The 411,280-nt window shown below is 47.3% G+C and overlaps 6 protein-coding genes and 1 non-coding gene across 11 annotated transcripts in view; 5 read left to right on the forward strand and 2 right to left on the reverse strand.

Moving 5' to 3' along the window:
- The window catches only part of LOC142583002 (alpha-tocopherol transfer protein-like), a 12,142-nt gene extending 2,152 nt beyond the window's left edge, over nt 1-9,990 (reverse strand). The window contains exons 1-3 of the mRNA XM_075693216.1: nt 9,777-9,990; nt 4,320-4,559; nt 3,223-3,416 (exon numbers count right to left, since the gene is read on the reverse strand). Of these exons, the coding sequence (XP_075549331.1) occupies nt 3,223-3,416; nt 4,320-4,559; nt 9,777-9,930 (588 nt within the window). The 5' untranslated portion in view covers nt 9,931-9,990. The remainder of the gene's footprint in view (nt 1-3,222; nt 3,417-4,319; nt 4,560-9,776) is intronic.
- A 17,047-nt stretch (nt 9,991-27,037) lies between these two features.
- On the forward strand, nt 27,038-67,904 carry LOC142583613 (solute carrier family 2, facilitated glucose transporter member 8-like). The gene is made up of 6 exons (XM_075694103.1): nt 27,038-27,072; nt 29,696-30,063; nt 48,840-49,063; nt 51,427-51,707; nt 61,929-62,201; nt 67,550-67,904. Exons 1-6 carry the CDS (start codon nt 27,038-27,040, stop codon nt 67,902-67,904), a joined length of 1,536 nt encoding a protein of 511 aa, XP_075550218.1.
- A 13,656-nt stretch (nt 67,905-81,560) lies between these two features.
- LOC142583614 (endothelin-converting enzyme 1-like) lies at nt 81,561-83,526 on the forward strand. The gene is made up of 2 exons (XM_075694104.1): nt 81,561-81,581; nt 82,034-83,526. The coding sequence occupies exons 1-2, from the start codon at nt 81,561-81,563 to the stop codon at nt 83,282-83,284; spliced, it is 1,272 nt and encodes a 423-aa protein (XP_075550219.1). The 3' UTR covers nt 83,285-83,526.
- Nucleotides 83,527-99,239: 15,713 nt separating this feature from the next.
- Nucleotides 99,240-171,578, forward strand: LOC142583003 (ATP-binding cassette sub-family G member 1-like). The gene is made up of 13 exons (XM_075693217.1): nt 99,240-99,861; nt 128,038-128,160; nt 148,060-148,177; nt 149,258-149,444; nt 156,711-156,856; nt 157,688-157,811; nt 158,472-158,586; nt 159,278-159,417; nt 160,700-160,801; nt 161,490-161,658; nt 163,629-163,729; nt 165,759-165,914; nt 168,532-171,578. The coding sequence occupies exons 1-13, from the start codon at nt 99,723-99,725 to the stop codon at nt 168,874-168,876; spliced, it is 1,965 nt and encodes a 654-aa protein (XP_075549332.1). The 5' UTR covers nt 99,240-99,722; the 3' UTR covers nt 168,877-171,578.
- LOC142583775 (U2 spliceosomal RNA) lies at nt 137,642-137,826 on the forward strand. Its single transcript, XR_012828652.1, has one exon. It is a non-coding gene; the product is annotated as a U2 spliceosomal RNA (small nuclear RNA).
- Nucleotides 171,579-191,293: 19,715 nt separating the features above from the next.
- On the forward strand, nt 191,294-327,814 carry LOC142583004 (beta-1,3-galactosyltransferase 1-like). 5 transcript variants are annotated; one of them, XM_075693221.1, is made up of 3 exons: nt 191,294-191,598; nt 318,616-319,014; nt 324,821-327,814. In XM_075693221.1, the coding sequence occupies exons 1-3, from the start codon at nt 191,548-191,550 to the stop codon at nt 325,370-325,372; spliced, it is 1,002 nt and encodes a 333-aa protein (XP_075549336.1). In that variant the 5' UTR covers nt 191,294-191,547; the 3' UTR covers nt 325,373-327,814. The 5 variants fall into 5 exon arrangements, with proteins under 5 accessions (XP_075549336.1, XP_075549335.1, XP_075549337.1 ...); XM_075693220.1 differs by lacking the exon at nt 191,294-191,598 and adding an exon at nt 191,611-192,243; XM_075693222.1 differs by lacking the exon at nt 191,294-191,598 and adding an exon at nt 256,362-256,614.
- A 15,476-nt stretch (nt 327,815-343,290) lies between these two features.
- LOC142583008 (solute carrier family 2, facilitated glucose transporter member 8-like) lies at nt 343,291-382,792 on the reverse strand. The gene is made up of 6 exons (XM_075693232.1): nt 382,498-382,792; nt 362,672-362,999; nt 358,587-358,765; nt 346,172-346,389; nt 345,080-345,347; nt 343,291-344,341 (listed from the first exon to the last, which is right to left on the reverse strand). Exons 1-6 carry the CDS (start codon nt 382,567-382,569, stop codon nt 343,835-343,837), a joined length of 1,572 nt encoding a protein of 523 aa, XP_075549347.1. The 5' UTR covers nt 382,570-382,792; the 3' UTR covers nt 343,291-343,834.
- Nucleotides 382,793-411,280: the final 28,488 nt, after the last annotated feature.

The following is a 411,280-nucleotide window of genomic DNA, read 5'->3' on the forward strand; positions in this document are numbered from 1 at the left end:
AAAGTATTGCGTCACCAGCAGGCGTTCCTGCTTTTTTTTTTACATAGGCAGCAAATATTGGCAGTCTAAAAAAGCAGTCATCAATAAGTTGAGAAGAGTAGCCGCTCATGGGGGGGAACGCACTAGACAGCCACGTTCATAAATCGCAATGTAGCAAACTCTCGCTCATTATCAGTGTACAGAAGTGCATATACGTTGCTGTAATCACGCAAATGGCTCATATTCGCCTTCCACAAGATTTAGTGCGCAAAATGGTGATCGAAGTTGGTTTTTACGCCTGCTGTGCACAGATCGTCTTACGATCACGGCCAAACACCGGTGCGCACACGGCAGTCGCAGTGTGTCGCGCGTATATGGCGGACGAAGTCGCCCGGCAGAATCGCGAACGCGCGGTAACCGTTTACAAACTAAATTAAATGTATCCGATTTAGCTTGTAAAATTACACAATGAACGTTCGTGCCTGTGACACTGTGAGGTGTTAGTTTCGTCCTGTTTGGAAACATTCAATAGAAGCCGACGGCGGTCCACGATGCTCATGCCTAAAAGCACAAGCTTGCCTCATTCCGGCTTGAAGTGACGAAATGTTTCCTTCGTAGCTCGCTCCGCGGAAGGGGGAAAAGAACGCGTGCATGAGCTTCCGATAGCAGCGCTAAGCTGCTGCCCACAATCGTAGCACAGTTCCAGCAGTAAACATGATCGGCGTGCAAAACAACTACCCGCTGCATTACTTCGCACAAAATAGCATTTTATTTTCGTTCTTAGCAACCGTGGCACAAAGGCAAACCATGGCTCAGGGCACAAAGTGTTTGTACTTCAGTAAAAACTCAACCCGATGCGTCACCGAATATCAAGCTTTTCCAGCATGGCTGCTTTCCCGCGACGCAGTCGTCTTGGAAGGTATATGGCGGTGGCCGCTCAGTGTTGCCAGTCAAATCCCGACCTTTGTGGTACTCTGAAATTTTTTGCAGTGACTCTAGTACTGCATAAGCAGGGGCGCCATCTAGGATCTGTGTGCTGTCTGGCTTAGGCGAACGCTATGCGTTCTATGTAAGGTGTACGCTTAGCGGCAGTTGCTTGAGGATGTTTTTCCGCTCGTGAAGGTCTACTTGGCAGGGCGTGGCGTCTTCTACATAGGGAGCGAACCTGTGAAATGTACCGAAGTCATTTACCTTGGCATGCCGGAGTTTTGGTGCCGGTGAGGCGGACGAAGCATTCAATGGATGTGTGCCCCAGTGTTTGAGCTTGCATCAGCCTCAGAGATCGGATGTGCATTTCTAAAAATTTGTTTCCCGAATATGTTCTTACTGCAGCATCCTCACTGTAGTTGTGAGCTGTGGTTTAGCAGCAATTAGTAGCTAGGAAACATAAGCGACACTCGTTAAAGCGTGGGTACCCGTTCTACCACGGAATAAGTTCGGCTGTTTATAAATACTTTGACAAGCGTTCAAATTGTTATATGTATATAGACGTACTACGTGTCTACCTGGTTTGTTTAATGCGGTCTCCACCCACGAATAAGATAGTTTTGGTTAGTAATAACAGCGTATCGTACAGTATGAATCACACTTGTCGAGTGTTCGAGTGGCCGACTGCGTACTGCGCGGTAGTCCAAAGCAGTGACAGCTGCTGGGTTCTACAGTGGTTTGTTCTATAGCGCATGGGCCAAGCATTCGGAATGAACATGCGTGGTGTTATTCGGCGCTAGCGTGTTTTTTTTTTTTACGTAGAAAAATTTGTTGATTGATCACTCAAGAGGGATTTAAACTTTACAATCCTCAAAAGGATGAAATCAATTTTTTGTTTGGTCTTCGGCCCGTCTTTACGAACCACTCAGCTGTTTTACGGAAATTGTGTTCTCTCAAATAGCCCGCGCATTCCTTTTATTTTATTGCCTTTGAACATCAGTGGGTCAAAGGATAAAGAGACAATGCCTATCAGCACAAACCTTATGTACCATGCTTGTTCCCCAACAGCAGTGATCGCTTTATTTAGCTACATCATCGGCCTCATACAGGAGGCTAACCTAGTCATAGCATAGTTGTGTGCAGAACGAAGTCGGTGGCTAACGGTAATATTCTAATGCTTGGCGCCCAAATTTTGCGGGTTTGCACTGCCTTGGCCGAAACCGGCCACTCGTTTATCTTATCTCCCCATGCAAGCTCTTCAAATAGTGAGACTATTTTACTATTCACGCTGGAAATCGACAGGCCCCGCTGCTCTTCGTCGAGTGGAATGCGATGTAGCCAAAATTGTTTATACAGCACGTGCACACAGCGCTACACGTGATTCACGTTGTATGATTTCGAAGCAAAGAGAAATATCCTCATACTGTGGTCGCTACTACACCGAAGGCTGCACAATGGTCCCCCCCCCCCCCCGGGCATTGCATGAATCGACATCGTGTAAATTTTTCGGAGAACGGGCTAGAAGAGCTCCAAATTGTTCCGTAGCACACGACGGCAACACGTGCAAGCAGCGCCACTCCATTTTCGCACAATATAGAGCGGAGGAAATGCTCGCGACGCGCTCTTTCTCCTTCGCCCTATGAATAAGTCTGTAGTGAGATAGACTTCAGGACAATGTTATCAGCCACCGGGACCCGTACTCTCAGACATGGGTCACTCTACGCTGCAGTTTTGGCATGTAAACTTCAGTGGCCGAGCATCACGCACACACTGGCTGTTTAGTTTGTCGGCAGGCACGTATTCTGTCAACGCATGTCATATCATAGCTAACACAAAGGACAAGAAAAAGGAGAATGGAGCAGGGGTGTTGCTTTAGAGGCATGGTCTTTCTAAAGCTGCTATTGCTCAAATTATCAGATGCCATACAGTGTGAGGCCAATATGCAAACTGGCTTCATTCGATTATCAAAGGTAAAGCTGTACGCCAGTGTGTCGTCGCCTCCCTCCCTTTGTCTGTAGCGGTTTTTTATTCACAAAGGCTTCATTCGATTTCGCTGAAGCACGTGTAAGCGAATACAACACTACAAACGCACCGCGCTTTGGGTGGACGTTGAAAAAACCCAGATGGTAAAAAGAGAAATCCAAAACGCGCCCTTACAGAGTTTCTCATAACCCTTGTGTTGCATTACAGGCTAGACTCTATTAATCAATCAAAACCACGTGCTGACTCCTGACGCTAATTAACGCAAATACGTATTTCTCGGTTTTCAGCACCAACATAATGTGTTTTAAAATAAAGTAAGGTTTGCACTCGTACCTGAAGGTACTCGAATCCTCTTCGAATCAAGCCCGCATTGATGGAGAGCACTTTTTCTGGCGTCAGCTTAGCGTAGTCGAACAGCATGACCATGCCCAGTGTTTGCGTTGTAGGATCTTTCGCTAAATGCTCAAGGCAGAGCATGGCGGCCCGGTGCATTTCGACGTAAGAAGATTCCACGATGTCCCACGAGCCTGCAAAGCGACAATGTACTGCAAGGAGTCAAGTCAGAGTTGTCTGCATGAAGCTGTCTCGCCTCATCTGTCCCTCTGAAATGTCGTGACCCTGAGAGAAAGCTTTGGCTCCCCCCAGACAAACTCCAATTTCTCAATTCAAATACATGCAAAACCTCAGAAGTGGTCGGATAAAACAAGCGTGGGGCTGCTTTGAATGAAATTTGCTCCTTGAGAGAGAAATTAAAATTCTAGTGGCCGGTGGAAGCAGATGCCTTTAGGGCCCAGAATGATTTACCCACATTTGCGAAAGCTCGTCTCTAAACAATCGGCTTACGAAGTTCACAAATCGGTAACTCGGCACTAAGATAGGTAACGCAGTCTTGTCAACCGTATCTGTTAATGTATCTAACGGGGACAGATTTGATATATGAATTTACAGCGTACGTAAAATTGTAACTGTGTTTACAAGTGTTTTGCAAAACTCCTAAGCCACAAATAAGCGGTATATTTCCAAGTTGCGTAGAATACGTCCATCTTGTTCGCTTTAAATTTACCATAAATGCATTTTACGGACTTTTGATATCGTTTTTATTTTTTAGGCACAGAGTTGTAAACTTGATATTCCAGGATATTTTTTTTTTCAGTTTTACAATCTTCAGCAATTTTCGCAAGAATGCTCATGGTCCAAAATTAAAATTTGCTTCCAAGATTCACTAGATTCTAACTGCTGTTTAATGCAAAAATCTTGCTAGTTAGTTAGTTAGTTAGTTAGTTAGTTAGTTAGTTAGTTAGTTAGTTAGTTAGTTAGTTAGTTAGTTAGTTAGTTAGTTAGTTAGTTAGTTAGTTAGTTAGTTAGTCAGTCGACAGCTTACGATCGTCCATGCAGATAACAACACGTCACTCGTGGTTGGCGTTACCCACCGATCTTGAAAAGAAAGATGGGGCGTCCGCAAACATCCTTTCCGGGCATTATCATCATAATCCGGCGTGTTGCTTCCGATATGCTGGATGGCGTTAAGTCCTCGAAGACGGTCCGACTCGTGTTACGGTTCCGGTAGTAGTTGCGGATGGTACGCAGCGCCGCCTCCACGTTGTACTTCCGCACGCGTAGGAACCGCAGAAGGAATGCGGCATCTTGTCTCGGATGGAGGCCTTCCTCTTCTGCGCATAGCAGAGGCGATGATTAGCGGCGCAAATCTTCAGTTATTCTCTATAGGCGAGCAAAGAGTGAAATATTGGCTTCTGCAATCTGTCCTTGGGCGTTGCAGAACGCCGCGTACTACGAAAAAAAGAATTACAGCTCTGGTGAATCAACCCGCTACCTAAAAAGAGAGATCTCAACGTAGCGGTTTGGTTTAAAGGCGCTCTGCTTTGCTACGAAACTGGCATGCAAAGGTATCTGCCCTTTCTCAAGCGTACAGAAGGGCAACGTGACCTGGTTACTGAGCAAGGCGAGTTCTTCGTGGCGTCCCTAGCTATTATGATCAGAGAGGCTACACCAGTTACGTAACAGCGCTGTGCGTGTAGTCGACTCGTACGTATGGAATGACATGTGAGGAACTACTTGTAATCGATTACCTGTTTAGGTAATTTTGTAATTTAAAGATTACCTTTTTTTTTCTCTAACGCTCACTGTAATTAAGTTACATTTATTAGTAACCAATCACACGAAGTCAATTGGAGTTTTTACAGAACAAGCTTTAACAGGTGACGCAGCTTCGTGCTCTCAAATGGCACAGTTGCGCTGGCCGCACCTCCAAAGCCATCTGCGATGCCGATGGCTTCACGCGCTATGATCTCGCCGCCTACTACTGTTGAAGAGATACGGGCGGGCCCGTATCTTGAAAGTGATCTGCGAAAGTGGCAGAGGGAGGCGTGTGCTGAGAGCTCCGTGAGCAGGTGTTCTCGTCGCTTCGTTGTCGTTAAGGCTATAGAGGCAGCACGAAGGTGAATTCGCTCGCTGCTGTGGGCGCCATCTTGAAAAGAGTCGGCTGGCAGGATTGGTGGCGGAGGTACGGTTTTCTCGTTGGGTCAGCATAGAAATGCTTACGCATATTTAATAGCCACAATCTTGTGAGCAAGCATTCCGTACGTCACGACACAGGCCCTTCTCTCCAGCGCGCACATCTAGCGAGCTTTCAGTGTCGCTGCCAGATGTCTTCACAAGAAAATTATGGAAAATTACAGAGGAAAATTTTGAAAAGCAGTTCTTAGAGAACATAAACAAATTGTGAAAGCCTGCAGAGGACGAAGTGAAACAACCAGGCCCGCTCGTTCAATTTACTGAATTTGTGCAACGCTAATAAATTAAGGAGAAAAGTAGCGTTTAAGTAGCCGATTACATTTTATTAATTGCTCAGTTATTTTCATGGGACACTAATTGGTAACTATATTCAGCGATAATTTTCGAAGTAATTGTAATCAGTAACATATTTTTTTATGTAATGTGTACAAGCCTGGCTTGTTGGTGGCAGTGTAGCGCACAGCTTAATGTCATATAAGGTTACGCATCATTCCAGGTTTTTCCAGTTGTAATTTTCATATTTCTGTGAGCAAGCTACGGACGCGGTAATTAGTGCAAAATTACGAGGAATGCACGTCATGTTGCTGCCACTTGTCGCTCGACATAGAAGTGTCGCGAGCTCAGTCACAGGTGCAATCCAATGCACTTTTTCTAGTGCTATAGGTTCCCGTTATACTTGCGCACACCACCTAAACCCATTTCTCCAATTCCGCATTCCATCTACTCTGCCAAATCGAGACAACTGTCCTCTGCCAACTGTGGCTTGGAGTAGCTCTCCCGAATGCATTTGCTAGCCGCATTGCAATGGCTGACAGTACTGCCTGTCCCAGTTGCGGCAGCGAGAAAATCATCGAAATACCCTCTGTCATTGTCTGCGCTACAGTTCCCAGAGACAGTTGCTCGTGACGGCGTTGGCACGCCTCGATAACCTGCTGCTTTCTGATCACACTGTCTTAGAGTGCACATCAGAAGGCAACGAAGGCACTACTGAAAATATTTATTTATTCATACTGTCGATCCCATCAGGGATCACAACAGGAAGTGCATACATACTTATCTTGCAATGTAGCAATAACAGTTAGCGCAATATTAAGATTACACATAGTAGATATGCAATTAGCAAAGGCAGACAATATGGTAGGCAGAACAATAACGTAATACATTGTAATAATGTTACGAAAAAATCAAGAGGTAGTGAAAAAGGTAGAAAATTTTACAAAGGTGAACAAAATGGTAAGCATTAGTTACACAATAACACATAGCATTAAATTTAAGAGTAACAAGGGGTAATGAGGTAGTCTGTCAAATACCAATGGAGGTAGGCAAGAATTACAACAGGAAAAGAAGTAAACAATGTGCATAAAGAAACAATAGTGCTCAGTAATGGCAAGTAAAAGTGAGGTACACACAAGAGGTAGCAATCCATAAGGTACGTTTAAGGTGTCGTTAAAGAAATTGTGATCAGGAACACAATATAATGAAATAGAATGGCACAGAAAGAAATGGTGACACAGGTACGTCATGATTGTGAAGCCACGCAATTCATTTTCGGCTAATGTTAAAAAGTAATTAAGGATGGGCTGTTTGTAATACTAGGGTCCAGCTTATTCCATTCCCGTGTCATTAAAGGGAAAAACGAATGCTTATGGTTTTCCGTATGAAATGGGTGCTCGTTTAATGATAGTGAATGTTTATGTCGAGTGAGTCGTGTTTGTGCTATAGATGAGTATTTGGAACTGTCTATTTTCAATTCATTATGAATAAGTTGATACATAATTTTTAACCACGCAAGCTTGGCTCAGTTTTGTAAGGTCGGTATACCGGCCTGTTTTAGCAATTCTGTGGGTGAGCTTCTTAAACTATGTTTTTTGTAAATATATCTTAGTGCCTTCCTTTGAATTGCTTCTAGTTTTTTAGCGAGTTCTTTGGTGAAAGGAAACCAAACAACGTTAGCTTATTCTAATACGGATTTGACAAATGTGTTATATGCAAGTATTTTTGTGTTTGGGGGTGCTAGTCTAAGACGTCTGTTTAGGAAAAACAACTGTTTTTTGTGCGGTCGAGGTAACGTTGTTTACATGGCGCTCCCACCTGAAATCGTGTGTTAAGGTTAAGCAAAGGTACTTGTACTCTTTCACTTTGTTAAGTGTGGCGTTATTTATAGTGTAGTTAAATTCTGATGGGAGCATTTTTCTCGTAATTGATAAAATAGCTAATTTTTTTAATATTTAAAGTCATTTGCCATTCGTTACACCATTTGTATACAAGTGACAAAGCGTCGTTTAAGGCCACATAGTCATTATAAGAATTGATTACCTGATACAGAACACAATCGTCAGCAGAAAGTCTAACATTGACTGGAATATTAGAAGGCAGATAATTAATGTATATGAGAAATAAAACTGGAGCCACAACACTTCCTTGTGGAACTCCGGATCTTACGCTAGATTTATTGTAATATTGCTGGTTAACTTCTGCAAACTGAGTGCGGTTAGTAAGGTAGTCTTTGATCCAGTTCAGAATAGGGCCATTTCCCAAGGTAAGTTCGAGTTTATAAATTAATTTTCTATGTGTTACGTGATCGAAGGGTTTTGAAAAATCTAAGAAGATTAGATTGATTTGTTTCTGTCGGTCAATACTTAACGATACATCGTGGACAAGATCAATTAGTTGTGTGACCACCGAAACTCCTTTGCGAAAACCATGCTGACAATCTGTTAGTATTTCTTCCTGTTCAAAGTGTTTGTAATGTGCTTTAAGATAATGTGTTCTTATAGTTTACAGGCAGCGAACGTTAGTGAGATTGGCCGGTAGTTAGCGGGTTCTGTTTGACTTCCCGATTTATGAATTGGTTTCACTTTAGAGTTTTTCCAATCCTTAGGGAGGGTGCCTGAGGACATTGATTTGTTAAAAATTGTTAATAAGTACTTGGCAGTCCACTTTTTTGGAATACATTTGGAATGCTGTCAGGTCCTGGTGATTTCTTTGGGTCTAAGTTAAGTAGTAGGTTAAGTACACCTGTTTCGGTTAGTGTGAGTGGTTCTAGAGGCTTATTTCTAGAGAAGCCTGCTTGTGGTAGTGTGCCGTTGTCTTCAGTGAAAACGCAGCAGAAGTAGTCGTTAAGCAAGTTAGCAGAGTTTCTGTTATCTTCATTTGAGGTTCCGTTGTCGTTACGATTATTTTGGTTAATGTATGTAGCTCCAGAACTTTGTGGGGGCAGTTTTCAAAATGTTTGTGAGTGTATTGGTAAAGTAGAACTGTTTGGCTGTCTTAATTTTTGATTTCATAAGTTGGATAACTGCGCTGAGATTTTGGTGCGTAAGTTATAATTGGTTAGCTTTCAGCAATTTTTGCATTCGGTTTACTTTTTGTTTCGCATGTATAACGTCAGGCGTTATCCATGGATTACACCTAGTAAGTTTCTTTCTTTTTGTAGGTATGCAATTGGTTATACAATGAGATATAATGATGTTAATTGCGAGCCACAATGCATCGAGTTACAATGTAAAGTTACTCCGGTCAAGCGACCTAATTCAACTACTGTGAAACTATTCTGTGTGACACTACTCTTTGTGCGTTCGTATTTTCTTTATCTCCCTCTCTTGTAAATGTATAACCTATGGACAGCGCACATCCAAGCACCAACAGAAGACCAGTGGGAGGTCCAGATGACAACCCCAAGTCTTAAGGACCAGCTACGGCTGGTTCAAAGGAATAGGCCATTAGCACAGGACCACAGCTGCCTGGAGTAGGGTGGCCACCCACGCCCGGCCACCATCAGCCTGGTTTCAATAAAGTTTAATCACTCACTATCTCCCTCTCTTTCTCTCTGTGTGTTTTCTTTATCGTTCTGTCATCCCTTACCCTTTCTCCAGTGCAGGGTAGAAAACTGAACAACTAGCGGTATGCCTACCTGAGTTTCGCATATGATTTATCTCTCTTTCTCTCTCTCTCTTTTTCTCTCTCTCTGTTTCTAGTGCCAGAGAGTACCTCGGATTTTACCACTCCAGTGCCCCGATACTGGTAAACAGAAATATAGGCAAGAGCATTTCATGCACTGTAATGCCGCCAGCTGGATAAATGCATGACAGCACTGAACATGAAATAACGATGACTGACGGCCAAGGAGCACAATACAGAACTTAATATGCCTCTGTATTCAGTTTGCAACGCACAACGCACGACTGCACGCTTCAGTGTTTTCTACAAAACTTCATATACTTCGTTCAACCACCTAGATCATTTTTCACAGCTTGGTTATATTATAAAGCATGGACAATGCTATTATGCGAAGCTCAGTTTGCCCTCCAAAATGTTTCTTTTTTTTTTGGGGGGGGGGGGGGGGGCTTGCTTACTTGACAACGACTGCAGTAACTGTTCGAGGGATTCCTTTCTCCGTGCAGGAGTTTCTCCGAGCTCGTCTTCGGCGACTCGTTGCAGGTTGAACGGCAGCGCCCCTTCGGATGTGTCGATCTCGTCCAATGGCTTTCTGGTGTAGACGCCGCTCATGGTGGGCGGTCAGCTACGGCAACCGAAACGAGCCGAATCAAGGCTCGTAAGCAGTCCTCTTTCCTGCACTCGTCCTTCGATGAAGAAGCAAGAGCACGCGCCCGGAGGAGGGCTGACCGCGACAATGGAGGCGCCACGTGACCCGCTTACAGCCACTCACGAGCACAAAGACGCGCGTCACGTATAGCGAATTGACAGCTGACCCGCGGTCCCGGCGTGTAAACAGCGAGTCATTTTTCATTTGAACAGACTGCCACAATTCGGACGAATTTCGAGATTCTTTCTTCTTTTTTTTGCGGAGCCTGTCATTTTGTCTGCGAGTTAAAGGTTAGAGAAAAAGAAAACTTAGATAACACGGAGAACTTACAGGTTGTCCAAAGCGCTTTAGAAAGCTCTGCCAACCGCGCGGTAAATTGCCTACCCTCAAATGTCCAAATGATCGAGTGTTACGTGTCGAGGCTGCCCTTTAGACCTTGAGAAACGCTGCGCCGCGAAGGGCGCGCAGTTATTTTGCACCGCCTGCTGTATCTCTTTAGTCTGTGCCCTCGCTCGAGAACTCGGGCGTTTCTTCCGCATTCTATCCTTCTTGGTATGTGGCACATGCAAAGGCTACTGTTATCGTTTACACGGGCAATGCGCAGAGTAGAGATTTTAAAAAAATTAAACAAAACGCACATTTTGAACTGGTGAACTACTCCATAAACATTTAAATTAAGTTCTTCGGTTGGCACATAGAAGCGACAGTATACAGCCTTCGAAAAACTGGCGATTTCCAATGGGCTGTAAGTTCACTGACGCGTTGTAACAGAGCTTTACTCATGAAATCAGGCCAGCCAGCTGGTCTTGCCTTTCACCACATAAGAAGCAACGTAGTAGGCTCCTGAGTGAATTTCCCACGTTAATCTTGTCTGGCCTGCCAGCGCACCGTTTTTTTTTTCAATATGCAAAGTTGTTAAAATCACTTGTGACAGAGAGCACAATTGTAGTCCTTCAACTGGACTACCCGAACAGGCAGACATTGGTTGTACAAAAACTGAAAGTTCATGATCAACTAATTAACGAAATTGCGCTATTTGAGTTTTAACTACTATCTTTGTGGCCCACATTACAGTTTACGACTTGTGGACCACGAGTTTGCGAGGCGTATACACTTGAAACACATTCTCAGGATCACGCCAGTTTCGAGACGTTCATTTCCAAAGTGCGAGATGAAATACATTAGCGTTCCAGTTACTTTTGTGCTGCAATGCGCACAGTGGCGTATTTTTAAAAAGTAAGTGGAACAACGGTGCATATTTACCGCAGGTGTGAAGCTGCATATTTAAAAATTGATGTCAGCTTGAGAATTCCTTCCAATTCGATATGGCTTGCAACGTCACCGGCAATATAATGCGTCAAATGCAATATGTGTCCCAAGGTAATTAGTGAAACAGAAATTTTGTTAATTACTTGATTACGCATGTTGATGTCTCGTGGAAGTAACGTTCACCTCTTCGAGTTATCGATTTTAACGATTAGAATTGTGCTATCTGCCAAGGAATACATTAAATAATTATTTAAAGTGCAAAGAAAGCAACCAATATATGGGGTTTCGTTGCTTTGATTTTTATTAATTACGTGAGGCATGTCGCACAATTATACTTCTTGAGCTAGATTACTCTCAAATGCAGACATTATTTGCATGAGAAATCAAAATGAATATTGACCACTCACCACTAAGTAATTTTTAAACAAATTACGAAAAAGTTTTTTGTTTAATTTACGAATAGTAGTAGCTGACTTCGAAAGTGATATTCGCTCAGAACAAATTCAGGGTATTATATCAATGTCAAAGTTTGCGTCCCCAAAGCTTGATATGAAAAGAATTGGTGCTTCACTGTATCAAAACGCGTTTTGTTAAAGAAGTAAGTGGTACAGTGCATTTTTGCCGCTCGTTTGGCTTCGCTTATCTCAAAACTGGTGCAAGTTTCGAACTTCGTTCCAAGTGGATGCGCCTTTTGAAATCATTCGCCTCAGTTCGTCTATATAAACGCCGAGGTGCATAGTGACATTGGGGTAGCGCTGTTAAGCCCAAGGGTGGTACAAAATCCTGGCCACGGTGGCCATATTTCTATGAGGGCGAAATGCAAAAACGGCTGCGTACCTTTCATTGGGTGCACGTTAAAGAAGACCAGGTGGTCAGAATTGATCCGGAATCCAACACTATGAGGTACCTCACAACCATATCATTGTTTTGGCACCCCGCAATTCTTTCTTTTTTTTAGTTCGGGCATTGCAATATGTCCGTTAATGTTTTTCGTCGAAAAGTGTGTTATTGCGATTGTGCTGATTAGTAAACTATATATTTTGATTTTCAGTACAACCAATGTCAGCCTATTAAAGTGATCCATCTCAGTAAGTAATTTTAGGCTATGTGCCATAAGCGATTCTTTAAAATTAGGTTAACGTTAAAATAAGGCACCCGTTACACTACAATTGCCGCTCAAAAACATTGTATCCACGTTGCTGAGAATCGGAGACATCGCTGCACTTTGGACTGAATGCTTCTGTGAAGACGTAGGATACTTAGGTTCAAACCTAGAATCTTCGACTCTTCAGGGCGCATCCATTCCCTGCCTATGGATTGTGCATTGGGATGCTAGGGTACTTTGAACACGAAGCGTACTCTATGGGCTTGTGCACATTTGAACTCGTCATGCTATTTGATGAGTTCCACTAGCTTCAAATAAAAGCTTCCTAAGCTTATGCCAACTTTTGTCTGTCCATTCAATAAATTATCAGTGTTTATGATTGATTGACTGATGGCTCGATTTCTTTATTTATTTAACTATTGTTATTCAAATAAAAATAATGCAGCAAAGAGGCGCAGCCATCCTATATTGATGACGACTTTTTCTTACGGTACCAATGAAATAATATTTTTAGATAAGATGAAACAATGTTGTAGGGTCGGAAAAATTGTAGAATACTGTTTCATAACCACGCGAACATGGGTAGCAAAAAAGTCGGGAACAAGTTGCGCCACACTGAGTCCCTACATAGACGGGCACGCAGAGTTTCAAATACACAAGAGCCCGCGACGCAGTCTCGGATGAACAGGTGCACAGGTCTCTCTCTCTCTCATTATATATATGATGTTGTAAACGCCGGCCAAGGTTCAACAAAACATGGGATGATATCGGCTGTCAGAAGGAAAGGAAACAATCACTGCTGTGAAGTATTAGTGACTTGGCTAAAATCCGTGCACTTACACGTGTGATAAAGTAGTTGCTCCTACAAGTACGATGAGCACCACCTGACTTGATAAATAAAAATAAACATTGTCGATAACAGGACGCACCAAGCGATAAAAGGAAACGACATTGACAAGGAAATACGTCAAGAGGGAAGCACTACGAGCCGTTATTCGTCCAATAAAGCCAATAAAGAGCTAACACCGCGTGATACACCGACAGCATGTACAACGATTTCTCAAGCAAAGCGTATGCGTTTCAACAGACGACAAGCAGTTAAACGAGTTTCTGCTGTGTGGAATTGAGCGCACGTTTTTACGGGCTATACTTTTAGATTCGATGGCATACATGGGAATGCGTGCTGGAGAAAAAAGCAGCAGCGAGAACCAGCGACCTTGTGCAATGAAGTAGCAGATAAGCTGGCTCGTATACGGCGCACATTTTAGACATGATGGCACCTGTTGCCTTCTCGTCAGCAGGTGCTAAGCGTCTCCATCGCAGTTTTCAATACAAGGTATGCCAGGCGACGTGGTTTGATTACTACGTGAAGTCGTCTCATATAATGTCATTGGCCTTCTGATTTGCTTTTCTGCGAACTTCAAAACTTGATCGCGCACTAGTGAGGCTTTTACTGCTCTTTTCGCGCCCGCAGATGTGAGGGTGCGCAAAAAAAACGATATTTTGGACAAAACTGTTTTTTATTGTTTCTTTCTCGGGGGAATAAAAAGCGGGGAAAAATGAAAGGTCCAAATCAATGCAATAAAATGACGTTTATCTCGCGCAAGTTCTCGCGTTCGCGCAAATCTCGCGCAAGTTATTTTGGTGAGACTATGTTAGCATAAACATTCAAGCTGCACTTATGTACTGCGCTGCAAAACTAGGGAGAGATGGGCGAGTTGGTGTATGATATAATTGTAAAACAGCGCCAGGGATGCAGACAGAGAAAAGCCCACTGTATTGTTGTTTATTTTCTCAGTCTCCACCCTTGACGATGTTCTATAATAATGTTATTTGTTGCTGCTTCCGCTAAATATCTTATGATTGGGACTTTTGGGCATCTCCATGTTTTTCCCCTTGGAGATGCAACCTTTACATCCGTCATTTATCACGTGACACGAGATCTGACCACTTTTACGATTCAAAGCGGACAGCGAGCACAGTGGCAACAGCCCTGGTAAAGCTCTCAGTCAAAATGATCTAGAAAAGCTGTTTGAGAAAGGGCCTCATATCTTGAATATTCTGCCCATCATCGTCTTGATTGGTGCGCAGTACTGTGTTTGCCGTTGTCTCGTAGTGTTAAGGCGCATGTGAGCCGAAAGATTAGCGACTCCGTGCAGGCATTTCGAGTAGCTATTCTGCGCTTGCTTTTCCTGCCGTCAAATTAAGCGTAGCCATTTTGTAATAGTTTCAACGGAGTTTTCATCAGCGTGGCACAAAAAGAGTAACGCTAGGCCTCTTCTTGCTATTTAAAAGTTATTCTGCCAGTAGCTGGTTTTCTGGGCTTCTTATAACAAAAAGAAATATCTACAAAACCTGCAATTTTTTCCTTGGCTTTCAACTTTGACGCAATAAGTCTTGTGGTCATCTTCTTGTGACGAGCGGTGTGGCTGTACGACTCGAATAGATGCACTTCGGCGAGATTTTGAAAACTTTGATTCCGACAAATAATTTCGTGCGCTAGATTTCACCTCGGGCGCACGAAATTTGCTCTTACATGTACAATAACGAAAAACGTCCAATTAAGCTGTGTTTGCACATTTCGCTCAACTAATTGAGGAGGAGGAGGAATAAACCTTTATTGTACAACCAGCACTTTATGATGGCCGGGCCTAAGCCTCCCATGAAGGGACGTCGAGGGCTTGCCTCGCCGCCGCCTCACGGGCGTGCTGACGGGCGCAGCCCAGGTTTGGTCATCGAGGGCGGAGCTCCGCAGAGCCTCATGCAACCTCGAAGAGAGAGCCGTGGTGTTAGTCTGTGTTTACTATGCTGGGCACTCCCACAGCATATGCGGAAGCGTAGCCGGGTGAATGCCACAGCACCGGCAGTTGGGGGTAGTGTAGACGCCTGGAAATATAAGGTGGAGGCGGGCGGGTGAAGGGTACGTGTTTGTATGTAGCAGACGCAGGCTGGTAGCCTGCGCCCGGTTGAACTTGGGGTGAGGCGGGGGGAAGGTTCGGCGACTAGGGTAAAAGGCCTTAGCGAGATCGTTATAAGTTGTCAGATTATCCCTGGTGTCCAACTCATATCCAGTGACTCCGGCACGATTGACTAGGCCTCGCGCAATGGAATGGGTGAGCTCGTTGAGATTAGGGAGGTGTGGGTGAACAGGGCCCGCATGGGCCGGGATCCATGTTAGGGAGATCATGCTGTCTTTAGAATGTGGTGCCTGGCAGAGGATGCGAAGAGCTTGGGGAGAAATACGGCCTTTTCTTAAGTTAGTGACGGCTGAGCGAGAGTCACACACGATGGTGTGATAGGTGGGATCTAGAGTGGCCAGGGCGGTGGCCACTTCTTCAGCCGTCTCGGCAGTGGGGTTAGTGACGCTGGAGGCGTGGTGTAGGACTCCGCGTGTGGCGACAGCCACAAATCGCGTGTCATGGGAGTATTGGGCTGCATCAACAATTGTGACGCCAGGTACGTGAGCAAGGGCTTTTATGATAGCTCCGGCCCGAGCTTGGCGCCGGGCCCTGTTATATTCAGGGTGCATGTGTCTAGGGATAGGGTCTACGTAGATCCAGTTACGGGTGTCGGTTGGGATCGGTTCTTTGGGGCCCTGTTGCTGATGGTAGGTGAAGCCAAGCGTGGATAGAATAAAGCGTCCCGTTTCAGTAAGGGTGAGCCGTTCAAGCTGAGACCGTTGTTGGGCTTCAATGAGTTTGGAAAGGTTGTTGTGAACTCCCAGTTGGTTGAGCAGTTCAGTGCTGGTGCAATGCGGGAGGCAAAGTGCTTGCTTGTAGACCCCTCGTAGGAGGGTGTCGATCTTGTTGTGCTCAGCCCGGTACCAGTTGAGGTACGCAGCAACGTAGGTAATGTGACATGTGACAAAGAATTGGACGAGGTGGAGAAGGCTTTCTTCTTTGAGCCCCCCTCGTCGGTTAGAGATACGTTTAAGAAGTCGTAGGGTGTTTTGAGATTGGGCACAGATCTTGTTGAGAAAAAAAAACGATTATTTGCCATGAGAAGAAGGCTCAATAATGATGCAGAGATAACGCAAGACCGAAACCCCCCATGGTGACGCTGCCGTCAAGTTCCTCACAGTGACTCGTCAAGAGGTCGTGCATTGCGGTAGCGTACGAAGGGATCTATAGTTAATTGTTCTTCATTAAGGAGGACTACATTGCATACTGAAGGAATCAAAGGCTCAACTTAACAAGTTTTCATAACTTATTTGAAGCCAAAACGACTCAGATATGAGAATAAAGGTTTTGAATTCATGATGTTACACGTACCGGCACTGAGGTTTAGATGAGAAATTTAGTAAAGAAATTTAGAACAGCAGAGTTGCGGACCAGTTGGTGAAGTATATTTCACGATTACGTGCGTTACAATGGACCAAGAAACATGTTACCGACGGGACAGTTCGTATTTGCTTATTGATTTAGAATACTGTAACCCCGTACGCTCGAGCTCTTACAAGATGGGATATGCATATACAATAGAGTAAGATATGTCATCGATGAAAATACTAAACAACGTGACAAGAAAAAAATAATAAATATAATTCATGAAAAATACAATTCCAAAATTTTTTCAAAGGAAGTCAACCTATCAGCAGCGCTGAAAACTTCCGGATCAAGGCAGATCAAGGCTATTCCATTCAGCTGTAGTGCGAACAAGAAATTGACATTCGTACACATCAACTCGTTAGTTATAGGGCAGAAAAACGTGACAATATTTGGTGTGGGGACAAATTCTTCCAGGTGGGAGCAGGTGTAAAGATGTGTCCAACTTAAATTTACGTTTTGACTACTGATGAAGGAGCTTTAGGTGGGCTATTTTTTTCCGGCCATTTAGCATTTGTAGGCCTGCCCTTGTTAACAGAGAGGTTGCCGATTGCGTTCGTCTATCGGAACAGTAAATAAATCTTGCTGCCAATATCTGAGCAAGTTCAAGTTTATTGATTTGGTGTTGCTGAGGAGAATTCCAAATCACACTAGCCCATTTCAAGGCTGGGTGTGGGATCGTCTTGCAAGCTTTAAATTTCCAGCTTGGGGTAGTAGCTGGCAGTTCTCATTTCAGAAAGCCAAGTTTGCGTTGGGCCACTCCGCAGACGTTATCGATGTGGTCTTTCCAATTTAGGTTGTCTATGATTCTTACACCGAGATATGTCAGTTTTCTTGTGTTTCATTTTTTGCCGTGTACACAGTGCCTAAAATTTAAGGGAAATTTCTTATTTGGGAATGTTATGCAAATAAACTTATCAAAGTTGATCTTCCTAACCAACCATAGTGCACCAATCAAATATCTGCAAGGAGTCGTTAAGCAAAGTTGAACGCTGACGCTTTGCACATGACAGCATAGCAAGCAGTCGTCGGCAAATAATCGCACTTGGACATTTGAATCCACATCATTTGCAATGTCATTTACATCCATAAAAAACAGTGGGCCTCAGTACCGAGGCTTGCGGAACCTCCGATGTTATAGGCGATGTAGATGAACGTTCCCCAGCTACTTCAAAGAATTGTAGTATTTTACGAAGATGTGCTTCAACGGAAAGATTACGAATGTGTAAAGCTTTTCAATAAGTTTCTTCTGTGGAACTCTACCATATGCGTTTGACAGATCCAGGCATATTAAAGCGATTTGTTCTTTAGAGTTAAAGGCCGTCTCAATGCGGTATACCGTTCCAAATAACCGAATGGCGGTTGATAAGCGCTGACGAAAAGCACGTTTTTAGCATAAAAAAATTATTCCCATCGACGTGCTCTACTAGTTCCTTGCTGATTATATGTTCCTGTATTTTACTTATTGTGAACGTAATTGAAATAAGGCGGTTATTCTGAACGTCAAGCTTATTTCCCACTTTCAAAACGCGCACAATTCTCGCCAACAGCCAGTCATAGGGAAGTTTGGCGTTCTGTAATCAGGCAGTAAATATTCCATCTAAAAAACATGACACCTATTGAGAATATCGCTTCAGAAATTCATTAGAAATCTCATCGGGATCGCTCGACTTCTTGGTGCTTATTTTTTAACAACAGAGCAACTGTACCCTGTTTCGAAATAAAATGTTCCCATCCGGCATCTGCGGCATATTTTCAAGACCAGTGCTCAATTTCGGACAAAAGATTGAGGCAAAGACGTCATTGAAGGCTGCAGCAATTAATGTGGTTTCGATGCATATGACTATTCAGAAGAACTTAATCGGTTACTCAGCTCTTTTACTGAGAGTTTTGGGGGAGAATCACTCATGTAGTTGTTCAGCACAGTGGAACACAAATGCGTCCTAGGATCTTTCAATCCACATAGCAGCTGTGCACTGAAAGCAGCTGTTTTCTCTGCGTTATTTGTAATTTCGTTGTAACGTCCGACGTATAATTTGTTTTAAGTGGGTCAGGTCGCAGGTTATCCACGGGCTGCGTTTTCCACAGCGCTTATCTATTTTGCGCACAAACGGTGATTGACGCTCATGTACGGTGTCCCGGGAGTATTTCCGAAGCTTATCAACGTCGTCCTCTTGCGGTATCCTATCAAAAGGGATTTCTAGGCAGTCAAGAATTGAAACGTTGTAAGTTCCGTTGATATTGTAAACCTGCATAGCTTTAGTTGTTTCCTAGCATTTCTTAACATTAAGAATAGCTACTACTATGTTGTCATCCGATATTCTTCTGTCGATATCAATGTTATAATGAAATGTTGCGTCGCTCACAAACCACAAATCGAGGACAGCGCAGACTGGTCCCTGTGAATCCGTCGCTTCGTTAACTACCTGTATTATACCGTGTTTTATTGTTTATCATTGATTTTTGGGGGGCGGTTTGTCCATTGGGCCCGCTATACGCGAGTGCCTATCTGCACCAGGTAAGTTGAAACGTCCATTGAGTATAATTTTAGTTTGGTCAGTGGTAAGGGTGGCTAAATAAGCCTCGACATCCTCAAGAAAGTAAACCAGGCTACAACATAGTCCCCACGTGTTCATCTCTACTGATAAAAAATTCCTACTTTAGGGGTTTCCTATACTAATAACACCACTCCCCCGGCTCTTGTCAATCTATCGCTCCTAAATGCAGCGTACGAGCCACGAAAGATTTCGTCATTTGTAATTTCTTGATCCATGCTTGTTTCATTATAGCAATAATATCCGCACCAGGCAGTAGGGATAGACTTTCCAGCTGTTCAGACTTGTTTACAACGCTTCGGGCGTTCCCATTTCATAGACGAATTTCTCAGTTGCTGTACTGTCAATAAGTATGACGAGAATCGGCGTTTGGGCCACTGCGCGCTTTTTATGTTCATCTGGAAATACAATTCCACGTGTAGACCTCGCCATTAATTGACGTGGTGCTTATCGTGAAGAAGCTTGAATTTGGCTCTTTCGCCCTTCTCATTTTGCGGTGCTTACCACAGGAGCCTCCTCTTTTCTAGCGTTCGCTGCAAATAGGCGTCAGAGATGATAACCTTTGTTGCCTGCAATTTCTGGCAGTTCCTAAATATGGACAGTTTTTTATTGTAGTTTTATAGTTTCATAATTATTTGTCGGTCTCTCTTACCTCTTCTTTTCCCCAGTCGATGAATCCTCTCCACTGACGACACAGAGACACCGAGGCGCTCTGTTCTTACAGTTCATATAGTCGTTAGCCATGTTTTTTTTTCGTCCGTGTCGTCTTCCTCTGGTACCGCATATTGTTCTTCATCGTTGTAAAGTTAAGAAAGATAGCTTGCTTTTCATTCTTTGTCAATTAGTTGCCATAACTTTTCCAAAAAGAATTAATAGAAACGGTGAAAGGATACTACCATTGTGCACTGTATCAGGCGCATGGTTTTCTTATGGCAGCACATTGCTCATCATTCCGCACGTCTAAAGGCGCCCACATATTTCACCCTTGTTTGTGCCTTGATGAACCCGCGTTATGTAATTTACCACGTAGCAAATACACTACATCCACACTCAACATCATTATCATCAGTATCAGCAGCAGCCTATCTTTATGTCCACTGCAGGACGAAGGCTTCTCCAAGGCATCACCAAATTTCGTATTGCGGAAGCAATACGAAAAGCTAAATTAACTTCCGAAAGGCTGCAGGACGGTACACGCCAGCCTGGCCTTCTAACTGGGCAAATAACATTTTTTTACTGTGAGAAGAGAATTCGGAAAGCTATCAAGATCCTCAGCGTAAATAAAAAGGTCTACAAGAACGGAAATTCCGGCCGTTTGTAAGAATTCATACTTGACTTAAAGCGCAAAAACTGCGGACACAGGAAGGAAAACCAGATCGCTCATCCTATCTATTTTTCTTTCTCGTGTCCTCGTTTTTAGAGCTTTAAGTCAAGTACAAAAGAAGGTCGATTAATTGTTGCGTTCCGTGTTTTCAGTATTTATTTTTCTTCAATTTCGGCGTTATTTATTGGTGTTTATGTTCTTCCCTTTCAATTTTCGTTTTTCAGTGTCTAATTTTAATGCCAGGGAAAATCTGTGTTTATCAGGGCTTGAACACCGAAGGGCGAAAAGGGACTCGCCTCCTCTCCTCTGTACGCTCTGCTCAAGAGGAAAGATTTGAGGGCTTTGCGGTGGGAGCTTACGCTGGTTACTCACGTGCCCATATCGTGGCGCAAGTTTCTGAAACGTGCCTTTGTATGCACCCAGGTCTCCTGTTATCTTTAGTTTCATATTGCAAGAACTGCTGGTATGTTGTCACGTGGTGGTGACGTACACGTGTCAGTATTTTTTCAGTGTTTCCAAAATTTCCGTGAGAAGTCCTGCTCCTCCGTTATAGTTTTTTTTTTCACGATATAAAATTTCCGGAAATATCACGTCTCTTCTCTCACACTGCTAACGCCTGCAGTTGACTTACATGCTCTACTTCTTCCATCGCATAAGGAAACGAATATCATCTGAGCGCCCCACTGTGGCACCGCGGAAGATTCCGTGAAGCACTGTCTCGCAGAGGGCTCGTTGCGTGATCATCGGAATACATGACCAGCAGTGTGAGGTCCCGCAGTAGGCGTCCTTTCTCTGTGCAGAAAATACTCGCACCCTGGTCGTGCCTCAGCAAACAGCGGTTGTTTTTGAAAAACATGCAACGGAATTTTCTCGTGGGCAGCGTCTTCATACTTCTTTGCGAACAGCGAGTCCTTGGGCGTGCGCGTATGTGTTCAGGCTTCTTTTATCTGTGTTTTTGTAACTTTTCATGCGTGTGAGCTGGTTCATGTACTTTTATAACCTTTCTCTTTCTGTCGTTTTGATCGATGTGTTTAGGCAGCGATATTTTGTTACAATTTTCGTTACTGAAACCGCAGTGAGATACTCGAGACAGGATTTGCCTTTTGTATCCGTCCGCCCATCTCGTTACACTGACGACCACCATCGTAGTCATCGACGTGTGTTTGTCGTCGTCTGGCCATGTCGTCATCGCCAGCGTCACGACCGCCATATGGAGAGGATAAGTGAAACATTGTCCCGAGCCACCGCCACTGGGAGTCAGACCACGTCACTGCAGAAAATTCTCATTTGGGGAGCTGGGCACACTAATATCTGAGCTATTGCGCAGCAACAGCGTCGATTATCGAGTTCCAAACAGGTCATATCGGGCCTCAAGGATAGCGTGCAAGGTGTAATTTTCTGGCAGTGAAAAAAAGAAGAGGAAAAAAATGGAAGGAACGCCTAGATTTAAGAAAGAGTACGTATATAAAAGCCGCAAGAACTCTTTTTTTATACCGACAAATTGCTTTCACGCAGGCTTCCCAGTTTCCATAAGAGACGACTCGTGTGTTTCACAGGAATTCTGAGTTGACTCGAAGCGAGGACTCCTCAAACTATGATAAAATGTTAAAAAGCACAGGCGCATCGCTAAATACGACAGCTACATGTGCAGTTTCTTTTTTCTGTGATTTGTGACGTTTATAGGCGAATTGGGAAGTTTTCTTTAGTCTTTTCTATCATTTAACACTGCACTATTGCTTAAAAAGAAAGCAAATGACTTGCGGACTCGCCGTCCTTATGGGAACGAGTGTGTCGCAGCCGGCCGGCCTTGTGGCGCCGTCTGAGTTTATTAGGGAAAGACACAACCGCACCGACTCAGGCCTCCAAGATCTGGCAGCCCGGAAGTGAAAGCCTGGGAGGCGCAATGACCTACGAAAGCGCGCCCTTGGTTATTTGTTGGCATGGCTGTTACCAACCGCGTGTTCTCAAAAGGCTTTCGCGTATGGAATATAGGTTGAAGTAGTAGGGACAAAGGTTGCAATTTGCGGATGATGCTTGCTGACCTGCAGCATTAATTGGATGCTGCAATAAAAATGGTGTTCTATGCCGCAAAGTACATTAGGCAGTACACAACGCTTTGGTAACGGTTACCATTTCCCGGCAGTTCATCCTAATCTTCGTTGACCACACTGCTCGCTTCAATAGCCTGCTCGGTTTTGATGGCGACATTATTGCGGGTAGTCAATTTAACTTTCTCAGTGGGCAGCTACACGATCTCGCTTGTTTCCAAAGACCTCATCTTAAGAGTGGTGTGAGCCAGGGGTATCGAGTGTGGGGCCGGGGGGCGTTGAAAAGATGTCGCTGCGAATACTCGTCCAGGCAGGTCAGCCATGTATTCTTGCGAAATTAAGCACGTGAAAGTCACGAGTGTTCGAAATGAAGTGACGCAGAGTGACAGCAGCGCTGCTTATAACCTGCGCCAACTGGACCAACTCTCGAATCTAGGGAAGTTGCAGGCAGCTGACCATCTGAGCATGGCAAAATATGTAACACTTACGGCGACCTTGTTGTTACCATTTCCAGGACCATCTCTGTTCACATTTGCACGGCAATATGGGTCGTCCTCAGTTGCATTGACATTTACATAGTCAGTTCCTTCTTCCGCATAAGCGGCAACATTAAGGCTTATCGTTTAATTTGGGAATACCGACATTTTATTGCCTTAGTCAGTATTACACCTGGAGCTTCAAACTATGAGTACTGCCATACTCTATGTAAAACTTTAAAAAATAGACAAATCTGGACACTCAGGTTGTACACAAAAGACGAAAGAAAATTGGAATGTTTTATTTTGTACAAGCATCAGTACAGCTCAAATGAAGAAAGAAAAATGATAAATTAAGAATAGGGGCACGGTAAAATGCCAAGATTTCTTTTGCTCTATTCTAATTCACTTTTATCGTCCACCGCTTACGATCGGCAGATGCTGTGATGATAATCCCGGAGGATCATCGCTTTCCCCCCTGATGAAGTACGAAAAGGAGAAAAGCTGGAATAAAATCCTTATAATATCCTGGCTATAATTCGGTTGACTGATCTTAGAGCGCTGTAAGATTTCCTTTCTTTCATTTTTCAATAATATCTTGAGGAGAAGCGTAGGGCTTATCGATTGACCGTCCACACGCATATATTTCTGCATGTTGCTAGGTAGTGGCCACTGCGGATCGCTCATTCGCAAGGCATGCTAGACTCGCCGAGTCGATGGACTCAGCGACACTTTACCATAATTTCGAAAGCCTGCTGCTGTTCAGCTTATACCTGCTTTTAAGTATTTGGTTCTCACAAGTGCGAGAAAAAATAGATGCCATCTTCAGAGACGTGAGAGCGGGAGTTGGATTACTGGTTTGAGTGTGTTACTCAGCTGTTTTGTATTGTTTTACAGCCAGATGACCACGTGGTTTGACGAGGATGCCAAGACTTTAATTTTGTATGCCGTAGACCATCGACTCAGATTCTTCGTGCATGTGAAGCTGCCGCAATGCGCGAGAACGTATTTTCTTACTTGCGCCTTGGTGCGGCCTACACTAAGCACTTTTTTAGATACCGCATTGTGCCTATTTTAGAGCAATGCGTGTACTTTTGTTTAGATCTATCCGTTTGCTATGTGTGCGCATAGTAAGCCCACTATAGTCGGATACAACTATAGAAAAAAGGGGAGGTCCCTCCCAGATGTCCGAAGCACGACGTCCGATTGCCTCCGCGACTAAATTAATCTCGCTCGAAAAATCGTGCTTCTGAAACGCGCAATTCTCGCTATAAATAAAGACTTTTGTATTTTGATGACTGGTTTAGTAGAGCTCTCATGTACTACAGCACATGCCGGATCGCGACGGAAAAATAACCCCGTGCCTTCCACAACGCTGCCCGTCGTCTGCTCTTTAGCTTCATTGCAAGTGACAAAAGTAGAAACAGCAGCTCTGCGTGGCTTTTGCGCTTGTTTACATGTACACGGCACATTTACTCTTCCTGTTCCGAGCTTCAAATGAATTAGTTGCTATTGAACAAGTACTCATAAAAAACAATGCATTTATCGCAATCATTACAAACTCAAGATGCTCGGTGTCAGCGAGATCACAGTGTTCAAGGTGAGGAGTAAGGTCAAAGCTTCGCATACTTCGGGTGGCAAACTGTCGATGCCCTCGCGAAAGCGCCGACGAAATGCGGAGAAATGAAGACGCAGCACGAAGTATGACACGTTGTGCGCGCCGAGGTCACGTGCACGATTTCTTTCGCCGCAACGAGATACCGACGGTCGAGAAGATAACTAACGAGTTCTCGAAGCGTATATGGTGTTATGTTTGTGCCCTGGGATTTGCCTGACGGAAGGCCAGTGCTATGGTGTGTCGACCATGGAGGCAGCATTCATCCCCGCATGGTGCCTTCTGCGGGCACACGACTACGAGCACAGCTCGGGTTTCCTCGCGGCTGCACGGCGTCCACGACGGAAGCGGCCACCGGATCACGAACTGCTATTCTGCCCCTCGCCGTGCCGGCAGCAATGCAACACCCCCTCCTTTGTCCGGCGGCGCCCGCACTGCGAACGACTCCCACTGTGTTTGGGACGGTTTCCAAAAGAGCGGTGTGTTTCGACCCCGTGCCTTGCAGTTGGTTCCCTTTGTCCTATGCGGGCCATAAAACTTACCCGGCGCACCATTCTGACCGACCGCCAGATCGGCCCGGCGCCGCAGCGCGGTTCGAGGAAGCGCTGGCCACCGAGAGCGGCGTTAGGACCACGGAGGCTGCCCGGACTCTCTCTCTCTCTCGACCTTGTTTTGTCCATAGAGGAATCTGGGGAATCTGGGAATTTCGTCTGGGGAATCTGGGGACTGAGGGGCGTTATTTAAGTAGCTTGCAGCTGCTCTGTTGGTCTCTCTCCTAATAACGACGACAACATGTAAAGATTGTGAATAATTTTTCGCCGAGAGTGCTCTCCTCGTCTCTGACTCTGCGTGAAGTGGGGTCCAGACCTCCTGCCGGCCACACATACCTCGGCACACGCAACAATGGATCTCCCATCACTGAAGCGGTGTACTGTGCGTCAAGCACAGCAGCCAAGCATTCTCCCGTGACCTCTCAAATAAATAAGCAGTTCGTTTGGTGATATATTCCTTTTAATGCAAACCCAATTCTGAAAAAGCAACGTCCTGCACAGATCGTACTCAAGGTAAGTATTGGCATGGAAACGTGCTACAATGCTGCAACATCTGAATGCAAATACAGTTATTAACCCTGAATAACTATGTGGGGCCCAAAATGCTCATTCAGGCAGCCACTTCACACGAAAAAGCAGTATTCACCGTGAAATTGACAGCCACTCTTAGCAGCCTGCACGCCAAAGCACATTGTGCTTTGCGTGCAGTTGTGCTGCCACTACTGTTTTTTCCAGCCCATTGAGATGAATAATGCCAATGTCAGAAGGCCCAAAATACTCTATTGGGCAGCCACCTACGAGCATGACGGGCCCTTGTGATGAAATAGCAGTCGTCAGGGCACGCTTGAAATGCACCTTTAGCATCTGCACTTCAAAGCGCAGCCATGTCGTAGCCATTGTAGGTGAAAAGGCAGTAGTCAACGCGAAAATGACTTTCACTTTTAGCAGTTTCCATGCAAAAGCACATTCATGTGGCCGCATTCTTTATTTTGGTTACCTGCCCCAGGCAAGTAATGCGAATAAGAGAACAATTATCCAACATCATTAGCTTAGTTAGGCCGAAAATACTCATTCGGGTAGCTATTAATAGCAGTAGTCGAGGGCACGCTTGAAAGGCACCATTAGCAGTCTGCACGTCAAAGCGCAGTCAAGCCGTCGCCACTGTTGGTGAAACGGAAGCAATCAACGCGAAAATGACAGCCACTGTTGGCAGCTTGCATGCAAACACACATTCATGTGGTGGCATTGTTTAATTTGATTACCTGGCCCAGGTAAGTAATGCGAATAAGAGAACAATTATTAAACATCATTAGCTTAGTCCGGCCCAAGATACTCAGTCGGGTAGCATGTCTCCAGCGTAGTTACGTAGTTACTGCAGCCGCCGCGGGGTGCCGCGAGGAGTGTGCTCGCTGAAGTTTGGCGTGTCGTAGGCGCCAATATCTGAAGTATCAGTGTCTATGTGAACGTCCAACATCAAATTTTAACTACGTGCCAAGGTGACCTTTAGTAGGCAAAGCATTATCGGCTGTAACCGCTCCACCGGAGCCTTCGCAGCGCAAGGCATTAAAGGAGCGGAGGCAACGCTAAGGTGACCAAAGCCGTTCTTTGACTGCCAATACCTTCCGCTTCTGCTGAAACGCATTGAAGTACATTTTGCTGCAAAGTATTGCTAAAATAGTATATTTGAATTTCAAATGCATTTTTCCACTTCGATAAAAAGTGTTTGGGGACCCCCTTAAAACAGCCTGTAGTCATTCGGACGTACGGTCGTGGCCACCGCAGCCAGCAAAGCTTTCTACAAGATGTGCACATCTGAGTATGCCAAGAACCCTGGGTGGTAAAATTTAATGCGGAGAACTACAGCACGGTAAGTGTCATGGTCAAACCGGGCTTTGGAATAGTAAACGTATCAATTAATACTTTATGCACAACGTCCATGCTGGATTAGCGTCGAGTAATCACTGTCAAATGGAACATAGCTCTCTTTGTTTTTCCCTATCATTATCATACTGACAGCTTACCATGCTTAAAATGTCTGCGAAGGACAGAACATCTTTGTTTTCGCCTTTCGGCTGTTCTTGAGGCGTTTTACTATCCAGTTGAATTGAGAAAAAACTGTAGTAGTAATGCTTCCAACAAAACAGTGTGATTTTGGCTATATAGCTCACGGTAGCTATCTAGGCATCTAAAGGCTTAATTTGCTTTCTCATCATTTTGCGCACTGTAAACGCTGATGATTCCTTCATCAATGGCACAAACCGGCTGTGGAGGATACGCCAGAGACCGGGTCGCGTTATAACCGAAACAAATGAAAATCCGAAAGAAACGGATTATAAATAAAATAAAATAATGCGCATTAAGGTATATATTCAACTTCCCCGATACATGGCGCAAGAAGAAGAAGACTTGAAAAGCGTGATAGGCGTAGTGAGGTCTCGCGACAGAAGACGAAGAAGCAATTTTTACGGTGGCTACCTCTTACACCGCAATCCTGGCGCCTCGGAAGAAATCTAGCGCTACGCAAGTACCTCTGTCCTTTCCACTTTAAAGCGATGCTTTCTTTGGTTCTTCCCCTTAGTTTGTGTTGTGTTGGCCAGCAGTGCGATCATCAGGAAACGACACAGATGCTAACCCATATCACACCAGACGCAAGACCCTTTATTCACGCGAGCACTGATTATATATATATATATATATATATATATATACGGGCAAGAGTGGTGCCATCTCTTTATGGCTTCTTTAGTTATACAACTAAGGGCACCTAGTGTCGCGCTACGACACTACAGTTTGCTTGAATGGCTGTGCGGCCGATCAAACTGTGCCGATTGCGGAGACAGTGTAATCAAAGCTGGGCCGACACGGGAAGCAGTGTAATTAAAGTGGTGCATTTGGTGGCTAATCCTGATACAAATACACTACACTGTATACTATACTATACTATACTATACTATACTATACTGTATTATACTTCACTGTTCCAATGTGGTTTTAGCATGGCAAGATCCTGGAGATAGTGCAACGTCACAGCTCCCACACGCATCAAAGCTCTTAACCAATAGCGATCACTGACAAGTTTCCTCCACAGCATTCTTGTAGGCCTACTAGAAGGTAGCTGTTTCTCCACTTCGTTTTTTTTTTTCTTACTCGTTGTCGAAGCTCTGCCCACCCAAAACACCGCACTATGCGCTCAGAATTAGCCTGGCGTTTGTAGTAATTTTACAACGGAGCAAAAGTGATTGGCGTCGTTGCCCTGCACTAACAATATGGCGATTCCCAAAACACACGCGGAGGCGAGCAAAACTGACGAATCTAATGATGCCCGCTTTCTTCGGTTTTTACCACATTGAACAAAGACCTTTAAAAAAGATTTCGAATATTACCCGCCTAATACAAGCTTTAGCGGTAGTAGCCTTATGTCGCAACGCGTCCTTGAAATTTCGCTTCGTGTGCAGTGAAACCGACGGTAGTCACAACGCATCTTCGTAACGTCACCCCCATCCAAATATCCCACCAATAAATTAAATTATGGTGTTTTACGTTCCAAAAACACGATATGATTATGAAACATGCCGCAAGTAGGGACCCCTGATTGATTCTGACCACTTGGGCTCCTTTAACGTGCACCCGACCCACCGTACACGAGAATTTTTGCATTTCGGTCCCACCGAAATACTGTTGCCGCGGCCGGGGTTCGGTTCTGCGCCATCGGGCTTAGCAGCGCAACGCGAAAGCCACTACGCATCCACGGCGGGTATCCTAAAGAAATCTTGAACTTCGGGCCATACCCTGACGTCAACGTCACCGCGATCGGCATGCGTAATTAAAAGAGCAAAAGTTGGGAATTCACAGTTTCCTTTTATAATAAATGTTTTATCGCGACCTTGCGCAAATAATCAACCAGCTTAACAATATCTCGTGTTTCACCTAACTCCTTCAGTCAGGAAATTATTTTGCCAATCCTGTTCATGAGTGGCAGGGAAAACATCACGGGAACTGATGTGCTCGTCAATTGATCCCTCGGCTTGCCCAATGTTACATACAGTTCCCTTCAGACTACGGAGTATTGCTACACATGATAACTTAACGCAGTACCATTTTCGACGGGATCGAAGTGCTAGGCGCTGTGAGAAAGGGTAAAGTAGCAACTTTTCATTCACCTTGATGCTGGCAGACAATATTTAACCCATACGTATGGTTCGCGCCGCTGATTGATGACCTTTCAAAAAAATTTCGGCATTACTTCTGTACTCTATATAGAAACTTATTTACATTGTATTTAGAAGGACTCACTAGAAGATGCGGAAAGAATATTTCTGCCGTCGCTGCTTTTCTCCAGTAGAATGTGCAGAACCTTAGAAAAAGAACTATGTCAATTTGCACAGTTTCTTACAGTCCACGTCAATTCGTGGCTGAAAGGGTTCATTCACCTCTAAGTAACGCGAGCGGCACTCCCGCAGGTCTCAGAGCGAGTTGCGATCGTCGGCGTCGGCGGCGTCGGCGGCGTCCGCGGTCGGCCGGGTCTCCGAGCTGACCGAGAATGCGAGCAACCGGGCCATGGAAGCGCTGCGCAACCTGCAGCCGCCGGCCAAGGGCGGTTCTCCGGTCACCGACAACGACAGGAACCTGATGCACGGGATGTACGTGCGCGCCATGCTGACCGCCTGCCTGGGCTCGTGCGTTGCCGGCACGACGCTGGGCTTCGCGTCGGTCGCCATGTCTTCCATTGAGCGCGAGCCCTGGTACAACCTGGCAGACAGCGAGCCCGGCAACCATTGGCTCGCCGACTCCCTGGTGCTGGGCGCCGCCGGAGGCGCCCTCTTCTCGGGTAAGATGAAGCCCGTCAATAAGACAGGTGCGGCAGGTCAACGAAGAGCGCATTGCCATCATTTTACTGAAGAAAAACAGGTGTGCCAAACACTAAACATTTACACGTTTATGTGCGTATAAAGGATACTTGGTTGCCTAATGGCTAACACCGTCACGCTTAAGAGATAAGATCGTTTTCTGGGTGGGGACTGACGAATGTATCTTGTTTGTCGACATTTTCAGGCAAATGAAAATGATGATCGCTGCAACATACGACAAGAAAACTGCGTGAAATAGACCTTCCGAGCATCGCTGTCAAATTCGCGTGTTACCCATGGGGCAAGCCAGCACTCTTGAGGGTGTAAGCTTTTTAGAGCGTAGGGACACAAGTATGATCGAACGACAACAACACAAGTACTCTCTATTAACCGAGAGGTCGCGTAGTGGCAGAAAAAAAGGAAGGCTTAATTTATTAATCAGCACAAGCTCAAGGGAAGGCAGCTGGCACCAACCCGTAAATCATATACATGTACCGGCATTTTGCGAAAGATAACCGCTTAGACATTGGGCATTGTCATGTCTAAACAGTTATCTCTGAATAACAGTTAAGCTCGTACAAAACACTACTAAACAGCGCTCTCTAGACACAAGAAATAAAGGGCGACACAACACAGTAGAAATAGACACAAATACACAAGAACTTGGAGGGAGGGACTATCACCACAGCAGCATAACTGGTAAAATGCCGTAATCGGCCGTCATATAAAAGTTGTATGTCCGGCTCCAACGGGCAGCAACGGACGCAATTGGAGAGCGTTGTTCGGAACACGCGTTGAGTTTTGCCTTACGCGATTGGCCTAGGTCGCGCGAAAGTCATCAGCCGCGAGGTGCGGCCACGTTACTGGTGACGCCGAAGTGACAACCCACTACCGTCAATGACTTAGAAGCCGAGCACATAGTCTGCTAGGAGCAGAACGCTACAAGAGGCGTTCCGTTCGAGCGATCACGCGCTCGCTACAGTACAGGCTGCGCCTGGCACGTCTCGTGGATTGGATTGGATCAAAACTGCGGCTGCTGCTACGAAATGGTACGTTCGGATCCAATCCACAGCCTAATTCGAGAAAATGGAGCTTGAAATGATGGCTTCGGTTGTTGCGTTGGCGTTGCTCCAGGATGAAGCAGAGTGATTGTAGGTGCGAAATGCATTTGAAGAAATGGCAGAAGGCGAATTCCGGCGTCACTTTCATTTCTCGAAACGAACAGTGCGTTGAACAGCTCCCTCTGTCGCTCCAAGGCTCGGAGGCCCAGTCGGACATTGCAGTGCGACATGTTGTTAACTCTTTAAAAGCGCGCCACTGTTCTCGTCGTTTTTTATTGACAGCGCAGCTCTTAAGCACCCGTTCCTGCGTTTAGCGTCAGCGTCCCTTGGCGCTGTTCCTCGGCGTAACCGAGTGAACAAGCACAGCGAAGGATGGAAAACGGCACACGGAGCACACTGATAGATGAAAGACGGCGATTGCGAAGAGAGCGCGATGAGGAAAACGGAGGAGGAGGATGCAGCGGAACCATGAGGCGGAAAGCGGAGGACGAGGGTATGGTGAAAGCGTAAGAAGAACAGCGTATTGACGAGCAAGATAGGCCCGCGGTGGCGACCGCTACAAACAACGCCAGAGTAGCGTGCCGTCGTCTGTTCACCGATGGCATGCGACAAGCGCGTCCACCGATACCATATATGGAAACAAAACGCTGAATGAGCGGAGCTCTGTCTGCGGCGGCTGCTGGGAACCACGCCCACGCGTCACCCACGCGCTGCCTCTCGCGATCTCCTCATTATCGGGGCACTCGCGCCACATTTCGCTCCGTTTGCGATTTGCCGCAGGATACCGATTGTCCGCGCCAGCCAATATATCGCCAAATGAAAACACGTATAGAGCTGCGCCCAGATTTTGTATTAGGGAGTATGGTAATCGTCAGTGAATTTTTTTTTTCGCTGTGCATGATGCCACCTTACGACCATGCAGAGAAACTAACAGTAATAAATTGTAGTAGTCAGAAGTATTCCTACTTGAGAACGTGTTTGAGAAGAAAAAATACATTTTTGTCATGTAAAATTTTACTCATTAGAAGGCCAGAAAAGTTTCGTTTTGCAGCATATTGTCCCCAATCAGACAACAAATGAGGCATGTAAACTACCCGGGGAATTCATTGCTTGTCGAATAGCTACTCTCCCTCCCGTTCTGACAACTTTTTCGGACAGCCCACTTTGTGACGTTGCAGTGACGGAACGCATTCTGTTCAGAACGAAGATCTCCGATTTCCCCCCCTATGTCTTTTCTGTCACTCTCATATCGTTTTTCATTATTATACCTGCATTACAGTTAAACCACAGACTTAATTTTCGTATGCTTTACTTGGCTCCAATGCCTGTTGGCTTCTTTGGTTGTTATAAGCACAATATGTACTTCTTATTGCGGCTTTCAGTCCTAGCTCTAGTTTGGCCGTCTTTGTTCCTCCATTTCTTCGTTAGAATACGTCATTCATCTTAAGTTAAAATGTTGTCTAGCTTCACGTTTCTTTTCATACCTCTTGGTTTGTTCCTTTTGCCTTTTTGCGGATGAACGTGTAGCCGGTTGCTGGTTCTGTAAACTCAGGTAATATATATGAGATGATATCACTTTGGCTTTTGTGTGTGCCGTGTGGCAATTTTGTACCCACTTTTAAACACATTTCTGTATTAGGATATGTGTGCATACGCTATGGTGTGCGTGCAAGTTAGCTGTATGAGTATTATTTTCCATCTTTTCCTACACACTAAAGAACATCCCGTACAAAAATGACTGTTGATTAACCATTGATATATTGTTAAGGAATTGTCTTCAACAAATTTTAAAAAGCAATTGAGTTCGCTCAAAACTTGCACACCAATATTACTGTTGAGTGTTCTCAATAAACAATTTATTGGGTAATTTGTGTTGATTTTTGTTGTGTAGCAGTTGAGTCCAGTATACAATAATTAGGACTTGCATATGAAGACATTCCAAAAAATTTAATGCGAAGCGTTCCAACCTCATTCCTGTCACTTTGCGGCAGGTAGGTTCTTTCTTTCGCCTCGTTTTCATAAAAAGAAAACAATGCGTGACCGATGGGGTGGCATTGAACGTCGGCCGTCGGGACCGGTGCTCTAACGATTAGGCCACGAACGCGCGCATGCAGCTCTCGTTCGAAAGCCAGTAAGTTCTGAAATGCTTGGCGCGTGCGCAGCGTGCCACTTCATCGTGCTGCCGCTACAGCTGGCGCTTTCAAGCGCCTATCTCCGGGACCGCCTCACTTTCTTAGCCGTTTTCGCTCTGTAAAAACTGCAGCGTTAGACTAGCTTCATGACCGCCCAAGTTCATAACGATTTATTTCTTCGCCGGTGTACAAATGCCATCGTCGTTTTAACATACACTAGATGACATAGCAATTGGTACGATCCAAAATGAGCATGTTTCGGGGAGCAGAAGAATGCAAAGTTCACTCACAAACACGGTGACTACGCGCATGTGGAGTTCCCCAAAAGTAGACACGGCGGTAGCGCGGCCGGCGATGAGACAGGCGCCGACACGCGACGGCACTACCTTCGAGCATCCGACGCGCTTGGGAACCGTAGGATGCAAGCGGCGCACACGCTGCAAACATACGCGTGAGAGATCTTCGAATTTCCTGCGACGAACCCTCTGTCCGGAAAGTAAATATAGCTATTTCTATCCAATGGCCGTGGTACTAGAGATGAAACAACAAATACGCTTTGAGATCGCAGCGCGCAGCCGCTATAACCATTGACTTGAAAGAGCTTCGGATTCAGAAACAGACGCAACAGTATCGCAGCTAATTGCTGTATCTGCGGCTGCTCCCGACTCTAGCCTTGCAAGAAGCATGCGATTTATTTGAGCCTCGCCGAACTGTCGTCCTCTCGTCTCCCAAGCCTGCAGACAGGTCCCGTACGTTCAGTTAAATAGAAGAACACCAAAGAGAAATGAAATAAAAACAGGTAACGGACTCTTATCATACCTTACTTGTCACCTCGTCATCTGCAAAGGTGCTATAAACTATTCTAGTAGCGTTACTTTTGTAAAAGTAGTAAAATTAGTAGTAATTTTTATTTCTAGGTGGCGCTACCAACGTCACCGTAGCGTTCGGCAATGCGTGTGTGCGTGTGCGGTTGCAACCGCTGTAGCTTCGTTTTGAGCACACTTTTGCAACAGTACACATCGTTACCACTAGTTTCGTAGTCGCATATTTTGGGCGTAGTATTTATTGTTTACGCTACAAATTAGGTTGTTCTTAAAACTTTATGAAGGTTAGTGGATGAAAAATTATTACTAATTAATTAGTGGTTTTTCCGTGCGGTTATTTTGTGTTTGAAATGTTTTTATAACTCCATACGATAGTGAAGCTGTGAACGGCTTTCGGACTCAGTTAGTTGGTTGCCGTTGTGTGGTGGTTCACGCCTCGTGCTTTTTGATGAAAGTATTTTTTTCTTTTCGGACATCATGACGCACATTTTAGTGAAATTAACTACGATAAGTGGGGCGTTTATCAGTTGAAGTCGTTGGCTGACCGAGCTACTAGGCTTCGACTGATGTGCGAGCCTGGCTGTTTTGATGAGTTGCGCGGCAGAGGTCATGATGCCTGTTGGAGAGAAGGCACCCCGAAACAGTCGCAGCCGAACTCCTGCAGATAGGTAAGTAATCTCGTTTTCTTGGGCACGTAGCCTTTTTTCTATTTTGACATTGACAAGCGTGAGATGTTAAGCACACCGTTCACTTTCTTCCAGCAAACCGCATGCCCCGGAGCGAAAGCGCGCGATACTAACGCTCGCTACCGCCGTCACTTCGTCTGAAACAATAGTAGGCGAAGAGGCAGCGGGGCCCCACATGCATAAAATTGCATTGCTTCATTTGTTCCTGTCTAATGACGTTTCCTTAATTTGTATGAGAGAACACAATTGGAACATAAGGATCAGCTTCTCTGAGCAGTGATAATTTTGTACAGTGGCCATGCCATTTTCCATAGGGGCTCACGTGGGCTGTCTAAGCGCTTGTTATCGCGTTCCGATACGCGAGAGGCGCTCTGCCTTTCAAGGTATTTAGGCAGGCACTACAAGCTTAGCAGAACTGCGACAAATAATAGTGCAGCAGGTGTGCTACGTTTGTACCACACTCGTACCGGAAGGCAGTGTTGTATTTCACGTTTACGCATTTCGCAACTATGGCGGCCGCCGTGGCAATTTGGGGCTCGAGGTCATGGATACGATCCCTGTAGCGGCCGCATTCCAGAGGAGCGGTATGCCAAAATGCTCGTGCATTGTGCATTGTACGCACATAAAAATATACAGGAAATCAAAATTAATACGGAGTCCCCAACTACGACCTGCCTCATAATCAGATAATTATTTTTTTTAATCTGTAGTGGCTCATCGTATACCATACTGTTAGTGTGATCACCTTTTGTGCCGTAGCGGTTAAGCGCGCCTCGATTTAGGCTGCGGCTAATGATGCGGCGCACCGCAAAATATATTTTGCCTCTTTGGGATTTGCGGAGAACGGCCAACCGATTAGTCACAGCTTCCGCGCGTTGACTGTATACACGGATACACAGCGCAAATGTACAGAGGTGTGGTGACGACGTCGGCAAAGAACACAGCCGCCAACGGGCTCGCCTTATCACCTATCACCGCCAAAACTACCGCTGTAAGCATCTTTATCTAGCGCGGCGGGTTGCCGTTAAAGGCGTACTGCACAATTTTAATTGGCGATAACCGAAACATGCCACTGTTCTCTGCTGCCTCTTTGAGCTGGACCGATCCGAATGTGCGTTGCTTGCAGAAGCGAAAGGAGCGCCACTCGGCACTGTTTGAATCGCACCGCTGGTACGAGTTGTTGTGATCGCACCGATGGTACGACCTGTTGGGAACTCGGCGCTGACGCCCGTGGTTGCACCTGGGTCGCAAGCCCCAAGGGTAGCGTTGGCCTGGCGGCCTGGGGTACAACTGGAAGCATCCGAAGGTCCCGGCAAAGCATGAGTCGACTGGTAACAACAAAACAACTTGTTTATTTTAACATCGCAAAGAGTTGGCGGTCAGGTTGACCGAAGTAGAGAGACGGGAGTGCACTTTACTCAACAGAAGAAATCGGAGCCCTCCTTTGGCGTCCGGGGGCAGCTGCTTTTATACTCTCGCAGTTGAGGGCAAGAAGGAACCCCTCAATAGACGAGCACGTGATTGTACAATGAGATAAGGTGACGCATACTGTCGTAGCGCCGCCGGTCGGGCACAAAGACTGGGAGGAGAAGGTAACTTCTACTCTCGTAGCGCCTCTGGTCGGGCACAATGGCTGGAAGGAGAAGGTGACTTCTGCTCTCGTAGCGCCTCTGGTCGGGCACAATGACTGGGAGGAGAAGGTAACTTCTACTCTCGTAGCGCCTCTGGTCGGGCACAATGGCACATACACTCACACACGCACATGAAGACACGTGGCATCGGAACATGCCTGGACGCGCTTGGCGGGGAGCGTAGCGGCGACGCCGAACGGGCCAAAATGTCTGCCGCTTTGTTGCAGTCGCGCCGGCTAAACCGCGCGTCGTAGGCGAAACGTAACAGACCGCCCCGCCGGGGGAAGGAGATCCCGATGGACAGGGGACTGCATCCGCTGTCCGGAGGGATGTCGCTCGATGATGCTCATAACCGAAGTCGGGCGTCCCTCGACGTTTCTTGAACGCAGCGCACAGAGAAGGCCTCGTTCTCTCGTTCAGGTTCGCACAGGACACTGCAAAGTGACTTCGGGAGAGTTCACATTTTTGTTCTCGTTCCCGGCAAGCGTTAGAACTACGCTGAAACTCAACCGCTCAGTCAGCAAACACGGCACAACCCTCACTAAGCCCTGCCAGGCTCTTTCCCCTTTTTTTTACCACTGCCTAGTTCCTTACAGTAGTCTAGCATCACTCAGAACGCGTCCACAAATTGGAAAATTGCACTAGAAAGCATATCATCACTTTGAAACACTAAACAAAAGCAATATGTTAAAAAAAATCCTGCCTCAGGAAGAAAAACATCAGTAACAAACAATTTTGAGGCTGATTCCTACGTTAGGGGCCTCGACTCAAGCCATCGGCGTTACCGTTGAGACTCCCCTTTTTGTAACGCACCTCAAAGGAATATTGTTGCAAAGCGAGGCTCCAGCGCAGGAGGCGGCCATTTTTGGGAGAGATGGTCTGCAGCCATTGGAGAGGGCAGTGATCCGTCTCAATGATAAACCTCGAGCCGGCTAGATAGCATGACAATTTCTGAACGGCCCACACGAGACATGCACACTCTTTCTCGGTGGCGGTATACGCCTGCTCACGACTGGTCAGCTTACGACTAGCATACAGGACGGGGTGTTCTACTTCTCCCTTTTCCCGTTGGCACAGTACAACGCCCATGCCTCGCTCACTAGCATCGCACTGAACAACGAACCCTTTTGTATAGTCTGGCGATCGTAGCACAGGCTGGCTTGTTAGGGCACTCTTTAGGGCGCTAAAAGCTCTTTCCTTTGTCTCGTCCCAGACGACTGTTTGAGGCTCTGTCTTTCTTAGAGCATCCGTCAGGGGAGCCGCGATATCAGAGTACCTGGGGATGTACCTCTGATAGTAGCCGGTGACACCTAAGAACGACCGAATATCGGTCTTCGTGCGCGGTTGCGGAAAGTCTCGCACAGCGGCCACTTTTATTTCAGAGGGGCGGCGACGACCCTGACCAATCACGTGACCGAGGTAGACAACCTCGGCCTGTGCTAACTGGCACTTAGGAGCCTTGACTGTCAAGCCCGCTTCGCGCAGGCGGGTTAGCACTGCCCGCAAGTGTGCCATATGCTCAGACCAAGATGCGGAGAATATCGCTACGTCGTCTAGATACGGTAAAGCGAATTCTTGCTGTCCCCGCAACACTTTATCCATGAGGCTTGAAAAACAGTATGGCGCGTTCTTCAAACCAAAACTCAATACTTTAGGACGGAATGTTCCCATTGGTGAAATGAACGCCGCATACCTACTAGCCTCTTCTGTAAGTGGAACCTGCCAATAACCCCTGACAAGATCTAGGGTGGAAATAAACTGAGCGCTACTAACTTTCTCAAGGCGCTCCTCGATGTTAGGGATCGGATAAATTTGATCCTTAGTGATGGAATTAAGCCTGCGGTAGTCGACGCAAGGAAGAGGTTCCTTGCCCGGTACCTCAACTAAAATCAAAGGGGAGGTATAATCACTCTCACCTGCCTCAATAACACCGAGCTGTAGCATTTTCTTTACCTCAGCCTCCATAATATCGCTCTGGCGGGGTGACACCCGATACGCCTTGGATCGTACTGGCTCTGGGGAGGTAAGTTCTATATCATGAGTAAGTACAGAAGTCCTACCAGGCCTCTCAGAGAACAGACCTTGAAACTCTTGTAATAGCTGGTGTAGTTCGGTTTTCTGCTCAGGCGACAGCGGTGCTTTACTGAGAAGGTCACTAATGACTTGACCGGTGTCTTCCCTGTTCGACACTGAGCCTAGTCCCGGAAGCTCGACCGGAAGCTCTTCAGGAACGTTTACCATCATGCACACCACTGCTTCCCGTTGTTTATAGGGTTTGAGCAGATTACAGTGGTAAACTTGCTGTGCTTTCCGCTTTCCTGGCAGACTCACCACGTAGTTAACGTCCGACAGTTTCTGAACAATTCGTGCTGGGCCCTCCCACTGCACGTCTAGTTTGTTGTTTAGCGATGTGCGCAATATCATGACCTCATCGCCCACCTCAAAACGACGGGCCCTGGCGGTCCGATCATAATAAACCTTGGCCCTCTGCTGGGCCTTTGTCATTGCTTCACCTGACAACTCCTGTGCCCTTCTTAAGCGTTCGAGGAGCTTAAGCACGTACTCCACCACGACTGGGTCGTCGCCCCTGCCTTCCCACGATTCTCGAAGCATGCGAAGCGGAGACCGAAGCGAGCGACCGTACACCAGCTCAGCTGGCGAAAACCCCGTAGCCGCATGCGGCGCGGTCCTTAATGCAAACGTCACCCCAGGCAGACACAGCTCCCAGTCAGTTCGATGTTCAAAACACAATGCTCTCAACACGCGCTTCATGACGGAGTGGAGCTTCTCAACGGAATTCGACTGTGGGTGGTACACTGAGCTGTGTAACAGCTTTACCCCACACCTTTCGAGAAAAGTTGTCGTCAAAGCGCTAGTAAACACTGTGCCCTGATCTGATTGGATTTCCGCAGGAAAACCAACTCGCGCAAATATGGACAGTAGTGCATTGACTATCTCAACTGAGCTGAGTTCTTTAAGCGGCACTGCTTCAGGGAACTTTGTCGCTGGGCAGATCACAGTCAAAATGTGTCTGTACCCCGTGGCTGTTACCGGCAGAGGTCCCACTGTATCAATAACGAGCCGTCTAAAAGGCTCCGTAATGATAGGCACCAATTTCAACGGCGCCCTTGATTTGTCCCCTGGTTTGCCCACCCGCTGACAGGTGTCACATGTCCTCACGAAATGGTCTGCGTCCCGAAAACACCCTGGCCAATAGTACTCTTGCAAGAGACGGTCCTTAGTTTTCTTAACTCCAAGGTGTCCGGACCACGAACCCCCATGCGTCAAGCGCAACAGATCCTGACGATAGCATTGAGGCACGATCAGCTGATCGAACTCCACTCCTCTGCGGTCTAGATACTTCCGGTACAGGACTCCACCTCTTTCCACAAAACGCGCATTTTTCCTGGCGATACCTTCCTTGACATTGCAGCGTATGTTTTCTAGGCTACCATCCTTCTTTTGCTCGGCTATCAAAGCCGACCGGCTGACTTTTAGCAACCTATCAAGTCCGTCTGACGTAGGCGCGATGAGCAAATCTGTAGATAGCTCTTCTAACTTTCCCTTATCGGGCATTTCCTCTCCAGTATCTGGCGCCTTCAACGCTACAGACTCAATTTTATTCAGTTCGGGCGTGCTCTGAATATCAGCTTGCTGCGCCTCTGACCCTTTTTCGTTGTTTGATAACGTCGGCCCCGCAACTACCGCCTTTGCAGCGAGCTCCCGAACCTTCGATCTGGTTAAGGCCTGAACACTAGCTTCACCAAACAAAAGCACCTTCTCGCGCAGGAGGTGATCGGACCTGTTTGAAAATAGGTACGGGTACTGGGGGGGCAGCATAGATGACACTGCCGCCTCCGTCTCAAGCGCTCCGAAAGGTCCTTTAATAAGCACCTTTGCTACTGGCAGACACACGCTATGAGCTTCCACGGCTTGCTTGATCCATGCGCACTCGCCCGTGAACATATAGGGTTCTACGTAAGAGGGGTGAACTACATCCATCGTAGCTGCGGAATCGCGAAGCACTCGGCACTCTTTCCCGTTCACGAGGTCTCGCATGTAAGGCTCGAGAAGCTTCATGTTCTCGTCAGTGCTGCCTATTGAAAAAAACACAACTTTTGGTGTTGTTTCCGGACACTGCGCCGAAAAGTGACCCGGCTTCTGGCACGTATAACAAACGCGCGCTTGCCTCATCTCGAACCGCTTTCTGCGTTCGGCTTCGGCTGCCGCCGTCTCCTTAGGTTCGGTCGCACTGCTTCCACTCGCATTCGCACTACGCGTGTTCCCCTTTGCTCTCATGGGTGTGAACTTCAGCCTGTCAAACTTCGAGCCAAATTCACCCTTTTGACCGTCCTTAGCTCCGCGAGCCCGACGCGTCACAAACTCCTCGGCTAGCTCAGCGGCTTTAGCCACCGTACAAACGTCTGGCCTATCCAAGACCCAGTACCGCACGTTCTCAGGTAACCGACTATAAAACTGTTCTAGCCCGAAACACTGCAGAACTTTATCGTGGTCACCAAACGCTTTCTCTTCTTTGAGCCACTCCTGCATGTTTGACATTAGCTTGTAGGCAAACTCTGTATATGACTCATTCTTGCCTTTCTCACTTTCCCGAAACTTCAGACGGAACGCCTCCGCTGACAGCCTGTACTTTTTTAGCAGACTCGATTTCACTTTGTCGAAATCCTCTGCCTCCTCTCTATCCAAGCGAGCGACTACGTCGGCCGCCTCGCCGGGTAACAAAGTGAGCAATCCACATGTGGCCACGTTTCCAGAGAGAACCCCTGCTTCTCGCACGTTCGCTCGAAGTTAACCAGGAACAAACCAATGTCCTCTCCAAGCTTAAACGGCCGCATCAGGTCAGTCATTTTGAACAATACTCGTTCTCCTGCACCCTGTGCCTGACTTCCATTACGAGCGCGTTCCATCTCTATCTCGAGACGCTTCATTTCCAAAGCGTGTTGACGGTCACGCTCTTCTTTTTTTTCTTGTTGCTCTCGCTCTTTCTGTTCTTTACTTTCGCGCTCCTGTCTTTTTGCCGTCTCCCTTTCCTCAATGGTCTCAAGGCATTCCGACAGCTCGTCATCCTCAGCTTCAAACTCAAGAATAGCCTTTAGCAGTTCTGGTTTTCTGAGTTTGTCCGAGACATCCAGACCCATCTCCCTTGCAAGCTCCAACAATTTCGGTTTGCGCAACGACTTCAAATCCATGGCTGCTCTGAATGCTGCTTTCTCTACTGCCTATTATTGTCTTGCCGCAAACTAACCCGGCAGCAACGACAACCACAATTACCAGCTCTGTTTCTGACACTAACAAAAGCCTGGCAAAGCTCAGAAGAAGAAAGTCCCGCACTCACCAAACCTCGCAGCCAAGAGTTCCGCGCAGTCGTTCCGCTGCAGGCAACCAGTCATCACACAGGGCTCGTTGCACTGCTCCCGGATCGTCGTTGAGCTGCTCAGCATACAGTCAACTGCATCTCTTCGCTGCTGGCCTCCGTTGTCGCGATCTCACCGCTGGCAGACAGTTGTTTGAATCGCACCGCTGGTACGAGTTGGGTTGGTCGCACCGATGGTACGACCTGTTGGGAACTCGGCGCTGACGCCCGTGGTTGCACCTGGGTCGCAAGCCCCAAGGGTAGCGTTGGCCTGGCGGCCTGGGGTACAACTGGAAGCATCCGAAGGTCCCGGCAAAGCATGAGTCGACTGGTAACAACAAAACAACTTGTTTATTTTAACATCGCAAAGAGTTGGCGGTCGGGTTGACCGAAGTAGAGAGACGGGAGTGCACTTTACTCAACAGAAGAAATCGGAGCCCTCCTTTGGCGTCCGGGGGCAGCTGCTTTTATACTCTCGCAGTTGAGGGCAAGAAGGAGCCCCTCAATAGACGAGCACGTGATTGTACAATGAGATAAGGTGACGCATACTGTCGTAGCGCCGCCGGTCGGGCACAAAGACTGGGAGGAGAAGGTAACTTCTACTCTCGTAGCGCCTCTGGTCGGGCACAATGGCTGGAAGGAGAAGGTGACTTCTGCTCTCGTAGCGCCTCTGGTCGGGCACAATGACTGGGAGGAGAAGGTAACTTCTACTCTCGTAGCGCCTCTGGTCGGGCACAATGGCACATACACTCACACACGCACATGAAGACACGTGGCATCGGAACATGCCTGGACGCGCTTGGCGGGGAGCGTAGCGGCGACGCCGAACGGGCCAAAATGTCTGCCGCTTTGTTGCAGTCGCGCCGGCTAAACCGCGCGTCGTAGGCGAAACGTAACAGCACGTTGTCGCCTCGAGCACCATTTGCGCGGTGAAGAATGACGCGTGCATGAAGCTAGCTCATTGCTCAGACGTTGCCGCGCAAAACGCGCAAGGGCGTGTACGCGACGTTCAGCACACAAATCGCGTGGGATGATCAGAGACACGCCGGAGTGGCTAGCTTCAAAGAAGCAGTGCATGTTCTCACTCGTACAGGCACGCTCACGCTCGCATCGCTTCGGCGTATCTTTAGGCCATTCCTGCTGCTAGACTTTAGCCAAAAATTCTATATCTGCTTGGTATGGGCTATGCACTGTCGCGTGGTCTTTGGTTCTGCGAGAGAGCCGGGAATATTACTCCCCGCTGTGAAACATCGCTGTGCGTGTCTTAGCCAACATTTACCGTAGCAACCCCTCTCTTTTCTAGACAGCACTCGTAAAGAGTCGCAAATTTTTACTTGCCAGTATATGGTGTACTTCTATTTTGGGCGTAGTTATGTGCAGTGTGTGGCAGATTCTGGATCCGCGCAATCTCATTTTCTATCCGCATTCCCTTCTCGCAGGTTACGCATGCAGCAAATTCCCTGGTGCTAAAGTGTTCTGCGTCAAGAGCACCTTGGCGTCGTGCAAGAGTAACCCGTTGATATGGGGCTGATTCACTAGCAAGCTCGCATCTCTGTTGCCACTCTCCATCAAGTGGGATTTTCAGCTATTTTTTGTGCTGCTCTGTGGTGTACTAGCTGCCGCATGGACGCTGTGAAGGCTTACTTTCGATTTGCTCTGGCTTTTAGTAGTGAAGGATGGGCTACCTTTTGAGGGATATTTCCTTTTGCTTGCGAAAATGTTTACCAGCCTAACCAAGTGATACGTGCGTACTGGAAAAAGCAGCGCGAATAGAGGCGGACGATGGACGACGAAATAGGTAGGAGCACACACGAGCGCAAGTTCATCTAAGTTTATTTTTGAAGACAGAAGTATTAAAGACGCTGGTCAACTTGACAAAGCTAAAGAGCCGTGCATGCGTGGCAGAAACAGCCATGAGCGACAAGAAAAAATATGAAAAAGCAATGTCATGTAGAATAAACGTGCATGAAAAACGAGAGCTATCGGACAAATCTGTCGAAAAAGCGAAATATTTGTCCGATGAGTGATACTACCCAACGAGGAATACTCTTGAGAACTGCAAGTCTTTCCCACTAAGGGAAACAGATAACTTGGTTGTGTATTTGTTTCGTTTGTAATCAATAAATATTGCTTCTGGAACTCCTCTGGTGTTGAGGTATAGAGCAGAAAGAACGGTTGTTTCATCACAAAGACCAGAACACAAGAGGACTTACGGAAGAATTACTTACTGATCACGAAGAAAAATTCATAAGCAAGATTTCTGTGACCCTAAGTGGGAAAGAGTTGCAGCAGTATTTCTCGTTAACATCACTTACAGGCCATACCATTTAGTTTTCATGTGTTTCTTTTTGTATTTGGCGCACATGTTTGTTCTACAGGACATGTCTTTCGGTTCTTTTTTGTTGTGCCGGGCTGTTTCTGCTTCACATCCATGGCTTTTTCTTTGTGAAGTTGGCCAATGTGTTTAAAATCTTTGTCTTCACGAATAAACTTCTAGTTGAGTCAGCGTTCATGTGTGTTCCTATCTTAATCCATCCTTCTCGTCTCTGTTTGAGTGGTTGTGAAATTTAAATGTACACCGAATTGGCGAAGTGTCCATAGAATTGATACATGAAGTATTTGCGCTGTTTATTTCAGGAAGAATGCTATAGGGTCTTATATTGTCTGTTTTTAACACTGATGTACATTTTTCTAGTTTAACTTCAAGGAGTCCCCTGAGGAAGCCAATAGCAGTGATGGTAACTTCGTTTGTGTAAGATTTATGAATTTTATCCATCCAAGGCATAACAAGTCAAATGTCTGTATGTATGCAAGTATTCGTACTTTTTAAACATACTAAGCTCTAGTTTTCGGTTCTCATGACGCTGCTTTGTACTGTGCTGCATTCTCCAGGCGCAGGAACCTTCTTTTATGCCGTCAGTGCATGTGTTCTTTTTGTATATATTGGAGAAAAAATTGTCTTGAGCTTAAATGTGCGTATTTATCACTTGTATTTTTTTTTCAACACGGGTGCAGTATCTCCCTCCGTCCTTGTTACTGCTCTGTCCCAATTTTTATGCAACTTTTATGCATTTTATGTAATAAAATTCTGGTAGCATTTTAATAACATTTTACCTGCGCAATTGAGGCCATTGGTTTTTCGTATATGCATTTATTTGCGTTTTTCACTGTCTCACCAATCTGGCTGTGCAGTCATAGAAACCTTTTCCCATCCTTTATGACTATTTCCGGGGTACTTGATACTACAAGTGCAGGTGACCATCTATTTGGCTCTTTGGAATTCTGTTAGCCGTGTGTTACTACCAATTTTCTGTGCTACATAATTATTTTTTCTCTTATCGTTCAATGTATTAGCCTTGCCTTATCTCTTTATTGACTGAGGTACCACTTAGTTGCCGGTATAGTGAAAAAGGCCCCGAAAAGTGTTCTAATTAGCATTGTGCAAGTCCATAAAAATTAAATGAAAGTGAGCTCACTAAATTAAGGAAATACCACCAACAAACTCTTCTGTACCTAAACATAATCAAATGCTGTACTGTTCTTGCAAACCTGGCTCGTCAGAAACATGATTCAGGTGTTCACCATGCCCGACAACTTTCTAAATGATGCCTCATGAATTAATAGCTAAGTTGAGTGATTCTATTTTATAAAATAATTGGGCAACCTGAAAATATATACATCTCGAAGACAAAAAGCTCAGACAAGTCTACTTTGGTACCTCATTATATTTTAATCGTGGTGAAAGACTTGTGCTAAAGCTTGTATATGTTTACGTGGTCATTTGTTTCAATTCTGTTATTTTGCATTCTCACAGTCAGCCGTAACTGTTCCTGTGATGGGTTAGTGTGCGAAACATTTTAATGTAACGTATTCAGATGTCTTCTGTGTATTCACACGCAAGCAGCTTCAAGTGTTCATTTGTTCAAAGTTGGTTGTTAAAAGGGTATGCTTAAGCCCTGCCTTTTGAGTCGCTTTGCATTCTAGTCATAAACGTAAGTCGCAAGTGAAGATCGCAATGATCGTTTTGATTGAATTCATATGTATAGGTTTTTTCAGATGTATTTACACTGTTGAAAGTTCTGTAGGTACTAGCCGATGTCTCCAGGTTCGATGTAGTGGTGCCTTATGTACTGTAATAATGTTTCATGGGCACGCATCTTTAGTGTAAATAAAGGTACTACAAATTGTTCAGTCTCTCCTTTGCTTTTGTTTGTGTTTGTGAAAGTTATGTGCAGGCACCGGGGCATCCAAGTGTGAATAGCAAAGCAATTTCAATATATGAATGAAAAATTCACTAGCCCAACGAAATGTCAATCATATTTCAATGGCGACTACTGAAATCTTAATGCCATCTCAACTGGGCCACTATATACATTTCAGTGCTATGACAACAATAACTCAACAACAGGTCAACAACTACCACAACGTTAATTCAATGCAGCATCTCTGGTAACCCATCAACCATTCAACAAAATGAACACAATGAGTCGTCTAAGCGCAATAGAATTTCAATGCTAACTTAACAATTATTCAACATTGAAACACGTAATGGTGTTTCAATTAAATTTCAGTGGCCAATATTCAAGACCACTCAACAGTCAGCCCAACAATTCTCCAACAAAGTTTCCACAATTCCTCAAGGAAAAACTCAACATTGACCAATGATAATTCAATGCCAGATATGTTACGTAGGAAGACACCGACGAAAAGCTATTTACAAGTATATTTACAAGGCAATACGCTTCGCTTGGCCAAGAGGCAACAGCCCGCGCTAGCTTCTAATCGTCGTCGTCGTCTTCACACTGTTCGCCTTTCGTGATCGCACATATTGTGCCGTAGCAATATTTTTTTTGTACGCGATTACACCTTCGTGGGTGGATTGGATATCGAAACGCCCTTTTGGCACCATTTTACGAGGGGTGTGCTTGTTAGTAAATACCCTTAGCGCATTCTCTTAGTCAGCGTGATGAAACGCTGTTTTGCACGAAACATACACCTCTCAGAATTTAAGGGTGATCTGGCACTTTAACATTTCAAGAACGCAAAAAAACCTTGCGGGCTTTGTTTCCAGTGGTTTGCTTCATTTCGCTACTCGAGCACATCATATGAGCACAGTTGGCTACAGATGTTATGCTACAGCTTCATGTATATAGCGTCCTCTGTGGGGAAGAGGAGAGACAGGGCTGTGATAGCAGCTAGAGGCACCCAGGCGCTCTAAAGACACTGCATTATTATCTGCAGTAGCGTTGCTGGAGTGTCCGAGAAGGGCTACTTCCGAGTGACAACGTCGAGTGCCACCGTTGAAATTTCGCCGCGCTGCTGCATGGTTTTTTTTTTATTTTCTTTCTTTTTAGACTCCTCTCTCGGAAGTCACTTCGGGATTACTTCGGCGGGCATACAAACACTAGGGTACTGATATAATAACGTATATCGCTGTAAAAAAGCTTAATGTGCATTCCGGCAAGGACACTCCTTGGGGGAAAGGGCGCAATTGCAACAAATCACTCTTCCATACGGATGTATTAGTTTATACAAGCACCCTGTTTTATGAGTGTAAGTGGGTGAGTTATCGACACAAAACACCTGAAGGCAGCTGCGGGACAGAATCATTTTTCAAGTCGATTTTTGTTACACGTTATTGTGTTACGAAGTTGAAAACCTAATTTATTACTTGAGTTCCAGAGCATACGCTGAAAGCAACATTGTCATGTATGCTACGTATTAGTACATGACGGAACGTAGACGTGCTTGTTACACTGAAAACCCAATTTTCATTGTTTTAACAGATATGAACACTCATCATTGGATGAGGTGATGCTGCAACCTGTGATTTTCACATCTCACAGCATTCGAAACGTACTTCACGGGTGCTCATGGGGTCTCTCAGGACACAACGGCCTGTGCAAAATTAGTGTCAATTTTCTCTAAAGCCGAGGGTAAAAACATGGTTCAACCACTTGCACACAGTTCCATATATATTTGATTCTGTGCAATGTTAATTGCTATGGGAATGAACGCACTGCGCAGTACAATGTACAGGAGTTCTCATGAGGGTCATGTAAACGTCTTCGGTTGCTCAATACAGTAAACTTTTATGCGGCAGCTTCCTCCTTGCATTAAACAAAAATATGCCAATCTAAATCACCTCTTTGAATCTATGTGAAGTGAACGTTTGATAAAGCGTTTAATCAAGTGCTATAACTTTGTCCCTTTTACTTCTCCGTCTTTAGTTTAAAGGAAACACTCACTCAGAGATAATCTCATAGAGCTAATCGGCATTGGCACAATAGAAGTTTACGTACGAATGACGCATTGTGGTTAGAATATCGCGTTGCTGCGGTTTGATCCCACCATCAACGATTTAATTCAAACTTCTTTAGGTATGAACTATTCGGCTACACAGCAGCAGAACCCAGAAGCCACAGTCGCGGAAGTCCCGTCCCGTGCCCACCGCGGCGGCTTAGGCGATATGCCGTTGAGCTTCAAAGCCCGAGGGCATGGGATCAAATCCGGGCCGCGGCGTCCGCATTTCGTAGGGGACAAAATTCAAGATGAGCCCACGTACCGTGCCTTTGGTGCACGTCGAAAATCTCAGAAGGTCAAAATTCATCCGCAGTCCCACACTGCAACTTGCCTCGTAATCATATCGTGGTTTTGGCACCTAAAAGCCCCAGATATTTTTACGATACTCCGGAAGGGTTCGCAAAAAATCTTCGCTCTCATAAAATGAACTTGAATTTGATTTCATTGAAGAGAGAGAGAGAGAGAGAGAAATAAACTTTACTGCTAGACCAGGCTTCTTGAGCCCAAAGGTGGGTGGCCTCCTCAGACCAGGTAGCCATGGCTCGCTGCCGCCACCTGAGCCCTTTTCACCAACCATAGCTGGTTGTCAGGGTCTTGCGTCACCAGCAGAGCCTCCCACTGGCCTTCCGATTTTTCCTCTGAATCCGCTTCTCCCTGTATGTTATCGCCTGGTGGTGATGATGAATCTAATTGAAGAAATCCAGCTTTCTTGTTTTCTCTGATTCCTCTCGGCCTTCGGTATGCAGGACTTCCGCTCTGGTGCTTGGGAAGCCGGAAGACGATACTGGCATGCGCCGTGGGGCTGTCCGTTTCGTGGATCGTGCTGGCAGCATCCTTCAACCTGGTCGTGCTGTTCTTAGCGAGGGTATTGTGCGGGCTGTGGCTCGGCATCATCACCATCGGCGTGAGCCTGTACGCGGCCGAGGTGGCACCCGTCAAGAAGCGGGCCTTCTACACGGGACTCACTGAGGTTTGAACGAAACTCCTTGACCGTCACTTCCGTCAGACTCACAAAAAAAATGTTTCGAGCTAGATTATAATACTGCACTTGCGGAATACCAAATATATTAGTCTTACCACAGGCAGACAGACAGACAGACAGACAGACAAACAGACGCAAAAATACAATTTGCATGAACACAACAATCACGGAAGTTAAAACGTTTGCATCATAAAAAAGAAAGAACAAGTCATAGATCGGAAGCAAAGAAATGACAAAAAAACCTTTCAAGGACAAAACATATTCAAATATACAGACCAGGCAGACTACAAATGTCAAAACAAAAAGAAATTGCGTGTCTTGAAAGTCGCGCACGAAGTTAGATCAATGTCAGTTATTACCACATTATTTAATAGCTTAGGAAGGTTTCGCCCAATCATTTGCTTTGTGTAGTTTGTCCGAGGAAAAGGTACTTGCTAGTATTAGTGTACGCTAGTGGAGTCGTGAGCCATGCTTTTGCGTAGGTCTACTATTCTTTAAAGTGAAGGGCAAATGCAGTCGAAGGCAGCTGAGGTAGTCTGGTGGAACTTCGCATGAAGTGGGCAGAAGGCCGGTATAATTGGTGACCGCTGAGCGAGGTCTTCGTGCTTTGTTACCAGAACTAAATAAATATGGGTGGCAATGCACCACTGCTTCCTGTGCCGTAATAGTTCTCGATACTCTCCGCCCGGGGCTAGTTCACTGAACAAAGAAGGATTACACTGTTTCAAAACGTCAAGACATCAGTAAATGAATGTGCTGCATGTATAGGCAATTAAAACGAACATTTCAATAGGCTCTGTGATAGAATAAAAAGGTGCAGCCCCACTGCGCTGTACTGCAGTGCACTTCAGAACTCAAACGGCTTGGGCCCGAACACCATGTCTCCGCGTTGGTTCCGCGTGCCGTGGCAGCAAAAGTTTCATTTTCGATAATATTTACGCCAGGAACGCAGTAAAGGAGGAGGTCTTAAGCTTAAATACATGTCGTTAGGGCTTCCTTGATAGCAATAATATCTCCTTACTAACAGCTCTTTAAGTCTATAACGCCTTGCACGTCTCTGTACTCCGATCATTCACGGTATATTTTGTAAGGTTAAATCCCAATTGACCCTTCATTCAAAGAGAAAAAGGACAAGTCGAAATTGTCATCTACTAACTCATTTCAGACAAACCTCGTTTTTCCTGTCGCAGTAAGGCACCGTGTATGTTCGTTAAATTAAACCCCAGAAAGTCCATAGTTGTCTTTAGTATTCTGGAGGGAGTTTGGAGCAGCGGGTAGTTCAGCACACCAATGACTAAATAATTACCATCCTTGTTAGCTGTTACTCAATTTTTATTTCGTACTTTTCTACAAGATCACTCTCCTCCAATAGAAACAAATGGGAGCAAGTATTTTTAATTTTGTTTCATGTGTAATAGTGTCTGGGATTGACTTGGAGATTAGTGTACAGTGTACAGCCTCCATCAACGCCAAAACCCAATTTTCGGACCGAACCAAATTTCTATCACTCTTTCTGTCATGCTGTCTTTATACTGAGACGCAGCTTATGCTCGAACTAGTCACGATAAGATATTTTTTTAACATTTAGAACTAGATGTAGATAATTGTGCTACTTTAGACGCCCATGCTAAACAAAAACCGTGCCATTTGTACGTAGAGGGATGTAAAGCAATATCGGTATAAAAGGCGCACTACCTGGGTATTGACGAGAATTTCAGCGTGTTGCTTTGTAACACTGCTGTTAATCAGTGTTATTTCTTGCGTGAGAAAGCCTTCTACTTTACAACATACACGACATCTACTTGTCACAAACACTTTAATCATTTTTGATATGTAGGGCGTCTTCGATAAGAGATGCAGATCCGTAATCAATATATTTTCGTAGTGATGGCAACTGGCCTATTGGGGTTTAAATATTCGTTCTACAGGTCCAAATTTTTTTAGTGGCACTGCCTGCGCCCGTGTTTCCAATAACTGTATATATTTTCAGGCCTCAAGAACATCCAGTCTCAAATCGTGACTGGAGGGGGCATGACTTCTACAGCAAATAAATGTCTAAATTAATTATCGGGCTTTACGCGCAACAACCGCGATCTGATTACGGGGCACGCCGTAGTGTGGCACTCCGGATTAATGTTGGGCCAATGTGGGGTTCCTTGACCTGTTCCCCAGTGCACCCAGTAGACGAGCCTTCGTGCATTTTCTTAAGGCCCCATTCCAAATGTGGCCGGCGCCGCTGCCGCGAAACGAACCCGCGACCTCGTGCGTAGCAGCCAAACGCCGTTAGCCGCGAGCCACCGCGAGCCACCGCGGAGTGCAAATGACCGTTTCAAACCTCTTTTGTACGCCAGGCGGCCACCTGTTTCGGCATCGCGATGACGTACATGCTGGACGGCATCTCGTGGCGACTGCAGGCCACGCTGTGGGCCACGGTGTCCCTGTCTCTGTTGGGCGTCGAGAGGTACCTGATCGAGTGCCCGCTCTGGCTTCGCGCCCGGGGACGCCACCACGAGTCGGACGCCGCTGCCGCTCGCCTCTACGGCATGGTCCGGCCGCCGGAGCTCAGGCGCGGCAGCAAGGTCGACGTAGGCGCGGCCGCGAAGGCTCCCGTGCAGAACCGCGCGTTAGCCAGGCTAGTATAGTATACGCATTCTGAAAACTAGGGTCGTGTGCGCAGTAATTTTTTTTTTCAGATTGCGTAGAATGGGAGTCGAATGCGCCAGAAAGGGAATCGAATCGAATATCGAATGCTTTTCGAATAGATTTCAACAAGGAAATGTTCTTTCCTCGGTTACTACAAAAATATGACAATATCCTAGTATTCGCAATATTGGCAAGTTTCTTTTATAGGAATCATAACGTTGGAAGTTATAAAACCTTTTTATTAAAAGCCCGACTGGAACATTCAGAACTATAGGTAGTCTGTTTGTCTAAACGGAATTGCTCGCATTGATGGCGGTTTAAAAGAAAACTCTTGCTGCCTTTCCCTGAATAACGTGTAGCGTGTTCCCCTACGTAAATTCTCGCATTTCGCGTCTACCATGGCCCCCAAGGGGTAATTTATCGCGTTTTTGCTCCAGTTTTATGTTGGATTGCGTACGCTTGAGCGTTTAGAGTATTTAGAGTAGTTTAGAGTAAGTTATAGGGGGGGGGGGGGAATATACTTTTATTTGGTTGTTCGTTATTCGAAATTTCCAAATTTATTCAGAGCCTCTACAGAAAACAAGTGAAAGGATCAGCATCAGGGTACGAAAACTCAAGCCTAATGTTCCAGATGACTATAACAGCTGGATATGAAACAAAGCGGTGAAATCAGTGTTGCAGTACCTGCATTGCAAAAGTGTGCATGCGTTTAATTGGTGTACCCTTTCAAAATGTTTCTGCAACATAAGCCTTGCGACAAGTCCCCTGAAAAACAAGACTTACTAGTCTGGCGCTTGAATGTTTTCAAGGGTAAGAGCGTGTCTTGTCTCGCGGAAGAAGCTATTTAGGCCATTTGGTAGGAAGTTTTCAAGTTTCTCGATGTGATGAATTTATTGCACGCTGACAACCACCTCAACACACTAGCGTTGCAATGTGGGCTTGTTGCTATGACATTTCGGAATGCCAGCGCATACATGACGAGAACACCAGAATAGCCGTGTTCTGTGTTCACGAGTTCTCGTGTCACCGTCGTCTTCATTGCGCTCGTCGCCTTAAAGATGCCTGCACGCCAGGGGCGTAGCCGGGAGGGGGGGGGGGGGGGAGGGCTTATGGGACTACATAACATAACATGCTTATGGGGCTCAACATGTTTATTTGCTTTGTTTGACGCATTATACAGGGTGTTTTAGCTAACTTTAGCCAGAGTTTAATAATATGCCGATGCACTCTAAGACGACGTGACCAAATGTATGGTGCTCATTTTGTACGCATTGTGTAGCTATTTTTGTATTTTGCTTAATTAGATAATTACTCAAGATTAATTAACTATCTTCTGAAGCAAGGAAGCTAGGAAAAAGATTCCAATTAGAAAGCTTCATAGCGCTTTGCAAAGCATCCGAATAAACAGTTTCTGTTTTTCTATCTAATAAGTATTAGTGTTTTTCAGCTCACTGCGGATTCCCGCGAAATACAAAAGAAACAACGTGAGATGCCCGCTTGCGTGTCGTGATTGCACTGCTCCCAAGCTTTCCGCGCACAAACAGCCATAGGTGCACTAGCTGCCACTTAAAAAGCGACAGAGCAGTGACGCAAGCGTTGGCTGTTCGATTTAAGCTAGCAACCATTATCTCCTGCGCTGTGTAAAGCGACTGATGGACGTGGTTGTAGTGGTAGGTGGTAATTCCGGATAGCGATAAACAGACTTTCGTGCATCGACCGCTAAAGTGCGAGCAATTTAGTGATGCCTTTTTCCAACGAGTAAAAATCAAACATGATCCTTGCCCTAGTAGCTGCAAGCAGACAGAGACTGCAGGCTGCAAGAATATTTTGAAGCTGGAACCCGGGTACGCGACTGAACCCGATGACCATATTCAACACCTACGAGTCGCTGAAGCAGACCGGCAGCTTCACAAGAAAGAGGCAGAGAGCTTGAGTCATAAATAATGAGGTTCGCTCCAACGTTTTGTCTTTCATGGCAGCTAACGCACACGTGGCACGCGCAGCGTGAGCGCACAGCTCGGTGTGTCCGACTCAACTGCCTGGATGATTTTGAAAACAGCTGGACTGCACTCTTATCACCTGCAGTTGCATCAATGCCTGGAGTCAAGGGATCTTCAAAAGAGACCCAACTTTGCGAATTGGATTTTGATTCAGGAGGAGCAGGATTCTGACTTTCTCACCAAGGTATCCGGGCTGACGAGATGAACATTTCCTGAAATTGCCAAGTAAATATCCACAACGCAGACAATAGAAGTGAGCAAAATCCCCACTGGCTAGGAAAATCCCGCCACCAATATCAGTGGTCTTTTAACGTTTGGTGCGGAATATAGGACAGCACAGTCATTGGCCGAATGTTTTTAACAACACTCTGACCGGCAAGAGGTATGTCAGTTCCTCAAAGGGTAGGTTGAAAACTTCTGCTGCAATATGCCACTAGCCCAGCTTGACGCAATCTGGTGTCAGCACGACGAGGCCAATCAAGCACGACAGTCAAGTACGAGCAAGCCTTGATGTTACTTTCCCAGGGCAATGGATAGGGAGAAACGGGCCTGTGCTGTGGCCGCCAATGTCCTCCGACCTTAACCCTCTCGACTTTTTCTTCTGGAGCTATATTAAGGCTCACGTATACACGACGGTAACGACGACTCCAGAAGCCTTACAGGAGAAGATAATTGAAGTCTGCCACAGCATTTCACCGGCGGTGCTCAAGGCAGCGACAGCAAGCGTTCTCAGAAGGCCACAGTGTTGTATCGCTGCAGAAGGTGACCTCTTAGAGCGCTTGCTGTGAAAACGCATGAAAAAGAAACGTAAATTCAGTGAAAGACGGCGTCTGGGCATTAATGATACTCTTATTCCACCATTTTCACCTTCTGAAAACTGAGTTCTTTTATTTAGGGATGTTCAATTTGTTTACAGCTATCGCGAAATGACGGACCTGTTGCTTCCGGCAGCACAAGCGATAACCGCTGCCTCTGCTTATCGCTATAACGAACATTTGCGAGGGGAGCACATCGCTGGCGTAAATGCCACAGCCGACGCCTACGTGGTTGCCCTGTCGCCTTTAAGTGGTAGCGCGCCTGTGGCTGTTCGTGCGATGAACGTTGGGGAGCAGTGCAATCACCACGCTATATATATATATATATATATATATATATATATATATATATATATATATATATATATATATATATATATATATATATATATATATATATATATATATATATATATATATATATATGAGAGAGAGAGAGATAGACAAACTGTTTATTCGGAAGCTTTGCAAACCACTCTGCATCCCAACTTCGTTACTTCATAAGTTGGTTTGTTATTATTGACTAAAAATCTAATTAAGCAAAATACGAAATATAGTGTGACACACTACGTACAAAAGTGAGCAACTTGCACTTGGTCGCGTCGTATTAGAGTGTACCAGCATATTTTTAAACTGTGGCTAAAATTAGCTGAAACACCCTGTATAAAGTGACTTTTGCTTAGATACGTAGATTTATATTGGTTACTTATACGTATATTTAAACATCTTGTTGCGAGGTTTTGTGGATACATGCAGTGAACTTTGTTTGCAGAGACACTTTTTTTTTTGCTTTTTAACAATCTTTATCTTGGCATTTATGTATTCCATTGTACTTCGAATTTCTAACCCCGCAGGGGCGTCTGCGTCAGCAGGCGTTTGGTGTGTTGCGACACCACGTACCCGAGCACACGAGGGTTGGACCCTCCCGCATCTAGCCATGCGCGGCTTGGCCGTGTCTGGGGAAAAGGGGATCCTGGGGGTTGAGCCGATGCTGGGTGTTTGGACATTTAAGGCCCCCTGGCGGAGGCAACACACCCCTTTTGCCTCTGCTTCACATAGACGGCACCTCCAGAGTAACCCACCTGGAGGAAACCGGCAGTCGGCTTTTCCTGTCTCTCTCTACCCTCATCCTCGTCTTTCTCTTCTACTTTTAATCTTTCCTGTCCTCTCATCTTTTCCATTCACTTCGACTTTTCCTGGCGAAAAGGGTTAACCTGGTGTGGCTGTCCTACCTTGGGTATACCATATAGGGTTATAGTAACGGCATACTGCTGGCGCTGTGCAGACTTGTTTATATGTTCTGCCACGTCCCTTTGTCGGGCACCGTGGTAGGTGGTAGACGCAGTTGCCGAAGAACACACTTTTTTCTATGAGATCCTCGAACCCGCTTTCACCCGATCGTGCCTCGAAAAGGGTACGCACCGACGCAACCTCCCTATTAATTCCCAAAAACAAAGAAAATTTCCCGAAATTCCACGTTCTTCACTGCGAACAACTATCTACAAAAGCTAGAACAATTTCACCATTTCTTGTGGCCAAGTACCTAAAAGAGACCATTGGAGCTGGCTATAAGGTAACAAAGATGGCAAGTAGAGATTTGCTCATCGAACTAAAAGACACGGAACAGTACAACAGACTCGCACATCTCGTAGCTTTTGGTAACATCCCTGTTTCTGTGAGCGCACATCGAACCATGAACACAATAAAAGGCGTAGTATCAGATGAAGACCTAATGACATTGAATGAAGATTTCTTGGATGGATGGATGGACCAAGGCGTAATCCATGTGCAGCGCGTCAAAATCAGACGAAATGACAATGAAATCCCAACAAAGCATTCAATACTCACTTTCAGCTCAACTACTCTACTCAAGACTCTTGAAACCGGCTATGTAAAACTTAATGTTCGACCCTACATTCCGAACCCGCAACGTTGCTTCTAATGTCAGCGATTTGGTCACGCATCCCAGAGCTGCCGAGGACAACTTATGTGCGCAAAGTGCGGCACAACCGGTCACTCTGCCGACGACTGCAATAATGAGGTACATTGTGCGAACTGCGACGGCAGTCACCCTGCATACCCCAGAGCTTGTCCAGCCTGGAAGAAAAGGAAATAATTACCGTAAAATTTAAGGAGAACATAACATTCTGTGAAGCACGACAAAGGGTTTCCTCGTTATTTTCACTGAAAACAACTTTCGCTGAAGTGGTGCAACGAGGGGCGGCACCACAACAGCCTCTGGCGGCTGCCCGGACCACACCTAGCGTGCCGAGGCTTGCGCCTCCCGCCCCTAAGGTGGGAGCAGCCAGCGCTGCCCTGCCATCTCTCAAGCTCCGGCAGCAGCCAGGGCACCACAGAGGCCACAGGGGTCGTGTCGACCTCCGGCCCGGTGGGCACGAAGACTTCGTCGCTTGAGATGAAGTCTACGCGACGCACACATCGCTCTCTGGAGCGGGTGTCCAGTGCCTCGCAAGAGGCTGTGGACACCAGTCCAAGCCAAACGGCGCAGGTAGTGTCGAAGGAGTGGTGTGGTTCTCTTGACCGCTCCAAAAAGGACAAAACGCCAATTACAGGGCCTAACAAAGGCTCTGTAATGTCTTTCTCCTCCCTTTTGAGACATACAGCACAATTTCTTTTAACATGGACGACATCATACAGTGGAATGTTAGAGGTCTATTAAGAAACCTAGATTACGTCGAAGAAATTATCTCTAAGTTTAAACCTAAAGTGCTGTGTGTGCAAGAACCCCACCTAACGTCAAAGCACACCAACTTCCTCCGACAATACATGACCTCCCGGAAAGACCGCGAGGATGCTGTCGCATCATCCGGCGGTGTAGCCATCATTGCTGACAGAAGTGCAGCGTGTCGGCATTTGAAGCTCCAAACGGCCCTTGAGGCCGTGGCCGTTCGAGCCGTACTTTTAGATAAACTCATTACAATCTGCTCTTTGTATATACCACCACATTATCACCTTCACAGACGGGACTTAGAATCATTAGTAGATGAGCTCCCGGAGCCCTATTTGATTCTTGTTGATTTTAATGCACACAGTAGTTTGTGGGGCGATTCACGCTGTGATGCGCGAGGTCGCGTCATTGAACAGGTGTTTTTTTCCTCGGGAACATGTCTCTTGAATACGAAGGAGCCCACATATTTTAACCTCGCCAACAAGACATACTCTGCCATAGATCTTATCATTTTATCACCGACGCTTTTACCTGATTTTAAATGAAATGTGCTTAACAACCCGTGTGGGAGTGACCATACCCCAATAATCCTAAGTACGCGGAAACAAGATCAACTTCCCCCGCAGGTCCCTCGGTGGAAGGTTGACTCAGCCGATTGGGAACAGTACCAAACTTTTGCACACATGACTTGGACTGAGATGTCTGGTATAACTATAGATGACGCGGTTGCATATTTTACAGCTTCTATACTTGATGCTGCCTGTAAATGTATTACTCAAGCGAGTGGTATGGGTTCCAAGCGGCGTGTTCCCTGGTAGAACGATGCATGTAGGCAAGCACGGAGGAAACAGAACAAAGCGTGGGCGATGCTTCGCGATTCTCCAACAGCAGAAAACCTGTAAAACATTAAACATGTAAAATCCCAGGCAAGGAGCATGCGCCGACAAGGAAGACGAGAGAGTTGGGTGAAGTTTATATCAAGCATCAACTCGTACACAGACGAGAGAAAAGTATGGATTAGAGTGAAAAAAGTTAAAGGGCAACAAACGTATTCCTTACCTCTGGTAAATAGCCACGGAGAAAGCCTTGAAGATCAAGCCAACTTTCTTGGTGCACATTTTGACTACCATATGGAGCTCCTCACACTACTCCGAAACTTTCATAAACTACAAAACACAAATAGAACAGCAAAAGTTAGAAAGAAAATGTGCTAAAAGTACGGCGTACAACGAACCATTCTGCATAGCAGAACTGCAGGCAGCGCTTAACTGTTGTAATACATCCAGCCCAGGTTTAGACCGCGTAATATATGAGATGTTAAAACAACTACCATCCAAAACACTCAAAACCCTCCTTTCGCTTTACAACGTTAAATGGTTTTCCGGCGAGATCCCCTCTGTTTGGAAGGAGGCCATTATAATTCCCATTCTGAATCACGGAAAGGATCCTTCCTCTGTAACAAGTTACAGACCTCTAGCACTAACAAGTTGTCTATGCAGTGTATGCGCAAAAATGATTAACTGTCGCCTACTACACTACCTCGAGTCAAACAAATTGCTCGGCCAATACCAGTGCGGGTTTCGGGAGGGTCGATCTACCAGTGACCATCTTATACGCATCGAGGCACGTATCCGTGAAGCTTTTGTCCATAAGCAATTTTTCTTATCTGTGTTCCTTGATATGGAGAAAGCTTATGATACTACGTGGCGGTTCGGGATATTGAAAGACCTGTCACACTTAGGTATACGAGTTCGTATGTTCAATGTTATCGAAAGTTATCTGTCTAATCGCACATTCCGTGTTCGAGGGGGCAATGTTTTGTCACGGAAATTTGTACAGGAAACTAGAGTGCCGTAGAGTGGGGTGCTTAGCTGCACGCTCTTTATAGTAAAAATGAATACTCTTCGTCTACACATACCACATAACATTTTCTATTAAACATATGTTGACGATGTGCAGATAGGGTTTCAATCAAGTTCTCTTGCAATCTGTGAGCGACAGGTCCAGCTTGATCTTAACAAGGTCTCCAAATGGGCTGATGAGAACGGGTTCAGACTGAACCCACAGAAAAGCACCTGTGTCATTTTCTCTAGAAAAAGAGGCCTGCACCCTGATCATGAAATTGTGTTGCATAGTGAGCGTATGCCTGTAAACAGGGAACATAAATTTTTAGACGTAATTTTAGACGCAAAATTAACCTTTGTACAGCACATACAGTATCTTAAAAACAAATGTATGAAAACAATAAATATCTTAAAGGTGCTCTCACGCACAACCTTGGGCAGTGATAGAAAATGTCTCATGAACTTGTATAAAAGCCTCATACGCACACGACAAGACTATGGAGCCATAGTTTACCAGTCGGCTACTCCAACTGCTCTGAAGATGCTAGACCATGTCCACCACTTGGGCATTCGCTTGTCCACAGGCACCTTTAGAACAAGCCCAGTGGAAAGCCTTTACGTTGAATCGGATGAGTGGTCACTTCATCTGCAGAGAACATATTCGTCTTTCATGTATTTTCTGAGAGTGAACGAAAACACTGAGCAGCCCGCGTTTTCCACCATAAGCGATTTGTCCAGTTGTCAACTTTTTCACAACTGGCCCACAGTGGCAAAGCCTTTCTCCCTGCGTGGTAGAGACATAGCTGAAGAAACAAGGGTTCCACTGCTTGAATACCACCTTACGTCCCCTGCTATATACGGCCCCCGCCGTGGCAGTGGCAACCAAAAGACTGTGATACATCTTTTGTAGCTGTTACAAAGCGCGCGCCCGTTGCGCACATACGAATGTACTTCCTTGAATTACAGCACAGATACTCCTCTCCTGAATTCTTTACAGACGCATCGAAGTGTAATTCTGGCGTATCTTACGCTGCGGTCGGTCCATCCTTTTCGGATGCTGGTGTTCTGCACCCTAACACAAGTATTTTCACAGCAGAGGCCTACGCCATATTGGCCGCCGCTAAACACATTAAAGAATTTAATATCCCAAAAGCAGTTATATACACAGACTCTTTGAGCGTCGTAAATGCTTTGAAAACTGTCAAGACATATCAAAACCCTGTAATTATATCTCTTTACTCAGCATTACTAACCATCTATGCGTCCAAGCAGCATATCGTCGTATGCTGGGTGCCAGGGCACCGAGAGATAGAGGAAGACGTGTTGGCTGACCAGCGAGCCACATCTGTCCGCACGAACGCTTCCAACACTTCCACGACTGTCCCTGCAATGGACCTCAAGCCTTCAATAAGAAAAAAGCTAAGGGCATTCTGGCAGCGCCTGTGGGCGAAAGAAACAAAAAATAAATTACATGTTATCGAGCCGTATCTTGGCAACTGGCCGCCGGTATCAAAGAACCGCCATACAGAAGTAACACTTTGCAGACTCAGGATAGGACACACATACAGCACACACGCATACCTCTTGTCCGGTGGCGATCCACCCACGTGTAATAAATCTGGTGAGCCACTTACCGTGCTTCACATCCTGCTGCAATGCACTGAATTAGACGCTAATAGGAAAAAGCATTTCCCATTACCACACCGGCAACAAATTCCACTTCATCCTCTAATGTTCATAGGCATAGAACCTCTCTTTAAATATCAATCCTTGTTCGAATTTTTAAAAGATGTACATAGTTTTCATGTTATATCACCAGGAAATCCGTAGCATGGCCTCTTAACTGAGGTTTCTGCTGCGGTAACTCCATTAAAAGAAAGCACCTGCCTCCCAGCCTTTGGGTTCAAAGGCCTTCCGGAGGCATAGGTGCTATTTGCATATTCTTGCATTTTAGCTCCATGATCACTTATCACGCGTACCATATACATAGACAACTACATGTATTACTATCATAATTTTATACTATATATCATTTTACGCTTCTATGATACGGATTGATCTTAGGCCACTCTACAGCCATGTTACATCCCACCATCGCAACTCACAAATCAGCGCTTAACAAAACATTATCAGTCATGGCGCTCTTTGGCCATAACAGGCCCTTGCGCCACTAAGCAATACACATTCATTCATTCGTTCGAATTTCTAATGTATATTTTGCAGAACTGCTGCTTTTTATGTGATCTCTGTTGCGACTACGATTTCGGTGCAATTACAATACGCAACCGGTGACAGCTGCTCCTGCGCAGTAGATTGGAATGAAGGACAGCGTCACTGAGATTTTTCCCTGGCCGTTGCATACGCAAAGAAAATGTACACAAGGCTTTCGAATCGCAAAGTATCATTAACACATTTGTCCTCAACTTGTTCATTTCACGGCCTTTACATTTATCATATCAGCGGCATGCACTGCTTTGCGGGTTTCGCACTGATATAGTTCTAAAGTTCCTGGGATATTTTCTTTCTTAATGAATAGACAAACAACGTGGAAGCGTTGATATCAGTTAATTTTGGCAGAATTTTTAGGACATAAGAATATATTCTCTTATGAAAAAATACTTATTTTACTTGTCTTGACAGTGCGTAGCGTTCAAGAATTTGTTTGCAGCATCTTTGGCAATTGCAATGCAGTTATTATACATGTATGTGATCCCTCGACAAATTCTGTGATTAGGCCAAGCTCCAACGCGAGCCCCCCCCCCCCTCCCCCCCCTTCGAACGAAATTCCTGGCTACACCACTGCTGCACGCGTACACAAGACGGAAGCCGTCTAATCCAACACCCTTTCCCGTGCACTCGCAGGCGTCTATGCACGTGCCTGGCGCTGCACCTGCTGCAGGGGGCGTCGTTGATGCAGCTTTTCCTGTGCCGCGGGATGCAGACCATGGCGAGCGTGGTGGATGAGGTAGCGGCGCCATTGGCTGCCTTGCTCATGACGAGCATGCAGGCCGTTTTCGTCGTCGTATTCGCCTCCCTGACGCGCATTACGGGACGCCGACACCTGTTGTTCGTTTCCACGGCGCTGATTGCCATCTGCTTTGCCAGCTTCCAACCCTTCGATCATTTGATATTCCGGTGCGTACTACGTACAGGCGATCAGCGATGCTGTATAGTGAGCGTCATGCAGACTAAATGGCAAGAACCTTCTTGTGGGCTAATTACTACATATCTATTAACAATACTCTGTTAACATAAAAAAATCGCCCCAGTCACAAAAGGACATAATGACAGGACGTCCATCTGTCCTGTCAGCGTGACCTTTATGGACAGTGTGGTCCTGTTTTTCTTTTTGTGTACGTTTGAGTCATTTGACAGAAGGTGGCAGGACGGAACGGTACTCGCTACGACACGGTACCTATGGGTCAGGAAATGGGTTTCCGTTGACCGGTCCGTAGGTTGACGGTTGCTGTACCTTAGTGCACAAGCTTCTTGAAGACAGAATCCCGCACACCCAACCTTTCAGTTGTCTCAAAAAAGGACATCATTGGCAGGCGTGTGACTTGCTTATAATTAAGCTAGCGTTATATATGTTTGTCATTAGGTTACGAAACATGAAGTAACACGAAGCACCAAGTGCGAGACATAGCGCAGAGAACGTCCAATTTTTTTCTTTTAAATATCAAGTAAATGGAATTACTAGTAGCATAGAATTGAACAAAAATATTTTAGTTGGGGGAAAAGTTAGCCCCAAGATTTTCTTGACTCGGAACACATTTCAAATCTGCCGCGGTAGCCCAGTGTATATGGCATTGCGCTGCTAGATTCGCGGTCGTGGGTTCAATACCAGCTCCGTCGGCCATGTTTCTGTGGGAAAGATATGCAAGAACGCTCGTGTACTTAGATTTGAGTGCACATTACAGAACCTCTTGCGTCCAAAATTATTCCGGAGTATCCCACTACGGCGTGATTCATAATCACATCGTTGTTTTGGCACGTAAAAATCCCGGTATTTAAATACCTCTTTGCAAAAAACGTGGGTGCACATCTGCACAACATTTTTGCGACTTTGTGGAGATAATGCGTAGAACGGGCTTTCTATATTTGTTGTATCGTAGTAAGTGTGTTGTAAAAGCAATGAGAATTATTTTAGGCGATGTGCTTCTTTTTCCCCGGCTAATGCAAGAATAGCTGCAAAAGACAAATCTGAGTGTGATTTCATGCGCCAATACAAGAGGAATTCACATAAACCATCTTGAAAGAAGCGAATGAACAGCATCATCTTAGATTCCGTGGTGGTAGTGGGACAACATGAGAATATGAATGCTGGATGAAGTATTGGCTTCGGCTTAAGTATAATGCCTTGGAGGTCCCGGCCAGCTAAAATCCGAAAGAACAAGCAGTCCCCAAATCACTACTGTTCGTTCCGTTACCAATATCTTCTCATTGGCTACAGACAGCTTCTGGAGTACCTCGAAGCTTTTTAAAGCTGGTGCTCGTAGTTATGTTCGACTCTGCGGTTCATTAGAGAGGAATTATACGTCGATACATTTTGAAGCATTGCCCTTTCTTAGTTCGTTGCTGTTTCGAGCCGTTGGCGCCATCTTCAGCGACCAAGTGGACAAAGGCGCCAGAACATTCTTTCACCAATGAGATAGGAGTGCTAGGTGACGTAATACAAAGCATGGTTCCCTGTAACACCACCAGATGGCGTTGCCCTCCACGCATCACTAAAGCCCTTTAAAGGGAAGCTGAAACACTTTTCGAAAAAAATTAATTCCCTGCGGCATTCTACAGTTCTGAGTCCACTGAACACAAATATCCCGTTTAAAAAGGGCGGAAACAAACGCAAGCGGCTGCTTTTTGCATGAAAACGCGCACCAGCGCCTCAGGGCATCGCGCGAACGCCGCTGTTGCCCTTGATTGGTAAGGACCGCTTTGACGTCATTCACGGGGATCGCCGGTCAGCGCCGCCGTTTCAAAGCGTAGCACGCTGTTCTGTTCTGGCTTGACAGCTGAGTTGTAAGCATTATGGAACGTTCTCGCTCTCTCGGAGGGCTTGTATTTTCGCCGTACATGTTCGAACCGACAGCCGATACTGAAAACGATGGTGGTACAGATACAAAAAACGAGTGTATGTTACATTGAAGAAAGGTTGGCGTCCCTTTATACTTTGCTTTTTGCTTCTTGTGTGCATGAAAACTTTTTGGAAGCAATCGTGAAGTAATACCATTACGTTTTTGAAAGCGGTAATTGGTAATGTAATTCAAATCAATGAGCGTAATAAGAAAGTAATGAGTAATGTATTATATTTACTTTCAAATAATAATTTCGCCATGCGTGATGCATAGCTAGTTAAAGGTAAGAAAACATTTTTTGTCCAGCAGCCATGCCTGTATTGGGCTAGACCACGTCGAACGCTGACAAGTTCAATACCTCACAACGTTACTTCATTATTTGAGCCCATTCGCATTGCCACGGGCGCGGCTCTGCCGACGCTCGTTTTTGCGGCATTTCGCTGCTGGTAGCAAGCTGTGAGTGCGAAATCTACGGAACGAAGTTTTTACACGACGAGTTGAACTACTCTAACGCGAGCATGAAAATATTACCGTAACGCCTCATGTCGTGCGATTTGAACACGAATGTTGAATAGCTAAACCTGCGGGCACCACGTGACAGGACGAATAGCAAATACCACTGAATGCGCAAGCGTACCCCCGGCCAGTTATTTCACCGTACCAAACAGCGCCGAACAAACAGCCTTAGTACAATGTTCCCTGACAAAGTAGAGTGGCAAAATAGGATGAAAACGGCGAGCACTTTGCACGCATGTGCATATTCCCGGCTGTGCGTCCACCTCGCTTCGTCATACGCCGCTGTAAGGCCGTTTGTTCGACACTCAGGTGATCATGCGCTTAAAAAAATGCCTGTGTGCATATTAAAACCCTTACCTCACCCTTTCCCCTCTTGGTGAAGGCCGCTCTTGGAAGTGGCAAGGTGTTTCTCTTGTGGGAGAATATAGACGGAACAACGCCGGCCTTCAGTCGCGCCGATTTAATTGGAATACCGATTGCCCGCATCGTTGTCAAGCTCCGGTAATAATCACTGTCGCGGAAATGGTCCCAACACAGCACAGTTTATTTCGTCGGCGAGAAATTATCTTTCCTCACCGCACGGACCCACTGCGCTGCAAGTTTCTTGTCCTTCGGGAACATGTGAAACACCACATTGTCTCGCCCACCTGCGTTCGCACAGCCGAATGCTGCACAGAACGAGGGCATGTTGGACGCCCTCGGCTGTAGGCACTGACGCAGCACAGAAACGAAGCACAGTTCACGAAAATCGCAAAAGAAACCTGAGCGGCGTAAGATCTCTCGCAGCGTCGTTTAGTAAAGCGCAGGACGGAAAGAAACATGCCAGCACGCCGGTCCGGCAGTACGGTCCCCGGGAATGATGTCACTCTCGCCGGTTCTCTCTTCCGGCTGCTTCCTCACCCGGCGCTCCGGGAAGCGACGGGGCGTGTCCGCGGGGGGGATTTAGAAAGCGATTTCTGCCCCTTATATTGACGGTACAAAGAAAAAATTTTAGAACTGTAAATTAATAGGTATGTTCTTCATAACCCCAGCAATTCATGGAAATTGAAAACCGTTTCAGCTTCCTTTTAAACTTCGTAAAGTAGCGACACTCTCCTCCTTCGCCTTCACTCCTCCTCGTTTCTCCTCTCTTTCACGTTCCCTCCTCGACCGTGGCGCCGCCTACATTGCTCGAGCGTAGCAACGGCGCTAACATGCGCTCCTTGCCACTCCGTAGACGCTTCTCGAGCAAAAATGGCGCTGATGCACGGCGCGAGGGCCCACGTGATGCTATTAGGCCGATAGCGACGCGGCGTCGACCTTGGCCAGAGCGCGCGAGGAGGAGGCGGCATTGTTCAAAGCGTGGCACTACTTTGCGAAGTTTAAGGGACTTTACGCATCACAGGCGGCGAAACCTACTCATTGCGCCCGCAGCGTCGTGGAACTTTCGCCGCGTCGTGGTCACGCCTCGCTTTTCCCTACAAAAGTCGATGGGGACGCGGGTGTTCGCAGCCGCATCGCGTTAACCGCCGCGTGGCGTTAACCAGATAGTGTCTGACTTCACGATCTTGGGAGCACCACCGACAGTGCCTCCATCGCCGCACTGCTGCGCACATGGCTACGCCGGTACATGCGTAGAAAGCAGGCGAGCACTCGAGCGCAGCGTATTAGCTTATACGAGAGCACTATAAAACATCCTTTACCCTGAAATAACATGGAGGAAACAGAACATAATACCCACAAGCGATTCGGCGAGCTCGACATTGGCAGCGACAGCGCTTAGCTCATACCACAGCTGACGCCTAATAACTTGCATTACACACTTGTAACCATACTGCGAATTTTTCGCAGCTAAACCAACTGCCGACTAGAAGCATTTGCGATGGACTGCATCTCATGCACAGCACATACAGCTTGTGGGAGCAAATGGTGACGACTGCTGCGTCATGCCATGCGTCGTATGACTGCAACACTGAATTGCGACCGATGTAGTAACGTGACTACCCATTGTGACTGCCGAACACGTGACGACATACCCATCTAGGTAGGCACGCATACCTGTAAAGCAGGTGTGCGCAACTCAGTTCAGCGTGCGTTACAGACATATGGAGCATGGCGTGACTCGATTATAGAAGGCGCTTGTAAGTGTCACGCATAACTGTCGCACCAATTGCGCGGGGCTAATAAATAGATAACCATAGGCAAGCGGTCTGAACTTATATGCAGTTTCATGGCCGCAGTCTCGCAATCGTGTGGTGGCAGTGCCATTTATATAATATTTGGGGTTTTACGTGCCAAAACCACTTTCTGATTATGAGGCACGCCGTAGTGGAGGACTCCGGAAATTTTGACCACCTGGGGTTCTTTAACGTGCACCTAAATCTAAGCACACGGGTGTTTTCGCATTTCGCCCCCATCGAAATGCGGCCGCCGTGGCCGGCAGTGCCATTTGTTTAGGTCACTGCAAATTCACCAACCACACAAGCAAAAAAAGAACAATAGACGTTTCCAAATAACACCATCTACTTTTAAATGTCATGGTGTTTCATGCCTTACTCAATGTTCTCTATGTGAAATTTATCACACAGGGCGACACGTAGAAAACAATACGCGTATGTTGAAGTGACGAACCAAGGAGGAATTCGAGATATTGACTACCCCTTCTTTCACGCTAATTGAAATGCCACTGCCAATATAATTTCAACTAGCCTTACACCCCCCCCCTCCCCTTAGTATAACCATTATCTCCCAGAAACACTATGATCAACATTTCTGACATGATATCGCGTGTACACAGCCCGAAAAACGAAAGCGAAGACAAGAGAATGCCGCATGAATTATTAGAAAAACTATGCCCGTGGATTACTTTATGAAGAAGCCAGGGTTAACCATATCTATTTTCGCTACACGCAGCCAGTGGTCGCTACAGGGAGTGCAATTCCAAACCAGTTGGAAGGCCGTGTACTCAGTGAATCTCCTGGTGCTGAGCTACTCGGTCGGCCTGTGCCACCTGCCTTCCCTGCTTACCGCCGAGCTGTTCCCGGGTGCCGCATGTTTGCACTACGTTGGCGCCCCGGTGGTGTGGGCGGTGCGCTGGCTCCTCGCTTTCGTCGTGCTCCACTACGGCCACGAGCTGGTGACGTTCGCGCGCAAAGGGCACATGGCTCTCATGGCCGCTGCGGCACTGGTGATGATGTGTGGTGTCCTGGTGGCCATCATGCCCGAGACGGAGGACCGAACGCTGGCTGAGATCGAGAAGCGCGTATGAGTAGCGTCAGCTACTCATATACGCTATTGGGACGCCGGAGTCATATGTTCGTGTTGGTATTGCGGCTGTCGATTCGTTCGCTTGAAATAAGGTTCGAGTTCAGCGAAACCAGTGGTCGGTTCGTCCTTTGTCGTGGAGGCGGAGTATCGTTGCATAGTTGTCACGGAACACACTAGGAGAAAACACAATACACACGGGATGATGCGCAACCTAACAACTGTTCTATTCACTTTCGGAAGGCAGAGTGTTTAAATAGATGTCGACAAATAATAAAAAGAAACTAACACGTGAAGCGCGCCTGCTCTTTTATAACCACCGCCGCCTGACTGCTTTTGTTTAGGTTTCATCGACGTAGTTTCCTTGTCACTCAACGCAATGGTAGGAGTGCTGATGCATACGTCAAGTGCACGGGACAATGTAGCCTGGATTATTTCTCTCTTCCTTCCGTTATTTTCGCGCGCCGATACTGCAGTCTATTTAGGTGGCGCCGTACAATCACAGCAATGAACATCCACGTTTTCGGGTGACCATGATCGTGTTTCCTTCGGGTGTGTCCTGCCAGGACTACGCAGCGCAACTTCCTTTTCTTGCTATGTTCGTTGCATCTAAACCGGTGATCGAATTGGGAACGCTGCACCGGGATTGAGTGCCCAGCGGTACTTATGTTCTGGATGACATCGGGTGGCAACGAAGCATGGACTTTCAGCGGAACATCAAAGGCTCATCAGTTATGGTTCATAGCAGAAATATGAGAGAATTCAATCACAATTGTTTTCTCAAAATTGTCATATTTCTGAGCACATTGTAAAAGGCGTTCGCCTTCCAGGTGACTCACTGTCAGACGCACAGTGCACTTTTCTCATGGTCTTTAGATTGTTCGAAACTTTTCTATAGAACTCGTGTTTGAAGCCACTCTACAGCTACACACATCATTCACCTCTCTGTTCAGCAAAAATAAATTCCTTTGCCTTTTCAACAGACTGAAACATTCCAGAGGGTACATTCCATGTCCGGGTAGTATGGAAAGTGGGGAACCTTTGTCACTCTGTTTTGCCTTAGCCGCACGCTCAGCGCTGCGCGGACGAGAGCATTGTTGATACGCACGAGCGATTTACCTAAGTTTCAGAAATCTGAGGGGGGTATCTCTAGCATTTTATTTTGACCAAATCTAGTGCGGATCAAATACTCTTCGAGTAATGAGCAGCCGTTTGCACCATTAACATGAAGCAGTGTTTGCAGCGTGTTCACAACATCAACAAACCTTTTTGATTAAGATACACATTATAAAACGTTTTTATATTAAAGGGATCAATAGAGCATTAGGAGCAAATAATCATCTTCTGGAGTACTCAGGAATATTCGATGAGCGCGAATCAGAGCGGTCTAGCAGGAAATATTGCACTCCCTGAGCACGTTCTACTGTGCAACTTCTCGTGCTTTACTATATCGCGGCCGGGATGAAATTTATCGCACTTTCGCCTCAATTTTATTTGATCACGCAGAGTTGATGATTTGAATATTTCGAAATTATTCGAGAAATAATTGTATTTTATGAATAATGACTATTTTATCCGAATTCCTAATCGAAGTAGGTAATATTTGATTCGTTATTCAGAAGTTTCCCACATTTGCACGCCCCTAAATAAATCTGAGATATTTCTCTTAACTGCTTAACTGCGCGTTATAGCACTTCCAAGTAAAAAATTCTAGAAAAGATATGGTAACAGTCTGATATTATTAAATTATTAAAAACTCACGAACCGTTTGATGCGCAGAAGAAAATACACCTACATTTTTCGAATTCTATTTTGTTTACCTTCTCCGGCGTCGAAAAAGGCGCATTTTTTCGACTTATCGCGACGTTGTCGTTTGCTGACGGCCATCGGAGTTCTGTTCAAGCAGGAGTCCTGATCGACTCCGAGCGACAGTAAATTTGTAACAGTCATCGAAAAACACAAGGGGAATATGCAGTTCAAGGAAAACTTGCGCAAGGATTTACGATAAGAAAAAAGAAATGGTCGACGACTTGTTCATTACAAAAGAAGCAAAGGTTAGAACTCGGGAGCCCACTGGCGGAGATATTGATTCTAACCTGCCTATTCTCAGCTAGTGGTTCAGTCCTTTCCCATTTTAAAGAAGCTTTATTTGCCTACTTTCCGGGTTTGGCTGCGCTGCTGTGTGCTGAGTAGGTCAGTATATAAGTGAACCTGTTTGTGGATGCATATACTTAGGTTATATTTGCACCAAATAGAAGTAGCAGTCAACGGCCATACCGTTCCGCGTACCGTACCGCTGACTGACAGTGTAGTGCCCCTGAGTACACCTGTGTTCTGCTTAACAGCAAAATAAATGTCTCCTATAATGCTAGAACAAATTTAGTCGGCTTACAGATTTGTCTAATGCCCAGCGGCCTGTTAGTCGAACGACACATTATATTTAACGGATTCTTTGGTTTACTTGAGTTTCATTAATTTATTGATTTGATATGCGTGATTTGGCGCTTACCCGCTTTAGCGCAGTTCTCGAGAATGTGTTTGCGCCGCTGTGACACAAATTCAGAAATCCCTTAAGTATGTCATTATATGATGAAGAAATTGCAGTCACTGACCAAGTCAAGGTGAAAATAACACAGAGACATTTCAGGACCGTGCGGGTTCCTTGATGACACTAAAAGCGGGCAAGAGCCGCAAGTCGTTCTTATGCCAAAATGGGACGTAGAGAACGGGTGTAGGCAGAAAAAGAAAACGAGTGTAGTTGGCAGGCAGAAATTTGCCTGCCAACTACACCCGTTCTCTACGTCACATTTTGGCATAAAAGCGACTTGTGGCTCTTGGCCGCTTTTAGTGTGATCAAGGAACCCGTACGGGTCCTGAAACGTCCCTGTGTTATTTTCACCTTGACTTGGTCAGTGACCTCGATTTCTTCATCATCGTGTTAGCTGACCAAACGAACTTTCGTCGAACTCTTCACTACATGCCATTATATGTGTCATACTTTTCTGTGCACATACCTGCCACCACCGTTCTTACCTCGACAAGCGTTGTACCTCGGTTTCGTCCTCATGACATCGCTGCGCAGACATCTCACACAGTGCGCCATATTGAAGCAGCGCACTTAAATCTTGCACGTTCACGTACACGTAAAAAGTGCGTACACAGGCGCTGGTGTTAAACAGTGCATCCGGCGCCTGGTTTAGTGTTGTCATTTCGGCATAGGTTGCGAGCTGAGTAGCGCATGAACATGAAACTTGCACGATATGAAGTTGTGACGTTTTCCACGGATAAACATAAACGTTTCAAGAGGCCGCACGGCTCATAGGATGAAAGGAAACACAATTGCACGCACCACCGTTACTCGTACGAAATTTCATTAACCGCGTCACTGAAGCTTCGCACGACGCAGATTAGAACATGTGCGTTGGATCTGCAAAAGTTATATGTTTTATTATTACGGATGCCTGATTCTTGGCCTATCCCATAGCGTGTGTATGCGTGATTAATATATTTTGCTGTACATTTATATGATGACGACGACGACGATGATGATGACGACGACGATGATGATGATGGTGATGATGATGATGACCCACATTTATGGCATGTGCCACTGAGCGGCATATGCCAAGAATCGGGTGGCAGGAGGTGTTATAAGAAAAATTCTTATTCGAAGAGTATAAACGAATAAAGAAAAAAAACAAAAGGAAGAACCGACAAAGCTAGAACAGTATGCGAGTGAGCAGTCAGACTAACTGAAAGAAAATTATGGAAGGAGTAATAATCAAGCAGAAAAGTAAGGCCACGTTAATATGAATTTGAGAACAGATTTCAGGGATATGTATAGTGAACAGAGAAATGGAATAATGCTTCAAAGTAAAATTAGCACGACAGTTCTTTTATATCAGTTAAAATATCGAAAGCTGTGCAACAAGCATCTCCGGCTATGTCGAAGCAACATGCCGAAGCAACAAATGATGGTGTAACGGGGATGCCTAATCGTTATCCAATCTTGTTAAGTATAGCTTCGAGTATTCTCTTCCTTTCATTTGAATGTCTACTACAGGTGGCGCCATATTGTCAGCCTCGTCTTCGCTTTCTAGGGCAGGCGCCTGCGTACGATTCCATGGCCTCCATTTCTTACCCCACAGGCGGTGTTAAAAAAATTATGACAGAATCCGTTCAATGCACGTATTTATGATGCCATCACAGCAAGTGGTAATCCAATCTCATTGTAAATTACATATAACAGCTTTCCGAGTGATGCGAGGCAACTTCTCTGGCATACTCTTAATGCCGCACTTCAGTACCACTTGACGTAGCCTCCCAATAATGTTGCAACAGAGACTGGTTGTTGTCGGTAGTAAGGGAAGGACAGAATAGGAATATTTTTATGAAAGCGAAGGTCAACCTGTCCTGCAAATACACGTCGCAGTGCATATGAGCTATGCATCATGGCTAAGCAGAGATGAAATTCCGCTCGATGAAGCCATAAACGATCAAGTTTCAATTAGGGCTAAAAAAATTGGAGAAAGCTTAAGCTTCGCCTTCAAGAGTGGAACGCGACAGCGTTCCCGTCGACCCGCCAAGGGTTGTAAGACAATGGGCTACGGCGCAGCGACTACGCGCCCCGCATCGGACGCGGTGAGCGTCGAGCGACGCAGCGTTCGGCGCGACAACGAAATGTGCGCCTGAGCAAGCGACGCACGCCTGAGCCTTAGAAACAGCTCGTTTCTAAGGCAACACCGCGTTCACTAGAGGCGCTTTTGTACCGCTTTGAAGCATCGAACCAATGCCTCCTTTACTAGATGCCAGCCGCGTTGTCCGTAAACTCGGTTCCTGGCCCTCTCCCTTTTCTCTCCTCCGCGAAAAGGCAACGAGCGCCACTTGTGGCGGACGTCTGCAACCTAGATCACGTGCTGCTGCCTCTGAGATTACCATGGCGTCTGTTGCCATCTCGGAGGCCCGCGATAAGGCTCGCTAACAGACGCCCGCACATATAAAGCGCCGGCGGAGCATTCAGCCGCCGCTGCCACATCCGCCGGAAGTTGAAAAGGCAACGAGCGCCGCCTCACGGAATTTATGCTGAACTAACTTCAACTAAGGGAACCGCCGCCGCAATGGGAAAGCGAGCAACGGGGCTGGCATCTAGTAAAGGAGGCATTGATCGAACTCGTGGCTCAGTGGTAACGTCTCCGTCTCACACTCCGGAGACCCTGGTTCGATTCCCACCCAGCCCATCTTGGAAGTTGCTTTTTATTTATCAAGTGCCTGCCGTGATTTATCGCTCACGGCCAACACCGCGGACACCGACGCCGACGACACCGGCTTTTCTGCGACACGAGCTCCTTAACGCTGTCGCGTTAAAACGCAGCTGCGCTTCCCGCGTACATGTCAGTGCGTTCCCGTTCGCACGTGCCAAGAGAGAGCTGGACGCGTCAGGCGGTCGGCACCCTCGCTTCTAGCAGTGCTTGCGTTCGAGAACGTGGGTGAGCGACTGGCACGTTTTAGTCTTAAGGATGTTTTTGATAGTTAATGGGGTTTTATTCACGCTGCAAAACCATAATTATGTATGTTAGTTTCTTTACTTCTTACTGTCGCTATTATCTTTATTCCAAATTTTTTCTCGTCGCAAGTATTGAATGAAGCTTCTTTGCCTTCCGAATCTCTGTTAGTTGTCTATACAACTGGTCTGAGCGCCTAATTGCGCCATATATTGTCTTTTTCTACTATTTTCCTTCATGCCCATTTTTGAATCGTTTTCACATTCACTTTAAAAGCGTTTCAGCGGCCCGCAGCGCGCTGAGTCGCGTACCTCAGGACCTTCATTAGAGTTTTGCATCCATCCATCCATTCCAAGCGCCTTGTCTTTCGCTTCTCCTCCGTTGTGGGTACGTGCGAATATTTGTTTTGTTTGCCCTCTATCAATCTGGGATAGAGCCCACGATGGGGCCAGGGAGTTAAAGCTCCCGGTCCCAACGTGGGAGTAGCCAGCTCAGTGGGGCCTTGCGCCCCGTAGCTTGCAGGACTTTCCGTAAAATTATTCCATCCATCCATTTCCATCATCATCCCGCCTCATTGTAGGTACGTGTCAGGTTCGTGGATCATCATCGACGTCATCGTCATCTGCATTATTTTTTTTTCGTTTTTTGTCCAAGCTGCTCGGACTGCCGCAACCCGTTATAAAGGGCACGACCACCATCAACATCACCATCAACATCGCACGAGCCCAAAAGAAGAAATCATCCGCTCTTCGTCGTCCGTCACGTTCCATAACGACCTCTACTTCACAGTCGACATGACGGCGGAAAGCGCCACGGGCTCACAGGTTTCAAGGCCGCAGGGAGACGTGCCACCTAAAGCCACCGGTGACGCTCTCGGCTCCACGCTGTCGTCACTATGGTCACCTGACGAAAAGGGCGACGGCCAGGACGCGTACGACAGCAGTGACCTCGGAGGGGCCAGCACAGCAAGGATTCTATGCTGCCGCTACGGCCTGTTTGTGTCGGCCATGAGTCTGCTCATGGTGGCCGTGGGCTACGGCGCGCCGGCCATGGTGCGCGCGTTCGCACTGAGCTGCATGGACCCCGGCTGCCTGGAGCCCAACGCGGCACTCGAGCGCTCGATAGCCGACGCCCAGGAAAACCCTTGCGACGACTTCTACGGGTTCGTCTGTGGAGGATGGCAGAGGGAAAACCCTGGGGTCGCCAGCCACTTCCAGGTCGGTCCGAAACCATGTTCCGCGACACTCTCGCGGCTGCCGCGAAGGGAAACGCACTCGCTCGATAGAAAGATGATACCTCTTTCGAAGGAAGTGGGCATGTATAACACGAATGTGAAATGATAATTCTGTTAAGCAAATTTAAGCAAATTTCACCCCACAGGTCTTCGACGGAGCTAGCAGGAGTATAACCTTTCTGCCTGACGTCGCTTAATACGCTGTGTGGCGGAGTGTTAGTTGTAGCTCGGAATTTGTTGGTCGCTTTGACGAAGGTTTCTTAGTGAGTAAGCCAGGCGCGATTTCCTTATCTACAGAGAAGATAATTCTGCGTCGCTGTATGTTTGAACCGAATTTCACCGAAGCAAGTTACCTAGAAATATAGGATCAGCTTTGGCTACGGAATATGAAATTGTTGTGTTCCATGGAGCTTTCTTTTCACCTGTAGCTTAAAGAATTTGTGTAGTTTGCACCGTACACATTCGCTCGAGCCAGGCGAGTGGAGTGTCAGTGCTAAGGCTTCATCTGCCGTAGCACACTGGCACTGACGAGGAGACGCCGGTGAGGTACACCATGCACAGTTAATAAGTGAAACTGACCCCTTTACGCTCAGCTGCAAAACTTTCATGATACCCCCCGCACATATATTGTGGTGCTTCTTGCATACTACGCCTGCATTGAAATGCACGTGTAACACCAGCACCACTGGCAGCCTAGGGGGAGATGGAAGATTTCAGCATTACGCTGTGGGCTTTGACAACGTGTTGTGCATTTCGAGGCACGAACCAGCATGTTCTATTGAATGTGAAACTGTTTATGGGGTATTTAAATGATGGTCATAAAGTATTCGTAATTGAAGCATTATTTAGAGCATAATCATGGTCAGAGGATAACAAAAAAAAATTCTAGCTGAGTTGTTACTTGGTTTTGAGCCATCCTGTCTCCTTTGAATCTCTTTAACACTGCAACAGTGAAAAGCGCGCGCGACCATTGTTTATGATTTCAAGTAGCATTCTTCGATAGTGAGTTTCAGAAGCAAGGCTTTAAGTTGTGTGGAGACTGCGCAGTAGTCAGGGCTGGCTAATTGCATTTCATGCAACTACTAAGCAAATGAGGAAATAAATGGGACATATTTCAGCCACGGCTGCAGAGTTAGTGTTTCGCTGTGGGAAGTATAGACGCCCGATGCTGCACCTAGGACATAAACCGAACTTCGTTATATGTGGCTACCGCATTAGTGGCCCACTTTCCGCTACCTGTCACGTGCTCTGTGATGAAACAAAATGTACGACTGCCTTGACTTTTGCAGTATTACGAACAAATGCACTACTAGGTCAACAGTGAACGTTAAAGATGTCCCTTTTAGTTGGACAGTCAATACGGAATACTTTCCGGGGCGATGCTCGTTCACTACACGCAACAGGAGGCCAGTAACGTTCAATTAGCGAGTTTTCGACATCAAAATTTCATGTGTGGAGATTCTACCCTGAAACGTTTCTGGCTACCGGAGTCTGTTAATTCTACCACCGTTGCCATCACTGCATACAATTCATCCGAAGGAAATATTAACCCAGAACTTCCAGCACCCATACGCTCACTTTCGTTCGAGCTTTGTTATCTACGACGATACCGCTGTAGGAGAATAAAAGCTAGTTTAGCAAAACATGTTAACAGCTTCAGATTACCGCCCCCTCCCCCATCTTTAATCACCACAGTTTGTTCACGCAGTGGCGTTAAGGAAGCGAACCGAAATGAGATAAGTGGCCTGACACCATAAATGAGGCAACCGAGCTGGAAAGTTGTCCCGGTGGACGAGGAACGAAGTACAATGACGGGGCTATGCAAGGCGTGTTGCAGTCAGGCGCCGATCACGCAACTGCACTGCTCGAAAGTATATTGATAGCAACCTGGCGACGATGATTGCAGCTTGACAACAGAATCAGGTGCAACATAACGCTCCATGTCACTCAGGCACATCTTATTGCCCTAGGGTTTCATATCTACTAAAATTACTAGAGGCAACTCTGGCTACGACGTTCAGCTACCACGGTAATGATGGCTGGTACATGCATATGTCTGATCTTCGTGCTTGCGGCTTCAGACGCCCTTGCGGCGTTATTTAGAACGCTGCATCTGCTTAATTAACCTAAGTTTCGAACCTGTTTTGCTAAACGCAAAAGGCGATAAGTCACTGCGAATATGCGAATACGCATAATCATTGGCAGTTGTGGCACATATATAACGCAATATCTCGTTGAAAGTGACGAATTTAAGAAGTAACGAAGCCCTTTGAAGCTGGAGGGACAAACTTTAGGCAAATCCGTGCACTAGCGATCATTCTAGAGTGCACTCGAATATTCTAGCCGACTCTACGTCGTTCCCAGGCTGTCTGAACCGCCGTGTTTTAAGCTTCCGTAGAAACGAGCGGCAGAGTACAAATTTTATTGCTATTGCTAGCCTCTGATTATTATTTCTTTTTTTATTTTAGAGCCTGCAGCAACGTGTCGCCACCGCGGCAATCATGAGCCTCGTGCTGGACGAAGCCGAGGGTGACCTTCCGTCGCACCAGGTGGCGCGCCTCTTCCAGCGCTGCGCCCAGGTAGCCTTCAACGAGCAGAACAGGATTGACGAGTTGCGCGCCTTTCTCGACCGCTTCAACCTGAGCTGGCCTAAGCCGAGGTCGAGGTGACGTATATGTATACATACTTCGAGACGCGAAGAAGCTATGCGAGAAGAAGCTATGCAAAAGCAAGAAAACAAAGAAAAAGCTTTTTTAGCAGGCAGGTTTTATCTAGGGGTGAGCTCCCTTTCACGATATTGAAATGCATTTCAAACGCAGCACTGTTTTTAATCGGCAACCGCTTAACACATTTGAGCGAAACTTGTGGCATCTAGGACAAAAAACTGTGAAGGAATTGCAGCAAGCACAATTTTAATTTGAGGCCTCCAATCTGTAACAAAAAGCGCCCCCAACATCGGCAGCTTACCAAAACTTAAGAGTGTTTGCAGATCGATAACTCAGTGCAAAAAAAAAAAAAAAAAGAAATCGCAGTTCTGTAAGAAGCAGCGTTAAACCATCTAAAGCGGGAAAATGTGATGCATGAGTTTACACCTAATGAGAAATCTTTACTGAGTTTACGACTCGCGGAGTCAAATCTCGGCTGCGATTTCGATAGGGTAGAAATGCAGGAGCACCCGTCTACCGTGCATTGGGTACACGTTAAATAACCCCAGGTCCCGGAGTCCCAAACTGCAGTGTGCCTCATAATCACATCGTGGTTTTGGGACGTAAAAGCCCAGGCTATTTTTGTTTAGTTTACGCATTCTTCTGATATGTATACCTCAGAACAGCGTATGACATTAATTTTATCCGCTTTCAATGTCTCAACAAGCGCAGAATTGTGATCTCCTTTTAGTTACGTGGTTGTAAGCTTGATACGTCATATATATATATATATATATATATATATATATATATATATATATATATATATATATATAGTGTGTGCGATATTCAAGCACCTTATTCTATAACGTTGATGGCGTTATTTAAAACTCTCTTCCTGCAGTCGGTAGACTTCAGCTGCTTTCTTTGCAACGCAACAAAACTCATCAAATTCGCTGCTGCAGATGCTGAGCAAAGCAAAAACATTGTTACCGTAACAAAAAATGAGAATACGGTTCCTTTACACCCAGCAAAGGAAAAATTGTCCTAAACCCGTATGGCTTTCCTTTCTCAAAAGTTGACGACAGGAGGACGATTTAAATCGCTTTCATACAGTACCGCTGGCAGGTAACTCCATAGCCTGGATTAATGTATCTCAATCATATGGTACATATCCCGCATACCTGCGCACACATCCCGCATTCTGCACACCAGTACGGATGCCACGCGTGGAGGTCTCGTGCAGACAGTCCACGTGTTGGCGCTTCACAGTTGCAATGCACCTCTAACATCCACAATCCCGTGCCTTCCTTTTCTTTTTTTTTTTTTGGTGTAGCATTCGTTCGCTCTTATCAGGCACGGTGTCACAGGTAAGTAGTGTATGGTAGGGTAGGTTGAGAAGGTACATAGGTTCCTGTCTCGCTTTCATTTCGGGTCTCTTCATTGCATAACAACAACTTGCATAGCAGTAACCAGTGTACGACAATTACCGAAGGGGCTGCAGTAAATTTATAAATGCCCTTTCGTGCAAGAAGCGTCGTGGCCAAGTTAACCATAAAGCAGCATAGAACAATCCAAGTACTTTCAGAAAGTTGCGTGCTGTGGCTTGCAGGTCCAAGCTCGACACCCTCGACGTCATGGTGTCGCTGTCCCTAGATTGGGGAGTGCCGGTGTTCTTCCACTTGAGCGTAGACCGGTACTTCAAGCGTCCTGGGTTCCGCACTCTGCACTTCGCCGGCAACCCGTACATGCTCGAGTGGTTCATGGCACGCAATGCCCTCCAGGAGAGAGGCGTCCTTCTCGCTTACTTCGAGCGCTTTTCGGTCATCCTGAACGGCTCAAGCGCGCCGAAAAACACCGTGGAAGAGGTAGATGTGCGCACGTGTGCGTTTTATACGATAGCAAACGACGCCTCATTATATATTATTGAGTAAGTTATGGGCTAGCAGTAATTTTCTGACTATTTTTTAACTTAATTGACGAAAAGGAGAGGGGAGAACTTACCGCTGACCACACCGTAACTGTCTAGCCACATCTGCTGACACCTGAACGGGGGTTACCAGCGGAGAGGAGGGGGGGGATTGACGGGTATGGAAAGGGACAGGAAGCGAGGGTAGATTAGGACAAAGGTGACTATCTACATGTGAGATGTGGTAAAAGATAGATAGATAGATAGATAGATAGATAGATAGATAGATAGATAGATAGATAGATAGATAGATAGATAGATAGATAGATAGATAGATAGATAGATAGATAGATAGATAATAAATGACAATAAATAACAATGTCGACATGTCGCAAACCAGCAAAACTGAAAGCTGTCGCCAAAAACAAAGTTGGCAGAACGAATATGCGAAAACCTGCAATGGCTATGTCAAGGCTTGATTCTTTGAAAACTACGCTGAGCTTGTGTAGTTTCGTGTAGTTGACAAGTGGAGCCCAGCATTATGCTATCGTAAATACTCCAACTGTTGAGAGGAAACAGCTGTGGGTTACGCTGCTTTGCTACTGCTTTTGAATATCCGCGGTATTTCAACACGTCAAGCGCACTTTGGCGGATGAAATCGCACGAGGTGTGCGTGAAGCTTTATCTGTGATGGGACATTGTTACCTGTCCACATGCTGAACTCAGATGGGACAGTGCACCGGAAGTGAAACAGTGCACCGGAGAACGAATCCCAACAATCACCAGCCGATTCACCCTCATCTCCTGTTCCAGCAGCCGGACACGCCAGCTCTCTTCCGCTGCTTTAGACGAGAGAAAACTATTCCGCTTCGCCAATGACGCTTAAAAGTTGACAGTAGCATATTCTGCATTCTCCTATACTAAACATTTTCAAGCTTTCCTGCGACTGAGGCTCCAATGCACTTCGCCTTCACCTAAAATGACCAAAGTGGGCGGTAGTGCTAGAGATGGTCGTAGTCAGCTACACTTTGTAGCCGAGGCCTACAGATTCAGAGATCTCTTTTGTTGAGTAGTCTTCCTTTAAACGCACGTTATGAATCTGCTACGTATACCATATTTATAAGGCTGATGGCCTTGGCAAGGGAACATACTATGCACCTCTTGACGACTGCTCTGGTTGCGTATGCAGCCAGTCGTGAGTCAGTTTCGCACTGCAGGTGGCGTTCATCTCCAAATATCTCACGCGAAACTAATCCGTAGGTTCTCCAGCTGGACAACCACGTGCTCATGACAATGGTGCCATCTCTGGTGGATCCGCGACCTGACGCAGACCTAGTGTACATTGTTATGGAGCAGCTGGACTTTATCACGGGGCCTTACCTGTCGACTGATGAGTGGCTGCTAGTAAGTACCTTTCCACTGAGATGTGCGCTCGTCTGTGAGCTAACGTCGCACAGGAAATATTTATCCACTCTTAAAATTGCTGGGCGTTTCTCCAATCACTAACACCCATGAACTTGAGGCTGTAACTATTTTCATTGTACACGATAGCGAGCTCAAACTACAACTGCGATGAGAGAAGCCGTAGTGGAATGTGCATTAGTTTTGACCGCCTCTTCCACATCGAAATATCTGACACGAGAGTTTGACCGCGTTACCTATTAAAGACTATTACGTGCAATTTTCGTGTCGGTTGTCGTAAGTATCATAAGGTTTACTTTCTATAAGCTAGGTAGAAGCAACTTCATGTAGTCGCCTGCAGAACGACACCATGACTAAATGGCGCCGTGACGCGGGCCCTGACGTCTTCTCAGCGGGTGGTCTCTACTCAACTCCAGGGCGTGTTACTCCCGCGGTCGGTCGCCCTGAGGGGCAACGTTCCGTCGGTTTCGCTCGGCCTTTGTCTTTCAAGAGCCGCCGAGACCTGCTGGACGGCCCAGGTTTGGCTTTCGTGGTCGTAGCATTCCGCCGCAGCCGCGAGTCGCGGCGGAATCGTTGTACTTGTCGAAGCTTCATCGGGGAACTTGGTGCAATCCCATAGGATGTGCGTCAGGGTAGCCCTCTCCCGCTGGCACACGCGGCACACATCACTCACATATAATTTCTGGTATAAAAAGTCGCCAAGAAAGTAACTTCATTTGTCGCCATCAACGACTATGTCATCTTAAGTCCAAGTGTATTAGCCAGATAGGACAAACCAAGCCACTTTTTTGCACCCATAACTGGGCTAAAATGTATAGATTGAACGAACCTGAAAACAGCCGCGAAACTTTGACATGAAAAGTAAACATTGCCCCGCATCCCAGTTTGCAGGCTGTGGACCTGCTGCAGCCATGAGCGAAATTACTCACGCTCATAGGAGTTCTCGCTTATGGACAGTGCGGAGACTGCAGTAATTTAACCAAGTATCGAGTAGAATGTTATGGTAAATGCGTAACCGCTTCTTTTTTTTCCTCTCTTTTTTGCGCTCATAACCTCTAAGCGTAATGGTGACTGATGTCATGCATAAGAAGTGTAAAAGGTTGCACCAGTTTTGGATTCACTGTTCGAACACATGAATGGCGGAAATCAGTTAACGAGGTGGATAGTCTCGCTGTCCGTGCTGCCTACTTCTTTCATAGAGAATGTAGCTCTGTTTTTTTTTTCTTCAAGCCGTAGATGCTTATATCGCTTTGCACAGGCTATTTATATCTTACGCGTATTTATTTTTGAAGCATATTTCGCATACCTGCCTGTGTTGAAGAATTTTATTGGTAGCCACTGATGCCTGCAGCCTCTCAGTTCTGCTGATACAGAAAAAAAAAGTAATACGACTAAGACCGTGCGCTCCGTACGTGTATGTAGGTCCTAAACAGGCATTTGCCCGTGGAGCTGGGTGCCCATGACGAGATTTTCGTCATGAACCGGCGGCTGCTGCACCTCTTGGGTCTCCTCGTCGGCAACGTGGAGGACACCAGGAGTCTGCTTGCCTACGTCACCTGGCACGTGGCGCGGCACCTCGCGAGCGTGACGTCGTATCCGCTGTCACGCGCCCAGTTCGCCGACATGCCCGGCGCCGACGCGTCCACGCTGGGCTACATGATGGGCCGCTGCTACATGGACGCCGACGCGGCGATGCCGTTCGCATTCGTGCACGTCTTCAACCGGCGCTGGCTGCCCGCAGATTCCGTTCGCGACGCGAGGGGCGTACTGAACAGCATCCGGGCCGTGGCCAACTCGACCATGGCCTCGCTGTCCTGGATGGACGCCGAGACGAAGAGCGGCGCGCTCGACAAGTTGGCCACCCTGAGCGCCATCGTGGGCAGCCTGGAGAGGGCGTCCGGAGAAGACTCCCTGCGGACCCTCTACCCGTACGTGCCCAAACTGAGCGGTTCGTACCTGAACATGGCTCTCGAGCTGCGCTCGGCGGAGTTGCGCCATGCGAAAAAGTTCCTGCGCGTCAACGAATCCTCCGTGGCAGCGGCGTCCGACCAAGTTAGCGTGCCGCTGACGCTCGTCAACGCGTTCTACCTGCCCGTGTACCACGTGATGGTCATCCCGGCTGCCATACTCTACCCGCCGTTCTACGTCGCGGGCTACCCGGCGTCCTACAACTACGGCAGCCTGGGCCATGTCGTGGGCCACGAGATGACTCACGCATTCGACCCGGACCTGGGACTGTACGGCCGCGACGGCCTACGGCACAATTGGTGGACGCCCGCCTCGCAGGAGATGTTCGTGCACAAACTGAGGTGCCTGCGACGCCTGTACAACGAGATACCCTGGTCCGGAGGCGCCAACTTTGGAGAGCACGCGCTGTCTGAAAACTTCGCCGACAGCGGCGGCATGCTCAAGGCCTACAGAGCGTACCAGGCCAGTGCCAAAGAGCGTGGGCAGGTGCCGCCGGGACTCTCTCGGTTCAGCGACGAGCAGCTGTTCTTTGTGAGCAGCTGCTTCAAGTGGTGCGCCACCGAGGAGAAGCAGAACCCCGGCCGGTACTCGCCTCCTCGCCTTCGCTGCAACGTGCCGTTGCTCAACATGCCGGAGTTTGCGCAGGCTTTTGAGTGCGGCGCGGGCAAGGCCATGAACCCAGCTACTCACTGCGACACAATGTGATTATACGCAAATAGAGTATAGACACGGCGGCATGGCAAAAGAGTTGTTTCCATTCGCAGAGACTGTTGTGACGTTCACGTGACTGTCAATAATTCGTTCACACACGTACTTGGAAATTTCTCTTTTGAGAGCTTTTGTTATTCATGCACATTTTAAGTGTAGATTATTGCGACTGAATGACGAGCACGTGTTGAAAAGTGTGGTGTACGTTGTGCTGACTGGGGGCTTTTTAAATGCAACGCGCTTCGATTTGTGCACATAAACGAAAGAGAAAAATTATTTAATCAAGAAGTTCTTGACGTCGTCATGTACTAAAATATTATAAGGAACAATTCGTCGTCTTTCGGCAAACCAACATAATATACCGACAGAAAAAAAGACGAGTTAAGGAATAAAAGAAAGCCCTTTGCTGGGGTAAGGGACTGAAGGCATTTAAAGGTGATAGAGCGCTCCTTATGGGCCATATCTGGGGCTGTGTGCCCGCGGAGAAGCGAAGTCGACCAACAGCCAACTTGAATGCTTCATATTTATTAGGAAGTGCAAGAATAGCTATGAAAATAATATGACTCTCATTATGGTTACCTTCAATTTTGGAAGGTAAGGTTTACGGTATCGATTTAAAGAGGTGCCTAACTTTTTTTTTTTTGCATATTAGTAGACCTCCATTGAAAGTTAACAGCATAGTGTACGCCTGTCAATATTACATGTCTTAGCGGCTACTGCTATATTTTGACATTGTCGTAAAGGCACAAAAAGAAAACTGAATCAGTTTGTAGATTTATAAACTATTCTCTAAAATTCCTTTTATTTCCGGGTTGTAGCTTTATAGAGGAAAGATACAGGCCAAAACTCCGCTTGTTTGGATTTTGCGACGAAGCCAAACCTCCGGTATGTCAGTGTGAGCTCGCAGATTTCAAGCTTTTTCCGTAGTTCTATTCCGTATAAGTAAATGTCACAGAAACCTACCATGTTCAAGTAGTCCATGTTTGCCGATAAAATATTGAGGAGGACTGACTAGACGCTGTCCACAATTATCTAATATTTCTCTTCAGTGTTCGTTTAAAACGGAAGTTTTGATTCATTGCGAAGTTATGCGCACGTGGCTACCTACTTTATTGGAAAATATGCTAAATATAGCGTAACCAATCCTACTACTTAGTCTGCGCACATATAGTTGCAGTGTGCGTAGCCGCAGAAATAGCGGAAACATCTCAATGTTTATTGGCATTTGGTAGTATCTCACAAATACCGCAACCCCTCAAGGATCGAGGTTTATTTCAAATGCGTCCAGGAGAAGAATAGTGAACCATGGTCAATCAAAATAAAATGCAGATGTGGAAAGGTTCACAGGGATGCAAAATTACGAAAGCGCGCAGTTGGTTTTGAGGGACGACGTAGTCTTGTGTTTCCTCGTACTCGTACGCGGCAACTGCTTGTTTTAGAAGGAATAAAAAAAAATAGCGGCAGTTATTCTGACACCCTAGAAACGCACCCGAATTCTTCGACAGCAATTCGCCCAACAGGTCGCGTTCTTGACTAAAACAAAACCGTTAAACACCACATTAGGGACAAAGGCTTCAAAAAAGAATTATAACACGGCACTTCGTATCTGCTTCACTTGATTCTCAACAGGTGCCGCTACTATCCTTACAAGCTAAAGGCGGAGGCACTTCGTAATTTGCCTTTGTGAGTTGGCTACCCTGGGCATATACCGGCATCTCCTGTTGCTTTTGTGCGTGTTCCCCACTATGTCTTCAGCAAAAGTGGTGTTAGAAAAGCAGATATAATATGTACACGATTTTTCATTTCAACATAAAAGTAGGTGAACACAGCAGCGACCATCGTTTGCAGCGATGTGTTTTACAGGCACGCTTCTTACTACGGATCATGATAATTCACGTGTGTCATAGGCCAGCGCGAATACTTAACGTTTTAACTCTGCGGCAGCGAAAAGCATAGCGTGTGTTCCAAGTTTCTCGCAGAAAATTTGTGTAATGACAGAAATCACGACTTCGCTTTTAGGAAACGGCGAGTGGAGTATGCATAGAAGTTTCGAGTAGACAGGTCGGGCCGGAAGCCTATTGGCCAAGGTCTCGTTGGCGCCTTCAGCGGGATAAGTCTTCGTTTCGGTTAAATATTGACACGGAAGTTTTTCTATTACCATAGGCGACTCCTGTTTTAACAAGGATCGATTCACCACTTGTAAAGAGGAACTCGCCCTCACGTACTCACGTACATAAAATGTCTGTTTAGTTGTTCAGTTCTTTTCTTTCATCTTTAAATCGACAACCTGCTTGGCATATGGCTTCCGTGTTTGTTTGCGAAACTGAACGAGGTGGTTCTTTCAAGCCTGCTGTTTGCCTATGCGGCTTCATAATGAAAGCAGCTTAGTGGTTTCGAAGTCACGCTATAGGACTAATTCTTTCATTTCTTTAACATTTTTTTCCTCCGTAAGCGTAATTTTAATTCGCACCTACCTGTTTCTCCCGACGAACCGCGAAAAAAAAAGAGATACAAACATAGAAAGAAACAGTCACCTTACATTTTTAGTCTTGACCCTTTCTTCATGGCAAGAATACAAGTTGAAATTCATATTTATGGTTGAAATCCCTTTAAACGCACGATGGCAAAGATATTTTGATGATTATTCCTTTTTTTCTTTTTTTTTCTCGTAACCGTAGAAGTGCTTGCGCGCTAATGCTAAAATTACAATATCTCACCAGTTCCGCAGTGCCTGTAATAGGGCAACAACAGGCGTACGATGTCGGCAACGCTTCTCGCCATTGGTAAATGAAAGGTTAACGCGGGACACTATAGCGTAAAGCTATTCCAAACTTCCTTATCCCATTAGTTCATTTCTGCAATCAGCTCTCCACAATTAGTGAAACATTTTTCGGGCCACCCCCATTTCGGTTGTCTCTCACGCGACGTCATGATTGCATCTGATATCGCGTGTACAGACTGCTTATGCATCACTAGACCGAACAAGAGATAAATAATTATTTCCTATTCCACGCTTTTTTCACCATTAGCCCTCCGCTATTCGCCGAAAGTTTTCGGGCGGTGCCCACTTCGCCTATCTGTCACGCGACGTCACAAAACCGCGATAACTTACCATGTCGAAGTGACGTGTTCTCATAGCGATGCGTTATTATGCGGAAAAAGAGAACTTAATACGTTTCAGGATAGCCAGAGACTGTCCCATTCCAAAAGGAATAGAAGATGGCTGGCCGTCGGTCGCTCTGGCACTGGTTACTCGCAGCTGCCGGAGATGGGCTAATTCGCGTGACCCTATAACGTTGTCGAGCCCTTCAGCTAACCTAACCTAACCTTATCTTTGGCCCCTTATCGTGGGTTTTATTGTTTTAGCAAGTGTAGAGCGGATTGCGACATCGGCATTGAGTGGCTTTCATCTAACTACATCGATTCGGCTCGTAATAGACTTACACTGATCGTGCTCTGTGGGAAATCGACGTTTCCTAACTGCTCATAACGGTGGCAAGAAACACCTTGCGCCTATTAATTACACAAGTAGTATCTTGATGAGGGCTAGCTGGTTCATATGTAGAATAGAGGATGTCGGCAACGACATCCTCAATTTTTTGTCGAGGATGTCGGGAAAGCCTTCTCGTAAAAAGAAGTAGCTTTTTTCGCATTAAACATTATGATGTAGCTGATTTTCCAGATGTATTTGCGACTCGTGTACGCATGCCTACATGCTCGGAAAGTGCATAAAATGGCTGGATAACTTCAAATAAACTTCCAGTTGGCAGTCAGCGCTTGTTTGTGGTATTTGTTTCCTCGCGTCCTTGTCGTATTCGCGCTGCTCAACCTCAATTGCAAATATAAGTCACACCTTGCTGCCGTGCTCACTATAGTCCAGCGGAAGCACCACCTGCTTGCGCTCACTTAATGACAACAGCTCACAGGTATCGCCCTCTGCTGAGAAAGACGAAACGAAAGACGCGGACTCGCCTACATAGTGCGAAACGATTGCAGCGACACATAATTCACAGTGCGTCCTCACGGGCCAGCCGCCGCAGTAAGGCAGTGTCTATAGAGTTCTCTTTTTAAGGCCCCAGGGTGGGAGGCCGAAACGTCAAGTGTTTATTGAATCCTTTAGTTTAGACTACGTCTGTTTTGTTTTCTCCGAGATTCTTTTCGACCAGACGAGTTTTCGTCAGACTCTTGACTTCAAGTGCGGGACGTTTGGCAATTACGAAAGTTGGGAAGACCTATAAGACAGCTTAATTTTGTACTAAAGTTGGTCCCGGAATCTCGAACCTGGTGTCATCAACTTATCGTATTGTCATGACACAGAACCAATTTCCTGATGCTATTGGGCAATAAGGCTACGTATGATGGCGCTTATAAGGAATATGCTAGAGTACTGTGCGCGTTTCTTCTGACGGCGCTAGCTTCAGACGTATGCAACAATAAATGATGTTTAAAACGAGACGTTTATGACGTGTTTCTGGCTCTGCAATCGCTTCCTGTGCGTGCAGTTATCGAAAGCACGGCGTAGGAAATTAGCTTCTGTAACTCAGAGACAAAGCCTTCGGACGCCACCATTTGGGCGCCACCTATTGGAGGAACGGAGAAAGCCAATGTATCATGACGTCAATACGCATTCACCTCTAGTTAATTGAAGCCGAAACTTCTTCGTAGGGCTCAATAAGTATAATGCTAATTTTTTTGAGGGGGGGGGGGCACTGTGACGCTTGCCGATATATTTATAGAGTTTACAGATTTCGAACCTTGAATTGCCGCAGAAAAATGAAAAGTGAAAAAGGTCATGTTAGTACTGCTTAAGGTTTGGAGCCTCAAAAAAAATTAAAAATTAAGTGCTTCGTTTGTGTTGATACTCATCCAGTTTGAAAAGAAATCATCATCATTGACATATCTCCACTTGGACATATGTACACTGCAGCATGTGGAAGAATACCAAGAGTTTACTCATGTGAAGTATACTCAGAAATTTCGTTCTCACAACTCGGTATTTCATTTAACCCTCTGGCTATTCTCTCCTTCGGGACTTATGCATTATGCTTCAACCAAATAACGAGTAGCTGGCTATTAGCGATTATCTCCATGTCACAAGGGCGTTTAATTTCCTGTCATATATATAAACTCAGTTTCAAAATGGCCGATTGTATTCGAAATTATTTTAATACCCACAAATCTGCAGCTTTTTTTCTGTAATCCATACGTCTTTCTCACTCATATAAGTAACCTGGTAATTAGCCTGCTTCAATATTATTTCTACCACTTTCCCCTTGTTTCACTTCCTCCTCTCTAAGCTTTATCTGCGGCCGATCTCCCATAGTGGGTAAGCGCCTTGGTTTGAGGAAAAGGCAAGGAAGCAAGCGAACAACAACAACAACAACAAAACTTAATTTTAAGAACATCATTATCATCATCATTGTCATCAAGAAGAAGAAGAATTGTAATGGATTTGCCGTCAGCTGGAGCGAAGTCACCCAAGCCCAAGAAGGACAAGCGGAAAGGGGCGAAGCGTAAGGACCGGGACAAAGCAGCGCAAGACGGCATGGAGCCACACTTGGGGGCAGCCGATTGTGCGCCCTCGCCCGCAGGCGAAATGGAGATGCTCAGCGGCCCACCCACCCCGGCACCAGAAGCACCCGACCCAGCTTGCTACCAGCGTGGACAACGGGAACCACAGTCGGGCTCTTCAAGGGCGCCGGAAGGGTGGGTCACGCCGACTTGCGCTTGCCCAGAGATGCCAGCCGTGTGTGGAATAAGCCAAGACAAGCCGCTCAGTTCCACTCCCGCCGAAGTGTTTCTTTCCCTGTGTGCAAATCGCGCCATGGAAGCAGTCACACAGCAGCAATGCGAGCAATTAGGCCCGGACCAACTCGGCGGCAAAGAACACACGCAACTCAAAGAGGAGAGCCTTGGTCCGTCTAGCAACATTCCTGGAACGTCAGACGCGACTAGCGGTGAGAAGAAAACCGTCCAGCTACGCGGAGATGTCAAACCACCGAAGCATCACGAGAAGGTCAAACGTTCTAAACACTCCAAGAAAGCTGGTCGCAGCACCGAAAATAGGTCGAGCCCAACCAAGGAAACCAAAGATGAAGCTATAGCTGCAGCGAACTCACGTGATCAAAACCCACATGAAGAGAAAGACGCTCCGGCCGGCACTCTTGAGGAAGGTCGTGGCAGCAATATGCAGCGTCGGCCCAAGGTGACATCCTCGCGGGAGCAGACAAAGCCAGCGGAAGCCGTCGTCAAGGGTGGCGCCACAGTCGGCGCTGCGGTGGACGGACAGGACCAACAACAAGGCGCTGGGACAAATCCGCACGATAAACTTCCGGCCGCCGACCGCGAAGCGACGAAGTCCAGTGTGATTGAGGAGCCAATATATTACGACAGTTTCAGGACCATCACCAATGAACAAGGTGACCCGTTGGCCGAGGATATAATCGGGGGCTTCGTCTCTAAGGCCGACTCTACCCTGCTAGCATTACCCACGTACCTGATAGAGGAGGACAAATCACCGAGGTCATCAAGTGCGCGAGTATCCCGAAATTGCACTGTAAGTTTCGAAAATTTCTGTATACCTGATTGGGAGGGGCTGTCGATGCAGACAACGAGGGTGGCGACGTGGGCTTGTTGGTTAATGTTCACTGAACGGTATCGGGTAAAGCAAAGCGAAACACGGACACACGCGCTTGTGTTCATCTGTCGTTACTCCTTGTGTCCACCCTCCGTGGTTGCTTAGTGGCTATGGTGTGGGGCTGCTAGGCGCGAGGTCGCGGGGTTGAATCCCGGCCATGGCGGCCGCATTTACATGGGGGCGAAATGTGAAAACATCTGTGTGCTTAGATTTAAGTGCGTGTTAAAAATCCACAGGTGGCCCAACTTTTCGCAGATTTTGTTCGGCATGGAACGATTACTTAGAATAGAATTAACCTTGCGCTCCCCTTTTTTTTTAATTCTACGTCCAGGCTCCGTCAAGCAATAACGTCACGATGTATCATCACTCTTGTCGGGCATTCGGGCATCTTTTTCAGTATTGTTGACGAAAATTACGGAAATACCAATAATTTCTTTATTTAGCATTGTAGTTATCTTTCTTCACTAGTCTTTAGTAAACGTGGGCCACATGACGCCAATATTACTGGCGCCACCACTAGCTGCTTCTGGAACTAAAGGATGGCCCGCCCCTAGGAACATGTGGCCTTAATACCGGCCTTTCGCTCTATCGCTCGAGTTACACGCGCTCTGTTGTTAATGAGAGGAAGCTTTAGCTCGGGGCCAACTCCGACGCGGCCTATTCGAATACATTTAAAACGCAGAAACGCTTTTCTGAGATAGCCCGGACCTGGGCCGATTTTAAGGAATTCTCATACATTTCAGAAAAAAAGTTAAATTCTGGCGACTGCTGGAAGCGGAATTTCGATTTAGGGTCTGACTTCTGGTAAACGAATTTTTAAAAATTCGAAAGTGGGAAAAATATTCACGCACGAAGTTTACAAATTGCTCTGCATCAATAACATGTATCGTGGTTCTGTAAACGCTGTCCATTAGATCATTCAAAGCAGACGAATTTGATGTGTCAATCTTTATCTTATGTGAATTCTTTGTGTTGTGTACAAGGGTTCTCCAAAAGCTGTATTTTCATATTGCAAATTTTTTTTTTAGATTCGTGGCCCCAAAATTACTTTGATTAGCGGACACAAGAAAGACGACAGGACAAGGCGCCTTGTCCTGTCGTCTTTCTTGTGTCCGTCGTTTTGCGCTAATCAAAATAATTATGGATTCGCACCAACTAGCCCGCCAACGCACTGTGCTGAACTGTCACGGCCCCAACCCGCCCAAATAGCCGGATATTTCGAATGAAGTTTTCACTCACGTGTAATATGTAAATTTTGTCCTCTTTACATGTGCTATTAGATGCGATTCACAGAATTGTGATATAAATTCACAGAATTGTAATATATATCACAATTCCGCAGCGTGAACTTTGCATGATAACAAAAAGCCTGCACTCACATCTTTCGCTAAATAATGCCGTGCGTTAGGTCACGCAAAATCTGAAGTGAAGCGCCCGCCACAGTTTGAAAAAAACACGCAAGAAAAAGAACGCTTGGATGAAGCCGTCGCTTTCAAGCGAGCAACGCCATTCCGCGCGACATAATAGCTGGCTTGCACAGTCTTGCCAAGTCTTGCGCCGGAATCATCGGTTGGTAGGGGTCACTAAGAACGAACTAATGGTGAAATAGAAAACATATACATTTGTTATTTTAGTACAGCAAAATATTTGAAACGTAATGTTTAATCGTATGACAGTATTCTGATTAAAATTGTTCGTACCTTTCGTTTTCCTATAGGTTTTCTAGTTTCAATGTTTGTCCCCCTCCTCAGCTAGTCGCGCTTCAGTCGTGCACCACTAACTGATATCTCTGGCAATAGGTTCTGGCACGCTTTTCGTTCTAAGCTTCGCGACCTGTTTAAATGGACCTTGCTCATTTGCTGCAGCGCTGCCGTCAGCTGCGGGGAACTCGCCTAAAGGTGTGCTCACGTTAGCGAGGTGGTATGCGCCCTTTTTAGGACTAACTGCCCAGTTACTCCTGTTCTCCCCGGAATTTTTCTTACGAGTGTATCCTCCGAAAGTAATTGCGGAACTGGAAACACGTCATGGCTTCTATGTTTTAGGCACCGCCTGCTGTCTCCTTCCGAATTCGACGTCTTAAGACAACGCGAGCCTGCTAGTCTTCGTCATGAAGGCTAGCAGGCGACCCTCCCCCCCCCCCCCCCCCCATGGCTCTCTTCACAGCTAAAAAAAAGTTCGTCGCTAGTTCCTATTGCGCATTTCTTTAAAGTGCAGCTCTTTTTTGCTACCCTCGCCAGGTTTCGTGACCGTGGGCATGACCATGCGCCTGGCTTTTCCCATGATGAATAGGCAAAACAATTGAAGCAGAGCACGCGTACCACTCGCGCCACTGGGTTCCTTCAGCACCGCCAGGTTGCGCTCACCTTCGCGTATCTGGCGCATGTGCTTGCTGCGGTAAAGCAAGGTAAACGATGGAGCATGTTTTATTAGAATGTGGACATATCTGCCCAGCGATCGATTTAGGAATCACTGACCTCCGTGAAGTTCTTTGGGTCCAGCGAGAGCAGGGGGAAAGCAAACATGTCCGCAACAAAGATTAGCAAGGGGCGATTGGAAGACTGCTGAAAGAAAAGTATGGAAACGACAAACGACGGAGGCGTACAAAAACAGAGCTCCCAATGGGGGTTCAGAAAGTTTCGTAATGAGAATTCTTCGTGGGGCGTTTTTCTTTTCTTTTTCTTTTTTCTCTATTCTTTAACATAGGTAGGACATTAGGCAGTGTAATAACAGGACCTTGCTGGCGCAACCAACCACCCCGTTCCAAAGGAGACGCTCATAGCATCCACCCACCCATTCGGAACGACAAACAACGGAGACGTACAAAAACAAAGGTCCCAACAGGGGTTTGTTGATGGGAATTCTCCGTGTTTCTTTTTTTTATGTTTCTTTTTTCTCCTTTTTGAACATAGGTAGGACATTAGACAATATAATAACAAGAACTGGGTGGCGCAACCCACCGCCACGTTCCGAAGGGGACGCTCATAACATCCATCCATCCAACCGCGGAGGCGAGCGTATACATAAACCTCGGCGTATACATAAATGAAGGGAGGCTTACTTAAGCAGCCACCAACATAACCTGAACATAAAAGGGAAGCGGAATGCAGCAATAATAGAGCAAGGCATTTTGGGGCCACAACAAATATGATATGGTGCGTGGGACCTGGAAAGGGGTCGTGGTGCCAGCACTAACGTTTCGCGAATAGCATTCTGTGCCTAAAATCTCATATACTGTCGGAATTGGACCAAAGATCGGTGGACCTGTTGGCTTTGGGAGCCCACTGCAAAACCACAAATTAGGCAGTGCAAGGGCGCATGGGTTATACCTCGTTTGAACTCAGAGAGACGGGGAGCAAGATTAATTTTGAAGGAAGACTCAGGAACATGGATGAAAATAAATTGACCGCTAAAGTGCACGAGTGTCTGTACCTGAAAAGCGTGGACTAAGAAATGTAGGAAGAAGTCAAGAAAGTTGGCAACCAAATACAATGTAATTTAAAGTGTAGATAGACAACCAGGAGGAACTAGAAAGAAAGTGAGAGAAACAGGGGTAGCAAATTGGCTGTCTCTGACCAAGAAAAGACCATAGAAATTTACAAGAATGAGAAAAAAAATTTAGAAGAACAATTTGTGCCTTAGCACGAAGGGAAAGTGCCTTTCTATTTAAGGCTCAAGTTGCTTGCCTAAGGACAAAACACTTACCACAGCAAACATTCGCCGTTAGATAACGCATGTGTATGCTGCAGAAAGAAGTCTGGAGATATACTGAGCACATCCTAATGGAATGCGAAGGGATTCACCTAGCGAGACCAGAACGCAATGTGTACCTTGCAGGAGCGCTCGGATTTAAAGTGGACGGAAGCATGAACCGGTCAGCAATCTAGATAAGCAAGAGACGTTGAGAGTATTGGTGTAATGAGAAAAAAAGCAGGGAAGAGACTGATACGACCGGATCACATGCCGGCATATGTAGCGATACAAGGAAGATAGAGAGAGAGAGAGAGAGGAGAATTCAGGAAAGGCAGGGATGTTAACCAGTCAATAGTCTGGTTGGCTACCCTACACTGGGGGATGGGAGAAGGGGAAGAGAAAGAAGGGAGAGAGAAGGTGTAGATACGCGTACGGACAGCACTTCAGAGTCGCTCGAGCAAACCAGAAGTTCTGAGAAAACACAAAAGTGCCTTCACTGCCTTCTGAGCCGATGATCGGTCGGGACGGTGCTCTAATATGGTCTGTATATATCACAATTCCGCAGCGTGAACTTTGCATGATAACAAAAAGCCTGCACTCACTCATGATAGAGGTTTTGAGGAGAAAAGGGGGAGATTGGGGAGAAATACTAGGATCGAAAACACGTATAGCATACCTGAATAAATCAAGCAGGCTAGGGCACTTTTTGTCCCTGCTCCGTTTCAAAGGGGATGCCTATAAATTATTATCATCATCATCACCACGGTAGTGACGGCGGCGGCCGTGCGGGTGAACCAAGAAAAAGAACCAGAAAGCTCGTGTCCGCGGCTGCACAGTAACGAGGAATTAAAGTCGGTTCTGGCGTTTTACGCGTCAAAACCACGATTTGATTATGAGGTACGCCGTAGTGGGGAACTCCGGATACAATTTGACAGCCAGGGGATCTTTGAGGTGCCCCCCCCCCCCCCAATGCACGGGACGGGGGCGTTCTTGCATTTCGCCCACGTCGAAAGGCGGCCGCTGTGGCCGGGACCCCACAGACGCAGCGCAACCCCACAGACGCTAAGCCACCGCAGCAGGCACTGTAACGAGGAAGTAAATGCTTCTTTCGGATATAATGGATTCGAATTGAGCTACTTAAGTACGCGCACCCTGCGCCTGAAGCTATGATACGTTCAAGGCTTCCGTCCTGCTCGCTAGTAGTCAGCAGCTCCGCTTAACAAAACGCTCGGTGTAATTTGTGTGCGTGTGCGTACGTGTACTCGTGTTTCGACTCTCTATTCACTCACACAAAGTTTCGCTGTGTGCAGATTCTAGCCCGTTGGGCTTGCTGCAATTTCTTTCTTCACATCCTGCTACTCGGTTTTGCATCTTTTAAGCGCTTACGCCTCCTGCTTTTCTTTCTTTCTTTTCGTTTCTCTTGAAGCTGGTAATAGTAATCTCCTGCTCACTTAAACTATAGCTTTTTTTGCCGTATTGGTTTCTTTATGTTATTCCTATTTTTCAGTTGCAGTTTTCAAACTGTATGTGCCTACCTGCAATATTCCGTTGGCCTTCGCAGTGATATTATATTCAAACAGGCACATTAGATGAATAACAAATAAACAAACGAATAATATCGAATCCTTAGGATTATACTTTGCTTTTCGCACAGCTGAACGTTGTACGAGTAGACGAATAAAAAAAATAGACCCAGACCCAGCAGTCCGGAGTCAATGACAGCGCGCCGCAGCTCCGCTGCAATGTATCATTTCGGCTGACCTAGCCACCCCAGTAAAAAAAACTGAAAGAATACGTACATAAACAATACTCAATACTGGTCCCAATGTCCGTATTCACCCTAAGGTTTGTTTTCAATTCGGAGGTTTAGAGATTCATGTTGCCAGTAGCCACGATGTTACAAGAAACGGCGATATTGCAGGGAGACCCTGATACATAGATAATAAATTACCTGCGCAGTTATACCTTAAAAGGTATAGCGAATTGCAGTATGTTAACGGTTTTCTTGATACCTATAATGTAAAGAGAAATATTTTATGAGTATGCCACTCGAATATTTTCTTCTAGAGGAAGCTTTCTCTTTTTCCTTCTTTTTGTTTTTTCGCAGAAAGAAAAAGTATGCTGCTGGTGTCGCCTTTTGTTTCTTTCACTATAAAATGTTTTAATAGAAAACAGTCAATAGGAATTTTTGTTTTTTTTCTTTCGATGCCAAACAAGTGAACCAAGAGCTTAATGCGCATATCCTCTAAAACTGGTACAGCGCAGCAAGGAAAGGGAGAAACAAGTCCAGCCCACCGGAAGAAACAGAGCGCTGAAGATTTTGGGGACGAACACCTCGAAGATGGTACTGGTCTCAGAATTTTGCTAATCAGACAGTACTTCGCAACTGCTCACCTTCAATTTCGCAATGGCAAAATGTGCCGAAAAGTTGATAATTAGAAAGTTGATTGGTGATCCGCGTAAGACAGGGGTAATCGAAGATCGATTGCAGGGGCATTCGTTCTGCAGTAGACATAAAATAGACTGCTGATGAATGGCGATATGTCCAGCGCATTGCTATTTGTCGTGCAAATCTCTTCAAATAATTCGCCTCAGCAGGCGAGCCCTTTCAAGATACTTAGCACACTTTAGGGTGTCTCTTCCCAAGCAATAATCGTCATCTGTCTCACTTTTGTTTCCCTTTGTTTCTTTTGAAAACCGTGCTCGCTACCTTCCTGTCAATAATGCAATGTCATGCTGATAACGCGCATGCCATTTGTGACCAGCTGAAATTAAAGGGCCGGCAGCGTAAAGAAAAAAGAAGGCCCGCGAGATAGATGAGGATTATTCACTCTTTAGAAAAGGCTGCACCCTTTGGGGCTGATGTCGTCCCACAACGGTAACTGTCATCTACTTTGCTTGCGTTTCCTTTCTTGAAAACTCTGCACTCGCTACTTTCCCATCGAGTATGCTATGTCACGCTGATAACGTGTATGCCATTCGTGACCTGCAAGTACCGGGCGCGCAGCGTTAGAGAAATGGAATGCAGGCAAGTTATATGACAATTGTTGTGGAAAAAGATATGCCCCACAGGGTGCAAGTTTTTTAAAGGGTAAAATTGGTGCTATATTTTTGCAATCTGTTACAACTAACAAAAAAGGATTGTCTACATGCGGGAGTGAAAGTAAATTTGTTAACGTGCTGTCTTCAGAGGATACCATCAATTATTCGCCGCATACCTCGCATACTATCGCGCAATATTGCGTACTATCGACTAATATGTCGTGGCGCATTCTTTCAGATGATTTAGTCGTCGAGACGCCAGACACTCGACTTCACCTGAACGCAGCGCTTCGTCTTCGAAGGCGTGATATGCGAGACGAGTATGCATGGACCGGAATTTAGGAAGACCGCTCCCAGTCCATCTCGGGCAACGGGGTAACTCATGCGAACGGAAGGGAGGACATTGCCTGTAGGACTGCGAGGCAATTTCACATCGTCGTTGGAACTAGAGAACTTTTTGTGTCCTGAACTTCCTGCTTTTATGGACACAGTTTGGATTTGCGTCTCTCAGCGTGGCCTTTCGTCGCAGCTTCCTTTGAAAGGTCAATTTCGAACCTTAATTGCGACCAGCATATTTTTTATGCAAGTGAATCAATGATCGCGGTTCTCTGTTGTGTCGTCTGTGTAGCTATGTAGTTATCTTGTAGGTTTATGTCGCTTTGTAGCACGGTGTAGTTTATACAGCCGCAGATATTTCATTTTTCTTCTTTTTAAGGAATGCGTAGGTCATACAGCTATTATTAAGTTACATAATGACAGCGACGAAGAAAAAAAAACATGTATGGACCTATGTAGCCATATTGTAGATTCTCAAGACTTAACGCTCAAGACACGTCGAAAATTACGCGTAGTGATTGTTATTCGTTGGACTTTAGATGAAGTAACAAGAAACTCGTGAATGGAGGGGGACAATAACAAAACGAAGTTCGTTGCCACTGTAATACTCTTTTTTTCCTATTATTTGCAGCATGTTCTCACTTCGTTGCGCACTCTATTTTGATTTAACATACGGCTACGTGATAGGCGTGCTTATGTGTTTGTACGGTGCATCGACACGTGTTGATCCCACTATTTGCTACAGAGGTTTTTCACCTTTCGTTGCGAACGAATGCCACAGAGCTGCCATACGTTTTCCAAGTGACCTCCACGCTCTCAAGCAATTCGGATACGCAAGGAATGCCGCTGGGCGAGCCACTGATGTGGCATGACGTCACAGACTGTCGCTTCTTTTTTTCCTGTACTGCAAAACGTGGCGTAGAAGGAAGGTCACTTATGGTGCAATAAAACTGCAAATCATTAAAGATGCGTCACTGTTAATGTTGTGTGCAACTCTACGCGAGGAAAGAAAATGATCGCGCGCCGTGTGCGCATTTGTGTGAGGTCATTTCGAGATGAATTCGAGGCTTTCACTTTTCCTGAAGTGATTGTATTAACGTTAGGTAAAGCTTGAAGCACAGCTAATGTAGGATCTGTATTACTGAATCGTGCCCCTACTCATCTGGGGCCAAATGCTCAAAGCTTTCCGTTCGTAAGCGATCTTTGTATTCGGTGTATGTCCAGCTTCATCATTGACTAGAATGAACTCTTACGAACAACTGGAGCCTAAGGACGTTTTGTGAATGCGAGCCCTGATGTTGCCTTAATTACACAGTACATGTTGGGTCCCTAAATAAAACAGGAAACGATTTGAACGAAATCTGTTAATGTAGAGGCGAGGGAGAAAATGAAAACGCGAAGCGTATCGTTTCATTGGGGTTTCGTCACCGTCACATACTGTAGTTGGCTCACAAAGCCGCGGAAAGGCATGACGACTGGCGCATTGCCGGAAGGCTTGCGAGGCCATTCGTTGGACGTAGTTCTCAAGTAGCCAGTTTCCCCCGGAACGAGCACTTCCTGCGTGGCTTCACGGCCACGGTGACGCGGTGGCCGACGCTTCGCCACAGAGTTCACATTCCTCCCGGCCTTCCGACGGCGTCAGCCGGAGGAAGCCGACACGGTGGCGACGTACACGTGCCTTCTTGCAAAGATAGTAGGCAGGCACGCACGCACGCAGGGGTGTAGTATATTAGCGCGCAGGCATCGGCAACATCTGCTCCGGGCACAGTGACGGCCGCTGGATAATCGCCGTCAGCTTCGACGCTGCCGGTGCTGCGCGGCGGCTAACCTTGCGAGCGCGCGCGCGTGCGAGCCTCCGATCTGCCAAGGTCGTCGCGGCCTGACGCCACGCGAACGCCCCGAAAGCGCCTCGGGGCCAGCGTGTACAGCACGCGCAACGGGGGTGGAGCGCGGCCAGTGGGGGGCAGACGTGTCCATCCTAGCGGGCACATAAAACACGTAAGAGGCCGCCATCGCGCACTTTTCTCTTTTTCGCGTTGCCTCGAAAGCATCGGTTTCCTTCTTCTCCTTCGTCGCTCCAAGCGTCGTGCTCGGCGCCTCACTCGCCGGCGCTCTCTCCGCGAAAGCGAGGAAACCAGTTTCTAAGCATCGGCTCGACGTCATAACATCGCCATCCTTACCCCCCCCCCCCCCTTCCCCACTTCCCCCTTCGGCGGCCAAACCCCGTCGCCCCCCTCCTGCGTGTCTTTCCCCGCAAAGAAAGGGGCATCCATGTAATCAGAAGCGGTACTGCGGCGGCGGGGTAGCTGCATCGCGGGCGCCGCCAGCCCCTGTCCCTGTCGCTCACACACAACGCAGCCGCGTGCGCGTACGCACAGCTGACGCGCCTTCCTCCGCATTCGCCTCTAGCATCTCTCCTGTGCTCCCGCGCTTCCCGTCGCTCTCGAGATCCTGCGCGGCCCCGTTCGTGTGTTTCTTCTTGCGCGTTACATTTACCGTTGCGCCACGTGCGAGCGTGCTTGCGTTCTGTCCGGCGTGAGCGGTCGAGCAGCGGTATCGGCGCGCCTGTGGACTGCGTGATTTCAGTGAAGTGACGTGTTTGGCGAAGCCTCGTCGTCGTCGTCGTCGTCGTTGTTGGGGGTAAGCGGGAACCGATTGAATTGGCGCCTAGCCTCAAAGGTGTTCACGGGTGCACGTCGAAACAGGAAGAGGAGACCGAAAGGATCAGACATGGATAAGGAGCCCGTGCTCCTCACCATCCAGCCACTAGAGAATGGCAAGCTGGACGCGGTCTACTGCAACAACGGCTTCGAAAAAAGCCTCAACTCGCTGCCCGATATCGACAAGAACTACTTGGAGGCGCCCAGATGTGAGTTGGGGAGTGGGGGCCTGAACCTTCAACCTTCTTATATTTTACTATGTAGTATACCGTGTTTCTCAGCTAATGTTAGCCAAGTTGGTGAATGAAAAAAAAACGAAGATTAGAAAATCACAGTGCAAGATACGATTATAAGACATATTTCTCAGTCGTCAGAGGTCTAACGACCGAACGCCATAGGTCTTATAAGCGTACCTTCCAGCGTGCTTTCTAAATGTTCTTTTTTTTTTTTTTAGCAGCTTTACTAGCGCTAGTTCGGACACCCTATATAGGATGCTTCTGTAATCATGGTTCTTTTAGGTTGTCATTTCCTGTTGCCTGAACGAGGAGTACGAAAGTGGGTTTGATAAATGAAGTGGAGGGAGGCATAATGTGACAACCACGTGTAGTGTATTTCGGACGTATCCCAAGCGCGGCCTCACCGCGCACTGTGCAGTCACGGCTCTGATGTAACGACTGGTATGGAGTGTAGTTTGTCGCCATACTTTGCGAGAATTGCGCGTCATTGCATTTAGGCAATTGATATAGCATGTGCTTTGCGCGCTGTCACCGACGCTGCGCCAGTCAGGCGCGCGAAATACGCTGCATGTAGCTGCCGCTCTAGCGTCTCGGTAATTCAGCATGTGCAGTAGCGGTGTGCGTGCTCTGACCAAGGATGTGTGGCTTCAGTGAGGAAAGAGCCCGTGAACGCCGAGGTACGATACCGAACCAGGACTGCCTTCCTGCGTTTCAGGCGCCGCTGAGAAGCGAATTTGCCCGTTAAAATTTTGCATAGCGTTCAGTGTCGTCATCGACGGGGCGCTAAATGAATATAGCGTATATACAACCAGCTAGATGACTGGCTTAGAGCTACGAAAAATACAATATGAGCTACTTTTACTGAGATAAGGTTTCGTACAACGCGAGTGATGAAGTAAGGCGGCGCACCTGCCTTCAATTTTCCGAAGCAGCTCTGGTGAAAGAATGTTTCACCTTTCAGACCTGTTGTTTTTCGATGAGAAACAACGCTAACGCCGAGGGAATGTTGATCGTTTGCCTAACTACAGGCCTACCTGACAACCAGTTTGGTTTCAGCGTGTTCATATAGTGGCCCAAAAAATTTCACTCTGTCATTGAGACGCTACCAAGAAGGCCCCGCACACTTGAGGACCATTGGCTGCGTTACCGTAACTTACTACGGCGCTTGGGCTTACCAGAGCGGAGGAAGCGGACTGACCACAATCAAGAGACGACGCGTCGTTGATGGCATCCATCAACGGCGCACTCTCGCTTCTGTCTCCATTTACCTCTTATTACCACTGTGACACCTTTTATCACCGGACAGGGGGCCTCAATCTAATAAGTATGGTTATCTTTCTATCTCTATCTCTCTCTATCTCTATCCCACTTCGATCAATTAAGGCAGCCACCGCCGCCAAAGAAAGTCCGCTGAGATAGAACCTTTTTTGTGTGCGCTGTTCTCAGAAATATTTTCATAATATTCCTCATGCTGTAAAAAAAAATTATCGTGGTATAGCTTCCATATGGCAGACTTCGGATAAAGAGAAATCTAAACCGACGAGACACTTTCAGGGCCTCACGTTTATGCAGAAGGAAGCAAGTGCTATTCTACACTTGACGCAAGGCTCCATCCAGCGTAAAAATACAGAAGGGAAAGAAAAAGCAAAGAAACTAAAACAAAAGGAAACCAAGCCCTTGAAAAACGGATAGCCGGCGGATCACGACAGAAAGTGCTCCCGACTGTTTCGTTACTGCATAACCTTGCGTCGCTTTTCCTCTAAACTGAGCCGGCGTTTGCCGATACCTAAGTGGTTGGTAAAGTTGATCCCGACTGTTCATTATTTCTTACTGGGAAAAATACGTACCCGGAGAGACTAACCAACTAGCAGAGGGACTAGCCAAATGAGTTCTGCAGAAATCCGCAAGGCGTACACAGATGCATAAAGTGACGTACAATTTATTACAACATAAAGTTGCAAAGGAAACCCGTCATTCGGGCTCCACGGGAAAAAAAAAAGAAGCATCGCAGACCTTTGTAAAGAAATTTATCCTGGTCCGAGAATCGAAAGCGAGGCCACAGCTGAATCAGCTCATTCGCTGCACGAACGGAGCTAAGCTGTCTTATGTTGACCGACGGAAAATAAGCGCACAGGAAGACACACACGAACAGCCGAGAAAGACACAAGACAGGCGCTATCCTGTGTCTGTCAGTGCCTGTCCTGTGTCTTTCTCGGCTGTTCGTGTGTGTCTTCCTGTGCGCTTATAATGCGTCGACCTGCAATGCACCATCTAGCCCGTATGCAGGCGTTGTTAAGCTGTCCTGTGTGCTCATCCCCGTTTTATTCTTGTCTATATTTGCGCGATTCTTTCTCCAATATGGGCTAACCCTAGAGGTTAGCTGTTGGAACTCACTCACGAGGCAGCTTACCCATTAGCCTGAATATGAATTCATTAGTTTGAGAGGCTGTGCGAAAGGTGTTATCCCATTTGGTTCGCTGTTTGTTGGTATAGAAACTTTCGTGGTTCGGTGGTTGTGTTACATTTAGCTGGATGCCTTTTTTTCATGAAAGACGAATAAATGGCCTCTATATGACACCCAAAATGTTCAACCAATAATTAAGTAGACCAAACTGAGTTTTTCAATCATCAGTCACTCAGCGTATAAAGAGATATATGCCCATGGCAAACCGACATGTTGTTATGAAGAGCGCTATCACTCAAAGTGCCTTATCGCATTGGGAGGTTTAATGAAGTAGCAGGTAAGAAGAATTTCCTAGCCACTCAACCAGATTCCCCATGTTAACGCTATATACCTACTGCACGTGGCTTTCAATGTCGTCGTAAAACAGCATCATGCAGTATCTGGGCCCGCTACCCTACCCGTGTTCTGCACACTCTTGTTGACAAGAATGGCCTGTTGGACCCAATTTTAATGCAGCACAAGTAAACTTTGTAACGCGAAACGTTGTCAAAGCTACAAATTATACCAATTATTGCACAGCCAAGGTGTAGCCTACTGTAAAGTCACTGTAGAGAGCTCAAAGAGTTATGCCGGTGGCGAGGTTAAAGGCCCTGACCTGACTTTTGATTACAGTGGCCTCTGTGTCAAATGGAGTTCATACGGGGCCACTATACATGTGCAGTTATTGTAGTTCCGCCACAAAACGCCAATCACGCTCCAGTCATGGCATTAGTGGGGCCTACGTATTTTGAGCAAGCGATATATATTAGAGGATGTTATTCACCTGTTATGGCTGTTACCTACAGCTACTTCATGCACTACGAAGAGAATAGTAGTTAGTGCCGCTTCAAGGCGCAAAGGTACGTTCTGAATTATGTACTAAAATGAGCCTGAAATCCTGTACCTAACTTAAGTGCAGATTACATGATATCCCTAGGCGATAATATTGAGGGAAACACTAATTGATCATTTTTTGTCTTAGTTTTCGCAGGAAATTTTGCTTCACACAAGAGAAGTTGATGGTTAGATTGGCTTTGTGGCCAACTTAAATTGCCTAACCACGTGACATCAACTTGGATATTGGTAACCGGCAATTCAATAGCGACCCATGGTGTTGCTGCTGAATGCGTCAGAGAAAATGTAACTCGGAAGGAATTTCACACCAATGAAATTCGCGCCTGTTGTCCTTTCGAGCGCAGCAGCATTGCTACTCGGAGCGGCAATATTTCATAGAACTTGCCATTGATGTCCACCGCATTAAACGTCATAGGGAAAAGGAACGCTGTAGACCTTTTTTTTTTTCTGCAAGGACACTCAAACTGCGACTGCCGTAAGGCACGCCGGCGTGGGACTCCCGAGTGGCAGGTGCGATGATATGTTACCGGCGCGGAGCGCGGCAGCGGAGCGATGGCCCTCAGAGCCGACGGCGGTGGTACAGAGGGGCCCGTGCACGTTGGTTGGGTTTGCAAACAAACGAAGTTCTCCAAAAGGACGGTACCTTGGGCACGTTGGTGTTCCACACCGAAAATACTGACAGCGCGTAACGACACGAAGTACACAAGAAAGATAACACGGACGATAGTCATCGTTTGTCCGCGTGCCCTTCTTGTGTACTTCGTGCCGTTTCGCGCTGTCAGTTGTTTCAAATAAAGTGCACCCTATCCTCCTTGACCGGGCGCCGCCTTGGCGACGGTACAGCGGTTCTCCAGGTGCCGCGGAGACTCGCTTCGATGTGGACTGTACAGTACCACTGTCCCTCTCGAGAAAAAAAAAAAAGAACTGAACGAAACCTCGTCGTTTTAATTGCTTCGGTACAGGCAATCGGCATGGCACGACCGTAGAAGCGAAGCGAATAAGAACGTGCGCGGAGTGCAGACAGGCATATTCGGGGTCTCGCATTGCTTTGACGTTCGATCTCGCTTAATGTCGCCAGCGCTGTCAAGTTCGAGCAGTTTAATGGCACGTAGTTGAGACGGATTGACTCGGAGGTGTGACGCTGGTTCACGCACGTGTACGTTCTGTAGCGGGCTCGCTCCCTGCGTGCAATTATCGCATGCAGGGAGCGAGCCACATCGAACCTGACGTGCGCTCCTGCCTGCCCGCCGGGCAGGGTGTTGGACCGCTCCAGGCGTTCGTTGTCCTTCTCGCAAGGCAGACGTTCTTGCTGTGTATGCGGGTTGATAGACGCTACGTTCGTCGCCAACACGGGCGTAAACGACGGCTACTCGAGCTATGCTAAGCCTGACTTTGTATGAACGCGTGCCGAATCAAGCTCCCTCAATATTGTTTCTCTTTTTTTATGCGAGGCATATTACTAGAGCTCAACCCAGCTCCTCAGGCGCGGCGGTGTCGCCTTCAAGGCTGACCACGTGACACCGTGACGTCACGACAGAGGAGAAACGGGGCTCCAACTCGCGCCGTCGCTCGCGGCGTCGCGGCGGTATATAAGCAGCTGCGCTTGTTTCTCGGTGGCTTTGGCTCAACTCTTGCAAGATGGGCTGGGTGGGAATCGAACCAGGGTCTCCGGAGTGTGAGACGGAGACGCTACCACTGAGCCACGAGTACGATGCTTCAAAGCGGTACAAAAGCGCCTCTAGTGAATGCGGTGTTGCCTTAGAAACGAGCTGTTTCTAAGGCTCAGGCGTGCGTCGCTTGCTCAGGCGCACATTTCGTTGCCGCGCCGAACGCTGCGTTGCTCGAAGCTCACCGCGTCCAATGCGGGGCGCGTAGTCGCTGCGCCGTAGCCCATTGTCTTACACCCCTTGGCGGGTCGACGGGAACGCTGTCGCGTTCCACTCTTGAAGGCGAAGCAGAGTAACGCATGAGTTGTTTCTTCGTCTAGCCGAACCAAATATAGCCAAGCAACAGCAGTTCACCAGGCTAAACAGTGGTTTAACAACTAAAATAAAGGCTAGTATGCTTCGCATCCTGGGCTTAACCTTAGCTAAGCCACAGCCATTTTTTTTTTATTGCTGCCAGCAAACTGAACATCATAATTGAACTCATTTCACTCGCGCTGCGTTGAGCTAAGGGAGGGTGACGCATAGCAAGAAGGTTATGAAAATCTGTCCTTTCTAGCTTAGAGAAAATGGCTATTTGCCTTGCTGAAGAGCACAGCTGATAAAAGTAAACAGTTTCGTTTGGTACCAGCAACGACACGCTGTTTACTACCTTTGTGGAGGGGACATGTGAACTACAGACCACAACATTAGGCACTGGCGAAAAAAAGAAAAACGATTTGAAAACGAAGAGATTCCACTTAAAACCAGTGAGAGCAAGCATGCAGTGATACTTAGTGTACATGAACGAAATTTCAATGGTTGTTTTCTCGCAGGCTTTTCCAGGGAATTTCCTGCTATCATGGCCAATCATTTTATGCGATCTACTTGAAAACAGATATTGAAATTCGTTCCGTTTAAGTCACCTTGTGAAACTTGCACGCGTGTACACAAACTGGCTCATTTCACACTTAGCGCGAACAATGCGCAAGAAAGGCCACTGTTCATTGTTGAGGCCCGAAGACATCACTCATTTCTTTGTGCTTAAGTGTGTGAACTAGATAATGTGTTTCTTGCTTCAAGACTGCTCACTTGTCATTTCTCTTATTTGTAAACTAAGACCGGTAGTTTGCCGTTTAGAAATTGTGACTTTCTTATCACTCCCCCTCCTCCCAGGAAAAAAAAAAAAGCATATTGAAGCATATAGAAGCTTGAGGCTTGCTACACACGTAAAAAACCATCTTCTGTGTGTTTTCAAGCGTATATTGCGTGGTCGTACATTGGAGAGAAAGACAAACCAAATGTTGCGTTACCACAAATAACCGCCTTTCCGTTCACCCGCAGCATGGCGCCGCAAGTGCTTTTTACCATCTTCTGTGAGTAGAATATATTGCATTCCGTCTTGCCAGTGTGATCCCTCTTGGTGAAAGTCGGCTTTGCTTTCTTTCCATGTAATAATTCCTTGTTCGTTGATAGAATGAGTCGGTATTGAGGCATGCCTCCTGACCACGCACAAGTTAATCGCACTCACCTAAAGAAATGCTTGAAGTTGCCGCCTAAATTATTTACCTAGCTACGGACAGGAAGCAAATTATTTACAGACTCTCAAATCGTGGAGAAAAATAATTTTCATTAAATTGAAGCGTAAGGAAGAGAGAGTAAAATGACCGTTTCATTACTCTAATGATGTTTTGTTATCAGTGGTTTCGGCCAATGCATCACCTGCGGCATTATTTACAAACCACTTCACTCCTTAAATTTCGCCAAAAGCATGGTGGTCGTGGCGGTCGTTCATTTGCTCCAACGAATGCATGCGGGAGAGAGAATGAGGGCGTGAGCAACGGAGTGGCGGGTCACTCTGGCGATTATTGCAATGCGTTACGCCCTATAGCAGTGTAATCTTCGAATAGCCGCATTCAAGTGAAACGTAGACTTTGCAAAGTGCATTTAGGACTCTCAACAAAACTGGTGTCAAATATGTCAACTGGTGTGTTGATCTTTGACATGGAGGTCTTCGCATCAGGGAGGCACTCTTACACAGCCTCTAGAATCTGTGCAGGAGTACTTTTATCTAGGTCGATTGTTTACAGGAGACCCTGATCATGAGAAGGAGATTTAAAGAAGAATAAAATTGGGTTGGAATGCGCACGGCAGGCGTTTCCAAATCTTGGCTGGTAGCTGTGACTGAAAAGAAAATGATGCAATCATTGCATTCTATCAGTGCCAACATATGGGGCAGAAATTTAGAGGTTTACAAAGAAGCTCGACAACAAGTGAAGAAGCGCGCAAAGAGCGATGGAACGAAAAATGTTAGGCGTAACGTTAAGCCACAGCAAGAGAATGGTGTGGATCAGAGATCAAACGGGGGTAGCGATATTCCAGTTCACATATTATTATAGAGAAATATTCGATATTAGAAGAAATGAAGCCGGGCAGGCCGTGTTATGCGTAGGGCAGGTAGCGGGTGGACCATTGGAGTTACAGAATGGGTGCAAAGGGAAGAAAAATGCAGTAGAGGATGGCCCATACTAGGGTTATGATGAAATTAGGAATTTGCTGCTGCACGTTGTAATCGGCTAGCGCAAGACAGGGGTAATTGGAGGTCGCTGGGAGAGGCCTTTGTACTTCAGTGGGAATGAAAATAGGCTGCTGCTGCTGCTGCTGCTGCTGTTGATGCTGATGATGATGATCATCATCATCATCATCAAGTAAGCTTTTGAGTAAATATCGAAATTGAAGACCTGGTTCCCTACGTTGCACTATCTTGCACACAATCTATATACATGAACTATAGCTCCGTTTGTAGCATCACATCGTGTGGAGCAGACCTTTCTCCGGAGGCGGGGTGAAGGGGGTGAGGGGAGCCCCGGGCAGACGTCCGACCTTTGGCATATTTGTTGGTCGGGGTCTAAAAAACCAGCGTAGTGTTAGGCTTTTAAATGCCTTAGTGTGACCTCATCCGTGTCTTGCACCGGCGAAACCTTACAAGGCGAGTCACGTGTCAGCAGCGAAGTACAGACTGATCAACGATTGCTAACTTCATGTTCCATTGCGTGCTATCTGTGGCATCTATGTTCGTGGACGCACACCTAAGTGCTCGCGTTCTGTGCCCGTGTGACGTAAGTGGAGCCTATTGCGGCTTCTTCTTTTTTTTTCTTTTTCACTTTCTCACCCTTCTGGAAGTTTATTACCACTTTTAGTTGTTCAACGGCACTGAACTACGCAACCATAATCAAAGAACTTCATCACGTCTACAGCATCTTCGAGATCGTCGGGTTGCCAATGGATTCATCGCGTGTATAATTATGCAGCATCACGCCTCTTGGACCCGCGTTGGCGCGTGGTGAACACGCTTCTAAGAAAAAACGTCAAGCTTGGGTCACCTCAGGGCCACTTTTTTTTATTGCCCGACATTTGCACCTAGTGGTATCGTCTGTCTGCCTCATGAGAATCGCACCTACGTGGGTTGCTTTTGAATGGCCCTAGGCGCTTGCTGGGAGCGTCATGCAGCGAGGGTGCTTATGCAAATCGCGTGGACACATCGTGCCTTTCTGCGAGTTGTTACTTCATTCTCGTTACGTCGTATACCCATGCCGGCACTGTTATATTACCCCAACCCTTCCTCTTCCTACCTGATGTGTCGCAGTAGGAGGTCTAATACTACATGTCGCGCTGTTAGGGCGGTGCGTTTTACTGCGACAACGGTTAGCGGTGTCCTACTCCATTACACTGCAGTCGTCAGTGTTAGTCCGCCTCATACACATGCGCAGACGTTGAGAGCATGCGTGATTTCATAATGGCCCTGGCATTTTGAAATGATGCATCACAATCGCAAGAATACAAAACATTGGCAACATCTACGACGGGTGAATTTCTTCACGTGCATTCCAAGACAGGTCACATGATATGCGACTACAATGAGACCAGGGTGGGCTACGGAACGTTGTCATCGTGTTCGTTTTTTTTTTTGTCGCCTTCACCTCTATGTTTTTCGTGGTCAGTGACAACAATTTCTTCTTTTTCAGTAACATACCGCGTATTTCGTCTCAGATTATTAGAAATGTGGGATTCGGGACAATACACTATAATCTTTACTAATCAAGCATCGTATGTAGCAGCGATAAACATTAAAGTTGGCGTAATCGCCCTCATTGCTGTGGTTAATTGACAAAATTTTACTAATCACTGTTTTCGACCATCACCTCAGGGGACATGCAATTGTAGAATTTAAGCCAGTCAGTAATCAAATCCTATCCGTTTGTTCAAAACTCTTGAGCTATGTACATACACACTATAGAAAGTCTGCAGCGACACGTGTTAATGTTAGATTTCAGATATTTTCGCGCTATCAAATAATATACAGCACGTAAATTCGCTAATTCTAAAATTCTTCACGGCACGTTTAAGTAAGCGTGTTTTCTCTAAACCGGTGCTCCAGAGTTTCTACCAAGACGTTGTGCTTCGTGTGCTAGCTGATTTCAATTCTATAATTACATCCTGCCATGCAGGTAACAACGTTGATTGTAAGGGTAACTATTAACAACTTGACTAATTAATAGTTGTACTGGCGATTATAGTGCCCAAAGCTCAGGCCCTAAGTGATCTCATTGACATAATTAAGGGATTAGTGATGGCTAACGCCTCAAAACAACACTGAGGCTATGAGACGCCGTAGTTGAAGACTCGGTGACTTTGTTCTTTTTTTCTTTTAACGTGCACCTAAATTTACGTACACGATTATTTTCCCATTTCGCCCCCATCAAAATACGACCGCCGTTTCCGGGATTCGAACCGACGGCCTCATTTTTAGGAGCAGAACGCCATAGCCGATGCGCTGTCGTGGTGGTTATCACTATAGCATCAATTTTAGCCCACAAAAAATAATAATTTCGTTCAAAAATTTTCAATTCTGGGATATTACGTGCCAAAACCATAATCTGATTATGAGGCAGACCGGTGTGAGGGAGTCCCGGTTAATTTCGGCCACCTGGAGTGCTCCCAGGGCAGCGGCGTTTTTGCATTTTACCCCCGTCGAAAATGTGGCCCCCGCGGCCGGGATTCGATCCCGCGCCCTCGGGCTTAGTAGCGCAAAGCTGTTGCCACTACGCCACCACGGCGGCTGAATCGGTTTGTCTCGAATCGCCTATATTGCAAGACAGTTGTCGCTGCAATACGTGGTGTATCTTAATAACACAATTTTGATGAATGTTGGACCAGCTGGACCTTGTTCTGATCGGTGCCAACCCGCAGAACCTGTCGGACGACTTATGGTGCAAATTGGCAAAATCCAATGGGGTGGTCAAGTGCGCAGCCGCATTGAAATAAAGAAGCCGAGGCTGCTAGAGGGACGCACCGGAGGGCTTCAACGACTGCGTTCGTCCGTTAGTATGGCGACATTTTGTATTGAAAGCGCGTTCAAGTTAGCGCATTGAGGTGTCGTCTCCCTTCTGTCCCTGTTCGCTGGCGCTAAATATGCTTTCAATACCAACACGCCCAACAAATGACAATGCTGACACTTCGTAACCTGTCTTGGTCGTGGCGACCTTACCGCTGTCAGAATGCGATGAAGGTGATGAAGCGGGCCCTTACTGCATGCGCGTGACTAAGCGGTATGATCGCCTCGTGGGACATAATTTTATTCGTCATATGCGACACAGTCGAATAAATCGAAAGAAGTAAGGACTTCTATCTGAGGTTGCTCAATAGATGGCTTTTTCCGTTCCTTTATTTTTTCCAGGTGGTACATTTCAAATATCATGCACACGACCTGGGAAAACACGGGGAAGGCTGGAAATGGAAGTCCAAAATGATCAGCAACAGGAGAACAGGGTGAAAGCCGGAGCCGACGTTTCGACAAGTGGACTTGTCTTTTTCTACACATGTACATATGCCACCTTGAAAAAGTCAAGTCCACTCGTCGAAACTTTGCCTCAGGCTTTCACCTTGTTCTCATTTTGCTCATGTAGCCGACCTGTAAGATGCAAGTCTAGCGAACTGCAGTACCACAACAATCACAAAAGAGGGGTCAAGTTTCACTTGCAAACAGTTACATATTCAATGACATTGATAAGACGACATGTACAATGATGTATCACAGATATTCAGGCGTGTACAATGTATATTGTAAGGATTGGGTGCTCAATCCCATCGCTCGTAACCCGTTGTCAAGATTGGAGTCGGGCATGAATTGGATGGTAGCTGGCCCATGCCGTCGTCCAACTCATCCGCGCTGAGGACGTTGTTGAAGGAAAGGACTGCTTCTCATCGAGAGCGAGGAATATGGGTTTATTTACAGTATCTACATAAGGACGTTGCAGTTCATCAGTCTAGCATGACTGCGAGAGAAAGTGCACTGAGCAGCCGCACAACAGCGGTTTATAACCACTCGGTCCTCACTCAATCCCAAGGTGAGGGAAACGTTCGACCAGTCATCGTAAACGAGTCGCCTCTCTGCAGGCGGGACACACACACTCACACACACACTTCCTTGCGCGAGGTTCACGGTCCCCAACCGAGGCCAGACGGGCTTCGTAGAACTCGGGGCTTACATCAGGACAGGTGCCTTTTATTCACCGAGCTGACCCCCGCAGCGCGGCCGGTTGCCCATTGTCTTGCGTCTTGGACGGCGCGTGGGAAGGGACCTCGAACTACGATCCCTCGGGGGCTCCCTTGTTCACAGCAGACCAGGTTGGCGGTGGCGGGTGCAGGCACAAAGTCTGCTTCGTCGCACTCATCTTGGCTCCATCGACGGAGAGTCGAGGACGCGCGTATTGGTCTCCACACACAGTCGATTTAGTGACGCCGTGGCTAGAGGTTTGCGGTGGGGTTCCAGGAAAAGTTGTCGCCCGCTGTCACAACTGGCTGGCAAAACTTGCACGTCAGCGGGCCGTTCTTAACAGTATGCGACAAAGAGGATTACATATGTACAACCTTGTAATTTTTTTATATTATCACGAGCGTGGACCGCACGGCGTGCCAGCCACGCCAGCAGCTTACTATTTGGTCTCGTCCACCGATTAAGGTGATTTCATCTTTATAAGCGCTGTTTACTCAGAGCTCCATGCAATGTCACTTCACCACACCCAAATCAGGGTACCCTTTAGGGTTACAAGTTGGAAAGGGCACTGTCGCACCAATGACCCGTGAATTTTGGGCTGATTCGAGTACGTAGACGCATTTAGCTTCAAGTACGCTTTCGGAACAGTGGTGCATGTACCTTAGACTGTGGCGAACACATAAGAACCAATCTTCTTTCAAGCGTGATCTTCCGCTGGCCTTCAGTCCACTATGTGGTTTGCAATGGGCGTGCTCTTTAAAAAAAGACACAGAAAGATGCATGGCGGGCCATATTCCATGGAATGCAGTGACGTATGGTTGGTGTCAACCTAAGAATTACAAGGTTATATGTGCATTGTCTAACTCGAGCACTATGTGCGTAGATCACAAGGAAATTCACCCGTAGGCACCTGTACAACTGTGGTATGTATCAGTACCGGCGCATACATTGACTAGAGTACCACACACCGCACATGCGATACATAAACGAAACATATAAACGAAACAAATAAAGAAGCGAACGAAACAGTAAATCTGCGTACAGATTGGTCTTTGTGTCCCTCGTTTTATGATAAAATTTGAACGACTAAGGCAAATTTTATGGGTAATCTCGTTATCACTACTTAATCATAGTGCAGGAACAGAAGGCCCACGAAGAATTGCCATTTGTTAAACAGATGACTGCGTTGATGTCGCAACTACCATTGCCGAGTGTATATGTCTGATGGCACTAGTACAGTCTCTTCTTCTTCCACCGCGGGGTTCTATGAGTACTGTCCACCACGATAACTTACTCTTTTAGCTTGAAACAAGCAGCTTTCATTTTCCCAATTCGCCTAAGATTTCCATTAGTGGAGCGAAGTCATTAAACTCCGAGCGGACTCCTGCAGGCCCGCGGCTATCTTTCAGAGTTGAAAGGTAGGTGTGCTGCTTTTTGTGGGGGGAGCTTGTTCGCAATTCTTTGGTTGTCACCGACTATATACCACGTGCGCCCATTGCCTGAATCGCGGCAGAGTTCCCGCATTGTGCCTGCTGCAAGTCGGTGCAGCTTACGTGACTCGTGGCGAGGCTTTCTGGAGTTACAATCATGGCTACAAACTCTAGTGAGCTGATCCTTACTTAAGCAACAGTGGACAAACGATGACAATGCTTGCACGTGGCCCACGCGATTAATTGCTTTCGCCACTTAGGGGATCTTACGGAAATCCATCTGTAGTTGTGTAGCTCGTATGCTGAGCGTTCGGGCGCTATGCGGTCATCCAATGTCACATAGCTGTATAGTGGGCTAATTGGCGGCATTGCCGGAGTAAGTGTTGTGATGTAAACGAAGGTTTTTCACTGCAGAGATGTACAACATTGGAGGAGGAGGAGGAGAAACTTTATTATTGCAGAAACCGTTGCGCGGTTTATTCCTGGGTGGTTCCCTCTGACAGGGCTCCACTGGCGATCGCGGCTCGCCGGGCCTGGTCGAGGGTCGCCAGTTGGCTTCCCAGGTCCAGTTCGGAGAGTCTCGCCTCCCAAGACCACGTAGTGAGTGTGTGTGTTGTGACTCGTGGCGAAATTGCGTCGCCCGGACGGTCGGTGCATTCGTGTGTTATGTGCGCGAGTGTCGCTGTGTGGTTGCTACACCATTGGCGTCTAATCAGCTAGTGAGTTTTGCTGCGCAAAGTTCTTGACCGCATTCCGACAAGTATTCCGGCCTGCTGAGGTTCAGACACGGTGGGTCCAGGCGCGTCCTTAGTGACCACAAGTGGTGAAAATTATGTCGCGGCTCTGGACTCGACATTACCCTCACAGCCGAGGTGTAAGCTCTGGGATGTCAAAACCGAGCAACCTTTGAATGTTATGCCAAGCAAAAATCAGTGTGCAAGTCACTACTTTCGGAGACAGAAGTAACCCTTGATGAAGATGTCTGCTCCTTATACCGGACACTTGGTCCCCCCACAGCGGAGGCATTAGGAGACACAACCGTTGTGTTCACGTGCCTTTTACGATCTTCGAGTCATTCTTGAGAGTATCACTGCACCTCTGCGTTCCTTGATGCGAGGTATCGCAGCTTCCTGGTCAGTTAACGCACGGAGTCTGTAATGACTTAGAAGCGTGCTTCTCAGGTTTAACTCTCCACTTAGCCTGAATGAATAACGCATAGACGCCCTGATAAACGAGTAGATTGTAATAAAGAAATATGTTACGGTGCCTGCCTTGCTAGAAATTTAGGCACTTCAATTTGTCCGTTTAAAGTAGAACATTCGGAGTGACCGGCTCAATGCCGCAATATATTTTTCTCCTTCGTTTTTTTTTTTATACAAGTCTTATATTCAAACATTCAAAGCCTACGTATTCTGATTCGAAAGAAACGGGCCAGGGTGTTTGTGTTTCAAGGCTTTGCAAGAAGGCCTGTCGTTTCTTAGGAGAGGCACGTAACACAGAGACAGTTTGTACCATGTGCAACGCCGCGTCCTACACATCGAATCTGTATTCGAAACAGGCGGCAATCGCGAAGCGTAATCTCGCGACTGATACTGAGGAGCGCGATTCATCGTCTCGCCCGCATGACACCCAACCTGGGGGGCGGCGTCCTTCGGTCGTAGTCGGTGACGTGCCTGGAGCGATTCATCGAAAGATATATCGCTCCGTACAACCGCCGGGCATTCCGCTCAGACGTGCGCGGCGTGTGTTGTTGTGTCTCTGTTCGGAAAGGTATAACCGCTCCGGCCTGTACATCCTTTGAGCAGTTTACGGCAAGTGCTTCTTTCTTTCTTTCTTTCTCTTTCTTTCTTTCTTTCTTTTTTGATACTTTGCGCGTGTGAGCCACTTCACCGAATCTTGATTCTTTCCTCCTTGCATCTCTCTCGTCGAATATATTGTATTTTTTAGTCACTACTGGCAAGCAAAAGGCAGTGGTTTTTCTGGCGTTCCTGAATAGCGAGAATACTCGACGTATATAGAAAGAAAATATTCTGGAAGGTGCACTGAAAGTTCACAGTGATAGATTTGGGGTGCGTGTCCTCACTGATCGTGTAGTTTTGATTCGTGTCAAAAAGAGAAAAGGAAAAAGGTACTACGCGAGGTATACGTAAGGACATCTGAACGTCTCAGCGACTCGGGGAGAAACCGTGCCTTAATGAGAAATCCTGGGAAACACAGCGTCACACGATATGGCACGGCTAAATCTTGGAGCACCTCTGCGTGAAAAAAAAAAAAACGATGAGATTGCGGGTTTTCTCGACGCGGATCAACGTGCTCGGTGTGTCCGCGCGATCATTGGCATTTGCTGGAAAAGCAAGCAGCCAGTGGAAAAATGCAACTACATCCAAATACTGCATGCCTGGCTGCCTACAGTGGAGCCAGACGAAAGGCCGAAGATGGGCTGAGTTCCACGGAAGCAGGAGACTACGCCGAGCGAGCTTCAGGTTTGGAGGCAATGAAACAGAGGACACGAGACCCAGCTAGTGTGCTACTCGACAGTAGCACTTGAAGAAACTTCGTGTGACCTCGAAGAATTAATTCTATACTGAAGTGACGACCTTATATGAGGATATACAAGACCTCATTGTAGGAGACAGTTAAATTTCGCAGCCTCAGTTCTCTCCAACTACCAAGAATCTGGCGTCTCTCGGTGGTGTTATCTTTCATCGTGAAATTGTTTTATACTTCGCTATCAGTAATACTGCTTCGCCTTTCCAGAGAAACTGCAGCATCTCTCTCTCTCTCTCTATCTATCTCTCTTTTTTTCTGCTGCGCATGAGCGCTGTTGATTCTGATTTCAAGTGAATCCGCCTTGGCGTCATTGCGGCTACTGAGTGAATTATACAGGGTGTCCCAACTACCATGCACCAAGACTTTAAAAAAAGCAATTGCGTTACTCCAAGAAAACATAATGCATATTGTATTCAGTACAGCGGAGTAGCCGCGCACACTTTTTTCGTTACTGAAATTGAAACAATTATAATAATTATGTCTCTCGAGAGCTACTGTCGTAGTTATCAAAGTGCTAACGAAACTTGTGTAGGCACCCCCAAATTACATCTAACTGCGGTGTTTTGGGTGACGTACTAATTGCATACATTTCTTTTTTCGACTGATAAAGAAACCCCCACGAAAAATGAAAAATACCACGTGACTGCGCTCCCACAAGCATCATAAGGCAGCGCCCTCAAATAAGCTGATTGAAAGCAACTGCTTTGCCTGTCGCAAACTCGAAGAGATCGCGCATCACCTTGATAATAGTACGGAAGGAGCACCAACAGCAGGTTTCGCGGCTTTACAGCTATTCCTTCCTCTCCACGTCACACTTATTATTTTTCCCTCAAGGACGACTGATCACATTGATAAGCAAAGCCCCTTGATAACGCGGCCGAAGTGCTGCTCTGACCACGCACGAAAAGCGAAAAGCAATAGAATAGTCATAGAATGCTTCAAAATCCCAGCATTGTTCGTGCAACATAGGCAGAGTTCGCGCGCAGCTATATTTTGCGCAAGAAACTTGCTTCAGATCAAAGCCAAATTATAGTGACGGCATTATTTTTCATGAGAGTGTATGCGCGCTGAAAAAACAAGTTCGTGGCAAAAAATAAACGCGAAATAAACAAACTGGGAAGCGACCAACGTGTAGAGAAAAGAGTATGCGTTCAACGGTGTAGAGAATGCGTTCAACAAAGTAAATGTACCACTTCTAAATCTGCCGAATGGGCAATCGTCCCGGGACATCTGCACGCACGCAAAAAAAAAAAAAAGAAATGTACACGCAGAACCTTCTCTGGGATTTATTCTAAGGATGCGTAAGCATCTCGTAGTACTGACGTGGTGTTTCGTGATAGTACGCTGGAGTCTTTCGTATAATTGCGGCAACGACCGCGAAAGAACCGCGAAGCGGAGAAGCGCGGTTGCAACACCGAACTGCAACACCGAACACCGCAGCGGATGTATGATTGAGATGAAATGACCAGGGAGATGTAGCAAATGAAGAAAATACGTGCAATATTTATTAGGTGAACTAAACCATTATGAACCGTGATCAACCGTGTTCCAGCGGCGGCTGCGTCTGGCGCGGCGGCGCGGCCCGTAGGTTGAAAGTGATATGCGAAAGCGGGGCAGAGTGCGCCAATGTGCTGAGAGCTCCGTTGTGTGCTCGCCGCTTCGTTGGCGTTGAAGAGGGATGCAGCACGCAAGTGAATTCGCTCGCTGCTGCGGGCGCTATGCTGAAAGTGATCGTCTTACGGGATGGACGGAGGGGTGGTTTTGCCGTTGGGTAAGGATAGGAATGCTTACGCATTTAAAACCATCAGATTTCAGTGTGCGCTGAAATTCATAGATTATGAGTTCGTAAGCGCCGTTGAGCACCAGCTGCTGTACAGAGGACGTGTTCGAATAGCTCTCCTTCTGCAGCTACGCAGTGCTGAGTCCGCTTCATCACGTCTTACGAGGCTTTCTTGATTACCGACGGTGGATTGAGCTCATCTAATATCTTCGTCTCAATCATGTAAACACTAACTTTCACATAAACCCAAAGAAATAAATCGAGTGCAGAGAGGTCAGGTGACCTAATCGGCCAGTTTGCAGGCCCGTGCCTTCCATTCCATTGCGCATGAAAAGTCGCATGCACCCAGTTTCGTGCTCAGCTACTATACTGAGCGCTGTGTGCTGAGCGCTGGTGGTCCATCTTGATGATGCCACAGAAGTGGAAGACGTCACAGCGGGGACTTCGCTGAGAAACTCACCCATTACTGATTGAAAATTGTATTGGAAGATAGGCTGGTGATGATGACGATGATAATGGTGGTGGTGATGATTATGATCATGATTATGATTATTATTATGATGATTATTGTTATTATTATTGTTATTATTATTGAGGAAATTACTGGCAGCTACTCCGCTATACCGGAAACAATATGCACTAGGTTTTCTTCCAGTAACGCATTTGCTCTCTTTTTATAAATATTAGTGCATCGGGGTTAATTTGGACACCCTGTATATATGTATGACCTCTGCGTGCAGGTGACGATGTTTCTTTCCCTCATAAACTTTGTAAATTATTAGAAGAGTTTTCTTCCGCTAGTACCTCTAATGCACTTGTCCTCCTAAAATCAGGACTTGCAAAAGTAAAGCGAAAGAATGAATTAAAAGCCGTGCACTTGCGCGCAGCAATGATGCAGTAAGCTATTAACCAGAATAAAATTTGTTGAATAGTTTGAGGCAAGTCAAAAGAAACCCCAACTGATGTGGGGGACAAAACTCGGATAATGACATTTTAAGTCTGTGTATATGTGTGTGGGGGGGGGGGGGCGGCTTGACTTTTTCCTGAAAATGCCAGAGGGGGCTCTAGCCCCGGAGCGCCCCCCCCTCCCCCTCCCCCGTATTTGGCGCCTATGCTTGACAATGTCCACTTCCGTCATATTGTCTAATTCTGCAATGACGATGTTTTCAGCCAATCAAAGAGGCCATAGCAGCCCTCAAAGCCCCGCACAGCTGGCATGGTGGTGAATGAAACGATGTGGTGGATTTTGACACTGCCCCGGATAGCAGCCACGGCATATCGAAACTGTTATTCGGAAGTGAGACCTGCTACCAGATCTATTCTCTGCCTTGACAATGACTACGACATTTCCAGGTATAAAGAGCGAACACATAGTATTGAACGTACGAGCATTGAGGTACAGTGTGCTTCAACGCATTTCGCGTTGCTACGAACATATCTATACACCGATCGCTCTGTAACACGTGCAGTGTGAGTTTCATCAATAGGCACTACTATCCTCACTTAGCTGAGCAATAGGACCTACAGCCGCTGGCTGCACTGCGTGAAGCTTTCAACAACATCTCAAAACCAGCTAGGCAAAGCCTGGACCATCTTTATATACTCACGTACAGTCGTGAGCAAAAGTAACGGACCCCTGCGAGTGCGTATCGAAAGGCATGCCAGCACCACTTGGCGCCAGGCCGTTCAAGCTTGTGTGTCGGCAATTCCGGCGCAGTACGCCAGTGCTTTCCTATATATTCGTCGAAATGGCATGAGGGGGACGTGCGTCTACACAGACACCGCTCCACGCATGATACTCTGGCGTTTCAACTCAAGGTATTTTGCCAAGAATAGCGTAACGACGTAGACACTTCCAGGTTCTTTTGAATAGTTGGCTCTATCGAGATGGTGCCAGCTTTCATAGCATTACATTCACAAGGACGGCATGATATAACAAAGAGCAATTCGCTGTACCGGTGCTGGTCGCTATATTGGTGACCTTGCACACATCATCATCATCACCATCATCATCATCAAAAACATTTATTGGTCTCTGCAGAATAATTTGATGTAGTCCGTCAGGGTCTTCTTGGACGCGCTTGACTTGGTTTATCATCGATGGGGTCCTTTGTCAAGGGCTCCAACCGCCTCAGCTTCCCTGCGTACTCGCTGCACGAGACCAATTTGGTCCCCGCCGCCGTCGCTGGCCAGCAGTGCCTCCCATTGCTCTGCCTGGATTTATGATTTTGGGGACTGCTCTTATAAGTTGGCATTCTCATGCGGTGTGATACAAGGCGGGCCTTTGACCGCACCCCGGGCATTTAGCTGCACATCTGGTGGGGTACATGTTACTCAGTAGGTTTAAGTTGGGGAAAGTTCCTGTCTGGAGCTGTTTCCAATCAGTGGCTTTCGCCCTCGTGAGTGATTTATGTGGGGTAGGATATCGTATCCTGGTTCCCTTGTACTTGAAGCCGTAATGTAATGTAATGAAGCCTGTAATGGAAGCCGGGTCTTCATTTGGGACAGACGGTAGACCTCCAAGTGTGCATTCTTCGGCTGCTCGGATTGCAAACTGACGAGCCACCCTCTTCGTTCCCCGACATTCCTGCATGTCCTTGCTCACAGGAGCCTCGAGTACACGTGCCGTTAATTCGCTCTTGCCTTCGCACTGTGCAATCTTTCCGACTTCAGGTCTTGTTTTATTTTTGTTTCCCCCTTTCAGCTTTCGCTTCCAGTGAGGTCGGGAAGAAACGCGTGGAGAAACGCGGGGCTGCAGCCGAACCCCACGTGTTCTCGGCGTCATGCAAACGGCCACTGCCTGTAGACGTAAGAGCTGTCTGGAGGCAACGAATGCTCGAGATTGGAAGCCGCGTGATACGAATACGGCAATGAGACAAAGCCAAAATATGTACCCGCGAGGGCGCCAGCTCCCCTTTTATCGGTCACTCCATATCCTGGTGCGCCCTGTTGGAGGTTCCGCACGTGGTCTTTAGAAAGCGAGAAGTCCTGTTTGTATATTCGCCCTTGCAGTTCAACGTGCGCACACTTAATAGCGCGGTGGCCTCGGCTTCGGGAACGGGTTGGCCGCGACACAGATGGTATTTCTTTTTTGTTAATGCTCTTACTGAGATTAACGAAGTGCACGTGTCTCGCCTTCTTGCAGACGCGCGGCACTGTTGGGATGGCGCGTGTAAGCTATGTTGATGGGCCGACATGAAAGTGTTGCATACATTAGTTTTCTCGTGTTTATTTCCCTTTTAGTTGCGCACCGGAAACATGATTTCACTGACCCTGTGAGAATCGGTGTAAGCGAAACTTAGGTTAGCCGGTAAGACGAAACCGCGCGTCACGATAATGGATGCGCAGCGTATTCTTGCGACGAATGCGTCCCACAACTGCCCCAAAGCACGACGGTGGGCCTTACCGTAGCCCAACACAGTATCATCACCGATGAAAACACCTAACTTTCGGAAGCCAAAAAGCTTCGCGAAACACGGACATCTTAAGCCAAGTGTTTTCCGCCCAAAGCCAGCCGCACAGGAAAGGCATGACTTTTCGTGTTTGTATTTTCCATCCGCCGCTAAGTGACGTCACTCAGGCGATGCGGGAGCCTCCCAACTGCATCGCCAAGGGACACCACCCTTTCGTGCGCGCTGATTCTTCTTTTTCTTTTTGCTCAAACGACGAAGCTGCCACCATGCGCAAATGATTCCTTTAATTGTTGCGGCTGTAGCCAAAGGCATAGAATCGCGCTGATCCGGCTGGAGTACCCACTTTCGAGACCCGCCGCCGGACTCGCTTGCTTCATATTTAACTGTGGCGAAGCGTCTATTCGGCGAGAACTCACCAGCGGCTGACTGGACCAGCCGAAACCATAGGTTGGTGGTAAAGAAAGCTTCGCTTCAAAATCAACCTGAGTGCGCTTGTTATGCATTGCGAATGCACACGTGGATGAAGGCCTGACGACGAACATGAGCGGTGGCACGTAATAATGACTCCATAAAAGGGCAAGTCGAGCGTTCAGGCTCGCGGAGCTGTTATGCCGAAGAACGCTCGAGACGCCTTCACGCCGCGGGTGCTGTAGCAACTGTTGGCGCCGCCGCAACCGCCGCCGTGTTGTCATGGTATCGACACGCTTGCCCGGCCGGCCCGCGCGTGGTGTGTTTAGAAGGTCGCTAGAGACGCGCAGTGCATTTTGCTGCAAAAGCGACGAAGCCAAGGGGACGCAACGTCGCGCTCCGCTGAACCGTCGTTGCCGATGCTGGGCCAGCGTCTATGGCTCCCGCTCTCGCCACGAGCGTTGTGCGCGCACAGATTGGCGTGTCTGCTGAGCAGCTATATGCATACCACGCTGCGGCGCAGGTGCTCACGCTGGTCTGAGTGCAATGGGCCGTAAATTGTAGAGTTTAATCTAACTAATCCTCTCTTTAGGTGCCGAAAGAATAGGAAGTTGGCGTTGGCCGAAGATAAATTACATAAAGAAATGTAAAGTTTCAGTGTCCTGCCTGTGGCTACCAGGTATCACTATTTTCAGAATTCAAATAAAATTTAATGCACATGTGTCAAAGGTAGACCTTTAGGGAGAAAACAAATAATTTTATATATATATATATATATATATATATATATATATATATATATATATATATATATATATATATAATGAAAGCCAGAGGGACGGGGTAGTTGCGGGCCTGACTGATTGAAACATGATAAATATAGAATAAGATAACCTATTATAAAGCTGTGACTGACATCTTTCAATGATAAAGACTTGTCTTGAGATCTTCACTAGAAGAATTGACCGCGGGGTTCTTTCTCGATTGGAAGATCCGGATGTTTGTCAAACGCCGGCTATTTTCCATTGGCCTCATCTCGTGCACCGTCCAGATGCGACGGCCGTAACACCGCCAGTGAAGCTCCTAACCGCGCCAGTGTTCCGAGGCGCCTTCAGCCCAAAGCTAAGCCTTGCTATCGCATTCAATCATCCAGGAAAGAAACAACATAAGAGAAGCTATAACGTCACGTTTTTGAAGCCGGGAGTGCAGCCATGTTAGTAAAAAGACGCAGGACATTGGCTTACTGTCAATAACAAACTAAATCACGAAATTCAACATTAACCTACTACCATTACTTTGGATGCAAGGATGGAGCTTCATAAGTTTTCCTGAAGGTGTCAGAATTTTGCGTTCCACTCGTCCTCAGCAGTGACGGGGAGGTCCTGTGGTTGACTCTTCACAATCGAAATGTCGCCTATGCCACTTCTAGTGGAACGTAAGGACCTGCGAGTGTAGTATACAGCTGGGTCCCTAATCTTAGAAAAGAGCAAACGATGCATTGTAATAGCCTTAAAGGGTCGGTCTTACTCTCTACTTTGAGGGTTTAAGATAGGCTAATGTTATATACCTGCGCCAATACTGACCAGCAACGTATGCTTAAAAGGTAAGAAATCAGCGTTTTCCCTAACTTTCGAAAGCATTTCACGAGTCGTCGTGCCAAAAGTTGCTTTTCCTATTCATTTTTACCTCGCTCCGGTAAGCGCCCAGCCCGAGGCGTGCTGAACAACCCAGTTCGGAATGAATCGGTGAACTCGTTTTCCAACGAACTTCTTCCAAGAAAGACGATATGCAAAAATTCAACAATCCTCGCTGAAGAAGGTACGGCGTGGTTTAAGTTTTACGACGGTACCCTCGAATTTGTCGTATCTTTCCACCTCGGGTGGGGGAGGAGGCAATAAAGACCAGCTCTTCGGATAATCGGCGTGGTGTGCGATTATTCGCCTTTGCCCGCGAAAACGAAATCGCCGTGTATCCCGCCATGCATGACGACCAACTCTCGCTTCAGTGGTTGCGAAATCGGAATCGGCTTGCTATGAACGTCGCTAGAGCTTCACGCTTGACTGAGTGTCTAGCTACGAGCGCGCTGGAAAACGTGCCCGTTCTCAAGAAGGTATAAGCCAAAAGGTGCGATGCCGTGTTTCTTCGAACCGTACCAGCAGATAATGACTCAAGTGCAGAAGCAGACCAAACGTTGTGAGTCAGCGTGCGTTGCCATATGCTAAATTCAACGAGCAAACACTGACTGTTGTATTCACTTTCGTTGCAAGAAATTGGGATTTCGTTTTTCACATTATCATAACCGGTGATATTTTGGAGGTCTCAACTGCTTCCTCTAACCCAAGAACAGCGCACCGATGCCATACGCATAATCTGAGAAGGAGAAGAAATTGTATTTTCTTAGTTTTGGGGAACGACTCCACTTTCTTGCGTTTCTCAATAAGCTCCCCCTTCCTCACGCCTTTCGTTCTTTTCCTTTTTTTTTTGTTTCTTCTTGCAATCACGCCCTATAGGCACTTTACTTACTACCAGAAACATATGCATGTGCAGAATTCCCGGTACAACCAAGTAACTGCTGTTTTCGGTAAAAAAAAAAAATCTTGGGTTTTACGTGCCGAGGATATGATTACCAGGCACACCGTAGTGGGGGACTGCCGATAAATTTCGACCACCTGGGGTTCTTTAACGTGCACCCAACGTACGGGCTTTTATTTCTTTTTCATCGCCATTAAAATGCAGCCACCGCTGCCGGGATTCGATCCCGCGCCCTCGGGCTTAGCAGTGCAACGCCAAAGCCACTACGGTGGGTTGCCTTCCGTTTCCGATCTGATGAGATCAGCCGTCGTTCGGGGCCGGCGAGAAACGCTCCCGCTAACCTTGCGTCACACGCTTATCGCTCATGGGCACCGAATACACGTGTACACACAAGCTGCGGCGTCCACACGGCCTCACACGCTCTCGCGCCTCCATTTCCAGCCTCGTCAAGGTGTCCGTGGACGAGAGCTTTAGACAAAATATTACCTATGTCGGAAGTGACGGAGGCCCCGTATTGCGTGGCGACGATGTGAAGGCTGAAAAAAGCTTCGGGACACACACGCCCAACGCAACTGTTTGCGCGCGAATGCTTTGGGTCGACGTCGACAGTAGAGGAAGTCATGAAGGCCCCGTTACTGCACCACAACTCTCGCCATTCCACTTACTATTTCTGTGAGAAGTCAGGTGTAACTAAAGACAGAGATGGAATGCAAGACGGATGTCGCTATGAAGTTCGAGCACCACGACGTGGTCATAGGCGATGCAACCAGCGGATTTGCACACGACGCCGTTGCTTGCGTAACAATCTTTCAACGCCGGGAGATGGGGGGGGGGGGGGGGGGGTGATGCGCATGAGTAGACATTACGGATTTTCCTAGCTTGAGCTTTGTCCCAAAACCTTCGTTCGAAACACAGATACAGCGTTTTATCGCTGCCATGTTGTGTAGCTTTGTTCTCTGCGAGCAAATGGGTCACACGAAGTGTCTTCTCCGCTGGTGGCCTCACGACGCGCTCCGACTATTAAGCCTATCTTTCTCAATCGCCGAGATTCGATCTCCATCGCATCCTCACATATCGCAAACGGGAAAGTTCTCCAGGTCGACACCCGCTGTGATGGAGCGCGAACAGAATGCGCGATAGCCGGTGTTGTCGACGGAGCTTCGGGCATCGAAAACACACACAGTGCGTCATGTCCCCTTCACCCTTCCTGTCTTTTGACCTGAACTATCGTCAGGACAATGAATGCGACGTTAGTCCTGTGGGTCGGCGTTGGCGACGCTGGCGACGGCGAACACACGGCTAAACTAGGGAACTTGTACAGGTCCCATTAGGCACTGAGCATTTCTACAGGTTCGTATATTGCAATCGGTGAGGTCATGCTTGTTGCACTTATTGTCGAGAGTCTCAGGCTAGAATTAAACAATATGCTGGTCACGTTTTCGGATTCTCACAGTTTACCTGCACGCATTCTCTTCTTTATTTATTTTCTGAAACCCCCTTCCTCCAGCTTGAATTACTCTTTTTATTATTTTTTCTCCTTTCCTTGAATCTGTCAGGAAAAAAGTACGGAATCAGCCTTGGTGAAATACAACCTTGCTACTTGTTTTTCACTGTTGTCATTGCATTCAGAACCTCTCATTCTAGGAATATGAAAGAAAAAAGCAAAGCAGTGGCGTACCCAATGCGTTTGAAGTAAACAACCTTTGACTGCAATGAAGAAGCCAGAATCCCAAATACAAACGTCCTCTTGTATTCTTTTGCATTGCCCACGCTTCTCAACGTTCTGCGACAATGCACAATTTTCTTGAAAACCTTTTTCCCGAGTCGGTATAACCAGCGCCGACAAGCCTTAACATACACCTTCCCACACTTCCGATGCTTGCATGACGCTGTCTCATTTCTCGTCAGGCCCGTTTACCCCGACTAAGAGTGTTTTCTCACCAAGACCATTTAGCAAGCATACGAGACGACTCGCGAGTAATTTTTGTCCCTGTCACATTACAATGTAGCTTTTTCAAATTTCTTAAAGTAAACAAAATGAGAATACCGATTGAATTCTCATGGTAATTAAATGAACTACAACTAAATTTGATGTGCACATATTGTTTAGGTTTTGTAAGTCAGTTCCCCCTTCAAAAGCGATGCTACTTGCTTAATATCGCCCTTCTAAGTGTCTTAGTGTCGTGCTGTCGTGCACAATATTTTAGGTGCATTAGCGCAGGCTCTTGGGCCAGTTGGTGAATGGTGAAGTCGAAAAAGGGGTACCAGCGAATACACAAGCACGCGTACACAAGAAAAAAGCTTTACACACGGGCCGACGATGGAATCCGTCCGTCCGTGTCTAACGCCTTTTTCCTTGTGTACGCGTTCTTGCGTATTCGCTGGTACCCCTCTCTTCAAGTTTACAATATTTGCGGTATTCTTGAAACTAACCTCTAAAATCGAATGAGAAACCGCAAAAACATTTCTTATCGTGAACTGCGCCCTGAACATATACGAACGCGTAATGCTTCAGAAGAAGCTCCACTAATTCGGGGCCAATAGGGATTTTCCTATTTAAATACACGTTACACGTACAAATGCTCTCAATGGACTACCTCTGAACTGATTTCCATTAACTTTGTCGCATTTAAGGGAGAAAGCCAATTCTACGAACTGTATAAAGCAGAATTTTGATTTCAGGCGACAAGCTCTTAAAAAAATATATTGCCAATAGTCAGCAACATAAGAAAAAAAAAGGATACTGATATGCGTGTGCTTGGCGCTCACGTGATATCATGAAAAATCCGGGAGGTTGTGCTTGAACCAGCGTAATCTTGCTCCATCCCAGGCACTGTGCAGTAGTGGCTGGAAGGACTTTAGGCTCAAGGTGGCTGTTAGAAAAACTTGGCCAGTAACAGCAGAAATTCTTTCTTTCCTTTTTTTTTTTTGCTTCAGACGTGCAGCTTTCCTTTTTGGATCTGGCCCAATGAAAACACGGCTTTCTTTTTGACTTGGCGAAACGTGGACGCGATCTTGTGCTCGACCAAGAACATCGTTAGTGAGGAGGAATTGACATTTACAAGGCAGAAAAAAATAGGAAAGAAACTACCTCCTTTTCTCATCTCTAAATACATCAGAAGTCATCTAGGGAAAAAGCTTTGTGTAATAAGAATTTTTTTTCTATGTTTGAATGTCTCCTATATTACATATGAATTGCAAAGTTTTTCTTTTTTTGTTGGCCAGGCTTAATTGCAATCCGCTTTTCGATTCTGCAGACGACTTGACGAAATATTTGGCGGAGAATGCACCGCTGAACGATAGCAGAACCCGCAGTGAATGAGTTCGGGGGGGCGAACTTACAAATGTTGGAAGTGTCAGTCATTCATCGGTCGCGTAATATTTTTTGCGAAACCTTGGTTTTATTTATGCCGTTGCTAGTGCGGACAGTATTCTCAGTCCACTTCCGCCACTTTCAGTCTATCTGTATCCTTCGGCTTCCTTACATCGCGTTTGAATAATAATAATAAAAACACTCGGCAGCCGACGTTAAAACGATGGGCATTCAAGCAATGTTAGCAGCGACACACCTTACTGTCAACGCCAAAGCGTGTCAAGCGTGAGCTTCGTACTGCAGCCAGCCGTGCTTCTTTCTCACGCTTCTCTCTGAACAGGCAGCGCTATCTGATGGTGCGATCGCGAAGTCTGCGCGAAGTCCGCCTCCTTCATTGCGTGGCCTCTGAGATGCGTGGTGCGCCGTGCATCCGCGCTGCGTGCTGCGGCCGGGCTTCTCTCTCTCTCTCTCTCTCTCTCTCTCTCTCTCTCTCTCTCTCTCTCTCCGGACACGCTGCGCCATCTAGCGACGCACTCGTGAAAACAGCGTGGTGTCCCCGTTCCGTTTATATTATTTTCCTTTTTTGGCGTGGCCTCCGGGTTTATCTGTGCACCAGTGATACCTGAGAATTATGGCGAAATCTGCAAATCGCACCGGCGCACTCCGGGGCACCCCGGGGCGACGATGAGTGGATGACACGACGCATTGGGGCAGCCCGGTGGCGCGTACTGGTGCGATTTGCCGAATTCGCCATTAGACTCTTACTGCACACGAGCACTCGTGGCACAGCGCTAAAGCGTCGGTCCACTGTGCCTGAGGAACTCTTGTGAGGCGTGTTCGCTTTGAGGCCAGCACCGAATAAATTTTAGAGGAACTTTTTTCTTTAATTGAAGAGGTGCGCTAAGAGGCTAGAAAGGTGGTGATACGCAAAGTTGGTGAAGTAGGCTCAGAAATATAATCGTAATAAGTAATCATTCCTGAATTATTACAGAAGAACATGTTCTTCAGCGGTAGTGTTGTTCTCTGGAAACTGCTTCTTAAATAATGAAGTGCATTTGTAGTGTGTTCAAGCTGTGAAATCGTCTACCAATCAACGTTACGCAGCAACTGCCTCGGCTTCGGGTGACGACTAAATTTTACAAAAGTTGTGCAAACCGAACTGCGGTACAGAGGTTTCGACGTTGCAGAACCAAGATAGCTCAAGGTATTTATTTTATTCTGTGCAGTAACTGTGGACGACCAGCGGTCGATAGCGAGCTCCATCGACAGCAGGGCAAGCGGCAGCCGGAACTTCGAGAACATCAAAATAGAATGGAAGAACCTGCGGTTCAAGGTGAAGAGTGGAAAGGGTAAGCGAAAGTGATTAATTGAACATTTCTGGCATGAATGACTGGTTACGGAGTGAACCATAGGTATTATAGTTTCTAAATGCATTATTATTATTATTATTATTATTATTATTATTATTATTATTATTATTATTATTATTATTATTATTATTATTATTATTATTCGGTTTGAAAGCAATACATGTACACGATTTAGACGTGCAGAGGGGAAAATAAGGCAAGGAGAATCCTCGTAACTACCACAGGAAGGGGCATGACGCCTGCCTAATCTTCAAGAAGGAGAGGACAGAAACATAAAAATTGAAGATCGGAGGAAAGGGCGTAAAGAGGAAACAAAGAACAATATGACACATGGCAAAGACTAAAGCAAATAATTGAGAAACCATAGAGTACGGCAATAGGAACAGAAAGAGACTACAGACTTCTCACTAATTACAAAACAACACGCTCGTTTCTAGCGTACTTAAAGGCAGGTACCCTGAGGATGTGCGTGTGCGCGCGTGCGCACGAACTTGCACACACATGCACGTTTTGGATAAAGCACATGAGTGGGATCCCAAAAGGAAAAATTCGATTTTATCAATAAGTATGACGGAATTAACGGGTTTCAATAATGAACCTTGAAAGGCCGCTAGTTCTTTTCTAGACGACTGAACTTGCGATACATAGCAATGGGCATCGGTGTTCGTGACAACATGCCGCGTGATCGGGTTTTCCTGCCCACGGGGCAAAACAAAGGTACAAATACCGCCCCATAAGGGAATCACAAACAGGTTCCTCACGCCAAATCACCCTGGCACTTTCGCCATGCCCTTCGCGTGACTCAAACTTCCTTCCCTCTGCGCTCATCGGATGGAGGCGCGGCTGGGCCCAGCCAAAGTTACAGTCACCGATCACGCGGTGCTGCGAGATCCTGAGACATTTCAAGGTGCATAAACGGTCAGCTTTACTTTCTTCCTCACGTTGTTTATTATGCATCAAACGTGAAACATGGAACAATACATGCGGGGTGCGCATATGTACAGCGGTTTAGGATGATAGTTAGCTAACGATAATTAAGCGGTTCGAGGCAACTTGAAATGGTTGAAGTCGGGGGGCAGTTGAATATCGAAGATACAAGATGTTGCACGCACGATGATTATTACCAGAACTTTTACATCGACCAAGAAGAAGAGTATTAATAAATTGCTCGTTATTCCTTTAGGATAAGAATTGATTGAGGCCTTTTTCTTGGGGGGAGGGGGGGGGCTAGTCGGATTAACATCATTGAGTCACAACGCTGGAAAGCTATGCTAGACATACGGATGCAACCTGTGCAACGGCGCAGTGTTGTATACCGGTGGTAAGATAAGAAAGCATACGCATACGAGAAGATGCATGATACAGGCGGAGCCATCAAAAAATTATCATTACATGCACCGTTAGATTGGATCGTATGGAACGTGTACATTCGGCGTCCTTCCACGATTCTAATTTTGCGTAGTTACAGCGCCCTCAGTTTTGTTTTTTGTGTAAGTAGCCTTCGACCGTGCAAGCTTATTTATTCGTCGCTATAATGTTGCAATAATTCTCAAGAACATTCACTTCCATTCTACCTGCTCAGAAACACCTTTACCGAAATGCAAATATTGCCGTCGGCCTCAGTTTCTGCCAGTATGGGCATCATTGGACAGGCCTTCCCGTATGCTTTGTGCTGCGACCCTTCCTTAATCCGGTGTTGAGGAAAACATCCACAAACACCTTGAACAGCCGCTGTTTGTTGTCGCTACGAGACAGGACAAACATGTGCGTCATATGTGAAGGAAGATGCAGGTGGGCTGTTTCTTTAAAGGTGCAACCTGTTTCTTAATAGACACAGGAAATTCATGCGCGCGCCTTCACTCACTGTCACTCACTGTGATGCAACTGACAAAGCATCATGCAGAAACGTAGATGGGGGAGTTGTTACTTGGCGTTCTGTTGCATTGGCTGCATAAGCAGAAAATAAATATTGCACGAGAAGTCATGGGAAGAAAGAAACAAACGAGACGGCACACTGACTGGGTAAAACTGAAGGCTTACCGAATATTCATGGATATACAAATATTAGTGCAGAATTCTACAAAGATTTTTCTGGTCAGATTCCATGATGAAGAAGCAGCTTTAGTCCCTGAGCAAATCAAGGTGAAGAAACAGAGTTATTTTGCAGCACGTACGGGTTCCTTGTTTACACTAAGGCAAACAAGACCTGTCGGTCGTGCCAAGATGATGTGCCAAGATATGATGTAATCAGCGGCGATAGCAAGTAGGTTCCCATTTGTCTTTTCGATGTTATCGGCCGTCGTTTGGATCAAGAAAGATTCTTTCAGAAGCCGTGTCATCATATCCTTTTCTTTGCCCATGACGGCGGCGTTATCCCAATCGATGCGGGGACCGTGACTATCCACGTGCTCCACAAGGGCGTGCTCGCCTTCTAATTGTTCTTCAAAACAACCCTTTCATGAGTCGCCATTCCGCAACTGTGGTTCCGGTACGTAAGAAAAACCCCGCATAAATCCTGCGTATCTCGCTCTAAGGTTAAAAACCGTTCTCGCCGCATCAAAACGCGAAACATAATTCCGATTTTCTTTCCTGGATACGATTGTCAACACACCGAACGACCTTCCCGGGATTCTCGCACTTGCCTTATAACGTATCTCCATAAATTCTATGCGACCGGAGTCACCATAGGCGGGCACCGTTAGTGTGTGCGAGCTCCCGTGACTTAGCATTCGCTCTTTTTTTCTTCTTCCTTTTATTTTTTTTACGCCGGCTTCTCTCCACGTAAGCAAGGGAAAATAAGACCGGGAAAAATTCCGAACCCGAATAGGTACGGACTTGGGGCAATGACGATTCCGTTCTTTCCATAACGCGCATTTGGTAAGATCCGCCACAACCGATTTAGCAGGTCTCGGCGCGAGTCGAGACTAGTAGGTACGGTGGCACGCGAGTCGTTGGCTGACGGCAGTACAGAGCATAACCTCAACAAAACCATCAGAAGAAAAATGTGTTGCAACATCTGTGGCCGGCCCCTTACACACTGTATAAACACATATTTAATGCAGGAAGAGATGCGTCAGCGTGGACCTCCCAGCAAGCTTACGGCTTCACTGCTGCTTTTGGTCTGCACTTATAGACTCATCATGCTTACCGCTCAAATGTTCGTGCCTTGGACACCAGGCGCGAAAATAGCTAGGCATACATGGATGTTAATTAATCGCAGATAACAACTACCACACTGGCATGTAGTCTCCTGTGTAATGCCCAGCACGAAAGCTATGTTGACTTGTATTACTTGGAAGCAATGTGTTTCGGTGCTATTCCCGCTACATGGCTGTCCTTCGTTATTATTTACTTTAGCGGCATGAAAAATAAAACAATGAGCTACTGCACAGGCTTGACGCTTGTTTCTACATTATTCAGTATGTATATCGTATAACGCGTTGATTGTTCGTTTTTCATATGCCATTTGTTTTAGAAACTGCTAGTGGTCATGTTAAACGCAGAACAAAAATTGTGGCTAATGAGAGGCTTCAGCTCATATAAAAGTTGAATATGCAAGACAAGTTATGCTTAAGAGAACGAAATATATTTGTTACATGTGTTGCCTTGAGAGAGAGAGAGAGATAAAGAGGAAAGGAAAGGAGGTTAACCAGATATCAGTCTCCGGTTTGCTATACTACACTGGGGATGGGAGATAGGAGTTATAAAGAGGACAGAGAGGAAAACGTTAAAGAAACACGTTGTTGAATTGTGTTGTGAATTGTGTTGCCTTGAATTTCATGTTCACGTCATGCATGTAAGAGACGACGTGTTCTGTAGCATCGTCAAGGAACATTCAGTCGCTTCTGAAGTATTAATAAGATTCTTTGTTAGAAAGCAAAAAAATTAGGTCTGTGTTATATGTTTGCGTTGGGTCTCAGCTGTATAACCAAATTAAGTTTAATAATCATGTGCTTCGAATCACTTTGATAGTGGAATACATCAAACATAAGTTTAGAAGATTTGATCGGAGCGCTACTTTTTTTAATGGCGAAAACTGAATTTGAAGTAGACTTCTGCCTCTGAATTCAGCATTGCTTCTTATTTCATTTTCAATGCATGACATTCCACAGTGCAGTGAACATTCGGGCCAAGCAGTGGTCGAGACCCGAATTACATTTTAACAGCTTATCAATTGAAGAACATAGGAAAGTTTTGATATGAACTGCATCGTCCTAATGAACTTACAGCAGAATTCTAATTTTGCGCGCACAAAATACACAGGGCGCAATTTCTCTGAAAGCTTCTTTTAAGCTATCGCGAAAGCTATCATGAAAACTTGGATAATTTTTAGAAAATTATCCTGCTCTCGAATGCACATCTCTCATATTTTTGTTCCATGAGCGCGCTTTTGAAATCCGGATGTTCTGGCGAAGACAGCCTGGAGCGGTTTGTTTTTTCAATGGCATTGCCTATGTAACTTAGCTAACACTGATACAGTGTTCTTTTTCACTGTTGCCCGATGCTTGACAGCAGTGTCGCATTCTCGCACTAATTGAGCCCACGTGTAAGGGCCGAGCCCCTTCTGGTCCTGCAGTTGGCAAGACACGCAACTACACGTGTTTGTATAAAAAAGTTTGGGAAGACGACCTGCAGGAGAGAACGCGGAGAGAATAACGAAGTCTTAACCGAAGCGTGTTTGAGTGCCAAGTCGTTAACGTGAAACATTCGCGAGGGCCGCAATAAGCAAAGAACAAGACAAAACTGTAGAAGAAGACAGTTAAGAAAAAAAAAGGCAGTAGCCTTGTCTGCGCTATTCGGATGGCTAAGCATGCCTAGAATAAGCAAGTCGAGCAGGGTGTAACCACATAATGAAGGTGAAACGTTCGTTACGCTAAGGACAGCTTCCTTAACTTAACGTTCCGCTTGGCTCAGTCTTGCGTGTGTGACGCTTGTGTATTGCTTGCTTGAGAACAGAACCTACTTGAGGCATCGCCTGGATGCTCCGTCCGTGCGTATCGGTTTTGAGTGAGATCGGAAATACTGTCGCCTAAGTTTTGATGATTGATATTTATGAAAGGCATGTGGAGCCAGGTACTCACGGTGACGAATGACATTTTATAAATGTTTGTGTACAGTTGGCATCAGAAGCTCGTGAGGCCCGTGCTTCGTGAGGCAGTCACCCAGTTTTTGCTTGCAGTCACTGAAATAGGGCATAGTGCAGTTGTCAGTTTGGGTTAGACCTCACAGCAGATCATAACTCCGCGCCTCGTGTCACGACTGTAGAAATATTTAGCCTCTTGTGATATCAAGTGCGCCGTTAGCTTTTGACGCGGACCGTACGTACAGCAGGAGAGCGTGCTAGCGTACCAATGTCAAAAAAAAGTGTTATTGTTACAAACAAATTACACCGGAATCTGCGCGTTAGTGCTCACATTCTCATGTGTACGTTACTGTGTGGGTCACGGTAACGCAGAGTCAAAAACCTATACATCAAGATTGAAGTGTGTTCCACCGCACTTGCTTAATGAATGGTTGGTATTCATGATTCTGCTCGCTAAATTTTGACGTGGGCTGCTCACATGTTCTAAATAAAGCAACTACGAAATACAGTACACTTATTAATTACTCTGAATTTTAATCGTTTCAATTTTTATAACGCTAAGTGATTTTTAATATTTGTTGCACCCGTTTCAACAGACCCGCGTAGTATTGCATGGGGACCCGACGCGGCGACTCAGTCACCACAGCGTAGCGCTGCTGACCACAAGGTCTCGGACTCGGATCCCGGCCTCGGTGGCCGCATTCCGATAAAGACGAAATGCAAAAACGCTGGTGTGCCGTGCTTTGAATGCACGTTAAATGGCCACAATCGGTCAGAATTATCGGTCACACTGTGTGATAACCCACTGTGAGGGCTCGGGAAGTTACATGCCACGATTTAATTTAGTAGTGAGTGAGCTATGGGGGATCTTTTAGAACGTTAAACGTTTCTTGGCCAACGTCTCATTTTATTTCGCGTGGTCGAGTGGGGAAATATCTCGCATTTTATGTCAAGTGTGTCCAAAGTTGCTGCGAAGCGGAACTGTGGCCTTTGCAGAGGAGACAGAATATCTACAATTTTGTTCCATGTTTTGTAAAAATCCGATGCTCTGTCGGGCTTTCGTAATTGCGTTCTCCTTGAACGAAAATGCGCGTCAACGAGGCTTCCGAAGCCAACGGCCACTTCGAGGAAGTGCCGTTCGTCACGATCGAACCGACGCCTTATGTCGGACATTCCATGGCGCTTGCATATCATGATGCCGCTTAGAAACAAGGAAACTACAGCGAGGTACACGACTTGGCAGCCCGAAAAAAACACCGTCAGTCTTAGCGGCTAAGCCTCTCCTAGCCTACCTCGGGTGCTTATGACCAATAAAAGAGAAGGAATAAAAACAATCGAAAAAGGACATCGAGTCCTTACGGTGCAGGAGTCGTTTCGTTCACACGCGTCTCAGTTACAGCGCGCTCGATTGACCCTTTCGAAGGTTCTTCGCGAGGCGTTCAATTGCACGACTGTATCGCTCACCGTACATCTCCGTTTTCTTTTTTCTTTCTCTCGTTTACTTTTCTCTTTGTGAGCATGGCCGGCTCCCTGTATCGGGCTTTCCCTTAAGCATACATATTCATAGCGCGCGCGCGCTTTATCGTAGTCGCATTAACGTCATTTAGACGTCGAGGCTGCGGGAGCGGCGCGTCGATATTTGCTGCCCCGTCTTCCCGGTGCAAGTGCACCCGACTTGGCACGTTTCTCGAAATTGTTGCTTGCGCTCCTCTGATGACGAGGAGGCATCCGCTTTTCTTCGTCTTTCGAGAAGCACTAGTTCGCTCCGCGTCATTTGTCGTTGCGTATGGAATGCTAGCAGGAAAAAAACAAAAAGAACGTCACCGGTGGTGCGTAGGAGTGCACCACAGGCTGTAGAAAGCCGCCAACCAGAAATGCAGGCTTTGCCATGGTTTATTTTACAAAAAATAAAATAAAATAAAACTAGGTGATGACGTGCGTACAGCGCAATCCATGTGATCAGATTCACGTCACGTTTTGACCGAAACCTAAAGTGCAGCTGGGATTACTGAGTTGCCCTCAAATGTGTGCAACGAAGACCTTCCGAACAAGTAAACCCGTCATATCCGTTATACAGCTTACGCTATTGCTACTGTCCGTCCGTCCGTCTCTCTCTCTCTCTGTCTGTCCGTCCGTCCGTCACTGTCTGCCTGTATGTCTGCCTCTCTCTCTCAGTCTTTATGTCTGTCCGTCCGTCTGCCCGCCTCTGTCTGTCTGTCTGTCTGTCTGTCTGTCTGTCTGTCTGTCTGTCTGTCTGTCTGTCTGTCTGTCTGTCTGTCTGTCTGTCTGTCTGTCTGTCTGTCTGTCTGTCTGTTCGTCTCTATCTGTCTGTGTCTGTCTGTCCTTCTCTGTCTCGACGACTTCGAAGCATCTATATCGTCGCGTTTTCTGTCTTTGTCTTACAATTTTTTGCGTTTTATGCAAGATGTCTAACATCTCTGAAAATATCTCTGAGTCTATATCAGCCTGCTTGTCCATCCCAGGTCCATCCTGTCGCTCCAACTTTCAGGCTTACATACCGGAAAATTTTCTGTCATTCGCGACCGCATTTGGCATGCCTAAATCTTTGTTCTTATGTAAAATGCAATTTACGGTCCTGTGTCCAGTATGCATTAAACGTTTTAGTTAAAACGCCTTCGTATACCGGTAAATCTTGCACAGCGCTTTTTGCTGCGAACACATTTCTGAGTACAGGTGCAGTTTGTGCTGTGTAATGTTCCTGAAACACCACTGATCAAATTCAACTCACATAAAATTGGATTAGTTATTATCCCGTACTGGGACAAGAGTCAACACAGAATGTCGGTACAATATTTGTAATAATGTTATCACCCGCCGTGTTTGCTTAGGCTCGTTCGCACTTCTCTCTCATTCCTTCTCTCTCTCACCCCTTGCTCCTCCCCCAGCACAGGGTAGCCAACCGGAGATAATCTCGGGTTAACCTCCCTGTCTTTCCTTTGCCTTTCTCTCTCTCGCCCTCTCTTCGCACTTGGCCAACACGACACCAATTTCGGTCTGCCGACTGTCGGCGACCGTTTCGTCGTGTCGGTGCCTCTGTCGCACTGTACGGACGCCGACAATCTGCCGACGCTCGGCGGGATGCTCGGCGTCGGTACAGTGTGACAGAGGCGCCGACACGAAGGAAAGAACGCTGTCGCCGACAGTCGGCAGACCGAAATTGGTGTCGTGTTGGCCTAGTGTCAATGAGCCTTTAGTGGCTATGGTGTTGGGCTCCTAAGCACGAGATCGCGGGATGAAATCACTGCCACGGGGGCCACATTTCCATGGCGGTTAAATGTGAAAACACCCGTGTACTTAGATTTACGTGCACGTTAAACAACTCCGGGTGATCCAAATTAATCTGGAGTCCCCCGCTATGGGGTGCCTTATGATCATATGGTGGTATTGGCAAGTAAAAACCCACAACTTATTTCTCTTTCTTTTGTGTGTGTGTGTGTGCGGCTAGAGATCTGACTGCTGTTGGACGCTTCCTCATCGTTGTTCACCAAAACGACGAGCTGCTACAACAGTGCTTAAAACAGCTACCCACTTCGCATTTCCTTGCAGTATGTCGCCAATATAGTTCCTGGGGCCTAATGTCACTCGTTTATTCTCGTTGTACACAGCAGGGCTAATCACGTAGAAGAAACTATCCCTCTGATTATAGTTACAACGTCAACCATTATTTGAAGGACACGTGCCAGCCTTAACTACTTCGCTCCAAGGATATAATTGAGACAGTCCACTCAACGTTTCTTGCTTTTCAGCATATATTGAGCAACCAACCCTTGTGGGTGCTGCTGTATTAATCAAGGAAAATTGAGAAAACATAACTCACAAACCAGGAAAATTGCGCTTTGTACTTAGAGCCGTGAAAGTTGAAGTGGTTGCCACAAACAATTAACTTATACATATGCTAGAGGAAATCTGTGCGTCGTCATCAACGCAATACGTTAGATATGGATGTCGAAATTTATATCTACATTTTCCGTCTAGCATGTAGTTAGCCTGTCGCGTCTGTATGTTTCTAATACGTTCCCTAATAATAGGCGTTAATTATTGCCTTTATACATTTCGTTGCGATCGCTCGCTCCGAGTCTGCATAAAAAAAGTGCTCTGTAGCCCGGCGGGTGTTGCCACTTCCATCAGGTATTTCGAATGATAAATAGTATAATAGTGTTACTGCTCACAAGACTAAAAAAAATCAGGTGGGATTCCATCCCAGGCATTCCACGTGGGAGGCGAAGACTACTATTGTGCTAAAAATGATGGCATAGCCGCTTATATATATATATATATATATATATATATATATATATATATATATATATATATATATATATATATATATATATATATATATATATATATATATATATATATATATATATATATATATATATATATAGTGTTTCAGCTGCAACGCCTACTTTGTGGGGTGGTTCTATTTGGACCCAAATATTAAACTTACTTTTGGAAGTTGGCGGAGTGCTTGAAGCCTGCTTCACCTCCGCCTCGGGTAGGCCCGGTATTTCACTATCTCCGGGATCGGCGCACACATTCATGTTGCCTGTACGGACGTAAGCCGGCCAGGGTACCCCTCCTGGAAACGCATGCGGGAGAGGCATACGGGGGCTAGAGGTAAAGAGCTTCGCTGTAAAAAAAGACGGACAAGAAAGCTCACCTTCGCGCATCCGCGGCTGCACGGTAATGAGAACGTAAACGCTCCTGGCGGATAGAAGGGATTCGAATTGCGCTACGTACATTTGCGCATGCTGCCTCTGACTCAGCAACTTCGCTTAACAAAAGGCTCGGTATAATTTGTGCAGGCCCGCGCTTTCGTGTGTGTGTGTGTGTGTGTGTGTGTGTGTGTGTGTGTGTGTGTGTGTGTGTGTGTGTGTGTGTGTGTGTGTGTGTGTGTGTGTGTGTGTGCGAGTGTGTGTGTGTGTGTGTGTGTGTGTGTGTGTGTGTGTGTGTGTGTGTGTGTGTGTGTGTGTGTGTGTGTGTGTGTGTGTGTGTGTGTGTTTGTGTGTGTGTGTGTGTGTGTGTGTGTGTGTGTGTGTGTGTGTGTGTGTTTCGACTCTATGCACTTACATAAAGTTTCGCTGTACATAAAGTTCTGCTCGTTAAATCTGAATCTGCTGCAATGTTTTTTCTCGTTTATTTCTAACGCTACATTTCAATATGATTGCATCGATCCAAGTGGAGGCCTTACTTTCTCGAAGAAACAATAATTGTCGCCACGCGTCGCGCGGCGACAATTAGGCGGTGACCAACGGTAGTTAGGCGGTGACCACCAATTTCTGTTCGTGTCGTAGTCCAACTTGTTCGCCGTTACAAGCACACAGACCGGGACCTAAACCACGACAGCGGGAGCAAATCTGCGCGCGTATTGGTGCACATTCGTCGCCGCGCTTTGGGCTCTTTCGGCGGCAGCGTCCGCCCGACGCAAATGTCTGGCCAGGTCAGATGGGCGGGAGGCGCCAACATTTCTTACGCCGAGCGTCTGGCGATCGTCGCCGCTGCTAAGTTCGTCGCGTGGACGTCTTTAGTTCGCTCCGTGTACTCTAGGCTTAGTGTGCTTCTCCAGCTGGACGTCGTACCTTCAAATTATTTGCTCAGATGTGACTGCCGCTCAAGGTATAGAAAACGCAAGCAACGCGTGGGGCGTAGTTATTAATGTAGCAGCTGCAAGAACTTGGTTGAATGAGTCTTTCTTTCTTTTTTGTTTGAATCAAAGCTTTCGGGAGGTGTCATGGAAGAAACACTTGTTGACCAAGGTATTATTAGCAGCAACGACGGGAATCGACCTTGCGTGCTGTTAGCTTTTGCTGATGGCATCGTGCTGCGACTTAAAAACCGAAAGAAAAAAATTAATCTACTGCATACTAGTTCAGTTGGAATACAGCCCTCACCAGGCCGGCATACGCGAGCGTCTGTAGTTTCGTTTCGCGCGACACATAACGACTAGCATGCCGGTGTCTGCAAAGGCGCGTGCCTTGAGCAAGTCGTGCATGCATATACCGTCGTCCTTAACCGTTCGTTCTTTGTGAACACGCCATTTCTCTCGGTCTCCACCGCTTTATCGTGAAAAGTACTGCACGTGTAAGGTCAAAACGCGAGCACTGCATCTCTGATACCCGTTTCGACAACTTGCAGCTGTTGCCGCGTTGAGGCGTTCTTCTTTAGTGAATAAATAGCAAAGCCCTCCACTCACTGGAAATTTTTTTTTACTTCACTCCATAAACCTGGGTTTCAAAAGGTAATGTTTCCTCCAGGTCGCGTCGATGATCCGGTGCTGCACATTAGGGCGTGCTTTAGAGGGTATAATACTGGCGCATGTACCTATACAGCAGACGAGAGAGAGAGAGAGAAGGGAAGACGGAAAGGCAGGGAGGTTAACCAGACTGAGTCCAGTTTGCTACCCTACACGTGGGGAGGAGAATGGGGAGTGAAAGAGGGAAAGAGAGAGAACTTAGGTGTAGGATGTCTATAGTCGGGCACTCAAGTCTGTTGCCCTCAGGTAGAGACGAGCAGGCACAAAGACCTGTAAGGTGCAATACACTACACGTTGATCCACTTATAATGCATAACTGCTGCATGACGAGTAGGATAATCTATGTACCCGTAGGACGTGTCCATGTGCGACCGAAAACGTTACTACGATGACAGTAAGTGACGTTAAATAAGTGAAATAGACGCATCTTAATTACGGAATGGGTCAATTGTAAGCGAATTTGTTAATACGTAATGCAAACAATAAAAGCATATCAGCAAAGCTCGAACCTGGATACCCATGTTCTGGCACTAGCATCGAGCCTGTCCCGTGACGACGACATCGAACATGTTGTAGGAACCGACGCTCATCAGCCTTTTGCGCATTGGCGGTGTCGCGCGAGCAAGCAATAAAGATTAGAGCTCGCGGGATTGCGCGATGTCGACATCGGATATGCTGACGTCATTGCTTACGCCGTACGAGTATAATGTCTCGGGTCACAGCGCGCGATGCTCGCGCGTCCCGGTCTGAACGCTAATGTGTTTAATGTCCATTAATGTCCACCGACACATCATGCTGAGCGTGAGCCTTATATTGGACCCTGATGATGATTTCACCGTGCAGCTGCGAAATGTAACGCTTTAGGAATGTCAACGTCTTTCGAAAGGCAGCGTAACGTTACGAACAGATGGTAAAGAAAGCATATCGAAGGTTGTGAAAGGCCAGTATACAAAGATGATGTTTGTGCCATTTTGATCGCATGTTATACTGCGAAGAGTATTGCTTTCTTTTTTTTTTTCCAACCCACCATGGTTGCTTGGTGGCTACGGTTTTGGGTCGCGGTATCGAATCTCGGCCGCGGCGGCCGCATTTCGATGGTGAGGAAATGCGAAAACACCCGTGCACTTAGATTCAGGTGCACATCAAAGAACCTCCGGTGGTTAACATTAATACGGAGTCGCTCACCACGGCGTGCCTCATAATCAGATGGGGATTTAGCATGTAATGACTCCATACTTCTTCTTTTTTTACATGTTTAATCAGTGCGAAGTACCAAACGCTAAATTCTGCAAGCAGGGCTGTCGCACTATTGTACACCGAGATAACAGTCGCAGCCATACCTATCAGAGAGGGTAAGCGCACGAAAAACTATCTTACATGGTTGTAGTGGTTGTACATAAGGTAGTGCCTATACAGCGTATAGTGCCTACATAGGGTAGTGGCTGATTTCGGCTTCACCGAAATCAGGTAGAGCGCACTGCAAGGCTGGAACTCTACTCAGTGGAACGCAGTGCGGGCAGAGGAAGCACACGATCGAAGATCACTTACTTTAAATATGCACCAGCGCTCAACAGGAGGAGGGGACGGGGCAGCGGAAGGTTGAATAGCCGGCAAGCAGTTAACAGTATTTTGCCCCGTTTCTGCCCTTCTTATACCTTGTTTCCACAAATCAACGCCACAGCGATTTCATTCACGACTGAATGTGTCCGTTCTGGTCTTCGGCGCACGTTTGTGTCACCGGCACCACGCGAGACGCGTGTCTCAATGGTTGACGAGCCAGCTGCACGGGTTCTCCGCGACACATCGTCCTCGTCTGCTCGATTTGGAACGTGTCCACTGGACAGCCCGCCTCGTCTGCGAAGACACGTGACTTGGCTGTGCTCGTCTGTGCAGGAAAATTTCCCGAAGCTGTTCCCTCTTTCCGCCCTATTAGCTGCAATTAGCGTGCTAGCTTCGCTGTGCCCAATGATCGTTACACGTGCCAACATCACAGTCGTTTCGACCCGCCGACGCACACGTCTATAGGCTCCCGCTGTTTGCAAAGGAATGGCGTGCCATTTATTCTTCTTGTCAGAGCTGGGGGGCTAGAAAGGTTTGAGTGTCTACTCCATGGTATCTGGATTTACGCACTCCGCGAAGATGATAGGTAACCGTTGTAATTGAAATATTGTCTTTACCTCTGGCTAGAGCGAAAGCGCCTGGTGATTTCACAATCCAAAGATGAATGCACTTTTGGCTCCGTGGTGTTCATCATGCATACCCGTCAGCGACTTTCTATAAAGCGACGCGAATCGTACAAAGAAGAGTAAGCCTTCTCTTCGAAAGGAGTCTCGGCCTCAATTTCGAGTTTTCCTCATCCCAAGCCTCGTGGATCGTATTTTCCTCGAAAAGCGTCTCATATTTTGCGCACATCTTTCTTTTATGAAGCAGCTGTTTGTTCAATAAAGCGGATTGAATCTATGAGGAAGGGTATTCAGAGATTTGCCGATAACTTTTTTTTTCATCCCCCCCCATCCCGCTCCCATGTGTAGGGTAGCAAACCGGTTAGGCTACACTGGTTAACCTCCCTGCCTTCCTTCTCCACTTTTTTCTTCCTTCCTTGCCGATAACTTTTCAGCACAAGAGAAACAGATAAATGTTTGTTACTTCACCTTAAATTAGGAGGCAAAGTGCTTGAAAGTGGGATTTCAGTGTCATTGAAGGTGTTTTCAGTAATCAGTGTCATTGCTTCACAGCCGAACTGCATTTGACTATGGTGGTGCACTCTAGTTAACATCAACACTTAGGCAGCTTTTCTTTATGCAGAACTTGCCTAATCTTTCTTATTTAGCCTTTTGGCTTTGCTGTAGAGTCATGGTAGCTTTATCTACTTATTTATTTAACAAAAACAATCATATTCTTTAGGCTTTATTAAAGATACAGAAATGTAACGAAAGCCGATGAATGTTGGTCAGAGAAGCAGCACGGCGCAGCCCGAGACTGCGTCATTTCGAAGGCGACCATGACAAGTAATGAGCTCCAGAACGACGCGCATCAATTTAATATTTATATTTATTTAGAGCTCTGCTTTGGGAGGAACTGTTAATAGAGGCTCTACATACGCTTAACGAAACCTAAGAGAAAGTTATGTTGACATGTATTAGTAAATTACGCTTATAGAATACCACATGGCAACACTTGCGGTGACGGGAGGCCTATTGAAAAGTTAGAAAAGGCGCAGATACGTAATAGGAAGGGCTACGCAGCCTTGAGGTTCCCGCCTCAGCTCACGATGACGTCATTGGCTTGGACGGTATCAGCTGGGGCACAGTTAATTTTTCATCGGTGCAGACAGATGACATTGTATATTTAAAGGGCATAAAGAGTGAGCTTAGCAAATTTGTCGAACATTTACCGGCGCCACAACGGTTGGAATTTGAAAAAAATACTTAAACTTCGTGACGTCGCATTGAGTACTGGCACTGGAGTTTTCGGCGCGAAATGAATGAACTGGAAATTTGATGTGAATTTTTCTCCTTTAATACATCGCCTTACTACCGCGAAACAAGCACAGATATAGTTCTGAAAGAATATTTTATAAATATATAAACTGAACTATCGTTTCTATTTAGTCTTCCTTTAATGTGTTAGCGGGCTTGAGACTTCTCGACCAGCATGTTCCCGTGTCAAGTGTCCACCTTCAGATGCCAGTCACAGCTTGTCAATGAACAAGCACAGGCACAAAGTGTGGAAATCGGGCAGCAAAGACCACGGCGCTCGAAGGAGGCAAGTTCACGAAGAGCAGAAACACCGGCACAAAACAGCGAGAATGCGCGTGGTATGCAAGTCAAGAGAAAAATATGCGCATCGCACTGCCAAATTCCAATCAATGCATCCGTTATATGGCACACTTCAGCCACATTCTTGTAAATACGTTCTTCGAATAAGTATTGTAATATCCACGGCTTTCTTTTTTTTTAACATATCTAAGGGCATTGCGCAACTTTTGCTGTCCATTCTGTGGCAGAGCAACTTAAGTATATACGGACATCGGAAGCGTGCCTGACTACACGCTGTGTTAATTGATGAACTGCATGTTACTATGCGATGAAGCGTTATCTGGCTGTAAGCTTGCTCCCAGTCGAAGGAAAGTCGTGCCTTGTCCTTCGGAAACGTTTTTCTAATGCTGTTCCCGTAATTAGCCTTTGACGCTACGGTAACATTGAGGGAAGTTACGCCGCCGTAAAGATAACATCACGCTCCTAATTCGAAGCCAATTATGCTTGACGTTTCTCACTGCGTCAAATCCCCCCCCCCCCTCCGCTCTCGATCAAAATCTCCGTGAGCATGGTTGACGTAATGTGGGCGCCTGCAGGTTCCTCGTAACGTCACATAGAAAGTTGCCTCGCCCAAAGGCCTTACGGCCTTCAATGCGATCATTTGCGGAGGTCGAGCAACCCCGCCCGGAGACGGGCCTTCCTACCAGCGTCCTCACTTTGTTTTCATAACGCTCTGCGTCACAGTTTATTTAAGTACGCCTGCATATAAAAGAAGACGTAATAATTTCAAGCAGCGACTGTTGCTGTTTTTCCCCCCGTATGAATTGAGAGGCGCGGCACAATATACGCGAGCACTTCGGGTACGCATCAACCTTGTATAGTTGAAACTGTAAAAGCGCACAAAGACGAGAACAAAGAGAGTGCTTGGTCAGGGTGAGGCGCCTTGTCCTGACCACTCTCTTCGGTCTCGTCTTTGTGCGCTTTTACAGCTTCGGCGATGCAAGGAAACCAACTAGCGCAGTTATCCATTCTGTTGAAGCTTGTATATAGAGGTGGCAGACGCTCGCTTTTCGCAGATACACGCACATGTTTTGGAGAAGCTCGCAAACGGTTCGTACTTATTTCTGAACGAATGAATGAATTCCGGGGTTTTGCGTTCCAGAACCACGATTTCATTAAGCGGCACACCGTTGTGGAGGACACGGGATTGATTTTGACCACCAGGGGGTCTTTAACCTGCCGCTAATTCGCGGGACACGGGCGTTCTTGCATTTCGCTCCCATCGATACGCGGCCGCCGCGGCCGAGATTTGATCTCGCGACCTCGTGCTAAGCAGCGCAGCGCTATAGCCGCTAAACCACCGCAGCGGGCGTAATTATTTGTGACAAGCACGCAGCTGCTGGCTTCGGGCACATGTGATAGCACAAGTCCTGCGAGCATTCGAATTTCAAATGATGGGAAGTTTATCGGCCATCTCCACAAAATGTGTATGGACAATTACCGCGGTGTGTCTGGAGTCGACACTATAGGTCTACGGACGTTTTGGGAAATGTAACCCTATGAATGACAAGATGTCCCTGAACGATTGAGTCAGTTTGTATGTATGCCGGCGCTTCGGATCAACAATTCCAAGTCTACGTTTTACCTTCGGTAGATTCGCTAATCCCCCTTTACTTGCCACATTCTTGTATTTATACAATGTGTATTGCATTGGCTCCCATCAGACACACGCACAATAAACGTACTCCCCCAGCCGCGGAAGCTTAGTGGCTATGGCGTTACGCTGCCGCCCTCGAGGTTGCGTGTTCGAACCCGGCCGCGGTGGCCGCATTTCGATGGGGGCGCGCAAGGCAAAAAAAAAAAAAAGACAAAGAAAACGTTCGTGCACCTTACGTTGTGCGCGCATTAAAAAGCCCAAGGTGGTCAAAATTAATCCGGATTAATCAAATGAATCCTTCCACTACGAGTGCCTCATAATCGGACCGTACTTTTGTCACATAAAACCCCTCAATTTGATCAAATTAATGTAAGCGTAGTCCAACGAAAAGTGTAGCAGTTCCATCAAGAGAGCTTCAATGTTGGCCAGGCTGCTGTTTCCTCATAAACGCGTTACCCTATGTGCATTGACTCCTTTTTTTTTTAACATGGCTGTATTTGGGGTGAAAGTTTATTCTGCCATACGAAGAATTCAGGCTTCAAGGACACGGGGAAGAAAGGCAAACGCTGTAGCAGTTTCGTTGCCATCTTTTCTTTGAGATATCGATGGTTTCTTCTCCTCTAAAGGGCAAGTATCTCGAGTACAGCCGACAACGATAGTGGGGGGTACCGACACCCGAATTTGCGCCGGAGGTTTCTTGGGCGAGCCAAACAGTACTTTGCGTACGTTTGAACAGAGAAAACAACACATAACGAGCATAGCAGCCCGCGGAGCACATCTGGCTCAAACAAAGTGAACTCGGTGCACTTGCACCTACGCGAACCTCAAGTGGAAGGTCCCTGATGACTCTGAACGCGAGACGCAATGATGGAAAAGAAGGCGGTACACCCGACAAGATATGCGGCTATCAAAGAAACGATGCGAGCGTCGGAACAAGGTACACGAGCGAGAGAAGTGGTGTGGAAGAAAAACAAATAATAAACGACAACAGACATTACGAACGTGGTCGTTATACGAGCGTCATCAACGGTATGTCGGTGTCCTCTCCTGTTGTGTCCTTCGTGCGTGGTCCTTCGCTGCGCAAAGGCGAAACTTTGTGTCTTCGCAGAACAAAAGAAGAAAAAAAAATGTGAAAGAACTGTGCGTTTTCAGAGAAGAATATTGCAGTATATATATTTGTCTCGCGCTACCTTGATGTTCTTACAGAATAAAGGTGGCGCGCATGTCAATGCCTCTATACCCACGTTGAACCCACTTCTGTAGTTTTCAACAAATCAGGGAAAGAGCGTGTGCATTGCAGTACACCCCTTCTGTCCTTAATGCACCGACGCCGTTAGATACTTTGCAAGAGAGAGAGAGAGAGCATAAATAACATCTGATAGAATCAGTCCCATTGCACATTAAATGGCTATTGCGCCACGGAGTATTCAGAGAAGTCCTCGTCCTTCTATGTGGCCTACAGGCAACGTGAGCAGTCTCTTGCCTCCACAGATGACTGACTGAGCTGTTTGTCTGCTTACCCTGAGCTCAGGCTTGTTGTTTAAGGACACGAATAGGCATAAAGATCGATGGCTCGTGGCAAATATTTCCGTTGTGTTAAAGGCGCCTGGCGCCGTACCTACGCACAAACCGAAGGCGGTAGCGATCTGCGGCGACATCATTAGCGTGAAAAGCAGAGTTATACTCAACGGCAGAAACCGTTATATTTGCAAAGCTACCCCGCTCACCCCGCATCCTGCCGCACTGCCATTACCAGCTCGCTGAAACAACTGAGCGTGCAAATCAAGAGACGACTTCAAACCTTGTCATACAAGTAAACCTTCAGTGACGTGGTGGCGGAATGGGAGGTGGAAATATTGGATCGTACTATGACACCGCAATAAAGCAAAGACACTAAAGAAGAAGCTGGAGAGGCACATCTCTCTTTTCACGCTAGCCACTATGTTTGATATTGGTGGGATTCATCTACATGTAGTAGTAACATGGCTAAAGTGTATTTGTCTTCCCCTTACCCTACCGTCATGCACCAACACTTCAATGAACTAAGCCAAAAAGTGTCACATTTTTTTTCTGCCAGCTTTTCATTCCCGCACTACATCACACTAAAGTTACGTGTAATCTTATTAATCTTAAAAATGATATTATTATTACTGCATAGAAACAGAAATGCCACACAGAATAGAGACAAAAAAGGCTACTAGCTGTCTGCTCATAGTGGCACCAAGCTCAATATGCCTTGAAGAGAGCAGATGCAGGCTCATCTCATTATACAAAGACAGTGTAGGAGCACTATACAGATCGTAGCCGAGTTCTATAGCAGAAAATAATTCCACACGAACCCTGTGTGCTTCGAATAGATATGAAGCTCGATGTTTTGGGAACAAAATGTTTTCGAAGGTCTTCAAGCACTAAACCATTCGAAGATCGCTCAGAAGCACAGTGTGACCAATGCTTAAATTTGGGCATTGAGAATGCGAGCGCTGGAGCCTGACGATTATTATTATTATTATTATTATTATTATTATTATTATTATTATTATTATTATTAAATGACGATTATTCGCCATTTTAATTGTAAATCAACCAAGCGTCGCCGTCGTACCATCAACGCCGTCTTTCTTGTCCTTCTCATGCTGTCACACCATCGCGGTTATTGTAATCGCCGTTGTGTCGAACCAGGCGCTTTTCACATGGAGTCGCTTATAACCGTTCTTCGATGCACGTGTATCAGTTATTGCAGAAAACACAGTTCCCAACTTTTCGTGATAGCCATCACTTCTCCAACATCTGTAAACTTGGAAAGTGCAGAAATTTCACCGGTGCCGAGCCCTCGCGGATATTTCTTTCCCATGGACACGCTAGGCGGTCAGCAACAAGAAGCTAGGATTCCTACCGTTGCAACTAGCCCAACCTGTAGTCCAATGAGAGCTCGGAATGCACACCGATGTCTCGCTTGGTCAACGACATCTTTTTAATCTGCGTTCAGTAGCAGCGCGATAGGGTTTTTTTTTTCATATACTTTCCTGAGCCTCCTGTTAAACGTGATTTCTCGTGATACTGTTGCTAGGTGACCAATATCTGGCTACGCGCACCTTTGACGCAGGCATGAAGACGCTGGTGGACAACATGAGCGGTGCTGCACGGCCTGGAACACTGACGGCCATCATGGGTCCATCAGGCGCGGGCAAGACCACGCTACTCAACCTACTCAGTGGATTCTAGTAAGTCAGCACTTTGGCCCACGCCTGCCCTTCCCAAGGTTTATTTCTTTCCTTTTTGTAAGCTTGCTAGCTTTTGACTCGACGTAACGGGATTGTTCACCGGCGCTTGTGTACTTTAAGCTAAACTTAAGGCTGCCTCTGTATTGGATCTTCAATGGAAAAATGTCGCAGTTTCGCCCGAAAGGGGAAGCATCGATTGTGATAGCAAATTAGTTGACAGCAATACGAATTAAGGATAGTAACTTTATCTTCCGTATGGACTTGTATAGATAGGTACACCAACAAAATTAACAAACATGGTGTCACGCGCGCACAAGAAAACATGAACACATTTCACCCGATGACCACGGAAACTCGCTGTCAGAACTCTGGATAGAGAAAACGTGGCAGCAGCAGCGGGCGAACTTACCTGCGTGCTGCGCCTCGCATCCCCCCCCCCTCCCAACGCGAACTAAACAGCGAAAACAAAGCGCGCGCCGGACTCAGCCTCCGTCGCAGTTGCCTTTCGAGATAGCGCTGCCCGGGTAGGCACTGTAGCCCGGGCGTCCCCGCGAGGCTACGCAGCAGCCACCGAAGTAGATAGAACGCCCCCCTCCCCCTCCCTCTGGAGCCGTGCGTTCGACGTAAGACGGCGCATTTCCTCCCCACTACCCTCACTTGCGTGCGGGATATTGAGCCGCCATCGCCGGCTCACCCTCGCAAGCTTTCGCTCGCAAATACAGCAATACGGCGCGCGGCAACGATTTTATCCCCCTTGGACTTATACGGAACCTCACGCGACGCCGACGGGAGAAATGCGCCTGGAGTGTCCATATGAATGCTATCGCAATGAAACTCGGGTAAATAAACTGAACATCCTGAATATATTGGATGACGAACACAAAATGCGGGTATCCATCTGACGAAGTATCGCATGCGGAACGTAATTCGAACTTTTCAACGCTTGCCTCCCTCGCGGCTGTCCATCTTTTGTACGCTGTTGCATTGTGCGCATCCCCAGTTTTGAAAACCATCGTGTGCTACGTTCAACAAAAGATGTCGCACCCTATCTATACTTACATATGTTTTTCAACCACGCAGCGACGCCGGCTACGAAGGGGAAGTGCACATTAACGGCTACGTGCGGGCCCCGCGCCTGTTCACCAAGCAGAGCTGCTACGTGATGCAGCAGGACCGACTGTCTCCGACGCTCACCGTGCAGGAAGCACTCACCATGAGCGTCGAGTTGCGCATGCCTTTTCTGGACAAAGTGAGCAAGATGGAGAAGGTGAGAAACGACAACTGTCCATTTTTTTAAACAGAACAGCGCGGTTCTGACGGGGACAGCAGGGAGAGCGACACGAACGAGCGCAAGTTCTGTTTCAAATCATCATCATCATCACCACCATCATCATCATCATCATCAGCCTGGTTATGCCCACTGCAGGGCAAAGGCCTCTCCCATGCTTCTCTAACTACCACGGTCATGTACAAATTGTGGCCTTGTTGTCCCTGCCAACTTCTTAATGTCATCCGCCCACCTAACTTTCAGCCGCCCTCCGCTACGTTTCCCTTCCCTTGGAATCCAGTCCGTAAACCTTAATGACCATCGGTTATCTTCCCTCCTCATTACGTGTCCTGCCGATGCCCATTTCTTTTTCTTGATTTCAATTACGATATCATTAACTCGCGTTTGTTCCCTCACCCAATCTTTTCTTTTCTTATCCCTTAACGTTACACCTATCATTGTTCTTTCCATAGCTCGTTGCGTCGTCCTCAATTTAAGTAGAATCCTTTTCGTGAGCCTCCAGGTTTCTGCCCCGTACGTGAGTACTGGTAAGACACAGCTGTTATAAACTTTTCTCTTGAGGCATAATGGCAACCTGCTGTTCATGATCTGAGAATGCCTGCCAAACGTACCCCAGCCCATTCTTATTCTTCTGATTATTTCAGTCTCATGATCCGGATCCGCAGTCACTACCTGTCCTAAGAAGATGTATTCTCTTACCACTTCTAGTGCCTCACTACCTATTGTAAACTGCTGTTCTCTTCCGAGACTGTTAAACATTACTTTAGTTGTCTGCAAATTAATTTTTACACCCACCCTTCGGCTTTGCCTCTCCAGGTCAGTGAGCATGCATTGCAGTTGGTCCCCTGAGTTACTAAGCAAGGCAATATCATCAGCGAATCGCAAGTTATTAAGGTATTCTCCATTAACTCTTATCCCCAATTCTTCCCAATCCAGGTCTCTGAATACCTCCTGTAAACACGCTGTGAATAGCATTGGAGAGTTCGTATCTCCCTGCCTGACGCTTTCCTTTATTGGGATTTTGTTGCTTTCTTTATGGAGGACTACGGTGGCTGTGGAGCCGCTACAGATATCTTTCAGTATTTTTACATATGGCTCGTCTACAACCTGATTCCACAATGCCTCCATCACTGCCGAGGTTTCGACTGAATCAAACGCTTTCTCCTAATCAATGAAAGCTATATATAAAGGCTGGTTATATTCCGCACATTTTTCTATCACCTGATTGATAGCGTGAATATGGCGTATTGTTGAGTAGCCTTCGCGGAATCCTGCCTGGGCCTTTGGTTGACGGAAGTCTAAGGTATTCCTGATTCTATTTGCAATTACTTAGTAAATACTTTGTAGGCAACGGACAGTAAACTGATCGGTCTATAATTTTTCAAGTCTTTGGCGTCCCCTTCTTATGGATTAGGATTATGTTAGCGTTTTTCCAGGATTCCCGTACACTCGAAGTCATGAGGCATTGCGTATACAGGGTGGCCAGTTTCTCTAGAACAATCTGCCCACCATCCTTCAACAAATCTGCTGTTACCTGATCCTACCCAGCTACCTTCCCCCTTTGCATAGCTCCCAAGGCTTTCTTTACTTCTTCCGGCGTTACCTGTGGGATTTCGATTTCCTCTAGACTGTTCTCTCTTCCATTATCGTCGTGGGTGCCACTGGTACTGTATAAATCTCTATAGAACTCCTCAGCCACTTGAACTATCTTATCCATATTAGTTATGATATTGCCGGCTTTGTCTCTTACCGCATACATCTGATTCTTGCCAATTCCTAGTTTCTTCTTCACTGCTTTTAGGCTTCCTCCGTTCCTGAGAGCATGTTCAATTCTATCCATATTATACTTCCTTATGTCAGCTGTCTTACGCTTGCTGATTGACTTCGAAAGTTCTGCTAGTTCTATTCTAGCTGCAGGGTTAGATGCTTTCATACATTGGCGTTTCTTGATCAGATCTTTCGTCTCCTGTGATAGCTTACTGGTATCCTGTCTAATGGAGTTACCGCCGACTTCTATTGCACACTCCTTAATGATGCCCACAAGATTGTTGTACATTGCTTTAACACTGAGGTCCTCTTCCTGAGTTAAGGCCAAATACCTGTTCTGTATTCCACCGCCTTGTCTCCAGCCTGCTTCTTGCCTACCTTGGCATTGAAGTCGCCCATCAGTATAGTGTATTTTGTTTTGACTTTACCCATCGCCGATTCCACGTATTCATAGAAGCTTTCGACTTCCTGGTCACCATGACTGGATGTAGGGGCGTAGACCTGTACAACCTTCATTTTGTACCTCTTAGTAAGTTTCACAACAAGACCTGCCACTCTCTCGTTAATGCTATAGAATTCCTGTATGTTACCAGCTATGTTCTTAATCAGGAATCCGACTCTTAGTTCTCGTCTCTCCGCTAAGCCCTGGTAGCACAGGACGTGCCCGCTTTCTAGCACTGTATATGCTTCTTTTGGCCTCCGAACTTCACTGAGCCCTATTATATCCCATTTACTGCCCTCCAATTCCTCCAATAGCACTGCTAGACTCGCCTAACTCGATAACGTTCTAGCGTTAAACGTTGCCAGGTTCATATTCCAATGGCGGCCTCTCTGGAGCCAGGGATTCTTAGCACCCTCTGCTGCGTCGCAGGTCTGACCGTCGCCTTGGTCAGTTGCTTCGCAGCTGCTGGGGACTGAGGGCCGGGATTTGATTGCTGTGTTCATATAAGAGGTTGTGGCCAAGTACTGCACCAGGGTGGCCAATCGTGCTCTGGTGAGGGAGTGCGTTACTGGTTCTGGTCACAGGGATCAGGCCACACTCCAGGCCTGTTTATGCAATTTTATCAACACGCGGATTTTTTTTAATCCGGTGGAAAATTGCGCGGCACCGGGATTCGAACCACGGACCTCTTGCACGCGAGGCGGGTGTTCTACCTCTACGCCACCACTGAACATTTAAAATATGGCTTACCAACGCGCCTAAACGTCCGTTTTAACGACTCTCCCTTGCCATGCAGACAATATATTTGCGTTGGCTGACCTTGAAAAGTTTGGCACTGGAAGAACACTTACTCCTCATATATCCTCACTGGAATACTCACTGAAATCGAGCTGCATTAGCACTATAGGTACACTTGCTCCTATAGGCTTAGACGCTTTGCAAAATATGTCTTAGCTGCTCCCCAAACGTCGCTGATTTATCTGTTATGGCTTTCCGCGTCGAAAAAGAACGTTACTGCGCTAAGAATGCTTGTCATGGCGTGAAACTATCGTATGGTAACCACTGTCTTCAGTGATTCATTGACATTTGTTTTTTAATAATGGGCCACTAGGTCGAATATTTAAGGCATTCGTTTGAACGAACGAATTCCGCTTCAGTACACTGAGTTCCATGAAAAATATGAATATATATATATATATATATATATATATATATATATATATATATATATATATATATATATATATATATATATATATATATATATACGGTGAAGAAAACATGTTACAGAAGGCGCCTGTATATACTTAAGTGAGGACGCCTGTGGGAATTGAGTCAGCCCAACTTTGTTTTTTGTTTTCTTGTACTTTTAGTCGTGGCGAATATGCTGGTAATTATGCAACTGATTACTGTGATCTCTCAAATTATGACTTGAGCACGTGTCTGCGTTTACCCCCTTGGATGACCATCTTTCAGCCTTGAAAACAAGCACGAATCTGCCCTCAACCTTTAGCGCTATGGTGTGGCGGCAATTACAGCGCACGTGTATAACGGCCCTCCTCCCGACTTCGACTGTAGGGCGTTGCCATTCGCTGAAGAAATCGATGTGTCGAAAGAGCGCAGGACGGGTCATTAGCGGATGTCTGGGCGCAGCTGTACACATTTAGCCAACGCCGAATTTCCTGCCCGGACAAATCGTTCGTGTGTTTTCGTGCTCCATGCTATCAGTGCTTCTCGCTCTGCGACCTGCTCCTTGCCCAACTTGAGACAGTACTTGCGTTATTCTAGATATGTACCATTTCGACCAGATATCCATTCTACTGATAGCAGTTCTTACTGCGCTCTCCTATAATCTGGCAATATGTCAAAAGCAAAGTACCAGAGGATTGGTGCATCGGTCCTTTAAATCAGTACTGACATGGCACTCTCGACATTTAACTTTTTTTTCTTTGATTGCAGGTCTGTACCACAACTTTACAAAAAAATTGCAAAGTAAGGGCGAAGGAATGAATGCGATAGCAACATGTTAGAAGTGTAAGACTCGTAGCTTTGTAAACGAAAGCTAAGTAAGAACGAGCTGTTGTGCTAGGAGTCCGCTGTTTGAATCCTGCCATCGGACTATTTTATTTATGTTAATAATTAAAGCTAACATCTTTCTTGGCGACTTTATCACCGCTCTACCGCATGGGGTGTGTTTCAAACCTCTCAATTCGGCCGGTCCCGGAGGTAGTGTAGTGCAAAGCCGCGTCAATACAGTTACATCATTTTCAGGTTCGAGCTCTTGTTATTGTTTCGCACATTTATTATTTAAGTCTCAGAAGATCTAAGATAAAAGGCATGTGTTGTTTGTGTTTTGTTTCACGATATCTCTATGCGGGCTGCTGTTCTCAAAATTCTGAGAAATAATTTTGTCGAGAATGTGAGACCTGGTATGAGGAAATTTAGTGAGGGCAATATAACCCACATACACCGCTTGTCATATAGCATGACATGGCATATAGCACACACATACTTAAATACATACGCAACCTCAGGGCGATGGCAAAAATTTGCTTTGGAGTGTCTATGTAATTGATATTTCAGTAAAATACTGGCCAGCTTCCAAGCGCACTAAATAATTTAGTGCAGCAGCTTTTCCACGAACCAGTTTTGGTTTTGTTTCTCAGTAAATGCTTGTCATGACGTCACGAGGTAGAGTGTGGTCACGTGGGAGCAAGGCGCCGTGACGTTTCAGCAAGCGCTGCGGCTCGCTCACTCGTCTGCTATGCTGCTAGCCATTGCACAGCATGATGTCGAAGTATAGCAGACGACCGAGCCAGCCGGAGCGAGTGCCATATCGTCACGATGTGCTACTCTCACGTGGCTACCTCGCACGTGACCTCCCATGTGACCATCAAATCGCGGGTAATATAGCATGCTAATTCAAAAGGAATATGATGATGTCACGCGGTGGCTCTGGAAAATATTTGAATCTTATTTTTTAAGTGCAACAGCCATTTTTTTGTAAACAATAGACTGTTGTGTATCGCTTCTTAAATACGACGCAAGCACCAGGAACAAAGAAACAATGAAAGCAATACAAATGCACGGATTCTTGTTTCATCACCGCCTACCTCGTTATTTGTTTTGCTTTATTTCGGCGTCCGAACAGTTTCATCTTCTTGCCATGATGCATTGAAAGCAACTCTACCAAGCATCAGCTATTCAAAATGTATATATCCTGAGCCAGTTTAATTCTTTTGTGAGCGGGTCGGTTGCGCGGGAGCGTCGTTTCAGCTTCCTCGTGACGCTTCCTAACACGGTGATATGTTAATATGAATCGGCTGATGCTTACCCTTTGTTTTCCTTTCCTAGAAGTTTGAAGCTTAACCACATAGTAGTCAATCTATGTATAGTGAAGTTAGGAAATGTTCCTGCACGGTATCAAGCAAAAGGAAAAAAAAGCAACGAGTAGGTTTTATACACTCCAATGTAACTACGTATGATGCCACTTCATGCGAGCACTTGTGCCGACGTTGGTCAATGCATTTAATGCGTGTTGTTTGGAAGATTGCCTTTACTCGCAAGTACATATCGCATGAATGCGCTGCGAGATTCAAACTTGGCACTCTTCTCGCATTTCGCAGCGCTCAACGCACGGGGTGGCTAGCTTCCTGTTTCATGCACGCTGTCGCGTACGCGCACCTGTCCGAATTAGCCGCCGGAGCGCGATGACGGCGGGCCATCAAAGTGCGCGCAGAAACAACAACAACAATACGAAAGAAAAGGCCCTCGCAACAAGTTGATAATCGACTGGCCAGCAGGAAATTATGTCCGTCGAGGAAAAGGCGCGACACCTTCCTGGAAATTAATTTCGATTCAGTAAATTAGGCGCACGGCGAAGGCATCGAGTAGACTGTTAGTCCGCGTGGCGTATGTCACGTCAAGTGCCTCTTATGCAACAAGCTATCACATCACCATAACGCTTTTCTCTCAAACACCCGCGGACGTCGAAGGTCCTGTCGTGTGAGGTTCTGCGTTGTGCCGCTCGCTAATTCGGTAGCGTCGTCTTGAGCGCCTGCCAAGTAATCCATCGCCTTCGTTACGCGCCCCGCCATCATGTCGCGCCAGTAGCCTCGCAAAGAGAATAAAGGACCGCTCAAGTTAACTCGTGATGGCTTTCAATTTCGTGCAAGACAGCAGAGAATGCGTATCTTTTACGCATTTGTTCAATGTGCCAGTACATTTCGCTGGCCAGAGAACAATCCAGTGCAATGCTCCAAGACAAATTTAAAGGTCTAGCTGAAAACGTCTTTCTTTTTTATGAGAAGTTAGTGTTCCCGCTTATTTACCGTTTTCACAGACCAAATCCACGAAAGCTAGCTAGAGAAATAGAAGGAGGAGCCCCCAGTAGAGCCTACAGAGAACGGAAGAAATATTGGCAGTGGTATTATTTTTCCACGTCATGAATATTTGTTACCAAGTTTTCAAAAGCTTTCGAACCATTGTTTAAAGCGGCGAAGGCTGAAAGAGAAGCGAATTCTCACCTTATTCGTTTGGTTTTTGTTTGTTTATTTTTGTCCACGCTATGCCCAAACATGCTCCCTTGTTTTATAAAATGTTGTTCCTTTAAAGCAAGTTCTGTCTCTACCACATTGCACATCGATTAAAACTGATAGCGAACCACCAGCAGTGCCACCATAAAAAGACTGCCTCTTTAACTTCTCCGCTCAACTAGGAGATCCACCCCCTCTAATATGTCTACTTTTAAGTTTATGCGCCATACATTGATCTAAAGTGGGCAATTGAGGGAAACCTCAGCCCTGAGACAGCGTTCTTACTGAAGACTTTGTCCTCGCCCCGCTGAAGAAAAAGTCCCGTTGTCGAAACGGATAAAAATCGTCTCGCCGAAGCTTTGCTACCGAACTCGCACTTTCCGCGCTCGTCCACAGTTGACCCATTAGATTGCGTATCAGCGTGATGCCGTTGTCTTGTTCGTGTGCTTCGTCGTGCGTTGGTTCGCGACCGTTCTCCGAACCTCGCCATTCGTCTCGCAGGTGAACCACTCGATCCAGGGCTGGGGACTGTACGACTGCCGCAAGACGAGGACGAGCGAACTCTCGGGTGGACAGCGCCGGCGGCTGGCCATCGCCCAAGAGCTCGTCAACAACCCGCCCGTGGTTTTCCTGGACGAACCAACAAGGTAATGAATTGCAAATCCGCTTGCTCAGTTTGGGCCGATACTCTTCCTGCGGGCAATTCCTCCAATAAACACCGCACTTACCCCCGTCGTCTTGTATTCGCGTGATGCCAGAGCCATTTCGGTTCACCTTTCCCTCATGCCCCTGGCCATGATGCTTTATTTACGGTGGTCTGAGTACACATGATCGAGGTAACAAACAAGATTACAGCCATGTGGGCAACAGTTAAACGGAGCGTGAAGTCGTATAGGTACCAGTGACGAAGGAGTTTCAAAACGATGTAGACTCGTCAAAATGTTCGTATGCGATTATTTATTTTTACTAGAGACGGGGATAGTGGTGGTCGTCACAGTAGGCTCTGGCAGACATTTGCTACATTTATGGCGCAGTAATGTGAAAGAACACATTAGCGCACACATTCTTGACAAGGAGTAGGCGGCATATCTAACCGATAATTAAACATAAGCATTAGTATACGGAATTCCAAAAAAATATTTTAATAACCACGTACTTGGATCAGTTACGTGCTAACAAGTATGTTTATGACGGACAGAGGAGATAAACGCATATGGAACTTTCCACAAGTGTATTCACCTATTCATGCCACAGCGTTCGCCAACGTATATGACGACACTGCACCTGACGTATCAAGCTAAATGGTTTGGTGACAGCCAGTAGTGCTAAGGCCACCTGATCGGACACCCCGTAATATGCGAACTTGGCAGCCCAGTATCGGAAAGTCACTGGCCCTCACGCCGCAGGCTGGGAATGCATATTACTTCTCCGGCCGATGTGCAACGTATGAGGCTAACTCGGGTCTTTTTATCACGCAGTGGTTTGGACAACGTATCTAGTCTACTGTGCGTTCAGATCCTCAAGGAGATGGCGGAACGTGGACACACCGTGATCTGCTCGATACACACGCCCAGCGCCAAGATCTTCTCCCACTTCGACTTGGTGAGCAGAGGCACCTTCTCTTAGTGCAATGCACCCTTCCTCCTTGGCGCCTCGCGAAGTAACTTTATCCCTTCTGATTTGGTGACCGGCAAAACGAAACGCACCGCCAGGCGTCATTATTTTACGCGAATTCGGCAACTCGAGGCCAGCGTTATCATTCAGCGTCTCTAAGATTCTTTGGTATTTCTATATAATTCTATAACTTTTTATATTTCTATAGATTACAGAAGTGTTTAGGCACTTACAAGTTTTCCGATTGTTTGCTTCATCATTCAACGATCGAATTCATGCGATTTCCTACGACTCATATCACACGATAATGCGAATTTCAGAAATAGATCGCAATGTGTTGTTGAAGAGACTGGCAAATGTGTATACAATGGCTACCCGTGGTATGCAACAAGCGTGAAATGGTAATTGTCACAAATTGACAATGCTGCGAGGCTGAGTAGGAACTACGCAAGTGTAAGTTCAATATTCTAACCGTAATTTGTGGGTGCAGTCAGGTAAGCTCTGTCGGCAGAAAACCCAATCAAATGTTTGTTCGTTTGCTTGTTTGTTTGTTTGTTTGTTTGTTTGTTTGTTTGTTTGTTTGTTTGTTTGTTTGTTTGTTTGTTTGTTTGTTTGTTTGTGTAAGAAGGCCTTTCGGTTTCTTTACAGCTGTACATGGTATCAAAAGGACGCTGCATATACAATGGCCCTGTGGACGATCTGGTTCAGTTCCTTTCGCGGCACAGCCTGAATTGTCCTCAGTACCACAATCCTGCAGACTACGGTGGGTGCTGCCCTCTGTATGGTACACAAAGAGAACGCCCGTATCCACGCGTCCCTGTTTATAAGCAAACCTATGGCCACGGAGCCAAGACCATTTCTCTGACCTCTATGCTCATCTACTTGCATCTATTCTCATAGAGTGAGCTTTATTGGTTTCTTATTTCCCAAATTTTATTTGTTGCCTGTTTACAAATCCGCTTCGAAGTAGGCAATTCCAATTCACTAACATTGTAAAACAAAAATTTCTGAGCGAAGCTCAATCACTTTTTGAACCAAGACTCAACATAAGATTGCCTCAGTATATATCTACTCCTCGGTCAAGAGATCTTTTCTGGGCGCAAGACAGAGAGAGTGCAGTCACAAAAGAAAGCTACCTTACCGCGTCCTTGCAGCCCCAGAGTTAGCACGGCTGTTCGCTATTATAGTGGTGAAGGAGTGAAGGAACAGTCACTCGCCGGAGAAAAAAATTATTTTCAAAGCAGGCGAACCCTCAGCACCGATCTCACATGTGCTTTGCCGGGTGGAGCGCAGATGAGATGTGAGCATACAGTATCTATAACGTGCGATTAGTACTATCACGCCTGTCGTAGCACAGCTGTAATGCGGGGTGCAGTTGCGGTGCCGCCGGGGGCTGAGAGCGCTGTTATGTTGCGTCCGCACTTCATTGTCCTTCTATTTTTCGACCGCTGTAGTTGCCGAAGTAGCCGCTGGCGACTACGGGGACTACACGGGCGAGCTCGCCAAAGAGTTTGAGGAGCCGTATCCCGAAGAAAAGGAGTCGGGAGACCACAAGCGACGGACGAAATACGGCGGCAAGATCATGTCCGAAAGAGTAAGCAGTTCGTCGTATCTGCTGTTTATTTCTGCCAAATGTATTCTCTTAACTAGTCACTGTCTCTTATCGTACAGGAAATTACTTGTGTTGCAAGATTACAAGAGCGCTTTCGCTTTGGAGATTTCAGTTTATTGAGCCAAACTTTCTCGTTTTTCTGAATAAGATTTCGGTGAGAATAAATTTATGTGGAGATAAACAAGTGAACTATCAAGAAACTGCATCTTCATGCAACTCTTGTTAAGTGTCACCGCGCCTCTGACAATTCCAAAGTTAATAAACGAATGGAAACTATTTTTTTTTTAATTTGCGCATGATCTCTATAACTGATCGCTGATTGTGTAAATAGCGCAATATCTTTTAAAGGAGCGCAATAGCTCGGGCTAGCAGATTACCTTTTTTGGGGCTCTCCCACTGCTTGTTGGTCTTGAATTATATTTAGTTATTGTAGATTGTCACAGTCTGGAGGAATGACAACGTCGTCCTCAAAATTCCATTGCATCCTGGCCTTGGGGCCAATGAGGTCGGTGCGCCGTCAGATTATACCGCTGCTTCAGTGCAACTTCTCCTCTAGGAGGAAAAGTACAATAAGCACCAAAAACACGGTATGTGAGGCGAATGATACCAAGCGCCATCTCTCAGTGGTCGCCCAGAATGCGCTGAGTAACTGAATGGGTATCGGCAAATTCAATATCTCTCCTTAATACGCAGGTATCAATTAGGATTCGATAAATGAGTGAAAGCGCGAAATGTTATTCTTTTTCTAAAGTGTTCCGTAACATATAATAAGAAACGTATTAGACAAATTTAAGGTATGTAAATATAGCCCCCATGTGCCTTATTAATCAGTTAATAATTCATATCCTAAATTTGTCGGCTAGTGAGTGCTGTACATATAGTCTGTGCAGTATATGAAGTAGTAACACGTGAGGTTCCTGGACAGTCTGTTAAATTTAGTCAGTCATACCCGCCGTGGTTGCTCAGTGGCTATGGTGTTGGGCTGCTGAGCACGAGGTCGCGGGATCGAATCCCGGCCACGGCGGCCGCATTTCGATGGGGGCGAAATGCGAAAACACCCGTGTGCTTAGATTTAGGTGCACGTTAAAGAACCCCAGGTGGTCAAAATTTCCGGAGTCCTCCACTACGGCGTGCCTCATAATCAGAAAGTGGTTTTGGCACGTAAAACCCCAAATATTATTAAATTTAGTCAGTCACGCATTGAGGTGTGAATCAATCCAGGGTGCGAACGACCACCAATTGCTTTCATGTTGCCGTTTTTCAGCACATTGCCGAGGCGAACAAACTCTACACCTTCACAACTTCCAGCTTTCATCAATTAGGAATCCTACTCAGGCGGTGTTGGCTCTCCGTTGCCAGAAACAAGGTCGGTATACAAAGATGTTGTCTCTTACCGCAAAGAGCCAACTGTCATTGTTTTGCCTTAGTGATCGCAGCTGCTTCTTACCAACAAGCACGGGATGTCAATCGTTTCAGCCTCGCAGCTTGTTGTTGACATAACTTGATAAAAATCAGAATTGATTTATTTAATGTACACCCTTGTTATAATGAAATAGTGTTATTCAAAATGCTGCTTCATTCGAAAAGTTTTCGTGGCCCCGTGCACTTTTGAAGATGACATTGCGATAACGCTAGACTTCGTCTACTACGAAGTGCAAAGCAGGAAGTCTGCAAGGGACTGCTCTGTGCAGTACACACGAGGCGTACCATTTGCGTTTCTTCGGACAAAGCTGCTAAGAGAAACAACGCTGCATAGGATAATACAGCTGTGAACGAACATCAGAACAGTATTACCGTTGCTACTATGGCTCTCTTAAAGCGTCGCCTCTTTTAACGGAATACCACCTATAACAACGTAAATTTTCTGTCCCACTTACTTCCGCTAAAGTGACGGCTTACGGCATTTTAAAAGTCACGCAATCGAAGATGTTTGCAATACGTGTGTTGTGGGGCTCCTCACTATGACGAATTTCGTAAATATCTATGTGATGACATTGCCTGAAGTCAGCCCGCAAGACGCTGTGTCCAGATATCCATTGTGACGTTCCCCGCAGGTGGCCACTCCTTTGAGGTTCGCCGCATACCTGGCGTTCGCCATAATGATGATTATGCTGTACTACGACATCGGCAGGAAGGCGTCTACCGTTATCAACAACGCAAACATGTTCTTCGGCATGTGCTGCATCGTCATGTTCCAGTCCATCCTGCCCACGGTGATCGTCTGTGAGTGCGACTTTGTCCGTTTGAGTGCTGTTATCCACGCGATGCATTAGATCGCACAGATACGAATTAAAGAAAAAACGTTTTATTGGGCCCACTAATCATGTAAACTCTGCACTCGTGTGCACATGCGGCTTCACCATTTTCTTAGTGGCTTCTCTTCTGAAGGTCAGCCATTATGGTGTTTGCTTTAAGCGCTTGCACTGCATTTTGCGCGAAAATAACGCCTATGGCTATAGCGGCCTTCTGATAATCACGCTGACGACAATGCAGAGTGCACTTTCAACAACCTTCTATGCAATTTCCGCTTATTCCTTTGGCATGTGAACAGTGCCTAGATTCGGCCCTGGTTCAGCCGTGCTAGGAGGACTTCTTTTGCGGACTTTGTATTGACGCACGTTTCTCTTTTGTTCAAAGAGCATGACGGGATACTGCGAGCTCGATCTCGCCGGACCTTTGAATTGCTTGTGTACATCGGGGCGCTTATTTATAAAACAGTTCGTATACGCCTTGTTCGTGACAGGTCAATAGCGCAGCGGTGAATCCCGTTCAAATGGAAAGTGCGTTCACGCATTTGCGAAACGCGTCGCCTTAACCTACCTCCCCTACTTTCTCCTTGCCGTTCAAGTGCCCAACTTCACCACGCTCAGGCGCTTCCGTGGAGTGTGGGTGTTCTTCTTGATCTAAATATACACCTTTCATCAAAAAGATCAATGTGTCCGATATTGTGGTGTGCCTCGCGGACCTACCTTTCTAAGGACGAAGAGGTTTCTCGAACCCATGGCAAAGTTAAATGTTCAACTCTTATAATCTAGCTACATGTTTCCCGGTCCCGTGCCGCGTTTATACTGTGAGCTGCCTTTCTTGTCCCCGTTCTTGCCGATATTGACTGTTCTCCCATATGGCTTGCGTGTGGTCAGTGACCACCGCGTGTTTGTTGTCGGTACAAGCTTCGGTCATTTCCTCTTTGTCCCTGTTTGACTTGCAAGAAAACCGTTTTCTGCGAATGTGGAGGCTCGGACTGCAGGCGAAGCGCGTTTTTGTAAACGGAGCTTCGGCATTCTTTACCTGTCACCGACGACTTAGGGTGGTTTTAAGAACAGACGACCGCCAATCTCTCGAACGTATGATAGGTGAAGAGAGAAAATGTCAAATCAAAGTCAGAGAGGCTAGCGAGAACAGAGCCTGACTGTCTATACAGCGCTGGGAGGAAGACCTTGGGGAGCAAAATTGTTAAGAGAAAAGGCGGAACTCAAGTGTTGACGTACTTGAACGTCCATAAACCCTTTGTACACCAACGTACTCAACATGTGCTAGATGTAGAATTCGTGTTTTACACTATGCTGTTAGCGGAAGTGTTCTGTGACACTGCACCCAACACTGGATGGCGTTGTGTACAGTGCAGCCTGTTTTCATGTATTGTACTTCTGCGCATAGTAATATGTAATCCGAGTACCATTCTCATCTGTGCCGCAATGTATCTCGGCCCTGAGCAGAGGCTTATGTGAATTTCCAGTATTTTTGACTAGCGTTAGTGTGTTTATGAATAACGTATTGGGCAGCCTATTTTGAGCTTTTGTATCTATGCTGCTCCTTTGCACATCGGCCCAGACCAAGACCTCTTACAGTGTTATGAGCTCTGTTATGTTTGATTATCCTTACTTCCGTAATTTCTTCCGTTTTAATTTTTTTCGCATTGTTGATATGCAGAAAGGAATAATTGTGACTGTATTACGATGAGCGAATCTCCTTTACGGTCATTTGAATTTTTTTAATCATGTCGAAAGGAAGGCAATAATACGCGGTGAAGCCTAAGCTGCCATGATTTGATTGTCGAGTATGCTCACCGTACTGGTGATCTTATTTAGATTCCTTCAAATAAACATAGCAAGTATGGCCGTGTGAGGGGTCTATCCGGCACACTTGTTCGCAAAATCATTTCATTCTGTTGCGTATAATTGTTTCTCCTGCAGTTCCCATTGAGATCTCGGTGCTTCAGAGAGAGCACAGGAATCGCTGGTACAGCATCAAGCTCTACTACCTCGCTCGCTACATCGTAGAGCTTCCATTTTTGGTAAGTCTCTGACGCGGTCGGTCATTGGTCATCTAGATTCTTTTCTTCTTATTTTGGAGTCGTAGATGTAAAGTAAAACTCGCTGTATCCTCTTTTATAAAAAAATGAAAGGTAAATATTAAATGTGTGCCCATATCAGACAGTTCTAGTACAGCGTACGTAGCGTACGCAACGGTGTTGCGTACGTAACATCGCTACATTCTGCAAAGTGCGCATGTGCAGAACACTACACGAAGGGTACGTGATGCGTACACGGCCGCTGCGTACGCACACATCCGATTCTTGCGTGCGTACGTAGGGAGCCTTGCGCGCGCTGCTCTCGTGGTTCTCGTTTGTTCGGGAGAGCGCGAGACAAAAGAGTTTCCCAAAATGGCAGCGTCAAAGGCGACCAGCGGAAGGCTGTACTTCTCAATGGCCCACGATTTGGCTTTGCTGCATGAAGTGAACACGTAGAAGCCATTCCCGGATCCTGCACGGTAGGAATGCATAGCAAAAATAGGAACTTTGTTTTTGAGAAAGTCTTCAGTGCGTGCTGTTTGCGCGATAGGCTCGACGTACTCTTGGCGCAGTTCGTCGCAAATGACCGTGTCAGCCTCAGAAAGCAAGTACTCAGTTTTTAGTTTTCTCGATAGGATTCGTGTATTTCATCCGTATTAAAAGTACAGCCTCTTAAAGGCATAAACATAGTTCGACGAAGCAGGACCACGCCCGCACGTTACATCACGTTAGCGAGATCAAGAGCGTCTAGTTCGACCGATAGTTCGACGTACTGGCGGAAGCAGCCAATGCGCTCCGACGCGCCCGGCGTCTAACGCTCGCCCGCTTACATACGTAGGCATTTCGCACTACCAAAGGCCCTAACACGACACGCGCGCCTACGTTCCGCAAAGCACTTGCGTGCTGAGTACCTATCGTCATAGCGAAGTACTAAAACTGCCTATTACTTGAAGAGCAATAACTTGGGCATATTTGCATGATTGCTAATGTTACCCTGGCGCCTGATGAGAGTTGTCAGTGCACGGATACAGTGTGCATGAAAATACTGCCAGGGAGCTGTCTTGATGTGAAAAGTGCCTTGAAGAATACGAGATATTTACGTATCAGCTCATAGTTCCGAGTGACCGGAGTTCGCGTCGCTAGGACTCTGCAAAGTTGTTTTTCCTCACTTCTCTAGGTACTTAAGCCAAAGCCTTACTTCGTGAGGTAAACTGTTTAATAATGCAACTTTGATCAAATGTAAGTGAGCAGGGCACGAATTAATGTAGTTTTACATCTATGGGCACAATCAAGAACGCTTCCCTATAAAAAGATTGTTGAGCCCCGTTACCTCTTACGGCCACTTACCTGAAATTAACATATGGAGAGCTTATATAGGAATGTATCATATTATAGAATGTTGGGTTATATATGCAATATGAGCTTCTTAGCGCGACTGTCCGGGTTCGCACATCTAATTAGACGACAAAATCCTTACTAATGTGGAGAAGAACATTAATGAAAAACAGGCAGTTCCAACTGTTGCCCTTCGTCCTCCGTACACCTCAGCGCTCAAATACATCTTGTTCAGTCCCTTTTCGTGGTCCTGGTAACTCTGAGCACGATACCTCTGCTCTATATTATTACTTATTCGCATGTGCATTATCATGCTTACTCTGCTAATTATCGTATAAGAAAAACTGGCAAGCTTGAAATTCATCACTAGCGGGCACTCAAAGCGTGCGGCCTACTCCTAACTACGACCGCAAGTAGGCGAACTGTTGTACTTAGAGATGTCAAAAGAAACCAAAACGAGATCTTACATTAACAAGATGTGTTGGTGGGCGTGCGCATTCATGATGCTCAATAACCTAAAGCAGTGGAGGAAAGACGTACAGGAAAGGCTGCCTGTGCCTTTGTTTGCGCTGTAATAATTTGTTCCAGATCTCCCTCTTCTTAAGCACAATCAACAATAAAATGATATCTCCCCAGTTCCGTGCGACCCTTGAATGTGTAAAGTTGACAGCATTGAACGGCTTGCGTTTCCTTGCAGGTTATTCCTGTGATTATGCTCATAGCGCTGATTTACTACCCCACCTCTCAACCGCTTGACATGTGGAGAATAGCGAGCCTCGCCCTGTTCAACATTCAGCTATGCTCCTCCATTCAAGCACTCGGACTCATCGTTTCAGCAGTCACAAAGCTGCAGGTAAGATGAAATGCAGGTGCGACAGAGCCGGTACCTAATCTAGCATAAATGTATTCGAACAGTACATTGAAATTATATGTTTTGCTGTATTGTCCTTCAAACTTCCACATATATTCTCTAAACAAATCACTTTTTACCTTTCATCTGTTATTGTATGCAAACATTTTGTGGCTAACCAGTTCGTACGTCTGCAGGCAACGATAGAGAAAAATACTCTGTAATGAATTTGTCTCAAAAAGGCTATACTTCCTGTCGTGAAAAGTACGTCTGTAGGAAGGCAAAGAAATGTCCCCATAGACAATACATGTACCTTTAAACTGTGGGTGCGAGAAAACAATCGCCCACCTTCTCTGTGAGTAACCCGCTTTAGTGCGCCCAGGAAAGAACTTTCAAGAGTGTTAGATAGTTTTGACAAACGCCCTTTGTCTGAGGAAAGGGTCCTGGGACACTGGCCGAGACCGTCCTCAGCACAGAAGGCTTTGAAAGCGATGCTGTGCTTCTTGCGGAGAACCGGTCTTAGAGACAGACTTTAAGCAGTGCCGTACTCTACTTTGCTTTTTCCCCTTTCTTTTTCATTACCTTCTTTTTGCTCGTCTTTCCTCTTTTTTTATAACATCTCTTTTATATTATCTTTTACTCCACTTACCCCCTTGCCCCCTTTCCCCAGCACAGGGCAACCAGCCGGTCTGAGAACTGACTAAACTCCCTGTCCCTCCGTCTATTCCTGCTTCCTTCCTTCCTTTATATAGTTCCCATATGTAACTTACGCAACCGTTAGCTTTCCTTTTCTACGCTATACCACAACGAATTATTTCTAAGCCAAATGAGAACGCATATCCACATCGTTCGCGTACGACTACCGCACAAACAGGAATATAGGTCGACCCAGAATGTATACCGACTCCCGACCTTGAACGGGGAAAAAAAAAGGGCGAAATTCCTAACCTGAAGGTGGCACAATACTCAAGTTTATTTACGCATCGTACTCCCGTCATCCAAGCTCTAGTTCATGCGTCCGTTTTCTTAAGAAAAGAGCGCATAAGAGCGCAGATGTCTCATTCGTCGGAGATGTCTACGCTTTCATCGGAGGATGAGTGCTGCGCACTCCCCGCTTTCCACTGAGCGTTGTCATCAGTTCCGTCAGTGGCATTGCTGATAAAGTCCTTTACTGAAGCGTCAAAGTGGCGCGGAGGAGCCATGTTGCTGCTGGCTTCAGCAAACTACAGAATTTTAATTTGGAGAGCCGCTGAACAGTGGCATCGCGTTACGCTATAAACTTTGGATGACGCACACCACAGGACATCAAAGTCACACCGACCCGATATAAAAGGCGAAGAGAACTGAAAACGCGGCCAAACCGAGTCACAACGGGATCGGATGTCGATAAGGCCATATATGGCTGTGGCTATGCTGCTACGCGTTCGTGAACCTGCACGCCACAGGTTACCAGGTACTGACCCACGATGTTCTGAAGACCACTACACACACAAGGGGCGACCTTATCTCTATTTGCAAGTTTGTAACCTATATGCAAGTTTGTACGTGCGCCGCACAGATGGTGTCACGTCGTTTTCTCTTTGCTGTAAACGTATATGCATTCTCCCGGCATCGCCGTTAAATAATAATAAGCAAGTACTTTAGATCTGGCCTTTCTATAGCTACTCTAGCATTAGATGCGAAGCAGGATAACATAAAACTACTCCTCCGTGGATTTCAGCATCACTTTCAAAGCCTAAAGTGGCACTCGTGATCAGCGATCACTTCAATAAGCACTATGTACTTGCTATTATAGTGACCTTTGGCACTTGTAGACACTCGCAAGCTTTTCCAACCAGCAAAAAGAACACGCAAGTCTACATTTACTGGTGCTTTACAACTATATTAGAACACATTAAATAGAGGACAAGCGCACCATTTCGTCAGCTCTCCGAACGCTCTTCCGCCCCCCCCCTTCCTTATTTCCCACCATCATTACATGATTCACTCAAACTTTCAGCGCCCAGCGACGTACACCCGCGAGCAAAAGTATTCGGACCACAAGGTCGCCGAAAAAAACGGAATTTCTTCGTAATCAACACGCATAAACGGGAACTGACGAGTGCACTAGAAAATCCGTAATGCCAAGTGTGTACTGCAGTCTTTAATTTCAAGTTGCATTCACGGACAAAAAAAGCAAATGAGTTTTATCGCGCAATCCCTGGCCCGTATACTCTTGCTCACGGCTGTACTTGATTTCCTCACGCCTAACGCCTGACGTGAGTTTGAGACCTCTCGCATCAGCTTCGTTTACGTGAACTCGACGCAAGTATAGGTCGGCTCAGGAGTCACGCGGACGCATGCCGACCGCGTTTACAGGCATCCTTCCAAGCGGATTGGGTGAGTCAACCCATCCCTTGCAAGCAGGTTGACAGAACTCACCTCGACGCTTGCTCGGCACGATCAGTTAGCCGTTACAGGAACCCGACGGTAGGTCTTTACCCGACGAGTCATCTCGACCCAGCTTTATCAGGTTAATGTAAACGCAGCTGTAGAGTCTATCAGTAGGGTGCCAAATGGCCATGCTAGAAAGAAAAAGCAGGGTGTAACAAAATGTGTCTCCTCACCCTTTCCATTGCAGACGGCGGTGTTCGTCGCGCTTCCGGTGGTGTCGCCGTTCTTCTTCTTCAGCGGCTTCTTCGTGCAGTCGCACCTCGTGTCACCGTACATACGCTGGCTGACGTACCTGTCGCCCATGTACTACGCTTACCATGGCATGCTGCTCTCCGTGTATGGCTATGACAGGCCGCCGCTCAGCTGCGATGACTTCATATGCCTCTACGAGGACCCCAAAGAGTTCCTCCAGTTCACCGGCACGGCGGACAAGAAGTTTCACGTGCTCGTGCTGTCTCTGTTCGCCTTTGAGATTGTCTTCCGCACGGTCGCCTTCGTCCTACTCAGGCTCAGGCTCAAGCAAAAGGAGTGAAGAACGCGTGCCTACAGACATTTTGTGCGGACTTGTTGGTGATGTTTTCAATTGGCAAACCTCTTTAGCCATATGTAAGCAATGGATAGAAGGGACGTGTTGAAGATCTAGACCCGTACTGTGTGTTGTGTTCGTTCAGTTCCGTTCTCATAAGAGGACTTCTCATCTTCATCTTGTATAAGCACCATCTATGGCAGGGAGCTCAAGTTTCATAATGTGAGAACAAGGGTGCAATTTTTCTTAGGCCACCGCATTATCGAACACTGTGTGCGGTCTTTGCTCCTTTACTGCCTCCTGCTAGGATAGTATTTGCCCGCATCAAGCGGTAAACCACGCAGAATGTCTTCTCGTTCTTTTTTTTCGTTTTCTTTGAAAATTGACTGCTAAAGTTGCCTTCGGTGTAACCCAAATATAACCCAAATGTTGGTCAGAGACAAATGTAAATAAAAAAACGAAGATTACGCCAGGACCTAGGTTCTGTGCTTGATCCTTCTTTTCACCTTTATGAAATTTGCCCCTTTTATTGCAATGTGTGTAGACCCAAAGAACCAAACCAAAATGCTCAAAGCAATGCTTCCCAGTGTGTACCATGCATGTCGTGTGACTGCCAGCCTCAATTTCTTCCTGGCTATTGCACTGGGAATAAGCCGAAAAAGACTAAATCGCGATCACGACGTCCTTGTATTGGTGCAAGCGCCCTGTGCGGCGTTCATTGTGTAGCCGCCCAGGTACTCGCATTTCTGTCGGCTGGCTCAGGTTTGACAACCATGACATGAGTTCCGGTTCTGGGGTTGTCGGTTTTCTTTCTTCGCACACAGAACAGTGCAGTGACGATGATAATGTAGCTTTAAGATATCTTCAACTATGTTTGCCTGACCATGAAGACGCATTTCTTCTGTGCGAGTGATGACGCGACTTTCGATGAGACTCCATGCATGTTTTTCCGGCGCGAAGAATGCTACATACGTGTCACATTGAAGGGCAAGAGTGAGAGACAGATAACACTTTATTGTTCTTCAGTGATGTTTGATAAGTGGCTTCTTGGGCATTGGATTCTTCCTTCAGCGTACCAGGTTATCCGAAGTGCGCTGCCGGGTATTCTTGGTCCTGAAGGGTTGTGGCTACAATCAGCTGGCCAGCATTCTGGAAAAATGAGCTGGTTGAGAATGACATAACCATAACACGTGCCAACTGAAGGGCAACAAAGTAGAATGATATTCGGCCTTTTAACAAACAAGTCAGTGGAGGTGGGTTCACGGTGTGCTAGTACAGTCGGGGCCAAAAGATTACAAACAACGAGTGGCATGAGAAATGTTAGTTTTCTAACACTCCAGGCACATGGTCGGTCTTTCTCATTTGTTTTTCTTTTTTTTTTAGAAGCGCGTCATGGACTTTTGAGTTCTATCGCTACAGTGCTCACGATACCACTCATAGACAGCAGAGGACTTGAACTTTTTCTCGGTGCACTTGGTTCAAAACCTTTTATAATGGATTGTCTATGTATGGTGCGTGGAATAGTTTCGACTTAATACGGTTCCAGTTTCCTTAACATGCTTTTTATCTTAGGAGCTTTTGTTTGGGGGTAACCTTACGCAGAGCTATGTTGGCTAACCTTGAGTGAGAAAAAGACGTTGTGTATCGTTTGTTCTGTGTGCATCCTTTTCTATTCAATATTTACAGGCTTTTTAAAGCATCAGAGTATATGTAAAGGTTGCTTCGAACTTTTTAATACAGAAAGTGGGTACAGGACTATTTGCATCAAGTGTTAAACGTTCTGTATACGCTGGTCCAAGCCCACTGCGGACACTGGTTTATGAATGGGGATCCTACGAAGTGTTCTCTACTATTCACTTATATTTTATGTCACTAGCCAGGTTCACTAAGTGACTGTGACGCTCCGTCATCATCTAATTTTATTGGACTCTTGTATTGTGTCATGTCATGTAGGCTATTCTCCTCGTAATTTTTCCCCTTTTTTGTGCTGAGATGTTCTCACAAGTTTCCTTACATCATGTTTTGCCGCTCCGAATCAAAACTATGGAGCGCCTCTGGAAGAGATCGAAAAATATGGAAAGCAGAAAAGGACAGCGGGACTTCCTACTCTTTACTTCAATTGCGGAAATTTCACTGCACACTTCCCGATCTTCGCTAGGAAGCGTGACGTCGCTCCCACAAATCATTCATTGGTAATCGAAGCTTTTCGGCGATATAGAAGGCTTCTTTCCGCAAGTTGGGGCATGGCACGTTGCTATTGAATATAACGAACCCTGTATGTGAGATTCAGTTCTTCTTTAAGCGCCGATAAAATGTCAAAGAACTAGAGAGAAACAACGAGCGTACGAGCTAGATGTAGATGAGTTCTCTTCTTTTTTTGCATTTTCGGCGGAAAGCGAAGTGCACCACAACAACAAACACATCTATACACTGACGTTACGCTTCTATATGCACTCTCAGGTGCATGTAGTTGGGGATGTGTGTCTGGATGACATCACTTTCGGCCATTTTACGGGCATTTCGGATTTGCTTCGTATGATGTAATGACCACAGTGTCACCATGTCTTTTTACCTCCACGAGGTCTACCTTGCCGGAAAGTTTAGCTCTTGATTTTTTCAGACCATTTATAGCCACCTGCGTTTATGAAAACGAAGCGATAGGTTTGAAGTATACTCATTGTCACTGTATAAAATGTTTTTATTCCTTGCCTTTGGTCATTCTTATTGCTTTGTTTTTTTCGTAGCTGTCGCAGTGGAATAGCCGTCGCGCATTCCATGCCAAAAGCATCACTTTCATTTCTATGACACAATCTTATTCAATATGTGTTATCATTGATCTTATATTCATAGCGAACAAAGAGCAAGAAGACGCGCAGATCCATACTCTTGTTGGAGCCTTAATGACCCGAAGCTTGTTTGATTTAGCGAGGTAGCAGCCATAGTAGATGATACCAGGGTGACCTAGTCGCCTTTAGCTGTTAGCTTCCTGCGTCGTGAAGACAAATACGTTGTATGATGCTTGATGTTGGTGAGTGGCGCATGCACAGAGAAGTACGACGCGTATCAAAACTCTTCAAACGCCCTTGTGTCGCAATGGCACATCATTTCTGGTGGTGGTGGTGATAGACTTTATTGAAAGGGGGAAGGGTAAAGGGGGACGTGGCTGAGGGATCGGGCTCAAGTAAGGCCCGGGGCTTGCTTGGCCTTCTCCACCCAGTCCACCAGTTCAAGCTGTCGGTCGACGTCCCCGGAACTGAGCCAGATGAGAAAACGGGAGCGGGGTGCATTCCCACACTATGTGTGTGAGTGTTCCTGTTTCTGAACAGAGTCTACATTGGTCGCTTTCCTTGCCCCCTGTGATTTTGTTAACTTTGGGTGTGGGTATGTGTGTGGCTATGTGTGTGTGTGTGCGTGTGTGGGTATGTATGTGGGTGTGGGTATGTGTGAGTATGTATGTGAGGAATCGACAAGGAATGGGCGCATACCCAAAACCGAAGTTACTGTTCGGGCACATACCCAGTGGGACATGCCCAGTGACCCAAGTTGTATACTAGGTCGGCGAGCAGCAAGTTGTCTATGCGGACACATTTCCGGTGGTCCAAATTAGGCACTTGGCAACACAGCCGTGAGCATATTCCCAGCGACCCAAGATGTCCGGATCTATCCACAAACATATCCGGCGAGTAAGTGACGACAAACGACAAACCGTCTGAGAAGAGTCAAAGAACGCTTCTCTTTAAAAGGAAGTAGTATTTCGTATGCAGCAACCGTGGGTCGCACTTCTCGGAAATGTTCAAGCTGCTACTATCCAGTGTTTAAATACTTGCACAATGATACAAAGATTGTTCGAGAAGAAAGTATTTATTTGCTCACGCTGAACCAAAATACGTTTTTCAAGTGTACAATATATTGAGCCAGAAATACTTCAGTTACCGCATTGTCATTTTTTATGCTTCCTGATCATACTAGTGCTTATTCGTGCTGCTTTCTCTCTTTAGTCGCATTTTCCCGGCACAGCCAGGTACATGGGTATAGACATATAACTTGCGTTTACAATGAGTCAGCATGCAGTGCACCCAAATGCATGGGAACCGGAGATTTCAACTTCTCTTAAAGCGTTTGCAATACCTCGCGTGTTTTGCTAGGTGTCTTTCTATAAAATTAACAAAATTCACGGGAAGCTTTGCTGTGTTAAAAAATAGATAGCGCCATTTAACGTTGACTAGAGGGAGACAACGTGAAATTTCCACAATGGCCACTCATATTATCATGAACCACGACAACACGTTGCCGAGGTTAGCTAAAGGTATACGATTGAAAACGTTTTACATTGCATGTATGGTAAATTAGCACTCAAGCTGACAGCATTTTCACACATTTCTTGCACGAAAAGTAATCAATTGGGAAAAAAATACCGCGCAATCTATCATGTCACAATATTACGCGTTGAACGATGATGACTGCTCGCGCTGTTGCAAACTGCAACGTAGCCAGAACAGGCAATTTATTTGCAATGTACGTCAGGTTAACGCTGTAGGCTCTGTGGTTGAGGTACTACGGCCCTGGCTCTTCACACCCTTTAAGGCCTTGATTCGACTACTACAGCATAGTCCGAGTGGCTACATTTATTCTTAGAAGGTAATTTGAAAAAAAAGCTAACGCTGCCACCTCTGCGAATGAAGTCCCTATCACCTCTGAAGAACATCATTATTGATGTCGGCGTACCACTAAATAAAATTATGGAAACGTCCAAGTGGTAGAACCAAACTCGAAGTTTTGTTTCTTTTCCTAAAATGCAAGAGCGTTGACGCAGTGAAACTACCGAATCGAATGGAATATTCGAGAACAACGAGATTCGAATATTGAATCGAACACTGTGTCCTTTCACGTTTCGAAACAACGTGAAATATAGAGTTTGCGTGGAGTTCACTTGGTAAAATAAAATAAGAAGACGCTTAGTTGCATTATTTGATTCATGTTATGCCGTTCGCAAGTACGTGTGAGGCCAACTGAGGTGCTTGTAAATGAGAAACAACTGCTTTCCGTTATCTGGTGCACCATAATAATGACGGCAAGGAAACAATGGAGCAGCATGCCACGTGATGCATTTGGAATGTTTTCTTCAAAGAAGAGAAGTGTGATATGTACTGCAGCACAGCACATTGCTAAAACAATAATAAGATGGTGAGTCTGGCCAAACAACAAGTTGCTTCGCCTTTATTGAGGCAACAAATTTGTATATAGGCGTCCTAAAATCAAAGTATTCTTATTCATTTACTGCAAATTTTTATACATAAGCTTTATGTCCCGAGTGTTCACTCGAAAACACTTATTTATTTTGTAATTTATTTTTTATTTATAGATACTGCAGCCCGTGAGGGCTATGGCAGGAGTGAGTGTACATGTGAGTAAAACTAATTACGATATGCAGAACAGGAACATAGAGATAGAAAAATGTAAAGGAACTATACATCAGGAATGGCAGTGAAAATTTTAGAAATGGGTGACGAACGAACTTCGGCAGGTAAGAAATTCCACTGTTCAAAAATGCGGGGGGAAAAGCTGTATTTGAAGGTTTTAGTGCTTGGATGATATTACAGGCATGATAGGCTCTTGTTGAAGCCAGGCAAGCTGGCGTTAAAAGGGAGGGATCTGATAGGTGACACAGAGAGTTCTTATAAGATTAGAAAATCTTTAGATATTCTATGTGTCGCCGTCTGGAAAGAAACTGGATGTTTAATTCAGCAAGTGCAGCTGACGGTGAAAAGTCTTGGTGGAAGCGACGGTAAAAAAAACGAATAGCCTTCCTCTGGACCGACTCAATACAATTAATTTCCTATTGTTTATATGGGTTCCATATGGAGGAAGCATATTCTAAAACTGGGCGAATCACTGTTTTTATGCTACTAATTTAGTGTCCATTGGAGCAGCAGACAAAGTCTGGCGGATGTAACCAAGTTTTTTGAACGCTTTACTAGAAATGTAATCTATATGTTTGGACCAAGACAAGGTGAGTGTAAAAATGATGCCTAAATATTTATATTGAAAAACTCTTGTTAGTGGTACACCGTTGCAAACATAATCAAAACGTACGGGCATGTGTCTGTTAGTAAAAGACATTATAACAGTTTTATCAAAATTGATGTCATTTTCCAGGTATCACACCAGTTACAAAGTTAAACAAAGGCATCCTTAAGGTGCTGATAATAGGCGAGTGAGTCAACTGGACTGTACATAACACCATCATCTGCATAGAGACGTATTTTTGAAGTAACATGGTCTGGAAGGTCGTTAATCAACAATAAGAATAGTAGAGGGCCAAGTACAGACCCCTGTGGGACCCCTGAGGTGACGTCGACTACAGGCGAATCTGCAGAAGCATAGCATACGAATTAGGAACTCAAAGAAAGGAAATTGGAAATCCAAGACACCAACTGAAGGTTCTTTTAGAACATTATGGAGTTTCAAAAGCAATTTAGAGCGTAGTACAGTGTCGAAAGCTTTGCTAAAGTCAATGAAAATGGTGTCAATCTGATTACGTAAGGCAATGTAATGGGAAAGGCCATGAGCAAACTCCGTAAGTTGGGTAACAGCACAAAAAACCGCGCCTGAAGCCGTGCTGAAAGCGGTTCAATTGGTTATTATTTTCAAGGAACATTATTGTATGCTTATACATCATGTGTTATAGTATTTTACATGAGGTTGGAGTCAAAGAGTTATGCCTATAGTTAGATAAGAGCTGTCTGTCACCAGGTTTATATAAAGGTAATACTTTAGCTCTTTTCCAGGAAGGGACAACGCCACTATTAAGCGACTTCTGACCTATAATGAAAAAGAGAGAGATGCAAATGAGAGAAAGACAGGGAGGTTAACCAGACTTAAAACCTCCGGTTTGCTACCCTGCACTAGGGGAAGGGAAAGGGGAAGTAAAGACGGAAAGAAGAGCGTGACAAAAATAAAAGCGTGAGAAAAAAATATGAAAAGGGATGAAATGGGGTCATTATAGTCTTTCTAATAGGCCACTGTCACGTAGAAAAGTCAACAAAGCCTTGACCGACTTTTGCTGCGACGACAGTTCACGTCGGTATTCCAAAACTGACTGTTCTGAAAGTGGCCTGTCGTCAAGGCGTGCCAACGTGGTCGCTAGTGACAGCTGGTGCGCGCTGTATTGAGGACAGTGGCAGATACGTGTTCGATGGTCTCCTCGCCGCCGCAGTGTCTGCAAGCCGCGCTGTCGTCCATACCGACTCGGAAGGCGAAGGATCTTGTGTAGGCGACACCAAGCCACAGTCGGCAAAGTACTGCTGTTTCTAGTCGAGAGAGTCCAGATGGGGGTCGAAGTCGAAGGGATGGGTCCAGTCGGTGTAGACGTGTGTGCTTTAAGCTTGGTGTGTCCCATAAAGTTTTGATGGATTCATTTGCAAGCACACGAATTTTCGTTGCAGCGTCTGTTCTTGAGAATGGAATGGAGTCTTGCAAGCCCTCCTCATGTGCAAATCGTGCTGCTGCGTCGGCAAGTTCATTGCCCATTATGCCACAGTGGCTTGGAATCCACTGCAACGTGATGTCGTGTCCTTGCTCGACAAGGTGGTGAAGCAGCAGTCTGATTTCTAGAACTAGTTGTTCGTGGGATCCTCGGCGTAAGGCAGAAACCAAACAATGAAGTGCAGCCTTGGAGTCAGTGAACACGCTCCATTTCTTGGGTAGTTCTTCAGAAATTACACGAAGTGCACAACGAATAGCAGCAAGCTCCGCGGCAGTCGATGTAGTCTGGTGAGAGAGTCGAATCTTTATGGTGGAAGGTTTTGCAGGAAAGATCACCGATACTGCAGACCCATTCACCGTGGTTGAAGCGTCAGTATACAGATGATGATGATCGTTGTACGTCTCGTACAGCAAGAGCAGTGAAAGCTGCTTGAGTGCTGGAGACGAGAGTTGGGCTTTTGTTCGTATGCCTGGTACGATAAGTCGAACCTTTGCTTGAGCCAAGCACCATGGTGGAAACGGAACTTGCGCTGGAGCTGTATAACCTGATGGAAGATATGCACGATAGGGCAGGACAGTTTCACAAAAGGAAGCACGTGGTCGATCCTCTGGCAGTGAGGCTAGATGATGGGCGGGGGCTCGAGCAAGGTGTCTTACGTGTGCTCTGAGTGCTTCCATGACTATATGGGTCTTGGCTGGGAAATCGTGTGCCATCGCAATGGTTTCAGCCGTTGACGAACACCGCGGCAATCCAAGACACACTCTAAGCGCCTGGGCCTGGACGCTTTCGAGTGTACGGATATTACTTCTGCAGGTGTTGGTCAGCACAGGCAAGCTATATCGCAAATACCCAAGAAAGAGCGTCCTGTACAGTTGCATCATTGCATGTACTGAAGTACCCCAGACATTTCCTCCAAGAAACTTAAACACATTAGAGATATCCGTCAGGCGCTTCTTTAGGTAGGCCACATGAGAACTCCAGCAGAGGTCGCGATCAATGATTACTCCTAAGAATCGGTGCGTCCTGACATAAGGAATGTTTTGACCGTCGATAGAGACATCGTATGATCTCATTGGCTTCCGGCTAAACGCGACCAATGCGCATTTTTCTGGCGAGATCTTGAGGCCTTGTTCATTTAAGTAGGCCGATGTTGACGTGGCAGCTTTTTGAAGCCTGGCGCGTACTTGCGGCCGTGTCACACCAGATGCCCACACGCAGATGTCATCGCCATACATTGAAATTTGAACTGTATAATGAAAAGATATTGCTAAACAAACACTATTCGATTCCTATTCGATATTTCGAATGTTAGCTCACCCTTAGTTTCTTTCAGTAGCCTATCGGTGTCACTTAGTGCCGTGTTTACCAGGATGAAGACACTATGCTTGCAGACACCGGTAGGCATTGTCGATGTATTCGAAGTCCTATAGCGCCGTCGCGCAAGCTCCATCCACGTTCGCCGTCCTCGCTTGCACGGCTAACATGAAGCTTTTTTTTTTTTTGGAGAGGGGGCTAAGAGTGCCAACTTCATGATTTGAATAAGACACAGACGTTGGTGGGGGATTCAAGATGAATTTTGACTACCCGGGCTTCTTTAATGTGCACCCAATGCACGTCCTTGCATTTCGCCCCCCGTCGAAATACGGCCGAACGAAATCGCTGATGGTCGCAATGACGGCCGACGGCGCCTGAATGTGGCCGCAGCGCGTCATAGTGCGCTTATTTTTTGACAACGCGATTAACGCGGGTTTCAATGAATTGGTTTTCTCTGTGTCGTCGGTACGAATAGCAGCCGAAACGGAGTACTTGCAACCCGCCTCTCTGAGACGGTCGGTGTTTGCTTTCCGTTTGCAAGATGAAACGCCATCGGATCGTTGCTAGCGATCACGCCATTCGTTTAGTACTGGGCGCTGCTTTACGAAACATACGCGCATTCCATATGATTATGTTCTTTTCAGTAGTATTTCATGTGAAAAACAAGATCTAGCCGATTTCTATGTCGCCGAGAGCGGCAATAGAAGCGATCGCCTCGGCTGGGTGATGGGACCGACGAAGTACCGTCACTACGGCGACGCCGGTTGTGTAGGGCCGCGCAGTCTGAACTGCTGGCAGCGGCCGTCCGACCGCTCCAACTCTGCGCCAACTTTGTACATTTTATTTCGGGCGCGCAATTTCACTAACACGTTTAGGCGCGCGTTTCTGACATCCATGCTTCAACTAACGCAGCTGTGACCGTGCTGCATGCGTATATGCGAACGTGCGATGGTATATCGACATTGCAGGTGGCTCAATCCTTTGAGGTGAAAATAAATTTGAAATGTGGCGTGCTTTGAGGTGTATGTGCTCGCTCGACATACATTCAAGGCTTATCCTAATCTAGCTTTCCCACAATGCGGCAAGAAGTTGTAATGACGCGCTATTGACGACGCAGAGATCATACATCGGCTAATGCAGGCCACGCAAAATAACGGAGAAGCTTGGCTGTTACGAAATGTTCGGCGCATAATGGACGATCTGGTATCAGACTCCAACTTCCGCTTTCTACCGCGGCGGCCCGTTGATTGCGACGGTTTTCATCAACAGGAAATCTATGAAACCTTGAGCCTCTTTCGTATTACCGCGCAGCGCAGCTCCTAGATCTGCATACAGCGTTTCCTTCTTTGTAAGGCCATATATATAGACTTCACATGCGGAGCCACACATGCATGCGCGAACCCCAGCGGCTACTGAGGTAGGCGTGGCACTCGCGACGGCTAGGCAGCGGAGTGCCTATACCGTGCGAAAAAAAAAAAAGAAATAAGAAGCTGCTGACGACAGCGACACCGAATTTTCGTGACGTAGCGCCGAGGTGTGGGTCTACAGAACGGAGCAGAAAACGTCAATTTCGCGAGTCTACAATTGCCGCAGTGAGTACCCATGGCTGTCTTATACGTAAGTGAAGCCAATTTTGGCGAGCTCTGAATGGCCGTCCAGAAGCTCGTAACTCGCTTCCTCGAAGCGGGGACCACGCCTTGAAACTATGGCGTTTCGACGTGTATATGCAAGGCTCGCGCTCGGCGACTGTAAACACCGGTTTGTCCGTGACATTGAAAACTCGCAACGAGAAGTAAATGGTGTCAGCGGCAGCGCTTGAATGTGCAACACACAAAGTGCGCAGTTGGAAGCCACGTGTACCCGAGGCGTTGTTCTGTTTTCCGAGCACGTGGGCGTCAACACTAAGGCGTTGTTAACGACAGCTACATTTACATTAGCCCGTAACGAACTGTGTTTAATTGTGACTGGAACAACAACAGACAAACAAAACAAAAAGTGTGGGGGGGGGGAAGCGTGAGCGATTGGCTAATGGGAAAAGGGATATGAATTCCAGCCGACCGCTGAAAGTGTAAAGACCAAAATGACTCAGCAGAAGGAGGGACTTGAGCACGTGCTTGGTCAGAAGACATTTCGCAAGCGAGCGTCCAAGAAGATTGTCGCGCCGCTCGAACGTTTCGTTGTTTCCGTCGTGAATTGGCAACACGCTTTATGGTGAAATCTTACGCAACGTAACTTGACCTACAGCCTTTTCGTAAAGTTTTTCTTCCTCTTGAAAAAACTTAAAACAAGAAATATGAAGATAACAATATTGTTTGTAAACATTGTGGTAATTCCTTCCTTATTAAAATCTATGTATTTCGTGTACATCTGTACCGAAACAATCTTTGAAGTAATGGCAGTAGTTGAGCGAAATAATTTAGATCCACCAAAATTAAAGAGCCCCCCTTTATTTTGAACTTGTCCATCATCCTTCTGTTCAGATAGAAGGGTAGCAATGAAAACAATTCATCTCTTCATATTCTACGCCCCTGTAAACGTTTACATATACTCATAAGCACACTACATTAAAAATAAATCCTGAAACTGGCATTGAAATAGCTATAACCTTATGCATAAAGGCCACGATTTCACGGTGACAACGTTAACAGTACACTGACGGGGCCAAATAGCGAGGAGCCCACATCTTGCGATCTTCACCTAGTACATTTATAGTAATGATGAAGTCAAATAAATGCATACACGAAGGAGCTTCATTTATACGCATACCAGCGCCATGTTTTAGAGTGGGCCGCTAGCCGCTAAAGCTACGAGAGAGCTTTCCGCTAGCTTTAGCGCTATGAGAAAGAAAACGGGAGCGCGCCACGAGGTAATCCGGGCCGGCCTCGTTGTCCACGATCGCTGGGGTTCCGCAATCATTTATATATTTTTTTTTCAGTAAGCTTTGTATTCAGCCACAAATGAAATAACGCGTCTGTGAACTCTGTACCCTACGTGTTTACAATTCAGTTGTGTACGCACAATTTTCATTATCGAATTCTGCGAAGAACGCAATTTATTTTTCATGCAACGAAGAGCAATGACACAACTGAATTCGCATGATGTGGGACGCCTCCACAACACAGCGCGATCGGTTGTTCTCAGTTTTTCATTCACACGATTATAGAAATAATTTTGACGCGTTTGATTAAGCGAAAAAAAAAAGGCGACATATTTGCTGGAGGCGTACGCACATGTCGTGCGCAGAGACCATGTTGCAGTGCAGCCGTTGCCTTGAGCTAGAAGTAGGGCGATCGCTTCATCTGGCTCTTCCGATGGCGATCTTGCGCCTGCGAGCACTGAGATCTACGTAAGACCCATTTGAGAACCAAAGTGGCCGTACGTCATACTTTGGTGGTAAATATTGACTGACCATTTAGAGTTGTCACCACCGTAAAAGGAAGAGTGCAGACGTGTCCATGAAGGCTTCCTACGAGACATCCTCAGCAAGCACGCCTAGCAGCCATGCTTTAGAAAGAATCACGCTGTTTGTACGAGTGGTATACATTTGTTTCATAAATTACCATAGCAATTACCACCTCAAGATTGTCGAAAACGAAAGCAGTGACACTCACTCATGGCGTGCACGTGAGGAAGGCACATAATGCCGTCAATGCCGTTATGTGTCTGGAAATCTGAACTGTCTAGTGAAAGAGGCGTCTGCAGGTATAAGCTATAAATAGGCGTTCTAGGCATGCATTCTTACAAATAAGAATTTGTCTGTACTAGCGTAAACATAACTGTTATTTTAGGTACTTTATAAGCAGTGCTGGGTCTTTTATTATGTTCCATTAGTTGGACACGAAAGCCAGCATCCGCTGCACTTTACAATCAGATCAGGGCCAAATTTCTGCTAAAGTGCCATAGCTTGCGGGATCGTGTACGGGGCAGTCTGTTTAAAGGCTCCTTCCTGGTTGACCAAGGTGTCGTTTTCCGAGTGACAAAGGCAGCAGGTAGTATACAGATTCCGCACATGGTAAGAACTGCTTTCTGTTATTTTTTTACTTGATTTTGAAACCCCGTTGGCTCTGAATTTCTGTATTTACCCTGCAATAGTGTTGTTTTTTTCGAGGCGTTGAACGCGTAAGGTAACACAACCACTTTCCATTTTTCGATTGCACGCTTCGGTAGTTTGACCAATGCCACCGTTATACTTCTTGGTAACGCTACATGTTCCACTTGCGTTGAATAGGTACCAGGGTGTCCTGGAGTCTGTACGGGATCAGCATGAAAACTAGGGCCATCCAAGAACCAATGTCGACGGGAGTTATAACGTATATAATTTCAGCTCGTCTTCTTCTGCAACCCCCTTAGGGCTACATAGGGTAGGGAAATAAAAATACAGAAGCCGATTGTCACGAAACTTCAACTTAAGGGACGCTCACTTTAATCAACTAGGACGCCTACGTTTAACGCAATGCAATATCGGCACTTTAGTCAGTTTGTTACTTAGAATCATTCTCCCATATTTATTTCTTATTACGGCAGCGTTGCATAAGCCACCCTAGTAAACCTAAGGGAGAACAAAGAGCGGGAATAGATGGAGATTACATCTTCTCCTAACATAGATTTATTAAATATAAGGGCTTGCATCATCGCCAGTTGATTGAATCCGGTGACTACAACGAAGTAATGTGTGAGATCTCTGAAACTGCGACAGTCGTCAATCATGTGTTTCGGCAGTTGTTTCCCGAGCTGAGAATGTAAAATAGGCATGAACATCCAGGCGTGCTCTCTATAGATAAATAACGGAAGCCGAAGAAATTGGCCACTGGGAGGTTTTTTGTCCTTGCGTCCCATCTGGCGTTCGCCCTTAATTATTTTTTAGTTCCTCTTGGCACGAGCTTGTAATTCGTTCATTTGTCTCATCGTAAAACAGTGGTCTGCACTACATTCGCCTTGGCTTATGTTTTATCCTATATTTGACGAAGAATCTTAGCCTAGCTACAAGGACTTTGTGTCAACGGAGTGCGCACGCCCAGTTTCTTCGTTATTTTCTTTCTCTTTACAGTCGGCATTAGCCCAATTTGTACAGTAACAACTGAGCGGCAATAACTACGCCGTGCCCAGCCTTAATTCCTGAAAGCAATCAAGACACCACAGCGGTTCTTAAGCAATGTCCACAAGGAAGGAAGGAAGGAAAAAGTGGAGAAGGAAAGGCAGGGAGGTTAACCAGTTTGGCTTAACCGGTTTGCTACCCTACACATGGGAGAGGGATGGGGGAGATGAAAGATGGGGAAGGGGGAGAGGGAGAGAGAGAGCACATAGCACAGCACACACGCATCGTCCGTTGGAGTCCATCAATCTGGCATGGTACGTGATATCGCTGTCACAGCCGCTTGTCCAATCCCGTCTCTTTCAAAAACCGAAATAGTCCCTTCGTCGCCTTCACCTGCGATGTCTTCTGTCGGCGGCATGTGAGAATCGTGTCGAGGGACAATGGTCTAGTGTCAAGGTGCGCTAGAACGGATGCCAGGGACTGTCGCTGAACATTATATTCAGGACAGTCGCACAGAATGTGTTCCAGCGTCTCCTCGCAAAGACAGGCATTGCAGAGAGCGTTGTCGGCCATTCCAATGCGGAAGGAGTAATATTTCGTGATAGCCACCCCTAGCCATAAGAGATAAAGCAGAGTCGCCTCTCTTCGACGGAGTCCAGTTGGCATATAGAGATGCATCAAAGAGGGCAGGTGGTATTGACGGTTGCTCTGGTTGGTCTGGCTGTTTGGTGTGCACCATAGAGAGAGCGTGATCTCCTGTGCAAGCACGCGAAGTCTGCTAGCTGCGTCGGATCGTGAAAGCGGTATGGCCTCTTCTTGTGCGTCTTCAAGAGCTGCCCGAGCGGCATTATCGGCGTCTTCGTTTCCAGCGACGCCGCAGTGACTTGGCAGCCACTGAAACGTCACGTGGTGTCCTTTCTTTTGTGGTGTATGGAGTAGGCATCTAATATCGAATACGAGCTGTTCGAATGGCCCGAGACGCAGAGCTGATAGTACAGATTGTAGGGCTGCCTTTGAGTCGCTGAAGATTGACCATTGTCGAGGTGGCTCCCGATTGATGAAAACGAAGTGCAGCGCGAAGAGCAGCTAGTCCAGCAGATGTCGATGTTGTTGAAGCAATGTCCACAAATGTTCCATGTGATAACGAGCACAAAAACACAACACCGTGTTCCATTATCTCTTCACCGTTATGTGAATCACAGATAGGCGTGTCTGATATTCCAGTAAAGAATAATAACTGGCTTTCGCAAACTCCCCTCCCCCCTTCCCCCACGAACAAGAGGCAGCACAGCAAAGTTGTATTTGCAACTTCAATATAGAATCAAGTCTGTGGAGACGACAGTCCGAGGCAGTCGGGATGTTCCACGAAGTTTGCATCTTGGTGCGAGCAAGTAACCAAAGAAAAATTGTAGCATCTGTTCTTGACATGACTATGCTAACTGTCTGCGTTCCTTTATGGGTTGACCGGGCAGTATCATTTACAAGGTCCGTTACCGACGCTGCCACAGTGCCACGGTAGCCTTTGAACGATGTTATGTCCTTTCGTGAAGGCTTGATGGTGAACTTCTATTGTCTGAAATACCTATTTTTCGTGGGTCTTGCATCGTAAGACTCATTGCGGGCTCTTAAAAGCTCCCTTGGTGTCACAAAATATGACCCACTTTCGAGGTAGTGCTTGCACGGTGTAATTACCAGCAGCACGTAGGGCGGCAAGTTCTCTTGCCGTAGAAGTCGTGATGTGGGACACATTGAACTCGATTGAGACTTGCACGGCCAGGATGACAACTTTCGTGGAGCAGGCGGCTGAGGCAGTTTCACTGGTGTAAATTTGCGTTCTTTGTTCATATGCGTCGTTCTAAAATAGGGATGTCAACTGTCGTATAGCCACTGTTGAATGACGGGTCTTCTTCGTACCTAATTCCCGGAGGTATGAGGCGCACTTTTTGCTGTTGCAGGCACCACAGGCGTAATACTGGTCTCTCTGCCGGTACAGAGCCTGATGGAACGCAAACGATGATTAGTAGCAACAAGTTTTGAAACTGTGGCTTTAGGTCTATGCACCAGCAAAGCAGCAATATAGTAACTGGGGACTCGACAGAGATGTCGAATGTATGCTCTGAGTTTGTAATGTGTAACGTTGGAATCTTATTGTGTTTAGCAATCATGGTTGTTGCGTGAGTCGAGGACACCGTGGTAATCCAGGGCACGTGTGTACAGCCTGGCCTTGCAAACTTCCGAGCGTGTGAATATTCCTTTTGGCTTCATTTGGCAAAACTGGCAAGCTGTACGGTAAAAAGCGTGAAAAAATTATCCTATTATAAAGCTGCGAATTCTATCGCACTTCTCAGGCCATGACGCAACTGGTTAGGGGTGGCGTTTACGAAAGCATACAGCCTAATCATTCCTTATTGTAATGCCCTACACACCTATCTTTGAGTCATGTGACTGTCAAGAGACGAACGAGCACGTACTTGTTTTGCGTTTGTCATCGTTATGAAACCGAACGTGACGTTCTTTAGAACTTCTAAAATTTATTAGCTAACAGGACATTTTTGAAGAGAAATAACCTTGGAATATGGCTCTACGCGTCGCCGGCTGACAAAGCGACGCGGGCACTGGTGCGGTTTAAGAAATTGACTGGTCTCAGTGGCCAATTGTGGACGTGGTGGTATGGACAATCGCACGTGTTCACATCGCGAGTAGCTTCCTCCTTCCCTCTCCTCTATTTCTTCTTCCTCCCTTAACCCCCTTCTCCCTCGCGTATGGTAGCTAACCCGACTCGCGTCTGGTTGACCTCTCCGTCTTACCGTCTTTCTTTTCCTCCCCTCTCCTCCTCAAGCACTGTCGCAACCTGCCGTGTTTGCTCAGTGGCTATGGTGTTGGGCTGCTGAGCACGAGGTCGCGGGATCGAATCCCGGCCACGGCGGCCGCATTTCGATGGGGGCGAAATGCGCAAACACCCGTGTACTTAGGCACATTTAGGTTCACGTTAAAGAACCCCAGGTCTTCTGAATTTCCGGAGTCCTCCACTACGGCGTGACTCATAATCAGAAAGTGGTTTTGGCACGTAAAACCCCATAACTTAATTTTTAAGCGCTGTCACTTTACCAGGTGGCACTTCCATCGGGCGCAGCAGTGTGTGCAGCGCGTAGTCCTTAGCCGACAGACCTCGAGGTGACATAAAGACCTCGAGGCTACTACCAGGCGACAGACTTCGGTCACACATACACCTGCAATCACTTCCTTCCGAAAACCTCTTCCGGGACAATCACTTTGCTAATGAACAGCAAGCGGAAGGTTTTTAGATAAACTAATACAATGTGTGAAACTCGTGCTCCGAGGAGATTTCTTCGCCCATGTGTCACCAAGCAACCGCCGCTCACGATATGAAAGAGTAAGGGCCCAGAAAGGCGTAGCAATGGCATATCTTCTTAAGCGCACACTGTACTAAACATGTGATGTATGAAAACGGTTGATGGCGGCTTTATATTTCTTGCGTTACTTTAAAGAGATTATTGGTTTCGCCAGCTCTGCGTGATTCCCAAATAACAAGGCAGGGCGTGAACCTATGAATTAACAAACGCAAAATCCCACTGTGTTCAGATGCTTTGCGAACACTTTGCGTTCATATAGACTCAGGCATGTAAACTTCTGTGCCTTCTGTGAGCAAGGCTCAAAGAGCAAATCAGACCCTTCAGGACGACCCAAAGAAACCTTGAAAGACTTTTCAAATCCGCCTGGATATGCCAATAATGCGAGACGCAGTGCAGAATGTATTAGTGTATAAACGACATTGTTAAGCTCATGCGAACAACTCGGGCACAGGAAGCACTAGGGTTCAGGATTGGGCGAGTTGGTATTGCATTCTAGAACTGGTACAGCGCAACATACAAAGGTAGAATCCAGCCGAGCCGGCCAGTTGGAAGTCAGCGCTCTGTTCCTTTATCTGGCCGGCTCGGCTTGTTTCTTCCTTTGTATGTTGCGCTGTACCAGTTCTAGAACGCAGGAAGCACCCCTTCGAAGGCATAGTACAGGGGCAGCTATGACACCATCTGTCACCTGGGCCTGGGAAATGACAGCAAACGACCAAGTAACGTGAACCAATAGCGCCCGACTCCAGCGGCTACGATAGATTCTCGTTGCCTGCTTCGACTGGGCCCTGGGTCATATATGCTATCAGACTGAATACGTTAACTAAGGCCAGCGTGAAGCCCGATGTAAGCGAAAACTACAACCGTGCGGTATGAGACCAATGTCTTCTCTGGTATATTGTGTCATTATTGTGTCTAACGGCTAAACTTTCGAATTAGAAAAAGAAAAAAAGAAATAAATGGCAGGCTTGTGCAGCCTTGCAGAACTGCAGCTCAATTTTCAGTTAAGCTGATTATTTCGAGAATTGAAATTAACAATTTCAGGCGCCTGTCATTAAACTACACAATTCAAAACATGAGCCCCATATATATATATATATATATATATATATATATATATATATATATATATATATATATATATATATATAGCCCGTTTAAAACGGTGCCAGCATGTGAGCTTTCGAGCAGTTGTTCAATTAATTTTTAGCAAAGGCCGTGCTTCACCCACACGCATTTCACTTTGCGAACACATCGCCCATAACCAGCCCCTTGTTTTCGTTTAATATAAACAAGAAGACTCGTTTATTTCACCGAAGCTACGGGGTACCCTAGTACGTGTCTGGTATAACGCATGAATATAGAGGAAAGAAGACGAGCGTTCAGTAATCACAATATACATACGTAAGGATGAAGGAAATGAGCAAAACAATACCCCCAAAATGATGTCCAGTGCACATAACACGTTTCTCCGCAATCTTAGATGCAACTCGAAAATAAGGTCTAAGAAAATGCGGAAATATGTCAATCAAAAGCATAAATAATTACGGTGATGCTATCCTTGACATCATGGATGACAAAAGCGTGCGGCACAGATACTTTGGCAAAAGCAGAAGCCTTCAAAGCATATTTTCCTTCTGTGTTCTCACGCTCAAATATCGAGGTTGCTGGATTGCATGACGTCCAAAAGCTAACACAGATGAGGGGAAATTGAGCTGTCTGAAGATAGCATCGTATCATTACTACGGAAGGTGAACGTTATCTCGGCTCCCGCTCGTGACTGTATCTCAAATTTTACGCTAAATCACTGTGCATTGTCTGTAGCCCCTTTCTTAACGCTGCTGTTTAAGGCATCCCTTTGCCTTCGGACTGGAAAAATGGAAATGTTACTCCAATTAATAAAAGCGGTAGAAAAATAAAAATGTGCAACTACCGGCCCATTTCACTCCCAAGCGCGTTACCTACAAGACATTGGAACATGTCATATATACAAACATAATGGCACACCTTCAAGAAAATAGCTCTTTTGCTCCAACGCAACATGGTTTCCGGGCTGACTTTTCTTGCGACACTTATTTGACCGAATTTTGTCGATATATCATAGCATTTATTTACTTCGGTATGCAGGTGGACTCAATATTTTAAACTTTCGAAAAAGATTCGATACAGTATCTCGTACCTTGTTTCTACAAAAGCTGTCTTACCTTAACATACCAAATACCCCCTGAAGTGGCTGGAAGCTTGTTTTCTCGAAAGAAACAAATGCGTGATTGTTGGTGGTGTTCGCTCATCTGACGTTTTTGTATTATAAGGTGTGCCACAGGGCTCTGTCTTAAGGCGTCTACATTTTCTGATATTTATTAATGATGGAACATTTGTACTGCCACGTTAGACTATATGTAGATGATTGTTGCATTTACCGTGAAACTTCATGGGAAGCGGAGAGTGAACAGCTACAAAGGGACCTGAACAATGTTATGTCTTGGTGTTCCACTTGGAATATGGCCCTCGATCTGCAGTGCCCAAATGTAATCTGTTAAGATTCACGAAGAAAAAAATTGCTGGTTCTCCTGTAATAGAGAGTAGATGTAAGCAAGAAATGGCAACCGGCGAAGCAGATTGGTTGGAGATGATACTAGCCCTAATCTTAAAATGGGTGTAGTGTATGTTCACAACGGCACACGTAACCACACCACACCGCACCCCGCCATACTGTGCACTGGTCCATATGGACGCTGCCCAGCTAGATGGAGAAAAGCGCCTGAAGGAAGCGCCAAACAGCGTGGCGCCATCTCTCGAGGCGATGTAAAACCAGCGCCGCCGAACTCGGGGACCACTGACGTTTAAAGAGCACAGGCAACCCTGTCTCAACGCCTAAAGAAGACAATAAAGAGTATGGTGCCCTGCATCTGCCTTTTTAACGTCGCCCTATTGGAAATGACAAATAAAACTTCAGCGTACTAGAAGTTAGAGCTTGAGTGATATTGTGAACAAGCATTAAGAACTCGGAAGAAATATGTTTTGTAACTTGTTTTCGCAGTGACTAGCGTATCTAATGCGGTTCTGTAGAAAGGGTTTGGGGCCAGAGACTGCATTTTCTTAAGTTTAGCTGATTGCCCGGATGATTTCGTTTTGTTCTCGCAACTTGCCTACATGTTCTCGTTTCAGTGCCGGGATAGAAGCTCTGGCTTTTGGCTAAAGGTCACTTGAAGGTCGGCGGAAATGGGAGCTAAAAGCATTTTATTCTTAAAAAGCAACTCGCGTGGGTACTATTCTGAAATAAAACTTGGCCTCAGCTGTTGTTTTGTTGGATGTCAGTGTACAGCCGACCGTGCCCGCTTTCAAAATTGGGGGGAGGGTTGGGGAGAATGTCTTTGCTTGCTACCCAGACGGTCCCGTGGCGGGACAACTTTACTGTGCCGCACATGATTGGGTGTCAAATAGGCGAATAGTTATCCATTTCTCATATTAATGGCCAACAGCGCCGCAAGCAATTTTTAATAATGACGAGACAATACGGTACCTTCTGTGTCAATGTTCATACTTCGACGTTTAACGATGTGCTTTTTGAGCAACTCTTCCTGAGACCTTATTCTCAGCGTATTTCCATGCTCAAGGCCACCACAAAAGCCTTATTGCCATTTTTGAAGGTGTCTGGGCTGTACAAACGCCTGTTACTCGAAGCGAACATGTTATACTAGATTTTCGCTCTACCTCTTTTTGATACCTTCCTATCTTCACTTTTATTGCGATAGCAATTGCATGGGCACTCCAGGCGCGCTTCTGCCTTCAGCGTCGGTGTCGCCTTGAGGTTCCGAGTAACGTCCAAGGGTGATAAATTCGTCGCCGCGCGCCTTACGCTGAACATGCGAGTAATCGTGCGAGGGTCAGCCGGCGATCGCGGCTCAATCTGGCGCGCGAAAGGGAAGAAAGCGAAGGGCAAACGCGCGGTCTTTCGTCGCGCGAACGGCCGTGGGGGTTGGAAGGGGGGGGGGGGGCGGCGTTGTGCACCGGCATCAACTGCGCATTCCGCGACTGGGGGCAAGGGGAGCTGACTGTCGCAGCTCAATCTCGCGCGCCATATATGGAAGAATGCGGGGAGGCAGCGCGTTGTGAGGGGGGGGGGGGGGGAGCGGCTTCGACTCCGCCCACAACTTCACACAGCCGCGCGCGGTCGTGCGCGCCGTATCTTGAAAGGGATGTGCAGACGGTTCCTTTGTGCGCGCTGTTTTCTGGCCGCTCTTGCGTTGAAGCGAGAATGCACGGTGGCCACTTCACTCGCTGCTGCTGCCGCGCTTGCTCATGCTAGCGTTTTGACAGCGATTGCCCGCGTTCATCGAGTGTGATGTGTTCATGTTTTCTTGTGCGCGTTGACACAATCCTTGTTAATTCAGTTAGTAAGCGAACAGTTCCAAGTTTACACGGCCGATAAAACTGCTGTCCTTACTTCGTATAGCTGTCTACTAATTTCCTATCGCAGTTGATGCTTCGCTTTGCGGGCGAAACTGCAACTTTTACAACGAGGCTTTTAAGGGCTACTTTCCCCAGGATCGTGTTCGTGGGTTAACGCATAACTATCATCAGGATTGACTCCAGCGTCGTCATCTTCTTCCACGGCTGGCTCGTTGGCGCCGCTCTGCGCGACCGCGCTCGTGCCAGTGCTCCTGCGTTCGTCGTAATTAATAAACAAATTAATTGAGAAACACGATGATGTAACTAATTTTCCAGCTAAATAGTTAAAGCATAGTTCCCCCCGGTCGCGTCCGTGTGTAGACACAAAATCCCCATATATGTGGGCCGATCCCGAAGATAGTGTAACACCGGGCCGACCCTTCGGAATAGGTGAAGCAGGCGTCAAGCACTCCCCACACGTGGGCCGATCCCGAAGATAGTGCAATACCGGGCCGACCAGCGGCGGTGGTGCAGTTCGCCATTAAGGGGCCCAGATACGCAGCTTCGCTGGTCATTCATCTTCACAGAGTGGAAGGGCACTGGGTTATTTCGTATATATTTTAGTCAACCCGACATGGCCTTAATTAACTTTTCTCTCTGAGGTCCTTCCTCGTATCGCTCTCTCTGCTAATCACAACAAAATCCGCGACGCAAGTACACCACGCGCCTAGTGCCATTTTCAAACCCCGCGCCCCTACGGAAAGCACACAATGTTTCGTGGAACTGTGGCTAGATGGCGCTGCATCTGCATCTCGGCCACCTTTTTTGCCGTTGGTGCCTCTCCGTAGCGAGCACGGACGACGTACTGCGGCGTGATGAGTGCGTGTAGAGCTCTGTCGCAGGCGCTCGACTCCGATAGGCTCCGGTGTGCGCTGATAAAGTTGAAAGCGACGCGGGAACGTCCCATGCATTAACCGAGGATGACCTGATGCTGCGGCGGCGGCGACGCGCGAGCGATTCCCGACCGCAGCTACAGCAGCATGCCGGCCAGCGATCCATGAAGCCGCGACTAGACGCCGATGGCACCGACTACGTTGTCCAGACGGCCGCACGCCAGAACCAAGTCTCAGGTGAGCCGTCTAGGTGTACTCCCGAAAACACCAAGGCGCACGACATGCCTGCGCGCAATTCTTGGACGAGCCTCTTGGATCATCCGCGAGCCCTGCCACCGGAAAACGTCTTCATGAAGTGGTGCCTGTGGTGCTACGCGAGCTTTGTTTGTGTGATATGTGTGTGTCGATCGTGCTCCAAATTGAGCCGACAGCTCTTTCGGCGGCGCGCCTTGCTCGGAGGAGGCGGCGGCCAGCCTTTGCGCGACGCCTCCGGCTTGCGGGCGAGGTTCCAAGCGAGCCTCGTCCTGATTTTGGGGCTTTCGAAGAAACCCCTTGGCGACGTCTGGCGTGCTTCTGGGCGATCGCTGTTCGCAACAGGCGTCCGCTGTCGTGTCCTTCGCGGCTTGAGAGGGGGGCACTTTGAATGGACAACCGCCGTCACGCATGACAAGCGCGCGCGCGTGTGCGTATGTGTTTGAGGCGCCGGTTGCCGGAACGACGCAGCTGCTCTGCCTGGCCAGAATTGCGTCTGCGATTGCCGTCGCGGAAGGGTTACGATGTCTTGAAAGCTCGAACACGGGACAGCTCGCCTATCGCGACAGTCTCGTAACATCCGTGTGGAAGTGGTGGCTCGCTGTTCCACGTGGTGCGGTCTCCCGCGACGTAAGAATAAGGCAACAAATAGAAAACCGGTTCACTAGAGCGGGTATCTGTCGGCTCGATCACTTCCTCGCTTCTCTGTCGGCGATGAGTGGGCGTCGTTGAACGGTCTCGCCAACTGCTCGCCCGGCAACGGATGCGGAAAACAAGCTGAAGAAACCGTGGCGTAGAAATTGCGGTGGGAGCGGTTCTAGGTCGGAGCACATCCGTGTGGCGCCTTTGGAAATCGTGTTGTTTCTCGCTTGGTCGTCGCTGGTTTCGCGCTGCAGCCGCTTGTTATTAGCATACCTGCCAACCTGTGAGCATTACGACTCGTGAAAATACGCTGCCATCACAAGAAGACGTGGGGTAAAGTGAAGCATTTTATTAAAGTTTGCCTTGAGCACACAAATTGTATGGAATACATCCGCACTTTATTAAGGATGATTTACATTTAGACTTTTTCCACTCTGATTTTTCCAACGACTATGTTTTGGCGATTTCACCTGCTACATGACCTTTTATCAATAAATTTGCTTGAGGCAAGTACCTCTTGCCTCAAGGGGTACGCTTCTAGTATATGGTAGAGTTGACTAGTGCAGCTACAAAAGGTTGACACAGATACAAATTCTTTTCTGTATGCAATTCTTTTTAAATCTGGCGCCAGTCCTATCTTTTTACGCCTTTACTTCTTTTTCGCGAACTGAACTTAGTTTTCGCAAAAGTTGAGGCAACATTCGTAAAATCGTAATGCGAGCTCAAGGCCGGTATACCGTTAAGCTATTCCAATCTGTTCTTATCCCAAATTTGCCATTAGCCCTCCGTGATGGGTCAGAAGAGTTCCAGGCCGTGTGGGCGGGCGCCGCGTACTAATGGGCAGAGCCCGAGCCACTTTGATTTATCACGGAGGGCTAATGGCCGATTTGGAATCAAAACAGATTGGAATAGTCTTATGTTATACCGCCGCAATTTTTGTAAACATTATGAACATTCGGGAGAGTGGGCAGGTATGTATAAAAATTTATTGGGATAGCAACTACGTGGACACTCCAAGCAGAATTTTTCCGTCGTCGTGAGGTTCCGCATATATTTAGGCATAAATATATGCTCCACGCCATTACATGCGGCATATGCAGGTTGCATTGCCACGCCATTCTATCACTAAAGTTGCTCATACCAGGCCTTACATTCTTGACAGCATCATTCCTAAAAATTTTGTGAATGGCAGCCCACAAACAAGTGTCCTGAGACAAAACACCGGCAGCGTGTGTCTTTTATCTTAAGTCTTCTCAAACTTAAGCATTAAAAGCGCAAGACAATAACAGAGCCAGCTCAAACCTGAAAATGATGTAATTTTATTGGCGCGGCTTAGCACTAGCTCCGGGATCGTCCCAGGAGAGAGGATACCAGATACGGCAATGTGGCGGTAAAGTCGCTGAGAAAGACGTTGACTTTAATTGATAAACATAAATGAAATTGTCCGATGACAGGATTCAAACAGAGGACTCGTAGCTCAACCGCTCGTTTTTTACTTAGCTTACGTTTACTTCACTTCATCCTGCCACAACAGCTACGTGTCTTGCACTTCGTGTATATACACATATATACATAGAAACTGCATTGGAGTGAAGGGGTGTAGAAGGAGCAGGGGGGTTATACCGTCAGGCCAGGGCTCCACTGGCTTCCGCTTCCCGCCTGACCTGGCCGAGAAGTGCTGCTGGCAATCCGAGTCTCTCACTGCTCCCGTTGAAAGATATTTTCCGACCGGGCGGATTCGCTGATTTTGGGGGGCTGAGATTCGCATTCCCCACGATATGTAAGCGTGAGTGGGTCTGCCTCCGCAGCACGGGCACATATTGTGGTAGGCCGTGGAGAACATTGCATGTAGTCGGTGTAGATCTCTAGCCGTAGCAAATCGTGCGAGCCCCGCCATCGATATCTGGATGGGGGAGCGCGCATTCCCCGTCGCTCGCGACGCCGGTGTTCTACGATGTCACGTGGTTTGTCGGAAAACTGATATTGGGATTGGGGTGGAGTAGAAGTAGCCGCTCGGTGGTTATGTTCCCGAGCTGCGCTATCCGCTCTTTCGTTACCTGCCAGCCCCTCGTGACCCGGGCACCAAGTCATCTTGTGCTGGTGGGCTATCTTATCTTCTAGGGCTTTCTGAACGCATAGTGGGACTCTCCCCATCATAAAGAGCCGGCATGCTATCTGGGAATGTCTGGTCACTACCGAGCCTAATATGTCCTGGGCAAGGAAAGCCAGGGCGACCGCCCCTGGCGTGTCCGACGAGTGTGCGGTTGCAGTTGCGCAGGTTATGAGACCAGCTTCGCTGTCGTTACCTACTGCCGCTAGTGCGCGTCTGCTTTTCCCACAGCATGCCGCGTCGGTGAAGAATACCTCGGAATTACTCGCATACTGGTTTTGTACATTCTGGACTGGCGCTTGTCGGCGGCCTTGATCGTATTGGGGGGCTCATGTTTCCGGGTATGGGAGCAACTGCTATGTTCGGCCGCACTTCGTTTGGTAGATCCTTTAAGTCTTCCTTTGTGTACTGCGGGGGCTAGGGGAAGCCCAGCATCACCTCGTGTAATATTCTAACACGTTGCTATCGCATTCGTTGCTTCGCCCTTACGGCCAAATTAGGGTATTTCTTTATGGCTTGATCACAGTGTGCGTTATGTTATGCCCTGGCTCAGAATTCAGATGTCGGCGGTTTCTATCTCGGCCGCTAGAAGGTGCGTCTTCTCCGCGTTTCCGTGGCTCTACCTGCAAGCTGGTACTTTTCTTTTGTTTACATCGTTGCCATATTTTCCTGTGATAACGGAGGTTAGATTGCAGCGGCTGTCTCTGCGCGGCGTTGTCGTGCACCGAGTGTGTACGGAAGCAGTCAGTTCCATGTGCACAGCGATGGGCAGACTATTAAGGTGAACACGCGAGGGTGTGGCCGCGTTTCTTGAATCAAAGCAATGACGCCGGCACGGGCGCGGCCGAATCTTATCTCTGTGCTTTTACGACAGCTCTACCGCGGTGTCTAAATGTGCTGAGCCGCTGAAGGCAAAGGACAGACAACGCATGCGTCCGTGATACCCATTCCCCCTAGGGGAGCGAATGATGCATGGCGTGGAGATAGTTGCAGAAAAAATTAAGACGTGGTATCAAGCGCTTGGCGAGCTCTTGAATACTTGAACCTCGGGAGTTTCATGCGAGCCCTACCGCGATGGCAAGTGTCGGAAGTGTCGCACGTGTTCGTGGCCGTTTGAAAGGACACTCCTTCCATGTCGTCGGCAGCAGCGTCGCTGTTAAAACAATAGAAGCTTGTCTAATATTTTCTGATAAAAAGTCGCTGCTGTTGCGTCTCATTACTTTGTTTGATTACACGGCAAGCGTGCCCTCTCAGTAGTACAGTTCGCTTCACAAGACTTTCAGAGCTGTTAGTTCATAGTCACAGCTCTAGCTACTCGCAAGATTTTCAAAGCGTGCAGGTACATGTGTCACGGGCTGAACGCACAAGGCCCCACTGCTTGGCGCATCATAGTCTTCCAACTCGAGCGCGAGGTCGTGACTTCGACTCCCGTCCACGGGCAAGTGCATTCCCAACATGGCGGAATTCAAAAACGCTGGTATTAGTGCGCTTTGTGATCGCGTAGAAGAATTCCGGGTGGTCAGAATTAATTCGGGAGACCCCCAATACGGCGTCTTCAGCAGCTCCCTGCAATGTTTCTGTGAGACTTTAAGCCATCAAACTAATCTATGTACGAAAGTGCACAGCTGTTAACTTCCACGGTGCTTGCGAGGCAATATTAAAGATTCATGTTAACGCCTTGCGGCTGTTGTCATCCCTACATACCCTGTGGTTCTTTCGAGAGAACACAATACATTGGCGGACCAATTTTCCAAGCGAAGCATCAACAAAGCTAACTACATCTTGGCATTGCTGTTATCTTCTATTTCGATCTGTGCTTTCTGCTTGGTGAAGCATGTTGGTGGAGTGATCACTCTGCAGTGGGCCGCTATCTTATGCGCATTCGAAAAGCCCACGTCCGGTTTCGCCTCGCGCGACTGGCTTAGATTGGCATAGGGCGAAATTTGGCATTGGCATAGGGCGAAATTTGTTTTGTTGGCCTGTCTTTGGAGTTAGGTATATATTCAAATGCCCCGCCATTCGACTTGATGGGCGTTTCGAGCTTTCAGCGCGGAAAGCGATGCAGGAAAAGGCCAGCCGTACGGTTGTCGAAATCGCAGCCCTGCACAGAACATAGTTTCTTCGGAGGCCGATGAAAGCGTTAGGTGTAGAGTGGTGATCCTATCGTCGGATGCCAAGCCCGTCGGCCAGCGCAGTCGCACAAAAACAACTACACAACTACACAATTATCCGGCGGTCGTAACTCACTACTTTTCACTGAACAAATTAAGAAGCGATGAAGCTACCCGCGTCGCCAAATTCCGACAAACTTCGACAAGCAAAAAAGCACAACTTGTGAAGGGGGCGTATTTCAACTGGTGAACTTTACATGCGCGCCTTTCGGCTCATTTCAAGACGTGCATTGCATTGCGAGTGATAGTGGCGTCAACGCCCCCTCTAACGATGGGTGCTGAAAAGAAATGCATTTATTAATAATAATAAAATTAAATAAACGTATTTTCTTAACTCGTCACGAATATATTAAATTGACCAAGAATTTTATTTTCGTTGACTGAATCTGTGTCTCGCTTGGATTAAAAAAGGCTTTTTTCTTTCCCAATGTTTGTTCCCTCCAAACATAGTCGCGCTTATAACCCCCCTTGCTGATGTCGGTGACAATTTGTACTGAACCGCTTTTCGCCCGAAGCTTCGCGACCTATTTGGATCGACCTTGCGCCGCGTCTGTGGGAATAACGCGCGATTGAAGTCTTTGTTGGCTGCGTATATCAGTGCGCATGCGCGCGGTCCCTGCCTGATCGTTGTTTCTACTCTCGTTCTCAGAACCTTACATAATTTCCTACATAAATTCCTGAAGGGAACCCCCCCGGCGCTCGTGTATGTATACGAAAGGCACAGGTGTGTGGCCATTTAGCCAGCATAGAATTTGATCAGCAGTGCATGAATTTGCCCAAAGGTCGACCTTTTGATTTCAAACTGGCTTTGTGGCATTCAGAATGAATCATTTGCAGCGAGATAGTGAGTTACAAACGCAATATTTCGCAACAATCTTGTGTGTGAGCAGAGACTCATTGCCTTGGTGGCGTTCATCAAGCTGTGAGTGCGTCGAAGTTTAGAAACATAAAGCGTCATAATGAAGTGGCAACAGCGTTTGAAGCCACGTACAAGCATGAAGATTAGACAAATCCATGTACTAATCATCATTCGCAGTGGTATAACGGATATGTAGACTCCTTAGTATAGCGGATACAGCGGCTGTTAACGGAACACCCTGAATTCCCTCTAATAGTTTTTCTAGGAAACTCTGTGGTCGGAACCACACTTCCGTTTCTTTCTTCCCCTTCACTTCTGCATGCTCTCACATGGGCGGGAGCTCGGAAACAACGGCTTTCTTCATTTTTCTAAAAGGCCAAACGCCCACAGAGACACTTGTATAGCAAGCGAGGCCATGTTGTTCCGTAATAGGTTCAAAGGCGTGCGAACGCAGACTTCCGAGCGCTCTTGTCTGCGCCGCCCTCGTCTACCAGATATTGCCACATAGTTTCACATCCGGACTTCTTAAAGACTCCACTCAAACATCTTCTTATGGGAGCTCGATGCTCGGGTCGAGGGATGCCGCGTCTGTCTTGCGTGGCGAGCATTCAGCGGTGCAAACGCCCTCAACGCCTTGCTGCGATGCCTGCGCTTTGAGGTCGTCGACCGCTTGGCCTCTCTTTTGCACCAGTAAGCCATTCTGAAGCGTGATCGACCGAAAGGAACGTCGCCGCGACCAGCCACCCAGCGTTTTAACGTATAGGCACATATGGGTCCGTTCAGCGTTTTGCAAAGCCATTCTATATAAGCTGTTCTTTTTTTCTGTCCTTTGTCTTTTCTTTTCCGGCTTCCTGCTAAGCCATTCTATATACCCTGCTGCTTCTTTCTTTCTTTTTTTTCTGTGTTTTTTCTTGTACTGCATGTGTCAAGCTGGACGCGCGCGCGCGCATATATATATATATATATATATATATATATATATATATATATATATATATATATAACACCGCACTCCCGTCGTGTACGCGGTGCTCTGCATGTTCGGCTCGGCCGAGCACGTCAGATCCAATGTTCACCTTGTCATCTGCACATAAATGGTAGCAAATTGTTGCATGTGAGCGGCGGTTTCCTTTAGGGTAAAGGCCAACTTCGGTGATTTCTCGATGTCAACGCGGTTGTCGCAGGAAATTCGCCGGGGTGTACGTTCTTCTACACCTTAATTAATTCCACCACGTCCTCGAAAAAGCAGGTTTTCGAATTGCGCAGTCTTTTTTTCTTTTCTTTTTCTTTTTAAATGGATTTTGTTAACTCCCTCGAACCACCTCCCTTGCCTGCTCCTCAGCTGCTAGCCACGATGTGTCATGACCTAAAAGGCGGCATACGCACGGTATATAGGCTGAAAATGAATGACACACAACAGCGCTGTGGAGCCGGCGATCGCGAGCTAGTTAGTGTATGGCGTGAGAAGTTGGTGTCGCAAGGAGTTACGTCCTGTGTCGACGGGCAAGGGATGAGTAGCAAGAAGTGTTGCGTTGTCGGCTGCACGAAATTCAGCTCTCGGCATCCGCGCGCACAGTTGGAGCCGATGTCGATCACGTTCAGCCGAGGTTAGGCCTACCGCAGTCTCCGATTTCGTGCGTCTATACTGCCGGCGGAGCTGAGCGGACTGACCTGAAGCTAATTAAAGCATTACGATGAAGCAAACTGCTTTTGCAGTTCAGTTTTGACCATACAGATTGGTAATACACTTTCTTCATTTCGTATTCAGTGCACACACAAAAAGCGAGAAGCCACGACACGGCACACTATGTCGTTACGCTGCCGTTCTCGAAGGCGTCGCACTCGGCGGCACGCGCTTCCCTGAATTAAACGTCACTACGCACATGGGTATATATTTACGTATTGTTACGGTGACTTATTATTTAGCTTCCTAGTTGCACTGTTTGCCTCTTATCCCAAATGGGCAGCGCGTGGAGGCCCCGATCGATACAGCTGCAGCTTAAACAAACACCTCGTTCAGCAATGGCGTCAGTACTGGCGTCGGTGTCTCCACTAGAAAACTACGCCTTCTATAAATGAACGATCGCATGCGTGAGTCTATGTCTGCTTTGTGGAAAACACCCATTGTGTGCTTGAAAAGAGTACGAAGAATTATAAGTAAGTAGCACAACAACGCGTACATACGGTCTCCCGCTCACTGTTTTAGCAGGCTTCTGGTAGCGCGACTCAGATTGATGCCACAGTGCTCACAAGCACACAATCCGCGTGTTTTGCTATGTTCTGACATTATTTGACGTCACTGATGCGCGGCTTGCGTTACATTTCAAGCGGACGATGAGCAGTGTTTTTCCAAACACGAGAAAAGCCCGCTAATACACGCAATGTGCCTCAAGCGGCCAGTCGCGATGAAATTTTTCGTGTATTTTCGGGCTTCTTTCATACTTGGTAAAACTTTTAGGTAGCACGTACTGCGCAACGGAAAGCTGTGTCGGGAGTTTTTCATGTTGCTCTATACAATTTTCTCATCGACACTTTTCATCTAATCATCATATTTGGGAAGCTGACTTATTTGAAACTAATTATGTAATTGGGCGGAATGCAAATAATAATGTAAGTTTATCCAAGCAATGGCAAGCGTTACCTTGCACGGTTCTGTCCAGTTAAGTGGAACACCCTAAATATACTGGAATACGTTGAATGGATATGTCTTATCGACACGTATAGCCTAAGACCGCGAAGAGTCGCAGTTAAGTGTTTCAGAATGCCTTTATAGTTTATATCTACACGTGGATAATTAGTTCTTTTTTTTCTGTGACACTGCAATTATGTCCGCCTCTTGGAATAATCTAGCTCAAAGACAAGAATTACGCTATCTGCCGCAGACAATTTTTATAAATTCCGGAAAACTTCAAAATGATCACCCCATGTACATGAAAGATTATGGGTCGTTGTCAGGAGCCTTCCTCGGGCTTGTGTGCGGGGATTTTCTTTATATATTCTCTTGTTTTCTCTTTCTTTTTCTACTTCTTCGGTCCCTGTGCAGAGTAGCCGACCTGACGGCATGCTCCGGTCAGCCTCCCTGCCTTTTATATGTAATTTCCTTTTTCTCTTACGCAGCGCACAGTGCATTTTAAAACTTTCCGGCCCCAAATATTCACCTCACCAGCTGGGAGTAACTTTAGTGTCCTTACTCTTAGAGGGAATAAAGTCGTCTGCAGACACAGTTTAGCTTGCAAGAAGTCACCTTTCTCCACCGTGGTTAAATGGGAGGCTGCTGACACGGCTCACGTAGCCTGTCCATTGGCTCCTCGACTTATAACTCTCTTATATATACATAGTTGCAGTGTTTTTCTGTGCTGCTCTCTCATGCTTCAGAGTGTATATTTAAAGCAAAGATTTATTTCCCTCTTCCTCCCAGTTTGTAGGTGCGGGCCTCCTAGCTCCGGTCTTGCCGAATAGATACTGTAGCCAATTCACTCACTGCCGCACTATAGCCACCGGCGCACTATTCGATATAGACCACTACTCGCTAGTCTTGTGTCTATGCGACTCTAGGGCTACATGTATGTAGCACCACATTTGCAGGGCCCCACAGGGGGCGCAGTTTCTGTAAACGTGAATCAAATCGTTGTTTAACACTGTTGGATCTGGAGGACAATCCCAATTGCGGTCCCCCAGATATTGGACCTTGCCGTTGGGTGCGGGAGCTGGCCGAGGTTGAGGAGGACTTTGAGATGAAAACTGGAGGTTTATTTACATTATTTACAGTGAGAGTACAAAGAAATTAACAGTCATAAAGTTATTACAGGCCGGCAGCAACTCGGACGCTGTGGCCCGTGGCAAGAAGCTCGAAAGAGATCAATAAAGGAATGCTATCTTGCTGCTCCCGGTCTCTGGCTTTTAACCCTTTCGGTGTCTCGAAGTCACGTCACGTTCGGCCAATCAACAAGCCCGCTCAGGTGGCGTCATTTTTGGCCAATCGGCGAGGCCGCACAGGTGGACTCATTTTCGGCCAATGGTAGGCGCCCGTGCGATTGTGTCACACCCGGCGCAGAGGGTCGCTCCTTGGGCCCCAATTGTCTAAAGGGCTTACTTCTCTCTGCGGTATTGCCTTCCTGGCTTGCAACTGCCTTCACGAAGGCGGATGGGGGATTGCTGCCAGGGCTTCACGGTGCATTACAGCCGTCTTGCCTTGGGACCCACGTTACCTTTGTGAGCGGCGCGCACTCTCATAACTTAGCCGTCACGCATTTTTCGCCGACCTGTCAGGCAGCGTGCTCCACCGCCGCAATCCCGTAGATCACGAGACGCCCCGCATGGTACTTTGCTCCCCGCAAGAGACCCTTGAGTAAACACGAGGAAAGACTCATCGCACCGATGCCCTGCTATAGTTCCTGGGACTGTAAGAAGAGACCCACGAGTAGACACGGGGGTTCGAGCGAGGCGAGAGAGAAGAGCCGGAGGTCAGCCGAGCCGGAGAGACGGCACGGGGAGACGCACGAGAGACGCGGCCGAGGAAGGCAGCAACACGCTTCACGCCGACGCTCTGCAGATAATAAACAGTTTTCATTTGAGAAAGAATCCAGCCTTTTTCATTTGCTGACACCTTCAACCGTGCCAGGCTCTCGCTACACTTTCGGGAAGAGTCAAGCGGTGAATTGCTCCACCTGCGGAGCACGAGGTGGGGGACGCCAACTTGTTTGGACGTGCGGCGCCTCGGGAACGTGGTAGATGTGCTTCTGCGCTCCCTAATTAGCTGTGACGCGATTCGATGTGATCTGGTGAACTCGATGTAGGCTCAGGAAAAAGTTTCGTATCTAACAACACCGGTTCCCACATAAGTGTGATATCCGCCGAATTTGATTCTGGTAAGTTATGTGCATATTTTCTCGCTCGTAACGCCTCCACGTAGAAGGGGCTCTATATATCTTGCCGACTCAACAGTTGGCGTGCTGGTGCTATTAATAAATAACACAAAACAAATAGAAAGCGAAAAAAGAAAGTAAGAGTGTAAATACGTAACGGGAGACAGAACGACAGAACAAAAGAAAGAAAGAAAGAGAAAGAATAGTGGTAACAGTGCTTGAGCGCTTGCACATAATTACCTTGTTGGGTGTTGTCGGTCGTGTTCGACAAGGCTTTGTCGTTAAGGTTTATTTTTCTCGCTTTCCGTCTCCCTGCTGGGCGTGCGCTTGCGCTGCCGGCGTCGACTACCGAGCTCTGGGGACGAAAGCGTTTAGCTTGCTTCGCAGCGTGCGTGTTTTCCGTGTCCTTTAGCGCTCCCGCGCTTGTCTTACTCATTCCCTCGCCGCCGGCTTGGACCCTTCTCACTTTACGCCGCCGACTTTAAATTCTTCCTTCTTTTTTTTTTTCCATGCCCCGCAAGTCACAGGACGCACGCTACACTATGTTACAAAGGTGTATGTACATCGCGAAGTGGAAACAACAGGATATGTACCAAACTGGGACGAGCGCTAACTAGCAGCAAGGTTTCTTTATGAATATGCGGGTGGTAGACGCAAAGCTAGGGTGGCGGCAATCTGGCAATGCTACAAAAACCAACCCGCCATATACGTGGATGCTGCTCGCAGCAGTGATGGTCGACACACCATAGCCTTCACTACTGGCGACGGACACACCATCAGCTGTGCGACGGTAAACACATCTTCCATTGTGGAGGCTGAAGAGGCGGTCATCGCCATGGCCACCTCGATCCCGGGAACCAAGGTTATTATATCCGACTCGAGAACAGCGATTCCTAACTACACCTCGGGTTTCATTTCCCCTCGAGCATTCAGAATCATCAACAAAGAACTCAGTCAATTGAAGTTGGTGTGGGTACCCGCTCATGCGGGCAACCCTGGTAATGAGGCCGCCCACCTAGCCGCACGAATGGCAACTAACCGGGAGGTGGCCTTGCCCGACGGGGTTGACCGACATGAAGTCATCCGCACCTTTATCGAAATGACCGTTTATTACCGTGAATCGAGGCGAATATATACATCCCCGCACGAGACACTGACAAGAATACCGGCCACTAACCTCAGGAGAGTACAGACTAGGTCTGTACTTAGTCCAAAAAGACAAAAAGACTAGCTGCAATGACCGGTAGTGAATATCCACCAAACTGCAAACATTGTAACTGCCCCCTGGCGGACCAAGATCACATCTTGTGGGAATGCCAAAGGAACCCTCCCTTGAGAGAACTCTTTAGGCGAGCTCCTTCACACGAAGAGTGGGAGATGAAGAAAACTTCCAACCCGGAAGACCAGATGCGGTTGGCGGAATGGGCTGATAGCGTCGCGGCGAAGCAGACGCCACGCTAGCCCACACCGCTGGAGAAAGAAAACTCCACTCAACCTTGACAATAAAAGTTTTTCTCTCTGTCTATGAATATGCGGCGCTTTATGTATGTTAGCAGGGAGTAATACAGCAATAAGGTCCGTTAATAAACAAGAACAGTGTGAGATAACGGAGAAATGAAAAAGAAAGAAAGAAAGACAGACAGACTCAAGCGCAGGAAACAAATTATGCAAAATCATCGCGATCGCCGCACGCGCGTCCAGGCACCTTCCACCCTCGTAACACCGTGTAATTAATTGCTATGCGCCTTTGTGTACCCTTGCAATACACGTTGCTGCTATACGCGCTTGTAACACAATAAAACACCTATTAGCCCAATCCGCCACCCTTCTGAGGCACTGGCTCTGAAATAAGAGCCGCGCTCAGAAAGCACTCCCAGCCAACGCCTCATAGAATTTTTTCGACATGTGCACTTTTCCCCTTTCAAACTCTGACGTCACCTCATTCTGGCCGACGGAGTAGTCAGGGTGCATTGATCAGCACGTTTGTCAGCGCCAGCTGAGAGGTGGTTTGCGTCTAACTAGTGCTGCGCCGTATGCGAGATTGTGGGGACAGGCCTTGTGCGCGTGTCTTTGCAGATTTTGACAAATAACGCGCGCCATACTTGCGCTCGATGTCTCGGTGGTTTCCGGTTTGCTTGCTCAGTGCTATAATGTGGAGGTTTGTGACCCGTAATTACCAGCAGCACGGTATACACCGCTGCTGCGTGCCGAACTGGCGTGGCGACTACAACAACGGGAACCAAAGTCCGAGCTTCTTTTTTCCTTCCCAAATGGCGATGGCCAGATGACACAGACATCCGTACGCAACAAGATCGCAAAGTTTGTCATCGCAGTTTTGTCGCTATTCACTGATTTCCTTCTTTTTTTTTTCGCAAGGTGCGCACCTTGTGGTCGCTTCGGTAGCTGGGTCGTGACGTGAATGACGTTTATACTTTGCTCATAACATACGAAACCCCTGGATGTTGATAACTTCGTACGTGTTTAACTTCACGTTGATTTTGGTACACTCTTTGTCCACATCGTGGCGCCTAACTTTTCACATAATCATATATCGTATTGCCTGCTACCTGTTGTTTGGGATCGCGACACTGGAGCGATCGGTTGTGAACTCGGCGCTGACGCCCGTGGTTGTACCTGGGTCGCAAGCCCCAAGGGTAGCGTTGGCCTGGCGGCCTGGGGTACAACTGCAAGCATCCGAAGGTCCCGGCAAAGCATGAGTCGACAGGTAACAACGAAACAACTTGTTTATTTTAACATCGCAAAGAGTTGGCGGTCAGGTTTGACCGAAGTAGAGAGACGGGAGAGCACTTCACTCAACTGAAGAAATCGGAGCCCTCCTTTTGGCGTCCGGGGGCAGCTGTTTTTATACTCTCGCAGTTGAGGGCAAGAAGGAACCCCTCAAAAGACGAGCACGTGAATGTACAATGGGCTAATGGTGACGCACACTGTCGTAGCGCTGCCGTAGCACCATGTTGAGCACGATCTCGTAGCACCCTGTCGTGGCGCTGCCGGTCGGACACAATGACTGTAATGAGAGGATGGTCCCTGCTTTGGCATCGCCTGTTTCGGGCACAATGACTGGAACGAGATCCCTGCTTTGGCATCGCCTGTTTCGGGCCCAATAACTGGAATGAGATCCCTGCTTTGGCATCGCCTGTTTCGGGCACAATGACTGGAACGAGATCCCTGCTTTGGCATCGCCTGTTTCGGGCCCAATAACTGGAATGAGATCCCTGCTTTGGCATCGCCTGTTTCGGGCACAATGACTGGAATGCGAGGATGATCCCTAGGCGGTCGCATCGCCGCAGTCGCGCCTGGAAACACCTGGCGATGAGTGTTGCGGCGACGACGATCGGGCCAAAATGTCTGCCGCCCCGCCGCAGTCGCGCCGGCAAAACCACGTGTCGCAGGCGAAACGCAACAGACCGCCCCGCCGGGGGAAGGAGATCCCGATGGACAGGGGACTGCATCCGCTGTCCGGAGGGATGTCGCTCGATGATGCTCATAACCGAAGTCGGGCGTCCCTCGACGTTTCTTGAGCGCAGCGCACAGAGAAGGCCTCGTTCTCTCGTTCAGGTTCGCACGGGACACTGCAAAGTGACTTCGGGAGAGTTCACATTTTTGTTCTCGTTCCCGGCAAGCGTTAGAACTACGCTGAAACTCAACCGCTCAGTCAGCAAGCACGGCACAACCCTCACTAAGCCCTGCCAGGCTCTTTCCCCTTTTTATACCACTGCCTAGTTCCTTACAGTAGTCTAGCATCACTCAGAACGCGTCCACAAATTGAAAAATTGCACTAGAAAGCATATCATCACTTTGAAACACTAAACAAAAGCAATATGTTAAAAAAAAAAATCCTGCCTCAGGAAGAAAAACATCAGTAACAAACAATTTTGAGGCTGATTCCTACGTTAGGGGCTTCGACTTAAGCCATCGGCGTTACCGTTGAGACTCCCCTTTTTGTAACGCACCTCAAAGGAATATTGTTGTAAAGCGAGGCTCCAGCGCAGGAGGCGGCCATTTTTGGGAGAGATGGTCTGCAGCCATTGGAGAGGGCAGTGATCCGTCTCAATGATAAACCTCGAGCCGGCTAGATAGCATGACAATTTCTGAACGGCCCACACGAGACATGCACACTCTTTCTCGGTGGCGCTATACGCCTGCTCACGACTGGTCAGCTTACGACTAGCATACAGGACGGGGTGTTCTACTTCTCCATTTTCCCGTTGGCACAGTACAACGCCCATGCCTCGCTCACTAGCATCGCACTGAACAATGAACCCTTTTGTATAGTCTGGCGATCATAGCACAGGCTGGCTTGTTAGGGCACTCTTTAGGGCGCTAAAAGCTCTTTCCTTGGTCTCGTCCCAGACGACTGTTTGAGGCTCTGTCTTTCTTAGAGCATCCGTCAGGGGAGCCGCGATATCAGAGTACCTAGGGATGTACCTCTGATAGTAGCCGGCGACACCTAAGAACGACCGAATATCGGTCTTCGTGCGCGGTTGCGGAAAGTCTCGCACAGCGGCCACTTTTATTTCAGAGGGGCGGCGACGACCCTGACCAATCACGTGACCGAGGTAGACAACCTCGGCCTGTGCTAACTGGCACTTAGGAGCCTTTACTGTCAAGCCCGCTTCGCGCAGGCGGGTTAGCACTGCCCGCAAGTGTGTCATATGCTCAGACCAGGATGCGGAGAATATCGCTACGTCGTCTAGATACGGTAAAGCGAATTCTTGCTGTCCCCGCAACACTTTATCCATGAGACTTGAAAAACAGTATGGCGCGTTCTTCAAACCAAAACTCAACACTTTAGGACGGAATGTTCCCACTGGTGAAATGAACGCCGCATACCTACTAGCCTCTTCTGTAAGTGGAACCTGCCAATAACCCCTGACAAGATCTAGGGTGGAAATAAACTGAGCGCTACTAACTTTCTCAAGGCGCTCCTCGATGTTAGGGATCGGATAAATTTGATCCTTAGTGATGGAATTAAGCCTGCGGTAGTCGACGCAAGGACGAGGTTCCTTGCCCGGTACCTCAACTAAAATCAAAGGGGAGGTATAATCACTCTCACCTGCCTCAATAACACCGAGCTGTAGCATTTTCTTTACCTCAGCCTCCATAATATCGCTCTGGCGGGGTGACACCCGATACGCCTTGGATCGTACTGGCTCTGGGGAGGTAAGTTCTATATCATGAGTAAGTACAGAAGTCCTACCAGGCCTCTCAGAGAACAGACCTTGAAACTCTTGTAATAGCTGGTGTAGTTCGGTTTTCTGCTCAGGCGACAGCGGTGCTTTACTGATAAGGTCACTAATGACTTGACCGGTGTCTTCCCCGTTCGTCACTGAGCCTAGTCCTGGAAGCTCGACCGGAAGCTCTTCAGGAACGTTTACCATCATGCACACCACTGCTTCCCTTTGTCTATAAGGTTTGAGCAGATTACAGTGGTAAACTTGCTGTGCTTTCCGCTTTCCTGGCAGACTTACCACGTAGTTAACGTCCGACAGTTTCTGAACAATTCGTGCTGGGCCCTCCCACTGCACGTCTAGTTTGTTGTTTAGCGATGTGCGCAATATCATGACCTCATCGCCAACCTCAAAACGACGGGCCCTGGCTGTCCGATCATAATAAACCTTGGCCCTCTGCTGGGCCTTTGTCATTGCTTCACCTGACAACTCCTGTGCCCTTCTTAAGCGTTCGAGGAGCTTAAGCACGTACTCCACCACGACTGGGTCGTCGCCCCCACCTTCCCATGATTCTCGAAGCATGCGAAGCGGAGATCGAAGCGAGCGACCGTACACCAGTTCAGCTGGCGAAAACCCCGTAGCCGCATGCGGCGCGGTCCTTAAAGCAAACATCACCCCAGGCAGACACAGCTCCCAGTCAGTTCGATGTTCAAAACACAACGCTCTCAACACGCGCTTCATGACGGAGTGGAGCTTCTCAACGGAATTCGACTGTGGGTGGTACACTGAGCTGTGTAACAGCTTTACCCCACACCTTTCGAGAAAAGTTGTCGTCAAAGCGCTAGTAAACACTGTGCCCTGATCTGATTGAATTTCTGCAGGAAAACCAACTCGCGCAAATATGGACAGTAGTGCATTAACTATCTCAACTGAGCTGAGTTCTTTAAGCGGCACTGCTTCAGGGAATTTTGTCGCTGGGCAGATCACAGTCAAAATGTGTCTGTACCCCGTGGCTGTTACCGGCAGAGGTCCCACAGTATCAATAACGAGCCGTCTAAAAGGCTCCGTAATGATAGGTACCAATTTCAACGGCGCCCTCGATTTGTCCCCTGGTTTGCCTACCCGCTGACAAGTGTCACATGTCCTCACGAAATGGTCTGCGTCCCGAAAACACCCTGGCCAATAGTACTCTTGCAAGAGACGGTCCTTAGTTTTCTTAACTCCTAGGTGTCCGGACCACGAACCCCCGTGTGACAAGCGCAACAGATCCTGACGATAGCATTGAGGCACGACCAGCTGATCGAACTCCACTCCTCTGCGGTCTAGATACTTCCGGTACAGGACTCCCCCTCTTTCCACAAAACGCTCAGTTTTCCTGGCGATACCTTCTTTGACATTGCAGCGCACGTTTTCCAGGCTGCCATCCTTTTTTTGCTCGGCTATCAAAGCCGACCGGCTGACTTTTAGCAACCTATCAAGTCCGTCTGACGTAGGCGCGATGAGTAAATCAGTAGATAGCTCTTCTAACTTTCCCGCGTCGGGCGTTTCCTCTCCAGTATCTGGCGCCTTTAACGTTACAGACTCAAGTCTATTCAGTTCGGGCGTGCTCTGAATATCAGCTTGCTGCGCCTCTGACCCTTTTTCGTTGTTTGATAACGTCGGCCCCGCAACTACCGCCTTTGCAGCGAGCTCCCGAACCTTCGATCTGGTTAAGGCCTGAACACTAGCTTCACCAAACAAAAGCCCCTTCTCGCGCAGGAGGTGATCGGACCTGTTTGAAAATAGGTACGGGTACTGGGGTGGCAGCATAGATGACACTGCCGCCTCTGTCTCAAGCGCTCCGAAAGGTCCTTCAATAAGCACTTTTGCTACCGGCAGACACACGCTATGAGCTTCCACGGCTTGCTTGATCCACGCGCACTCGCCCGTGAACATATGGGGTTCTACGTAAGATGGGTGAACTACATCCATCGTAGCTGCGGAATCGCGAAGCACTCGGCACTCTTTCCCGTTCACGAGGAGGTCTCGCATGTAAGGCTCGAGAAGCTTCATGTTCTCGTCCGTGCTGCCTATTGAAAAAAACACAACTTTTGGTGTTGTTTCCGGACACTGCGCCGAAAAGTGACCCGGCTTCTGGCACGTATAACACAAGCGCGCTCGCCTCATCTCGAACCGCTTTCTGCGTTTGGCTGCCGCCGTCTCTTTACGTTTGGTCGGACTGCTTTCGCTCGCATCCGCCCTACGCGTGTCCCCCTTAAATCTCATGGGCGTGAACCTTGGCCTCTCAGACTTGGAGCCAAATTCACCCTTTTGACCGTCCTTAGCTCCGCGAGCTCGACGCGTCACAAACTCCTCGGCTAGCTCAGCGGCTCTAGCCACCGTACTCACGTCTGGCCTATCCAAGACCCAGTATCGCACGTTCTCCGGTAACCGACTATAAAACTGTTCTAGCCCGAAACACTGCAGAACTTTATCGTGGTCACCAAACGCTTTCTCTTCTTTGAGCCACTCCTGCATGTTTGACATAAGTTTGTAGGCAAATTCTGTATATGACTCACTCTTGCCTTTCTCATTTTCCCGAAACTTCCGACGGAACGCTTCCGCAGACAGCCGGTACTTTTTTAGCAGACTCGATTTTACTTTGTCGAAATCCTCTGCTTCCTCTCTATCCAAGCGAGCGACTACGTCGGCCGCCTCGCCGGGTAACAAAGTGAGCAAGCGCTGTGGCCACGTTTCCCGAGAGAACCCCTGCTTCTCGCACGTTCGCTCAAAGTTAACCAGGAACAAACCAATGTCCTCTCCAAGCTTAAACGGCCGCATCAGGTCAGTCATTTTGAACAATACGCGTTCTCCTGCACCGTGTGCCTGACTTCCATTACGAGCGCGTTCCATCTCTATCTCGAGACGCTTCATTTCCAAAGCGTGTTCGCGCTCTTCTTTTTCTTTCTCTGCTTTACGTTCACGCTCTTCTTTCTCTTTCTGTTCTTTAAGTTCGCGCTCCTGTTTCTCTTTTTGCTCTTTAAGTTCGCGCTCATGTTTCTCTTTTTGCTCTTTAAGTTCGCGCTCCTGTCTTTTTGACCTCTCCTCAATAGTCTCAAGGCATTCCGACAGCTCGTCATCCTCAGCCTCTAACTCAAGAATAGCCTTTAGCAGTTCAGGTTTTCTTAGTTTGTCTGAGACATCCAGACCCAACTCTCTTGCAAGCTCCAACAATTTCGGTTTGCGCAACGACTTCAAATCCATGGCTGCTCTGAATGCTGCTTTCTCTACTGCTTACTATTGTCTTGCCGCAAACTAACCCGGCAGCAACGACAACCACAATTACCAGCTCTGTTTCTAACACTAACAAAAGCCTGGCAAAGCTCAGAAGAAGAAAGTCCCGCACTCACCTAACCTCGCAGGCAGGAATTCCGCGCAGTCGTTCCGCTGCAGGCAACCAGTCGTCACACAGGGCTCGTTGCACTGCTCCCGGATCGTCGTTGAGCTGCTCAGCATACTGTCAACTGCATCTCTTTGCTGCTGGCCTCCGTTGTCGCGATCTCGCCGCTGGCAGACAGTTGTTTGAAGTCGTAGGCGATCTCACCGCTGGCAACCAGATGTTTTGGATCGCGACACTGGAGCGATCGGTTGTGAACTCGGCGCTGACGCCCGTGGTTGTACCTGGGTCGCAAGCCCCAAGGGTAGCGTTGGCCTGGCGGCCTGGGGTACAACTGCAAGCATCCGAAGGTCCCGGCAAAGCATGAGTCGACAGGTAACAACGAAACAACTTGTTTATTTTAACATCGCAAAGAGTTGGCGGTCAGGTTTGACCGAAGTAGAGAGACGGGAGAGCACTTCACTCAACTGAAGAAATCGGAGCCCTCCTTTTGGCGTCCGGGGGCAGCTGTTTTTATACTCTCGCAGTTGAGGGCAAGAAGGAACCCCTCAAAAGACGAGCACGTGAATGTACAATGGGCTAATGGTGACGCACACTGTCGTAGCGCTGCCGTAGCACCATGTTGAGCACGATCTCGTAGCACCCTGTCGTGGCGCTGCCGGTCGGACACAATGACTGTAATGAGAGGATGGTCCCTGCTTTGGCATCGCCTGTTTCGGGCACAATGACTGGAACGAGATCCCTGCTTTGGCATCGCCTGTTTCGGGCCCAATAACTGGAATGAGATCCCTGCTTTGGCATCGCCTGTTTCGGGCACAATGACTGGAACGAGATCCCTGCTTTGGCATCGCCTGTTTCGGGCCCAATAACTGGAATGAGATCCCTGCTTTGGCATCGCCTGTTTCGGGCACAATGACTGGAATGCGAGGATGATCCCTAGGCGGTCGCATCGCCGCAGTCGCGCCTGGAAACACCTGGCGATGAGTGTTGCGGCGACGACGATCGGGCCAAAATGTCTGCCGCCCCGCCGCAGTCGCGCCGGCAAAACCACGTGTCGCAGGCGAAACGCAACACTGTTCATAATTGTTCCGATACTTATTCCATACTGTTGCAAGTGTGCGAGATTCCCCACTTTAAGCTGGAATATCTAAATAAACTGACTAAAGTGCCCTACCATATTCCCAACTTCCTTATCAATAATCCAGTATTTAAGACTATCGATTGTTGCAAACACGGTTATTCACAATTTCAAAAAAGAATATCATCATGTATCGTCTGTCCCTCCGCCTTTGAGCATAATAGTAGGAGTCGTCTTGTGTTAATGTGAAGTGTACTTTTTTTTGCATTCCTAAAATTACACGTAATAGCGCATTCATTATATTGTATGAACAGCATTCCTTCTACGTTTTGCTATATTGAGCTTATTCGATAATGTGTTTGTTAAGTAACTACATGTTCAGAAACTCATATTTATAGCTTGCATCCTGTTTCATATTGTAAGATGTATGCTTCTTTAAAATGTTTTCTGTGTTTTATGCAGTTCTTGTTTGTTTCCCACGCTGTTTGTTAGTTTGCCCCCCTGACAATTACATATTTGCTATCAAAATAAACTTGTCCTGCATTGTAATGAATAAACTGAGCAAAACATCAGAGAAACAAGCATTCTCACATCAATAAAAGGTTGTGGGATCGTTCCCCACCTGTTGCAAGTTGTTTTTTGATCCACTTTCATTTCCATTAATTTATCGTTTATTTATTTTTCATTTATTAAGCACAAGTAATTTCCTCTATGTTTTCCTTGGTGTCAGTGTTTGTTTACTTCTTATGATATGACTAATAAAAATTGGGCCCCTCGTATAACCCCCTTTATTCTCGTTTATCAATAAAAGAATTAGCCCCCCCCCCCCCCATTCTGTTTATTCTCATACTCTCTTGTCTTAATTTTGGGTTTAAGAAATGATGTCTCTGTCACATTGGGCACATTCAGTGCCGTTCGGCATTTCTGCGTAACGTAGCATCAATGCGTTCTTGAACATCTGATCTGTCATTCCCCCGTAAACGTTGGTAAACGATACCTCACTCCTGATAATAGTGCCAGTAGGGCATACTCACAGGTCAAATACGCACCTCACATACACGTGTCGTGAGCGACTGTGTTTTATGTCTTTCTTTCCTTCCTTGTTTTAGTTTGTAAGCAAGACGAAAGTGCGGAATAAGAAAAAAAAAACAGAAAACTGTTGGTCACACACTGCAGGCAAAATTAATCCGGATCCATCCTGCGGCGTCAGTCATGCGCAAACTATAGTGAGCAGTTTCGAAGTGATCAACCTTACAATTTGATTAGAATTTTATTATTGTTATTATTTAGAGCAGTGCCGCTTCTCAGCAAGTGTGCATCAACCACGACGCTTCATGAAGAGGCGTTTGCATAAATGTGAGAGTGGCGCATCGCAGCGCAACTCTGTAGCGCATTGCATCCATGTCAAGAGCAGTAACGCGCTTGGAAGACGAGCCGAATAAGGGCGCCAGGAGAGGGTAGTTCGAGATGGGTAAGTCGTTGTTGGGGCTCGAGGTGGCGTTTGGGCCAGGAATCCACCAAGCCCATCTACGAATACGTCCGGTAGTAGGAATGAAGAAAAAAAGGTTTATTTGACATTACTTACACGGCTCAAGTTACGGAAGCCCACTTCATGCAAGAGCATGTTTAACATCCGAACGACAGAAAGCTGAGCTAGTTGGTAAGGATTCATTATGCAAAATAGAAGTGAGGCGTGCAGACAGGACACAAGAGTAGAGAAGTGGACAACACGAACGCCGACTATCAACTGAAGGGGTCACTGAGGCGAAAAAAGAAAGAAGACACAAAACTCATCTGCGCATGGTCTGGAATGGTAACACCACGTGTCAATCGGGTACAATCGGGTAGGCCGGCACGTGTACCCGATTTACACGTGGTGTTACCATTCCTGAGCATGCGCAGATGAGTTTTTTTTTTGGTGTCTTCTTTCTTTTTTCGCCTCAGTGCCCCCTTCAGTTGATAGTCGGCGTTCGTGTTGTCCACTTCTCTACTCTTGTGTCCTGTCTGCACGCCTCACTTCTATTTTGCATAATAAACATCCGAGTTCACATCAGAACACGTTGGCCCCGCTTCACGAAAGATCTCCGCTGTCAATACCGTCGTCTTCTCTAGGCTACTCGACTAGGGAATCTGATGACTACACGGCGGCCAGTCACGGTCGTCGAATCGGTTCCGATTTGTTTCTATGATATCGGTTCCATGATATCGCGTCGTTCCGCAGGACTGCCTCCTCCAATGCACTTCCACCTCCTATGGTATGGAATATGCGACAGGATAGCAACCTGGGAGTCCAAGGTGGGCGCGGTTCTTCGGTAGCATTTGACATTGGCCCCTTTTGATCATTAGTTCAGGCTGTGAGGTTTTGGTATAGGGTGGCTTTCTGTGGACCGATCAGCGGTCGGTGTCAACGCTGCGTTGGCTTCTGGGTAGGTATGGATGGGTGAGGTTGCCTCGTAGCAAACATCTGATTCATGTCCTTGGCCGTGTTAAACTCGGGACTACATTGAGAGGGAGAGAGGAAAAACGAAACAGCTGCCAGACGTCTACTATCCTCCACTCGCCTTTTAAAAGCACTCGCCGGAAACAGGTTCCTGATTGTTTCAGACAAAGGGGGGAGCACCACAGGCATATAACAGCTGTCGCGTACTACTGTTACCTGGATGCGCTATAACAAACGCGATGCGCTACTGTTGCGTTCAGGTAAACGCGTCTATAGTTTTACTGCAAGCGCGAAGGGTGCGGCAGAGAGGGCATGGCGCTGACTGCGAACTTTGCAAATGCCACTTTGGTGGGACATCCACGTCTCCGTTGTGCGCACAAGCACTTTCACGTACGCACGCGCACTGACGTACGCACACGCAAGCCTTATTCTTTTTTTCCCCACAGTGCTGATAGTGATGAGTGCTAAGACGCCAATACATTTCGATGCAGAATTGAGAACGTGCTTCTGGAATCGGGGTTCTAAGCCCAGGATTTTTGCTATTCGGATATGACCTCATTACTGCTCGAGCCTTATTCACCTATTGCGATGTGTGCCCTGAAGGGAAGAATAACAAACTCAATCACCCTGCTATAGCTTACGCCGCTCTGCTATAGCTTGTCATGCGAGTATCCGCCCCGTTCAACAAATCCAACTGCTACATACAGTATCGCACTATCTGTGTTAAAATAATTGCCAGCAAACTCGTTTCCCAAGAAAACGAAAAGTCACCTAGTATAGATAACATAGGAATTCAGTAGGCACTGAGGATCTCGTTCGACTTCGAGCGAAATTTCTCCGCGGAGTTCCTATAAGGACTGTTCTTTTTTACATCTCGCCGAAGCTTCCCAAACGTGATGGTTCCCGTAAAAGCCCGCCTTGCAAAGTTGTTTGAACGCGAGCACGCTGAAGGGAGAGAGCGTGCGCGGAATAAAGACTAGCGCTCTCCGTGTGTCCTATAAGGAGCGGCGTCCTCGGAGGGAGGGCCGTAACCCGAGCGCGTGCCCGGGTTCGGCATCGTCCGAACCGCGCGGTTCGGCAGCAGCATCCTCGTCATTCACGCTGTGGCCACGACAGCCCTTTAATAATGGATCGCAGCGCCCGACAGCTGCTTTATTATTGACAGCGAGCGATCTCCGTGCCTACCGAGTGCTTCGCCTCTCTCCGCCCACGCCACACACCTTTCAGTTTTTGCTTTGTTTGTTTGCCCCCTTTAGTTGCGACGGTCCTTTTGTTTCGGGACCTGTCATTGCCCCTCCCTCCTCTCCTCGTCCTTTTTGTTTCTTCTCTCTCAGGAGATGTACGCACTGCGATGGCCGTGAAGGGAGGAGCGTGTAGGGACGGAGTTAGGACCCCGCGCGGGCCTTGTCGGCTTGCTTCTAGCCATCGCGTTATTTTGGTGGAGTGTCCCTTTTTGTACTTCTTTCTTTTTTTTTCTATCTCTGTCTCGCCCGCCTCAGGATCGTTTTTGATTTCTTGGGAATCCTTCAGGGAGAGAGAGAGAGAGGAAAGGAGGGAGGGTCTCAAGGGGGCGGGTTTGCGCTCACTGCGAGAAATAAACCGTATAGAACCAGTTACCTTTCAAAGTGCTGAAAGCGGCACTGTCTCTATATACGTGTTCACCTAACTCCCATATCCCTTAATATCATATAATGGGAGCAGGCGGGTTTTTATATAGCATCACCGTATGTTCATATGGGATTCTTGGATACGAAGGTTATCTGAAAATCCTTTTATTTTATTTTTTTATTTCGATAGGGACAGTGCCGCTCTTAGCTCGAAACTTAACTGGTCCTCTACCACTTTATCCCGTACGCTTGGCAACACCGACATCGCATAATCTCGTATGATATATGGGAGCATGCTGGTTTTTATATGGGATCTCTATACGTTCATATAGAATAATTGGATATGGGGGTTGCGGGACACGTGAGCTGTTTCGACACGCGTAACTTTAAAATTTTTAACGAATGAGTTCCAGGGTGACCCCCGCGAGCTGCATGAAGTTTCATGAAACGGATGTTCGCGCATACTTGAAAGTAGCGCAACCTACGAAGGAAGCTCAGTTTCTCGAAAAGAAAGTTGAATAAAAATTTGCTCTGTCGGGGAGAACCGAACGTGGCGCTGCTGCCTTTCCGAAGTCATCGCTCCACCAACCGAGCTAGCTGGGATGTCAGCATATTTATTTATTTATTTATTTATTTATTTATTTATTTATTTATTTATTATATTCTCAAGGCCCAAAGGCATTACAAAGAGGAGTGTAATTAACTGGTGACGCCAGATAATACGGCGAGAGCTAATGAGACGACATCTCGAGGCCTTACATGGCAACTTTTCTTTTGGCACCTTGTCAGTGTGCGTACAGGGTTGGTTACGAGGAAGCTTCTAGCGCTCCTATCTAAATAGATGAGCATGCTAATATCGTATTGCGCGCTATTCACTGCACCTGGTTTTACGAGGTCCCTGTTGCATTTAAAGGAAACTTAAGATCTAGAGACAGTGGTAAACAGATTTTTTTTTTTTGTTTAGGCCGTCAATTCTTGTACAAAAAGATTCTGAAATTCTCAACTTTAAGGGAGAAAAAGTGTCAGGTTTTCAACTCTGTTGCACAGTTGTAAATCACGATATCAGAGTTTTTAAGGTGCACTTATTAACAAATTTAAAGCAGACAAACGTGATATATTGTACAGCACCCTGAAATGGACCTTATATATTAATTTGGGAGTACGAGTTTAGGAAAATCCTCGAAAGCTTTGTAAGACTTTTACGTAAGCTGAAAACGTGTATAATTTCTTCCGCTTGAGATGCTCTAACAGAAGCAGTTTACAGAGCTGCGACATTTGTTTTTGGTGCAAATTAAGTTACGGATTAGTTAAACTCATGCTTGCATTCTTGTTTCACTTACTGACTATTGGAATTTTTTTTATCAAAGGCATGACATCCTAAATTAAAATTTTAGATGCGTCGGTTAGTAGATTTTAACTTTCTGTCTCAAGTTCAGTGAATTTCATCCAAATCGGCCCAGCTACTGTCTCACAAAAGGAACCGAGCGTTTTGTGCGTAATTGTATAGGGAAATCGGGGATGACCAGGAGTTAATACTTCCCTCTTAAGCCCACATTACTTTCGCCTTGTATTCCGGTGCACAATCTGGAAGACATGAGAGATCAGCCGCGGTCAGAGCCAGGGGTGAGAGTCATGGCGCGTTTCTGTCGAATCGTATATGGACGTGGAGGATAATGCCGCTTGTCGTCCGGACCGTAGAGTTTCATACAATAAGTCATTATTGTACGAAACTCTATGGTCCGGACGACCTGGACGGCCAAGGGCGCGCGCCATTGCAGAAGCCGTGCACAGCGACAGGCGATGCAGATCAATGCCTCGTGGAGAACAATGAGCATGGAAACAGAGTGTTGCGACAGCTAGCGACATCACACTATAGTTAGACTCATTATACTTTCCTCGGATTCGTGGTCTATTGGCTTCATATCGTAGTCGCCGCACTAAAATATCGAACCTCTACCAGTTTTTCTGAACATACCTGCTAATATCGGAATGATTGGTGTCATACTACTGCAGCAGGTTGGACGGCTGTCTTCTGTCATGTCCTCGCTCCCTTTCTTTTTTTTGCGCTCTGTACTTTAATTATGATTGATATAATTCAAGTGCAAGATATGCCAACATGAACGCATACAAACGCGGGCCGTCCACGCAGTCTTTAAGTATTTTCCTTTCATTCAGTTGTCTCCGACCGTGTTGTTATGATATGCATTGAATGCTCGGCTTAATTTTTTTCTCGTAACCAAGCGCTTGCTTTCACTGAAGAGTAGAAAGTTCAGACATAGCGCTTCGATTTCTCAGTCTGAAGCGGCACAGACCTGCCTACTTTGCAGAGGGCGCTAGGGTGGCGGAAGTGGAGGAGAAGAGGTTAGCGTCCCGGCTCGAGCTGGAGCAGTGCCAAGAGATTCAATCGCGCTTGTGGCGCTGCTGCGCCACCGCTTCGCAACCCCCCCCCCCCCCCCCTCTACCTCTTCGTTGCACGGCTGATAAAAATCGCCGTTATGCGTCTCCTCGGACGCCGTAGTGCGGAGTGGCCCTGCATACGAACAGGCGTAGCGGGTAAGCGCAGGGGCGAGGGCGGGTTACGTCCCGCTGAGGGAATCAATATCGACATGGCGGACCCGGGCACGGGCAGGCCAACAGGTATGCACGCTGGCACTGCGTATACCGGTCGAAGCTGTCCTAAACGTGACCGATCGAGTCTCAGCCGGGAGCGCCGCTCATAGTATGCGTCCACCCGCCGAAACTTTCGTTTTTGCCTTAGAGAAGAATGGGGCGGGGGGGGGGGGGGTGAGGGGACCGAGAGTCCATGTCTTTGTTAGGTGTAACGACGTGAAGTCAGCATACAATGAAAGATAGCGTAGGCGAAGTTGACTGTTCTATGTTTTGGTAATTGAATCGTAGAAATGAAGAAAAGAGAAATGAAAGTGGAAGCGAATACAACTTTGCCGCCTGGTGCGAGCGCGAACCACATCTTCCAAACCTATCGAATCCTTTTGCCGTTCCCCCGGTACAGGGTAGCCAACCTGAGATAATCTCTGGTTAACCTCCCTGTCTTTCCTTTGCCTCTCTCTCTATCTCTATCTCCATATTCGCGTGTGTGATGCTCTACCAGCTAAGCTACCATCCGGTGGCCATTCTCCCGTACACTTTCTCGAGCATTTATGTATGTCTGTGCCTTCGCCTTTTCTCTTTCCTCCTTCCTCCATGTATGTCTGCAAAATATAGTACTGGGGAGTGTTGGCTTGTGTCGCTCACGGCGGTGGCTGCGGATGTGTCATACAATAACTGCTAGAAGGAACTCTGGTGCTAGTGTCTAGGAAGCTTCAATGGGGGCGCTTCAGCCAGCGTGGCAAATATGGGAAGTACATGTATTTTCCTAAACTTCGTCCTTCTGACTTCAAACGGCTTCGTGTCTTTGTAAACTCGTCATTTTCAACAAAGTACTGCGTAATTAATAATTCAACATTGTTAAAATTGGCCCACGGCTCGATTCGAAGACAGGACCTCTAGCACAGGAACCCGATATTGAAACCATTGCGCCACGGATGCATGCATTGAGAAGCAACTTAGATCTTCCTTATGAATTTATACCAAGCAAGACAGTGTCTTGATACGCTTGGCGCGTTTCGATTTGGCCATCTCGATAACCTGAATTGTGCAATTAGTAGCGAGTGTGTGTTTGCAGCGTCTTCTGCACTTCGAAAAGTGTAGAGTGCTCTGAAATTTAGGACAATGAAGGGTATATATATATATATATATATATATATATATATATATATATATATATATATATATATATATATATATATATATATATATATATATATATAAAGCGTAATAAACAAAGCCACAAGAACGTCTGAATCGGCAAGCGCGAAGATGAGACGAATCGATGTAGTTCCCATCATTCCCATGGTGGCTGAATGATTGCAGTGCCCCAGTTCCCTCTAGTAATTATTGTAGGAAACTCTATGCGTGAATGTCTATTTAGGGTTGTGAAGTTGAGATACAGCGACCGACCTGAAGACTATGAATGATGAGGTATGGACAACGCATTTCTTATTATAAGTCGCATTGTACAATGTGTTACATGCATGTATTTAATTTCAATGTGCCCTTACGCTGCGTGCCAACTCAAGCTAATAATAATAATAATAATAATAATAATAATAATAAAGTCGGATAATTTATATGCCAAGTTTTCTTCGGTCACCACCTGCACATGGTCGCGTCACCATCCGGTGCTCACTGAAGAATCCCGCGAGGGAACGCCCCTGACTCTGTCCGGTTTGCCGTCTTTATAGACGTCTTTCGTTCGTGGCGTTTCGCATTTTTCTTTCGGCACAGCCTTCGGCGTCGGACAGGTCGCGGCGGCCTTCTCTGACGACGTTATCCTATATAGCTCCTCTGCCCGTCGGGTAGTGCTTGTGTGCAACGGCCGCGGCAGCCTTCGGACCGCCGCGTAGTTCTCAAACTCTGCCCCGCCCTGTGATTTCGGAATCGTCGTGTGTAGGCGCCACACTTCAACCTGGCTCGATTGAGGAAACATCTGATTTTCCTTTTCGGCGCTTTCAGTCGTTCGCGGGGTCTTCCTTAACTTATTTTTGCCCTTCTATAAGATTGTGATTTATTTATTTATCGTGTCGCCCTCAACGGCCCCGGGTACTTTCCGCCGCCATCTCCGCCTGCTGCCGGTGCTTTTTATAACGCGCTTGCGGCCGGCAGTTCTTCCGCTTGTTCTTCTATTCATTATTATTTTCTTTGTGTCCTTGCATTTTTTTTCTCTCCCATTTCTGCCGTGGCGTTTCCCGCTCCGCTTTTTACTTCCACTGTTATTTAATTTCTTTTTTCATATTTTGTTCGATCGTGACCAGCGTTCGCTAAGTTTGCGTCCTCCGTTTGTCTGGAAAGCGCGAGCTTTTGTTTCAAGCGTCTCGGAAATCTAGGTGTCTGTCTCGTGCTACGGGACGTATGGGGCGGCCGGTCTCTCGGTGTACACGTCGGTCGGTAGGAGTGCGTTTATAAATTTTTCGTTCCTGACATCTTTCCTCGAGGCTCTGTCTTCTTGCATTTAACTGGAATTTCTTCTCTCTCTCTCTTTCTTTTTTTCCCCATCTCTTTCGAACCCTTACACTCGCGGAGTTTCCTGTCACATTTCAGCCTTTCCGCTGAGCCCCCTTCCACAACCTCTCCGCCTCGTTCGTCTGGTCGGATGTAGAGCGACCAGACGACCGCCTTGGGAGCGAGCTCTGCAGATGGTTTTGGCGAGACTCTCCGGCTGCTTCGGTGTTGCGTGCGTATAAAAAAGACAATAGTGAACGCGAGGGCCGCCACTGTAAGCACCGGCGCTGCAACTGCTCTTGCGTCGGAAGTTGGATCACGTGACGTCGCTTCGGCGCGGTGATTTCATCCTGTGAATTGGGACGTTTCCTTTATTTTGAATGTTCATAAACGTTTAACCCTGCCGCTCGACAGTACCTGCTGCCACATTAGAACATAATAAAAACATAATGACATTGCCGGGGCCTTCTGGACGCTTGTTGCGGACTGTATCCAATCAGCGCCGGGATTTGGTCTTGTTTTGGTCGGACTGTCGGATTACAATGCAGCGACAAGATCTGGTTTATATAAGGGCGAAGAGGTTAGAGATTTTTCCGACAGCCTGAAGGGTTGAAGAGCCTCTTCTCGTAATTTTGTTGTAAGTTAGCGTGTTGTCAAATATGCGCACCGTTCAAAACGCGGTCGGGTTAAAGTGGGGATAACGTTTGCAGTAGTGAAAGACAAAAACCTGTTTCCGTTCTTTTTTTTTTTTTGGCAGCGCAAATAAAGACGGTCTTTACTCTACACACAATACAAACAGAGATAAAATTAGGTGAATTTTACAGTTCGAAACAAGAATATAACCACTGCCGACCTCAGTTCGTACTTTCACTTTCTTTTTTTGGTTTTTTTAACTTAGGTCGTCTGTGTCTCTGGAAACAGAAAAAAAATTCAGCAAGTTTAAACGTATGTGTTTATTGCGCACTGTGGCGCCTGCGAACGTGAGGTGACTAGGTGTCACGTTACGCTTTCTATGCCGGTTAACAAAGGCGCGCCCTGATCCTGATTGTCTTGCATCGTGCGAGTGACAAAACTTTAGATAATGGCTACACAGATATTTATTTGCAGCATGTAGTGTAGGGATATGATGAAGCCCACATTTCCTGGTACGTATAGGCGGCCAAAGATAACGGACCTGACTGAACCAAACGATGCGATACAGGCCTGTGGGCACGTTGTCCGCAAGAAATTAGAAATAAATAAATAAATAAATAAATAAATAAATAAATAAATAAATAAATAAATAAATAAATAAATAAATTAGAAGCATGAATAAATTCGGAACATCTACGAAGAGATCCCTGCAAATGTTCAAAGCAACTAAAGATCGTATATTTGCGAGATATATCGCTGTCACGCGCGTAGTTAGCACCATTAGTCGCGTATATTCACGTATTCGACTCCTTCACTCTTGTGAGTGCAGCTTATTTAGTATAGGCGAAAACGTGTGCATGCGAAATTGAATATATTGTCGCAACCTGTCTCTCGCGCATACATCGATTTTTAAGGAGACATCATCAAGGAGACATATACATGATGTATATGCTGGACATAGTGCGAACGGTTTTTGACTGTTGTTGCGGCTTTGCGGCCGTCATAGCCGCTATCTTGGGGTGTCCTAAATGGGTTTTTTCTTCTTCGGCACATGTGCCTTGGTGGTTACCTAGATTGGTATACTTCTTTTGCCTTCCGTAATGTTTGCTTATAGTGTTCCTTTTGAAGCAAAAGCCTCGGCAGCGTTAAAGGGACACTAAAGGTTAGTATTAAGTGAACGTGGACTCTTGAAATACCATCCCAGAAACCTCGAAACGCTTGTTTCGTGCCAAGAAGAGACTTATTTTAAGCGAAAATGCGTTCTGAAGCGTCCGCGTCCCTCTAGCGCAGTTCAAATCGCCCGCCCTCCGATCGAGGAGTACTGAAATCACGGTCTCATAGTGACGTTGCGCCATCGGTGAGTAGAACGGCGTCCGCAGACGGCGCTACGGCTTTTCTGCGCAGAACGCAAACGCGCGGCCAAAAACAGAACCAAGACAGAGCCGACAGCAGAGCGAAAGCGGGAGTATGGTGGCTAGCGGAAGGAGAAACGCGCGACCATAAGTAGATACAAAGGGAACGATCCGAGTCACGGCATCAGCGAGGCTGCCGTCGGCCGAAGCAGCGGAAGAGATGGCCATAGCCCTCGCGGTACTCCACGGAGGTGCGGAGGATAACCTGATCATCAGCGACTCCAAATCAGCGATTCGGAATTACACCAAAGGTTGGGTGTCCGCGGATGTGGCACGCATGCTCAACGCCCGGGCCGGGGACTTCGGATCCGGCACGATTACAAACAAGTCCCTCAAGTGGTTCCCCGCGCACGTCGGGGAGTTTGGCAGTACCAACAACAGCCACGGCAATAATGACACCAACAATGCTAACGGCCGAAGACGCAACGACACTCCACCCAACCACAACGAGCGAGCCCACATCGTCGCGAGGCAGCTTACCCGCCGCGACGCGGTCACCCAGAGGGCAGCCGCTGCCGTTGTTGTGCGGGACCCCAGCGGAGGAGTGACGGCGACGGCGGCTGCCACCCCGTCTGGCGCGGCCGCTATTGTTACCAATACAGCACAAATCGCGGCGGACGGAGCTGGGGATCACGAGGACGCCGACTGCGCTGTCAAGGAGTTTCCGGCAACGTACCGGGAGGTGCTTGGCCACTACAGGAAAGAACGTAGAAAATATCCACAACCCCACGGGCGCCTAGACAGGTCCCAGGCGGTCGACCTGAGACGGTTGCAGACGGGCACTTTCACCAACCCCTACCACCTGCACCGCCTGTGGCCCGCGCTGCACCCGTCGCCCGGCTGCCCGTGGTGCGAGCACGAACGGGCCGATATGGCCCATGTGCTTTGGGAATGCCGACGCCACGTGGAACAAGGACAAAGAGGAAGGGGGAATACAACAGCAGAACCCTCTGAAGCGGGGCGCCTCGCTGAGAGATGGCAAGCCGCCCTCCTCAGCGAGGCACCCGAAGACCAGGAGTGGGCCGTCCAGCGGGCCAGGGCCGTTGCCGAGGATCTCGAAAGATTTTCCTCGGGCGATGGAACTCTGGCAGCCTAGCCCCGGGCACCAACATCAACAACCGTTGGACAAATAAAGTTTATTCCTATCCTATCCTATAAGCTGGTACTTTATTCGATGACGCAGACTTCGACGCTCGTCGCAATGGACCCTGACAACGACAGATTCGCTCGGGATGCTGGGCTCAACTTCAACGATTTGAGCACTGACGAGCGCGACCTGCTGCTGAGGGCTCGCGCTGCCGGCGTTGTTGCGTACTACGACGGCGGCCTCGACACCGGTTCTCCGGAGCGGGAAAGCTACGAGGGCTTCCCACGACATCACAAGGACGTGGCATTCTCACTGCTTGTTCGAAATGAAAGTTTCGCGAGCCAGCAGAACCCGCACAGCAGGACGCGATAACGAAACTACTGAAACTCCAAAGCGTGCGCGGCGCAGAGTCGGGCGAAAACTAAACCTTTCGACCACTCATACTACAGAAGGGTAACGTCAAAATGTTATTTTTTCTTAGAATCGAATAGACGTAGACAAGTAGCATTTTCTTCCGTCTTATAATCGAATGAAATGATATTTTCAATACGAGTAGTTTAGTATTAGTAACACAAATTATGAGGAGTGCTTTCGTCATCGGGCTAGCACCGAAATGTCGCTGGGGGGGGTCTCAAATCGTGTCATGCATTTACCTCAATTTCTCGGTTACTAAAGCTCTGTTCGCGATTATATTGACGCCTTAGACGTTCTAGAACATTGCTCTACCACTTTAACTTGACTTTCTGGTAACCTTTAGTGTCCCTTTAACTGCTGCCAGTTCGCTGCGCAGGCGCGTCTGAGCAGGGCGCGGACGTGCTTGGCGCAAGCCCCCTGACTAAACTAAAGGTGACGGCATTTCTTTCATTCTGGCCTCTCCTGGTTTCCTCGCTGCCCACGCCTCGCTTCGCCGCCAGCCCTCCCAGTTTGCTCGTTTGGCTGCGGTGCTGGCGTGATCCCCATTGAACGACGCGCACCACGTTGGCGCTTAATCGTTTTAGGTTTCGTGAACCCAAAGTTTCGAGACGCAGACCGCCGGAGTTAGAAAAAAAAAAAAAGAGAGAAACGAGAAGGGGTACAATAGAACGCAAGCCAGGCGTGGCGCTATGGCTGCGCAAAGGTCTCACTGAGTACCCAAAGCCGTTTGGGTGATCAATGCGGAAAACTTCTTCTTATTGGCTCGTTCTGCGCTCGCAGACCGCCGTTAACTTGGTAGCGAAGCTTCCATAGAAGCTCATACCTTCAAAACATGGCGGTTCATCGGGGGTTCGTGGGGCTTAGCGCCATCTGTACGAGGACGGGACAGTTCCGGTGAACGAAAGAAAAAAAAAAATAGTGGGACGCCACATCCGTTAAAAACAGTAGTGACGTCATCGGCGCGAAATTTGTTTTGGTACTCTGCCATTGGAGCTGTATATTTAAATACCCCGCCATTCAACTTGATGGGCGTTTCGAGCTTTCAGCGTGGAAAGCGATGCAAGAAAAGGCCAGCCATACGGGTGTCGAAATCGCACCCCTGAACAGAACATACTTTCTTTGGAGGCCGACGCAAGCTTTAGGTGTAGAGTGCTGGTTCTATTGTCGGATGCCAAGCCTGTTGGCCTGCGCAGTCGCAGTAAAAGAACTAAAGTAAGCAATCATCTGACGGTCGTAACTCGCTACTTTTGACTGAACAGGTTGAGAAACGACGAAGCTACTCGCGTCACAAAATTCAGACAAACGTCGACAAGCAAAAGAGCACAACGTGTTAGGGGGGCGTATTGTAACAGGTGAACTTTACGAGCGCGGCTTTCTGAACACTGCAAGAGCTACATTGCTTTGCAAGCGATAGCGGCGTCAACGCGCCCACTTACGATGGGCGCTGGAAAAAGGTATTTATTGATAATGATAAAATAAAATAGCGTGGTCTTTTCTTTACTGGTCACGCATATATAGTATTGATAAGGAATTTTATTTTCGTTGAATGGATCTAACCTTGGGGGTCTCGCTTTAATTAAAAAAACGCTTTTTTCTTTCCCAATGTTTCTTCCCTCCAAACATAGTCGCGCTTCAGTCGCTGCTCCCATGACCACCCTTGCTGATGTCGGTGACAATTTGTTCTGAACCGCCTTTCGCCCGATACTTCGCGACCTATTTGGATCGACCTTGGTTCTGCCTTGCACTCGTCGTTTATATTTGCGTGGAGGGCTCATGGCGCAGTGCGCTAGCTGCGACAGAAAGGCTGCGGGTATGGAGTATGTTATATCGGTCATCGTTGAAGGCGACGAATAGAAGGCGGTAGTCTTTTGACATCACAAATAATTCGCGCCCGTGATATCTGCGTGAGGTCGTCGTATGTGAAGCAGCGCGGGCAGTCGTTTGAACGCGCTCGTACCGATCCTAAACGTAACGCTTTCATCACATCCCTTTGTTTGGGCACAAGTTGAGGGTCTAAATCCCTTTTCTTTTATTGCAATAGCAATTTGGTGGGCACTCCAGGTGCATTTCTGCCGTCAGCGTCGCCGTCGCCGTGATGTTCCGTATAAAGTCCAAGGGCGATAACACCGTCGCCGCGCGCCCTACGCTGCGAGTGAAAGCGTGCGAGGAGAGCCAACGATCGCTGCTCTATCTCGCCCGCGCGAAACGTAGGTAAGCGGGGAGTCAGCGCGCCGACTTCCGTCGCGTGCGAGGCGCCCGACGTAGCGAGGCACCGGGTGGAGGGAGGGTCGGCGTTTTACTCCTGCTGCAGCTGCCCATGGGGCGGCTACACGCGGTCTCGCGGCCGTATCTTGGGAGAGATCTGTGTTGTGGGCAGAGTCTAGCGCGTGGGCGCTCTGTTTGCGTTGAAGCGATAGACAGCACGAATGTCACTTCGGTCGCTGCTACTGCCGCGTTTCCTCACGCCAGCGTTTGACGGCGAGTTTCCGCGGTCGTCGAGTGTGGTGTGTTAATGTTTACTGTGCGCGCTGACACCATGCTCGATTAGTTGACAACCGAATGTTTATAAGCTCATACGGCCGATAAAAGTACTATCCTTACTTTGCATGGCTGTCTGCTAACTTGCTATCGCAATCGATGCTTCGCCTTAGGGACAAAACTGAGACTTTTCTTTGAAAACGATCTTATTCTCAAGCGCACATCTGTGATGTTTTTTTTTTCCCTACTTCCGCGCATTTCGAATCCGAACGTTCTGGCGTAGACAGCGTTCAGCGGTTTTCTTCAATGACGTGGCATATATGAAAATGCTAACACTGACGTAGTGTTCTTCTTTGTCCGACGCTCAACAGCAGTTGCGCATTCGCGCACTTACTAGTTGAGCAAGCGTGCAAACACTAATCCCCTTCTTCTCCTCCAGTTAGCAGGACACGCAACTACAAGTGTCTGCATAAACAAGTTGCGGAAGACGAGCTTCAGGAGTGGACACGAAGAAAATAAAAGCATTAATGGAAGCGTGTTTGCGTACCATGTCGTTAACGTGAAACAGCCGCGAGGGCTGCATTAAGCGGGTAAGAGGACCGTAGAAAAAGACGGTCAAGAAAAAAAGAAGAGGATAACCTTGTCTGCTCTATTTAGATGACTAATCACGCCTGGAATAAGAACTAGTACAGGAGATAAACACATAACGAAACCGAAACGTACGCTACGCTAAGGATGCATTCGTTAACGTAATGCACCGCTGGGCGCAGTCTTGCGTGTTTGACGACGTTGTATTGCTTGCTTGAGAACAGAACCTACTTCAGGCATCGTCTGGTTGCTCCTTCTGTGCGTATCTGTTTTTGGGCTGTGGGCTAAGTTCTGTTATTCTTATCTATGAAATGCAGGTGGAGCTACGCACTCAGGGGGAGGAATGACGTTTTATAAATCTTTATGTTATACAATCGGCATCTAAAGCTCGTATGGCTCGTGTTTCGCGAGAAAGCCTCTCAGTTTTGCTTGCAGTCCGTGAAATAGTGCATCGTTGTATCGTCAGCTTGTGCTGGTCCACACAGCAGATCATAACTTCGCGCCGCGTGTAAAGACTGCAGGAACATGTAGCTTTTTACAGTACCTCGCGCGCCGTTAACTTTTGAAGCCAGCTATATATATACATGACGAGAGGGTTCTATAGTGTACAGGCGCCCAAATCTTTAACTGGCGTGCGCGAGCGGCGACTTTTCCATGCGTCAGCGCCGTATGACGGGGCGAGGCTAGAAACAGTGTGAGGCAAAGCGCATGCCGACAAAGCGCACTCAGCTAGGCCCATCGTCTGCTAGGCTGTTTCCAGCCTCGCCCCGTCATACGGCGCTGACGCACAGAAAAGTCACCGCTGGCGCACGCCAGTTAAAGATTTGGGCGCCTGTACAGCCGTCAAAAATACATTATTGTTACAAACCAGCTGCACAGGAATCTGCGCGTTAGTGCTCACATTGTCGTGTGTATGTTACTGGTGGGTCACGGTAACGCAGAGTCAGAAAGCTATACATCAAGATTGAAGTGTATTTCACCGCACTTGCTTAATCGAGTGTTGGCGTCTGTGCTCGTGATTCCTGTTCCCTAAATTATAACGTAGGCTGCATACATGACTTAACTAAAGCGATTAAGTAACGCACTGCATATTTTATTGCGACAGCAACTATATGGACACTCCAGGCGCATTTCTGCCGTTGCCGTCGCCGTGAGGTTCCGTATAAAGTCCAATGGCGATAAAATCGTCGCCGTGCGCCGTGTGCTGTATGTACGAGTGACAGAATGCGAGGATGAGCCGGCAATCGCGACTCTATCTTGCGCACGCAAGCGAGGGAAACGTGGATGACACGCGCCTTCTGCAGTCGTGAGCAAAGGTTTCGGGGGAAGGGTAAGGAGGGGGGGAGGAGGGTGTTTCCTACTTCGGGCCGCTGTATCTTGCGACGGGGGAGAGAGTCCGGCCGCGCGCTTCGTTTTAGCGTATTCGCGTTGCATGATGTGAGACGCAGCACGAAGGTCGATTGCGTCGCTGCTGCTGCTGCTGCTGCGCTTCCTCACCCCAACCTTTTGTCAGCGAGTTTCCGCGGTCATCGAGTGAAATGCATTCCTGTTTCCTTGTGCGTACGTGACACTATGCTTCTCAATTTAGTTAGTATACCTATGTTTCCAATGTTGTACGGCTGATAAAACTACTATCCTAGCTTTGTATAGCTAGCTGTCCACTAGTCTGCTGTCGCAATGAATGTTTTGCGCAAAGTATGAGGCGAAGGACATGATAGGAAGATAAGTTCGCGCGTGCTTATCGCGCATATATATATATATATATATATATATATATATATATATATATATATATATATATATATATATATATAATGTCAATCCTAAATGCTGTTGTCTAAGGGACTCGTGCATTGTTCGTAACGTGTCTTCGAGTTGAAAGACAAACATATGGCTGAATTCCAAACAGAAACGCACGTCTTCAGCACGCTGCTTCATTAACGTTGTCTCCATCGTCGCTCAGATAGATTGTTGTTTGATAAAGCATTTCTGAACAAATCCTAATAACCAAGAAAGAATAGTAGAGGCTTGTTACGTTTGATGCACATTTGCGAAAGACCCCATACTGCCCGAAGCAAGTCAAAATAGAGGAGATGGAATTTTCACAGCGTATGAAAGAGTGTGTATAGAGTGTAGTCTGTCCTCTGTCCGTACAATTTACACTCTAAAAAGAGATTGCACCCTTTGGGGTGTAAATCTGCCACACAACAGCCGTCATCTGCCTTGCTTCCGTTTTCTTTCTTGAAAACGCCGCGCCCACTACTTTCCTGTCGGCAATGCTATGTCATGCTGGTAACGCGCATGCCGTTCGTTACTGGGAAGTACCGGGCTCGCAGCGTTAAAGAAAGGAAATGCGGACAAGACAGATGACGTTTATTGTTGTGTGGCAAGATACGACTCAAAGGGTGTAAACATTTCTTACACTCTTAGAAACATTTACACCCTTCGGGGCGTATCTTGTCCCACAACAATAATCGTCACCTGTCTTGCCCGCGTTTCCTTTCTTTAACGCTGCGAGCCCGGTACTTCCTAGTCACGAACGGCATGCGCGTTATCACTGTGACGCAGCATTCTCGACAGGAAAGTAGCCAGAGCGGAGTTTTCAAGAAAGGAAACGCCAGCAAGGCAGATGACGATTATTGTTGTGGGACAAATACACGCCCCAAAGGGTGCAACCGTTTTAAGAGTGTATACATCACAAATGGTGCAACTGTTTTTATTAGTGTAATCATGAAATGGGGGGGGGGGGGATATGGCCACGAAAGCCGCGCGCGTCGCGTGAGAACAAAACTATTTTCGTTTTCATTTTACTGAGTAATAAACCACGGTGCTTCTGGCAACGCTGAAATCATGGCGGCGGCGCCCTATTTTTCATTGCATGTGTGTGCGGCGGGACGAAGGCACGCCGCCGTGTCGCCGCGCTGGAGCCCGCTGAGCTCATCGGGAATGTTCTCTTCATGGGGGTCGAGAGGAAGCTTTAGCTCGGGTCCAACTCCGACGCGGCCTATTCAAATACATGCGAAACGAAGAAAAAAAAAACGTTTTTCTGAGATAACCCCTGGACCGATATTAAGAAAATTTGTTGCAGTTCAGAGAGAAAGTTAAATTTTAGTGACTGTTGTAAGCGGAATTTCGATTTAGGGTTTGAATTTTGTTTAAAAGATCTTCAAATATTCGACAGTTCGAAAAAAAAATAGAAGCACGAAGTTTATACAAATTCATAGCTCTGCATCAAGAACAGATATCGCGGTTCTGTAAGAGGCATCCATTAGATCATTCAAAGCGGACAAATTCGATATGTCATGTTATATCTCACGTGAATTTGTTACGTTGTTTACAAGGTTTCTGCAAAAGCTGTATTTCCATACTACTCAATTTTTATAGATTCATGTGTAACATACCAATTTTGTCCGCTTTAGATGTACTATTATATGCTATTAAAAGAATTGTGGTATCATTTTTCATTGATAAGTTACAGGGTACTTGATAGTTTCGTTTTCTGAAAGTTTTCGATTCTTGACAATTTTTAATAAGAAATTGACGACCTAACTCACGAATTCGAAACCAAGGGTCACTATATTTTAAGTTTTTCTTTTAAATGCAACAAACCTCGTCAAATTTGGTGCAATGGTTGCCGAGAAAACCGAATTCTCCTTTTACGTGTATTTAGATAGGAGCACCCGAGCTAAAGCTTCCCTCTTCAAAACTTCGACTATGATTCTAGCGGCCGCGAAACTTACGCAGAGAGACGCCACACGCATTGTCGGGCGCAGCGGAGTACAGCCCGTACAGTGGTACATGAGCAACTGTCACGGCGCTGACGCAACTAAAAGCAAGAAACCAAGAAAACAGATGGCGCAGCTGGCAGCTCGCTTCCTTTTGCTCGTTTCCGTGGAAACGGCGCAAACTTGTACACGTTACAGGACGAAAAGTATCGGATTGGGATCAGGTTATTCAAAAACAGAGTTGATGAAAGTAATTGCTCATATAAAATAATTTGTCTTTTTTTTCTTCATTACTTTCCTCCGAACTTTTATGAACGTTGCACAAATGCAGGAAAGAGAGGGAGATGGCCTGGATTTTTCTTTCTTTTTTAAGGCTGGAAGCACTAACAGTTGCTGTTCAAAGTTTTCCTACAGTCATCTTCTATCTTAAGTAGCTTTCTTCTCGGTCCGCCCCCTGTACTGAATGGGGAAATAAATTTTCAAAACTTTAAACGCTAGCAAGCCACATTAAAAATTACTCAGTGTGCTCGCTGGAGGGAAGGGCGGTATCCTACCGCATGAACACCTTGTAACGCGTGTGCACGATGTGGGAAAACTGTAGTTCACGACAAATTCGAACGTTCAAAGCCGCGTCGCCCCTATCAGCTTGCCTCGTCAATAAAGTAACTGGTTACGTGTAATCGTTCCTCAAACGCGTAATTGAATCAGTGAGCGTTCGCGAGTAATAACTTAATCTAATAATTATGGGACAACCAAAAATGGTAATTCATTGCAAGTAATTTATTGCACGTAGCCCGTTACGTGCAAGTCGAAAACGGCGTGAGCGCAACCGCGTGACACGTGCGCTTCACCAACAGGGAGGTGCAGACCTCGTGGCCTGCCCTCGCTTCCTTCAAACCGCATTGCTACGTTGAAAAATTGACAATTTTTCAAACGAAATGTCGCGAACATAAACACAGCGATTTACAACGATTACGCATGCGCGCGGTGACTTACTGCCTTGCTGTGTCTAGAAAACTATGGCTGCGCGGAAATTTAGAAAGATGACGCGTAATAAAGAACGCCTCGAGAACATCCGTAGCGACAAGCGCGAGGATTAGACGTGTTCCTGTACCGCCCTTAATTCCCATGATAGCGTCACACTTCCGTCCAGCTGTTCTTTTCTTTTTTTTTCGGAAGCTGCGATGTACGAGTGAGACATGAATCAAAGGAACCGCGCAACAACACCGAATTCGCGCGCCAGATTTGACCTCGTTGGAGTTTGAGTGAAAGGTGCAGCGTTGATGATCCATCGCTCACTGCTTGAGCGCCGCGAACGCTTTCCAGAGAGAGAGGGGGGTGGAGGGGAAGCGAAAGTGCGGCGGCGGCCGTCAGTGCTGGTCGCTGAAGCGAGGCACGGAATTCCGGTCACGCCGCGTCACTCCCGGCAGCCCACCCGCGCGCCCGGCGATTTCATTGCCGACGGTTCGCGGAACGCTGCTTCCCGTCGTCTCTCGTCCGAAAAGAGAAAACACGCTGCGGAGCTGCGAAGGACACGACGCACGGTGTCCATGCTCGACGTCTTGCTACCGTGGTCGTCGGCTAACCTTTTATTGTCACTGAAAAACTTTTCTGGACGAACGTGTAACTGTACTCGAGGACAACTTTCTGTGGCAGTGAAGCGAGAGCTACGGAGGCAAAACGCGCCCAAGCGAGACCGCCCGTAAAGATAGTCCCACATTTTCACGCGCGTTAGCTTAAGCTGGGGATAGAGAAGACGTAAACACTTTATTTAATTAAACCAGCAAAACAACGCAGATCTGCCAAGGGTTTTTCTTTATTATTGCTTTTCTGTGTCTGGGCATATGCGAAACTGCCGCGCGCGGAAGCTATGCTGATTGAACATTTGTTCCGAGGTACCAAATGAACAGTGTACCAGATGGGCTATAGTGTGTTCAGGGAGGGTCCACGGCTGACGCCGCTCTTGTAGACAAGGCCAGGTGGTGCCACTCCAGCATGTGCTTAAGAGGTTGATAAAGCCGGAGTCATCGCAAATGTAGGTTATGGTACAGCATATGGATAGAGGTTTTCAATACGACAGTTAATATCGATATAGCTTTCATTGATTACGAGAAAGCGTTTGATTCTGTCGAAACCTCAGCAGTCATGAAGGCATTACGGAATCAGGGTGTAGACGAGCCGTATGTAAAAATACTGAAAGATATCTATAGCGGCTCCACAGCCACCGTAGTCCTCCATAAAGAAAGCAACAAAATCCCAATAAAGAAAGGCGTCAGACAGGGAGATACGATCTCTCCAATGCTATTCACAGCGTGTTTACAGGAGGAATTTAGAGACCTGGATTGGGAAGAATTGGGGATAAAAGTTAATGGAGAATATCTTAGTAACTTGCGATTCGCTGATGATATTGCCTTGTTTAGTAACTCAGGGGACCAATTGCAATGCATGCTCACTGACCTGGAGAGGCAAAGCAGAAGAGTGGGTCTAAGAATTAATCTGCAGAAAACTAAAGTAATGTTTAACAGTCTCGGAAGAGAACAGCAATTTACAATAGGTAGCGAGGCACTGGAAGTCGTAAGGGAATACATCTACTTATAGGGCAGGTAGTGACGGCGGATCCGGATCATGAGACGGAAATAATCAGAAGAATGGGCTGGGGTGCGTTTGGCAGGCATTCTCAGATCATGAACAGCAGGTTGCCATTATCCCTGAAGAGAAAAGTGTATAATAGCTGTGTCTTACCTGTACTCACCTACGGGGCAGAAACCTGGAGGCTTACGAAAAGGGTTTTGCTTAAATTGATGACGACGCAACGAGCTATGGAAAGAAGAAGGATGGGTGTAACGTTAAGGGATAAGAAAAGAGTAGATTGGGTGAGGGAACAGACGTGAGTTAATGACATCTTAGTTGAAACCAAGAAAAAGAAATGGGCATGGGCCGGACATGTAATAAGGAGGGAAGATAACCGATAGTCATTAAGGGTTACGGACTGGATTCGAAGGGAAGGGAAGCGTAGCAGGGGGCGGCAGGAAGTTAGATGGGCGGATGAGATTAAGAAGTTTGCAGGGACGACATGGCCACAATTAGTACATGACCGGGGTTGTTGGAGAAGTATGGGAGAGGCCTTTGCCCTGCAGCGGGCGTAACCAGGCTGATGATGATGATGATGATGAATATCGATATCATATTGGTAAAAGTCTAGATAGCGATAAATTGAGTAAAACCTGATTCAATGGAGCAGGTTTCACCCCCCCCCCTCCTCCATTCTCATGTTAAAGATGATGCCAATAAACATCATCATCTGCATGTAAGCCGCTTGTTTCTCCCGACTTACTCTGCAGCGACCTGTTATTGCGCTGGTTGCGCTCGTGAATATTTGCAGTTTTATTTATTTTATCCAAGGCCCTCACAGACTTAAAGGTGGAGTATTGAGTGAAGGGTGTAAGGAAAGGCTAGACATATCAAAAATGAGCTCGTTACACAATATTTAGCAGCATGAAATCAAATGTTACGCAATAGTTAGCCGTAGAATTCACAATTGTGGCTTATGCATTTTTAGGCTGCAAAGAAATCAACTACTGTGGGCTGGGTCCACAGGCACATGTATGCAAGGCACATGCAAAAATTACGTGTCGCACATGAGCAAGTGTACAAGCGGAAACCTATACACCTTCCTATGCAGATACCACTCAAGCAATACATGAATGTAAGAGACTATAACGAAACTGCCTACTTCATTTCTGAAAGTCACAGGACCAATAATTTATCAGATATTGCAAAGTAAATAATAACAACATGATCAATTAACAAATTACTAAAATAATTAAGCAACACACGTAAAACAAAGCAAGTGTAAATTAAACGAGGAAGGTATTTATATGGTTAATCAGTAATTATACGTATTAGCTAATTTGGTTATTTCAAAGTTACGTAAATAGAAATAAGTCTATGACTTCATTAATTAGACACAAGGAGGTCTTCATGTTGTAGTCAATATCGCTGTGTGTAATTACACCTCGAATTACCCAGGGAAAGCAAACCTCTATTTTAGTTGAATGCGCCGCTCTAGCTACATGAGCTACTAAAAAGATATCACAGACAACAGAATCTTCGACGCACACGTGATCCGCACGTATATATATGTATGTATATATATTTCCCGAGAAAGAAGCACCCTTACTATACTATATAGACATTAGCTGCAAGCCATGAGTCCACTCATTGGTTCGGTTATATTATAAGCATAGCGTAGAGAGAACGAGAGAGAGAAGGAGAGATACAGGGAAATGCGTCGAGATTAACCAGATGGCAATATCTGCTTTGCTGCACTGCACTATGGGAGAGGAAAAAAGGTACGATAAAGGATATAGGATGAGAAAGTGAGACAGAGAGACGGAAGAAAGGGGAAAGGCGGGAGGTTAACCAGATGGGAAGATCCGGTTTGCTACCTTACGCTGGAGAGAGAGGGGAGGGGGAGGGAAAGTTATAGCAGAGATAAAGAAAGAAAGGAGCATAGACAAACAATTACAGTTGGTCACTGTCGCCGCATACCGTCACCGCATAGCACAGTAGCACAAGCAGCACTATAAACATCTGTTCAGGCTACAGCCGCTAGTCCAATTCTGTTGCCCACTGCAACAGCGCCCTCATCGCCCTCCGCTGCGATGGCTTGGGATGTCGGCATTCTAAAATAAGTTCCTCTGTTAGAGCTCTTCGGTCAAAGCGCGCTATCGCTATTACGAGCGATCGTCTCTGCAAATTGTAGCGAGGACAGTCACAGAGAAGGTGTTGAGGAGTTTCCTCGCTAAAACAGTCATCACACGAGGATGTGAAAGCGAGTACAACACCTTCAGAGTGAGTAGTACAACAGAGACGCAAAATTAAAAAGATACTGAAGTCTGCGTTCATTTGCACAGGCGCTTCGAAGGAAGCGCACCGAGCCACTTTTGGATCTTCTGCGCGCGAAGTGGTGGTAGCTTGTCGAGCATATCACTGCTATCACTGCAATCAGTGTGTTGAGTATATGCGTAGGGCATAAGCTGGGTGGGTAAAAGCACGCGGATGACGTCAATTACTGACCGAAGTATGGATGTATAACTTGTCTGTCGGCAACTGAAACCTCACGAGCAGATGTAGTGCGTGCATAGGGGCGGAAAGCTGCGATTCTTATTGTGTGTACGCGTGCCTGCGTGCCTGCGTGCGTGCGTGCCTGCGTGCGTGCGTGCGTGCGTGCGTGCCTGCGTGCGTGCGTGCGTGCGTGCGTGCGCGTGCGCGCGCGCGCGCGCGTGTGTGTGTGTGTGTGTGTGTGTGTGTGTGTGTGTGTGTGTGTGTGTGTGTGTGTGTGTGTGTGTGTGTGTGTGTGTGTGTGAAATCATATTTTAACCGTATCCTTCGTGTTGCACTTGTTGAAGTCTCCACAGTCGTGCACAAATGAAACGCGAACCAGCAATTGGAAAGTAGACCGCCTCTCGTAAGTAATAACTCCAGAGTACGATTTCCCACCACTGCTTATCTCAGTCGCCAAAAATGATATATACAGCATACCTCACGCTAACCGTAAAGACCGAAGTCGTGCCTGTATATCACGTATTGGGGAAAGCAGAAAATGAGGGAACGCGTTCTATACTTAGCCCTAACTTGCTCTTATTTCATTTGTCCACGATATTACGTAATCCTTTCTCTAGGTACGAAATTAAAAGCATCGGCGGGACGCCTACAAGTCTTTAGTATTATTAGTTGCACAACCGCGGTGTTCCACTTTTTCTTGGCCAACTTGCGGCCATGTGGCTTGGTACTTTAATATCCTCGTTAATTAAGCTCTGTGTTGACCTTTTGCAAGCGCACACTGGCTTAAGCGGCCATGACATGTTTTATTACTCCGCCCCACCATTTCGCAGCGGACCTGTTCCGTGCGACCCAATCACGGAAGGCGCTTTGGGGGTCTGGAGAAAAATGGGTGACGGCTTTCGTATTTTTACGGCTGCACGCGCAACACGGAAGGTATCCAAGTTTCTGAGGAGGCTAGCAGCTTTTGTCAGCAGCGAACTGTCAGCAAATGTCAAAGGCCATTTATAAGTATAAGCTACGTAGAAACGCCTTCAGTGGTGGATATTAAATTCTTCGCTTCGGTGCTGTGCATGGATGTGCAGCCGGCGAGATTAAATGGAAAGAGATGTTAAGTGTACGTGCGTACTTTTTCGTTGGCTTCCTTATCGCCTGAAATGCGCGCAATAGTGCAGCTTTGCTTATTGCGCGCTTTTGCGTCCATTCACTGCGTTGCTATGTCGCTGTCGGGGCTTCGGGTTTACGGCGCGCGTGGTTTTCTATTGTCTATTTATTTTAATCTTGATGTGCAATTGTAGTGTGCAGTATGTGCATTCCTTTACGGTCACCTTCTCATGGCTCCATAACAGGTTGGTCCTTGTTCCTATAAAGAATGCGTTTTTGCGCTTGGATACAGAAATTTAAGCTGCTAGGCGTGCTGTACAACTTCAGTGGTCAGTACGTGCTGTGGCCTCCGATATTGGCATACTTGAAGCGCGACGGCAAAAGGCTGATATTTAATAAATGTGCCGAACAAGGTATACCACCAACGGTGGGGGCCTGCAGCTACTTCTACATGGAGCTTTTCATTGGGCGAAAAGAAAAGGGTGCGCGCCGAGCCTTTTCTCCTCTCTTACTCGTGCGAGCCATGGCGGCGCTGCTTGAATGTGTTGCGGAATAATTTCGGGATGTTCTAGCTCGTTCTCCGGGAAATTTACGTGATGTCAATTCATACAAGGTCGTCAAGGAACCGCCGTGCAGCCTTTGGCTGGAAGCAGTAACTACAATGTACGAAAGTTTCTCCCGCCTGCTCAAACGTGCGACGTGCGTCATCAGCTGGCGGTGTGTGTACGTGTTGTGAACTGCTTTGGCTGCATCGGTTCCCCCTCGACAAAGAGCAGCGGCTTCTGTGAAGTGCCGGCTCGAATGGGAAAATCTTCTCACTGTCTGATCGCTTGACGTGGGAAATAGAAGATAAGGGTGGCTCGTATATGCGGCCAATCCAGTGCCACCCCCTGAAACGTTCTGAGCACCAATCGTTATAGAATATTTGTGTCAACCACCGGCGTCGTTCTCATGCATTTCAGATCTATTAGACTGTGTGAGAGTGATGGCGCAGCTCAACACAGTGATCACTGCGGTTGGTAAAACAGCATGAGGCATGCAGTTCGTGCGTGCATTTCCATCGCTTAAAAGGAATAGAAAAAAAGAGAATAGGAAAGACTCAAGGACAGGTAGGACGCTAGACTATACCTGTCCTTGTGTCCTTCCTCTTCTCTTCTGCTTTGCTATTTCTTTTAAGCGCGGGAAATGCGTGAAATGTCGATTTTCCGACTAGCCCAGATATCCGCTTTAAGTGTTGCATATAAGCTTTGTACTTCGGCATTGCCTTTTTGCCCTGTGAAGCAGTAATATCCAAAGAGGATCGCATAAAAGGAATGCGGTGACTATATGTGAGGACACAATTTTCGTAAAACGAGCGAGTGCCTTGCAGACAACGAGACGAACAAGACCGGGCAAGAAAAAAAAAAACAGTCATTTTTCATTCTCTCGCGGCTTGTGATGTAGGATTGTCTGATGCGATCGTCGCTTAGCGAGAGAGAAACGAGCTTTAATGAGACGCTGGAGATGTTATCCTGGCGTTTCGCCACTGCTCATTGCTGCTAAACCACAGCTCAGAATTAGTGTGAGAATGTTGCAGTATAATGTAACATTCGAGAAACGAATTTTCAGAAATACGAAACACGTCTCCGAGGCTGATTGTATACGCTCAAACACAGGCGCACACATCGCGCTGGGTGCTCCGTCCGCCTCTACGGCAACAAAACCTCCGGCCACGCCGACCTGAATCAGTTTAGTGCGTCTCACAAAACCATTTCATACGTAGAAAACGCTGAAAAGACGTAAGTACTACGCTGACCACGCGAGCGCAAAAAGCAACCGCTATAAAAACTGCTGCCGAGCATACACCTGGCATACAGCACGAAGCGTTCGCTCTAGCCAGCATGCCGACTGCTCACAGATGGCGCCACTGCCTACGAAATGTGGCGGCATCCATGAAGAAAAAAGTCTATGCCGTTGACTTAGGCCATGTACGCATTACCGGATCCCAACAATACGTTGTAGGACGAGTGGGCTCAGGTTTAGGGAAGACAAGTAATGTCGCTCTTAGCCTCTGCCTTTTATATTTATATGTTCCCGGATGTATAGAACTGTGTGCTGCGGATTTCTGTCCCTGCGACGTCGTTTCTTTTCATATTCCTACTGCATATAACACAGCACCTCCACCACTTGCGAGACAGCTGTTAAGCCTCAACGGTTTATTGCGCAGGTCGCACGCTGAAGATGATGACGCTGGCCATGATGATGAATATATACAGATGAAGAAGATGGAGTAATATAATGCTCACAATATATATATATATATATATATATATATATATATATATATATATATATATATATATATATATATATATATATATAATACTATTTTGGTATTTATACTACGAGTAAACGAGTAGCCTTCACCATTATAGGGTGACTGCACCTCTTTCTTTTATTTTCATTTCAATAAAGAAACAGTAATGTAGCGAACTTAGAGAACCATCTCAACGAGGAAGAAAGTCGGATTGCGCTACGCTGTCAATGTCCGGGAATCAGCTGCACACCGTGTGACAGTATTAATTCGCTCGAGTCTGGGCCAATCAGGTGCACTATTATGCAAACGCTTGCATTGGTGTGCGGCCCTCCGCCCAGGCCCGAGCGCACTATCAAGCACCAGAATACGGCAGTCACGAAGAAGGGGATATTAGATCCCCGATAATCGTGTGTATGTAACACATTGAATAAGCGTCCATGCTTGTTATCTAGTGTAGTGTAATAATTTGGTGAGCAATATTGCTACACGAGTCGCTTCCGTGAGGGGATAAAACGCAGTGGGTGAACCTTGCTTGTGCCTCCTCTCCGCCATTTTGGCTTCCCTACTCGGTAAATATAGCCTTTGTAGATAAATATCTTGTTGGATTTCAGCCATTTGTCGCCCCGTCACACATTGGTAAAAGTGCGGGCTATTAATCCCAATGTCTTCAAGCACTTACGCGACCGTTTGACCTGACAAGACAACGTTATACATGGATGCTTTATTCCATGATAAGTCATTCGATATTTTCGACTCATTCTTTTGAAGTGCTTCCATATTGCGCAAGGCTGTAACATGGTTTGTGAAGTCTCGGGTGGTGTTGATGAATTCTGTGGCCGTAAGTTGAGAAGTGAGACAATATGGGCAACTCGGACCATGGCGAGTACTATACACCATTGTGCACGTGAACGTTGCCGTAGTGAGCAAATACACATGCAGCCAGTGCATGTTATTTATGTTTATTTATTTTTTGCTACAATTGTTGGCGCACCGCTTGGGAATTCATGGCGTGGTTGCTTGCATAAGTTCGGTATAAGCGCTCAAGAGACGAGAACACGAAATAACAGAGCGGAAGGGATGAAACGCTTCTGACAACTTAGAATAATTCATGCGCCAGCGTAGGCTCACGCACAAGGCACGCTTGCAACAAGACACACAAAACAAGACAAAACAAAACAAAACAAAAGCTTGAAGCTTGCTATATAATAAAGGGACTCCCAGAGAAACCGCCGACGACACAAACAATACTACATCAGACACGTTCTGAGCGTGCTGAAGATTAAACGGCCAAACTTTTCTCATATACCCGAGACCAAGTCAAAAGATTTTTTTTTTTGTTATGCGGTTTCTTCTTGATGTAAGCAGTGTGCTGGTTAGAGTTAGTAAAGTTTGGTGATTTTACCTTTTTCGTTTTTCGCGCCTCTCAGATGAAGTTTGCGCGGTTAGGTGTTCCTAGGGGATTCGCCTTGTTAACATTGTTAACATTGTGAAGTTTTTCTTTTTGTCTTTGTTGTCGTTGTCTTCGCTGTTGTTTCGTTCGTACGTTGCAGCTGGCGTTGACGCGTAAATAAATATGCTTGAGTTGTGAGCAGTGCCTCTTCTCGTATTTTATTCCATTTACTCTTCGCCACATTTTATCGCTTGTGCGCCTGGATGAACCCGCTCTAACTATCCGACCCCCTGTAGTTGCTTAGTCAGTACAAGTAAGCCTGTGAATCGCACTCAGCTTTCATGCTTTCGCTGCCTAGAGCCTCATGTCAGCGCAGGAGGAAAGAAAAAAAAATTATCGGCAGGCTCCGTCGGGGACGCAGCCGCAGCGGGGTATACGGGAAACGTGTCGAGCACAAGGGTACAGTAATTACTTAACCAAATGCACGTCACAGTTATTCGCGCCTTATAAAACTTGCATTCTTAACTTATGATAGAGCTCTGGTGGGGGCCTGCGGTCTAACCTTGCACTTGTGTTCGCTCCTTATTCCTAGTGGGCCCGCCGTGATCAAAGGTGGTGAGCGCGAATTGGCGTCCATCTGTCCTGCAGCCCGAGTTACGCCGGGCTACCGTAGCAGAGCAACATTCAAATTTCTGCAACAAATTGCACACTCTGAGGAGTACAGGTTTCAGTTTGATGTATTATACCTTCTGTGGCCGAAGGAGCTCTCTAAGAAGCAGCTCGAGCGTCACAACTATAGTGATCTAGAAATCAATTTTCTCGCGCTCCCTCCCATCGCGCTCCCATCTCCTCTTTCCAGGAGAGACGCTGCAAGGCAGCTTCGTCACCTGGCACGCACACTCTCATTAGCCGAGTGGAACAATATAAGGCGCACAATGATACACGAACTTCAGCTGCAGCTTCGCCCTCCCCGCTCGTCTCTCTCTCTGCTTAGACTCCCCACTCCCCTTCATCATGCAGTGCTGTTGTCGGGACCGCACCCGAGAGTAAAAATCACACACACACACGCACACACGCACACACACACACACACACACACACACACACACACACACACACACACACACACACACACACACACACACACACACACACACACACACACACACACACACACACACACACACACACACACACACACGCGCGCGCGCGCACGCACGCACACACACGCGCACGCACGCACGCACGCACGCACACACGCACACGCACACACACACACACGCACACACACACACACACACACACACACACACACACACACAGCTGTGGTTGGGAGTGGCCTTCACGAATGCTTACACTACATCGATTGGAATGACCAACAGTGCGTCGTGCGATGTCTTCGGCGCAGCGAGGAGGATGAACATCGATCATTTATTATACGACGATCCTCGATTACAGTCACGAAGACACACTTTTGCGAAGCAGTGCGGCGACTCGACGATCGGCCGCTGTCCGTGTCCAACACCGTCCCCATCGCTCGTCGGCCGACAAGCGCGTGAATGCACGCCTGTGTTTCTCGAGGGCGACTCGGCCTGTGTGAACGCTCTGAGATAGTGTTGTCTACCGCGCGCTTGCGCGAATTCACTGCGCATTTCCTTCCTCTCTCACTCACTCTCTGTCCGATCTTCTATTCCCTCTATTCCGGTCCCCAAGCGTTAGGTAGTCAACCAAGCGCTTTTCTGGATAACACCCCTGCCTTCTCCCTTTATTTCCTGCTCGTCGAACGCGACCAACCCCGCTCGCATTGACAAACATACTGCTGAGCTATGCTTTTCTGAACGCCAAGCTGGCGGTTAAATTTAACTCCTATTGCGTCACGCGCGGAGCGGCAACCGCGCCGACTGTGCACGCGGCGCATGCATGATCGAGTTATGGATTCTTTCCTCTGCACTACACAGCGATAACAAAGTAGGGCGCGTATGTAGTACGGTTACAATGATATACGTGATAATAGTAGTACACGTTTTCGCTGCATGCGGTTTTAGCGAGCGACTCCTATGCTGACCGAACTGAAAGCCGTTTCACGTCAAAACAAAGAAGAAAAGGGGAAGGAGCATAACGGCGTTCTTTAACCGCCATACGCATGGTATTCACAGCACGTGCTTCAACGTATGTCAGCGTTACACGGCTGCCCGTGGAGGCTCAGTGGCTATTCTTCGCGTTCTACTCTACTCGACATTCCGCCTCGATTCAGTGACGACGAAGATTATTTCAATTCGCATCATTTTATTTCAATAGCAGTTAAAGGGACGCTGGAGGCGCATTAGCGCCGTTGACGTCGCCGTCGCTGTGCTGTCACGGTATCGAAGTGCGCGCATTGCCCGCGCGCGTGGGTATAGAAGGTCTCCGGAGATACGAGAGACGCACAGTGTGGTCGGCTGCAAAAAAAAGAGAAAAAAATGGACATTACGAAGAAAAAAAACCGGCAAAGTCACGCAGTCTGACGCAGCCCGTAGCTTTCCATGCAGTGCAAAGAGTTTGCTGTTGTTTAACTGCGACAGTGTGGCAAGTTTGGCTACTGATGAGCCCGCTATCTCGAAAGAATCGTGGCTAAACACACACAGAGAATAAAACACTATACAAGGAAACAGTATGAAGCTAAAAATAAAAATAAATAGCCAGAAGCTTTCATAATCGCATATATTGAAGCGCCCTAGACGCTATCAATGTACAAAGGTCTTGAGTTCTGTGCTCTGGTCAGTGGCCGTGGTGGTATAACTGTTGAGAGAATAGTGCGAACGGTGAGGAAGGGGAGAGGGGCGGCGCAGAAGAAAAGAGGAAGGCGTAGTACACAGGTTCAGCTTTTTCGCAAACTTCTCACCGTTTGCGGTTCATCGGGTCACCAGAGAGGCGCACGGGACGGAAGCAACAGCGCTAGTAGCAAAATTCTGGGACGCAGTGCTTAATCAGAAAGCGCTCGTACAAAGTTTATACTGCAGTGATCTACCATGTTCTACTTAACTGCTGGTTAAAAGTGTCGGTGACGACGTAATCATTCCCGTGAAGTTCTTGTGCGATTTTCCTTCGGCAAGAACGTTCAGGCAAACCAAAAAATTCTGAGGCACAATCGTAGTTGGGCAAAGCGTTACAAGGTGTCGCTGTGTGGTCCACGACTCCGTGGACGTAACTGTGCGCTATATATCATCATCATCATCATCATCATCATCATCAGCCTGGTTACGCCCACTGCAGGGCAAAGGCCTCTCCCATACTTGAATGAATGAATGAATGAATAGATCTTTATTTCCAATAGATTGGGGGAGACAGGGAAGAAAAGCTGCAAGTGCAGCTTGAACAAACTTCTCCAACAACCCCGGTCATGCACTAATTGTGGCCATGCCGTCCCTGGCACTATATATATATAGGTCTTAATAAAAGAATAAAATAAAGAAACTACAACGCGAGATTGACAAAACGCTTGACTGCGATAGCTACAATAAAACTCCGATAAAGATGAAGCAGGCTGGATGACTATTAGTCGCCGAGCCATCTTCAGTCGGTAGTCGGTTGGCCGCCGCGGCAAGAGTCGACGCGAAAGTTTCGCTTACACCTATTGACGCAGTGCGCGGGACGTGCATGATTTTTTTGTTCCTTTTCTCCCCGTCTTTGAGCTTTTGGAGTACCTGTCAGATCATTTTTCACTGTTTTGAATGGCTCTGATAAATCGTTCGGAGGGAGACAGTTTGGCATACTTGCTTCTCCCTTTTCGCCCAAATGTAAGAAAATTGGGCTTTGTAAGAAGCCGGCTGGAGAGAGTAGGAGGCGTGTTGCGGGTAGCAGAGCGCCACGCACGGGCGCGCAAGTTCGCACCGCCGGTCTTTGTTACCTCGCTGCGTGAGATGAACCCGTAATGCTGGACGCGCGGCTTGCTCCCAAGGCGCCACCCAAGCTAATGCAGGCAGTCAAGTTGCATGGACGGCGCTTGCCATTTCGGCGCCTGCGTTGCTTGCCCGAGAACAGTGGAAAGAAGGCGGCGTGGAAGGGCGGTCATAAATAATGCAATCGCCGCGTATATAGCCGAGGTTGCGAGGCGTCTCCGTCGGATGTATTGTTTTGCTAGTTTGCTTGTTGTATGTTTCTTTATTTATCCTTCTTCTTGTTCTTCCGGCCTTTGTGTTATCAGACGTGCCTCGGGAAAGGGTTGGGCACGCGGGGCGCATGCGTGTCCCGTCCGCGATTCCCACGTAATGAACGCCGGGTTATGTGCGTTCCCCGCTGCGGGCCAAATTTCCCTATAGCGCCGCTGGGTCATCATTCGGTCGATGCGGGTGCGTTAAGCTTATGGCGCGCTACGGGAACGAGAGCAAGTGTAACGACATGAAAAGAATTACGAGTTTCGCGGAAGCATACAAACATCGATACATACATACATCGTGGATACAAAAGCGATTGTTTGAACTCTGAAATAACGAAAAATGCGAAAGAAAGAGAAAAGAAGTAATGTGTGGGAGCAAATAAATCAATGTAGTGTACGAAATTTGGCCTCTTTCTGCTGTCTTGGTGGCAACGTCTCTTTCTCGCTTTTTTCTTTCTTCCTTTTATGCTGTCTGTCGAGCTGGCTTTTCTTGTAGGAGGCCAGCCATTGAGCTGAGCATCTGGGCTCCGGTGTGCTGAGTGGTCCCACAAACACCGAGAAAGCCTGTAAAAAAAGAGAGAAAGAGCCCGTTCCTTCAGGATCATGCGAAGCCATTGTGCTGTTTTTGATTGTTCATTTTGTCCGACAAGATTGCTTCCCATATGACTTCTTGGGTGAATCAATATTAGTAAAATAATCCGCATCATCATCATCATCATCATCATAATCATCCTATTTAGGTACGCTGCAGGACAAAGGCCTCTCTCTGTGATCTCCAATTACCCCTGTCCTGCGCCAACCGATTCCAACTAGCATCCGCAATTTTCCTAATTTCGTCGCACCACCTAGTCTTCTGCCGTTCTCAACTGCGCTTCCCTTCTCTTGGTACCCATTCTGTCACCCTAACGGTCCAACAGTTATCTAATCTGCGCATTACATGACCTGCCCAGCGCTATTTTTTTCTCTTAATGTCTATTGGAATATTGTCTATACTCGTTTGCTCTCTGATCCAAACCGCTCTATTTCTGTCTCTTAAAGTTATGCCTAGCATTCTTCGTTCCATCGCTCTTTGCGCTGTCCTTAACTTGTTCTCAAGCTTCTTTGTCACTCTCCAAGTCTCTGCCCCATATGTCAGCACCGGTAAAATGCACTGATTGTATACTTTCATTTTCAATGATAACGGTAAGCTCCCAGTCAGGAGCTCACGATGTCTGCCGTATGCGATCCAACCCATTTTTATTCTTCTGTGAATTTCCTTCTCGTGGTCAGGGTTCCCTGTGATTAGTTGACCTATAGTCGGGTACAACTTTAGAAAAAAGGGAAGGCGCCGCCCAGATGATCGAAGCGCGACAGCCGAATGCCTCCGCGACTAAAATGGTCCCGCTCATAAAGTCGCGCTTCTGAAACGTGCACTTCTCGGTATAAATAAAGGCTTTTTTTATTTTTATGACTGGTTTAGCAGAGCTCTCATGTGCAACAGCACGTGCATTATCGCGAGAGAAAAATAACCCCGTGCCTTCTACAGCACTGCCCGTCGTCTGCTCTTTAGCTTCATTGCGAGTGACAAAAGTCACTTGCGGAGCTGTGTTGTGGAAAAGCATATCGAGCGCTGGCAGCACATCTTATGCGTGATTGTGTTCTATACAGCTTGCGCGTGCAGTGAGCACTGGTGGACAGCAATCAATCGACGGTGCTACACAATGCTCGAACACCGCCGCTAGACGCTAGACTATCTCAGTGCTGACAACGATCGTTCACGCAAAGTTGAGGGCAAGAAATGTTTGCGTTGGAGGCTTCTCTCGCAAATATTTTCTGTTGAGACACTCATAGGTTTGTTTCATGCGCGCACGCTTTCCTCATTTCTCCTGAGAATGGTTTTGCTTCATCACTTCACCCCGTCCGATGAAAAACGCAGCGACACAGTACACAGACACACCCGCCGCTAACAGTAGGCACCAGACTTTGGCAAACTTTCCTCGTCGTAACTTCACTCGGGAGCGAAATAAAACAACATGGAACAGACACGCAGGATGTGTGCTTGTAGCGGCGTGTCGCCGTGGGACCCTGTTTTCAGGCAAAGCTTAGCGCAGCGTCAGCGATGCTCGCTGCAATATTTCTTCGCCGAATCACGGCTCTGAATAAACGCACGCGGCACAAATGGTGCATCGTAAGCTCGCAGTAATATTCCCGGCATCATAGACCATCGCAAATAGTTCGGGAATTCACTCTGTCGAGGTGCTGACGCACACACCTGGCGCCACTTGGCTAGGGTGGCTAGAATGGGGAGGTGTGAAGACCGGCCTCCGGAAGCTGGCCCCAAAACGCGTTCCTGCCACGTGACGGCGCTGCCGGCCGGGGCGCCGTTTAGGGCGCCGTAGTTTCTCGGGGCGTCTGCATACCTCCGGGCGGGAAAATGATTTGGTAGCGCTTAGTTTTTGCGTTTGAATGCGTTAAAATCTGACCAGACTTTTTTCTCCACATTTAGATGCTGACAGAATTTAATGAAGTTTCGCTGCTCTCATTCCACATGGAAACAGCGAGCACCGACTACGCAGCCGACACAGCAACGGTTTTTGCGACCACCTCTTGCCAAGATTAGCGCGCGTATGCCTTACCGAAAATGTAGTTCATAGGAGTTGCCGCGCAAGGCCAGCGCATTGGAATAACCTTGAATGTGTCGCCCGCACATGTCACATATTTGGGATTGTAACATTACTTTAAATGGAAGAAGTTCATGCAATATATCAGCATTGTTGTGAAGAAATTCTAGAAAGTACAAAGCGCTTGCGACTTAATAGATGTTTATTGGAAATAACAATTATTGCATAACATCACATTTTTACAAAACGCAGGGCTTAACCTTCTTGGCTTTGTTGTGGATGACACACTGATTTAAGCTTTTGAGGAAATGTGAATGCGTACGTGTTATACAATAAAACCTAGGCACTGATCCTGTTAGATCAGCGGAGTGCCTCTTGCAGCCAATCTGTGGCACATTGGCTGCTAGAAGCAAGAAATTCTTGACAACTTTTGCGTGCAGTCGCGTAGTGCTAAATGCACGAGTGAACCTGTCGTCGAGTGTCTGAATGAGTTTGTATAGACATGCTGAGGGATACAGAAGCCCCCGCCCCCCGAGACGCGGTCCCGTATGACAACAGCAGAAGTCGGTCGAGAATACAAAGCTTGGACCATCTGCCGAAAACCCACACTAAAACCAGCCTCTTCCAGAACACGGAAAAGGAACCTATGGCTAATGATGTCGAAAGCCTTCTCCTGATCGAAGGAGCTAAGAATACCGGGAAGTTTCCTGGTATTTCCCTCCAGGAGAAGGTCCCTCACTGCTAAACCGTGAAGCTGAGTAGAGCGCCCCTGGACAATACATGCCCGGTATGGACCCAAAACAGTGCTGAGCACTGGTGTGAGTCGCGTACACAGGCACTTTGCTATGAGCTTATAATCACAGTTCAGAAGCGTGATTGGACGCCATGCTCTCAGATCGGAGCTCCTCGACTCGTCCTTACACAGGAGAGTGATTAGTCCCTCTCGTTGAGACGCTAAGTCCCTTCACCGAGTAGCCTGTTCACCAGCGATATGAACGGCTCCACTAACAGTGTCCAAAATTTAACATAAAATTCCACTGTCAGACCATCGGATCCTGGACTGCGATTACGCTTCATAGGCTTCAAGGCCGAAAATAGCTCGTCCTCATCTATGACTGAGTCGCACACTTGTGGCGGCTCAGCTGGAGAGGCAACTGGAGAGGCACACAAGGTCATGTAAAACTGCCTCGCCAGTGCAAGAACTCCATCTAGTGAGTCGGCTATGCTACCATCACTTGGATCTATTAGGGAAAAGAGAGTTGTGTCCTTCCTTGAAAGATGCTTACGTAGGACGTTTCCGCTGCACCTCGCTTCCATTTCCCACAGCTCTGCTCAGGCTGTGTCCCTCAAGCCGTCCCAGCGTCGCTGCAGGAGAATCCGAAGTTTCTTTCGGAGTGAGGCCAGAGCCGAAGCAACACCAGGCCCGCCGGACAGTGGCCTCGAGAGCAGGAGGATCGCGTCGGAGACGATTTTAATCTCCCCACGCTCCTCGTGCGCTCGAAGCTTGCCCCAAGACCTGAAGCACTCACGCACTCTGACCTTCACGTCATCCCATTCTGTGCCACTTAGATTCGCTGCGTTGTGAAGCGATCGAAATTTAGGAAACGCGAGAAAAATACAGCTGCACTATACCTACCACGAGAGTTGCTTTGCACTGCACCGTGGCCTACGAGACTGACAAGCTAACGACGCCCCCGCGCTAGCCACCCTAGCCGCGCCCCCGACGGAAGCGCCAAATTTTACCCAAGCGGGAGGAACGCGTAGCGGGTCCTCCCTAGGCAATGGCGGCGGCGCCGCGGTCTTCACACCTCCCAGTTCTAGCCACCCTAACTTGGCCCAGTTCGAAGCGCGGGCGACCATCTTCTCCGTCGGCGGGGTGACCGGCTGTTCGGCTCATGACGTCAGTCCAGAGTGCGCGCCCATTGGATGATGCTCGTGTGCATCCGCCACGGAGTAAACGCCCCCTGTTTTTCTAAAGTTGTACCCGACTATGGGTAAACGTACTCCTTCACAGACTCTAGAGGCTGACATGCGATCTTGAACTCTTGTTCCCTTGCCCGGTTATTTATAATTATCTTTGTCTTCTGCATATTAATCTTCAGCCCCACTCTTACACTCTCCCTGGTAAGGTCCTCAATCATTTGTTGTAACTCGTCCGCAGTGTTGCTGAATAGAACAATGTCATCGGCAAATCGAAGGTTGCTAAGGTATTCGCCGTCGATCCTCACTTCTAAACCTTCCCAGTTTAATAGCTTGAATATTTCCTCCAAGCAAGCAGGGAATAGCATTGGAGAGATTGTGTCTCCTTGTCTGACCCCTTTCTTTATAGGTATATTCCTTTATTTCTTCTGTAGAATTAAGGTGGCTGTGGAATCTCTGTAGATATTTTCCACAGTATTTACGTAAGTGGCCTGTACTCCTTGATTACGTAATGCCTCTATGACTGCTGGTATCTCTACTGAATCAAATGTTTTTTTTTCTTAATCTATGAAAGCCATGTAGAGAGGCTTATTGTACTATGCGGATTTCTCGATAAACTGCCTAATGACATGAACGTGATCCATTGTAGAGTATCCTTTCCTGAAGCCAGCCTGTTCCCTTGGTTGACTAAAGTCCGGTGTTGCCCTTATTCTATTGGAGGTTATTTTGGTAAATATTTTATATAATACTGCAAGTAAGCTAATGGGCCCTATAATTTTTCTGATTATTATCTAATTCTCTTCAAACCAGCAATGGTATTGTTCTAAAGGTGGAAAGTGTAATCATAGGCAGCAGGCTTAGTAGCCGTCCTCACCTGCGGGTGACCACCTGGGGTGCGATCGGAGATGGTTGTTCGGCGCGTTCGTTCGGTTACCGGCGCGCGCGATTGGCCTACTCCGCGCCGACGTCGCCAGCCGCGGGGCGCGGCCACGTTTTTGGTGACGTCAAAATGATGAAACGCTCCTGTCAATCATCCTCCCACCGAGCATTTCGTCTGCTAGGCGCCGAACCCGACGGGAGCTGGGAAGTTTGGAGCGGTCATACGGCTTCGCATGGCGCGTCTGGTGGATTGGATAGGATCCAACCGGCGGCTGCGGCATGGCACGTTTGGATCCAATCCATAGTTTAATTCGAGAAAATGGCGCTTCCGTTGGGAACTTAGGTTGTTGCGCTGGCGTTTCTAGAGGAAGGAGGAGAGCGGGTGGCGATGCGAAACGCGTTTGAAGAAATGGCAGAAAGTGAATTCCGGCGTCGTTTTTGTTTCTCGAAACAAATAATTCGTTGGTTGCACAGAGAAATCGACCCCATCATCGGTGCCAGTGAGCCACTGGAATGTCGCTGCCTCTTGAAAAGTGCGCCACTCTTCCCGTCGTTTCTTTTTCTTTTTTCTTCTTGCTGTGCGCGACACATATACATACATTTTTTATATAAAGATTTCATTCATTTGGAAGACGAGAAACATTTCGTTTTGTAGTATACTGTCTGCAAGCAGACGACAAACGACGGAAGTAAACTTCTGGAGAGGTCACCGCTTCCTGATTGGCTGCTCTCTCCTCCCCGCTGTCACAAATTTTGCATACTGCAACTTTGTGACGTTGCAGCAACCGAGCAGAATGCGTACCGAACAAAATATCTCCGATCGCGCTCATGGCCCCTCATTCACAGAAAGTACGCTAGAATCGTCCGCAAGAGCAGTTTGCCGCGCTGACGAACACATCTTTCGCGAAGGCGGCCGGCCAGCGGAGAACAGTGCACGGCGCGGGAACCAATTACTACGGCACTGACGGGGACGAAATTTTGAGCAAAGTGCTAAAGGCTACTAATAAGGGCAGCTGAATTCAAGATTTACGGGAGAACCGTCGTCGTACATTGTGGAAGTCGGTGTTTTTATGTTATCGAAACCGTTGGCTTCAACAAAATGACCCCTAGGCGTAACCGAAGGCGTATTAAATGTCGGTCAATATGACTTCTTGCGTTGGCCACCGTTTCCATTTCGAAGCGGGCACTGACGAAAACATCATCGCATAAGTAATGCTGCTCCCTTGTCGGGCCCGCCCCCGGCTTGATCCCGTGGGCTGTCAGACAGCAGGTCCTTGATAGCTTTTAGTCCTTCCCGCCACTTGAAGGCCGCACAGTCGATGCGCCATGCCAACAACGCTTGACACGCATCTCTCAGGACTGCGAACGAGTTTACAAATGTGCTTCTGCTTCCTAGATGACGTCATACTGCCATAAAGGAGTTGTGTTGGCCCACCAGCACAATGTGTAAAGAGGGCCAACTCGGCACTGAGAAATTCGACGGCACTGCGACGGTCTTTATGTTGCATAGGTCATATATTGTTGGGGTTGTCGGACGATCTCGCCGCTGCCACCTTTTGTTGGAGTTGAAGGTCGTAGAGAGGAACTTGGGACGAACTAGGCGTACAGGGTTCATTTACAGTATTTACATTTTAAACAAGAGATACATTCGACAGTCTAGCGTGGCTCCCAAATAGAACCTGCAAGACGAAGCATACTGCATGCGAGCACACAGATCACGAGCACGATCACAGAGCACGATGACGAGCACGCACTAGCAGCGACAAACAGCTGCTTATAAACACTCCGTGTTCCCTAGATCCCTAGGTGAGGGAAACGTTCGACCAGACAGCTTCCGTAGAAACTCCTCGTGGCCGGCTCACCTTTGAGGGAAAGGGGTAGGGGGTTTACACACACACACATTCCGCACAGTTTTCACTGCCTCCTCCGAGTTGAGACGGGCTTCGCAGAACTCTGGGCTTACGTCTTGAAAGGCGCGTTGGTTCCCCGAGCTGACCCCCGCAGCGTGGCCGCCGGTTGTCCATTGTCGTGCGTTTTGTAGTCGCCACGAGTGTCAGCAGACTGTGACGAATCCTGGGGCCCACGTACCGCAAAGCACCCTTTTGTTAGGGAAGCTCTTCTTGCTGCAGAGAGACCATATCGGCGGTGGCGGGTTCAGTAACAATAGTTGGTCCGCCGATCGCGTTTAGTCACAACGGCGCCGAGGGGGTGTTGAAGTGGCACCTCGAGGTCCCTATGAAATGAGTCACCGCAGCAATTGTGATAGGCTTCCATGGTTCTCTTCGGGGAAGCTCGCAACGCTCGCAGCTGCAGCTGGCTGAGGAAACTTGCATGTTGCCACCTCGGCAGGCCATTCCTAACAATATATCGTGTTCCAGCTGACAGTACCCAAGGCACTTACTGGCATTACCTATTATCCAATAAAATTTCCTTGCGCAATAGTATGACGCGGCTAAGATTATTTTCTTCCCCTTTATGAAGCCAGTCACTATTATCTGTAATGTCTAACTCCATGATTAGTTAAGGTTAATCACCAAACTTTGGATGAGAAAGTCTCACATCTTCCTAAGAAACGTCCTAATCTGTACGTTTGAAGTTATCTGCAGCATTGTTATAAATGTATACACTCCGGAACGAATGCCCATATATAGAGCGTTTAATGGTATTGAGTTTAACTTGTAGCGCAGAGTCTCACTTCATGCTTTCCATCAGAATTTCTAACGACCGTTTTAACGGGGACGAAACGATACTCTTTTACATTTAGTACGTCAATTCCTATGCGAAGTGCGTAAATTAGGGAACTTCTGCATAAGTTTCAATAATTTCAATATAGTTTACTTGTGGTTATTTCATACAGCTCTTCGGTATTATACAAGCTTCAAGTTCAATCTTTGTTGATTACCTTTGGTTTCATCTGCAGCCGTTGCCAAAGTAAATGAGGTAACATGTGATCATTAGCGGCAGCAATATTATTATTGATACACCTTGCTGCAGTTGGACTGATAGCCCATGTAATCTTTTAACTATGCTACTCTGGACACCCTGCTTCAAATCAGCTTGCTGTTTCTTTTTTCTTGCTTTGTTGTTAGTATCCTTGTCTTCGATTTGTATTGTTTATAAATTATATTTATGTACTCACCTGAAATCCCCCCTATGTAATGTCCACTACGGCCTTTAGGGTATAGAAATAAATAAAATAAATAAATAAAACTGGCGCCATTTTATTTCTATAAATGCAAGAAGGCCGCATACGTCATAAAGCTCGCTACTGCTTCTGACTTAGTCAAACAGCGCATACCGAAGTTAGGGCACACACCATCTAGCAATTAAACTAACTAACAAGCAAAGAATAATAAAATAAAATGTAAATAAAAGTCGGATCGTGCTGGCACATTGCTCACCGAAATTAAAGTAGGCACAGTGTACATCACAACGAACTCAATATATAGCACAACAGCTAATGGCAGCTTTTACAATAGTACAAAGAAAGGAAGAAGAATATTCAAGATAAATTTGAAGCACAGTCACTATTTTTGTTGACGCCCAGTTTGAGATAGCACCACTGGCTGCAGCATTCTAGTACGCCTGTATAAGTAGTTCATGCAGAACACCCATCACCCTAGTAATTCTCAGCAATTCATGTCCCTGGCACGAAGAGCGATTCGTGCACTAGTATGCTACTTGAAGTGCGCCGACTTAAGAAACCGTGTATAGTGTCCCTGTGCATCCTCCTACACCCACTCAGTGTTCACTCTCTCCCTCTTTTCTTCTTTATATTCCCTTATCCTCCACCCCCATATAGGGTCTAACCGGGTGCTCGTCTGGTTGACCTCCCTGGCTTTCCTGTTCTTGCTCGCGCTCTCTGTCCAGTCCCTCCCAGAAATTATTTTTAAGACGCTAACTGTATACTTTTGCAGTTCGCGGGCGCAATTTTTTTTTCCAAGAAGAACGCTTTTCTGTCCACAGCGCGCAATTTAGACCTTAGTTGTTGTTATTTTCTCTCTCTCTCTCTCTTCTGTCTAGAGCACGATTAGTGCAGTGCAAGAAGGCGTTCCCAATGTCTTCCGATTCCAAGCAACACCAAGTATCACTTTCGGCACAGTCTATTTTATTTAGAAAACATCTTGTGTGCGCCGTGCCTGAATACATTCTGTGTATTCTTGTTTCAATTGAACGGCTGACAGCAGAATATTAAATAGTATTTTCGGATCGATGCGGAAGAAAGTGGAGTTGATTTTGACCACGTTTTCAAGCCACGAATTTCTTTGCGTTTGGACGACAATTGTCGCAAACCGTTTCGCGTATGGTTTTGTTCAAGAAGAGTGCTACATGTTTCAATTTCAGTGTGCGTCGTCCGGGCTTCACTTTACACGACGCTGTTGCTCGGGATGCCGCCGTGGCTAGGACTACACCGAAGGTTAATTACACGTCTCATTTCATGTTATTCGTTAAGTCGCTGTCACGTCCTCGTTAAGTGTAGTATGGGCACAATTGGCTTTCGAGAAATGACTAATAACCGTAAAGCATATTCGAACTAACTGCTGTCGTCGTCTCGGCTGCACTATACTTGTAGTGATACATTGTAGTGATACCGCAAGAGATCATTTGTTACTGCGCTCGGCTTAGTAGTGTGCACAGGAGCTTAACTGAACGGGCGATCAACAAGAACGCACCACCAATACAGTAACCGCTATAGCATTCGATCACTCAACTTTGCCGAGACCTGTACGCCTAGGCAAACGCACACGAAACAAGCAGACATTATAGAACGCTGTCGACAATTTAGCTCGTTAACTTCGTCTCAGAAAATTGATTGCCTAAAAATGTTGATCCGGAGAAATGTTATCGGAAATCAGAAACAGCACCATACAATGAGGTTGCACATTAGCGCTGCTTCAGAAAACGCTTAAACATGTCTAAACTGGCACGACTGATGCTTTCGTAACTTTCTGACTCTCTCTTTTTTTCTTTCTGGGAGGCGTTGCTACAATACAGCACACCATGCAGCAAGCCGAGGAGCGGCTAGCTCTCCTCGTCTGCAACCCGGGAGGGTGCGCTGAGCCTTTCCGGCTGCTCCCGCTGTGTGCGGGCTGGGTGACGAGTAACGCTCTCGCCTACGCATCTATGTGCGCGCTTACAATTCTTCTTTCTTTTTTGCATTTGCTTGCTCCCTCTTTCACTTGTCGTCGTTGGCACTGTGCCACCTTGTCGCGTGACGCCGAGAATAGGAAGAGACAGAGAGAGAAAGAAGAGAAAACACAGAGAGGCCGCGGCGGCGGCGAAGTTTAAACCGGTGCTCGATCCGTCGGCCCTCTGCAGGGCAAGTGCACGCCACGCCCCCCCCCCCCCCTCCACCCGCCGCCCCACCACCACCCTAGATCCGCCGACTCGGCTTTCCAATCCCCGCTCGCGCGCATCCAGGCCCGACGAGGAGAGTTTGCGCGCTCGACTCTCTTTCGTTAATGTTAACAAATCGAGACGCAGCCACGCGCACGCTTTTTTTTTTTTTTTTTGCGGTTTATGTGCGTTGTGACTGCGTGTCTTTGTGCGTGTCTTGCGCATGCGCCTTGGTTTCGAGCGCCGTGTAGGAGCCAATGAGGCAGAAATAAACGGGCCCGTGTGATGGCATTTTCGACGAGTCGTTAGTTGGAGAGCGATCGACCACGGGGCAGGACCCGTGGCTCTCTTGAAGACGACGCTGCTCCGCACGTAACTTTTTCGGACTTTATGGAGACCGATGCGAGATGTTTGAACTACGGGACGGGTGTGCGGGTTGCAGCGGGACTGTGTTTCTAGATCGGCTGATGATCGCCCCTGTTGGACGTAAACTCGAAACCGGTTGGTTGCTTCCTCGTCGATTGTGACAGCGAGCGCGAAGAAGGTGAGCGGGCTCGCATTCCTTGACACGTGACTCCGCGTGTGCGTATGTGAACGTCAAAGAGAACGTTGGAGGATTTATACCATCCCTTAGTCACATTAGAAACGTGTAAAAAATTTACTTTAGTCGCACGAATGCCGACTTGGAAAGTCAAATGGCTCGAAGCGCTCGACCCTGCAGACCGCTTAATTTTTTCATTGTTCCACACTTCAATGTTGAACTATTGACAACAATGTTGAATGCTATTAACGTGACAAGCACCGGTCTATAAGCAAGATATATAAGTAATTTGTACGCATCAGCTTACTAGTATGACGTACTCATACCGAAATAAAAGGGGAATAGAACTGCCAAAATGCAGAACATAAACTGCGTTGCAAGGCGCGGGAGCGCATAGGAGGGTCAGAGAGCAATCTCAATGCTGCTAGGATAAACAGAACGAGCAAAAGCTTCCGAAGAAAATCTATAAAATGCGATAAGTTTATCGGTTTAGGTACGCCATCTCATTGTCGATCAAGTACATCGATGTTTGGCTCACGCAAGTTTTGCCCTGCCTCCCAATATGAGAGGCTTCAGTTGTCGGCCTAGATAGCTGTTCAAAAGAACCCAAAAGCCTTTCAAGGTGGGTCTATGCAACTCGCACTGTCGGGAGTGCCGCGCTGTAATGATTCGAGAACTTCTTCACTGCTTCGCCAGCACCGAAGTTCCGGTTTACTCGTAGTGCAGATACTCCCTCTCTAGGGAAAGAGCAACATTCGTGCCAAATATCACCACTAAATGGCCCAACGTTACCTCAAATGCAGTTGCCAGAATGCAACATGCGAGTTACTCCAGATGCAAATTTACCTCTTCAGGCCTCGAGCACTTCGTGTGGATGCCCTCCAGTACGTAGACACTGTGCGAATGGGATTGTATGTCGAGACGGCATACATTCTCGACAGCCAACGCCAACAGAAAGTTGAAGCTCTGCTCGCTTTGGATGAACTCATCGACGCGAGATGTCGCCTCCAGCTTTGGGATTCCCGGCTACTCCCTACTGTATGGCATTAATACGGTGCGACACTACCATGTGTACGACACGCTAGAGCTTTCTGGGGTATATGGGCGCGACTGACACGACCTTCGTTGCGACATGGCAGGAGAAGGAGAGAGTGAAGATCCTATGTTCGCTGAAGGCGCTGCAGGCTGTCGCTTGCCTGAGAAGAGAAACGCACCTGAGGCCAAAAATGTACTGGAGAACACGTTTGCAACGGGAGCAAGCATGTGTTTGCTGCAGCAAAAAAGAAAAAGAAAGAAAAAAGAAAGACAAGAAAAGCGATTCAGCAACATTATAATGGAATGCCTAGACATTCACACAGTAAAGACCGTAGACAACGTCCACCTTCCAGAAGCGCTGAGATTCAATGCTAATGGCAGCGTTAACAGGTCAGCGGTCGAGATAAGCAAGGCACGCTTGGAGTTATTTGTAGAACAAGAAAGCATAGAAGAGGTGGAGCCCGCATCCTCACAGATATAGATAACTGATAACTTTATAATGTAGATGTAGAAAGCTTTCAATGAAGAGCAATAACACAAAGCAGAAACAAGCAAAATGCTAAAATGCACTGAATATATAGTAAAACCTCATTAGCTCAAGTAGGCTAAGTGACTATTTCTCGCTGCCCCGTTTAATTCAAAAGGGGATGCCATTAGAAATAATCACACTATATCAGCTCTGTGGTAATAGCCGGGAGCAGTACAGTACTTGTGCTCTTCTCGCACTCTCAGAAACAGGCCGCGGTCTCTCTGTTCCGAAGCTGCTTCGGGACCGTCATAGTATGAAAAGCGGAGCGAGCTGCCTTTTGGGATTACATAGTACCCGCACGTGCATTTTCACTAGTCAGAATCCTGTGCGAACAAGGCAGCAGAAAGAAGTCATATTGCCGCAACGACTACGATGTTCACATACAAAAAAAGGAGCACACCGACTCAAAAACGAGCCTGCAGTGAGAAAGCAATCACGATACCAAGATCGCCTCCCGCCTTGTCTGACTCTTTCTTTCTTTATATAGATATATTGGAGAGCATTTAGTGCTGCCCAGCTAGTCAAATGTAACGGTACGTCTTAGCGAGCGACCAGCAAAACTCGCATCTATAATCGGGTTAATTGGAGGGCTGAAATGTTTTGTCCGCTTTCTCGTTGTGTAACGATCCCGGATGTCATCGCTTCCCGCCACTAAGTATAGCCATGCCAGACTTCACGCTTTGCCTTGCGTTAGCCTTTAAAGAAGTCTGCTTTGATATCGAACTTTCATGATGCGGATTGTCGTATAGCAGTGTCGATGCTGTGTAGAAGCGCTTTGACTCTACATTTTTCTTTTTCTTTGCTGAACCTGCGATTCACAAAGGTTGAAAAGGCACTTCGCCGTCGCTGCGTACGCGTGCCCACGAATAAAACTTAAAGCGAAAGCCTTGTTATTTCTAGCGTCCAGCCGTCGCTGCTGCAAACCTGGCGGCAAGCCCACCCTCACATGTAACAGCAAATTGAAGCACCCTTTTGCGATAAACCTGTACAGTTTCCGCGTCAGTGACGTCCATCCGGTTTGCAAATAGCGTCTGCGACTGTGAGCCGCCTTCGAATGAAAATAAATAAATAAAAGCACGTGAACATGCGGCTGAAGGAAATAATTAGTTAGTGCTTGCAGCATTGGATGCTCCCAAGCACTCTGGCGGCGCAAGCAACGAATGCAAATTAAACTGCGGCTGCCGGCTGTTATGTCCTATTTCCCACGGGCGATGCCGCAACAGCAGCTGCGGTTGCGGGGGGTTGCGTGGCAGCTAAGTTTAATTGAGCCTGCACGACCTTGGAGATGTTTCTTTTTTTTTTCTGTTATCACACACACACACACACACACACACACACACACACACACACACACACACACACACACACACACACACACACACACACACACACACACACACACACACATATATATATATATATATATATATATATATATATATATATATATATATATATATATATATATATATATATGGTGATAGCTCTATATATGAACGCTTTCCAACGGAGTCCCAGCGTAGTAAGGGCGTAGTAAGCGTAGTGCGTGTACTTGCCCCGACAGCTTAGTAGCTATGGCGTTGCTGTGCAGAGCTCGGAATTGCTGGTTCGATCCGGGCGGCCGCATTTCGACGGGGGCGAAATGCAAGAGCGCTCGGCTACTCACGTTTATAGATGCACGTTAAAAAAAGAAAAAAAAAAGCCCAGGTGGTCAAATCCAAATTATTCGCCTAGAGTCCCCACTACGGCGTGCCGCACAATCAGATCGTCGTTTTGGCACATAACACCTCAGAATAGTTTTTTTTTTCTGCGTGCGCGCGTGCGCGTGTATGAATGTGTGTGTGTGTGTGTGTGTGTGTGTGTGTGTGTGTGTGTGTGTGTGTGTGTGTGTGTGTGTGTGTGTGTGTGTGTGTAGTGAAGGATGAGGAGAGTAGGGGGTAGGAGATGACACAGCCTCGTGCGAGGCTTTGTAGAGGATTTGTTACGTGAGACGCATTGCCTCGTCAACTGCATTCAGCTTACATAACGTGCATTTCGCGAGTCGCTCCTGTATTCACTATATAAAAGGGTATTTTACTATGCTTGTATTTCGCGCGCGTCTTACTGATACGCTACTCGCTCACTTACACCTGAGCATATAAGATCACCAAGCTAAGAACCGCGTAACCTAATAACCAGAAATTCAACACCAGTGTCTAGCAAATATCACAGGCAAGTTGATGTTCCAGTTGGGAATCAGAGTCAGCAGTGAAGCCAGATATGTCATATAACGCGTAGAACAGATGCAAGGGATCGTATAATGCGGCGGGTTCCGTTAGCGTAACAGGTTCGGTGCCGCTGCAAGAGAAACGCACGCACTTCATGGAGAATAGTAAATCTACGTGTACATGGCTGTTGCATTGACGCTTGGCGAATGCTCATGGAGATCTCTAAGAAAGGCCTTTGTCCAGCAGTGCGCTTAGAAAGACTAACGGTAATGATAGTGGTGACGTCCCAAGTCCGCTCTTTGTTTCTGAAATTTCAAAGTTGGGCCAATTGGTTCACAACGAAAAACAGTGCGAACACGTTGGTGTCTTTATCGTTTGTTGGTACTGAGAACGATGTGCTTCCGCTCAGCTTTGAGATGTAAGTTTGTGACCGGTTGTGTTTCACATCTGTGTGTGGGCAAGTTCCCGCATGATCGAGGTACTTCCCTTTGTTAAGACGTGCAAGTTTTGCCAGCCAATTGCGACAGCGGGCGTCAACTTTTCCAGGAACGCCACCGCAAACCTCTAGCCACGGCGTCACTAAGCCGACTGTGTGTGGAGAACAATACGCGCGTCCTCGACTCTCCGTCGCTGGAGCCAAGATGAGTGCGACGAAGCAGGCTTTGGGCCTGAACCCGCCACCGCCAACCTGGTCTGCTGTGAACGAGGGTGACCCCGAGGGAACCTAGTTAGTTCGAGGTCCCTTCCCACGCGCCGTTCAAGACGCAAGACAGTGGGCAACCGGTGGGCGCGCTGCGGGGGTCAGCTCGGGGAATAAAATGCGCCTTTATTGACGTAAGCCCCGAGTTCTGCGAAGACCATCTGACCTCGATTGGGGACCGTGAACCTGTGCGGAAATGTGTGTGTGTAAGCCCTCCCGCCTACGGTGCCTGGTCCGCTCGTCTACGGTGCCTGTCGAACGTTTCCCTCACCTTGGGATCGAGGGAGGACCGAGTGTTTATAAACTGCTGTTGTGCGGCTGATCAGTGTACTTTCTCTCGCAGTCACGCTAGACTGATGAACTTCAACGTCATGATGTAGATACTGTAAATAAACCCATATTCCTCGTTCTCAATGAGAAGCAGTCCTTCCCTTCAACAACGTCCTTAGCGTGGATAAGTTGGACGACGGCATGGGCCAGCTACCACCTAATTCATGCCCGACTCCAATCTTGACAACTGGTTACGAGCGGCGGGATTGAGCCCCCCAATCCTTACACCTTGTGATCTCATCGGAAGGCAAAGTGTCAGCGCCTACGTAGTGCGTCATACGGGCAAGCCATCGCTCAAGACAGTCGAGATTTCAGATCTGTCTTACTGCACTATTGGTGCAGGGCTCTTACATGACTCCTTCCCTGCTCTTTCACGATTTTGATTTTTTCTGAAATGCCATATCGTCCGCAATATGTGATCTGAAACGATTTACAGGAATTGTATGTCGCAGTTGTCAGTTTATTCTTGTTTTTGTTTCTCGTCGTCGTCGTCGTCGTCGTCGTTGTTGTTGTTGTTGTTGTTGTTGTTGTTGTTGTTGTTGTTGTTGTTGATGATGATGATGATGATGATGATGATGATGATGATGATGATGATGATGATGATGATAAGGTACGTATTTACATAAGCAACAACGTAGAAAGCAGGAGAAGCAGGCTAGCAGTTGTCTTCTGGAAGGTGTATTAGGCCATCCGCATCGTGCGGGGAGACAAAAAAGAAAGAGAAGAGGAAGGATGTAAAAAAAAAAAAGAAAGGTAAGAAGGAGAAAGGCAGACAAGAGTATGGTCCCGTGGATATAAGGAGAATTCTGGCACGGATTTGTGAGCCCCGTGTCGAGTTGAAGCTCGACCTATCAGACACAAAAAATTAGCGAGTGCAGTTTGAGTAAGCTGCATATCTACTTGAACTTTCCCAACAGCACAGGGCGACAATTGTTGAATGTTGGACATTCTATTACAGCACGTGCTCAAGCATTTAACGGTAGTGTCCACAAGCCGGGCACGAGGGACTCGGCGCTCGTCCTCGCTGGTTTTCTTCTCGGTGACCGCTATATAATATAACTTACCTTCACCAGAGCAGAACCATGTAATAGGTTTTTTTTTTTTTTTGCGGGGGGCGGGGTGACAAGGGGCGGCGAGAATGTAATTTGGTCAATCAAATAGTATTGCGCGAATATGTATGCTGTTTGTGTCACGGGCACCCTGAATTGAGAAACGCGATAACCGGGAACATGTAATGACGGGGTGAGGCGTGCAGACAGGACACAATAGTAGAGAAGTGGACAACACGAACGCCGACTATCAACTGAAGGGAGCACTGAGGCGAAAAAAGAAAGAAGACACAAAACTCATCTGCGCATGCTCAGGAATGGTAACACCCCGTGTCAGTCGGGTACACGTGCCGGTCTTAAAGTAATCCAAGGCTGACTCACGCACGCACTTCCACCATTATAGATATGCCATGCCTCTACCATAAGACGCGTATCTTCATTCTTATGCCTCTACAATATCGCGCATTCATCTAACTCTGGCGTGCAGTTACAATCTTGGCATTGTAGCGAAAGATTAGAAGGCGATCCACCGGTTAACGACCTTTTATGTTCCATTAGCCTCTGATTGATACACCGTCCCGTTTGCTCTACGTAAAACTGGCCACAGCTAAGGGGAATTTTATAAACCACGCCCATACGACAGTCAGTAAAACTGTTGTTCTTATTGTGCTTCACTGGACAAATATCTGTTCGTTTTTTTGCCTTTTACGCGCTCTTTTTTTCTCTGTACGGCAGCGCATATCTTACCTAGCTTAATGGGAGCATTGAAAGCAACATTAACATCATATCTACTTGCAACTTTTTTAAGCCAGTGCGACACTGAATGAATATACAGAATAGCCAGTACTATTTTCTTGTTATTACTGCTTTCTGTAATCACGTCCGTCCCTCTCGAAACCGACTTCTTTAGGCGCTCAGCCACAGTGACCGCTGCTACACTAGGATAACCTGCTTCTAATAGGCGCCGGACCTGCGCATTAAAACTGGCGCTCATTTTGTGCATGCAGGATCTGGTGAGGGAAGACTTAAGGCACGACATGGCAATTCCGTTTTCTACTACTTTGGAATGCTTGGATTGAAAGTTTAGCAACGGCTTCGAAGATCTTGGGGAGTACTGCCAACAAACATGATTTTCTTTGAAGACCAAGGAAATGTCAAGAAATTGAATTACGCGTCGCTGAGGGAAATTCCTTGGTAAACTTTAATCCTCCTCCATAAAGTTTAAATTGCTCAGTTACTGAGGTAGCAGCGGAATCGAATTCTTCCCTATTGCATAAAATCAGGTAATCATCAACGTAACGAAATATCTTGATAACGCTGTCACCTAAGGCTTCCTCTAAGCAGTTGTCAAGCTTACTCAGGTAAATATTGCTAAGAATAGGGGCAACCTTTGAGCCAATACAAATGCCTGATTTCTGCAAAAAAAAAAAAAAAAACGCCATCTCTCCACCCAATCAGCGCCGACTTCAAGTACATTGAAAGAATTTCTAGAAAAGCTCCCGTGGAAACACCGCATCTTTCAATAAGAGCCGACTCTTGCACTTGTTCATGACTAAGAGGACGCATTTGTGGCGTCCTCTTGGCCGCAATGAGCAGTAGCCGCAGCTCCAGTGTCGTAGCTTCGCTCTTTATCGCTCTTGCCTATACGCCCATTTACGAGTCGGCGTCGAGGGAATGACCTACCTCACTTGTTCTTTTTCTGGCTTTCTTTTGACTCGGAGTGTTTACTTTTCCATGCTCGCGTTCCGCAATACGAGCTCGTTAACTTGAGTGCCTCGTGCCCGCAAGATGTGGACGCCTGTCTTCGTGCGCGCTCTGTGCGGTTTTGCTTACCGGGGCTGCGTACTGTTTACAGTATGGCGTTGCACGCTTTCTTGTTTATGAAAACGATCCAGAAACGCGCACTAGCGGCGATGAATGAAACGCGAGAAGCTATGTTACGAGGGGGGGCGGGGGCAGAATCGGCTGTATGCTCGTACACCATCAGCACAAATAGCAGCGTGAACAGAGATTTGAAATAAATCGGGGGCATTGCTTAGGCGTGACTGCTTCAGTCTATGGGGAACCAGCGCTGGAGTTTTCACGGCGCCTGCAGCGCCGCCCTGGCGGTCAGAACGTGCACAATGCAGCCTCCCCCGCGGACGAAAATTGCGTTGCGTGCCCTTAAAGTCGAAGGAAAACAAAAGGGCGCCGACGATACTGTTGCGTATACAAGTGCCACAACTAAGTCGGGATGAGGGAGGATGTATCCTTCTGCGTCTTTCCATCTAAACCCTACGAACAAGAACGGAGGAGGCGTTGGATCCAAGCAGTCAGGCGGGCGGAGTAAGCTCCCGTCTTGTCGCCCTGTCAAGCGGTGTCGGACTGGTTTCTAAATCAAATTTCGCGTGTATCCTCTGTTTATTCGATAGTGAAGACGGTCAGCCATGGCAGACAGTACCAATCAGCAGAATCTGCTGTCGGTATTTCGTCGGAAACAAAATGAGCAATAGCATGCACCATCCGGCATATGTACCATTTTTCCTTCGCGATGCCACCGCCAAGCCCCCTCCAACGCCACCGCACCAAGTGAACGATACGAAAGCTAAAAATTATCCATTCATCGCCAAGAATTATGTGGGAGGGAAGCTGCCTTGTAATACGAGTTGTATGCGCATAGTGCCGGCGCACGCGCGACTAAGCCACCTATGTGTTTATAAAAATTCGCATGCGGACGAGGACTCGGCGCTGAGATGCATCCGGCAAATTAATGTAATTAGTGCTAAATGTAGCCAGGATTGTTACGGATCAAGCAGCCGAGCACTCAAACCTTTGCTTGCGCGAGTCAGCTGATGCGATAAAGCTTTCTTCTCCATTGACTGCTGTGGCGAAGTAACATCAGAATTTTTCATGTCTAGCCAGAGAAATATGGAATATCTTCAGGCCAACTAATACTTACGAAACCATAGCGCAGCACGACCGGAGCCATAACTGCTAGATTTGCGAGGCAGGCAGCCACGCAAGCATGGCATCGATACACGACGCAACCGTTAAAGAAACACACGTGCTCGCCGCGACGCACTGTGAAAAATGTATAAAGCTTAAAAAGCTTCTTTCGTCATTTCTTCACTTGATGGCGCTAGCTTCTTTACAAAAACTCCACTTGAAGCGGCGCGAAAACGGAAACATACGAACTATAATACGGCTGCGTATGTGTGTGTCGTCTGGTTGTGTGGCTGGAATATGCCGCGTTTCGTCGCCAGGGCGGCGTGCAACGCACTCTTTTCGACGCGCCGCCTATCCAGCGCTGGTTCCCCATAGTGAAGAACAATCGCTGTGCTAGCGCCGTTCTGAATTCGCACTTGTGGAGTTCGCTTTCATAGTCTGTCTAAATAACGACATATGGCGAGCCGACGGGATTGATTTATTGAATAAGCAGTCGGGATTGAACGACCTAATGTCACGCAGGGCATATGAGGGGCGCTGTGTAGAAGAGGGCTAGCGTTAATTTTTGACCGCCTGGTCAATCCTTTAACGTTCATCCAGATCCAGGTGCACGAGCGTTTTGCATACTTCCTTCATTGTATATTATCCGTCGTGGTAGGGTATCGAACTCGCGTCATCGCGCTACGTAGAAGAACGCCTTGGCTGTGTTCAGCTGCCGGTGAAACAATGTGTTTAGCTTCATTTTGTTGTAGCGCAAGCTGAACAAGGACAACAGAAAGGTACATTTGACACACACAGCGCTACGTATACCATACCATACCAAAATGTATACCAAAAAATGTGCCTTTCTGTTGTCCTTGTTCAACTTGCGCTACAACAAAAGATACGCCGTACCAACGAGCACCTGTAGCTATCCTCATTGTGTTTGGTGTTGTATTGTAGAGCGGCCTTATTCCGTCGTGATGTGCGGAGCTGCGGGGACCAGTTGAGCATGGGGGTGCGAGTACGTGCTGGCGGAGTGCGATAATGCTGGTGGAGCTACGTAGAGTTATGTGCACGTTAAGCCTTACCGGGAGGTCAGAGCCCATCTTAGTATAGACGTCTGTCATGGACCGCGGGCTATGGCGTTGCGCTGCTAAGCACGAGGTCCCTGTATCAAATCCCGGTCGCGGCGGCCGCACTTCGACGAGGGCGAAATGCAAAAACGCCCGTGTCCCTTGCATTGGGGGTACGTTAAAGATCACCTGGAGGTCAAGATTAATCCAGAGTCCCCCACTACGGCGTGCATCATAATGAAATCGTGGTTTTGGCACGTGCGACCCCAGAATTCAGTTCTCATTAACCGCAGTGCATTCCTCATCGATAGGCAATGCGCGACGCGTTCTGAAAATACGACACGCTTGGCACCACTTAGACACTAACAAGAGCCATCATATGCAGCCGCCATACACGTTTCAGGGCGGGTGCCGTCGTTGTATATTGAGTATATCCAGCACGTGTTCATTTTGCTGCTGTATTACCTGCCGTTTAACTTGCAGCATAATCCGTGGCCAGGAGAAATAAAAGTCGGTGTCGCAATGCAGTCGCATAATCAAGATGCGTTTTGAGATTGGTTCATATTATTTATTTATTTATTTATTTATTTATTTATTTATTTATTTATTTATTTCAAGGGCCCCAGTGGGACATTACTTGGTGCACGTTTCGACGATGGCAGCTTTAAAATGGGAAAGAAGGAATAAGATGGGCTTAAAGTCGCCTATTTGCGCGGGAACCGCATCTCACAGAAGCTCTTTGAAACCGACTGCATGGGTTTCGTTCACGAGTGCTCGAGATTGGAACCGCATGTATCGTATGCGCACAAAAAAAAAGAAAGAAGGGAAAAAAAACAGTAGAAAACATCACTCGCGCGACTTCTCGAATGTTCGTGTACAGTGCTGTAGATTCACGCGACCTTCACGCTATAAGATCCAGGAGGCCGGTGACACTCCGAGCTAAAATCCTCTCTAATGGGCATCGTCGCTGTTCCTGCATCCGTCTAGATAAAGTTGGTGAGCGGTCTCATTGGGCCGTCATCGGGTTGATGCGGGCAGGCAGCCCGTGCTCGGCTGCGGGCAGACAGATATACCCCTCGTTTAGGGCCGGAAACGCGGGCGCCGAGACGAACCAACTCGTTGTCGTGCGTCGGCGCCGTAATAGCATGCTGAGCAGGAAAGGCTCGAGAACGAGGGGGGGGGGGGGAGGAGCAGTGTCCGGGGCTGCAGGCAGTCTTAATGTCCGCGTGTGTTTGGCGCATGCGATGCTGTGGCAGCGTGTACGTTTGTGAGCACCCCCCCTCGGGGCGCGCGACACGGAAAACGCGCGGACAGTCTGGATCCCACTATAAGGTCGATGCTCAAGCGTCCTCGGCGTAAGTAGCAGCGTTTTCGATGACCTCCCCCCCCCGCCCCCCCATCCCCACCGCTCCATCCACAACCACCCTCCACCTAGACCCGAATAGCTCTTTACCCTATAAATTGTCTGGTATCGGAGACGCGCGTACGACCAATGAAGCAAGACGTACGCGTATGCTGAGCAGATAAGCGCGGGAGGCGCGGCTGCCGAATTACGCGGCGCCTTATCGTCCGCCTCTCCGTTGTCTGTACTTTGGCGCGGCTCTTGTGGTGGGTAGGTGGTAAAAACTGACGCCGTTGCTAGTCTCTATCGAATGTGGTGTGACAATGTCGCGCCACTGTCGACGGAGACTTGAAACGCAGTACGCCGTTTTGCTTTCCCTACCGCCTCCCCCCTGCTCTCTGTTTTACGTCTCACTGTTTTCTCTTAACAGCATTACCCCGCGCGCAGGCTCTCGCCTACTTCTGCTTTCATACCTACAAACTTTTACGATTTTATCCTAAAGCGACCGACTTTGTACTGTTTGCTTGCTATTGTGATATTGGCATCGATACTTTTACGATATTTTCTTTGCGTCCAGTTTAGGGCGACACTTACTTCGAAACAATACAAATGCAGTCTGTGACCGATTCTGCATGAACTTGGTTTTTCGGACCTGCTAGATTGTGCTCAGGGTCCGCAGCAGTGCCACCCGCCCATAAAACCAACGTACAACGGCAACCGAAATTTCGGACTTCCGTTTCGTGAATATTTCTTGAATGAAGTTATGGAACAATTCTGGTTGTGGCGCACACAACTCTTGCGGCAACAGTAGTGAAAGCTGCCTGTTCACAGCATTCCCGCAAAACAATCTGTAGTTTTGATGGACAATCAACAAAACGAGAAGTATTTTTTTTTTCATTTTTCACCCACTCTCCGTATTGTTCTGCCTTCCAGCGATCGACTGTAGCACGTTCTTCCCTTTCTTTTTCTTTTTTTAACATCGGCACGCCTGCGCGTTAAAATTTTTTGTTCCTTCATTTTTCTTCTTCCTTTTTTTCTGTACTTTGGTTGCCTCAGAAATTCTTACGTTACAAAAAGCACGTTTCTCCCTTCTGATTTCGCTGAGGTTTCTCACTTCCCGAGTGTGATTTATTCAGCCGCGAACGAAGCTTAGAACGCCTATGGAGCAATATCTGCCGCGTGTGGGAGCCAGCCGTACCTGGTACAGCTGTTGCAACATTTCCAAAGGAACCGACTGCTTCCGTTTATTGCCGCTATGCTTCATTGTTTTATTACTTGTGTAACCTTGTCGCAGTCAGAGAATCTAGGTCGTCAGCTAGGAAACGCATTCACAGCACTGTCATCACTTCCTAGCGGCGCTTAGGTACTTTAGATCATGAATTACGTAATGTTGAAAGCGTCCACGTCGTGTTCGGTTTATTTCCATACGAAATTAAGCTCAAAGCCTGTAATTTTCTTTTTATCATAATTCTTTGATGTACTTTTTAAAACAAGTGGTACCCCTGTAGATGTCAAAACGGAGTTCTTTAAGGCGTTGGTACGGGCTTGTTGGAAATCCATAACTGTCATATTTTGAGCGAAGAACTTTAGGACGACACGGAAGCACACAAAACGAGAGCTCTTGCGTCCGTGATTTTCTTTTTCCTTTTTGGTTCAATGCCGTCCTGGAATTCTGCTCTAAACATCTAAAGGTGTGCAGCAGGTCACTATTAATGCAAGACACAGGACCTTGCGTAAGCTCTGCACCAATATTAAAGACAACGCTTATTCTGTGTTCCAACACGTACGGCCTTCCAACTGCGCTCGTGTGTCATTTCTCGACCGCGTGCGCTTCGCAATAGAGGTCATTGGATGTATACCAAGCACATTTCGTGCAAATCTTCCCACCGAACTCTCAGTATTACTTCAGCCGAGTTGGTCGATTTCACCAAGTCATACCACTACGTTTTCGCCTCCACGTTATTATCTCGCTTCGAATTCGCGCCTTCCTGTACGGGATTGCTAACGGGGAGTTGCATAGTTGGCGACTGCGTCTGATTGCAGAATGTTCTCTAGCGGACGTAGAGCGTCGATAGGATATATCTCTTCCACTCGCGTGTAATATGTACCTGCATCCCACACTTCCTCTCCTCTCCCAATTATACGGATTCGTCTCGCACGAGAGCAGCGGAATAAATTAGGCAGCCCCCTTGGTAATTCTCAAGCGCATGCAAATTGCGGCACGCGGACGGCGCCTGCGCGTGTCTGCCCCCAAGGAATGCGCCACCGCGGTCTGCACTCGAAAGAAGACTGCGAGAGTTCGCACTGTGCAGCTGTGGCCGTGGGTGGCGCAACCGAGCGGCTTGGTCACCCGTGCGAATTACGTAACTTTGCCAGAGTTAACCACTGGAGCCAATTTGCAATGAGTGGGGTCGGCGTTAAACCAGCGCGGCAAATTAAACCAGGATGTGAACGGGAAAAGTGCTACTTGAATAAGAGAAGAGGCGCTAGAGGTCGTCTCAATATTGATTACTTTTATGCGTTGCATATTGCAATCACTCAGTTCAGCCCTTGGGCGCCGCCGGGCAGCCACCATTGACCTTTAGCGCAACCACGTGACGTGACGTCACGACAGCCGGAGGAAAAGCTGGGCCCCAACTCGCGCGGTCGCGCGCGGCCGCAGCCACCACCTGACTCCCGCTCCTCCCGCTAGGGGCGCTGCGCCGGCGCGTGACGTCACGGAGGAAAAGCTGGGCCCCAACTCGCGCGGTCGCGCGCGGCCGCAGCCACCACCTGACCGGGCAATATGCAACGCATTCTTGGCTTAACCAAGCTAAGCCTGGCCATTTTTATGCGAAGCATATTACTAGAGCTCAACCCAGCTCCTCAGGCGCGGCGGTGTCGCCTTCAATGCCACGTGACACCGTGACGTCACGACAGAGGAGAAACGGGGCTCCAACTCGCGCCGTCGGGGCGGTATATAAGCAGCTGCGCTTGCCTCTGCTAGACACGAGGTGAGATGCCTCCTGGAGACAGAGCTGCTCGTTGGAATGAGAAGCGAAGGTTGCGGCGTGCTGCAGAGACTGTTTCTCGGTGGCTTTGCTACGGCGCAGCGACTACGCGCCCCGCATCGGACGCGGTGAGCGTCGAGCAACGCAGCGTTCGGCGCGACAACGAAATGTGCGCCTGAGCAAGCGCCGCACGCCTGAGCCGACGCCGACGACACCGGCTTTTCTGCGACACGTGCTCCTTAACGCTGTCGCGTTAAAATAAAGGCTAGTATGCTTCGCATCCTGGGCTTAACCTTAGCTAAGCCACAGCCAGTTTTTTTTTCTTCGAAGCTCGAAGGACGCCCCCACGCGATAACGATTGTGATAACGTAGCTCTGCAACAAGGCCTCCCTATGCATTAAAGACATTGTAGATAACCATGCAGGAAGAATTGGAAAAGACCCAAAGAAAGTGGTATGCAGGAATACGGGCAACGAATAAACATAATTGAACGAGTAAAAATACGATTTCCTATCTCCTTTTGTTGTTACTGGTGACGATCGTGTAGCGCGTCGCGTATAAACGTTGGTGCATCAGGTTACATTGGACACTGTACCGCGACACCCTGTGCCGTGTCTCTGTTCCGCATAGGTCCACGGTTCAAACCCCTCTTGCCTGTTGCCTCCAGGGTGGCAAAGGCGTGACAGTGTAGTATAAACACGTCTGCGCATTCAGGTAACACAGTTACGTGGCTCAAGAATCGTTCAGTCTTGGCTCAAAAGTTACCGCTGCGCAGTGCATTCGAACTCTCACTTGGGCTAGTTTGACTGGGGCTGCCAGAAAATAACTTCTTCGCGCTCCAAAGTTGAGGAGGACGAGAAAGAGAGTCTTCCTTGATTTTCGGTGCTTTTTCGTGTCTATAGTAACCCAAGCAGGCCACACAACCGAACTCGGTGTCAGTTCTCGTCGCAAATTAGTAGTAGCAGGAGGAATAAACTTTAGTTGTGTAAATGAGCTGACGTTGGAGTCGCTCCGAGGGGGCCGGCGTCCCTAGTCCAGGATGCAGTGGGCCTGAGCCGATAGCTTGGCTCTACTCACAATGCTGATCTTCAGGGCTTGGGCTTGTCATCTGGACCTCCCACTGCTGGACGGCTGGTCCGGTTATGTGGGATATAAGTAGTATGACTTCTTTTCTTTTTTTCAAATCAACATTGCGCATTTTGTAACTAAACGGATTGTTTTTCACAACCTGTTTCGTTTTTGTAGCGTGCGCGTTGGTTTCGCGCTTGCATATGAAAGTGCGCAGGTGAACATTAAAGACGAAAAAAAAAAATCACCGATGATTGCGATACTTCCTAATGCGAATTTGGAGCGCAGCTATGTAGGTGTTTTGAATTCAGAATACGTGGCAAATAATTTTATTCTTAACGACAGGGTCCTATCGGCGGCGGCGCTGAGCCTCTGCTCGTGGGCAGCTTGTTTAATAATAATATTTGGGGTTTTACGTGCCAAAACCACTTTCTGATTATGAGGCACGCCGTAGTGGGGGACTCCGGAAATTTTGACCACCTGGGGTTCTTTAACGTGCGCCTAAATCTAAGCACACGGGTGTTTTCGCATTTCGCCCCCATCGAAATGCGGCCGCCGTGGCCGGGATTCGATCCCGCGACCTCGTGCTCAGCAGCCCAACACCATAGCCACTGAGCAACCACGGCGGGTGGCAGCTTGTTTAATTTGCAGCTGCGCGGCCGACGAAGCACTTCCGCCGGTTGCGTCGCTCATCGTTCAGAAAGAAATGGCTCACACTATTTCGTATTATGATTATACTGTCACATGGTAGTGACAGTGAAGAACGACAGCGTCGCTACTGTGGGTTACAAAATTAACTATTTATTGGGCCAACTTTTGTCCAGAAAACAAGTAGCATTCAAGCGCAACAGTAGCGGCGAGCAGAGTCGACCATCGTCGAAAATCTGATCAGCGGGTCTAGCGCCTCCGCTTTTATACATGACTCCTCGAAGGTTCCAGTGTAATCGCTGGTGCCCCGAACGACTTCCAGAAAGTACTACACAATTCGCGTCGCACATGCAACCAGTCTCGTGCGGCACTCTGCTTTCCGCCTCACCCTTTCGCCATACTCTCCTCCTCCGCTTTCCGCCTCATAATTTCACTGTAGGCTCTTCCGCTTTCCTCTTCGCGCTCTCTTCGCTATCGCCGCCTTTCATCCCCCACTGCGCTCCGCGTTCGCTCTTTCATCTTTCGCTGTACTCGTTTGCTTGGTTACGAGGGACGCCGAGGCATGGCGACGCTCAACGCAGGAACAGGCGCCTAAGAGGAAGCTTTAGCTCGGGTCCAACTCCGACGCGGCCTATTCAAATGTAAAATGCAAGAACGTTTTTCTGAGATAACCCCTAAACCGATTTTAATGAAATTTGTTGCATTTGAGAGAGAAAGTTAAATTCTAGTGACTGTTGGAAGCGGAATTCCGATGTAGGGCCTGAATTTTGTGAACAAGATTTTCAAAAATTCGATAGGTCGAAAAAAATATAGAAGCACGAAGTTTACAAGTTAATAGCTGTGCATCGAGAACAGATATCGCAGTTCTGTAAACGGAATCCATTAGATCATTCAAAGCGGACAAATCCGGTATGTCAATTTATATCTCATGTGAATTCGTTATGTTGTGTACAACGGTTCTGCAAAAGTTGTATTTCCATATTACAATTTTTTTTCTTGATGTGTGATATCAATTTTGTCCGCTTTAAATGTATTATGAGGTGCAGTTCACATAATTGTGACATCATATTTAATTGCTGAGTTGTAGAGTTGTAGTTGATAGTTTAGTTTTCTGAAAATTTTCGACTTTTTCACATTTTTTATAAAAAATTGACAACCTAAATAAAAGATTCGAAACCAACAGTCACTAGATTTCAGGTTTTTGTTATAAATGTAACAAACCTCGTCAAATTTGGTGCAGTGGTTGCCGAGAAAAACGAATTCTCCTTTCACATGTATTTAGATAGGAGCACCCGAGCTAAATCTTCCTCTTAAAAGCTGCGTTCTAAAAAAAAACAAAAAAAAAACAAGGACTATGGGCGGAAATTCCAGGCACGCACTGCTGTTTTCCGTAACTCATGGGGCAGCTTGCTGTCAGACTTTTTTCTTTGACATTGCTTTTTCTGTCTCCTCCTGAAGAGTAAGCAGGCGTTGTGCCTATTCTAGTGGCAGTTGCTAACCTACCCCTCACTTTCCCTTTCCTGTCAAGCATGTATATGTTTTCAAATAACGTAATAATATGCCCCGCCGTGCCCAAGTGTAATTGGTACGTCTGCACGTCATGTACATAGTTATACTTGTATAAGCATGCTTGCGTATACATGGTAGAACGTGCAACAGTGTTAACGAGCGTCCATTTTTCGCAAGGAGATTTGCCGGAAACACTATGCGTGTTCCGCATTGGACTCCAAGCTAATTGATGTTAATGTTCGGTGTCAGCTCACAGCATTACATCAGCATTATTCCTAATCATCCTCCACTTTCTTCTGTCCACCCCTTTCCATTTGCACTTCTGCGGAGTTTGAGGCCACGGGCATTGTCATCCAGGCCATCATCTCTACTTTTTCTTTCATAAAAATTTCTTCCCCCGTGTTGGGTCCCAACGTGAGAGCTGCCCGCTTCGGGCTAGGAAACTAGCGCGACCTAATGGACCTCAACAAAGTTTTTCCATCCACCCATCTGTCTCCGTGTTTCTCAGACAAAACACGGTGTTTATTGATTACACGTTTCCAGTGACGGGATAACAAAGGCCCGGGCACGAGAGTTTCCTCTGCGCGTTCCGAACAAATACCTCGCCTAGCCCGGCTTTCTTGAGCGTGAAGTAAGGGCCTCGGGCTCGGATGAGCAACCGGCCTGTAAGATCGCGGGAAGTCGGTGAGCATTGGGGATTCCAGATACGTTTTGTTATCCGGAAGGGGCACCGGGGCTGTATGGCCGTAGCCGTTTCGGCCGGTGTTAGTGTAGGCAGCGTGTGCGTATCGATCCGGGGATCGTGTTTTCGCTGATCTGGCCGCGCCTCCGGCTTGTCTGTTCTCGCTCCGCTAGGTGGCATCGAGCCGCCAATGGGTGCAAAAAGCCGGGGCCGACGGGGTTCCGGCGAGCTATGTGTTCTTTGAGTCAGCGTGGTCCGGTTTTTTTTTTTTTTTTTCGTTAGAGCCCATGTTCTCCCTTGTCCAGGCAACGAGGCGCCATGTCCGGCTTTGCGTAACTGTATGAGTTGGGCGAGCGTAAGGAGAAATGAAGTGACTATAGGCTCACTCGGTCCTCCGCTCTACCGAAGTCGGGAATATGCAGCGCATTTGTTATCTGAGAACGTATCTTTGAAGAATATCTGTGACATCTAGTGACATCGATTCTGAGATGTACACATTGCGAAGAAGTGCCTTGGCTTTTTTTTTTCGACATAGAATGTTACTTGTTCATTCCAGTTATCATAAGTCTCTATGTATGCGTTCAGTGTGGCCAAGAGAGAGAGAGAAAAGAAAGGAGAGGCAAGAAAGCTAACGAGACTTTGTCTTCAGCAGCTTAAGCAGTTGAAGAAACCATCGGCGAGGAACCTAAGACGTTATCGAGCTGGAAATTGCCAGGAGTTTGACAAATGAATGCATAGAACACCGTGTCATATTAGCTTTCCAGTGAAATACTAAACGTCGTTAGTGATTGTAAGGCATTGATAAATAGCCTTGGTAAACTTTCAGTTCTTGCTAACATTTGCCGTAGGGAAACAGCGAAGTCCAAAATCACGAAAGGATGCAATGATATATAGAAACATTTCTAGGTGCTCATCGCTCTTTCAGAAATGTTGCTATGGGCAACAAAACAAATTGATGAAGGTTTTAGTTGGCTGACGCAGTCCTCGTATCCCAGAGCCGGTTAGGGTAATCGGTCGCAAACGCGGTGCTGGGAAAAATGCAGAGAGAGTCTGGGTCACGCAATGAATCGCTTGGAAGCGCATTGACAGCGGCGTGAAGAACGAAATGTACACAGTGGTGTCGCGCATGACGTCATGTGCGCATGTTCGTCGACAAGAAAACGCGGAGACCTTTGCGTCGCGCAGGTACCCCTGGGTTGACCTCTCGATGATCCCTGTTATTTTGTGCGTTTTCTCTCGTTTATCGGCAAAACTACCGCAGAACAACTTTAGTGATGGCTGGGTGCAGCTGCGTTTCCGTGGGATTACTGTTACAAAACGTGATCCTTCATTTCATTGCTGCCGTCCGTTTTCTCTCTCTCTCTCACTCTCTCTCTTGATGTGTCCTCATACATGCAGAACTGTATTACGCAACGGCTGTACCATAATTTGTCATCGTTTTCCTGGCGTTGTTGTGTTTACTCGGCATCTGGAACGAACGACCGTTGCAGTTCTCCATACGAAGGCAGGCGCTCAGGGATGGTTTCTCTCGGTCGTTTTACGGGCGTGCGGAAAAGTGTGTGTGCCTGCATGCGATGACAGGAGGCGGAAGAGGGGTGTCACTTGCTGCAAGCGGACCTAGCCTTGCAAAAGTTGCCGGCAGTTGCTCCGCTTGAACGCCACCTATGAACCGCGATATGGTCTGAAAGCGTTCGCAGTATAGATAAGCTAAATGCACCATGTTCCAAAACCAAGTTGACTCGGCGCCCAATAAGTTGTGCGTTTCCAGAATCACAACAACTCGTACGGTTCACCATTCACTTCTCAACTCTGTATCACGGATGAACTTTAGGAGGAGCCGAAGCGCCTCCCTCCTAAATATTCAATGTTGTCGCGGGAACAAAACGTCACTTCCAATTCAGTGTGGTGCCGTCTTGCGCTTGAGTCCGTCCATTAGTTTCTTGTCCTGCTTCAAATCCAAGGCACTTTAGTATATAATGTTCAATGTCACTAAGAGCTTGACAATGCACGCACGACGAGGATGGGCCGATTCCTGTCTTGCTTCGCGAATGTGGTGTTTGCACTGACCCTGTCCGGATGCGATAAAGCAAAGCATCATCAGTTCTGTTAAGTCCTCTATCACACAGAGTTGATGCTGGAGAAATGCGAGTTCACTGTATCTTGCGACTTGTCAGTCAGCAGGCAATTGTTGACCCTCGTGGCCTTTTAGAAACGCGCACTTCTCCGCTTATATGGCTGTCAAGTGAATTTTGTGCTCAAAATAGTTAGCTATTCATTCAAATAACTTTATTCGGTGCCCTGCGATTTGGTGGGGTGGGCCTGGACCCCGCCTAGGTTTCGGCCAAGGGTTGTTGGCCCTTGGCGGCTTCCTGGGCTCGCTGGACGGCCCAGAGTTGGTGCTGCAGGTCCGAGCCGAGCAAGCAGACTCCCATCGCGCGCGGAGGCTGTCACTGTTTAAAGCTGCATCACCGTTATCCTGTATTTTAGCCTTACATTCCCATAGGATATGCTCCAGGGTGGCTCTAGAGTGGCAATGTCCGCACTTGTCAGTCGTGTATAAATCTGGGTGTATTAGGTGCATAATAACTGGACTCGGATGGGTTCTGGTCTGTAGTCTGCCGCCATTCGACAGACTGATTTTTGCTTAATTTTTTAAAATTAATTTTAATTAGGTGTGGCGGCGGGAATGTACGCCTCTGTAATCTATGGTGTTGTGTAATTTCGTGAAATCTGGTCATTCGATCTTCCCACTCCCACTCATCGGTATTCGGTAAGGCGGGTCTAACCGAGGCTCGGTCCGTAAGCTCTCGAGCCATGTGGTGCGCCGCCTCATTGCTACCGTCTGGTAGTGTGTGAACGGGTGTCCAGATGAGATCGACACTTTTGTCGTGGTTGTTAGCTAATTTTAGGAGCTAATTTTAGGAGCCTCTGGGGAGATTCGACCGTTGGCGAAGTTTCGTATCGCCGTCTGGGAATCACTGATGATTATGCCCGCTTGTGTTCGTGCTATGGCTAGCGCGATAGCTATTTCCTCTGCGGTTTCTGCTTGTTGCGTGTTGACTGTAGCGCTCGTCGTGGATTTTCCCTCGTAATTTATCACCACTGCTGTGTAGGTGCCCTTGTGCCTGTATCTAGCTCCGTCTACAAATGTGGTGTCCTTGCTGTTACCGAATTTCTTCTGTATATTGCGTGCTCTGCTTGCCCGTCTACCCTGACGGTGGGTAGGATGCATATTCTTGGGTATTGGAGGTAGGGTTATCATGTCTCTGATGTGTCTGGGCATATCTACTTTGACGCCATGTTGGTATGATACCTCATACTTAGGCGATCCATTATTTGCCTACCTATTTTAGTTTTAGACAGGCGTTCGTATTGCGTATTGCGTCACACTCAGCCTGTTAGATAATAGAGTACTCACGGAACAAAACATCCTTGGACCATGGCCCATGCATTCTTGCATGCAAACGGCCACAAAAACCCTTTTACATTTCGTGAAGGATGCTAGATTGTACGAACGCTTGTGACAGCGTGAAGCTCTCCGGACAGCATTTAACCGTCTGGACTCTTAGAATTTTCGGCAATAAAGATCCTTGGTCAATGGCCGTACGCGTCGATGGCACGGAAAACCAAAACAAGCATCGTTGCAGTACCTCAAATCGACAGGTCTTGGTGATCGCTTGTAGCCTCGGTGCGAACCGTCAAATGTGCGCGTAACTGTGCTCTCTCTCATCTGTCTCTCTTTTCATCTCTATGCCCTTTCCCCTCATGCAAGGTAGCAAACCGGATGTAGAAGCGAGTGTACTTGTGTGCTATCTACGTCTCACAGGTGGCGTCTGATTAACCTACCTGCCTTTCGTCTCTTCTATTTCTCTCTCTCTCCCTCTCTTTGTGACAACTGATATTCCTCTGCGACTGACTCTGTGAATGGCTGACTCTATTATTTTTTTTCTCTCCTTTCCTATTCTTCCCTTTTCCCCTCCCCAAATATAGGGTACGCCCCAAATACTGGGCACGTCCTTGTTTAACCTTCCTACTTTTCCCTCTTCGTTTCTCTCTTTCTCTCTCTCTCTCCATCTAACCTGTAAATTTATGAGGTTCTGCAAGCGTAACTCACCTAAATATTACTACGAATGTTCCCCAAATGACCAAACTGTGTTGTTTGCTTGTTCGTTTGTATTCTTACATGTTGCTTCCTCACTCCGTTAGGGGAATTATGCGCTTACAGGGACACTAAAGGTTAATGTTCAGTGAACGTGGACTGTTGAAATACCATCCCAGACACCTCGAAACGCTTGTTTCATGCGAACAAGAGACTTATTTTAAGATAAAATGCGTTCTGAAGCGTCCGCGTACCTCTAGCGCAGTTCAAATCGCCCGCCCTCCGATCGAGTTGTTGTGAGTTGTGACGTCATGGTCTCATAGTGACGTTGCACCGTCGGTGAGTAAAACGGCGCCCGCAGACGACGCTACGGCTTTTCTGCACAAAACGCAAACGCACGGCCAGAAACAGAGCCACGACATAGCCGACAGCAGCGCGAAAGCGGAACTATGGTGCCTAGCGGAAGGAAAAGCGCGCGACGATAAGCTGGTTCTTTATTTTATGACGCCAACTGTGACGCTCGTTTGCAATGGACGACCCTAACAACGACACATTGGCTTGCGATGCTGGGCTCGACTTCAGCGATTTAAGCCCTGATGAACGTCACCTGCTGCTGAGGGCTCGCGCTGCCGGCGTCGTTGCGCGCTACTACCACGGCAACTGTATGTCATGGCTATACATATTCGCACATTTGTAGCTTATCCTTCGTGAAAACCAAATGCCGCACTCACCGCCCCGTCTTCAACCTGCAGTTGTTATTGCTCTTCGGAGAACGCAGGCAAGACCGACGGAACAGCGCTACGGGAAAGTATTGCTTTGAAAGGCACTCCACACGACTTCAGTAAGTCGGCGTTGAACTCGTAATACTCTGGTCGAAAGTGCAGCGAGCACACTATGCGATTTTGCGGCTCTTTGCCAACGGGCTGTGACAGAGGTACGGCACTTAACCACTTCGAACGGAGAGGTTCACTCGTTTGCACACAGTGATAAATAACGTTGGATTCGCCGCTGCAACTGCCCTTGGCCAAGTTCTGCGTACCGTTCGCGCATCCCACGACATCACATGGACGTGGCATTTTCGCTGCTTGTTCCAAATGTATTGTGAAGACCTAGCTTCAGTAGTCTATCGTTGCTGGTGGTGATGGAGAGTCCGATTTCTTGTAGATTTTTTCTGATTGAGCAGTGTAATTTGTACGCCCATACCCAAGGTTGACAAGATCAGAGTATTGGGCCTCATCATTGAAAGTAACGGCTACAATGGAGAGAGAGAACGTAAACTTTTATGTTCAAATCAACAAGATTTGAGTCCGGCGTCCTTTTAGTGGGTCTGAGCACCAGCCGCGGACGCGGTGGATGCCCGACCTTGCGCTACCAGACCCCTACCTCTTTCCTTTTTTGCTCGTCCTGAGCTGCGCTAATAGCCTTAAACAGTTATGACATACCAACTCGTCCAAACTGCCACGCTTTTGGCTGATTAGACAATATAACATCTCAAATCATGCGGCTACTTAAACGAATAGCCAACAAACATAGTGTAATGAAAGAAGACAATCTGCTTAAACTACTCCAAGCGTTCGTAATTAGCAGAATAGTATACGTGGCATCGTACCTGCGGTGGTACTCGTCAGAAAAATAGTTCGCTATGTTATATCCGTTATGTTGACTTAATTGGTGCGCTCCCTCCTCATCTTCTATTGTACAGTTTTTCCCTTCCCCTTTCGCGTGTTTTTTCAATTCATTTGATGTTGAGCAGTGCTGTCCTTCTGAAAGGAGACGCTCGGGCGAAGAAATTACCTTCACGTATTGCAAGGCTAGATCCGTCTACAGCATACAACAGGCTCCTCCTGCTCTATATTTCGTTACTTCTTAAGAAGGAATATGGGATACATGCTTACTCAGCAGCTTGATTTAAAGGACACTAAAGGTCACTATGAAGTCAAGTTAAAGAAATAAAGAAATGCTCTAGAACGTCTAAGGCGTCAATATAATCGCGAACAGAGCTTTAGTAACCGAGAAATTGAGGTAAATGCACGACACGATTTGAGACCCCCCAGCGACATTCCGGTACTTGCCCGATGACGAAGGCACTCCTCATCATAATTTATGTCACTAGTACTCAAATACTCGTATTAAAAATATTATTTCATTAGGTTATAAGACGAAAGAAAATGCTACTTGTCTACTTCTGTTCGATTCTAAGAAAAACTGACATTTTGACGTTACCCTTCAGTAGTATGGGTGGTCGAGAGGTTTCGTTTCGCTCGACTCTGCGCCGCGCGCGTTTCGGTGTTTCAGTTGTTTCGTTATCGCGTCGTGCTGCGCTGGTTCTGCTGGTGCGCGAAACTTGCATTTGGAACAAGCAGCGAAAATGCCACGTCCATGTGATGTCGTGGGATGCGCGAACGGTACGCAGAACTTGGCCAAGGGCAGTTGCAGCGGCGAATCCAACGTTATTTATCACTGTGTGCAAACGAGTGAACCTCTCCGTTCGAAGTGGTTAAGTGCCGTACCTCTGTCACAGCCCGTTGGCAAAGAGCCGCAAAATCGCATAGTGTGCTCGCTGCACTTTCGACCAGAGTATTACGAGTTCAACGCCGACTTACTGAAGTCGTGTGGAGTGCCTTTCAAAGCAATACTTTCCCGTAGCGCTGTTCCGTCGGTCTTGCCTGCGTTCTCCGAAGAGCAATAACAACTGCAGGTTGAAGACGGGGCGGTGAGTGCGGCATTTGGTTTTCACGAAGGATAAGCTACAAATGTGCGAATATGTATAGCCATGACATACAGTTGCCGTGGTAGTAGCGCGCAACGACGCCGGCAGCGCGAGCCCTCAGCAGCAGGTGACGTTCATCAGGGCTTAAATCGCTGAAGTCGAGCCCAGCATCGCAAGCCAATGTGTCGTTGTTAGGGTCGTCCATTGCAAACGAGCGTCACAGTTGGCGTCATAAAATAAAGAACCAGCTTATCGTCGCGCGCTTTTCCTTCCGCTAGGCACCATAGTTCCGCTTTCGCGCTGCTGTCGGCTATGTCGTGGCTCTGTTTCTGGCCGTGCGTTTGCGTTTTGTGCAGAAAAGCCGTAGCGTCGTCTGCGGGCGCCGTTTTACTCACCGACGGTGCAACGTCACTATGAGACCATGACGTCACAACTCACAACAACTCGATCGGAGGGCGGGTGATTTGAACTGCGCTAGAGGTACGCGGACGCTTCAGAACGCATTTTATCTTAAAATAAGTCTCTTGTTCGCATGAAACAAGCGTTTCGAGGTGTCTGGGATGGTATTTCAACAGTCCACGTTCACTGAACATTAACCTTTAGTGTCCCTGTAAGCGCATAATTCCCCTAACGGAGTGAGGAAGCAACATGTAAGAATACAAACGAACAAGCAAACAACACAGTTTGGTCATTTGGGGAACATTCGTAGTAATATTTAGGTGAGTTACGCTTGCAGAACCTCATAAATTTACAGGTTAGATGGAGAGAGAGAGAGAAAGAGAGAAACGAAGAGGGAAAAGTAGGAAGGTTAAACAAGGACGTGCCCAGTATTTGGGGCGTACCCTATATTTGGGGAGGGGAAAAGGGAAGAATAGGAAAGGAGAGAAAAAAAATAATAGAGTCAGCCATTCACAGAGTCAGTCGCAGAGGAATATCAGTTGTCACAAAGAGAGGGAGAGAGAGAGAAATAGAAGAGACGAAAGGCAGGTAGGTTAATCAGACGCCACCTGTGAGACGTAGATAGCACACAAGTACACTCGCTTCTACATCCGGTTTGCTACCTTGCATGAGGGGAAAGGGCATAGAGATGAAAAGAGAGACAGATGAGAGAGAGCACAGTTACGCGCACATTTGACGGTTCGCACCGAGGCTACAAGCGATCACCAAGACCTGTCGATTTGAGGTACTGCAACGATGCTTGTTTTGGTTTTCCGTGCCATCGACGCGTACGGCCATTGACCAAGGATCTTTATTGCCGAAAATTCTAAGAGTCCAGACGGTTAAATGCTGTCCGGAGAGCTTCACGCTGTCACAAGCGTTCGTACAATCTAGCATCCTTCACGAAATGTAAAAGGGTTTTTGTGGCCGTTTGCATGCAAGAATGCATGGGCCATGGTCCAAGGATGTTTTGTTCCGTGAGTACTCTATTATCTAACAGGCTGAGTTTAGGTTGTAGAATACGTCGTTAAGTGTCAAAGCATGGCCAGTGATACAGAAGGGGCTCTAGAGTCTCATCCTGCCCGCACAAATTGTTGATCCCTATTAGGAATGAATATGCGTTGGTAATTACGACGCCCAACCACATGCGACGCAACAACGTTGTTTCGGGACGGGAGAGTCCAAATGGCAGGCGGTGTCGCTAGTTAGAGTCGAGAATGCTAGTGTGAATAATAATATTTGGGGTTTTACGTGCCAAAACCACTTTCTGATTATGAGGCACGCCGTAGTGGAGGACTCCGGAAGTTTTGACCATCTGGGGTTCTTTAACGTGCACCTAAATCTAAGCACACGGGTGTTTTCGCATTTCGCCCCCATCGAAATGCGGCCTCCGTGGCCGGGATTCGATCCCGCGACCTCGTGCTCAGCAGTCCAACACCATAGCCACTGAGCAGCCACGGCGGGTAATGCTAGTGTGAGTTGGTGAAACCCGGTGAATTCCATCGCAGAAGTGTGATGGGGCTAGCAAGTGATTCAAGTTGCCGGGCAGCATCCGTTCATGAGAGTGGTATAGAGGTTACTTTCGCCAATATCCAAAAAGATGAAAGAGGGCCGAAAAAATAAGGGTGTTATGAAACGAAATTTTGTTTGCCTAGCTATTCACTGTTAGAGGAAACAGTTGACTGCGTGGGTCACACTATAGTCATGCCCCGAGCAACGCCATGTACGGGAATATAGGCGCATTCAACTTTGTGTTGAATTGATGAAATTGATGAAATTATGATGATGATGATGAATTGATAAAATTACGGAAGAACTACAAATGAAGCTGTGCAGGGTGATGTGGGCTGGACAATTTTGACCTTAGTGAAGCTCAGCATTAAGATCCACACTAATATTAAATACATGTGCAGGAGGAATCGCACTTCGGCCTATAGTTGGTTGCGATCTCTCTCGAAAAGAAAAGAAAGCGCAGGCCGACACTGCAATGAGACTGCGCATCGTCATGGCGCCTGCCGATTTCATGGGCTATAATAGGAGAAGCGTACGTGGAACCTAGCAGTCTCCGCACGGTTGCAGCTACGGACGTTGGCGCTACCCGCAGCCGGCCACTTAGCCACTCTGGACAGGTGTCCGGACTTGTGCATTTGGGCACACTTTTGTTCTCTATGTCTTAAAGTGTTGATATCGTCTCCTCAAAAGTTTCACAGTGTTTGCATTCTGAAACATGCCTATATATATAAGAGAGTGTTATTCCTTTGTTGCTCCTGTAAAAAGTTCATATAAAAACTTAGAGGTATTGTCAATGCTTAACACTTTTACCTCTGAATAATATGTAGCACGCTATTGGCATTCAAGCAGCTTTTCAACACCAAGAAAAGGAATCTGGTTTTGCTCACGGAAGTAGCCCACTGGCGAGCATCGCCGCAGTTTGCCAGAACGGAAGCGAGAGGATTTTCAGCTCTTTTTCTCTGCAGCTAATCACTGTTTTACAAATCAATTTCGTCGTGAATTCGATTAAATTTAATACATATTTGCACATAGCGTATTTGGCACGTTACTCTTGCTTGAAAACGTGAAAATAGATGTCCCGTAGGTGAACTAATTTAACATCGCACAATTTTCTAACATGCGCACTCCTTTCTGACTGTTGAGACGTGCACCTTAAAAAGTTTCTGTGCCGTAGGCTCGATGCTGACACTCATTTCGCAGAACCGTCCACGCGTACCGGTTAAACTGCTCTATACCGCTCCGTAGAGCAGTGGTAAGGGCAGGTACCCTCGGGCGTAACCGCGTAATCGCGTGTACTCTTGGGTATCCGTCTATAACCTCAGCTCACGCAGACGTGACGCCTCACCCCCTATGTGCCGACAGTTAGCCCACACACGTCAGCGGACACAGCGCGCTGCGGCGGTTGAATGGCCGCTTGGCCCGCAGCTGTGGCTAGTCCGCTTTTCTAGCATGCCGTTCGATCGCTGGCCTCCGGCCAGCATCTCGCCTTTATACATGCACACGTGTTCTTTTTTGTTTTCACTTCCGCTATATGGGGCCGTCTTTATCGATCGCCCGCGGCCGATGGGACTGGCCGCGCTCCTTGATGTCCGCGCTCCTATACCTACACTCCCCCCCTCCCCTCCCTCTCCCCCTTTGTTTCGCGAGATTGTTTGATCGCGTGACTACTGGGCACGCTTGCCCCTTGGATTCATGCGTCGATCCGACGAGAGAAGGAGCGGTGATGAACCAGGGAGAAAAAAAAAAGATGGAGAGAGAAAGAGAGAGAGAGAATATCTGCCGTTACACAACGTGGCCTAGCTACTACCCCGCGCTGTGTACGTTCTGGTATACGCGCTTGAGCACACGCTTCCGGAACGTAACTGAAGCTCATCGTGCGCATTCGTCCTCTGCAACTTCAACGCAGCACGCCATTCGACGACTCCGCCTCGTGCTTCCCGTTACCCTCGTTCTCGTCGACCTTTTCCCAACGCCTTAATCTTACCCCTCCAGCCCCTTCCCCCCTTTCCTTGTTTTGCCTTTTTTTTCTTCTTTCTTTTCGGTGGTACGTTCCTTCGCCACATGCCGTCGTTTGGACATTGTACTCCGTAGGTGGCGCTGCGTAAAAGAGACATTGTATTGCTAACAATCAAAGTGATTTGCGACCTCTGGCTAATATCTGTGGACAGGAAGGCGAGAATTTAGGTTTGAAATTTGGTGTTAGGAAATCAGGTGTTATGGTGTTCAATGAAAACAGTGAACAGACAGTGGCAGTATAGGACCAGGACATACCTCGGGTATGAGAACACAAATATCTTGCTATATGGATAAACGAAGGCGATAGATATATGGAAACACAAAAAAAGAATAACAGTAAAGGGGAAGCGAAATGCAGCCATAATGAAGCACGGAGCGCTATGGGGATACAATAGGTACGAGGTGCTCCGGGATATGTGGAAAGGTGTAATGGTTCCAGGACTTACTTTTGGAAATGCGGTTGCTTGCTTGAAATCACCCGCCGTGGTTGCTCAGTGGCTATGGTGTTGGGCTGCTGAGCACGAGGCCGCGGGATCGAATCCCGGCCACGGCGGCCGCATTTCGATGGGGGCGAAATGCGAAAACACCCGTGTGCTTAGATTTAGGTGCACGTTAAAGAACCCCAGGTGGTCAAAATTTCCGGAGTCCTCCACTACGGCGTGCCTCATAATCAGAAAGTGGTTTTGGCACGTAAAACACCAAATATTATTATTGCTTGAAATCAAGGGTACAATCAGGACTCGATGGCAACCAAGAGTAAGCGGGACTTACTCCCGCTAACGGGATTGGGCGCTTACGGGGAGATTACATATGAAGCTGTGCAGGGTGATATCGCCTGGACAAGCTTTGAAGTTAGTGAAGCTCACAGTAAAATTTATTAGGAATAACGACTGAGGAATATGGAAGAAAGTAAATGGGCTGGGAGTGTATTGGTGTACTTTTACAGAAAAAACATTCGTTCACAGTGGAGGAAAAGAAGTAGGAAGCTTACCAGCAAGTGTGCAGCCTGTAGGGTGAGCAACACAGCAACTAAGAACGTCAAGCGGAAAGTCAGAGAGGCTGAAATAATCTCATGGGTGGCGGAAATGGAAAAGAAACCTGCCATGAGTAACTACTTCAGAGAAAAAATACGAAAATAGGAAAGAAACAATTTATGATAACTCAAATAGAAGCTCATTACTTTTTCGAAGCGAGATCAGGATCCTTAGAACACGTACCAATAGAGAGATATATAAGAAGTAAGAAGAAGCATGTGCTTGCTGCGGTAAAGCTAGGGAAACGATGGAGCATGTTTTATTAGAATGTGAAGATATCTGCCCAGCGGTCGATTAGGCACTATTGGACTCCTTGAAGCCCTTGGGTTCAGCGAGGGCAGAGGGAAGTAAACATGTCCATAATAGAGATTAGTAAGAGACGATTGAAAGATTGAGATTGGTGGAAGTAGGGAAACGACGAAAAATGGAGACGTACAAAAGCAAAGTTCTCAATAAGGGGTAAACAAATTTGGTTATGGGAATTCATCGCGAGTTCTTTTGCACTTTTCTTTCTTTTTCCTTTTGAACGTCGGGAGGACATCAGGCAGTATAATAGCAAGAGCTTGGTGACACAACCCACCACCCCGTTCCAAAGGGGACGCTCATAACATCCTTCCATCCATCCATCCATCCATCCATCACAGATGTGAACGCATTAGTGTCACCCCTTTTTTCCCACTTTATTTATTTTTCTTTGTTCTTCGTTTCTCTCTCTCTCTCTCTCTCTCTCTCTCTCTCTCTCTCTGTCTCTCTCTCTCTCTTGCACGTTGGTGCCCGTTTCCCGTTCGTGACAACCTTGGGGAAAGCCGCCTCTCCCCTTCGTTTCGTGTTTTCTCTCGCGTTTCCTTCCTCTATTTTCTTTTTGTTTATGTTGCCCGTTATTCGTGACCTTTCGTTTCGTCCCGGTCACGCGAGTGTTTCTTTAACCGGGCGCCCCTCTCCCCTCCCTGCTCAGCAGTTCGCGTGCACCTGCATGGGTGGGTGTTCCCTCGGAAAAGACGCGTGCGCCTCGCATATCAACTCGGCGCTGTTCCATCAAGAGCAACATGCGTAGTAAGCAAACACGCAACTGTGTCTCTTTATTTTCTTTCTGCTCGCACTATGTACGAGTCCCTTTCTTTCTTTCTGCTTTATTTTCAATTTCTTGTTTCTTTTTACCTGCACGCTTGGGCTATACTCATTTGCGTCTTTGCGCCCCCGTTTATTTCAGCCGTTCAATGCATTCACCAAGCTTTCCTTTGAAGGCAGAGCTTGGCGAATAGACTCAGGGGCGCTTATGAATTGAGTGCGTGCAGTCCTATAGTCTGTTAGTAGACAAAAGGTAGACGTGCAAGCTCGTGTGCTCGAAATTTTTGCTCGCTAAGTAAAGGTCCCGCCTGCCAATGCATGCTTAAAGTCGGCATCGAACAGTAAAATAAAATTGAAGGCTTAGATGACTCGTGCGGAGTTTTGCTATCTCTCCCTCTTTCTATTTGTTTCCGCTGTTGTTGTTGTTGTTGTTGTTGCATGCCCAGGAATTCGGTACGTCGCCCACTAGCACTATTTGTCGGCGGCGTTGGTTAAGAGGCCGCGTCGCTGAACGACAAGTTTCCTTTGAAAAATTGTCAGCAGAGCGACGCTTCTTCATGCGCTAAAATTGCGCCAGTGACATAGCTTATGGGAACTTCTCCCAGCTTCTGGCAAGGCTTGCTTTATTCCAGAAACTTTCGATGATCCGACGGGCCGTTTTTACGTGCCCATTGAAAATGCGTGTGTGGCGATGGGGTTAAAGTTTATAACAGAAGAATGCCCATTTTCCCACTCATCTCACTTATGTAGCGGAATCACTGGGACTTGCCCTTAGTATGAAGGAAGTTTGGTTTCATTCTACGAAGGCACCGATGTTAGCTTTACGCATCTGTAAATGCTTTTTGCAGAGGAGTAAAGTTACTGCGTCATCTGACTTTTATGCGATTGCTTGCGCGCCCGAGAACACTTCCAAATTGTAGAGCTGTTGTCTCGTATTATTATTATTATTATTGAAGGCAGTAAAAACCAACCACGTGATGTCTGCAAGTCACTGCGGGGAAAGCGACTCCTTTTAAGGGAGCTTAGCGTTCTGCGAAACTTCGCATTCGCTGCGAGGTTGAACGTGAAAAAGACAGCTTCGAAAACTCGACGTCGATGTGGCCTGAAATTAACCGTAACGTACACTACAAGGCCTTGTCTTCGCTGTTTTTTTGGGCTAACCAAAATGAATGCAAAGCATCCGTATCAAACTGGGAAGGCGCGCAATGCTGTTTTTCGATCTTCACAGTACTCGAAATATGTAGTGAAGAGAATCGTAAGTTGGGTTACTTAAACATAAATAAGGGCCTGTGAGCACAAATAAAAAGAAAGAAACCAAGAACCTTTCTTTTTTATTTTACAAAACAACAACAACAACAAATCTCCAGAGACTGTCCGTTCCCTATGCAACGCGCTACTCTCCGCTATTGTCATCAAAAGAAAAATAACGAGAGCTGTCTACGATAACACATCAAATATTTTACGATAACTATTGCTACTCGCATCCTGTCTCCATCAAAAATTTTGCCTTAAGAAGTGAATTTAGAAGATAATAAAGGAGCTCGTACCAAAACACAAGCTTGCAACATAGGCGCAAAGCACTTGGGCGCTGCAGTGGAAGCGGCACATAGGGGCGACTCGCGAACTGCCAATGTGAAATTAATTGATAAGGAAACAGTGAAAGGCCGTGGAGGGGTGTTGCTCGCCGTAGGCGGACACAGCCTTGCATAATTAAGTGAAGAAGGCAGTCTCCACACAGGAGACACTGAAGAGATACAATGACTAGTAAAAAGGCGATCGAAATTCTCGAGTGGCGTGCGCTGACGGAACAGGCTATTTAATTTTTAATTGTACATTACTTTTTCTAATGACTTAATATTGAACTTCCGAATATTCTTGGACCCCTATTTCCACGATATTGTACAGCTTGTTCACTCGGCTTTCGGAAGCGGCATTAAACCTGGGATTCCCCGCAAGAGAAATAGCGAGCACTGTCTTTTTAGTTTAGCGAGGCGCATGCTAAGATGCAGTGCTCGTCGAAGATGATTGACAGAAGCGCGCTGATTGGTTTAGAATATTCGCGTCTGTAGAGCATCCGGCTGTGCAGGAAATGCTGTTCTCGATGCGATTTCTTCGTGGCACTGCATACGTGTGAGTGATTTTAATGGAAAACGGGAAGAGAAAAGTGCAGTGCCGTTTCTGCCTCTCGTGCGAGGGCACCTCCGCAGCGCCGTACGGGTGGAGGAGAGGGAGAAATAGCAAGAGAGAAAGATTGTGGTGGTGGAACGTACTGCATACTGGTGGCGTTGCTATCAACTTCCGCAGTTTTTATCGTAGGATGGACAGTCTTCAAAGCTTGCTTACGATTGTCGTATTGACAGAAGTAATATTACGTTTTTCATTTGCCCCCTCCCCCCCCCCCCGTTCAGGGCAGAACTTGTTCCGAAAGAATGCAAATGCCGTCGTTGACCGATCTTGCCTTGTCTCATTTTCCGGACTTGTCGATTATACAGGCCTACTCATGCAGCAGCTACGTCATCTTATGGGACCAATATGTAACGGTATAGCCAAAATTCCGCCGCTGTTGCATGATTGTTACGTGAAAATTGCTAGAATACGCTTCATAAACATTCATGGTAGCGATCATTCTCACCGCATGCTGCGACCGCAGGGCAGGGTACGTGTTGTCAGAGCTGAGTGTTCCGCAGGACAACGCCTCCGAATCTTTAATAATAAACAGCCAACGGCTTGAGTAACGAAATTATTTTTGATATTTTTCACCAAACGCAGGTGCTTGCATGCTTGTGTGTGTGTTCCTCAAATTGTGCAGCCTGGAACACACCGATACGCTGCACTGAACTGGTCAAGGTTGAAGACTAGGCGTGTTGGTGTATCATATTAGAGCTTGGATTGCGCAACCTTTTGACGAGACACACAGAAGAGCACTGTGTGGTGTGTGTTTCTCTTCTGTGTGTCTCGTCAAACTGTTGCGCAATCCAACCTCTAAAACTGAACTGGTGCAGCCTAGGACCACTGCCCACCCCGTCACCGTCGTCACGGCCCGCGGATGTTGTTGGTGCAGCGTACATGTCATTATCTCCTTCCGCACTCGTCTCACATGTTCTCTTCCTCATCCACATTTAACGGCAGCGTTTTATGCCCCTGTTGTTCCGGCCTCAGAGGCTCGGCATTGGTGGTCTGCTACCAAGACATGCTTTGCTCTTTCTCTTATTTCTGCCTTTTCTATTCGTTGCTGATAGTTAGGAGGAGCAGTCGCGCGGACGTTCTAACTCCTTGGTCAGGTTATAGTACAAGGATTTCTTTCGCGGGCCTATCTCGCGTGAGGCTGCGTATTGTATTTCATTTTGGGCCGCCCACATGGAAGGTTTCCTATTTGCCTTTCGTTTTTTTTTTCTTTTCCTTTTTTTTTTCTTGCAATCTTTGTTCACGCCTTTTGTCTTCTTTCCTCTCTGCCAACATTTCGTCCGTGTTGGCTCCTAATGACGACCATGTCCGCAGTAACGGCGAATGGGAACGTGCAACCATATCTAAATGCACTGAGCCAGTGCAGCATAGCTTCGATTACTTTTGGCAATGTCCCTGCAGCTTCGTAAAGACTCCACGGTGCCAGCCACTACTTTTCTCTTAATTCGCGCGTTAAATTGCTAATGCTTTCTGTAATGTTCACTGTACGCCGGTCTCCGTGAATGTTTCATTCCGTGAAATGAATCAAAGCAGACGTCACAGACATTGAGCGCAGGACGACGCCCAAGCTGCCCCTGTCTGCGTATTGTGTCCGCTGTTCTGTCAGCTCATTTTTTCATTTTTACTTCTGCGGTTTTTGAGCTATAGAAGTTCGCTCGGTTTACGGCTCGTCGAAATGTTTTGCCAGCTTTCGCGGCGGCCAGCTCGACCGAGAAACGGAGAACGCCACTACGGGGGTCTTCCGGATATTGCCTTTGATGCCAACCGTTGGAGTACTTCTTTTTGGACGTCACAACTTAATTGCTTCTGTCCCGGTATACTTCTGTGTAGAAGTCGCTTCTGCGGCAGCTCCAGCCTTGTGATAACATAAGTAGGTTGAAATTGCAGTTTGGTACAATAATAATCGTAACAGAAAGTGAAGAAAGCTGGAACTGTTGGAAGAGAACCAGGCAAGTGTCTCGCACAGCTGCGCCCTGTCAGGTCGGCAGAAGTTGATTCAATTTGTGCCGCCACTGCTATATATATATACACGTGCTTTTGTGTGGGATTGCGGGGGTGCGCAGCTGTTGTGACAGCAGCCCCCTGCGATGCCCTCCGGGGCGGCTGGAGTGGCTTCCATCTTGACATTACGTCCTGCGCGCTCGAATTCGATACCCACGGCGCTCTCGCCTCACACCTGAGACCAAACGTTTTCGAGGCCAGCCCGCCGGAGTGAGGAAATGGGGCCGAATTCGCAAAGCTTCTCGTTCGAAGACATTTGGCCGGCCTTCTTCGCTAATGAGATGTCCAACATCAGCACTGACTTGAATTTTATTTTACGCACGATTCTACCTTAAGCCTCTTCTTGTGAATACGAGCCCTGATGACCGGTTGCCGTGGTTCCGCGTTTTAGTTTCTTCGTTTACGCCGTTGCGTGGTTTCACCTCGAACATCTGAGGTGGCGGAGTTAGCGAGAGGTTTTTGGATGCTGACGGCGAGCTCACTTGCTACAGATTTGCGGCCGCGGTATAGTGTACCTCTATATGGATTCCAGAAAATATACAGGGACACCTACATGCCGCGGCTGTCGGTTGCGTTCCAGGGGGGACGAAATGCAGAAACGCCCGGCCACTTAGGCGCGCTTCGATGAATCGCAGACATTGCAAGCAAAAATTTTTTTTGCAGATATTTTTCCTACGGCGTCTTCGTAGCCCTCTGTGCTACTCTATATATATAGGATGTTGAAACACCGTCAACAAGTGGCGTGCATGACGTGACGCTTCCGGCGCTTACAGTACACAAGTACATGACCTTCGAGATTCGCTTCTGTTACTCCAAGGAATACATGTCTATAAGGGTGCGATTTTGGCACCATCTATTGGGTAATTTAATGTTCGCAAGGTAAAACCTTCTGCACAGTGGTGCTATCTTCTTTTCTTATGCCACTACGCTAAATATGCGCCAAACGTGATCTTGTACAAGGTTTTATTTATTTATTTACTGTGTTGTTGTTGTCGTTGTCGTCGTCGTCGTCGTCGTCGTCGTCGTCGTCGTCGTCGTCGTCGTCGTCGTCGTCGTCGTCGTCGTCGTTGTTGTTGTTGTTGTTGTTGTTGTTGTTGTTGTTGTTGTTGTTGTTGTTTACAATCTTCGTTCTCGCTCATGGCCACCAGGTGTTCGGAACTCCGCGCATCCGCCTCTCCGGACGATAACCTTCAGAATTCAAGTTAAAGAGGCACTGCCGAATCTCTTGCGTCGTTTTGTTGGTGTGCCGCTAGAAAGGAATAGCGCGTTTGTGCAAAGGTGTCGGATATAATGCGCCTTGGGGTACGCTAAGCGCACTACTCTAAAGGCCCCTCGTTAGTCACTCGCGCGAGGTGCTCAATCAGTGTCTCCGACGGCGCATGTATAGGCTATACTGGAACGTAAACCCTCTTCACACATAACTTGTGGCATGGCCATAGTGGACCGCGCGTTTCAGGTATCGAATTTTCTTCATGTGTGTACGCAGGGCGTGGTCGACTCGGCCCCTACTCTGTTCCTTCTTACATTATTTATTAGCCTCTCTTTCTTGTGAATTTGTGAAGCAGCGGGTAACATTATAGAAGTTGTTGTTCGTCGCGACGAAGGCGCCCAGCCATAAAACGGCTTTACCGCCTCTTTCCTTCCCAGCGTCCCGGGCCGTTTAGCAGAAAGGTTTAAAGCTGGGCGTTTAGTGGAGCCGTGGTTGCGGTGCACGCAAACAGCCAGCAGACGTGTATAAGTACCGTCGCAGAAAAAAAAAGAAACAAATAAAAGGGAATTAAGAAGGTTAGATCATTTTAGTGTAGCGTAAAATGCTTGCGTTAGCGTGTTCCGCACGCGACACTTTTGCAGAACACTATTCGTTAGAGTTTTAGTACAGCGTAAAACAACGATGGGCCGGAAAGCGCCAAACTTCGAGAGTGAGGTCAACGAGAGTGAGACCGTCGCCATCACGAGAATGCACGGTGAAGCGGGAGCCATGGGTGCCGCCATGTTCGGCAACGCCATTTCTTAGCGTCCGTACTTTGCGAGCGTTAGTGTTGCCCGCTAAATTCCTACAACAGAGAGTTTTGGAATAGGGGCCCCAAACGTTTGGGGCCCCGAAAGAAATAGCGTCGAAGTCACCGCGCATGCACGGGACGCAAACTGCGTGTGGGTTTTGCGTCGGGCAAGCTATTTCACTGATTTAGCGGGAGCCCCAAAAGCTGCCCCAAAAGATTTGCGTAAACAAAGATGGCGACACCCATCGAAGCGACGGCTCTAACCTGTAGCACCAAACTGGGCTCGATTGGTGCTAACTAGGTGCTAAGCTAGGAGAAGTGACTGCGGTTATTGCTTTCTCTCAACTAGCGTGTGTTATGAAGACTGATTCATTAGACGCCGCTGATTCCGAATTCGATTGTGGATTTCATGGCTCGTAGGCCTAACACGGCTTAGCTCGGCTGGTGAAGGCACGTAAAGTTGGTTACTCAAAACTAAGCACAATTGTTTGCTGCTAATAGAACAACCTCCAAATTGTAATTAAACACTAAAACACGAAAGTGAAAATTTTTATTCTTATCATAAAATTGTATATCTTATTTAATTATTTCTAATAGCTTTTCTTTGACGCCGTAGTGGCTCTGTCAGCTCAAGACACTATCCGCTAACGCAAAGCCCTATTCTAAATCTCTTCACTCCTGCGTGCTCCAACGCTAACACCCGCAGAGCTCTTTGGGGCCCCAAACTATTGAGGCCCCTATTCTAAAACTCTCTAATAGCGGATGCACGCTATGCGCGAAGATGCTGTAGCGCTCCGCTCGTTTGCCGTATGGCCCCGCTATATTTTAGCGTTTAGCGTGGTGCCACTTACGCTACACTAAAACTGTCTATTGTTCTCGCACCTGCAGCGAGAACTTCATTCACGAGCCGTTGAAGAATTCATAGGCCATCGTTATTACATATTGCGCGTAGGCGTTCGACGTGCAATTTTTATTACGACGGTACGTGCCACGTGTGCAGTTCGGTATATAGCGCCGTATGAGTTGGTTTGTGACATGGTCGATGTTATGTGTCACGGTCATGAAATGTCATGATCGACCCAACATGTGTTTCGATTACTCCTCTTGCACGGTTCGTGTTACCGCTAGCTCTTCCGCTCGCTGAGCTTCTACGTATACTACCGGCCATGACCGTCTGCTACTTTTTTTTTCTGGTGTTTGCACTGCCGCTGCTTGCGGTGCCAGTACTTGTATTGTTAGCAGGGAGCGTTTTGACTTCTTGTGGCCGTATCGTCATAATGTAAGACGATGTGCATGCACTGAAATGTATACCCTGCAACGCTATTGTATGCCGGCAAGCTCTACAGTAACGTTGCGACATTCTTCTTTCCCTCGGCAAATGCCGTGCGCATTTTATTTCCTTCCCCGTCGGACCGTTTGGGAATCGTACTCGTACAACTTGCTCGGGCGAGTAGAGAACTCCTCGCGCTGGCCTAGCTGGCTCTCGATCTTGGCATGCCGGCGGCACCCTTCCGCCCCCCCCCCCCCCCCGGTGCCCGAGCCCTCACCGTTCCTGTCTCCACGCCGCTCATTTCGCGAACGACTCGCGGATTGCCCGCGCTTAGTCGATCGCCGTCCTCGTCGCGGGCGTTGTTTTCGCGACCGATAGATCGTTGTCCTTTCTGATCAATGAGGGACCACGCGTTCAGGCTTCGGGTCGCGTTTCAGCGACACGAGCTCGAGCTCAAGGGCGACAATACAACACGCACACACGCACGCGCTCTATCCCTCACACGCGCAAGCTTCGGCTGACGCGCGTATTGCAACGTTATAAGCCTGTCCCGTTTCCATGACTTCATTGATCGCCTATGGCTAGACCCCCTACCACCTGTGTTCGCCTTTCCTTGGCAGCCTTTGCCGCTTCCTTGCGTGCCCCATTCCCCTGAACACGGTTGAGTTTCCGTTGTTGTTGATTTTCTTTTTCTGCGCGGAGGTTTGCGTGCTGTCCTTTCTCGTTCCCTTAAATTGTGGCGTGACGTGGGACGTCTAATATGGCGTCGTCGTTCGCCCGATGAAGTAAGCGTATAGCGCGGCGACCGAAAACAATGTGCGACTAGTTTGGCGAGCAAGCACAAGCTCGTGCAGCATTTTTTGTTTTGTCTTTTTTTTTTCCTCGTTGCGCCATGCGACGAGAGGCGTATGCAGAGACGTCCGCCGTGAATATTTCCGTAACTGATTTTCAAATCGCGTTTCTTTATCTATGCGCGTCTGTGAGCGTGCTTGTTTTCACGTGCGCATTTTGTACATTTGAAGTTCAGAAACGCTGTCCGTTTAGAGGGGACCAATCAACGTGATTGGTCCCCTTTCACTATGAATGCATGAATGAAAGAATGAAAATCGTTTTTCATATTACCAAGTACCTTCTCTTGTTTGGAAACTGCATGCCTAAAAATGTCCAAACTTAGCGGCCTGATGATTTACTTTCCTATTCATCTGTGCGCTTTTCTTTTACGCCTTCATTTTTCTCTTACAGCGATAGCTGTTATGGGCTCTGACTCCCCTAGCGGTTTTGATGTCCACCGATGTCGCGTCCATCTGGCATTCCAAAATCATCTGCGAGAAAATCACGAAGAAAGAAAGACTTTCATTCTGCCGCGAATGTGCGAACTTACGCTTAACAGAATGTCAGTCCAGTATTCTACCTCTCAGCCAATCTTTTCTTTCCTTACATGGTATTTATTGCGTCATGTGTTATACTATATTGCCAGAAACGTGCAAGCACTAGCCAACACGTCACATATTAATAGCCGAGCAAGGACCTATTAATTGTTTCTAATATAAAGTGCTTCTAAAAGTGGTTTGGTATAAACACTATTTTCCTTTTATTTATTCCTCTGTGGCCGCTCAAGCTACTCAAAGACTTCCCCTGGACTCGTTACCGCAGCTTATTATTGATACAGAAATCTTTTTAGATTTCTTCACTTGCAAAACCCGCAAGCCTGATTGCCGTTTTAGGGCTTTTGTATTCGAGAAGACGTCGTGGCAGCGCCATGTAGCAAAAGTTCTACGAAGCCATCTGAAGAAGTTGCAGATAAAGGACCCTTTGGGGTAAGAAGCTCCGAAGAAGTTATACTGGCAATTAATGAAGAGCGGAAGACTGCGCTAACCGCATTTTCTATAAATGTAGAGTATTTTTAGTATTATGTGCCGCGTTATGGTTTGATGTGTGCTGTAGGGGATAGAACAGAAAATTTGCGGGAACTGAACTTTCAGAATTCTGTGGGTCTTACAAGTGACTATTTTTTAACGCTTTCAGATTTTTATATTCGTTCGACCGCCATCAATTGTGACGGCTAGTTTTACATCCAACGTACAGGCATCTGTATAGGCTTAGCCACAGCGCCTATCGTGTGCTATGTATTTTTTATCCTCTGTTGACAATCTAATTTTTGCTAAGTTGGTGGACACGCCTGAAACGCGAGTTTTTAAGTACGTTGAGGACTACTTAATTGTTATGAAGAAAGATGTGCGCATCCATTTTGCTGAGGCGGCCGAAGAAATGTTCGGCATGCTAATGAATTCATCTGGAGGGCTTAAGTTCACTTACGAATGGTTTGATAATAACCGCATGCAGTTTCTTGATACCAATATTCATTGTTCCTTGGATGAGCATGTGTATATGCTGGGCATATCATCCGAGATCTAAGAGCACCTTGTTGTCCTACGACAGCGCACACTCCAAATTGATTACGAAGGGCATGGCGACCACATGCATGAAGGCAGCTCTGAGTAAGTCCTGTTTACTTACACAATTTATTAAGATCAGACTGCATAATTACGTAACGCAGGTTATCATATTCTGCCATCACTTCAGTACGCGAAGCCGCCTTGCAGAAAGGAAAAAAAGAAGTTTAGAACCAGCGCGCCAAGGAAATAATGAAGGCAGGCGACCAGTGCACGAGGGGTCGTACTTGCACAAGTTGTCGCGCAATCTAATGTAAGTCTCCCATAGACATAATGTTAACTTACTTTTCAGCGCTCCGTGCAAGCTTTCCTCGGTATGCGAACGTATGAAAACGCTCGAAAGGTCCCTGTGCGCCACCAATCATCAAACTTGTTTCACTGACTGCAGGCGCAACGTTATCTATCAGATACCGCTAAGCTGTAGTAGAACATATACATATTGGACTAACCGGGCAGTGTTTCAATGAAAGAACTCGTCAGCGCTGCTGTAACGTAAATGATGGATATGGAAATCATTTAGCGCGACATTAGAGACATTTAGCGTGTCCACTATTCCGGCAAACGGGGGCGGATTGGGCGGATTACTGGATGGTTGGGGGCGTAAACGTGAGCGGCCGGAGCGGTGCAGCCGCCTGGTGTTGTAGAGCTCAACCAGACAAACACAGAGTTTCAATTGCAGTAACCCACTTTATTCTACTTCGCTGCTGGTGCAAATTTTCGACAGCGGCGTAATTGTGTTCGCAATTATGCCGCTGTCGAAACACTTACACCCCAGCTGAGAAGAATATAGTAATTGGCTCTGTGTTTAGATGGTTGAGCTTTGCACCGCCAGCTGGTACCATCAATCTGGCCGTTCACGTTTACGCCCCCGCTCATCCGGCAAATAACCGCCCGCGCTTGCCGGAATACCAGACGCACTAAAATTCTCTATTCTAACAAGTGCGCATGCACCCCCATGTTTGAAAAGAAAAAGTTCATAGGAAAAGGAAGAAGTAAGAGGGAAAAGGAATTAATAGAGGCATATAATTTTCGAAAGGAAGGAGATAAATTTGTATACGCGCCCTCTCTTGCTTTGTCAGAAAAAGAAATAGCTCTTCCTGCGCGAAACATTATGATTTCGCTGATTTTTCTTATGTATATGGTGGCTGGTTTACGCATGTCTATGCTGGAAAAGGGACAAAAATTACTGGTGTACGTTAAATAAACTTCCACTTGGCAGTAAACACTTGTCTGTCATATTTGTTTCTTCGTGTTCTTGTTTTATTCGCACTCTTAAACCTCTGTGCTCTGTACCACCTCCGTTTGACCCTTGAGCACTCTCCGTCCTTGGGAAACACATTGAGAATATTTTTTTTTCTGATACATTGTAGTTATCGGATGATCAACTAAAGTTCTGAAACGATGCAAAAACATGTCCAGCAGATTGATCGCCTCGCAGAACAAACACGCCCACAGAGTGAATTAGGTTCTTTCCGCGAGACGTAATTGGAATTGATGAGACGGAGTACTTTACAGAAAGCCACGCGTTTCAATACGGAACCTATAGAGGCGCAGCAAAGAAAATACTTTTGGGCGATCTTTGCTGCGCCATAACTCTGCATTATAAAAGTCCAACACTTCGCAGTTCACGTTCATTACCAGTATAAAATCGCCGTGATACCAATGCAAGGGAACTAAGCCTGGGAAAATGGTGCAAGCTCCCTAAGTTCCATTTGACCGTGAAGCAAAAGTGGCCGTTAAGAAACGACGTTGCTATTATTCCTTGTGAAAAATCATTGCACGCAAAGGCGCTCGCTTTAATTGGAGCTCCGAACTTAAGGCCGCCTCCTAAGTATATCCGTCCTCAAGAGAGTCGACACCCATAATTCCGGCAGACGCTCGTAGAAAGAAAGAAAGAAAGAAAGAAAGAAAGAAAGAAAGACAGAAAGAAAGAAGGAATAAAAGAACGCCACGAGTGGCACAATTGTAACTACAAAGCGAAATGCTTTACACTAAAACAAAATGTCGAAGGTAACTCAAAGTAGCAGAGAGAGACATCTGAAGGAACTCATTAAGAGCTTGCATAGGGCATAGAAGAAAGCGAGATTACGATAGAAGCGATGACGCACGGGATTTTTTTCATCGTTCCCTCGGCCCCAGTGACAGCCTCGCCTCTCGAAATAGCCCGCAGCCTCCTCTCCCTAACCTACCGGCGATTGACCAAAAAAGGTCAACGCTGTTAAAAAAATTGCGTATACCGGTCAGATGTAGAACTTCTTTAATAGGAAAAGATTGGTGAGTTTGTGTAGAGAAGGCGTTATTACAGCGAGAGCCGGCGGACTGGGTAATCTCCACCTTGCACTAATGACTAAAGTTTCCTCCTCTTTTACTACGCAGCGTGGTTTAAAGTGTCGCCTCAATGGGGAACGGCAGCGTGCCACCTTCGTAGTAACCAGAGCGAGGGAAATCGCTGCCCCGTACTTTGGGGGGTCTCAAACGTGCTCTTGGGACAATGTAACGACAACACAGTAGTACGATAGTAGTACAGTAGGACGATACGAAGTTATTTTATTCTGCCTAGCGTTCGTGCACCGATGCCAGCTAGCCGAAATACTATGAATAAAACATTTAGATGGGCGTTGACGAATCGTGGAAGGCCGACTCACCGCGACAGGATATCGAACGAATGAGTTCGCCCCCATGCTAGTCAACAACGCCTAATCGTTCTCGCGTACAGTCACGCGAACGTTGGCGCGTTCGAAGGTACGTGTTCGCCTATCCCGGTGCCCCGCTGCCAAGCCTCTCGCGAGACTGCCCCGAAGAGCGTGCCGAAAGGCGCGTGACAAGTCCGTACATTCCATCGACCCTAAGCCAAAGAGGAAGAGGCTGCTCCCTTTCGCGCCCGAGTAACCCCGCCGTTAGGTGGCGTTAGCTGTGCATCATTCGCGCCATCTCTCGCACTATGCTGCAACTACACCGACCGCCGGCGGCGCTTAGCTACGCGGAAAAGCCGGATTTCAGGAGAAGCGGGACCCACGCGAAGAAAACAACACAAAGGGGCGCAAAAGAGTGGCGCGTCCCCACAACTTCAGCGGCCCCATTGCGAAATTTTAGGCCAGGGTATGCTCAGTGTTCGGCATTCGGCTACACTATGAAGATTCTACCGCGCTTAGGGCAAATTTGACGGTTTTTTTACAATGTCCGAGAAGATGCAGATTTCTGTGTGCCTCCTGCGACGTAGTTCAATTCGCATGAAACCGCAGGAATAATTTCAAAACTAAGCAAGTAACTCTATCGAAGCCAAAACTGTACCCGCCAGTACAGCGAGCTGCCTCTCGTGATTTCACTCATTACGGTAGAGCTGGCGTGCGCGTGGAACGGCCAAGGAATAACTGCAGCACTACTAGCGGCACCTATAGACAATATGTGTAACTACTCCGAATACTAAATTATTTGGTGCCGCGTGACTCTTCTTGTCTTATACATGTAAAAAAAAAAGTCCCAGTTTCTCCCGTAGGCGAAGCATGGCGGTAGCAAATTAATGGACATCTATACGAAGTAAGCAGAGTAGATTTATCGGCCGTATAGACTTGTAAACATAGTAGTGTGGTTTGCTGGGCCAGTTTGTGCATGGTGAACGTATAAGGGGTTCCAGCAAGTAAGGACGCGAGCACAAGTAAAAAGAAATGGACAGGACAACGCTGGACTTACAACTGAACTTTATTGGGAATATATTTCACAAATCTTCGACACGCATGCGTATACACCCAAGAGCAATAACAAGGTTTATAGTCAAATATCAACAAAAGATATACACGTGCACAAAAGCCAAGTCACACCCCTTCACGGCAAGAGCAATAACACTTGAATTAACATGACAAATTTAAAAATTGAAGTACTTTATCATTTATATGGACCGAAGGTTCACTCAGTGTATCGATCGTGGGGAGAGAGCGCAGTAAACTAAAAAGGGAAATAAGCGAAGCGTTCCACATAAAAAATATGGGCGCGCATACATGGGTTAGCGAACCTTCGGTCCATATCAATGACAAAAACTTTCAATTTTCAAATTTACCATGTCAATTCAAGTGTTAAAGCTTGCTTTAGGAATAAAAAAATGTAGATAAATTTACCGCAGGCGGCTAGTGACATTAAGAGTTCTGTAACCGTTGTTTAAAGATATAGCTTCCCAAGATGTCGGCACAATCGCTGTCGCTGCTGTGCTGACGTCAGGAGTGGCAAGCACAGGGCGGGCAGCAGGAATCATCCGTTTGAGCGACGGATCGCCGAGTGTGTACAGCCGTCTCCAAAATTAATATTCCGGGCAATTACACAATTAAGTCGCACCGTTTCATGCACGGGTTTAAAGTCTCCGAAATGGCGTAACATACAAGTTTCGTTCAATTTTGCGCACTTAGACACAAATGCCGAGGTTAACTGCTTGTCCGAAAGAAAATAATGGCATCCTATGCCCCTTGAATTTGCTGCGAGTTAGGTGAATCGCGGCTCAGAACATGTACGGTCATGGCAGATATCTGAAATGAAACATCGCCTAATTTATTCGCGCCGTTGCGCTACTACTTGGAAAAGAACTGTTTCCGTACGTTAGAGAAAATAGAAGAGGGAAGGAACTGTTCCATGTGTGGATATGTTGGCTGAAATGTTACTTCGCTGCGTAGTTGCTTCGTAAGATTGACATTGGCCATACTTTTCGGGCGCGCCCCTGAAGTGTCCCTATTGCTGTCGATAAGTGTTACGAAAATTACCAGCAAGAAATTGCATACTTGGAACAGCACAATGAAAAATTTTAAAAAAAGAAGAAACAAATGTTGAGGGAGGGAGGAGTAGTGTTGTATACCGTTTTCCGGAGTCCCCCAGGATTATCGTAAATGTTTGTGTTTGCGTTTGCCACGCTAATGCCGAGCGATGCCCATGGAAGATGTAGCGAACAAACATGCATCTTCAAGAGAATCACACAATTCCGCATAATTCATCAAAATTCTGGGTTCCTACGTGGCAAAAACTTGATCTGTTTATGAGGCACGCCTTAGTTAACGACTCCGCATTAATTTTGACCACCTGGGGATTTTTAATGCGCCCCCAATGCACGAGACACGGGTAGATAATGCAGCTCCCTACCAAAAATATGAGGCGTTATGTTGGATATAATTTCTAAGCCTATTATTAGGCAACCATTAACAACAGGACTTTACCGACGTTTTGGCCTTGGTGCGGCCTATATATATAAACTGCCTCTAGTGACCAGTCGTGCGGCAATTTTCCGCGACTTCGCGGGCTTCTTTCACGCTCGGAAAAGCACTTTTATGTAGCACGTATTGATCAACTGAAAGCTGTATCGGGAGTTTTTCATGGTGCGCTAGAATTTTCTCATTGACTCTTTTCATCTAATTATAATATTTGAGAAGTTGAATAATTAAGTAAGACTAATTATGTAATTAGACGGAATGCAAAACATTACCTGAGTACCTCCAAGCTACGGCAAGCAACATTAGTCTGGCTCTGTCCAGCTACATGGCATTTGCATATTTTATATCTTCGTTCTTGATAGCTGGGGCACCCTGTATACGTATAAACGCACACACGCACTCGCGCGCGCGCATGCTCGCCTACTTACGTAATTCCTTATTATTATTTAGCTTTTCAACTGTTATAACCAGCGCAAAATTGTTAATCATGAAATTGTAGGCCATCATGAAAATTTTTCGATCCCTCTTTTTGTTGCTCTATACGTGCTACGTACAAGCTTTTTTTTTTTCCAAGCCTTAATGAAGCCCGCAAAAGCACACGACAAGCGCCGCGCGACTAGTGTTTTCTTTTTCGTGTTCTGCGGTCTTTCTTTTACTGTCAGATGCACAAATACATTTGATGTTCTGCTAATGGCTATCATCTCGCTCGCCAAGTTCTCTTCATTAGATGCTGGTTTTCGACCAGGGGAGATGCTGGGGCGTAAAGTAGCATCCGAACATGTTGGCATTTCCAGGCGGACACAATGCCCATTCGCTTCTCTCTTTTTTTTTATGTTCTCGCTGTCGGGCCAGAGCACCTGTCCAAATGATAGCTGAGCTCACACACCTCGCACGTAACAAACTGCGCTGTAAACGGAAGCAGTTCGGAACATTCAGGGCATTCATCCCTGTCGTTAGCCATGTCTACCTAATCGAAACGGAAACACATTTGCAATTTCGCAGCAGCAGCAGAACTTACGCAATGTAAAAGCAGCGAAAAAAAAAAAGACCAACGTGCAACACAGGAAAGAACTGGTCAGGCACTGTCCACCCGATAAACGTCGTTGTGACGCCTCAACACGGCCAAGGGCATTAATTTGACGTTTACCACGATGCAACCCCGCTCCTCCCTCCCCCCTTCATTCGCCAGCGCCTATCCAGAAGTCAACGCAGCTTTGACGCCGACGGTTGACGGGTCAACAAAAGAGCCCTCTACCTGCACCTGACAGCCTGATCTGATGATGAAAAGGGCCAACGTCGAATGCTACCGTGGGAACGGCTTCGACCTCGAATTCCCACATTGCTACGTGCTTGCAAAATATGCGGGGGCGAAGATGCATCATCGGAGGCGGAGTTCGGCGGAACGGTGCGATCTCACGGGCGGGATATTGCGACCGATTCGGCGATTGTGATTGGCCGCGATGCAGTCATCATACTCCCTAGTCTAGTCGCCTAGGGAAGACTATGGTATCAAAAGCGGATACCTTTGGTGCAGTGGAGGCTGACGTGTCCTGATGTGAGTGAACTCAGACGTTTAATATGCCCCTGCATGGAGTGGGCTTCCGTATTTGGAGCCAGTGTAACTAATGTAAAATAACCTCTTTTTCCTTCATTTCTACGACCGGACGTACTCGTCAATGGGTTTGGCCGATTCTTGGCCCAAACGCCACCTCGAGCCGCAACATCATACTGCGGCCGCTACCAAACGCAACCGCGTCACATCGTTATCGAGAAAATCGCTATCAGAAGAGGCGGATGCCGGAACCGCTAGTAAGAGAAGTTTTATGAATACTGGTCCAGTAGCTTATGTGGGCTTTCCTCAGAGCCCGAAAAAAAAAAAGAACTAAATTAAACATATTAGGCAAGAGAGGCTCAAGGATGGCAAGCTAAAGCCGAATGCACAATAGGGTTTTATTTGTCGGATAACAAATGAGCTAACTCATTGCTGCCGTCCCTGTATATCACATAGACCTACATGTGTTTTGTTGATGGCTTTTCTTTTTCTTTATAAATAAATCTTCATTGGGTGCTTCTAAGAACGCGCTGCTTCTCGCGTACAACTTATGCCCTGGAAACGAATATATGAAATTTTGCATTACTGAACTTAACTGGTTCGCTAAATATTCGCTCGTCTGAGTAACTCAAGACGACTGCAAACAATGTACCGTTGTTCTCATTTCTCTAAGGTGCAATGCTCTATTTTTGAACCTTGTTTCTAGTCACGTGAAACACGTGGTATAATCATTGTGCCTACGCATGGGCGGCGAATCGAAGTCGGTGCCCACGTTCTGTCTATCGGGCCTTGTTCCGTTTCGACTGCACTGTAGCGCCAAAATACGGAAGGCGCTAAAGAAACGACGGGACATAGACAGCCAGCGCCATCTGCTCTGATGTGTATCGCGCCGCGTTTTCCTTACGTTTCCCGCCAGAATAAATCATGGACGGTCAACACAAAGCGAGGTTTTCGTTTCGCTGCATGCAGGCCTGGCTCCCAGCCAGTCGCCCTAGCTGTCTCGCTCGTGATGACTGCCAGTGTGTATCGACAGGCAAAGTGAGTGAGAGAGAGAGAGAGAGTGAAATAAAGGGACTGTCGTTCAGCTTCGGCGAAGGAGGGCCCCCTCGGGCAACGAAAGCGAAGAGAGGTCGATAATGCGTGCGGTCTCGGCGCCGCGTACGAAGCTCCGGCTTTTACAGACCGGGTTTCAGTGAGAGCCTGGTGCTCGCGCGCGGGGCAGGTGCCCGCCGCCAGATCGTGCCATCAAATCTGCGGCGCAGGAGGCGATCAATGGGCGGCCGCATGACTTCCACCCTCCCGCCTCTTGGGCCGACCTGTTGTCGAGCCGCGAGCACGGCCACTTTCTTCCACCGCGGCCAAGCAGAGCAGTTTGTCCCGCCCCGTCGGTGACTCTGGCTTGGCCGGCCAGCCGCTGCCGTTGTTTGACCGCGGGTGCACGTGGCGTGCGCGCGGAATACGCCGCATCGTCGCCGGTCCGTTTGTCTGTCTCCTTGCGGAAACGCGTGCCGACTATGCGAGGGGGCGTGACGAAGACGCCGCCGCCGTGTCGTCGTCTTCGCCCAACGGCGCGCTGGTTCTCGTTACGCTGGCCGTTGCGGCGGCTCGCGTTGTCGCTGGTCGCCCTGGCGGGTGCTGGGCGGTTCGCCGCCGGTGTCGCGTGTCGGACGTCCCGTCGTCGCAGCCGGTGCCCCCGCTTCCTTCCGTGGTGGTCGTGGCCGAGTTCGAGCGTTTCCGGCGTAAGTTGGGAATGCATGTAGCGTGTGCCTGTTAATTTTGTGCCACTTTTGTTTTTTTTTAATCTCGTCGTGCTGTGCAACATGTGCGCGAATCCTAATGAGAAACCACCCGTTCGTAGTGTTTCCTGTAGTAACGAAACGTTTACGTTTCCTTCCGTTCCCTGTTTAGTAGTCGTCACAAAGCCGAGCACGCTCCATTTTTGCCTCCTGTCTCGCATTATAAAACGGTACCTCCTCACTGATGCGACTAACTGAGTTACAAGGGCTATGCGAAATTGCTATTGTGGTGTGTTGCCAGAAGTTAGCGCCTTGGAACTTGGCGTATGATGATATTATTGGCTGAATTTGGAGGCTTGTATACATGGGCGCATGTGCAGTCGGCTAGGAGGGAAGCGCGATCAAATCACTGCATTGCCATTTTCGCCGTTTTCGCGATGTCTACGCCTTCAGTGACGATCGAATGTGCGTTAGTTATTGCGTCGCCCGATATTCCAAAGTTTGTTTGCGCGCTTCTGATCTGCTCAATCAACTTGATGTAACGCCACGCATAAAAAATGTTTTAGCAGACCACTTTGCCGCATGTCATCATCGCGTCATCTAGCCGCCAGCGGTGAATGTGCGCCGCTGCATAAGATTTGGACTACATGCATCGCCCTGATAAGGTTTTATAGTGTAGGGAAATGTTGATCGAATGTTTTAGTTTGCGGCTACGGCTGTGCCACTATCGTTACCCTTCCGTACTACGTGGCAGCTCTGACTTGGCCTGCGGCGACCCTATTGCAGCAGGGCTGCAACAGTATGCGAAAAATGTTCTTGCAGAAAGTTTTAGCATACTATTATCGCTATTGCGCTGCTGTTATTGTCCAGTTAGTAGCCATCTCCGCAAACGTTAGCTATAGCATGCCGCGCGCGTGCATGTTTGCAAGGCGGTCACAATATACCGCGCTCGCTCGTTCGTTCGTTCGTTCGTTCGTTCGTATGATGTATGAGGCCGCGGCTTTAGATGTTGCATGTTAATACAAATTATGCAATAAGTACGAAAATAGTAATAATAATGCAAAAGTACAGAAACATTAGAAATGAACACAGATAAGGAGCAAAGATCGGCGGCATGTTGTAGACAACAATTAAACTCACGCGAAACTCTAATTCAGTTTGGCAATTGACTAAAGGGGCGAGGAAGCTTATTTCATTAGCGATTTTTCTTTTCGTAGAGCTAGCTGCTTATGTAGATTTCCCGCCTGATTGTCTCAAGTATCCGTGTGTAGACTTGCGTTTCTTATTTTGATAATTAGTAATCTGATGTCCATTTCGTACCACTTGTGAGTCATTGCGTTATGTCGTCTTGGCACTAAAGAAAATCGAGGGGTGGGGAAGGGGGGCATTGGGGCACATATCTCGCATCGTCGACGCGCAGAGCAGCCTATAAGCTCTTTCCATCTTTTTATCTCCCGCGCAGAATTATATTCATTGAAATAATGTCGTGCACGTCCTGTTCTGTTCTTTACAGCGCTTTTTTAGTGTTTCAGGGTTTTCGTTTTTTCGGCATGTCCTGCTAACGAGAGTACAACACCAGAGCAAAACTTGCGCGAAAAAAAAACAAAGAAAAAAGGAAGCAAGAAACTGGTGACTCGACAGTTTTTTTTTTCTTTTAGCTATGGAAACCCACTCATGAGAACTTCTTCGCTGTGAGTGTTTTTTTAATTCTGTAAAGAATGAATGACACGACGGCTTTGAATGTTTTATGCCACCATGCCTCGGCGCCGGCCCTACGCTCGTCCGTGCTTCCTGAATAGAGCGCGCATTTTACGACCGCGCTATTGGCGCCAGCCTCCTTTTTTTTCCTCCGTCCACTACATACCTTCGGCGTATTGAAAATGTTCTCTCCTTCACGAACTTGTCTTTTTCCGCGGTTCCTTCGCAGCGCTGCGATGCGGCCCTGTTTTGTGCCGCTAGGCGCCGCGCCGAGACGAAGGTGGCGCCGCCCGTGTCAGAACGCACAGCATGCTCCGCTTGAGAATTAATGAGCGCGCCTGTCGGGCCGCCGTGTCTGGTCCGTGCCGGTTAATTGCGTGCAGCAGGTCCGGGACTTTCGTTGGACGCTCGCGGTTCATTCTGCCGCTGCTCTGAACTCGCAGTGGGGTTGACGACGTCGGAACACAACGCACATCGCCACCGTCTTGGCTATGTATATATATGGCGTAGTTTTCTTGACTACGTTCCACAATTGCCTGTGCGCAATCGGGCGAATTCGGGAACATCACGTTCGACTTCTTTAACCCTGTGTCATTACTTCATTTATTTTTATTCTCTTCTGTGCTTAATTCTCTTCGTCTCTCTCTATGCTATTCTATTCCCTAGGCACGTGAGACGTAAGTTGTTGCGCGGATACCGCTGAAAATCTAAATTTCTGAGCGAAACACCTTTTCTATCTCTCTCCCTCTTGACCCGCCGGCTGTGGCGCAGTTGTTCATACATGGCGTTCTGCCGCCGAACACGAGGTCGCAGGTTCAGTTCCCGACCGCAGCGGCCGCATTTCCGCAGGATCGAAATGCAACACGGCTCGCGTAGACTGATGTGCACATTAAAGAGCCCCGGGAGTTTAACTTAATCCGAATTCCGCCCACTGCGGCGTCTCGCATAGCTGCAGTGTTGCTTTGAGAGCATCTATCTCTCTCTCTCTAAACCCCACGAATCGATCACTCATCTATCTACCTCTTAACCTATAGCCAGAAGAATAATCAGAATAGCCAGAATAATCAGAAGAATAAGAATGGGCTGGGGTGCGTTTGGCAGGCATTCCCAAATCATGAACAGCAGGTTGCCATTATCCCTCAAGAGAAAAGTATATAATAGCTGTGTCTTACCAGTACTCACCTACGGGGCAGAAACCTGGAGGCTTACTAAAAGGGTTCTACTCAAATTGAGGACGACACAACGAGCTATGGAAAGAAGAATGATAGGTGTAACGTTAACAGATAAGAAAAGAGCAGATTGGGTGAGGGAACAAACGCGAGTTAATGACATCTTAGTTGAAATCAAGAAAAAGAAATGGGCATGGGCAGGACATGTAATGAGGAGGGAAGATAACCGATGGTCATTAAGGGTTACGGACTGGATCCCAAGGGAAGGGAAGCGTAGCAGGGGGCGGCAGAAAGTTATGTGGGCGGATGAGATTAAGAAGTTTGCAGGGACGGCATGGCCACAATTAGTACATGACCGGGGTTGTTGGAGAAGTATGGGAGAGGCCTTTGCCCTGCAGTGGGCGTAACCAGGCTGATGATGATGATGATGAACCTATAGCCAGGAGAAGAGCAGTGTATTGTTAAGAACGGCCAGCTGCAGTGCAAGTTTTGCCAATCAGCTGCGACTGTGGCGGCAACTTTCCTGGAGCGTCGCCGCACACCTCTAGCCACGGCGTGACTAAGTCGACTGTGTGTGAACAACAATACGTGCGTCCTCGACTCTCCGTCGCTGGAGCCGAGTTTGACGAAGTCGCCATTGTAACTAAACGGGCTCGGCGGACAAACTATTGTTACTGAGCCACGCGAACGTGTACTGACACCCCTTCCCACGCGCCGACCAAGGCGCCAGACAATGGGCGGCCGGCGGGCGCGCTGCAGTTCGGGGAATAAATGCCCCTATGGTGCCGGGTCGTCTCCCTTACGGTGCCTCGTCAACTCCCCTACGGTGCTTCGTTTCCCCTACGGTGCCTGGTCAACTCGCCTACGTTGCTTGGACGGCCGTTTCCGTCACCTGTGTATCGGGGGAGGACCGAGTGTTTAAAAAGCGCTGTTGTGCGGCTGCTCAGGTCACTCTCTCTCAAGCAGTCATGTTAGACTGGTGTACTTTCTCAAACAGTCATGTTAGACCTATATAAATACTGTAAATAAACCCATATTCCTCGTTCTCGATGAGAAGCAGTCCTTCCCTTCATCAACGTCGTCAGCGTGGATAAGTTGGGCGACAACATGGGTCAGCTACCTTCTAATTCATGCCCGACTCCAATCTTGACAACGGATCACGAGCGATGGGATTGAACCCCAATCATAACAGTATGCAGCATCGGATTTTGAGATGAATTAAGGCTGACTAGGCGCGATCGATCCCAAAGCTAGGCGGAATAAATGGTGGAAACTGCTCAAAAATAGCCCGGAACACGCTGAATGACTAATCGACTTCATTTATTTATTTATTTATTTATTTATTTATTTATTTATTTAACTGTTTGTTTGTTTGTTTGTTTGTTTCACGTACCTTACAGGGCCCTAGGTGGGACACTGAGTAAAAAGGGTTACAAATGAAGTAAAAGCACAAGGAGATGAACTGCCGAAACAGGTAACAAATCCAAGAACGAAGGTACCATAAACTGAGACATCATTGTACAATCTTTCATAATTGCCAGTAACTGATAGCGTAGAAAACGTATCTATAATTAAACGAAGCAACGGCATTATTGCAGGGAAAAGGCAAACAAAGGGAACAAAAACAGGCTCAAAGTTAAGATGAAAAATGCCGATACAGGTTGTCATGGAAGGAATATATGGAAACGGTGTGCTCTGGAAGATCATTAGAGTGTGATATGGCATGAGGCAATGCAGATGAATTAAAGGCTCGAGTGCGTCCGAAGATACGCGTGAAACTGCAAGTATCGCGTAGCCGCCTTGATATGCGTTTATAAATATTGCGGTTAGTTTTCATGAAAATTTTCTTTGTATACATTTTCTCGAGCGAATGCGGGAAAAATTTATTAATTTGTTAAACATTTCATGAACCGTTCACTGTCGTTCCTTAAAAACGAGCGGGGGGGGGGGGGGGAAGAACCATAATGATAGTCAGGTTGCGGAGTTCGCATATGAGGTCATTACGTTACCGTCCACGTGCGATTAGAGATCGTGGAGACCCTCTTTGCATTCATAATGACTAAGCGTAGCATATAGCGTTACTCCGCATTGCGCAAGTGTGTCCGTAATACCATTCATGCATAGGACAGGCCTTTCCCACGAACATGAGCGAAAATAGCGCTTGCCTCCATCTCTTTGCGAGAGGCCATGCCTTTTCTCACCTTTACGTCCCCTCTTTCCTCTTTCCCGGTGTAGGTTAGCAAACCGCTTGTAATCTCAACAAACCTCCCTACTTCTTTTGGTCTCTTGTATGCAGTGACAGTGACCGATTTTTATTGTGTGTCTATGCTCCTTTCTTTCTTTATCTCTACTTTGTTACCACTTTACCTCCCTCTCCCCTCTCTCCCCAGCGTAGGGTAGCAAACCGGATCTTTTTCTCTGGTTAACCTACCTGCCTTTCCCCTTTCCTCTCTCTCTCTCTTGTTGTTTCTCTCAAATATCTTACATAAATAGTGGTGCAAAGTAATTTTTTTCAAAAATGAAGACAGAGAGTACAAAAGAAGTATGTGTTTCAGTAAAACATCCCAGCACAGACATTGCCTCCCGGATCGGGAAGTGCGCCGTAATGTTGGAGATTAAGACGACGCGGATCGTTGTGGGCGTTTTCTTTTTCTTTCTTTTTTTCAGCAATTAAAGGGCGGGGCTTCCACTTCCAATGAAATATTCGGTAACAGGTGCGCGTTGTTCTCGTGCGTCTGTATGGAGCTAATTTCCTCGTTAGGCCACGCTGCACGGATTTATATACCTCCAACGGAGCCAGTCTTGCGCGGGAAGGGCTGCCCGAGATGTGCGCTTTCAAAATTGTCCACTTTTCCTTCTCACTTCTTTCCGCCCTCGCTTCATCTTGCAAGTTCTCGTGATCGCGAGTGAAATGACGATTATGAGGCGGGTCCCTCTCCTTCGGTAGTACTTTGTGTGAGTACGCATCTCGATGGGCGCCTCGTTTACCAGCGTTACAGCTCGTTAATGATAATAGCGCTTCATCGTTTAAATCCCTCAGAGCCCCGTTTTCGATGAACGGCGTCCGATTTGTATCGCTCAGGGTCTTTAAAATCCACAGCGCGCGCGCGCGCTGTGTATTTTGGCATTCCATTTTTTTTTTTTTTTTTTGTGGATGGTGCAACGCTCTGGTGAACCGTGAAGGTCTTCCCAAGATAAGTCCGGGGCATCACAATTCAGTTTGCTGCTCTTCGCACCGCCAAAAAAGAGCAGTAACAAGGGCAATTCGGGGAAAACGAATGCATATATGGTAATAAGAAGGGCAACGATTAAGTGAGGCGAGGCAATGAAAATTAACTGTCAGATACCGGAATCTTTTGTGCACCGACGGCCTTCTTCCGAAACGGCACAGTTTTCCCAGAGAAACAGAAACCTCAAATGGAAGGTCGATCGCGAGCTTGGCTTGGAGAGCCTCGTTTTTTTAATTGTTCTCGGCTTTCTTGCTTCTCATCTTCTGTTTCGTAGTGCTCAGTTCAGAGTATCGTGTAGCTGACGGAGGGACGGTCCCAGCCAGGCGATGATCCCGGGCACGATTGCCGCACCAGGCTTGAACTCAACGGCGAAGCCTTCTGTTTCAAAGCTAGAGAGAGCGTGTGCTTTCTTTAGCTTTGGTAGGTTGAACAATCTCGCGCAATAAGCAGTGAGAAGCATGTAAGGCTCGTGAAAGAGAAGGAAGAAGCGCACAGAAGAGATCAAGTGAAGGGAAGAAGTAGAAGGGGCAGCCAGATTAATTATGTATGAATAAACTGAATGTTACATTTTGGTGCAGTCGACAGCGATCCGATGGGCTGACCTTTTCAGGTAACTCGACGGCATTGTCTCCATCTTCCTGGTAGTTTCTTACCAGCAGACGACCATATTCATGTCGGACGATGGTGAAGACACCCTCGCGGTTCAATCTTGTCGACCGCGCCAAAGTGCAACATTCCTTTTAATCATACATAATGCCTCTTCTCTTCTCTTTGTCCCTTCTACGTGCTTCTTCCTTCTCTTTTACGAGCATCACAAACCATACTCAGTGGCCCAAGTTGTCCACTGACTTGGGCCACTAGGTACTTATGAGCTGGCTGCTGTCTCGCCTAGTAGACAACTAGGGTTACCGGGTAGCGTATATACAATTGCTAGTAGGTACTTGCGCAGTCGCCGGACGTTTGTGCCTATGCGCGGGTAACAGTGCGTGCGACAGAGGAAATGTGGGGACTTTTGCTCCTTGAATATATGACTCTGCCTAGGCACTACGGAGGAGTTTCTTAGCGCGTGTTGTATGCGTTTGTCCCAAGGCGTGCCGGCAGAAGTCGCGGGGCGCGGTATAGTACTGAACTTAGCCTCGGAAGTTGGCGTCTGGACCTAACTATATTTATTCAATCGTGTTTTTTTTTACTAATTGAAACAACGTGTCATTATTTCCCTTTATTGGCGGCGCCTCCAGGACACCAAAGCGGCAACGGGGACACCAAAGCTAGAACCCGGACTGGTCCGTGGGTTGGGGCTTGCCGAGGCGTGCGCGTGACAGGAGTATATAAGATCGGCTGTCCGCTCTCGCGGACAGCCAATTTTTTATGCGAACACCCCCTGGCGCTCTTCGGCCTCCGCGGCCCAAACCCACGGGCCGTCCTGCTTCGAGCTTGCACCCCCCTGCTACCCTTTGGGTGCCCCGGAGATCCTGCGCCGCCTGCTTTATTATAACCTCAGGTGCTCTCCTGAGGCCTCCGCTTGGCGGTTACATGTGCCCTACTGGAGCAGTGCTTGTAAAAAAAATCAGTCTATCGTCGCGACGAAAAAAAGCGAAGCGCGACTTACACCACACCAGTCACAACCTTACTCCTTCAGACACAGCGATGACCAAATGGGGCGTCCGTGCCCACTGCCTCACCGCGCAGGTAGCCAGCGGCGGAGCGTAAACAAACTCGACCGCACTTCGCAATGCCGGCATGTCTAGTGGACAAACGCATGCAACACGCACTAAGAAACTTCCTCCGCAGTGCCTAGGCAGAGTCACATATTCAAGCAGCAAGGTCCCCCCGATTTTTTCTCTCGCATCCGCTCATACTCGCGCCTGCGCAGAAACGTCGAGCGCCGCAAAAAGCGCTGCGCCCCGCTGTACCTACTAGAAATTGTAAAGATGCTACCGGGTATGCACCCCTGGGTATGTGTCCAGACAGACAATTTCGTCTCAGTGTATGAGATATTGGTATGTGCCGATTATTGGTCAATCATACAGAATGGATGTGCTAAGGCTACACAGGGGAGTATGTAGCTTCAAATATAATAAACCGCCCCATCCGATTGGTAGATAGCCTTTGCGATGAAACTGCAGTCAAGATACTAGAGAGAGTTGGAGCTGCTATAAGAGTTTCAATTGGGGTACAGTGATCCCAAGGGAAGGGAAGCGTAGCAGGGGGCGGCAGAAAGTTAAGTGGGCGGATGAGATAAGAAGTTTGCAGGCACGGCATGGCCACAATTAGTACACGACCGGGGTTGTTGGAGAAGTATGGGAGAGGCCTTTTTTTTTATTGTTATTATTATTATTATTATTATTATTATTATTATTATTATTATTATTATTATTATTATTATTATTATTATTATTATTATTATTATTATTATTATTATTATTACAGCAAGGTGTACACTGTCGTGGTATCATTCGGCGTTATGGTTGACAGCAAGATTGCCGCTTCGTGTGTCTGCTGATGTGCCCATAAGATTTTGTGATTCACGGATGCAATAACGATGTGCAGCAGGCTGTGGCGCAGCATGCTACACAAGAAAGCTATTGCTGACTTTGGCAACCATCTTCGATGTGTTTTTTTTTTATGTGTACCAGTATTTTTCTTGGCATTATGCTCCAATCGAATGCGGCGCATTCTTTCATCTGATAACTTTATTTTCGCACGTCTCCTATATTAGATATAGCGGTGGCCGAGGAAGCCGGTTTCGATAATAGCTGATATATTTTACTGCAATAGCAGCTGAAACCTGAAAACTGGGTTTTTGCGTACTGTGTCCGTCCGTCCCTTCCCTACGCTGTCGTCGTCAGACTAGCTCTTCAGCAAGTATAAACGGAACTTTGCTCACCATGGGCGTCGTCAAAAGGTATCAAGCATAGTTTTCTGCAATAATTACTAGAAGGAACTCTGGCGCTGGAATCGTTCAGCCACCGTGGGAACGATGGGAAGTATGTACATCGATTTGTCTCGTCTTCGTGCTTGTGGATTCAGACGTTCTTGTATTTATTAGTCTTTATATGCCTTCGTTGTCGTAAATTTCACAGCAATCTATACTTTTCGAAGGACAAAATACGCTGCGAACACGCGCAATCTCTACTAATTGCAACGATTCAGCTTGTCCAGGTGGCCAAATCGAAACGCACCAAGCGTCTGAAGGCACTGGCTTGCCCGCGATAAATTTATAAGGGCGTTACAAGTCATTTGTCGATGCATACGTCCGTGGCGTAATGGTTTCAAAAATCGCGCTTCTGCAGTGGCAGAGTTCCTGTGTTCGAATTCTGCCGTCGGGCAATTTTAATGATGTTTGTTTAGTTAGCTATTACGTAGTACTCCTTTGAAAATGGTGAATTTACAAAGTCACAAAGCCGTTTGAAACGGAAGGATGAAATTTAGGCAAATCCATGTACTTCCCAAAGTTCCCATGACGATTGAGCCATGTACTTCCCATAGTTCCCATGCTGACTGAGCCGCCCCTTTCGGAGCTCCGGTATATAGACACTAGCGCCAGAGTTCCCTCTAGTGATCATCGTATGAAACTCTTATGATATTGGAGGTGTCACGCGTATGATCGTGGCCATATCAATGATTACGGTCAATGTCTGCGATCGTGGCATAATGGTTAGAGCATATGTGACGGCCGTGCTGGAAGACAAAAGGACTCGATCCCACCATTGATCACGCGCATCCTTCATAGCATTACAGGCGAACTTCACACACTTTGGAGGTGTCTAACAGAGAAACCTCGAAGTGTGTTGAGCACGTCACAGTGTGCACGAAATCGCAAGTGTGCAAAGAGATACGAGGCATGGAAACTTCACCCCAATTAATGAGCGTGCCGAGGCGCCCCTGACGCACGCGCTTGCACTGGTCGTGACGTCCAAATCATCACATTATAACTACGCTACCGCATACCTTGAAAGTCGGCGGTGATGAGCTCAGGGGTGTTTTTGTTGTTGTTTTTGTTGTTCTTCTTCTTCCAAACCTATGGCAACGCATCTTAGACGAGATTTCGGAACACTGAAGTCCACCCTGCTGGCACGTATACCGCGCGAGAATTTCTGTAGGACAGCTCTTTCAGTTGCATTATGGAAATGCGAAGCGCGCGCGCGCGCTTCGCAGTTGTTACGGACGAAGCAGATGAAAAATGTTGTATGCATAATTCATGCACCTGCTTTGTGCGTCAAGTGGGATTGGCACGTCTCTTTCCCTCCTTCACTGAGGGGGAACCGCGTGAAACGGGAATTGCGGCGCGCGCCTCACATTCGTGGCGTTCTTGACTATATACCCCTGGGGTTTATCATCACACGTGTGTGAAGTTTTTTTTTTTGTTGTCTTCCTTTCATGGCTGGCGCGCAATCATCGGCCCGCTGTGCTCGTGGTTTATAAAGGACGTGAATTAGTAAATAGAAAAGGGGCCGCGTTCTTGCTTTCTATTTCCGCCTTCCTCTTCCGGGAAACCTGTCCACTCGCGGCGGGAACTTCCTATACGCACGTGTCCCATTCTTTCGCACTTGTTCACTAACGCTGTACGCGTCACTTTGTACGCGTCACGCTGTTTATACTGAAGGGCGATCGTAAGTAATGCTCCGTTAGAAACGATACTTCTTTCGTTTCACCCTTGTTTTAGTTATTCTTCTTTTTCCTTCTACTCTTTCCCTCGCTCTACTCTTCCCGTCTTTTTATTTCTTTCTGCATTCACGTTCATCGTTACTCTCGCGTTAACGTTCAACCTCGAGCGCCTGTAACTTGGAAGCAGAGGTTTTATGCGCGGACGTGGCGCTTGTCAGGGTGGCAGCTCAGTTACATGGGACGGATTTCTGACGCCTCGTCGCTAGTTGCCTCGTCGAACTTTCGGCACCTCGTGGCTCAGCGTCGGTGCGTTAACTTCCCGGCGCGAGGTGACCTAGCCCGCGCGGAGTGAAATGGGGGCCTTTACTTCGGACGACGCGAGGCTGAAAACGCGTCGGAAGTACGTCTCGGGCTATTAGTGCTTTAGGCGCCACGTCGCAGCTTCCGTAATGTCGGAGTGCGGAAACGATTCCGTACTCGCCGTATCTTTGTCATGCTTGCTGCGGTTCTCCATGTAAGGGTAAGCATCTAGAAGAAGCAATGGTCGGGACGCTGCACAAGAGGATGAATAACTGAGGATGTGTACGCAATGCTAACCAGAAAGCTTATTGCTTTTTTTTTTCTTTTTAAGCCGAGAAGGCGGGTTGCTCAATGCGTGCCGTCTTCCCGCAAGCCCACTATTGCAGGTCACGTGATTGAGACTGCGCGGCTGAGTGCATAGGTACACGGCATGCAAGTCGTGTGTTGGAGGTCACGTGATCGAGTGCACATGCCTAGACTAGCGAGGGCGAAGCACAAGCATGCAAGTATGCTGGCATAATGCATGAGAGAGAGAGAAGGGAAGAAGGCAGGGAGGTTAACTAGACTGAGTCCAGTTTTGCTACCCTACACGTGGGGTGGGGAATGGGGAGTGAAAGTGAAATGCAAGAGTGAGCCGAGAAGTTTGCGGCTCGTTAGAGGTCACGTGAGAGAGCCTGTTCTGCCCGCCCAGCTGAGCGCATATACGGAACCCGCGCGGTGCCACATCTGGAGGTCTCGGGGATCTGCTGCGGGTGGCTGATAATATTTAGGTGGCGTGTTGGGCTCGGGCGGGCATGCACGAGCGAGCCGAGAAGGTCTGTGGCTTTATGCGCAGTGTTTTTCCGCGAGTCCAGTGTTTGAGGTCACGTGATCTGCTATGTATTTGGGGACGCGGCGCAGTTGCAATGGGGAAGGCAACATGGAACGTTCTCTTGATGATGATGACATATTGGCACGCCCTTCGAAACGGGGTGGCGACAAATACTCACCTAGCCTGCTTGAGCTAATTAAATAATCTATGAATACTCATCGTTCTACCATTTAGTCTTTGTTTTCTTAATCTTTTCTCGCTTCCTTAAAGCCGTACAGTTACCTATGCATGTAACGGGACCGGTCCTATCAATCTATTCCCTGCTTTTTTTTTTTTCTTTGACCGATACTCTAAACATCTCTCGCGTATCTCGACTGCTGACCGGCTAGTGCTTCCATCCGTTTGAAATCCCAGTGCTACTAGAAGGTGGATGTTTCCTACAGGTTTTGCTGGGCGAATATATTCGTCTTCCATTAGGATACGCTGAGTTGCGCTTTCGGGCAAGCACCTGCCCCCCCCCCCCCCCCCCCCGTGGTAGTGCTGCTCATCGCGCCCGTGTCGCGACGAAGAGTACTTGCGGACCTCGAATGAACTTGGTTTGTGCGTGTCTTTATGCTCATGACACCGCACTAGTTTTGTTAGTAAGCGAGCATGCTTTGCAATTTATACTTTATGAAATTTATCTTAAACGACCAGACTTTCTGTGACAGCGTGATACCTTGATTGATATTTTTATCAATGCTTTACCTTTCGCATGAAACTGGGACTTTTTCCTTAGTGTTTACTTATTTATTTAGCTTTTTTTTTTTTCTCGAGCCTCCGCAGCCGTGCCGAACGCGCTCTTCCTTTCCGCGACGCAGGAGGACATGTCCTCGCTGGCGGTGCGGCTCCTGCCTCGACTGGCCGCGGTGGCCGTGTGCCTGCTGTTCTGCTACGGCATCCTCTACCGGAACATGAATAGCGGCCGACACCGGCCCGACATGTCCTGGCTGCTGGCGCAGCAGAACCTGCGGCTACTCGTGCCCAACGACTCGCAGCCGCTGCTGGCAGCGCCGCGCCACCTGTGCCCCCGGTTCCTGCTGGTCGTCATCTGCTCCGCGGTGGCCAACGGCGCCGCCCGGCGCGCCCTGCGCGACACGTGGCTCCGCGACGCCGCGTCCCCTGCCGTTCGCGCCTTCTTCCTGCTGGGCCGCACGGCGAACGCCTCGCTGCAGGAGCAGGTGCGCGCCGAGAGCGAGCTGTTCGGCGACATCATCGAGGTGAGCACGGGCGGACTCCCGATTGACGTGGCTCCCGTGGTGGCCTCGACCTACAGTTATTATGCGTTCCGTGAGGCGTAGATGGGCGTTTCTTGAGGGCTTCACCTCATGCAGCTGGCACTGCTGTGAAGCACGTATAGTGTATTGCGGAGAAGGAAAGTGAGAATTTGCGGAACTACCAAGTGTCGACAGCGTGTCGTTATTTAGTAAACATTGCCGGTGGTGGTGGTGGTGGTGGTAAACTTTATTGAAAGCGGGAAGGGGAAAGAGGGAGGTGGCCGAGGGATCGGGCTCAAGTAAGGCCCTGGGCCTGCTTGGCCTTCTCCGCCCAGTCCACCAGTTCAAGCTGTCGGTCGACGTACCCGGACCTGAGCCAGGCTGTCCAGTCAGTCTCGCTGCTGACATTGCCGGTTCTTCCAGGACACCGAAGGGACAACGGGGACACCGAAGCTGGAGCCCAGACTGATCCCTGGTTTGGGTGCTCGCCGAGGCCGGAACGTGCCGCAGGTGTATGGCTGTCCACAATAACAGACAGCCAATCTCTTATGCGATCACTCCCCCCACCCTGGCACGCTCCGGCCTCTGCGGCCTCGTTCTACAGGTGGTCCAAGTTCTAGCTTTTGTTCCCCCGCTGCTCCTTGGGTGCCCTGGAGATCCTGCGCCGCTTGCTTAATATAATCTCGGTCGCTCTTCTGAGGCCTCCGTATGCCTGTATTATTCTTATTTTCCAGGCTAAGTGATGTCACCGCAGCACATATATGTGCTGCGATGGAGCTTACTACACACCTCCGCCATTATGGAACGCATTATAAGATACTTGCTCAGCTCGTTCGCTATCGTTCATCTATCGTGGAGTTGAAGGTTAACGCATGGATTTCTTTTACCTTCGTGCTTGACGGCTTCAGACGTACGCGTGCCGTTATTTATTGCGCCTAGTTCTTCGATGATAATGTGGCGAAAATTGCCTTAGCACACTAGACGTACATCACTTGCTCTGGCTGTGTGGTCAGAACCACGCAAACAAGGATTAAGACTCCGCCAGGCTACAAGAAGCATTACGCAGCACGGACCTGGCGGAGCAGCTCTGGGCCGTCCAGCGAGCTCACGATGCGGCCAGGGAGTCCCAACGTGGGAGTAGCCCGCTCTATGGGGCCTTGCGCCCCGTAGCCCACAGGTCCTTTGAGTATAGTTATTCCATCCATCAATCCATCCATCCATCCATCCATCCATCCATCCATCCATCCACGCAACCACCCATCCATCCATCCATCCATCCATCCATCCATCCATCCATCCATCCATCTATCCATCCATCCATCCATCCATCCATCCATCCATGTGGCAGAATATATATATATATATATATATATATATATATATATATATATATATATATATATATATATATATATATATATATATATATATATGTGAATCCCCTTGCGTAAGTATTTAATCCGCTTCTGGCCGCTTGTGATATAAGGAAAAATCCCAGTTTTCAGGCTACATTAGAACCGACATAATAGTTGGAAGTAGGTGGCCCAATTAGTTTATGATCTTATTCATAGAAGAACTCGTGTGAATAGGAAGCTTTACCTCGGGAGCTTGTATCTAAACATATGAGAACAGATATATCATATTATTTCAAGTACTTCGCCAATTTTCCTAAGGTTTGTTACAATTTAAAACAAAAAGCTAAAATGTGGTGGGTGTAGGAATGTTTTTTCTTTTCGCATTCAATTCTTTCAAAAGAACTTGTTCAATATTGCAGAATGTTCACTTCTTCGCCGGGTCCTCTCGTGCTGTTTAAACTCGCAATCTTAAGCCAGTTTCACATACCTAGACTGGAGCGAAAAAAAAAAAATCGGTGCAGTCGCACGCGTAACAATGTGATTTTTAGAACGCTCATATCACCCGATTGCGGTTTCAACAATGCGGCTTGCAAGGGTGGCTTGCTGGCAGATTTTGGGGTACACACAGCATAATTCTTTTAATGCAATTAATAAAACGTGCGCCTTATAATGTTATTCACCTATCCTTATTAGGAGCAAATAATACGCGTGTTTTATATTTTAAAGACGTTTTGAAGTTTAAATTTTGTTGAGGAGTGCGCAGCTGTGGTTCTTGAAGTCCGGTGCGAAGAGACACGGCGTACGTAAAAAAGCCATTCGCAGCTGGTTTTTCAGCGCTGTGTGTTGTCTCATGTGCCTTCTATGTCCGTGTCGTTATGCCTGAGCGACAACAACTTTCAAGATCACCTGTCAACGTGGCCATATAGCTTCCATCACCGCATATGAAGTATGCTTCATATGCGGCTACAGCTTCATATGCGGCTTCACGGCTACAGCACAGTCGTCCTGTCAGCTCAACGAGATCCTCGCGGTACCCGTGCTCAGCGTCACCTTCTGAAGAAATGATGTGCGTCTACTGCTAGTCATTGTGCACGAGCTGCGCCTGCTCCTAGCCACATCCTTGCACCAAACGCAGCAGCAGACACCAACCCTAAGGGCTCATTCACACCGGTGACTGACAGTGGTCGCGCGACCAAGTTGGTCTCAAAGCGACCAGTCGCAAATGGTCGCAAACGGTCGCTTTTCTCGAAAAGCTACCATTTTGGGCCAGTCGCTCTCTGCGCGATTTTTCAGTCGCGCGACCGCGGTCGCAAAACTGATAAACCAATCAGCGGCGCACCGGAAGTGATCTTTCATGTGAACCCGCCGTGGTTGCTCAGTGGCTATGGTGTTGGGCTGCTGAGCACGAGGTCGCGGGATCGAATCCCGGCCACGGCGGCTGCATTTCGATGGGGGCGAAATGCTAAAAACACCCGTGTGCTTAGATTTAGGTGCACGTTAAAGAACCCCAGGTGGTCAAAATTTCCGGAGTCCTCCACTACGGCGTGCCTCATAATCAGAGAGTGGTTTTGGCACGTAAAACCCCAAATAGTATTATTATTATTATTATTATTTTCTTTCATGTGTCTACATCCCGCCTTCTCCCGCGTCGCGGCACATTCCGCGTAGATTCCGAGAGTTCTCGCCGAGAACGATAATCTCCGGGATTGCGACTTGCGAGTGGCGCTCAGCCGGGCTTGCCCGGTGTCAACATCAGTCGCCTTCGGTCGCTTTTTGAGCGCGAGTCGCAAATGGCCGCGCGACCTCCCCAAGTTGCTGGTGTGAATGAGCCATAAAGCTTACGTCTGCCCCTGAAGGAAATCGCAACTTATCTGTGGGCGAGTGTTAAACGTAGAATGCAACTTCTGTTGTTAAATTCAATCTTTTCACTGACTTACATTCTAGTACATATTCTGTCGCAGACGTCTACACGCTACATGTTAACTGTGTTAAAGCCTTCGGCAAAGTACAGCCGTAACGCTTCATCTTTGAAATGAAAGCAACGGTCATTGATTCCTCTGTGATCACCTGGACAGCAGCGTTTCTTTGAAGCCATTTGCAATATATTGTAAGTAGCAGCAGAGCATCCTCTCATGTTCTAGTGCATTAAGGAGTTCCCCAGGCAGTAACGTTTGTTGTTTTGCCTATATATGAATGATCACCCCAATGGCATTTCATTATACTCCGCATCAGTTTATCGATTATTGTGTGATATATACAAACTAAGTTCATGGTACAATGGCATATCGTGTAGCGCACATCGCTTTTGTGATTATTGTGTGATTCATGCGTAGTTGACATTTGACGGTACTTTATAGGACAACCTCGACAAACTAAGTTCGTGGTGCACTGTATGGCCTATGAGTATGAATACTTCGACGAGCAAGCACATATGACTTCTTTGCTATGTGGAAAAGCTCTCCACGGCTAGTGTATCAATAGGGCTTCTTTTGTAAATATTTGGGTGATTATTTCACTTTGTTTGTCATGCGATACTCAACAGCCTGCCATCTCTATATTGAGTTCCCTTCGCCATCCTCTGTGTTCTTCCTATCAGCAACAATAAATGAGCTGTTTACAAAATTTTAGTTACGTTAGAGCTTGCATATGCGTCCATAATATAAATTTTAATTCAATTACCCCGAGAAATTGTTTGGATGTTTACAAAACAAAGCAGCTCCTCTTATTCTTCTATGAAAAATCGGGGTTTAGGTGCCAGAACCATGATCTGTTTATGATGCACACCATATTAAGGTGTGCACCATAATCGAAATAACTTTCGGCGCAATTCTAGCGGAAAAGCGCAACGATCAGTGCGGCGTGCGACCAACCGCTTGGTCGCGTTCGAAAAATAGGGGGAGGGGGGTGTCGGCACTGCGACTGCGATTTCAATCGCATCCTGTGAAACAAGCCACTATCGCAGAAACATTCGCGGCACGAAGCCGTTACGCCTGGTCTAACGCCACTCGTCATTATTCGCACTGAAAGTGCGAACGGCCGAGTAGTTTTGTCTTCCCATATAAGGGCTGTTTCGTTAGCGTGAACGCTTACCAACTAGATAAAGGACAATAAGATTTCGATCTGATCTAGTCGTTTGATTCCGAAACTATAGACCGGGCAGCGCGCAACAACGCCGACAGTGAAAGGGATATAAAATAGTGTTGGCAGAAGATTAAATATATAAAATCAATTTTATGTCTTACCTGCTAGGGAAGAAAGGAACATGTACACAACGCGCAAATTGTTCTACAGTGTTGTACAGCACACCTGTTTAGAGTGGTCGATCGGCCGGCTGCGCACTGCACGAGCGTCCACCGCAGTTCCAGATTTGATGGTGTTTCATTAATTGCACTGTCTGCAACGGAGGGGATGGGGCGACAAACAAATCACACTGCGGGTTCATCTGCCGACTGGCGATATATCCACGCCTGATCAATCGCGGACCAGAGGCATGAGACGGGAAGCGTCGAGAAAGACAGTTTAATTACAGGCAGCTCACGCGACACGGAACACTTCGAACAGAATATCCACAGACGCAGGAATCTTCAAAGTCCAGAGGTTGACGAACAACACAGAACCTTCCTGCGAAGCGTACTACAAAGCCCACCGCATCTTGATTTAAGAGCGATAAATAAAGTTTAAAAGAACGTGAGCAAATAAAAAAATACTCAGCAGCAGTAAACGCGACAAACACTGCGTGAAAGAATGTACAAGATATACTTGATGATTACATAAACGAACGATTAAACATTATAAAAATTCAGACGGAAAGCCTGAGGGCAGTTGGTAGACGTGGGTTTATTTGCGGCGGTTAAGTTGAGAGACCCGTCCTAAGAAGCTCCAGACTGCTAGTTCCTCGCTTTGGTGGTCGCCGCTAAAGACTGAGGTGGACTTTGGCCGCACGTCGATCTTGTCGAAGACACCGGCTTGGGGAACCTAGCCTGCCCGCCAATTCCTTGTCGACTCTCGAGGCGTGACCGCTCGCCCAGACTTCCAAACCAACTCTGCCGCTCGCCGCGCAAACCCAATAAACTGTGTCCTTCACTGCGCGCCGGCAATCACGTGAGGAACCGGTCGGGCGCTTGCGGGAGATTAGGGAGGTTCGTCCCCGCGTTTACTTTGCCCCCTCAGCAGCCTCGCGGCTGTCGGCGGTCGTGGCGACAGCCTCGAGACGTGCGCGGCCTTTGTGACAATAGCGCATGGACCGTGCGAGCGGCATGGCCACGCGTGGTCTTATTTTAACGTTGGTCCATACTTTATTTCGAGCAAATGGCGACCCGCCCTGCCGATTTACTACCCTACAGAATTACGATTCGCACTGTACCTGTTCCTTTATTCATAGAAGCTCTCTCGTGGAGCCGGTTTTACGCTTTTGCTCAAGGAGCACTTCCTTATAAACTCTATGTTTCGTGCAGGCTGACTTCCTGGACACCTACAACAACCTCACTGTCAAGTCGGTAGTGCTGCTCAAGTGGGTGGACAAGCACTGCCCGCGCTCGCGCTACGTCCTCAAGACGGACGACGACATGTACGTGAATGTGCAGAACCTGGTGAACCTTCTGCGCGCCAAGGGCGGCCGCCGCCTGCTCCTCGGATGCCTCATCCGCGGCGCGACCCCCGTGCGCGACTGGACCTCCAAGTGGTACGTGCCGCCGTTTGTATACACGCATCACACGTATCCGGACTACCTGTCCGGCACCGGCTACGTCATGTCCGGCGACGTGGTGGGCCCGCTGTACCGGGCGGCGCTCGACACGCCTTTCTTCTTCATGGAGGACATCTTCATCACCGGCATGGTGGCACAGAAGCTGGGCCTCAAGCCCAACAACTCGAACGGCTTCAAGTTCTACAAGCGCAAAAACGATCCGTGCCAGTTTCGCCGACTCATTACGGCGCACCTGATGACGCCCAGCGAATTGCGTGCCATGTGGACCAAGGTGCACGACACGACTATCAAGTGCTCCTGATGGTGACCGCAGGGCGCTCCCAGCCGTCGACCTCGTGGAGCGCCCCTTGTGAAATCACGACTGCCGGCGCCGCCCCGAAGGCGGCCGCGCTTAGCTCGACGGCACTGGACACATCGGTTGTGAGAGGGAGAGCAATCGCGCAGTTCGGGTTGTGAGCGTCGCGCCGCGACAAACTCCGCTAGCACTGCCCGCATCAATGGACGTTCGCCGTGAGCCCTGTGCAGGCGTTGCACGTCGGCGTCACCTATCGATCTGCGTTTGTTGCCCAAGGGCTAATGACTACCCCTAATCTCTGGAAAGCATAAGTTAAATGTCACCCTAAGGTGGTTAGTACAGAAAGGGGAATATCGTTAGCATGACCTCCTAGCTCCGCCCAATCTCGGAGGTCATACCGTTAGGCGAGAAGTTGCCGCGCCTATTGTGCCAGCATTCGTAGGAGTTCCGTTCGTTTATTGCGTTCCAGATACGTCATTTTTTCTTTTACACACCATGGCTCGTGTATGTCCCGTTCATATTTATAGGTTAGATAGAAAAATGCACGTGGTTGCGAATTCAGATTTAGGCCATATTGAACAAAATACGATAGGCCACACTGAAGGAATTTTTTTAAAGGAGGAACACGGTTATGATGTGTCAATAAGATCGCCCGTGATGTGCTGCCATCCAGGTGACTGAAAACAGCAGCAGTGATTGGGGAGGATACGCTGGTCATTTTTATTGCGATAGCGATTGTATGGACACTCCAGACGCATTTCTGCTGTCGCCGTCGCCGTGATGTTTCGTATAAATTCCAAGGGCGGTAACAACATCGCCGCGCATCGTACTAATGAAAGCGTGCTAATGAAAGCTAATGATGTGCTAATGAAAGCATGCGAGGGTGAGCCGACGATGGTGGCTTAGTTTCACGCACGCAAGGGAGGAAAGCGAGAAAGAAGCGAGCCGTCTTCCGTCGCGTGCAAGGCACGGGGGGAGGCAAGGGAGAGGGAGGGTGTTCTACTCTGGCGGCTGCTGTGTATGGTGCGGCTGCGCGCACCCTGTCTTGAAAGCGACCTGCGAGGGGGACAGAGTGCGCCGAATGCTGATATCCTCGTGTGCGCTGTGTTCTAGCCGTTCGGTTCGCGTCACGCCACCGTTTTGACAGTGAGTTCCGCGCTCACCGAGTGAGAGGTGTTCGTGTTTGCTTGTGCACACATGACACCATTTTTGTTAATTTAATCAGTAAGCGAATGTCTACAAGTTCATACAGCCGATATAACTACTATTCTTACTTCGTATAGCTGTCTACTAATTAGCTATCGCAATTGATGCTTCGCCTTTCAAGGGAAACTGCAAATTTTTGCTGATTTGCAGAGTGCGAATATCCTGTGCGCCTTGGTCTTTTTCTTCGTTGTGATGCCGCCTTTATATTGACGAATGGTGGGGATATCGTCGATGTGATATAACGAATCTAGTGCTACAGGCACATGCGCAAGCGGTGACGCGCTTGCGTGATGCTTCTTAGCCAGTGATGCCAGCGTGTTCCTCTGTCGAGCGGAGCGCTTCCAGTGCACACAACTACTGTAATGGACGAGCCACCTTGGTGCTTTGCTCGTGGTGTACAGTGCAGCCGATGGACTGTTAAACAGAACACTTGAATGTAGAGCGCGCGCGGCTTTTTCCCTCTCGCCGGGCTCTGCAGCTGATGACGTGTATGTTCGCGTTGGTACCTTCGTGCCACACGACTGTACGGTGAACTCGCATAGAGTCGTCACTTGCGATTAGAGCGCCAGCAAAGTGATAGCCGAACAGTGTGGTGTTCCGTTTAACAGTGGATCGCACTGTTCAATGCAGGTTATTAGAAAAACTGGAGTTGCGAACCTTGCAGCCGCCTTTCAGGACAGGCGAAACAAGTAGCAACTTTAGAGTTTAACAAGAAAAGTAAAAGACACAGTAGAGGAAGGCCGCGCCCAACGCGGGCGCTTTTTTTTTTTCAAAAAGCAAGAAGAAATATTTTACTTTAACACAACAATGAAAATTAATCGCTAAAGCATTCGCTTTATATGCATAGCGGAATTGGAGTCATCTGCAGTACTTTTCCCGATGTTCAGTCATCTACCGCAGCCGGTTTGTGTCTAATGAGATCTAGTATAAGCATAATTAGCTAATCAAAACCCTCAGAAGCGTCAGGATGATGTACTTTCTGCGGCGAATACAAAGCTACGGATAACGGTTCGCCTCCCAAGTTGGCGTCTGCCTGCCTTCATTGCGTAGCGCTCCAGAAGTTCTTATAGCGTACTTGTCGTGCAGAGCGGAGTCCCTTATCTCGGAGTACCTTGGAAACCCGCTCGCTCACTGCATAATACATGCCTAGGGACAGTTTCTCCCTATTTTTTGTAAGTGCCATGACTTGGAAACGCCCGTTGTGATCGAATTATTGAAGTCATTGGGCGAAGAGGAGGGGGGGGGGGGGAATGGATGGGCGTAGGGAGCCCGTTTGTGTCACTCGAATATTTTGTTTCGTTTTTTTATTTATTGTATCTTTAGAGGGGGGGGGGAGCGGGGCGTGAAATCCCACTCAGAAGCACCTAGGCGCTGTGACGAAGGGAGAAGCAAGCATTGCTTGGCGAGTTTCGTGACGCTTCGGATATTGTTGTTTTGTTTTTGTTTTGCTTTTGTTTTGTTTGCTTTCTTCGTTGACAGGAGCAGCGCCTCCTCATCTTTCCTTTGCCACGTTGCAACCACGCGGGCTTCACATGTTGGCCCAAGTTGTTTTTATGTCGTTCACACGAAATAGTGGCGGTGCGTATACTCACTGTATGCATTTCAACGTGTCACGAATACTAGTAGGGATGTTCTCTATGTCGCACACAGCGCACCACCATGACATGTTTGTACGTTGTTATGATAAAGAATCTAGAAGACTTTATATGTACAAATGAAAACGGAACTCTGCACTTTTTTCTTGGGATTTCTTTCCATGGCGCGCAACCTTCACATCGGAACGGTCTGCATCAGACCGCATCCGGTATATATGGCAAGACGCGGTATTTTCGCTGTCTGCTGTTCCCTGATGCACAGGTAAGTGCGTTTACATCTTTAGCATAGATCCACCCCGGTCATTCACTGACCGGTGTGTTTTGCTACTGTTCGTAACGTTCATCGATAATGTTTTGATGATGTCGCTGCATGTTTGGGCACAAATAGTTAAACATTTGTTAATCATGTTTTCTGGCTGTTCAAGATCGACAGCTTCCACGCGCAGTGTATACCTTGTTCGCTTCTACGCGCCAGTATACTATGCGCCATCTAAATTGATATCGCAAGACAAAAGTTGATAACCTCTCGAAAACATCGTCTTTCTCGCGTTTACATCTGCGCGAATCTACCCTTCGATGCAGGCACGATGCTTTTTTGTATTTAGCAGCAGCGGTCAGCTTAAGATAGGTGTTCTCGACAGCATCCACTATGCGGCGTTGGTGTAGCACTGCCGCAAAGCTGTGCCACTTTTGGGATGGATCGAGGACTGCATTGGAGTCAACGTCCGCTGCTACCGCTTTTCTACAGGAGCCGGCACTCAAGCCTATCAGATGGTGGCGACATTAATCCAGCGGAGCCTTGATCCTTCGGGTAAACACCGGGATTTCCAATCGCTCCGAGTCATATACCGCCGTTGTAGTGATTGCGTCTTGCGCTCCTTTGTTGATTTCCCTGAAAAGTGTGTGTTCATTGTCGCATTTCGACTGTTTTTGTCAGTGTAGCTGATGCGTTACTGCTGCTGTCTGACTAAGAAAATTAGGAGCATGCTCTGCTAGCACAAGTTACACTGCGAGTGGCCGATGTAATGGAACACACTGAAATGCGCGTACTTCCCCGCAATTTTGCCACACTGACTAGTGCGTTGCTGTGGTTTATTTGTGTTATAAGGAAGGCAGTCTGTTACTTGTGATCTTCGCTAGTAATTTGCTCAAACTCGCTAGAAGTGCACATTTTATTTGTAGGTGAGACCTAGACAAGCTGGAGTTTAGGATTGTGCCCAGGTACTCGCTATTGATTTCACATGAATCGCTCCTGCTGTGGTTGCCTCCACGTAGCAGCCGTTACAGGTGAACTCCGGCGATTTTTCGATGTCCACTCACCCTAACAAAATTTTGTATAGATGTTCTATTTTACACTCTGCTTATCTGTACCAAACAATATGACTGCAAGCCATTTAGTTTTCCTGAAAATGAATTTTAAAAGTTGGTTGCGTGTTCCCGACTCAAGACTTTTTCCTGACCACCCTGTGTTTGTGACGTCAGAGACTACACCGGCACTGTCGCTCAAATCGCCGTTGTCTGCTTGGGAAGATCTGTAAAAGCTCCCTGTGTCATCAGGTGACATCATCAACTTCGCTTCTTTGGTGTTAGCGCCACGTGTACTGCGTGTTTACGTTATAGTTGTGTAGGATCTGACGTCATCGACTCATCGTGACGTCACACGAAGCAGCTACCCGTTTCGGTTTCGGTATCTCGTTTATTGGTTATATAAAGTTACTGATAAATTTCTTAGCAAATTGAACCACCCTGCCGGTGACGGGACTCTCAATGTCATTTGAAAATGACAATATCCTAGTATGGTGAAAAAAACGCCGGAATTGCCCGTCTGTCAAGAGATTGTGTTAGGGATGGTGGTTAACTAGACAAACTTGTTCGGTAGTGGTTGCAACATGTTCCGGATAACGGGTTCATGAAGGAATGTTACCGGTTCCTCACTGGTGCTGCAAATCTATACGCCTACCACGGTAAGTATACAAATATGAAAGATGACATTGTTACATCTGTCATGTTACAGGCGACAAAGCTGACGCGCTGATTATTGTAGAATGCACCTCGTAATTGAAATATTGCTTTACTTTGAACATGTAGTGAACGGTGGATTTAGCAAAAGCGACGAAACTAAATGGGACAGAACGGCCGCCATCTTAAAAATGCAAAGGACGTTAACTTCCACACTCATCCTTACCCCGCTGCCCTGTTATGCGTCAAACGTGGGCGAGCGTTCACGTTCTGGTGGCTTATATACACGATGTCACGCATTATCACGTAGGCAGCAACAGGAATTCCTTTGCTTTCTACTCCTACCATATGGGAATGGCCAAGAGCCCGATGTGCGACTTCTGTGGGTGCGAGGAGACCATCGAGCACCTATTGTGTACCTGTCCTCGCTACGATGTCCAACGCCTCTCTCTGCGGGCAACTTTACGCCGACTGGACTCGAGACCGTTCACCGAGTCAAAGATACTCGGACCGTGGCCACACCCTTCACTGGCTCGAAAAGCGATTCGTGCACTAGTGCGGTACTTGAAGTGCACGGGCTTAACAGACCGTTTATAGTGTCCTTGTGTATGGTGTCCCTCCCACACGTACTCAGTGCTTACTCTCTCCCTTTCTTCCTCTTTCTATCCCCTTTCCCCCACTCCCAGTGTAGGGTAGCAAACAGGATGCTGTTCTGGTTGACCTCCCTGCCTTTCCTGTCCTTGTTTTCTCTCTCTCTCTCTGTCTCCTTTGCTTTAGAACTGTCTATCTGTGAACGCTAGCAGACAGTTTTCTGCAGTCCACACATCAAGCTATGACTAATGTTATCTATTCTTCTATTTGTAATTTATTCTTATTTATTTATTTATTTATTTATTTATTTATTTATTTATTGCAAGTGACTGCCCCGCGTTTGGCTGCGAACTACTAAGTAAGTGCTTGTTGCTAACATTTTCAGTTGATACCCGCCGTGGTTGCTTAGTAGCTTTGGTGTTGCGCTGCTAGGAACGAGGTCGTGGGATGAAATCCCAACCGTGGCGGCCGCGTTTCCATCGGAGCGAAATGCAAAAAAACACCCGTGTACTTAGATTTAAGTGCAAGTTAAAGAACCCCAAGTTGTCACAATTCATCCGGACTCCCCCAATACGGCGTGGCTCATAATCAGATCGTGGTTCTTGGCAAGTAAAACTCCATAATTTAACATTTTCAGTTCATAATAAAGAAGTAACAACGTGGTGGCTGGGGTCTCAGTGGAGCCCTGCTTGGTGCTATACGCTGCTGGGCCTCGTTTTCCTTCCTACCATTGTGGCTGCAACATGCCTACAACCATCGGGACTAACTCGTCTATATGACGTTCTGCCAGGCAACACAAAGCGACGTGCTCGCGCGGTGTTTTCTTTCTGCCATCTTTACCTTGCACTCTTTCTGTCACGACTGTGCGAACAGCTGGCTTCGTAAGGGAGAAATGAGTCGGAAGCTTGAAAAGCGACTGCAATCCATCAAGCAGATGACAAGCCATTGTCTGCTGCGCCTGACACGTTGGCCATTACTAACCTGATCGATGGATTACGCGCTGTACCGGCGGTGGGCTGTGCAAAACACGCATCTGTAAGGCCCAATACGGCGAAGTCTCTATAGACGGATCCTGTCGTTAAGAGACGGCTGTCACGCTCACTTTACAACTGGTCGCGTACCTGGTCGCTCAGGAAACGTCACCCGTTGACGCAATCGCTCGCCGTTAAAAATAATAATAATGATGATGAAGACCCCATTGCATCTCTTATTGGCATCTCCGTTGAAACGGGGCGGCAAAACATAGTCATCTTGCCTGCGCGTATTGTATACATGCTTAGCAGTCTTGCATTTTGCCTATCTCTCCATGCTGCTATACCTTTAACGACTCCAGTTTTATCATCTCTTCCCTGCTTTTTTTCAACCAATACTCAACTTCTCATGCCTATCTTGACTGCTGGCGAGTTAAAGCTTCCCTACGCTTTGAATCCTTGATTTTCAGGAAGGTGAACGTTCTCCACGGGGTATTTCTGGTGGCATCCGCGCTTTTATTGTAGCAGACACTTGGCTTATCCTATTGCGAATATTTGCTCTGCTATGGTTTTGTCTTCAGGCAGCCACTTTGAGTCTCAAATAGAAAGGCACTGCCCTTTATGTTGGAGCGCAGATTTTCCCTCTTGATTTCTTTCTTGTCGTATATTTCAATCTCAACGGCCTTTCTTGTTTCCACCCTTAACATCCAATTTACTGCGTCTCTTTCTCTGCACTTTCTTTTTCATGACTCCGGGGTGTGCATCTACACCTTTAATTACCCTGTACTTGGTTGCCAACTTTCTTAGCCTTTTCTTCCATTCCGTGTCCACGCTTTTGAGGTGCAGATATTTGTGCACTTTAGTCGCTCATTTCTTTTATGCTTCGAGCGCCATCTGCGTGCGAAATTGTGCGTAAGAAACCTTTCAACCTAGCGGTAACGATACTGTCCAGAATACTTCATCTCATTTTCTGGCCATCTGCATCGTAGAAAATGAAATGAGTTTGGCGGTCTGTCTCCTTGTGCTTTCCGACAGTTACGCGTGCGTTGTGACACCCATTCACGAAGATGTAATCCGCTTTTCTTTTTATGTTTTTCATTTTCCTGTGCTACTCTCTGCCACACGCCGCTGGAAACGTGTTGGAAGGGTGCCGGGGCCTTCGCCGTTTGATTTGTGCACCTGCGCCCATGTTGAGCGCGCGTCAGTTGTGCGTTTCGTGGATCGCGAATAATCATTAATGGCTTTTCCGGGGCAGCATGTCATTCCTGGAAGCCATGTATAGTGCTCACCGACTACTGCTGGGTAAGCAGGCCTGAATGCGCTGTTGTGCTAACAGTGCGGCCGATAAAGCCACGCGGAGTTCCGTCTGCCGACGCGGCTGCCTCGGAGTTTCTTGTCGCTGATTTATGCACTTGCGCATCGCTTTTTTTTTATTCTTTTACACATTCTTTAGACATGTCGCATATTCTAGAAGTCTTCGAGCGCAGCCCTCCGCGTCGGACTTGCCAAAGCGATGCACTTGTTTACATGGCATCTGCAGCCACAGATCGTTGTTAGCGTCAAATATTGGGAAAAATCTGCATCGCTGATATGAAATAATGTCAAAATGCATGTAGCAAAACATACAGATCAGTGCATATGAGCCTCGTTGTTCCACCTTGAGGCGAGTCACTATGAGCGGCGGAGTCAAACAGCGGCAAATGTGATCCAGGTACATATATTACGGACGGGTAATTTATTAGTGACTATCACTTTTCTTTTAGTGATTAGTGATTAATCCTCGCTTTTCTGGGTGCCATAAAGCATTATTAGAGACAACTGTGCTTGAATAAGTGTTCGTTCGAGTGTTACAGCTCAGCGGGCCAGCGTAGACGTCACTGCGCATGTGGTACCGCGCATGCGCACTAGCGTCTAGGTTGGCCCGCTGTGCCCACTGGCTCGCTGAGATATAACTATTTATAGTCCGTGTCGTTCTCTCGCGGAAACGCGAATGCCCTCGTTGACACAATTGGTAGAACTGAGCGAGGCGGTTGTTTACGCTGCTTCACCGAATGCACTGGTTTTTGTTTCCTGTTTGACGAGGAGGTAAGGAGTGCATGTCGGGAGATAAATGTGTGAGCATAACACGTACAGGCCCGTCCGTCTACGTAGCGAATGCGACCGACAACCTAAGGGAACGGTGGCAAAGCGAGCCGCTTGTCACTTAACGTGGCGCGCCTTATGAACTGAAGAGTAGTCGATTTCAAATCGCTAAGGCCAGAGCTGAGCTATGAAAGCAGTTTCCTTCGTTCTGACTGCTTTCTTTGCAGCACAGGTCCGCCGGTAGCGGCTGCACAAACTCGACGGCGTGAGGCCTATCCTTCGCTGAACGGGATCAACATTGGATCAAACGTCGTGTGCACGGCTTGAGACGATCGAAGCTTGTGGGTTTCAACTTCGTAGGCGTGGTTTGACTCATTTTGAGCGCGATTAATTATATATACAAGGGAACGTGCTGCGGCTATCGCGTTGTTGGTTCGACGGCTGGTCGCGTGGGGTTCGGTCGAACGATTATCAGCACGCTGATTTTATCGACGTCGGTTAGTTGGAGCTGTCTTTCTGGATATTAAGGGTGCATACGACAATGTACTACATTATGCAATCCTTGATGCACTGGAAGATTTAGACATCGGTGGCCGACTATATACATGGGTCGTTAGCTACCTCAGTGGCCGCACGGTGTATATGTCGACAAGTGATGGCGACACCGGACAGTACCATATACATCGAGGTGCTCCACAAGGGGGAGTTCTCAGTCCAACTCTTTTCAATGTTGCATTGATTGGCCTTGCATCCGAACTTCCTAGCACGGTAAAGATTAGCACATATGCCGACGACATATGCATATGGGCATCTGGAGCCACCCGTCCCCAAATGCGCGCTAGGCTTCAACGTGCAGTTACAATCACAGCTAAGTATCTTCGGCGTCAAGGCCTCCGACTCTCAACAGAAAAATGTTCTGTGATTACATTCACGCGAAAACGAATGACCAGGTATCCGATAATTGTTAACGGCGTAGCGATACCTACGGTTACACACCACAGATTCGTTGGCTTAGTCATAGACCGGGGATTATCTTGGTCAAGACACGTCGCCGCACTGAAGTCAAAGCTGAAGAGTTTTGTTCACGTCCTTCGCGTCGTGGCAGCAACAAGATGGGGCCCCTCGGAGTCGTCATTACTCCAATTGTACCGAGCACTATTCGTAGGGTATATACGGTACAGCATGCCGGCGCTCTCAAGCATGGGACTTAGTTGTGTGCGCGCGCTGGAGAGCATTCAAGCTCAAGCATTGCGCACATGTTTGGGCCTCCCACGATGCACGTCAACCAATGGAACAATAGCGGAAGCTCGTGCTTGTCCTATTCGGGTGTACTTGCTCTGCGAGCCTCTTCGAATGTACCTTCGCGTGTTGACCCGACACAGGCACCATCCTCTGTCATCGCTCCCTACCACACACCCAGGTTCCAGCTTTTCAAGGACTATATCGTGGCATCAGAGTGTTTTGCCGTCAAGATTTTCTCCCGACTGTATTCCGAGAACACCCCAGTGGGTTCTGCCTAAACCTGTCGTTACATTGCAGATCCCTGGAATTACTAAAAAGTCATTCGTTGCATCTATTGGCCTCAGGCAACTAACCCTGTTGCACATTTCTACAGAGTACGGAGATACTGTACATGTGTATACCGATGGCTCTGTCACACCATATGCCTCCACTGCAGCCTTCGTCATTCCACATATCATCGCTCGCCGGTTTAAACTAGACCATAGCTCAACATCAACTGCCGCAGAACTTGTTGCTATCCGGGAAGCACTTCGATTTCTCTCCGAGGAGCCTCCTCACGCATGGACGATATTCTGCGATTGCAAGCCAGCTCTGCAAACGATTGACTGTGTCCTCAGACGGGGCCCGTATTATTCTATGGCTATAGAAATTACAGAGTATCTTGACCACGCAACTAGAAATGGCAAAAATGTCACCTTTCAGTGGATACCATCACACTGTGGCGTGATAGGGAACGAAGAGGCAGACGCTGAAGCGAAAACTGCTTTAGCTAATGCTTGTGAAGTACGCATTCCGTTCTTACGAACAGACACAAACGCCCTACTTCGTCGCGTAAACCGCAACTCTACGTTGGAACACTGGACCCAACCAGATCGACGACACAAGCGATTACATAAATGGGACCAAGAAACGAGATTTCGTATGCCTCACAAGTTCAAAAGAAACCACACGAGCATGGTGCACCGGATTCGCCTTGGTGGCGCATTCACCAACCGTTATGGAAATATGATAGATGCCAGTGATACTAGCCCAAACTGTGAATGCTGTGAGGTGCCAGAAACACTTGAACATATATTTTGCGTGTGTCCCGCGTACGCGCAAGAACGACAGCAACTTGTCTCTTCCATAGAAAACATCCATGAGAGACCGCTATCGGACGAGTTTCTTTTAGGCCCTTGGCCTAATGCAACCAGCGCAGCCCTGGTAACAAGAGCCGCTGTAGCTTTTCTCCAAGCCACTGGGCTGGACGCACGCCTTTAGATATACCACAACTCTGTGAATCTGTATATACGCATCTCTTCCTTATACCATCATCGTTCATCAGCTCTTTCCCTCCCCGTCCCTTTTCCCCAGAGTAGAGTAGCAGGCCAGAGCAAGTTATAGCTCAGGCCGACCTCTCTGCCTTTCTGTAAATAAATTTCTCTCTCTCTCTCGTATCAACCCAGTGTTACCGCGCCTTAAATGAGTCAGTGAAGTCAGGCGCGCGCTGTCACCACCAGCAAGTGAAGGCCGATGCTGCAAGAAGACTTTCTCAGCAACGTGATGTTTTTAAGTGTCACCCAAGTGTAACACGGGAGCCATTCGTTAAATTTGCAAGCCATCAATGAAAGGCAGCAACTATGTGGCTCACGTACGGTGCATTCCGGACCACTCGGTAGTCTGGTCGAATTAAGCCCTGGATGCTGCTTTCTGCTTTAAAGGTGAGTTGCAGCCTTCGCTGTTCATATTTTAGGGCACCGCACCGACGTCGAGCTACCAGTAGAGTTCCAACGCGGTACACAGCACGAGTGTTTGCAGCAGCGCGCGTCGGAGTGCTTTTTTTTCCCCTTTTCTCGCGGAACTTCTTCCCGAGATCGGGCCGCGCGGCCGTGTGCGCGACTTCTGCAAAACGTTTCGCGACTAATCCGCTAAGGCAGGGCGCATGCGCCGACGCGCCGTGAGAAAAACGCGGATTCTTGCGTAAATGTGCGCGAAGCCCTTGCGTGCATTATAGATACAGATTTCAACGTGTGCAAGCGCCTAACGCAATGGAGAACTACGCACTACGACCATTCGATTTGCAGGATGGGAGCCAAGGGAAAGGAAGCGCAGTCGAGGACGGTGTAAAATTAGGCGGGGTATTGAGATCAAGAAATTTGGAGGCGGAAGTTCGAATCGGCGAGCGCAAGACAGGGGTGATTGCAGATCGCTAGGAGACGCTTTCGCCCTGCAGTGGGTATATAAGAAAAATAGTCTGCCGATGACGACGAATACTACGCCCGCCAGCTTTTGAATAAAGCGTGCGAGTTTTTTCGTCGCTCCTTTAGATATAAACATGGCAACGCCCGCAGCACCAGTACTTGATCCGTATTCGTCCTTTGTACTTGCTCTTCACCGAGTTCGCAAGAAAAAAAGTGGAAAAATTTGCTTTCGCTTAATATTTTCTTCCTTCGCGGACAACCTATTAGAGATCATGTGGTGCTATTTTCGCATAATTTGTCTGTTTAGAGTTTGCTAGACCTAACGGAAGGCGCCGGCCGTTGCAGCGAAATTGGTTCACTTTTTCTCTGCCAGATGGCGCCAAAATATTTAACACTGACCGTTCGCGATGCAGAACGCTCTATTGACCCTCTTTGCGGAGCAGTTTTGTCCAGAAAAAAAACAACAGATGGCGCTTTCGGCGGCGCGCCGCACGTCGCCTCAGCGACAGCGAACGAACACGAAACCATTACCGCTTAAATCTTGCTTCTGTGCGATCAGCTGTCGGAAATGCAACTGAGTTTTCGCTAACCCACTGTGCTACAACCATGCGGATTGAATCATGTGTATCGAAGACGCGCGCAGTTGGCTGCAAAAATAGTGAGTGGCATATGAAGGAATGGAATGAATCTGTCTAGCGAAGTTCGCGGAATATTGCTGCAACTGTCCGTGTGTGTTACCGGCACTTCACGAAGTACGGCTTTCTTCGAGAATGCGGAAATTCGCTCATCTGCCAGCGTTGTACCGCTAACCTTCAAAGAAAGTGCTTCAGCCCCGGCATGTCCGAAAGAGTGAGTACCGCTCGTTAATCAATGACAAAGGGAGTAGTGACGCTTCCTGTCATAGTACGTTTCGCGCGCAGTATCTGCACACATCTACCCCAATTGGCACGGAATTTTACGCCCACTCTATCGCCAACGTGTCAATAAGTGAATAAGTGAATTCCCACTGGAACGTATGCGCGCCATATACGCACAATAAATGACGGATTGCACCGATATCGGACGAATGGTCGAAGATGAATGTTTCGTGACAGCCCACAAGAGTAGGCGAGTTACTAGCGATAATACATCTTTGCTACGAGGTATTACAGTGTACAAAACGGTTACGTTTCAAGCCTTGCGCGCACCAAGAACAAATATATCGGAACTAAGCATACCCGCGAGCGATTAGGCAGAAAATAATCGAACAATGTCCGCACCAAGGAAATTTACCAAGTCAAGAATGTGACAAGACGCTGCCTCCAAATATTTGCCAAATAAAGAACGAAATGTAAAACACACTAATCCTGATTCAATTCATGAACGGGAATTTTAAATAGCTTGGAATACATATTTAACCTAGCTTTTAAAACAATTGCACAATGTACGCTGCTCGCGCCGTTTCGACATAGCTTAATCAGCTTCCAAAGCGATTTTGCGCGTTGCTTCGTGTCATTCACCGAGTCACCGTCTACGGTATCTCACGAAACAGAGGTTTGCTTAACCGTACTGGCGTCATACACACCGATTGTAAACACAGAGGCAACGGAGGCAGTTGAGGCAAGCAATGAACGCGTCACCACGTGATCAAACATGGCAGCGCCCACGGGATCGCCGCGAGAAGGGTCAATAAAAGCTTCATAGAGCGTATGCGGGTAGCCTAGCCGTAGCCGCTTCTCGCGCGGCCATGTAAACGGACCAAAGGCTGTTACTGTACATGGTCTAACAAGACAGCGGAACCAGGATGATGGAACGAGACGTTTATTTGAGGGATCGCCAGCCGTTTGTGCGCAGGCGCGAGAAAGAAAATCTGGGGGATTTTGTTCCTTGAATATATGATTCTGCCTAGGCACTACGGAAGAGGTTTCTTAGCGCGTGTTGTATGCGTTTGTCCCTAGGCGTGCTGGCATTGCGGAGGAGAGTCGAGTTTGTTTACGCTCGGACGCTGGCTGCCGGCGCGGTGAAATAGGGGAAGCAATGGGCATTGACGCCCCATTTGGCGACCGCTGTGTCGGACAGACTGTCTCGCACCTGCGGCGCTCGTGCTAAGTCAGTCAGGCCGGATCACAGCTTTCTCGCGCCTTACAGCGATGTACGTTAAAAATAACATCACAGATGTTTCCGTGCGAGCATTAGGGACGGTAGTAGAGGCCGAGTCGCATATTTTGAAAATCTAGAAGTCACAGCGCCTTAGCAACCGCGGTTGAGTGCAAGTGGATGAAAAGCCGCCGGTAATGCTTGACGCCCATACAACGGCAATGAGAATACATCGCGCTACCCTAACGCCTCTTACGCTAACCTAACCTAACTTAATGGTAACCTAACCTAACGTTAAACTAACCAAACGTGGCCGAGACGAAAAGACGCTAGAGAATTTTAGTGCGTCCGGTATTCCGGCAAGCGCGGGTGGTTTGCCGGTTGAGCGGACCCCGTAAACGTGAGTGGCCAGATTGACGTCGCCAGCTGGTGGCGCCAAGCTCAACCACATAAACACAAAGCTAACTACTACATTGTGCTTAGCTGCTCATGTAAATTTTCGACAGCGGCGTAATCGTGTTCACAATTACGCCGCTGCGGAAAATTTGCACCAGCAGCGAAGTAGGATATAGTGGGTTACGGCAGTTTTAGTTCTGTGTTTGTCTGGTTGAACTCCACGCCACCAGGCGGCTCCACCGCTCCAGCCGCTCACGTTTACGCCCCCACAAATCCCGATATCCGGCCCAAACCGCCCCCGTTTGCCGGAATAGCGGACAGGCTAAAAGTCTCTAATAATCCTCACGGCGTAACCGCTGTGAGAATACGCCGCGCCACCCTAACCCCTTTTACTCTAACCTAGCCTAACCTAAGGTTACCTAACCTAACGTGGGCGACAATGAAAGCCAGTAATCCTCATGGCGTGACATATGGCAGTGACATTCAACCGCGGTTTCTGAGGCGCTGTGCGTTTATTTCACTCAAAGGGGACCACTCAAAAATGCTCCTGAAAAGTCACCGACAGCAGCTTACGAAAAGCCTGCCAAGAACTAAGATACGGCACCAGGAGAGCAGGTCGGGCCTCTATTAGGGCCCCTACTGCTCCCCCGGAAAAGTCGGTGTTTTTTTTTTCTTTTTCGTTTGAAGGTAAAGCGCGGTAAACGGCAATAAAGGTTTAATCCGGCATGATTGACTGAGCATCAGAGCCACAGGCGCGAAAAAGTCTGTCCGAGGTTCGAGCTGAGCAACGCGGCCTGCCGTTGCGCTAGAATCTATATCCCATACCGCGACTTGTGGGATTTATCCTTTCTCTGCATCGTTGAGCTCACTTATACAGTAGACCATATGCGTAACCCTAGGGTTGTCTGTGGACTCAGAATGACGACGTATACGCGTGTGTGTGTGTGTATTGTCTGGCAAACGCGTCCTGGTTGAATATAAGCTGTTGGCGCCCTGTTAAGCTTTAGGACAAGTGACATGGTGCAGACACAGAGTCCGGCGTGAGGATGCGATTTGGTCTAGATGCCTCGAGAAGGCATGTCCCCTTGTCAAGCGCGGAGTTCCAGAGCGGCCAAGCAACAGCCAGTATGTACATGAGCCTGCGCCTACGTCAACGGTGAGCACTCGGTAACAGTTGCGCTAAAGTGCTTATCTGGAGCTCACAAAGGTTCAGTGGACGCGCTTCGCAATTCCGTTGATGGTTGGACGAAATGTGAGTGCGCATTTTCTGTTCACCGCGCGCATGCAGCTGCGAACACATAAGGAAAGTGGGAAAAGTGCCACAAGTATGTTTAGCATTGGCAATCAATTACCCGTTTTAATTTCGAGAACTCCGCGCATTTCGCGACACACGAAACAATCTGTGACGTGCATTTGCGCGCCTTTGGCCTCTCGTTATAGGCTGCGCGCATTTAATATGTAAAATATACCTCATCGTGTCAGAGTTCTCAACATAGCTCCATACTTCTCGCGCAACTGGTAAGTATAAGCTGGCTGGAAATACTTGATGCAGTTTTAGAGGCGATCACATCGCGTCGCATTTTTGCCGCTGCTGCGGAAAATTTGGTCTATCGGTTTATGTACGTATATCTATCGTCTATATCATCTATAGTCTATCGGTTTATGTACGTATTATGTACCTATATCGCCGCAGTCAGCTAGCTCTTCGAGCTGCGGTATAAGAACAGCATAAATGAATAAACTCTGCAGAAGCAAGAAGCATCGCTGATGCGCTACATTATCATGCAAATCGACAGGCCCATCGCGCGCCCGTGAGGAGGAGCCGAAAATTGAGCTAATGAGACAAACGTTCAATCACGTTCGGGAGGCTTGTCGAAGAGGCTTGACTGCGGTAAGAAAATATTTCATGCTCATTAACACACGTAAAGCATAATTGTATGTTTAGATTAGGAGGGCAGCATGAAAATTGAGAAAGCCAGTAGTGAATAGCTGTCCCTTGCAACTTGTATAGGACGTCACAAACATTCAGCGTACGAAAGCCTCGAGAAGGCTGAATTTTCTCGAAAAATTGCCTTATGGCCCATTAAGTACCGAAGGCAAAACACACGCTGATACGTGTGCAAGCTACGCTTAGCGCAGCTCTCAGTTGCAGGCGGCGTGCTGTCGCCGAAAAGAAGTGAGTCTGAGCGCAGATTTCGTGTTTCAAAATTTTCTGCGCGTAACTTGCACTCATATGGTACGAGATTGTTAAAAAGCCGATAGTAATCACAAAATTTAGCACTTTTTCAAAAATGCGTAAGGCGAGAAGAAAGAGCAATTTCAAATGCGGATTCCACTTTCCTTTCATAAAGAAAAGAAAGCTAATTTTCCTTTACAGTGGTGGAATACAAGAAGCGTATAACAGAGGATTTGCTTATGTGGAACAAAGAGGCTATGTGATGTATATTGTAGCATATAACAAGGCGTCTAATTACCATGTAGCAGGGTTAGGTAAAGAGCAAGAAAGGTACAGCGATTCTTCGCTGCTTCTTCGTTGTGTGGCTCACATTTAATTATGCCCACCAGCGGTAAACTTTTGAAAACTTTCCTGAAGATATTTGTTGCCTTGCGACGAATCTCACGTGAATTAGGTTCGTCTTAACTCCATTAAATACGTCCAAGAGCTCGCTCGCGCACGAAAGGCTATACGTGGCTGATAATCTGTTTTGCTGATATCAGCACTAAGTGCGGTGCCACTGCATCTTCGTGACTTCGTGCTTTGCATCGTCTCAGTTCGGTACCTCTACAGAAAAGTTTGATAAACATGGCCATGGTTTGTGACTAAGTGGTGGTGGGCAACCGCTTATCGTCCTGAAACGAGCTGCTACGGATACGTGGACGACGCTTCAGCATGCGGCCTATATAGTCTATATATAATGTCTGGATCGTCGTCATTAATTGCGTTTTCATGTTAGTCATTATAACTTGTTGCATTGCTTCAATCTTATGGCGAACTGCTTGTTTGCTTTTCTTTCTCGTCTGCTGCTTTGCTAATGACCAACGCCAAACCTTTCCGTTTGTGAAGCGTTCTAAGCTCCCTTTTTTTGCATTCGGCTTTGTTGAGCAGATCAGAAGGACACAGTTTCGTATTAAGCTTAGGAAGGAAAGAATATCACAGCATTGCATGGTGCACGCAACCACGATAAGTGTAAACCGACAGTTCGGCTTCTACTTAGTACAGCGTGTTCACTCGCGCAATGTGCTCTCACTGAACAGCAGCCGTCACGAATCTTTCTTCTCACGAAAAAAAAAAAATGTCTCATGCATCTTGCGTTGCTGTCAGTTCACATAAGAAACGCATTTTCATGCAACTTACTAATACTAAGCACTTTTAGATTTTGAGCACTTAAAGTATGGGGACCCAAACCGCCGGTTTTACAAAATAATGAAAAAAATGTATACAAAAGAAAAGCAAATATGTTGATAAAAGAACGCGAGCAGGGCGGGGGTCCTATGGGACGAAAATTGTAAAACTCAACTAATTATCGACATATCTATGCCGTATGTACCGTAGGGCGTTCACTACAGAAGCTCCCGCAGAAAGCTAGCGCCGCAATATAACCGTAGCGGAGTCACCAGCTGCACCATCAGCAGAAACGTGGAATGTATGAAGCATGGACAATGCAAAGCTCGGCGTTGCTCGCAGTACCGAAGTTCACGCTCTACACGCGTAAAGTTACATTACGAAATAATGTACAAACTCAACACGCACGCACTGTTTGCAAAATAAAAGGAGGCAGTGCGTCCATTGGAGCGTTCATCAGCTGGAGGCCACAGGCGTGGGTGAAAACTTTTCCCAGCAGTTCGGGTGATACCGTGGTGAAAGGAAGCACACAAGCGCTCGTACCCGCATGAATTGTTGCTGTAAGTATAACAGTGTCCGTGCCCTTGAAACTTGCTGCAGAAGCCTTGAGATTTCCAAAGGCGCGGCCGCCTGTGCAATGTTTGTGAGAACAAGCTTCATCGGAGGCGTGTACAAGAAATGTCGACTAGAATGAATTGGTCTGATTGGCTTTGCAGTAGTAGTGCAAAACACAACAGGACAAATAACTTGACGTCCTGCCCCAACATTTCTCCTCGTCGTTTTGTCCTCATGCTGCGCGCATTCGAAGGACGCATTTCACCGAGTCGCTAGTCATCGGACTCTTCGAGTTGATACCGGCGGGAGCCGAACATCTCTTCAATCTCTTCAAGGGTCTTTCCTTTCGTTTCCGGCAGGAAAGCTGCCGTCAATACAAAGCCCACGGCCATGAAGCCCGCGTAGAACCAGTAGACTCCGTCCTCGCCGACCAACGCCAGCATATCGTTGTACTCCTTGGCGATGAGCGTACCGCAGGAGAAGTAGAAAGATATGAGGAAGCTGGTGGCGACTGCCTTGAGGCGTAGAGGTAGCATCTCGCCCATGAGAATCGATGGCAGCGGACTCAGGCCCACGGAGAAGCCCAGGAAGTACAGGCACAGAGAGAACAGCGGCAGCCAGCCGTAAGAGTGCACGAAGCTGGGGCCGAGCGTGCGCTTATAGTGGTAGAAGCATCCCAGGGCGACAAGGCTCACTCCCGACACCGCTAGTGAGATGAGCATGAGGGGCCGACGACCAAGGCGGTCCGTAAGCTGCGTAGCGAGGCCTACGCACACCACCTGTGGCAGGAAAAGGGGCGCGTTACCGAAAACGTTCATTTCAACAAATGGAGAAATTCCATTGGCCCTTTGTTAGGAGCTACCTCGACCCGTGGTATAGTACTTGGAACACGCTCCGATTTAGGAAATGCAAACTTTTCATACAAAGGCAGAGTTATGATACCTAATAACTAATATCTCAGGCGCACTCCTGAATGCTGTACACCTGGTGGCAATAGAACGTTGCATTTTTGGAAGGCTCCTTGTGTTTCCACAACACACTCCTTGTGTTCCACAAGGAGTGTGTTGCATAATTCGGAAGGCACTCGAAGTTTCGCAGCGGCATTTGTTCTTGACAATAGGATTGGTTCCTGCACGTCCTGTTCGCGAAAAGATCGAGCAGCTTTGCCTCAGACTATGGAATGGCTGCGTGCTTTTCTTGCCCTTTCCCAATGTCCCTGCGCCATTGCCTAGTGCACGTGCGGCTCTGTTCCTTACCCGCTTCTTGCTGCGTCAACTTATTGCGATGAACTAAAGACTTTATTTCAGGTTAGGCCACCACATAAACCACCTGCCAAATTTCCCGTATGCATTTTTGTATCCCTTCTTGAGTGACGTTCGTACAAAATACACATAACCTTTTGACAGAGAGGGACGGGAAGGTTTTCTCAGCGCGTTCTTGATCTCGATAATACGCATTATTGATTTTTTTTGTAGTTCTAGCGAGTGTACAGACGAAACCTGAGTGCTTAAACTCACCTGCACGGCACCCACGACGATGGTGCTGTCCGCCGCCGACAAGCCTGTACCGGCAGTGGCGAAGATGTCATGCGTGTAGAAGAGCATGACCACGATGCCGGAGAATTGCTGCAAGAAGAACGCGCACAGCGTGCACAGAAACGGCTTGTACACCCAGGGCCTCGCCAGCTCGGCCAGGGTAAGCGGTGATTCAGCGTCGGCGGTCACGGCTTCGTGCATGGCTCCGAACTCGACGGCCACGTCCGGGCCGCGATAGAACTGGAGGGCCCTGGAGGACGGCAGACAGATGTGGCACGCAGTGCGCGTGCGTTCATTTCTGCAGGGCAGTGAGCCGCGGGTGTTCGTCGCGAGGTGCGGGAGGGAACGTCAGCAGGCTGACACTGAATTCATTGATTACAGCGCAAGAAATGTGAAAGCGCTGTAATCTATATGAATCTTAACGAGCTCGCGCAGCTTATCACTTTGCGGCTGTGTTAATCAATAACTTTGTGTTAAAGTATTCAATATGAAGACAGATAGAACCAAAGAAACTATTCGATCTTTAGTTAATATTATTCGCCCCTTCTCGTATCTGCAATGCTATTTGCAAGTTCCGCATGTGCATGGTGCTTAATATCACGCGAAGGACAAGCGTTCGATGAATGTACTTAGCTGCTTAGAGACGTTTTTTTTTTCGGCAAAGGGTAAATACTTGCTCACATCAGGTGGCAAAAATTATACACTGCTCATCCGGGCACCAACCGTAATCGACGGTACGAATCTCATCCCCTTTACTCATTGGAGGATATAATGAGCAAAGTGTATCAGCTTCGCCACAATGCAGTGATTGAGTGGATATAGGGCTGGACGTTACCTAATGCTTTCTTCAATACGCTGTCAGCGCATCTTTGCTTAAATTATCGCACGAGTAAGAAAATGCGTAAGATGCGTTAGGGATCGCGGCGAATCTTTTCGAGGACCAGTCGAGCGCCATAGCAGCCTCGACTCGTTTTACTGCATGCCAGGCGAATGGCGTATAGAGCTCCCGCGTATTCCGGAGAACCACAAAAGCTTCCATTCTGTGCGCTGACGAATAGCGCTCGCTTCTCTCACCTGAGTGCCGAATCCTGGCGTCCCACCTGCAGCAGCCAGCGGGGTGAGCCGGCAAGCAGGGGCAGGACTATGGCCATGGCGACAGCTGGGAAGATACTTGCTGCTGCCAACAAATCGTAGTGCAGCCACTTCCCCATGACGTAGGCCATCAGGATGCCGAAAGTGATCGCCATCGTGCACACGGTGTCCAGAAAACCGCGTATCTCTTTGGGACTCACCTGCAGGCAATAAAAATACCATAGTGCTGTGTTACACAGTTCCAGCCGTCATAAACAAACCGATGACAGTGCTGGTGGTTACTTATCGCAGTTGCTTGTCGCTCTGTCACTTGTGGTTGCAAACAGCATCTTCTAGGGAGAACTGAGGCTAAATTAGCGGCCGGAATATTGTGGAAACGACGTTCACGCCTAAATATATACTCATGTCACTTTTAGTGACGAGCACATTGTGAATGAGCGTTTTGCTCTTGTAAGATCCATCATTGGCTTGGATGTCCTTGCGTTTAGGCTTACTTGGCTGTGTACAGTCAAACGCCTTTATAACCAATTTCTCAGTATCTCCAAAATCCTTCGTTATACCAGTAACTTCGTTCTAAAGGTCGCGCCCCGTGCCGTTCGCACTAGAGCAGGCTAAGCATTTTCAACAAAATAAAATATTTATTTAACGTGAATTAATGAGATACGTAATGAAATTTGTCTCCAATTACTTTGTGCATACTTTGCCTGACAGAAGTTTGCTTAGTGGCTATGGTGTTGGGCTGCTAAGCACGAGGTCGCCCCGGCCACGGCGGCCGCATTTCGATGGGGGAGAAATGCGAAAACACGCGTGTGCTTAAATTTAGGTGGACGTTAAAGAACCCCAGGGGGTCGAAATTTCCGGAGTACCGCACTACGGTGTTCCTCATAATCAGAAAGTGGTTTTGGCACGTAAAATCCCCTAATTTGTTTGCCTGACAGAATGTGCGACTACAGCCAACCTTGTTGCACCGATGTTCACAGTATGCTTCGCGGCGGAACGCAGGAGATGAGCAAAGTAAGTCTGCAAAATGTCAACTGTTTTCCTTTCCGTCAAAACTCTTCGTTCGTTTCCAGGACCTTCACCACTGTTGCTTTTGTTGACATTCGTGCCATTTCTAGCTGAGATGGCTTCAAAGAGGTCGTCAGTAGTCAGTTACGATTACATGATGCCGTCGTAATCAACTGTGACGTATTCGTTAGCTCTCGCACCCGCTGATGCGTTACGCCAAGAAACGGACGAGTTCAGGAATCCCTGAAGCATTGCATCAGAACTATTTCTGACATTCGCACATTCGTCAAGTGCGTTGCAAGCGTTGCCGTTAGCGCTAGCGCAGAGCACACGCTGGAGGTGTGTGTCTACGCAGGGAAAGGGCGGCACCGCTGCGTGGCGTTCATTGTAAAGCAACAAATGGACTTTGGGGACGCCAAAATTGTTTCGTTGTGTAGGCAAATTCGTTGTACCGGACTTCGTTGTAGAGGCATGCACAATACATATAAAGGATAGCAGTTCTACCGGGACGTAATCAATCCTTCCGTTTTACAGGTCATTTCGTCATAGACGCGTTTCACTGTATTTGCAGTGCTGGTATAGGACCATACTTGGTCGTTTCCAAGGCGTTTCCCGATGATGTTGAAAACGATTTTTTTTAATGAGCGCGTTCAGTAAGCCTAATGTACAGGCGGAGACCAAATGATAAGGGATCTGCGAGCTCATGCCAATCTGCACTCCTGCGCCCTTTAACGAACCAAGTACCTCCTGTCGAGACATGTCATTGCGCATGCGCGTCCTTTCACGCAAATCTGTCTGCCCATACGGTAAATCTTTTTGCCAGCCTGCTGTGGGAACGCTATTTTTGTTAGTGTCGCAATAAGAGCTTGATTACTAGAGAAAATAAAGGGAAAACATTCTTTCTTCTTTTAATTTCGCACCAATACTCTACCACCTGTACTTGAGCGCGACTTCGTTGATAGCAATGCATTGTCTCGTATTTGGGTCATTGTTACGCAGTAAAAGCCCACTAAACTTGCTAAATTCAATATTTGGCTCCCTTATAATACAACTGTGTAGTTCATCTTCGCTGATAAAAACATCTAAAGGGTCCGAGCAAGCTCTCGTCAAAATCCATGATGTCATTGCGAGCTGGTGCAGAAACATTGAGGTGGCGTCGCCACCCGTCTTTCATTTTTGAGTCTTTCCCGGCTTATGAAGGCTTCTCTGCCGTAAGAGTGCTACTTTTTATTATCATTTAACAGTGTCAGAAGATTTTGGTGCATCGTTAAGCCGCCGGCTACTCCTCTACTGCGGCATGTAGTAGAGCGGCAACTAATAAAACTGCTCAACCTAATTTTCTCTTAATATTCCTTTAAGGATAGCCCTCATTATGTCGCATGTCGCATGCATGTCGCAAGGCGTATATCAATAGGTTTTTACCATGTCCGATGCGTCCTGTCAGCAATGCATACTAACGAAATTGATGGTGGTGGTGGTGGTGGTGGTGGTGTAGCAACAGGCGGGCTTAGCCCGGCGATCAAGGCCGGCGATTGCCCCGCCCGAGCGTCTCTTATAAAATCACTGTGGTATTTCACCACATGTCCATCAGACAAGTCTCTCTTAAAAATACGATAAAGAGGCGAGAAGTTCCTTTGCGGGCTACATCTGGTCCTTCGGGGAACAGAAGGCGTTGCAGGCACGTATGTGGAAGGACCTTTTGTTGCAGATTTTTCAGGAGAGCGTCCCTTCCGTTTTGGTATTTTGGGTGCGACCACAGAAAGTGTTCAATGTCTCCTGTCTCGCCGCATGTCGTACAGTTCGGAGAATTGATGCGCTCCGTCTTAAATTACCATGCTGGTGTACTAGCAGATCCTGTCCATATTCGACGTAGAAGTGAGATTTCCTTTCGACGAAATCTCTTGGTTATGCATGGCATATGGGGTGGAAGCCAAAATGACGCAAAGTGGTTTCGAATGTCAGATTTTCTAACTTAATTGCGCTTTGGGTACTTGACTTTGGGAGGAGAATGGAGCGCTGCGCATGCAAGAGCATCATTTTTTTCGTTGCCAGCAATGCCAATGTGGGAGATAATCCACTGAAACATTACCCTGAAGCCTTTGTTGGCAAGTTCTTTCACGGGGGCTTGTGATTTTCGTGGGAACTTGATGGACGGTAGGTCATGGTAGAGTTGTTGCAAGGCGGCCTTTGAATCCGAAAGGAGGACCACATTGTGTGGAGGCAATGTCCTTAGTTTGAGTACAGTAACGGCTATTGCCACGCCTTCCACGACTGTTCACGAAGCTATGCACTCCAGACGGCCCAACCGCGCATATCTCAAAGAGTGAATATAGAATGCAGCTGCGCAGCGATCTTCTACTTTGACGGAGCCATCTTTGTATACTTGGAGGTAATTAGAGTAAGCCGTGTTTAAATGTTCCATAACTAGTGACTTGGCTTCTGCAGCTGGAATGCAGTACTTTAGCTGCAGTGGTGCTGCAATTAAGTTGCATGTTATATACTCGAATGTCCAGGGTGGTTCTACTTTTTCCCTCTGTCTCGAGCAGCGTAATCCGAAAACACGAAGCGTGTTAAGCGCTGCATAAAAATTTGAGCACGGCCTGTTACCTACACGTTTTAAGAAGGCTTTGCCGGGCGAAGACTCACTTAGACATAGTATAGTTGGTTCATGAGAGTCTGGGAAGCCTGAAGTCGCGGAGGTCGTGACTCAGCTTCGCCGAGAATTTTTTGTTCGATGCTGGCTGAGGGACTCCCAAACACAGCCGAATGTACTTTCTGTGTATGGTTTCTAAGCGCTTTTATTGGTTATCTAAGGGTGACATCAAAGGTAGCTGGTATAGGATCCTACTTGTAACCAACGCTGTATGTGGCCATAGCATCAACGTCGGGTGGTTTCCCCGACGTATGCCAGCGACTCGCTTCACTCCATGAAGCCTCTGTGACGATGAAGCCACAACGTGGTCAACAGCGCAACACCAGAGTATCTTGTAGCCCAAGGTAACGCCAAAAATCGGACATTGGACTTGTCAAATCTGGTACCCTTTCAAATTCAGCTTCAAGCTTGTAGATTTTCTTTTAATTCTAGGACATAGTATAAATGATGATTTCTCTGCTGACAGTGATAAGCCAAGCGTTGTCAAGTGGCCCTGAACGGCATTTACTGCTCCTTGGGCTATTCGTGCGAGGAGACGATGTTGGTAGCCGGAAACCCCTATGCAGATATCGTCGGCATATATAGAGATCTTCACGGGTGTTTGGTAGTTTAGTACTCTATGGAGAGTCGTCATGGTGATGTTAAATAGTAAGGGAGATAAAACACTCCCTTGTGGTATGCCAAGAAATATGCCAATTTCATCGCTGTGTCGCCAAGACGAGCTCTGATGCGGCGATCATTGTGAAACGTATGTAAGAAGTGCAAGCGATGACCCGTGACGCCTATTACTTGTAACTGGCTGATGATGGCTGTTTGAGACGCGTAGTCGTAAGCCTTGGAGATATCCATAATAAACAGCAAGTGTCGACAGGCCGTCTGCATTGTAGTGTCCTATGTGACTTAGCAGGTCCACCACATTGTCTTCAGCACTTAGACGCTGCCGAAACCCAGTCATGCACGGCGGTAGTTTCCGACCTTGCTCGACGTACCAAGTGAGCTTTGTGCACGCCATTTTCTCCATTAGCTTCGCTGCACAAGAGAGCAGCGATACCGGTCCGTACGAGTCCAGAGCCGCCGGATTTTCCCCAGGTTCCAGAACCGGTATCACCCACGCTACCTCGCATAAATTGGTATGTCCCGTCTGGCCCACACTTCGTTAAAAAATTTCAGCAGAGCACGTCGTCTCTCAACCAGTAGGTTAGTCATCATCTGATTGCTTATAAGGTTAGGTCCCACCGAACAGCGACGTCGGAGGCTTGTTCATAGCTAGTTCCAACTCTTTCAAGTGTGAAAGGAGCATTCATCAGAGACGACGATAAAGGCGGAGGCGGGTCGGTTGTGCCTGCTGACTTGCCGAAAGAGTATACTTGAGCAAAGGCATTCGCAAAACAAGCAAAAGACATGCCTAACTTGAATGCTATGGTTTCAAGGAGCTTGACTGGTGGAACCTTACCAGCAAGTTCATTAACGATCCACCGTATCTTAGGTACTGGCGTGAAGACCGAGAGGCTTGCACGAAATGCTTCCCATTGATCTCTTCTTAGTTTCCTCGTGTAACAGCGAATCACTGCCTTAATTCTGTTATACAGGGTGTTTCAGCGAACACTTTCAAGAATCTTTAAAAGTTGCCTGTGATGGATATCGCAATTCTAGTTCATGAGCTGGTCTACTTTACGCGGTGGACAATACTTGCACAGAAAATTGAGATCCAAAATGCACCAATTAATAAAAATTCAATATTTATGTTTTAACTATTTACATTCTGGCTCATATTGCAATTAACAAATTGTAGCCGTGGAGTTCGCAAGGCCTGGAACGAATGTTCAAGATGACACCAGTTTCGATATATAAATTCCCGGACATTGCGGCGAAATGCATCGGCGTTCCAGTTAATTTGTTGACAAAACGTCGTTCCAGTTGCTTGTGCACAAGCAACTGGAACGCCAATGCATTTCTCCGCAAAGTTCGAGAAATTATATCTCGAAACTGGTGTCTTCCTCAGAATTCGTTCCAGGTGGATTCGCCTTGCGAAGTCCACTGCTAGAATTTGTAAATTGAAATAGGGGTCATAAGATGACTTTTATTTAATTTTTTTATTTGATTACTCTAAGGGCCCGTTAGGGCATTACATAGGGGGGGGGGGACGGAAAAGTTCAAGCATGAGTGAAATCTGTACAATGTAAATATGAAGGCGTTAGGAACCATAAAAAACATCTAGCAGAAGCAAAAAGAAAGAAAGAAAGAAAGAAAGAAAGAAAGAAAGAAAGGAAAGGGTAACAAAGTTTATACAATGTTTAGTAGCGTGAAACACGCATAGGAACCTAAAATGCGATGCAAACAATCAGTATTCATCAGAACACGAGTTTAAGGATACAATCGAATAATGATTTAGGTAAACAGCCTACACAGATACATATCAGATGAAACGGAATTAATTTTATACAATGCCAAGCACTTGAAAACACTGTTTAAGTAAATATTCAAGGAAATGGGGGTTCGGACAAGTTGACACACTCTAAAAAGGTTAGCAGTGCTGCATGAAATGATGATGATTCCGTAAGCGAGACAATGTTTGCAGGTAGCGAGTTCTATTCGGCAATAGATAAAACTAGAGGCGAATTTTGATAAGTGTTAGTCCTGGCAAATATAGGTTTTACTTTATGAACATGGTCTGTGCGGGTATAGATGTGGGGAGCGGGAAAAATATGGACTCGAGCGAATGCAATGTTGCTGTGGTAAAGGCTATGGAAGAAGGCCAACCGTGATAATTTCCTGCGCATGTCAAGTGAAGGGAGATTAAGTAATTTCTTTAAGGCGGACACACTTTGATATCGAGAGTATGAAGTTAAGATGAACCGCGTAGCTTTATTTTGAACTGATTCGAGTAGGTTCGTGAGATTAGAGTGATGGGGGTGCCAAATTATTGACGCATATTCTAAAGATCGCCTGATAAGAGAACTGTATGCGCGAAGTCTGGTATCTGTGTTAGCAAGGTGTAAGTGACGATTCAGGCAACCAAGTTTTTTGCATGCTTTTGTGGTGATGTGTTCAATGTGAGCATTTCAGCTTAAATTGGAGGTAAACAGGACACCCAAGTACTTGACTGAAGATACTGAGTCAATAGTAATACCTCGTATTGTATATTGGTCAGAGGTAGGTCGAGTTATCGAAGCAAATTTTACGTGTTTAGCTTTAGCTATGTTAATTTCCATCTGCCATGTGTCACACCACTCAGTTAGTTTTGTTAAATCAGACTGCAGCACAAAGATGTCGGCAGGGCAGCTTATTTCATTATACAAGACGCAGTCATCTGCGAAGAGACGTATTTGGGAGGTAATATTAGTTGCGATGTCATTTATGTATATTAAAAATAGCAGTGGCCCAAGGACGGATCCTTGAGGAACTCCCGAAGTGACGTGAGTGCGGTTAGAAAAGCAGTTGTTGAGACTGATTACTTGAAATCGGTTCGTTAGGAACACTTCAATCCATCGCGTCGCGTTGTAGTCAAGCTGTAGGTTTCTAACTTTCAGTTTTAGTCGATTATGAGGTACTCGGTCGAAAGCTTTAGAAAAGTCAATAAAAATGGCGTCTGTACTAATCAATCTGTGCAAAGAAATGTGAATATCTGTTACAAATTCATAAAGTTGCGTCTGACATGAGCGATTTTGGCGAAAGCCATGTTGGTTATTGAGGAGCAGGTTATTATCGTTAAGATAGGCTATAATGTGAGAGTATAGGTTGTGTTCCAGTAATTTGCAGCAGATAGATGTCAGTGATATAGGTCTGTAATTATTAGAGTCTGCTGTATCACCAGATTTAAATACCGGTATCACTAATGCTGATTTCCAATCTTCCGGTAGGCACCCTGTATCGAGTGATTGCTGAAATATTATAAATAACAAAACTGAAGAGTAGTGCCAGGTTAATTTTAGAAGTCTAGCACTTATGCCGTCAGGATTAGCTCAAAAGTTAATGAATTCTTGTTAATTAGTCGATTTTGCATTTCAATTTTTTGTGCAAGTAGTGTCCGCCACTTCGAGTAGACCGGCTCATAAACGAGAATTGAGCTGTCGACCACAGGCAACCTTTAAAAAAATTTCGAAGTGTTCGCTGAAATACCCTGTATAATGTCTTCATTGGTGGGTCACCCTTCGTGCTCATCAGCCTTCGTTCCGCTCTTCTCCGGGCAGCGGAGAGATTTTTGCGCTTTAAGTCCGGAGCGGGGAAGGGGTCGGGTAGCTTCAGCTCAGCGGTAGCTAATCTATTGCTTCGCAGCATATTCGCGAACAGGTCACCAGAAGATTCTCTGTACGTATCCCAATGCGTCACAAGGCAAGATCTTCGGCCGCTTGTTCAAAATCCAGCAGTGTTGACGAATACAGAGAAATGGTCGCTGCCCATTCTGTCTACTCGTCGTTTATGATGCAAGGATGTCCGCTGAGTGTAATGTCAAATCAATGACACTGTGAGAGGCCGGTAGTCAGAAATATGTTGGCTGTCTGTCATTCGCCACACAGAAGCCTTCAGCATCTAAAGCACTGACAGTTCCTTTCCTAACAACGTCAGTCACCTTGTCACCCCAGAGAGCATGATGTGCGTTAAAATCCCCGAATATAATCCTCGGAGCAGGGCAGTGGCTGCAGAGGTCTCATGATTTCTGCCATCGAGATCTGACGAAAACTCACATATACGGACGCCACGCTGAGGCTTCGGTTTCCCAACCGCACTTGCACAGCAGTGACCTCCAAAGCACTGCCGCAGAGGTCTTGAACTGGTGGGACGAAATGCGGTATTTCACGTCTGACATATGGCATGGCGCTTCCGTTTGGAAATGTCGGAATACGTTGGTTTCCATGTACGACATAACCAGGGATTGATCTGGAACTAGGAAGGCCAGCCTCGGTAACGACCAATATTGGCAGAGGTATACGTATTGCGTAAGAAAAGCGACACTTCAAGTAAATGCCACGCAAGACCCGCACAGTTCCATTGAAAAAGAAGTGGCGCCTTTGGACGAGACGATGAACATTGTTTCCTGACCACATTCATCTTGCTAAATGTTTTACGAGGAGGCAGAGCCTAGAATCACTAACTCGAGAGGAGCCAGGACTACTTCTAGCATGCCCTTCATGGAGCTAGCAGGCACCTTCTCTATGTGCGATCGCAGGGCCTTGAAGAGAGCACGTAGCAGCTGTTGACAATCCTCCTGTGGTGTTGTCTCACCGCAACGCGAATGGGGTCGCCGCAGTCCACTCGCATAACGAGGAGAATAAGACGAAGAAAAAGACAGAAAGTCGCAGAGAGTCAGACGACACCACCGGAAGCTCAAAGAAAGATACTCAATTCCCAAGCCTCAAGCCTACATCAGGCACCCAGGACTCAGCGGTGACATCGCGTAGCGGACCGGCTAAAGCAGTCAAACCATCGAACAGAGGCCATGTGTAGGAAAAGACTGCTGAACAACCGGAACAGCGAAGTATCGAATTTCTTTCCAGCGAAAGCAGCAGCGCGACAAAAGAGCGACAAATTGCTTGTCCATCTTCCAGTATGCTGTTTTACTTAACAAATCGACCACTGTTGCGATCGGCCTGCAGGGGCACTGCTCCGCAAAGCTATCTCAGCCCGCTGCAGGTGCTTCGATCGATCCGCGGGGGTGGCGTCCTTCAGAGAACCGGCGAAGACGACATCGCTAACCGACCATGAACTTCCTTAGGAGAATTATAGACCACGGGAGCGTTAATCCACCATGCGCCTTCTTCGTAGAGTCGGCGACGGCAGCAGGGCTGGCCACGTTTGGCGGTCCGCGTATTGTCGGTTGATTTGCCGTGGCCTTCATGGTCTCTTTGCAGCAAGAAGAGCTGCTCTAACAAAAGGGTGCTTTGCGGTACGTTTTTCCTCGGGCCTCAGGATTCGTCACAGTCTGCTGACACTCGTGGCGACTACCGGAGAAAACCAGCTCTGGAATTAAGAGGCGCCGGCTGGGGCAAGCGTGACCATCTGGCTACGAAGGCCCGCTCAACTCGGGTTCTGGGAATCTAAAGTGTACGTGTGTGTGTGTGAGCCCTCCCCCTCAAAGGCGGGTCGATTACGCCCCAACGACTGTGGACGGTCAGATTGGACGAAGGTTGGACAGCAGTTTCCCCTCCCCTAGGGATCTTGGGAGGACAGATGCTTTTTAAGCAGCATTATGTCGGCTGCTAGTGTGTGCTCGGGAGCAGTGTACTCGTGCTCGACAAGCGGTGTGCTTGGAGCTTTGTGCTCGTGTGCTGTATGCTTCGTCTTGCGTGCTCCATTTGGGAGTCACGCTAGACTGTCGAAATGTACCTCTCCTTTTAATGTAAATATGTAAATAAACACTACTCCGAGTTCTCGATGAGAGAAAGTTCCTCCCTACAACCACGTTCCAAGCGTGGATGAGTTGGACGACGGCATGGGCCAGCTACCACATAGTTCATGCCCGACTACAAACCTTACAACTGGAGGCCAGCGGTGAGGTCGTCCTACAACTCTTACACCACCCATAACTTCAGGCCAGTTTTTCGTAAAGTTAGGGCGCGGCTTTTTGTTACAATAGCAAAATATATGAACACTCTATGCAAATTTTCGCGGTCGCCGTGATGTTCCGCTTAAAGTCTAAGTGCTATAAGAAAAAGTGGCGCGCCCACCGTGTGCTGTGGATGCGAGGGAAAGGCGTGCGAGGGTGAGTCGAGAAAGACAGTCTTGTTGGAGTTAAGTGCGCAATAGTGAGGGTAACTGAGCACGTTTACGGGAGGTCAAGCGCACGTTGGGGGGGGGGGGGGGGGGGGAGGATGAGGAGTCTCCAGTCCTTGCCCGGCCGTGGCAGCGCATGGCTGTCCTTGAGTCTGAGCGCATACGCGTCCCACGCGCGACGCATCTTGGGAGTAATCTGCGGCGGGTGCAAATTCTTACGGCAAGCAGAGATTTCTGGTTGCTTCATGCGCGCCTAGTTTTTGAGCCCGGAGGTGCCGTATTCTAAGTTTGGAAGACATGGGGAAGCGATCGGCAGCGAGCTTGTCATTACGCGAGCGTTGTGACATAGAGTGCTCGCGGTCAGCTAGTGATATATGTTCATGTTTGCTTGCGTGCCGCATGATACCACGCCTGTTAATTTAATCAGTAAACGAATACGCACTGCAATTTATACCGAAGATAAAACCAAGAACCTTACTCCGTGTAATTCTAACACTTTGCTATCGCTACGAATGCTTTGCCTTTTGGGCAAAACTGTGTCTTTTCTTTTTTTTTTTTGCTTCTATGTAATGTATGTAATGCTTGTATGTAATGTTCTTCTATGGTTCAGGGATAAGAAAAGAGCAGATTGGGGTGAGGGAACAAACGCGAGTTAATGACATCTAAGTTGAAATCAAGAGAAAGAAATGGTGGGCATGGGCAGGACGTGTAATGAGGAGGGAAGATAACCGATGGTCATTAAGGATTACGGACTTGATTCCAAGGGAAGGGAAGCATAGCAGGGTGCGGCAGAAAGCTAGGTAGGCGGATGAGATTAAGAATTTGCAGGGACAACATGGCGACGATTAGTACATGACAGGGGTAGTTGGAGAAGTATGGGGGAGGCCTTTGCCCTGCAGTGGGCGTAAACAGGCTGATGATGATGATGTAATGTAAGCTACTATTTCTGCCTAAAGCAATAAATTGTTGCAGAACTTATTAGTGCAACTTATTTTAAGGAAGTGATCAATTCAATTTTTCAATATATTAAAGAAAACTTGGCCCGTCAGATTTTTTGTGGGAACTCGGCCCGAATAAACATACTTTCTGACGCCTGCTGGTTTTTTGGTGCCATCGGTTTAAAAGTCAGCATTTTAAAACTTCAACCAACACGTTATGAAATGATAAAGCACTTCGTGGGCTATGTCTGTAATTCGGGGGTGTTTCTGTATGGAAGCAAGCACGTTAGTGCTTTATTCTTGCTGTTGTCAGCGGTTCATTTATTTATTTATTTTATGTTCCTTAATCACAGAGGCTAACACGTTGTACTGTTATAGTTCAGTTGGATTCAGCATGTGTGAACATATTTCTCTGGAAACTTGAACCTCTATTTTCGGTAATCAAGAATGCAACCGCATGTTAGTAATTTATACAACGCTTTATTTTCTTTCATAAAGTATTTGTACTCACGGCGACGCCAGTGATACCTGTCAATCGCCATGCCCTAAAATAATCTTACACACGATTCTTTCTTCATAAAATCTTTTACTGAAGGCTATGCCAGAGATATCTGCAACCCTCGTCAACAGCGCCACACTCCTCCCCCCTCACCTTCCTCCTCACACATAGTCCTTAAACATGAGCGAGCTGGGCGGCACCAGCCGAACTCCTGCGACAGACCCTGCGGCTGCTCCTTATACTACACGTCCAGAAGATGATGAAATTCATCGCTACTTCGCCACCCCTGGGGATCGCTACTTCTACAAACAAAGGCTACTTGACATAAAGTCGTAATTCATAAAGTTTTGTTCATCTTATGTGCAGCTGCGACACGAACACATTTAAGCGTGCTCGAACGAATTTGGGTAGAGCGCTATTTTGAAATCTTTTGAACCACATTTGACCTTATTCGTGCTATTACTCTCACTTGTGTTTCCACCAAGCTGAAGATGTTCACGGCAGATGTGCCATTTAATGATATAAGGTGCCGTGCGACGGGGAGATTGTTTATCGTCAGACGTAGGAATGCGAATACCGTACAGTCACCTCGGAGACAAAGACGGGCACGGTTAGGGCAACAACACCCGTTGCTAGTCCCGTGAGTGTTCGGCCCAGCAACAGCATCCAGACCGCAGTGCCCGTGGCTATCAGGATCCATCCAGCTATGTGGAAGACAGCAGAGAGCAGGAGGGTGTACCGCCGTCCTAGGTACCGGATAGACTGCCCTGGATAAAGAGAAACGCAACTTTTCTTCCCATCCTCTAAAGAATTAAGCTTCTTTTTTTTTTTTGTTTTTGCGAACCGTCCCGGACTTTGCTAAGCGTGGATGCTGCTGGCTGCCCCAGTTTCCATTACGCCGTTTTTGTTTCTTTTTTGGTAGTTTGCCTAGCGTCATAAATGATTATGTGTACAAGTTTTAGCCGGTTTCGGCAATATACATCATTTGGGCTCAGTGGTTGGGCCCATGGAGTCAAGAATCGTAGTCCGGTGGTCGGATGGCACGAAGGCCCACTGTTTCAAGTAGTGTCACCAGATCTGGTAAAGACCAGGTTAGATCTATAAGAGATGCTTGATTGTGACTGTTAATGCAGAAGATGAGCAATAAGGGCAGATGTGCCGGAGTGGTCCATGGAAATGTGGCCAGGCATAGGTGACCGATGATGCAAGTGCCGCCCCACACGGAGTCTCCGCAAGAGCACGTCCTCCTGGCGGGAATAGGCCGCCTGGGAGGCTGGAACTAAAACCCCTCCACACACGTTTTCGCCACGCAGGTTAAGTACCGCCAACCTATTCTCCTACTCTGCGCTCCTCCCTCGCTCGCATCCTCGACTTCTGGCGTCAAGAGGAAGTTACGCATTTCCAGCTTCTGGCTTCAGGCAGAACCGATATCACTGCTGCATAGAAGTGCGAGCGTACGACAAGCGAAAACTCCGGAGACGGAAATCCCTGAAACGGAAGACCCGGAAACGGAAACTCCGGAACCGGAACTGGTGTGAAAGAGAAGGAACAGTGGCACACATCAAAGGTTGGCGCTTCATAGCAAAAGCGGCGGTGGCGCGTGGATGGATGGGTTTTAGTTGGAACCACACAGTAGGATTAAATCCCGTGTGGTGCTGCGGAGACTGTTCTTGCATTGGAGGATATCATCCTGAGGTGCCTTTCAAAAAGGGTGCTGGAAACCTAGATGTGAGGCCACTGTGGGTAGTGGATCGAGTCGGCTTGTATGTGAGCGGCCTCATAATAGTCAATCTTCCGCTGTCTTTCGCGTCACACTTCTCTCCGCCGCACACCTTTCCTCGACATTCTTCCCCTCGACAAGCACAAAATTTACATTGGCCTCGATCTCGCGAGATTACTGCGTCGACGCCTCACATGAACTGCTGCGTCCCTTTCAGATTAGATTGTGAACGGTGTGCTGCATTAACATAAACGTTGCATGACATTATAGTTGTGACCCGTGTGGTGCAAAAGCATAAACATTGCATGAGCCTACGCGCTGTATAGGATGACAATAAAATCACCTGCACACTTTATCACATTTATCATTAGTATCGCATTTACTTGTGTAGCACTTTATTAGTTCACGAAAGTTTCGCTTGACGCTCAATACTGCAGGTTCTATTGTTTATTGAAGTTTATTGATATTCTTGCAAGATTTATCCGCATGCTTTCTTTTTTCTTTTCTTTTTTTTAAATAAAGGCCTTGGGGCGTTTGTTGATGGGTTGCTGGCACTCGTACAGGCCAGACGGAAGGCAAAAGGTTTCGCGGTGCATATTCAGCCACAAGTGTTGCAGTTCTTGAAGCACTTGTTATGGTATCGCCCCTTCTTCAATAATGCTAGGCTTGCCCGTTACACCGGTCTGAATCGGTGAGGTGCATGAACTTCCAGAAAGAAAAAAGACTGTGGCTTTCTGTTTTTCCGATGCTTTAGACAGAAAGGCTCGCCCGCGCTTTTCGGTTTTTGATATCCGCCGGCCTATGTGACAGTTCTTCACTATAGGGCGAAATCTGGTGCATGTTTGTGCATGTGTTCAGCAGCTTTCTTTCCCTGATTCTACCCCATCTTAGTGTTCATTTTCCCTATCCGCCAATGTAGGATAAGGGAGCGCTCTCACCCTGGTTAACCGGCCTCCTTGCTTTGTCCTTGTCGCTTCTCGATCTCTCTCTGTCCATACCGTGTGCAGTAAAGGCGTGGCTGCTCCACAAATAGCATTTTGAAATCTCCTCCCCCCCCCTCCTTCTGGTCTTCGCCGAAAGAAATATATATATCATCCAGTGCAAAAAAAAATCAAGTGAAAATTTAAGCACCGAAAGGCGCTTTCTTCCTCCGAGTACATTCATCCAATAGGTGCCCTGAAAATAATTTCTTTATGGCAACCTTGCACATTTACGCATACCAGGCCAAGAATTGCTCTGATATTTTCGCTCCAGAAAGTGCATTATAGTAGTGTGCGTTAACAGTAGCTACGTAATGCTCAAAATACTGAAGACTTTTTTTATTATCTTTTTTTTCCTTCAAAGCCATCTGGTTCCCCCGATGTGACGAAATGTGTTTTTGCAAAGCTGCGCACGTGGTGAAAATTTGTTTTAAGCGAAGTGAGGTTCCACAGACAAACGGGTGCACATAGCCTCAACTTACGCCATACAATAATTTAACCCCGGGCGACAAGAAAATTTCATTGCTGGTGTACATTATCGCCGTCTTTTCTGTTCATCCCTTTCAGTCACGGCCAAATGTTCGTGGACGGGACTTATTTTTCCCATTACTGTGCAGTGGTTGCAAGGAAAAGGCAACGAACGTTAAGCTTTGAGTAAATTGAGCATCCTGCTTTCCCAAAATACAGCCATTTCACTTCCGAGTGAAATGTATCGCTTCAGACGACCGCTTTGGTGAAGGCGTGCCGTGTTTGACAGGACGATTTAAGTGGGCCGTTTCCGTATTACTGGCGAAATATTGTTATTTCCCTTGTTGTTGTTGTAATGCTTGCACCCAATAATGAACCTGCGCATATCATTCGAGCGGATGATTTAGTTTTCTAAATCAAGAAGTGTAGCTTGACTGACTGTACCATAAATCAATAATTGATTACTGTGTAATTATGATGGGTCACTATAAAATGCAGAGTCATTCTCTCCCGCCTTGGTTTGCTTTCTATGGGGTCTCCAGCACCTTGGCATAAAATAATGTAAATTTCACGAATTTATGGACAGTCGATCGTAATGCCTGATTGAAAAGGTTATACTCCAAATTCGCTTCTACATGTAGTATGCTCCTACGCTCAAGCTGATTTCTGCGGTGATGCAACTTCTGCAAATGATCATTTGTGTTCTGGCAAGTTTTTTATTATTGTTATTTTATTTTTCCGGAAAGAAGTGGCTCATCGCCCTAAAGTAAAACTAAGATGATACGCGCCGTGCCTAAACGTTTCCGTATAATAATAATAATAATCATAATCATAATAATAATAATAATAATAATAATAATAATAATAATAATAATAATAATAATAATAATAATAATAATAATAATAAACACCACACATACATACACATGAAAGAGAAGCCAGCTAGAAAATCTTTCCTCAAAGAGACGCCATGCTTACCTGCTTGAAAACAGAAAAAAAAGATAAATAGAAGAGGAAGGAGAGAAGAAAAGGGGAATGAAGACGAAGAAACACCACAACACATCACCTCTCACGCGGCGTAACCATGGGCACTGCAGACGAGAGCCAATGGTGGCCTGCTTGAGGCGAATTCTATAGTACTGCTTTGTGAGCCTCGTATCTAGTTTGAAGCATGAGCTTCGGGAAATACGAAACAACTTAGTGCAGTTTCGAGCAGGGTTAGGTTCCTGAAGCTTCATCAGCACACAGGCGATAACTGCTGTAAAGCAGAGAATTCGAACAGGAACTGCTCAAGCGTTTCGCTTGTGCGTCCAGTTCGGTCACGGAGGGCTCGGCGCACGTATCTGCCTGTGAAATTGTCCGCGCCATCTTTACGGACTCGGGTCGGATTCTCGAACAGATTCCGCATAACGTTTGCACAATGCGAACGTCACGCGTAATTATCTCACAGTATGCAGCAACGTTCCACGAGAGGTGGGACGGAACGCAGTCGTGCGCATACTTGCCCCCAAGGAGTCCTCCGACGAGCGCGCCGATGTTGAGCAGCGATCCCAACCAGCTGCTCTGGCTCTCGCTCAAGGGCATCCGCTGCCGCATGTCCGGCAGCGCCGGGGACGAGTACCCGACGGAGAGGCCGTACGAGGTGGCCCCCAGCACGGCAGCCAGCTCGGCGAGGAATATGTGCAGGCGTCCGTCGGAGTCTTCGTTGCACAAGCTGCTCGACCACGGCCAACGCCGCCGCCGCCGACGCCGCCATTGCTCGGCCATCACCGAAGGCCGATGGCGATCGTCACCCGCTGGAGCCTCTGCCTGGTTTCCCGGCGGCTTGTCGCACTGAAAGTAACGACACGTGACTACTTTCTTATGCCGGAAGACACCGTGGCCTGCCTAGAATAAGAGGGCCTCAAATTAACACATATCATCATCATATCATCAGTAGCCACCATCCTCAGCAACAGCAGCTTATTTACGTCCACTGCAGGATGAAGGCCTCTTTCAGCGATGTCGAATTACCGCTGTCTTGCGCTAGCTGACCCCAACTTGCGCCTATAATTTTTCTAATTTCATCACCCCACCTAATTTTCTGCCATCCTGGACTGCACTTCCCTTCCTTTGACACCCTTTCTGTAATGCTAAATGGTCGCATTACATGACCTGCCCAGCTACGTTTCTTCCTCCTAATGTCCGCTATGGAATATCGGCTATACACGTTTGCTTTGTGGTCCACATCGCGCTTTTCCTTTCTCTTCACGTTACGCCTAACATTTTTCGTTCCGTCGCTCTTCACGCGGTCTTGAACCTTTTGAGCTTCTTTGGTAACCTCCAAGTTACTGCCCGATATGTCGGCACCGGTAGAATGCACTGACTGTACACCTTTCTTTTCAATGATAGTGGTAAGCTTCCAGTCAGGATTTTGTCAAGCCTGCCGCATGCACTCCAACACATTTTTATTTTTCCCTAAATTTCTTGCCACAAATGCACATATTTCAAATATGCATGCAGGACGAGCGCCACTACCAACTGTTTTCACTTTCATAAGTGTAATTTTTTCTGTGATTCGATGCATTTTTGCAGGTGTCGTGTGCAGTATTGTATACGGCGCCACCTCGTGAACGCCTCCCGCACTCGGCTCGCTGTCCCGTGGCCTCCGAGATTAAGCGCACTGGCAGCTTTTGCTTCAGCCGTACCATTCGGCGCGCTTCTCAGGAAAATAAATAAATGTGCAATGGGTTGCGCGCGCCTGCCCGAACCTGGATCGCGCCGTTGACCGAGGACTCCGAGCATGCGGAGGCGGCCGTACACAAGGCAGACCGCGCGAAATCTCAACGTGTGCGTTGCCTCTCTGTTCACGCGTTGCGGAGGATTTTCACAGAATATATCGCAGGCAATTTCTCAGCTCTGCCTCCAACATTTTGCTGTCTCAGCCATCCAGTTCTTTAGTGCCTTTATTATTTCCCAGTTCATATTTATATTATTATCCGTTCATTATTTACGACATATCTCTAATAATGTATTTTACAGCGAAGCTGTTAAGGGCTACTTTCCCCGCTGTCGTGTCCGCGTGCAGAAAGAAATCCCGAAGATGGTGCTATACCGGGACGACCCCCTGCGGAGGTGAAGCAGGCGTTAGGCACTCCCCATACGTGGGCCGATCCCGAAGATTGTGAAATGCCGGGCCGACCCGCGCTAGAGGTGCAGTTCGCCATTAAGGGGCCCACATGTACAGCTTCGTTGGTCATCCTTGTTCACAGAGTGGAAGGGCAACGAGTTTTCTTCTTTTTATTTTCTAAACAAATCATGTGTGGGTTCACGCACTAGCTATATTTTTCTGCACTTGTAGCTTATCGCAGATGGCCGAGTCTAATTGTTGTTGCCTTGTCGTACTTTGTTCATTAGTTCCTCTTTATTTTTAATTTTTCTGCATCGCGGTGATTCAGCTAATGATTTATGGCAATTTCCGCGTTGTACGCCGACTCTGTAGTGCGATGATCTTTGTGTACTATATTTGTATGCACATTTTTTCCTGTTTTTAGTTTTCATTACAATTGTACTTTTTGTATTGATTGCATTGGTCTTGCTCGCTATTACGTTGTGCGAATCAAGATCCTGTTACGTTGGTGCCTTCTTTTTTTTTTGCCTCTTTGTATAAAGCTTCTTTTACCTTGATCTAACCGTAGTTTTTCCGCTTAACGAATGCCTTCCCAAAGACCTATGAGGTATTTATGAATAAATATATTTTATTTAAATAAATGAAACATGCCGTAAGCAACCAAGCGCCTGACACACGCGGATTGTTTGTGTTCGATGTAGTTAACATTTCAGTCAAACTGTTGAGAATTATGATAATGCCTCAGGCGCTTGGGTGGAAAAAATAATGCACTAATAAATCGGAAAGCACTTGCATAATTGCTCAGTTCACGCTTCGCGCACAACTTCTCGCACCAGCCAGCATTGCAGCTGCAGCAGGCAGTGGCACGCGTACGCAAGCAGCACAACACACGAATTTTCTTTATTCCGCAATGAAACCTTTCTACAATTCGACTTATCTGAAACATTCATTGTGTGTTTGCATTTTCAATGACACTTCACCTTAAATGTTTGTCACCAGCCGCGATTGCTTAATGGCTATGGTGTTGGGCTGCGAAGTACGAGGTGGCGGGATCGAATCCCGGCCACGGCGGCTGCATTTCGATGGGGACGAAATGCGAAAACACCCGTGTACTTAGATTTAGGTGCACTTTAAAGAACCCTGATGGTCGGGATACCCCACTACGGCGTGCCTCATAATCAGAAAGTGGTTTTGGCACGGTAAACCCAATAATTATTTTTTTTTAATATTTGCCTTTGGAACCATGCGAGCTGTGTTTGGTTCGTTCGCTAACAAAACCAACACTAGAATCGTAGTTCAGAATGTCAATGAAAGGGGCTAGTTGGGGGCTGTTAATTCTTTCTACCTGCCTCATTACGAACTCTGGCAGAGATATGCCACTTCTGCGTACCCACGTGAATGTAGGAGGACTATATGTGCAGAAAAATGTTAATGCATTTGAGAATAAAAAGTCGCTAGCTCGCGCTTTGCCCCCCGTATGCCTTCAGCCGTCATTCTATAATTAGTAAGGGATCATACAGCAGTGAAAAATCCTGTTTTTCCCGCTTCAACCAAGCCACAGCAACATTACCGGAGCCGTGCGAAAGCCTTCTGAACGCATGAAAAGCCCTCGGGTGCTAGCGCCATGGTGCGGGGAAAAGCCGGCCACGCCCACCACTGAATTTATAATACGCTCTATCCGTGCTAATGAGGCGGCCGCGGCAATACCTGCCAGGGCTCGCAAATCTCGGAGCCCATAGGTGTCCTCATATAAGTCGGCGCAAGCGTGCCGTTGGCGGGTGCGCATATAAGTATACTCGTGGACAAACTTTCTGTGGCAGTGAAAGGGAAGCTGCGGAGGCACCAGTCCGAGCGCTCCTGAAAAGAGTCCCACATCTTCATCTGCGTTAGCTTAAGCTGGGAAAGAGAAAACATAAACATCTTATTTACAACAGCTATCTAAGACATAACACACCGCGCAGTGTTGAAGTTTACTTATTTTGCGGTGTTTCCCTTCCGCGTCTGGGCAATGTCAAAACCTTCGCTTGTGGCATCTGCGTCGATTCAAGGTCTGCTCCAAGAGCCCATAAGTTCTGCCAAGCGGTGCCGCACTACTTGGCGTAGTAACGCATAGGCAGATGCCGCGCCCCCGTAGCTTTTCTTTCACTGCCACAGAAAGTTGTCCACCAGTGGCTGGCACTGTGATGGTTGTTGTTGTGTAGCCGGCTCTGCGGCAGCTACTGATGTGCGAGTAAAACTTGCTGACCTGCCCTGCTTCACGGGAAACAGTAAACTGCATTTCACAGTATACAGGTCAATTTTAAAGGCCTAATGGAACAGTTGGTATTGGCGCTCGTCCTGTCTGTGTACTTCATCTACGCGTGCGCTTTATTTGCGCCCCTCTGCTGGTTCATTTATATATATATATATATATATCGCCATCTAATCCAACAGGAAGTACTCCTACCATGCCTACGTGTCTTAGAATGTTGTCGCTCCTTGCAGAATAGTCCTTCTTGCGAAAAGTAAGAAGAGCCGAGCGCGTCACTTTGCGACCGGAGGGAACGAGCGACAAGGCTTCGGAAACCAAACACCTCTCCTGATGAAGACCCATGTAAGACAACATCAGTGTGTCGGTCGAGATCCTGTCACGTTGGCGGTTCCGCTTTGACAGTCACTTGGTGCTGATGCTGCCAACGGCGTACACCTAGCGGTGTATACTACAGGTTCGATAAATTAAACGTGTATTCGTACTCAAGTGTATGGGGTGACGATACATATCTGTGCGTGTGAGTGATCAGATTGTTCTGTGTGACACCTCGTTCTCGAACTTGTTGTATACGACACCAATAGTAGCAGCATCCTCGAGAAAAAACGCTTCTTATGCAGCTTATTCGGGAACTTCAGGACATTTCCATGTACGCTCTTTTTTTCTTCCTTCTTACTTCTAGTTAGGCCAAAGTGTCATCCCTGATAAAGCGTTAACACTGTGTCTTCTTCTTTCTTCTTCGGTCGTATGCTGCAGCAGTTGTTAATACGTTAGCGTTGTAAATGTCAAAGAGGAAAAAAGTGTACATGTGTGAAGTGTGGGAACCCGGTCATGTGGTAGAGAAGAAGTTTCTCTCTCTCTCTCTGTCATATATATATATATATATATTGCAACTGACGGTGTTCTGCGCGGCACTTCGCTCCTGGAAGAGGCAGCTCGTGTGTCGCGTGAGCTCCTGTACAAGACTTTACAGTGTGGTGAACGCTGTTTCAATTATGGGTCCGGGACTTCCAAGAGATGCGACGTGATGGTGACGCATTTCTGTCGCATTTACCGCTTAATCGCCGCTGATTGTTCGTGGTTTTTTTTCTCGCACGCACAAGAAGAGATAAATAGAAGACAGGAAAGGCAGGGCGGTTAACCAGAAGCACGTGCGGTTTAGCTACCCTGCACTGGCGGAAGGAGTATTGGGATAAAGAGAGAAAGGAGAGAGAGAGAGAGCGTAGTTTCGCGCATAGTTAAGGTTCGCACCAAGTCTCCACGCGGTTTCCAAGACCTGTCGAATTGAGGTACTTCAAGAGCGCTTTCATGGCTTTCTATGCCATCGACGCGTACGGCCAGGGTCCAAGGATCTTCGTTACGGAAAACGGTCTAGAGTCTAGCTGGTTCAGTGCTCTCCGGACAACTTCGCGCTTTACGTCGTATTGTGGACAGATACATAGGATGTGTTCAATCGTTTCTGTGATTCCGCAAGAGTCGCACATGGGCGTATCCCCCATTCCAATGTGGAACAAGTAGGCCTTCGTAAATGCCACCCCGAGCCAGAGGCGGCACAATACTGTCGCCTCTGAAAGAGGCACCAATTCCAGGCGCTTAATGAAGCCGCCAACGTCTTTTAAGCTAATCTAACAGGATGCGACTCATTCACCAAGGTAGGCGAAAGGGAGCGAAATCCAGTTCGGAAACGTTTCGAAAGTGAGACGCTATTACGCGCCGGCGTGAACGCGCAAGGCCTTCAGGCCAGGTGGAGAGCCGTGCATGGATAAATAGTTCCCGTAACCCCGAGAACCTCGAGAAAATTTGTTCTCGAGGTTCTCGGATGCGGTTGCCTGGAACACAGTAGATGGCATTGGAGTAAGCGCACATAGTTTACATCCGCGTTCCAAAACTCTCAATGCGCGCCACGGCGTGAATAATACATAGGTGTTGGCGTGTCACACGGCGGCGTTTTCTGATGGAGTGCTGGGAAGCGGGACTGGTAGAACGGGGTGGAGCAGAGAGTGGTAGATGATGGGCTGCTCCTTGCTTAGATACAGCGATGCGGTAAAAGCTCGGCACGGCCATGCAGAGCGCGCGAAGGAGCTCTGCGGCCGGCAGTGTGTTCAATCGGGATCCCGGATTCAGACAAACCGCGCTGCTCGACAACAGGCGAAGTAAATAGAAGAGTGTTTCTGAAGTTCTACTGAAAGTGCAGCGTTGCAGCCATTTCTGCATTACTTCCTCTTTCCCGCGCTGTGCTATTCCAGTACAATGGATACTCGAAAACTTGGTCCTCATTGGCGGTTTGCATGAAGCGGTTTTATGAAGAATATGCATACCGTCTCGCAGCGTGCAACAATCTTGAAATACTGTCCTGACCTAACAAAATTTGCCAAACGAAAGTTTCTGACATTTATCTGAAGATCACCGCAAAGATGTGTTGTCCAAACACTTAAGGATGTGTGCTTGGTTTAGCTGAGTGCATGTCGGCTGAAACACTGGGCCTCTCGGGCTGATGAGTCCGGCGTTCGTCTAGACGTTTCCTGTCTTCGCAATAGCGCTCGCCTGCTGATCTTCCGCGACCTTCCCGGACAGTACTCTGACTACCAAGACCCAGCTGCCAGATTCCTTCTCAGCTGTACGTATTCGTGGTTTATATTGTTGCCTTGGGGCTGAGCTATTTAAGCGTCGTTCAGGGTGCGCTATGCTGAGGGAGCGCTCACAACAAGCACGGGCACGTAGTGTATCATGTATAGCCTCCTGTACGGCTTTATAGAGGGCTGTGGTCTTTTGTTGTAATGAAAAGAAAATATTAAAGGAACGCTACACATTCGGGTGGCCTTTCTCTTGAGTTCTAGCACAGTCACCCAAAACCTAATTGTGCTCTCAAATGTGCGTTTTCCGATTCCTAAGCACAGCGCTGCATCGCACTAGGTAAAAATTACGGAAGCTGCACTTATCGCAGTGCGTTTGAAAACTTTAGCCGATGAATGTTGAACTCTCTCTCGCCTAGTACGAAAGTGGCGGCACTTTCCCATTGACCACTTGCATGCACGTGATAGTCAAACTCACAACCCCCCCCCCCCCTCAATATTACTGAAGACGACGCATTTAGACCTCCTGCTGTGGTCGAAAAATCATCGGGAGCGTGTTAAATAACCCTATGTGGTCAAAATTAGCCCGAGCCGTGCATAACCGCGGTTCTGATATAGTCCCTGTATTCTTTTGGGGTGCTAAAAAAATCGCCAGCAATTACGATACATTACGTAATAAGAAACTTGAGCGCAGCTCTATACGCGTTTTCTTTCGTGATATATTTGAAAAATCGCACCATCATCGTACCGACTGGCAGAGCCGCGATACTGCGGTGCTATATACCAACCACGCAGTTGCCGCTTTCCGTCAACTGCAGCTTATACTACCGTAATCTTCACCGGAATACGCTTGCGGCGAACACTATTCGCAAAGGCGAGCTTTCTGGTTCTTTATAACGCGATAAAAAAAGCGTTAAGGGCCCCTGTGTCACAGAAAATCCGGCATCGGCCTGCCGTGTGCAACGTCGACCATTGTAAGATTCGTCGGACGATCTCGCCGCTGCCGCCATTTGTTAGAGTTGTCGGACGATCTACGAGCTGTAGGCCGATCTCACCGCTGTCATTCAGATGTAAGATTTGGCAGTCGTAGCTGTAGGAAGGAGCTTGACTCTTCGTCGGGACTTAGGAGAGCAGGATTTATTTACATGTTATTAACAGTTGAACATGAGATACATCGACAGTCTAGCGTGACTCCCAAATCGAGCCCGCAAGACGACCATACAGCAAACAGCTTACGAGCACACAGCTCATAAGTACATTTCGAGCACGACAACGAGCACACTCTAGCAGCCGACAATCTCTGCTTATAAGCACTCTGCTCGACGTCATAGTTCGACGTAATTGAAGATGACCCGCCCTTTTGGAGCAGGATGACGGCTCTCGACTTGGAGGAGGATGAGGGCTTTCGACTTGGAGGAGAATGAGGGCTCTTGACTTGGGGGAGGATGAGGGCTCACACATACGCACACACACACACACACACACACACACACACACACACACACAGGTGCAATGGTCCGGAGCCGACGTCAGAGGGGCTTCGTAGAACTCGGAGCCGTCCCGGGTGGCGCGTCCGCGTAGCACATTGTCTGGTGTCTCGAAAAGCGCATGGGGAGGCTCTGCCAATTACCTCCCCTCGAGAACTCCTCTGAGCTGACCCCTCGCCACGTGGCTGCCCGTTATCCGCAGTTCTCTGAAGTGCACCACCATCCCGGATGGATCGGAACACGTGCAGCGGGCTGAAATAGCTGCAGGCCGATCCTAACACCATCATTACGGCAAAAATAATTTAGAACGACGCATTATGTCGCCACGCTGGCGCTCCCTGTAGCGCAAGGAAGTTACTGAAATAATTAAAATTCCCGAGGTAAAATACGTGAGAAAAGTCGTACAGTACGACTTACACGCAACCTACAGGCATGATAGCGTCGGATTGTAATCTGAATATACGAGAAAGCATAATTCTGTTGCGCGTCCACACGAAACACCAAACCCTTTTCCAGCGTTTCTACCGTTCACAGAGCGGCCATGATCTCTGAGATTTGCGCGCATCGGCGTGCGCAAATCTCAAAGGGCGTAATGCGGTGCGCCTGGTTCCTTGCAACACCTTCAGATGGCGCTCGTCTCCGTCACATCGTGGCCTACGCAAGAGGCCGCGTTTCTACCAGAAAGCTCGCCTTTGTGCATAGCGTTCGCCGCCAGCGTTTCCCGGTAGCATTACGGTTACATAAGTTGTAGTTTCCGGGAAACGTGAGAAGCAGTCAGGGAACTTTGAACGCTATCGCGCTCCATTTTTAAAGGCGAAGATTAAGAGTCCTCCAAATTTTTTTCTTTGCCCCACACAGCCGGTGCCGCGGATGTGAGCGCCATCTGATGGTGCTTCAACGTGGCTTCGTCCGCTTTTCTCCTCATGCTTCCGCTGCACCTTCCTCCTCGCGCTATCTTCGCTCTCGCGGTATTTCATTCCCTGCTGCGCTCCGCGTTCGCGCTTTCATCTTTCGCTGTGCTCTTTCGTTCGGTTACGCCGAAGCATAATGCGGAGGCACGCCAACGCTCAACGCAAGAATGAGCGGCTAAGAGCTGCGTTACAAAAACTGCAAAAGGCATTGGGGTGTTCAACGCCCTGAAACCATGCAGCGGGACACGAGTGGCGCCGTTCTGGAGGTCTCCGGATGAATTTTGATCAACTGTGGTTCTTTAACATGCATTGAAATTGCGTTAAAGGAAGGAGCGCGTTCGAACACTGACACCAACGTCATGCAGTCGTGGCTGCCTGAATTTTAACCAGCACCCGCCGTGGTTGCTCAGTGGCTATGGTGTTGGGCTGCTGAGCACGAGGTCGCGGGATCGAATCCCGGCCACGGCGGCCGCATTTCGATGGGGGCGAAATGCGAAAACACCCGTGTGCTTAGATTTAGGTGCACGTTAAAGAACCCCAGGTGGTCAAAATTTCCGGAGTCCTCCACTACGGCGTGCCTCATAATCAGAAAGTGGTTTTGGCACGTAAAACCCCAAATATTATTATTAATTTTAACCAGCAAACTCGGAGGCTTGGCAGCAGAAAGCCGTGAACATCGAACGACAGAGATGGGCGAAAATACCATTATTTAAGTGAGGCACGTGATTTAATTTCCTCCTAAATGTCCCTCTTTGAGTGCTATCGAATGCATTCGAATGCAAATAAATGTCACCTGTCACCCGCCGCGGTGGCCCAGAGGCTACGGCGTTGCGCTGCTGAGCTCGAGGTCTCGGGTTTGATCCCGGCCGCTGCGTTCACGTTTCGATGAGGGCGAAAGGCAAAAAAAAAAAAAAGGCTCATGTACTTAGATTTAGGTTCATGTTAAAACATCAGTAGGGGGTCGAAATTAACCGTAGTGCTTCACTACGGCGGGCCTCATAATCGGATCATAGTTTTGGCACGTGAGACCACAGAATTTAATTAATTTCTTAACTGTCAGCTTTGCACATTTTGCGCCAGACACGCAAACAGCGTGAGATCATTCCTACATCACGAATGTTATTGCTCCTACGGAAAAGGCGAGCCTGGCTTATCACATAGCACACGGCGCGGATAATAACTTCCGAAATTATTGCGGCTATCACTGGTCGATCTACAGTCCTCTGTCGCTCACTGTTGGGAATAAAGCCTCATTTGTAAGACGCGTCATTCAATTTGGTGACCGCGAACTTTGCCGTTCCTATCGCTGCCTCAAAGCCGTACTTTTTCTTCAGCTTGTAAGGATTCACCTCCTCCTCCCCCTTTCCCAAAAAGGACCTTAAATTTCTTCAGCTCGTCTTCCCCTGTCTGCTGGTCCTCTACCGTCACGCGCACGTGAGAATACAATTGACTTATAATGGTGCACATTTAACGATTCTAATCTCAAGTTAACTCTAACCGCATCGCAAGCGATGTACTGAAGGAGCCCACTGCAAAAGAAACGGAGATGTGCTGACTTTAACTATTTGCATCGATAGAGAGACGGCTTCTTGCGTTAAAACCGCCGACCGCTGCCAAGAACGGAACTGAAAGAAAATGCGTGAGTCCAGAGATCGAGAACAAAGACTGCGCGAGCTTGCAATGGGGGCGTGACAAACCGGGCTCCTCAAACTACAAGAGCGGAGTGTGTGCCTTCGAACAGCTTCACAGCAGCCGAGGCGTGTGGTCGCCGCCGCGCAGTCCTTCTCGTTTGAGTTGCCGAGTAAGTGAATTTCGGTGGTAAGTGAATTTACTTTCGCAATTATACTTCCAAATGGCCAAGCGCCTCGAGGTGCGTCGAGCTCTGGGATCTGCACAGTTCGAGCACAGTTAACTGAGAAAGGATGCGAGAGTGCCGGAAAATCACCCCGGTTATTGCCGAGTTCGTCCCTCGTAATTATTTGCAGAGTAATTGCCACATCATGGGCGTTTGTTGAACCGTCTGCAACTTTTATTTGATCCAAATGACCCACACCAACCGCAGCACAGCCTTATATGTAGGACATAAATACGTTTTGGTGAGTGTCGTCACTTCGTGTCACGACGAATGTTCTTTAGTGTGTTTCCAATAACGAAACACCAACTATCCCGATCGTCCATTCTGTATCGGAGCTATTTTTACTATAGTGTGCCTTGTAAAAAACCGTCTGATTTTGCACCTGTTCAGATAAGTTGTGCCATGGTTCTAACGGGACCCTAAAGAGCAATACTGAATCTGTTTATACCGGTGAAATAGCGTTTCAAAACTGTCATATTACTACTTTGGAGAGAAAAGGGTGATTAATAAAGTAGAAAATCAAGGCCAACTTCACTTTCTCGAACTTTCCGCCGACATCTCAGCGCCGGTGCACATCAGCTCGACATCACAAATTTTAAAGTATTTTTGCGTGCAGTCGCAAGCATTATGACAGTGGTCGCGGGAGCGAGTGCCACACGATACAGTCAGAGCTCTCTGACGAGCAGAGAGGGAACTATCGTATAGTTTGCAGGTTTAACGCACGCACTCGTTAATGCCGCACGCGAGTCGTCTGCTACAGCCGCCATCGCACGAAACCTGAAAATAACGAAGTATGCGGCATCATGCTCATGCGCATTAATTGCGGTCTGGCTGCAGAGCATTCGCAGGCAACGCGCGCATGCATTGAGGGAGTGCGTCCGCTAAACCTGCAAACTAAAAGAGTGCTCTGGCCCCTCGCCGGCGTACTATGCATGTACCGTGCAACTCGCGCTCCCGTTTTCAGTCATAATGTTTGTGACTGTACTTTAGTTGTTCTGGCGCAGGAAAGTTTATCGAAAGTTACTAGCTTGAGTATGTTGTTCCTTTAGAACGCAGTACAGCCCTTTGTTAGCGACAAACAATAAGCAGACCGAAGTACGTGCTGTCAAGATCCATGAGGTTATGGTCAACTGCGGCGGGAACGTCAAGCAGGCGTTGCCGCAAGTCTCATTTTTTGTTTTGTCTTTTACGGCTTACCTATAGCCTCATGTCACGGTGCGCGTGACAGTTTTGTTGTTGCTAAGGCATAATTTACTAGAACAGCTCACCTGTCCAATTAACTAAAATTACTGCAACCGACCACAATGGCAGAAAGGTATAACGGACAACGGAATGCTTGTGTGTCCTGACTCAGCTGCATGACCTAAAACAACGGTAGTAGTTCATTTCCAGCAAACAAGTCAAGGGGGTCTACAGCGTGAGTTGTTTTTGGCTATAGGCCAGAATGTTTCATTCTCGCGTACGCATTTACAGCAAGCTAACATAATATCGGCCCCTGTCTAGGGTCGATATTATGGGGCTGCGGGATAGAGGTTTCTTTGCTTCCTCTATATATGGGGGCTGCGGGTTTCATGATGGGCCAGCTGACGACAAAGCCGTGTCGAGCGAGAACTGGTGCGAAGCATGCGATAAGAACACGCTGAGCGTTATAACAGTCGTTTCATCCATAAAGTGTCATACAATTGCTAGAGGGCGCTAGTGTTTACGGGAGCAGCAAGCAGGGCAGTTCAGCCGGCATGGGAATGATGGCTAGTACATGAATTTGCCTAAACTTGCTCCTTCTGGTTTTAAATAGCTTCGTGACTTTCCTAAGTTACGACTGTCAAAAAAGTACTGCATTATAAACAGTTAAGGACAAATTATTAAAATTGTCCGACGGCAAGATTCGAGCTCGGGACCTCTAGCACAGAATCCCGATATCGAAACCATTACGCCATGGACGCATCGACGAGCGGAACCACTGCAGTTAGCAGCGATTATGCGCGCTTCCAGAGTCTTATTGTACGTAAAAAAATGTATAAATTGTATACAAATTTGCACCACTTTAGATCCAGATAAAGCTAACAAACGAAGCCACGAGAACGGCTGAAACCACTAGCACGAAAATCAGACAAATCCGTGCGCTGCCCATCATTCCTATGGTGGCTGAACGATTGCAGCGCCAGAGCTCTCTCTAGTAATTGTAGGAAACTCTATACGGTTTCGCCTACCCATTCCCCCGGTCCCTAGAAAAAGTTGGCTGTCGCGCAAAATACCGCTGCGAAGTGCGAATCCTGCTCTATACATCTGCCGGATGCGATGGCTCGGACGGAGTATTATGCCAGTATTTTCTTGGTAAATTTCATTGCGGGCCACGCACACCCGCAGGCACACCCGCACACCCGCACGCACGCACGCACGCACACACACGCGCACACACGCACACACACAAAAGAAGTGGGGGGGGGTGGGGTAAAGGTTAGGAAAAAGTATAAAAGACAGGCAAACGGGGGGGGGGGGGGGGCAACCTGGGAGTGGCGCGGCTTGTGCTTGGGAGCTATAGCGCCGAGTCTGTCTCACTGATCCGGGTCCAGCTTTATAGTGTTTACTGGCAGCCCAACCTTAATCTCGTTCTGAAGCGTTTCGCGAGACGCTTTTCTGTGGCAGCTATTGCAACACATGAGAAGAGAGAAAATCTTAAGGGGATTGGAAACGTAGCGCCGACATCGCCGGACGAACTCCCGAATGCTATGACCACTGAGTAACCCCCAAAGGGGTGATGTCTCAAGTCTGTGAAAGTAGAGCTTTGCGAGCGAAGCTGATCATGCCCGACAGAGTTTGAAAAGACAGCGCACTTCTGTGAGGCTTGCAAGAGCGCCCTGCAGCCTTGAAACATGCACGCAGCTGAAACGCTTGAGTCATCACAGCTTTATTTTGCGCTTATTCGGGCAACATAGTCTGGGATTGGATTATCTTCAGCGAAACTAATGTGCCTGATGAAGCCAAGCGGCCGCCGTCTGTAGATATCTCGGTCGAGCCTGAAAGCGATGTGGCCTTTGCAATGACGCAGTTCGTGGGTACGAAAAAATGAACTCTCGCGCCGTAAACTTTTTCCTTGTTGCTTTACTTCCCTACACCCTGATGTTTATTGTTTTTATTTTGAACAAATTATTGAAACAACAAGTTGCCATGTGACACGTAGCGGAATTCCTCATGCATGGAGCTACATAAACGACATTCACGGCGTTATTTAACAACATTTCACTATGGACTTTTGTCCTTAGTGGTAATAGGAAGAGACCGCACCTTGCGTATTGATTGCGATTATATCGGCCGAACGTGCAAAAGAGCGTTTTTCGTGTTTCACAATATTTTTCAAGGTACCCACCAGAAAAGACGCAGCCCGAGAATAAAAAAGAAGAAAAATACAAGTTTAGCCAGGGTGCCAGCTCATCTAGCCATAAAATTGAATTCGCAGGTCTTTCCCGCAGAGCAGCAGTTGCTGAATCATGGATGCATAAGTTTGAATTGCCGATCGGGAACCTGTTCCCGCCGAAGTCATGCCATGCTATTTTTTTCCTTACGCTACTGTAAATCGTGATATCATTGCTCGATAACTTTTTTACTGTATACCGCTTCGTTTCACGTCATGACTTCGTACCTTGGCAAAATGTTGACTTATATGCAAGATAAAGGGTAATGCTGATGCGCAATGCTGTATTTTCTGTGTTAACTGTTCTGTGTTATAACAACAGTTAGAAGCTCAGCATTAATTTTGACCGCATGGTGTTCTTTACCGTGGCACCCAATGTGAGTTGAACGAGCGTTTCTGCATTCTGCCTGCATCGGAATGCGATCGCCGCGGCCGGGATCGCACCCGAGCTCTCGTGTTTTATCAGCGCCAACGCCATAGCCACTCAACTACTGTGGCTTGTGTTGAGCGTGATCATGTCCAGGCATGCAAAGCATGCTCACCCGAACGTAGGAGTCCGTTATGAATGGAAGCACTTCAGTGATATTGAAGCAAGTGCACTTTTTTTTCATAAGAAGATTGTTATGGAAGCCTACACCGGGTATCTATTAAGGAAAGATGGATCGGTAGGACATCTTCCCAAATGCAAGCTGCAAAGAGCACACGAGGGCTATAGGCCGTCAACAGTGAAAATATCGCAGCAACTTGACCTTGCCGGTACGACTGCACATTTACCTACAGCGCCAACAGATCAGACGGAACATGAGGGAAGACGACGCCATACGAGCGCTGACTCACGGCTGAAAGTTTAATGCAAATGTGTCTCATGTACAAACAAACTCGTGCATACGCACACCAACAACCCTGGACATGCCAAGCAAAAAAAACGGTTCGACGGCGATTCAACCTCCAGTTGAAGTCGATCAAAGACAATGTCTTCCGGAGCGAGCTGGGGGTGACAATGGGGCGGAGTCACGGCGCACGGCAACTCTATCAACCCTCGCGTGACGGATTTCTAAGAAGCGTCAGACTGCTTAAATCTTTTTGAACTGCGTTGTGTTCGGCATCGGCCAACATGTTTAGACGGCACGTATGCCACTGAAGTACTAAAGCGCCAAACAGATGACACAAGAAGAAACACGGACGAGCGCTCGTCCGTGTCTCTTCTTGTGTCGTCTGTTTGGCGCTTTAGTACTTCAGTAACATGCACCAACTAGCCAACAAAAAGTTCTGCTGGAACATATGCCCACGAAAACGGCCCACATGTTTAGACAGCACTACCTTCGGGATCGGCCAATGAAAAAGACTAGAAACGTGCATACCCGATACGGAAAAGTGGGAGTAACTAGCTGAGGACGGCATTGTTTCTAAACACGTAACTACGCAACAAAGCTTCACCAAAACAAATTGCAAGGGCCTAACTGTATCGGCGAGGTCGATTTCTATGCAGTGTAATAGCACTTATTGACTACTGTTGCGAAGCGGGTTTGTTGGTATGTCATCTTGACGTACTAGTGCAGCGCTTATAGAAAACCAGAATGGAAGGCAGATGAACACAAAGACACGGCGCTAACTTCCAACAACATTGTTTATTTCCGTGTATAGCTCCTTATTTGTACCTTCTGGCTGGTGCCTCATAGAACGCGTGCATTTGCTAAATCCATTGTATTAGAGCAAAAACAATTGCAAGAAAAAAAAAGAATGTTGACCCTCGTAGTCTAACCTCAGCTCACCCGCGAGAATTCCAATTGTACTGCGTTGCCAAAAAAAAAAAAGAGAGAAATTAGAATTCTAGTGTATCAGCTGAGATAAAACTATGAGTTTAAGCCATTCGTTTCCTTTTTTTGCCATCGTTGTTTTTGCAGTCGTGCAAGTGGTTTCGATAAATACACGTGTAAATTATGTAATTGGAAGTTAGCGCCACGTTTGTTTGTTGATGTGTCTTCTGTTGTACTGACGCCTCGCGTATGCAAGGGTCCACACTTTTCCTGACCTAGTGTGCTTGTGCTATAAAAAGCCACTTTCGCTTCTTTGTTTCTGCACAGAACACGCATTATACAGGCCTACAACCGCACACTGAGCAATGAGATGCCAAATGTGTCTAACCTGCATTTCTTAAAGCATAGAAGAATGTTCTTGCTTCTTTTGCTTCTTTATTAAATGTAAACATGAAAAGCTTGGTCAAACATCGCACCGGATATTCCAATATCATAGTTAGGAAATAAACAAACACAAAAAAGATTATGAAAATGAAAAACACTGTCAAAAGTTTATAACACCATGGCCAAACACCGGCGGAGTAAGTCTCTGGATCACTGAAGTAAAAGCGAATGGTTATAACACTGCAAGAAAAGCAAGCTTAGACTAGCTCATGTAAATATGGAAAAAAATAAAAATTTCCATTAAGTTGACCAGGAATTCATCAGTTCAGTGTCTACGAGACAATCTTTTAGACCCTTCCGAGTTATAGCCTCGGTTTGTTCGGGCATGGCCAAGGGCCGAGCACGTTTTGGCGCAGAGAAAGGGCATCTATACGGAGAGTTCAGACGACTGCAATCTCCCATCAATACATCGACCCGCTTGACCGATGCAACACTCCCCGCAGAACAGCACAATCTCGTAAACCACGTTGTCCCGGTGGTGGTGGTGGTGGCGGGTTATAGCAACACGGAACGGCACAAGGGAAACCTCAGCTTGAAGCCAGACTGAGCCTTCCCTTGCTCGTCCATTGTTGACTACTTCAAGCCTCCGTCTTTCTGTGAACATCTTTCTCTGGTTTGGACGAATATTAATAATACTGCTAAGGTGTTTGTCTTGAAAGAGTCACCCTATACATTTGCAGATCAAAGACAACTGTTTCGTGATTGACGATAGGCCGCTTCGCAAATAAACAGTGTGCGCCAGCCATCTTGCTTCTTACACTGGTTCAGCTGTGTGTATTGCGACTTGTTTTGCTATGAAAAAGCTTCGGTGCAATGTCTTCATAAACGTAGCCACGTGGCTTACGTGTAGATCGAATCGCTCGATTCACACGTGGTTTCTTTTCTTGTTCAGGGCGGCGTCCGCTCGTTCAAGAAGCTCAAATCAGCGGCTTGAACCGCAGCAGAGGATAACTGCACCGAAGTATTCACTCTGTTACGTGCAAGTTCTGTATTGCTATGCGGCACTGTATCTTTCATATTTGTGCCATTCTACACTACTGTTTTGCCTTTGAACTGAGTATCCCCTCAGGCCTATCTGGTTTTCGATTTGGCTTCCTCGTTCTTTTGAGGTACCTGCGCTAAAAACATTTCTGTAAGGTAAGACGACCGTGGAAAATCATAGGGTACAACTGTTTGACATGTGCGATGCAATGGCAGTAAGTAAAGATAGTTGAGGAAGTTGTGTTAATTGGTACCAGCATCAATAGTTTCTTCAAGCGCCTTGTTGAATAAGGCAAAAAAAGAAAGAAAAAGACGAGTTGGTATACAGCGTCAAACGCAAAACAGAGTTTAGAACTCCTTATTTGGGTTCGCGGAGGAGTGCTGCTTGCCGCATGCGGATCTAGCCTGGCAAGAGCTGCCGGCAGGACTTCTATACCGCACCGTTGAAAATCCTATTATTTCGCATATAAGTATTGTCTGTCATAGTGCAAGAACGCGCAGTATTTAGGCCTGTTATACTGAATCTAAGCGCGCTTTAGCGCTAATCACTCTTCTCCGATGCAATCGTCCGCGGTACGAAAAAGAGGGAATCATGGGGCTAATTTTTTAAAGGATACTGTATGTTTAAAATACTGCATGTTAAAATACTGTAGGCATAAACTTCCAACCATTACGTAATGTACGGAAACGAAGTATGACTCCGCGGTTGCTGAGACAGCTAGGAGTCAAGCTGTGCAAACAGCGGGACACAGAACGAGGAAAAGGCTGAACAAACGCCACTGTGAGCTCATTCCTTCGACGGAGTTGAAGGTTGTGGTGTCGGTGACTCACTCACAGGTGATACACTAGCGCTGGATAGTCAACAGCAGTCTACACAAAAACCAATGTGCAACGTGAATAGTTCTGTGTTCAGCGTTTCTCCCTTAGTATGGACCAAAGGAGACCGAGTAAATATTCTTTTGATTATTTTGCCTTAGCGAAAGAGGAATGGTAGAGGGTATGTGTATTTAAGAGAGTGGGCTCCAGCAACGTATCATCAAAGAACACACTGTTCTAGTTGTTTACAGCTACCCTGTCCGTATAGCTTCGCCATTTTCGGTTAGCTGAGCGACACAGCAACGCATGAAACAAGTTCATGTTCAAGATGCTTTCCTTATTTAAGACAAAGCTGAATGTTTGAGGCCACTGCGCTGTAAGAACAAGCATTACGCAACCGCTCACTTTCGGAAAGCGTACGCATTCGATGTGCGTTCTTCGCTAGTCAACAGAGAAGTAGACTGTGGCGAGCCTCACGGGGTCAAGCGGTACATATTTAGCAATAAACTCTATTAAATACCGAAGAAAACTTAATAGAGTCAAACGTTTCCTTACTATAGGAAACTGGTTGAATGTGCGACAACTGTATGAATGTGCAACAATAAGAAATTACGCCCATGCCTTATTGAAAGCTCGATGATATCAACCTTGTCTTTCTGCTTCGCATGCTTCTTCACTTTTCTTTTTAATTTTGCCCAGACGTAATATTTACATAGAGGTGCTATTTTTTGTACATGAGCATTGTCATCAGTTGCTCTTCGTAAAATTTGCGAACCTTGTCATCTCGGCTCGTCCAATGTTGAACCATACTTTCACGTGGCTTACGTATACCGCATAACAGTGCTCTGACCGTATTACATATTTCGTTATTGCATTGACTTTTTTTTATTTTGGATCGCACGTGACTGCGAGTATGGCAACATCCTGTTGCAAAAGTGGCGGGGTAAAGAGAAAGCAATAACTCGAATTTATTACGATGAAGCTGCATACATGTCGCAGAAAGAAGCAGGCAAACTTTCAAGGGAAACAGTTAAACACCACAAAACACCTTTTTTTCTGCGCAACGTCCGAACTAGATACAATACCAAAAACACTACAGCAACAAAAAGGAAAAATAAAAACTCCGAAAACTTAACAAATTCTGGGGTTTCACGTGCCAAAGCCACAAGTTGATTACGAGTCACGCCGTGGTGTGCGTATATGGGTTAATTTTGACCACCTGGGATCGTTGAACGTGCACCCAAATTGCACGGTAACCAGCGTTTTTGCACGCCTCCCCCATCGCAATCCGGTCGCTTCGCCCTGGTTTGAACTCGCGGCCTCCTGCACTTCAGCACAACCCCACAGCCACTAAGCTACCGCGGCTGGTCGACTCCGAAAACTGTAAAACCTAATTGGGGTTTAACTTCGCAAAGCTACGCTTTGCTGTGAGAGACGTTGCGTACGTATGGGCTACCAGTTAATTTTTGACCATCTGTGCGATTACATAAAGTGAACCAGAATTGCACTAGTTCCTCATTCAGAATGCAGTCACCAACGCCGGGAAACGAACGTGAGACCTCGTTCGCAGCATCTCAAGGCCGAAAACATGGTAATAGAGCAACAAATAGCTCGATCTATTACATGGTTATAAGCATAAGGCCGTTGAGCCACTGATGCACCACATAATATTGTTATATCCTGGCACCGCGATATAAAACAATAAAACAAGAAACTTGGTAACTGTTTTACCACTTACTTGTGTAGCGACGACGTCCATGGGTAATCGCCGCACTTTTAATACCTTCAAGGCACCATCTTTCGCTACCATTGAAATGACAGTCCAGAAGCGAAAATACGTGCACTATACAGCCGAGGCTGCCTCTGCCAGCAGCGAAAACAGCGAACCACCGACCCGACACCACGCTCGTCAGACGAGGCCTCGAAGCGTATAGAGGGCAACATGCGCGGTTTTTGATGTGCCCTTCCTCGAGCAGGAAGCGTCAGGGGCAACAGGTGCGGCGAGATATTGTCAAACCGACGGTACGGGCTGACTTTACGACGCTTTCTTTTTTTTTTTTTTACGATGTCAGATACGCACACCTGCGGTATTCGTGTGTCGCGCAGCCAGGTATACAGCTGCATAGCTTTCGAGATAAATGTGAAGATTGACGTGTTCCGTGGCCGCTTGCACGTCTGAAGCTGTAGGTACTGTGGCGACGAAATGTGCGACGACGCCGACTCCAACGCTAACGCGTGCGACATGTACACTTATATGCGAGTGCTCCCAACACCGTTAGGATTCTGGTTCTGGAGTTCGTGGTTTGGAGTCGGGGCGCCACTTCAAGAGGTCGATTGCCTAACGCTGCCGCAGCGCCACCAAACGGCGTAGCTGGCCTGCGCTACCGGGCCGTCGCACTAAGCTGACTAAGCGGAAATACGCTTTCGCCCGTCTCTGTCGCCGAGAGTTGCTTGCTGATGAGGAGATGAGGTCGGAAGGTTGAAGTCGAGGAACGGGTTTATTTACATATTTACAGCTGGCATTACAGCACACAGCTGGAGCTGTGTGTAATGGAGCACATTACATGTCATGTCATTGAAACCGGTCATCTGGTCGCAACAACACAGTGAGCTTGCAGTGAGGATAAAATTACGAAAAATTATAACGCAGTCTTCCAGGCACCTTTCACTAAAAAATCAGAGTTAAACAATAGTTTTGTCTCTACTTCCTTTTCAAGTGCTTGCTGCAACAGTGCAAGACTACACTTCCTTTTGCCACTATAACTTGCGTAGTTTCAAGTAAAGTGCCACCTATTTGATGCGATGGACTACGAATACCATCCATGCTAAACCCAACATTAGGTTTTTCCCGCTCCCTGATTATTGGAGGTCTAGCTTTATGTTTGAGGTTAAGGTCTAGTTTGATGATTTAATATGCCACAATTTTTACACAACGTAAATGACATCTTTCAAACTAGGCACAAGCCTCATCAAGATCCTGAAACATGGGCAATTGCGCCTCCTGCAAAAATCTTGTTACGTAAACGGTAACACAAGCGCGAGAGAGACTATTTACAAACTATATTTCCACAATATACGTTGCGCTAAGCAAGATGGAGTCCTTCTCGCGCTAGAGTTCTTCATCGTCTTCGATGCGCCCAAAGGTGTGGCTGTCGCCTGCAAATGTCCCCGTAGCGATGTATTTTCTGTGTTATTTCCAAAGAGAAAGAAAGTATATCTTCTAGCGTTGTGTTTTGGTGGTCGCTTGGAACGCCGCAGTATCATCATCTATGGTAAATTCTATCGGTATACTCTCCTGAACAGTTGGTTTGTCTCATCCGTCATTAGCGCAAAGAGCTACGCTTGCTCTCATGACTCTTCTGGAATGAACGGACCTGACAAGACGCTTCTAGGCGCCGTGCGTCTATTATTGTACGCCTGAACTTTCTCTATCCTTTTGCCTTCTCCTTCTTTCTTAATCCCTCCCCCGTCTCTCTCCTGCAGGGTTGCTAACCAGACACTCACCTAGTTAACCTTCCTGCCTTTCCTTGTTTCTCTCTCTGGTTTGGCGCAGCTATATAAAATGCCAGAGTTCGCCATGCAAGCTCTAAAAAAAAAAAAAGCGCGATTGCACAGAGTGATGCGACAACGTTTATTCCAGCTTCCCGGTGTTGATGCCAACGTGACATCTGTCATTATAGAGTTAGGGCGACTTTTTGTTGCATGAAGAATTTCACTCGCGGAATTTCAAGTATCCAAGTCTGCCTACGGCAGTGTGTGGAAAGAGCTCTCTCTCTCTCTATCGAGATATAATGTTGATTGTCTTTCGCATAATCTTCCGTAGTTTTCTTTCCTTCAGCGTGATTGGTTGTGAGAATGAAACCGATATTGAAATTTTCAGGTAGGTGCTGAGAGTCAAGTTTTCCACAGCCGCTCGGGCTTCCATTGAATATGTGTGCCTTCAATCTCATGTGAGCGTTCTCCTTTCGTTTTTTTTTTCACTGACGTGGCTATTTCTGGACATAGTGATCCACTTGACTAGAATTTGCATCGATCCGTGAGAGTGATTGAGCCTCTTCGGAAGACGAAGCTGCGTACTTCTCCGAAAACTTGAACTTTTCAGTGAAATGCCCTCCTTCTTACTTGAAGTGGTGAACATGGAAGACCAGAGCGAAGATCGGTTTCCACGGTATACAACTATGTAAAATAAATAGTTTTCTTACAGCGCCACTACCGGTAATTTTATTGATAACTTTTTTACCTGTCCCGGCTGGAATGTTTCGTTTGAAAATTGAGGTTTTTCTATATAAAAACAGTGCTTGTTCGTAAACAATACCGAGACGGCCTGCTAAGGATATTTATTCTATGAAATTTTTAACACATTTCGAGTCAATCCTAAAGTGTATGGCATAGAAGGGCAGTTCAGGATAGTACTTTCTCACTCTAAAAGGCAAAAAAAATTTTAAAAAGCAGTTCCGGCATAAACTTCACTGGAACGGACATTACTGAAACCGGATCACTCTGAATCATCACTGAAAACATGACTGAAAACATCACTGAAAACCGGCCATAATCAGCTTACGGGTGTTTACGGCGTTGAAAGATTCAATCCTTATAGGCCTGTCGCCACGCCGCTATCATCGCTGACCTGTATGTCGATTTTAACGCAGTATAATGACGGACTTATATTATCCGCCTGTGTTGATGTCAGCGCTATGAAGCTTCAATTCATGGTGCCTATATATGAAAGGTGCCGAATACGCAAAGCTTGCTGCAACCAAGACTTGCTGGTAGTGACAACAGCATTCTTATGGGCAGCGCGTATTTCTCTATTTGATAGGAGTAGCGCTGCGACATAGTACGCCATTGCGAAGTATTGCTATGCGACGCTATGGACCAGCGGGAATTTAAATTCATAGAAACGGCTTTTGAGAGTTGGAAAAAGAGCATTTACTGGAATTTCTATCAGTACTGATGTTTTCCCGCTGAGCTGTCCCGAAAAAAAAAAAAAAAGAAAAACATGTTACCAGGGCATCGCAATCTGGTTTGCGGTTTTTACCGATACACTGCCGTATGCGGCAGCCTAGTAGCACTGTGCTGCTGAGGTGGAGGTCTCGGATTCGATACCGGCAGCGGCGGGCGCATTTCCACGGGCGCGAAATTCGAAAACGCGCTCGTTTGTTTAGATTTAGATGCACGTTATAAAAGCCCAGGTGGTCAAAATTTATCCGGAGTCTTCCACTACGGTGTGCCTCATAATCAGATAGCACTTCTTGCACAATATTATTATTATTATTATATTATTATTACAATAATATTATTGCACAATATTACATAGATATTACCGATAGGAACGCTCTTTTCTCGTAAGGCTATTGGAATCGTCACGTTTTCTTTCGAAGGTCGAAGGGCCGAAAATACTGTTTCTGTCGCTCACTTAGGGTGTCTAGGGCTCGATCAGGTAGCGCGATAATCAGCCAAAGTCTGTCACTTTTCACTCAGTCACAAAATATTTTCATAAACACTCATTGGCATAATTACTGCTGAATAACCAGCTGTTTGAGAGACAGATATCTCCAAATATTAAGAATACATAGGAAATTCGAGGTAGGTTGATGATCCTCGCAGTTTTTAGTAATCGCGGATATCATAAAATGTGGGATTATTGGTAATAACACCTCAACTAAAATTTTACCGACTCGCAATCGAGTTTAGTGCACCTTTACTGCACGTGTAGCAGTTTAGGCATTGGAAGGGGTCAGTGATCATCAGTTCCTTTAAATGTACCTTGAGACTACAGTGCAAGTTTCGAAAAGTCCGTCCTGAAGCTTTATTAAAAGGAGCATTGGCACTCCACGTACCATACTCTGAGATGGTCTCCTTTAAGCACTGCTCGGCAAATCTCTAGAAAACAGCAGTCTACCTTAGTGGCTCATTTTGGCATCACTTTTGCGTTGCTTGCATGAATATTGTCAATACCTCTGTCGAGAAGGTTCGCACCTCTGCTTTTTACTTTCACTCATTCTGGGTAAAGAAAAAAATATAGACAGGAATAATTCTGGACTGTCGTTTAGGCTGGGAATAACGCTTGAAGAATTCAATTGTGTGAATGTAAATAACTACACGTTCTAGGATCGTCAATGTGGTTAACGAATAATATTATTCGTGAGTCGGATTTTTTCTGCAAGTATTTGAGGTTTTAATTCAGAGTGAAGCATTTAGCTTCGTTGCGCTCCGTAGTTAGAAACAAAGTTGCATCTAATCACTAGTTTCACTAACACTCTATAGTCTATAATCCAGGAAAAACACGGGGAATGCGGGCGATGGAAATTCAAGACAATCAGCAAAACGTGAACAAGGTGAATGCAGAAGCCAACGTTTCGACAAGTGTACTTGTCTTCTTCAAGAGAAGACAAGTCCTTGCAGAGAGGCATTCCTTGAAGAAAACAAGTACACTTGTCGAAACGTTGGCTCCTGCATTCACTTTGTTCACGCTTTGCTTATAGTCTATAATGTAGCTTTAGAAGTTATGGTCCAGTTTATAACGTTCGCCCGGCGTAAAGTAATGGTTGATGCTTCGGTTAACAGTCTATGATGTTTTTCATCTTGTCCATCAAAGAAGCACCGCCGTATAACAATGCGAAAAATAACTTGCGCGGCTTTGTAGAGGTATTTATCGCAAAGCGAGTGAAGTAGCCTTGTTAAAACTAAAGGCGCTGTTACTAAGTACATGTAGAATCGTTTAGACGTAGGTATTGCGTAACCAGCATGAGATGACAGTCAAGCCTGAGCATGAATACTGGTCGCTACGAGACTTATCATAGTTCGGCGGCGTAGTTTACACCTTGCTATGCCAGTGCTGAAGCAACTTTGCTCGTAAGAGTGTAACCATAGCTCAGTGCTTTGAGCGAAGGGAGGCAGCGCGTGGGTGATGCGTGGGCGTGATTCACAGAAGTCGCCGCTGACGGACCTCCGCTCATGCAGTGCTTTGCTTCCATATATGGTATCGGTCGCGTCATCGGTGAACAGACGACGCGCGCTACTCTGACGCCATCTTGTAGCCATCGTCGCCGCATAGCCCGTCTTGCGCAGCCCTACGCCTTTCTTCTTACGCTTTCGCCATACCCTCCTCCTCCTCCTCCGCTTTCCTCCTCGCGCTCTCTTCGCTACAGCTGTCTTTCACACCCCGCTGCCCTCCACGTTCGCTCTTTCATCCTTCGCTGTGCTCGTTCCCTCGGTTAAGCCGAGGGACTCCGACGCTCCACGCAGGAACGGGCACCTATGAGCTGCGCTCTAAAACACTACGTGTTGCACATATTTTCGACTTACTTAGCGATACGTGTTTGCTTAGTGCGTAACTGCGGTTCCCTACAGCAGCTTTACCTTGAAGCGCTGTGCGCCATCGTTGATAACATATACTGCGTAAGCGCTGCCCAATCTCTAAGAATTTTAGAGGGCGCCTCACCAGGTCTGGCCATTTTGAGCTGACAAGCGCAGCGCATACGATGCGCGCTAACGATAGTGTTTGCAAAGAATTACATCGCTGCGCGCCGCGGAAAGGTCTGAAATTTCAATCCGAATGCCGTTTTCCCTTTCCCTCGGGGCTTCCACGCTACAAGCCGGACGGTGACGTACTCGCGTCCCTGAGCCTACATACTCGTGTCCGCAGCGTGACGTCGCTCATAGTGGTACGTGACTTCGAGATTTATTAAAGGCAACATCTGTTAATTGTGTGATCTGTTGCTTGAATTGACGAATTGAAGTTCAGAGAAATAATAAAACACACAAACGGAATCTCTGCGTGTTTTCTGTTTTACTTCGCACCGAAGCAAGCGAGATGTACTTTTGTTTCGTCTGCTTGTTCCCACTGTCGTGCAGTCACGTGCGCAGGTACCGAAACTATGTCATTTTCTACCGTGTTCCAGGGCGTGATCATTCTCTGCCACCCGCTTGTTCTGCCTCAGTATTCATGTAGCATTCAATTATACTGCTAAGCATGTGTCCTTGTGCACAGCGCACAATATCGTGCTGCGCTAAACGAGACAATCACAACAGCCTGCACGCAACGCCGTCAGCAAGAGTGCGCAGCGCCTAAAAAGAAAAAAAGCGTGGAGAAAAAAAAATGAAGGCGCGGCCCGTGACGTATCCGTCACACGAACCTCGAGGTCCGGTATGGGAGAACGCAGGGAAGTAATTTCGCTTGCGGAGGCTAGATGGGGCGAGTGTAGAGAGTGTCTTGTTTGGCAGTAGAGCTCGCCTGCTGAAATCATGGGTTCGTGGCACTGAAACATTTCTATCTCGGCTATTAATGAGCCGATCTGCAAAATTTTTTGCGGCAGAACGCTCCCTAGATGTCACTTAACAACTTCCAGCGTAACACCAAAATTTGCTATGGGATCTGGTGAGGGGCCCTTTAACGACGAAGTCACCACTTTTTTTTTTCTTTTAGAAGATGAGCTGAACGTCCTTCTGCACATGCACGCGTCTCTTCTTCATTCATGTTTCACACCACGTTGGAAGCATCAGTGACGGGAAAGAAGCTGAATAGCTCGACATAGTAGATGTTACAAATTGCGTCAGGCTAACATGTTCTACATAATCGAATAAGGTCAAATCGGCGGCTTCTATACACACTAAACCATTGCTCGGCCATGAAGATTAGGCATTTGCGTGACTGCAGCTTGAACTTCTTTAAAGAAGATTTTTGCTAACCTACCTTCGTCATTGCGGAATACTGACCCTGACATCAAGTAAATACCCAATGCCGATGACGTCCAAAGTAACAATCTGCACGTGCCTCCTAGCGAACGAAACTCCTTTTGTGTTCATTGTTCGGACTAGCTTCGGACTCGGCGTCATGCAACAGCGCGTAAAGCAAAGGATGCAGCACACGGGATACACAGCTCCTACGTTGTCACCCTTGTTTTGCTCGCTGTTAAATGGTGATCATAAATAACTAGCTAGCTCGAATTTCTGCTCTGGTGAAGTTCGACCCATCGAGCCGGCTTTTCGCCTTTCCTCCCAATATCCTCCTCCCCGTCTGCTTCAATTCATGGTTTATTTCGCGTGTTACACGCAGCCAGATTAATATTCTCGTCAGTGCCACCCAACGACGTGCGTGCAAATATCTCAAATGGCGTATCAGACAAATGCAAAGATAATATTGCGGACGCATTGTATTTCTGAAAATGATCTACAAGCGAAATATCTGCTGGACAGAATCTGCTCTTGCAGACCGAATCCATAGTGAGAAGAGAAGAATGTAGGAGGGACCGGATGGTTAATGTTAGGTCAATAATTACCTTGGGTTACGCTGTACTGCGGAGGAGCAGGAGAAAGAAAAAAGAGGAGCAAGCACAGGACTGGAGGCACCCAGTGCCTCGACATTGAATAGGTAGAAAGTAATAAAAAGATGCCAGAATAAAAAATATGTGATCAGTAGCAGGAAACAGAAGGAAAAATTGACAAGCAGAAGCGGGGCCGATATACGTGCGACAGCTATAGGCGAGATAAGAAAAAAAAATTGACGAAAAGCAAGACTTTCATCACCGGCATGCCACTGCATCCGGGCATTGTGCTGAGGAGCACAACGTCATATATGTTTGACCTGATCTGGGGCTGCTACACAAGCGTGTAATCTGTACACATGTGTCAGATGATTTCACGGGGCGCTAAGCAACGCGAAAATTACTGGACTTAGATAATTAGGAGTGATGCAACTAGAGGTATTCTTCCCCTAGGGCACATCGAATAGCAACAGAGGCGAGGATACGATTTGGCACTGTGTGTTATACGCCCTCTAACGGAGTCACATTTCTGAAAATGTGGTTGTTGTTCTTCAGTTCCGATGCAAATGCCGAGAGTGCCAAAAGCGCCAAATTGCCTTGGCGGAAGATGTGCTTGTAGTTCATTGTCGAAAGTGCGCGGATCTATAGCATTGACGTAATATTTCTGCGCGAACCCGCAAGGTGGGAAGAAGTAATTAATAAAGGGAAAATCAGACATCCACCCGTTCGTAGCAATTGCTACAGAAAGCCCATACGGGTTCCCCGAAAGAAAAGCCTCGCAGTTGCAGAAAAATTCGTCCTGGTCCGGGAGTCGAAGCCGAGACCACCGCCTTTATACGGGGCAGCCGCCTAGATAGCTCAGATGGTTAGCTCAGAGTTCGGTAGGTCATGTAATGCGTAGGACCGATAACTAAATGAGTGTCACCAGAAGGCAAGCGCGATCAAGAGTGAGAGCGGATCAGATGCAGTGATAACATTAAAAAATTTGCAGGCGCAAAATACAAAATGTCCTGATCTCATCGCTGCATCTAGTACTCCCCTGCATCTAATCATCATGCAACAAAGGGAAACTGAACTTGTGGGCGCGTCGGGCAGACCAAGTGCTTCGTATCATTTTTAATCTTTATAAGAAAGCAATTTCCTCGTACACTTGCGGCAATTCATTAAAAAATAATGCCGACCATCGTGCGCCGACATGTGCGGACGAAAATTTGGGCATATGATAAATAACTGAATAAATTTAATACCTCAGAAGTTGGTACACATCCAGGAAAGAGCGCCTGCCAGCGATAACTAGCTAGCATTCGAGTCCTGTTTAGTGCAACAGCTGTGTATCTTTTAAAAAAAAATTATGCAGATTCAACGCACATGTCGCAACTTACGTGAAGCGAAGCTTTCGTGCAGCGGTTTATTAAATGCTATGAAAATTACGACAGATCGCAGACATCTGATGGCAGGGCCAGACGGATTTGATGCCCGAAGCTGTTAACTAGGCGCCGTCATATTGCTCTGACTGGCCCGGAGTGTTCCTCAGTTGCAGCTGCCGCTCCACCTACGGTACCAGAGCTGCTTTCGAAGAGCCCCACATCCGGGAGTCCGAAGGGATTTGGCTACCATAGCCAAGCACCTCTCTCCTCTCGCTGTCTTCGAGTACGTATACCCTCTTCGGCTTCGAAACGCTTCCTGCGAATGCTTCCCGTCCCAACATCGAGTCCTGCCGCAATGAAGAGCGCGAGCGGCCCGACTGCGGCGAGCCCGAGCGAAACCGCGGCCTGCTCCACGGCGATGATGCGATGCGGCTGCGGCGTCGGGGCTGGGCGCCGGCGGCATTATTGGTGATGCCGCAACAGGAGCGCTGTATACATGTGCCCGGAAAGTAAGCTAAGTGCACGTGGATGCTCACCCTTACGCCACTCGCGTAGAACCACGCGACGTAGTGCGGAAGAGGACGTAGGTCCACTTGTAGACATAGGTGCGCGCTTTCTTTTTGTACGTCGTGCGCAGGCAGTGCAGCATGAGCCAGGTGCAGAGCGCTATGTGGAATGAGTGAAACTGCGCATCACCGGAGAATATGGCTGCGTCAGAAGTCAGCGACGACTGGGATCAGAGATGGCGCGCGTGGAAGGCGTGAAGCAAGAGCGAGGTCATGACGCGCACCGGGGCGGTCATAATGGGGATGTCGTACACGCAGGTTTCGATCACCACGCCCAGGTCGTAGCCAGCCAGCGCCAGGTCGCGTAGGAAGGACACCGTCTCCCGTCGTAGCAGGCTGGTGGCCTCGGCCGTTGCTGGCAGAGCAGTGGGCCCCATGCTTTACGTAAGATTTACCTACGACGTAGACAGCGGTAACGAATGTCCGTTTCTATTGATCAAAAATACTTGCACCGGTGTCTGCGTCTTGACTAGTATTCATATTATGCATCACATTTGCCGAAATTTCAAGCCATGAAACGCCAGCAGCACGGTATAGCGTATGAAGATGGCGACGCGGAAATCGTCCTATCCAGCGGCGAACAACACACCAAGGACATTGACGACGCTGAAGAAAGTGCAGTACGGACGTGGAAGAGCGCGTCCAATGTGTTGTATGTCCGCCCCCATGGCGTCCATTTCGGTTCAATGAGGCACGTTCACCAGCTCTATGTTAATGTGCTGCTGATGGAACCTTAGCTCCAGTGCGTGGAAGATGAAAACGACGGCACAGATGACCAGGCGGAAGGTGTCGCCGGCGCTGCCAAGACTGTTGTTGAAGTATACGATGAACTCGATAACTGACGTCAAGGCGCACACAAAGTGGAACCCAGTGTCCGTCAGAAACGAGATGATGTTCAGGTCCATGGCACACTAAACTGAAGCAATCACGGGCTAGTGGTCGAATTTTGCTTAATGCCGCTCCGGCGGCCAGTCCCGACCTGCTTGCGATTGTTGTTGTTGTTGCCTAAAGACATGGCTCGTACCCACGACGGGGATTGGCTGCACTGGATTGCGTGAAAATATACGCCCAACACAATACCAAAGGGGGCGAAGGCAAGCATTCAAAACAAAGCATTGGACAACTAAATGAATGCAATTTTTGAGAATGCCTATACATAAACTTAGGAAAAAATAAAATAAAGCGTCTCGTGGTTTCACCTCATCGCCAGTGACGCGAATTTTGCCAGACTGCCACCCCTTGGTCACCGAATCGCCATAGAAGCAAACACTTCAAATACAGCAGTGCTGGAAACAAATACATATCTAAATTTACGCACATATACATATTGTGACGCAGCAGTTATCACGACGTTTATTACGCGTCGGAGATGCGGTGAACCAACCACGCCCAAAGCACGTATCACACTTAAGAGAAAGCCCCACAAGCGATGGTGAAGAAGAACCCCATACGAACACTACATGATGATGATTATGTACAGATGACAAAGAATAGCTTCATAAATGCCCACACTAATGTCCCCTCGCGCGAGAGCGGCTATCTTGGCCGCAATTCAAAGGGGCGGCAAACGCCTTGTGAAAGCCTTCATTTACGGAAAACGTGGACAAACTCAGCAGTGCGGCAGCGGCGGTCATTTGGAACAATAACTGGTGCCACGCGATAGTTAACCAGAGAGGTCTGCTCCAAGACATTGTAGGGGCCGATGAACCGAAGCTTAATGTTATCACACAAGCCAGGAGTACCAAATGGTGTACGGAGTAGCACTTCCTCGCCAGGGCGGAAGCACACGACGTGATGAGAGGTGTCATAATGCTGCTTGCGGTCTTGTTACCGTGCTTCGGTGTTGATGCGGGTGAGCTGGCGACAACGCAGAATGCGGGACACATATTCTTCACAGTAGGATGGACATCGATTCACAGTTGGCGCGAAGAAAGAGACGTCAAGACAGGAAGAGGGCGAACGACTACAGACAAGGTAGAATGGCGAGTAACAAGTCGTGCGTTGAACGGCGGTATTATACGCAAAAGTCGCGAATGGTAAAATTGCGCCCCAGTTTCTGGGATCTGTTTCGATGTACATGGCGAGCATGTCTGACAGCGTGCGATGAAATTGCTTTGTTAGGCTGTTGATTTGCGATGGTGACTGGAGGTGGTCTTGTTTGTGGGTAGTTCCAGAGGCTCTGAGTACTTCGTCTACGAATAGCGGGAGGAATGCTTTTGCACGGTCGCTCAGGAGGACGCGAGGAGTGCCGTGACGCAGTATTAAGGCTTGAAGTATGAAAGCAGCAACTTCAGAGGCTGAGGCAGAACTCACACAAGCTGTTTCGGCGTAGCGTGCCGAGTGGTCAACGGCTGTCACAATCCATCGTTTTTCGGTGAGAGTCACAAGAGGACCATGCAGGTCAATGCTAACGACTTCAAATAGTTGCGACAGACACGGAACCGGTTGCAGTTGTCCGCTTGGAGCTCATGCAGGAAGCTTTCGACGCTGACATGGGGCGCAGAAAGCGACGTACCTCGCTACACTGGCGGACAAGCCAGGCCAGTAGAAGCGACCTTTGATGCGGTCATAGGTTTTCTGGAAACCAAGGTGACCAGCAGTCATGTCGTCGTGAGTAGCCTGCAGGACATGAGCACGTAGAGGGCGTGACAGGACAGGAACCCGGCGTTGACCGTCAGGGTGATAGACATGGCGGTACAAGACGCGATTTTCAATCCTAAACTGCGTCAGCTGTCGACGAAAGCGGACGTTATGCGGGTGCGAAGGTCCTTGAAGGTGGTCTATGATGCGCTGACAGTAAGAGTCGGCAAGTTGATGAGATTGGAAGAATCTGTTGTCATGTGGAGGCACCTCGTGTACAGTGGCCAACGAGAAAGCATGTCACGGAAGGTGGTTGGAGGTCCATTGCATGGTGTCGTTGGAAGCGGACAGCGAGAAAGCGCGTCTGCATCCTGGTGTTTTTACCGCACGTGTAGGTAATAGTAAAGTCGTATTCTTGCAGACGAATAATCTACCGACCAAGTCGTCCAGCCAAGTTCCTCAACGTTGAAAGTCAGCATTATGCATGATGGTCTGTAACGATGGTAAAATGGCAGTCGTGAAGATAAGGTCGAAACTTCTGCACAGACCAAATGATAGCTAGGCATTCCTGCTCCGTGATGGTTTAATTATTTTCGGCCTTCGTCAGAACGCGACTTGCGTAAGCGACGACCCTCTCACCTAAAGTGTCGTCTCGCTGTAGGAGAATGGCACCAATGCCGTGACCACTAGCACCCATATGCAGGAGGGTAGGAGCAGCTTCATCAAAATGGCGAAGTACTGGTTCATATGTGAGAGCGCGCTTCAGATGAGCTAACGCTGTTCACATTCGGGAGACCACACAAAGGGAACATTAGAACCCAGTAACTTGTGCATAGGGGACGCTATTGAGGCGAAGTCTCGTATGAATCGGCGAAAATAGGAAACGAGGCCTAGGAAACTACGCAAATATTTGGTCTTTTTGGGACGAGGGAAGTACCAAACTGCCAAAACGTTGTCAGGATCAGGACGAATGCTGTCTTTGCTCACAGTGTGACCTAATACCTTGATTTTCTTGCTTGCAAAATGACATTTCTTGGTGTTTAGCTGAAGTCCTTCGTTGACAAGGCACGTGAGAACTTCATCCAGACATTTCGACGATATCGTTCAGATAGCATAAGCAAGTCTTTCACTTCAGGCCACGAAGAACGGTGTCAAACATGCGCTCTAACGTCGCGGGCGCATTGCAGAGGCCAAATTGCATGACATTAAACTCGTAGAGCTCATCTGGTGTTGAAAACGCTGTTTCCTCTTTATCGTCCCCATGCATAGGCATCTGCCAGTACATCTGCCAGTAGCCAGAACGCAGATGTAGACTCGAGAAGTACTCGGCACCCTACAGGGAATCCAAGGCACCGTCTATTCGCGACAAAGGGTGTGCATCCTTGCAGGTGATCTTGTTAAGTGCTCGGTAGTCGACACAAAATCGAACAGAGCCGTCTTTTTTGCGAACCAAAACAGCGGGGGATGACCAAGGGCTAGCAGAGGGGCGTATTATGATATTCCGTTGGAGCATGTCGGTGACGTTCTCGTCAATGACTTTGACTCATGTCAATTTCAATAGCTCGTCAATGACAATGATACATGGGTGTGTGAAAGGGCGCAATTTTTGTTGGTCACAATCATACAAAGCCATTCATTAGTTGTTGCAGCGGGGCGTTTTCACATCAGTGTGCATCTGCGCGGTACATAGTGGATAGCTTATACCTCGAAAGGGCAGGAAGAGGCAAAGAAAGCTTCACTTTAATATCTGTAATCCTTGCACCGCCCGGTTCATGGCCGATGACCTAGAGTGAGTTGCACCAGGTCAATGAGTAAAAACTACAATATGGAAAAACACCTGCCTTACTGCATGATGACTGGCATCAGCAACGGCGAAGACACATTTTTGTAGGCCGATGTCAGCCGATTTACCTTAGAACATGCAACTTTTACTTGCCAAGCTGCCCGACTGGCCACAATAATCGGTTCACTCGCACTCGCTCTACGTTGAAGTTCCCCCTCGCCTCTCTGCGTGTTTCTTCTCGGCCATCTTCTTGCACTGCGTCGAATCAACTTCGACTTTACAAGTTTCAGACAACTTGAGCTAAGCTTAGCTTAGTTAAGTATTGCACCGTGTTGGCTCCCAAATACATACGCAGACGCCACGAATCGCCGAGTCTACGTCGCGTATGGTATTAATAATGCCATGCGCCTTTGTAAGCAATTTACGCGATGTCTCGGAGGTTGGTGCGTCAGGCTTCCTGCTTCATATTGTTGCAGTGGCATGAGTCCGACACCCAATCTGGATCGCACTCTTCAAGCCCGCGAAGAATGACACGAACGCAGAAAAGAACGAGCACGCAAGGCAACTTGTAATGTAGCTTTCTTCGCTGCGGCAACAGATGTATTGGTAAAGGTGGTGGTTGTATGAGTTCGATACTTCGGCTTTTTGTCGTAAGTGGAAAGAGGGGTGTAAACATGAGCTTTGACACGTACCCACGACGACGTGCGCGATGACATGGTAGTCAGAGTGACTGTACGTCATTTGAGGTCGGGTATGTGCACGCGGAGTTCGCAGAACAACCGCGCCGTGTAGAGAGATTTTCTCTCGTATTTGTGAATCGCTTGCTGTCACATGAAGTTGACGCTCCTCTGACTTCTGTGCTACTTTTCCTGCTAATGTACCACTATACTTATCCAGTACAATCTACGGCGACTGGACCATCCGCCACTGTCTGTCCGTACAGGCGCTATACATGGTACATGGTGCCCATCGCTCGTCATTCCACAAAGGGAAGGCACTCCTGTGCTTCTTGAAGGCACAACTGGTGCGAACGTCTTTGACTACTTGGCGCCGTCCGCACGCGCGCGCGAATTCACCACGTCTTTCCTTCCTCTCTCTCATCCTTCCATTCCCCTTTCCCCTTCTCCCAGCGTAACGTAACCGACCAGACGTCTTTCTGGTCAACAACTTCGATTTTATGTGTGACCGCATCGACAGGTGCACAGCCTGCGGCACTCCATGCTGCACTTGCTTTCATTAATCAGGAACTACTACAACAATGGACAGTCTTTAGTGACTCTTTAGTGACTCTTCAGTGCATACAAAGCCCAATGCGCCATGGACCCAATGAACAACTGGCCTCAGAAATTCGACACATATATCATCGCAGCCATGACAAGGCACGCAACATAATCTTTCAATGGATTCCGGGACATTGCAGCATCAGCGGGAATGACCACGCCGACGAAGCCGCCCGATTTGCCTATGAAAATGGTCAACGTGTCTTGATTCCGCTTTCGCGAATAGACGCTGCGGCTAGGCTGCAATGTACTTTGCCCCTGTGGGACTCGAACGTTTTCACCATGTGTCCTCTGCGTTCGCTGTCTGCGGACATACGGATGCACCTGCCACTTGGATTACCAAGACCTGAAAAGACCATGCTGTACCGTCTGTGGCTAGGCGTTGCGTTTACGAACTCATATGCTTTCCTTATTGAAATGGCCAACAGCCCCACTTGCGACACATGCAACAGCGATGAGACGCTTACACATATTATCTGTGGCTGCCCGCGATATAGTGTCCAGAGACAAATGATGTGCAGAGTACTGGGCCAGCTGGACAATCTTCCACTATCAGAACTCAAAGCTTTGGGTCAGTACTCCAGAGGACACCCGTGCTGAAGGCCTTACTCGCGTTATTATGGCTCCTGCGGTCTACGGGGCTAAACGACAGACTTTAAGAAGGCCGCCCCTTACCGCTCTTTAGTGTACGCGGTTTGTTCGTGCCCGTCTCTCTTTCTCTCAATCTCCCCCCTTCCACTCTTTCTTTTTTATCCCCTTACTCCTTCCTCCGTGCAGGGTAGACAACCGCAACTACTTCTGGTTAGCCTCCATCTTTGCCTTTCTATGCATCCTTTTCTCTCTCTCTCTCTCTCTCTGGTCAACATCCCAACCTTCCCCCCTTGTTTTATCCTGTCCTCCTCTCCTCACTTTATCCCTGCAGACTCAGCAGTTAGTAACTGGCCTGCTTGATCGCTGCAGCGATGAAGACCGTGCTTAGAATGGTGCTTGACTGATGGACCCCTTCGACCACTGCTGCTTGTATCTTTCAGTCAGCGGGGCACTAAAGAAAAACACTGTCAGTATGCATAACCTGTTAACAAATGGTCCTTTTAAAACTATGCTTCAATTAGTTTGGTCGAAAGAGGTTTATTATTGGGAAAAAATGAAAGCCGAACTTACTTTCGTTGAATTTCATGCAAGAACATCAGCGCCGGTACACCAGCATGATGTCGTTGATTTCAATGACATGGTCTCACATTTCAGGCACCTTAGCGCAGGAACGCTTCACGACACTTGTTGTGTTGAGTCTTCAGTTCATTCCGAAAGTACTGGCCCCTCTCTTTTTCTTTCTGTATCTCTCTTGTGGTTTATTGCCGCTGCATGTTACTATTGTTGCTTTTTCTTCAGACTTAGAACTTTGTGCTGAAACGCGAAGGCGCTGATACAGCTTTTACGGAAATTAGGAGAGGGGAAAACGGCGTACCCTCGAATGTAGGACACTCGGTTTATTTCCGATGACGTTCGCTGTGCAGTATTATACAGTCAGAAAGCTTGCCTCTAAGTAGTGTGAAGCTCAAGTGTTAACCAAAATCACTTAGAAAACCTAAAAGCGCACTGAGGAAAATGAGATTTCGAGTGTATTGATTCCAGTTAAATGCCGATGGAATGAAACTGGTACTGTAGCCTGCATGTAATACAAAGAAGGCGCGAATGGCACAGTCAGGGAAGCGCAAGGAGAAGGCAGACTACCACGCATCGCACCATTATATATCAGCGGTCTATAAGAAAACAAAAACTAACACCTAATTTCCTCACCTGTCTCGACGACCTCGGCAGCACTTGGAAACAGAAGCACCAGAACCAGCCGGCGTTGGTGCTCGCGTATCCATGCGTCGGTGGACAGCAGGTGAGCGGCAGAGTGCAGTGCTGCCAGAACTCTGCTATCGACCGGAGCGCCTAAAAGGCCGATAACTCCGCGCGGAGCTCGCGCTATCGCTTGTGTTTCTGCGTGCCATTGTGTCGATAGTTCGACGCGTTTTATCGCGTCGAAAAGCGGCGCGATATTGTTTCCCTCCGCGTCCGCTATGCTCGGGGACGCTCTGTTGTTGTGTAGTGTGAATCATGCCAATTTTCTTTTTGTTGCTTATCACAGGCCTGCAGTGAAAACAGGTGACAAAATGAACACGATAGGCGGTGATAAATTCCAGGCAATAACTTCTGAGTCTCAGTCCGTCATGCTCAAAGAGAGAGAGAGAGAACATGGAAAGAAGTTTAGAGAATTCATTGCGACATTGGGGTTACAGATTACGCTAGCGCGTTATTTCCATTTCTTGTTTTCGTTCTCGCGTTACTTGTGCGTATAGCCCGCGTGCATTACATAAAATACGTGTCTGTGCGTACAAATTGTGTAAACTGCGCACAAACTGTGGCCGACCCCACCTCCTTTCTGTTCATTGTAATCTCTCTCTCTCTCTCTTCATATTCTAAACTGTACAGTTTGGAAATCGGGATCATATTATTAGGTTCATAGCAGAAAATAACATACGTAAGTACAGATGCAGGTCTAACAGCACAAGGCTGTATACGGGGAGCTCTTATCGAAGTCTACAAACGGAATAACTGCTAAAGCAGCATTAATACTACACTAAACTTAACTGAATGATAACAAGAAAATGAACACAAAGACCCGCAAAAAAAAAGAGAGAAAAAAACTATGAATAATTATGAACAAAAGACGAAGTGAAAAAACATATAACAAGTAGAAAAACAGTTCTTTTCTAAGTGTGCCGATTGATGAACTGTGTTTAGTGTTAGGCAACAGAGCGTTCAAAATGAACAAAGCGTTGATGACAAAGTAAAACAATTCTATTAGACCAAAATCTAGCGGTGCGCTAATAGAAATAACATTAAGAACAGCACTGCTAATAAGCTTGATGGTGTAAGGGAGAGTAGTAGAGCGAGGACATTCATTGGAGGAAATTAACGTTTCGAAAACGGCTTCCTTTTGTCGAAACGCTGGTTACAGCGAAGATCCTTGTTCGGCTGCTGTTGATCACTTCAGTTTCATTAATCGGTTTTCGACTAATTAACGATTACTTTGCATTTCGCCTAATTTAATGATGTAAGATGATCCACTGCCTTGAACAGGATAGCGTCAAGATAAAATATCAGCAGACTAGAAATTGAGAGCATATATATTAAATGTGTTAAGTGACAAAGGAGTAAGGTGCGATATGAACTGAGCGTTAGTATACCAATGGCTTGGTTTTGTATGCGGTGCATGGGGGGATTAAGTGAGTCAGGTTAGTATTGCCTCTAGAAGGGGGTTATAGCGCCGAAAAAACACAACACACAGCAAGCGAGTTTTTTCGGCGCTATAACCCCCTTCTAGAAACATGCACCAACTAGCCCCCCAACAAGTATTACTTAGTATTGCCTCGTGTGGTAAGACAATAGGTAAAGTAGCTCCAGATAAAGGCATAGTAAAGGTATTGTAAGGTAGAAATGTTAGTGACGTACCCTGAGTAACATTCTAGTAGTACTATAATCTCGTATTGTTTGTAAGTGCACAACTTGTTCAGCGTACTTCAAGTTGGCCTCAGAAATAGCACACAGGAAAGAAGCCACTCATTAACCGGAGCACTTGCCCTGTGTGCATTCCTTCTTCTCCCCCCCCCCCCCTATCTGTTTACGCCACTGGGAAGCGATCCAGTGTAGAAGTGATGCATTTGTCTACCAGTCTCGGTGTCGCTTAACCGCATATAGCGGTTTTCATTGGGCTAAACAAAAGTGCTCAGAAGTGTTCTAGAAGTGCTCTCGTAAGAGCCCGCGCTAGTCTTGGTGGCACTGCGAAAACTAGCGTGATCCATCGCGAAAGCACACTTGGAGAAGCCACTAGAATTTTATGTACATTCTCGCTGTTCAGATCATGAAGCGATATGAAAACCTGAATGACCTCATGTCTTCGCAGTTTAGGACGTCCACAGCAGCGATATCCTACAGTGTCCTTTATACCGGCCCTTGACTGGGCACAATAAACAGTCGGCACTGTATGCCAACATTTTTTTCCCAATGCGCTTTCGAGCTAAAGTACCTATGTAGCACAGGAAGCGTGGCTGGTTCTGTCCCGCTTTGACCCCGTGTTGACCCAGATTGGTCGTTTGCTGCTATGTCGATTTTATCCCTTTAAAGACGAGGCACACAGATATTGGGGAAATAAGTTTCTTTTCAATTAAAATGTGCAAAACACACCGAGAGTAACCACAATCAATAAAAAGAAAAAAATTGCTGAAACTTTTTCAGCAATACAACATCAGGTAGAAAAAGTAGGCTTCAACCTAAACAAGCTTCAATCCAAACCACCTATGGCATTGTTTAGGACCTGTACAGTCAGCTGTCGCAATATGTGAACCATTGGTGTACATTGCATTTGCCTTGCGCTATGACTCTGATACCTCTCCCGCAGGAAATTTTGCATCGGTCAGTCTCCTCTGACCTTGTTTCGAAAGGCGAAAAACTAATGTGCAAAACTTCTTCCTCGTCCTGTGTTCCTGCTCTAAACTGGGTGCCAGGCCACATGGTCTCAACTTTAAATGAGTCAGCAGGCGCACTGGCAGCGGCACACCTTAAAGGCCCACTCCTGAGGATTGTGCGACCTTCGGCGTATATCACTGCTACAAGATAGAAAATTTTCTCTTCATGAAGAACAGGCCACATCACCCGTGTTGAACAACTGATTTTCAACCTCTTAGAATTTCCTCGGCAGAGCAGATTACGTTTCACTAGATGATTTTAAGTTTCATCTTCCAGGATGTCTTGCCGAATATCAATGCGTAATTTTTATTGCCACAGATCTGACGTGACTCCTTCCTCTCCATGTTACTATGAGAGTGAGCCTAAAAATATGGAACATTTCTTTGTAGGATGTCATAGGGTTAACTTGCAGAGAAAATTACAACATCCCCTATTATTTTTCATTTTACCTTACTGCCCACGATTCATAGCCAATATGGTTGACCATATGGGTTGAGACCAAGTGGGTTGAGCCATAACGCCAGGCACCAAACCAACCCAACAAATGACGCTTGCTTCCTGTTATTCAGTGCTGGCCGAATACATTTAGTCAAACACTCCGTTCTCAGTTACGAAACGCAAGAGGATTTTGTTCTTCTTCTCTGGTGTATTGCTTGTAACACTCGTACTTAAAGAGTTATAATATTGCATTATAAAAAATAGCACCCCGAGGTCGCATGACTAAAGGAGAGACGGACACAAACACTGACATTTATCTAAGATTTTATTTCCAAAGACGTCTATATATACGTATTTATAATCTCGCACACGTGATCCGCAAATAAACTGTTGTGCAGCCATGTTGACGGAACTGAAACAGATGAGTGCAACAATTCTCAACCCTTGCGAGAAAACAAAACAAGGCAGATTAGGAGACCGCACCGCATTCTGTGCATTCAGAGTAAGTGTGCTCCTCACAGGGCATTGGTGACCGAAGCTTTAATGACACGGTCACTCTTGACTATGCTTGCGACTTCAACTATCTTCCTTGTACGATCAATTATATGTTTAGCCATGACTGTGGTTCTTACAGAACAGTGGTACACAAGCCCACGGATTGTAATGAAAAAAAAAACCTACACCTGCCATTCTGTAGCTTTAGACTGTGTTCTTGTCGTGTCACGTTAATGTAGTCACTAGCCCTGAGACACACCTTGCTTCGCCTCACCGTCATCCCACAACAAGCTCCACAGCCGGCTTCAGTACAACCCAATTTGAATGTAAGGGGCGTCGTGTAGTCCTAAGTAGATACTTCACACATTGCAGTAGAGACATGTAGCACGAGGTAGCACGAGGCTTTAAAGGAAATGCACACGAGCTTTTCAGGAAAAGAAAGAAGCCTTCGCTGCCTAATAAAAAAAAACCCGGCAGAACTCATTTACGATGACTATCAAGGTATGCGTATACAATTCTACTGAGACGGAAATTAATTTATTGTACACTGAATGAGTCCCACCGTCGAGGACCAGCCGTGGCCTCTTAGATGCGTGGCGTGCAAGGCCAATGAGGAATCGTACTCATGTAAGAGAAGCTTCGTGACTACGGGCTTTCTACAGATGTTTTATTGTGATAGCAATTATATGGACACTCCAGGCGCATTTCTGCCGTCGCCGTGAGGTTCCGTACGAGTGAAAGCGTATGAATGTGAGCCGGCGAACGCGGTTTAATCTCGCGTGCGCGAGCGAGGAACGCGGCCCGGATGCGTGTCCTCTCCTGTGGCGCGAGAGGCGGAGGGGTGAGGCGAGGGAGGGGCGCTCTTCTCCAGTAAATGCTACGGTGTCTCGTTGTCCTCCTAGCCCACCGCTCCGTACAGAGAGGAGACAACCTCGGCGTCTACCACGGCGTTGACCACGCGAATCGCGGACGCCGTAGTAGATGCTTTGGCGGACGCCTTAGGGATGCGTTGCCGGCGCTCGTATGTCTTCAAAGCGATCTGCGATGCGGCTAAAGTGCGCGCCCGCGCGGGCCTCCTCTTCAAAGCGATCTGCGATGTTTGCAGAGTGCTCGCAGTGCCGATAGCTTCGTATGCGCTGTGCTTTCGACGTTTCGCTCGCGCTGAAGCGAGACATGCATGAAGGTCAATTCGCCTGCTGCTGCCGCGATTCCTCCCTCCAGAATTTTCATCAGCTAGTTTCCGTGCTCATCGAGCGATATATGTTCATGTTTACCTGTGCACGCGTGACACCGTTCTGGTTAATTTATTTAAAGCATGTTGATGGGCTCGTCGGTTTGAATCTATGATAGCATGTGTAAGCGTGACTGAACAACGACGTACAAAGAAGCAGACACGCAAAGACAGCATTGTCTCTGTGTGTCTGTTTCTACATTCTTGTTGAGTCACGCTTACGCTTTCTACCATTGTTAATTGAGTTCGTAAGCGAATGTTTACAAGTTTATACGGCCGATAAAGCTACTAGCCTTACTTCGTGCAGGTATCTACTAATTTGCTATCGCATTCGGTGCTTCGCCTTTCAGGCGGAACTGCGATTTTTTAGAAACCTGTGCACTACGTACTACTTACAAAGGGATGGCAATATTTGGCTTCATAAAATTTTCTGTATTTATGCAGAAATAATTAGTTACTGCTTTACTACTTCCTGTCATTTCACGCCGTTTTCTATTTTCAAATACGGCATTAGTCACAGCTCTCTATGACCTCAGGTGCCTTTGTTTCTTAAAACATAAATCATTGATCATCATTCAATTCTCTAATACGATCGCAATATATTGTTAGGTATGGAAAGCTAAATTACGTTCGTGAGAAGCTCGATGCAGCGACCACTGCGGAGCTGCGCGGTGAGGACGCGGGGATAGCCAACCTACACCGAAATGTTACGAGTGGAAAGACAGAGTAAGGAGATTATTTGCACTGTATTTACACTGCAGCCACAGAGCAAGATAGACACTCGCTGGCGTTAATTGAGCCCAGACACTTTGTCGTCTTCGTCACGGCGGCTCGTCTCTTCTGCAACTGTGGATGGTATCGTACCGATATTATTCGGAAGAGCACTTGATTATTACCTTTGAACACCATATTGGTGCGTGCATGATAGGAAAGCATTTGAAGCGCCTAATATAACCCTGGCGAAATTACGGCCAGTTTTATTGGCGAGCGTCATTTCCCATCTACCTTATGTGGCGTAATATAAAGACGACCGAGTCTTCCCATTCTCATATATTGTCTTTTACTTTGCTCCTTCAAAGTAACAAGTCCTTTGTGTTGGCCAGAGTTTATTTTGCCCGGCCTGAAACGATGCAAGAGTCGCAGTGCATCACTTAGTCACTGAATCATGGTGAATAATCACTGAATTTCATGGTGCTAATTATTAGCCCCAAGATGACTCAACGAAATATACAAGACGAGACAGAACCCTCTGTCTCGTTTTATCTATTCGATTGGCCCGCCCTTGTGCTGGAAAACGGTGCTATTACAAACCAACTAGCTCAACAGTACTTCCTCGAAAACATGTGTGCTGATCCATTGGGAACCTATTGAACTACAACGAAACTGATTGCTTGAGTCCTTTATATTGCTTTTAAAGTGCTTGCATACTTGCATTCACAGAGCGCGATCCATACCAGTCCCTAGTTGAACTACAAAACGCATCCACCGCATTCTCGCAGCACGCCGTACGCAACGGAGGTCGAGGTTGTGCAATCGGTGTCGACACTTCTTCACCGACTGTGAGACGATTGCAAAAGCTGCGCCATATCGCGTTCACCTTTCAACGGTAATCGCAACCCACTTGACTGTGAAACGTGCACTCGTACTCAGTGTCTTTGGGAGAAAAGAAAACACGTGACGGTATTTATCTGGCGAGTCACGTGGGAGCTGCGGGGTACCGCTCCCCAGAGAATATGTATCAGTGCTGCACTACGCTGCAGGTGGCAGTCATTGCGAAAGAACACGGACGTCACTAAATGCAAATTTCTACGCTATCGTCCTCTTTTACAGGACAGCTGTCTATAGATGGCTAGGATGCCGGCATTTTTTTCGCGTTCATCACGTCGATAGAAAACCGAAGTGGGCGGATCCCAGCGGTAGTGCAAGGGCACGAGCAATGGCTCATACCCCGTAAGATTGCGACATAAAGCTCACATACAGCACAGATTTCGCTTCGATAAGAAACGCACAAAAAAGAAAGCCGTCAAACAACGTGAGTGATGACGAGGCCTGCGCAATTCCGCGTTGATCATCGTACGTTGCCACCATTCCCTCGCCGGTGGTCGTTGTCGGAGACTTTACCGTAGACATGTCAAAGCCGGTAACAAAGCAGTGGTTCATCCACTTCGTGGAACATTTTGGTCTCGGTTACTTCAACGATCCGAGTCAACCAACCGCCGTACACGTGCCATGCATGGATTTAACTTTCGCCACAAACAAAGGTTTTGTAAACTGCACTGAAAAGACTGCGTTTCAAAGTGATGCATTACAGAAACAATCTGCGTAATGGGTGCACATCATGGGATGATTGTTTGACAAGTTGCCCTACATTATGCGCAACATATATACGAGGCGCAGCAGTAGCTAACGATGATGAGACGACTGACGAAGACGACTATCGCCGATAGTCGCGTGCAAGGGCTCCATCTTGTATGCAATTTATTACCTGAACACATACGTAAAGTCTGCCCGACTCTTGGCCAATTCCCGTGAGTGGGCATGCGCCAAACACATCAAGGTCATCATCATGATTATCCGTCTTTTGCTCGTTGTATTTATCTTGTAAATATATTGTCAGGCGTGTTTTCTCCCCCGTATCATTTTGGTGGAGAGTGCGGGTTTTTCAAGTTTCATCATCATCATCATCATCATCATCATCATCATAATCATCATAATCATCAGCCTGGTTACGCCCACTGCAGGGCAAAGGCCTCTCCCATACTTCTCCAACTACCCCCGTCATGTGCTAATTGTGGCCATGTTGTCCCTGCAAACTTCTCGAGTTTCAAGACGGATTTACGCAGTGGACGCTTCTTGCAGGCATCTGCAATGCCAGCGCAAGGCGGGGACGAGAATGCTTCGGGCAAGTCACCAACCGTGCCTCAATTATCCACCGTACTCAGGTACCTTTTCTGGCTCTGACAACACCGACGTTGAAGATTGGCTTCAACTGTACGAACGGGTGAGCACTAGAAACAACTGGGACCCGACTCTGATGCTAGCGAACATCATATTTTACCTGACGGGCACGGCACAAGTGTGGTTGCTGAACCACAAACAGGAACTTGCCAGCTGGGAGGCATATAAGCAAAAGCTCATCGATCTGTACGGCAAGCCCATTGGACGCCGTCGTGATGCACAAAAAGAACTTGCATCCCGAGCTCAGAGTTGCACGGAGTCCTATGTGACGTACATCCAGGACGTACTCGTGCTTTGTCGCAAAGTCGATGACAAAATGGTGGAAACGGAAAAGGTTGCCCATATCCTCAAAGGTGTCGCGGATGACGCGTTTACACTCCTGGTTTTTAAGAACTTATCCACAGTGCAAGAGTTTATCACTTATTGCCGACGCTTTTAATCGACGCTTTGAAGAAACAGTAAGTCGCCGCTTTACTACAAACATGCACGCCTTCCGAACACGCCTGCGATGTATACCTGCGAGGACCTCCTCCTCCCACCCATTCCACTCGTTCCTGCTGAATCCGACAATATTCTGCGCATCATCCCCCGCGAGGTTGAAGATGCCTCTCCAGTTCCCCTTCAGGTGCGCAACCTCGACGAGTCCCATGAAACCATTCCCTTTATCCAAACAGTTGTGCGTCAAGAACTAGCAAACGGAGGATTACAGACGCTTTGCCCAGTCAACGGACCCGACTACCGCCCACCCTCCGCACCTGAGTTATATGCAGAAGCCCATCCGTTCGTCCTCGTTATCATAATTCCGCAGAATGGCGCACTTCCGATGACAGGCCCATCTGCTTCTGTTGTGGACGCATTGGACACATTTCCGGCCATTGTCGCAGTGCTTGGAACTCATAGCCTTGGCCGAGTTACCGATACATCCAACGTCCAGGTAGTCGTTCCCGAGTGCCGGTGCACAATGCCGACGACAGCGCTCCCCCATCCCGACACATGCCCAACGCACCTCTGCGTCGTTGCTCTCCTTCTCCTTCATGCTTCCGCCGCTCATCGGAAAACCGACGGGCGCAGCTCTGAGAGGTGAGCCTGCCACGACGACCCGACCCGAAATTCCTCTGTTCACACTACCTGGACATTACAACCTCATCAACGCAGACGTGGATGGTAAAATTATCATCGCACTCATTGACACCGGCGCCCACATATCGGTCATGAACTCAAACATTTGTATTAGTCTGAAGAAAGTTTTTACCCCTGCTATGATCGCTGTAGTCCGCGTAGCCGATGGTGTGACTCCGACTGTTTCTGGATTGTGTACCACCTGTGCCGCAGTTGCCGGACGCCACGCTTCCGTTTTGTTTTAAGTCTTGGATCAGTCAGTGCCCACATGCAATCATCTTAAAACTTGACTTTCTCCCGGCACATTCGACTCTTATTGACTGCTCTGCAGAGGTTATTCAGCTTGCCTTACCTCATGCCGTTGAGCCTTCTGATCCTGCGCCGAATCGGCTGTGTTCCGCCGATTACATTCGTCTACCACATCTAGCCATGACGCACATCGACGTCTCCTGATCCCGCTGTGGACTGCGGCGATTACATCGTGTCACCCAACGCTACCGTCTTCTGTTCGCACAATGTCATGTTCCCGCATCCGGTAATTAGTATAAAGGGCAATGCCGCATGTCTCCTTATTGTGAATTTTAAACTATGCCCTCAAGTGGTACCCCAGGGTATCTATCTTGCAACCCTAGCACCAGCCTTCGAATATCATGTTCCCATCTGACCTAATCCTGCTGCACCGCCTCCTGCTGCTATTGATTCGAACCCCACGATGTTAGATAACATAACGAAGATGATCGCCACTGTCCTTCTGGTCAGACATGTGCACGCGAGCAGGCCCAGAACATGTGCATGCGCTTCGGGGCCTCCTCATGTCGTACCAGGACATTTTTTATCTGAATGACCGACCACTGAGCCAAGCAACAGTTGTAAAGCATCCGATTCACACCGGCGATGCCGAACCTATACACTGACGTCCTTATCGTGTCTCCTCCGCTGAGCGCCAAGTTATACAAAAGGAAGTTGACAAAATGCTTGCCCGTGATATCGCCGAGACTACGTCGAGCCCATGGGCACCTCCTGTCGTGCTCGTTAGAAAGAAGTACAACAGCTGGAGCTTGTGTATCGACTACCGGAATCTTAACCAAGTAATAACAAAAAAAAAAACATGTACCCCTTACCGCGGACAGATGATGCCCTTGACTATCTGAGTGGTTCCAAGTATTTTTTTTTAATAGACCTTCGTTCTGGGTATTGGCAGATTGCAGTTGACGACATCGATCGTGAAAAGGCGGCGTTTATTACAACTGATGGGCTCTATCTGTTTAAGGTGACGCCATTCGGGCTATGCAACGATCCCCCCACATTCGAACGAATGATGGATGCCCTCCTTCGCTGCTTAAAGGGGTAAATCTGCTTGTGCTACCTCGACGATGTCATTGTCTTTTCGCCAACTTTTGACACACACCTCGAGAGTCTCTCGACAGTGCTTTCAGTGTTCTACAAGGCGAGACTTCAGCTCAATTCAACGAAATGTCACTTCGGCCACCGGCAACTCACTGAGAGACCCTTACCTGAGAGACATAATTCTCAGCCCGACGGACCCGACGACGCCCCCCTCTTCGCATATGTTTGTGCTGCGAGATGGTACATTGTACCATTACAACATGCACCCTGGTGGCCCTGAACTGTTACTAATCGTTCCCAAGCTTATGCGTAAGACTGTACTCGCGCAGTTGCATGATGTCCCAACCGCTGGTCATCTGGGAGTATGCCATATCTAGAGCTACCGAGGCACGTGAGATCGCACGCCTGCGTCTGACCGCTTCCCAAGAAAAGCAACGACGCATATATGACGCTCGTCACTGCGATGCCCACTTTAACTCTGGTGACATCGTTCTTCTTTGGCAACCTGCACGGCGAGTTGATCTTTGTGAGAAGCTGATTTCGCCCTACTCAGGCCGATACAGTGTCTTGCGTCAGGTTACAGACGTGCCCTACAAGTTACAACCTCTCTATAGCTCTACGCCGCGATGCTCCTCTGATATCGTTCACCTCGCTCGACTGAAGCCATATCACTCAAACTTACCAAGCACCGGGACAGCGCCTTCGCCGCCGGGGGTCGTGCTACGAGACGCTGCAGTAGCGAACGATGATGAGAGGACTCGCGAAGATGACGATTGCTGATGGTCGCGCACACGGGCTCCACCTTGTATGCCTGTCTTTTGCCCGTTGTATATATCTTGTAAATATATTGTCAAGCGTCTTTTCTCCCCGCAACAGTATCTACAGCTTTGCTGAGCAACCACTTTCACAGGATATAGTGGCGGTGTTCTTTTTTTAATGCACACATGGTCCCCAACGAAGTTCTCCAGTTACGGTGCATTACTTACAAGGTTTATCAGGTGTATTTTGACTACGGCTGCCGGAAGAGAACATTTCGGTAGAGATTCTGAAAGAAATGTAACGTTCCCTCCTAATTAATTAACTTAGAGCACCTGGAGCAAGTCAGCTTTTCTGCTCTTTCCCGTTTCTCACCTTGTCTGGCCATGTTGAGAACACCCCACCTAGTGAGTGTTCTGCCATACTCGATTTCCGCTCCCTATCTCTTGGCACCCTTTCTTTAGCTCTCTTAATGCCAGCTGGAGTATCGGCTATTCCCGTTTGCTCTTTGATCCACACCGCTCTCTCCCGTCTATTAACGTTACACCTAAGATTTTTCGTTCCATCGCCCTTTGCGCAGTCCTCAAGTTCTTCTCGAGCACCGTCGTTAACCTCCAAGTTTCTGCCCCTTATGTTAGCACCGGTAGAAAGCAATGATCATACACTTTCCTTTTCAGTGAAAGTGATAAGCTTCTAGTCAGGATTTGTTAATGCCTGCTGTATGCACTCCGACCCCCTTTTTTTTTCTTCTCTAAATTTCCTTCTCATGTTCAGAGTCCCTTGTGAGTGAGTGCCCTACTCCTGAACACACTTTAGAGGC

This window comes from Dermacentor variabilis, chromosome 5, assembly GCF_050947875.1.
Source record: "Dermacentor variabilis isolate Ectoservices chromosome 5, ASM5094787v1, whole genome shotgun sequence".
Taxonomy (NCBI): domain Eukaryota; kingdom Metazoa; phylum Arthropoda; class Arachnida; order Ixodida; family Ixodidae; genus Dermacentor; species Dermacentor variabilis.

Bases quoted from the DNA above. Each gene is read 5' to 3' on its own strand.
- LOC142583614 (XM_075694104.1), top strand. From the start codon at position 81,561: ATGGACAGTGCGGAGACTGCA. The intron at 81,582-82,033 runs GTAATTTAACCA...ACGTGTATGTAG, and splicing joins TGGACAGTGCGGAGACTGCA to GTCCTAAACAGGCATTTGCC.
- LOC142583613 (XM_075694103.1), top strand. From the start codon at position 27,038: ATGTGCACATCTGAGTATGCCAAGAACCCTGGGTG. The intron at 49,064-51,426 runs GTTTGAACGAAA...TTTGTACGCCAG, and splicing joins TCTACACGGGACTCACTGAG to GCGGCCACCTGTTTCGGCAT. The intron at 51,708-61,928 runs GCTAGTATAGTA...GTGCACTCGCAG, and splicing joins CAGAACCGCGCGTTAGCCAG to GCGTCTATGCACGTGCCTGG.
- LOC142583004 (XM_075693218.1), top strand. From the start codon at position 305,718: ATGCGAGGGGGCGTGACGAAGACGCCGCCGCCGTGTCGTCGTCTTCGC. The intron at 305,943-318,615 runs GTAAGTTGGGAA...TCCGCGACGCAG, and splicing joins CGAGTTCGAGCGTTTCCGGC to GAGGACATGTCCTCGCTGGC. The intron at 319,015-324,820 runs GTGAGCACGGGC...TGTTTCGTGCAG, and splicing joins TGTTCGGCGACATCATCGAG to GCTGACTTCCTGGACACCTA.
- LOC142583008 (XM_075693232.1), bottom strand. From the start codon at position 382,569: ATGGTAGCGAAAGATGGTGCCTTGAAGGTATTAAAAGTGCGGCGATTA. The intron at 345,348-346,171 runs GTGAGAGAAGCG...GCCGTCCTCCAG, and splicing joins CGCCAGGATTCGGCACTCAG to GGCCCTCCAGTTCTATCGCG. The intron at 344,342-345,079 runs GTGAGTTTAAGC...TTCCTGCCACAG, and splicing joins TCGTCGTGGGTGCCGTGCAG to GTGGTGTGCGTAGGCCTCGC.
- LOC142583003 (XM_075693217.1), top strand. From the start codon at position 99,723: ATGGATAAGGAGCCCGTGCTCCTCACCATCCAGCCACTAGAGAATGGC. The intron at 148,178-149,257 runs GTAAGTCAGCAC...TCAACCACGCAG, and splicing joins AACCTACTCAGTGGATTCTA to CGACGCCGGCTACGAAGGGG. The intron at 161,659-163,628 runs GTGAGTGCGACT...TTTCTCCTGCAG, and splicing joins CCTGCCCACGGTGATCGTCT to TTCCCATTGAGATCTCGGTG.